The 576,716-nt window shown below is 46.7% G+C and overlaps 1 long non-coding RNA gene and 1 pseudogene across 1 annotated transcript; one reads left to right on the forward strand and one right to left on the reverse strand.

Annotated features, from left to right (window-relative positions):
• Positions 1 to 462,328: 462,328 nt before the first annotated feature.
• Positions 462,329 to 467,910, forward strand: LOC146359231 (uncharacterized). The gene is made up of 2 exons (XR_014786592.1): positions 462,329 to 462,708; positions 467,082 to 467,910. It is a non-coding gene; the product is annotated as an uncharacterized LOC146359231 (long non-coding RNA).
• Positions 467,911 to 560,966: 93,056 nt separating this feature from the next.
• LOC146359232 (uncharacterized) lies at positions 560,967 to 563,308 on the reverse strand (annotated as a pseudogene).
• Between the last annotated feature and the right edge of the window lie 13,408 nt (positions 563,309 to 576,716).

Raw genomic sequence — 576,716 nt, forward strand, 5'->3', positions numbered from 1 at the left:
GTCCTGACTTACCTTTGCCGAATGTCCCTCCCGGCGGCGGGTCCGGCCGGCGGTTGGGCGGGTGTTCGTACGGGATGGGAGCGGCAGCCGGTCTTTCGACCGGCTGCCGCCGCCGCCATTCCAATAAAAGAAAAAAAAAACGCCCCCGTGATAGGCTACGTGATGATTAACGTAGCCTATCACGGCTAGATTTGCAAAGTCAGCCGTGATAGGCTACGTAAATCGTCACGTAGCCTATCACGGTGACTTCGAAAAAAAAAAAAAAAGCGCGTACGGATAATGGCGACCCCCATAGGTAGCCGCCATTCCCGTTCCTTATTTGGTCGCCGTAGTCTACGTAAAGATTTACGTAGACTACAGCGACCAAATAAGGAACGCGAATGGCGGCTCCCTATGGGGGCCGCCATTAGCGTACGCGCTTTTTTTTTTTTTTAAGTCACCCATGATAGGCTACGTGACGATTAACGTAGCCTATCACGGCTGACTTTGCAGATCTAGCCATGATAGGCTACGTTAATCGTCACTTAGCCGATCACGGGGGCGTTTTTTTTTTTTTAAAAAAACACTTTGGAGTTCGCGGCCGGGTGAGGCAGGAAGCCTCCTCCCCGGCCTGAACTTCGTGGGGGGAGCAGCAAAGCACCTCCCCCCCACCGCGAACAAGCTTCGATGACAGGTAAATGAGTTTCGTCCACCCCTATTTATTCCCCCCCATTGGGATAATTTTTCCATTTATTCCAGCTCTCTGTTTTCTGTTCTTAAACCACTTACTGATCCATAAGAAGACCTGTCCTCTTATTCCATGACTAGGGATGTACAAAACACCTACCTGGTTCCTCACTGAGGCATCCGCGGTGGGGGGGGAGGCGCTCCATCCCTCCTCCCGGAATCCTCCCCAGCTGGCTCCACTCTGTGGCAGCCATTTGCGTGGCTACCTTTACCATGATAGGCTATGTAATACTTACAAAGCCTATCATGGCAGCCTGGAAGGACGCAAATGGCGGCCGCTACGATGGCCACCATTTGCCGCTGCAGCAGCCGGCCGAGAGACCAGCTGCCGCCGCCGCTGCTGGATCCACTGCCGGAGCCGCCTCCACCTCTGCCCCAGGTAAACTTTGTCCTGGGGGAATTCCCCAGGGTGGTGGGGGGTGGGAGGCCATTCTGCCATGGGTTTCGGGGAGCCGAATGCCAGTGCATTCAGCCTTACTGAAATCCGTGGCAGAATTCTCCGCCATCCCTAGCCATGACTGCTAAGTTTGCTCAGGAGACTTCGGTGAGGGACTTTGTCAAAAGTCTTTTGGAAGTCCAAGTAAACAACGTCTACGGGATCACCCCTGTCTACATTATTGACACTCTCAAATAACTTTAGAAGGTTATTAATACAGGGCTTACCTTTGTGGAAGCCATGTTGATTCTTTTTCAGCAGGGCTTGTCTTTCTATATGCTTACTAATTTTATCTTTAATAATGCCTTCAATCAATTTATCCGGAACAGGCATTAAACTAACTGGCTTGTAATTTCCCAGATCCCACCTGGATCCCTTTTTTAAAATTGGTTCCTGTGGTTAAATGATGTGCAGACTAGATTGGTTCACGAAATAACATTATGGTAGCTGTGTTCATTTGCCAGAAGATTGGGTGAGGGATACGTAATTATTTGGAGTGCAGTAATTTGATTTTTTTAAAATGTGTTAATTGTTTCTCTTGGTAAAATGATGTCTTTGTTCAAAGACAAAATATATTTGAGTCCCCTGTGGAGGCATATGGTTCAGTTTTGTTCCATGTGTCCATGTAATCATCATTGAAGCTATTGTGAATTTTATTGTGTACAGAAGGGCAAAATATGCCCCTTTGTGACTTTAAAGAAGTAGTGGATGTAGGTGGTGTTCAGCATGCATTGAAATGTCAGAAAGAAAGGGAACAAAAGCACACAGTGACAGCAAGTCTGGCTAGAAGGTTATACTTCAGACGTTGTCATATTCCTTGTCACTAGCTGCTATTTTTGTAAATCTTCTACAAGCAAAGAAGCCTTTGAGCAAAACATTTCTACAGAGAGTAAGAATTCAATTATGTCCTGCATTTAAAAGCCCTCACTTGGATACACTGATCAATTTAACAGCAGCAAAGAAGGATCTGACCTTAACTTAGTTGTGGGCAGTGGGACTATCCACAAGTGAAATTGAGTGTCAGAGCTATCTTCTCTTTTCCCAGCTGAGTGCAAGAGATTGTAGTTGACTTTATTTTCAGACAAAAAGGAAGCATGCCATAACTATATACACATACATGGAATATTAAGGTATTCATTTATTATTGAAACTGGCAGGGCAGAGAATACATGTGAATGCATGAATCTATATCTGTCACAATACTTACATACATGCATGCATACATACAGAAATATTAATAAATTCAGCATTATGCAAGAAAAGATATACATTCGAAGGAACACAGGATGCTGCCATATGCTGATGTAACTGCACATAAGCATAACTACACAGTTATGCAGTTGCGAGCGGAGATGGGTTAAAGAAGATGCAAACAACAATCTTGGGTTGAAAATTGGGCCACATTTATTGAAATACCTGCAAAGGGGTAACTAGGACGGGCATCTAACTGTGTCAGCGGCTAGCTGGCACTTCTTGGGCAAAAACATACCCAGCCTGAGGGGTGGCGGTGATCTCGCCATCCCTCCGGACTGCCCCTTCTGGGGGAGGTAGACCTTCCGGTGTCACCCCCAACCCGGTGCCACACAACACCTGGGTGAGTGAGTAGGGTTGGTCTCCCAGGCAACCCTTATCCCCCCGCCGAGCCGCACAACCCGTTCGGGGGCCTCAGGCGTCACCTGTCACCATAAGGTGCCTCTGCATGCACACCATTCCTACTTTCCATCACCTCATTCACAGGGCCATAAGCCATTTCTCTGTGCGCTTTCGGATGTGCTCTGCCACTGGCAACATCATTCCATTCCTTCCCATTGATACATGGGAGCAGTGAGGGCTGCTATAGGCTACTTCCGGCCAGGTATGCCGGACCACCTACATCTCAACCAAGGCCTCGCCTGGCTTACAGCCGGAGTCATTCCTCTCAATGTGCAGCACCTGGACCTGTGGAGGAAGACTGACAAACTTTGGTGGAACAGAGTGAGCAGGGGGCTCCCACCGTATGCCACATCTATGGAGCCACTGGATCTTAATGTGACGGGGTGACAGAAGCTGAAATCTGAAGACGACACAAGCCCTCCATGCAGCACTATATTGCACGCCAAACCTAAAATCTGACATGGAGTCAGTGAATCCCACCATTGTGGGCCAGAAGGCAAAATGGCCAGCTTGCAACTTATGGTCCCAGATAGTCTGTTGTTCCTTAAGGAGGCGCAAAATTGTGGCCAATGATCTATAGATAAGGGCCATGAGTCCTATCACTGAAGCTTTGTCTAGTGCACAGCACCCCTACCTGCTGTGTCGCAGGCGGCTCCTGTACGGAGAGCCATGGAATGCAGGATGGCATGCTTGGCTTCCGTATCCCGGACTCCCATGGCACTGCAAGGATGGGATCTGGGAAAGCAGCACCCACTGGGCTAAGGCCCGGAAGACGTTGACCTAATTTCCTGACAATTGGGTTTGCCTAACCAGGTACCTGGTGGACCCAGAACCAGATGTTGTAACACCGACTCTGGAGCGCGAACACACTGACACATGACATGACTTTCCAATTTCAGGAGGACGGAGAATGAATAATGAGGTCATGTTGTCATACTGAAGGGGGGGGTGTTACTGACTTGGCTGTAAGGTCATCCAAAATGTGCTTGGCGGCGGCAGCAGCCTCCACTCTACAGGCCGTTACCCACAGCACGATCAGACATGCCCTAAGAATCTGAAACCCCTTAGGGTAGCGGCGGAACCATGTGAATCCGCAGTCCGGCTTTGAGTAGAGGCTCACGCTTCTGGAAGGAGGTGCCATTAAAGCCTTACTAAGTTGAAGCCATGCCTATGGATACATGTACACAGCAGACGTGACCCTGGTTCAATGGTGTGGCAGCTGCAGTCCCTGCACTGCTCAAACTGAGCTGGCGCGAGAAGGCATGGTCAGGGGCCGCTACCCTAACAGTGAAAAGAAGATGTTCTACCATATCTTGCATGGCCCTTTAAAGGAAAAACCCTAGGAAGATGTATAACTGCTTGGAACTGATCCCAAAGGGCCTGAAGGTTGTCCTGAGGGAGGCGAGAATAACGCCTAAGGGTATCGGATTGGCTTCACTGAATGTTGATGTGGGAGACAGGCCCTCAGCCTTTTGTGAGCTAAGGAACACCGAGGTAACAGGAAAGGGGAGCAATACTTGCGTTAGGTCAGAACCTTGACCAACCATCTTTGGACTCCCTGTAGCACATGCCCATCAGGGACCCGTGGCCGGGATCCCAGACCAAGACAGCTGCCTCAACGAAGAGGTGTGTTGCACTGAGCAGAGATGATCAAGGATCTCGTGATTAACTGACTGACACTCAGGGAAGAGAGGTTACGAATTAGGATAAACTCCCTAGTAGGGATGGGGGAGAATTTCTCCCCGAAACTTCGGGGGGCCGAGCGCCAACGCATTCGGTTCTCCGAAGGTTGTCCGGGGAGAAATTCTCCGCCACACCCCCGCCCCCGCCCCCCCCGGGATGGGACTTACCTTTCACCAATGTCCCTCCCGGCGGCGGGTCCCGGCAGCGGTTCGGCAGGTCTTCGTCAGGGGCGGGGGTGTGGCGCCGCCGCCATTACAAGAAAAGTAAAAAAAAAAAAACCTCCCCTGTGATAGGCTACATAACGATTAATGTAGCCTATCACGGCTAGATTTGCAAAGTCAGCCGTGATAGGCTATGTTAATCGTCACGTAGCCTATCACGGGTGACTTTGAAAAAAAAAAATGTGCGTACGGCTAATGGCGGCCCCCATAGGGAGCTGCCATTCGTGTTCCTTATTTGGTCCCTGTAGTCTACGTAAAGATTTACGCAGACTACAGAGAAAATAAGGGCAACGCAAATAGCGTTGCCCTTATTTTCGCCGTAGTCTACGTAAATCTTTACGTAGACTCCAGGGACCAAATAAGGAACGCGAATGGCAGCTCCCTATGGGTGCCGCCATTTGCATACACGCGTTGTTTTTTTTTCAAAGTCACCCGTGATAGGCTACGTGACAATTAACATAGCCTATCACGGCTGACTTTGCAGATCTAGCCGTGATAGGCTACGTAAATCGTTACGTAGCCTATCACAGGGGCGTTTTTTTTTTAGAAGTTCGCAGCCGGGGAGACGGGGCGCTTCTCCCCGGCCTGAATTTCGGCCGGGCGAGGCGGGAAGCCTCTCCCCCGGCCTGAATTTTGGCCAGGCGAGGCGGAAAGCCTCCCCCCGGCCTGAACTTCGGGGGGAGCAGCGAAGTGCCTCCCCCCCACCGCGAAGCAAGCTGCGAGACCAGGTAAGTGACTCTCGTACATCCCTACTCCCTAGAGGATTTATTGGGCACCATTTCAAAAAGGGAGATCCCTAGATAACGGGGTGTAGAAAAAAGGGGGTGGCATAACCCTTCTACCATTACTGCCTTGTTAACCTCTCATGAACCTGTCGACGCCTGGCGAGGAAAAATGTTGCTTACAAGGTAAGGATGGCATATGTTGACCTAAGAAAGGGGGGAGGGGTCTTAGAATCTAGCATAAAACCATGTTCCAAGGTAAGATGCATTCCCCCAGTTGGGGTAGAGTCTTAAAGCCGGAGTAGCGGCGCCAACTTAGCCAGGCATGGCCAACCCGAGCTTCCTACTGCCTCGGCCTTTCCAAGGGGGACCCTACCATCCCCGGGCATTGGACAAGAGGTGCATGAGGGCTGACTACTACAAGGGAGCACCCACGATGGAAACTGCACGTGTCCTGGGAGCATGTGCCCTTGGGGCTGTATTCCCAGCACAAACAGCCATGCTGAAGCAGCAGACCCACCATAGGCCGAGGGCCAGTGCTGGAGACAGCCAGGTGAATGTGGCCACTGCCAGAACTGTCGCCAAACCCAGCTGGGGAGGAGTCAAAATTGGAACGAAAGGTCCTGGTCCAACAGGCCCCTGCGCTGAGAAGGGCAATGGCAGCCCTCCTGCGAAAGGCCTCAACATAAGCCAGTCACACACCTCCTCAGGTGAAAGTCATTACGAGAAGGAGTAGCGCTGGTAACATTACAACTCGCCAACTTAGCGTAGGGATCTGATATGCCACTTACCTCAGATAAGTGGATGCCCGAGCAGGCGGGGGCAGGTGAGGGCTCCCAAATTAATCCAGCAAAACCCTGTAAGATGCTGCATTGAGCAGCTGGGGTTACTGGGGTGTGACTGACGGAGCTGCAGGCGGCAAGGGCATCGTATAGGGAGATGACATTGGGAGGGACAGCCGCCCTAGGGAGGTAAGCTAAGGCGGCAACCCCATGGCCCTGAAGGTCGCCTGTCTAGACAAGTGGGCGAAGTGGAGTCATCTCACCAATATCCAGGAGCCAGGGAGACGATGCCACTTGCAGTGCTCCTGATGGAGATGACCTATGAGGGCGAACGGCCTCCAGCTGTGGTGTGTCGCCTGGGTGAAACCACAAGGAGGAGGATGTTGCTTGGATCTCTGCTGACAGAGATGTCGCAGGAAGGTGGACTGCCTGCAGTGGTGGAGTGCTGCCATGGTGAACCTGCGAAGCGAGGTGGAAGGCCTCCATGGCGTCCAAGTGTACTGAACCCAGAGACGAGCTGAAATAGAAAGAAGTAGTTAATGTTGGGTCTGCTGTCGCGTTCACTTAGGCTGGACCACCAGGGGTTTCTTAGGCCTGGCCGGGGAAGGGGGAAGGGATCCCTGAAGAATGCTCAGCAGCTTCCAGATGAGCGAGAATGGATGCCAGAACCGGGTCCGTTTCATCAACAAACTCGGATTCGGGCCTTGGCAGCAATCTGTTGGGAAGGGGAGGCGGGGCCCTACCCCTCCCGTTCTTTCAACCTTGGCCCTTCTTGGGGGGCATGATGTAGAAAGTGAGGTAAGCTTGGCACGACATTGGCAAGCAGAAGCAAGGGCCCAGGACCCCGGACCCAGTCCAACACACCAACCACCACTCCTTAAAAGTAACGCGGCAGAGGTCAAAGCACATAGAAGGAGGTTCCCGTGGGCTACTCACTGGGCACCCCGGGCAACAGGCAGCAGTGCCGCTACTACTGCCAGACAGAAGGGGCACCCTCCATGTCTGGCAGCGGCTAGAGAGTTGAGTGCCAACAACATAGACCCTCTTTCTGTATGGCTCTATGTGCTGACATTTAAGACACTGTGTGTCTAGCCGTTAACCTTAATAGTTTATAGGGCAGGAGTGGAGAAACTGTCCCCCCTCCCCCACTGGCTCTGCCAGGGGTTCAGGTAGGGGTTTCCTAGCCTTACCTGGAGATGCCAGGTACTGGACCTGGGATCTTCTGCAAGCCCAGCAGGGGCTCTAGCCCTAAACTACACCCCTGGAAAGGAGACTAGAACCTGGGTCTCTAACGTCCTAGTCCAACACTGTAGCCGCTACAACACAGTGGCTTTGAAAGGGGTGAGGTTGCCGCCTGCCGCAAACCCAGTGCCCAAGAGGTGCAGCAAGGGCCTGCGGCCACGGGAGCCACTCCTGAGCGCGGGCGTCCCCAGCCAAGAGTGCCCGTGACCCGGGAGCCGCATGGCTGTGGTTTTGTTTGTTTGCATTTATTTATTTATTTTGGGGGGCGCACATGCCTCCGCCGTGAGCGCCCCACGCTCACGGGAGGTGGCAAGAGTTGGCGCCAAACTGCTTGGTGCCCTGGCCTGTGAGACCGCCAGTGAGGAAAGAAGCGGAGGGGCGGGCATGCCGCCGCCGCAAGCGCTGGCACCCCTCAGAGCCAGCGACCACCCGCAGCCACTGGCGGCCCACTCGAGCGCACGTTGAAAAAAGGGGTGCGGGCGCTTGGATGCCGCCCTGGTGGGGGAGCGGATCAACAGACGCTGTACCCGGGTGCGCGCCCACACAGCCGCCATTGCTCCTGCCGGGGCAGCAAGCGCCGGCTGAGGGGGGTAACTCCTGTGCACATGCGCCCCTGCCGCAAGCGTCGGGAACCCCAGGGCTGCAGACGCACGGCCCCCGCCCGAGGCGAGAAGGATGGGGAGGGCGCCCGGCTGCCGCGAGTCCAGGCGCCCCCGCAGGAGAGCAGGACAGCCGGCGCCGCACCCACAGCTGTCGGCGCTCCCGCCGGGTGGCAAGTGCCGGCCGAGGGAGTGGCGACCGCGCCGCCGCCGCGAGCGCCGGCAACCTCAGGGCCGTGGTGGTGCAGGCACGTGGCAACAGGCTGAAGGAGGAGGCACCGCGGCCGGGTGCACGCCCGCACAGGCCCCGGCGCCCCCGCCAGGCGGCAAGCGCCAGCCGAGGGGGCGGCGCCCACACACACACGCCCCTGCCGCGACCGCCGGTAACCCCGGGGCCGCGGCTGGGTAGGTTCGCGGCCACCACCTGAGTAGGAGGGAAGGGGGGGTGGGCACTCGGCCGCCGCGAGTGCCAACACCCCATCAGGAAGATCAGTAGGCGCCACGCCTGAGAGCGCACTGGCACAGCCGCGGGCGCTCCCATCGGGCGGCAAGCGCCGGCCGAGGGGGCAGCGCCCGCGCACAAACACCTCTGCCACGAGCGCCACCAACTCCGGGGCCGCGGCGGCAGAGGCGTGCAGCGACCGCCTGAAGAAGAAGCGAGGAGCAGGAGAGGTAGGTTTTGGGCGCGCAGATTGCACGCCGAGTCCAGGTGGCTGGCAAACGACGAAGCCAGTCTTCAGGGGGCAGGTGTTTTTTGTGGTTTCCTCTCTAGCTGCCTCGAGCCAGAGAGCTGAGATTGGGAGGAGGGCTGAGTTTAAGGCAACTCAGCCTGCCCCTCCCTGCATGGTGGTGCCACTGGGGTGCACCAATCAGAGGTCCCTACGTCTTGTCACCCCACCCGCCCGCAATGCCCCCCCCCTTCAGCCAGACAAGCTGGCGCCGGGGTGAGGGCATTGCTCTGTGTTGTTGACTTCTTACTCAAAAGGATTTTTTTAACTCAATCCAGATTGAGACCAGAGCATTAGGAGAGGGGAGGTCTAATCCTTCCCTCTTCGGCCATGATTCTCCTGAAAACCCCCATCCATGTGGCAGTTAGTCATAGTAAAAAAGCCAGCATACTGTGGACCTGATCTGGATCTCATGTTCTTTTAAGTAAAAAAGGAGCAAAAAAGCAACAACATAAAGAACGGGATGCTAAGTATTTAATGTGCAGTTTGAACTTGAGTCAGACCAACGGTCCGCTGATTTCAGTATTGTCCTCGCTGACTATCAGTGGCTGGCTCTCCAGGGTTTCTAGAAGAAAAGTTTTCCTGTCCTACTTGGAGATGCCAGGGATTTGATTTATGGCTTTTTGGATGCAAATCATGTAGCTCATTTACTGAGCTACAACCAGTCCCCTGGTCCCTGCCTGCTATTGGAAAAAAAACAACAACTATGCTGTAAAGCTGGCCTCTGTTATAAGATTCTGCCTAAAGCATTCTCGATAGGTACAGTGGGAAAGCATTCTCCAAACCACCAGAGACATGGTCTAGGGAGCCAAAACCAGCCGCAGCACACTGGCATTTATTTATTTAGATAATTTTCTCTCTGTCCTTTAGCATTATGAGTCCCCGAGCAGTTTGAAAGTCAAGTGAAAAAGATAAGATGGAAGGGCTCAGATGGGACTGGTCCATTCGAGGGTCCTGCTGGAGGAAGCATTTGTGATTATTTCCTCTTCCTGCAGTGCCACCTCCCACAGTGTTATTGAGGTTCCTCCAACTCCCCAAAGAAGATTTTTAGGAGACATAAGGGACTGCAGGAGGAAAGGGAAATAGTCAAAAAATCACCATCCCCTTCCACCTGCAGGACTGTCCATTTAGCAGAATTACAGGAGATGCACATTTCTCCATAACATTTGACCTCTGGTTTTCAGCCCTTAAAGGCACATCTGATGTTGGATTGGGGGCTGCACATGAGTGCATGCACACACACAGCAAACACAAATATATGTACACATGCAGACTCAGACATCTCCATGTGCAGCAATGTGGAAGTTTAAACCTCCCCTCCCTGCCTATTGAGAGCTAGGAAGGCTTTCTTCTCCCCCAACCTTAGGGATCTCCAGTGAGATTGCTGTTTCTCCACCACTAATAGTGATGAGAAAACAGCAGTCTCACAGGTGGGGTGCCAGAGCAGTGTCCCCCTCTCCAGTCCAGCTGATCAACTGAGCTGCAGGGAAAGTGGTCAGGGTCCCACAGCTCTGCAGGCCACTCCAGGAACAACCAAAGTTGTGCACCTTGGCTTACATGTTTACAAACATGGTTGGAGCAGCTGTGTTCTGTGGCTGCTACATAATGTCTGAAGCCACATAACGAGAAGAGTAACAAGGAATACAAATGAACATGGGGCAGCCATCACAGCCATGCTTTTAAGGAAGGATTCCAGAGAGAGAAGGCTCAAAGAATGACCATGAGAGAAAATGACTGTGTGATAAGGGATTTAGAAGACAAGAAAGAGGGTGTCAGACATTCATTTTCTGAGACAGGATTCTAGGCCAAAGGGGCCATAATGAAGGACAGAAAGCACAGTGATCTTAGGCATGCAACAAGACTCAAAACTGGAGTGTGATCATGCCACAGAGTGCCTTTAAAGTAACAAAAAGGATGTAGAAGGAAACAGGGGAATAAGTTTAGATAACTGAGGAAAAGCCTGACATGGAATATCAGAGGCAAAGTTAGTAATTTAATTTGGCAGTTGAGTTTCAGACAGAGGGTACTGAGGTGTGATAAGGAATGGCCGGAGGCAAGAAGATTGCAGTAAATGAGATGACAGGTGACCACAGCATGAAGCTGAGCAGCTACAGAAGCCAGCCACTGGCATTTACATGATCAGTGATTTGCTTATCAATTCCCCCCCCCCCCCAGCTGCCTAACAAGACATGAGACTGGATATTAGCATCAGCCTTTCACCACCAACTAGGTAATCATGTTGGATGATGCTGGGTTATTAAAGAAAGTATCTACTTCTCTTTAAAATGTATCTCTCTCAACAGATGGCTGGAGTAGGGACGGCAGAGAATTCCGCCACGGACTCAAATGAGGCCAGATTCTTTTGGATCCGGCCTCTAGAATCTGCGGTGGAATGGATCACTTAACTCTGCCTCCCATGGATTCCCTCCGGAACTGCACGCCGGCTCTGAACCACTTGTGATACAGTAATGGCAGCCACTATTACTGTATCGGAAGCGGTACGGAGCCAGTGTGTGGCTCCGCGGAATTGTCGTGGGGCAGAGCCGCTCCATAGGATTCTGGGGGGGAGGAACAGATCGCCTCCCCCTGCAGCAGACAATGCCGTGGATCAGATGGTAAGCAATCCGTCCATCCCTAGGCTGGAGTCAATAACAGATATGTTGGATATGTGATATTCTGCTCTTAACATTGATACGTTATGGCAACAAAAAGTATTTAGGCCCCTTGCCCCCCAAACCTGAAAGAGTTCCCTGTATTTCTCATCTCTTTGTGCTATTCCTGGTGGCTGTGGTTTGCCGATGTTGGCCAGTAGCCTACAGTGTTATTCTTCAAATGCTAGTTTACATTGCGCTAGTGTAAGGGACCTCTAGGGCAACATCAATAGCATTAGTGTTCTGTTAGAGGTCCCTTACACTAGCACGACATAATTTGTGTTAGTGGAATGACATCACAGGATACTGCCCACTGCTCACATCATAAGACTCAATCAACACTAGATGGACGGACCACCCTGCACCTGCCCTGTGCAGCACTCACTGAACTCCCAGCACTGACCCGACCTAGGTGAGAAGCATGGGTCCATCTGCTGGGCAGTTCGCTGGATGCTTGGCAGTGGTGTGCAGGCATCTGTTCCCACATCGAGCACCCATGCCACTCAAATGGCTGCTCATTCTTTTCTGTAAGTATCCCATCAATGCAAATGGGAGCCTTAAAGGGGCAATGTCCACAGCACTGTGGGCATTTATGCCTGTAATGTTGCAGACATTGCCCTTTTAAGGTCCCCATTTTTCCAGATACTTAAAGGAAAGAACAAGCAGCCATTTGTGTGGCAATTGGTGCTCATTGAGGGAGCGGAGTCCCATGTGCTTGCCCACCTTGATGTGCACTATGCTGGGCAGGTGCTGGAGTCTGCAGACTGGCATTGGGGGAGGCAAGCCAATGATTTCTCATTGGGCCTCGATACCCAATAGGGTGCCCACACCATCCCTAATCAATACTAATATAAAGAAAGCACAATACTAAATTCTCTGTAGGGAGCAAAAGGTAACCCCCCCACACCCACACGTGCCCATCCTGCCCCTGGCCACAGAGGGTTGGCCAGGTTTAGAAAGTGGCAGTTCCTCAGCTGTGGAATTTCTCATCACCACCTTAGGATTACTCTGTTACTAATCTTGTCATATTGTTATGTGTTTTCTTACTTGTTGTTACCTGTGTTAACTTTATTTTAAAATAAAATTTCATGATAAGACTGAGTATAAGAAAAGTGTGATTTAATAAAGAATACTATCTATCTGTCTGTCTGTCTGTCTGTCTGTCTATCTATCTATCTATCTATCTATCTATCTATCTATCTATCTATCTAATCTATCTATCGTACCAAAATTTGGAAAGAAAATTGTAACTACCATTATCATTATTCATTTGTTGAATAATATTTTTAATACCAAAGTGAAAGGTATTGGAAGAATGGGTTGAAAAGCCACAGAAATGGTTAATGCATGTAGGAACAGGGAGTTGGGATGTTGTTTTTCTCTATATGGCCTTTTGACCCATTGTACTGGTTTTGCTTTTTTTCTACTTACTTAGCTTGCTTTATCTATAACAATAACAAAAAAAAAACAAACCCAAACCCTTGATAATGTTGGGTAAAATATCCTGCTTAAAGCTTTCTGTCAGTTCTGTTTTAAGTGGGATCAGAAAAAACTTACTCTGTAACAAAAGGTACAATGTTATGGTCGCAAAAAATGTGTGTTTCCAATGCCTTTGCCATTCTTACCAATTTGTCAAGGTAACAGTACATTTTTCATAGTTGCAACAAAACACAAAATATGGTGTTAACAATTAAAAATATACACTTGAGGGCACAATCCTATGGGTGCTAGTCAGTGGCTAGATGGCCAGAGGATTGGTCGGTTCCTGGGAACTGACCTTGGAGCCCGCACTCCGAGGTTGGTTCCTGGAGAACCAACCCTCGCCCTCCTGTGCTGCCTCATGGGCAGCACAGATTGGCCCTGCCCTCTGTGCCTGGAAGAGCAGTGTGGAGCAGGAAAACAGGGCATTCCTGGGAGTGGGGAGGACAGAAGTGCTGGTACGACACTTCCTATGTGTCATCTGGCCACCTCTCCCCATGCTTCAAGGTCCCACAGCTAGACAGCCAGAATCGGCTGACTAGCCATGAAAGCAGGGCAGCAGCAGAACGGAGGAGATCCACTCCTCACCACTCTTCCCTCCCTGCAGTAGTTAGGTGGTCGCTCCCGGGCTCAGAGGCAACCGCTAATCCACATAGGATTGCTCCCTAAAAATGGTTAAAAAGCGAATATTAGCCATATTGATATCCTCTAATGAATTTGAAATGTTATTACATTGTTGAACTGTTATTGAAATTATCCATTGTAGAATTGGGTCATTTATTTAGATTCCTAAATTATGTTATGAAATGAATTGATAGTAGGGGTGGACGAAAGTCACTTACCTTTTCTCGCAGCTTGTTCGCGGTGGGGGGGAGCGCTTCGCTGCTCCCCCCGCGAAGTTCAGGCCGGGGGGGGAGGCTTCCCGCCTCGCCCGGCCGAAATTCAGGCCGGGGGGGAGGCTTCCCGCCTCACCCGGCCGAAATTCAGGCCGGGGAGGAGGCTTCCCGCCTCGCCCGGCCGCGAACACGAAAGTTAAAAAAAAAACAAAAAACGTCCCCTGATAGGCTACGTGACGATTCACGTAGCCTATCACGGCTAGATCTGGAAAGTCAGCCGTGATAGGCTACGTGAATCGTCACGTAGCCTATCACGGGTGACTTTAAAAAAAAAAGCGCGTACGCGAATGGCGGCCCCCATAGGGAGCCGCCATTCGCGTTCCTTATTTAGTTGTTGTAGTCTACATAAATGTTTACGTAGACTATGGCAAAAATAAGGGCAACGCAAATAGCGTTGCCCTTATTTTCGCCGTAGTCTACGTAAACATTTACGTAGACTACAGCGACCAAATAAGGAACGGGAATGGCGGCTCCCTATGGGGGCCGCCATTATCCGTACACACTTTTTTTTTTTTTTTAAGTCACCTGTGATAGGCTACGTGACGATTCACGTAGCCTATCACAGCTGACTTTGCAAATCTAGCCGTGATAGGCTACGTGAATCATCACGTAGCCTATCAGGGGACTTTTTTTTTTTCTTTGATTGCAATGGCGGGGGCAGCAGCCGGTCGAAAGACCGGCTGCCGCTCCCGCCCCGCTCGAACACCGGACGAACCGCCAGCCAGACCCGCCGCCGGGAGGGACATTCAGGGAAGGTAAGTCCCGTCCCGGGGGGGGTGCGGGGGGCGGGGTGTGTGTGGAGGATTTCTCCCCGAAACTTGTTTGGGGGGCCGAACACGTTGGCGCTCGGCCCCCCGAAGTTTCGGGGAGAAATTCTCCGCCATCCCTAATTGATAGTAGACTGGTACTGGAATGATGCTTTGATACCTATTGCTGTTCTTGTGTTGTGAGTTGCTTTGGGCACATCTGTGTGAAAAAAGGGCTATACAGATTAAAACAACAACAAAACAACCAATTCCTGCCCAAAGTTTAAAGCTGGCAGAAGTATTCTTGACACTCAAAGATGCTGCTCTGCATATAATTCCACTCGTTTCTGTTCTTGAAAATCACAACAGTTGAGGACTTTTCCCAGTAGAAAGATATCCTTAGCCATGTGTGTACCCACAGTGTCTTTGAGAAACAAAGATCCCCACCCTCAGTGTCTGGTGCACAAGATTGTGCCTGGTGCACAGAACGGATGGTGCAGGTTAGCTGGGTTATGACACACCCATTGTTGCATGGCTCTGTGCCTGTGGCTTGGTTGCACCACTGCTTTCATGGCCTGCCCACTAGCTAATTCTCTGATTTGTCTATGGGTGGGGGTCATTAGGGGTGGACTGGAGGGGAGACTTTTTCTCCCTGGTCTTCTTCAGCTGGATAAATGAGGGTCTGATCTGGGAATAGCTGCTGGATATGTGTGTGTATGTATATGTATATGTGTATGTGTGTTTGTGTGTGTGTGTATATATATATATATATATATATATATATATATTTGTGTCTGCATATATATATATATATATATATATATATATATATTCATATATATTCATATTCCACTGCAGTAATGGAAAGGTGGCTCTTTTCAAATTGACGATCATCATTGATGAACTAAAGGATTTGAACAAGTCAGCATGTTTGGCTCTTTGAAGGCTACTGAATTGATGCTATACAGAAGTCTTTAGATGAGAAAACTTCCCCCCACCCCTCAATAAGCTAGTGACTTTTCCCAAACTACATTTTCTTTCTGTATATAAACAGTAAAGCTTGTTCAGTTTGAAAATAATAAACTTCAAGACTGTGTCACTGACAACTCTTTCAGTCTGCAGCTTCCTTCCTACAGCCATTCATGTCAAATGGAAGTTGCTGAACATTTCTGAGACTTCCGCAGTCACTTTAAGCTGCTTTCTGTATGATGGGGATAATTTTTCAGCTTGTATGTTGTGTACAGGTTTTCTTCTTGCTCTAGGAATTCAATTCTTTCCTCTCCATAGAATTCATTTGTCAAAACTTACAGCTGAAAAAATATCCCAGATCAAAACACTTTGCGATGGAGGATTTTGTTTCTTTCATTGGCACTATACACAAATACATACACTATATAAATATATAAATTTAGACACTGACAGAAGGGGTGCCATGTAAAATCAAGCATTCCAATGGTCATTCAGAGCTCCATGCATACAGAGATTTCCCTCTTCTATAGCTAGGGAATGCTACATATGCACACTAGAGAGTTATTGTCCTGAGCATCCCCTGACCTTGAAAACAGATCAGCCTCTCCTCAATAAATCCCCATTGCATTTAGTAAGAGAATGGGGAAGTGAAGTGTAGAGCTCAGTATGCACCCCTGCATACCCCAAAGATGCACACAGTTTTGGATTATGTCAGAGAGGCAATGTATTGAGGGCTGCTCATGTATGACATTTTAGTCACAAATGCTTACACAGGAGTATGTGTTACTCAACATCTGTTCACATGCCAAGAGATATATGCAAGATCTTCACAAATAACAGTGTACACAATAGTACACCCTCCCCGGCACTGTCATGACCCTGAATTCCTCAAAACAGCCACCTTTCATTCCTAGTCTTCCCCAGCTTATCTCTGATAAAGTTCACTATGGAGGAAATCTTAGTATATCAGTGCGATTACTTTTGTCTTCATTTATGCAAGTCACAATACAGAACATCATACCATTCCTGATTATAACCCTTGGGTCCTTTTTCAGTGAGTAAGCTTGCTACCAAAAGCATATTTGAACTGATGCCGTTGAGCCCACATGTGAAGGACTCCTGCTGAGCTTTGTTTTCGGTATTCCTCCTACCAGCATAAGTTTGGATGTACAGATTTTGTTAAATCCATTCTGTCTGTGTTTCATAGATTGTCAGGCATCTTTCACTCCATCATCTGCTCATTGATGGATTTGGATTTCTTCCCTCCTCCAGAAAAGTATGAGAAGAAAAGGCAGCCACAATTTATGGAACGTTCACCAGCACATAACATTTTGCATATTTTTCTTAGCTCAGTTTACAATCAATGAGCAGGGTTGCCCGCACACGCACACACAAATTGTGACACATTAGAGGCTGAAGAGAGGCTGAAGAAAGATCAGAGATGTATATAACACTGGGTGTGTTTTTTTAAAAAAAACAAATGGCTCACATATATACAGGGATGGCAGAGAATTCCACCATGGATTCCAGTGAGGCCGGATTCTTTAGCTCCCGCCCCCTGCCCCCCCTGCGGAATCCCCCAGGATGGAACTTATCTGGGGCAGATGTGGCGGATGCGGCAGATGCGGCAGCGGCTGTTCCAGTGGCGAATTTGGCGGCGGTGGCAGCTGGTCTCCTGGCCAGCCGCGGCTGGGCTGCTGTGGCCACCATTGCCATCCTTCCAGGCTGCCGTGATAGGCTACATAAGAATTTACATAGCCTATCACGGCTAACCCCCCCAAAAAAAAGGCATACGCAAATGGCGGTGGCTATGGCTGCCTTTTGCGTGGCTGCCTTTTTCGTGATAGGCTATGTAAATACTTACGTAGCCTATCATGGCAAAGAGCAGGGGCACAAAAGGCGTAGTGGCTGCCATTTGCACCCGTTCTTTGCCATGATAGGCTACGTAAGTATTTACGTAGCCTATCATGCTAAAGCAGCCACGCAAATGGCGGCCGCTATGACGGATGCCATTTGCAGCCACAACCACCCGGCAGCGGTCGGGAGACCAGCCAGAGGAGCCGCTACCGCCAGAGCTGCATCTGCCACCAGGTAAGCTCTGTCCTGGGGGGATTCTGTGGGGTGGTGGGGGGGGGAGGCCATTCTGCCATGGATTCCGGGGGGCCGGATTCTAAAGAATCCTGCCTCACTGGGGTCTGTGGTAGAATTCTCTGACATCCCTACTTATACGCAAAATAGAGCCGTGAATCTTGCGTGTAAGTCTATGTGTCCAGACACTTATGGACACATAGACTTATACGCACGTCTATGTCTTAATCATTTTTTAAAAATGGGGATCAGCAGGATGTGCCCATAGACTTATACACAAAATAGAGCCATGAATCTTGCGTATAAGGCTATGGAGACATAGACGTATATGCAAGATTCATGGCTCTATTTTGCATATAAGTCTATGGGCACATCCTGCTGATCACCATTTTTTTTTAAGGCAATTGGTGCAGAGGTGAAGGGCTCCTGGTGCAACAAGCAGCCGTGTCATCCCGCGCGGAATCCTCCAGGAGAGGAGTTAAGTGGGGCCGATCCACCGCAGATTCCTGAGGCCAGATTCCAAAGAATCTGGCCTTATTTGAATAGGGATGTATGAAACTGCACTTACCTGGCTCTGCCGGGTTCCGCTGGGGGGGGAGGCACTGGGAGGCACTGGGGGGGGAGGCACCGGGTTTTGCTGGGCGGGGGACATCTGGCCGCTGGCTAGCAGGGATGCAAATGGTGGTGGCCGTAGCCACCGCCGTTTGCGTCCCTGTAGTCAGCCGTGATAGGCTACATAAAGACTTATGTGGCCTATCACATCTGGGTTAAAAAAAAAAAAGTACGCAAATGGCGGTGGCTATGGCTGCCACCATTTGTGTTCCTTATTTTTGGCCGTCTTAGTCTACGTAAATATTTACGTAGACTCAGACGGCAAAAATAAGGGGGAACGCAAATAGCGTCCGCTACACTATTTCCGTTCCCCCTTAGTTTCACCGTCTTATTCTACGTAAATATTTACGTAGACTAAGACAACCAAAAATAGGGAACGCAAATGGTGGCGGCCGTAGCCGCCGCCATTTGCGTATGTGTGTGTGTGTGTGTGTGTTTTTACCCAGACGTGATAGGCTACATAAGTCTTTACGTAGCCTATCACGAATGGGGGGGGGGAGACTGCAAATGGCAGCGGCAGCAGCAGCAGCCAGTCAGAAGACCAGCTGCCGCTGCTGCCTCCACCGAAGCCACTGCTGGGGGGGTGGCAGGCCGTTCTGCCATAGAGTTCGGGGGGCCGAATGCACTGGCATTCGGCCTCACCGAGATCCGTGGCGGAATTCTCCGAGATCCCTACATTTGAATCCATGGTGGATTTCTCTAACATCCCTTGTCTGCTGTTGAATCCACAGGTCAGATTCATAGAAATCCAAAGCCATTTGAATCCATTGAGGATTTCTCTGACATACTAAGCATGAGTGCATTGGTGTGAAGACAGGGAGCATGAGAGAACATTGCCAGGAATGGGAGGTCTGTGCACATCTTCACAACCCCACCTGGCTCTCTGGCTCTGCATTATGCAAGTTATATTTGGAGAGCTGAATGGAGTTTTCATAGGTACTTATGGTTCATTGTGCTGGCTGTACAGCTCTCTGCTGAACTCTTTGGAACTCCTCTTCACACAAGTATTCCACCAATATTCTGCTGAACTGAGCCCATACAGTTTCATAGGAGTGACATTTGTTTGAAACGTTAACACCCAATTGTCTCAAAATGAGCTCTCATTCCAAGAGGTAATTACGAAGTTCTCTCAAAAAAAGAATCATTTCAGACATCCTGTTTTCATTGCTGGTTTTATTTATTCATTTATTATTAGAGTTTACAGTACCTATACAATGTTTAAATTGTTGCTGCATACTCATTCACACACACACACACACACCTATTCGGAAGGCAAAAAAGTAAGACACAGAAGTGGCTATATTGATTTGCTTTATAAAAGTAAGATTGAAACTGAATAATCATACTGCATTTTATTTCAAGACCATCAAGGACATTGTACAAGAAGAACATTGTTAATGAATGCTCAGATGGCAGCTGTGGCTAGGAATTCTTTGCTGCTGCAAAAGATTAACAAACCCCTTCTGGAAATTGTCCCTATAATTGGGAGCTGAATTACAGCTGAATTATTAATTTCTTCATTGAGGAGAGATGATATTCCCAATTGTTAAGTAAAACTGCTCCACTTGAATCCTGCAGATTTTCTCTCCACTTACTGGAACCTTCAAATTTTAACTGGGATATTTAGGGAGCAAATGAAAGTATTTTCAGACATCTTTTCTTTCTATTTTCTGAAGAACATGAGGCAAATGGATGGTGCAGTTAGACATCTCAAGACTGCATATCTTTGGGGGTTTGTGTATTTTTTAAAAAATGTTGCCTCATGTTTTATGCCACTGTTTTCTAGCTATTTTATCTGGTTGAAGATCTAGAAGCCACATGTCTAAACATATTTATAGTCAGCATGATATTTAGTGGAATTTCTGACAAAGTGCAAGTTTATTTTTATTACCTGGACAGTCCTGCCCCTCATCTAGTAGGAGGTGGGTTTTTCTGAAAACATCATAAGAAGCTTTAACTGTGGATACAGTTTGTCTAGGGATGTACAGATTGATCAAAATCTGTTTTGTCTGTGTTTCACAGATTGTCAGGCGCCTTTCATTCTGTGGTCCACCCACCAATGGAATTTGGTTTTTTTTCTTTCCAAATCTGCACGAATTTGTATTTGTGCAAATGCGCACGTGCAAAAATGAGCAAATTCCCCCCAAATGCACATTTTCATGCTTTAGCCTATGGGGCTAAAAAACTGCACATTTTTGGCCAGTTTTTTAAAAAATGTTGTGTATTTTTCTATAACAGAATTTGTGCAGAATTTGGGAAAGTTGGAAAACCAGTCCGCAAGTCCAAGGAATCCACTTGACAGGGGGAAAGCTGGTCTACTACAGAATCCATGGGTCAGATTCATGAAAATCTGAACTCATTTGTTTCCATTGTACATTTCTCTGACATCCCTAAGTTTGTCCCCATGTATTCATATAGTGGGTACCATTCATTTTTTCACTGATATAGTGCAAGGGTGTAGAACCTCAGGCCCGATGTCCAGATCTAGGATCCTGAGGGTCCCAATCTAGCCCCCCAGTGGTTCCCAGAAGTCCACTCCCCTTCCGCCTTCCCCTGTCCCTACCCCCCTTTCCCCAACACTAAACAGTTAAGGACTATATGGCTATTGACAGTGCCAGATGATTGGAGGAGGGCTAACGTTGTCCCTATCTTCAAAAAGGGCAAAAAGGAGGAACTTGGGAACTACAGACCAGTCAGTCTGACATCAATCCCTGGGAAAATTCTGGAGCAGTTGATAAAGCAATCCATCTGTAAGCACCTTGCAAACAATGCAGTGATTACTCGAAGCCAACATGGATTTGTCAAGAACAAGTCCTGCCAGATGAATCTGAACTCATTTTTTGATCAAGTAACCTCCCTTGTGGACTGTGGGAATTCTGTAGACATCATATACCTCGACTTCAGCAAAGCTTTCGACAAAGTGCCCCATGATATCCTGATGAGCAAACTAGCTCAAAGTGGACTAAATGAAACAATGATCCGGTGGATCCACAGTTGGCTACAGGATCAGATTCAAACAGTGCTTATCAATAGGATATTCTCAAACTGGGGAGAGGTAACAAGTGGGGTACCGCAGGGCTCAGTCCTGGACCCAGTGCTCTTCAACATTTTTATTAGTGACTTGGAGGAGGAGGTGTAGGGAATGCTGATCAAATTTGCTGACGACACCAAATTGGGTGGGATAGCTAATACCTTGGAAGACAGAAACAAAATTCAAAGTGATCTTGATAGGCTGGAGTGTGATTATAAGGTATCTACCTTTGGTTCCACCTACACAACAAATGCTCATTATTATTCTCTAATTCTTATCTTAGTTGTATATCATACACTGAGTTCACAGACATTATATTATTACTCTCCTAATTTTAACAACAACAGCAAAAGAGAGTTAACCATCTCAAAGCTCAAAATCCAAATACATAGATTTCATTTTTCTCTATTTCTTGTACAAATTCTATAAAAGGTTTCCAGACTAACATAAATTTAGTTGCTGAGCCTTCTTTAATTATAGTAGTCAGTTTTGCCATCTCTGCCAGCTCCATCATTCAAAGTGATCTTGATAGGCTGGAGTGCTGGGCAGAAAACAACAGAATGACATTTAATAGGGATAAATGCCAAGTTCTGCACCTAGGAAAAAGAAACCAAATGCACAGTTACAAGAGGGGGAATACTTGGCTCAAAAATACTACAAACGAGAAGGATCTTGGAATTGTTGTAGATCACAAGCTGAATATGATCCAACAATGTGATGTGGCTGCAAAAAATACAAATGCTCTTTTGGGCTGCATTAATAGTAGCATAGCTTCCAAATCCCAGGAAGTACTAGTTCCCCTCTAGTCAGCCTGGTTAGGCCTCATGTTGAGTACTGTGTCCAGTTCTGGGCACCACACTTTAAGGAGGATGCAGACAAGCTGGAGAGGGTTCAGAGGAGGGCAACAAAGATGATCAGGGGACTGGGAACAAAGCCCTATGAGGAGAGACTGAAAGAACTGGGCCTGTTTAGCCTTGAGAAGAGAAGACTGAGGGGAGATATGATAGCACTCTTCAAGTACTTGAAAGGCTGTCACACAGAGGAAGGCCGGGATCTCTTCTCAATCACCCCAGAGTGCAGGGCATGGAATAATGGGATCAAGTTACAGGAAGCCAGATTCTGGCTGAACATCAGGAAAAACTTCCTGACTGTTAGAGCAATATGACAATGGAACCAATTACCCAGGGAGGTGTTGGGCTCTCCCACACTGGAGGCATTCAAGATGAAGCTGGACAGCCATCTGTCGAGGTTGCTCTGACTTGGATTCCTGCATTGAGCAGGGGGTTGGACTTGATAGTCTTGTAGGCCCCTTCCAACCCTACTACTATTCTATTATTCTATGACATGTGCAGTGTTTTCTCCATTCTAAAAGGTTGGAATGCTTCTCCTAAGTCTTAGTTACTGGCAGTTAAGAGTTTTAAGCTAAACTGTGCTGGCATGGGGGGGGGGGTGTTGGCCCTGGTCCTTTTGTCTTTAGCCCTGCCCACCAGTGGAATGCAGCTCCCAAGAGCTTCTCCAAGATTGAAATTGGCCATCTGGCTGAAAGAGGTTCTGCACCTCTGTTATAGTGTGTATCTTCTTCCCCCAAGTAAAATTTAGGGATGTACGAATCCCTTACCTTGCTCCACTGAGAGGCATCCACGGTGGGGGGAAGGCACTCTGTCCCTCCCCCCAGGATCCTCGATGGGGGGGAGGTACTCCGTCCCTCCCCCGGGAATCCTGTCTGGATGGCTCCACTCCACGGCCAAGCCGCGGAGCCGCTGGCTGGCTCCGGCCGCCCACAGCCGGACATCCGGCTGCTGGGCAGCCCTGCAGGGACGCAAATGGCAGCTGTCGTAGCCACCACCATTTGCGTCCCTGTATTGAGCCATGATTGGCTACGTAAGTATTTATGTAGCCTATCATAGCAGGGGGAAAATTTTTTTTCCCCAGCTGTGATAGGTTACGTAAATACTTATGTAGCCTATCATGGCTTGAAGAGGAGGAAGAGAATTCGCAAAGCAGCACGGACGGGAGCAGGTAAGTGTTCCGTTTCACGCACCTTTCGTGGGGTGGGGGTGGCAGGGACTTCGTCCTGCATGCCTTTCATGGGGTGGGGGGTGGGGGCTTCATTCCACGATGGATTTCGGGGGGGGGGCGAATGCACTGGCATTCGGCCTCACCGAGATCCATCGCGGAATTCTCTGACATCCCTAGTAAAATTACATTCATGAAATAAATGGGTACTTGACCATGTAATCAGAAATGTCCACATCTGGATGAGATGCCATTTATAAGTTGGATGAAGAAGTGCCTTCCTCTGAACAGAAGGCTTCTTGCATGCAGGAGGCCTTTTTCTGACATGGCAAAAAGTTTTGATGCGAGAAAAGACAGCTGAAATCTAGAAGAGTGCTTCTGCCTAAGCAAGATGCGGGATGATTTCTTGTATGAGATCTTTCACACTGTTTGAACTTTGAAGATGTGTGCTTGCCCAAGGAGTTCCTCAACCTCTTGCTCAAGATCACACAATGTGTTGTGCTTGCTATTGCACCACATTTTATGGAAGGGCACCACTGCCAGAATTGATTGGCAGTTGCCCTTATTGTGTATGTTTGTGCTTTATGTACCTATCTATTCCAGAGACCCCCAATATGTGGTCCAGATTCCTTCCGTCATGTTCTGAAGTCTTTGAATACTATAGTTTCGGTATCTACTTCTATATTTCAAAATTATACAACTACAGTATAACTGGCTATATTTCAAAGTATAATATAATACAGTGATGAGTTCTGGAATAAATGTTCCACGAAACATGCAAGTTATTAAAAAGGACAGTAAAATGTGTATCCGATATATATATATATATATATATATATATATATATATATATATATATATTTGGTGTATAGAAGATCACACAAACCATTAAGGCCTTATGTGATCTTAAGCCTTTTATGATAAGATTATGTTTGCTTTTATAATATTGAATGACTTTCCTTACATAAACCACATCCAGTGCTTATGAAACTAAAAGCAAGTGAATGTGCTAGGCAGATGTTCTCTAGAATTATCAGTGGTAAATCTCTGCAGTATGATAAGCATTTAAAGATTTCAGCCTTTGTAAATAACCTCACTATTTTAAAGCAATGCAAAATGATCTATCTTCATATTAAATCCTATGTATTCCTCTGTGACAAATATGTTTTGCACTACCCATTAACGAGCCATGAAAAACAAAGTACTGTACCATTTTATGTCTCCCCAATTGTTTGCTTGTAACAATACCAATAGACCTGCTAATGTTAGAACATATATTTCCTAAGTGTGATGTACATACTACATCTATGCTATATCTAGCAGTGTGCTTCTGTTGCAAGATAAATTTCCCCTTTTAGCACATGTGAGCTTTCACTGAAAGTTTATATTATGTCCACTGATACACAATCTGAAGTGGGGAAAGGAAGCACCTTTCCCATTGCAACATTAATCACCTCCAGTAGTATGAATTGTTATGCATTCTCAAAATACTGAAATATAGCTGTTTTAAATGGTATGAACAGGCACCTGACATCAGGGATTTTGAACATTGGGCCTCTGGGCCAAATCCGGCCCTGATCCAGCTCTCCGGGATTCCACATATGACCACGTCTCCTTCCCTATCCATTTCCACTGACCACCAATCGTTGGGTGGTTTCCTGACTCTTGCCTGTTTTTTTTTTTTTTTTTTTACCCATTCTAAAAGGTTGAAATGCCTCTCACGCTTAGTTAACAGTAGTAAGAGCTTTAAGCTAAAATATGCTGGCATTTGTCGTTTTTAGCCCTACTCCTTTTTCTTAAGCCCCATTCATCTCTGGAATACGATGCCCAAGAGCTCCTTTGAAACTGAATTCAGCCCTAGGGCTGAAAGAGGTTCAACACCCTGCCTTATATGGATATTATAAGTGGTGAGTGTGCTTTATCAGAAACCCCACATATACAGAGCACTTTGTGCCCATACGCCTTCATTGCACATCCAGAGCATTCCTCCCACAGAAGAAAATAAGCAAGACCTCAGCTGTCATGTGAACAAGGTTTGGTAAAGCAACATTGAGGAAAGGAGAATGAAGCCAGAAGAATGTGGCAGCAGTGACATACTAATGTTTGGTAGAAGAAATGCATGTTCAGTTGAGATTTGGAGCAGAAGACATGGGGTTGGATCCAGACATACTCATACTTAGGGTATAACTAACCTAAGTTCCATTGGTTTAATTGAGTTAGTCTGGCTAACTGAAGTCCCATTGTTTTCAATGGGTTTACCCTAAGTATGACTGAGTATGCATAAAGCCCATGTTTGGTTTTTAAAGAGGATTAGCCTTTTCTAAGCTTTGGCAGAACTAAGGCAAAGGGAGATCACCAATTACCTAGGGAGGTGGTGGCTCTCCCACACTGGAGGCATTCAAGTTGAGGCTGGACAGCACTTCTGGTAGGAGTCAATGTCGCCCTGGCAGCATTCCATGGAGTCTCTGCAGGACGCTATCTCAAACAGCTTTTTAAAAGGTTGAAAAATCTTTTCATCACTCCCCTGGAATTAAAAGGGGAGTCAAGGCAGCATCTGGAAGAAAAGTCCTCTCAGTGAAGCAGCAGGGGGGCTGGATTCCGAGACTGGTAGGGATGTACGAAAGTCACTTACCTGTTCGCGGATTATGTTGATGGTGGGGGGGAGGTGTTCCGTCCCTCCCCCCGGAATCCTGGCCGGCCGGCTCCGCTCCGCAGGGATTCTGAGGAGCTGCCGGCCGGCTCCGCCAGCAGCCAGACATCCGGCCACTGGCTAGCAGGGACACAAATGGTGGCAGCCGTAGCTGCCGCCGTTTGCGGCCCTGCAGTCAGCCATGATAGGCTACGTAAATGTTTACGTAGCCTATCACGTCTGACTTAAACAACAACAACAACGCACGTACGCAAATGGCGGCGACCATGGCCGCCGCCATTTGCATTCCTTATTTTGGCACGTCTTAGTCTATGTCAAGTTTTACGTAGACTAAGACGGCGAAAATAAGGGGAACGCAAATAGCATAGTGGACGCTACGCTATTTGCGTTCCCCTTATTTTTGCCATCTTAGTCTATGTAAATCTTGACGTAGACTAAGACGTGCCAAAATAAGGAACGCAAATGGCGGCGGCTGTAGCCGCCGCCATTTGCGTATGCGCGGTTTTTTTTTAAAAAAAGTCAGACGTGATAGGCTACGTAAACATTTACATAGCCTCTCACATATTTTTTAAACCTAGCCATGATAGGCTACGTAAATCTTTATGTAGCCAATCATGTCTTTTTTTTTTCAAACTGGAAATGGTGGCAGCGGCAGCCAGTCGGAAGACCAGCCGCTGCAGCCACCGCTGTTGAACTGCTGCCGGAGCCACCGCCGGAGCCGCCACCGCCCGGAAGATCCGCCCCAGGTAAGTCTCATCCCGGCGGGTGGCAGCGGGTGGCAGGCCGTTCTGCCACCGATTTCAGGGGGCCGAATGCACTGGCATTCGGCCTCCCCAAGATCCGTGGCAGAATTCTCTGACATCCCTAGAGACTAGCCTCCCAGAGCTTAATCATCGCAAAAAGTTGTTTTGAAACTCGTATCTAATTAGGAAAAATCAGGGCTGACGTGCTGCTCCATTGTAATATATGGATTAAGAAATAACAACAACATCTGAGGGATGGTTTAGGAAATATTAACAATATTTGAGGATATTTGAGGACCTGCAAGATCTGTTTGAAGAGAAACATGGCTACAGCATAGGAAAAAAAGGAACTGGATTCCCCCCCCCCCCCGGGAACTGAAGATACAGGGGAATTACTTACTCTGATAAAAACTTTGTCTTCGCAATTTCCTGCAGGCTAAGAGGTTGGATACATTTCAAAATTTCATCACTGCCCTGCAAGGGGCTGTGGATTTAATTAACACTTCTTGGCAAAAAAAGTGAGTGTACGAAGTACTACCTGACCCTATATCTAATGAATCGAATTCCTTTTTTTCTCTCTGTCTCTGCATCATGCATAGAATCATAGAACAGTAGGGTTGGAGGGGCCTGTAAGACCAGCAAAAAATGGAGGCGAAGGTTAATGAGCTGTAAGATAGAGTGGCAGCGAACAAAACTGCATCACAAGTTTTTTTCAAAAATTTATCTGTCAGAATTTCCCAACTAGAGGCTTTTACGCACAGAGCAAATGTACGTATCATTGGTATTAAAAATTTGCCTAGTGATGTAAATTTGTCTACTTTTGTAGATAAGCTTTTCCATGAGATACTCCCTGTGCCATCTGATTATTTACTTGATATCGAGCAGGCATTTCATGGCTAAACGATTATAGTCCAATTTGCAAGAAACTCCACAAAAAATTATATCCTGCGTTTGGCAAGAGGGGGCAGAAATCTTTGTTGGAAACAAGATAAAGTTATGTGGTTTCCAGATTACATCAAAGAAGTGGCTGATAAAAGAAGGCAATTCATCAAGGCAAAAAATCTGGCAAAGCAAATGAACTTGCAATATCACTTAAAATATCCTGCTACATTTTGCATTGTTTCTGAAGGTCAGATGAAGAAGTTCCTAAATCATGAAATGGCAGAGGCATGGCTAAATGTAAAAATGCATGAGAGTTCTGTTCCAGCCCCATGAACTGGAATCTACAAACATGTTTTGTTAACTGGCTATTTAGTCTGTATGATTCAGGCTAGGCCAGAGATAATTGCTTATACATATATCTGATTGCTTTCTTTCATTTTTCTCTTTTTTTCTTTTTCCTTAAATCCTTTCTCTTTAAAATGGATATGATATATTGTACTTAAATATATTGTTTGAGGGTGTATAGAAATGTGAACACTCATTTATATATCTAGTATAAAATATATTACTGATTGCTGTAAGGTTGCTTCTAAGCTTTATTGTTATATAACATTATAAAATTTATTAGTGATTTGTTATTATTATTATTTATCCTTTTTAATCTCCTTTTTATTATTATTATTATAATCACTACTATAAGACTGGTTAGTAAGATTTTTGGCTGGTTAAATTGTTAAGCTTTACTATTATATTCTAACTTAAGGGCAATACATATATGATTACTGGAAATGAATTGTAGGCCTGCTTCCTTGCTATAAGACTAATGATATGATATTGAAATGTAAGGCTGATTATTTATGTCGTATTGACTTGTAATATTGCCAATGTTATAGGTATAATTTCTAAGTAGAATGGGATCTGAATAGGGATGGCGGAGAATTTCTCCCCGAAACTTCGGGGGGCTGAGCGCCAACATGTTCGGCCCCCCGAACAAGTTTCGAGGAGAAATCCTCCGCACCCCCCCCGGCCGCCTTCACCCCCCCCGGGATGGGACTTACCTTCCCTGAATGTCCCTCCCGGCGGTGGGTCCGGCTGGCGGTTCGTCCGCTGTTCGAGCGGGGCGGGAGCGGCAGCCGGTCTTTCGACCAGCTGCCGCCGCCGCCATTGCAATAAAAGAAAAAAAAAAAACAACGTCCCCTGATAGGCTACGTGACGATTCACGTAGCCTATCACGGCTAGATTTGCAAAGTCAGCCGTGATAGGCTACGTGAATCGTCACGTAGCCTATCACGGCTGACTTTCCAGATCTAGCCATGATAGGCTACGTGAATCGTCACGTAGCCTATCAGGGGACTTTTTTTTTTTTTTAACTTTCGTGTTCGCGGCCGGGCGAGGCGGGAAGCCTCCCCCCCGGCCTGAATTTCGGCCGGGCGAGGCGGGAAGCCTCCCCCCCGGCCTGAATTTCAGCCAGGCGAGGCGGGAAGCCTCCCCCCCCGGCCTGAACTTCGCGGGGGGAGCAGCGAAGTGCTCCCCCCCACCGTGAACAAGCTGCGAGAAAAGGTAAGTGACTTTCGTCCACCCCTAGATCTGAAGCCCATGTGTATTGGAGTTTAAATTTAATCCTATATATATATATATATATATATATATATATATTTTCTTCTCCTTTTCATTATTGCTGTGTCCTCCTAAGAATACTGCCTTGTTGGGAAACTGTAGTTACCGATTACATTGCTGTTTATTTCATTTATAAAGACTAGGGATGGGGGAGAATTTCTCCCCTAAACTTCGGGGGACCGAGTGCCAACGTATTTGGCCCCCCGAAGTAGTTTCGGGGAGAAATTCTCCGCCCCCCCCACCCCCACCCGGGATGGGACTTACCTTTCACAAATGTCCCTCCCGGCGGCGGGTCCTGGCGGCGGTTCAGCAGGTCTTCGACAGGGGCAGAGGCGGCAGCCGGTCTTTCGACCGGCTGCCGCCGCCGCCATTCCAATAAAAGTTAAAAAAAACCAAAACGCCCCCGTGATAGGCTACGTGATGATTAACGTAGCCTATCACAGCTGACTTTGCAGATCTAGCTGTTATAGGCTACGTAAATCGTCACGTAGCCTATCACGGGGGCATTATTTTTTTAACTTTTTATTTCGCGGCCGGGCAAGGCGAGGCACCTCCCCCCCGGCCTGAATTTCAGCCAGGTGAGGCGGGCAGCCTCCCCCCCCCAGCCTGAACTTCGGGGGGAGCAGCGAAGCGCCTCCCCCCCACCGCGAAGCAAGCTGCGAGACCAGGTAAGTGACTTTCGTGCACCCCTAATAAAGACAAAAATAAAATTAAAAGTATTTAAAAAAGAAGATGAAGCTGGACAGACATCTGTCAGTGATACTCAGACTTGGATTCCTCCATTGAGCAGGGGGTTGGATTTGATGGTCTTACAGGCCCCTTCCAACCCTACTATTCTATGATTCTACACATGATGCAGAGATGGAGAGAGAAAAAGGAATTTGATTCATTAGATATAGGGTCAGGTAGTACTTTGTACCTCTTCATGGATCACTGCTTTGTTGGGGCGAAGGGGCTTGCATAACTCAGTGAAGCCGTAAGCTATGCCATGCAGGGCCACCCAAGATGGACAGGTCATGGCGGAGAGTTCTGACAAAAATAAAAATGTGGTCCACTGGAGAAGGAAATGGCAACCCACTCCAGTATTCCTGCCAAGAAAACCCCATGGAATGTATCACAAGGCTAAAAGATATGACGCCGGAAGATGAGCCCCTCAGGTCGGAAGGTGTCCAATATACTACTGGGGAAGAGCAGAGGGAATTTGCAAGTAGCGCCAGAAAGAGTGAAGCGGCTGGGACAAAGCCGAAAGGACACTCAGCTGTGGATGTGTCTGGTGGTGAAAAGAAAGTCTTCAGATCAATGAATCAACGTAAGCTGGAGGTGGTCAAACATGAAATGGCAAGATTGAACATCAACATCTTGGGAATCAGCGAACTAAAATGGACAAGCATGGGCGAATTTAATTCAGGTGACCATCATATTTACTACTGTGGGCAAGAATCCCTTAGAAGATATGGAGTAGCACTCATAGTCAACAAAAGGGTGGGAAAAGCAGTACTGGGGTACAATCTTAAAAACGATAGAATGATCTCAGTACGAATCCAAGGCAAACCATTCAACATCACAGTAATTCAAGTCCATGTCCCAACCACTGGTGCCGAAGAAGCTGAGGTTGTTGGGTTCTATGAAGACCTACAACACCTTCGCTTTTTTTTTTTCAAAGTCAGCCGTGATAGGCTATGTAATGATTTACATAGCCTATCATGGCTGACTTTGAAAATCTAGCCGTGATAGGCTACGTAAATCATTACGTAGCCTATCACTTTTTTTTTTTTACGTAACTTTTTTCTTTCACGGCCGGAGAGGCTGGGCACTCCCCCCCGGCCAGAATTTCGGCTGGGAGGGGCGGGGCGCCCCCCCACCTGCCAAGAATTTCTGGGGGAGACATGGAGCGCCCCCCCACACCGAAAACAGCTGCGGGACCAGGTAAGGGACTTTCGTCCATCCTTAGCAAAAGCTGGTTTGAAACTCAACATTAAAAAAATGAAGATCATGGCATCTGGCCCCATCACTTCCTGGCATATAGAAGGGGAAGAAATGGAAGCAGTGACAGATTTTATTTTCTTGGGCTCCAAGATCACCACAGACGCTGACTGTAGCCATGAAATTAAAAGACGCTTGCTCCTTGGGAGGAAAGCTATGGCAAACCTAGACAGCATAGTAAGAAGCAGAGACATCACCTTGCCGACAAAGGTCCGTCTAATCAAAGCTATGGTTTTCCCAGTAGCAATGTATGGCTGTGAGAGCTGGACTATAAGGAAGGCTGAGCGCTGAAGAATTGATGCTTTCGAACTGTGGTGCTGGAGCTGACTCTTACGAGTCCCCTGGACTGCAAGGAGGACAAATCAGTCAATCCTAAAGGAAATCAACCCTGAGTGCTCATTGGAAGGACAGATACTGAAGCTGAAGCTCAAAGATTTTGGCCACCTAATGCGAAGAGAAAACTCTCTGGAAAAGACCCTGATGCTGGGAAAGACTGAAGGCAAAAGGAGAAGGGGATGGCAGAGGATGAGATGGCTAGATAGCATCACCAATGCAATGAATATGGACTTGAGCACACTCTGGGAGAGAGCGGAGGACAGGAAGGCCTGGTGTGCTATGGTCCATGGGGTCACGAAGAGTCGGACACGACTCAATGACTGAACAACAACAAGAAGTACTTTGTACACTCACCCCAGATGATTACCTCACAAGAATTGAAACCTCTGGGTCAGTGTGGGGGTTTTATCCACCACCATCTGCATGAACTCAGTAGCTCCAAAAAAGGACTGCCAAGGCTGTGCAAATTGCAGTGATCATGTGCAGAGCTGGAGCGGGCATCTAGGTTAGGGTATACTGAAAGATCTCCTGGTGCATTGCAGTCAGTCAGCAAGACTTTCCAACTCCCAATGGTTTAAAAATAGCAGCAACAACAACAATCTCAGTTAGGCTGCTGAAATAATAATAATAATAAAAACAACGCTTGGGGGAGAGTAAATTTGTGTGTGAAATAGGGATGGATGAAAGGGACTTACCTTGTCCCGCAGCTTGCTTCGCGGTGGGGGGGAGGTGCTTCGGTTCTCCCCCTGAAGTTCAGGCATGGGGGGGAGGCGCCCCGCCTTGCCCGGCCGAAATTCAGGCCGGGGATGGAGGCACCCCATCCCTCGCCGGCGAAATTCAGGCTGGGGAGGAGCGCCCTGTCTCCCCGGCCGCGAAAAAAAAGTACAATAAAAAAACACACACACACACCCATGATAGGATATGTGACGATTTATGTAGCCCATCACGGCTAGATTTCTAAAGTCAGCCGTGATAGGCTATGTAAATCGTCACGTAGCCTATCACGGGTGACTTGGGGGGGAAAAAAAAGCGCGTACGCAAATGGCAGCACCCCATGGGTGCCGCCATTTGTGTTCCGTATTTGGGCAGGGGTAGTCTACATAAAGATTTACGTAGACTACAGCGAAAATAAGGGCAACGCAAATAGCGTTCCCTTATTTTCGCCGTAGTCTACCCCTGTCCAAATAAGGAATGCAAATTACCCCTGTCCAAATAAAGAACGCAAATGGCGGTGCCCATGGCGTGCTGCCATTTGCGTACGCGCTTTTTTTCCCCCAAAGTCACCTGTGATAGGCTACGTGACAATTTACGCAGCGTATCACAGCTGACTTTGCAAATCTAGCCGTGATAGGCTACGTAAATTGTCACGTAGCCTATCACGGATGTGTGTTTTTTTTTTAACTGTACTTTTTTTTTTTGTAATGGCGGCGGTGGCAGCCGGTCGGGAGACCGGCCGCTGCCCCCACCCCCTCCGAAACGCCGCCGAAACGCCGCCGGGACCCGCCGCCGAGAGGGACATTCGCCGAAGGTAAGTCCCATCCCCGGGGGGGGCGGGGGACCGGTGGAGAATTTCCCCACCAATTTCAGGGGGCTGAATGTGTCGGCACTTGGCCTCCCGAAGATTCGTGGAGAAATTCTCCGCCATCCCTGGTGTGAAAGGATTTTCATGCATGCTCCAGAAAACACATTCCAGGGTCGATCACATGATCAGAGGCACATGCTTGTTTTGCAGTTCCACACCTGGCTTCTGGACCCACTGTTTTGCACCCCTCTGGTTGGTGGGCCTCAGGGTTCTTGTGAAAAACAAAGCAGATGCTGAAAGCCGAACATCTGCCCACCCCTGATGCAAAGCCGCTGCACGTTCTCTGAAACGGTTCCTTCACAGGAGCTCTGCCAATGCTAGTGGCAGCCTCTGCTCATGCTGAAGGCACCTCATATCATGTCAACCGGCCCACAGTCAGGGATGTGGAGCCTTAAATTTAAGCACAGTGCATGTAGGGTGGCCACTCACACATTGCCCAAAAAGAAGATACGCCTCACCAACAAAGCGGACAGAAGTGGGCAGTGACTTGCATGAAGTGTGTGCATATGTCAATTTCATGGCTATAGAATAACATTTAGACATTATTGCTATAATTTAAATAGAAATATAATACCTGTCACCGTGTGCCTGCTCACTCTGCTGCTGTCTGGGTGCTGTCTGTTGATGGGCAGCTTCAAGCGCCCTGCTGCTCTTCCTTCTGCTCTCCCTTTATCTTTAAACCAGTCTTGGACTGGACAGCCCTTCAAACAGAAGATGCCTTCTAACAGCGCACTGTCCCCTGGCAGCCCTTCAAATAGAAGAATGTCCTCTAAACTAGGACATGTGGCCAACCTAAACAGGTAGCAGGGATCCAGTGAAAAGAAGAAAAAGATGGTGATAGATAATAGTAGGGTTGTCACAAGCATCCATCTGGGGGCTCAAGCTCAGCAGGTTTCCACCAGTTTGGCACCCCCCCCCCGGATGCCAGTCCTTGAGCTCCTGTTCTTGCCTGACTTGGTCCATGTCAAGTCGGGAAAATGTGGGGGCCCCCACTCCTTGCCCAAGCAGTGATGGGAGGATGGGAAGCCTTCCCATCCTGCCACCAAGAGCAACTGTCTGCACCCCTCTCTGCTGGTGCTTGGCAGAGAGCAGTGCTTTCCTCTCCCATTGCCACACTGCTGCCGCTGAGAGCACCTGTGCCCCTCTCTGCCAGTGCTTGACAGAGAGGGGTGCAGTTGCTCTGGGCAGTGATGGCAATGGCAGAATGGGAAGCACCACTTCCCTCTCGCTTCCCATCTTGCTGCCAAGAGCAACTGCCCTCCTCTCTGCCTGTGCTCAGCAGAGAGGGATGCAGTTGCTCATAGAGGTGTCAGGGATAGCGCTCACCGGGATCCTGCAAATCACTAGCCAGCTCATGTCCTGGTTCACGTCCCGGGTCTGGCAGTGGGCAGGGATCCGGCTAGTGGGTCACAGGGCAGACTCGGGTGAGTTCGCCCAACCCTAAATAATAGTGATGGAAGAGACAGAGCAGAAATATTCTGAACTGGTCAGAGAGAAAGAATGTGTACTATAGTTGTATGGTCTATATTTGACTTTTAAAAGCTAAAAAGTTTAAAACATTTAGTATTATAATAATCTCAAAAGCCATCAGTGTCTTAATGGGACCTAATGTTTATCTATTTTATTCAGAAATAGTAATTAATAAAATTGCCCTGTGACAAATCTCACACATGTTGATGTTCTACCTCAACAAAAGGCCACTAGCTGACCTGATAATTCATTCAAAGTCTGCAAAAGCTTCCTGACTACAGAATGCATTAGGTTCTTGCATAACAGAAAGAAAATGAGTTCTAGAAGAATGTTCCCCTCCAGTGTTAGCATGGTAAAATGTTTAAATACAATCCAGTTTGGAAACACCTGTGGAAAGCTGTTTATAAGCAGATTTTTCCTGTAAGCAGCCTGTAATTGGGCACTGTGCAGTATAATATTCCTTACTGTCAAAGCACATAAGGTGCAGCAGGACCATAAGGAATTGCTAGCATTGTGTAAACTCCCTTTGCATGACTTAATAACATGAATAATATTTTATGCCATTTTCCTGTTGGTAATGGTAGAGATTTCTAGGGATGCACGAAAGTCACTTACATTTTCGCAGCTTGGATTTGCGGTGGGGGGGAGGCGCTCCATCCCTCCCCCCAGAATCCTCCCTGGGCTGGCTCTGCTCCATGGCAGCTCTGCGGAGCCGCTGGCCAGGGCCATCCACAGCTGGACTTCCAGCCACGGATGGGCTGCTGCGGACGCAAATGGCGGCCGCCGTAGCAGCCACCATTTGCATCCTCGAAGCTGCCGTGATAGGCTATGTAGGTATTTACGTAGCCTATCATGGCAAGCCCAAAAAAACAAAAACAAACAGCATACGCAAATGGTGGTGGCTACGGTGGCCACCATGTGCATTCCCTACTTTTAGCTGTTTTAGCCTACGTAAATATTTACATAGGCTATTATGGCAAAAAAAAGGGGAACACAAATAGCGTAGTGGGCGCTATTTGCATTCCTTTTTTTTGCCATAATAGCTTACGTAAATATTTACGTAGGCTAAAATGGCGGGAAAAAAGGAACGCAAATGGCGCCCACTACACTATTTGCGTTCCCCTTTTTTTTCACCGTAATAGCCTATGTAAATATTCACAGAGGCTAAAATGGCTAAAAATAGGGAACGCAAATGGTGGCCACCGTAGCCACTGCCATTTGTGTATGCTGTTTTTTGTTGGGTTTTTTTGGCTTGCTGTGATAGGCTATGTAAATACTTGCGAAGGCTATCATGGCTATGATGAAGAAGTGAATGGCGGCCGCAGGGCGGCTGCCATTCGCAAGTCAGCACGACAGGAGCAGGTAAGTGCTCCGTTTCATGCACCTTTCGTGGGTTGGGGGTGCAGGGGCTTCATTCCACCATGGATTTCGGGGGGCCGAATGCACTGGCATTCGGCCTCACCGAGATCTGTGGCAGAATTCTCTGACATCCCTAGAGATTTCAAGATAGAAAATGGTAAGTGAAATCAGTCACAATTGGCAGTGGTTTGATTGCAGACTTATTCAGACTTAGAGACACATTGAAATGATTGAAATGTGGCCCAAATTGCAGAAGCTGCCACACAGTGCTGACAACCTGAGATTCTATTTAAACATTGAGGTTGTTTCACCCCCGCCCTGGAGGAAGTGGCAAGACATAGATATTGGGTGAACAATGGCCCCAACTTTATTTAATCCGTTACAATAAGATCTGCAACAGGACCACTTAACTGTGGGAATTAATGGAGTAGGGGTTGTCTGGCAATAACCTCCCCCCACCCCCAATCAGCTGGCCTGGGTGCAGGTAGTATATATCCTGCCAACATGTCACCAGCCATCTTTTGGTTGAGGGAGGCCTCCCTGTCCCACCGTTCCTTTATGCCTCATGACTTTAGCTCTCTTCAGTCATTCTTCTTCCCATGGTGAGAAAGAACACATGAGGAGAAGAGTGCTTCAGCCCTCCTCCTCTTCCTTGTCCACGTATGTGTGGAGCTGACATTCTGATGCAGACAACATGCTCTATCTGTGAGGACTCCCTCTGTGATTAAGAACCCTGAAAAGTTAGAGGTCTTCATTGTATGGCGAGTCACCATGGATAGAGGAGGCTCTCTGCTTCAGACCGTTTGCTTTCATGCATAAAGGGTGATGGATGCATTGATGGAAGGGTCGGGGCTGGAGTGCTCCTCTCCTCATGCTAGGAATGTCAGAGAAATCTGTTTGGGGGATGGTGTTCGATGAGTTTTCCTAGGCCCTGCTCCCCAGACTTCGTTTCAGTACCTGCTGTGGTGCCCAACTCAATCTGCAGTGAGTTGGGCTGGTTGGTATTTTTTCCAGGAATTTTCTGCATATGGGGGGAAGGTTTTGTAATCTGCATAAATTTCTGAGCAATTTCCATAGATTGTAGCTGAATTTGCATAACTTATGCAAATTACAGCCAAATTTGTGTAATTTGCGCAAAAATGCACAAAAGAGTTCCTAGAGTTTGTGGAACTGCCTGCAGCTCTCCTTGCAGAAGCAAAGTGAGTCATACACTCCGTGGAATTACATTGAACCAAAAAAGAAACATATTTCCCAGCAATGGGCATCCTTACATCATACATTATTTCACCATGATAAGGAGAATGACCGCACAGGGCTTTTGAGTATGTGCCTCAGAGGGGGTGCTTTTCCCATCCCTGAGACTCACAGCCCTTAAGGAAAAATCTAGGGAATTCACTTTCACCATCAAGATACCTCTGTGTGCTCATGAATGGATTGCTTTTCCAGGGCTGCCTCAAGGCATTTTGTCACCCTGGGCAAGTAATCCCACACACACACCCCACATAAACCTGATAGACCCCCTTTCTGCCAAATGCAGACCTGGCCATTCACAATGTAAAATACATCATCTTTTTAATAAGGGTTTGTCTAATTTGCACAACTGTTGGAGATGCAATATACGTAATGCTTCTCTTATCCCTATGTTTTGGCAATGCCCAATAGTCTCTGCCTTTGAGGAGGAAGTCATAATATGGATAAACTTTGTACTGGAACACTCTTTAATATTGAGTGATGTACATGTCCTCCTAAATTATTTACTGGTTTCTTGGAAGTTAATGTAGGCTCAGAGTCAGCACAAATGGATTTTCTGAGCCCTCTTGACAGCCAAAAGTCTGATATTACAACATTGGAAGGATAAAGGTTCACCTCCTATAATACAATTGATTGAGGACCTAACAATACTATCAACATTTGAACAGGTGGTATATTTATTAGAGTGGAGAGACTCGGCTTCAAATTTGTGTTCCACCAATGTGCAGCACAATCCCATGCATGTCTACTCAAAAGACATATCCCAATTAGGGATGCTGGAGAAATTTGAGATGAATTAAAATGAGCTCAGATTTCTAAGAATCCAACCTGCGGAATCCACTGCGGAGTGACCCCCTCAGGCCATGTGGTCTTTTGGGTTTTATTTACGTAATTACTTACATATTTTTCCACAGGATGAAAAAAAACATATCCATCTGTGAGCGGATGATGGAACAAAAGGTGCCTGACAATCTGCCAAACACAGACAGAGTGGATTTCATACAGTCCGTACATCCCTAGTCCCAATGCCTTTAAGAAATGCAATTTTTCCTTCTAGATGGACAATCTGAGAGAGTCGACTTCTGCCTTCCGATTGTACATAGTATATAATACCGGGGTCAGTTCAGACGTAGTACCAACCCATGGTTTACTGCTACATGACTGAGCCCATTGGTCAGCCCTTCATCCTCCCCCTTGTGCATTCTATTCCATCCCAGTGTCACAGCAACCCAAAGTCTACTGATGATAAGAACAACATCATTGACAACAAGAGCAATAACAATGGGGATTATTATTGCTGCATGTATAATGAGGAGATGGATACAGTGTGTGTGTGTGTGTGTGTGTGTGTGTGTATTCCTCATAAAGAAATGATACCCTGGGACCAGGTTATTTGAAGGACCACCTGTACCCATACAAGCCTGCCTGTCCATTAAGACTGGCCTCTGAAGCCCAGCTTTTGGGTTTGCCAGTAAATTTGCTTGACTCCTTTGTTATATCTTTTAAAACAGGGTTTAAAGACCTGATTCTGAATATCTGCTTTTAACTCGGTAATTTGAAGTTGGCCCGGGTTTTTAAATAGATTTTTTAAGTTAAAAAAATGCAGGGTATGTTTTATTATTTTAAATAAGGTTAGTTATTGGTTTGTATTTTGTTGATGTCTTTTTCATGTGTAAAGCTCCTTGAGAGGGCTTTTTAGCCTTTACGGTGGCATATAAATATTCACAAGTAATAAATAAATAAATAATCCCCCACCATCTGGGAAAATGGGTTGTTGATGTCCCTAAATGCTTGGAACCGATGCCTGAACTGTCTGCAAGATGACATAACTCTTGTGCTCGTGCTACCCTGGCGCCTCGTAGGCTCTTCCTGAATGTACTGCCAGAGTCTTTCTCCACTCTGCTGCTGCTTGGCTGTATGAAGTGCATAAGGTGCATTGAGCTTAGTGAACTCAACCTTTTCCACTCCTTTTCAAACCTAGCCAAACACGCTCACTACATTGCTCTTGGCCTTGGCTGGATTTGGGACTTTAACCCCTCCATACACACAAAGCCGTGTAGCAAGCAATCTTCCTCAACCTGGTGCCCTCCTGGTGCTAACTTGGGATGCTGGGAGTTGTAGTCCAACACATCTGGAAGGCACCTGGTTGGAGAAGGCTGCAGTGTAGGATAAATAGTGCATCGCCATGCAGAATAAGGCATTTCTGCTGTAAATCAATACTCTAAAATCCCAATCATCTTTGGGGAGGCTTAAGGTTTCTTCTTAGTGCCAAATTCAGATTCAAGTTGGCAGTTTTCGCAGATTATCTCATTGGTTATGAGAAACACGATACGAATATGAGACCTACTTGATCAGACCAAAGGGCTGTCTGGTCCAGTGTCCTGTTTCCCACAAGTAGAATACGAGGGCTGTTGCCCTTTCCTGCTGTTGCTCCCTGGTAAATGGCACTGAGAGGCCTGCTGCCTCTGATCCTGGAGTCAGCAATCAAGACATGTAGCCGTTGATAACCTTTTGCAAAATTCCACCCCCTCCAATTGGCTCCAATGGAACTCCCCCCCCTTTTATTCTCCCTCCTGTGGTGTGGGGGTTGGAATTCCATGGGGGGGAAAAACGGGGGGGGGTAATTTTCCCTCCCAGAGCACTGTGGTCCTGATCTGAACTGGGGTATGTTCTGCATGCTTACAGAGGGGTAAAGAAAACTAGCGTGCATGGTGGAGCCATGAATGCCAGACAGAACATTTAGTTTGGCCCTAAGATGGTGGCCATCACCACATCTTGTGGAAGAAAACTTCATGATTTAACTATGCACTGTGTAAAGAAGAGCTTCCTTTGCCTTTCCTGAATTTCCTGACAATCAGCTTCATAGTATGGGATGGCAGGGACTGTGGGCTGGATGGAGGAAGGGTTGAGGGAAGTGTTCAGCCACCCTGTCAGAGCTTCAGCAGCAGTCCTGGCTCTACCCAACATACAAAATACGCAGCAGACCTGCCTGCCTGATAGATGAGGTGCAGTCATTTCCCCAAATGATTCCTTCAAATTGCCCTCACAGATGGACAGTGCTTACAGGCAGTGACAGCATGGGGTAGGCGACATGGTGACTGTGGGCACCAATGTACCCCAAAAACCTTCCTTGGTGCCCACCAAGGCACCCTACCCCTCCAGTTTTTTTAGTTTTTGAAAACAACAACTAAACACACTTTCTTACAAGCAAAGTGAGGGTCTCTAGCTGCTGCCATATTTGTTTCCTGTGAATGCCTCTGGGCCACACCTGGGTTTCAGAGCCATTCGTAGGAAATGAAGGAGGGCAGCTGCAGGACAACACCTTCGTCTTCAGTGCACCCAGCCACCAAGAAAAAGAAAGGGAACAAAGAAAAAGGGTGGTGGCGGTGGTGGTGGTAAAGAGAGCAGTGTGGGCCAAGGGAGATAAGTGGTGGTGGTGATGGTGGGGGGCTAGGAAGGGCAGTGGCACTAAGCCAGAAAGGATTGTGTGCTTGTATGTCTGAATGGATGGGGGCTGCATGTGTGTGAGAAAGAGAGAGGGGAAGAGAAAGGGCTTAGGGTGATTCAGAAGGGGGTGGATTTTAGAGGAAACCTGAAAGAGAATGAGTGTGGCTTTTCATATGCTTGCAGTGAGGAGGAGAAAGACATGTGTATATGTGTGTCTACGTATGTGCATGTGTGTGTATCTATGTATGTATGTATGTATGTACAATGGATACACGAGATGCTTGCTTGTGTGTGTGAATGGATGGTGTGTGTGTGAGAGACAGAGAGGGGGGAGGGAGAGAGAGAGAGAGAGAGAGAGAAAGAGAGAGGTATGTGTATGGGTTATGACTGGGTGGGGGAGAAAGAGATGGGGTGGGGGATAAGTTGGGTGGCTGAGAAAAGGGGGCAGTGAAAAAAGGATTCCCTTCTTTGAAAGAGATTTCTGTTGGCACACAATACTGGATTCAAAGGAAAAGGAAGTTTTGAAAGGCAACCTGTGGATTCAAAGCACTTGTTTTGTGAATAGGGGCTGAGTCCTCCACCTCTGTCATGCAGAGGTTACTTGTTCTTTGTGACTAGCCATGCTTCCCTTGGCAGCCGAGGTGGTGGTGCCGAGGACAGTTTATCAAATTGCCAGATGTCCCCATGGGCCCAAAAGGGATGGAGAGGCTTGCATTTGGAGGACACCTGTTGGGTTAAGATGAAGTTCTGCTGCCTGTTTCAGAGGCTGGGCAGTTGTTGAAGATTCTGGAAGGGTGGCAGAGCCCATCTGGTCTCTTCCCATGACCCATCATCTACCTACTTTCCAGGTCCTGGCATTTAATATGGACTTCTTCCTGCTGGTTGGGAGCATGGGCAAAACCAGGGCAGGATCTAAGAGCAATCATTTATATTGTATTTCATGTTAGCTGAAAGCTGGTCATGAAATCATCTTCCCACAGATTTTATTCCTTAGAATATTCCATTGTGAATGAAAATGAATATGTTAGATTCTGATCAGCTGAATATATGTTGAGTCTCCGTAAAACTGAGCTGGGTCATTCTGTCCAAGATAATGTAAGACATATTCTGCCAGCATTTTAACCCTACAATTAATGCCTTTGTAGCTGGATTCCCATTCCACACAGTCCCTGTTGCTGGTTGTTAGTTCATTATCTTCAAGACAGGTATAAACAGTTGAAAAATGGGTGATAAACAAAACCATTAGGCCAATTTTGCCATTTACTTTGAGGTTTCTGTGACAGATGCTGCAAAGCAAACTTCATTAAACAGCTGTTTGCCTCATTTCAACCTGTTATGTGTGCAGCAGTGATTCATCTTAGTCTGAGCATCATGAGGGTAAACTATTTGTTGTTACAAGTTGCCACCTCCCCTTTTCATGGAAAACCAAAGCCCGATCTAGAAGGAACAGCCAGCAAAGTGCATTTAATAGAGTGGAGGCGTCATGAACATGCCTTCCCTGCCTTTTGACTTGGGGGGGGGGGAGGAATGATGACATTCTTTCCCACGCAAACACTTTGCCTCCACAATGACACAGTTGGTAGAATACATATGTTCATTTCTTTAATTGTCCTTCTACCATTTGTAGGTGAATTGGCTGCAAGCACAAACATATACTTCCTTTGTTGACAACATGCCGTGGGAGGGATCTCCATGACAATGGAATGAGAAACACACTGGAGTATTACTCGGATTTTCATGGAATCGGCTTTCATCTGTGAGGGACACATGAAGCAAGATAAGCCAAATGTAGCATGCCTTTGAAATCTGGTTTTAAGTGCTTGAAAAGAACATACTTGCAGGTGGGGTGGTGGGAGTAGAACTGAACATCATCAAACTGGCAGCAGCAGCTCAACCAGTGAGAGAGGCTTGTTTCCTGCCCCTGTCCAGGCTCCCCGCTGCTACTACATTATGAATGGGGAGCAACTAATTTTCCCCGTGTGTGTGCAGATTTCCCTGAAGAAACCAAAATCCCCAGTTCTCCAGTGCAGCATCTGAAGGGTCCTGAGAACTCCCCCCACCCCAATTCTCCACATCCCAGCAATCTACGGCAGACTTATTGTTCCCACCCCATGCGTGCACTTTTGCCTATTGCTTCCAATCCCCCTTCCACCACCACCCTGTCTCCTCCTCCCTGCACACAATGAGAAGCTCCTGTGAACCCAAAAGATCATTATTATGATAAAGTGATAAAGCAGAAAAGGGATTTTACAGAACAACAGAGAAACTATAGAATATCAGAGAAGCACAACATCACAATAGTGATTTAAAAAAGCAATTGAGAAGTGAAAGAGCACTTTAGGGTGAGTTACTAAAGTTAGCCTTTAACCCTTTCACTGCCGGGGAGAGAGGTTTATTTCTTACTTCTGAATAAACATGCACAGAAAGGCGGGGAGATATGTTAAAGATTAAAAGCAGGCTAGCTAAGGTGAATGAGTGTCCCCTACTGCGGTAATGTGAGGAGTCTCTGCTGTGCTTCTGGGGATTTTCTCAATGGGAAAAACTACTTCCATTGGGGAAACAAGAGGGAATGGGGCATCCAACCCCCTTGACCACATCACAGCGGCATGTGCAGGATTTAATGTGTGTGTGGGGGGACACATATCACACTGTAGTAATACAGCCAAGGAGCTGCTTTCAGTAAATAAAGTCAGAGTAAAAGGAGTTTCAGAAAATGCAGCTTTTAAAGAAGGAAGCGGCTGGTTGGCAGTGGATTGGTGATGGCAATGTCATCTGTCACTAAGGAACTCAAACTGCTCTAACTTCGCACTAAACCACTCATGAAGACAGCCCCTTGGTCTCCACCAGGAAGGGAGAGACAGCTGACAGCACAGCAGTGGTTTTTAAAGGGAATATAGCAAATGTCTTCTGCTGATTCTGGCTTTCAGACCAAATGATGAAAACTTTTTTTTTCAATTCAGATGTCACCACAAGGGATTAAAGTGGGGTGCAGAACCTCAGGCCCTCCAGCCACATCTGCCCATATGGGGGTTCTCCCTCCCCTTGAACATTGATTAATTGGTGGTTTCCCCACTTTTGCACAGTTTCTTCCCATCCATTTTTAAAAGCTGAAATGCCTCTCGTAAGCTTAGTTACTGGCACTAAGGGCTTTAAGCTAAAATATGCTGGTATGTTTGGTATTTTGGTTCTCCCCCCTTATTTTTGGCCTCACCCCACCACCACTGAGATGTGCCCCCCAAAGAGCTTCTCCAACACTGAATTCAGGCCTCAGGCTGAAAGAGGTTCAACACCCCTGGATTAAAGACTAAGATTGTACTGAATTTTCACCCATGAAGTAAATCAGTGTAAATGAGAGATTTTAGGGGGAAATGTCATGAAAACACCTCTTGCTTACCTTTTTACTGTGCTGTATGAAAGTGGGGTTCTTTCTTTGCCCCAGTGGGTATGAAGGTCTGACAGGAGATGACCAGAGGCTATGCAATAAATGTGAATGATTTACTTAAAATTCCAAGTAGGAAAACTGAATATTATTCAACTTATGAAAGATGAAACATGGTACACAAGAAATATCAAAAGAAGAGAATACACGTAATTGATTAATGGAGGAAAGTAAATGCAAAAGCACATTATATACAGAATTAAAATCTGAAATATGTAATGATTACAGAGGAAGTCCAATCATAACTAGAAATCACAAGTTGCAAGCAGAGATGGGGAAATAAAGAGACTGACACAAGTTCTTGGGTTCAAATTGGGCCACATTTATTGATAGATCTGCAAAGGGGAAAACCCAGGACAGGCAATTGAACTGGGCCAGCCACTAGCTGACCCTGACATGGGCAAAAACATTCAAAGCCTGTGGAGTGTCATGTCATTTCACCACCCACCAGTGCTACCCCTTGGGGAGAGGTTTGCCTTCCCCTGTCACCCTGCCCAGGCTGCAAAACACCGGGTGTGTGAGGTGAGTTAGCCTTACAGCAGGTAACCCTTATCTTCACGATGGGCTGCAAAACCCAGAGCAGGAGGCCTCAGGCATCACCTGTCATTATAACGGTGCCTCTGAATGCTCACCACCCCTATTCTCATCCTAGTGCCCATCCTAGCAGCACCTAAATGTGACCGATAACCTAAACCAAAATAAACTAGATATGCCTAAGGACTCACCAACCCCATTTACAGTCTGAAGTAGGCAAAAAGACACACAGCCCAGGCCAATAAGACTGTGAGCCAAAAATTCCTACTTATCCCCCAAAAGGGCAACCAGACAGATCCCACACTGCATAAGGGAGGGTAAGAGGGAGCCATACATAGAAGAGGTGTTGGGGAGGAGCGCGAAGAGCTTAAAGCGCCTCTCCACTGCCTCCCACCACGGCCTCCCAATCGCAGCTGTAGACATATGCCCTAACCCCGGCGCCAGCTTGTCCGGCAAAAGGGGGGGGATGTTGCGGGCGAGTGGGGTGAGAAGAGGTGGCTGCTGCCTATTGGGTGCCCCCCCATGGCACCACCAAGCAGGGGAGGAGTCGGCAGAGCCCTCTTAAGCTCTGCGCCCACTCCAAACCAGCTCTCTCGCTCTCGCGGCTTGAGACCGACCTGGAAGCGACGACCGACTCCTGGCTGTCAGCAGAACCATCTGTCGCTCCCACCGAGATCGCAGCCGGCGCGCCTGCGGCCTGTCCGGTAGGGATGGGGGAGAATTTCTCGCCAAAACTTCGGGGGGCCGAGTGCCAACGCATTCGGTCCTCCGAAGGTTGTTCGGGAGAAATTCTCTGCCCCCCCGCCCCCACCCCTGCCCCCCCACCGGGATGGGACTTACCTTTCACAAATGTCCCTCCCGGCGGCGGGTCCTGGCGGCGGTTTGGCAGGTCTTCGTCAGGGGCGGGGGCGGCAGCCGGTTTTTCGACCAGCTGCCAAAGCCGCCATTACAAGAAAAGTAAAAAAAAAAAAATGCCCCTGTGATAGGCTACGTAATGATTAACGTAGCCTATCACGGCTAGATTTGCAAAGTCAGCCGTGATAGGCTACGTTAATCGTCATGTAGCCTATCACGGGTGACTTTAAAAAAAAAAGCGTGTACGGCTAATGGCGGCCCCCATAGGGAACCACCATTCGCGTTCCTTATTTGGTCCCTGTAGTCTATGTAAATCTTTACGTAGACTACGGCGAAAATAAGGACAACGCAAATAGCGTTGCCCTTATTTTCGCCATAGTCTATGTAAATCACAGGGGCGTTTGTTTTTTTTTTTCTTTTGAAGTTCGCGGCCGGGGAGACAGGGCGCTTCTCCCTGGCCTGAATTTAGGCCGGGCAAGGCGGGAAGCCTCCCCCCTGGCCTGAATTTCGGCCGGGCGAGGAGGGAAGCCTCCTCCCCCCGGCCTGAACTTCGGGGGGAGCAGCGAAGCGCCTCCCCCCCACCGCAAAGCAAGCTGCGAGACCAGGTAAGTGACTTTCGTGCATCCCTACTGTCCGGTGCCGGCGCTCGCTTGATCGGCATGCATGCCGCGTGGGCGCCAGCCTTGCTGCTGCGGCGCATGCACTGGCGCTCGCTGCTGTGGCGCTTGCGCCCCTCGCCTCCGGATCACCAGCGGGGTGGCCCTTTCGCCAGTGCTTGCTGCGCCTCCTGGGGCGGGCGCTCGATGCCACGATGGGCGCGCCCGTCGCCTCCAGCTCGCCGGTAGAGTGGCTGGCTCACCGGCGGTTGCCGCGCCCCCGGGGAGCACTGGCGCTCCGGCTCGCAGGGAGGCACGGCCCCTCGCTGGGTCATGCCGCGTCTTCGGAGGGGGCACCTGCGGGTTCTGTACCGGTGGCCCTTGCCTCTGGCTCGCTCGGTGGCAGTGGTCTCGCCGGCATTTGCTGCGCCTCGGGGGACACTGACCCTTGTGGCCGTGGAAAGTGCGCCCTCCGGTTCACCGGGAGGCGCGGCCCCGCGCCGGGTCTGGCTGCGGCACCAGGGGCATCAGCGCCCACTACTGTGGTGCACCCGCCCCTCGCCTCCGGCTCGCTGGGAGGCGCGGCCCTCTTGCTGTGCTCCCGGGTGCGCTGGCCCTCCCTTGGCGGCGCACGTGGCACTCGCCTCCTGCTTGCTGGGGGGGCGGCCCTCTCACCGGCGCTTGCAGCACCTCTGGGGACACCGACGCTCGCGGCTGCTGTGCCTGCACCCCCCCGCCTCTGGCTCGCCAGGAGGCACGGCCCCGCGCTGGGTCTGACCACGGCTCCGGGGGGGTCGGCGCTTGCTGCTGCGGTGCGCCCGCCCCTCGCCTCCGGCTCGCCGAGAGGTGTGGCCCTCTTGCCCTGCTGCCGGGTGAGTCAGCCCCTCTCTCAGCGGCGCGCATGCCCTTCGCCTCCTGCTTGCTGGGGGGGCGCCCCTCTCAGAGGTCCTTGCTGCTCCGACGCTCGCGGCTGGGGCGCGTGCGCCACCCACCTTCGGCTCGCTGGGAGGCGCAGCCTCTCCTGGGTCTGTATGCGGCTCCGGGGCGTTGCCCTCGCTGCTGCGGTGCGCTCACCTGCGGCTCGCCGGGAGGAGCGGCCCTCTTGCCGCGCTGCTAGGTGCGCCAGCCCTTCCTCGACGGTGCACGCGCCCCTGCTCCTCTCAGCAGCTGTTCTCGCTGCTGTAGGGGCATCAGGGATCAAGACGCCCCCCCACAAACAAACAAACAAAAAACAATGTGGTGTAGCTGAGAGTGCATTGTTCTGGGGGCTGGGTGATCCGAGTTCTGGTCCCCACACAGCCATGGAAGCTCACTGAGTGACTTCACGGGCGGGTCACAGATTCTTAGCCCAACCTACCTCACAGGGTGGTTGTTGTGAAATTGCAGAGGAGGAGGATAATGTAAGCTGCCTCGGGCTCCTTGCAAGTGGTAAACGGGCGACATATAAATGCAATAATAATGATAATTACTAAATATATATAATGCAATACCTTTTCCCGTGAACAACGCGCTCAGCGCGTGCCTTCCCTATCCCACCCATCATTCATATCTGGCAGTCATACTGGCCTTTCATCCTTGGCGTTGCCCTACCTAGGGTGGTGGGCAGTGACCTGCCTGCACTTGCCTGGCATTCGGCCCACTCACACCCTGGGCCTGACTCCGCCCTACAGTAAAGGGCTATAAGTGCTGCCTCAGTTGACCTGGGGTCCTGCTGGTTAGCCCTCTCTAGGATCTCCTCTCCTGTGGGTTTATGCCCCTGCCTGCGTTTGTGCTTACAGGGATTGGCCGAGTAGTTGTTGGAGTATTGCACTGGGACCTAGGTCCTTGTTATCTTCCCAGCTGCTAGGCCTCTGGCAGCCTGATAACAAAGCACCGACCCTGAACTCCACCTTCTTACATTATGCCCCAGAAGAAGGGCCATGGTGGAGGGAGGGGGAAGGGTAGGGCCCCCGCCCCCCCCCCCCGACAAGAGACCTCAGCCTGGGCCCAACTCCAGGTCTGAAGCAGAGGTGGGCCCAGTTCTGGCCTTAATCCTTGCTTGCCTTAAGGCTGCTGAGCGTTCCTCAGGAATCCCTCCCCTGGCCAGGCCTACGAAAACCTTGGCGTTCCAATCCGAAAGGATGCGACAGCAGACCCAGCGCAGCTATTTTCTATTTCAGCATGTCGGGATGCCGTTGCAGCTTCCACCTCCTCTTCACTGGCTATTCTCAAGAGCCCACTGCCCCCAGAGGGGCTCTTTCCTCTTGCGACTTCCTCATCCCCTGTCAAGCGACGCCATCCACTTTGCTGGTTGGGGATCAGAACATGGTCACAGTAGGTTCAGTGCATCCAGATGCCATAGAGGCATCGCCCAGCCACCTTGTCTGCAGCACGTCTGGGCGCCATTGCGTCCTCCACCTCTTCTTTGCAGGCTCACCTTGGCAGCACACCACTGCTGGAGGCAAGCCACCCACCTGAGGCAGCTACGCCAGCAGTGACGCAAGTAGCATCATTCACCTTGTCCGCTGGGGACCAGGGCGCTGCGGCCCCCGATCCATTGCACCTGCACACTATTGAGGCTACGCCATGTCTTCGCAGGGTCTCCCAGGTAGCACACCACCATTTGAGGTGGTTCACCTTCCTGGGGCATCCTGTTAGCAGCGCCGTAAGCGGCATCATCCCCCCTACCTATAAGGGACCCTGGCACGGCTGCCCCGGGTATTGGTGAGACAACCACACACCCCTATATATGACTCCCGGGCCACATGTGGCTCTGTCAGTCATATCTCTAGTAGCACTTCACTCCCCTTTCGCTAGTGTCCAGCTGAGTCCTGCAGGGTTAATTTAGGATCTCTTGTCCCTACCCCCACACACCCACATACGTGGCAATGCTAGGTCCTTTCGCTAATCCCGTGAGAGGAGCAATGCCCATCCAGGCTGCTGCTTCTGCAATTGGCCTTCACCTTAGGAGTGGCACAGCTGCCTTATGCTGAGGCCATCCGTGGAAGGGTCGCTACTAACCTTCTATGCGCTGGGACCTGAGACTAAGGCCTTTGGGCTACTAGTTATGTCTCCTTTCCTGCCGGATTTCAGCAATAGGTCTGACAGTGGCCTCCACCTATTGCAGGCCCAGTGATTCGGCACTGCATGCTGAGCTGTGAGTACAGCCCCATGGTCACATGCTCCCAAACCATTGCCATTTTCCATCACGTGCTCCCTTGGTAGCAGATAGCACCCATCCATCGCCTGTCCAATAGCCCGGGGGTGGCAGGGTCCCCCTGGGGGGGGGAACACTGCGGGAAGCCTGTAACAGGTTACTGCCCCTCCCAATGGGCCCCAGCCTGGTCAGAAGGGTGCTGCTCCTTCGGTTTTTAAAATGCTACCCGCCATGACATCCCTTTGGGAGTCCAGGCTATTCCATAGCCTATCTTTCCTGTAAGCCAGCCCGTTCTTGATGAGACCCCCTGGGTGTCTGGGCCCTGTTTGAAACACCTCTTCCGAAGAGATGGTTGTCTCGGTCTGGTAGACCGACCCCTGGTCCCTGCTGGGCATGTTGCTACATGGGATCCAGCGGTGTGGGCAGTGTTCTCACTTAATCAAAGCATTTGTCCCCTTCCCTTTTGTCCTCGGTGTCACTTTCACCCACAGGACAGTGGGCCTGTATGCTGCATTACATTCTGGGGAATCAAGTCTGATACCCTTGGGCAATGTTCTCTCCCCCCCCCCCGGACAAATCTCTGGCCTTTGGGCTGACTCCAGGTGGTTTTTACATCTCCCTAGGGTCTCCCTTGGGGGCCCTTGTACGAAGTTGTAGGGCAATTTTCTCCATCTCCCCGGTAGGGTAGTGACCCCTGGCCATGCCTTCCTGTGCCAGCTTGGTTTGACAATGCAGGGACTGCAGCAGCCGCACCATTGGACCAAGGTCACTCGCGCTGTGCGTCTGGATATGCGGTTGCGGATTCAATATTGCAGGATTTTAATGCTCAGTGCCAACCCGCAGATCTTACCGGGTGCCGCTGGTACCCTGAGTTTCAGAATCGCACGGCTGGTTTGGTGGTGCCCCGGGCAGCAGCCTGAGAGTTGGGCCACCACCGGAATTTGTCAGGACCAGCCTTCTAGAGTCCTTCCCCATTCACCTAACCATACACATTGGGGCCGACCTCATAGCCAAGTCGTTAACCCTCTTTGTACGACAACATGGCCACTGTGCGAGTTATTGAGTCCCTATCCCACAGAAATCGGGGATCATGTCGTTGCGCAGAGCATCCATGCCCCAGTGTCTGGGTGTCTACATCTGATTTACGGGCCCACCATGTGCTGGGTTTTGGCACACCCAGTTGCTGATATTTGGTCATGGAATCAGAGCGACAGGCTCTGGACCTTACCCTCATGGGTGTGTCTGTTACTAGGTACCATCCTTGCAAGACTACATGGGACCGGCGTACCGAAGCTGAACATGTTATCCTAAATTACATAGCTCTACGTGCTGGTGCCACCATGGCGGGTATGCGGTCCCACATCTTAGGAGCAAACGTCAGTCAGGACTCATGGCCCTTCCCTATTCAGCCTTGCTGCAATTCTGCATCTCTTGGAGGAATAAAGGGGATATCGGCTAGAGCCAGGAGGGGCGAGCTGGCTGTTTTTAGTCTTCTTGGCCACAACAAGGAGAGTTACCGACGACAAGTCAGCTTTCAGTGCCAGGCATCCACCATGAGGTGGTGGTGCGGCTGCCTCCACCTTTCAGCAGATTCTGGGCTAGGGATGTACGAAAGGGACTTACCTTGTCCCGCAGCTTTTTCCACGGTGGGGGGGAGGCGCTTTGCTTCCCCCCCCGAAGTTCATGCGAGCAGGGGGTGTCTTCCCGCCTTGCCCCCGGCCGAAATTCAGGCCGGGGAGAAGCGCCCCGTCTCCCCGGCCGCGAACTTCCACAAAAAAGTAAAACAAAAACAAAAACGCCCCGTGATAGGCTACGTAACGATTTACGTAGCCTATCACAGCTAGATCTGCAAAGTCAGCCGTGATAGGCTACGTTAATCGTCATGTAGCCTATCACGGGTGACTTAAAAAAAAAAAAAAAAGCGCGTATGCAAATGGCGGCCCCCATAGGGAGCCGCCATTCCCGTTCCTTATTTGGTCACTGTAGTCTACGTAAAGATTTACGTAGACTACGGCGAAAATAAGGGCAACGCAAATAGCGTTGCCCTTATTTTCGCCGTAGTCTACGTAATCTTTACGTAGACTACAGCGACCAAATAAGGAACGCGAATGGCGGCTCCCTATGGGCCTATGGGCCCATATGGGCCTATGGGCCTATGGGCTCCCTATGGGGCCGCCATTAGCCGTATGCGCTTTTTTTTTTTTAAAGTCACCCGTGATAGGCTACGTGACAATTTACATAGCCTATCACGGCTGACTTTGCCAATCTAGCCATGATAGGCTACGTTAATCGTCACGTAGCCTATCACGGGGGCGGTTTTTTTTTTTACTTTTCTTGGAATGGCAGTGGCGGCAGCTGGTCGAAAGACCGGCTGCCGCCCCCGCCTCTGTCGAAGCCCTGCCGAACCGCCACCGCGACCCGCCACCGGGAGCGACATTCGGGAAAGGTAAGTCCCATCCCGGGGGGGGCGGGGGGGTGGGGAGAATTTCTCCCCGAAACTACTTCGGGGGGCCGAATACATTGGCACTTGGCCCCCTGAAGTTTCGGCGAGAAATTCTCTGACACCCCTATTCTGGGCAGCTCTCTGCGGGGCCCTTGGGATTTTCAGGGTTGTTTTGGGTTCCTTATCTGGCTTGTCCAGAAGGGCCTTCAGATACTATAATGTACAGGTCTTTCGCACTGTTCTCCACCTACCCATTCAGAGGTTAATGCCCATCAGGGTCATCACGGGTTACTGGGATACTGGGTCTGGAAGGGACCCTTGTCTTGTCAGTCTGACAGTTAGGGATGGGGAGAATTTCTCCCCGAAACTTTGGGGGACCGAGTGCCAACGCATTCGGTCCTCCGAAGGTTCGGGGAGAAATTCTCTGCCACCCCCCCGCCCCCCCCGGGATGGGACTTACCTTTCACGAATGTTGCTCCCGGAGGCGGGTCCCGGCAGTAGTTCAGCAGGTCTTCGTCAGGGGCGGGGGCTGCAGCCAGTCTTTCGACCGGCTGCCACCGCCGCCATTACAAGAAAAGTAAAAAAAAAACAAAAACGCCCCTGTGATAGGCTACGTAACGATTAACATAGCCTATCACGGCTAGATTTGCAAAGTCAGCCGTGATAGGCTACGTTAATCATCACGTAGCCTATCACGGGTGACTTAAAAAAAAAAAAGCGCGTATGCTAATGGCGGCCCCCATAGGGAGCCGCCACTCGCGTTCCTTATTTGGTCCCTGTAGTCTACGTAAATCTTTACGTAGACTACGGCGAAAATAAGGACAACGCAAATAGCCTATCGTAACAAAGTTAACGTAGCCTATCATGGCTGACTTTGCAGATCTAGCCGTGATAGGCTATGTAAATCGTTACATAGCCTATCACGGGGCTTTTTTTTTTTTTTTACTTTTCTTTTGAAGTTCGCGGCCGGGGAGACGGGGCGCATCTCCCTGGCCTGAATTTCGGCCGGGCAATGCGGGAAGCCTCCCCCCCGGCCTGAATTTCAGCCGGGCTAGGCGGGAAGCCTCCCCCCTGGCCTGAACTTCGGGGGGAGAAGTGAAGCGCCTCCCCCCCACCGTGAAGCAAGCTGCGAGACCAGGTAAGTGACTTTCGTACATCCCTACCGACAGTTCACTATTAACAAAATTTCAGTTGGGCCGTTACCACATCAGCTCTAGTGTGCTAGGCCAGGCAATTTTCGATAGGAACCCTCTTTTGGTATTAAGCAATATATTGAAGGCAGCCACTTCAGGTGTCTCCCACAGGCAAGTTTTGGTGGTGGAATGATGGCAGTTCAAAGCATTCCAGCAGGGCCCTCACAATTTGACCACTTTTCCTTCTGTTGCAATTTTCCCTTTGCTTGCCCTAATGTTTTCTTCCTCAGACTGCCGGACTCGACGTACGCAGTCATGCGGGCACAGTATAGTGTTTTGGGCTGCACGTATGGTTCTACGCCAGCCTTCAGATCTTAGTTTCCGCTACCCAACACACTACGATCCAGTGGCCTAGCAGATGGAACATGCAGTGGGAGTCCCCCCCCTCCTCACCCTGTTCCACCAAGGTTTGGTCAATCTTCCTCTGCAGGTCCAGGTGCTGCACAATGGAGGGAACGACTTGGGCTATAAGCCAGGCAAGGACTCGATCGAACGGGCCTTGATTAATGTGAAGGTGGCCCGGCAAACCTGGCCAGAAGTAGCCATTACGATTCTCACTGCTACCTGGATCAAGTGGAAGGCTCGGAACGACGTTGCTGTTGGCAGGGCGTGTCAGAAAGTGAATGGAGAAAGGGCTTATGGCGTATGTGAACGGGGTGACGGATGCACCACCCACAGGAAATTCTTTGGACAAGGAGGGAGCGTTACAGGCAGGATGGTGTCCACCTGTCTAATGTAGGGAATAGCATAATTTTGTCTGATCTGCAAAGGGGCCTGCGGGAAGTTCTTCTGCGCAGGTGGGGGGAGTTTCACAAGCACTAGGCTTGTGACTCCTGTGGCGGCTAGGACGGGCAAAAGCAAAAAGGGAATAGGGATGGTGTGCATGCAGAGGCACTTTATGGTGACAGGTGACGCCTGAGGCCCCCCGAACGGGCTGTGCGGCTCGGCGGGGGGATAAGGGTTGCCTGGGAGACCAACCCTACTCACTCACCCAGGTGTTGTGCAGCACTGGGTTGGGGGTGACACCGGAAGGTCTACCTCCCCCAGAAGGGGCAGTCCGGAGGGGCGGCGAGATCGACGCCACCCCTCAGGCTGGGTGTGCTTTCGCCCGAGAAGTGCCAGCTAGTCACTGGCACAGTCAGATGCCAGTCCTAGGTTCCCCTTTGCAGATATTTCAATAAATGTGGCCCAATTTTCAAGCCAAGCCTTGTTGTCTGACTCTTCTTTGACCCATCTCCGCTCGCAAATGCCCTAACCCCGGCGCCAGCATGTCTGGCAAAAAGGGGGGGGATGTTGCGGGCGAGTGGGGTGAGAAGAGGTGGCTGCTGCCTATTGAGTGCCCCCCCATGGCACCACCAAGCAGGGGAGGAGTCGGCAGAGCCCTCTTAAGCTCTGCGCCCCCTCCAAACCAGCTCTCTCGCTCTCGCGGCTCCCTCCCGCCCTCCCTTAAGCAGTGTGGGTTTATGCCGGTTGCCCTTTTGGGAGCCATGTAGGAATTTTTGGCTCACAGTTAAAATTGGCCTTTTACTGTGTGTTTTTTTGCCTACTTCACACTGTTATTGGGGCTAGGGTGCGTCCAGTAGGTGAATACAGTCTAATCTCTTATAGGTCACATTTTAGTGGCAGTTAGGACGGGCAAAAGCAGAAAGGGATTAGGGATGGTGTGCATGCAGAGGCACTTTATGGTGACAGGTGACACCTGAGGCCCCCCAAATGGGTTGTGCGGCTCGGCGGGGGGATAAGGGTTGCCTGGGAGACCAACCCTACTCACTCACCCAGGTGTTGTGTGGCACCGGGTTGGGGGTGACACCGGAAGGTCTACCTCCCCCAGAAGGGGCAGTCCGGAGGGGCGGCGAGATCGACGCCACCCCTCAGGCTGGGTGTGCTTTCGCCCGAGAAGTGCCAGCTAGTCGCTGGCACAGTCAGATGCCCGTCCTAGGTTCCCCTTTGCAGATATTTCAATAAATGTGGCCCAATTTTCAACCCAAGCCTTGTTGTCTGACTCTTCTTTGACCCATCTCCGCTCGCAACTCCTCACCCGCCCTGCCTGCAATGGCCCATCCAGAGGCCAGGCAAGCCGGACTTGGGGTGTGGCATAAGTAAGTGCTACATGCAAAGATTAACTCTCATGAGAGCCTATTGAGAAAAAAAAAACATCCAATGAACTGTATTAGTGCCTCAAGTGAAATGGCTATGGTTAGTGATAGACAAACTTGCCCCAACAGAAATCATAATTTGCTTGCCAGGTTCTGAATTCCTCTGTCTAATCTCAGACGAAAACTCTCCATTACTCTGAGTTCTCGTTTTCTATATATCAATATATGTACTACAACAAATGCACAGCTCTCCTCCTTGCCCACCAACCAGCCACCCTGGCCTGTAACATTCCTCTCCCAATCTCTCCTCTCTCTCATCTCCTCTGAAATGTTGTGTGCATGCACTCCTAGCAAGCACTGCTGACTTCACACATTGCATTTCAGTTGGCAGGCATTTCCTGGAATGGCCATGTGACCAACCATGTGGCGCACCCTTGCACGTTCACATTTCAGGAAGTGCCTGCCAGCATGAAATGCAGCCACACTTGCCACAAGCAGCAAAGGAGGTTTTCTACAGTAGTGAGAGCTTTAGAAAAGTCCCTTCTGTGCTTGTAGCAGTGTGGCTGTATTCAGAGTGTTTCAGCTGAGCAGGCATTTCCTGGAATGGCCATGTGACCACACCAGGGCAAGTCACACGGGCATTCCAGGAAGTTCAGGCACTCATAATAAATCTCAGTTTGAATAACCAAGTTCACTGGATAGCCATCCAAGCTCGGTAAACATGAGAACATTACAAACATAGAAGATTCGACTTATAAATCACCTAATTCCAGTTTTGTTAGCATCACTAGCTATGATGATACACAAAAATGCTTGGCAGGCAAAATTAGCAGTATTCTAAATTATTAATTAACTCCAGCTAAACTCCCACCAGCCTAGCTACTTGAGTGCAACTCCTAATGTTTCCCACTATATAGTGGCATAGCCTAAAGATTAAAGAGAGAGAAAAGGAAGACCTAAAGATTAAAAAGGGAGAAAAGGAAAACCTTATACGTAGCTATCTAATCTACAGCAGAGATCTGAGGAACAGACTTCTGTGTACCTGGATGAAGACTGGAAGAGACAAATCCTAACATCCAAGATATAGGGCTCAGGAAAGTCCAGATAAGAACAATTAATCCAGATAGGCAGTAAAGACAATGTTTTAAAATGAACAACAACAAAAAAAAAATAACAAAAGGTGGTGAATTCTGAGCCTCACCAGTGAGTAAAGTAAAAGAATGGGGGGAAACTGAATCTATTTCAAGCTAACCATGATCCAAGCGTCTTGCCCCAGAGGGCTAGGTCAGAGAAGATGGTCTGGAGCAGCTTTAAAAACTGAAGGAGAAACAAGGTCAAAGAAAGAAATCCCTTGTTTCTCAAAACAACAACAACAACAACAGGCAACAAACAAGCTATGGCCAAAAGGCCCCCAAACAAGTAAACATTTGCAAGCAAAAACTAGGATTTAACATACAGGAAAATAAAATAAAATAAGAGTAGCTGAAACCACCACTGCTGTTTTCAAAGTGGGGAGGAAAATCCAGCATAACATTGTGACATCTGCCTTGAAGATTGAGACATAGGAATGAAAGTTAATATGCACGTTCTGGGCAACCAACCACATCTGAACCTCTGCATCTGTTCTCAAGGAAAACAGAAAAGATTCGAAACAAAATGAAATGCTCTAGCTGCCTTGAGGATTAAACAGATTGGTGCACACTTTCAGGATACAATTATATATGCCATACTAAAACTAGGGGTGTGCATTAGATTCAGATGAATTCTGAAGTGAATTGGGATGATTCAGAGAGATCAAGGATTCATCCAAAGTGAAACAATGGTCCTTCAAAATATGCTTCAGTGAACCTGGGTCTTGTACAATGACAGATAGGAGGACACTCACACATACCCCTCAGCTGCCTCATAATGAAGGTAAGCACAAGAACCCTACATCCCACCATCAAAAAAATTGCCTACATTTTCTTCTTGTTTGAAAAAAAAAGTCTAAAGCAATTTATTTTCTATGATATTGAATGAGAATGACTGAAAAAAAAAAACTACAGAAGAAATGTTGGGCATATCATAAGACTACACATCCAAAGCTTGTAGAGCATTGTCAGAAGTAGATTACTTTCATTTGTCACTTTTGAATGACATTGTCCTTGCGTGTATAAATTGATTTGAGATTTGAAAATGGGGATGTATTTTACAGAACAATACCTTAGCTCCTGGCTAATCAGTTTCCCCAGGAATTTCATTGTTGTCTATGTTTGGCTGACATGCAGGCAGAAGAGGTTGTTCCCTGTCAGGAAAAGTACTGTCTTCCTCCACCCTTACACACCATTCCCAAGCAGTATTGCAAGACTGCATGCACGAGCATTGTGAGCCAACTTAGAACTCTAGCAGCAGGTAGGGGTAGCGATGGTGCGGGCACCCGACTCAGGCAGGGAGACCAATGGTACCCCCGCGGCTCATGCCTCTGGGCTGTACCTCCTGAGCTGCTGCCCCCACTCCTGCTCCCCCATTGAAAATGGCCAATTTATGCATGTAATATTGTGTAGATGGGGCATTTATGGCTGCTATGTGTGCAATATTAGATTCACGGAAGTTCCCAAGGCGCCATTTTTTTCACAAAATGGAGACCATGGAAACAAAGGGTAGGGATGGACCGACCCACCCCTGCCCAGTATTGGCAGGTGCCCACTGAAGCACCGCCCCCACTTAAGCCCCCCAGGACCCCCACTCAAACCCTCACAAGCTCAGTGAGCCATTCACATTCACCCAGGGTCCTGTCCACAAGCGCCTGCCATTTTGAGGGGGGGTTAATGAAAAAAGGAGCTAATTAAAAATGCATTATGCCTCTAATATTGCACAGATCAGGCTTTCCCAGCCAGAATATGTGCATATTTAAATATGCACATTTTTAATTAGCTCCTTTTTTTCTGTAAAAAAAAAGTCAGCAAAATGGCAGGCTGTTGCCAATGGGTATGGGTGAATGCGGGGAACATCTGGGAGGGAACAAGGGGGGTGAGAAAGGCAAGGGGCTTGGTGGGCACAGTCTGGGGTTGTGGGGTTGCGTGGGGGAGCCCAACGGACTCCCGGACCCAGCTGGACATCTGCACATCCCTAACAATGGCTGCTCAAGGATGGGTCAGGGTAGATGAGGACTGCTTGGTGAACACAGGGGGCATGCATGAGTGGGGTGAGGGTGTGCATGAGTGGGAGCAGCAGCTTGGCAAGTTCCCAGAGAACCTGGACAGGGGAGTGGGGGCATCCACCCGTCCCTAGGTAAGGGTGTTTTTGTTTCTTTGATTGGAGAATTCACAACTTGTGACCCAATTACTATTTGAGCCAATGGGAGTTTGCCCATTACTCATTTTAAATAAATGAAATAAATAAATGCTTTAAGGGAGCAATCCTATGGTTGCTAGACAGCTGCTAGACAGCCATAGGATATCCTGTTTTTCAGGAACCGACCTCAGAGCCCATGCTCCAAGGTTGGTTGCCGGAGAACCAACCTCCCCTCACTTCTGCACTGCCTCAGAAGTAGGGGTGTATGAAACCGCACTTACCTGGCTCTGCTGGGTTCTGCAGTTGGGGGAAGGCAATCCGTTCCTCCCCCTGGAATCTTTGATGGGGGGAGGCGATCCATTCCTCCCCCCCGGAATCCTACATGGCCTTCTCCGCTCCGCGGACAGGCCATGGAGCCGCCGGCCGGGCCAACCCGCAGCGGGGCCTCCAGCCACTGCCGGGCTGGTGCAGACGCAAATGGTGTCCTGAGTAGGGGACACCATTTGCATCCTTATGGTAGCCCGTGATAGGCTATGTATATATTTACGTAGCCTATCATGGCTAAAGCAGGGACGCAAATGGCGTCCCCTATGCCATTTGCATTCCCGCTTTAGCCGTGATAGGCTACGTAAATATTAACGTAGCCTATCACGGCTAAAACAGGAATGCAAATGGCGTAGGGGATGCCATTTGCGTCCCTGCTTTAGCTGTGATAGGCTACATAAATATATACATAGCCTATCACGGGCTACCATAGGGATGCAAATGGTGACTCCTAAGATGGCTGCCATTTGTGGCCACAGCAGCCCAGCCCAACAGCAGCCGGAGCCGCTGCCGCTGCCACTGGAGCCACAGCCACAGCCGGAGCCGCAGCCAGGTAGGCTCCATTTCGCAGGGCTTCCGTGGGGTGGAGGGGTGGGGGGCTCTGTTCCGACGTGGATTCCGGGGGGCCGAATTCACTGGAATTTGGCCCCCCTGGGATCCGTGGCAGAATTCTCTAACATCCCTACTCAGAAGGCAGCATGGAACAGCCCTGTCCTCCGTACTTGCAAGAGGAAAGTGGAGTGGCCGAGAAGGGGCATGTCTGGGGGCGTTCTGGGGCATGGAGGGTGCAAATGCCTGGATGACACATGCAATGTGTTGTACAGCAGCCACCTCCCTGCTCAGCCCTCCTGTGGCTAGACAGCTGCAATAGGCTGCCTAGCTGAAAATGCAGGGCAGGAGAAGCCTGGAAGGAACTATCTTCCTGCCCTGCTTTGGCTAGGTGGTCGCCTCTGAGTTTGGAGAAAGCCGCCTATCTGGATAGGATTGGGCCCTAAAGAATTTTTTTTTTAAATATGACCAATTAAAATAAATACACAACTTGCTTAACTCTGCTCATGGGTTACTACTGTTTTGCTAAGAAGAACAGACCCCCACCCCCAGCAATATTCCCTTGATATTGTATGACTTTGGTTTTAAACATTCATTTGTTGCTATAGGTTTAAATGCAACCAGTGAGCTCACTGATTCTGCTCTCCTGTCAGGTTCTGAAGAACTGCAGCAGATATTAGTAGAAGAGCCTAGTCAAGGACCTCTATTGGGCACAAGTACAAACCAGAGAAAGATCAATGGGCTTAAGTTCTAAGATGTATAAGACTTCACTGTTTAGCTATGTGTGTCTTTGTATTCTATTGATTGTAGTAGGATTTCTGTACCCTTAGCAATGTTGGAATTGTGCCCTATATAGCTTTAATAAACCACACACTTATTCATTAGCCCCTTAGCCCCTTAGCAATTTGTGTTAATTTTTACTCCCACACAGCAAGTATGCAGCCACCTATCCCCAGATATCCTTTCCCATCACACACACTTTAGTTTACATTAATTCATAAATAGTGTTGGTGTAACCTATGCCTGTTATATTAATGTCTGTGTTTTCATTGTTAAATGTGACCCGGGTAAGATAGGGTTAATAGACTTAGGGAGTGAGCGAAAGGTGGGAGGGAGGTGTGTGAGTGAGTGTGGGTGCAATCCTATAGAGATAGACAGGTGCCTCCGACCTCCCCTGAAGTTGGAGATGACCTCCTATGCAATGCAGGGTGGAAGCAGCATGGAAGAAAAGATTCCCTCTGTGCTGCAGCTGCCCTGCCCTTTGCCTTAGATGCATGTTTTCGCACATCTAAGTGTGGCTTCAAGGAGGGGGCAGGAACAGGGCTGGAGACCACATAGGAAGCTGTCTAAAAAAGGGTCCGTGGTCTCCTCCTATCCCTGCCCCCAGGAATGCCCTGTTTTCACACCTCTGTGCTCTATGTTACGGGCACAGAGGTGATGGCAGTGTGGTTCTCTCTGTCTCAGCTATGAGGGGGCAGGGGAGGGGAGCATAGTTTCCTGGTTACGAGCTCATAGCCCTGTCTCTGAGCTCATCGCTGGGAAACTGAAAAATCCCATCTCCCCCAGACACTGTCTAGGGGACATAGGATTGCTCTCTGAGTGTGTGTGTGTGTGTGTGTGTGTGTGTGTGTGTGTGAGGAGACTGAGTTTATTAGGGCTGTGCATTGCTTCAGTGCTGAATCCAAATTTTGAAGTGAATTGGGGTGCCTCGGTGTGATCTGAAGGAAATTAGACCAGCACTGAGGCGCTCTGAAGTGAAGCGGGTCACTGCCAAAGCGCCTCGGCTCACCTTGGAGTTTCAGAGCTCTTCTGATGCCTTCTGACACCCAGACAGCCTGTCTCTAGATGTAGCAACTTCAGAAAGATCAGGGAGGGGGAGAGGAGGAGGAGCGAGTGAGCTTTGGTGAATGACAACTCTAGTTGCCAGATTAGGGCTGAGTGTAACCCAGCAGTCTCCAATCAGTGAGAGTGGTGGAGGAGGGGGCGGGGAATACTGGATATATTGGAGAAAAAAGCCTGTGTTTGTTCATTGCAAGAGAGAGATCTGGTGGTGTTAGTGGAGAGAGCTCTGAAGTTATTTGGCTAGATCTGTGTAGTGTAGGGATGTATGAAAGTCACTTACCTTTTCGCGGATGTGATTCATGGGGGAGGGAGGCACTCCGTCCCTCCCCCCAGAATCCTCGATGGGGGGAGGTGATCCGGTCCTCCCCCCCTGGAATCCTGCCTGGCTGGCTCCGCTCTGTGGTGGCTCTGCAGAGCAGGCAGCCAGGGCCGTCCGCAGCCGGAGTTCCGGCCGTGGACGGGCTGCTGCGGACGCATAGCGGCCGCCATTTGCATCCAGCTAGGCTGCTGTGATAGGCTATGTAAGTATTTATGTAGCCTATCACAGCAGCCCCCCCCCCCCAAAAAAAAACTGCATACGCAAATGGTGGTGGCTACGGCAGCCACCATTTGTGTTCCCTATTTTTCACCGTTTTATCCTACGTAAATATTTACGTAGGCTATTATGGTGGGAAAAAAAAAAGTGAATGCAAATAGCGTAGTGGGCACCATTTGCGTTCCCTTTTTTTGCCGTTTTAGCCTACGTAAATATTTACATAAGCTATTAAGGTGAAAAAAGGAACACAAATAGCACCCACTATGCTATTTGCATTCCCCTTTTTTTCACCATAATAGCTTATGTAAATATTTACGTAGGCTAAAACAGCTAAAAAAAGGGAACGCAAATGGCAGCTGCCATAGCCGCCATTTACATACGCGTTCTTGTTTTTGTTTTGCTTGCCGTGATAGGTTACGTAAATACTTACGTAGCCTATCACGGCAAACAGCAGATGCAAATGGTGGCCACGGCAGCCGGTCGAAAGACCAGCTGCCGCTGCTGGAGTCACTGGCGGAGCTGCTGCTGCCGGAACATCCACCCCAGGTAAGCTTCATCCCGGGGGGGGGAATCCACAGGGGGGCGGGGGGGAGGCCGTTCCACCATGGCTTTCAGGGGGCCGAATGCCAGTGCATTCAGCCTCACTGAAATCCGTGGCAGAATTCTCCGCCATCCCTAGTGGAGTGTGTGTTGGACTGTGGTGTGTGTGTTTCCCACTCTTCATAGTTTTCCAGCTAGATCCTTTTAAAAAACACTGTATAGATAGGGAGAAAGTAAAAGAGCGAGAGAGCAAGAGAGAGAGCGAGAGAGAGAGAGAGAGAGAGAGAGAGAGAAAGAGTAAGAACTTTCCTTGTTATTGCCCTCCCATTTCTGTTTTCCTTCTCTTCCCATTTTTGAACTCTGTATCTTTTCCCCCAAAAAATAAAATATAAACCCTTTTCTTTGCTTGTAGTTGATTCTGTATTTTCTTTTCTTTTGCTCTTGTGTATCTGTCTGTCTCTGTGTGTGCTTCTGTTGTGGTCAAGCAAAGCACTACGCACATCCACATTTCAAAATACAGTGGGCAAAGCACTTCATCTATTATTTAAATAATACTCCACTGTGTGGCAAAGCAAGCAAGACCAATATGAGCCATCTTCGGGGTCTTGAATCCATTGCAGATTTCTCCAACGTCCCTACCATTACAATCAAACACACTTGAGAGAGGGTGAGAAGGAAGTTATATGGATTTAGAAAAGATGGAGCTAGGCACATTAAGTTTATGAGACTTCAGAAATCCAGCAAATTGTTGCCACAGGGCAGGTGCATGAATCAATCATCTCTTAAATCCAAGATGGCAAATTGGCAGTCCACAGTTGGCATATGCCAACTTTATCTGGCCCCAGATTGCCAAATTTAGTAGTACTAGGGGAGAAAGGTTATTTGCACTTCAGAGATACCTACAGCAGAGATTAGGGATAGTGACCTCCTCCTAATCACTGCTAAAACACCTAATTTCTCTGATTACCCCTTTATGACCTTTACTTTGAGTTTCTGAGAACAGCACATTTTATCTGTGCCTAGCACAAAAACTACTGGGCCAATGTCCCTCCCGGGCGGGTCCGGCCGGCGGTTCGGCGGGTGTTCGAGCGGGGCGGGAGCGGCAGCTGGTCTTTTGACCGGCTGCCACCCCCGCCATTCCAATAAAAGAAAAAAAAACGCCCCCGTGATAGGCTACGCGACGATTAACGTAGCCTATCATGGCTAGATCTGCAAAGTCAGCCGTGATAGGCTACGTTAATCGTCACGTAGCCTATCACGGGTGACTTAAAAAAAAAAAAAGCGCATACGGATAATGGCAGCCCCCATAGGGAGCCGCCATTCCCGTTCCTTATTTGGTCGCTGTAGTCTACGTAAAGATTTACGTAGACTACGGCGAAAATAAGGGCAACGCTATTTGTGTTGCCCTTATTTTCGCCATAGTATACGTAAACATTTACGTAGACTACAGCGACTAAATAAGGAACGCGAATGGCGGCTCCCTATGGGGGCCGCCATTCGCGTACGCGCTTTTTTTTTTTTAAAGTCACCCATGATAGGCTACGTGACGATTAACGTAGCCTATCACAGCTGACTTTGCAGATCTAGCCGTGATAGGCTACGTTAATCATCACGTAGCCTATCACGGGGGCGTTTTTTTTTTTTTTAAACAATGGCGTTCGCGGCCAGGCGAGGCGGGAAGCCTCCTCCCAGGCCTGAATTTCGGCCAGGCGAGGCGGGAAGCCTCCCCCCCAGCCTGAATTTCGGCCGGGGCGAGGCGGGAAGCCTCCCCCCCGGCCTGAACTTCGTGGGGGGAGCGGCGAAGCGCCTCCCCCCCACTGCGAACAAGCTTCGACGAAAGGTAAATGCCTTTCGTCCACCCCTATTAGTAAGGGGATTTGTGTATTGGATTTTAGAAGGGGTAAAGTAGGTAGGGAACTTAGGACAAAGTATTAATGAATAACATATAATTCTTCTTGTGTTAAATAATGTATTGAGTTTTTTTTTTAAAAAAAAACAAAAAACAAAACACAGACTCCCAGGTGTTGATAGAACTGTTGTGCTATCAATATTAATTCTATTTCCTGGTTACTTTTCCTGTAGTGGTTTGAGAGAATCAATTGAGCATATTGAGTTTCTCTGGAACCCGAGAAAGGGCTGAAGGCAGCTTGGGTGTCAGTGGGAGCAACTAATCTGGATGAAAGCAGATGTTTCCTGAGGGGTTTGTTTCTCAGTTTGAGAAGTGGAGGCTGGGGAAAAGGTGGAACCCAGGCAGGGACTTCACAGTTGTTTATTATGAAAGAAAATAAGTATAGCTCAGTTTAAGGAAAGAAAAAAAAAAGCCCCTTGTAATATGTGGGCCACAGCTGTTTTAATTACCTATAAGTATGGGCAAGTATATTTGTGAAGTAATGGGTAGAAGACAGCACAGAATATGGGGAAAAACTGAACAATGTTGATAGTCTTTATAATATTTTACTGGATTCCTTCAAAGCTCCCCAAGATATTACATCCATGGAGGAACAACCAAACCGGCTTCAAATTTCACTATAGGCAGAATTTTGGTGGAAAATCTACAGCCAGTATAACTTCTGAGCAGAGAAACCATTGTTTGTCTGCCATACTCCAGAATCAAATGGATTAAAATATTTCAGATATTAGCTGTTCGCTTGAATGAGCATTATGTGACAGTCAGTGGTAGCTGGTAGACTGCGATCTATGGCAAACAAATTGTATTCACAGACCAAAACCCAAAACCAAACTCTCTGAGAGACCCAATTAATAAACTTAATGTGCAAATCCACAAATGATTAACAAATTATTCTATGCAAATTGAAGAAATGAAAATTGAAAGATAGGAAAGGGAATAGACTTCAGGCTTTTCCACTTCAAGCTTTCCAACTTCCTGCTTATTTATATTCCCACTCAGGATGTCTGGATATTGTGGGGGGTTTGTTTTTGTTTGTATTTTATCTTGTTTTTGTAAATTGCCTGAAAGCTTTACAGAAGGGCAGTACATAGGTCTTTTAAAGATGAATTCAATAGAAATACCATAGGTTTGATCAAGCTTCTTTTTTTGCTAGTGGAAGGAATCCCTGAATGGAGTTTCACTTGAGAATGCTTCCGCCAGTGAAAAACTCAGTGGGGGGTGGGAGGCGATCTTCCTTGCTGTAACTCTCCACTGGATGAGCCTGTGTTAGGGATGGTGGAGAATTCTGCCACCGACTCCAGTGAGGTCGGATTCTAAGAATCCGGCCCCCTGGAGTCCGCGGCGGAATGGAAGACTCACCACCACCACCCAGGGGAATCCGCGCTGGCCAGATCCTACCTGCCGCCGTCCGTCCGCTGCCATCTGCTGTCTTCTTCTGCCACCTGTCCTGTCCGCTGCTGCCTGTCTTCGGATGCAAGTGGTGTCCGGTGTAGCGGATGCCATTTGCGTCCCTGCCTTTTGCCATGATAGGCTATGCAAATCTTTATGTAGCCTATCACAGCAAAGAGCGGACGCCATTTGCATCCCTGCTCTTTGCCATGATAGGGTACATAAAGATTTACATAGCCTATCATGGCAAAAGTCCAGCAGTCCAGCAGAAGACCGGCAGTCCGACAGTGGACGGACTCGGCTGGCGGCTCCACGGACTCGCTGTGGAGTGGAGCCAGCCAGGGAGGATTCCTGGGGGAGGAACAGATCACCTCCCCCCCCACGGACCCCCCAGCGGACTCAGAGGTCAGTTCTGTACACCCCTAGCCTGTGTTGTCTTCCATGTGTATATATGTATATTAGTGAAAATAATGTTTACAAATACATATTAGAAAAAAACAATGCTGGCAAATAGAGAGCTAAAGCAAAATTACACACAAAATGCATGTATTAGAAGAAATGCACACAAAAATGCACATGCATTTTCATGCAAATCCCTACCTGTCCTGTTCTGTTGTAGCAAGTTAGATTTTTTGCATTTTAGTTCTGTTTACAATTTGTTTAGATAATGGTTGCTTTTGTCTGTATTTTTTATTTGCCTATAAAACAGAGACCTTTTATCCCATCTGTCTGAAATTTGGCAGGGATATTAGCATGGAGGGGTATTAGAAAGCCTGAACATTTTATGTCAAATGGATGAAAAACACTGAAGTGATAGGCAGCAGAAGAGCAGCTGGGTCTTATTATTTCCAAAGCAACAGGAAATGAAAATTAATGGGAATAACAAGTGTGGATGAAATTTGTTTACAAAGCTAATACAGTTCTAGTGAATGAATAATGAAACAGATTACAGTTTTACTAACAAAGATGAAAAGATTAATGAAACACATTCCCCCCACACAAGCAACTAATTTTAACACTTATAGTACTGAAGGTGCTTTATCACCATCAATATGCAGACATTGTCTTCTCAGTACAATCTTGAAAATTCCAGCCAACAGCAGCAACAACAACAATAACATCCTTACTAATAAACTTGATCCATTCCAATAGAGCTGACAATTACCTTTAAATGTATACTTCCTCATCACTTTTCTCCTCCCCATGATTCTGCCCAATCAGTCTGGCAAGAGATTGACTTCTGCATTTGCTTGCAAGAAGCCAGCAGTCTTATGCACCATGGCTCACAAGTATTAGCATGAACATAGTCTGCCTAATAATAACAGTATCTCTAATTTATCCCCACATGGTTGGCAGTGGTAATTGGTATAAATGGAAATTGCTTTTGCTTTAAATGTCAGCTGAAGGGGTGCTGCTGGTTAGAAGGAACAATAATCCATTACAGTGTTACAAACATGGAAGCTACAAGCACATATCTGATACTGGGAAGAAGGAGTTCATTTTTAATTAGTGTCTCTCATGAAAGCAATTAGAATTGCCTGTCAGGAGAGAAATATATAAAGATTTCTTTTCTTGTTTGTTTCCTTTATGTATGTATTCTTTGTAGCACATGATTATGCAGAGCAATTGGTGCACTGTGAAATTCTTTAGGGAAAAGGATGGCTTTAAAAATTCTTTCAATTTCAATTACAAAATAATAAAACCTGCAAAAAAATACGCTCTGAAGATTGTACAAGAAATTGCAGCCAACCAATACAAATGCATGGGGGGGGGGGAAGCCTATAAATGCATTAACCACAATATAACTCAAATTAAAAGAGGGGAGAAAAAGACTCTACCTCCATTTAATATGCCCAAAGAGGCTTCTCCAAAGATTAAAATCCTTTTTTGTAGCATATAGAGAACATTAATGCCAAACTTTAAATAATGAGAGAAATGCTGCAGACATATTAGAGTTACCACAATATTAGCTATTGCATTTCCATATACAATTATCTGATACTTCCTGAAATGTATGGACTTCCTCTCATTACACTTTTGTTTTGGAAAAGTAGCATGCCTATTGCAATAAGCAAGAATTCAGTCTTTCATTTTATAAGCCATATTATTTTCCTTAACCCTAAAAGGTATTATTGCTGATTAACTCAGTTTCCAGCAGTGAGTCTGCTTGCCAAGGAACTGCCAAGCCTTTTGCAAAAGAGAAAAGGAACATGACATAGAACATGGGTGCAGAACTTCAGGGCTGGGAGGGGGTGAATCTGGGCCTCCAGGGTTCCACAGAGGGCCACTCCCCTTTCCCTTGACCACCAATTGTTTGGTGGTTTCCTGGCTTTTGTCCACTTTTATCCCTTTCTGAACCATTGAAGTGCTTCGCCTGAGGCATAGTTACTGGCAGTAAGAAGTTTAAGCTAAAATATGCTGGTATTCCTGGTATTTTGACCCTTATTGCCTTCAGCCCTGCCCACCACTGGAATGTGGCCCCATCTTTGGAGTAATACAGAAAGGTGTTCCATCCCTTATCAGATCTAGAACTACTATCCATTCTGCAAAATCACAGAAGCATAATTCTGAAAGGGAAGAAAATGCCATTTTGTTTGAGCCCAGAACTCAAATGAAGAACTATGGGTTGTATCCAACTATGCCCATTCACCAGCAGAATAGACACTGCTAGCAGAACAGATTCCCACTTCTCCCTACAGGGCCCTCTGCACCCACCAAATCTGCTCTGGAGGGTTGGATGACTGACTGGAACAAACTTGGGGGAAGCAGGCAGGAGGAGAGGAAGGAGAAGTCCTAATGTTGGATGTTACCCTATGCACTCATTTACCTGAATGCAATCCACAGCTGATCATCCAGATCACTGAATTTAACCTAAAGCAATAAAGTCAACACTAATGTTTGGTTGCTTATTTATTTATCTGAAAAATGTATGAATAATCTCAAAATGGATTTCAACATGGTGTACATAAGACAACCTAAAACCAATACAATACAACATAATACCCCCCATCTAAAATTTAAACATAAAAAATTAAGAGGCATGAAATTCAACCAGCTAAAAATATATAAATTTAATTTTTATATATATATATATATATATATATGTATGTGTGTGTGTGTGTGTGTGTGTATATATATATATATATATATATATACACACACACACATATATACACACACACACACACACAGACGCACACACACTGAAAGTTTGTTTTAAAATTACTGTGCAAATAAAAAGTTTTTCACCAGGCACCAAAAACTGGACAGTGTTGGTACCAGGCTGATCATTCATGGGAGGGCGTTCCAGAGTTGGGACACCACCACAGAGAGCCTTTTCTTTTGTAGATGTTTTTTGGAAGGAGTACCAAGAAAAGCCTCCTCTGATTAACTTCATGCATGGCCAGGTTAATACAGGAGGAGTTGCTCCTTCATATATTTGGGCCTCAAGCCATTTAGGGCTTTAAAGGTAAGCACCAACATCATGGATTGGCTTGGTAGCAAATAGGCAGCCAGTTTCAGCACTGATGTAATGTGGCTTCACCTAAGCAAGCCGACCAGAATTCTAGCAGCTGAATTCTGTATTAGAGAGAGCTCAGTTTTCCTGGAGTGGTCATATGGGTGATCTTAACCAATCAGGATCATGTATTGAATTGATGACATCATGGGGGCATAAGAAGTCTGTTCAAAACAATACTTCCTGAACAGGTGAAGAATTTCATCACTTTTCTCAGGTGATGAAAACCTTCTCTGAAAATCCCTTTCATCACCTCCAAAAAATATCTAAAAGCATGGTGACTTCCAACAAAAAATGTAATGTTCACAAAAACCCTATAGTTCAGGCTTGGGTGAAACTAAATTTTCTGCATTCTGCCCCTATGGTTTCACCCTTCCCCGCACAAAAAATCTTCTTTATTCTTAGACATCTAATTAGTTGTTTTGTATGTCCTGCCTGTCTGCATCACTACATGTCTTTATTACTTCTACCCACAGATTTTGTCTGAGGTTGATCCATAAAGCATACCAAAGCCTTGAATTATCTGGATATAATACAAGTCTCCAGTAAACAGGAATTTCTGCTGCATCTCTTCCAGTATTTTATTTGATACAGGGAAAAAAAAGCATTCTCCGCCTTAATGGGAGTGTTTTTGATAAAAAGATGAGAATGCTCTTGTGCTTGAACTCAGAGCTAAAGTTCACCCATCTCCTCCCTGTGAGCATAAGCCAAAGGCTTGATTACATGTGCCATTTAAGCTAGGGAATTCTTAACTTATTTTATCGCTCCCCAAGGCTTTCATCTCTCTGTTTCACTGAACAGATGTTACTTTTTTCTCTCTCTCTGGCTAAGGAACACCTGATTTATTCATCTGCCAGCATCATAAATTTAGTTTGGGAAACCCTTGTAGGCAAAAGCAAAGTTTATGAAAAGTAGCCATTGTGAAAACAGAAGCCATACTTCTTAGTTTTGAGACATGTCACATTTAATGTTATTTTCTATTTCATACACAGTTCCAGATTGTCTGTTTCTGAGTTCTGGTTATTATTTTTTGGGGAGAGGGGGGATCAGACTAGGTATCTGGGGTGCAAGGAAGTCTTTACAGAAAATGGAAGGAGGAGGAAAAGAAAAGAAAGCTTCAGGTGGTCTCCTTCCTTCCATTGATGCCGATATGTGTTTGCCAGTTGCGCATCCTCGTGTGAAATAAAGATTTATTCCTGAAATATTGCAGGCTGACTGACACATGGAACACCTTTTGGATGTGATTGCTTTCTTAATTCATAGTTTAACAACCATTGTGAATCATTTATACAGTGCTATAAAGGTGCATGGTGGTATACGATGACAAGTCAGTGCCAAAGAGATAACTGGTCCCTGCTTTGAATGGCTTGCAGTCAAAAGGTATAAATAATGTCAAATAACATTACACAAGACAGAGCACTTTCACAAAAGGTAGCAGCGTTTAGGATATGGATATTAATGTGAGCCATGATACCAAGAAGAAAAATTATTCCAAGGTGGCAGAGGTGAGATCAGAGAATATAAATTCAGCTTCTTGAACATGGAAAAAAAAAAATCTCTTCATACATTAGAGCATGCAGTGATAAAGGAAGACTTATTTGAGATGCAGTTTGTTTTTCAGTTGTATGCTGAAAAATATTAACATAATTGAATAAAAATAGTCTATATTTGTTTAGCTCCTGACCTGTGAGGGGAAAAGGTAAATAGGCTCTGATTTCTAAGATATCTCTCATCTCTAATGAAATCATCTGAACAGCCCACCAATACTCCAGCTGCTGGACCTGATAATCAGTTACATGACAAATCTTATTAATTACCTGGGAAACCATGCAAAACTCTGAAAATCAGATAGAGACAAATTGAACTAGACTAGATTAGACTAGATTTTAAGCCTTTCTAAGGGGCATGGAAGTTAGTAGTAGGCGACTATTCCAGAAAATGCTTTAGATTAGGGGTGAGTGGACTTCAGGATTTCAGATCTACTTTTTTTTTTTTACCAAAATCCTAAGCTCCACCAATGAAAATCAGTTGCAAACGACATTGAAAATCAAGGAACAGAGCACCTCTGAGCATATGCTGAAGCCAAGCATTTGTTTTCAGTACCAAAACTGAGCTCATGGCATTTTCACACAAAAATGGTCTCCCTCACCCCTACAAACTTTCTTAGTTTCAACAGCCTACTTTCAAGGGGCGAAGCTTTTATGTTGCTGTTGCTAAACAATTGGGACCCAGAAACCCTTGTCTGATCTACTGCAAAATATCCAGATATCTTCAGTGGACACTGATATACCAGCTTTTGCTCACTTATTATGAAGTAGCTGTCTTTTGAATGAACAGTAGTGACTACATTTTGAGACACAGCTAGGGATGGATGGACTCACCTCCATCCAGGTGGCGCAGGCCTTTTGAGCCCCCATCCACGCTTGTGCACCCCAGACCCACTTGTTGAGCTGCCATGCTTTGCTGGACCCTCGCACCAAGCACTCACACACCCTACAAGAGGGTCCAGTGGCCTCCCACTTCCTCCCCAAGCCACCACATTGAGTAAAAATGGTAGCTCAGGGATTCCTGTAAATATAATCTTGCGGACATGGCAGACATAAAGGGGCCATTTCTGCAATGCTACTGGCAGCGGTGGGACAGGAGGAAGATGAGAGGGAAGCCCAGCCCCTCTTGTCCTCTTCCTGTCCTGGCAGCACCACTGCCCCCACGGTAGCTGGGATGGGAGGAGGGGAAGGGAGCTCCCTTCTTCTTGTCCCATCCCAGCTACCACAGTGGCAGCAGCTTGGCCAGAGGAGGATGAGAGGGCAGCTTCTCTCATTCTCCTCTTGCCCCGCCACTACCTGTAATGTTGCAGAAATGGCCCCTTTACAGACGCCATGCCCACAACAGTAGAATTACAGAAATGCCCAAGCCATCATTTTTAGGCAAAATGGTGGCTCATGGAGGAAGTGAGCAGCAGCTGGACCCACTCACAGAGTGCACCGCGCTCACAGACAAGGTCTGGAATGTCATGGTGGCTCAGCAAGTCGGGTCTGGGGGGCTGAGCAGGGAGGTGTCCATCCTGATTCCACCCTCATGCCAGGCACTCATGATATCCCTAGACACAGCCAAAAGGCCAGGCATCTTCACCCCCAGCTTCAGGAAAGGAGGGAGAAAAGCACAGGAATGAGGTTGAGAGCAATCACATAAGAGTAGATTAGGTGATTCAGTTTCTAATGGACTTCCAAAAATCCCCAAAGGCAAAGGTGAGGGAAAAAACTGAGCAAAACATGAATGTGCTGGATAGCAGGAGTGATATCCGCCTGGTAAGGTACCTGGTCAACTACCTGCAGTGTGCTCCTATTGTTGCACTCCAGTCTTGATATCTGTCATTAAAGTCACCTTTTGTTAATAGAACGGAGACAGTAGGAAAGACCAGATAGGACTTTTGTTTCTGACAACTACAGCCATCATCCCCAAGCACCCTCTTTTGTTATATGGGATGAAAGGCCAGCTCAGTCTTTATCCCACAGCAAGTAGCATCATTTCCAGTGCCTATGAGCATTGTCTGATTCCTCAAAGTTGTGATGTCACAGCTTTTCTCTGAACTGTATAAGAAGCCTCAGGTTTGGGCAGCCAGAGTTCCCCTTACTCTTCTTCCCAGAGGCATGGGACCATGCTGCTGAAATCACTAGGTGCCTTAACCCCCAAGTTAAGGTGCCACACTGCTGCTGAAATCACTCAGAGGCTTCTCTCTCAGAGGAAAGGCTCCATTCTGAAGTCACTGAAGGACTTCCTTCCTGCTGAAGTCACTAGGTTTCTTTCTTGACAGAGCAAGCTGCCATCGCTGGGGGTCTTGTCTCCCAGAGTCAAGGCTCCCTGCTTTCCCTCCTCTTCACCTGAGACCAGGAGTTGCAGCACTCACTAGTTCTTGTCTGCAGGAAAGGGTTTCAGTAGGGATGGCAGAGAATTCCACCATGGATTCCAGGACTCCGTGGCAGAACAACCTCCTGCTCCCCCGCCCGCCCTGCGGTACCCTCAGGGACGGCACTTACCTGGGCCGGATGTGGTGGATGCAACAGTGGGGGCTGCGGAAGCTGCGGCAGCGGGGGTAGCAGGTGCGGTGGCGGGGGTGGCAGGTACGGTGGCGGTGGAAGGGGCAGGGGCGGCGGAAGGTGTGGCAACAGTAGCAGCGGCGGGGGCAGCAGTGGGGGTGGCGGCGGCAGGGGTGGGGGCAGCTGGTCTCTTGGCCAGCCATGGCTGGGTGCAGCATATGCAAATGGCAGCGGCTACAGCGGCCGCCATTTGCATTCACTATTTTTAGCGAATTTTTTATGTAGGCTAGAACGGCGAAAAATAGCAAATGCAAATGGCGGCCGCCGTAGCTGCCACCATTTGCATACACATTTTTTTTTTACTTTGCCATGAAAGGCTATGTAAATATTTATGTAGCCTATCATGGTTAAGTACAGGGACGCAAACAGCGATGGCTATGGCCACTGCCATTTGCATCCCTTCGGCCCAGCGGCTGGATGTCCGGCTGCCGGCGGAGCCGGCCGATGGCTATGCGGAATCCCCGCAGAGCGGAGCCGGCCGAGCAGGATTCCGGGGGAAGGGACGGAGCGCTTTCCCCCGTTGAGGCTATGTAGGCTATTTTGGTGAAAAATATCTACGTAGACTATTATGGCGAAAAAAAGGGGAATGCAAATATCGTAGTGGATGCTATTTGTGTTAGGGATGTCAGAGAATTTCTCCATGAATCTCAGGGAGGCCGAATGCCAGCGCATTCGGCCCCCCGAAATTGGTGGAGAAACGGTCTGCCCCCTCGTCCCCCCCGGGATGGGACTTACCTTGTGCGAATGTCCCTGGCGGCAGTGGCTCCAGTGGCGGTTCGGTGGCGGTTCAGCAGCGGCGGTGGCCAGTCTTCCGACCGGCTGCTGCCGCCGCCATTTCCAAGTTAAAAAAAACACACAACAACAAACGTGATAGGCTACGTAAAGATTTACGTAGCCTATCACGGCTAGATTTTTAAAAAACACTGTGATAGGCTATGTAAATGTTTACGTAGCCTATCACGGCTGAGTGAAAAAAAAACACACCCGCACGTACGCAAATGGCGGCACCCATGGGCGCCGCCATTTGCGCTCCTTATTTTGACAAGTGTAGTCTTAGTAAACATTTACATAGACTCCGGCGAAAATAAGGGGAATGCAAATAACGTTCCCCTTATTTTCTCCGTACTCTATGTAAATGTTTACGTAGACTACACTTCCCAAAATAAGGAACACAAATGGTGGCACCCATGGGCGCCGCCATTTGCGTACACTGGGTTTGTTTGTTTTTTTCATTCAGCCGTGATAGGCTATGTAGACATTTACGTAGCCTATCACGGCTGACTGCAGGGATGCAAACGGCGGCGGCTATTGCCGCCGCCATTTGCATCCCGGCAGGCCAGGAGGATTCGCGGCTGGAGGGACGGGGCACCTCCTCCCCAGCCAGAATTTCAGGGGGGAGGGATGGGGTGCCTCCCCCCTGGACAGAATTTCAGGGGGAGGGACGGAGCGCCTCCCCCCCCACGAATCAAGCTTCGGGATCAGGTAAGGGACTTTTATACATCCCTAATTTGCGTTCCTTTTTTTTTGGCCGTAATAGCTTACGTAAATACTTATGTAGGCTAAAAAGGTGGGGGAGGGAGGAACGCAAGTAGCGCCCACTACGGTATTTGTATTCCCCTTTTTTTTCACCGTAATAGCCTACATAAATATTTATGTAGGATAAAACAGCGAAAAATAGGGAACACAAATGGGGGCCGCTGTAGCTGCCACCATTTGCGTACGCTGGTTTTATTTTTATTTTTTTGCCTGCCATGATAGGCTACATAAATACTTATGTAGCCTATCATGGCAGCCTGGCTGGATGCAAATGGCGGCCACTATGGCAGCCGCCATTTGCATCCACAGCAGCCAGTCCGCGGCTGGAACTCTGGCTGTGGACGGCCCTGGCCGGCTGCTCCATGGAGCCGCCGCGGAGCAGAGCCGGCCGGGCAGGATTCCAGGGGAGAAGACCGGATTGCCTCCCCCCCCATCGAGGATTCCGGGGGGAAGGGACGGAGCGCCTCCCACCCCCACTGCGAAGCAGATCCGTGAAACGGTAAGTGACTTTCGTACATCCCTAGGTTTCAGCTAGGGATGGCAGAGAATTCCGCCATGGATTTCAGTGAGGCCGAATGCACTGGCATTCGGCTCCCTGAAATCTGTGGCGGAATGGCCTCCCACCCCCCGCCCCCCCGTGGATTCCCCCCCGGACGAAGCTTACCTGGGGCAGATATTCCGCCGGCAGCGGCTCCAGCAGCAGCTGGTCTTTCGATCAGCTGCTGCAGCCACTATTTCCATCTGCTATTTGCTGTGATAGGCTACGTAAGTATTTACATAGCCTATCATGGCAAACAAACAAAAATCAGCATACGAAAATGGCGGTGGCTATGGTGGCCACCATTTGCATTCCCTATTTTTCGCTGTTTTACCCTACATAAATATCTATGTAGGCTATTACGGCAAAAAAAAGGGGGGAATGCAAATATCGTAGTGGACGCTATTTGCGTTCCTTTTTTTTTGGCCGTAATAGCTTACGTAAATACTTACATAGGCTAAAATGGTGGGGGGGGAAAGGAACGCAAATAGCGTCCACTATGCTATTTGTGTTCCCCTTTTTTTTTGCTGTAATAGCCTACATAAATATTTACGTAGGATAAAACGGCGAAAAATAGGGAACGCAAATGGTGGCCACCGTAGCTGCCACCATTTGCGTACGCTGGTTTTATTTTTTTTTGCCAGCCATGATAGGCTACGTAAATACATATGTAGCCTATCATGGCAGCCTGGCTGGACGCAAATGGTGGCTGCTATGGTAGCTGCCATTTGCATCCGTAGCAGCCAGTCCGTGGCTGGAACTCTGGCTGCGGACGGCCCTGGCCGGCTGCTCCATGGAGCCGCCGCGGAGCAGAGCCGACCGGGCAGGATTCCGGGGGGGAAGACCTGATTGTCTCCCCCCCAGTCGAGGATTCCAGGGGGAGGGATGGAGCGCCTCCCCCCCCACCGCGAATCAATCCACGAAAAGGTGACTTTCGTACATCCCTAGCTTCAGCCCATATTGCTTTTGTTGGTTCTTAGTATAAATTGCAGCCTCCACCTCCTCTTTCCCCTCTCTGTGTGTATGCTTCAAGCCTTGGGAAGACTCCTTCCCACAGTCTTGAAAACTACTTTCAAAAACCAAAAAAGCTCTCAGAACAAATCAAAATTTGCTAATAAAGTTGAGAATTAAGCAAAAGGTAAAAATCAAGCAAGCCAGGTTGGAACAAATGTGGTTCTTGTCTTTTTCACAGGGCACTGTTGCTTTCTTTAATCCCCTGACAGCCCTCAATTTTCTGCTTTTTGATTTGCTCTTTTCTGTAGTTGTGAACTGGAAAATTTGGTTCTGAATGATGGGGGGGGCAGAAACCTGCAGGGACAGTTTCTCATTGTTTTAGGCAGCTGATGTTACTCTAGGCCTTATCAAGGTAAATGGGAACACTCTGGATTCGTGGAGCTACTTGCTGCAGGGAGTAACAAACATAACCTTTTCTCATATGGCTCCATTGTTCCATGGCTTGACCACAGCTTTGTCAGCAAGATTGCCTGCTTCTCAGACTCCAGGCAGCAAAACTTTCTGCCCTCAAGGAAAGACAGGCCTGCTTATGAAGCAAAGTTTCTCTCCCATTCCATGCCATAGCTTCCTTCTCAGGCCTCTCTCCCCAGCACTTGAATCCAAAAAAACCACCTCAGTATCACAAACAATTAAGGGGACAGGGTGGAGCAGAGGAGGAAGGGGAACGGCTGGGAGTGCAGACCAGTCAACAGAAGCAGTGGGGTCTGGTCATGCTGAGGGGATTGCTTGTCTGCATACACGTACAAACACACACAGAGTGAGAGAACCCAGGAACCCAGTTAGCTGCTGCTTTTTCTCCGTGTGGCAGTTATTCCCCTCCCCACCCTCAACATTCCAACTGCTGCCTTTTATTTATGATTTATTAGCGGCTCATCTGGATGGCTCCCTGGCCACTCTAGGTGGCATACAAAACACATAACATACAACAAACTTACATAATCAACTGAACAAAACAACATTGCTCTAACGAACCCTAACCCACCCCGAATGCCCACCTGAACAGCCACGTTTTCAAAGCCTGGTGGAAGCTCATTAAAGAGGGTGCATGACGGAGATCCCTAGGGAGGGAGTTCCACAGAGTGGGCGAAAAGGCCCACTCCCTAGTCCTCACCAGCCTAGCTGCCCTGGCTGATGGGACAGACAGAAGGCCTTCCAAGGCCAGTCTCATTCAGCGGCATCCCTGGGGTTACTAGAGGCATTCCTTAAGATAGACTAGGCCGGCACCTTATAGGGTTTTAAAAGTCAATACCAACACCTTGAATTGGGCCCAGAAAATAACTGGTAACCAGTGCAACTCCTTCACTACTGGAGTGATGTGGTCTCGCCGATGGCTGCCTTTAATCAGGTGAGCTGTTGCGTTCTGCACCAGCTGCAACTTCCAAACAATCTTCAAGGGTAACCCCACATAAAGCGCATTACAGTAGTCTAGGTGAGAGGAGACCAGAGCATGAACTACCCATGGCAGCAGGTGGTTAGGGAGGTAAGGGTGCAGCTGCCATTTCAGATGGAGTTGGTACAGCGCTGCCCGGCTCATGGCTAACTAGGGATGTTAGAGAAATCCGTCGCGGCTTCAAATGAGGCCAGATTCTTTGGAATCCAGCCTCAGGAATCCACGGTGGATCGGCCCCACTTACCTCCTCTCCTGGAGGATTCTGCATGGGGTGGTATGGCTGATTATTGCACCGGAAGCCGTTCGCTTCCACACCAATCACCATTAAAAAAAAAGGCGATCGGCAGGATGTCCCCATAGACTTGTACACAAAATAGAGCTGCTCCAGTTGATTTAGGTAAGCAGTGGCCCTCAGCTCTGCAGAATCCTCATGGAGCAGAGCTGCTCTGCGAGGATTCTGTGGGGGAGGAACAGATTGCCCCCCCCACAGATTCCCCACCGGAATGGACGGTGGGGACTCCGTACATCCCTATGGCCAACACCTGCGTCCATGGACCACTGGGAGTCTAGAATTACCCCCAAGCTGCGAACCTGGTCCTTCAGGGGCAGCGGCACCCTGTTTAACAGCAGGTCAACATCCCCTAGCCTCCCCTTGTCTCCCACCAAAAGTACCTCAGTTTTGCCTTATGAAATCTCATAGGGATTCATTATAGCAATAAAAATTATTTATAAAAATAAGTAAATTGAATTTTTAAAAAAGAAATTCCATCCCGCCAACTACTAGGGATGCACGAATCCCACTTCCCAGTCTGCTGCTGGGGTCCACTGGGGGGGGAGGTGATCCGTCCCTCCCCCTCAGAATCCTTCCCAGCTGGCTCCGCTCTGTGGCAAGGCTGAAGAGCCGCCGGCTGGGGCCAGCTGCAGCCGGATTTCCAGCTGCTGCTGGGCCACTGAGCCGCAAATGGCAGCCATCGTAGTGGCCACCATTTGTGTCCCTGCATTAGGCCGTGATAGGCTACATAAATACTTACGTAGCCTATCATGGCCTAATGCAGGCACGCAAATGGTGGCCGCTACGACGGCCGCCATTTGCGGCCGCAGCGGCTGGAACATGACCTGGATTCACTGCCTCAGCCGCCACCACAGCTGCCACCATCAGGTAGGTCCATCCCATGGGGAATTTCAGGGGGTGGCGGGGGGGGGAGTCCATTCCACCATGGACTCCGGGGGGCCAGATTCTTTGGAGTCCGTGGCAGATTTTTCCAACATCCCTACCAAATACAATAGAAAGGGAATAGGGAAACATACAGTCAGGGCCAGAAATATTGGAACAAGGATAACTGTTTTGGCAGTTGGCCTCTGTACACCGCCACATTGACGTTGAAAGAAAACACACCCAGATGGGAGTGAAGTCAGGACTTTCAGCTGTAATTCAAGGGGTTTGACAAACGTGGGGCACTAACCATTCAGATAGGACAGCCAATGGCATACACACACACACCCATCGTTGGTGGCTCATAAGTAATGGAACAAACCAACATCATCTCAAACTTAAGGATCGCCATTAATACCTGGATAAAAATTATTTGCAGTCAATGACTGCCTGAAGCCTGGAACCCATGGACATGACCAAAGGCTGAGTTTCCTCCCTCAAGATGCTTTGCCAGGCCTTTACTGCAGCTGCCTTCAGCTGCTGCTTGTTTGTGGGTCTTTCTGCCTTCAGTCTTGTCTTCAGTAAGTGAAAAGCACGCTCTATTGGGTGGAGATCAGGTGACTGACTTGGCCATTGAAGAACATCCCACTTCTTTGCCGTGAGAAACTCTTGGGTAGCTTTTGCTGTATGTTTTGGGTCATTATCCATCTGCAATATGAAGCGGCATCCTCTCAGTTTGGCAGCATTCGGCTGAATCTGAGCAGAAAGTATAGCCCTATACACTTCAGAATTCATCCTGCTGCTTTGATCAGCAGTCAGGTCATCAATAAACACCAGTGTTTATTGTCCAATAAACACATTTCCATTGGCAGCAATACATGTCCATTCCATAACATTGCCTCCACCATGTTTGACAGATTATGTGATATGCTTTGGATCATGAGCTGTTCCTTTCCTTCTCCATACTTTTCTCTTCCCATCATTCTGGTACAAGTTAATCTTGATTTCATTAGTCCAAAGAATCTTATTCCAGAACTGGGCAGGCTTTTTAGGTGTTTGCTGGCAAAGGCTAATCTGGCCTTTCTGTTCTTGAGCGTTCCCAGTGATTTGGACCTTGTTGTGAAGCCTCTGTATTTACATTCATAAAGCCGTCTCTTGACTGTAGACATTGACAATCACATGCCTAACTCCTCAAGAGCGTTCTTGACCTGGCCAAAGGTTGTGAAAGTGTTCCTCTTCACCCTGAGCAGAATTCTGTGGTCATCCACTTTCGTTGTCTTCCATGGTCTTCCAGGCCTTTGCCGTTGCTTGCTGAGCTTGCCAGTTAATTCCTTCTTTTTCAGGATGTTCCAAACTGTTGTGTTGGCCACTCCCAATGTTTTTGCTATCTCTCAGATGGGTTAATTTTGTTTCCTCAGCCTAATGATGGCCTCCTTTACTTGCATGGACACCTCTTTGGATCTCATGTTGGGAGTTCCAGTGAACAGCCACCAAATGCAGATGTAACACTCAGATCCACCTCCAGGCCTTTTGTCTGCTTAATTGGTCATGGGGTACCCAGGAAACAGGCCACACCTGGCCATGCAGCTGCTTGTCAGCCATTTGTTCCATTACTTATGAGCCACCAACGATGGGTGTGTGTGTATGCCACTGGCTGTACTTCCTGAATGGTTAGTGCCCCACTTTTGTCCAGCCCCTTGAATTACAGCTGAAAGTCCTGACTTGGCTCCCATCTGGGTGTGTTTCCTTTCAACCTCAATGTGGTGGTGTACAGAGGCCAACTGCCCAAACAGTTATCCATGTTCCAATATTTCTGGCCCTGATTGTACATGGTTTTCATGAATAGCCTCCAGCTTTTTGACAAATGATGGACAGAAATAGTTGCCATGTTTTCAGTGCCAAAACTGCGTGACCAAGTATTTATTTTATTTTTTATCTTAACTTCCCTTTCTCCTTCAAACTTTAACTAATCTTCCTGAAAATTTCAGGTTATGTAAAATCGACATTTCTGTCTGGCCTGTGCAGTTTTTAAGAAGTTTGGCAAAACCCTTTTGATTTTATTAAGGTTAGAATAACCCACCCCCTGATTTTCATTTAAGATGGCGGAATCTTTTTTTGATTGACTGTCTTATCTATTGGAGGCACAACTGTGCCTCCAATAATTTGACCAAGTACAAGCTGATGCCTGCTTCCTAGTGGATCAAACTGGCAAGCCAAAGCAAGTGCTAGTCATGAGCAGTGTGCAGATCCAGGAATGAAAGGCAAAGCTGAAAGTGCACCAACGTGTAATTGCTGCTGTGCAAATTGAAGAGCTGGAGGATCATGACCCTTTTCCTCCAATCCAAACAGAGCATACAGCAGCCCAGGAAACCTTGCCAGAAAGTCTGGTTAGCCCAGGCATGGTCCCAGTCCTGAAGTTTCCCCTCTTCCCCACCAGGTCAACTGAGGGGGAATCTCCATGACAAAGGAAGGAAAAGCAAATGGAGGATTACCTGGATTTTTCGAGGAATCAGCTTTGGTCTGATGAATGCCATCAGACTGGCAGCAGCTGCTCAACCAAGGAGAGATGCTCCCCCCCACCATCCAGGCTCTACTCCCTTTCTCCTTGCCCCTGAAGCTCCCGTTAGGAAGCTCTGGATTAATTACTTCTGAAAAGCCTTGAACCAAACATCAGAGACACACAGCTTTGAAATGGCACTTCAGAGTCATTAGGGGAGTATTAAAGGCATTAGTCTGCCTCTAACCCAGGTCAAGCACTACCTGAGTAACCTTAACAACACTTGTTATTCCTGAATATTGGGCTATGCTACTCTGTATAACAAGCTAGATGAAAAATAAATGAAGAATCAAACTATTGTTTCCTTTTAACCCATCATAGGTCCAGCTTCTGAGCAACTGAGCCCTTTGTTCCCTTCATTGAAAACCCTAACTGCCTTGGACCTCAGACAGTCAATGTTCATTCTTTCTGCATGGGCAGCTGTCACATTGGTGTGTCTCAGGCAGCTCTGAGAATAAACCCAGGCTTCAATTGGTTTTTAATATTGTTCCTCATGACCCTTTCTTAGTATGATTCTTCATTGTACTCTGGTGCTTACTCCCCATGTTCAGGACTAGAGTCCCCCTGTCTCCTGCTCCCCAGATAGATCTCTTTATTTTTATTTAAAATTAGTTTTAGGCCATCTTTAAGGGTAAAACTTTTTTGGACCACATACCTAGAGAGAAAGGTGTGCACCCCATTAAGACCAGTGCCAGGTTCCATGCCTAACACAGAACAACCTATTCTGGCCCCTGGAATGAGACTATGACCTATGTGTGAGTGATTGGTTCTGAGTACAAAGAACTGTCCTCCAGGAAGCCCAGAGCACTGGAAAGTAGATAACAAAATGTTGCAAGCTGAACACTCAATTCCTGGATTTAAGTGGAATATTAAAGTAGAAGCCACATTGGCAAGACTCTCCATCTAAATCTGATTTAACTAGGACTGTTGGAGGATCCAGTTGGGGGGATGAAGTCCACTGAGCTTCCAGCAGCTTGGCCTCCTGGACTCTAACTTCCCCCCCTTCCACTGCCAATAAGCTGGCCCAATTTGATCTGTGTTTAGTCAGGGCAGCTCATGGATTTCCAGGTTGTTGGTTCATTGAGTCCACAATTTGCCCATTTTGTGCAAAGTTCAGCCATAATATGTGCAATTTGAGCTAATTATAGCTGAAATTAGGGATGTTATGAGCTCCCAACTTAATCTGGGAGGCTGGTGAAATCCCTCACGCCCAGCCTCCCAGCCTCTGCTCTCTGAACTCCAGGGCACTGACGGGCCCAGCCGATGAGAGCCCTGGAGCTCAGCAAGCAGCTGGGAACAGCTGGGCCTGGCTGCCTGGTCAGCTGTCCTTGACAGCCACCCGGGCAGCAGCAGGAGGCAGCGCAGGTCACCCCTTCCACTGCCCATCTCCTGCTTGCAAGCAAGAGACGGCTAGTGGCTGGAGTGCTCCTCACCTGCTGCTGCTGCCTGGGCAGCTGCCTTTGACAGCCTCCTGGGCAGCATCAGGAGGAGGTGGCACCTGGCCACAGGCACCCTTCCAGATGCTCCCTACACTCACCTCGGCCCCTTCTGGCTAGCGCCAGCCATTTTGCTGCTTTAAAAAAACAACGAAAATAAGGGAGCAAAAAGAAACTGTGCATATTTAAATGTGCACATTTTTAAGCTCCCTTTTTTCATAAGGATAAAAAGGCAGCAAAATGGCGGGCGCTTGCCAGATGGGCCCGGGGTTGGTGCAGGTGCCTCGCCGAGCTCCTGGGGTCTTGAGTGCAGGTCTGGGGGCACCCGAGTGGGGGGCGGCACTTCAGCAGGCACCCGGAGGTGAACCATAGTGCATCCCACCTTTCTGAGCCTTCCTCCCCTACCCCACAGATGTTGGAGGTGGGTCAGGGAGAGAAGCGGCCTCACTAGGAAGCACCTTTCAGTGGCCTTTGGTGCACTGGTTGTTGTCACTGCCACCTCTTTGTCCATCATCTCCCAGGGCCCCCACACAGAGCTGGTGAGACTGTGTTGACCTCTAGGACATTCCTCAGCTCAGGGGAGTCATGGCACAAGGGCTCACTGCCAGGTAAAGGAGGCAAGGGCACAAGGTGGAGGGGAAAGAGTCAAAGGGCACATGGGGTGGGGTATGGGCTGTGAGAGGAGGGGCTGTATCACCTAATTTTATTTATTTATTTATTTATAATATATTTTTATTTTGGCTTTGAAGAGCCGAAATAAATTTTGGCGTTACAAAGTTTGGCAGGAGCCACCTTCTTTGTCAAAAAATTTGCAGAAGTTCCTGGATTTCAGGAAACAGCTTGTAGCTTGTGCAAGCCAAGTCAGGGGCTCCAGGGAAATCCAGGGAGCCCAAAGAGGACTGGATTTGCCCCCGAATGGCCATCCCTTGTTTTAACCAAAGCTCTGGTGGCTCTGGCGTCCTAAGAAAAGCTTGGCTTCTGTCCTATTTCTCCATCCTTGCTTACCAGACACTTTTGTTTTGGGTGTCTGTGGACAATGTGGTAGAGTCCATTGTCAACAAATACTGAACAGCATGAGGCTAATGCTTCAGTTCTGTAATCTGGAACTAAGCTAAGAACCTGAAAGTAGTCTTTGCCCACAGTATTTTTTTTTCTAGTTTTAGGCAACCAACCAGAAAGTGCAGTCCTTTGGCTTCCCCTTCCTCTGAGTTCAGGTAATTATGGCCACTCCTGCTCTATTTCTTTTCCTTTTCTCCTAAATATATCAGTTTCTGCTCCCATGGCCCACCATGGTCACCATCACCCAAGCTTCTTGGTCATCTAGCTATCCAATCCCCTATTCTGCCATTTCCACAGTGCCACCTTCCTTTCCTTATTTGGTAAATGCTAATTTCTGCAGTCTCTGTCTTCTGCTGTTGTCGAACTTAGATCTACTAGAACTGGTATACTGACTGATGAACCAGGGGGTGGGTTTATTAATCAATTTTCTCCTCTCTAATGAATATGCAAGCATCTGTGTTTGAGAACAAACATCTGTAAAAACAAAGTTCATGTTTTTGGACTTTGAACAAGTGTTCAAGAAAATTTCACCATTTGAGGAGTAGATACTCCCCATTTTAGTAAGATAATATTGCATGTATGCTGTGTGTGAACCACATCTCTAGCTAAAGCCCTCCTTTGGCCCACATTGGACATCACATACAGTACATATACACGCAGATTATGTGTGAATGAGGGATGTCAGAGAAATCCACTGCGGATTCAAATGAGGCTGGATTCTTTGGAATCTGGCCTCAGGAATCCGCAGTGGATTGGGACCACTTACCTCTGCTCCAGGAGGACTGGAGGCGGAACGGCACTCAGCTGCTTCTTGCCAGCCAGAGCTGTTCGCCTCCTCCTTGTCCCTGCCGATTGCCATGTCTTAAAAAAAGAAAAGAAAAAAAAGGTGATCGGGAGGATGTGCCCATAGACTTATACTCAAAAAGAGTCATGAATCTTGCATATAAGTCTACGTGTCCATAGGCGTATATGCCAGATTCACCGCTCTATTTTGTGTTTAAGTCTATGGGCACATGCTATCAGCAGGATGTGCCCATAGATTTATATGCAAAATACTGCGGTGAATCTTGTGTATAAGCCTATAGACACATAGACTTATATGCAAGATTCATGACTCTATTATTTGTGTATAAGTCTATGGGCACATCCTCCCTATCACCTTTTTTTATTATTTAAAGACATGGCAATTGGCAGGGACAGGGAGGAGGCGAACGGCTCTGGCTGGCAGGAGGGAAAGTAAGTGCCTCCAAGCCAGTCCCCCCCCCCCCGGAATCCGAGTGGAGCGGAACCGCTCTGGAGGATTCCAGGGGGGAGGAACAGATCACCTCCCCCCCACGGATTCCCCACCAGAATAGACGGTGGGGAATCCATACACCCCAAACAAAGCTTCAGCCCTTTTATTCTGGGTCAAGGAGACACAAGCTGTGATTAATTGGTTTCTTCTACCAAATACAGAAGAAGTAACAAGTAGGGGTGAACGAAAGTCACTTACCTTTTCTCGCAGCTTTTTCGCGGTGGGGGGGAGCGCTTCGCTGCTCCCCCCGCGAAGTTCAGGCCGGGGGGGGGAGGCTTCCCGCCTCGCCCGGCCGAAATTCAGGCCGGGGGGGGAGGCTTCCCGCCTCGCCCGGCCGAAATTCAGGCCGGGGAGGAGGCTTCCCGCCTCGCCCGGCCGCGAACACGAAAGTAAAAAAAAAAAAAAAAAGTCCCCTGATAGGCTACGTGACGATTCACGTAGCCTATCACGGCTAGATCTGGAAAGTCAGCCGTGATAGGCTACGTGAATCGTCACGTAGCCTATCACGGGTGACTTTAAAAAAAAAAGCGCGTACGCGAATGGCGGCCCCCATAGGGAGCCGCCATTCGCGTTCCTTATTTAGTTGCTGTAGTCTACGTCAATGTTTACGTAGACTACGGCGAAAATAAGGGCAACGCAAATAGCGTTGCCCTTATTTTCGCCGTAGTCTATGTAAACATTGACGTAGACTACAGCGACCAAATAAGGAACGGGAATGGCGGCTCCCTATGGGGGCCGCCATTATCCGTACACACTTTTTTTTTTTTTAAAGTCACCCGTGATAGGCTACGTGACGATTCACATAGCCTATCATGGCTGACTTTGCAAATCTTGCCGTGATAGGCTACGTGAATCGTCACGTAGCCTATCAGGGGACGTGTTTTTTTTTTTCTTTCATTGCAATGGCGGGGGCGGCAGCCGGTCGAAAGACCGGCTGCCGCTCCCGCCCCGCTCGAACACCGGACGAACTGCCAGCCGGACCCGCCGCCGGGAGGGACATTCAGAGAAGGTAAGTCCCGTCCCGGGGGGGGGGCGGGGGGCGGGGGGTGGAGGATTTCTCCCCGAAACTTGTTCGGGGGGCCGAACACATTGGCGCTCGGCCCCCCGAAGTTTCGGGGAGAAATTCTCCGCCATCCCTAGTAACAAGGAAAACGGGTTTTTTAAAAAAATCTGGTAGCGTAATAAAACAAACCAACATGTGGGATTTTGTATTTAAAATAAAACAAATAAAATTTACTAAATACAAGGAGAGTTATATATACTATTATTAATAAATATATACTTGGTTCTAATCTACCTTCATGCTCTGCCCCTTCTAAAACCTGTTCCCAAAACCCCATTTACTGGATGTATACTTCTTCAGTCCCTAATCCCTAACTGTTTAACTGTCAGTTCACCTATCTTTGAACCTGAGAATATTCTCCCGCACAATCCCCTCCCACCTTTCACTAACTCTCTAATATTCTATTAACCTTAACTTACGTGGATCAGATTTTACAAATTCCAAGACATACATTTATATGAACAAGCATATGCTACAAGGACACATGGCAACACTCCCTCCCTGGCACCAAATAACCTGGGACACATCGTTTCCACCCGGGCACATGTTGTCCATATTAAGAACTGCAGGCATCCTGGGAAAATCCAGTTTCCCAGGATTCCTGGCACCTGGGACACTGCCATACCATTGTTATCGCCATCTGGGGAGGGCCTCTTCCTCTCTCTCTCTCTCCCTTCCTGGTGCTGCAGTAGCCATCACAGCAGCAGTTAGGTAAGTGGGTGGGTGAGAGTGGAAGGGAGAGGAATTATATGTGTGTGGGGCATGTGGGTGTGCCCTATTCAGAGTACAGGTGCACCTTATGAGCGCACCTCATTTGTGTTCTAAACTGGGTAATTCCAAGTTTTAGTAGCATCACAAATCCCTATCTTGCACATTAGAGTAGAAGCACTTCTACTTTCCCTGCTTCTGATTAATGCATTAACGGGCTCTTACACATACACACAGGGAAAATGGCTGCAATCCTGAACGCTATTGGTGCATGCCAGGCTGCATTAAGCCTTCAAGACTGTGACAGATGTGTGTTTGTTTAAAGCCAAATGCTAAATTCAGGCTTTGCAAGTTAAATTATGGTCAATAGCTTGTTATTTTATAACCAGATTAATCACACTTAGATTCGTTTCAAAGAATGTATGCAAATTCAGGTTGAAGCTTACCTTTAGGTATGCTTGCGGTGGCCTCTTTAATATCAGTTTTAAAGAAAAGTTTAAAGATCCCTTTGGGTAGAGCTGTACAGCTGGACTAAAATAAAATCACTGAACTCAAAGCCCTTAACTCATCCTTTGATAAAAAATAAAGTAAGGAATATAATGATGTCTCTTAGAATTCAAATCTGAAATATTCACACATTTTACACACAAAACTTTGCCTCTCTCTTTCTTTATCCCCCACCACCCAGTGTCTTACCTTTACTGATGTTATTTTTGTCTAGGCTATTTTGTCATCCTATCTCAGTATAATAGAGACCAGATGAGGAAAAATACCTGTATAAGAAAGGGGACATTCATATGTATGTATGTATGTATGTATATATGTATGTATTCCAAGCGTTCCTTTTCAAGAAGAACAGAAATTTTCTTTTTCAGCTGATGGAACATATGCGTAGGGATGTACGAATCCCTTACCTGGTTCTGGTCAGGGCATCCACTGGGGGGGGGGAGGCGATCCGTTCCTCCCCCCGGAATCCTCGACAGGGGAGGAGGCCATCCAGTCCTCCCCCCTGGAATCCTGCCTGGCCAGCTCTGCTCCATGGCCATGCCGCAAAGCTGCCGGCCGGGCCGATCTGCAGCAGTGCCTCCAGCCGCTGCCGGGCTGGTGTGGACGCAAATAGCGTCCAGTGTAGGGGACACCATTTGCATCCCTACAGTAGCCCATGATAGGTTACGTAAATATTTACATAGCCTATCACGGTAAAGGCAGTCACACAAATGGCAGCCGCTACGCCATTTGCATGGCCGCCTTTACCATGATAGCTACGTAAATACTTATGAAGCCTATCATGGCAAAGAGCAGGGGCGCAAATGGTGTAGCGGCCACCATTTGCGTCCCTGCTCTTTGCCGTGATAGGCTACGTACAGTTAGGGCCAGAAATATAGCGATGTACTCAAGTGACTTACCTTTTTGAGGATTCTGTTCATGGTGGGGGGGGAGACATTCCGTCCCCCCCCCCGGAATCCTCGACGGGGGGGGAGGTGATCCGGTCCTCCCCCCCAGAATTCTCGACAGCCGGCTCTGCTCCGCAGTGGCTCCGCGGAGCAGCCGGCCAGGCCAGGGCCATCCGCAGCTGGATTTCCTGCCGCAGTGGCTGCTGGGTAAAAAAAAACAAAAAACAATGGCGTACGTAAATGGCGCCATTTGCATTCCTCATTTTTCGCTGTCTTAGTCTACGTAAATATTTACGTAGACTATTACGGTGAAAATAAAGGGGAAAGCAAATAGTATAGTGGGCACTATTTGTGTCCCTTTTTGATTCGACGTTTTAGCCTACGTAAATGTTTACATAGGCTAAAATGGCGAATCAAAAAGGGACGCAAATAGTGCCCACTATGCAATTTGCATTCTCCTTTATTTTTGCCGTAATAGTCTACGTAACTATTTACATAGACTAAGACAGTGAAAAATAAGGAACGCAAATGGCGGCGGCCATAGCCGCCATTTGCATATGCATTTTTTTTTTAACCAGGATGTGATAGGCTACGTAAGTCTTTACGCAGCCTATCATGTCTCTGTAAAAAAAAAAAAAAACCCAAAAGACCAGACTGTGAATGGTGGTGGCGGCAGTCGGGCGGAAGACCAGCAGCCGAAGCTGCCACCAGAGCTGTCGCTGCCCGGAACATCCGGCCTAGGTAAGTCTCGGCCCAGGGGGCGATCTGCGGGGTGGTGGGGGGGTGGCAGGCCATTCCACCACAGGTTTTGGGGGGCCAAATGTACTGACATTCGGCATCACCGAGATCCGTGGTGGAATTCTCTGACATCCCTACAGAAATCTGTCCCCTGCTCCGGGCCTGTCCAGAGCCAAAGGATGGCTGGGGGAGGCGTGACCCCATCTTCTGGCCTTTGTTTGCTGCTCTGCAATGCCAGGTCTGTTACCCAGAAAACCTCCCTCATCCATGACATGATCCTGGATGAGGGTGCAGACCTGGCATGTATTACGGAGACCTGGCTGGCCGAGGCTGCTGCTCCAACCCTTGCAGCCATGTGTCCAGCTGGATTTTCGTATGCACAGCAGCCGAGGGCTGGGGATCGGGGAGGGGGAGTGGCTGTTATCTACCGAGAGTCCTTGGTCTTCACCAGACCCCCTCTCCGGGAGACCAAGGTTGCTGAGTGCATGTACTGGAGGTTGGGCCCGAAGGGAAGTCTGGGGGTTCTGCTCGTGTACTGTCCACCCCGCTGCATGACTGACTCCCTGGCCGAGGTGCTTGAGGTGGTCTCTGATGTGCATGTACAGTCCCCTAACTTACTGGTGTTGGGGGACTTCAACGTACATTCGGAGGCCATCCTCACAGGAGCACCTCGGGACTTCATGGAGACCATGGCCTCCTGGGAGCTGCACCATATTCTAACTGGGCCCACCCATGTAGCCGGTCATGCACTAGACCTTGTGTTTGTTTCTGGAGAAGCGGGGAGTGATCTGGAAGTCGGGGGTATATCCACCACCCCCTTGTCATGGTCAGATCACTATCTGGTGATGTTGGACTTCTCGGTTCCACAACCCCTCCGCAGGGGTGGAGGACCCATTAAAATGGTCCGCCCCAGGCGTCTTATGGATCCAAATGGATTCCTGAACGCGCTTGGGGATTCTCTGGGGCATGCCAACGGCCACTCGGTCAAGACCCTGGTGGGTGGCTGGAATGCCGCAATCACTGGGGCATTAGATCGGGTGGCTCCGAAACGCCCTCTCCCCCTGAACAGGGCTCGGACTGCACCATAGTTCAATCCGCGGTTACGAGCTCTGAAACAGGAGGTGAGACAGCTAGAGCGCCGGTGGCAGAAGTCTCGCTCCAAAGACGATCAGACATGGGCTAGAGCTGTATCTTCAGCCTATCACGTGGCAGCGAAGGCAGCAAAAAAGGAATATTATGCTGCCTCCATCGCGTCTGCAGAGTGCTGCCCCAGGAGGCTGTTCCAAGTGGTCCGGAGCCTGGTCGGTCCTGTGGCTCCAGAACCACTGGAGCATTCTAAGGCCTCCTGTGAGGTTTGGCAAGGCACTTTGCAGATAAAATTGATCAGATTAGGTGTGTTACGCTGCACACTGTGGATACAGTTAGTGAGCAAGAGGCGGCCTGTGGCAAACCGGTTTTGTGGGATCGGTTCCAGCTTCTTCCTCCTGATGAAGTGGACAAGGTGCTTTCATCTGTAAGGCCGACCACCTGCTTACTTGATCCTTGCCCATCTTGGCTCATTATGAGCTGCAGAGAGAGACTGGGTGAGGGGATCAAGGCGGTGGTGAACGCCTCCCTTGAGGAGGGAGTGATGCCATCAGCCCTCAAGGAGGCAGTGATAAGACCGCTCTTAAAGAAGCCCTCCTTGGATCCTCAAGTTCTGAACAACTTTCGCCCAGTCTCAAATCTGCCATTTTTGGGCAAGGTGATTGAGCGGGTGGTGGCGGTGCAGTTGAAGGCACACTTGGAAGAAACTGATTATCTAGACCCATTTCAGTCGGGCTTCAGGCCTGGGCATGGGACAGAAACGGCCTTGGTCGCCTTGGTGGATGATATGAGGAGGGCTCTGGATAGGGGTGAATGCTCCTTCCTTGTTCTCCTCGACCTCTCAGAGGCTTTTGATACCGTTGACCACGGTATCCTCCTGGACCGCCTGGAGGGGTTGGGCATTGGAGACACTGTATTGCGGTGTTTCCGGTCCTTCCTCTCCGGCAGGTACCAGAGGGTAGCACTGGGAGAGGAGGTTTCAGACCCGTGGCCACTTACTTGTGGGGTGCCACAGGGTTCCATCCTCTCCCCGATGCTATTTAACATCTATGTGAAGCCACTGGGGGCTATCATCAGGAGGTTTGGGGTGCAGTGTCATCAATATGCAGATGACACGCAGCTCTACCTCTCATTCAAATCTTCACCAAGGTTGGCCGTAGAATCCCTGTCCAAATGTCTGGAGACGGTGAGTGGCTGGATGGGGAGGAATAAGCTGAAGCTGAACCCTGACAAGACCGAGGTACTTTTGGTGGGAGACAAGAGGAGGCTGGGGGATGTTGACCTGGTGTTGAATGGGGTACGGCTACCCTTGAAAGACCAGGTCCACAGCCTGGGGGTCATTTTGGACTCCCAGCTGTCCATGGAGGCTCAGGTGTCAGCTGTGAGCCGGACAGCGCTGTATCAACTCCATCTGATACGGCGGCTGCGCCCCTTCCTTCCCGACCATCTGCTCCCATCGGTAGTACATGCCCTGGTCTCCTCTCGTTTAGACTACTGTAATGCGCTCTACGTGGGGTTACCCTTGAAGACGGTTCAGAAGCTTCAGCTGGTACAGAACGCGGCGGCTCGCCTGATTAAAGGCAGCCGCCGGCGAGATCACATCACTCCAGTGCTGAAGGAGTTGCACTGGTTACCAGTTGTTTTCCGGGCCAAATTCAAGGTGTTGGTTTTGACCTTTAAAACCCTATATGGTTCCGGCCCAGCCTATCTTAAGGAGCGCCTCCAGCAACACCAGACAGGCCGCTTAACAAGATCAGCCTCAGATGGCCTTCTCTCTGTCCCATCAGCCAGGACAGCTAGACTGGTGGGGACAAGGGAGAGGGCCTTCTCTGTGGTGGCCCCCACTCTGTGGAACTCCCTCCCTAGGGAACTCCGTCATGCCCCCTCTTTAATGAGCTTCCGTCGTGCATTAAAAACGTGGTTGTTCAGGCAGGCATTTGGGATGGGTTAGGGTATTTAAAAAAAAAAATTATGGTAAAATTTTATTGTTTTAAATTGTTTTATGGTGGGTTGTACATCGCCCAGAGTGGCTGGGTGACCAGTCAGATGGGCGATTAATAAATTTAATAAATAAATAAATAAGAAATATTGGAACAAGGATAACTGTTTTGGCAGTTGGCCTCTGTATACCACCACATTGAAGTTGAAAGGAAACACACCCAGATGTGAGCCAAGTCACGACTTTCAGTTGTAATTCAAGGGGTTGGACAAAAGTGGGGCACTAACCATTCAGGAAGGACAGCCAGTGGCATACACACACACCCATCGTTGGGGGCTCATAAGTAATGGAACAAACCAACATCATCTAAAACGTAAGGATTGCCTTTAATACCTGGATGAAAATCCTTTGCAGTCAATGACTGCCTGAAGTCTGGAACCCATGGACATGACCAAAGGCTGAGTTTCCTCCCTCGAGATGCTTTGCCAGGCCTTTACTGTAGCTGCCTTCAGCTGCTGCTTGTTTGTGGGTCTTTCTGCCTTCAGTCTTGTCTTCAGTAAGTGAAAAGCCTGCTCTATTGGGTGGAGATCAGGTGACTGACTTGGCCATTGAAGAACATCCCACTTCTTTGCCATGAGAAACTCTTGGGTAGCTTTTGCTGTATGTTTTGGGTCATTATCCATCAGCAATATGAAGCGGCGTCCTCTCAGTTTGGCAGCATTCGGCTGAATCTGAGCAGAAAGTATAGCCCTATACACTTCAGAATTCATCCTGCTGCTTTGATCAGCAGTCAGGTCATCAATAAACACCAGTGACCTGGTTCCATTGGCAGCCATACATGTCCATGCCATAACATTGCCTCCACCATATTTGACAGATAATGTGGTATGCTTTGGATCATGAGCTGTTCCTTTCCTTCTCCATACTGTTCTCTTCCCATCATTCTTGTACAAGTTAATCTTGGTTTCATTAGTCCAAAGAATCTTATTCCAGAACTGGGCAGGCTTTTTAGGTGTTTGCTGGCAAAGGCTAATCTGGCCTGTCTGTTCTTGAGCGTTACCAGTGGTTTGTACCTTGTTGTGAAGCCTCTGTATTTACATTCATAAAGCTGTCTCTCTTGAGTGTAGATGTTGACAATGACATGCCTACCTCTGCAAGAGTGTTCTTGATCTGGCTAGATGTTGTGAAAGGGTTCCTCTTCACCATGAGCAGAATTCTGCAGTCATCCACTTTCGTTGTCTTCCATGGTCTTCCAGGCCTTTTGCTGTTGCTGAGCTTGCCAGTTAATTCCTTCTTCTTCAGGATGTTCCAAACTGTTGTGTTGGCCACTCCCAATGTTTTTGCTATCTCTCTGATGGGTTTATTTTGTTTCCTCAACCTAATGATGGCCTCCTTCACTCGCATGGACACCTCTTTGGACCTCATGATGTTGGGAGTTCCAGTGAACAGCTACCAAATGCAAATGCAACACTCAGAACCACCTCCAGGCCTTTTGTCTGCTTGATTGGTCATGGGGTACCCAGGAAACAGTCCACACCTGGCCATGCAGCTGCTTGCCAGCCATTCGTTCCATTACTTATGAGCCACCAATGATGTGGGGGTGTGTATGCCACTGGCTGTCCTTCCTGAATGGTTAGTGCCCCACTTTTGTCCAACCCCTTGAATTACAGCTGAAAGTCCCAACTTCGCTCCCATCTGGGTGTGTTTCCTTTCAACTTCAATGTGGTGGTGTACAGAGGCCAACTGCCAAAACAGTTATCCTTGTTCCAATATTTCTGGCCCTAACTGTAAATACTTACGTAGCCTATCACTGCTGCCTGCAAGCACGCAAATGGCGGCTGCTACAACAGCCCCTATTTGCGGCTTCAGCAGCCCAGCAGTGGCTGGCCAGGAGATCAGCAGGAGCTGCCGGAGCCACCGCTGCCACCACATCCACCCCAGTTAAGCTCTGTCCCGGGGGGATTCCGCGGGGTGGAGGGGGGCAGGAGGCTGTTCTGCCATGGATTCCAGGGATTCTTTAGAATCCGGCCTCACTGGAGTCTGTGGCCGAATTCTCTGACATCCCTATTTATGCCTAGTTGCAAAAATAAGCCATTTCCAAATTGGAAATATGGGTAAAGTTCATTATAAAAGAACTGACTTAACAATCTGGAAGCAATTCCGTGTACCACACTAATGCTCAGTAGGCTCTGAGGTTACAGAAAGGACACAAAAGGTTCTTGGACTGGACTCACGTGTGTATTTGAATGTGCAGGAAGTTTTTAAAAGGTTCATGAAAATTTCATATATACAAAATGGTCAAGGCTTGGTTCCAAATGCACCCTTCTGCTGGTGAAAAGCCTCAGCCAGTTATGGAAGGGCTTTTTTTGACTTGCAGAAGAGCACCGTGTGAGAAAAATGATCCCAAATCCAGTTATGTTTTTCCATTTATGCAAATACTATGCGCAAATGATTTATTTTATAGCTCAATAGAATGTATATCCCACAGCCTGTATCTTCCTTCTCTATGTATCCACTAAGTGGTATGAGGCTTAGAGAGCAATCCTATGGCTGCTATACAGCAGCTAGGTGGCCATAGGATATCTGGTTTTTCAGGAACTGACCTCCCCACATTTCTGCACTGCTTTGGAGGTAGCGCGGAACAGCCCTGTCCTCTGCGTTTGCAAGAGGAGCGTGGAGCCGCTGAAAAGGGGCATCCTGGGGGGGCATTCCAGGATGGGGAGGGTGGAAATGCCTGTACGATACATCCAATGTGTCGTACAGCAACCTCCTTCCCCACTCTGCCCTGCCGTGGCTAGACAGCTACAATCGGCTGTCTAGCCAAGTGTCATCTGTCCTCCAAAACAGTATCCTGGTACCCTAGAAGGCCTGCTGTGAGAGATTTGCTAGGCTCTTGGAGGACAAAATTGCTTGTCTACATCGCGATTTGAATGCCTAGGTTGTTTGAGGTGTCAAATCTACCAACCTATCCAGTTTTGTGGGATCCATTTCAGTTGATGAAGCCTGATGACGTGGACAAGACACCTGCAGCGATATGGACAACCATGCTGCCCTCACCCATGTGCTATCCCTATCTAGTATGGCCATTCCTGGATAGGGATAGCCTGGCCACAGTAATCCCCCCTGCCCATCATGCCTTATTAGATTTAGCTGGGGAGGTTTGACTGGGTGGATGTAGCAAATGTTTAATGCATCTTTACATGAGGGAGTGGTGCCAGCTGCTTTTAAAGAGGCAATTGTGTGACTACCCCTGAAAAAGATAAGGATGGCGGAGAATTCCGCCACGGATTTCAGTGAGCCCGAATGCACTGGCATTTGGCCCCCCAAAATCCATGGCAGAATGGCCTACCCCCCACCCCCTGCGGATCCCCCCCGGGATGAGACTTACCTGGGCCGGATGTTCCAGACAGCGGCGGCTACAGCGGCGGCTACAGTAGTGGCTTCAGCGTAGGGATGTCAGAGAATTTCGCCACGAATCTCGGGGAGGCCGAATGCCAGCGCATTCGGCCCCCCGAAATCGGTGGCGAAACAGTCTGCCCCCCCCGCCCCGCCCGGGACGGGACTTACCTTGGGTGAATCCTCCTGGCGGCGGCAGCTCTGGCAGCGGTTTGGCGGCGGTGCGGTGGCGGCAGCTGCGGCGGCCGGTCTTCCGACCGGCTGCCGCCGCCGCCATTTCCAGTAAAAAAACAACAACGAAAAAACGTGATAGGCTATGTAAAGATTTACGTAGCCTATCATGGCTAGATTTTAAAAAAATACCGTGATAGGCTACGTAAATGTTTACGTAGCCTATCACGGCTGAGTAAAAACAAAAACAAAACACCGCATGTACGCAAATGGCGGCGCCCATGGGCGCCGCCATTTGCATTCCTTATTTTGGCACGTCTAGTCTAAGTAAACATTTACGTAGACTACGGCGAAAATAAGGGGAACGCAAATAGTGTAGATGCTACGCTATTTGCGTTCCCCTTATTTTCGCCGTAGTCTACGTAAATGTTTACATAGACTAGACGTGCCAAAATAAGGAACGCAAATGGCGGCGCCCATGAGTGCCGCCATTTGCGTATGTGCTTTTTTTTTTTTTACTCAGCCGTGATAGGCTACGTAAACATTTACGTAGCCTATCACGGCTGACTGGAGGGACGAAATGGCGGCGGCTACAGCCGCCACCATTTGCGGCCCAGCCGGCCAGGATTCGGGGGTGGAGGGAAGGAGCGCCTCCCCCCCCGGCCAGAATTTGGGGGGGAGGGATGGAGCGCCTCCCCCCCGGCCAGTATTTCAGGTGGAGGGATGGAGCGCCTCCCCCCCACCGCAAATCAAATTTTGTTAAAGGTAAGTGACTTTCGTACATCCCTAGTTCGGCGGCAGTGGCTGGTCTTCCGACCAGCTGCTGCCGCCGCCATTTGCAGTCTGGTCTTTTTTTTTTTTTTTTACATAGATGTGATAGGCTACGTAAAGACGTACGTAGCTTATCACAACTGGGTTAAAAAAAAAGCGTACGCAAATGGCGGCGGCTATGGCCGCCGCCATTTGCGTTCCTTATTTTTTGCCGTCTTAGTCTACATAAATATTTATGTAGACTATTACGGCAAAAAAAAGGGGAATGCAAATAGCGCCCAGCAGGACCGTGGGGGCGAGGGACAGAGCACCTCCCCCGCACTGTGAAGCAGATCCGCAAAACGGTAAGTGACTTTTGTACATCTCTAGAAAAAGATCCCTCCTTGGATCTGAAGGTTTATGATAACTACTACCCAGTTACAAATATCCCCTTCTTGGGCAAGGTATTAGAAAGGATGGTGGCAGCAAAGCTGCAGAGGCTCTTAAAGTACACACTGCGTATAGACCCATTTCAATCTGGATTCAGGCCTGGTTTGGGGATGGAATCAGCCTTGGTCACTCAAATGAATGAACTTTATTGGGAGAGGGACAGGGGCAGTGCAACACCGTTGCCTCCCCTTGATCTCTCAGTGGCTTTTGATACCATTGACCATTGCTGACAGAGCAAACCTAATGTCAAGCAGGTGTTCTCTCAGTGGCTTTTGATACCATTGATACCATTGGTGTTCTGCTGGACCAGATCCATGAGGTTGTGTTACAGGGTACTGTATTGCAGTGGTTGTATTCCTACTTGCAGTTCCAGAGAGTGGCGTCAGAGGAAATGTATCTTGCCCCCCTGGCAATTTTGTTGTGGGGTGTCTCAGATCTATTTCTCTGTTGCATCTGAATCAGGCTTGGCAATGCTCAACCAAGACTAGTGCCTGCATGCAGCTGGATGAGGGCCAACCACATGAAACTGACCCCTGGTAAGACAGAGGCTCTGTGGGTGGGTGGTGGTTCCTAGGTCTGGGAGTTGGAGAATTACCTGTCCTGGATGGGGTTGCATTCCCCCTACAGGGACAGGTATATAGTTTGGAAGTGCTCTTAGATTCATCTCTGTCACTTGAGGCTCAAGGGGCTTCAGTGGCAAAGAGTGCTTATTATTGGTTAGGGATGGCATGAGCACCCAATTCCATCAGGAAATCTAGCGGAACCCCCCAGCCCCCAAGCCACATTCACCGAGCCCCTGCCCCTGCTCACCCCGCTCGTCGAGCTCTGCGGTCACCATTTTTTTAATGGTGATTGCAAAAAAGCGCATATTTGCATATACGCAAAATGGGGGCATGAATTGCCCATGTATGCAAGATTACAGGCATTTGCTTGCCTGTAATCTTGCACATACGGGTGATTCACATCCCCATTTTGTGTATATGCAAATATGTGCATTTTTGTGATCACCATTCCCCCCCCCCCATACCTGGCAATCGCAGAGCCTGAGAAGGCCACCTGGGTGAGTGGAGGCAGCTTGGTGAGTGGTGGGGAGCTCGAGCATGGGTCTGGGTGCACGTGATTAGGGCTGGGGGCTGGGAAGACACCACCCATCCCTATTACTAGCTTTTGCTAGTACAGCAGCTCTGGCTGTTACTGAATAAGGATAGCCTGGCCACAGTAATCCATGCTTTGGTAACCTCAAGACTGTAGTATTTTTGTAATGCACTTTATGTGGGGCTGCCCTTAAGACTGGTTCAGAAACGGTAGCTAGTGCAGAATGCAATGGCTAGAGTGTTTGATGGAGCTTCTTACCATGCACATATGACACCTGTGCTGAAAGTAGGAGTCTCAGACAACTTCATCAAGGGGGTTGAATCCACTGAGGTTTTGGCAACTCATCCCCCTCCCCAACTTTGGCTACCTTGTCTGTGAGCTAGCCTGACATGACCTGTGCGAGTTGGGCCAGCTCACTGACTTATGCCACTGTGACCGTGTGCAAACCGCTTGCATTGTTGTGGAAAAACCCTCTTGCACAAAAAGGTGAAAGTTCCTGATGCCCACCAGCAAGGACAGAATGAGGAGTTCATGCATGGCACTGGGGGCAACTTTCCTCTTTTACATCAGAGGGTTTTCCCATAAATTACTGCCATAATTTGCACAAACTAGGCAAATTACTGACATAACTTGCCCAATTTGCACATATTGTGGAGGTAATTTGTGCAAATTACATCTGTGATTTGTGGAAAAACCCTCTTGCACAAAAGGGTGAAAGTTCCTGGATTTCGGGAGCAAACCCCTGGTTTGAATCACAAAGGCAAGCCAAGCTGGGGGCATCACATGAGTCCATTGGGCCCTAAAATGGCAAGATTTTGCCATGACAGACATCCCTAGTGAAAAGCTCTGCATTGGCTTCCAATTACCTACCAAACCAGATTTGAGGTGTTACTGGTGGGGCTGTGCACTACTTTGGTCCAAAGCCTGAAGTCAAAGTGGGCTGTTTTGGAGGTGCCTCTGTGTGGTATGAGGTAGAGCAGAATAGCAACAAAGTACCCTGGAGTGAAGTAGCTTGTATATGAAGCGCCTCATCCGACTCGGTGATTCGTTCTGAGCAGCCCAGACAGCCTGGCACCAAAACTATCAACTTCAGAAAGTTTAGCAAAAGGTGGTGGTAGTGGAGGAGGAGGAGGAGGAGGGAGAGAGAGAGAGAGAAAGAGAGAGAGAGAGAGCACTTTGGTGAATGGAAACTCTAGTTGCCAAATCAGGGGAGAACATAACCCAGCAATTTCCAGTCAGAGACAGTGGTGGAGGAGGGGGGGAATAGTGAATAACTGGCTGGAGAAAAATGGCTGCATTTCAGTGACAGAGATCATTCTGGTGGTGTTACTTAGGGATATGAGAAGTGAGAAAGCCTGCTCAGCCCTTGCTCTGCTTACCAGTTCCTCTGTCTCTGCCGCAATTGTTGTTGTTGTTCAGTCGTTCAGTCGTGTCCGACTCTTTGTGACCCCATGGACCATAGCACGCCAGGCCTTCCAGTCCTGCGCTCTCTCCCAGAGTGTGCTCAAGTTCATATTCATTGCATCGGTGATGCTATCTAGCCATCTCATCCTCTGCCGTCCCCTTCTCCTTTTGCCTTCAGTCTTTCCCAGCATCAGGGTCTTTTCCAGAGAGTTTTCTCTTCGCATTAGGTGGCCAAAATATTTGAGCTTCAGCTTCAGTATCTGTCCTTCCAATGAGCACTCAGGGTTGATTTCCTTTAGGATTGACTGATATGACCTCCTTGCAGTCCAGGGGACTCATAAGAGTCTTCTCCAGCACCACAGTTGGAAAGCATCAATTCTTTGGCGCTCAGCCTTCCTTATAGTCCAGCTCTCACAGACATACATTACTACTGGGAAAACCATAGCTTTGATTAGATGGACCTTTGTTGGCAAGGTGATGTCTCTGCTTCTTACTATGCTGTCTAGGTTTGCCATAGCTTTCCTCCCCAGGAGCAAGCGTCTTTTAATTTCATGGCTACAGTCACTGTCTGCGGTGATCTTGGAGCCCAAGAAAGTAAAATCTGTCACTGCTTCCATTTCTTCCCCTTCCATATGCCAGGAAGTGATGGGGCCAGATGCCATGATCTTTGTTTTTTTAATGTTGAGTTTCAAACCAGCTTTTGCACTCTCCTCTTTCACCCTCAACAAGAAGCTCTTTAGATCCTCTTCACTTTCTGCCATTAGGGTGGTATCGTCTGCATATTGGAGGTTATTGATAATTCTCCCGGCAATCTTAATTCCAACCTGTGATTCATCCAACCCGGCGTTTCTCATGATGTACTCTGCATATAAGTTAAATAAGCAGGGTGACAATATGCAGCCTTGTCGTACTCCTTTTCCAATTTTGAACCACTCGGTTGTTCCATGTCTGGTTCTTACTGTTGCTTCTTGACCCTTGTACAGGTTTCTCAGGAGACAGGTAAGGTGGTCTGGTATTCCCATCACTTTAAGAATTTGCCACAGTTTGTTGTGATTCACACAATCAAAGGCTTTAGCGTAGTCAATGAAGCAGAAATAGATGTTTCTCTGGAATTCTCTTGCTTTCTCCATGATCCAGCGAACGTTGGCGATTTGATCTCTAGTTCCTCTGCCTCTTCGAAACCCAGCTTGTACTTCCGGTAGTTCTCGGTTCACATACTGCTGAAGCCTAGCTTGTAGGATTTTGAGCATCACCTTGCTGGCATGTGAAATGAGCGCAATTGTGCGGTAGTTTGAAGACTCTTTGGCGTTGCCCTTCTTTGGAATTGGAATGTAAACTGACCTTTTCCAGTCTTGCGGCCATTGTTGAGTGTTCCAAATTTGTTGGCATATTGAATGCAGCACTTTAACAGCATCATCTTTTAGGATTTTAAATAGCTCAGCTGGGATACTGTCATCTCTGCTAGCTTTGTTGTTACTAATGCTTCCTAAGGCCCACTTGACTTCACTCTCTAGGATGTCCGGCTCAAGTTCAGTGGCCGCACTATCATGGCTATCAGGGACATTCAGATCTTTCCTGTATAGTTCTTCTGTGTATTCTTGCCACCTCTTCTTAATCTCATCTGTTTCTGTTAGGTCCCTGCCTTCTTTGTCTTTTATCATGTCCATCTTTGCAGAAAACGTTCCCTTGAGATCTCCGATTTTCTTGAAGAGATCGCTAGTCTTTCCCATTCTGTTGTTTCCTCGATTTCTTTGCATTGTTCATTGAAGAAGGCCTTCTTGTCTCTCCTTGCTATTCTCTGGAACTCTGCATTCAGTTGGATATATCTTCCCCTTTCTCCCTTGCTTTTCGCTTCCCTTCTTTCATCAGCTACTTGTAAAGCCTCATCAGACAGCCACTTGGCTTTCTTGCATTTCTTTTTCTTTGGGATGGATTGAGTTGCTGCCTCCTGAACAATGTTACGGACCTCCGTCCATAGTTCCTCAGGCACTCTGTCTGTCAGGTCTAATCCCTGAAATCTATTCCTCACCTCCACTGTATATTCATAAGGGATATGATTTAGGTCATACCTGAATGGTTTAGTGGTTTTCCCTACGTTCTTCAATTTAAGCTGAAATTTTGAAACAAGAAGCTCATGATCTGAGCCACAGTCAGCTCCAGGTCTTGTTTTTACTGAATGTATAGAGCTTCTCCATCTTTGACTACAAAGGACATAATCAATCTGATTTCAATATTGACCATCTGGTGATGTCCATGCGTAGAGTCACCTCTTGTGCTGTTGGAAAAGAGTGTTTGCTATGATCAGCGTGTTCTCCTGGCAAAACTCTATTAGCTTTTGTCCTGCTTCATTTTGTACACCAAGGCCATGCCTGTCTGTTATCCCGGTGATTTCTTGACTTCCTACTTTAGCATTCCAATCCCCTATGATGAAGAGGACATCTTTTTTTGGTGTTAGTTCTAGAAGGTATTGTAGGTCTTCATAGAATGTTCTTAAAAACCATGGTGATTGGAAGTCTATCTGCACATAGTCTTATATGCAAAAAGTGCTGTGAATCACCATCCCCACCACTTGCTAGCTGTCTCCTCCTCATGCGCAGGAGACAGCTAGCAGTCCTTGGGGTCCTCCCACCAGCAATTTACCCTCTCAATTGACAAGGCACAGTGCCCTTTCGTTATAGAGATCCTGATGGTTAAAATGGGGCTGGTTTCCGTCTTTGTGTTGGAAGAAAGTAAAACAAGGATTCGTGAAATCAAAAAGGGATCATCATGATTTCATATGATTTTTAAAGGGGAGACTCCCCAAACCACCATCAAATCACAGAGCACATCTGCCTCCATGGACTAAAGCAGAAAAATACCAGATCTGCCACTCATGGGTGCAGCCATGGCACAAAAGTAGGGATCCAAGGCAGGGATCCTCTTGACATCATATGATTTTTCACACCATTTGAGGTGAAGCAGCAGATCTGGGATTTTTAGTGTGTATACTTGGACAAAGATGAGCTCTGTGCTTTGATGGGGGTGGGTGGGCAGGGGGGACCCAATGTAAAAATTCAGAGGATCCATTTTGAATTGGGCATCTTATCCATGGCTTTGTAACATGACATGCTATGAACCCCCAAAACTGTTTTTTGTCACTCAATCCACAGTGCTTTGTGATATGACGGTGTTTGGGGGTATCTGTCTTGTAAAAATCATGAGGATCCCTAAGGATCCCTGTCTCAAATCCAATTTTTTCACCATGGCTGCACCCACGCGTGGCGGATCCATGATGTTTCTGCTTCAGTCCATGGAGGCAGATGTGTTTTGAGACTGGATGGTGGTTTTGTGGGTCTCCCCTTTAAAAATCATATAAAATCAGGAGGATCCCTTTTTGATATTTTGGATCCTCATTTTACTCAGTCCCCTTTGTGTGTACTGCTCTCTTTCCCAGTACAAGCATATGTTTGTTTACTCAGAAGTAACTCCCATTGTGCTCAGTGAGGCTTGCTCCTGAAATGCAGGTGCATCTGGACTTTCAGGGGAAAGGAGAAAGGGGGGAGGTGGAAGCCTCTCTTATTGGCTGAGTCAGATGAAATTCACTCCAATTCCTCCCCCCAACCAGGAAGTATGTTCTGTGAAGTGATTTTTACTGGTAAGGAGAACCTGCTCTTGGAGCCTTACATGGACCACATTGCAGCAAAGCCGATTCCTTTTAAATTAAAATCCAGTGCTCCTCCATTAGCTTCTCCTTCCATTGTCATGGAAACACAGCCATAGACAGCCGAGCAGGCAGGGGACCGTCGTGGCGTGATGCTGAGAGGTATAGCTTTTTGCTTTGAGAGGTTTGTGGAAAAACTCAAAGTTCAGTTTAACCTAGCACAAAAAGTACGGGTTCAAACTGTCTGAAATTTGGCAGGTGAGATCCCCTCCATGTCAGCAGAGAGGGCCCCCAGGTTCATTTATTTAACATGAAAACTGAAAAAGCTATGGCCATTTGTGTCCAAGTTGAAGCAGGGCTGTTTAGGAGGGTCTGAATTAGTCCAAGTTGAAGCAGGGCTGTTTAGGAGGGTCCGAAGTAGCATCCAAAATGGATCGGGGGGTCCGTGCACAGCCCCAGTTACTGCTATTTTATAAGGACCAGGACCAGGTTATCTGAGAGGCTCCCTTCTCTCATATAGGCTGCCCCAGTCTCTACTTTCTGAGGGGGAGGCCTTGCTTACTGTACACTGGCCTACTGAGGCTCATTTGGCTAGGGACGGCAGAGAATTCCTCCATGCCACGGACCCCAGTGAGGCCAGATTCAAAAGAATCCAGCCTCTGGAGTCTGTGGAGGAATGGATCGCTTACCTCTGCCTCCCTGAGGAATCCCCCCTGGCCGGATTCTCCCCACTGGCCGGCTCTGGAGCACCAGCGATACGGCCGCCATTGCCATATCACTGGCTGGGCTGACTGACTCCGGACGCAAATGGCATAGCAGACACCATTGGCGGCTGGAAAGCAATTAGATTAAGCTAAATGCAGCCATAAATGGATGCATTTAGCTTAAACTAAGGGTTTTACAGCTGCAAATGGCATAGCGGATGCCATTTGCATCTCTGGTTTTTCACGCGATAGGCCAGCCCTCTACAAGTGGTAACATGCCAAACCAAATGCAGCCCTAGTATTGTAGCTCACCAGGAGTTTGTCAAACATCCAGCCCCCTTATTGCTACTTGGGACAGGAGACAACTCCATCCTCCCACTGGTACTTGGCCAAGTGTACACATAATGCCAGAGTCCTATGCGATGCTGATCCTTTATCATAGGAGGTCCATTGTGCTCATGATGATATATGCTACCTCCAGTATCAGAAGCAGGATGCCTATGTACGTCAGTTTCTGGGATCATGAGTGGAAGGGCGCTGTTGCACTCATGTCCTGCTTGTTTGTTTCCCATGGACATCTGGTCGGCCACTGTGTGAACAGAAAGTTGGAGGAGATGGACCCTTGGTATGATCCAGCATGAATCTTCTTATGTTCTTAGAGTGATCTAATGGACTAATTGACCATAGGCCACTGGCACACAGGCCAGTAGATAGATGCACAACTGGATCTGGAGAAAAAAAGCATGACAGCTGTATGGCTGGATCATGATAATAACGTTTAGACAATAATCCCAAATATTTCACATATTTTCTTATCTGTCAGAGTTCGGGCTATTTGTAAATAATTTCCTCTCCCTTTATCTGCCTAGCCTCTAGTATAAGATATTTAGGATGAAAAAAAGAAGTATTTATGCTTCTGTGGCAAAAGGCATTCTGGGGTCTTTGCGAATCATATCATGTGATGCTGTATTTCCTAGACCTTTTAAAGTTTGTTCTCCACGAAGTCATTATCTATTCTAAGCTGCTTACTTAATTAAAATTAGTAAAAAAGAAACTGAAATTCAATGTAAGGCTTTAGAGTTATGATACATCATAATTAGCTGCAAAATTAATGCTGTTCTTTTCTGGCAAAAAAAGGAAGAGAGAGCTATAGTGTCTATTAAATAGAGCTGATTAATTTCAAGTTTGACTAATATATTTAAATATTCTACGTAAGGACTGCATGCAATTACTTCTAAGCAAGAATTTGCTTACTGTAAGATCATTATAATGTGATTTCTTGTCATCTTGGTACATCACTGTTTGTTTTGTTAACTGATTTATGTCAAATGAAATTATTTTTCCTTCTTCACATTGAAATGTATGCATTCGTACCATAAAAAGGTCACGCAAATACAAATTCAGCTTTTTTTGTGAGCTTTGTTTACTATACTATGTGCAGTATAGTTATAAACACAAAGTCTTGCTCTGATGAGAACAATCTATGTGCAGAAATTGATAGGGTCAAAACAGACATTACTTTAAAAGCATGTCTAGCATCTATGTTTGTTTTTTTTACCCTAGAGTAGGTACAGGGCCCCCAATCCAGATCTTAAAAGTCCCCATATGCTAAGGTTCCAATCCAGATTGGGAGTCCTGCACCTACTTTAGAGTAAAAATGAAAAAGTCATAGCAACTAGACACACATTTCAAGTAGAGTCCTTTTTTTTTTTTTGCCCCAGTGCTGCACAGATTGCCATTCTGAATCTTTTTCTATGGGTAGAACAGGACACTGTTGGAATGGACAAGTGATGCTGAGGACTCTAGGTTACATGCATGATCATTTACTCTAGCAGCATTGGTCACATGGGGGAATGGTGGGCCCAGATGTAAGTGCTGAACACATATCAGCTTTAGTATTTAACAGCCCCTGAAATCCAGACCACAAAAGGGAGAAATACTCATTTATTTATTTATTTCATTTCTATACCCCCCAATAGCTGAAGCTCTCTGGGCCATTCACAAAAATTAAAACCAAACAGCACACAATAAAACAATTTAAAATATATAGAACATTAAAACCACAATATAACAATACAACCACAATAAAACCTGGCAGCAGTGAAGGAGTTTAAAATACAGATTTAAAACAGCAAAGCTAAAAGTCTAGAAAGCTAAAATGCTAAAATGCCTGGGAAATTTATTTTAAATTTATTTATTTATTTTAAATTTATTTATTTCATTTCTATACTGCCCAATAGCCGAAGCTCTCTGGGTGGTTCTCAAAAATTAAAACCAAATGGCACACAATAAAACAATATAAAATATATAGAACATTAAAACCACAATATAACAATACAACCACAATAAAACCTAGCAGCAGTGCAGGAATTTGAAATACAGATTTAAAACAGCAAAGCTAAAAGTCTAGAAAGCTAAAATGCTAAAATGCTTGGGAAAATATAAAGGTCTTCACCTGGCACCAAAAGGAATATAATGTAGGTGCCAGGCGAACCTCACGAGGGAGCTCATTCCAGAGCCGGGGTGCCACAGCAGAAAAAGCCCTCCTCCTAGTAGCCACCCGCCTCACTTCCTTTGGCAGGGACTCATGGAGAAGGGCCGCTGACGATGATCTTAAGGTCTGGGCAGGCACATATGGGAGGAGGCGATCCTTCAGATAACCTGGTCCCAAGCCGTTAAGGGTTTTGAATGTTAATACCAGCACTTTGAATCGGGCCCAGAAATGGACTGGCAGCCAGTGCAACTGAAAAAGTACTGGTGTAATATGAGCTCGCTGGTCAGGCCCTGTTAACAGTCTTGCCATCCTATTTTGGACCAGCTGAAATTTCCGGACCGTTTTCAAAGGCAGCCCCACGTATAACGCATTGCAGTAATCCAGACGAGAAGTTATCAGAGCATGGATAACTGTAGCTAGGCTATCTCTGTCCAGATAAGGGTGTAGTTGGTATACCAGCCTAAGCTGATAAAAAGTGCTCCGTGCCACTGAGTTCACCAGTGCCTCAAGTGACAGTTCTGGATCCAAGAGCACCCCCAAACTATGAACGTGATCCTTTAGGGGGAGTGCAACCCCCTCCAGAACAGGTTGAATATCACCTAGCTGGGCAGACGAATCACCTACTAACGGTACCTCCGTCTTGTCTGGATTGAGTTTCAGTTTATTGGCCCTCATCCAGTCCATTACCGTGCCCAGGCACTGATTCAGAACAGCCACTGCCTCACCCGAGTTTGATGAGATAGAGAGGTAGAGCTGGGTGTCATCTGCATATTGATGGCACCTCAGCCCACACCTCCGGATAACCTTCCCCAGTGGTTTCATGTAGATGTTAAACAGCATAGGGGATAAAATAGAGCTCTGTGGAACCCCATGGCACAATTGCCATGGCACAGAGCAATAATCCCTCAGAACCACCTTCTGCAATCGTCCCTCCAAGTAGGAGCAGAACCACTGCAGTGCAGTGCCTCCAACTCCCAACCCAGACAACCTATCCAGAAGGATACCATGGTTGATGGTATCGAAAGCTGCTGAGAGGTCCAGGTGAATCAAAAGGGTCACACTCCCCCTGTCTCTCTCCCGGCAGAGGTCATCCCACAGGGCAACCAAGGCAGTTTCTGTTCCAAAACCAGGCCTGAAGCCCAATTGAAATGGATCTAGATAATCCATTTCATTCAAGAGTGCCTGGAGCTGTCCTACAACCACCTGCTCAAGCACCTTGCCTAGGAAGGGGATGTTGGCCACTGGCCTATAATGGTTAACAACATCCTCCAGGTCCAGGTTAGGCTTTTTTAGGAGTGGTCTGATTACCACCTCTTTTAAAGTGGCTGGCACCACTCGCTCTCTCAAGGAAGAATTTACAACCTCCTGGACCCAGCTGGAATCCCCTCCTTTTAATTTAATAAGGCATGAAGGGCAAGGGTCAAGCACACAAGTGGCCAATCTGACTTGGCCAAGCACCTTATCTGCATCCTCAGGCCTCAATAACTGAAACTCATCCAATAAAACTGGACCAGACGATGCTCTGAATGCCTCTACCAATGGAACTGCATTAATCGTGGTGTCCAATTCATGATGAATCTGAGTGACTTTATCTTCAAAGTGCTGTGCAAACTCATTACAGCATGCCACCGAGGGTTCCACAGTCTCTCTCCCTGGCCCAGAATGTAACAGGCTGTGAACCACTCAGAAAAGCTCCACTGGACGACACCGAGAAGATGCAATGCTGGTGGAAAATAATTGTTTCTTTGCCACCATCCCTGCCACAGAGTAGGTTCAATAGTGAGCTCTTAACTGTGTTCGGTCAGACTCAGCACAAGTTTTCCTCCACCTGTGTTCTAGCCATCTCCCCTCTTGCCTCATTGTCCTCAGCTCAGGTATATACCAAGGAGCTGGCTGGTCTCTGCTCAGAGGGAGAGGGCGCTTTGGCGCATCGTGTCAACTGCCCGAGTTATCTCTGCATTCCACAGAGCGACCTGGGCTTCGGCAGGAGCGCCAGTCATACCAGCAGGGAAACCCCCCAGAGCCCAGATTTGATCAACAACAAATCCCAACCACAACAGAGGATAATTACCAAACAATGATGACTCTCTGTTCATGGGTTCAATTAACACCTTCAATAAGGGGGATGGTTGTTCCTTCCAGTCTTCAGTCAGAAGCAAGACCTGAACCTCTTCTGACCAGTCCCAAGCAAGGCTTCACTGACAGAATGGGCAGACCATCCTGGAGAATCCTTTGCTAAATGTCCTAGAATCCTAGAATCATAGAATATTAGGGTTGGAAGGGGCCTACAAGGCCATCGAGTCCAACCCCCTGCTCAATGCAGGAATCCAAGTCAGAGCATCCCTGACAGATGGCTGTCCAGCCTCATCTTGAATGCCTCCAGTGTGGGAGAGCCCACCACCTCCTTAGGTAATTGGTTCCATTGTTGTATTGCTCTAACAGTCAGGAAGTTTTTCCTGATGTTCAGAGGGAATCTGGCTTCCTGTAACTTGAGCCCATTATACCGTGTCCTGCACTCTGGGATCATCAACAAGAGATCCTGGCCTTCCTCTCTGTGACAACCTTTCAAGTACTTGAAGAGTGCTATCATATCTCCCCTCAGTCTTCTCTTCTCAAGGCTAAACATGCCCAGTTCTTTCAGTCTCTCTTCATAGGGCTTTGTTTCCAGTCCCCTGATCATCTTTGTTGCCCTCCTCTGAATCCTCTCCAGTTTGTCTGCATCCTTCTTAAAGTGTGGTGCCCAGAACTGGACACAGTACTCCAGATGAGGCCTAACCAGTGCTGAGTAGAGGGGAACTAGTACTTCCTGGGATTTGGAAGCTATGCTTCTATTAATGCAGCCCAAAAGAGCATTGGCCTTTTTTGCAGCCACATCACATTGTTGGCTCATATTCAGCTTGTGATCGACAACAATTCCAAGATCCTTCTTGCTTATAGTGTTGTTGAGCCAGGTATCCCCCATCTTGTAACTGTGCATTTGGGGGTTTTTTTCCTAGGTGCAGAACTTGGCATTTATCCCTATTAAATGTCATTCTGTTGTTTTCTGCCCAGCGCTCCAGTCTATCCAGATCACTTTGAATTTTGTTTGTGTCTTCCAAAGTATTAGCTATCCCGCCCAATTTTTTGTCTTCTGCAAATTTGATCAGCATTCCCTGCACCTCCTCCTCCAAGTCATTAATAAAAATGTTGAAGAGCACTGGGCCCAGGACTAGGCCCTGCAGTACCCCGCTCGTTACCTCTCCCCAGTTTGAGAAGGTCCCATTGATAAGCACTCTTTGAGTCCGCTTCTGTAGCCAACTGTGGATCCACTGGATCGTTGTTTCATCTAGCCCACTTTGAGCTAGTTTGCTCATCAGGATATCATGGGGCACTTTGTCGAAAGCTTTGCTGAAGTCATCATCTGCTTTATCATCTGCTCCAGAATTTTCCCAGGGATTGATGTCAGACTGACTGGTCTGTAGTTCCCAGGTTCCTCCTTTTTACCCTTTTTGAAGATAGGGACAACATTAGCTTTCCTCCAGTCATCTGGCACTTCCCCCGTCCTCCATGATTTCTCAAAGAGAATAGACAGCGGTTCTGAGAGTTCTTCTGCCAGCTCCTTTATTACTCTAGGATGCAGTTCATCTGGCCCTGGAGATCTGAACTCATTCAAAGTAATGAGGTGTTCCTTGACCATATGCCTATCGATCTCAAGCTGCAATCCTGCCCCTTCAGCCTGTACTTCCCCTTTGCCAGGGGGGTCATAGACCCTCTTTTGGGAGAAGACTGAGCCAAAGTAGGAATTGAGCACCTCTGCCTTTTCTTTGTCATCTGTTATCATTTTGCCATCCTTATTTAATAGCTGAACAACCATTTCTTTCCTCTGCCTTTTACTATGCACGTAGCTGAAGAAAGCTTTTTTGTTGTTTTTAGCATCCCTCGCTAACCTCAGCTCGTTCTCAGCTTTAGCCTTCCTGATGCCATCCCTGCAATTCTGGGCTACCTGCCTGTACTCTTCCTTTGTTACTTGGCCTTCTTTCCACTTCCTATATGTGTCCTTTTTTGGTTTCAGGTCATCCCTAAGCTTTTTGTGAAGCCACATTGGCTTCTTCTGTTGTCTTCCACCTTTTCTTCTTGTTGGAATTGTTTGTAATTGTGCCTTGAGAATTTCCTTTTTTAAAAGCTCCCACCCATCTTGGACTCCTTTTCTCATTAGCGTCGCTTGCCAAGGGACCTTACTGATCATTGTTCTGAGTTTATTAAAATCAGCTTTCCTAAAATCCAGGGTACACGTTTGACTACCCTCGGCTTTTGCTTCCCTTAGAACCAAGAACTCAAGTACAACATCGTCGCTTTCCCCCAGAGTTCCTGTAACTGCTACTTTATCCACTAAGTCATCTCTGTTGGTTAGGATCAAGCCAAGGATAGCCAATCCCCTAGTTCCTTCCTCTACTTTCTGGACTACTACTAGTCCTTTGCTAGTAGTCTTCGCTAAATGTCTTAGAATCAATTTGTCTTCAAAAGCACAACTAGAGCTAGTTGTATTAGATCAGGGATAGGGAACATCTGGCCCCCCAGGCCAGATAAGGTCTGTGGTGGACCCCCATCTGGCCAGCCAGCTTCTTTCCAAAGCCTTGTCCTCTCTCCTGGCAGAAAAATTTCTTATCTCTGATCAGCAGCTGATCAGAGGTAAGAGCTTTCCTTGCAGAATGTAGGGATGGCGGAGAATTCCACCACAGATTCCAGTGAGGCCAAATGCACTGGCACTTGCCCCCCACGGAATCCGTGGTGGAACGGCCTCCTGCTCCCCCACCCACCCCTTGGACCCCCCCCCCAGGACTAAGCTTACCTGGGGGAGATGCAGCGGATGTGGCGGCGGCTTTGGTGGCGGTGCAGTGGCAGTGGCGTGGCAGCAGCGGTGGAAGGTGCAGTGTCGGCCGTGGCAGCAGAAGGTGTGGTGGCGGCGGAAGGTGCGGTGGTGGGGGTGTGAGATGTGGCCAGTGCAGCAGTGGCAGAAGGTGCAGAAGCGGCGGAAGGTGCAGTGGCGGAAGGTGTGGCGGTGGCAGCAGCAGGCGGAAGATGTGGCGGCGGGGGTGGCAGGTGCGGCGGCAGGGGCAGCGGCGGCTGGTCTCCTGGCCGGCTGTGGCTGGGCGCAGCGTACGCAAATGGCAGCAGCTACGGCGGCCGCCATTTGCATTCGCTATTTTTAGCTGTTCTAGCCTACATAAATATTTATGTAGGCTAGAACGGCAAAAAATAGCAAACTCAAGTGGCAGCCGCCATAGCCGCTGCTATTTGCGGACGCGGGTTTTTTTACTTTTCCATGATAGGCTACATAAATATTTATTTATATTTTATTTATTTATTTATTTATTTATTTATTTCATTTCTATACCACCCAATAGCCGAAGCTCTCTGGGTGGTTCACAAAAATTAAAACCAAACAACACACAATAAAACAATTTAAAATATATAGAACATTAAAACCACAATATAACAATACAACCACAATAAAACCTAGCAGCAGTGCAAGAGTTTAAAATACAGATTTAAAACAGCAAAGATAAAAGTTTAGAAAGCTAAAATGCTAAAATGCCTGGGAAAATAAAGAGGTCTTCACCTGGTGCCAAAAGGAATATAATGTAGGCGCCAGGCGAACCTCACTAGGGAGCTCATTCCAGAGCCGGGGTGCCACAACAGAAAAAGCCCTCCTCCTAGTAGCCACCCGCCTCACTTCCTTTGGCCTATAATTGTTAACATCCTCTGGGTCCAAGTTAGGCTTTTTCAGGAGTGGTCTAATTGCTGCCTCTTTTAAAGCGGCAGGCACCACTCCCTCTCTCAAGGAGGAATTTACAACCTCCTGGACCCAGCCGGACTATTTACGTAGCCTATCAAGGTTAAGTACAGGGACGCAAGCGGCGGTGGCTACGGACGCCGCCATTTGCATCCCTGCTGCCCAGCAGCCAGATGTCCGGCTGCTGGCAGAGCCAGCTGGTGGCTCCGCAGAATCCCCATGGAGCGGAGCTGGCCGGGCAGGATTCCGGGGGGAGGGATGGAGCGCCTCCCCCCCACTGTGAAGCAGATCCGTGAAATGGTAAGTGACTTTCATACATCCCTAGCAGAGTGCTGAAAAAGGCTCCCTTTCTCAGTGCTCAACACGCAAAGCATTAATTGATTGATTTCATTTCTATACCACCCAGTAGCCAAAGCTCTCTGTATACAGTGGTAGGGGCAGAAGGATGTGAACATCCAACATCCAATATTTTCCAAGAAAGTCAATACTACATCCTCCCAGGTCCCCTGACTTCAATACACGTCTTTAAATGTTTCTGCTTGTGGAAGAGAGAACTAGCAATGTGCACTGAAGACTGGATCAGTCCTGTGATTAGGTATGTTGGAGGAATCCATCGGTGGGGAGGTGTCAAGTTCACTGAGCTTTCAGCAGTTTGGCCCCCTGAAGACTGGCTCACTTACTGCAATCTGGCCTGACTCGATCTGCATTGAGTTCGGCCAGCTCACAGATTTTTGGATGTTTTTTCCTCCTCAAAATCAGCATTTACATAAATTATGGCCACAGTTTGCATAATTTACACAAATTTGCCAGTAATTTGTGTAAATTGTAGCTGTAATATGCTTAATTTGTGAAAACTGCATCTTCAGGTTAAGTGTATTTACGGCCGTAATTTGCAGAAATGATGCAAAATTGTAGCCCAAAAGCCTATTTTAAGAGTGAGGGGAAACCCTGTGAAAGTTCCTGGGTTTGGGGAAAAAGCCCCCGGCTTGGCTTGCAAATGCAGTTAGAGCTGGGGCTTTGGAGAAGTCCGGCAAGCCCCAAAAGGGCTGGATTTCTGCATGACAGCCATCCTTACCTGTGATACATTACTTCAACTTCTCTCCCCCAAAACACTGGGATTGGAGAGCCCTGGTGAAATGATACACTGTGATTAGAAGTTAGAGCTCCCAGAGCTTAGGAAGAAATGTATCAAGTTTTGGAGACACACTGCACGTGTCTCTGTGTTCCTCTGAATCCTGAATTTTCAGGAGTGTTCAGATTTGGATTCAGTCCACATTGGAGGAGTCCCACTTTGATTGGGACATTTCCCAAATCTGTCCAAATCAGACTGATTCAGTTTGAGATTTGGCTGAATCCAAAGCACACCCCTAGTTTGTATTTGAGATTCAATCAACATCTTAAGCTACGTCAACCCCTGTAGTAATACCATTTTTTACATCCTCCTCTCTGAACCTCCTCTGAACTTCATCCTCTCCTCTCTTCAGGCCATCTCTTCATGTTCATTTCCATGGTCAAATATTGACACATATTTAACCAAAGACAAATGCTGAGTGGTTGAGCAATCAAGTCAGAGCCAGGCTTGCAGTGAAGTATCAAAGATCACAGCTTTAACAGTCATAGCATTGTGAAGCGTCCCACCCCTGCAATACATAAATAAATAACTCAGCATTCAAATTCTATTCGTGGTCAGCATGGAAAAACTCCTTGTTTTACTTGACACAACTCAGAAGGTTGTGTAACTAATACATTGTCCAGATTTTAAAAAGTAAAAAAATAGGGGGAAATTTAGAGGAATTGGGGATATCATTTATTTAAACCCATCTGACAAGCAATTAACAGGAAATGAAACACAGGGTAACTAGGTTTCAAAAGTACAGAACTCACTGGCCTACGCTACCTTCTCTTATTAGACACTGCCTTTTGCAGTGAAGGTTCCTTGGAGCAGATATGCTGACCCAACGTTTTAGACTATTCATAAATGTGTCATTAAAAACCTATCATTGGTGACAGGGAAAATCAGGAAATATTTATCCCCAAGATACTATTTAAAATATTGTGAGATACCATGTCAGTTCTGTTCTCTTAATTCCTATTTCTAACCCAATTTGAGCTGCAGTTCCTGAAGACCTACAGGGTTTGGAAAATTGCAGCCTTGCAAGTGCCTTGCATTGCTCTGCTCTCAGCCAGCTATTTAGATTAATGTATGTGTCTCAGAGTTGTTAGCGCAGCTATTGATAGACTGTTTCCTCTGTGAATTTTCATCAACAAAACAAAAGGCTGCCGTGTTATTTTCTTACTTTTGCAGCAAAAAGAGAAAATTAAAAAGGTTGGCAGCAGCGAAGAAGGGATAATCTTACGAGTATTTCTTTCTACAATGGAATTTTTCCTCTCTCACTTGTGAGAAAAAATCTTATTCTGCTTCAGATTACAAATAATGTTTTACTGAATGGGTTGCTGCAATGAGGGATGGACTCTAATGAACTCTCACAAGAAGGCCAGGATATTTGCAATTGAGATTGTCCTTTTAAATCTCCACAACTTCAACTTGACTCTTAATCACCTTCATGTTTATGTATGTATGTCTGTGCACAAACTATGCTAATACTATTACCTCCTGAATTCTTCCTTCCCCTTTGGACATGGCGCTTCTTCTTTGCATTCCAAAAATGAAGCTACAGATGAAAGTCCACTATTATTTATACCATTTCCATGACAGAATAATTCCAAATGAAAACACAGCAGATTGATAATCAAAATAAGCATTAGCTGAATGGAAGCTATTTTGCTTAAAAGAGAGGTGAAAACTGACAGATGAATGCTTGAGCAATGAGGATTCTACAGAGTGGAAATCTTGATGAAATCACAAACCTTACTAGATCTTCTGCTCCTCCCCAGTTCAGAACCCTAATTGGGTATATACATGTTACTGGAATGACGAGTGACTCTTTGGTGTAGTATTAACCATCAGAACATCTTGTTCTAGACTTCCAGTTGGAACCAATGTCTCTCTGGTAGCATCCCACGGTAGTGCTCTGTGGGAGCTTTCTCAAACAGCTTTTTAAAAGGTTGAAAAACTTTTCATTCCCCCTGGAATTAAAAGGGGGCAAGGCAATATCTGGATAATATATTTGAAAAAGTACCCCCCTCAAGATAGCGGGGGGGCTGGATTCCAGGATTATCTCTCCAGTGCTTTACTAACGCAAAAATCTGTACTGAGACTCCTATTTCATCGGAGAAAGCAGGACTGATGTGTTCCACATAGGGATGTACGAAAGTCACTTACCTGGTCTCAGGTAATGCAGCGTTGCCCTTATTTTCGCCATAGTCTACGTAAATCTTTATGTAGACTAGACGTGCCAAATAAGGAACACTAATGGCGGTGCCCATGGGCCGCCGCCATTTGCGTATATGCTTTTTTTTTTTTTCAAAGTCACCCGTGATAGGCTATGTGATGATTTACGTAGCCTATCACGGCTGACTTTGCAGATCTAGCCGTGATAGGCTACATTAATCGTTATGTAGCCTATCACAGGTTTGTTTGTTATTTTTAATTCAGCTGTAATGGTGGTGGTGGCAGCCAGTCGAAAGACCAGCTGCCGCCCCCGGACGAAAGCCCGCTGAACCGCCGCCGGGACCCGCCGCCGGGAGGGACATTCGGAGGAGGTAAGTCCCATCCCGGGGGGTGGCGGGGGGGTGGCGGAGAATTTCACCGCCGATTTCGGGGGGCCGAATGCGTTGGCGCTCAGCCCCCCGAAGTTTTGGGGAGAAAGTCTCCCCCATCCCTAGTTCCACAATAATATATGCTTTAAGAAATATCAACAACTTCTGAGGGATGATTTAAGAAATGTTAACAATATTTGAGAACATCTGAGGACCTGCAAGATCTGTTTGAGAGAAACATATCTGCACTGAGGAGAAGAAAGGAGCTGGCATCAACTCCCCCTGCACCCCCTGTGTCAAAAGTTTCAAGAACAGAAGATATAGGGGAATTATTTACTCTGATAAAGACTTTATCTTCGCAATTTACAGAGCAAGCCAAAAGACTGGATTTAATCCAAAATTCCATCACTGCCCTGCAAGGAGCTGTAGATTTAATTAATGCATCATGGCAAAAAATGGAGATGAAAATTAATGAGTTAGAAGACCTAGCAGCAGGAAATGAAACTACAACACAAATTTCTTTTTAAAATGCCTCTGATAGAATTTCTTAACTGGAGGCCTTCACGAGGAGATCCAATGTACATATTATTGGGATTAAAAATCTGTCTAATGATGTAAAGTTGCCTATTTTTGTGGATAAACTTTTGCATGAGATACTCCCTATCCCATCTGATTATTTACTTGATATTGAGCAGGCATTTCATGTTGCAAATGCTAAAGGGACTGATTACATGATCATAGTCCAATTTGCAAAAGTCTCCACAAAGAATTATATCCTGCGTTTGGCAAGAGAGGGTGGAAGCCTTTCCTGGAAACAAGATAAAGCTATGTTATTTCCAGACTACATCAAAGAGGTAATGAATAAAAGAAGGCAATTTATCAAAGCAAAAAATATGGCAGAACAAATGAACTTACAACATTACTTAAAATATCCTGCTACATTTTGTATTGTGTCTGAAGCTCAGAAGAAGAAGTTTCTAAATCATGAAATGGCGGAGGCATGGCTGAACATAAAAATGCATGAGAATTCTGTTACAACCCCATGAACTGGAATCTTTAAACAAGCTTTGTTAACTGCTTGTGTTTAGTCTACATGATCCAGGCTAGGTCAGAAGATAAATGATTATACATTTATTCATTTAATCTCTTTCATCTTTCTTTTTTTTCTTGCTTTTCTTTATATTTTTTATTTCAAAATAGATATGGTATGCTGTATTTAAATTTATTGTTTGATGGTAATTGTGCACATGCATTTATATATAAAATATATTATTGATTGTTGAAGGTTTATTTTAAGTTTTATTATTATATAACACTATATTTCTTTTAAATGTCATCATCATCATCATCATTAATATAGGCTACTGGGAATGAACTGTAGACCTGTTTCTTTGGTATAAGATTGATGATATGATATTGAAATGTAAGATTGTTTATTAAATTGTAACATTGTTAAGGTTATAGATATAGTTTTTAAAATAGAATGGCATCAGAGGCCGGGGGGGTATTGGAGTTTAATTTTAATTCTTTAAAGGGGAGAGAGAGGGAGAGGGGGAGGGAAGGGGAAAGAATCTTCTTTTTTCTTCACTTCCTTTCCTCCTCCCTTTTCCTTTTTCTTTTTCCTTCTCTTTTTGTTATTGTGGTGTCCTCATTAGAATATTGTATTGTTGGAAAATTGTAGTATTGATCAGGTTGTTGGTAATTTTGGTATTGTTTATTTCATTTATAATGATAAAATAAATAAAAATATATTCAAAAAAGAAAAGAAAAAAGAACCGCTTGTTCTGGACAGCGGTGCACTCCACTTGAAGGGCCATGTGTGTAGCCTATAGGCACTCCTGGACTGACATTACTAGCACTGGTATTACAGGAAAAGAAGAATCATGGGAAGCAGGAATTTACTATTTATATGCAAGCCATGGAGACAGAAGGCAAAACACCTTGTTTATTTGTCTGTTGTTTTCACATAGCAGGGCATAACATGACAGAGCTTGAAATGTGTTGGTTTCAAGGGAAGCCTTGTTTCTAAGCCTAATGCAGCATGAAGGGTTGCAGTTAGGGAGGTAAGGATGAACCCCCTGCCCCACATTCACAACCTCCCTTTCACCTTTCCTCATTCTGCATTCTGCACCTTCCCTCATTCTCTTGAAACCAATGGAAGGCTTTTTCCAAGCTTAATTTCAATGTGGGGGCATGATGTGTGGGAGGCAGGGAGGGAGGGGTTGCAACTGGGAAGGGAAGGGAAGCACTAACCCCACCCACCTCTGCTGCAACCCTTTCAAATTGCCCCCTGCTGTTCTGCTATTAGACTTGGAAAAATCCTTCCATTGGTTTCAAGAGAATGAGGGAAGGTGCAGAATGCAGAATGAGGAAAGGTGAAAGGGAGGTTGTGAATGTGGGGCAGGGGGTTCATCAACTGGGCTTGGGAAAGCCTTCCCTTGAAGGTTTTCCCAAGCCCAGTTGCAGGGTGTGTGTGTGTGTGTGTGTGTGAATGTACGTGTATGTATGAGGATGTGAGTGTATGTGTCTGCTGGGTGTGTGGGAATGTCTGTGCTATGTGTGATAAAGTGTGTGGGTGACAGAGAGGAGGGGTGGCCCTGCCTATTTTTGCAAGAGTAGGTACCTACCTGCTCCTGGAAGGTTCCCTTTTAATAGATCATTTCTTGGCAATGAAAATTGCAGCCATGCCCCTGCTCCCATGTGGATTGGGACCATAATGGGAATCAAAGGGTTAATGTCCCCTAAATACCCCCCCACACACACACACACACGCTAAGGTCTAGATCCAGATCAGGACCCCTATCCTTACTTGAGAGCAGGACTGGGCAGAAGGTAGGTTGGGATCTCTGGGTAGTGCTCTGGATGATTTGTACTAGATCAGCAGGAGGTTCTGACTCCTACTTGTTTAACCATAGCAACAAAATGACTTTCCCCACTTCAGTTTGACTGATGAAAGGAAGAAAGCTTGGGGTGACCAGGTGGATTTTTTGGGAAAGGGCTGTGGCTTTAGTTCAGTTTTGGTACTGAAAACAAACTCTTAGGCTCAGAATGTGCTCAGAGGCAACTGTACATTCATTCTAAGTATGTCTTTGCACCTGGCTCTGGTTAGTGGATCTAACTAATTTAACAACAACAACAACAACATAGGAGAGTGAACAAGACTGATATCTGCCCACCCCTGCTTTAGAGTACAAAAAGAAGTTGTAGTTGCTAGCTACAGTATGTCTTCCAAATAACGTGTAGCTTGGCCTTGTGTGAACTGGACTTTGCATGGCTGATGCTTCTCAGCTAGGCCTGCAGGATTTGTAAACCAGGAAGCCTAATGTAATCCACATCCACCAGTAATATATTGTTGTCTGTTGGGTTTTGACAAACTCTGTTTTGCGGTCACATGCAGGCTGCCAAAACAGGAGGTTTATCAAGCCCACAGAGGGGTGCCATGTATGACTGATAGGATGTGTTAGGCTTGGCAGGAAACAAATTTCACAGACCTATTGTAAGTGTTATGACATGGGTGGGAATAATTCACCATGAAGTGGCCATTTGGGGGCTGTCAGGCTGAGCTGTGGCCCTTGGTGATTTTATTTTATAGCCCACTCTGGTTCTGCTTTGGGGGATAAGACCCGTATCTTTAGAAAAGCATTTCAGGTAGGGTGCAGGCAAAGAAAACCATCAAGATGATTTTATGTAACTGCCTTGTACTCATCAATCATTATTTACCTCTCTATTTATTTTTGTCCAATCTCCAAACCTTTTCATCAATCATTATGCTTTCCTTCAGAGCACTGCACAAAATACTAAAGATATTCAATATTTGGCACTAGAATTAATCTTGGTATTTTAGTGGAAAACATCTCCCACAATCTATATGAAATTTAAAGGAAGAATAACTATCTTTCTGTTATTTCTTGAGTTGCCCCATAGTATGGAAAATAAGGCAAGAGATATTAAAAGTCTCACGTGCCGCTTCTATGAGTTAATTCACAGTGTCAGCACAATGGACAGCTCCATTGGCAAAGAGGCAGCAACTTGTCCCTATCTCCTCCACCAGCACAGCAAGGAACATGAATACTACTGCTACTATACCCAGACTTTTCTCTAGCAATGGGGGAGAAATTTATTCAGTTCACATTTTAACACATACTTATCTGATTTTGCACTTTCAGACTAATACATGAACCAAAACGTGGTTATCCTTTAAAATTCACACTTCTCTGAAGTTTGCAATGGAGATTTCCAATTAAGAAAAATGCATACAAAAATGCATACAAAATACATAGATCAGGGGAATGTGTACAGAAAATGGATATATTACTGAAAATGTTTAAAACAGGGCTGTATGGGAAATCCATTTCAGTTCATTTTTTTAAATCAGGATTTTACTCAGTTCACACCTTCTGGACTGAACACAGACTCAAACGCAACCTGTGGTCCAAGTCTGTACTAGGGTTGGCAGAGAATTTCTCCACGAAACTTCGGGGAGCTGAGCGCCAACGTGTTTGGCCCCCCGAACAAGTTTCGGGGAGAAATTCTCTGCACCCCCACCGCCCCCCGCACTCCCCCCGGGATGGGACTTACCTTTGGCGAATGTCCCTCCCGGCGGCGGGTCCGGCCGGCGGTTCGGCGGGTTTTCGTCCAGGGCGGGAGCGGCAGTCGGTCTTTCGACCAGCTGCCGCCGCCGCTATTCCAATAAAAGAAAAGAAAAACGCCCCCGTGATAGGCTACGTGACGATTAACGTAGCCTATCACGGCTAGATTTGCAAAGTGTAGATTTGCCAGTGTAGTGTAGTGGTGAGAGTGACGGACTGGGAGCCGGGAGATCCGGGTTCTAGTCCCCACTTGGCCATGGAAGCTCACTGGGTGACTTTGGGCCAGTCACAGACTCTCAGCCCAACCTACCTCACAGGGTTGTTGTTGTGAGGATACAACGGTGAGGAGGAGGATAATGTAAGCCGCCTTGAGTTCCTTGCGAGAGGGAGAAAGGTGGGGTATAAATGCAATAAATAAATAAATAAATAAATAAATAAAGTCAGCCGTGATAAGCTACGTAAATCGTCACGTAGCCTATCATGGGTGACTTAAAAAAAAAAAGTGCGTACGGATAATGGCGGCCCCCATAGGGAGCCGCCATTCCCATTCCTTATTTGGTCGCTGTAGTCTACGTAAAGATTACGTAGACTACGGCGAAAATTTTTAAAATTTTCGCCGTAGTCTACGTAAAGATTTACGTAGACTACAGCGACCAAATAAGGAACGCGAATGGTGGCTCCCTATGGGGGCCGCCATTTGCGTACGCGCTTTTTTTTTTTTTAAGTCACCCGTGATAGGCTATGTGACAATTTACGTAGCCTATCATGGCTGACTTTGCAGATCTAGCCATGATAGGCTATGTTAATCGTCACGTAGCCTATCACGGGGGCTTTTTTTTTAACTTTTTAGTTCGCAGCCGGCGAGGCGAGGCGCCTCCTCCCCGGCCTGAATTTCGGCCGGGCGAGGCAGGAAGCCTCCCCCCCGGCCTGAATTTCGGCCGGGCGAGGCGGGAAGCCTCCCCCCCGGCCTGAACTTCACGGGGGGAGCAGCGAAGCGCCTCCCCCCCACCACAAAAAGCTTCGAGGACAGGTAAGGGACTTTCGTGCACCCCTAGTCTGTATATTTCCAAGCTTGCAATGTGATTTGTGGATCAAAAAAGAAAAAAAAGAAAGTGTTCAATAGCATGTGCACATTTGAAAAGTGTGCATGCAAAAATGTTTGCTTTTGAAAAAGGTGCACAAATGCACTTAATGGGAGAAGAATGAACACATTTCAAAAATGTGCACAACTGATGAGTACATTTGCAAAAATGTGCACAAAGATATGCATGGATTTTCTTGCAGAGAGAAAAAGAAAAAGCTCACAATGCTATATGGATAGGGATGTATGAAACACCTACCTGGCTCCGTGCTGGGCAATCTGCGGTGGGGGGGAGGCGCTCCATCCCTCGTCCCGGAATCCTCGACTGGGGAGGAGGCAATCTGGTCCTCCCCCCCAGAATCCTGCCCGACCTTCTCTGGCCACCTGCAGCCAGACATCCAGCTGCTGGGCAGCCCTGCAGGGACAGGCTGTCGTGGCTGTCATGGCTGCCGCCATTTGCGTCCCTGTATTGAGCCGTGATAGGCTATGTAAATATTTACATAGCCTATTACGGCAGGGGGAAAAACCCCAGCATATGCAAATGGCGGTAGCCGCTGCCATTTGTGTACACTGGATTCCACCCCCCCGCCGTGATACGCTACATAAATACTTATGTAGCCTATCACGGCCTCCGCAGGGATGCAAATGGCATCCCTGCATTAGCCGTGATAGGCTACGTAAGAATTTACGTAGCCTATCACGGCTATGAAGAAGAGGAAGCGAATGACAGCTGCAGGACGGCCGCCATTCGCAAAGCAGCATGGACGGGAGCAGGTAAGTGCTCCATTTCACATGCCTTTTGTGGGTTGGGGGCGGTGGGGACTTTGTCCCGTGCAACTTTCGTGGGTTGGGGGTGCGGGGGCTTCATTCCGCGATGGATTTCGGGGGGCCGAATGGACTGGGATTCAGCCTCACTGAGATCCGTCATGGAATTCTCTGACATCCCTAGACATGGATTTGCGTTAGGATGATCTTCGAGATGAGCTTTGGTGAGCTTGAGTTTTGCTGATTCACACATAGGGATGGCGGAGAATTTCTCCCCGAAACTTCGGGGGGCCGAGCACCAACGTGTTCGCCCCCCCGAACAAGTTTCGGGGAGAAATTCTCCGCACCCCCCCACCCCCCGCACCCCCCCCGGGACGGGACTTACCTTTGCCGAATGTCCCTCCTGGCGGCGGGTCCAGCCGGCGGTTCGGTGGGTGTTCGTGCAGGGCGGGAGTGGCAGCTGGTCTTTCAACTGGCTGCCGCCGCCGCCATTCCAATAAAAGAAAAAAAAAAACAAAACACCCCCGTGATAGGCTACGTGACAATTAACGTAGCCTATCACGGCTAGATCTGCAATGTCAGCCGTGATAGGCTACGTTAATCGTCACGTAGCCTATCATGGGTGACTTTAAAAAAAAAAAAGTGCGTACGGATAATGGCAGCCCCCATAGGGAGCCGCCATTCCCGTTCCTTATTTGGTCGCTGTAGTCTACGTAAATCTTTACGTAGACTACGGCGAAAATAAGGGCAACGCTACTTGCATTGCCCTTATTTTCGCCGTAGTCTACGTAAAGATTTACGTAGACTACAGCGACCAAATAAGGAACGTGAATGGCGGCTCCCTATGGGGGCCGCCATTAGCGTACGCGCTTTTTTTTTTTTTAAAGTCACCCGTGATAGGCTACGTGATGATTAACGTAGCCTATCACGGCTGACTTTGCAGATCTAGCCGTGATAGGCTACGTTAATCGTCACGTAGCCTATGACGGGGGCGTTTAAAAAAAAAAACAAAAAACTTTGGAGTTCGCGGCTGGGCGAGGCGGGAAGCCTCCTCCCCGGCCTGAAATTCGGGCGGGCGAGGCGGGAAGCCTCCCCCCCGGCCTGAATTTCAGCCGGGCGAGGCGGGAAGCCTCCCCCCCTGGCCTGAACTTTGCGGGGGGAGCAGCGAAGCCCCTCCCCCCCACCGCGAACAAGCTTCGATGACAGGTAAGTGACTTTCGTCCACCCCTATTCACACATCCCTATCTAAAAATGCATTATATTAGAAAAATTGCTTTCAAAACATCTGAATATTAGGAAAAATCCCATAAAAATGTATACATTAAGAGAAATGCACACAAAGATGAGCATGAGTATTCATGTACACTTACAAACATTCTCAAAGTTCAGGACAAACCAAATATAGTTTAGAAAAAATGCTCAAACTTTGGAACAAACTGGACTTACAGCTGGAAAAATGAGAAACCGAGTGAAACTGAAATTGACAGATTCATCTTTCCCTACCTCCAACTCCTATACAACAGAGTTATGGACACTTTATCGACAGTTTACAGAGCTTAGTTGATTTGATTCTTAACATTTATGTGTTTATGATAATAAACACAAATCAAATACTGGAGTATACATGTCATATATAAATTATAAGTCAGCCCTTGATTGATCTTGACAGTTCACATCTCTGGACAATTCAGGCCCAATTGTTACAGTAACAAGTCTTGGCAAAGTGACTGCAAAGTAAATTGTCCCATCACTTTCATGTAGTGAATCTTCCTTTTAACCTGATTCACTTTGGGTAGAATGTAATATTTACCTCATCAGGCAGCTGCAGAAATCAGAGGCATGATCCAGTCTTCCCATGGATGCTTGTGGTAGAAGGAACCATCACGGGGCCTGAAGCAGAATCTCGTCTGTCTATCCAAAAGGTCTTCTTCAGCCATAATCTGCAAATCAAACCATCATATGGATACTGTATTTCCCCCACCCCACCCCACTTGAATCCACAAGGAGCATCTGACAGGAAAGATCCAGTATTCCTCACCTTCAGGAGGTAATTACTACCTTTGATTGCCCTTTTCTCCTCATGCCCTACCTACTGTAAATCAACTTTTTGGCCAGTGGCTGTTTCATTGTCAATCATGCTCCCTTCCCTTCGGAGACTCACCTCATAAGAATAAGAATTTTTGAGCCTACTTCAGTTGTTGTCCTTGTTTGGCCTGCCTGAGGAAACTCTGTGGCACCCTGTTGGGGACAGAATTCCTCTTGTGCAAGTTGCAATAACTACATTAGCATTTTTAATAGTAAAGGACCAATTGGACACTATTCTTCTGTCATTTTGAATGCAATCCTATTTTCTCAATTTCCCTTTATTTTGAATCTTTGATGAAAGATATTTGGATTGATACTTGGGACAGGCTAATGTTTCCTAAATTCAGAATCTGCCTTGCTCATCTGCCTGACCTTCTGTTCATGCTCCAAGGGTTAAGGAAGCACTGAATAAATCTTTGCCTGGCACAGACTGGCAGTCTTGCTAAAAGTGTATTTTCCCTGACATGGCATAGTTCCATAGCTTTGGAGAAGGGATGTCGTGAGAGACCACAGTGTGTGTGTGCGTGTGTGTGTGTGTGTGGAGTCCAATGGACTTTCCCTCACCCACCCTCCCAGACCCTGCTCACTGAACCATGGGGCATTCACAGACCCGATTGGTGAGCAGCCCACAGCTCAGTGAGTGCCTGGCAGCTACCTGTCCTCCCTAGTGAGCCACCACTGTGCACAACAATAATGGTTTGGGTGCTTCTGGGTAGGTAACGTTGCATACTTGGCGGCTATAAAGGCTCCATTTACACAACATTTTAGGCATGAATGGGACATTCACACCTATAATGTTGCGTAAAAGGGGCCTTTGCAGCTGCCAAGTATGCAACATTACCTACCCAGAAGCCCCTGAGACACCATTGTTGTGCACGATGGCAGCTTGCTAGGAGGACAGATGACCCTGCAGCTTCGGTGGGTGCTTGTCTGGCCATGACAAAACTCGCAGGGAGCCGTGAGCTGAGGCAGGAGGTGATCGTGGTTCAGTGAGCACCTGCCAAAGCCAAACACGGGTAAACATAAGAACATAAGAAGAGCCCTGCTGGATCAGACCAAGGGTCCATCTAGTCCAGCATTCTTTTCACACGGTGGCCAACCAGCTGCTGACTAGGAACCCACAAGCAGGGCATAAGTGCAACACCAACCTCCCACCCATGTTCCCCAGCAACTGGTGTACATAGGCTCACTGCCTCTGGTTCTGGAGGTAGCACATAGCCATCGAGACTAGTAGCCATTGATAGCCTTTTCCTCCAGGAACTTGTCCAATCCCCTTTTTAAGCCATCTGAATTGGTGGCCATCACTACATCCTGTGGTAGCGAATTCCATAGTTTAACTATGTGCAGTGTGAAGAAGTACTTCCTCCTATCTGTCCTGAATCTCCCACCAAACAGCTTCATAGGATGATTCCAGGTTCCAGTATTTTGAGAGGAGAAAAATGTCTCTCTATCCACGTTCTCCACACCAAGCAATTTTGTACATCTCTATCATGTCTCCCCTTACCCTCCTGTTTTCCAAGCTAAACAATCCCAGCTGTTGTAACCTTCTCTCATAGGGGAGATGCTCCAGCCTCTTGCTCATTTTAGTTGCCCTTTTCTGCACATTTTCCAGCTCTACAATACCATTTTTTAGGTGTGGTGACCAGAACTGGACAAGTGTGGCCGCACCATAGATTTGTAGAAGGGCAGTATGACTTTGGCAGTTTTAGTCTCAATTCCTTTTCTAGTTATGCCTAACATGGAGTTTGCCTTTTTTTTACAGTGGCTGCACTAGGGATGGCGGAGAATTTCTCCCCGAAACTTCGGGGGGCCGAGCGCCAATGTGTTCGGCCCCCCGAACAAGTTTCGGGGAGAAATCCTCCGCCCTCCCCGCCCCCCGCCCCCCCCCCGGGACGGGACTTACCTTCCCTGAATGTCCCTCCCGGCGGCAGGTCCGGCTGGCGGTTCGTCCGGTGTTCGAGCGGGGCGGGAGCGGCAGCCGGTCTTTCGACCGGCTGCCACCCCCGCCATTGCAATGAAAGAAAAAAAAAAATGTCCCCTGATAGGCTACGTGACGATTCACGTAGCCTATCACGGCAAGATTTTCAAAGTCAGCCGTGATAGTCTACGTGAATCGTCACGTAGCCTATCACGGGTGACTTTCAAAAAAAAAAAAAAAAGTGTGTACGGATAATGGCGGCCCCCATAGGGAGCCGCCATTCCCCTTCCTTATTTGGTCGCTGTAGTCTACGTCAATGTTTACATAGACTACGGCGAAAATAAGGGCAACGCTATTTGCGTTGCCCTTATTTTCACCGTAGTCTATGTAAACATTGACGTAGACTACAGCAACTAAATAAGGAATGCGAATGGCGGCTCCCTATGGGGGCCGCCATTCGCGTACGCGCTTTTTTTTTTTAAGTCACCCGTGATAGGCTACGTGACGATTCACGTAGCCTATCACGGCTGACTTTCCAGATCTAGCCGTGATAGGCTACGTGAATCGTCACGTAGCCTATCAGGGGACGTTTTTTTGTTTTTTTTTTTTACTTTTGTGTTCGCGGCCGGGCGAGGCGGGAAGCCTCCTCCCTGGCCTGAATTTCGGCCGGGCGAGGCGGGAAGCCTCCCCCCCCGGCCTGAATTTCGGCCGGGCGAGGCGGGAAGCCTCCCCCCCCGGCCTGAACTTCGCGGGGGGAGCAACGAAGCGCTCCCCCCCACCGCGAAAAAGCTGCGAGAAAAGGTAAGTGACTTTCGTTCACCCCTAGGCTGCACACAGGGTTGACATCTTCATTGACCTGTCCACCACAGCCCCCAGATCTCTTTCCTGGTTGGTCACCGCTAACTCAGATCCCATCAGGCTATACTTGAAGTGGAGATTTTTTCCCCCAGCATGCATCACTTTACACTTGCTGACATTGAAGTGAACCACATTTTCCATTTAGATGCCCATTCTCCCAGTTTGAGGAGATCCTTTTGGAGCTCCTCACAATCCCTTTCTGTTTTGACCACCCTAAATAATTTGGTGTCATCTGCAAACTTGGCCACTTCAATGCCCACTCCTAATTCCAGATCATTTGTGAACAGGTTGAAAAGCATTGGCCGTAATACAGATCCCTGTGGGACCCCACTGTTTACTTCCCTCCATTGGGAGAATGTACCATTTATTCCTGCTCTCTGCTTTCTGTTCTTTAACCGGTTACTGATCCATAAGAGGACCTGTCCTGTTATTCCATGACAGCTAAGTTTGCTCAGGAGTCTTTGGTGGGCAACTTTGTCAAAAGCTTTTTGGAAGTCCAAGTAAACAATGTCTACCACTTCACCCCTCTCTACATGTTTATTGACACTCTCAAAGACCTTTAGAAGGTTATTGATAAAGGACTTACCTTTGTGGTAGCTATGTTGATTCTTTTTCAGCACTGCTTGTCCTTCTATATGTTTACTAATTTAATCTTTAATAATGCCTTCAACCAATTTACCCTGACCTGATGTTAAGCTAATGGGCTTGTAATTTCCTGGATCACCCCTGGATCCTTTTTTGAAAATTGGTGTTACATTGGCCATCTTCCAGTCTACTGGTATAGAGGCTGATCTTAGGGACAGGTTGTATATTTTTGTTAGAAGATAAGTAACTTCATATTTGAGTCCTTTGAGAACTCTAGGATGGATACCATCTGGGCCCAGTGATTTAGTTGCTTTCAGTTTATCAATAAAGTTGAGAACTTCATCTTTTGTCACCACTATTTGCCTGGATGGGTGAATCCGTCCATTCCTACTTTGGAATCCCTCTGGACTCAGAGTCAGGAAGAAATTGCAGGTGGTCACAACATGTTTGAAATAATGTCACACATTTCTCTCTACAGGTTCCTTAAGAAGAGGAATGTGTGATCATGCATTAGATTTTTACAAGCCCCAATGAGCCTTCCCTCCCACTTCTTGGGCAAGCAGACCTTGCAATGTAAGCTGGGTGTTTTGTGAAAGGGGATGTTGTATGGACATATCTTGGAACAATCATGCCCTCCATTTCCTTCTCAGAGCTCTTCAGGTTCTTACATTACTCCTGCTCCAGTAGAGAAAAAGTTGGATCATATGGGGGATGTACACATGGCTTCATCTGCTACAGAATAGCTGGCATTAGGTAATCAATTCATTCTCATGCATTATCCCCATTGGATGTACCCAGTGTTTTCAAAGGGTATCCTTAATATTTGTAAGCAAGCACCAGATTTTGCCACATAAGATCACATTTTAAAGAACATCTCACCAGACAAAATGAAAGACAGTCTGTCTGGAATGTCAGAAAGTAGGTGTGTGAATCAGACATCACATCATTTCTCTCTCTTAAGTGCAGGGTATGCTAGACAACATGAAATAAGACCACTGGGTAACTCTGTGAAGTATAGCCCTCGCAGGATGCTTGGATCATGGTCATTTTGGACCCTTTTGGACTGAAGAGCAGCTACCAAGGGCCAAAAAGGGATCTGCTCCAGGCATCCTGCATTTCATGGAGTTGCAATTGAGTCTGCTTAGATTCTTCACACACCCTTTCTTATTCAACTATCACAAGCTTGAATACACAGAATATGGCAAGTTTCTAAGTCTGCAGAACGAAGACACGCATGAGTGAAACTTCTTAGAGCTCCCAGTAATCTCTGATGATGTGAATGATAGCAGCATCAATAAATAGAATGAGTCTTTTCTTACAAAGAATGCTTACAAAGAATAGTGTTGAGCAGGGTAACAAAGAACCCATTGCAGGAGCCATAGGAACAATATTATACATTGATGGGGAAATACTAGAAAACACTGTTATGATACAATGGGTCAACTGAACATGAATAGAATCATGAGTAATGATGTCAGATAATCCCCTTTGTTAAAGCATCAGACTTATTATTTTCTGATAAAAAGGGCAAAGCGCAGTTTCATATATAATAGGTCAAATGACAGAAGGCTAAACTCATAGTGTAGGCCTATACTATATGAGTTCTAATCTCAAGTGTGCAGCCAGTCTATTCCTTAGGGAAAAAAGTTGAAGAATTAGTTCTCTTACACTATTAGTTAGAACTTCCTCTCTCTCTCACACACACACACACACTGCACGTGTTTCTAAGAAACAGCATACATACCATAATATCTGAACTCTATGCTAAGCATATCCAAACATTTTTGAAGCACCTTAGCCTTCTTGGACCTTATTTCTATTTGATTCCCCACACTGACTACACACTGCCAGGTCCCAACCTCTTATCCCAGTTTTGTCTGTCTGTCTATTGTAGGGCTGCCCAGAGCCCCACCTTCCACCTTTGTCAAACCTCTGCCCTCTAGTGAAGGTGGGGTTAGGATTTCTGTGACTTTTGCTGCTCTTTCAGATGCATGGAGTAACTACAATTTAATGAGGTGGCTGAGTGCTCTTTCCATCTTTTTGCCACCTCACTGAATTGTAAGTATCCCATCAAAATGAAAGCCCCCCCCCACACACACACACACACAAACACACACAAATGTTGACCACCTCTCAACCTTCAGGAAAGATGTTGCATCCCAACTTTCCTCTTGAACCCACCAAATATTCCACTGGTGGAACGTTCAACCCAGCCCTAGTCTAGTGTTGGCCCATTATACCATAGTGTTATGGTTGTCATCAAGTTAGGGGATTGCATTGGTTCCTAACCATGTGGAAAGTAGTTTGTATGAAGAGACTCAGCCTATGGTTTGGGCAATCAAACCCCTACTGTTCTGGATAGTTTTGCTAGTGTGATTAAATAACTTAAAATATGAGGGGAGCCCCTTTACACAAACTTCACATATAGGTAAGAGCCCACATGTTCCATGTTCCTGGTTGCAGTGTTGCTAGTATGATGTAAGAAGAGGCCTCCCAAGTCTTCTAGACAGGAACCATGTTACTTACTTTTTTACAAGATGTAGAACACAACTGGTGTGAAAATGTGCAATCCAACTGCTGCCCTCTGCTGACAGAATGGCTTTCATCAGCAGAAAGGGGAGAAAGTGATTCCCTTCCTCTTGCAGCCCCCTACATCCTTGCAAAACTCCTCAGGAGGGTTGGGGGTGCCATGATTCCCTGCCCTCAGATCTTTACTGTGCAGCAGATAGGGATGGTGGAGAATTCCGCCACAGATTTCAGTGAAATCCAAAATCCATGGTGGAACGGCCTGCCCCCCCCCCCCACGGATTCCCCCCGGGACGAGGCTTACCTGGGGTGGATGTTCCGGATGGCGGCGGGTCCAGCGGCGGGTCCAGCGGCGGCTCCGGCGGTGGCGGCTGGTCTTTCGACCGGCTGCTGCGGCCGCCATTGTCATCCTGGTTTTTGCCATGATAGGCTACATAAGTATTTATGTAGCCTATCACAGCAAGCCAATTAAAAAAAAATGGCATATGTAAATGGCGGTGGCTACAGCGGCTGCCATTTGTGTTCCCTATTTTTTGCCGATTTATCTTACCTAAATATTTACATAAGATAAAACGGCGAAAAAAAGGGGAATGCAAATAGCGTAGTGGGCGCTATTTGCGTTCCTTTATTTTTCGCCATTCTAGCCTACGTACATATTTACATAAGATAAATTGGCGAAAACTAGGGAACGCAAATGGCGGCTGCCATAGCTGCCACCATTTGCGTACACCGTTTTTTTTTCTTCCAGAAGGAAGTTGCCCAGTGGCTGGATTTCCGGCTGTGGGCGGCCCTGGCCAGTGGCTCCGCGGAATCTCCGTGGAGCGGAACTGGCAGGAGAAGGATTTCAGGGGGCGGTGCGGAGCACCTCCCCCCCACCGCGAATCGTCTCGTTGAAAAGGTAAGTGACTTTCGTACATCTTTAGCAGCAGAAGATGTTGATGAGGATGAGGCACCAGGCAACTTCCTCAGGTTAGGACAGTCCATGCCTTATTCAGGGCACTTCCGGGCAGAGGACACAGTCCTGTCATCGTCCCCTGGCTCAGAGGATGGAACTCCATCTTCACAACCTTGCAGAAGTCTCACAATACAAAATCAGGCAAGGACCCTTTAACAGTCCAGACAGCTCTTCCAAGAGGGGTTAAGCTAACAAGAACACACTATAGTTCTTGTCAGTCTACATAACACTTCAGTTGGCTTTAGGGATGTATGGATTGTGTAAAATCCATTCCATCTTTGTTTTGCAGTTGTCAGGCACCTTTCATTCTATTGTGTGCCCATCAGTGGAATTTCATTTTTTTTTCCAAATTTGCATGTGCAAAAATATGCAAATTCCCACAAAATGTGCAACCCCCTCCCCCCAATGTGCATTCTTAACACTTTATCCTATGGGGGAAATGTGGCCTTAAAATTTTTTGGCCTTAAAAATAAATAAATAAATAAATAAATAAATAAAACAATGGCATATTTTTCTATAACTAAATTTGTGCAAAATTTCTGAAGGTTAGAAAAATTATCCGCAAGTCTGCAGAATCTGCCCATCAGGGGAAAAGCCAATCCACAGTGGAATCCATGGGTCAGATTCATAAAAATCTGAACTCATTTGGTTCCACTGCAGATTTCTCTGACATCCTGAGTTGGCTTTAGCTCTCTGCTGAGACAACATCCTCCTATTGTCCTAGTAGGAGAGAGTTCATGGGGATGTACGAAACTCACTAATGTTTTTGCGGAATCTTTCATGGTGGGGGGGAGGCGCTTCGTCCCTCCCCCCAGAATTCTCAATGGGGGGGAGGTGATCCAGTCCTCCCCCCCCGGAATCCTCAACGACCGGCTCTGGGCTGTCCGCAGCTGGATTCCCAGCCACGGATGGGTTGCTGTGGACGCAAATGGAGGCTGCCATGGTGGCCGCCATTTGCATCCAGCCAGGCAGCCATGATAGGCTACGTAAGAATTTACGTAGCCTATCACGGCTAACCCCCCCAAAAAAAACACAGAGCGTACGCAAATGGCGGCGGCTACGGTGGCCGCCATTTGCGTTCCCTATTTTTCATCGATTTATCTTACGTAAATATTTACGTAGGCTAGAATGGTGAAAAATTAAGGAACGCAAATAGCGCCCACTATGCTATTTGTGTTCCCCTTTTTTCCCCGGTGTTTTATCTTACATAAATATTTACGTAAGATAAATCGGCGAAAAATATGGAACGCAAATGGCAGCCGCCGTAGCCACCGCCATTTGCGTACACTGGTTTTTTTTAGGGGGGGGGTTAGCCATGATAGGTTACATAAATTCTTACGTAGCCTATCACAGCTGCAAGGACGGCAATGGCAGCAGCAGCAGCCTGGCTGCAGCCGGCCAGGAGACCAGCTGCCGCTGCCGAATCCACCCCAGGTAAGTTCCATCCCAAGGGGATTCTGGGGGGGGGGCAGGAGGCCATTCCGCCATGGATTTCAGGGGGCTGAATGCACTGGCATTCAGCCTCACTGAAATCTGTGGCAGAATTCTCCACCATCCCTAGAGTTCCATCCAGCAGACCCACATGGAGCTATTCAGTGTCCTATTTTCTTCCTGCCTTGGTTTGACTGCCATCAGGTGCTACAAGCTTTGCCTGTGAACCTTATGGAACCACAGAACAGGACAGGGGGATCCTCCACAGAAAATTTTGGAAGGCATGGGGGCTGTAGGAGAGGGGAGGAAAGGGGGAAGTTGGATTGCATGAGAAGATGCCTGGTCATGCAAGTTTGGATGTCACCCAAAGATAGCAGTAGTTGTTGTAGGAGAAGGAGCATGCGGCTAGGGATGGTGGAGAAATCCACTGTGGACTCAAATCAGGCCAGATTCTCAAGAATCTGACCTGAAGAGTCTGCAGCAGATGGGGCCCAGTCACCTCTGCCTCCTCCGGATTTCCCACAGGGTGGCTTTGAAGGCTGTAAGTGCCACTGGCACCAATAGCGCCAGCTGTCAAAGGCTTCCTTGGCAGCTGGTGGAGAGAACAAGGGCCTCGGCATGGCCAGCCCTCAGCACTCTCTCCCTGGCTTCCTTGAGAGGAAGCCAGGGAGAGAGGGCTGGGATGCCATGCCAAGGCCCTTGTTCTCTGTGCAAGCTGTCAATGAAACCCAGCTGGCAAAGAGAACAAAGGCCTTGGTGCACCAAGTGCTTTCACCCTGATCTCCTCTCCAGGAGACCAGGGAGAGAGCACTGGAGTGCTTCCAAAGCCTTTCTTCCTCACATAGGCTGTCAAGGGCTTCCTTAACAGACAGCATGGGGAAGAAGGGTTGAAGTGCGGCCAGGAGGAGAGCCACCCCACAAAATCCAGCAGATGCAGTAAGGCTCTAGGGAAATCCACAGGGCCCCAAGTGGCCTGGATTTCCCCTCTATGGACCCCACCCAGACCAGAAGTCACGACGTTCCTACACTCCTACATGCAGCAGCATATGAAGTTATACAAACAAGAGCCTTCCATTTCCATAGCATAATACTAGATATGCAGACCTCTAGGGATGCACGAAAGTCACTTACCTTTTCACGGAATTGATTTGTGTGGGGGGGGAGATGCTCCGTCCCTTCCCCTGGAATCCTCAATGGGGGGGAGGCGATCCAGTTCTCCCCCCCCCCCGGAATCCTGGCTGGCTGCTCTGCGGACAGGACTTCTGGCCGTGGACGGGCTGGTGCGGATGCAAATGGCAGCCGCCATAGCGGCCGCCATTTGCATCCAGCCAGGCTGCCATGATAGGCTACGTAAGTATTTACGTAAAAAAACAAAAAACCAGCATATGCAAATGGTGGCGGCTATGGCGGCCGCCATTCGCATTCCCCTTTTTTTCGCCATAATAGCCTATGTAAATATTTATGTAGGCTAGAACAGTGAAAAATAGGGAATGCAAATGGCAGCTGCCATAGCCACCGCCATTTGCATACGCTGTTTTTTTTATGGAGGGGTTAGCCATGATAGGCTACGTAAATACTTACGTAGCCTATCGCAGCTGCAAGGACACCAATGGCGGCCGCATCATCCCGGCCGCGGCTGGCCAGGAGACCAGTCGCTGGAGCCACCACCACCACCACTAGAGCCACCGCCGCCGCCGGAGCCACCACCAGAACCGCCGCCACTGCCGAATCCGCTGCATCCGCCCCAGGTAAGTTCCATCCTGGGGGGATTCTGCGGGGGGGGGCAGGAGGCCATTCTGCCATGGATTCCGGGGGGGCAGATTCTTTAGAATTCTAAAGATTCTTTAGAATTCTTTAGATTCTAAAGAATCCAGCCTCACTGGAATCAGTGGCAGAATTCTCTGCCATCCCTACAAACCTCATAGCTGCTGCTAATACTACTCTGATTCCCTGCATTGTTGTAGTCTGCCAGGGAAATGAAGTGATCTGTCCAGTAACATCAGCTCCATGTTTGACTACTGCAGAGCTCAGAACTAGAGATATCTGAGAAATTCTTTTCAGTTCATTTTTGACCAGAATTTACACAGTTTGCACCTCTCAGAACCAAACACACCACAGTTTTCAGCACCAATAGAAACCTATTTCACAACAACACCAGCTGCTTTTAGGAAAATGTGTTAGGGTTAACCAAAAATGTGGGAGGGGTTGGCCACCTAGGTGGATGCCAAGAAAGGTGCCCATGGATACCATGTCACCGGTCTGCTGATGTAAACGAACTGTCATTGGGAATCAATTTAGGGAAGGAAAGCCCATGTGAACAATAAGCATTAATCACATCTACCCAATAAAAATAGTATTTCCTACAGTGTTGTGGGTGGGGGAGGAATAAAGAAAGCAAACTGGAAATAAAATCCAAGAAAATTAGGGATGTACAAAAGCCACTTACCTTTTCGAAGGGTGACATTTGCAGTGGGGGGGAGGTGCTCCATCCCTCCCCCCGAAATTCTCTCCGGCCAGCTCTGCTCTATGGAGATTCCACAGAGCTGCTGGCCAGGGCCTCCCGCAGCTGGACATCTGGCCACTGGGCAGCCTGCAGGGATGCAAATGGCAGCTGCTGTAGCCGCCGCCATTTGCGTCCCTATATTTTGCCGTGATAGGCTACATAAATATTTACGTAGACTATCACAGCAAAAAAAAAAACAGCGAACGCAAATGGTGGCAGCTACAGCGGCTGCCATTTGCGTTCCCTTTTTTTTTCCGTGATAGGTTACAGAAATATTTATGTAGCCTATTACAGCAAAAAAAAAAAAAAAGGAACACAAAAGGCGGCCGCCATAGGCGCCGCCATTTGCGTTCCCTTTTTTTTGCCGTGATAGGCTACGTAAATACTTACGCAGCCTATCACGGCTTCCGCAGGGATGCAAATGACATCCCTGCGTTAGCTGTGATAGGCTACGTATTTACATAGCCTATCATGGCTATAGTGATGAAGCGAATGGCGGCCATGGCCGTGGCCACCATTTGCAAGTCAGCATGAACGGCAGCAGGTAGGTGTCCCGTTTTGTGTGCCTTCCGCAGGGCGGGGGGGTGGGGGGCTTCGTTCTGCCATGGATTTCGGGGGGCCAAATGCACTGGCATTTGGCCTCACCGAGATCCATGGCGGAATTCTCTGACATCCCTAAAGAAAATAATTGTTGCAGACAGGTCTGAAAAATGCTTCAGAGAGAAAAGAGACTATACTCTCTTTAAAGCAAAAGTATTTAAGGGAAATGTTTTGTGAAAAAGAAACATCCAGCCTAAAGCTGTTGGTTACATTCCACTGCAAAGCAATGGTCCCATCAAAAACAATAATTATCATCATTCTTCTCCACACAGAATACCAATGGCACAATGGCTTTCAGAGTGAGCCCTATCAGCTACAATTGATTTAATGGGAACAATACCAATAAAAGACATTACATTCATGTCACTTCTCTAGGTGACAGTCTCCTGAGAAAACTGACAGGGCCTAAGTTGATAAATATTTTAAAATCTGCTTTCTGCAGGTATTGCTAAACTTTCCAGCAACCTATCGAGGGCTGTGGAAAGATGCTGTGCATATCAGGTATCGGTGTGCCAGTGTAAAGAGCTCTTGGAGAGATAATGTATCTTATGCATCTTAATTTAAGAGAATAGAAAAATGCAGCTGCAGTCATCTGTTTGCCTGAGATTCAGACATCAGCAGAAAATCCTTATACTGCCAAGAAAAAAAAAAGGGGGGGGTGAGTGCACTGCATTATATCAATGTTTGTGCAGTTCTTTTGTTACATTGGCTGTGTGGGAACTGCTGAGGTGTGTCTCCTTTCTTTGTCACTGGGGTAGCATAAGAAGCCCCAGACCATGTGGGAGGAACCCCAAGCGCTCTCTCTCTCTCTCTCTCTCTCTCTCACACACACACACACACACACACATCATCATCATCATCACTCCTGTTTCCAGAGAGACACACTGGTGTAGAAAGAAGAATGTGGGTTTCTCACATTACCCAAGCAGTTCAATAAGTGGTACTGTGACTCCTACACCGTGTTCATAATGTAAGAACCATGTTGATCTATGTGAGAATGAATGGTTCAGTTAAAAGAAATCTTCAGTGGATCTCTGAAGACTATGAAGTTGTGGATAGAAAGCTGAAAGACTTGGGGATAACTGAGTTTCGGTTCATATATTGGGTGGAAATTTCTTCTCCATCCCTAGCTGGAAGTCTAACTCTGCTAAGAATGGAATGTCCAATAAGTTCTTGCCTTGCCTTGCTGACAACTTCATGTCTCAGAAGGTGGCAGAACAAAGAAAGGACCTGCTATCCTGGGCTTAACTGTAACAATAACCAGCATGGAAGAAGTGGCTGATGAAGTGAAAACGGTGGGAACTTTGCATGGAAGTGACCATGTCATCTTGGAACTTGTGATAGCAAGGTGAACACTGACCTTGAATGTGTACCTGAGACATTGGGAAACTCAGAGAACAGTTGGATAAGATCCCATGGCTAGACATTCTGAAGGGAGAAAAGAATACAGAAAGGATGGAAGTTTCTGAAAAGTTAAATACTGAAGGCACAGTCACAAACCATTCCAGAAAAAAAGGGAGACATCTAAACTTAAAAAGGACATTATAGGAGATTGAAGGAGGGACATATAACCAAGGATGAGTGCATTACAGGTGCCTGAACCTGCAAGCATGGTGTCAGAAAGTCTATAGTGCAGAATGAGCTGAGTCTTCAGAGGGATGCTAAGAACTAAAAACAGCTTCATTAGCTATGCTCAGAGCAAAAAGAATAAGAAGCTTGGGGAAGATGGTGAAGTGTCAGAAGGTGGCAGATAGAAGGCAGAGCTATTGTGTTCCTGTTTTGTTTCAGTATAGGGAAATTGGAAAAAAATGATTTTGTCAGTGAGTGGACAACAGAATGACAGGCACCTGGAAATCCATGAAATGTAGATGGAATGGAGTTTACAAAATCTGTACATCCCTAGAGGAAGGTAGGGAAGAGAGTCAGAAGCATGTTCCAGCTGCAGCAAGCAATGAAGAAAAGGAGAAGGAAGAGATATGTAGTTCTGGGGCAGGGAAGAGGTAGAATTAAAGGAATGTGCCATGGGGCTGGTGGGCAGGGCTGGGGCATACATGCTAATGGTGGCATGGGTAGTGTAACTGGGGGGTGCTAGACTACAGATGGACCAATCTGTCAGTTTTGCTTTCTCCAGCATTTGAATTTTTTGAATCTCAAGTTCTTTCAATCCCAATTATGAAGAAATTTGCAAATTCTGGTAAATTATTATAAAAAATGAACTGAAACAAAGTTCTCACCCATCTGCATTGGCCAAATTCAATAGCTTCGGCTGTTCCTAGCTTGTAGAGGACCATGATCTACCTGCCTGCCATACAACTGTTAAAGATGAGGAGCGTCTCAGAGCTAGGGGTGGACGAAAGTCAATTACCTGTCCTTGAAGATTTCCCGCGGTGGGGGGAGGCGCTTCGTTGCTCCCCCCATGAAGATCAGGCCGGGGGGGGAGGCTTCCCGCCTCGCCCGGCCGAAATTCAGGCCGGGGAGGAGGCGCCTCGCCTCGCCCGGCCGCGAACTAAACAGTTAAAAAAAAAAACGCCCCCGTGATAGGCTACATGACGATTAACGTAGCCTATCACGGCTAGATCTGCAAAGTCAGCCATGATAGGCTACGTAAATCATCACGTAGCCTATCACAGGTGACTTAAAAAAAAAAAAGCGCGTACGCAAATGGCGGCCCCCATAGGGAGCCGCCATTAGCGTTGCCCTTATTTTCGCCGTAGTCTGCATAAACATTTACGTAGACTACAGTGACCAAATAAGGAATGGGAATGGCAGCTCCCTATGGGGGCCGCCATTATCCGTACGCTTTTTTTTTTTTTTTAAAGTCACCCGTGATAGGCTAAGTGACGATTGACGTAACCTATCACGGCTGACTTTGCAAATCTAGCCGTGATAGGCTACGTTAATCGTCACGTAGCCTATCACGGGGGCGTTTTTTTTTCTTTTATTACAATGGCGGCGGTGGCAGCCGGTCGAAAGATCAGCTGCCGCCCCTGCCCCTGACGAAGACCCGACGAACCACCGGCCGGACCCGCCGCCGGGAGGGACATTCGGCAAAGGTAAGTCCCATCCCGGGGGGGTGCGGGGGGCGGGGGGGTGCAGAGAATTTCTCCCCGAAACTTCTTCGGGGGGCCGAACACGTTGGCGCTCAGCCCCCCAAAGTTTTGGGGAGAAATTCTCCGCCATCCCTACTTAGAGCCTGTCAGAAAAAAGAGGTGGCAACCCTAATTCAGGAATGTACAAGAAATTTGCTTCAGTTCACAAATCATTCAAAAATGACCCGTTTGCAGCCCCTAATTCTAATGGGAGTGCATCTTCTCTGAAACTATTCACAAATTCCAAAGTTTTCATTCACATTCACAAAATATGCACATTCAAAATGTGCATGTTTAAAGATGCATACAGTACATTAAGAAATGCACAATTTTTAAAATGTACAATTTAAAGTGCACATTTTAAAAGAATTCATTTTTAAAGTACTTTCATAATGCATACTTTTAAAAATTGCATTTTCATTATTTCGTCAAGGTAGGGGAAAGTGTGCATTTTTCAAGTGTTTTTTCTCATTTGAACAAACTATGAAAACAGGTTGCAAATGAGAATGGGAGAAAGCGAAGCAAGTTTCCAAGTAAACTTTCAATGATTCCAATGTGCCCCAACATCCCTGGTTCTTCCACCCTTACTCTAATTAAGCACTAACAGGCATACAAATCTAGACTTTAAAGACCTAAGCACTCAAAGCCCTGGGCCTGTATGGACAAATCTGTCAGTTTTGATTTCTTTCACATTCAATCTGTTTACATCTCAAGTTCTTTCCATCATGAATATGAAGAAAATTTGTGATGTTTTATAAAGTTTTATCAAAAACAAACTGAAACAAAAAAATCTACCCACCTCTACGTTAGGCCATTACTGTAAAATATCCTGTCTTGGGGTTGGTAGGTTAGGATAGGGGAAAATAAACATCATTGCCCTGAGGAGTTAAAATGGCGTCAGTGGCTCTAAGGAAGGCAGTGTGGCAGGAGAATGAGGGACAGCACTGGAGAGGAGAGACAGAAGGATTCTCAGGAATTGTTGCATTGCTGTACCAAGCAGGATTTGCAGATAAAGAGCTACAGACATACTTGAACCTCATCCGTTCAGTGGCACGTGCATACCAAGAAGCGGCATGAGGCCTCAGCCCATGACTCAAGGTATATAACACAAAACGTCACATATTTGTGGAGATTAGCAGCATTGTCAACATTTATTGCTGTTCATTGGCTTTTAAGACTGCAGTCCTATGCCCACTTATCTGGGAGTAAGCCCCATTGAACCCCATAGGAGTTGAGTAGTCCTCATGAGTAGACATAAATGCAAATCTGTTGTAAGTTACATAATGTTCTAATCCCCACCACCCCACTTTGCATTCCCTATCAAAATAAAAGGTTTATCCATCCATATGGTAAAACATTTACATTTACTGGAAAATGACCAAAGTGTAGATTTAGTTGCTCTTTAGCTCCTGGGAATGTCAGTTATTATTGGGTGCTTTTTAAAAAAGCCATATGATCAAAAATTAAAACCTAATAAAACGAAGTACACATTAAGTAGAAACATTAAATACTATAGGATTTTAAGCTAAATGTTGCTCAGAGGCACATAACTTTGAGCTGGATTGTGGCCAATAAATATAAACCACATAAACAGAATTAAAAATAAACAAACCCTGAAACATGACAAAAAATAATATTGGCCCATAAAGATACCCTGCCAAACTTTTGGACAGCTGCTATTAAATAACTAATAACATGATGATTGATGCATCACAATTGAGGGGTTAATTATAAAGGTCCTTTATGTGCTTTATTTTAAGGTCTTTTCTAATTAGCCCCTTCAATTTTTATGTGCAGATAGAACAGGGGAACACTTCATCTATCTGTATGGAAGCTGTGAACAATCAAGGTAATCTTTTTTCTGAGAAAGTGAATAATCTTTGGGTTGTTTTTGTTTCTGATTGACATAATGATGTGGTATGTAATTGATAAAGATCTCCATTTCATTAAATAAAAGTGTCCAACAAGTGTGGATTTTTATTTTTTTTTAATCCTCATGGGCCAGCACAGCAATCTTGGTTGCTGTTGGTTTTTATGAGCTTTGTTATAATCTTCTAAAGGTTTTACAGTCAGGGCCAGAAATATTGGAACAAGGATAACTGTTTTGGCAGTTGGCCTCTGTACACCACCACATTGAAGTTGAAAGGAAACTAGGGATGGCGGAGAATTCCGCCACGGATCTCAGTGAGGCTGAATGCACTGGCATTCGGCCCCCCGAAATCTGTGGCGGAATGGCCTGCCACCCCCCGCCCGCCCATGGATCCCCCCCGGGATGAGACTTACCTGGGGCGGATGTTCCGGATGGTGGTGGCTCCAGCGGCGGCTTCCTCAGCAGTGGCTCGTCTTCTGACCGGCTGCCGCCACCACCATTTTCAGTCTGGTCTTTTTTTTCTTTTTTTATTTACATAGAGGTGATAGGCTATGTAAAGACTTACATAGCGTATCACATCTAGGTTAAAAAAAAACACGCGTACGCAAATGGCGGCTACAGCGGCTGCCATTTGCATTCCTTATTTTTCACCGTCCTAGTCTACGTAAATATTTATATATACTATTACGGCGAAAATAAAGGGGAACACAAATAGCTTACTGGGCGCTATTTGCATTCCTTTTTGATTCGCTGTTTTAGCCTACATAAATATTTACGTAGGCTAAAACGGCAAATCAAAAAGGAACGCAAATAGCGCCCACTATGCTATTTGCATTCCCCTTTGTTTTCACTGTAATAGTCTACATAAATATTTATGTAGACTAAGGTGGCAAAAAATAAGGAATGAAATTGGTGGCCGCCAAAGCTGCCGCCATTTGCGTACAGGTTTTTTTTTTTTTTTTAACCCAGACGTGATAGGTTATGTACATATTTACGTAGCCTATCACAGTTGAATACAGGGATGCAAACAGAGGCAGCTATGTCAACCGCCATTTGCATCCCTGCTACCCAGCGGCTGGATGTCCGGCTGCTGGCGGAGCCAACCGGCGGCTCTGCGGAATCCCCGCAGAGCAGAGCCAGCCGGGCAGGACTCCAGGGGGAGGGACAGAGCACCTCCCCCCCATCAAGGATTCCAGGGGGAAGGACAGAGCACCTCTCCCCCCACCGCAAAGCAGATCCGCGAAACGGTAAGCAACTTTCGTACATCCCTAAAGGAAACACACCCAAATGGGAGTGAAGTCAGGACTGTCACCTGTAATTCAAGGGGTTTGACAAAAGTGGGGCACTAACCATTCAGGAACGACAGCCAGTGGCATACCCCCCCATCATTGGTGGCTCATAAGTAATGGAACAAATGGCTGACAAGCAGCTGCATGGACAGGTGTGGCCTGTTTCCTGGGTACCCCATGATCAATCAAGCAGATAAAAGGCCTGGAGCTGGTTCTGAGTGTTACATGTGCATTTGGTAGCTGTTCACTGGAACTCCCAACATGAGGTCCAAAGAGGTGTCCATGCGAGTGAAGGAGGCCATCATTAGGCTGAGGAAACAAAATAAACCCATCAGAGAGATAACAAAAACAATGAGAGTGGCCAATACAACAGTCTGGAACACCCTGAAAAAGAAGGAATTAACTGGCAAGCTCAGCAACAGCAAAAGCCCTGGAAGACCATGGAAGACAATGAAAGTGGATGACTGCAGAATTCTGCTCATGGTGAAGAGGAACCCTTTCACAACATCTAGCCAGGTCAAGAACGCTCTTGCAGAGGTAGGCATGTGATTGTCAACATCTACAGTCAAGAGACGGCTTTTTAGGAATGTAAATACAGAGGCTTCACAACAAGGTGTAAACCACTGGTAACGCTCAAGAACAGACAGGCCAGATTAGCCTTTGCCAGCAAACACCTAAAAAAGCCTACCCAGTTCTGGAATAAGATTCTTTGGACTAATGAAACCAAGATTAACTTGTACCAGAATGATGGGGAGAGAAAAGTATGGAGAAGGAAAGGTAGGGTTGGCGGAGAATTTCTCGACGAATCTTCAGGAGGCTGAGTGCCGATGCATTCGGCCCCCCGAAAGTGTTGGGGAAATTCTCTGCCAGCCCCCCGCCTCCCCCGGGATGGGACTTACCTTCGGCGAATAACCCTCTCGGCGGTGGGTCCCGGCGGCGTTTCGGCGGGGGGCAGGGGTGGCGGCCAGTCTCCCGACCAGCTGCTGCCGCTGCCATTACAAAAAAAAAAGTAAAGTAAAAAAAAAACAAACCACACCCATGATAGGCTATGTAATCATTTACGTAGCCTATCACGGCTAGATTTCTGAAGTCAGCTGTGATAGGCTATGTAAATCATCACGTAGCCTATCACGGGTGACTTTGGGGGGAAAAAAAAGCGCGTACACAAATGGCGGCGCCCAAGGGGTGCCGCCATTTGCATTCCTTATTTTGGCACGTCTAGTCTACATAAAGATTTACGTAGACTATGGCGAAAATAAGGGAACGCTATTTGCGTTGCCCTTATTTTCGCCGTAGTCTATGTAAATGTTTACGTAGACTAGACGTACCAAAATACGGAACGCAAATGGCGGTCCCCATGGGAGCCGCCATTTGCGTACGTGCTTTTTTTTTCTCAAAGTCACCCGTGATAGGCTACGTGACGATTTACATAGCCTATCATGGCTGACTTTGGAAATGCTTAGTGTATCACCTAAAATTAATCTCTGGCCAGAAGCAGATCAGAACTACAGTTGGCCTTTGTGCTTTCAGAAATGGGAGTCAGCCATTGCTTACCATTGTTAGGTATAAACTGCTCCTGCAACACTTACCATTGACTAATACATTCAGAGCACAATTTTTGAGACTGGGTCTATCAAAACTTCAGACTTCATGACCAACATCATGACATGATCATGCCCAAGCACCCTCTCCCTCTGAGGAGAGACTGGGGAACTCCTTGGTATTGACCTGAGGGCAAGGAAGCAAGAGGGAAGGCAGCTACAATGCACGCAGAGGAAGACTTGTGCCGACTGCTGAGTCCTACCAAACACAGGTTAGAGCTCATTGTTGAGCTCAGCTCACTCTGTAGCAGTGAGGGTGGTAAAAGGGGAGTTCTTTCCCACCGCCATTGCATCTTCTCAGTGTTGTCCAATGGATCTTTTCTGAGTGGTTCAAGGACCGCTGCAATCTGAGCCAGGGAGAGAGATGATAGCATGCTGTGATGAGTTCGCATGACACTTTGAAGATAAAGTTGCTCAAATCTGTCACCATTTGGATGCCATAGTTAATATGCTAGAGGTTCCAGAGCACTAACTGGTTTAGTTTTATTGAATGAGTTGTCAAGGCCCAAGGATGGCTACTAGTTCTGATGGCTATGTGCTACCTCCAGCATCAGAGGCAGTGAGCCTATGTACACCAGTTGCTGGGGAACATGGGTGGGAGGGTGCCATTGCGCTCATGCCCTGCTTGTGGGTTCCTGGTCAACAGCTGGTTGGCCACTGTGAGAACAGGATGCTGGAGTAGATGGACCCTTGGTCTGATCCAGCATGGCTCTTCTTATGTTCTTAAGGATGCAGACAAGGTGCATGGTCAAGTCCAGTCCTTGGACAAGAATTTTCCCAGCAATAATATGTATTTTGGGTTGGCTTGGTCTTGAAAGGGGAATTAATATCCATTAGCTTTACAAAAGACCTGCTCCTGGTAGAGATTAAAATAGCTAGAACTTGTTTGTTGATCTGGATCCGCACAGTTGCCTGCATTTTTGGACTCTCCTTGGAGATGTGCCTATGAGGACTGCCATGATGAGTGCCTGCACTTCAACATGTATGGCTACACCAGTGAGAGACATGAAGGGAGGATCCCTTTTCAAATATTTTCCACCTCTCCTGTTCAAATAGGCACTTTACTGTGTATGGTACTTGCAACTATATCAGGCAAAACATTGAATATCTCTGTTGGAAGATTATAAATTATTACCACCCAGGTTTTTCAATTCAGGAATTACATCTATTTATCACCTCCTCCCATATCCTTTCATATTTTCTCATGTGTATCTTCAAAAGATTTTAGGCATGACATATTTATCTCAGTCACTGCAGCAGGATCAACCCTGTTAAAAAGGAAGGCAAATAGCCTCCTAAGTCTTTATAAACTGCCACGAGTGCAAACCCACTTCAAGGGTAAAACCAGATTATAAAATGAAAGCATGAAGATGCTTCGTGCCATTGCCTAAGCCAAGTAGGGGTGCACGAAACCCTCTTACCTGGTCTCGCAGCTTTTTGCGGTGGGGGGGAGGAGCTTCGCTGCTCTCCCCCTGAAGTTCAGGCCAGGGGGGGATGCTTCCCGCCTCACCCAGCCGAAATTCAGGCCAGGGGGGAGGCTTCCCGCCTTGCCCGGCCGAAATTGAGGCCGGGGAGGAGGCGCCTCACCTCGCCCGGCCGCGAAATTAAAAGTTAAAAAAAAAAAACGCCCCCGTGATAGGCTACGTGACGATTAACGTAGCCTATCACAGCTAGATCTGCAAAGTCAGCCATGATAGGCTATGTAAATAATCACGTAGCCTATCACGGGTGACTTTAAAAAAATAAAAAAGCGCATACGCAAATGGCGGCCCCCATAGGGAGCCGCCATTCGCGTTCCTTATTTGGTCGCTGTAGTCTACGTAAATCTTTACGTAGACTACGGCGAAAATATGGGCAATGCAAATAGCGTTGCCCTTATTTTCGCCATAGTCTACGTAATCTTTACGTAGACTACAGAGACCAAATAAGGAACGTGAATGGCGGCTCCGTATGGGGGCCGCCATTATCCGTACGCGCTTTTTTTTTTTTTTTAAGTCACCCATGATAGGCTACGTGACGATTTACGTAGCCTATCACGGCTGACTTTGCAAATCTAGCCATGATAGGCTACGTTAATCGTCACATAGCCTATCACGGGGGTGTTTGTTTGTTTTTTACTTTTATTGGAATGGTGGCGGCGGCAGCCGGTCGAAAGCTTGGCTGCTGCCCCCGCCCCTGACGAAGACCCGATGAACTGCCGCCGGGACCAGCCGCCAGGAGGGACATTCGGCAAAGGTAAGTCCCGTCCCGGGAGAGGTGCGGGGGGCAGGGGTGTGTGGAGTATTTCTCCCCGAAACTTGTTCGGGGGGCTGAACATGTTGGCGCTCGGCCCCCCGAAGTTTCGGGGAGAAATTCTCCACCAACCCTAAAGCCAAGAACTTCCATCTCAGATGCCTTCACAAGTGAGAGATAAATAAATTCTCTGGTGCAGACCTTCCAGCTGACAAAGGAGGTTTAACAAGAATGTAAAGAATCAGCCAAAAAAAAAAAAAAGTATGTATTTTGTGAGTCTGTCATAGCTTGATTTGGCTTGGACAAAGTCTGACAATTTTTTTTTTTTTAAAGCATTCCAAATTAAAGATGATGTAACACAGATGAGAATTTTGGATCAAGGACATAATATGATTTCTCTATGCTATTTAGGTATTGTGTGAATAATAGCAAGCAATTATCCCTATCATCTTGCCTGAAGCCATGTAGTTTCTCTCCCGCTACATTCCAAACCTACTGTAAATATGGTGTGTCAGAGAGTAGCATGATTTCTATTACTGCCAAGCATGCAATGGCAATGGTTTGTATCACATCATAGACAGATGAACATATTTAAGCTGATGCTAATGCCCAAGCATTTGTCCTTCTTCTATGCTCTGAACAAGTTTTGACAAAGCATTCTAACTCCTGTTTCCAAACTGAACATTTATATTTTATGTTATTAAAAGGAGATAAACACTATTAGGGAGCAATCCTATGACCACTAGACACTGAATAGAGGGCCATAGGATATGCTGTTTTCCGGGAATTGACCTTGGAGCCCATGCTCTGAGGTCGGTTCCCGGAAATCCAACCTTCCTCCATGTCTGCGCTGCCCCCGAGGCAGCGCGGAGAAGCCCCATCCTCTGTGCTCAGAAGAGGAGTGTGGAGCGACTGAAAACAGGAGTCCAGGGGCATTCGGGGGCGGGGAGAATGGAGCTGCGTGTTGTACAGCAGCCTCCTCTCCTGGTCACACACACCCCTCTGTGGCTAGACAGCTGAAAACAGCTGCCTAGCGGAAAATAGCAGGGCAGGAAAGGCACAGAGGAAATGATCCCCCCATGCCTCCCCTACCTTGCTTTGGATAGGCAGTTGCCTCTGAGTTCGGAGGCGGATGTCTATCTTGAATGTGCCCTTCATTATGAAGAACCAGTTATCAACTTCTAAAAACTCACTCAGAATATCTTTATAGTTTATAAACCAGTGTGGTGTATAGGGATGGGTGGATTCCCTACCTGTCATTCTGGGGGGGGAGGAATCCACCCATGGGGGGAGGCGATCCCCCCCCCCCAGAATCCTCTTCGGCCTGCGCCGCTCTGTGGCAATTCCGTGGAGCCGGCTGCTGGCTCTGTATCGCCAGCAATACGGCTGGCCACCATTGCTGTGCCATATCTCCAGGTTAAGGGCTGACTCCAGATGCAAATGGCACCCACTACGCCATTTGCAGCCGTAACGCTCTTAGATTAAGCTAAATGCTGCCGTAAAGCTCTTAGATTAAGCTAAATGCAGCCGTAAATGGCTGCATTTAGCTTAAACTAAGGGCTTTATGGCCGCAAACGGTGTCCACTATGCCATTTGCGTCTGTGGTTTTTCCCGCGATAGGCTAGAATCAGTGGTTTTGATCTGTAGACATCTCTCCCCACAGTTTTTTGCAATGCACAAATAGGGGAGCAATTAGGAGGAAGAATGTTTGCTTCTGCATGCACTGGCTGGCAGGTGACCCTGCGAAAAAGTTGCCCAAGGAAGTCACTCAGAGATATCAGTGGGCTGGCAGCTTGGAAGAATACCTATGGAGACTGTCACGAAGGTCCCCACCCGCCAACACACACACTTTTCAGTAGTGTGGTGCAACAGAGGCAGTAGCCTTTTGAAGTTCAAGTTAGGAGGGGCCAAGCTCAGAGGACGAGGTCATGCTTTGCAAACAGAAAGTTCTAGGCAGCGTCCCTGGTTGTTGTTCAGTCGTTCAGTCATGTCCGACTCTTTGTGAACCCAAGGACCATAGCACGCCAGGCCTTCCTGTCCTGCACTCTCTCCCGCAGCATGCTCAAGTCCATATTCATTGCATCAGTGATGCTATCTAGCCATCTCATCCTCTGCCGTCCCCTTCTTCTTTTGCCTTCAATCTTTCCCAGCATCAGGGTCTTTTCCCTTCTTCTTTTGCCGTCAATCTTTCCCAGCATCAGGGTCTTTTCCAGAGAGTTTTCTCCTCGCATTAGGTGGCCAAAATATTTGAGCTTCAGCTTCAGTATCCATCCTTCCAATGAGCAGTCAGGGTTGATTTCCTTTAGGATGGACTGATTTGACCTCCTTGCAGTCCAGGGGACTCGTAAGAGTCTTCTCCAGCACCACGGTTCGAAAGCATCAATTCTTCGGTGCTCAGCCTTCCTTATAGTCCAGCTCTCACAGCCATACCCTGGTATCTGTAGTTAAAAGGATACTGGATAACATCACTGAGAAACGTCCCTGTCTGCAGCCTCAAAGAGTTGCTGCCTGTCAGAGTAGGCAGTATGGGCTGACATCTTGTTGCTACATTGACTCAATATAAAGCAGCTCCATAAGTTCATATGCATATTGTATTGAAAGGACCGATGGAAGTGTTGGAAGCTCTTTCAAGGAAGTACCAAAGAGTCAGTCACCCAGAATTATATGATCTTCACTGGTTAAGAAACAAATAATTCTCAGAAACCCATACTTTCCCCACTAACGAACACCATAATTTGTCAAAGCCAGGAGAACCTACTGTGCAATATGGATAATAGGAGATAAAAGAAGGAATTGTGCTTGTTTTGTGCGAGTTGGTTGCACCTGCTGAATGTGGGCTGTTATGGCAGCAATGTTAATTTACCCAAACATAATAATTTCTATTTGTTGTTGTGAGTAATTTTGGTACTCACTGAATCTGCAGCTTGGCACAGCTACGTAAGTGTAGGGGGAGAACGTAGTATTTTGCACCTGTGCTCCTGATTAATGCAAATTGTAATAAGTTGTTAAAATTACACTTCTCCAGGCTGTCTTATGACTGAACCTTGCTGCTGTATGCGTGTGTGTGTTTGTGTGTGAAAACAGATCTTTCTAGTAGTGTTTCTATCTTTGCTCTATACACTAGTAGGAAAGATACTGATCCATTTATTTTAGAAAAATATGGCATTCACACTGCATACAACGCCAATGGGCAGGACGGAGAGTGCAGATGTATTGTGCATTATGCATTGCCTCATGGGATACTTGGGGAATTTGCTCTTTGTGAATTCTGATACAAATTGACCTGACCCTCACCTCCTGGACTAATGTGCACATTGGAATTTATTTAGTGTTTCCACTTCCCAAATATTCTGACACAGTTTTTGGCTAAAATAAAATGTATCAAAATGTTTCAAAATGTGTATTTTGAAAGGGAGCATGTTTTAAAATGGGGAGGTCTGAGGAAAAAATATATTTAAAAATGCATGTTTTGAAAGAAAAGACACTTTAACCACAAATAATCGCATTCAATGAAACAGATAGGTAGGGGTATACACACCCCTTTACTCCATTTTCTTCCCAGCCAACTCTCTATCCTTCTCTTGTTATATTGGATTTGGGTCGTTATTCATACAGTACAGTTTTGTTTTTCTTTGGTAAGTAAATGTGTACTTTACTTGGTGCTGCTGGTAGGTGGCACTTGGGATGGATGCCCTCCCATCCAGATTCTCCTAGTGCCACTGAGCCCCTGCCCCTGCTTGTGAACCCTCAGACCCATGACTGACCTCTCCCCCATGCTCGCCAACCCACCCGTACACACCAGGGACCTGTCTGTGAGTAGGAATGCTGCAGGCATCTGAAAAAGGAGTGGAGCCTGATGGACTTTTGCCTGTCTAGCCTCCCAGACCCTGCTTGCTGAGCCCTGGGGGGCTAACAGATCCAACCGCTGAGTGCTTCAGAGCTTGGAAAGTGGCTGGGAGTGCTGGGCACAGCAGTGCTCTCATCCTGGCCTCCTTGAGAAGAGCCCAGAGTACTGGGGGCTGGCTGCACTGGGACCTGTCCTGCCTCTGACAGCTGTCAAGGACTTCCTTAACACTGGCATGGGAAGGAAGGGCCTCAGCAGCATCCCAGGGCTCTCACCCTGGCCTCCTCCCAATGAGGCCAGAGCGAGACCACTGGTGTATGTGCTGCACCAAGGACTTGGCCATCACGCCCTTGTACACATAAAGCACAAGGGCTTGACTGCCAGAATCCTTGGCGGGAGTAGGGATGTATGGCCTGTGTAAAATCAGCTCCATCTCATCTGTGTCTAGCAGATTGTCAGGTGCCTTTTGTTCCATCATCCGCCCACAGACAGATGCAAATATTATTTTCATCATGCGGAAAATACGCAAATAAATTACATAAGTATTTAAGTAAGTATTTACATAATTTACCTTAGTACGTAACATTTCGTATATTGTCCCCCGTTCCATTCAATGTTTCCTCAGCAGCAGGGGAGGAGGGGTGACTCTCATGGCTTTGTGAGCAGGAAGGCTTGCTGAATGATTCTGGCCACGTGAGCTGGGTGGACACTCATTGAACTCCCCTGCACCCCGGATAGAGATGAGTCCACCCATCCCTTTCCATGAGCACCGCAAGTGCCATTTTGAGAAAAAAATGACAAATGTGAAATATATATACATCTAGACTTCTGCAAAATGGCACCGTGAATGCCCCATATACATAAGATTACAGGTGTAAGTGGGCCATTTATGCCTGTAAGCTTGCATACATGGGGCATTCACAGCACCATTTTGCGGAAGTCTAGATGTGCGCATATTTTGCGATTGCCATTTCCCCCCCTCAAAATGGCAATTGCGGTGCTCGCAGACAGGTCCCTGGTGAATGTAGGTGGCTTGGCGAGCATGGGGGGAGGCAGTCAAGCAGGGGCTCAGAGGGCACAGCTTGGGGGCACAGGCAAGGGAGAGTCTGCCTGACTCCTGGACTCAATTGGTCACCTGCATCATCTCTAGGTGGCACTGGGCTGTTTCTGTGAGTGGGATACTGGAAACGGAATCCAGGTGGGAAAAGGAGTCCCTGGCATGGTGCTGGATGGTGCATCTTCCTGGCATGATGGATTGCAATGCACGACTTCCATACATGTAGAGTTTGTGGCTTTACTCAGACACATAAAAACAACTAATCAAGAAAAGGGTACATAATGTGGTGATGCACGATGTCATGATGCACTATGCATTTCAAACTACAGCACCCAAGATGCACCGTGACATGTACAAAAACACCTAACCATGGAACGAGATTTCATATTAAAGGAGAAATCTCATCTGAGCGAATATGGGTGAATTCTTTATTTTCTTAGAAAATAATTAACTCATCCAGGGTAAGTTTACCAATCACTAGTTGTAATAATCTAAAAATTAGGGCTGTGCACTGCTTCAGCCTGAGGCCTGAACCCTGAACCCTGAGTTGAAGTGGGCTGCTTTGGGTCACTTTGTGCCCCTTCCAAGGTGAAGCAGAGGGGGCACAAAGCGACTTGGAGCAGGTCGGGAGCTCTCCGAAGCACTCAATGTGCTTCGGAGCTTCGGCCCCCCAGCCCAGCCCCCCAGCCCAGCCCCCTCGGCGCCTCCAGGTCCTCACCTGGGCTGCCTTCTGTCCTGCTTCCATGCCGCCGCCATTCTCACCGCCTCTGCCATCCTTGCTGCTGCTGCCTAGGAAGTTCCAGGAGGTTGCCATTTTAAAAATGGCCTCAGCAGTTGGCAGCAATGAGGATGGTGGTGGAAAAGGTGGTGAGGATGGTGGCAGCGGCAAGAGCAGTGGCAGTGGAGATGGCAAGGGCGATGGTGGCAAAGGTGAAGGTGGTGGTGGAGGCGGCAAGTATGACCAGAAGACAGTGGTAGCAAGGTAAGGTGGTTTGGGTCGGGGTGTTGGGGGGGGACCTGAAACGGGTTTCAATATCCAAATCCCAGGACCAGGTCAGGTCAGGGGGCCCTGAATCTGCCCGAGCTGAATCGGGCCTGCCTTGGAAGCTCCAAAGCGGCTTCCGAGTTTGATTGGGGGGTCCCTGCACAGCCCTACTAAAAATGTTGGTATATTCTGAAGTGAGCTCTGTGTTTATGGTGAGAATATTAGACTGCACCAAGTAACTTGAGGTTTTAGAGCACTTTATTTAACTAGTACAAAGATGCAGCAGGTAACATGATTTTACAGCTTTTACTATACTGTATATATTTTTGCTAAAATTGAAGCAGTTTGTGAGGACAAGGACATTTAAAAAAAACAGTAGCGAATCAGAGGGAAAGAAGTTATCAGAACCTTCATATGATGGAAACTGTAACTCTGTTTGTAGATTTATAACAAAACAGGTTTTAACTCTCCACAGTTTTTATGGAACTTTGCTAGGTTTTCCTAATAATTTGCTGTTTTGTTTGATTTATGGATAGTAAATATTGTGTAATTCATGATAATCTACTAGTATTTAACCACTGTTCTGTTTTGACCATTATCAAGCAGGAGGGAAAGCGTGGCTCATGCTTTCCCAACCAGACGTTTTGGATCACAACACCCAGGATTCCTGACTATTAGCATTGCTATCTGGGGCTGATGGAAGTTGAAGTCCAAAACACATGGAGGGCAATGGTTGAGGAAAGCTGTTTTAACTGGTTTCCTCATTAACACCATAGTTTAAACAAAGTAGTAATTTCCTAACTTACTCACTTCAGGACACACTTCTTACTTCAACTTGTCTGCAGATGAACCCCTGTACACCTATCCCAGAACCATTCCACAGTAAGCCTTCCTCACCAGATGGAGCGACCACATTTCAAGCGGGCCTTGAAAGAAATGGAAAATCAGTAATTTCATAATAACCAACAGAAAATTCTACAACTCTTTCACTAAATCGTCAGATATCTATTTGATTTTTTTTTGCATTTATGAATTGTTAGTTTCAGAAATGTACAAGATGAATAAGAACAGATTTTTCCCTTCACTTAATTTGTTCAACTAAATTTAGGGGTGTACGAAAGTCACTTACCTGTGACGAAATTTGATTCGCGGTGGGGGGAGGTGCTCCATCCCTCCCCCCGAAATTCTGGCTGGGGGGGAGGCGTCCCATCCCTCCCCCCCGAAATTCTGGCTGGGGGGGAGGCGTCCCATCCCTCCCCCCAGAAATTCTGGCCGGGGGGGAGGCGCCCCGTCCCTCCTGCCGCGAAACCTGCCGGCTGGGTCTGCAAATGGCGGCGGCCGTAGCCGCCGCCGTTTTCATCCCTGCAGTCAGCCGTGATAGGCTACGTAAATGTTTACGTCGCCTATCACGGCTGAGTTAAAAAACAACAACAACGTGCATACGCAAATGACAGCGCCCATGGGCACTGCCATTTACATTCCTTATTTTGGCATGTCTAGTCTACGTAAACATTTTCGTAGACTACGGCGAAAATAAGGGGAATGCAAATAGCGTTCCCCTTATTCTCGCCGTAGTCTACGTAAATGTTTACGTAGACTAGACGTGCCAAAATAAGGAACACAAATGGCGGTGCCCATGGGCGTCACCATTTGTGCACGCGCAATTGTTGTTTTTTTAACTCAGCTGTGATAGGCTACGTAAACATTTACGTAGTCTATCACGGTATTTTTTTAAAATCTAGTTGTGATAGGCTACGCAAATCTTTACGTAGCCTATCACGTTTTTTTTTTTTTTAACTTGGAAATGGCGGCGGCAGCAGCCAGTTGGAAGACCGGCCGCCACCGCCGCCGCCGCCAAACCGCTGCCAAACTCCTGCCGGAGCCGCCGCCGCCAGGGAGATTCGCCCAAGGTAAGTCCTGTCCCGGGGGGGCGGGGGGGGCAGACCGTTTCGCCACAGATTTCAGGGGGCCGAATGCGCTGGCATTCGGCCTCCCCGAGATTCATGGCGAAATTCTCTGACATCCCTACTTCTTTTTGAAGTTCAGAAGCTTTGACTTCCTTATCATAAACATCTTCCGTAAGTAATGAATAACATTCTTATTTACCCCTCCTAAGTGCCCCTTTTAAGGTTGCTTGGTAAAGGTAATAGTGACCTTGAAAAATTATGATTTAATTTTATTTTAAAATTTGTAAGCTGTCTTTCCACGAAGGCTTCCAAAGTGGCCAAAAATACAATTAACAATTAGTGTTAAGAGTAATAATATTTTTATCCATCACCAGCAAGTAAAACAGAAACTAATAACTTGAGATATGCCCTAACCCCAGCGCCAGCTTGTCTGGCTGAAAGGGGGGGACATTGAGGGTGGGTGGGGTGACAAGACGTAGGGGCCTCTTATTGGTGCACCCCAGTGGCACCACCATGTAAGGAGGGGCAGGCTGAGTTGCCTTAAACTCAGCCCCCCTCCCAATCTCAGCTCTCTGGCTCGACGCAGCTGGAGAGAACTACAGCTCCACCGAGAACCAACAAAGGACACCTGCCTGCTGGAGACCGGCTTCATCATCGTTCCAGCCACTTGAACTCCGCGTGCTATCAGCGCGCCCAAAGCCTCGCTGCCACGCCGGTGCTTGCCGCGGCTCCGGGGTTGCCAGCACTCGCGGCAGGGTGCGCGCGATCTGGCGCGCCTCCCTTGTGGCCGGCGCCTCCCCTGCCAGCGGAAGCGCCGGCATTTGTGGCAGTGCGCTCTGGGGCATGGCGCCAGTCACCACTGGCTCTTGGTGCCCCCTGAGGGCCCCGGTGCTTGCAGCGGCAGCGCGCCTGCCCCCTCCTTCTCCTCGGTTCCTGCTGTTGGCTCGGCACACCTGCCGCAGCTCCGGGTTTGCCAGCGCTCGTGGTGGGGGCACACGTGCTCGGGCGCCGCCCCCTCCTCGGCCGGATCTTCCAGTGCCGGCGGGAGGGCCGACAGCTGTGCCAGCGGCATGCACGTGGGAGCAGCACCGTTGGCTTGCTCCCCTGCAGGGGGCCCAGTGCTTGTGGCGATAGCACACCCATCCCCCTCCTTCTCCTCGCTCCCGAGGGCTCGGCGCACCTGCCGCGGCTCCGGCTTTGCTGGCATCCGCGGCGGAGGCGCACGTGCTCGGACGCCGTCCCCTCCACGGCCGGCGCTTGTCGTGCTGGTGGGAGCACCGGCAGGAGCACCGGCAGCGCACACCCGGGGGCAGCGCCTGTTGCCCCGCTCCTCTGCGGGGGCACCGGCATGTGCGGCAGCAGGGAGCCCACCCCCTTTTTTCACTAGTGTTTGCGGCACAGCTGCGACGCTGCAGCCCCTGAGTTGCCAGCGCTCATGGAGGGGCGCACAGGCTCGTGCGCAGCCCCTCCGGCCGAGGCTTGTCGGCTGGAGCACTGGCATTTGGTGGCTCGTACACGATGGCGGTAGCTGCCGGCCTTTACCAGCCTTTGAGAGTGCCGGCGCTTTCAGTGGCAGTATGCCTGCCCCCCCCTCCTTACTGACTGGCAGTCGTGCGGGCCCGGGTGCGGCGCATATTGATGCCGGCTCGACGCCTCCCATCAACGCAGGGCGCTCGTGGTGGCAGCGCATGCATCCCCCCTCCCCCCCAAAAAAACCACACAAGTGAAAAGGGGGGGCCATTTGACTACAGTGTTGTCAAAATTGGCTGTCAGTCGGCAGGCTGCTTGCCGGGCTCACTGCTGCCTGCAGCAGGGCAACCGCTGGGCCTGCCCTCATTCGTCGCCCTTGGGTCTTCATTTGGGGCTTCCACTGCCTGAGCCAGGAGTCTTCGAGCCCCTCGGCCCATAGGTTGGGGGAAGGCAGTTGCTGGCTTGCGCCCCCCTTAACGAGCCTTGAGTGGCGCAGAGTGGTAGGCGGCTGTATTGTACCCAAAACTCTCCCCATGACCTCAGTTCAATCCCTAGGGGTCAGTAATGACCTGGTGCTTGCACAGGAGGAACCTTTCCTTCCTTGGAGTTTGCCTGGCAGCCATGTGTAGGCATGTCAGAGAATTTCTCCACGAATCTCAGGGAGGCCGAATGCCAGTACATTTGGCCCCCCGAAATTGGTGGAGAAACGGTCTGCCCCCCCCCAGGATGGGACTTACCTTGGGCGAATCCTCCTGGAGGCGGTGGCTCCGGCAGCGGTTCGGTGGCGGTTCGGCGGTGGCGGACGGTCTTCCGACTGCCATTTCCAAGTAAAACAAACAAACAAACAAACAATGCCGCCGCCACCATTTCCAAGTAAAACAAACAAACAAACATGATAGGCTACATAAAGATTTACGTAGCCTATAAAGGCTAGATTTCTAAAAAACACCGTGATAGGCTACGTAAATGTTTACGTAGCCTATCACGACTGACTTAAAAAAAAAAAAAGCATGTACGCAAATGGCGGCGCCCATGGGTGCCGCCATTTGCGTTCCTTATTTTGGCACGTGTAGCCTACGTAAACATTTATGTAGACTACGGCGAAAATAAGGGCAACACAAAATTTCACCTGAGGAGGTGTGTGGCTGGCTTATGTCAAGGCTTTCCGCAGGGGGGCCACCATTGACCCTTCTCTGCACAGGGACCTGATGGACCAGGACCTTTCGCTCCAATTTTGACTCCTTCCCGGCCGTGTTTCGGCAACAGATCTGGCAGCGGCCACATTCCCCTGGCTATCTCCCTCACTGGCCCTCGGCCTATTGCGGGTCTGGTGCTTCAGCACCGCTGTCTGTGCTGGGAATACAGCCCCAAGGGCGCATACTCCCAGAACCTGTGCCATTTCCTTCGTGAGTGCTCCTTTGTAGCAGTCAGCACTCGTGCACCTCTTGTCCAAAGCCTTGAGATACTAGGGTCCCCCTTGGAAAGGCCGTGGCAGGAGGAAGCCTGGGGGCAGGCTACAACTCCCTCCAGTGTGCTCCAGCCCGATTAGATTGGTGCTGCTACTCTGGCTTTTAAGATGCTACCCCAACAAGGGGAACACTTTTTAACTCGGAACATGGCTTCATGGCAGGCTTTAGGACCCCCCCCCCTCCGGTTTCTAGGTCAACATAGGCCATCCTTACCTCATAAGCAAAATTCCTCCTCACCAGGCATCAACAGGTTCGTGAGAGGTTCAACAAGGCAGTACAGGCGGAAGGGTTATAACCCCCCCTTTTTCCATACCCCGTTATCTAATCTAGGGATTTCCCTTCTCAAAATGGTGCCCAAGATATCCTCTAGGGAGTTTATGCTGATTCGTAACCTCTCTTCCCTGAGGGCCAGTCCGTTAATCACGAGATCCCTGATCAGCTGTGCTTAGTGCGATACACCTCATCGATTTTGCAGTTGTCTTGGTTTGGGATCCCGGCCACGGGTCCCTGATAGGCATGTGCCACATGATAGTCCAAAGATGGCGGTCAATGTTCTGACCTAATGCAAGCATTGTTTTCCTTTCCTTTTACCTTGGTGTCCCTTGGTGCACAAAAGGCTGAGGGCCCGTCTCCCACATCAACATCCAGTGAACCCAATCTGATACCCTTAAGCAATATTCTCGCCTCCCTCAGGACAACTTTCAGGTCTTTTGGGCACAGCTGCAAGCAGTTCTACATCTTCATAGGGTTTCCCTTCGGGGCCATGCAGATATTGTAGTGCATTTTCTTTTCTCAGGTAGAGTAGCGGCCCCTGGCTGCGCCTCCTTGCGCAGGCTCAGTTTGGGCAGTGCAGGGACTGTGGCTGCCGCACCATCGTACCAGGGTCACTTCTGCTGTGCGCACATATCCATGGGTATGGCTTCAACTTAGTAGGGTTTAATGGCATCTCCTTTCGGAGGCGTTAGCCGCTCCTCCAAGCAGGACTGCGGATTCACTGGGGTACCGCCGCTACCATGTGGGTTGCAGAATCATAGGGCAGATCTGATCGTGCTGTGGGTAGTGGCCTGTAGAGTGGGGGGCCGCCGCCGCCAAGCACATTTTGGCTGACCTCATAGCCAAGTTAGTAGCTCCCCCTTCGGTATGACAACATGACCATGTTATTCATTCCCCGTCCTCCTGAAGTCGGAGGGTCATGTCATGTGTCAGAGTGTTTGCACTCCAGTGTCAGTGTCACAACATCTGGTTCTGGGTCCGCCATGTGCCAGGTTAGGCAAACCCAATTGTCGATGCTTTGTCATGACATCAGGTCAACGAATCCCAGGCCTTAGCCCCGCGGGTGCGTCCATTCCCAGATCCCATCCTTGAAGTGCTAGGGGAGACCGGGATATGGAAGCCAAGCATGCCACCCTGCATTCCATAACTCCCAGTACAGGAACCACCTGCGACAGAGCAGGTAGGGTGTGCCGCACCTTAGGAGCAAAAATTTCAGTTATAAGACTCATGGCCCTTACTTAGATCATTTGCCTCAGTTTTGCGTCTCCTTTAGGAACAACAGACTATCTGCCAGGACCCTAAGTTGCAAGCTGTCCGTTTAGCCTTCCAGCACACAACAGTGGGATTTACTGACGCCAGGTCAGATTTCAGGGTTCAGCATGGAATGTAGGGTTGGGCACAGATGTTGCCTGCTTTAGTAGATTTTAGACACCCTCTCTCCCCGGATACCCTTTTTGGGGCTCCGGGAGTAATGGCCCTCCATTTGCGCTTTCCAGTAAGACATTTTCCTCATCCACGCAGCAGCCTTAACGGCCTTCCTCAAGCCCCCTTAGGAATTTAGGGTTGGTCTGGGCTCCCAAGTCTGACTTGTCCTGGAGGGCCTGCATATACCTCAAGGTACAAGTCTGGCCCAATGTAACCCAATTACGCATTTGGAGATCAAACGGATCTGAATGGCAAGGGCACAGCAGTGGCCTACGACAAATGCAAGTCAATGGGTTATGCCCCGTTGGGGCCTTATGGGTTTTATGGAATGCCGCGGGTCCGAAGAGGGGCCTCTGTTTTATCGCTTTGACAGCTCACTATTGACATAATGGCAATTTGGGCAGTTTCCACATTAACTCTACCCTGCTAGGCCTAGGTACTTTTCAGTTCAGACCCACTGTTTTGCATTAAAGCAGTCACCATGGCAGCTGTTGGAGGTTTTCTCTCAGGCACGTTATGGCAGTTTGAAAGTGGGGCTTCACAGCGTTCCAGCCTGCGTTCGCGAGTTGTCTGCTTCTTCCTGACACAATTTTCATTTTGCTTGCCCTAATGTGCTTATTCCTTAGACCAGCAGACTCGACGTACACCGGAACAGGTGCCCTTGTATGGGCACGATATGATGTCTTTGAGCTGCTCAAAGGGCTTGTATGTTGACTTGGGATTTCAGCTTCTGTCACCCTGACACATTAAGATCCAGTGGCTTCACAGACGGGGCATATGGTGGGAGTCCCCCCCTCCTCACCCTGTTCCACCAAAGTTTGTCAATCTTCCTCCGCAGGTCCAGGTGCTGCACATTGAGAGGAATGACTTCGGCTGTAAGCCAGGCAAGGACCTGATCGAACAGGCCTTGGTTGAGGTGCAGGTGGTCCAGCATACCTGGCCGGAAGTAGCCTTATTGCATCCTCACTGCTCCCATGGATAAATTGGAAAGCATGGAATGACATTGCCAGTGGCAGGGCACGTCAGAAAAGTGCACAGAGCAATATGTGAAGGGGGTGATGGATGCACCGCCCACCAGAAAATTCTGTGAACATGGAGGGAGCATTACAGGCAGGATGGTGTCCACCTGTCTCATGTAGTGAATAACATTTTTCTGTCTGATCTGCAAAGGGGCCTGCGGGAAGTTCTTCTGCGCAGGTGGGGGGAGTTTCACAAGCTCTAGGCTTGTGACTCCTGTGGCGGCTAGGATGGGCTAAACATGAAAGGGAGTAGGGATGGTGTGCATGCAGAGGTACCTTATGGTGACAGGTGACGCCTGAGGCCCCCCGAACGGGTTGTGCAGCTCGGCGGGGGGATAAGGGTTGCCTGGGAGACCAACCCTACTCACTCACCCAGGTGTTGTGCGGCACTGGGCTGGGGGTGACACCGGAAGGTCTACCTCCCCCACAAGAGGCAGTCCGGAGGGATGGCGAGATCACCGCCACCCCTCAGGCTGGGTGTGTTTTCGCCCAAGAAGTGCCAGCTAGCCGCTGACACAGTTAGTTGCCCGTCCTAGTTACCCCTTTGCAGCTATTTCAATAAATGTGGCCCAATTTTCAACCCAAGCTCGTTGTCTGCGTCTTCTTTAACCCATCTCCGCTCGCAAGGGGCAAGCTCCTGAAAAGACTCCTTGGAGTGGCTCAAACATTTTCTGAGTTCCCTGGAAGAAAATTTTCCTGGAAGAGTTTGTATCAGCTGCCCATTAACATATGTTCTCTGAGTTGTTAGTAGAACAAAGAATAAAATAGAATATTAAAATAAAAAATCCAGTCATTACAATACAACAACAAAGTCAATAAAATGCACCATGACAACTTTATTTCTAGTAAAGAAAAATAAAACCTGTTAGCAGCTCAAATTATTGAATAAAACACAGCTCAAACATCAAGATCCCAGTTTGTGTTCTGTTGCTGTTTGTTTAAAAAGTAAGTTGTTTAAAGGGACTTGGTGAATAAAAAGATTTTTTACTTGGCACCAAGAGGCCCTAAAGAAGGCACTAGGCAACCCCAAGCACTGATTAAGGAGAACAACAGCCTCACATGTGTGTGATGAAAAAGAGAGATAAACTTGGGTATTTTGCGAGCAGAGATGGGTCAAAGAAAGAAGACGCAGACAACAAGCTTGGGTTGAAAATTGGGCCACATTTTATTGAAATACTAGATGGTATAGAAAGCTACTGAGACATCCAAGAGGATCGATAGGATCACACTCCCCCATCTCTCTCTCTCTCTCTCTCTCTCCCTCCCCTGCCCCTCCCTCTCAGCAAGGCTCATCCCACAGGGTGACCAAGACACTTATTGTCCCAAAGCCTTGCCTTGAAGCCTGCTTGAAATAAAATCAATTTCATCCAAGAGTGACAGGAGTTTGCCAGCCTCCACTGTCTTGAGTATGCTGCCAAGGAGGGGAACTCACCTATACGAGTAATGTTTGTGTGCTTATCGTGACTGAGATAATTCACTATTCTCAAAAAGCACTTCAATCAGTTTTGTTGGGTTTTATTTGCAGGGGTGGGCAGGTGCTTTCAGTTTCTCCGGGCATGGCTTTGTACCATGTTCTGTGATTACTTTCTAAACAAAATAATATTTTTTTGGTCATTTTAGTAGAAACCACATCTTTCCTTATTTAGTTCGAGTGCTGCTGACTCATGGATGTGATTTAGGGCAGAGGTGAATGTTTTATCATGTTCTTCCAGTGATCTACTATAAATTAAGATGTCATCCATAAAGACAATAATTCCTTCCACATTTCTGCAAAGCTCTGTCATGTTCCTCTGAAACATTGTGGGAGCACTTATGACTGAGGTATCCCATTTGGAGAATTCTTGGGTGTCATTTTGGGGAGAAGGACCACTAGCATTGGAAGTATATATTTTGCTCTAACTACAGCTTCATTAAGCTTTATAAAGTCTATACAGATATATATTTCCTGTTGTTATTAATGACTTGGGCCACCGGTATGTATCAGAGGCAAGACTCAGAAATGTCCTGTTCCTCTATCATATTTCCCCTTTCCCCTGAAAAATCAATGGGATATTTATTCACGGTATGGCCAGTGTTTTTAGAAACACCTTCAGTCGCTCTCCTTTCCCCACCAGTTCCATTCTAGCACCAGTTCCATGATTGAGTTTATGTGGCTTTTGACCTTTTATCACATACAGAGTGAGCTCAGATCTGCTTTTATTTGTATCCTGCTTCTATAGAAAATCTGGGAAAGGGCTGTACTGCAGTGGTCAAGCACATGCCAAAGTCCCATGTTCAATCCCTCTCATCTCCAGGTAGGGCTGGGAAGGACACCTGCCTGAAACCTTGAAGCCCTGACCTGCTGCCAGGCAGACTCGACAATACAGCGCTAGATGGACCAATGGTCTGACTCTGCATAAGGCAAATTCATGTGTTCCAAAAGGTGCCCACTACATTCTAGGTTCCCTTGAAGGACGGGCTCTGCTCTATTCAGCTCAGGAAAACTCTGACATCTGTTTTAAAATCAACAGTGGTCTAACCAGTTGTGGGGTTTATCTTCCATCTTTGAACTTAGTAAATAATGGATCCCAGGATAAACTGCCTTCAGTTCTTGTGGTAGCATTTTGCAACAATTGTGTATGAAACACAATAGCATTTGCCCTTATTTTTGAACATTTCCTGCCCTGGGCTCTACTAACTGCCGAAGCAATTATAATGTTTCCCAGAGGGTAGCCATGTCAGTCTGTTGCAAAAACAATGAAGAATCTTCTGGAACCTTAAAGACGATTTTATTCTGGCATAAGCTTTCACGGGCCACAGGCCACTTCATCCAACACATCAAGTATAATGTTGTGGCTCTTTCCACATCTTGTGCACACAACTGAAAAGCTACATCTGTTTTGCTTAACTGTCTTTTTAAAATACCTGGACTTCTGGGTCTGGCAATTCTTTTGTGTTACTTTTGGACTTACACAAGAAGTGAATTTGCCCTTTTCAAAATGGCTGCTGTAGCTACTTCTATAATTTTGTGAAGAACTAGTTATTCTCAAGGGGCCTCCACTTCTGATGTGAGTTTTGATAAGCGTTTATTGCTTTGCTATCCCTACAGCCTTGTGAAGGGTTAAGTCCTCTATCAGCCACATCCTTTGTTTCGGATTCCCGTTACTAGCCTATCTCTAAGGTGATCCTTTTTTTTTTTATCAGCAAACTCAAAATGTCTAGCCAGTTCATAGAGATCTCTTACAAATGACTCAACAGTTCTTTGCATTTATGAGATCTTTGATAAAGCAGGCCCTCTCATAAAGCACATCAGTTCTGGAATGAAAAAGATTACAAATTTGGCCTGTATTGTTTCATAGCCATGGCTTTGGCCTTGTTCAGGAAATGTAAAGGATTTATACATGTGACATGTTTCTTTGCTAATCACATAAAGAAGCAGACTAACTTGTGCAATTCCTTCCTCCTTCTGGAAATTTGTGGTCCAGCAAAAGTACACAAAACTCTTTCCATTCAGGTCAATGTACAGGGTGTCGCAGACTTAAACCTGAAGGCTTCTTGGGCAGGAAACGCTACTTCAGAGGTCTGTGGGTTTTGGATGCCATGTGATAGAAAGCTTAAAGAATGCATCCAGAATTTTAGGAGTCATATTCTTCATTGTCTTACAGAAGCAGGTCTTGCAGCTGAGCTCAGCCCAAACTGCAACAACTGATGGTGCCACCTGGTGGAAAACCATATAATGATAATTTCTCCACATGCCAATCAATCTGAGTAGTCCATGGAACTACCGCTAAGCAAACATATGAGAGTCAGAGTACATATAACACTAGGAGACCTATGATTAATCTCCCAACCTTTATTTTGTTGCATGGGGGGTGGGTTGGGAGAGAGGGGCTGTCCATTTGATTATAGCAATGGCACTCGGGGGCACTCAACCATCTCCCCATTTTGATATTTGTGATCAACATCACACCTCCACTCCTTTCCCAACTGTAGGGGGAAATAAGGGAATGCTTCATTCAGATATGCCCTCACCCGGCGCCAGCTTCTCTGGCTAAAAGGGGGGGGGGCATTGCAGGCGGGTGGGGTGACATGATGCAGGGGCCTTTGACTGGTGCACCCCAGTGGCACCACCATGCAAGGAGGGGCAGGCTGAGTTGCCTTAAACTCAGCCCCCTTCTCAAACTCAGCTCTCTGGCTCAACGCAGCTCCCTCCCACCCTCCCCTAAGCAGTGTGGGTTTATTACCGGTTGCCCTTTGGGAATCTTGTAGGAATTTTTTGGCTCAAAGTTCGATTGGCCTATTACTGTGCGTCTTTTTTGCCTACGTCACACTGTTTTGCGGGTCAAGTGTGTCCTGTAAGGGAATCTGGTCTTTATCATCGGTCACATTCCAGTTGGCGGCTAGGACGGGCAAAACAGGAAAGTAGGGATGGTGTGCATGCAGAGGCACTTTATGGTGACAGGTGACGCCTGAGGGCACCCCGAACAGGTTGTGCGGCTCAGCGGGGGGATAAGGGTTGCTTGGGAGACCAACCCTACTCACTCACCCAGGTGTTTCACGGCACCGGGTTGGGGGTGACACCGGAAGGTCTACCTCCCCCAGAAGGGGCAGTCCGGAGGGATGGCGAGATCACCGCCACCCCTCAGGCTGGGTATGTTTTCGCCCAAGTAGTACCAGCTAGCCACTGACACAGTTAGATGCCCGTCCTAGTTACCCCTTTGCAGCTATTTCAATAAATGTGGCCCAGTTTTCAACCCAAGCTTGTTGTCTGCGTCTTCTTTAACCCATCTCCGCTTGCAATTGTTGCCCCCTTCCTAGCCTGTGCTTTCCTAAGGGGAAAAGGACGGCCCCCAAACATCAGGAGATCAATCACAGATCTCCTAGTATCATATATAGCTTGTTCCTAAAGTAAAATATACACGGCAGCCTTCCCCAACCTAGTGCTCTCCAGATGTTTTATACTACACGCCCCATCAGTCCCATCCAGCATGGCCAATGTTCAGTAGTGATGGAAGGTGTAGTCCAAAATATATGGAGGGCACCAGGTTGGGGAAGGCTAATCTATAGGTTTATGAAGGTTGTAAAGCATGTGTTTTTTTCCCCTTTAACTTATACTGATTGTCATTGACACTGATGCACATATTAAGGATAAAAAGTGTGCCTAAGAATGAATCACAACAGTGAGCCATCTGACTCAGTGCTATTGCTCCTGACTTCCATCCCCTATCCAGGTTCATTAGTTGAGGTTTTCCAAGCTATTTCTGATCTGTTTCCTGGAGTACCTGAGATCTGAACCCAGATGGAGCACTGCAGATTTGATACAATGAGCTAAACCCGTATTTCCATGCTAAATGCCCGTCTGGGGAATGCTGAGAGTTGTAGGGCTTCTTTCCATCTAAACAGGCATAGGATTGCGCCCTGGCCTAGTTTTACTGGTCTTGTTCTGAGCACAGGTTAGTGGAGACGCCCCAGGGGTTCTGTCACAAGGATAGTGTAGTAAGGAATGTCAGTGTTCCTTGCTTTTTGCTTGTAAGGTGACAGTTAAACCCTCAGCAAGGGAATCATTAAGGGATTTCCTCTTATCCCCCTAAAACAACACCAACAAAGCTTGCAGCAATCTTGCAAAGAAGTGTTGCGTTTAAACAGCTAACATGAAGAATAGGTATAAATAAGGGCACAATCCTATGGGGATAGGCAGCCTCCTCCGAGTCCAAACTCAGAGGCAACCGCCTGTCCAATCATTCTATCCATGCTTCTCTTGCCCTGCATTTGTGGTTAGACAGCCAATTTTGGTTAGACAATTTTGGCTGTCTAGCCGCCTTCCGGCGGAGCAGGAGAGAAGGCTGCTGGACAACACATAGGATGTGTTGTACTGGCATTTCTGCCTTCCCCTCCCTGGAACGCCCCCCCCAGAAGGCCCTGTTTTAACCACTCTGTGCTCCTCTTCTGAGAGGGGAGTGCAGGGCTGTTCTGCACTGCCTGCGAGGCAACATGGAAGGGGGGGAAGTCGGTTCTCCTGGAACCGACCTCAAAGCATGGGCTCCAAGGTCGGTTCCTGGAAAACCACATATCCTATGGCCATCTAGCTGCTGACTAGTGGCCATAGGATTGCTCCCTCCATCCGTCAATTTTGGTTTCTCATATATTCTCATTTTTCCAATCCTTAGTTCTGTTCTGTTTCCCCATCAGTTTGCAACTTTTCATTTTAAAAGTCTGCATGAAAATCCATCTGAATTTTCATGCACATTTCTCACAATATAAGTTTGGGGGGTATGTCTTTTTGTGTAGTATATACATTTTTGAAAGCAGTTTTCCTTTATGTAATGCTGTTTTGTCCTGTGTTGTTGATGTTGCTGCTGCTGCTAACATGTGTACACAACTTTTTGTGTGTACACATTTCCCCAGTATATCAATTTTTGTAGCATTTTTTTTCCAGACAATTGCATCACAAAATTCTGATAAGTGCAAATACCAAAGAATAACTGTGTTCCAGTTCATATATTGATTCAGGAAGTGCAGATTTGGTAAAGTTCTTATCAAAGTGCATACCGAACAAAATTCTCCACCATCGCTAGAAGAAACCCCATCAAAGAAAAGGAAGGAAGTATCCAAACTCTGCTTAATTATTTTCCTCATTTTATGGTTTCCTGTATGCTGCTAATCTGTTTCACACAATAGTATAACTTGAAATCCCCATTATCACTTCATTCATTTGCCATAGCAAGAAGGTCTTCCAATTACCCTGGCACTCCAATAAATGATATCACTGCTCCTACACTGAAAAAAGTCCCCTGCATTCCTCCTCCACTATACTACTAGTTATATTTATTGTTTGAAGAGAGCATAATTTGAAATTTCTTTGAGAAATACTACACAATGGAGAAACACACATTAATGCCAGAACAGCTATACAGTAGGCAGTAAAAGGAAACCTTTTAAGAGGTCTTGAACAAATGTCTTTACATGCTTTATATCTTTGTATTCTCTCACTCAATGTACAGCCATTAGTTCACACACTGCAGGTAACAAATCGAAATTTTGAGGCCTATTGAACACTTTGTGTTTTCACAGTAACCTCTGTGCAAAGTTATTTAGCACTTGTGTTTCTATAATTGAGATACATTGGGGGAAATCCATTGCTCAATGGCCCCTAAAATTCAAACGTCCCCCTGTGCCATTTGTACATTGGGATGCAATATAACACATGTAGGAAGGATGACTGGCTCACAAAGGTTTATATCTGTGTTTCTTTTTTTAGAATCAGTGGCCAGTTTGTTTCCTTTCATCTGCTCATGGAAGAACAAAATCACATCTCTTTTAGGAGACAAGATAAATAAATGCAGGCTTAATACTGTTCCTCAAGCATTGAGATACTGAGGTGTTTTATAAAGAAAATAAGTTATCCTGTCCAATTATGTACTTCTCAGTGTTATAGTATACCAGTAAGTCCATAAACTTTGCTATTCATATTTTGTTATAGGTTTCATAAGAAGAAAAGTTGTTAGTAAAAGGCCATTGACATGAGGGTGAATACGCTCAGTGTTTGCTTTAAATGTTAGAAATGGCTATTGGAAGAAAACATTAAACCTATGAAAAGCATTACTGAAATGAGCCAAGATTTCACCAGTTTGGCTATCTATCTATCTATCTATCTATCTATCTATCTATCTATCTATCTATCTATCATCTATCATCTATCTATTTATTTATTTTACATCCCACCTTTCTATCAAAAAATGGTGCTCAAGCAACAGGTTCTGTGCTGTGCTTGATTTGAGTTATTTATGAAACAGCTGTGGTTCTCCTTTTGAGCTTCCACCCTCTCCCCTGACAGAGTTGTTACTGAAATTCACCAGAAGTGAAATTTCAAGGCTATTTGAAGTTTCCCATTTGGGGAAACAGCTGAAGAATTTCAAACAAACAAAACAACCCTCAAGATACTGAGACATTTGAGGGCAGCAAAATTGCTTTGATAAGACTAGGCAAATATATCAGGGGGGCTCCACAAATATTTCCCTACATCTGCATTATAGGGAGAAATGAAAGAACTATAGCTTTTTCCATCACTGCAGTTCTGTGATGAAGAAAATGGTGCCTGTTGAATTTCTTCCAGTTATGAATCTGTCAGAAGTGGATTGTGGCAATCCAATTTACTTTTTTACTTCCCAAAGATTGCCTGTATATTTATGCAGCTTTACAACTACAAACCCCATGAGGTACTACCTAGCCAGAAGAATTCCACTTCTAATTCTGGTTTCCTGGCCAATGTATTTTTGCAGACAATCCGTCAGCAGATGTCAATTTTCCCTCATTTTCATTGCACTTCCATTCCAGTCAGAAGTGAATAGCAAAATAGCCAAATTTCCAGATGACAGCCAATTATACAGGATGGTGAAATCCCAAGCAGACCATGAGGTGTTCCACAAACACCACTCCAAACTGGGCACATTGGTAGCAGAATAGCAGATGAGACAGTGTAAGTAAGTGGGAAACATGATGCATGCTGGGAAAATATGCTAATAGGGCCCAAATTGGCTTTAATTATTACCCAAGAAAGAGATATTGGGGTTATAATAGAAAGCTTATTGAAAACATTAGCTCAGTGTGCTGTGGCTAGGGATGCTGGAGAAATTCAAGATGGATTAAAATTAGCTCAGATTTCTAAGAATCTGACCTGTGGGATCCGCCACAGAGTGCCCCCCTCAGGCACTGTGGAGTCATGGACTTTTGGATGATTTTTTTACTTTCCCAAAATTTAGGCATATAAATCTGTAGAAAAATACATAAGTTTCTGCTGAGGAAACATAGAATGGAATAGGGGACAATACACTAAATGTTTCGTACTGGGGTAAATTATGTAAATACTTAAGTAAATATGTAAATATTGCCGTATTTTTCCGCATGACGGAGCTGTGGCAGTGCAAAAGGCAAATTCAGTGTTAGGAGATAGAAATCATTACATAAGAGAAGAGAAAATAAAAAGAGCAGGAATCCATGTGCTAGCCTGAGAGTTAGTTATGACATTTCTCCAGGTATGACATTGCTGACCCTACCATTATGGAGCACAGTCTGGGTGTCATGAATGGGTTGCAAATTGTGGGTTATTTAATTTAACATTATTGTATTTTATGAGAGAGGAGAGATTTTCTTCCTTTGGTGCCCTGACTTGGAGAAAGAGCGGGGGCCATTTGCTGCTGTGCCCCAGCGGGGCACTCTTTGCACCCAATCCTAAAAGCTCTACAGTGAAAGAGCCAGAGTCCTAGCTTGGGTTATTTATTCATGCATTAACAATATTTATGTATCACATTAAAAGAAATTTCTAAATTATGTACAGAACAATATAATAGAAGGTCATAATAAAATGCTGTATATGATTACTGCATACTGAAGACAGGATTGCTTTTCTGGGAATACTTGTTGGAAGAAGTATGTTTTTAGTAGCTGCCAAAAACCCAGAAGGCTTATTAATATAAAGAGATTACCTCTGATCGTGTGAAAGCTTACAATGCCACTTTCCATGTCATGTTTCTCAGGTGGATGGAAGAAATCAGCCTGCAGGCATGTCAAGGCCAAAACAAACATTATTTTAAATCTGTATTTATCAGTTAGATATTTGTGTTCATTTGTTTGTTTTGACTGACTCTAGAGTAGGCACAGGGCCTCCCAATCCAGACCCTAGCACTTTTTAGAGTAAAAATGGGGAAGGGGATATAACTGCTACATATGGATTTAAAGTAATGCCTGTTTTGGCCTTCAGTTTGTTGTCTTCCTTTAGAAAGAAAAGGGTGAAATACCTTCAAGTTTTTGAACTAACTGTAAGGTGACCCAAGAATTAGTTTGGATTTAGATTATTAAGAAAGTAATAAAAGATGTATGTAAGAAGACAAAATAATATAGATAGATATAGATATAGATATAGATATAGATATAGATAGACACACATGAACACAAGATCAAGATATAAAGATGATTATGAGGGTAACAATGCAGAGCTTGAAGGGTTTATTAAAGCCATAAGTGATAGGGAAGATATTGGGCCTGTTCACACGTCATGACAAGCCACCGAGGGTTAATTTACCCATGGGGCTCCATGACGAGTGCCAGCAGCCATTTTGCATATGCAAGCTGAGGCTCATGTGACATGACAAGGCCATGGGTTGTGGGTCATTTATTAACCATGTTTTATTAACCCACCCTCACTGTGTTTGTATGACACGAAAAGTCACAGAGCCCCTCCCCTCCCCTCCCCCCTGGGGCTTGCACACACAAAATGGTGGCCAGTGCACACACGGAGGCCCCGTGGGTGGATTAACTTATGGTGGCTCACCGTGTCATGTGAACCATGTCATTGTTTAGTCAACAAGAGAAATAATATAAGTTTTGTAAAATATAAGTAGTTTTATCAATAGACGAACATAAATAATATGCAAAAATAGGAACCAGGATCCATATAATGATTGCAGGAATACTTAGCATAATTTCTGTTATAGGCTCATATGCTCTGCCAGTGTATATGTCGTTATGAGTGAGCACCTCTTCCTGTGTTATCTGCTCCCTGACGTTTGTAAATGGCTCCTTGGAGTGAAAGGCAGAACCACCACCCAAAAAAGGAAGGAAAAGAAAAGGCTCCGCTCATTTCAGAAGCAGAAAGAACAAGATACGTACATTGTAGTTTAGCTTTTTCCCTCTTCAGGTGTTCACTGCAAATGTGTGGAGATGGGAACCAAGCCATGGACACAAGCCCCACCCCTCAACACATCACTGTCAGGAGTGATGTGTGACACATGACACATTACCCAGAATTCCCTCCGACTGCTGACATATCTTGTTTACCCCCTGAAGTACCTTAGTTCCAATTTTTTGTGGTCAAATGACTCCTCTCTACTTCTTCTTTTCTCTAAAACCAGTTGGAACCAGCTCTGTTCTTCAACCTCCAAATGTCCTGTGATAACCTTCTACTCAGAGCCACCTCATCTTTAGAGATATATCCAGCCCCACGTAATAGAAATATGACTAATCAAGTCCTTAAACTTCTATTATCCCCCAAACTCTAGAAATCTTCTAAGACACCCATCTTCCTTACTTGCCCCATTGCACATTAGCATTAACCCCCTCTAAAAATACCAAATATAGTCCACAAATATCCTTTCAGAGGCGGGGGGGGGATGTTGGGGCAGCATGTACACATTCTTGAACATGACTAGACATATCCCTCCAATAGGGCAATGTTGTTTTATACACTTGTAACCACAGACCATTCTTTTTTCATAGTTCTGGAACTGAACAAAAATGCTTTCCCTCAAATCACTAGCCCCTTTGCAGGTGGTGAAATGGGAGCAGGGGGCATTTGGTGATTGTTCAGGAAGGCAAATATTCTTTGAAGAGTTGGTGGGCAGCTTTACAATATCCTGTGGCAACAGCATTGTTCTCTTTTCTTACTTTTCTGTTTCAGTGCTGTCACCTGTGGCAACTGCATTGGAGCTCTTCTTGGGGGCTACCAAGGCTGGTTATCCTTTTTTTCCCCTCCAGAATGCCCCTTAGTGACCATATATCCAGACGTTCCAGAGGGAGGATGGTGGTTTTGCCATTTGGGAGTGGGGTCCCCCCTTTTGAGCCAAATGTTCTCCAAAGTCCTCTTTCAGCTCAGCACTAGTTGTAAATCTAATATAGTTGTTGCTATGTGTATTTTCAATATAGTTACCTTGATTAGGGTTTGTCAATGCACACTCCTGTTGCCTGCCATTGCATTTCACCTTTGTCCACCCCCATTTGTGAATGTCCTCTTCCTGGAAATGTAGGTTCAAAGTATAAATACTAATTTGCATAAGTACACCTTTGCACTTGCACATATCCTGATAAATTGGGCAAAGCTTGCCAAAAGAAGGAGGAAATATTGAGAATGAGTTGAAATTGGTGGGCAAAGGAGTGGTGGCTGCAATCCTAATACACAGAAGTGACTATCATGGCTCAGTGGTTGAGCACCTGCTTTGCATGCAGGAGGTCCCAGGTTCAATCCCCAGCATCTCCAAGTTGGGCAGGAGAACAAGGGATGTTTGAGCTCACTGAAATTATGCAAATGTCACTTCCAAGCTCCATTTGGCTTGTTCCCATTTTTGTTTGTGACCTTTTTTTTTGTTTGTTTGCTTCATTCAAATGGGAAAAGTGTGAATTTCTGTGTGCATTTTTCAAAAGTATGCACTTGAGTAAAAATGTGAAAGTGCATATTTTTGGGGAAGTGCACATTTCAAAGTTTTCCAACATTTCCAAAATTGTCTAAATAGGATTGCAAGTCTGGGAATGTGCAAACATTTTTTTGGAATATTGCATTCTCTTAAGTATTTCGGGTTGTGAACAGGGTAAGTTCGGATAATTTGTGAACGGAAACAAATTTGTCATACATCCCTAGTTCCTATACAGTTAAGTCCATCGACTATCCTATGTGGAGGGGAAAGTGTATGAAAAATGGTACCTTGGCATTGGGTGGGACAAAGTAGAGTAGACTGTCAAAAATAAAACTGGTAAATTTTTCTTTGTTTTATGGGATAGTTTGTAACCTGTCAAATACTGCCCCCCCCCCCGTTAGTACAAAAATATGTGAAATTTGTGGCAACTACATATTTGTATTTTAATCTTGACCTAACCATCCCCCTCATGCACACACATTTATTAATTCCAGTGATGCTTTCTCAAGACTACTGGATGGTGTATTTAATATTGCTTCACTCCCTTATAACATTGTAAAGTATTCATCCTAGTATTGGTTGTCTCCTTTAAATTTCTCACAATAGGCTTTTCAAAATATATGGAAGCCATCAGCTTAATTCCTAAACACACTTAGTAATGAGTAAGTACCACTGAAATCAATAACACTTTTCATGAATAAATGCGCTTAAGAGCATAGCTATTACCTGTGGACCTGGACAGATAAACACGTTAAAATTGATGAAGAACAAATTGTTCCACATTTGAGAATACCACTCTATATGTACTTTACTCATGCCCTGGGGGATAACACATCGAATAAAATTCATGAAATAAAAGAGTGAGATGAAGCAATTTAATGAAAAGCAGCTTGTTCAAATATTTTTTATCATTAGGGAACAAAGCATGGCTTTGAAAACCTGTACATTGCCAAACTTCTAAAGAAGAAAGGGCAGATTTCTCAGACAATATTTTGTTTCTTTGCAAAGTGCTTTTACTCAGCCTTTACAGTGGCAACATAAGGCAAAATTAAACATTCTGTCTAGAATGCATTGTGGAGCTATGTGTGCTAGTTTTCTTTACCTCTGTGTAAGTGTGTGCAATACTGATTTGGATTAGAAGCATGGTGCTTGGGGAGGGGGGTGTTAAAACTTTCCCCCACTCTTTTTTCTTTTTAATCCACCCCTCTGCGGGGGTGGGGGGTGTTAAAAGGGGGTGGGAAGGTTCTATTGACTGCTGTAGAATCTCCCTGCAAAGTGTGGGGGTATAGAATTTTGGAAAAAGGGATGTGGGGGGGGGAGGTTAACATCCCATCCCAAAGTACCACAGTCCTGACCTAATGTCTTAGACAGACTTCATACAACAAGTAAAGAAAACTAGCACACATACAGGGTTGTCAGAGAAATCTGCAACTGAATAAAATGAGTTTAGATTTCTATGAATCCAACCCATGGATTCCACAGTGGACTGGCTTTTGCGAGCGGAGATGGGTCAAAGAAGAGTCAAACAACAAGGCTTGGGTTGAAAATTGGGCCACATTTATTGAAAACATCTGCAAAGGGGTACCTAGGACGGGCAGCTAACTGTGCCAGCGACTAGCTGGCACTTCTTGGGCGAAAACACACCCAGCCTGAGGGGTGGTGTCGATCTCGCCATCCCTCCAGTCTGCCCCTTCTGAGGGAGGCAGACCTTCCCCTGTCACCCCCTCCCAGTGCTGCACAACACCTGGGTGAGTGAGGAGGGTTGGTCTCCCAGGCAACCCTTAACCCCCCGCCGAGCCGCACAACCTGTTCGGGGGGCCTCAGGCGTCACCTGTCACCATAAGGTGCCTCTGCATGCACACCATCCCTACTTTCCTGTTTATGCCCATCCTAGCTGCCACAGGAGTCACAAGCCTAGAGCTTGTGAAACTCTTAGGGATGGCAGAGAATCCCGCCATGGATCTTGGTGAGGCCGAATGCCAGTGCATTCGGCCCCCCGAAATCCATGTTGGAATGGCCTGCCACCCCCCCACCCCCCTGCGGATCCCCCCCGGGATGAGACTTACCTGGGGTGGATCTTCCAGGCAGCGGCAGCTCCGGTGGCAGCTGTGGCAGACGGTCTTCCGACCAGCTGCCACCTCCGCCATTTCCAGTCTTGAAAAAAAAAAAAGACGTGATAGGCTACGTAAAGATTTACGTAGCCTATCATGGCTAGGTTAAAAAACAACAACAATGTGATAGGCTACGTAAATCTGTATGACTTAAAAAAAACACTTGCGTATGCAAATGGCAGCGGCTATGGCCGCCGCCATTTGCGTTCCTTATTTTGGCCCGTCTTAGTCTACGTAAATATTTACGTAGACTAAGACGGCGAAAATAAGCGGAACGCAAATAGCGTCCGCTATGCTATTTACGTTCCCCTTATTTTTGCCGTCTTAGTCTATGTAAATATTTACGTAGACTAAGACGGGCCAAAATAAGGAACGCAAATGGCGGTGGCCGTAGCCACCGCCATTTGCATACGCACTTTTTTTTTTTAAGTCAAACGTGATAGGCTACGTAAAGATTTACATAGCCTATCATGGCTGACTACAGGGACGCAAGCGGCAGCAAACGGCGAAAATAACTGGAACGCTATTTGAGTCGCCATTTCCAAGTTAAAAAAAAAAACGTGATAGGCTACATAAAGATTTACGTAGCCTATCACGGCTAGATTTTAAAAAAAACAAGCAAATAGCATTCCCCTTATTTTCGCCATAGTCTACGTAAATGTTTACGTAGACTACACGTGCCAAAATAAGGAATGCAAATGGCAGCACCCATGGGCGCCGCCATTTGCGTACGCACGGTTTTTTTTTTTCACTCAGCCGTGATAGGCTATGTAAACATTTACGTAGCCTATCATGGCTGACTGCAGGGATGCAAACGGCGGTGGCTACGGCCGCCGCCATTTGCGTCCTGGCAGGACAGGATTCGTGGCTGGAGGGACGGGGCGCCTCCTCCCCGGCGAGAATTTTTGGGGGAGGGACGGAGCCCCTCCCCCCCCCACGAATCAACTTTCGGGTTCAGGTAAGTGACTTTCGTACATCCCTAGGCCCGAGCACTAGCAGCAGCAAGTAGGGGAGGCAAGGGCGTGCGCTGCAGGATCGAGCGCTGCCACCCCGACAGCAGCAAAGCACAGCTGCCGCCCAGGAGACTGACCCAAAGGCAAGGGGCTGAGGTATGCGCCACTGAAGCGAGCACCGCTGCCCATGTGGCAAAGCTGAGCTGCCGCCCCTGCTGACCAGCAGAGCTGGACCCAGAGTCCCTGCTATGCGAGGACTAACGGGAGCAGGAGGCAGGCCAGGAGGGGTGCCGAAGCAAGCACAGCCGCCACTGCCACCCAGCAGGAAAGGGGAGGGGCATGCGCTGCGGAAGCAAGTGCTGCTGCCCGAACGGCAGAGCCACGCCGACGACGACCAGCAGAGCTGGTCACCAAGTCCCCACAACTGGAGGACTAACTGTGGCAGGAGGCAGGCCAGGAGGGAGAACTAGGCTGGGTGGGGCGTGCACCACTGAAGCTAGCGCTGCCACCCAGGGCAGAGAAGTGCAGCCGCTGGCGAGGGGTGGGTGCACTGTCAGAGTGAGCACTGGAGCCCTCGGAGGCATGCGGAGAGCCAGGGCTGGTCGCAGTGTCGACGAGCAGACAGAAGGCATTGAAGCCAGTTAAGTGTTGGTTCTCTCTTGCTGAGCCGTGAGAGCGAGAGAGCTTCTGTTGGGAGGGGCGCAGAGTTTAAGAGGGCTCTGCCAGCCCCTCCCCAACTTGGTGGTGCCACTGGGGGATACCCAGTGGCACAGAGCCACCCCTTGTCTCCCCACCTGCCTGTAACACCCCCCCCCCTTTTGCTAGATAAGCTGACGCTGGGGTTGGGGGATTTCCCAAGTCACTCAGATTCTGTGGACTTGCAGATTGTGTTTCTTTAAAAAAAAAATCTGGAATGTTATGCAAATTTAGTCTAATAATAATAATAATAATAATAATACCACCACCACCACCACCTAGGGGTGCCAAGACTCAACAGGACCCTGGGGCTATAGTCCTTATGGGAAGTCTAGGTCAACTTTTTATAGTCAGTTATCATGGATGAAACTCTGGATGTTTTTATAATATTGGTTTAATGTAATTACAGATACACTGACAGTGTAATGAACAACGCAGACTGTCACTATTAGTCCCACAAAGCAATCCTGGAGGCCCCAGTAGTCTCTTTACCTGAACCAATGGAAACTATTCCCTTACCACGTCCCTTGCTCTAAGTCCCACACTCATGATCAAAACTAAATGTTACACCTCAGACATGTGACAGATTAGCCCAATGGCTCCTTCTCCTTAGCAATGCACCTGGGATTGTAGTGAAGAAGGTAGAGGAGGGGGGTTATTTATTTGATTTCTAAGCTAACCTTTAGGGGTAAACTCTCCCAAGGTGGCATACAACAAACAACCTTAAAACCACAAAATGTAATAATAAAGACAGAAAAACAATAACGAACAGAAAAAAACAAATAGCACCATATACACAACAGCCCCCAGTAGAATGATAGGCCAAAGTAAATAGGTGACTCTTTAGGGCCCACTTGAAGGCCTGTGATGATGGGGCTTGGTGGACATCAATTGAAACAGAGTTCCACAAATGTATGTATCTGTGGCAGGGTGTACTACTGAGAAGGCCCTGTTTCTCATGCCTGCCAGCCTACCTGCTGTTAGCCCTTCTGTTGCTGGCTGCTTTTACTCAGAAACTCCCTTTCCAAGCCACTTCCTACCCTGCAGGGTTCAAGAGCTGTGCATGTGAGGTGAACAACTCCAGACACACATGTTGTGTTCCTGTATGGTGTAGTGGTTAGAGTGTTGGTCTGGGAATCAAGAGACCCAGGTTCTAGTCCCCACTTGGCCATGAAGCTCACTGGTAGGGGTGTATGAACCCCACTCACCTGAGGCCTCTGGGGGGTCCACGGGGGGGAGGCAATCCGTTCCTCCCCCTGGAATCCTCCCTGGCCGGCTCCACTCTGTGGCGAGTCCACGGAGCTGCTGGCCGGGTCCGTCCACTGCTAGACTTCCATCCACTGCCAGTCTGCGGACGCCATTTGCGTCCCTGCTCTTTGCCGTGATAGGCTATGTAAATCTTTATGTAGCCTATCATGGCAAACAGCAGGGACGCAAATGGCACAGCAGATGCCATTTGCATTCCTGTGTCTTTGCACGATAGGCTACGTAAAGATTTACGTGGCCTATCACGGCAAAGAGCAGGGATTCAAATGGCATCTGCTACGCTGGACACCATTTGCGTCAACAGACTGCCAGTGGACGGCAGCAGAGTGAGCGGATGGACCCAGACCCGGCAGGCAGCAGGTAGGATGTAGCCGGGGTGAACTTTGCGGGGTGGTGGAGGTGAGTGGTCCGTTCTGCCATGGACACCGGGGGGCCGGATTCTTTAGAATCTGGCCTCATTGGAGTCCATGGTGGAATTCTCCGCCATCCCTGCTCACTGGGTTACTTTGGGCCAGCCACTGACTCTCAGACTAACCCAACTCACAGGGTTGTTCTGAGTATGAAATGGAAAGGAGGAGGATCATGCATGCTGCTTTGGGCTCCTGGGAGAAATGGTGGGATATACTGTAAATGTAACAAATGAAATAAATGCTAAATAATAATAAGCAAGAAAGTGAGCTCTCACACTGTGGTCTGGAGGGGGAGTTGTGTGTGTTTCAGATGCAGGGAAAGCTCACAAATTTTCTCCATGGAAGAGATGAACAAGTGTCCTCCCCCACACCCTTTTTTTTACATATTATGATTTGCAGAAAGAGAAGTGAAAGCCCACTTGCTCTGCAAGTTGTAACGAGTGAAGCCACTGTGGGCTAATAAGCCAACTTGCATCATCACTCTGTTGCCCTTTACCTCACTTGAACAGAGTCATCTAGATTCAAAGCACTGGATTAAAACAAAAGGGCAAGATGGGGACCAGTGGAGGGTGGTCCAAGACATTTTGCTGTCTGAGGGAGAGAAGCAAATGAACCCTCCACTCTCAAGAAAGTCCATATACCCAAGGATGGTGAAGTTAGTTTGGCACTTGAGGCAGTGCTCTGCCCCATCTTTGGCATTAAAAATACAATGCTAAATAAAATAACTTCACAACTCACTGTCCTTAAGTGACACCCACTCAGCTGCCTGCCTCATTCTGCCAAATGGTAAGGCTGATCTGGTTAGTGCCCCTACTCTCTGCATTGTGGGGAATAGGACCTTTATATAGCCAACCCCAAAACCTGACCATGAACTATTCTTTTGTCCTCCATTAAGAATATGCACCCCTTTACCTTTGGAAACCCAACACTGCAGCCTCCTCAGATTACTTTATGATCTGGCCCTGTGGATAGCATTCTCTTGTTCTTCCTTAAACAAGAGGGGGGAAATCTGATTGTTTTAGTAGAACTTAAAAAAGTTTTTAGCAGAAATTCAGCTACTGGGAGTAGCTGGGAGTTCTTGTCTTGTAACTCTCTCAGCAGAAGTGGCTTCTTAGTGGCCCCACGGCAACTTTTTCTTTTTCTTTTAAGGACAGCAGAAGTAGGGTATCTCAAAGCAGCAAGCGATTCTACATTGCCCTCCAGGTAATTCAGGTATTTTTACTTCAAAATGTCTGCCCAGCTGTTACAGAAAGGTGGTTAGAAAGTGGGGCACTTTGAACACTCACTTTTAAGCATTTGGTTCACATCATCTGATTGTGTAACTATCATTGTATTAAGCTACCTGGGAAGAACATGGAAGTCTGTTTCAAACTCAGTGAAGTTTCTTAAACACACACGCCCTTTTTCTTATCGGGGGCAGGGTACGCCCTCAGACCTACAACAGTGAAAATACATGTTAGGAAAATTCTCCACTTCTTGAAAATTCCTTTCTGAATGGACAGCAGACAAAAGTATTAAGAACTACTTGGTGTCACAGTGACCCAGTCCTTCCTCAAAGGTTATCTATGTGATCTGTACCATCTGGAAGATGAAGGAAACTGCTGCAAAGAGTGGATGAAGAAAGTGAGTCATGAGAAAAGTACTCACAGAGGTTAGCGAGAGAAACAAAAAGCCAGGATTAAAAGCTTTTTGTTCCCTTTACAGCTAAGTACTTTTGAAAAACAGAAAAGAGAGGGGCCATTTTCCATTTGACTCATGGGATGGTTGGCTTGAGTTAAATGCTGAAGAAAATGTTCATAGTTTATAAATGGTACTTCTGGTTGCATTGAAAAAAACATCCATCTTTAGTTTGTCATTAATTTCCATAAATTTAGACTTTGGATAATAGACCACCATTTATTTATTTCTAATACTTTTTACATATAAACTGATGTTATATGCCAGCTTTTGCCTCCTGTGACATACCTGTGAAGTAACCAGTCTAATCAAAACAAGTAATGGATGGATTTATTTCACTCAGGAGTCATACAGAATATATATGGAGCTAAGGTATTTTTAGACATGAACATTTCAGATCCTTGTGTTAGCTGCCATCTTGGGTGCTGCATCGTCATAGAATCATAGAAAAGTAGGGTTGGAAGGAGTCTATAAGACCATCGAGTCCAACCCCCTGCTCAATGCAGGAATTTAAGTCAAAGCATCCCTGACAGATGGCTGTCCAGCTTCATTGTCATTATCATCATCTACTATTTATATGGTACCTATCAGTATACAAGATGTCATACATAAATGAGAAAAAACAAACAAACATGGCTCTGACCACAGGCTTACAATCTAATAAGACTACAGACTAGTTTGATAACTTGTGCTAGTCACAGAAACATGCTCTTTAAAGTGTAGTCACATGGCTCCAAGTGGCCATTTTACTGATACCTCAATAGCAGCAGCAGCAGCAGCTTGGGTGGCTGTCTGCTCTGCTGCCTGTTTTGCCAATGGCACTGACAGGCAGTGGGAATGGAACGCACATGTGATGTGATTATGCAACGTAGTTGACTTCCTTTCAGTACCACTTTCAAACCAGCAGTGGGCTGCCTGGACTGCTCACTGCTGCTGCCCCAAACCTAGCCCCAGAGGAGAGTGTCACTGATGGCTGTGCCTGCCAGGCAAGAGCAGGTAGGCAGGCAAGCAAGCAAGCAAGAAGGGCAATGGTAGAGGTGTGGGGGGAAATGGCAGTGACGAGAGAGAAATGGGGCGGAGTTAAACTGCTGTGGCAGAGGGAGAGCAACTGAGGCAGTGACAGGGGGTGAGAAATGGGAGTGTTAGAAGGAGGAGGAGAGGCCAGGGTGGTGTGTGGGTGGAGTGGTATGTAAAGAACTTTGTCCTTCTCAAACCTGGCAGCACTGTTGCACAGGACTCATTAGGAAAATTCCATTTCTTTTTTCTTGTCCATTGACCAGTGATGTCCTGTCCTCTGTTTGGAGGGGAACCCAGGCAAACTAATGTGCCCCACTCCTTTTTGCCCTTTTTCACTGCGGCCAGGTAGAAATCATTTTGTGTTCCTCTGGCTGCCTCTACCAAACCAGCCTTAAAACTCCTTCGGTCTCAAGTATCCACTTTTAGGTAGTGTGGGGGCCAGTTATTAGATGTGGGATGGATAACCCAACAAGAAAAGAGACCACAACCTTTCAACAATGAAGTATAAATGTTTACTGAAAAAAAAAAGTTAATAGAAAACAGTTTTATCTCTGAATGGATACACTCATTCAACACAAACAAAAACATGAGAGCAACTAGGCCCCTTATGATTTCCCCATAAGGCACACAGATACTTTATTTTATGCATTTATTTTAGATATTTTAACTTAGGCCACCTTTTAGGACTCCCTTTAAGGCAATTTATAGAATGCAGAACACCTTAAAATAGAATCTTCATGTTATCTCAGGAGGAAGACTCAACAGGCAAGGAAAAAGAGAGTCTGGATTTAATTCTGCCATTGTCTTGGCAGCAAGGCAAAACCCACCTCTCCTGTTTTCTACCCCAGTGTTCTCTCCAGTGAGGTACTAACATTTGCTCCTGTGATGGTGCAGTTGTGACTTCCCTTGTTGCTTGTTCTAGTTCCTCCCCTAGCATAAAGCCCCTTTTCAGATGAATATTGATCCATGAGTAGGACTTGAACCCTTGTCCCAGTGAGCCTTGGGTGTTTGTTGTGTATGCATCCTCCCAAGCAAGCTGGCTGCCTAGGTGTAAACTGTATTGCCTGTCCTTCTTTACCCGTATGTTGATAATTCAAAAGCAGGGATGTGCGAATCAGCAAAAGTTGAGCTTGCGGAAGATCTCCAAATTCCATTTCAAAGGTTGTTCCAACTCAAGTCTGTATCAGATTGCAAGCTTTGTTTTTCTCTTTTCCTATGAAAATCCACACTTCTTTTCCCAAATGTATACATCAATTGTGCACATTTCTGAAATGTAGTCATAGTTGAAATGTACTCATTTTTGAAATGTACCTAATTTTGCACTTTCAAACCACTAAACCAAAACTCAGTTATCCTTTGAAATTTGTGCTTTCCAAATTTTGCAACCGAGTTCTCCTGTCAAAAAATGTGTACAAAAATGCATATATTAGAGAGAATAATGTTCAAACATGCATTATATTTGGAAACCCTCTTGCCAAAAAAGAAATGTGTATTCAGCAAAAAAAAAATGCATACAAAAATGTTTATGAATTTTACTGCAAATGTAACAAAATGTATATCCTCAAACAGTGAACTGAATTTAAGACTGGAGAAATTTTCAAAATTTGAGGTAGGGATGTCATGAGAGTCTAAGAGTGGGGTGGAGTCCAGCAGACTTCCCCCCACCCTGCTCATCCCCCTGGACCCTGCTTGCCAAGCTGCCACCGCTTACCAGAACCATTCGCCAGGCGCTCACACATTCCGTGAGCACCCAGTGGCAGCCTGTTCCATTAGCGAGCTGCCATTTTGGATAAAAATGGCAGCTCAGGTTTCTCCATAAAAGTATTGTTGCACAAATGGTGTCCGTAAAGGGGCCATTTGCTCACCATTACAGGTTTCCAGGGGATTGCACCATGTGGTGAACGGGTGTGGACAGTGGTGTGGCAAGAACCCAGCAACCATAGACAGAGGTGAGTCCATCCATCCCTAGTCTGAGGTGAACAGATGTTAAGATCGAAAAACTGACAGATTTGTCCATCTCTAATACTACACTGATATTTTGCCATCAAAAGCTAACCACTGGCTGGACTGCCTGGCGCACTGGTTACTGCATCTTCTTCATGTTTCAACCACTAGCAGCCCATTATTGTGATGAATGGCAGGCATGCTGCTGAAGCATTTTGCAGGATTTTTTTTTCTCATTCCTAGTAGCACGTTGCTTGTAATCCCGATGTTTGTGTTTTTGATTTGGATAATGTGAGATCACAGATGTGTGTGTGTGTATATATACTTCATCTGGAGACACTAAACATTCCACTTGGAGATGTAGAAGACAGCCTTTGAATTGGGCAGCATTTCAGAAATGGAGTCATTTGTTTTCAGGCTTACCATATGTGTTTTTGCTTGTATGTTTTGGGAAAAGAAAACATATTAATGAGACATTAGCATATCTGTGACAACAATAACAACAAAAGGCAATCTGTAGCCTTGACAAATAGCATGATGCACCACTTATCACAAGTAAAAATTTTGTTGTAAATACAGTTTTCCTGATCACCAGGTTGGCCATGGCTTCACATCCCATAACTCACTGACTCTTCACTCCCACAACCATTTCATCTTAAGCAGTGCTGACCGGCTCACAGCTGTATAAAGCCAGCATGCATTTTATTTCCTATATTCTTTCTCATGTAGTCCTAAACTAGAAAATCAGTGTTGATCCATGATTTTGGTTTCCTGAAGCAAAAGTGTCATATTTACACCTGTAGATAATAGCAATAACCCAACAGGTTTCTGAACTGTTTTCATAGATGTGAAATGTGACTATCAATTCATTTCTACCCTGTGGGTTGGGTGCAGAGTTCTGTGAGTGGAGTTCTGCTCACAGAACAGGGCATGCTTGGCTACCTCTTTCCCCTGCAGCCCATACTGACCTCTGAAAATATGCCCTGGAAGGTTGGGGGACCCTTGACCTTGTGCAGTAGTGTGGAAGGTGGCATGGGGTACTGCAGTGGAAGGAACTGCAAAATGTTGCCTCTCCTCCCCTTCCATTCACAAAAGACTTTGCAGGATTGTCTTTCCACAAATAAAAGGATAGTTTCCATTCATGGAAGGGCATCTTTGGATCCAACCCTTTGTATTTGTTGTTGTTGTTGTTGTTGTTCAGTCGTTCAGTCGTGTCCGACTCTTCGTGACCCCTTGGACCATAGCACGCCAGGCCTTCCTGTCCTGCGCTCTCTCCCGGAGCGTGCTCAAGTTCATATTCATTGCATCCGTGATGCTATCTAGCCATCTCATCCTCTGCCACCCCCTTCTCCTTTTGCCTTCAGTCTTTCCCAGCATCAGGGTGTTTTCCAGAGAGTTTTCTCTTCGCATTAGGTGGCCAAAATATTGGAGCTTCAGCTTCAGTATCTGTCCTTCCAATGAGCACTCACGGTTGATTTCCTTTAGGATTGACTGATTTGACCTCCTTGCAGTCCAGGGGACTCGTAAGAGTCTTCTCCATCACCACAGTTCGAAAGCATCAATTCTTCGGCGATCAGCCTTCCTTATAGTCCAGCTCTCACAGCCATACATTACTACTGGGAAAACCATAGCTTTGATTAGACAGACCTTTGTTGGCAAGGTGATGTCTCTGCTTCTTACTATGCTGTCTAGGTTTGCCATAGCTTTCCTCCCAAGGAGCAAGCATCTTTTAATTTCATGGCTACAGTCACCGTCTGCGGTGATCTTGGAGCCCAAGAAAATAAAATCTGTCACTGCTTCCATTTCTTCTCCTTCTATATGCCAGGAAGTGATGGGGCCAGATGCCATGATCTTCGTTTTTTTAATGTTGAGTTTCAAACCAGCTTGTGCACTCTCCACTTTCACCCTCAACAAGAGGCTCTTTAGATCCTCTTCGCTTTCTGCCATTAGGGTGGTATCGTCTGCATATCAGAGGTTGTTGATAATTCTCCCAGCAATCTTAATTCCGACCTCTGATTCATCCAACCTGGCATTTCTCATGATGTACTCTGCATATAAGTTAAATAAGCAGGGTGACAATATGCAGCCTTGTCGTACTCCTTTCCCAATTTTGAACCAATCGGTTGTTCCATGTCTGGAACTGTTGCTTCTTGACCCTCGTACAGGTAACCCTTTGTATACACTCCTTCAACTATTAACATACTGACCTTCTGATAATTTCTTCAATGAGATTGTTATGTTTTCTATTTGATGCAAGAGTGGTTATAGTGTGTGTTCTGTGCAGAGAAAACTCTTTGATCGACAAGTATACTGGTACTGTCTTTCTGGCAGAGGAAGTTCCATATTATTTTACTGATTGTGATGGGAACAGAAAATATACAAATATAGTGCCATATCTGAGACAGACCATCAGTAGTGCCAGTTTGATTTCACAGAAACTGTATACTGACATATTTTATTTCGCTTCTTTCTATTCTGGACTTACAAGTGTTCTGTGGAACCCAGATGAGGCGTTAGAAACAAACCTCCCAACATTGTTGTGTTTTCTAGTGTCATTTCACATTTCAGCCTTTCAATTTGAGATACAAGCCATCTCTCTGTGGAGCGTCGCACAACCAGACAAACTATAATTGAATCAAAGCTGTCAACCCAGACCATCTCCTTTGTTCTCAGATCACCTCAGGTTATCAACAGCCAAACTTGCTATTATGAACTGACTGTATCCTATTTACTTTTTTATTGTTTGTGCACTGAACTCTCATGCCCACAGAAGAATCTTGTAAGGTTCAAAATGTGCAATCACTTTAAGCAATAAGTGTGTGTGTGTGTGTGTGTGTGTGTGTGCATGCATGTGTGTGCTTAAACTTAAACTACTTTTTGAACAAGTGGAAAATTCACTGAAAACATGAATGATGTTATTTTGGCCACCAGAATTTTTGGAGCTAAATTCTCAGTTACCAGAAGCACAACATTTGACCCGAATTCTCTCTCTCTCTCTCTCTCTCTCTCTCTCTCTCTCTGAATGATGTCCACTGCACACTAATTATAGCAAATTATTTAAAATGTTCAAAAAATAATAATGATCCACTAAGAGTGCAAACATTTGTATGGCTATTCAGAAGTAAGTCCTGTGGAGCTCAATAGGACTTACTCTCAAGTAAGTAGGTATAGGATTGCAGCCATAATATCATTTTGGGGGCCAAGGTCTGTTTTGCAAAGCTTTTGTTCAACTGCAGGAATGATAACAAAGAAGGCAACATCCCATTCTATATCCTGAGTTGTTGAATGGATCAACATTACCTGTGGGATTCTATGTATATGAGGTTTCACAGGCTTCCCTCAGTAGTCGCCCATGTTCCCCTTTCATCATGGTGCTGTTGCTATAAGTATTTGATGAAGGGCTTTGAATTCTGAATGAGCAGATGTTAGCTCTCTAGAAGTTGTTCTCTCTGCCATGGTGGTTGGGCACATAAGTTCTGAGAGAAGGGATTGTTCAATAAATAATTAATAACAAGAATCATTCCCAGGTACATGAGAGGCAGATTCTATTTAAAGTGATTTTCTCACAGTGGTTGATCTGTCTAACTTCAGGGTTATTTTCATCTCATGTTTGTCTTAGTTCTGCTTCAATTAACATTTTTGTCCCCAGTGGTGCATTTTGATTAATTAGTTATTGTTCAGTAACTTCATCTTATGGTCCTGGCTTCAGCCACTCATTAAGCAGTCCAAGAAATATTGATCAGCTGCTAGTTTTGTAACTGCATAGTTCTTAAGCCTTCTGAAAGATATTTTGAGCTTTGAACAAGTTGAAGAAATATATTGATTTCAGGCCCACTTTGGCGATGTACTTAAGAACACATAATACAATAGTCTCATTGACCACAAGGCTATGTTCATAAATCATTTGTTGAACTGAAGAGACACTTGTCCTGTAGAACTAGAATTATGCTATGAGGAAATGAAATATTTTCAACCATCAGGCAACCCAGAAAGTGAGATCTAGTTAAAGTCTATCTACAGAAACTTCCTAAAAACATACAGAACACTGTACTGAGAAGGGATCAAAAACCTTTTAAAAAAAGAAAAAAAAAACCACCATTCTTAAATATAGTATAATGAACATTTTCTGACTGACTCTTATCTAATAGTCACAGGTCCATTTCAAGAAGTATGATTACTCAGAGAGAACTTACCTTCCTCAGCATACTTTGTTTTTTTGGGGACAATCAGATACTGGACCACTGGAGAGTTCCTCTAAAAATTAATAAAGAGCACCTGAAACACTGATCTATTGCATTTAATGATTGTGAAAGATCTTCAACAGATGTCCCAAACCAGCCACTGTGATCCAGAATGTGGTGAACCATGCATTGCTGAATACATTCTCCATAGGAACATCCATGTGCAGCCTCCTTCTGGTTCTGAGATTCTCTGGGTCAAGGTGACAAAGTGCAGTTTAATCTATAATGTGAAAATATTACAGGCTGTGTCATCCACTGTTGTCCCTAACCTAAATAATGGTAAGTTGAATAATCATCGTTAAGATATGTCTAACAATGAAAAATCGTATGGTTTATTTATGGCAGCTGTAAAGATCATACAAGAAGTTCTAGATAAAATAAGTCACATCGATTTAAATCACTGGTACTCAATCTTGAACTGAAAAAGAGCCACCCTGGCATAAAGCAGAATCACCAAGAGCAGCAGAATATATCATACAAGTTTATTATACAGAAATATGTGTATGGAATTTTCTTACAAAATAAAGGCTGAAGTAGTCATTCTTAGCAGCAAAGGCCACAGTCCAGAGCCCTGCAGATGTAGGAGTTTCCTATTCAGTTTTAGGAGAGGGAAATATTCCATGCATGAAGGATTATGTTGGAAGGAGTGTAGGGATGTGCAAATCAAACAAATTCGAGCTCTTCGAGGTTCTCCAAATTCCACCTCAAAGCTTGTTTTGATGTGTGTCTGTATCAAATTGCAAGCTTCGTGGTTTTTTTTTCATTTCAGGCAGAAATTTGTGAGCATGTTTGTGACCATGTTTCCAAACATATGCATCAATCGTGACATTTTGGAATTCTGTGAGCTTTTCTCAAAATTGATTAATTTTGTGCACATTTTTCAAAAGCAAGTTTTTTTTCATGCACATTTTTCAAATGTACGCATTCTGATAAACATATTTTTTGATCCGTGAATCAGATTGCAAGCTCAGAAGTGTATGAGCTTGACTGCTGTGCTGACTGTGTTCAACTATGTGTTTGAGACTGGGAGGTGTGAATGGGGCAAATTCTGATAAAAAAAGAAAGAAATTGAAACTATTTTCTCATACTTCCCTAATGGAACAGAATACACCTTGTTTTGGGGTGGGGGCAAGGACTATGGAGGGAACGCACTGAACCGCACAACAAATTCGATAGGCTGCATTTGGTTGATGGGTTACAATTTGTGTTGACCTACTGTAGCTGTCGGTGCTTGAAGCTGCATTCCTACACAGACGTTTATAGGAGTTCCATTAAATATACCTCACCTATCACTGTCTGAAAAGTGCTTTTTTTTTTTTTTTCATTAGAAATAACTGACACACATGCCCGTCGGGATTGCCTCTTCACTAACCTTGGCATAAGGATCATTGCCAGCAATGGGGGCCACCACAGGAGCCACAGGGTCACTGGCCATAGGGCCATGTCACACTGCTGTGCAAACCACAGTGGCAGAGGAGACTTGCAGAGAAGCAGGCTCAGGAATGGTCCCCATGGAGGCAGTAACTGTTGGAAGTGGTGAAAGTTGAATGGACCCACTACCCACTGTGACCCCAGACTCACTAGACACAGCAGAGGAAGGGGGTAGCATCCATGGGGGCCCACCCAGTATGCCAAGAGGAGGCCGCCACCGATATCACCGTGGGAACAGCTGTGCAGGAAACACTGGACAAAACCCCAGTAGGAGGTAGCATAGGCCAAAAGGCCTGAGCAGTGTGAACATCTCCTCTGTGAGGAAAGGACCAACCCATTGCAGACATCCAGGGAAGCCACCTCCAAGGTATAAATGGGCCACACACCTGCCAAGGGGGTGGGAGACCCAGGCATTACACCCTCAACTTGACTCAGAGGTGATACTGAAGGAGAATCTGGGATCTGGCTCAGGCTAGGTGCTGCTATGCCTGCAGATGCAGAGGCAGACTCCCTGGAAACCAGAACTGGATCAGAAACCAATGCTGGCTCTTATACTTGGTCACAGGCCAGAGAAACATCCAACAGCTGTGCTTAGGGATGGCAGAGAATTCAGCCACAGATTCCAGTGAGGCTGGATTCTTTAGAATCCGGCCCCCCGGAATCCATGGCAGAACGGTCTCCTGCCCCACGCCCCCACACGGAATCCCCTGGGATGGCACTTACCTGGGGCGGATGCGGCGGATTCGGCGGTGGCAGCTCTGGTAGCGGCAGCGGCAGCGGCGGCGGCAGCAGCTGGTCTCCTGGCCGGCCGTGGCCAGGCTGCTTCTGCCGCCATTGCTGTCCTTACAGCTGTGATAGGCTACGTAAGAATTTACGTAGCCTATCAAGGCTAACTCCCCCCAAAAAACCGGCATACGCAAATGGCGGTGGCTACGGTGGCTGCAATTTGCATTCCCTATTTTTCACCGTTCTAGCCTACGTAAATATTTACGTAGGCAATTACGGCGAAAAAAAAGGGAACCGCAAATAGTGTAGTGGACACTATTTGTGTTCTTTTTTTTCGCCGGTTTATCCTACATAAATATTTATGTAGGCTTTTATGGCGAAAAAAAAAAGAAACGCAAATAGCGCCCACTACGCTATTTGCGGTTCCCTTTTTTTCACTGTAATTGCCTACATAAGTATTTACGAAGGCTAGAAGGGCGAAGAAAAGGGAACGTAAATGGCGGCCACCGTAGCCACCCCCATTTGCGTATGCTGTTTGTTTTTTTGCCCAGCCATGATAGGCTACATAAAGACTTACGTAGCCTATCACGGCTGCCTGGCTGGACGCAAATGGCGGCTGCTAGGGCAGCCGCCATTTGCATCTGCATCAGCCAGTCCGTGGCTGGAAATCCAGCTGCGGACGTCCCTGGTTGGCCGGCTGCTCTGCGGAGCTACCGTGGAGCAGAGCTGGCCGGGCAGGATTTTGTGGGCGAGGACCGGATTGCCTCCCCCCCATCGAGGGTTCCGGGGGTAGGGACAGAGCGCCTCCCCACCACCACAAACACAATCCACGAAAAGGTAAGTGACTTTCGTACATCCCTAGCTCTGCTACCTGCACTGGAATAGATTTAGGCATGGCGGAGAATTCCGCCACAGATCTTGGTGAGGCTGAATGCCAGTGCATTCGGCCCGCCAAAATCCATGGTGGAACAAAGCCCCCCCGCCCTCCACCCTGCGAAATGGGCCCTGAATGGAGCACCTACCTGCTGCCGTCTGTGCTGCATTGCGAATGGCGTCTGCGGCCTCCATTCGCTTCTTCCATATAGCTGTGATAGGCTACGTAAATACTTATGTAGCCTATCATGGCTTCCGCAGGGACGCAAATGGTAGTCATGAATGGAAGTGGGAGGTGAAGGAGGTTCAAGTTAAGTGGCCATTGTATTGCATTTGTTGTAAAAACTAGCAAAAATATACAATTTAGCAAAAACATACCACTGTGCTTTGAGTTCCACAGAGGTAGTTGGTAGTTAAATGTATGAACAGTTTGAGTATTCCCTTTATGGGACTGCTGTAAGTTCTGAAGATCATAACCCACTAATGGTTAGTACTGCTGGATGTTCTGGAATCCTACATATCTTTCATTGTGCCCCATTCTTTAAACCCGTATGATTTCTCTGAAAGCCATGGATACCAAAATATAGAAATGACTGATTAATTTATAGCCTTATTTAGTAATAATCCATACTAGCACTCCCTGACTGTTTGTAGGTTAATGTGAGAACACCTATAATGTTTGTCACACTTCTGAATGCCTTTGCAACCCCTCTCTGTCTTCCTTTTGTCACAGTTTCTTCTGTTTAAACCAGCCATTTCCTCCATTGCCACAGCTTCACAATCTCTCACCCCTTTGATGTGTGACATACTTTATGGATTGTGCCTGTATGAATTTTTGCTTATCATCTAATGATCAGAGGCACCTTCACAACTCCATTATCTCATTTAATTCCAGCCTTCCTTGTCAATGAAAGAGTAAAGATGCATCTATATGAGAGGCCACTATGTAGGCAATGAGTATTTTAATTAAATTGACTCCTTGGGTCACTTTTACATAGGTCCACATGGTGTTAGGAAAGAATAAATCACAACACCCATTAGAGTATATTATCAGGCCAGAACCTATGAATAAGGTTATCTTGAGGAGGTATGTAGTAGTAAGTAAAATAGTCTGAACTTGAAATAAAATCCTGTTCAAGGACACATGCATCAGTTACTTCTAATGTCAAAAATGCACTTTTAAGATGGTGATGGGTGAACTTCCCAGCTCAATCTGGAACAGACTCAATTCAAACAAAGTATTTGGGGCCCAATAATAAATTGGGTCCAACATCATTTATTTCAGTTTAGTCCAATTCAGAGCAATGATCCCACCCCACACTTAGTGATGTTATGGGGAGCATAGTGGGACTTAAGGGGTTCCTCAGCTCAGCTCCCATTGTAAGCCCCATACCCCAACTCTCACTGCCACTTCCTTTTCCCTTAGCCACACCAATGTCCAGAGGTTTCTGGTATCCATGGGAACTATTTTTCCCATTGTTTCTGAAAGATCTAGAGCCTAACTGAAACCCCACAGTGAGTCATTCTGTCTGCCAAGTATGCAGAACAAGCAGCAAAGAGGGCTTGCAGTGGGATGAGCCCATTGCAAAGCAGATCTAAAGCACAAAGTAGTCTGGGCCCAATTTCCAATGAGCTTGGAGGGAACAAACTGAGGGCTGTCTGTAGATTTCTGTAGGGATGTTAGAGAATTCCACCACGGATCCCAGGGAGGCCGAATTCCAGTGAATTTGGCCCCCCGGAATACATGGTGGAATGGAGCAACCTGCCTCACCACCCCGCAAAAGCCCTGCGAAACGGAGCCTACCTGGCTGTGGCTCTGGTGGCGGCGGCGGTGGCGGCTCCAGCGGCAGCAGTAGCTCCAGCAGTTCCAGCTGCTGCCGGGCTGCGGCCGCAAATGGCGGCCACTACTCTGGCTGCCATTTGACCCTGGCAAGCCATGATAGGCTACGTAAATATCTACATAGCCTATCATGGCTCAGAGCAGGGAAGCAAATGGTGTAGCAGCCACCATTTGCATCCCTGCTTTTGCCATGATAGGCTACGTAAATATTTACATAGCCTATCATGGCAAAAGCAAGGACACAAATGGCGGCTGCTACAACATTTGCATCCCTTCACTGAACTGTGATAGGCTATAGGGGTGCACGAAAGTCACTTACCTGGTCTCGCAGCTTGCTTCACGGTGGGGGGGAGGCACTTCGCTGCTCCCCCCGAAGTTCAGGCCAGGGGGGGAGGCTTCCCTCCTCGCCCGGCCGAAATTCAGGCCGGGGAGAAGCACCCCGTCTCCCCGGCCGTGAACTTCAAAAGAAAAAAAAAGAAAAAAACACGCCCCTGTGATAGGCTACGTAACGATTAACGTAGCCTATCACGGCTAGATCTGCAAAGTCAGCCGTGATAGGCTACGTTAATCGTCACGTAGCCTATCACGGGTGAGTTTAAAAAAAAAAAGTGCGTACGTTAATGGCGGCCCCCATAGGGAGCCGCCATTCGCGTTCCTTATTTGGTCCCGGTAGTCTACGTAGTCTACGTCTTCGGGACACAGGTTGTCCATGGTCCCCCATTACAGTTCCCTTGGTCTCTTCCCCCCATCAAGACTCTGATGGTGGGAGCAGAGCCTGAAAAACTGCTACTCCATGGTCCCCAGATGCCACTTGCATCAGGACATGGAAGTTTGACGCAGAAGCTCCTGCAATGACATAGGGGCTTCCCAGAATGGGTCCCATATCCAAATGGAAGGAGTGCCTTGAAATAGTGAAACAGTGACTCTTTCACACTCCTTTAACATGGTGTGTAGTGTCATTCAGTTTAATTTCAGTTTGTATAGGAAAACTTTGCTTCCTCTGCAGAACAAATAAGAAATGATGAATCAGTTGACCAAATCCTAGTCATAACCATAGGATTAAGTACATAATGATTAAAACACATCTATATATTTTTAGCTTTAGGATTTATTTTATCCCTGGGTAGGGCTTCCATACCCTCATCCATACCCATGGCTTGTAAAGTCAATGAGAAAAGTGAGGTTACTGCCGTTTTAACACATTTGTAGAACCATGTATCACATTAACCTTCATGAATTAAACACGAGAGTCCTTGCAGCTAGTTAATAAACCTGACAGGTTGTATACATGCTGTTGTGAAGTTCTGAAACATTGCTATCTGGTTCTCCTCTAAACAGAGGATCAAGTCAGTGTGAACCCTAGTGGATTTATCTCATTAGAATTTACAGAAATACTTTCTTTTTATTCCATGTGCAGTCCAATCCTATGCATGTTTACTACCAATCAAGGACACATGTGTCAGTTACTTCTAATGAAAAATGCACTTTTCTGAGATGGTGATGGGTGGACTATATTTAATGGAACTCCTATAAAAGTCTGCATAGGAATGCAGCCTTAAGCACCTACAGCTACAATAGGTCAACACAATTTGTGATCCATCAACCAAATGCAGCCTATCGAATGTCCTGTGATTCAGTGGGTTCCCTCCATAGTTCTTGCCCCCATCTCAAAACAAGGTGAATTCCATTCCATTAGGGATGTATGAGAAAACAGTTTTGGTTTTTCTTGGTCAAGCTGTGGATCCCAGCTCGGACTCAGCCAGTATGCCAACGTTCATTGGTTGGGCAGATGTGGCATGCATTGGAAGCACCTCCTGCCTACATTATTCCAGCATGGTTTGGTTTGTGTTCCCCCACAGGTTGTGCTGTTACACCTCAGGAGGGAATGATTTGGGCTTACTGAAAGGCAAGGCCCTCGTGTTGCAGGCTTTGGCCAACTTTGAAGTTATCCAGCAGCATTGGCCAGGAGTTTCCATTCTGTGGTCTTGTTTATTGCACAGACTGGTATAGAGCGATGGTTTGGATCCTCAGGTCCTGGATAGGGCCCACAGGATGGTGAATAGGGAAATAGGTAATGCCATATTCAGTCAGGCAGATGGGATAGTTAGACATCCCAGTATTTCTCACGTGCGGAGGGAGCTATATAGGCAGGATGGGGTCCAATTATCTGACAGGGGCAATGATTTGTTTTTGGCCAATCTAAGAAACTGATTGCTTGAATGGCTTCAGCACAGGTGGGGGGAGAACAACTAAGCAGAGACTTGCTGCCCTCCTGTAGCAGGTATGTGCGGGCACCTTGGTGGGTTCAGGTAGGGATGGTAGAGAATTCTGCCACGGACTCCAATGAGGCCAGATCCTTTAGAATCCGCCCCCCCACCATGGAGTCCATGGAGGAAAGGATCCCTTACCTCCGTCACCCCGTGAAGTTTGACACAGACGGACCCAACCTGCTGCCAGCTGGATAGGGGCCGTCCACTGATTCCGCAGCCACGTCCGCTGCTGGTCTGCAGACGTAAATGGCGTCCGGCATGGTGGATGCCATTTGCATCCCTGCTCTTTGCCGTGATAGGCTATGTAAATATTTATGTAGCCTATCACAAACAGAGCAGGGACGCAAAAGGCATCCATTAGGGATGTATGGATCCCCTTTTCTGGAGTCCATGGGGGAGTCCACAGGCTGGGGAGGTGATCCGGTCCACCCCCCAGAATCCTCCCCGGCCGGCTCCGCTCCATGGGAAGTCCGCGGAGCCGCAGGCCAGCTCTGGCTGCTGCCGGACTTCCGGCCGCAGCCGGTCTGCGGATGCAAATGGCGTCTGGCATAGGGGGCACCATTTGCATCCCTGCCGTTGGCCTTGATAGGCTACGTAAATATTTACATAGCCAATCACGGCCACTACCACTACGTCATTTGCGTCCTTGCTCTTTACCGTGATAGGCTACGTAAATATTTATGTAGCCAATCATGGCCAATGGCAGGGACGTAAATGGCGTCCACTACACCAGACACCATTTCGTTCTGCAGCCCAGCAGCGGATGGCTGCAGAATGAAGATGGCGACCCGGACCAGCTGCCGCCAGGTAGGTTCAGTCCCGGGGGGATTTCAGGGGGTGGCGGGAGGGTAGTCCATTCCACCACGGACTCGGGGGGGCAGATTCCAATGAATCTGGCCTCATTGGAGTCTGTGGCAGGTTTCTCCACCATCCCTAGCGTCTGCTATGCTGGACCCCATTTGCGTCTGCAGACCGGCAGCGGGGTGGGGAGGATTCTGGGGGGAGAGACGGATCACCTCCCCTCCCCGCAGACCCCCAGGCGGAATGGTGAGTGGAGTTCGTATGCCCATAGTTTCAGGGTTGGTGAGCATTCAGAGGCACCATTTCAGGTGAGTGGTAGGGCCTGATGCTTCCAGCTAAGGGTTTTGTGGCCCTAGTTGGGAGATAGGGATTACCTTTGAGGCCAACTCCTCTCACCCACTATAGGTTTTGTGGCTTGAGGGGAGGTGACATGGGAAGGCCTTCCAACCCAAAATTGGGGAGTCCTGAGGGGTGGCTAACGCTCTTCAGGTCACTCTACGGGCAGCAAATGTCTTGCCCAATACTATGCCAGGCTATGCTGGCTTTGAGAAGGTGACTGCTTAGTTTCCCCTTTGCAGATCAAAGAATTTTAATAAATTTGGCCCAGATTTTATTACAAAGAAGTGTGTCTCATCTATTTATTTCCCCCTCCTTACACCCACACACAGCAGCTTCAAGTCTATGTTCATATGGATGCAATATTAAGGTATTACATATTCATGAAGCAGCAGATGCTTGATTTCTCACAATTCTGTTAGCATTTTGAAAGTCTGTCTGTGTTTTTCTCAAGTAAACACAGTTGTCCAAAAGTGAAATACACCTTTCTCATAAAAAGCAACTCACCCTTTTCTAACCAGGCCCAGAGAGTACCCAGTTGACCTTGGAAACATGAGACAGGGCAACAGCCCTTTCCCTTCTGTAGCCTGAGTTACAATACTGATTGAGACTAAATGTGTGCTAGTACTCACCAGGGTTGGGCTTCAGAGTCTGCTTGTACTGCTAGAACATATTCCTGAGGGTATGGGAAGTATTAATGAAGAAGGCTTCTGAGGACATGAGGAGGAAATTTCCATCATCACCTTGTATTAGGGATGTTCGAAAGTCACTTACCTGTTTGTGGATTATGTTGATGGTGGGGGGGAGGCATTCCATCCCTCCCCCCAGAATCCTCGCTGGCTGGCTCTGCTCCGCAGGGATTCTGCGGAGGCGCCGGCCGGCTCCACCAGCAGCCAGACATCCAGCTGCTGGCTAGCAGGGATGCAAATGGTGGCGGCCGTAGCCACCGCCGTTTGTGTCCCTGCAGTCAGCCGTGATAGGCTACATAAATGTTTACGTAGCCTATCATGTCTGACTTAAAAACAACAACAACAATGCGCATATGCAAATGGTGGCGGCCATGGCCGCCGCCATTTGCGTTCCTTATTTTGGCACGTCTTAGTCTACGTCAAGATTTACGTAGACTAAGACAGCAAAAATAAGCGGACTGCAAATAGCATAGTGGATGTAGCCGCCGCCATTTGCGTACGCGCGTGTTTTGTTTTTTTTAAGTCAGATGTGATAGGCTACATAAACATTTACGTAGCCTATCACAGTTTTTTTTTTAAAACCTAGCTGTGATAGGCTACGTAAATCTTTACGTAGCCTATCACGTCTTTTTTTTTTTTTTTTAACTGGAAATGGCGGCGGTGGCAGCCGGTCGGAAGACTGGCCGCCGCACCACCGCCGAACTGCCGCCGAACCGCCGCCGCACTGCTGCTGCCTGGAAGATCCAGCCCAGGTAAGTCTCGTCCCGGAGGGGATGGGGGGGCAGGCCGTTCTGCTACCAATTTCGGGGGGCCAAATGCACTGGCATTCGGCCTCGCCGAGATCCGTGGTGGAATTCTCTGACATCCCTACCTTGGATACAAGTACATAGGGATGTCAGAGAATTCCGCCATGGATCTCAGTGAGGCTGAATGCCAGTGCATTCGGCCCCCTGAAATCCGTGGAGGAACTAAGCCCCCTTCCCCCCAACCCACCAAAGGCGTGCGAAATGGAGCACTTACCTGCTGCCGTCCATGCTGACTTGCGAATGGCGGCCGCCCTACGGCCTCCATTTGCTTCCTGATCATAGTCATGATAGGCTATGTAAATACTTAAGTAGCCTATCACGGTTAATGCAGGGACACCTTTTGCGTCCCTGCGGAGGCCGTGATAGGCTACGTAAGTATTTACGTAGCCTATCACGGCAAGCCCCCCCCCCAAAAAAAACAGCGTACGCAAATTGTGGCGGCTGCAGCGGCCACCATTTGCGTTCCCTATTTTGAGTCATTTTAGCCTACGTAAATATTTACGTAGGTTATTACGGCAAAAAAAAGGGGAACGCAAATAGCATAGTGGGCACTATTGGTGTTCCTTTTTTTATTTCGCCGTAATAGCCTATGCAAATATTTACATAGGCTAAAATGGAGGAGGGGGAAAGGAACGCAAATGGCGCCCACTACGCTATTTGCGTTCCCTTTTTTTTTGCCGTAATAGCCTACGTAAATATTTACGTAGGCTAAAACAGCTCAAAATAGGGAACGCAAATGACGGCTGCCGCAGCCGCTGCCATTAGCGTATGCTGTTTTGGTTTTTTTTGGCTCGCTGTGATAGGCTACGTAAATAGTTATGTAGCCTATCACTGCAGCTTCACAGGATGCAAATGGCGGCCACTACGGCAGCCCCCATTTGCGTCCGCAGCAGCCTGTCCATGGCTGGAACACGGCAGAGTGGAGCCGGACAGTTTAGGATTTCGGGGGGAGATGCGGAGCGCCTCTCCCCTACTGTGAATCACCCCATCGAAAAGATAAGTGACTTTCATACATCCCTACTTGTACAGAGGTGACTGGCATCTAGCTAGGGATGTCAGAGAAATCCACTGTGGATACAAATGAGGCAGGATTCTTTGGAATCTGGCCTCAGGAATCCACAGTGGATCAGGACCACTTACCTCTGCTCCAGGAGGACTGGAGGCAGAATGGCACTCCGCTGCTTCTTGCCAGCCAGAGCTGTTCACCTCCTCACTGTCCCTGCCGATTGCCATGTCTTAAAAAAAAAAAAATTGCGATTGGGAGGATGTGCCCATAGACTTCTACGCAAAATAGAGCCGTGAATCTTGCATATGAGCCTATGGACACATAGACTTTGATGCAAGATTCATGATTCTATTTGCGTCTAAGTCTATGGGCATATCCTCCTGATCACCATTTTGTTTTTTGTTTTTAAGACATGGCAATCAGCAGGGACAGAGAGAAGGCGAACGGCTCTGGCTGGCATGAGGGAATGTAAGTGGCCCCCAAGCCAGTCCCCCCCCCCCGAATCCGAGCAGAGTGGAGCCGCTCTGGAGGATTCTGGTGGGGGGGAGGAATGGATCACCTCCCTCCACCCATGGATTCCCCACCAGAACAGATGGTGGGGAATCCTTACACCCCTACATCTAGCTAACTGCTTTGTACAGATTTCAGTTAGGGCTGAGATGAAAAGGGAAGCATTTTTCACTAAATATTTTGCAAGCCATGAAAAGTACCTTTTCAGTGTGAGGGCAGTGTGGCTTTATTTACTGTCAGTGACATCACAATGTGGACAGATCTGACTGGCTACATGGTGGTGACATCATCACATCCAGTATGTGAACCCTGATTGGCTGAGATCATTCAAAGGGGGGTGGTGGTGGTGTTGAAGCAGCAGTAAAAAGGAGAATCACGGATGTGAACTGATGAAAACAGCAATGAAAAAAGAGATGATCAAGGAGCCTTGGGAGGAATTTGGTCACTCCCGCAAACCCCATTTTCATCTCAAAGGGGTAATATTGGTTGTTGGCCTAAGAATTTGTAACAATATGCCCACTCTCAAATGCATGCTTTTTTAGTAGCTAGGATGAAAAAATTCAGTGCTGACTCCAACTTACTTTAAATACCACTCAGAAATTGCCATGTTCCTAGAATGATGGGACTGATAATTTGAATATCCCAGTAAATACTGTAATTCAGGGGTGTTAAAGTTTCTGATTAGCTTAATCTGCAACTCCAGTTTTGATGCCTGCCAGAAACAGAGCTGGAATGAACATAGTGTGTTCATATTTCTGAAGTCCCATTTGAGCCAAACATCTAGTTAAGTAAAGCAATTAGGCATTTGCTAATTTAGCAAGTATAGATTTATTGCTGTCACCTTTTCTTTCTGCTGTCTTGCATTGTATGTTTACATCTGCTATTTATATATTTAATCCTATCAATTCTAGGGTGTAACAAAATCTTAGTTCTGAGTTTATACCATAGAATCATAGAACAGTAGGGTTGGAAGGGGCCTATAAAACCAATGAGTCCAACCCCCTGCTCAGTGCAGGAATCCAAGTCAAAGCATCCCTTACAGATGGCTGCCCAGCCTCGTCTTGAATGCCTCCAGCATGGGAGAGCCCACCACTCCCTAGGTAATTGGTTCCATTGTCGTATTGCTCTGACGGTCAGGAAGTTTTTCCTGATGTTCAGACAGAATCTGGCTTCCTGTTACTTGAGGCCATTATTCCGTGTCCTGTGCTCTGGGATGATCAAGAAGAGATCCTGGCCTACCTCTTTGTGACAACCTTTCAAGTATTTGAAGAGTGCTGTCATATCTCCCCTCCTCATCTGAAGGCTAAACATGCCCAGTTCTTTCAGTCTCTCTTCATAGGGCTTTGTTTCCAGTCCCCTGATCATCTTTGTTGCCCTCCTCTGAACCCTCTCCAGTTTGTCTTCATCTTTCTTAAAGTGTGGCGCCCAGATCTGGACACACTAATCAAACATGAGGCCTAACCAGTGCTGAGTAGAGGGGAACTAGTACTTCACAAGATTTGGAAGCTATACTTCTTTTAATGTAGCTCAAAATAGCATTTGCCTTTTTTTGCAGCCACATTACATTGTTGGCTCATATTCAGCTTGTGATCTACAACAATTCTAAGATCCTTCTGGTGTGTAGTATGGTTGAGCCAAGTATCCCACCATCTTGTAACTGTGCATTTGGTTTCTTTTTCCAAGGTGCAGAACTTGGCATTTACCCCTATTAAATGTCATTCTGTCATTTTCTGCCCAGAGGTCTAGTCTATCAAGATCACTTTGAATTTTGTTTCTGTCTTCCAGGGAATTAGCTATCCTGCCCAATTTTGTGTCATCTGCAAATCTGATAAGCATTCCCTGTGCCTCTTCATCCAAGTCATTAATAAAAATGTTGAAGAGCACGGGGCCCAGGACTGAGCCCTGCAGTACTGCACTCATTACATCTCCCCAGTTTGAGAAGATCCCATTGATAAGCACTCTTTGAGTCCCATTCTGTAGCCAACTGTGGATCCACCGGATCGTTGTTTCATCTATCTCACTTTGAGCTAGTTGGCTAATCAGGATATCATGGGACACTTTGTCGAAAGCTTTGCTGAAGTGGAGGTATATTATGTCCACAGCATTCCCACAGTCCACAAGGGAGGTGACCTGATCCAAAAATGAGATCAGATTAGTCTGGCAGAATTTGTTCTTGACAAAACCATGTTGGCTTGGAGTAATCACTGCATGGTTTTCAAGGTGCTTACAGATGGATTGCTTTAGAATCTGCTCCAGAATTTTCCCAGGGATTGATGTCACACTGACTGGTTTGTAGTTCCCAGGTTCCTCCTTTTTGTCCTTTTTGAAGACAGGGACAACATTAGCCCTCCTCCAGTCATCTGGCACATCACCCATCCTCCATGAGTTTTCAAAGATGATAGACAGTGGTTCTGAGAATTCTTCTGCCAGTTCCTGTATTACGCTAGGATGCAGTTCATCTGGCCCTGGAGATTTGAACTCATTCAAAGTAAATAGATGCTCCTTGACCATATGCCTATCAATCTCAAGCTGCAATCCTGCCCTTTCAGCCTTTACTTCACTTTTGCCAGGGGGGTCATAAACCCTATTTCGTGAGAAGACAGCCAAAGTAGGAATTGAGCACTTCTGCCTTTTCTTTGTCATCTGTTATCATTTTGCCATCCTTAGTTAATAGCTGAACCAGCATTTCTTTCCTCTGTCTTTTACTATGCACATGTCTGAAGAAAGCCTTTTTGTTGCTTTTAGCTAGGGATGTACGAATCCCTTACTTGGCTCTGCACTGTGGCATCCGCGGTGGGGGGGAGGCACGCTGTCCCTCCCCCTGGAATCCTTCCTCCACAGAGCTGCCACGGAGTGGAGCTGCCGGCCAGGGCCAGCCGCAGCCAGAGTTCCAGCTGTGGCTGGGCTGCTGCGGCCGCAAATGGCGGCCGTTGTAGCAGCCGCCATTTGCGTCCTTGTAAGCAGCCGTGATAGGCTACATAAGTATTTACATAGCCTATCATGGTAAAGGCAGCCACGCAAATGGTGGCCGCTGCTCCATTTGCCTTTACCGTGATAGGCTACATAAATACTTACGTAGACTATCACGGCAAAGAGCAGGGGCACAAGTGGCGTAGTGGCAGCCATTTGCATCCCTGCTCTTTGCCGTGATAGGCTACGTAAATACTCATGTAACCTATTATGGCTGCAAGAACGCAAATGGCGGCCACAGCAGCCCAGCCGCAGCTGGCCGGGAGACTAGCCACAGCTGCCACAGCCACCGCCACAGCGGCCGCCGCTGCTGCATCTGCCCCAGCTAAGTTCTAAAGAATCCGGCCTCACTGGAATCTGTGGTGGAATTCTCTGACATCCCTACTTTTAGCATCCCTCTCTAACCTCAGCTCATTCTCAGCTTTAGCCTTCCTGATGCCATCCCTGCAATTCTGTGCTACCTGCCTGTACTCTTGCTTGGCCTTCTTTCCACTTCCTAGATGTGTCCTTTTTTGTTTTGTTTTCAGGTCATCTCTAAGCTTTTTGTGAAGCCACACTGGCTTCTTCTGTTGTCTTCCACCTTCTTTCTTGTTGGAATGGTTTGTAATTGTGCCTCGAGAATTTCCTTTTTTAATAAACTCCCACCCATCATGGACTCCTTTTCTCATTAGAGTCACTTGCCATGGGACCTTACTTATCATTGTTCTGAGTTTATTAAAATTGGCTTTCCTAAAATCTAAGGTATGTGTTTGGCTACACACGGTTTTTGCTTCCTTCAGAACCAAGAACTGAAGTATAACATGGTCACTGAAGTATAACATAGGAGGAAGTTATCAGGAACACAGGTCAGGAATTTCTTGGAGGGGCCATGTTTTGCAGAATTTGTCTCCCAACAAATATTGGGGAAATTGAAGTCCCCCATTACTTCTACTTCATGCTTCCTTGAAACATTGGCAATTTGCTTTTCAAAACTTTCATCCTTGCCTTCTCCTTGATTGGGTGACTGGTAGTAGACTCTGATCACCATGCTCCTTTTATTCTTTGCTCCATTTAATTTAACCCAGATGCTCTTGATGGGGCTACCAAGATCATCCTCCTGTATTTCTTTGCAGAGATATGTATTTTTTAATGTATAGTGCAACCCCACCTCCCTTTCTGTTCCTCCTGTTCTTTTTGAACAAGTTATATCCTTCAATTGCTGTATTCCAGTCTTGAGAGTCATCCCACCAAATCTCAGTTACACCTATCAAGTCATAATTTCCCTCCTGTATTAAGAGTTCAAGTTTGTTTGTTTCCCATACTCTAGGCATTAGTATACAGACTTCGAAGATCATGTGCTTTATTCCTACATGTTTTTGAAGATTATTATTGGGTGCTATTAGAGCTGTTCTCTCCATTGAGGAGCCTTCATCCATTAGTACCCAACTTTGTGTTTCCCTCCCTGACAGGGTTCATTTTAAAGCCCTTATCTTGTTCTCTATTTGAAATTTTAGTCTCTGGTTTGTAATGCTATTGTGTAGCACTGAGATTTGTATAAATAAGGCTTTTAGAGTGTAATTCCTACTGCCTCCATCTTCACCATGATTCCACTTTGATAACTATAATCAGGACACTCTGAGGTATTGCTGATTGGTTTTCACAGTGGTGCTAGTTATGGTCTAATTTTCACAAGAGGAAATCCCAGTTTTGAATACCATCAAAGATCTTTGAAAATGCTGTGTCCTTTGTCTTATCCTAACTAGCATTGGCCTCCCTAATGTCATGCTGAAATCTGTGTAGCCTGGTCAATATGGCTGAATAGAAAGTCCTGAATATTATACATTTTTTGCTGTTTTTTGAGTGCTGTAGTTATCTCTGCACAGCCACCACCAGTTGGTACAGCTTGTAGACTTGTGTGCATTTGAATGTGTTGTTACATCACACCTTTTTAATAAACAAATAATCAGCAATTCATGAATATTGCCAGTGTACAAAATACATTGACCATAAATGTGAAGATCATATCCTTGCCCTGTTCAACAGAATTAATTGACTAACTAGTTTTAAAGATTTCACATTATTTCTTTCTGTGAGTTTAACAGAGTAACTGCATCAAGGAATATTTATAAGCATGTATTATTAATTACCTGTTGATAGCAGCAACAGAGAGCTAAAGAAGGCCAAGAACCTTGAAACTGCTTCCCCACTCCACATCGAAACTGAAAATCCGTCTGCTATAGCTGCTAGCACAGCTATGGATAGATCACAAGGAATCATGAGGGGTATGTGGTTTGGTTTTATATCCTTCTGCCATGTATTCATATTACATCTGATATTAAAGGCCTATGCCTGTGACTTCCTTGTTGGAATGCCTTAAAGTCTGGCTTAAACCCAGCAGAAGTCCATGTGAAAAGATGTACACAAAGTTGGAATCTGGAGCTGTCTTTAAGTAAATGGATGAAGCCATATTGTTCCTTATAATCAAAGCTGACTTTTCACTGGGGATACTAGCTAGAAATGCTCATAGAGTGCCTGGGAAAGGCTTGTCCTCTATGTCTGGGATGGGAACTTCCAGCCCCTGAGCCAAATTTGGCTTGCCGGGGCCCCTCCCCCTTCCTGAATCCCCAACTACTGTAGGGTACTGGGGAGAGGACTCCTTGCAGAATTTACTCAGACGTAGACCTACAGCATAGTCCTCCCGTGACATTGTCATGTACTGTTACCTGCTAGGTGATGTTCAGTCTGTTCTGGAGGGGGTTGCAATCTCCCTAAAGGGTCAGATCCATAGTTCGGGGGTGTTCTTGGACCCAGAAATGTCACTTCAGACACAGGTGAACTCAGTGGCACGGAGCACTGTAGTGAAGGCCCTTCTCAAGAGCGTCTGTTGTGGCATCCCTTTTGTGGAACACACTCCCCATGGAGGTGTGACTTCCAATCATCAGTGCCAGATCAACACGTTTCGGTTTGCCTGGGCATTTTAAACTGTTCCATCTGTTTTATGATTTCTTTTAACTGTCTTTTACTGTTTTGTGACTGTATTCTGCTCCTTTGCTACATATTTTCACTGCCCTGATATCTTTTGGGGAATTAAGTAAATGAATGAATGAATGAATGAATGAGCAAAGAGATTCATTCATTCATTCATTCATTCATTCATTTTATTTCATCGATTTATATACTGTTTACCACTGAAAAAAAATCTCTATGTGAAATTAGATATTCTTAGAATGTTTAGATATCTCTAAAGATATCTATATCTCTAATATCTCTAAATAAATAAAAAAAACAGGACATGAGTGCAACAGCACTCTCCAGTTCATGCTCCTCAGCACTGGTTATTCAGAGGCATACTCCCTTTGATACTGGAGGCACTATATATTGTCACCATGACTAGCAGCCATTGATGGCCTTATCCTCCATAAGGAGGAAGAGGAGGATCATTGCTGAGGATCTCCAGCAAATCATTCTATGATTAGATAGCCTCAGTAAAACAATCCAGCCCATACATTTCTTACGGTCTCCAGTGAGCTGTGGCATATGGGCATTTCACTGCTCAACATGGTTATCTGTCTCACTTTGCCATTATATAAACAGTTATATCACATGGAATCCACAGTGCAATACTATGCCTGCCTACTGAGACCTAAGTCCCATTCAGTTAAATGGGGCTTCCTTCCAGGAAAGTCTGCATAGGAGTGCAATGTTAGAAATACTGTTTTCTAAGTTATACTGATGAAGAACAATTGTGTATTAACTTGTAATAAATGTAGTGGACAAACTGATGTTGTCTCAACATGTGTGTTATGGGACAAAGAAAATGTTGATCTGCTGCAACCTTTGATGTAATGTCCACAAGCAGATGATTCCTAAGGAATATGGTTTCTAAGAGTTAAGAGGGGACCATCCTCAAATTATCCTACATAACTTACTTTTCATTAATTGCATATAATTCACAAGTAATTATGAAGTAATTACCTTTCCCCTCCCGCCGCATAAATTCCATGGTGATGAGACACTAGGAAAAGTTCTGCTTCCCCAGAACTTCTCATTTAGCAGTTAAATCACCTTTTCCATCTCTCTCTCTCTCTCTCTCTCTTGGCCAGATGCTGGTGATGTCATTCAAGCAATAACCTGAGATGTCTAGTAATTAATTTAATTAGAAGCAGAGTTTGCACTAATGTTATTACTTCACCCATCAATAAATTTGGTTGAATATTTTATCATAGCAAGTCATGTAAAAAAAATTGCTAGGGATTTCTACCAGATGCTTCACCTGACAAAAATCACTGGGTCAGGATTACAGTTTTTTTAAAGTTAAATGTTCAGAAACCTTTCATCATGACCTGTAAATGAAGTAATTAAAAAAAATGGTTGGAAGCTAACCTGTGTGGAAGTGGATATGTCAAAAGTATACAGCATAGTACTCATTGTAAATTGCTTAGGAACAGCTGTGGTGAGGTGTTCCTATGCAATTTACATTGCATATGTAGAATGGCAACAGGTCCAAAAGTCACTCAGTGAGCTTCATGGCTAAACAGAGATGTGAACACAAGTCTTCCTGGTCCAACTTCAAAATTCTGTCCACTACACCCCATGAATATTATTAGTTCACTCCCAAATGTTTTAGCTGAATAAATTTAGTCCCAGGCGAGTGTACCAAGTGTCAAATGCAAGTCACAGATTAGAAACTAATCTGGCAAAGATAGATTCACATGGTTAACTTTTCACATCATGATAAGCCCCACTGACTTCAGACCCTTTGATTTCAATGACATACTTGTTCATTAGACAACAGATGGACAAGCCTCTCAAACCATGCCTCCTTAAAGTCATTTGTGCTGAAAACCTGAAAATCCCCCAGTGGAATTTATGACGGACAAGTTGAAAATATCCCAGCTCTTCAAATTCACACTACCGGCCAAGCAGGAAATTGAAACTTTTACAAGCACAGTATCAACAGAGCATGGATGCTGCACCAAATGAACAATTTGGTTCATGCAATATTGCCATGAGAGAGCAGTGCTAGAAGAAGACAGCTGAATTTGAGAAACGTGGATTCCACTTTTTTCTTTAAAAACAAAACACTTCTTATTGTCTTACTCCTGTTTATGTGTTGATCACGTTTTATACTTCTTGACTTCTCATGAATCCTTACAATTAGGGATGTACGAAAGGCACTTACCTTTTGCGGATTATGTTTATGGTTGGGGGGAGGCGTTCCGTCCCTCCCCCTGGAATCTTCACCTGGGGGGAGGCGCTCCATTCCTCCCCCCCCCAGAATCCACCGGCCGGCTCCGCCAGTAGCTGAACATCCGGCCGCTGGCTAGCAGGGACGCAAATGGCGGCGGCTGTAGCTGCCGCCGTTTGCGTCCCTGCAGTCAGCCGTGATAGCCTATGTAAATCTTTACGTAGCCTATCACAGCTGACTTAAAAAACAACAACAACGTGCATACACAAATGGCAGCGGCCATGGCCGCCGCCATTTGCGTTCCTTATTTTGGCACGTCTTAGTCTACGTAAACATTTACGTAGACTAAGACAACGAAAATAAGGGGAACACAAATAGCGTAGCGTCTATGCTATCTGCGTTCCCCTTATTTTCGCCGTCTTAGTCTACATAAATGTTTATGTAGACTAAGACGTGCCAAAATAAGGAACGCAAATGGCGGCGGCTGTGGCTGCCACCATTTGCGTACGTGTGTGTGTGGTTTTTTTTTTAAGTCAGCCGTGATAGGCTACGTAAACATTTACGTAGCCTATCACATTTTTTTAAAAACCTAGCTGTGATAGGCTACGTAAATCTTTACGTAGCCTATCACGTTTTGTTTTTTTTAAAACTAGAAATGGCGGCGGCAGCAGCCGGTCAGAAGACCGGCCGCCACCTAACCGCCGCCGGAGCCGCCGCCGGAGCTGCTGCCACCAGGAAGATCCGCCCAAGGTAAGTCTCATCCTGGGGAGGTGGGGGGGTGGCAGGCCATTCCACCACTGATTTTGGGGGGCCGAATGCGCTGGCATTCAGCCTCCCCGAGATCCGTGGCAGAATTTTCATACATCCCTACTTACAATAAGATTTTTTTAAGATGTCTTTTTATTAGTGAAAGATTAATTACAATGGATGTTTCAGAAATTTATGTCTTCAAATACACATTCTCCCTGCAAATAACCTGTAGTGTTGCAGAACTCAGAGTCAGAGAGACCATGGAGTGAAGGAAAGAGTTTATTTAACGCACGGGCTTAAGGCTGGAATCATTTCCAAAGAGCCAGAAGCCCCGATTTACATCAGCAAATCGTTTTTATAGACATGGTGACACATAGGAAACGGCTCCTCCTTTCCCACCCATATGGGGTTGCAGTCCTCAACATTTCTTGTTCTAGCACCATTGTTTATATCCCAGGAACTGGGTTATAGGGCATGATAAACAAAGAACATAATATGCAAGAACATGATATACACTATTCTGACCTTAGTCTTGCTAACTAGATAAGAAATTCCTGTGTCTCGTCAGCTTACAAACATATATTTCAGAGAGCAAGAGCTCAGCAAGAACATGAAGCATGAGACTGCATGAGGCTACTTAGTCTGACCCCCGATATGGCTGCTACAGCAGTACAATGGATTTTAGGGCATTGTGAGAATTTGTGGTAATACAAGTGGATGAGGAAAAGAATAATTATATTCTAGGGATGTTAGAGAATTCCGCCACGGGCTCCAATGAGGCCGGTTTCTAAAGAATCCAGCCCCTCAGAGTCCATGGCGGAACAGACCACCCACCTCCACCCCCCCACGAAGTTGCCGTTGAACGGATCCTACCTGCCACTGGCCGGTCCTGTCCGTCCGCTGCCATCCTGCGGAAGAAAATGACGTCGGGCATAGCGGACACCATTTGCGTCCCTGTTCTTTGCAGTGATAGGCTATGTAAATCTTTACATAGCCTATCACAGCGAAGAGCAGGGATGCAAATGGCATCCGCTACACCGGACGCCATTTGTGTCCCAGTGGCCAGAAGTCCGCCAGTGGCCAGAGCTGGCCAGCAGCTCCGCGGACTCGCCACTGTGCGAAGCCGGCCAGCAAGGATTCCGGGGGGGAGGGATGGATCGCCTCCCCCCCCCACAGACCCCTGCGGACTCCAGGTAAGGGGGTTTCACACATCCCTATTATATTCATAATACTGAGATTGCCAGTTTGCAACCCAGAAATAGTTGCTATTCTTTTCTATTCATAATTATGTCTGACTTCTTCCTGATTCTTTAGCCTCCACCCCTGTTCTCTGCAGAGAACAAAGCTCTGGATCTCTGTTCAGATTTTCTGCTTCCTGTATAGTCTAGGGAGCTCATTGAGATTATTTGAATCCCACCTTGAAGCTCATTCTGACTTGAATCCAAATAGCTTCACTGTTTTATTAACTTTTTGCATGAAAATCTGTGTGTATTTTTGTGCATATTTTCCAAACGTATGCATCAGTTGTGCACAACTTTTTTAATGTCTAAAAATATTCCCCCATTTAATGTTCCCCCATTTAATAAAGTATGTTTGTGTGCAGTTTTCAAAAGTATGCATTTTTATGTGCAGTTTTCAAAAGTACACATTTTATCATGAATATTTTTTGAATGCACACATTTTTCAAAGACATTTTTTGTTTGTTCTGTGAATTGCGTTGCAAACTCAGAAGTGTACAGACTTCAACTGCTGATTACATTTGGGGTCATGTTTGGTTTCTGGGAGGTGCAATTCAGGTTAAAAATGAACTGAAAGAAATTCCTCATATATCCCTGGTATATACTGAATGCATAGAGGGCAGCATGGGATTTTGCATGCTGGCCTCACCTCTGTAAATTCAGCAGAATGTCTGAAGATGAAGAGGGGATTTACATGCATAGAGCTGTACACAGGTTGGTTCTAAATGCAATCATTGGGAACTTTGCATGATAAGGGTTCCTGATCTTGTGAAGAGCCTATGAAGAGCATCTGTATACATGCTGAAATTTGTTCCAGACTTTCTGATGAAGGTATGGGCATCAGGCAAGGTCAGCGAGGACAGTCCCCCTCCCCCTCTCCATGCATTTCACATACAAATCAGAGGAGAAAACCTGAAAAGGGCTCAGGTGTACTGTACAACATGTAGGTAAAGAGGGACTGCAGGGACAGGAAGAAAAAAAAACACAGATGGACTGGGGGAGGGACCAAAAGGACTGGTAGAAAACCAGATGGGAACAGATATTGCTGCTTCTCTTCACCGGGGAACTGAAAAGAACAGTGCTAGTCTCCAAGCTGCAACTTAGCAACCCTACATAGCAATGTCTTCTTAAGTTAAACTGGGAAATTAAGAGAAGCACAGCATTAAAATCTCTTTGCCTGCTTGCCTGCGTGGGTGTGGGTGTATATTGAACTCAGTTTGCCCATTATGGATTGAAGGCAGTGGCAGAGGAGGCAGCAGCAGTGGCAAGGTAAGGGGTTTTGTGCAGGGGCATCGGGGAGGACTTGAAGTGGGGTTTGACATCCAAATCCTGCTTTGGGTCCAGGGCCGAGTCAGGTTGCCCCCCCCAGAATCGGGCCTGCCCCCAAAGCCATGAAGGGGCTTCCGAGTCGGATCGGGGGGTCCCTGCACAGCCCTAATTAAAATAATACATCAAAGCAATACACCTTCCATGCCCCCATGCCCATACCACCATTTCCCTATTTAACTTGTGAAATGTTGGAGCGTGTGCCAATGGCTCAGCAACAGAAATTTCATTGGATGATTAGGACAGATGGCCCAGATGGATCTGATGATTTTGGATAGTTTCTAGTCTAAAGCTCCTATTACATGGCAGAAGTAAACATGTATCTTACAGCTAGGGGTGGACGAAAGTGACTTACCTGTCCTCGAAGCTTGTTCGCAGTGGGGGGGAGGCACTTCGCTGCTCCCCCCGCGAAGTTCAGGCCGGGGGGGAGGCTTCCCACCTCGCCCAGCCGAAATTCAGGCCGGGGGGAGGCTTCCCGCCTTGCCCGGCCGAAATTCAGGCCGGGGAGGAGGCTTCCCGCCTTGCCCGGCCGTGAACTCGAAAGTTTTAAAAAAAACAAAACATGCCCCCGTGATAAGCTACGTGACGATTAATGTAGCCTATCACAGCTAGATCTGCAAAGTCAGCCGTGATAGGCTACGCCAATCGTCACGTAGCCTATCACGGGTGACTTTAAAAAATAAAAAAAAGCGCGTACGCTAATGGCGGCCCACTATCCGTACGTGCTTTTTTTTTTTTTTTTTAAGTCACCCGTGATAGGCTACGTGACGATTGACATAGCCTATCACGGCTGACTTTGCAAATCTAGCCGTGATAGGCTACGTTAATCGTCACGTAGCCTATCACGGGGGCGTTTTTTTTTTCTTTTATTGCAATGGCGGTGGCGGCAGCCGGTCAAAAGATCGGCTGCCGACCCCGCCCAGGACGAACACCCACCGAACCGCCGGCCAGACCCGCCGCCGGGAGGGACATTCGGCAAAGGTAAGTTTTGAATTTTCTGATCATGCAAGATCATTGCATGGATCTTGCAGGGGTCATGGCTTTCCAGTCACTGCTGCTTGGCTCAGTGTAGGGTCAATTTAATAGCAGCTCTCATTCTAAAGGTAGTGTTGGACCACAGCCATCTGGGACACATATAATCAGTGTATTCATGATACATGGTGTCCGATCCTACTAGCGGGCTTCCCATCATACTTGTGGACTTTCCACAGGCAGCTGGTTGGCCACAGTGTGATCATAATGCTGGATTAGATAGACCTTTGGTCGTATTCTGTATGGCTTGTCTTGTTTTCTTAAGATACTTGACTAGTGCCATTCCCCACCAGAGCTATTCCTGAAGCACTATAGCTGCAAATGTCAGGAACCCTGGAAGACAATTTGACCAGTTCCCATTGACATGCTATGATTGACCTTGTCCTGTTCTCTGCTTTCACCCTTCTCCTTCTCTTTTTGTTCTGGCTCCTGAAATAGCAATAAAAAGATGTCAACATAGCTTATTTATTTGTTTATTACATTTCTATACTTCCCAACAGCCAAAGCTCTCTGGGCAGTTCACAACAATTGTCTTTCTGTATTTTTCTTCTTCCTTTGTAGCCAGGAGTAAGTGATCTCCAAGGGGCATTGACATTTCCCCTTAGAGAAAGGAAAGGTCTGCTGAGGCTAGACCTGGTTTGTAAGGAAAGAGACTTTAGGTATCACCAGGGTGGCCATGCTTTGGTGTGTGTAGTGTTTTTTGTTTTGTTTTTCCCCCCTGGCAGGCTTCTGTGCTTTCAGCTAGCTCAATGGCAAAATGAAATGCACCAGGTCTAGCTTTTCTGGATGTGCAGTTGCTATGATGGGAAAAAAACGTGACCAGCTACATTTCTTCCTGTCACACAGAAGTTGTAAAGGCATAGAAACCCTGCCAGAAAAAGCAGTAAACTTCTTCTCATGTAATTTTTTTCTCTCTCTAAACAATCGTTTATTTTTATATTTTAGCATCTCTCCTTTTTAACCTCTATTTACTTTCATAGCATATCTGTGTCCCTTGCAGAACACATCATGTGGTAAATTGCCATCTCACCAAAGATGTCTTTTAAAGGCTGTAGTTTTATTTATTCATCACTGTGATAAACTGGGACAGGATTAATGAGGTCCCTGTAGTAAAACAAGAGGGGTCAAAATCTGATGCCCTTAAAGCTTCATAATCTTTATGTTATTAATAGTAATATAACACTTTACATCTATGAAACACTCTGTAAGCAGTAATTAATTGTCACAACACTCCTCTGGATTCTTTAATCATTATAAATGCCACCATTCACATTCCCTAATTAATAACCCAGATAAAGAAAGATAATGACTTATTTTCTTAAATTTGCCCCATGAAAATTTTGCAAATGCTTCTCCTGTGGCCTCCTTAAAAGCAAAGGGCTCTGAGTGTTCAGACTACTTCAGACTGGACATGATAAAACATATTTAACACAACAAGCTAAAGTGACATGAGACTTTGGAAAGGAAAACACAGAGCAAGGACTCAGAACACATCAGGATTATCTCTTAAAGCAGGTGGGAAACCCCCAGGCAGTGGGCAAAATGAGGACCTCCAGGCTTCTCAATCCAGATTTCCAAACTTATCCCAGGCCACAGAACACTTGGGGTTATTGATATTATTTACTGCTTCCTGATTCTACTTGCAAACTCCCCACAAGCCTTGTTTCTTTGCAAAACTGCCCCCTTTTTTTGACGCCACTGCCAATTCGGTGGCAATTTTGGCAGCTGCAATTTTGGCAGGGATGGGGTGCAGCCCCCAGTGTGTTGGAAAGCAATGCCTCTGACCCGTACAAATTGCCCACCCCTGGCTTAGAGCTTCTGGTGAGTTTTCAAACCCTATGGCTGGAATGTACTAAACATTCATCTAGTCTGCCCTCTCGTTTTAGAAGAGTCTGAATACGCCATATTTATGTCAAACCTGTGCTGTGCCACTGAGTTGTGCTGTAGACAGAAGACAAATGAGAAGATGTCATGCCAGAGGTGTATAACCTATCCAAAGACTAACTTTGTCAAACTATAATTCTTACATACTAATCCATGGAACAGTGACTTTGTTTCTATGCCCTTGGCTTATGTTTTAGTTATTTTAGAGCAGTTTTATTTGCTGATATAATTTAGAAAGTTGTTTGTGTAAATCATCCCGAGAATGGAATAGATACTAATATTGTGAAATAGTAATGCTCAAGAGAAATAATTATATACATATATTTTATAACCATAAGAATTACATTGCAAGTAAACTGCTGTCTGTTGGTCATTCAGTGTAGAGTGGGTTTTTTATTTTCCTCATCTCCATGTAAGATGTAACTGTCTAGTGTGTTACATCCCAATGCCCAATCTTTGTTTAGAACACAGAGTTTAAAATAATAACTCAGGGGGTGGGTGGAGGTGCCAATGCCATCATAGCACTTTTTTGCAAAATGAAATAAAGGGTTAGATAAAAGCTGTAGACAGTTGTTTACCCCTTTGGCAAGCTCGGTTAAGCAACTACCTCTGTGCTCATAAATAATCCACTATATTCATCTGACAGGCTATTGCAAAATTAGTCAAGGAGAAAACCAGGATTGCTCCATCCAGCTCCAACCCCTGGCAATTTCAGAGCTTTGCCAGATCTTACTTCTCAAATCTCTTCTATCTGCCATACATCATACTCAAAAATTTGTATCAATCACTCATGCCTTCTCTGCTATTGTACATCGAATAGCCTATGATGGCTCCTTCAGTCTTTCCCTAGTTCAGTCACAATAGCCTCTACCTTGTATCCTCACAAAGACTTTTAAAATGTGCAGACACAAAATGTGCAGTTCCTGGAGAAAAAAATAGGGATGGCCGCGAAATCCACCATGGACTCAAATGAGGCCAAATTTCAAGAATTCGCCCTCCCCCCCAGTCCATGGCAGAATGAATGTACTTATCCCTGACACCCCAGATGCAACAGGCTGAATCTCCCCTCCCAGCCGATTCTGTTCCACTGTCCTGAGCGGAACCAGGAAGTGATCAGACACAAATGGCGTCCACTACACCATTTGCGTCCCTGTTTCTTCTCGCGATAGGCTACGCAACTTTATTTACGTAGATAATTATGTAGCCTATCGCGTGAAAAAACAGGGATGCAAACTGTGTAGTGGATGCCATTTGCGTCCCTGTTTTTTTTTTTTTCACATGACAGGCTACGTAAATATCTACGCAAATAAAGACGCATAGCCTATCGCGAGAAAAAACAGGGATGCAAATAGCGTAGCAGACACCATTTGTGTCCGGATCACTTCCTCTTTCCACTCAGACTGACAGCGATACGGACTGCAATGGCAGCTGTATCGCTTGTGGAACGGAGCCGGATGGCAGCTCCGGGGACTCGGTGTGGAGCAGAGCCAGCCAGCGAGGATTCTGGGGGGAGGCATGGATCACCCCCCTGCAGACCTCAGGCAGACTGGAGGTAAGGGATTTCGTACATCCCTAGAAAAAATGTGCCATTCCAAAAGAATATTTGTGCAGTTCAAAAAATTCAAGTCATGCAAAACTTGTAGTATATTAGCTTATGTGAACAACATGATTGATAACAATGTGAAAAATAAAATGCCGGCTGCTTTAGAGCCCCAAACCTAGGGATGGCAGAGAATTTCTCCCCGAAACTTCGGGGGGCCGAGCGCCAACGTGTTCGGCCCCCCAAACAAGTTTTGGGGAGAAATCCTCCGCACCCCCCCGCACCCCGCACCCCCCCCCAGGACGGGACTTACCTTCGCCGAATGTCCCTCCCGGCGGCAGGTCCGGCCGGCGGTTCGGCGGGTCTTCGTCAGGGGCGGAAGCGGCAGCCGGTCTTTCGACCGGCTGCTGCCGCCGCCATTCCAATAAAAGAAAAAAAATGCCCCCATCATAGGCTACGTGATGATTAATGTAGCCTATCACGGCTAGATTTGCAAAGTCAGCCGTGATAGGCTACGTAAATCGTCACGTAGCCTATCACGGGTGACTTAAAAAAAAAAAATAGCGCGTACAGATAATGGCGGCCCCCATAGGGAGCCGCCATTCGCGTTCCTTATTTGGTCGCTGTAGTCTACGTAAAGATTTACGTAGACTACTGCGACCAAATAAGGAACGCTAATGGCGGCTCCCTATGGGGGCCGCCATTAGCGTACGCGCTATTTTTTTTTTAAAAGTCACCCATGATAGGCTACATGACGATTAACGTAGCCTATCATGGCTGACTTTGCAGATCTAGCCGTGATAGGCTACGTTAATCGTCATGTAGCCTATCACGGGGGCGTTTAAAAAAAACAAAACTTTCGAGTTCGCGGCTGGGCGAGGCGGGAAGCCTCCTCCCCGGCCTGAATTTCGGCCGGGCAAGGCGGGAAGCCTCCCCCCTGGCCTGAATTTCGGCTGGGGCGAGGCGGGAAGCCTCCCCCCCGGCCTGAACTTTGCGGGGGAAGCAGCAAAGAGCCTCCCCCCCACCGCGAACAAGCTTCGACGAAAGGTAAGTGACTTTCGTCCACCCCTACCCAAACCCTGATCAACCATACCCATTTCTCCTCCCCCTTTCAAGGTCACCCCACAGACCCCATTTGCTACTCTCCAAAGGGTGTTTGCCAATGTTTCCAAGATGAAGAAAATCATTCTAGAACATGGGGACCTCTTTCCTGACTAGTGATGTGAAGTTGTCAACGTATGTGCATGCTGACAGGCAAATGGTAAGATAACAGCTGCTACCTCTTGGAAATGATTAAAGCTTGGTGGACACATGCAGCAAAATGAAACATTAAAATCCTGAGGGTGTTGAGGGGACTGTACCAGCAAGGGTGATCATATATTTTTAAATGATCCCACACATTAAAACACAAAACAGCTTGCTCCCACTCCCTGCCCTCACCACTGGTGTACTGAAAGCATGCAAAGATTTTACCTTCCCCTACAATCTGAAGTGGCATGGTCTATTCTACCACCTCAGGGGTCTACCACGTCATCCTCAAAGCATTTTAATGCATATATAGACCAGGATTTAAATGATGCCAAATTTATACATTGCTTGAATGTCATAGTAGCTGCTTCCTTGTGATTATAGCCCACACCACTTAATGTATGACATGGCAGAATCATGAGGGTGAAATCCCCATGTCAGTGCCTCACCTTCCAGTAAGAATGGTGGAAAGAGGTTAAGGATTAGCAGTTGAGTGTAGGCCAAACTCACCTCTGTCCATGCCACATGCCACTCACTGGACCCTCACTGGCCACCTGACCCTGTTAGCCATGCATGGCAAGCTACTGGGTGGTCCACGAGCACCTTGCAAGCAGAGCGTCGCCACCCGATCCCTTGCTGAGCTGCCATTTTGTGTAAATATGGCAGCTTGGCCATTTTTGTAAATGCTGATTTATGCAAATGGCAGCCATAAAGCGGCCATTTATGCATGGTTACAGGCATAAATGGCCCATTTACAAAAAAGGCTGAGTTGCTATTTTCCCACAAAATGGTAGCCCAGTGGACCAGTGGGAACTGCTGCACTTGCCCGGCTTGGCACACACCAAGTCTGGCAAGCATGGTCATCTGTAGACTGGAGTCTGGGAGGTTGAGTGGGGGGATGTCCACCAGACTCCACCCCCTTCCTGGACTCCCATGACATCTCTAGTTGAGTAGTGGGTTTAGGGTTGTGCAGCAAAGGGTTTACTGGAAAAAAGGAAAGAAAAAGAAATTCTGGAACATATCTTTATGGCTTGTTCACACATTACACTCTTAAAAAAGAACTGCACATTCTGAAGCCCCTGCATGTGTATGTTCTATTTTTTAATTTAATATGTGTAAGATTTTATTACATACTCTCTAAAATTACGTAGGGATGTACGAAAGTCATTTACCGTTTCGCGGATCTGCTTCGCGGTGGGGAGGGGAGGTGCTCCTTTCCTCCCCCTGGAATCCTCGACAGGGGGAGAGGTGCTCCGTCCCTCCCCCCGGAGTCCTGCCCGGCCGGCTCCACTCCAGGGGGATTCTGCGGAGCCGCCGACCGGCTCCACCAGCAGCCGGACATCTGGCTGCTGGGCAGCAGGGACACAAGTGGCGGCCGTATCCACCGCCGTTTGCATCCCTGTACTTAACCATGATAGGCTACGTAAATATTTACGTAGCCTATCACAACAAAGTAAAAAAAAGTGTACGCAAATGGCGGCAGCTACAGCGGCCGCCATTTGCATTCGCTATTTTTCGCCATTCTAGCCTATGTAAATATTTACGTAGGCTAGAACAGTGAAAAATAGCAAACACAAATGGTGGCCGCTGTAGCCACTGCCATTTGCGTACGCTGCGCCCGGCCATGGCTGGCCAGGAGACCAGCCGCACCTGCCGCCGCACCCGCTGCACCCACTTCCGCACCCGCCACTGCACCCCCCACACCCCCTGCCGCACCCGCCGCTACCGCCGCACCCGCCACCGCCACACCTGCCGTCGCCGCCGAATCTGCCGCCATGCCCACCACTGAATCCGCCGCATCCGCCCCAGGTAAATGCCATCCCGGGGGATTCCGCAAGGAGGCAGGAGGCCGTTCTGCCATGGATTCCGGGAGGCCGGATTCTACAGAATCCCGCCTCACTGGAATCTATGGCGGAATTCTCTGCCATCCCTAAAAATTAGAGAAAATAAAAATAGCAATAACAAAAATGATACAACTAGTATGAAGGGTATTCCGGTATAGTGGATCCAGCTTCAGCAAAGGAAGTGGAAATAAAATTAACTGTAAGATTCTATTGGCAGAAAGAGAGAGAGAAAGAGAAAGAGAAAGAGAGACTTATAGATGTGTTCATTCAATTTAGAGAGTAATCAATCACCATACATATTCTGTTTATTAGATATTTTTGATGATCAGGCTCTCATTTCCATACCCTGATCTGGAAGAACAGAAGCCTCAGTTGCATTTTATAGTTCACAATAGTGTGTGGAAGTTATTGTAGTCCAAATGATTAATAAAGCTGATGATCTATAATGTCATTTAGTAATTAAACAACATTATAATTGTGCCATCCACCTACAAAGGTTAATCAACTCTCATAAACAAAAGAGTTGCTTCTTCTAATTTTTTAATAAACTATCCATGGAATTTTAATTTGACTTTTTCTATGCACACACAATTAATTAGCAAGAGTTAGATCATGCTCCCATGGAAGTTAAAGATAAACCTCCCACTGACTGCAGTGAGGCTGCAATTATTATTAGATGTGAGTGGAAGGTCAATGACCCTGTTCAGAGAAGTGAAACCAAAGGCTGTGGAAAACTCAGATAGGATTCTTTAAAACAAACATATAAGAGCAAAATTTCAGCCTATGGAAAGGGTGATCCTAACCATGCCTCTAGGTAGACGTACATCTTATTAGCTTCAGCGGGATTTCATTACAATGGCATATGCTTAGGATTACAGCCAAACACACATTTCATCATATATAACTTTCAATGAAGAAGGCATTTATTAACAAGAAGAAAGAAATACCTGTATACAGGGCAGGGGTGGGGGGAGGTTGCTCAAAATGTAATTTGGCATACAATCTTTTATCCCCTATTCATACAAACAGATCATGTTCAATAGAGCTTCTTATGCAAGTGCAGATTGCTAAATAATTTCTTCCATTTTTAAATTCTTCAATGTGTTCTGCTCTCCCTGTGCTTTTGAATGCTATTTTAATAATAATAATAATAATAATAATAATAGTAGTAGTTAGTAGTAGTAGTAGTAGTAGTTTTTGTTGTTGTTGTTGATTACATTTCTATACCGCCCCATGACAGGAGCTCTTTGGGTGGTCTATAAAGATTAAAAATAATTAAAATACACTATACAAAGTTTAAGAACCATTTGTGGGAATAAAGGTGGAAATTGAGACAAGACACAAGAGATTGGTATCAAACTGGGCCACATTTATTGAACAATCTGCAAAGGGGAAGACCTGGATGGGCAACTAATCTGTGCCAGCCACTAGCTATGCCCTGTAATAGGTGAAAACATTCAAAGCCTATAGAGTGGCATCACAGCTCGCCACCCTCCAAGGCTACCCCTTTGGGGGAAGGTAGGCCTTCCCCTGTCACCCAGGGCTGCAAAACACCAGGTGGGTGAAGTGAGTTGGCCTCACAGGTAACCCTTATCCCCCCACTGGGACTGCAAAACCCAGAGCAGGAGGCCTCAGGCATCACCTGTCACCAAAACAGTGCCTCTGAATTAGGGTTGTGCGAACTTACCTGAATCCACCTTGCAACCCGCTCACCAGAACCCTGCCCAGTGCCAGACCTGGCTTGTGCTTGGACGTGAGTAGGCTGGTGGCCCACAGGAGCCCAGCGAGGGCTGTCACTGCTGCTGCCATGAGCAACTATGTCCCTCTCTGCTGAGCACTGGCAGAGAGGGGCGCAGTTGTTCTCGGTGGCAGGATGGGATGGGAAGGCTTCCCATCCTGCCGTCGACACTCGGCAAGGAGTTAGGGCCGCTGCAAGTCAGGCAAGAGCAGGAAGTCACAGACTGGTGTCCAGGGGGCTGAACTGGTGGGAACTCACCAAGCTTGAGCCCCCAAACAGATGCTTGTGACATCCCTACTCTGAATGCTCACCATCCCTGTTCTCATCCGCGCTGCCCATCCCTAAGAGCCGTAGGAGGTTGACAAGCCTAACCCTTAGTCACCCCCCCACACATGCACTAAATTACTTCCCGCAGGCCCCTTTGCAGACCCAACAAAAATAAGTCATTACCTAGCCCAGACAGGTGCACCCCATCCTGTCTGTAAAGCTTCCTCCTCTTCTGTAAAATCTCAGGATGAGGGATACTCACATCCCCATGCAGAGATAGCACCACAGCTATTTCTCGGTTGATCTTCCTGGGGGTCCGCTCCAACAAGGCCTGCTGGTCCCGGCCGTTCTTCCACTCCACCATAGGAAGCAAACTGGACCAGAAAATAACAACTCCCAGCCAACGGCACTGGATAACTTGAAAATCAGCCAAAGCCTGGAGGTTGGGACCTTTGTTTGTAGGTATGTCAGAGAATTCTGTGACGGATCTCGGTGAGGCCGAATGCCAGTGCATTCGGGCCCCCGAAATCCGTCGCTGAACGAAGCCCCCGCCCCCCCCCACAAAAAGTGTGCGGGACTAAGTCCCCGCCGCCCCCACCCCACGAAAGGTACGTGAAATGGAGCACTTACCTGCTCCCGTCCGTGCTGCTTTGCGAATGGTGGCCGTCCTGCGGCCGCCATTCGCTTCCTCCTCTTCAAGCCGTGATAGGCTACGTAAATACTTACATAGCTTATCACGGCTAACACAGGGATGCCATTTGCATCCCTGCGGAGGCTGTGATAGGCTACGTAAGTATTTATGTAGCCTATCATGGCGGGGGGGGGAACTCAGTGTATGCAAATGGCGGTAGCCGCCGCCATTTGCGTACGCTGGGTCCCCCCCCCCGCCATGATAGGCTACATAAATATTTACGTAGCCTATCACAGCTCAATACAGGGACACAAACGGCGGTGGCTATGACAGCCGCTATTTGCGTCCCTGCAGGGCTGCCCAGCGGCCGGATGTCCGGCTGCAGGTGGGCGAAGCTGGCCGGCGGCTCCGCGGCTTGGCCGTGGAGTGGAGCCAGCCGGGCAGGATTCCAGGGGGAGGGATGGAGCACCTCCCCCCTGTCGAGGATTCCAGGGGGAGGGACGGAGCACCTCCCCCCCACTGCGGATGCCCCTCCGCGGAGCAAGGTAAGGGATTTGTACATCCCTAGGGCAGCACAGGGGAATCTGTCCATCCCTAGACCTTTGCCTTTCAAAAGAGCTAGGTCATCCCCCGCTAGGTGCAGCACCAAAATCTGCAGGGGAATCTGCACCAAACCTTGATGGAATAATGTGGGCAGGATATGCTCCCACCACATGCCATGTCTGCCCAATCACTGGGCACAGGCACACCGGGACAGTCCAAGCTGGGATCCACAGTCTGACCTGGAAGTAGGGGTGTATGGAACTCACCTTTCCAAGTCCACCAGGGGGTACACAGGGGGGAGGCGATCCGTTCCTCCCCCCAGAATCCTCCCTGACTGGCTCTGCTCCACAGCGCTGCCAGACTGCCGGTCTTCGGACACAAATGGTATCTGGCGTAGTAGACGCCATTTACATCCCTGCCTTTTGCCATGATAGGCTACGTAAAGATTTACATAGCCTATCACGGCAAAGAGCAGGGATGCAAATGGCTATGCCAGACGCCATTTGCATCTGAAGACTAGGGATGTACGAATTGTGTACCTTCCGTGCTACTTGACTTCTGCAGTTTGCGGCCAGTGCTCTGTACCGTCGTTCGCAAGCACCCAGAATTCTCCTTTTTTTCCGCTCTGAAAATTACGAAGATAAATCCGTACCGACAGCCGCAATTCTGCATAACTTCTGTAAGAAAGGCTATTTTTCTTATACTAGGAGTATTTACTTACTCCTACACATGTCAGCACCCCACTTGCCCCCAGCTCAGCTTTGTATTTCCATATCCAGCTCACTATCAAACCTCCTGTTAGTTATCTCAGAAGGCCCTTCGGTGAATGGGGGGGGGAGTTTCCAGGGAACAGCTGGATGGAGGGAGATTACACACACACACACACACACACACACACACACAGAATATAGTTCTTCATATTCCCTGGTATGTTTATTCCTCATTTTGTCCATTCCCTGAGCATGTGCAGAGTGTGCTTTTTATTCAAACAAAGAGAAGGTTGCTGATCTTTCCCTTCACGCTGCATTTGTACAAGTGAAGTGTGACTGCTTCAGAAAGAACTGTCCATTATACTGTCTCTTTTTCTTCATGAGTTTCATAACAGAAGTATGATGTAGTGGTGAGAGTCCAGCCCAAAGTCACCCAGTGAGATAACTAACAGGAGGTTTGCTAATGAGCTGGATGTGGAAATACAAAGCTGAGCTGGGGGCAAGTGGGCTGCTGACATTTGTAGGCGTAAGTCACATTGAACTTAGTAAGACTTACTTCTGACTGTTCTGAGTAGACATACACAGAGTTGGGTCTCCTCTCCATTTTAGCCTCACCATGTCACCAACAAGGCTGGATGTGGAAATAGAAGCCTAGCAGGGGGAATAATACTTGTGCAGGGCTCCAGACCAGCATGGTCATTTTAAAAGGTTTTTTCTTTCTTTCTTTCAAACAGCATTGCTTTAAACAAAGAGTGTGTCACTCAGGCACACCTAGGGCAGCCTTGTTTTGGGAAGCCCCAAGGAGGAGGAAGTGTTTTGGCTGAAAGTAAACAGAGATGGAGGATTTGAATTGAAAAAGAACACCCACAAACAAGGCGGTGAGCACAATTCATTAAAAAAAAAAAAGTATTTATTATCGGAATATACTAGGGATGTCAGAGAATTTCACCACGAATCTCGGGGAGGCAGAGATTCTACGCTATTTGCATTCCCCTTATTTTCACCGTAGTCTACGTAAATGTTTACGTAGACTACACGTGCCAAAATAAGGAACGCAAATGGCGGCGCCCATGCTTGCCGCCATTTGCGTACGCGCGGGTTTTTTTTTTTTTTTTAGCTCAGCCTTGATAGGCTACGTAAACATTTACGTAGCCTATCATGGCTGACTGCAGGGACGCAAATGGCGGCGGCTACAGCCGCCGCCATTTGCAGTCCCGGCAGGACAAGATTCGCGGCGGGAGGGCCGGGGCGCCTCCACCCTGGCCAGAATTTCAGGGGGGAGGGACAGGGCGCCTCCCCCCCAGCCAGAATTTCAGGGGGAGGGACGGAGCACCTCCCCCCCACCACGAATCAACTTTCGTAAAAGGTAAGGGACTTTCGTACATCCCTAGAATATACTACCTTGCGTTTTTATTTATGAAAATTTTGCGATTCTGTGCAGATGACAAAAAAAAGCCGCATGGCTGCTGGCTCCGCAGGACCTTGTGGTGCCATTCCGCAGAGGATTCTGTGGCACACACTGAAGGGAATTCGATCCCATTTCAGTCCATGGTGGAATTCTCTGACATCCCTACTGAAGACAGGCAGCAGCAGATGGGACAGGTGGCAGCAGATGGCAGCAGACAGACGGCGGCAGGTAGGATCTGACCAGCACGAATTCCCCCGGGTAGTAGAGGTCAGTCTTTTGTTCTGCCGCGGACTCGGGGGGGGGGATTCTTAGAATCCAGCCTCATTGGAGTCCGTGGAGAAATTCTCCACCATTCCTACCTGGAAGCCCTCTGACTGGCCCATAACACCATGCTGTGTCCTCATATTAACACATACACAGGTTCCCATCCATGCTATAGATCTAAAAGGGAAAATAGAACAGTAAAAATGAACTGCATGTGACACCCTAGCCCATCCTCTGATGCTGCACCCTGAAATCTGTGGTGTGATCAGGCACACCCTTAAATTTGGACCAGAAGGCCAGTACCACCAGCTTACCTCCAAGGGTCCTAGCCAAGAGACTCTTGCCCCAGAAATGGACACAGAACTGCAAAAGGTGATCCATCAGGATGGCTCATGCCTGACGTAAGTGCAGTTCAGACTGAAGAACTCCGTACCTGCTTTGTTGTAGGCAGCCCTGGTACAGGGAGTAATGGAGTGCATCATGGCTCACTCTGCCTCAGTCCACCAATCTCCCAGAGCCCCACCAGCACAGATTCTGGAAGTGCATGCACTAAGGGGGCCAGGTCCTGGAACCTTTCCACCTGGTTATGTGGCAAAGTGTCAGGAGTCAGGTTGTCAAGGTCAGGTATGTGCCTGGTACAGAACCATATATTGTATTGAGGGCAATGCAGGGTGAAAGCTCTCACCAGGGACATAACTCTAGGACTTTGAGAGGATAAGGTATAGATAACCTGGGTGGTGGTCTGGTTGTCACACCAAAAGTAAATGACAGAGTTGACCATTTGGACTGCCCAAATATGCAACTCTACATAGATGGGGAAAAATTCCAAAAATGTAGGATCTTTACAGATTCCTTTGGCTAAGCAGCTGTCAGGCCACCACCCAGAGTGCCAATGATCCCATCAAATAATGCCAAAGCCCAGCAATCCAGCAGCATCCAAATGAATCTGCAGTTCAGCCTCCAGGAGCAACTCATATCTCCAAAAAGAAACACCATTGAACCCCACTACAAACTGAAGCCATACAGAGAGATCCTGATGCATTGCTAGGGATGTGCGGAACCCCTACCTTTTGTTCCGGGGGAGGGTTCCACGGGGGGGTGTCCAGTCCTCCCCCTGGAATCCTCCTCAGCTGGCTCCATTCTGCGACGATTCTGTGGAGCTGCCAGCCGGCTCTGTAGCGTCAGCGATGCAGCCGCCATTGCCATGCCGTATTGCCTGCTGAGGGCTCACTCCAGATGCAAATGGCATCCACTATGGCATTTACGGCTGTAAAGCTCTTAGATTAAGCTAAATGCAGCTGTAAATGGCTGCATCTAGCTTAAGCTAAGGGCTTTAAAGCTGCAAATGGCATGTGCTACACCATTTGCGTCTGTGGTTTTTTATGCAATAGGCTAGCCTGGGCACCTTTGGGAAGAGGCTTTTGCCTAGACCCTGATTTTCTGCCCCTTTACCTGTCATGGCCAGGACCACACCACCCCTTAATGTTTGGACAGGTGGTACATGCATGCTGCCCGCCACAGATCGGACATTTACGGTGGAACCTGAATGACTGGTAGGAGCAGGAGCCCCAGGAACTGAACTCCCAACAGAGCAAGTGGTGTTGAACCACCTGACCTGTGTTCGCCTGAATGGCCAAGGTGGGTTGTTGCTTGGGCAAGATATGACTACTGTCAGACCCCTCCCCAAATCCTGGTCTGGCAGGAGTCATGAACTGCAGCCAGAGGTCCTGGTCCTTAAGGTCCCAATAAAAGGAAGGGTTGATGGTGGCAAGGCCTTGTCATACAGCAGCCAAGCCCTATCCTCATATTCTGTGTATGTCTGGTAAATAATGCTGATGTACTTTGTAAGGATCCACCCTCGTTCCAGAAATTTTTGCTGAAGGACTCCCATGAAAATCAGAAAACCTGGCAGCCAGTTGGCCCAGGTGCGAGCAAGCTTTTTATGTCTGCCTTTATCCTGATCTTTATCCCCAGACTTATCCTTGTCCTTAGATTCTGGTTCATGGAATAGTAAACTCCCCCCAGAGAATCTTTTCCCTGGTGGCGGGCATCAGGTGGAATCCTAAAGGGGTAGATGTACTCCCCGTTGGGATGGCATCCTTCCCCACTTTTGAGAGAGGATCTTCAGCTACAAGATTCAATTGTGTCTGCCCCACCATGGGAGGCCCAATAGGGCCCTGCCACACGGAGGCACAAGCAGCAGCAGCAGCAGCAGGGGAAGGCTTCTGCATGCTTACCTCAGGTGATGCAGCAGACGCCACCCCTGTGGACTCTGTGGAAGGATGCATGGTGCCAGACTGCTGCAGAAGAGGTGGAAACCACCTGTGCAATGGCAGGAACAGAAATGCCGGGCAAGGAAGGGGGCACCACCACTGCCCCTACATACACTTCAGGTGGTGTTACCGTTGGGGGTAGGGCTGGAGTTGATACTGTAGGCAGCAACCCAGGCCTGGCTGGCAATATTGCTGACTGGTCACCACCAGGCTGGAAAATTGGTCAGCCCAAACTGGACATCCATGGCAACCATCCCCAAGGCCCCACAGGGCCTCAACCCAGCCAAGGGGAAATGGGCCCCAAAGCCATCTCACCCGAGTCTGTAATGGCTGATGTGGAGGGCTCCAAAGCTGGCATGGATATCACTGACCTCGATGCTATATCTGATGACACAGGATGGCTTGATCCTTGGACAGCTGCAGAAAGAACTGGGCCCATAGCCTGTGGTGGATCCATGCTGGAAGAAGCTTCAATCACATCCAAGCACGCTGCAACAGAAAGAAATAAGCTACGCTGAGTCTGTCTCTGGGTTTGTTTGGGCCAGGAGCTCCCCTCCCCACATTCCAAACAAGCAAAGGGGTGGGCACAATCCCCTTGTCTCTCTCTACTGCCTCTGGTCTAGCTAAAAGTAAGGACAAACCCAGGTCTGCCTCATCATCAGAGGAAGAATCATGCCTCATTCAAGGCCTTTTGACCAGTGGGCGAGCTGCTTCGCCCTTTCCCTTCTTGCCCCCTTGCTGTTTCTTGGGGGGCATCCTGTTAGTAGCAATTGGTGACTTGGTCCCTAGGAGACAACTCACTCACCCCACAAGGGTAAAATTGAAGACATGGTGGTTAACCCAGGCCCTGCTGCCCAGCACTCAGTTCAATAAGATCCAGAGATAGGAATATGAATACCTCCACCCAGCCCAAATTAAGGAGAGGGATAACCCAGCAAGTGTGCCTCAGAAAGAACCCCCACCCTGTGGGGCCACCAGACTCGATCCCACCCCCATAGGGAAAAGGACACTCCAAACCTCAGGCCGCCAGGCCACAGCAGAACATGGCCCAGAGTGGGCCTCACCCTCTCCACTGCTTCCAGGAATAAAGGGGGTGACCTGGAATGCAGGAGGAGCCAAAATGGCCACAACGGTGGCCACGGATCTTATCATGTGCACCACCACACACCCACAAGCCCCAGCTGGAGGACGAGCAGCTGGAGTGCCAACAGGCACCCTGCTGCACCGCTGCCTGACAACAACGCTGGGAGCCACAGCTCCTGCCTCCTGCCTGTGCTGCAGCAAGATCCAGGCCACCAAGTGGCCGAAAAGCAAGGGGCCACTTGCAGACAAAGACATCTCCGCTGCTCAAAAGCTGGTGCAGAGGCTGACACCTCCTGTGTATCAGCCGCAGGATCCACTCCCTGGCACCAAAGCCCAAACCGCTCCCTCTAAGTCAGTGAACAGGCCACCGCCACCTTCCTTTCAGCTTTAGGAGTGCATGCTGCCCTTGCTGCAGCTGAACTTCCAAAGAAGTGTTGAGGAGGGGCCCGGAGAGCTAAAAGTGTCTCTCAGCTCCTCCCACCCATAGTGACACCAGTGGAGACTGCCAATGGCAGTCTCCCATGTCTCCTCACCCCCCCCTACAATGCAACACCCCCCCCCCCGAAGCCAAGCGGGCTGTTACGGAGGTGCCTCGTCATGATATGAAGTGGATCAGACCAGCATTTTGTCAGCCTTGGAGATGTGTAGTTCTTCTTATGCCTTCTGAGAAGCCCAGACAGGCTGTCTCCAAAATGTATCAACTTCTGAAAGGTCATGCAGAGGGAGAAGGAGGAGGTAGGGGGGAAGAGCGGAGGAGGAGGAGGCACCAAATGTATCCATTTGAGAGAGATCCAGCCACCAGGAGAGGAAGAAGACAAAGAAGGAGGGGGAAGAGGAGAGGAGATGGAGGAGGAAATGGAGGGAGGGAGCTTTGCTGTGAGTCAGCCTCCATTTGCTCACTGTGAGAGAGGTGGTGTTACTGGAGAGGAGAGGGCTAGAAGCTAGAGCAGTCGTCTCCAAAGGGGGGTGCCACACACTGCGTGGGGCACAAGATGATCCATTGAGGTGCGGGAGCTGCCTGATAATTGAGCAGCCTCCCACTGCCCTGATGAGCTGCCATTGAGTGCAATGATGGTGGTGGGAGGGGTGGCAGAGGCAGGAGGGGACGGGATCTGAGAGGGAAGCTCCATGGCATTTCTCTCTCTACTCCAGTGCTTTCCTGCCTCCGCTGTGGCCACTGGGAGCAACTGTGCCAGTCTCTGCCAGGCATGGAGGAGGAAGCCTTAACCCTTCCCACTCTCTTTTTAGGGATGTATGAAAGTCACTTACCGTTTCACAGATTCATTCGCAGCAGGGAGGGAGGCGCACCGTCCCTCCCCCTGGAATCCTTGACAGGGGGGGAGGCACTCCGATAACCCCCCCTGGAATCCTGCCCGGCCGGCTCCGCTCCGTGGCGATTCCGCGGAGCCGCCGGCTGGCTCCGCCCGCGGCCGGACATCTGGCTGCTGGGCAGCAGGGATGCAAATGGCGGCAGCTGTAGCCGCCACCACTTGTGTCCCTGTAGTGAGCTGTGATAGGCTACGTAAGTATTTACGTAGCCTATTACGGCAGGCTTTGAAAAAAAAATGCGTATGCAAATGGCAGCGGCTATGGCGTCCGCCATTTGCGTTCTGTATTTTTCGCTGTTTTAGCCTATGTAAATATTTATGTGGGCCATTAGGGCGAGATAAAGGGGAACGCAAATGACGTAGTGGGCACCATTTGCGTACTCATTTTTTTTTAAAAGCCTTCCATGATAGGCTACATAAATACTTATGTAGCCTATCATGGCCATGAAGAAGAAGTGAATGGCGGCCGCAGGGTGGCCGCCATTCGCAAGTCGGCGGCGACGGGAGCAGTTCAGTGCTCCGTTTCACGCGACTTTCGTGGGTTGGGGGGATGGGGGCTTCGTCCCGCCTGACTTTCATGAGTTGGGGGAGGTGGGGGCTTCGTTCCGTGATGGATATCAGGGGGCTGAATGCACTTGCATTCGGCCTCACTGAGATCCATTGCGGAATTCTCTGACATCCATACCGTTTTGGCAGGACAAAGCCGAGAAGAAAGCGCGTGCTGTGACAGCAATGTGTCTCCCCACTAGAGATGTACAAAAGTCACTTACCTTTTAATGAAATGTGATTCGAGGTGGGGGGGAGGCGCTCCATCTCTCCCCCTGAAATTCTGGCCGGGGCAGAGGCGCTCCGTCCCTCCGCCCCTGAATCCTGGCCAGCCGGGTCCGCAAATGGTGGCGGCCGTAGCCGCCGCCGTTTGCGTCCCTGCAGTCAGCCGTGATAGGCTACGTAAATGTTTACGTAACCTATCACGGCTGAGAAAAAATAAAAAAACCCACGCGTACGCAAATGGCGGTGCCCATGGTCGCCGCCATTTGCGTTCCTTATTTTGGCATGTCTAGTCTACATAAACATTTACGTAGACTATGGCGAAAATAAGGGGAACCCAAATAGCATAGCGTGTACGCTGTTTGCGTTCCCCTTATTTTCGCTGAAGTCTGCGTAAATGTTTACGTAGACTAGATGTGCCAAAATAAGGAACGCAAATGGCGGTGCCCATGGGCGCCGCCATTTGCGTACGCGCGGGTTTTTTTTTACTCAGCCGTGATAGGCTATGTAAAGATTTACGTAGCCTTTCATGGTATTTTTTAAAAATCTAGCCATGATAGGCTAGGTAAAACTTTACGTAGCCTATCACATTTTTTGTTTTTTTTTAACTGGAAATGGCGGTGGCGGCAGCCGGTCGGAAGACCGGCCACCGCAGCCGCCGCCACCAAACGGCCACCGAACCGCTGCTGGAGCCGCCGCCGCCAGGGAGATTCGCCCAAGGTAAGTCCCTTCCCGGGGGGGCGGGGGGGCAGACCATTTCACCACCAATTTCAAGGGGCCGATTGCGCTGGCATTCGGCCTCCGTGAGATTCGTGGCAAAATTCTCTGGCATCCCTACACCTAAGGGGGCAATCCTATGTGGATCGACAGTTGCTTCCAATGCTGGGGGTGACCACATATACAATGCAGGATGGGAGTAGTGGTGAGGAGTGGATCTTCTCCTCGCTCTCCCACCCCTGCTTTTATAGCTAGACAGCCAATTTTGGCTGTCTACCCATGAGACCTTCCCATGAGTGTGGGAAGCAGTGGACAGACAACACAAAGGATGTGTCGTACTAGCATTTCCAACCTCCTCACCCAGGCCCACCCCAGGAACACCTCATTTTCACCACTCCGCCCTTCTCTTACAAGTGCAGAGTATAGGGGTGTATGCATTCCCCACTGTCTGTTCCAGTGGGGAATCTGTTTGGGGGGGCGATCCATTCCCCCCCCCCCCTGGAATCCTCCAGAGTGGCTCCACTCTGCTCAGATTCTAGGGGGGGACTGGCTTGGGGGCACTTACTTTCCCTCCTGCCAGCCAGACCCGTTCACCTCCTCCCTGTCCCTGCTGATTGCCTTTAAAAAAATGTCTTTAAAAAAAGGCAATTGGGTTGATGTGATAGGATGTACGAAAGTCACTTACCTTTAACGAAATTTGATTCGCGGTGGGGGGGAGGCGCTCCGTCCCTCCCCCCTGAATCCTGGCCAGCCGGGCCGCAAATGGCGGTGGCCATAGCCACCGTCATTTGTGTCCCTGCAGTCAGCCATGATAGGCTACGTAAATGGCCGCCGCTGCCACTGAACCGCTGCCAAACCGCTGCTGGAGCCGCCGCTGCCAGGAGGATTCGCCCAAGGTAAGTCCCTTCCCAGGGGGGGCGGGGGGGCAGACTGTTTCACCACCAGTTTCTAGGGATGGGGAGAATCTCTCCCAGAAACTTCGGGGGGCCGAGTGCCAACGCATTCGGTCCTCCGAAGGCTCGGGGAGAAATTCTCCCCCACCCCCCCACCCCCCCCGGGATGGGACTTACCTTTTACAAATGTCGCTCCCGGCGGCGGGTCCCGGCGGCTGTTCAGCAGGTCTTCGTCAGGGGCGGGGCCCTTATTTAATAGCATTGCCCTTATTTTCGCCGTAGTCTACATAAATCTTTACGTAGACTACAGGGACCAAATAAGGAACGCGAATGGCGGCTCCCTATGGGGGCCGCCATTTGCGTAAGCACTTTTTTTTTCTTTTCAAAGTCACCCGTGATAGGCTACGTGACGATTAACGTAGCCTATCACGGCTGACTTTGCAGATCTAGCCGTGATAGGCTACGTTAATCGTTACGTAGCCTATCACGGGGCGTTTTTTTTTTTTTTACTTTTCTTTTGAACTTCGCTGCCGGGGAGACGGGGCGCTTCTCCCCGGCCTGAATTTCGGCCGGGGGAGGCGGGAAGCCTCCCCCCCGGCCTGAATTTCGGCCGGGCGAGGCGGGAAGACACCCCCCCTCGCATGAACTTCAGGGGGAGAAGTGAAGCGCCTCCCCCCCACCGCGAAAAAAGCTGCAGGACAAGGTAAGTCCCTTTCGTACATCCCTACCAATTTCAGGGGGCCAAATGCACTGGCATTCGGCCTCCCCGAGATTCATGGTGAAATTCTCTGACATCCCTACTAGGGATGGACAAAAGTCCCTTACCTTATCCCGCAGCTTGCTTTGTGGTGGGGGGGAGGCACCCCATCCCTCCTGCCGAAATTCTGGCCTGGGAGGAGGCGCCCCATCCCTCCGGCAGCGAATCTCTTCTCTTGCCAGGACGCAAATGGCAGTGGCCGTAGCTGCCGCCGTTTGCGTCCCTGCAGTCAGCTGTGATAGGCTATGTAAATCCTTATGTAGCCTATCACAGCTGACTTCGGGGGCGGAAAGAAAAGTGTATACGCAAATGGCGGCGCCCATGGGTGCCGCCATTTGTGTTCCTTATTTGGGCACGTGTAGTCTACGTAAACATTTACGTAGACTACGGCGAAAATAAGGACAACGCAAATAGCTATTTGCTATTTGCTATGCTATTTGCGTTGCCCTTATTTTTGCCGTAGTCTACGTAAATGTTTATGTAGACTACACGTGCCCAAATAAGGAATGCAAATGGCGGCGCCCATGGGCGCCGCCATTTGTGTACGTGCTTTCCCCCCCCCCAAAGTCAGCCGTGATAGGCTACGGAAGGATTTACGTAGCCTATCACAGTGTTTTTTGAAAATCTAGCCATGATAGGCTACGTAAATCTTTACGTAGCCTATCACGTTTGTTGTCATTTTTTTTTAACTTGGAAATGGCGTCGGCGGCAGCGTCAGCAGCAGTCGGAAGACCGGCCACCGCCACCGAACTGCTGCCGGGAGCCACCAGCACCAGGGACATTCGCCAAAGGTAAGTCCCATTCCGGGGGGGGGGGCGGGGGGGTGTCGGAGAATTTCTCCACCAATTTCGGGGGGCCGAATGCGTTGGCATTCGGCCTCCCGGAGATTCGTGGAGAAATTCTCCGACATCAGATTCGGATCTGAGTCAAAGTAGATGGGGTCCAAAGCAGTCTGAGACAAAGCAGGGCCACTTTGTAAGGTCTGAAGTGATTTCCAAAGTGGAGCAGGGGTCCACATACAGCCCTACAAATAATGTTGTACTAGTGTAAATTAGGTTCTGAACTATGCACAAGAGAAGAATCCAAGTAAAGTTACATTTGTGCAAATGCAGTTTTGCAATTGGTTGTGCATTGTGCAACCCATTGTGCAACCAGTTGCGCATAACTCTTGTGCAACCCATTATGCAACCAGTTGTGTATTTAGCTAGTGCAACCAGTTGTACAAATGGTTGCATAACTACTTGCAGAACCAGTTGCGCAATGGAAAGATCCAACAGAGTTCTGCTACTGCTGTTTCAGTTAGCAGAATGACACCGTTTAATACTGCCCATTGCTTATTTTACATCTTACATTTAGGAACTTAAAAGATCAGAGCATCAACAGCTAGGGGTGGACGAAAGTCACTTACCTGTCCTCGAAGCTTGTTCGCGGTGGGGGGGAGGTGCTTCCCTGCTCCCCCCGCGAAGTTCAGGCTGGGGGGGGAGGCTTCCTGCCTCGCCCAGCCGAAATTCAGGCCGGGGAGGAGGCGCCTCACCTCGCCCGGCCGCGAACTCAAAAGTTTTTTTTTTTTTTTTTAAAGCCCCCATGATAGGCTACGTGACGATTAACGTAGCCTATCACGGCTAGATCTGCAAAGTCAGCCGTGATAGGCTACGTTAATCGTCACGTAGCCTATCACGGGTGACTTAAAAAAAAAAAAGCGCGTACGCAAATGGCAGCCCCCATAGGGAGCCGCCATTCCCATTCCTTATTTGGTCGCTGTAGTCTACGTAAAGATTTCCGTAGACTACGGCGAAAATAAGGGCAACGCAAATAGACCGGCTGCCGCTCCTGCCCTGGACGAACACCCGCCGAACCGCCGGCCGGACCCGCCGCCGGGAGGGACATTTGCCAAAGGTAAGTCCTGTCCCGGGGGGGGGTGCGGGGGGTGGGGGGTTGCGGAGAATTTCTCCCCAAAACTTGTTCAGGGGGCCGAACATGTTGGCGCTCTGCCCCCCGAAGTTTCGGGGAGAAATTCTCCGCCAACCCTATCAATGGCTTGAAATGGTGATGGGATTTTATGTTAAATTCCTGCATAGATATCCATCTAAAGCTTTTGAATATTAACCATTTATTGTGTGCTTGTCATTTCTTACCTGCTATTGTTTATGGGTTCTTTAGGCAATGATGTGAACTTCTGTTTTTTAAAAGCACCTTCCGGGGTTTGTTTTGTTTTGTTCTTGAGTGGGGAAAATGGAGTATTATTTTTGAAAGCAAAAGAAAACATATTTCCCTAATTGTGTAATTGTGCTATTCCACTATAGCACAGCACCACCTAGAGGTTATGTAGAGAGAAACCAGGAAAGGAAAAGCTCATTGTGTAAAGCTTGGATCTCAATTCAGCAACAAAACCAAAAGTAAATACAGCGGATTAATAGCCTTACATAGAAAATCTCTTAGTAAAGTACAGTGGCTTTCTTGTGTGACATAAACATTAGAGTACTCTCAAGAGATTTGGTGTGACATCTCTATTCCATATTCCACTGCTTGCTGTGGTTTCTTTCTTTTTTTTTTTTTTTAAATACATTTTTCCATAATATGGGTGAGCTCTTCTCATAGCAGTCACTGTCATTGCTTGTGACACTTAGCAGGCTCAGCAGTTGCTAAGCCTCATTCTAAGCTCCAAAATACTAATGTTGCAAATCTTAGGACTGGACCATGAGTCATTTTCATCCATGACAGGTGTTTGCCCAGCTTTACATGCTGCATTGCAAGTGTGTTTTATAGAAATCAGGTGCACAGCAAAATGAAATCATCGTCTCATGCATACACTAGAGCAACAGGAGTATATCTGTGAGCATGTGTGAAAAGAAAGATTCCCTGATGGTTCAAGAAGCCCTTTGGGAAATAGCGTAGCAAATCTTGGTGATGTGTTAAAACTGCAGACACCCCCCCCCACACACACACACACACAATCTTGTTGGCATAATGAGGAATGTCTTGGAATTAAGGAAAATGCAATGCAAATGCTAAACAGATGAAAGCACTGAACTTCTGGTTCTGACAAAATTGTCAAGAGAAAACAGTGCTGCAGGCAGAGAAATGTCCCTTGGGAGGATGGTCCAGTGTCCCTCACCTCATTTTCTAAAACATGCATTTCTAATATACCTCTGAAGGATAAAATATGTTTCCCAGTGGAATGCAACATGATTTCCCTTATTTTATTTTATGATCCCAATCTCCTGCTCCATAGATTGTGCAGAACAGAAGCATGTTGGAATTTATGATTTCACTCACCTGCAATTTTAATAAACTAGCTATGTGATGGGACTCATCAAAGCATGAATGAATATAAAATACCATAGAATCTGGATAAGGAAATAGGCACTAAACACTAAAAATGTTGACTTTTGGATGCATTTATTGAGTTTTCCATAAACACAGCATAATGCCACAATATTGCTCTCAAAACTCTTTGACAGCATTTCCTTCAAAGGGAAAAAAAAAAATTGCAATGCCTTTACAGGTTAATAGTGAATTTTAAAATTAGTTTCTTGGAATTCATAGCTGAGCAAAGGTGCTCTTCATTCTCAGGGATAAGCACTGATAGAGGAAATAAACTGGGATTTATTTGAGAAATCCAACATCTGAAGGATAATTATGTTCTGATCCACATGTTGGGAGATACAGATGAGATCACTTTTCATCGGAGTTCACAAAGACCAAATTCCTCAAGGATCCCTTACTGACTCCACTGAAAATCATTGCCCAATAACCAGTGCTACTCTTGTGCTAGCATAACAGTAAGCTAGCTGTTCCTGAAGCACTTGGAAATGACTGAGCAGAAACGCTTGTTTCTGGAATCAGGGCCGGTCAGCAGAGCTCACAGAAGGCAACTCTGCTAACCTGTCCCATTCTCGAAACTAGCGTTTCCACTTCTTTCTGGGATTGGTTTAGGAATAGGGATGGGCAAACCCCCTTAAGTCCAGTCTGGGGGGGGGGTCCACCATGGGGAAATCCAGCCGCTGAGGGCCCCACAGATTTCTCCGGAGCCCTGCTGTGCCCATTGGGGTTCATGGAGTTGCTCTCCAGCTTCTGAAAATATGTGAAAAGAGTGGCTCTTCTGAAAGAGCCTCATAGTGGCTGCCATTAGCCTATCATGGGGAAATTACAGCCATAAATGGCATATTTTATGCCACTTGTAGCCATAAAACACCCATTTTTGTAAATTGCAGCCATTTATGGCTGTGTGCTGTATGTATTCACATTTTTTAAAAAAAGTGCTTTATGGATGCAAATGCTGTAAAATATGACATTTTCGGTGTAATTTTCCCATGATAGGCTAATGGCAGCCGCCATTAGCCTAGCACATCTTCTTGAAAGCTGGAAAGCCACCCTGTGGAAACTCTTGCAGATGTGGAGGTGAATGTGGCTGGTCTCCTGCGGACTCTGGAGGTCAGATTCTTTGAAATCTGGCCTCATTTGAGTCTGCAGCAGATTTCTCCAGCATCCCTATTAAGAAGCCCTACTTCAATTTTGTTGAGCTACCAGTTGGTTGCGCAGGTGCAACAGAACAAGTGGAGGTGCAGCAGCAGTATTGGATACTGCCCACTGTATTTGAGGTGATGTGTGGTGATATGAAAGTTCTGCCTGAGGGGTCTTGATTTGTGATGGCATCACTTGAAGCTGTAGTCACTGAGTAATGGACATGCATATATCAACCAGCCCAATGCGTTCCAGTGGTTGTATGAAAAACATGGAAAAACATGGCTCAACAACACTACAAGCGAGAAGGATCTTGGAATTGTTGTCAATCACAAGCTGAATATGAGCCAACAGTGTGATGTGGCTTCTAAAAAGGCAAATGCTATTTTGGGCTGCATTAATAGAAGCATAGCTTCCAAATCCTGGGAAGTACTAGTTCCCCTCTACTCAGTTAGGCCTCTTCTAGAGTACTGTGTCCAGTTCTGGGCACCACACTTTAAGAAGGATGCAGACAAGCTGGAGATGGTTCAGGTGAGGGCAACAAAGATGATCAGGGGACTGGAAACAAAGCCGTATGAGGAGAGACTGAAAGAATTGGGCATGTTTAGCCTTGAGAAGAGAAGACTGAGGGGAGATAGGATAGTGCTCTTCAAGTACTTGAAAGGTTGTCACAGAGAGGAAGGCCAGGATCTCTTCTTGATGATCCCAGAGTGCAGGACACGGAACAATGGGCTCAAGTTACAGGAAGCCAGATTCTGGCTGAACATCAGGAAAAACTTCCTGACTGTTAGAGCAATACGACAATGGAACCAATTATTTAGGGAGGTAATTAACTCTCCCGCATTGGAGGCATTCAAGACAAGGCTGGACAGCCATCTCTTAGGGATGCTCTGACTTGGATTCCTGCATTGAGCAGGAGGTTGGACTCAGTGGTCTTGTAGGCCCCTTCCAACCCTACTATTCTATAGTTCTATGTTATTCCTGCCAACAAATTTAAAATACATGCAGTGCAGATCATAGCCTTTGGCCCTGCCACAAACAAAGAAATTCCCTTACACAGGCTAGCATTGAATCAGTGAGAAAGTATTCCTTTATTTCTGATCTTTCTGTCTATGCACAAAGTATGTAAGATGGACAGCTCTGAATGAACATACTTGGAATTTTTCACAGAGTATTTCTCAGCATCTCCCTGCATCTGTGAAATACACTACAGCATCCACACAAAGCTAGATTCCCCATGACTACTCTGTAGATTAGGTTGCCCTGTGAATGCAGGAGAATATGTAGAACAAGGGCAGGCAATCTTGCCTGTAATCTTGCCATATGGGTTACTTGTGGTCCCATTTTGTGTATATGCAAATATGTGCATATATATGTGCATTTTCAGAAAAAAAAATGGCGATTGTGGAGCTTGATGCAGCTGCCCGGTGAGCGCAGGCCACTTGGCAAGCACAGACAGGGGGTGAGCAGGGGCAAGGGCTCAGTGAGCATGGCTTGGGATTGGGGGCCGTGTCCACCAGATTCCCGGACAGAATTGGGCGCCCACGCCATCCATGTCCCAAGCCTTGTTTCCACAACAAGTAAGCTGTGACTCTCTCTCCCAGCAGATAGTTCCATGATGGTAGTAGGAACTCACTGTGTAGCTCAAGATCTCACTCATGAGTTGTCTGCTTCTGTTTGCAGATGTCTACCTGCTAGATACAGGCGCATCGATGGGCTCATGCGGCCTGCACCTGTTAGCTGTATGTCCTGTCTAGCTCCTGGGCTGCTTTATGTTGGTCCTGGTTCCACCTGCCTCTCACGGCTTTAACTGGATAGTTCTGTTCCTGCATGGATACTAGGGATGGCGGAGAATTTCTCCCCGAAACTTCGGGGGGCCGAGCGCCAACGTGTTTGGCCCCCCGAAGAAGTTTCGGGGAGAAATTCTCCACACACCCCCGCACCCCCCCGGGACGGGACTTACCTTTCCCGAATGTCCCTCCTGGCGGCGGGTCCCGGCGGTGGTTCGGCAGGTCTTCGTCGGGGGTGGCAGCCGGTCTTTCGACTGGCTGCTGCCTCCGCCATTCCAATAAAAGTAAAAGTAAAAAAAAAACACACCCCCGTGATAGGCTATGTGACGATTAACGTAACCTATCACGGCTAGATCTGCAAAGTCAGTCCTGATAGGCTACGTAAATCGTCACATAGCCTATCACGGGTGACTTAAAAAAAAAAAAGCAAATAAATAGCGTTGCCCTTATTTTCACCGTAGTCTACGTAATCTTTACGTAGACTACAGCGACCAAATAAGGAACGAGAATGGCGGCTCCCTATGGGGGCCGCCATTAGCCGTACGCGCTTTTTTTTTTTTTAAGTCACCCGTGATAGGCTATGTGACGATTTACGTAGCCTATCAGGGCTGACTTTGCAGATCTAGCCATGATAGGCTACGTTAATCGTCACGTAGCCTATCACGGGGGCGTTTTTTTAAAAAAACTTTTTAATTCGTGGCCGGGCGAGGCGAGGCGCCTCCTCCCCGGCCTGAATTTCGGCCGGGCGAGGCGGGAAGCCTCCCCCCTGGCCTGAATTTCGGCCAGGCGAGGCGGGAAGCCTCCCCCCCCGGCCTGAACTTCGGGGGGAGAGCAGCAAAGCGCCTCCCCCCCACCGCGAACAAGCTGCGAGACCAGGTAAGTGGCTTTCATGCACTCCTAAGATACACATGTACAGAAGGAACTGGGAGACTGCACATGCACCTTCTCAATCTACCAGCATGTCCATGCTTTCAGATTGTCACGTTCCCTCAGCCCCCACCTTCCTCACGCACACACACAAGAAGACAGGCTTCAGTCTCATGCCTTTAATTCACTATCAACAGGTTCATTGCAGATGTGAATCCACAAAGACTCTCAAGCTACAAAGGAATAACAGCAGGGGATCCAAATGGAAGCTACGATATTGCCAGCAGTTTGAACAGGGACTTGCTGGCTAGAATAACTTAGGGAGGGAAACCCCTCCCTTCCAATGATGCTCCCCTATGTTGACCCTTACACATCGCCAACCAGGTCAACCGTCTGAGCTCTGCCTCTAACTTTTCCTACTTTGCTCTGTGCTGCAGTCTAGCATCCCTCAGGTCATACCCTGTGCTCTCCCTCTCCTGGATTCTCACAGATTCTCTTCAGGCCCAGCCATCTGGTTGTTAGCATCCTGAGAAGCATGCCTATCCATATCTGAACTCGCTCGGGAAGATGCCTTCCCCAGTTCTGGCTGTTCCCCTTCTGAATCTGAACTGCTAACTATCTCCATACGCTCAGAATCAATCCTGACACAGATCAGTTGTATACTGCAAAACTGGAAGTGTGATTAATGTATGTTTCATAATATCTTCCTGTGTACTATCTTTAAATTGTGTGGGAAGCAGTAGTGCCAAATGGAATGAGGTCCTATGCATTCCTTTCCAGTGTTCACAGAGGGACACCCCTACTGATGCCCATGACTGTTAGGGATGGATGGATCTGTCAGTTGTAGTTTGTCTCAGTTCTTTTAATTTTTCCCATCTTAATTCAGTTCTTTGAATTAATTAATCTCAAACTTGGAGTTTAAAAAAAAAGAAGTTTGCATGAAAAGTCATACACAGTTATGTACACATTTCTCCTAACACATGGATATTGGTATGCAATTTTGCCTAATACCCATATTTTTGCAAGCAATTTTCATAAAATAATGCATTCTCATTTTATTTTCACAAATATATACATTTTTATGTGCATGTTCCCCTAATATGTGCATTTAGGTAGTGCTTCTTCCTCCCCACAGATACAGTCTAGTTCACACTAACTTTTTCCCACCTACATATACAAGTACATGAAGGAATTTGGCCCAAATTTCCCCTTATCAATGGGATACACTTGAAGGGTTCAAGAGCTTGAGCCTCTCTTGACAATTCTCTATGTACCCCATTAAAGAGACCAACCCTGCACTTTCAGAACCTTTGTCTTGGTCTCACCACAACTGCCATTTGTATCTACAAATGCTCTTCTATCTTTGCCAGTGAGCAGCGTCCTGCCAGGATAGGGTTCTATCTTGCCAAAGCTTACAGAGACAGATAGATATTAGAGACTTTTTTCAAACAACAGTTTGGTGGTAGTGATATAAATACGTTCTGTCTGGATATAATTAACCCACTGCTTTTAGGCTGCATTGCAATTTGGTTGTTTTGTTTCAAGTCACGTGCCAATTTTCCACTTTACAGTTCCCAAAGCAGCAGTCTAATGTTCTTCTTAGGCACAAGTTGTTTGAGTTCATGGCTGAGATGAGATTTGAATCAAGGACTCAATGATGGTTATAAACAAAAGGCTTGAGTGCACTTATAATGACAACAGACAACAATACTCTATGAGTATTTTAGAAATAGTTGAGTGAGTGAATGAGTACAGAAGAAATTGCATTCAGTTTGCTTCAAACCTATCTGTGTTCTATCTGTCAGGGTTTTTAAAGTTAATTTGCTCTGTTAATTTCAGGAACATATGAGAACCTTGAGCAAAGCATGAGCTGTTTGAGGTTCCCCATGAGGATTTCTGACTGAAAGTCTAGCAACATTGCTCCAATTAAGCATAGGCTTTGGGTAGGGATGTACGAGGGTTTCATTTCCATTTGTTAAGCATTAGAACTTCTCCCACTGGCAACCCAGAACCCAAATGCGAATGGGAGCACATTTCTCAGTCATATTCCCAAGCTTGTGATTGCATTCTAATTATGCTTTCGCTAGAAAAATGTACACTTTAAAAAGGCACATTTTGGAAAAAAAATATGCATGTGGACTCTTTAGTCAATGGGGGAAAGTACACATTTGGGTGCCTGCTTTTAAAAAAAATCTCACATTTGGGAAAAGGAACAAGGCAAACTAAATTTCAGGGTGCAATTGGAGAACCAAGTCAAGACTCATTGATTTTCCCATCCCTAGTTTTGGCAGTAGCAGTGTATGTTCCTCTTTCTCTGTCTCTCCCTGTCTGTCTCTCTCTGAGCTTTTCTACACAAGGCTGTTAATTGGCTGTTAATCCATTGTATTGACTTTTGGTTTCGTCACAGTATTGAGATCTGAGCACTACATGAGGAGCATTTCTTTTCCTGCTTTTCCACTACATAACCTCTAGGTGGCACTGTGGTATAGCAGAATTGCACAAATACACAAGTCAAAATTGTGCTTTCTTTCACTTTCACAATTAAATGCTGCATTTTCCCTGCTCTAAAAAAACCCTCTCTAAATGTGCTGGATAGCCACAGATGCGAAACTGGTCATGACATCATCTAAAGAACACATAAACAACTGTGAGTAGGAACTGATGAACACACAATACATAGCTCATGTAGAAAAGCCCTGTGTCTCTCTTCCTGTTACCTCTCTGTATCCCATATACTGGAGGTTTACATATAGATCAGTAGCCAGTTGCACTGAGTACAAGAGCCAGTGTAACATAGTAGTTAGAGTGTCAGACATGAACTGGGGAGATCCAGGTTCAAATCCCAATTCAGCTATAAAGCTGACTGAGTGACTTTGGGCTAATCATCTCTCAGCCTGGCCTACCTCACATGGTTGTTGTGAGGATAAAATCGGAGGGGGGTATGCCACCAGCCCTCCCCTTCAACTGAAATATACTTGGGATAGCTCACTTTGGCAAATTGTACATCTTCCCTTTTTTCCGCCTTCCTCATCAGCATTAGAACCAATAGAAATGGAACTCTCAACCATTTCCTAACAGAACAGAAATGAAGCCACAGGCTTCGGAAGTATCTATTTCCTGCACAAAGATGCATGCCCCTCGCCCTTCTCCTATTTGATATTTGCTCACAAAGCTGCAGTGCAAAGTCCTAAATACATTACTGGAATAGTCACAGCAAAAGGCCTAGCAGCTCACCCTTGGTCAACAGTACATGAATGTCAAGCCTGTTTACTTTACTTGGCAGCAGAATTTTCTTGGCTTGGTCCAATTTGTTCTGATCCTTTCAAAACCTTGGCTGCAATTTTTCTTTCTGAAGCGCAGGCTCCTCTCCACACAAATTCTGAGCATATGCTAATAGCACCATTGTGTCTGTTCCTACCCAGTTATTAGTGAATGGGGAGACTTGCATGGGGACATGCTGGAAATCCTAGAGATCACCATGTGTGCTTAGCCTGCTTGGCTTTGGCATGGCCTGACAGGGTTTTTTTAATCAGTCCAGGCTTTGCTGATTGCCATACGTGATCCCAGTAACATCGAAAGAGGCAGGAGAAAGTGCCAAGGGAAGCTTTTAGATTTGCTAGGATTACATTTTAAAAAATAACAGTAAAGCAGAGCCATCCATTTGAATAGGTGGTGTGGCTGTGAAGTTTATCTCCTGGAGAACAGCCATTGCAGTTACAAAGAAAGTGTTCCTAACACTGCTATTACCACATGTATAAGAATGCACATGAGAACATATGTCTGACAAAGCTATATATATATATATATAAGTGTGTGTGTGTGTGTGTGTGTATCTCCATACAAGTTTTATATATATCTAACAAGATTCCCAAGTGGTGAAAAATAAAAGAAAGAAAAAATCAAAATACAGAATTAAAATATTTAAAATCTGATTATGTCAATAAAACTGTGGCTGGTCAATCAGAGAAAGCTTGCTTAAATAAAATGTCTTCAGCAGGCACCAAAAATATGGGAATTTTTAACAGAACAGTGCTGCGCACGCGTGCACACACACACAGCACTGTATTTCAACAAAATAGGGAAATAGCTTTTCAATGAGGAAATTAACTCAAGCCACCTTGATTGCCATTTTTCCTGGTAGAAATACAGGGTACAAATCAAATAACTCACTAACTAGATAAAACTCTCCAATAAAGATTGCAAACAAATGACACAACTTCATTCTTCTACTAAACATTTACTGAAAGAAGAACGTTTGGTTAGTGTTCCCACTTCTTAGAACTAGACTCGTGTACTAGCAGTGATAGGCATAGAGAAAGTACTGAGGTGGGGAATTACGAGTAACCAAGGAAAGGCTGCAAGGGAAATGGTGAGGCATGGCTTGGGAGGCTATACACAGTATGGAACTACGAATTGGAATAGCACAGAGTGAGCCATGCAAGGGTCGGAATGGAATATTAGGAGAAAGAGAAAGAAATAAAGTCGGTCAGTATACAGTATATCTACTTTATTGCAGAGTAAAGGGACTAGAAAGGACCCTATTTCCTGATTGATCACAGATATTTGGAAAGGGCTCGGGCTGGCCTACAGGTGTTTTGGTCATGAACTCAAAATGGGGTAATCACCCTAGCTGCCTTGATGCCTTCATTAAGGATGAATGCATCTGTCTGTTTTGGTTTCTACATCATTCAGACTTATTGAAGCTTAAGTTTGTTCAGTCCCATTTCTGAATCAGTTTGTGTGAATCTTTTGGTGAAATGTCCACACTAAAATTCATATGCATTTTTCCTAATATACACATTTGCATATGCATTTCTCCAAACGTATGCATTTTTGTACACAGGGATCCTGACTAACCTGAGGAAAATAACAAACACAGAGTGAGAAGTGAGAAGGAGGGAAGGTGGTGAGAAAGGGTATGTAGCGAAATAAAAACTACTTGTAACTAGTATGGATCCACTAAGCAAGTTGTGTTTCCACTGGCCACTATTAAATGCACTGGAGGAGTTTCAGCTTGGGTAAGAAATAGGGGGGAGGGGGAAACCATTCCCACCACCCTCTCAATGACAACATCCACTATGGATCTTTCCATAGATCCAAGAGGGCAACTGGGCAAGCCACCAAGGTATGCTGCCCCACAAGGCAAAAATCCTCTCCACTTATGGTAAGCAACTGTGCTTCCTGTGTAGGTGGGTTACCCACCGCAGGGATGCAACTCCAATGCCACAATGGGCACTTCACTGTGGGAGGGAGGGGTGGATCTCCTTCTGGGTGTACAAGATGAAGCTTCTAAGTGGGCCTTCGGTGCAATGAAGTCTATCAGGGCTTTCAATGCAACAAGGCAGTATTAGCAAAGAGGATGGCTCTGAGCCTGGAAACATGGGCTCAGCCTTAGAAGGGAAAGAAGGATAGTGCTAGGATTGGAGATACGAGGAATGCATCCCCAGCATTCCCTAGTCAGTTTTGGAAGATGGAATCTCATCTACATGCATGTTATGCCACATTCTGAAAAAAACACAAAACATAGTTGATTCCTCCTTTTTCTATCTGTTCCTATGGACTGCAGGAGTTCTGAAAGCTGTACTCTATTTGTTTGTGGGGGGAGGGGGGGTCTTGGTTTCCATGACCTATACATTCCTGTTAGTATAGCTTTAAAAAAAAGTCAGCCCACAGTCCTGCTAGTTTACCCATCCTCTGTCCCTGCATTTTCAAATATGTATGCAGCTGTGCTATGGGAAGAGTAATGGGGCTGTTTCTACAACCTCATCTGTATATATCTTCTATTCTCTTTAACAATGATTGCTATTGCTCTGAAACTGTTCTGGCAGTTTGCAAGTCATAAAAGAGTGGAATGCTTTTTACTGGCTTTTGTGAAGTTGCCGCACTGGTTCCCCCCCCCCCACTCCAAACAGAAGGAGGAATAAAGAAGAAAATGCTTAAATGGAGTTGGGGGTGGGGGAATCTCTCTGCAGTCACGGAGAATTGTTGTACCTGTTTCTTCTAAATGTATGTCTGGGGCTGGCAGAAGATCAGCCTTCCCCAACTTGGGTGCCCTCCAGATCTATTGGACTTCAACTCCCATCCTCCCCAGCCAGAAGGTTGGGGAAGGCTGGCCTTTCCTCTGTACCTTTAAAAAGAGGATTATCTGCTGGGGGAGGTTGAAATTTGGCATTCACTGCATCTGGTTCTTTCTTTCTTTTGCTACCAGCTGTAGAGAGTCAGAAGAGGGGTGGAAGGAGATTTCCAGTCTATAAACAGCAGAATATGGGGGGGGGGATTTCACACATGTTTCTTAGATCTCACTTCAAAGAGAAGGGGATCTTTCAGGACATAATGCAACTCTATGTGTAAATGAGGGTAACAAAATGTCAATGGTTGCTTTTACTTGGAAACCCGGGATGGGGGTGGAAAAGGGGATTGGGAAAGGGAATTGCAAAAGAAAAGTGGTGGGCAGGGAAAGGGTTAAACACCCCCTCCACTTCAAATTGGCCCCTCCCAAAACTCTACATTAGAGAAAGTGGCTATTCATGTTTTGATATATGTGTTGCAGGTATCATTTAAGCCCCTTCAGATATCCAGAATGAAAGCTTGAAGGGTCACTATGATGTTCCTGCCCTGGGTTCTACCTTCTGAAGCTTCTACCTGATGAAATTGAGAAGAAATTCCCCTCAGGATGTCTGCCTCCACTGCATCATTTGTCCTCACTGACACACACAGCTTCATTTTTCTTCAGCCCCTTTTTCTCTCTGGGTTGAAGAGACACTCAGTATGACTAATTGGTTTCCTCTACCCAATACAGGAGAAGTAACAAGGAAATATGTTTTCTAATGGTATTGGTAGCACAATAAGACAAATCAACATGTGGGTTTTTGTAATTATAATAAAACAAATAAAAATATTTATTACAAGTAGAGTTACGTATTATCATTAATCAACCTATGTGTGGTCCTAACCTCCCTACCTACTTTACCCCTTCACTTAATCCTATTCCCGAAACCCCACTTACTAGATGTAGCTTCCTCAATTCCCCAGGCCCTATCTGACTAATTATAATTGTCAGCTCTCTCCTTTTATAAACTCAGAATCCTCTCTCTCTCTCTCTCTCTCTCTCTCACACACACACGTACATTTTTTAATTATTTTTTATTTTTTAATTATTTTTATTTTTTATTTTAACTAACTTTTTTCCATTTATTTGTCTTGTAACACACACTTTCACAACAGTGGGACTCTGCTTTTAACCTCTACTGAGTAGAGGAGCAGGCACAGGCTAGTCTAGAACAATCACACAGCTAGACACAAAAAGGGAAAAGAGGCTATGGAAGGACAAGACTCTCCAGTGGTGGTGACCTGCAAGGTGTGTGAAATGTTTGTTTTCTTGCCTGAGAACAACATGGCCTACACCTGCAACAAGTGCAAGTTGATCACGCTGCTGGAGGAAAAAGTAAGTGGACTGGAGCGGCGACTGTCGACCCTCCGGGGAATAAGAGAACATGAAGAGTTCTTGGACAGAATGGGGGAACTAGAGCAGCAAAGGGCAGACCAGAAGCTTGAAGAGCAACAGCAAGATGAGGCAGTGGGAAATGCTGAGGTGAAGAAAAATGGAATAGAGGATACTCCTTGGAAAAGGGTGACAGTTAGGAGAAGAAGAACTAGACGCCACTCTGCACCAGTGGAAGCAGTGGAGCTGTGGAACCGATTCCAGGTACTTGCGGATGAGACTGGAGGACAGCCTGCAGAGGAAGAATCACAGGGGAACCTGCATGAGAGTGAGCAAGAGGCTAAAGGTCAGTCAAACAGAGGTGATGAAACCCAGGCCTACAAGAAGAAGAAGAGAAGAGTGGTAGTAGTGGGAGACTCCTTGCTGCGTGGGATCAAGACCCAAGTATGTCGCGAAGACCCATGGACTCGCCAGGTATGTTGTCTCCCAGGAGGACAGATTAGAGACGTGACTGAAAGGTTGCCTGCGCTCATAAAGCCCACTGACAGGTATCCCTTTCTTCTCATCCATGTGGGAACAAATGATACCGCCAAGCGGAGCTACGAAGAGATCACGTCAGACTTTGAAGCTTTGGGAAGGAAACTCAAGAACTTTGGGGCCCAGATAGTTTTCTCATCCATCCTTCCAGTAGTTAGAAGAGGGATAGAAAGGGAATGAAAAATACTCCGGGTGAATGTCTGGCTACGAAGGTGGTGCCGACGAGAGAGATTTGGATTCTAGGACCACGGGCTATACTTCCTGGAAGATGGGCTGTTGGCTAGGGATGGGTTGCACCTCACAAAGGCTGGGAAGACTGTGTTTGGCCACAGCATGAAGAACTTCATCAGGAGGGCTTTAAACTGAATCCTACGGGGAAGGGAGATGTAATGTTGGGGGTAACAATGGACATAGGCGCATGCACTGTAATGGAGAGAACAGCTCTGATAGCACCCAATAATAGACACATGTAGGAAGAAAGCCAGACTATGAAGCACATGGTCTTCGATGTCTATATACTAATGCCCAGAGTATGGGAAACAAACAGAACGAACTTGAACTCTTAATACAAGAGGGAAATTATGATCTGATAGGTATAACTGAGAACTGGTGGGATGACTCTCATGACTGGAATACAGCAATTGAAGGATATAACTTGTTCAAAAAGAACAGGAGGAACAGAAAGGGAGGTGGGGTTGCACTGTATGTGAAAAATACATATCTCTGCACAGAAATACAGGAGGAGGAGCTTGGTAGCCCCATCGAGAGCATCTGGGTTGAAATAAATGGAGCAAAGAATAAAAGGAACCTGGTGGTCGGAGTCTACTACCGGCCACCCAATCAAGGAGAAGACAAGGATGAAACTTTTCAAAAGCAAATAGCCAATGTTTTAAGGAAGCATGATGATGTAGTAGTAATGGGGGACTTCAATTTACCCAATATTTGTTGGGAGGCAAATTCTGCAAAACATGGCCCCTCCAGGAAATTCCTGACTTGTGTGGTGGATAACTTCCTCCTACAGAAAGTAGAGGAAGGAACTAGAGGATTGGCTATCCTTGACTTGATCCTAACCAACAGAGATGATGATGACTTAGTGGATAAAGTAGCAGTTACAGGAACTCTGGGGGAAAGCGACCATGTTGTACTTGAGTTCTTGGTTCTAAGGGAAGCAAAAGCCAAGTGTAGTCAAACGCGTACCCTGGATTTTAGGAAAGCTGATTTTCATAAACTCAGAACAATGATCAGTAAGGTCCCATGGCAAGCGACGCTAGCGAGAAAAGGAGTCCAAGATGGGTGGGAGCTTTTAAAAAAGGAAATTCTCAAGGCACAATCACAAGCAATTCCAACAAGAAGAAAAGGTGGAAGACAACAGAAGAAGCCAATGTGGCTTCACAAAAAGCTTAGGGATGACCTGAAAACAAAAAAGGACACATATAGGAAGTGGAAAGAAGGCCAAGTAACAAAGGAAGAGTACAGGCAGATAGCACAGAATTGCAGGGATGGCGTCAGGAAGGCTAAAGCTGAGAATGAGCTGAGGTTAGCAAGGGATGTTAAAAACAACAAAAAGGCTTTCTTCAGCTACGTGCATAGTAAAAGGCAGAGGAAAGAAATGGTGGTTCAGCTATTAAATAAGGATGGCAAAATGATAACAGATGACAAAGAAAAGGCAGAGGTGCTCAATTCCTACTTTGGCTCAGTCTTCTCCCAAAAGAGGGTCTATGACCCCCCTGGCAAAGGCGAAGTACAGGCTGAAGGGGCAGGATTGCAGCTTGAGATCGACAGGCATATGGTCAAGGAACACCTCATTACTTTGAATGAGTTCAAATCTCCAGGGCCAGATGAACTGCATCCTAGAGTAATAAAGGAGCTGGCAGAAGAACTCTCAGAACCGCTGTCTATTCTCTTTGAGAAATCATGGAGGACAGGGGAAGTGCCAGATGACTGGAGGAGGGCTAACGTTGTCCCTATCTTCAAAAGGGGTAAAAAGGAGGAACCTGGGAACTACAGACCAGTCAGTCTGACATCAATCCCTGGGAAAATTCTGGAGCAGATCATAAAGCAATCCATCTGGAAGCACCTTCACAACAATGCTGTGATTACTCGAAGCCAACATGGATTTGTCAAAAACAAGTCCTGCCAGACAAATCTGATCTCATTTTTTGATCAAGTAACCTCCCTTGTAGACCGTGGGAATGCTGTAGACATCATATACCTGGACTTCAGCAAAGCTTTCGACAAAGTGCCCCATGATATCCTGATGAGCAAACTAGCTCAAAGTGGGCTAGATGAAACAATGATCCGGTGGATCCACAGTTGGCTACAGAATCGGACTCAAAGCGTGCTTATCAATGGGACCTTCTCAAACTGGGGAGAGGTAACGAGTGGGGTACCGCAGGGCTCAGTCCTGGGCCCAGTGCTCTTCAACATTTTTATTAATGACTTGGAGGACGAGGTGCAGGGAATGCTGATCAAATTTGCAGATGACACAAAATTGGGAGGGATAGCTAATACTTTGGAAGACAGAAATAAAATTCAAGTGATCTGGATAGACTGGAGCGCTGGGCAGAAAACAACAGAATGACATTTAATAGGGACAAATGCCAAGTTCTGCACCTAGGAAAAAGAAACCAAATGCACAGTTACAAGATGGGGGATACGTGGCTCAACCACACCACAAGCGAGAAGGATCTTGGAATTGTTGTCGATCACAAGCTGAATATGAGCCAACAATGTGATGTGGCTGCAAAAAAGGCAAATGCTATTTTGGGCTGCATTCATAGAAGCATCACTTCCAAATCCCAGGAAGTACTAGTTCCCCTCTACTCAGCACTGGTTAGGCCTCATCTGGAGTACTGTGTCCAGTTCTGGGCACCACACTTTAAGAAGGATGCAGACAAACTGGAGAGGGTTCAGAGGAAGGCATCAAAGATGATCGGGGGACTGGAAACAAAGCCCTATGAAGAGAGACTCAAAGAACTGGGCATGTTTAGCCTTGAGAAGAGAAGACTGAGGGGAGATATGATAGCACTCTTCAAGTATTTGAAAGGTTGTCACAGAGAAGAAGGCCAGGATCTCTTCTTGATCATCCCAGAGTGCAGGACACGGAATAATGGGCTCAAGTTACAGGAAGCCAGATTCCGGCTGAACATCAGGAAAAACTTCCTGACTGTAAGAGCAATACGACAATGGAACCGATTACCTGGGGAGGTGGTGGGCTCTCCCACACTGGAGGCCTTCAAGACGAGGCTGGACAGCCATTTGTCAGGGATGCTCTGACTTGGATTCCTGCATTGAGCAGGGGGTTGTACTCGATGGCCTTGTAGGCCCCTTCCAACCCTACTATTCTATGATTCTATCATTCTATGATTCTACGCCCCTCCCACTTTTCACTCACTCTCTAATGTACTTTTAACCATAACTTACCTGGATTACACTTAACAATGCAAGCATGTACAGTAATATAACAAGCATACATTACAGTCACAAATCTTAGCCCTACCACCAGCGTCTCCATATGCACAGAGGGAGCTTCAGATCTTTGCCCAGTCTGAAGAAGACTTTGTTCTACATGTGTTCCCAGTGCCACTACAGTCTCCACTCTTTTTTCTATTTTAAAAAGAATTTTGTGGCACTCAATAGCCTCCCGGCACTCCCATGCTTCCTGGAGTGTCTACGGGAATGGCGATATGTCATGACAAATGCAAATACAGGACAATGCAATAAAACACAAATAATATGTACTCTATAGCCTCCCGGCCCTTGTTTTATTAAAAAATAAGATAGGTAACACATCAATAAAACAACCAGTTAAAACTAATTGCAGCATATTTACAAATCAGCCTTTGGACTAAAGGACTGTCTAATATTTACAAATCAGCTTATGGACCAACAGCCATAAATAAAAAATATATTTGTCTTCAAGCATGTCACCAGAGATGGGACTAGATGTGGTTCCCTTGGCATGGTGTTCCAGAGCCTGAAACATTCATCAGTTTCTGAGCCAGCTCTACTGGCAGCAGCCTGTCTTCTGATGGAATAGAGCCAGGGCCACAGAGGAGAAATCTTCTGCTAGCACTAGATCTAAATCAGCCCCATGCCATTTGTATTCCAGATGGATTTATTCCTTGAACATGGAAAAGCAGGTTCCAACATAGAGATATGTGTCCCAAGCAGGCACAGCAACAACAATGGATGGATCGGAGGCTCCTGACTCCTTGCGCAGATAATGGTAGTCCATGGTTTCGCAGTATGTCTGAACACAGCAGTACATAGAACAAATGAGCTGGTCAGAGATATTGGTACACCTGCCCTGAGGAATGAATCATACATTGTTTGAAATTGAAACACTGTGGGTAGAGTGAAGGGAACTACCTTCCTCCTGCCTTTGTCCCTAAAAGCATCTTGCTTGATACGTATTATGAAAGAGAAGGTGAGTGGGAGCAAATGTGAGGAAAAACAAACAAACATAGCTGTACCATGGACACAGCTTTCCCCTTACATTCTTCAATTTTTCCTTCCTTCCTACATTTGCAGTCAGGGCCAGAAATATTAGAACAAGGATAACTGTTTTGTCAGGCGGTGGCAGCAGTGGCTCCTCTGGCTGGTCTCCCAGCCGCTGCCAGGCTGCTGCGGCCACAAATGGCGGCCGTCGTAGTGGCCACCATTTGTGTGGCTGCATTTTTCGTGATAGGCTACGTAAATACTTACGTAGCCTATCATGAAAAAGCCAAAAAGGCAGCCACACAAATGGTGGCCACTATGACAGCTGCCATTTGCGGCCGCAGCAGCCTGGCAGCGGCCGGGAGACCAGTCAGAGGAGCCTCTGCCACTGCATCCACTGCCAGAGCCGCCGCATCTGCTGCCAGGTACGATCCATCCTGGGGGGATTCCGCAGGTGGGAGGGGGGGAGGCCATTTCACCATGGACTCTGGGGGGCCAGATTCTAAAGAATCTGCTCCTCACTGGAGTCCATGGAGGAATTCTCTGGCATCCTTACTGGCTTTACTTCCTGAATGGTTAGTGCCCCACTTTTGTCAAAACCCTTGAATTACAGCTGGAAGTCCTGACTTGGCTCCCATCTGGGTGTGTTTCCTTTCAACTTCAATGTGGTGGTGTACAGATGCCAACTGCCAAAACAGTTATCCTTGTTCCGATATTTCTGGCCCTGACTGTAAAACATTCATTTAAATAGCCTGTGAGGAAGATAGAATGTTTATATATATATATATATATATATATATATATATATATATATATATATATTTGAGGGATTTGAACATATTCTTCCCACTCATCCAATACATAATGAGATGTAATTAATGACCAAGGTCACTGAGATGCCAATCAAGCCAGGTCATTTGCAGATTAAGAAGGGGTGTGGTCTGAAGTCTTTCTTTGGACAAATTAATGGCCATTTATCCCCACCCCTCCAATTCCCTTGGGCAGAACAGAAAATCAGAAATCATTGATTCTCCTGCCACATTTATGTTCCCTGCTATCTGGGTGCCATTGAATACTAACAACAAAAAAAGAGCCTTTGTGGAAAGTATAATAAGGAGCAAAACAAAGCTAATAGACTTGCCCATGATTATCACCCACTGCCACAATGATCAGGTATTTACATATTTCTGGATTAGAAGGCCATGCTTGTGGTCCTGTGCAGATCCAATACCTTGCCTGGAATAATTGAAAAAAAGCTGTTTTAAAATTCTGTGGTAGATATTTGACATTTATATTTAAATCCAGTTTCTTTCATTTTCATGCTCTGTCTTATCAAGCTTTAGTATCTGATAAGCCTACCAATAACCAAATAGCTGTAAAGGTGTGGTATCATGAATACTGGCATTAATGAGCAGTCCCGTAACTGATGGAATATTAAAACCATGCCTATCTGTGGGTTTTAAACTCCTTAAAAAGAAAAAAAGGAAGCTTTGAAAGAACTCCACAGACCAGAATATGATTCTACATTATCTGACATAATGAATTTTATGTACTAATGCTGTCTAAGAACAGCAAGAAAATAGAAATAGGATCCAGAAACATCACCAAACATTCCTTTTGTTCATTTCTTTTTTGACATTTAATGAGCAACTAGGCCTCTGCTTCTCACAAGAGATTTAATTTAGGATGAGTTCAGAATGCTTTAAAAAACAACCCAGTAAAAAACCAGCAACAGCCACTGAAAGCATGAGTAATTGCTTGGTGAAAATTGTCTTTAAAGGTGTGCCTTTAGATGATTCATTTACAGCTTTTTACACAGTAATTGTTAGGGACCACTGAGGACTCTTCTACATATCACAGGGAATAGAAAACAGTGTGAGTGAGCAATGAGTATGAGTGATTCATGCTCCCTCTTTTTGTGCTGTTGCTGTGTAATGTATGATGTGTGAAAGGGGAAATGGTACAGGTGTGATGCCACAGGTCAGCTTGACAGTAGCCCTGTTCATGTGATATGGCCTGTACAGAGAATGCATGCAGTGCTCACTAGCTGCACGTCCCCAACGCATCCATGTTCAATAGAGCTTCTGACCAGACCCTAAATGCATACAAACCTGGATGCACATATGGTCCATTCACAAGCTTTCTTGAATGGAGCTCAGTTGGGCAGGGGCCCGTGAACCTGATCCTGACTCTCCCTTTCCATGTGCCTCTACAAAGAGGATGTCATGATGGCCACCAATTTGGATAGCTTTAAAATGGGGTTGGACAAATTCCTGGAGGAAAAGGCTATCAATGGCTACTAGTCTTGATGGCTATGCGCTACCTCCAGTGAGCCTATGTACACCAGTTGCTGGGGAACATGGTGGGGGGGTGCTGTTGTGCTCATGCCCTGCTTGTGGGTTTCCAGATGACAGCTGGTTGGCCACTGTGTGAACAGAGTGCTGGACTAGATGGACCCTTGATCTGATCCAGCATGGTTCTTCCTATGTTCTTAAGGAGTCGTCTCATGGTAATGGGACTACTGTGATGGTTTCTTCTTTCTCTGAACTGTCTTCAAGGTTCTGGCAAAGGGTTCCCACTTCTACCCTGTACTTTAGCTTCTCATTCCCCAACTCTCTGATCTCTTTACTCTTTTACCTTTTTTCTGGATAATGGTACCTACTCAAAGCCCTAGTAGATTCTCTCCCAGTCCTAGATTCAGCACAGCCCAATGCTCAGGATGGGGGAGAAATTAGTTTGGTTCTCATTTTAATCTGAAGTTCTGAACTTACCCAATTTCTCACTTTTGAACTAATATGTAAACCAAAACTGTTACCCAATGAAATTTGCACTTCTCTGAAGTTTGCAATTAAAAAAATGCATATAAAATGCATCTATTTGTGAAAGACATACACAGAACTGTGTATATTGGTGAAAAGAACATTACAAATGTGTTATATTAGGAAGATTACTTCAAAATGTGCATATTAGGCAAAATTCCATACAAACATGCATGTTTTAAGAGAAATGTGCACAAAAAAACATATGAATTGTCATGCAAATATTAAAAGAAAAATCTCAAAAGTTTAAGATGAACCAAATTTAAGTTTGGGGAAATGAGGAACTGAAATTGACAGAGCCGCCCATCCCTCTCCTAGGCATGTCTACTCAGAAGTAAGCTCCATGAATAGTTCAATGAGACTTACTCCCAGGGAAGTGTGTTTAGGACTGCAGCCTCAATCTGACCCGTTTAGCATCTTGGTGATTGCTTCCAGGATTCCAATTGCACCATTGTTTTAGGGATGGACAGACTCACCTCTGTGCAGGGTGTGGGGGAGGTCGATGAGCCATCGCCCCTGCTCACAAAGCCTGGATGTGGTCAGTGAGCCTCCCTGCTCACCCCACCCCTGCCCACTGAGCTGTACGAGCTGCCGCTCCCCTGTGCACAGAGGACTCTGGCAGTCAAGCCCTTGTGAGCACAAGGGCTTTATGTGCACAAGGGCCTGACTGCAAGAGCCATCCATGCCATGCATGCCCCAAGCACTCTAACCATCTCCTCCTCCCAAGGAGGAGATGGCAAGAGCAATTGGGGTGCATGTGGCCCCGAGGCCTTGTCCTGCCCCCACTGGCTGTTAATGGCTTGCTTGATAGCCAGCAGAGGCAGGATGAGGCCTTGGCAATGTGCATGCCCCAACTGTTCTTGCCATCTCCTGCTTGCAAAGAGGAGTGAGAGTGGTCGGGTGCATGCGGTGATGAGAACTCTGGGCTGCTCCTGGCCACTTGGTGACCGGGTCCATCAGTATCCCATGGCTCAGCAAGAGGGCGCTGGGCTCGGGGGAGTTGCTGGCCTTTTGGACCAAGGTGGGTGCTCATGACATCCCTACCATTTTTTTTTTATTAAGTCCCAGTCTGAGAGGCCTTACGTTGATGCCAGTGGCACCTTTTTTCCATAATTCCAAGAAATCTATTGAATTTCCATAAAGCTTTCCCAACAAAGGGTGTTACAAGGTAGTAAATCTGGAAACTAATAGCTAAGCAGAAATATGTCCTGTGGAGCAGCTTCAAAAGTAATTTCTTTATGGTATCGCAAATTGGTATGTGATAAACCATGCAGCATGTAGAATATGAGTCAGTTTTGATTAATGCAAGGGCAAGGTTTCTGATTTCAATATTTAATAAATTGCCCTGGAAAAGTATCTCTTTTTCATTCATGGAAGAAATGAGAGTGGGGAGGTGGAAGGAAGATTATGGGTTTTTTATCCCCAGTTTAATGGGTGTTTTAAGGGGATGCCAGGCAGTTCTTATAAAACAAATGATATTAGATACTAATGATCTACAGTGATAGATAAATCAGTAACTCTGAGTGAATAATAACATATTTATTTCATTTGGGAAAATAAGTCTTTTAAATTCTAATGTCCATACAAATGAAATTGAACAAAAGCCACAATGGTCCAGGGGACAACATGAATGAAAGTTACATTCCTTTATGAAGAGGTTGAAATCACTTCCCTTATTACATTTTCAGTGCATATCTATGGTCTAGACTTGAGGACATCTCTTGCCCTGTCAGGACAATTTAGGGGTGGATGGACTCACCTGAGTCTGTGGTTGGCAGGTGCTCAAGGAGCCACCGCTGCCATGTGCTGGCACGATTTGGACCATGCAAGCCCCTGGAAGGCATGGCGAGCAGTCCAGCAATGACCCACAGCCACCCACTCCTCCATGTGAGCTGCCATTTTAACACAAGATGGAGGCTCTAGTTTTTTGTAATTCTAATGTTGTGCACAACAGTGGCCATGAAGTGCCATTTCTGCAACATTAAAGGACTCTCGGCTGGCTCAGAGGGCGCGGGTGGCAGCTCGCCAAGCCAGGTTCGGGGGATGGTCTGAGTCTGACGGACTCCCGGACCCAGTCAGGCACCCTCAACATCCTTAGGCCAATCATATGGAGACCAGTGAGTGTGTGTCCCGGTCCACCAACCTAGTGTGCCAGCCCCACCTCTGCCTTCTCCAGCTGCCCATGCCAGTCAAGAATGTCAGAATTATTTAATGTAGGAAGAATTTAGGCATGCAGGACAAAACTGCACACAGAACAAATTACCAGTTTTTTTTCAGGCGGATGGACCTTGCACTTTAGGCCCAGGTGTGTTGGCTTTTACTGTTCCTATAGGGACGTGTGGGGATGGTGGAGATGGGGCTAACATGCAGGATGAGTGGGGAGGGCAGTCTTATCCACACTTGCTTCCCTGCACACAATAGGCCAGATCAGCTGAGGGGTATCATCCTGTCTGGCCCCTTAATATACATGCTGACATGTAGTATGTACAGAGACATGTTTAAAACCTGTACTTGAGCCTTGTTGCCCAGGGCTCCCTGCTGCATGATTCAATATTGGTTGGTGAAACTCCTGTTCCCAGTCTGTATCATGTGATAGCTGTGCCTTTACTTCAGTTAACTCTGTAGTGGCTACAGAGGCCTAGAACAGAGAAATTTAGCTAAGTTTCAAGCTACAGTTATCCAGTCTAAGCCTCTGTAGCAGTTTGCCACTGAATTTTGGTGGCAAATTGCTACTCTGCCCTTTTTATGGAACAGCAGTGGTGGGAGTGTGGCCCATGGCAGGTTCACGTGGGAATTGGCTGCCCAAAGTTGCTGTCCGAAGCTCTGGACTGCCCAAAGTTGCCCATCCCTGAGTTAACCACTCAAACGTGGCCTAGACAAAGTAAGAACCTGACTATGGCGTTTGGTAATTGATGATGATAATATATGGGTCCCAGAAGCAAAACATGTTGCCTAATTTACATGTCGTTAGAGAAAAGCATTGAGTGAATTTTTTTTTAATGATATCCCTTTTTATCGTGATGCCAAAATGAGGTGCACAATATTTCAAAATGTGTCACTGTGTGGAATTTGAAGATCCTGGTGACAATTCCTGTAACTCCTGTTCTGTTTAATTAGATGCTGAAAATGGAAAGTCGAGACATTTGAATAGCATAACTAGCCTAAGATTCATAAACTAATATAAACCTACTATAGAATTAATTAAGGACTTATTTAGCATCTCTCTCTCTCTCTCTCTCTCTCTCTCTCTCTCTCTTAGTGTTATGGAGGAGACGATCCAAAGCACTACTTCCCCAAAACTTACCTTTGCTGGGGAAATGTCAAGTTCTAAAGAATGAAAGAAGATGGGATGGAAAAATGTTTAGGATTCATTCATTCACAGCAGACATGCACGTTTGCTCATGAGACTGTTTTAACAAGAAATGAAACTGCAATGTACGTGTAATTATCATGCTTCAGATAGAATTGTTCCTAGAATACCATTGATAGAGCCCCTTGCAATTAGAATAGCTCAAGAGCTGTGTACTGGAGCATGCAGAGAGCTCTATGTGCAATTAGGAGTGTATGGCAAAGTCAAAGATACTACACACAGGCATGAATAATGAAATGAGAAACAAGAGCATTGGTTGAAATAGGGCCACATTGTATTAATGCTACAATATCTGCAATGCTAACGCATGTGGGGGCTTTATTGTTAACTTGGCAACTCCCGCTTGTAGATAGGGCACAATAACCCAGCCTCTGGGTTGGTGGCTGTCTACAGCTACTACCTTTCCCAGTAGCCACTCCTATTAAGCTACTAAGGGAGCCCCTCCCAGGCCTCCCAGCTCAGGGTAGGGGAAACACATTGGCCACAAAGGGGACCATACCCTGCCCCCCAGGTCCCATAGCCCTGAGCAACAAGTCTCTGTAATCCCCCTCACCTTAATGATACCTCCGGTGCCCACCAGGTATCTACCTATTGTGTCCTTTCCCCACACACAATCTTGCCAACTGTGACCGACTTATGTACTATTTAAAGCGGGGGGGGGATGCTCTAAATGCAACACAAACACACCCCACAAAGCCAAAGCCACAATGTATAGCAAGGGTAGGCAGAAGGTAGATCTCCAGATGTTTGGGACTTCAACTCTCTGAAGCCCCTGCCAGCATGGCTAATAGTCAGGAATGCTGGAAGTTGAAGTCCACAGTGCATCTGGAGATCTACTTTCTGCCTACCCCTGCATACAGTAGACAAAAAAATAGAACAAAACAAGTTGCACGCTATGGCCAATATATATGCTGGAGTGTGGGGGACTATTCAGCCCATGGCCACCCTAAAGGGTGGGAGGGGGCACCAAAAAGTGGGAAAAGGCCTGGCCTGGAGCAGAGGGCGGTTATATGGCCCCTTAAGCCCTGGCCCACACCAGCATCAACATAGAGTACATCTGCACACCATGTTCTGAAGTGCTCCCCTCCAAGCCAGAAACACTCCCTTCTGAACTTTTCTGTGGTGAGCAGGCATGTTAATCTTGGGCATTGTCTCAGAGGTTTTATGGGTTATTCTTTCACAAATTAAATTGCTTGGGAGGCGAGCTGACATTTTTGAGAGAAAAGAACAACTGTGGGAATAGTCGAATTATTTGTCAACTCACCACATCTCTTGACACAATTAGACTGATGAGTGGCAACCATTCTTATGCATAGCGTATTGGAGGGTTGCAGTTTTGCCTAGCTTCAGGGAAGGCTGGTGGCTCCAGTTTCGGTGGGGTGGATGTTCCATTCTGGGTTTTAGTTACAACCAGCCAGGAGTCTAAAGGAGCTATCCAAGGTGCTGGACCCATTTTGGGGATAGGGATCAGCACCTTGGATAGCTCCTTTTGACTTCTGGCTGGTTGCAACTAAAACCCAGAATGGACTCTCTGCTCCCCCCCCCCCAAACTGAAGCCACCAGCCTCCCCTGCCTAGCTTTTCATATCAGTCAAATTAAGGAAATGGGATAAACTTTTCTAATCCTTCTGTGGACTTGCAAAATGCCAGGCAACTACGATGTATGCCCTGATATGGAAGGGTGCCTTTCATGCAGATTCTTAAGAACAATTTTCTCAGAAAGTGATTGCAAGGTATGCAAGCTAAGCAGTGGTTTGGGCTGCTGTGTAATAGCATGTGCGTCAGTCTCTGCTTTTATGTAAAGCTAGGCATGTTAAGGCAGCTGTATGTCTGAAACTGAATGTATGTCTGAAGTTTCAGGGACAGCAGCACTATCTGGTGTTGTCTTCCTTTGGATGAGAGACCAATGGATACTTACAGTGTTTTCATAATATTTGGTTCATTTAGAAATGTAAGTTGAGGTAGGGATGTACAGATCTTTAAAAATCCATTCCATCTGTGTTTTGCAGATTGGCAGGCATCTTTCATTCTGTCATCCACTCACTGATAGATACAAATTAGCATTGATGTACATTAACAAAAGCAAATTAATGCAAATCTGCCCCCGACAAGTGCAAAACAGTCTGCAAGTCCACATAATCCGTATGACTCGGGAAAAGCCAGACAGCCGCGGAATCCCCAGATTGGATTCACAGTAATCTGAACTCATCTGAATCTGTTGCAGATTTCTCCAGTATCCCTAGGTGGAGGTGAGCAGCATCCACACTCAAACCCTATGGAATATCTGTTACGCTAAATTCCCATAGAGAGGCACCTCATATCTCAAGCTGCTTCCAGCCCCCCCCCACACACTCCAAACTCTGATGGCTTTTACATTGCAAATATTCCAGAGAAGTCCCTGTAACAAGAAACTATCTTCTAACAATTAGCCCCCATTAAGGAAACATGCACAAGCCATCCTGGGCCAGCAACATGCAACTTGTCCTGACAAACGTATGGCCAGGCCAGCAGCCATAACAATATCTCTCTAACTTCTCCCTCACTTTGTGATTAGAAAAAAATTCACTTTTCTTGGATCACTTTACCTCGTAGACAGTTTTCCTCACAACATATGGAGAGCTGCCACTGCCTGCTGTTGTTCCTTCTCTCCAGACATCTTGGGATGTTCCCATCTTCTTCTCCTGAATACTGTCAGGAGGAACATACGAAGCTACCTAGCACCATACTCAGGCCATTGGTCCATCTAGCTCTGTATTGTTTACATGGACTGGCAGTGGCTCTCTTCAGAAAGGAGTCTTCCCAGCCCTACTGGGAGATGCCAGGAATTGAACCCAGGACCTTCTGTCTGTAAAGACCTGTTCTAACTTTGAGTTCAGGCCTTTCCCTGTGTTCTTTTGATGCTGCAATCTAGAAGTAATCATGTCTTCCATCCCTATAACTCATTAGCATAACAATGTGCTTCAGTTAAATACACACTCATGCACACAAAAGCAAGAATCCACCTTTCCAACACTTTCATATATGATATCAAAATAAGGTGCAAAAACCAATTGGATAGAAACATGTAAAATACAGAGAATACATGAATAGAAACATGTAATTTCTGTTCTATTACATAAATAGAAACATGTAAAAATACAGAGACTAGTTCAACATATTTTCCCCCTTCATACATAAAGAAAATATTTTAAGATAAATACCTATGAAAGAAAGTAGTCTTTGTACTGCAGTCTCTTGATAGCCATGAGATATGCTTATTTATAGTCACAAAAAATAAATTTTGCTAAACTAATCTTTTAAACATTAATTATCTGAACAGATTTCTTACAATGTTATTCTTATTCATGGAGCAAGGCAATCACTAAGATGCTTTTAATGGAGACAACAATGCATTCTTCAATGTACAAAATTAACAATAATGGAACAATAAATTACATCCAGAAATGCAAGAATACAAGAAGGGATTCTGGAGGTAATTTATTTTCCACTGACTCTCTCTCTCTCTCTCTCATTCTCTCCCTCTCTCTCTCTGTGTGTGTGTGTGTGTATAAACAGTCAATGATCAAAACCCCTGCCAGCTTAAGGCTTTCTCATGTTGGCTCAAACTCCACAAAACCAAGAAATTGGAAGCTAGGACTGATGCCTTAACAGACATGCCCTGTGACTAGTGACGATGTTATGCCATGTGATGTCACAAATAGTTCTTGCTTACAACTTGCTTACAGCTTACCTTCCATGCACCCACACCTTTCTTGGGTCTTTCAAGCCTAAATTCAGATGGGGAGGATGGAATTCCTGGGACAAAGATGGCCCGTGTGTCTTGTATTGCCTTATGACGCATCTGAGCCTCCTGTGAGCTGGCTCATGCAAGTTTGTTTGCTTGTAAGTCTACTCTGGATCCTATGGTACTTGACAGTTACCACCTGGTCACAAATAGCCTTTTTGGGAAAGGTTCTCTAGATAGTTGTGGCAAGACAAATGCAGATATTCTTGGCAGAACCCAACTAACTTGAATAATTCCAGTCTGGGTTCAGGCCTGGTTAAGGGACTGAATCAGCCTTGGTTGCCCTTGATGGATGACCTTTACTGGGAAAAGGATATGGGGGTGGAGTGCTACTCTGTTGCTCTTACTGGATCTTTCAGCAGTTTTTTTTGATACCACTGACCACGGTATCCTCCTTGACTGACTTTGTGAGGTGGGTATTGTAGGCACCATTGTTCAGTGGTTCTGATCCTATCAGAACCAGTCTCAGAGTCAGTCTCAGACTGTAGTTTGGGGGGAGTGCTCATCAGCCCCCTGGTGTTTAGGCTGTGGAGTGTTGCAGGGCACTATTTTGTCTCCAATGGTATTTAACATGTATATGAAACTAGCAGTCATTAGGGGAGTTGAAGCAAGGTGTCATAAGTACCTGGCTCTCAGCTATTGGGTTGTATAAAAATGTAATAATAAATAAATAATGTATGAATCAGGGGAGGCTGTGTAAGCATTGGGCTTGGATGCAGTGGTGGGCTGGATGAGGGCCAATAAATTGAGTCTGAATCCTGGCAAGACAGAGGGCTAAAATAAACATTCTTCTAATCATGCGTAGCTCTGGCTCTCTTACTTAAGTGTAGGTGCATGTGGCCCTGATTAGGATTGGTTCCATGGTGATTCAGGAGGGGGAGCCATATCAAACTCTCTGGAATTCCCTATCACTACAAATTAGGCAGGCACCACCTTTCCTGGGTTTTTGGTGCCTAATAAAAACATATGTTTTTCCAACAGGCATTCCCAGGGAGGTAATTTTGTCCTCTGTACATCACTTTCAAATGTCTTTAATATAAGTGATTCATAAATATTATTAAATAAGTAAATAAATGTCCGGAAACCAGTAAAAATTCAGTCTGGAATTCTTGGGAGTAAATGATGCTGCTTGGACAACTGTAAGCCACTCCTTAATATACTTATAGCAACAGTGACTCTACCAGCACCATCCTAGTAGAATCTGGAGAGCTACTGGCCTGCAAAAAGGAATGTATTGATTTATTTTTTCTATTTTTTGTACCTGTCTGTCTGTCTGTCTGTCTATCATCTATCTAAATATCACATTCTTGGCTTTTCTTTTTCCCTGGTGCAGTCGACGTGTTGAATTGGCTAACAAGTATTCTGTACTGCAAATGCCCAGGGTGTGTTCTGAAGGCAGAGGGCGGTATTCAACTAGTGCCCTTCTGCTGGAAGGTACTTATCAGAGGTACCTTCCAGCAGAAGGTACATATTCCCTTATGAATATACAGTGGAGGTGAGGAATAGATTTCAGGGATTAGACCTGACAGACAGAGTGCCTGAGGAACTATGGACGGAGGTCCATAGCATTATTCAGGAGGCAGCAACTAAATCCATCCCAAAGAAAAAGAAATGCAAGAAAGCAAAGGGGCTGTCTGATGAGGCTTTACAAGTAGCTGAGGAAAGAAGGGAAGCGAAAAGCAAGGGAGAAAGGGGGAAGATATATCCAACTGAATGCAGAGTTCCAGAGAATAGCAAGGAGAGACAAGAAGGCCTTCTTAAATGAACAATGCAAAGAAATCAAGGAAAACAATAGAATGGGAAAGACTAGAGATCTTTTCAAGAAAATCGGAGATCTCAAGGGAACATTTTGTGCAAAGACAGGCATGATAAAGGACAAAGAAGGCAGGGACCTAACAGAAGCAGATGAGCTTAAGAAGAGGTGGAAAGAATACACAGAAGAACTATACAGGAAAGATCTGAATGTTAGCCATGATAGTGTGGTCACTGAACTTGAGCCGGACATCCTAGAGAGTGAAGTCAAATGGGCCTTAGGAAGCATTACTAACAACAAAGCTAGCAGAGATGACAGTATTCCAGCTGAGCTATTTAAAATCCTAAAAGATGATGCTGTTAAAGTGCTGCACTCAATATGCCAACAAATTTGGAACACTCAACAGTGGCCACAAGACTAGAAAAGGTCAGTTTACATTCCAGTTCCAAAGAAGGGCAATGCCAAAGAGTGTTCAAACTACCGTACAGTTGCGCTCATTTCACATGCCAGCAAGGTTATGCTCAAAATCCTACAAGCTAGGCTTCAGCAGTATGTGAACCACCAGAACTACAAGCTGGGTTTAGAAGAGGCAGAGGAAGTAGGATCAAATCGCCAACATTCGCTGGATCATGGAGAAAGCAAGAGAATTCCAGAAAAATGTCTATTTCTGCTTCATTGACTATTCTAAAGCCTTTGATTGTGTGGATCACAACAAACTCTGGCAAATTCTTAAAGAGAAGGGAGTATCAGACCACCTTACCTGTCTCCTGAGACACCTGTACGAGGGTCAAGAAGCAACAGTAAGAACCGGACATGGAACAACCGATTGGTTCCAAATTGGGAAAGGGGTATGACAAGGCTGAATATTGTTGCCCTGCTTATTTAACTTATATGCAGAGTACATCATGAGAAACGCTGGGTTGGATGATCACAGGTTGGAATTAAGATTGCCGGGAGAATTATCAACAACCTCAGATACGCAGACGATACCACCTTAATGGCAGAAAGTGAAGAGGATCTAAAGAGCCTCTTGTTGAGGGTGAAAGTGAAGAGTGCAAAAGCTGGTTTGAAACTCAACATTAAAAAAATGAAGATTATGGCATCTGGCCCCATCACTCCCTGGCATATAGAAGGGGAAGAAATGGAAGCAGTGACAGATTTTATTTTCTTGGGCTCCAAGATCACCGCAGATGGTGACTGTAGCCATGAAATTAAAAGATGCTTGCTCCTTGGGAGGAAAGCTATGGCAAACCTAGACAGCATAGTAAGAAGCAGAGACATCACCTTGCCAATAAAGGTCTGTCTAATCAAAGCTATGGTTTTCCCAGTAGTAATGTATGGCTGTGAGAGCTGGACTATAAGGAAGGTTGAGCGCAGAAGTGATGCTTTCAAGCTGTGGTGCTGGAGAAGACTCTTACAAGTCCCCTGGACTGCAAAGAGCTCAAATCAGTCAGTCCTAAAGGAAATCAACCCTGACTGCTCATTGGAACAACAGATACTGAAGCTGATTTTGGCCACCTAATGCGAAGAGAAAACTCCCTGGAAAAGACCCTGTTGCTGGGAAAGATTGAAGGCAAAAGGAGAAGGGGACGGCAGAGGATGAGATGGCTAGATAGCATCACTGATGCAATGAATATGGACTTGAGCACGCTCCGGGAGAGAGAGCAGGACAGGAAGGCCTGGCGTGCTATGGTCCATAAGGTCACGAAGAGTCGGACATGACTTAATGACTGAACAACAACCTGTCAGAGGAGGGACGCTATTTTTGGTAATTTCTTGGGGGGGTGTAATTCCCTTCTGAAGTCCACTGAGCCCTCCAAAATCTGCTCTGGAGGTCCCCCAAACCTCCAGAACAGATGGGGGGTGTTGGGGGTACAAGGAGGAGGGTGAATTGCCCAAGTTGCCAGCTCCCCATTCCACCGGTGGATGCCTTTCTTGATGAATGGACACTAGTTGGATACTGTAGTTGGGAGTAGTTGTAAGGCTCTTTTTCCCATGGCTAAGCCCCTTCAACTTACCTTTCCTGCTCGGAAAGGTGACTCTGACACACTCATGAGTTTCCTAACCACACCCACCCAACAGAAACACAGAAGAGTTCATTAAAGAGGGGCCACAGCGGCCAGCAGTGGCTGGGTTGGGGGAAGGGATTGGGGTAGCCACTCTCTGCTATGTCAAGGTCCGTGAGAGATAAGAGATGGTGGCAGAGGGAGGGAAGAGACCAAGCAAAGACAATCCAGTTTTCCTGGTGGATGCAGCAGAAACACAATCCAGCTATCACCTTCGAGCTCCCTCCCTGGTGGAAACCTTCCCCCCACTCAGAGGCTAAAAGCCATCACCACTTGTTCTGAGGAATTTGGGACTTAAAAGGATACAGAGGCTTCTAAGAAGGGAGAGTTATCTCCTGCATTTATTTTGCTATTTTAAAGGAACTGTAAGTTAGCTAACATAACCCTCAGTATTTTGTATTACCCCTTCCCCCTCCCACCCCACCCCCAATCTCCCAAAACGATTTCTTCATCTCTTTAAATGGTAGTAGCAGCAGTCGCACTCCAGTAACCATAGAGAGAAGGAAGGAAGGAAGGAGGAACATTTCAACCTCCCATCCCTCTCTTGTGCCAAAACACAAGGTCCCATTGGCCCTTGGGAAGTGTAGTTTTCCCAAGGGCCACTGCCATTGTTCAGATTTCATACTGTGGAGTTCTCTGAATTATATCTTTATATTATATATAAAGATTAATGCAGATATTAAACAATGTTCTGGGAGTATATTTCAATGCAGCGCAGTGCATTCAGAAGTGTAAAGGGCCAGGTCATACGAGGAACAAGGTTGGGGAAAAAACTCCAGTGAGAATTAGAATGGGATCTCTTTCAGATGGTCCTTGAAAAGGTCAATTGACTCAAAATGCAATGCTGACATTTAAGCACTGGGATATATTGGTTTACATATGTGTACATATTAAAGGTTTGGACTGATTCTGAATTTTGACCCCAACTGTTTCTGTCTGCTACACTATAGGTAGCGATCAGGGTGGGGCCTGCCACCCTCATTCCACTCCTCCCCTATACATGTTCACTGATATGAACATCCAAATAGGGCTACACACTTTTAACAGATCTGAAATAAATGTTGGTGAGTAGGGATGGGGAATCAGTGAGGTTCAATCTCATCAAAATTTCCCAAGTTCCACCTTGAAGCTTGCCTCTCCTTAGTCTTGTTTTTGATTATGATCTGTTTTTCCTTTTCATTCAAGTGAGAAAAATATGCATTTCAAAATGTGTTTTTTGAAAGTGCACACCCTAATGCACACTCCCCGCCCATAAACTAAAGTGCGAAAATGTATATATTTTTAATGCACACTTTAAAAAATGCACATTCTGCACATTTTTCAAACATGAAGACAAGTTTGGGAACATGCAAACTTCCCCCCACCCCTGTAAATGCACTGGTGTTCACATTCAGAGATGCCAACAGGGCAAAGTTGAGTAAAAAACGAAGCAAAATGAAATTCTCATACATCCCTATTGGTGAGCAGGGATGGACAGGTCCCCCACCCCCATCCAGGTTGTTCAGTCACCTGCCCAGCCCCTGCTTGTGAGTCCCCAGACCCATGCTTGAGCCACACGCCCGCACCAAACCACCCGCATTTACCAGGGTTCCATCTATCTCTGCCACGATTGTCATGCTTTGAAAAACAAAAACATGGCCATCACAATATTGTGCACTGCACATAGACTTGTTTGCAAAATGGTGTCATGACTTGCCCATATACACAAGATTCACAGTGCCATTTAGTGTCTAAGTCTATGTGCACAGTATTATGATCGCCATGTTTTTTTTTTTCAAAAAATGGCAATCACGGCAGAGGCGGACCAGGCCCAGATAAATTGTGGAAAGCTAGGCAAGCACAGGAGAGGGGAGAAGGGGGGCAGGGGCTTGGCAGGAATGGCTCAGGGGGCACGGGTGTGGGTGATCTGCCAGAATCCTGAACCAGGATGGGCACCTGCACCATCCCTATTGGTGAGGACATGATAAAGCTCAGTGGCCAGATGTGCTACGATGTCATCAGTGGCAATATTCCTGTTATATATATAGTGTACCATTTCATGAATGTAACCAAGTAAGGTAATCTAATCCAAAAGGTGTATGCCCCAGTAAAACTGTGAGTCTTGAAGGTAACCACAGGATTTAGAGACCAACAAGTCTGTCCCTCTGGAATTTATTCATGGCATTTATCTAGACTACATTAGCTCCAGATACTTCTGAAAGTCATTTCTAGCACTAATGGTATACTTTTGGCAGCTTACAAAAAAACTAGTTGGGCAAGCAGCCTAGCTGCTGCATTTTGCATCAGCTGAAGTTTCTGGTCTCTTTTTCCCACTATAATAATGAACCCACTACTTTATCTGTATAACCTTTTTGCTCCTTTCCATCTCATGTAATGACATACATTAGCTAACCATACATTGGCACCCCTCTACAAGAGTGCCTAGAGCCTGGGAGGCAAGCTCCATGGAGGGATGCAGAGATTATATAGAATTTGGCTGATCAATACTTTCAATATAAGATTTAAGTGGTTCATTTTAAAAAAGAGGTTTGCACTCATATTAGATGTTTGAAGAGATAGGAATTGTGTATCTTGGACAGATAGATTGGAAGTGTCTAAGACTTGAAGCTCAAGAAAATAGCCTAACATATGGTTGTTGTTTGTGTGTCTTAATTCTCCCATTTCTTCTAATATAATATATAATTATAAAGAAGGGTTTGGGGTTTTGTTTGTTTGTTTTGCCCTGCAGCAACTCTGTTCAGATGGCTTTTTTTTTTTTTAGTTTAAATGTGAAAGTAGTATATCCCAAGAGATAATAGCTATTAGAATTTACCAAGTTGGCTCATCTGTGGAGATTGTCATTAAATTAATCGATGGGTAACAATGTCTGTAGACCTCAGAGAGAAGAGTAATTCACCAGTAAATTCTAACAGAGTACCTTGATATAGGGATGTATGGATTCCCCACCGTCCATTCTGGTGGGGAATCCGTGGGTGGGGGAGGCGATACATTCCGCCCCCCGGAATCCTCATGGAGCGGCTCCACTCCGTGAGGTTTCCACAGAGCCAAAGGCTGCCCCGTTCCACCATCCACATGCCCCTGATTCCCCCATTTTTTCCCTGCTCCCCAAACTTATGTAAATAATTCCGTAAGTACTGCCAAAAAATCCTTTTTGTGCACCTGCCGTCAGTCTCCATAAGCCTATTTATTTTCATTAAAAGGGTAAAGCCCTTTGCGGGGATTCCCCACATAACTCCCGGTCACCTGACCTCACCGGACCTGTCCTGACCTCACCGGACCTGACCTGACCTCACTTCACCACCACAGACAATAAAGAGAAAAGATGGAGGATTTCCATGGACTTCAAGATTCAGCCCCAGTGAAAGAAAGCCTCAGGTCACAGGGAAAATGCCTCGTAAAAAGGGTAAAGCTGTTCGCGTTCTTCTTCCTCCATTTCCAATTTACCAATTTCTTTTCGTAATTATTTTCATAAAATCCACCATTTGGCAGACAAAAAAAAATGGGTCCGCGTGAGCTCTGGTTAGGGGTGCATGAAAGCCACTTACCTGGTCTCGCAGCTTTTCGCGGTGGGGGGGAGGCGCTTCGCTGCTGTCCCCCCGAAGTTCAGGCCGGGGGGGGAGGCTTCCCACCTCGCCCGGCCGAAATTCAGGCCGGGGAGGAGGCGCCTCGCCTCGCCCGGCCGCGAAATAAAAAGTTTTTTTAAAAAAAAACGCCCCCGTGATCGGCTACGTGACGATTAACGTAGCCTATCACGGCTAGATCTGCAAAGTCACCCATGATAGGCTACGTAAATCATCACGTAGCCTATCACGGGTGACTTTAAAAAAAAAGAAAAAAGTGCGTACGCAAATGGCGGCCCCCATAGGGAGCCGCCATTCGCATTCCTTATTTGGTCGCTGTAGTCTACGTAAATCTTTACATAGACTACGGCGAAAATAAGGGCAAAGCAAATAGCGTTGCACTTATTTTCGCCGTAGTCTACGTAATCTTTATGTAGACTACAGCGACCAAATAAGGAACGTGAATGGCGGCTCTCTATGGGGGCCGCCATTAGCCGTACGCGCTAATGTACGTTGCGAGACCAGGTAAGTGCACCCCTAATGGTCAAGCAGACAAATGGTAGACATCACCTCTCCAGACACCCTTTTCTGCACATTTTCCAGGAATACAATTGTTTTTGAACTGGGACCAGAACTGTAGATTGTATTCCAGACCTACTGGACCACACCATAGATTATATATGCGTATTTTGATACTAAGGATGAAATCCAATGGAATAGACACCTTTAGTGGAATTGATTTCCTTACTACAGACCCCCAAAATCTGTTCTGGAGTGTTGAGGGCCCCCAGAGCAGATTTGGGGGTACATCGGGGGTGAAAGGAGGAGCAGAGGGATGTAAAGTCCCATTGCATGGGCAAAAGTACACTTCTCCAGCACTGGAGGTATCCCTAACCAACTTATTTTCAATTTGTTTCCTAATAATCCCTAACAAGGAATTTGTACTTTTCACTGCTACCACAGACTGGCCCTGTTCAGACATTACACTACGCCATGATGGTTAGCATTTCTGAGCTAACCATGATGCCTTAGTGGCTGGGTGACCAGCCAGATGGGCGATTAATAAATTTAATAAAATGAATGAATAAATAAATAAATTTGAACAGTGTTTTTCCCAGCTATGGTGGTTTATTAACCATGGACTAACCACTCTCATTAACCACTTGCTGCAACACGGTTAGTGGCTCTAACCATGACTTAGCATGATGTCTGAGCAGGCCCCTAGTGTTAACTGAGTGCTACCATGGAGCTCCATGGCAAGAGCAGCCGAAATCGGCCTAGCTGCTCCTGCCAGTGCTCCAGATCTCCATGGTCAAAATCTGCCTAGCAACACATGACATGGCAGCCAAGAGCCAGCCTCCACACTCTCCATCCCTGCCTGCAATATGAAATTTGGAGAAGCACGCAGGGAGAAAAGATGCTTTTGATCCTACAGCACTGTCATTGGCACAGCGACCTCGAACACAACACTCCTAGTCAGAAACATCTGTATCCGCTGTGATAAGGGAAAACATCCCTGCCTGGCTGGCAACTGACCAAGCAGCAGCATCCCTGCCTCAAATGGTGCCCCTACCCCCAAACCTACACACATACCGCAGGCCCCATGAAATGGCCACCCATGGCTGCTGAGGTGCCAAGCCCCAAGATAACTGCTGGCTGCTGCACACCAAAATAGCTGCCTATGGCAGCTTCCTCTGCTGAGGCCCGAAAATGGCCACCCACAGCTAAGGATGGACAAAAGTCCCTTACCTGGTCCTGCAGCTGTGTTCGGTGGGGGGGGAGGCGCTCCATTTCTCCCCCTGAAATTCAGGCTGGGGGGGGAGGCACCCCGCCCCTCCCAGCCGAAATTCAGGCCGGGGGGGAGCGCCCCGTCTCCCCGGCGGCGAAATAAAAAAGTAAATTAAAAAAAAAAACATGATAGGCTACGTAATGATTTATGTAGCCTATCACGGCTAGATTTTCAAAGTCAGCCGTGATAGGCTACGTAAATCATTACACAGCCTATCATGTGTTTTTTTTTTTTTTACTTTACGGGGAAATGGCGGCGGCGGCAGCCGGTCGGAAGACCGGCCGCCGCACCGCCACCGCCGAAACGCCGCCGAAACGCCACCAGGACCCGCCGCCGAGAGGGACATTTGACAGAGGTAAGTCCCATCCCGGGGGGGGCGGGGGGTGTCCGAGAATTTCACCACCAATTTTGGGGGGGTGAATGCATTGGCATTCGGCCTCCCAGAGATTCATGGAGAAATTCTCCGCCATCCCTACCCACAGCAGCTTCCTCCGCTGAGGCCACTGGGATGTATGGCAGCCAATCCAGAGGACTGCATAGTTTAATGGTAACCATGGTGGCTAGTGTGTGGTTAGGCTAACCACGCTGCAGGCTGTGGTTACCTGCACATCTGGCAGGGGTTCTCGCAGTGGTTAGCACCAACCACCCTGCACCATGGTTGGCTGAACGACCCTTCCCCAATGTGCATCTGAACAGGGCCACTGAGTTAATATTTCATAGCTTTCTCCATCACAATAACTCTTTTCTGAGTAATTGTATGAAGCTTGACTATGATGCCATCTGATGATAACTTGGAGACTGAACAATCAAAGTAAGGGTGGGGGGAACAAAACAGGATTGAAAAATGATGCCCCCCCCCCCGCTATTGTAGTCATTAGAGTATTCTACATTGTAAGATATAGATTGCTTTTTCTTTTCTTTTTGGAAAAAAAAATGTTTCAAACAAAACTAACCTAATTTACTACAGTATGTCCTGATTTGTTCATATATGGGAAACATATATTATGCTTTTGAATATGATTGTTGCTGACTTTTCTTATTTGGCAAGACAAAACCATTTTGTTTGGCTTCTTGGTGCAAGGAGTAGCTGTTGTCTCTGTCTGTTTGGGGGACACCCTCCACACTAGCAAAGATCAAATGTCCCTTGTATAATTCACCCAGTCCTATGCACTTCAAATGCTAGACACTCTATACCTTGTCTGGAATATTAATGGCTCGCTTGATAGCATGGATAATGGCTGCCATGCCAACCGGTTAGTTAACATTTTATTTTCAATCGAGAGCATTTTCCATTCTTTTGACTTTCCATCTTTTTGTATGAGGACAATTAGAAAGCAATCTAGCAATTAAGACTGAACTTCTTTTCAGCTCTACCAATTTTTTAATTTTTTTTTGACAGAACCATTTTTTTGTCTTCATATTTATAATGTCAGACCGTAGTTTTATCTGCAATTATTCCTGTAAGGTGTGGGGTATGAGCTGTTTATATAAGATGAATGGAACCATGAACTTATACGTACATGCTCCATTACACTTAGAGTATATTGCTTCTTAATTTACATCTTGCTTTGGGCCATGCAGGAGGCTCTTCAGGAATTTTTGCATGGCTCTTGACAATTCTCTGTATTTCTCTCCTGAGGCTGCTTTTATTTCTCAGATTTGAAAATGATCTGGTAGGTAGAAAAGTTTTACTATACATTTGTTTGATAAATGTCCTATTTATTTTGCTTATGGCATCACAGCAGGTTTAGGAGAGGGGTATAGCGTTGCCCTTATTTTCGCCGTAGTCTACGTAAACATTTACGTAGACTACAGTGACCAAATAAGGAACGGGAATGGCGGCTCCCTATGGGGGCCGCCATTATCCGTACGCGCTTTTTTTTTTTTAAAGTCACCCGTGATAGGCTAAGTGACGATTTACGTAGCCTATCACAGCTGACTTTGCAAATCTAGCCGTGATAGGCTACGTTAATCGTCACGTAGCCTATCACGGGGGTGTTTTTTTTTTTCTTTGATTGCAATGGCGGCGGTGGCAGCCGGTCGAAAGATTGGCTGCCGCCCCCGCCCCTGACGAAGACCCGCCGAACCGCCGGCCGGACCCGCTGCCGGGAGGGACATTCGGCAAAGGTAAGTCCCATCCCGGGGGGGGCAGGGGGCGGAGAATTTCTCCCCGAAACTTGTTCGGGGGGCCGAACACGTTGGCGCTCGGCCCCCCAAAGTTTCAGGGAGAAATTCTCCGCCATCCCTAGCCTGAAGTGGAAATCACATTTGTGCCCCTGTCTACACTGTCTATCACCTCTTGTCTAGGGGTGCACATAGCAAGAACTTTTTGATATGCTGTTATGTGATAAAAGCAATCCATTCTTTAGAGAATACTAGAGAAGAGCTGTGGTATAGTGCATCCTTTTCCAACTCTATCCTGATTTTTTTTCAGGATAGTTTTTTCTCAGAATAGTTTTCAGAACAGTTTTTTTCAGAAGAGTTTCTCTCTCTCTCTCTCTCCCCCCCCCCCCTCCGATGAGCTGTGCTTGGTCCCTCACCCTCTCTTCTGTTACTGAAATATGATTTAAAAATAAATCTCAAAAGAAGATTACTCCTGTCGGCTTATATATCAGCCTAAATTGTATGACGTGCACATAGGATTAACTGACATCCTGGTAGCAGGTGCTTATGACCACAATGAAGCTAGGACTATAACTTTACAAATAGTCCCACTAAGTATTTTTTTATCACTGATTTGTCTTTGCAGTCTGCAGATGCCTGACATTTCAAATACAATATAATACAGTACCTAGCATTGATAATTCCTTTCATTCAATGCATTTAATTTCTATACCGCCCAATAGCCAAAGCTTTCTGGGCTGTTCACAAAAATTCAGACCCCAAATACAACATAATAAAAAACATAATATAAAATGTGTAACGTAATTTTTAAAACAATTTTTAAAAGCTAAAAACAACTAATGATAAAATACCAGGGCTTGATGTGATTGCACTTAGGTAAGAACTATTAAGTAATAGTCCATCACAAGACGTGCACCAATGCTTTGCTACCAAGTAAGCATTTCTCCCCATGATTTAACTGTATTTTCAATGGCTTTCTGAAATATCAAATTCAGGGGCAAAGTTCAAAATATATCATTGAAATGTTTAATCATGTATCTTCTTCTTAGCTTACTAAATTCTCCACATCCAAATTTCTCTCTGGATTTTGGAAGGTCTAAACTACCTGCAGAACATCACTCAACTCACCAGTCTTCCAGTTTTGATTTATGGGCTTTGTTAAGACCACTGTGCATTCCATTTTTGGCACGTGTCTTCTTTTTTCTCACTGGTTACCACTGTGCATGTGCTCATATGTACATCATGTAACACACCAATGAAAAGGGGGATCTGAATCTGAATCTGCAATCACATCAAGGTTCCATTAATCAAAGGGCATATATGCTTGTGCAGGCATGTCAGATGGTAAGGAAAACAAAAGGGTGAGAGCAGAAAACTACAGCAATCTGCACATATGCCAGTTCTGAAATAAATTTTAGAAATTATCTGCGCTAAACTAGAAATGGGCAGAGAACATGGAGCAGAGCCAACAGATGGAACAGTAACAAGATAGAGAGGTGGGGATCTGCTCAACAATATTTAAGCTGTGTGGTGTGTAAAACTGGTTTATGGACAGTACATAAGGGGTGTTCAAGCAGCCCTCTTCATATGTACATCCAATGAGTAGAGGAGGTGGAACCATGCCTGCTAGCCTTGCCTTCCACACTGTGTAGACTTTTGGCCCTCCCTCAGTATCTGTGTATTTAGTGTGATGCTTGAAGGAAGAGCCTCTGTTCATACAGGTGGAAGTGCTTAGGTTCTCCACCTGATTGGTGGAGAACCTAAGGATCAAAGACTGCAATTGATGGAGAGCCCATATGCATAGGCTACACTTTCAAATGTCGTTGTTGTTGTTGTTATGGCAGAATTGTATTTTAGAGTGCAATCCTACTGGACTGACACTCTTTCAAATGGAGTACTCCAAAATCAGAGTCTTCAACCCATCCAATGCCTTGCCAGCAAGAGCCAGACAGAGTGAAGAGAACAACAAAACAAAATACATCCCATTCCACCTTAAAAATCACCTTGCTTGCCTTGCTGTGGGCAGGACAGGTTACAGAGAGGCCTATGGATCTAGTCTATTCTTCCCTCTCCTCCCACTGTCACACCCCTTTCCTCACTCCCTTATCCACTTCCAAGGTTGCAACAGCAATTGCAGAACAGGAACTGCCACAGAGCTTTCCCCCCTCAGATCCCCTCCCCAGGCCATAGCTGTGTCTACACATACTATTATATTATTTTATCTGTATTTTTTATGCTTGTAGTTTGGTCCACACCTTGAGTGGACTTAGTCCAGAAAGGCAGCTTATAAATATTTACATAAATAAATAATAAAATATGCCATCACATTCCAGACATATGTGGAATCTGGTGGGAAATCTAGGAAGAAACTGTGAGGAAACTTGGGGTATTTGCAGGAATGGGCTGCAGGTCCCAAAAGATTGCTGTGCTGGGGCACTTAGCTCAGTGGTAGAGCACATGCTTTGCATTCAGAAGGTTCCAGGAAAGCTTTTCCAGGTAGGGGTAGGAAAGAAGGGGGGCTGGGGCTGAAGGGAGGGGCTGTGGGTCAGTGAGGTAGAGCCTCTGCTTTGCATGTAGAAGGTCCCTGGTTCAGTTCCCAGCTTCTCCAGGTAAAGTTAGGAAATAATCCTGCCTGAAACCCTCGAGAGCCACTGCCAGTCAGTGTCAATAGCAATGGGCTAGATGGACTAAGGGCCTGACTCAGTATGAGGCAGTTTCCTAAGTTCCTAACTGAGGGCTGATGCACCAATTTGGCTGGATGATATCATTGACCCTCATTGGTAAGCCAGGCCTGTCCCCAAAGAACCCTTACAGCTTCTGCAACCCTCATGGATAATGTAATGGCGCTTTATGTCTTCCTCTTCTTCAACAGTTGTGATCATGGCCAAGCCTTACTAGACTTGGATTGAGGCATGCCATGCCAACAGGTGGTGAGGGCATCACAGTCACAGCTATCTGAAAATCATAGGAGTCAGCCTGACCCAGAAATAATTTGGATGCTGAATAAACAAACTGGACATTCAAGAGATGTATGGGGGGGGGGGAAGACCGGGGAAATCTGAATTACTTCTGAACCACACCAATGGGACAGTAACTTTTTTTTTTTAACCAAAATATTCCCTTTCCCATGTATGATATATTTTCCTTTTTCTCTTGTTTACATCTTCCACCCATTTTTCCTCCTTCTTTGTGACATGTATTAAAGATATAAACATGTCTGTATGTATTTTTTCATATTTATATTTTTTCCCTCCATCAAAAGTAAAACCAAAAGCAGTAGCAAAAGAAAGTACAGTAAAAAAAGAAGAAGTTGGTCTCAGCTAGGGATGCACACACCCATCCCCATCCAGGGTCTCTGGGTACCTCCCCAGCCCCTGCCCCCGCTTGCCCTGTCCCTGGACTGCCCTTGAGCCCCTCCTGCTCTTAGTGAGCATCCTGCACTCACCCCAGCAGCCTTGTTGAGCTCTGTAGCTGCCATTCATTGAAAAATAAAATGGCGATCTCAAAAATGCTCATTTTCATACATACACAAATATGTTCATTTTTGTGATTGCCATTTTATTTTTCCCAAAATGGTGACCACGGAGCTCGACAAAGCTGCTGGGGTGAGTACGGGCCACTCACCAAGTGTGGGCAGGGGGTGAGCAGGGGCAAGTGCTTGGTGAGCAGGGCTCGGGGGAGTGAGCAGGGGGTGTTCCACCAGATTACCCAGCGGGATCAGGCACCCACACCATCCCTAGTCTCAGAAAGCCAATGAATAGGCCTCAACATGTCTGCAGGATGGCTGGTCTCTGCGGGTCTCTGAGGGACTCTGCTCTGGAGGGGTGGGAGGAGAGGAGAAGTAGCAGGCCACCTTTTGGGTGCTGTAATGTGGCTTGTTGCACTGATGGCCGTTGTACTGCTAGGAGAGCATTTGCCTATACTGGCCTTCCCAAACCTGGGGTGCCCTCTAAATGTTCTGGATTCCAACTCCCATCAGCTCCAGCCAGCATGGCCAATGGCCAGGAATGCTGGGAGCTGTAGTCCAAAGCATCTGAAAGGGTACCAGGCTGGGGAAGGAAGGCCTATACACTCATAAATCCATCACACAAATGAAGCTCTTAATATAAGAAGAGAGAAGTGTTGCTTCTCATGAAAGCTAAGCTGCTGAACTTTCAATCCTGCATATTTCCTTTCCATTGTTTAGACGTTGACAATAGCTAGTTGTCAGCTTGTGACTCTCCCTTTTGAATTAAACACAGATAATTCCAGAACATCATTGTTTTAATCCTGTTATGCTTTAAACTTTCACTTTAAAGAGAAATAATCCCAGCCTTTTTATGCCTGACTGCTGATCTAATTCCCTCTCCCAAAAGATTGCTCAGGCACCACAGTTTTAGAACAAGAATGGAATATAATTCCTACCTCCTGTTTATTCAGGGTGGAATCTAATGAGACAGACTTGTCAGAAGGAGTTAGCTGCCATCAACCTGTAGCTCCCCATAGGCATTTCAGACAACTGTAGACAAAGGGAAAGAGGCAGCAGGTTCTCTTCCTTTTCTGTAGCTTGATCTTCTAGAGTCTTTTTTCCTATAATCTTAGTGGTTTTAACTGGCATGGTATGCATCTTTTGTCACCTTGTTGGCTTTGTAGGTATACAAAGGTGTGTAAAATGTATCTGGGTATGAATGCAAATAATGGGCTAATTACTTAATAATAATAATAATAACAATAACAATAATTATTATTATTATTAGTAGTAGTAGTAATGGGCTAATAACTAAAAAAGGGTGAAGTCCCCCCATCCCCCTTCACATGTCCTTTCTCCCGTTGCAAAGGTGGTGGGGTGAATAGTAGGGGCTTTGGTGTGGAGGCATTGCTTGGCTTTGGGGTGAGGTACGTACTTACAGTTTTATGAGGTACTGAGAGTAATTTTCTTTCCGTTTTTATTGAGGTTTAAAAAAGCCAAGATGCTGCTCTGGCTGGTGGGTGGGCTGAGATCAGCAGTCCAGTTGCCATTTGAAAATGGGGCTGAGAGAAAGTAGGAAGGGAACCATATTGCAATTCCTACTTCCTCTCTACTTTCTCCTACTTCCTCTCTTACTTCCCCTGTAGTTCCTACTTCCCTCTTCCTACTTCCTCTTGGCTTCAGTTTCAAAAGGCATCCAAGCCACTGATCTCAACAAGCCTGCCACTTGTTGTTGTTGTTTTAAAGTTCAAGAAAACTAAACAAACACACACGTTTTATATGAATTCGGCACAACTCATGTCAGTTCGGCCAACAAATCAAACGGGGTTATGTTTCTGGCATAGAAAAGTAGTAGTACAACCTCCTCTATTTCCTCCTCAAATAATTGCTCCCCCCCACCCCTACCCCAAATGTAATTGCCTCTGCTTGACTCTGCTTAGCTTTCACTGCTTGGAGCTCTTCCCTCCACTTTTTGGACATCTGGCTGAATATCCTGTTCTTCATCAAATTTCTCTGTTAATAACATTGTCTCATTCTGGCATTCCTTGGGAAGTTCCTGGCTGCAAGATTTTGCTGGCTGTGGCGTGTGGCTGTGTCAATATTTTTTGCTTGTAAGAATGACATGCAGCAGTCTTGACATTTATTCTGGTTTTTCTGCTCCTAGTTATCCATTTCTCTCCTGTCCATCTTTAATAATGCTCTGTGATCCCGCCAGTTTTAAAAGCATTTGGTGACTGCTTTCAGCAACTAGTGTTTGCCACTTACTTTTGATCCAAACTGTGTTGTCTCGTCTGCTTTTCTGCTCTTGGCTCAGCAGTAGCTGCCTCTTTCTTATTAACAGGCTCCATTTGCCTCATAGTCACATAGCCACTTTATTTGTCACTTTGAAGATACAGTCTTGGAAACTTTTGCACTAAAAGTGAAATTAAGATATTTGTTAATTAATGCCTTATCTTTTCTGTCTGAAATATTGTTTGAGGTTATGAGATCACAAGCAATTGGCACATTTACAACTGTCTATAGACTAGAATCCTGGCATTCTCAAGTTCTGTATACCATTCCTGACAGAGGGTTGGATCCAGACTTAGTCATACTTAGAATAGATCTGCTGAAACAATGGGACTTTAGGTAGTTATGATTAACAGAAGTCCCATTGATTTCAATGAGGCTGCTCTATGTATGACTAAATCTGGATCCAACCCAGAAAGACTGGAATAATTTCTTCCCTGCCATTTGAAGTGAGAATGGGTTCATCCTTAATATACTCAGCAGAGTTTTCAGATAGCAACAATTTTTGAAAAGCGCATCAGGAATTAATCCGTCGAAAATGGTGTGATGTCATAGCATGCCATACTGGCAGTTGTTCCAAGATGCTGTCACAAAATGCAATCAAGCAGAATCTGGATGCTGAAGATCAAGTTGTCCTCCATCTATGATCATCCATCCGCACGTGATGAAATACAAGGCTGATCTCCAGTGTTGTCTGCAGTGTTGTCGGCTACTTATGGTCTCGGCCAGGGGTAGGCAACCTTTTTGGATCCATGGGCACATTTAACTTTTTGAAGAAGTTTCCCAGATACCCCTTTTCTGTATGTAGATGTGCCTGTGTGAGAGAGCTTTGAGTGGTGTGTGTGTGAGCTCTCGCTCTCTCTCCCCCCCCCTGCGGGTGCTTTTCTGTGTCACTGGCCCTCCTCATTGCTTTTCTGTCTTTTTGTCTGTCTGGCTTCTGTAATTTCTCTCCCCCTTCCTGTCCCCAGATTCTGGCTTTTCTCCCCTTATCTCTATCCCTCAGATGTCTTTCTCAGCTTTTACTTTCCCCTTTCCCCTGGCTTATCTCTTGGCATTTTTCCCTTTCCTGCCACCTCCATGAGCCCGTAGCTGCTTCCTCTCTTCCTCGCCTTTAGACAGCAGTTCACAAGCAGCAGCATCTGCTTCCCCACTGCTCCTTGCCCTCTGTGAGTTGCCGCTCCTCCCTTGCCTGCCACTGCAACTGCCATATTCCTGACCCTGGCCTAGGCAGTTTTTTGTGCTCCCCGTCTTCATAGTTGATGAAACAATGTTAACACATGTCACCCTGTGTGCCATATTCCATTTTCTTTCTCAGGAAACCCTCCCTATGTGTCTGGTTTTATTAGAAGGTGCTGGACACAGTAACTGAAGATGTTTCCATGCACACAAGTCTCTATGTGAGAATGGTAGCACGTTCCCTGCTATGCAGGATCAGTACATCAATAATGTACTCCGGTGCTATTGAATAGTATTCCTGTGCCGCAAACAACATAATTAACGCTAATCATGTTCTTATGCAGAGTGACTGCACTCATCCCATTCCAAATCCAACAGCAATCAAAACTTTCAGAATCTGTGTTAGCACCTGTACTTTGGCTTACATTTGCAGGGAAGGTCAAAAGTATAGTTTAGGGGAGACTGCTGGAAAGCAAATGTAAGCAGAGCTTTGGCTTCGTGTATGCAACCTCTGCTACATATGGAGGATCATCCTGGGTAAGGGTGATGGCCTTTGTATGTATTTCTATAATCCTGCAAATAAGTGAAGCATATGTAAGCCCCATAGGCAGGGGTGGGTGGATTTCTGGCTTCCGGGATCTACATTGTTTTTTTTTACTAGAACTTCCAGGTCCACCAACTGGAGTTGGGCAGTTACACACCTACTATAAGTTAAAATCAGGGTGCCTCCAAGCACATGACACAGACCAAGAATTTGTTTTTAGTATCAGAACTGAGTATGCAGTCTGGTAACTCAGAAATCCACTCCTGGTCCCCTTCCTTGGCACTACCTTAATTCTATCTAGGAGTGTTGGAGAAATCTGTTTGGGGAGTACAGTTTGATGGGTATCCCTAGGCTCCCCACCCTCAGAGTTTATTTTGGCTCTCACTGAGGTGCCTGACTCGATCTGGAGTGGGCCGGGCCAGTTTGCAGATTTTCTGGGAACATTGTACATTTTTGGATAGGAAGGTTCTGCAGTTTGTGGAAATTTCTGATCAGTTTGTGCAAATTGCAGCCAAATTTGTGCAAATTCATCTGTAATTTGTGCAAATTGCTCAGAAATTTGCGCAAATTGCAGAAACTTCCCCAAAAAATGTGTGAAAAACTTCTCAGAGTTCGAGGAACAGCCCACAGCTCAGCTCACAGACACAAAGCAAGTCATACACACAATGGAACTCTGTTGGGACAAAAAAGAACCATTAGCACAGCAACAGAGATATGCCTAATTTCAGCAGCTTAATTTAGAGGGGAGATGAAAGTCTCATTTAAATAACTGGGAGTCAGAAACCCTTGCAAATTTCCAAGGAATTACCCAAATATCTACAGGTAAAACCTGACCTACCTTCTGCCCCTCCTGTCATAGATCTAATTTTTTTTTGCATACAACTATATCAGTACAATATTTTATATGCATACATGTACATGTACATGTGTGTACGTGTGTGTCTGTATGCCTATATACTTATTTCATTGAGCTATCCACCACAACCCTGAGATTTCTTGCTTGGTCAGTTACCACCAGCTTAAATCCCCCTGCACCCTGCAAAAATCTGCTCCATCAGGTTGGGGAACCCTGCAGAACAGTTCTTTTGTTAGCGAAGGCACCAGCTGGAAATATTCCCCCTATAAATAATTATCCATTCCAACACAAGGCAAAGAAATTTACCATGCTGTGGAACTAGGTCTATTGTTTCAGTAGCTGAAGCACATGTATAAACAAAACCGGACTGAATCCCAGCACACAAATGAAGCCTCGGCTAGAATTTGCTTTGAGTAATTGCCCTACAGTTCACTAACAATGAGTAACTCCCACAGCAATTTCTACTGCCATATGGTACTAAAATCTACTCTTCTCCCATTAGCAGAAAAATTAAACTACAGAGCAACCTTGAAAAATAAACGATTTCATAATTTTAAATATATTATCTCATAAAGTACCTCTGATAGGTAACAAAAAACCCTCTCTCTCTCTCTCTCTCTATATATATATATATATATATATATATATATTAAGGACTCAGACTTCATTTTTCATTTGCACAACTGGTATAGCTCCAAATGGATAACACAAAATATCCCTGGTCATTTATGGTGCTCCAGGCATTGATTGTTTTGATAATCGTGATTTTAAGGAAGTTTCTACTGTAAGAAAAGACAAGGAATTGGCCATGAAAATATTTTCATCCTGTACACTCATGTCACTATTTTATTTTTAGTCATTCCTGAAATCCATTTAGAATGTTGCATAAAAAATTAATAAGACTAAACATTAATAATGTCCAGCTGGTTGACGGCTCTGTCCAATTATAAGGGCAGCTCTCTGCCATCATGCAGCAGGGTGAAGCAACTTGCTTCAATCGAGTAATACCAAAAGGGGAGAACATAGCATTCAGAATGCATTATATTAGGGAAATTGCCTGCAAATATGTATGTATTAGTCAAAACTGTAAGATACAGAAATGCCTGTATAAGGAAAAATAGGCACAAAAATGTGTACCAATTTTCACACAAACTTAAAAAAAATGCTCCAAATTTAGGATGAACTGAATTTAAGAGTGGAAAAATGTAGGGATGGGTGGAATGCTTACATCCAGGTCCAGGGGGGTGTCCATGGGGGGGACCATCCGTCCCTCCCCCCCCCCGGAATCCTTGCCAGCCGGCTCCGCTCTGTGGTAGGGATGTCGGAGAATTTCTCCACGAATCTCTGGGAGGCCGAATGCCAACACATTCGGCCCCCTGAAATTGGTGGGGAAATTCTCTGCCCCCCGCCCCCCCCCGGGATGGGACTTACCTCATGCGAATGTCCCTCTCGGTGGCGGGTCCCAGCGGTGGTTCGGCGGCAGCGGCGGCTGGTCTTCTGAACGGCTGCCGCCGCCACCATTACAAAGTAAAAAAAAAAGTGATAGGCTATGTAAAGATTTACATAGCCTATCACGGCTAGATTTTCAAAGTCAGCCATGATAGGCTACGTAAATCTTTACGTAGACTACCCATGCCCAAATAAGGAACGCAAATGAGGAATGCAAATTTGCGTACGCGCTTTTTTTTTTTCCAAAGTCAGCCGTGATAGGCTACGTAAAGATTTATGTAGCCTATCACGGCTGACTTTAAAAATCTAGCCATGATAGGCTACGTAAATCGTTACGTAGCCTATCATGTGAGGGTTTTTTTTTTTACTTTACTTTGTAATGGTGGCAGCGGCAGCTGGTCGTAAGACCGGCCGCCACCCCCGCCCCCACCGAAACACCGCTGAAACACCGCCGGGAGCCGCTGCTGAGAGGGACATTTGAAGGAGGTAAGTCCCATCCCGGGGGGGGGGGTGAGGTGTGTGGAGAATTTCACCACCAATTTCGGGGGGCTGAATGTGTTGGCATTCGGCCTCCCGGAGATTCGTGGAGAAATTCTCCGCCATCCCTACGTCCATCCGTAGTCTGCGGTGATTCTGTGGAGCCGCCAGCCGGGTCCAGAGCACCAGCGATATTGCTGTATCGCTGGCTGGGCTGATTGCGGACACAAATGGCATCCACTATGCCATTTGGCCATAAAGGTCTTAGTTTAAGCTAAATGCAGCCATCAATGGTTGCATTGAGCTTAAACTAAGACCTTTACTGCCACAAATGGCATAGTGGATGCCATTTGCGTCCGCAGTCAATCAGCCCAGCCAGTGATAGGGCAATGATGGCCGTATCACTGGTGCTCTGGAGCCAGCCGGCAGGGAGGATCCAGCTGGCAAGGATTCCTCCAGGAGGTGGAGGTAAGTCTTCCAATCCTCCACGGACTCCAGAGGCCAGATACTTTTGAATCCAGCCTCACTGGGGTCCATGGAGAATTTCTCCCCCATCCCTAGAAAAATTAGAAACTAAGAGAAAATGAAACTGACAGGTTTGTTCATCCCTATTGTGCACAGTAGTCTGAAAGTATTTGTTTCTAGTTTCATACAATGGCATTTGATACTTGCTGTTTCATAGCAATACAAACATTACATGTGCTCTGGTGCACTACACCGAGCTGATGCTTTCAGTAAGCTCTCCACTATGATCCTAAGATATTTCTTGAGTGGTCACAGCCAAAGCTAATGCAGACCTCTTCCCTATGTATTTGTGAAACTGGTCCCCCTCCCCCACCACTTTTTTTGTTTTTTTGCACTTTCAACTTATACAGAACAGGATCAGCTCAGCAGTTGCAGCAGAGTAAAGCAATCTGCTTTGAGCAGGTGGGTGGGAACAGATGAAGGCAGTAATTAGTAACTGAATGGTGCAGCAAGACTTTTTGAAGTGCTGGTCTTAGGGGTGGGGCATCATTTCAGCATGGTTTCAGGCAACAAAATATCTTGGGCTAGCACTGACACATGAATGCACTATTTAGTTGCCCTCGCCGCCGCCCCCTCCAAAATGTGTTTTGAAGATTTTTACAGCTTTCTTGATATTTTACAAACCTGACTGATGACATGCAGATAGGGATGTACGAAAGTCACTTACCTTTTCAAAGGATGACATTCGCGGTGGGGGGGAGGCGCTCCGTCCCTCCCCCGAAAATTCTCTCTGGCTGGCTCCACTCTGCAGAGATTCCACGGAGCCGCCGGCTGAGGCCGCCTGCAGCTGGACATCCAGCCACTTGGCAGCCTGCAGGGACACAAATGGCGGCTGCCGTAGCCACCGCCATTTGCGTCCCCCTTTTTTTTGCTATTTTAGCCTATGTAAATATTTATGTAGGCTATTATGGCAAAAAAAAAAAAAGAAAAAGAACGCAAATGGTGGCCTCTACGCCATTTGTGTTCCTTTAGGTTTTTTTGCTGCTAATAGCCTACGTAAATATTTATGTAGGCAAAAATGGCAAAAAAAAGGGAACGCAAATGGCGGCTGCCATAGCCACTGCTATTTGCGTTCCCTTAGTTTTGCCGTGATAGGCTACGTAAATACTTACGTAGCTTATCATGGCTTCCGCAGGAATGCAAATGGTGTCCCTGTGTTAGCCATGATAGGCTACATATGTATTTACATAGCCTATCACAGCTACATGGAAGAAGTGAATGGCGGCCACAGACGCGGCCGCCATTCGCAAGTCAGTGCGGACGGCAGCAGGTAGGTGCTCCGTTTCGGGCCCATTTTGCAGGGTGGGGGGCGGGGGGGCTTCATTCCACCATGGATTTCAGGGGGGGCGAATGCACTGGCATTTGGCCTCACCAAGATCCGTGGCGGAATTCTCTGACATCCCTACATGCAGACATGGCTACCTCATAGTTAACCTCTAACTACAAGTTATTTATAAATGAGTTACCATTTACCAGGATATGATGAGTTGCCTAAGGTGATATAAGCTATGTGTTGCCATCCAAAATGGTGTTCTTCTATTTCTACTTTAAGTGACCTGGAGATTTGCTTTATAAATTATTGTCATTCCAAAGCTGACATTGATAACATAAGAAGGAAGAAGGTGAAATGATTATGGAAGTTTTAGAATCAATAATGAATGACGAGGAATTATTTATTGGACAGTAAATCGATAGCAGCAAGCATTTGCTCATTTTCATGCTGTCACAAACATAACAGATAACAAGGCATAATCAATAAAAAGCTAATTCCTACACCTTCTAAGAAATGATTGATTTTATGAATATTTATATGCTTTATATATCAAAGTGGCAGAAACTCCTTTTGAGCAAATTTGCTCCTTTCTGTGACTGATGCATGAGCCAGGTCACCTGTGAATTTTAAGGCTAAAAAACTATTCTTGGTTGAAGACCAGTGCTCTGTAACATTTTTAGTTTATCAGAAACAATATGAAAAAGACAAGAAAAAATCATCATGTTGCTAACCTTGTAATTAGGGCTTTGCATAGGGATGTTAGAGAAATCCGCCGCGGATTCAAATGAGGCCAGATTCTTTGGAATCTGGCCTTAGGAATCTGCTGTGGATCGGCCCCACTTACCTCCTCTCCTGGAGGATTCCGCACAGGACAGCATGGCTGCTTTTTTTTAAAAAAAATGGCCATCAGCAGGATGTGCCTGTAGACTTCTACACAAAATAGAGCCATGAATCTTGCATATAAGTCTATGTGTCCATAGCCTTATACGCAAGATTCATGGCTCTATTTTGCGTATAAGTCTATGAGGACATCCTGCTGAATGTCATTTTTAAAAAATGGCAATCAGCAGGATATGCCCATAGTCTTATATGCAAAATAGAGCTGTGAATCTTGCGTATACGTCTATGAGCACATCCTGTCAATCACTTAAAAAAAAATGGTGATCGGCGCGGAGGCAAAGGGCTCCGGTTGATTCAGGTAAGCAGTGGCCCTTGGCTCTGCAGAGTCCTCATGAAGCAGAGCTGCTCTGCAAGGATTCCACGGGGAAGGAACAGCTCGCCTCCCCCCTCCGTGGATTCCCCACTGGAACAGATGGTGAGGAATCCATACATCCCTAGCTTCGCACTGCTTCAGTCTGAGGCCTGAATAACAAGGCAAGGAGGGCTGATTCAGAGATGTGTCAGTGTGATACAAGGCAGATCAGAACAGCACCGAGGCGCCCCGAAGCGAAGTGGCTCATCAATGAGGCACCTCATCTGCCTCAGAGATTCAGAGCTCTTTTGATGCCTTCTGAGCAGCCCAGACAGGCTGGCTCCAAATGTATCAACTTGAGAGGGATCAGGATGGGGAGAAGAGGAGGTGGGAGTGGGGAAGGTGAGAGGAGGGAGAGGAGGAGGAGGAGGGAGTGAGCTTTGGCAAATAGCAACCCCCCCACACACACACCATTCTCAATTCTCTCTCAACCATTAGGTTGCCGTTACTTTCATTCGCTCTTTCTCGTACTTTTCCTGTTCTTTTTCTTGGCTCCCCTCCCCACCACTCTTGATTCCTGTATTCCTTCCCTTTCCATTTTTGATCTCTGTCTTTTCCTTAAAATCATCATCATCATCATCATCATCATCATCATCATCCCTTTTCTCTTGTATTTGGATTATAGTCCTCACTCTCCCATTGATTGTAGATAGTGTAGTGTTTGCTTTTCGTTTGCTCTTGTGTGTGTGTGCATGCGTGTGCGCACCCACACTTCTGCTGTGGACAAGCAAACAGTCCACAATTCAAAAAATAGTGGACAAAGCACCACACACACATTACTATCTATTATTTAAAAAATATAATGCTACATCGTGTGTTGCAAAGCAAGCCAGCCCAATATGAGGCATCTTTGGGGGCTTGTCGGCAGTGGCAGAGGTGAGCAAGGTTCTGCTGGGACAAGCAGCACTGGTAGGCAAGCTAGCTCTCCCCCAGTCCAGATAGTACATCTGGGTGTAGTAGGACAGCAGAGTATGGAAGCAAGTGGCAGTGCCCTGGGGACACTGTTTGAAGAGGCTGGTGTAGGGGTGCACAAAAGTCACTTACCTGGTCTCGCAGCTTTTCATGGTGGGGGGGAGGCGCTTCACTGCTCTCCCCCCAAAGTTCAGGCCGGGGGGGAGAGGCTTCCCGCCTCGCCCGGCCAAAATTCAGGCCGGGGAGGAGGCGCCTCGCCTTGCCCGGCCGCGAAATAAAAACTTTTTAAGTCACCCGTGATAGGCTACGTGACGATTAATGTAGCCTATCACGGCTAGATCTGCAAAGTCAGCCGTGATAAGCTACGTAAATCGTCACGTAGCCTATCACGGGTGACTTAAAAAAAAAAAAAAAAGCTTGTACGCAAATGGTGGCCCCCCATAGGGAGCCGCCATTCGCGTTCCTTATTTGGTCGCTGTAGTCTACGTAAATCTTTACATAGACTACGGCGAAAATAAGGGCAACGCAAATAGCTGACTTTGGAAATCTAGCCATGATAGGCTATGTAAATCGTCATGTAGCCTATCACGGGTGTGTGTATGTTTGTGTGTGTGTGTTTTTTTACTTTTTTATTTTGTAATGGCGGTGGCGGCAGCCGGTCGGGAGACCGGCCGCCGCCCCCACCCCCGATGAAATGCTGCCGAAACGCTGCCGGGACCCGCCGCCGAGAGGGACATTCGGCCACGGGGGGCCGGCGGAGAATTTCCCCAACACTTTCGGGGGGCGGAATGTGTCGGCACTCGGCCTCCTGAAGATTCGGGGAGAAATTCTCCACCATCCCTAAGTAAGAGGTCCATGCACAGCCCTACTTGTAATAATATATTCCCATTTTACCTGTCCTGGTTTCTAATCATGTCTTCTCTTGTGGAGAAGAAATAAAAGTTTCATGAGCATGAATGATTTTCTACTCAGCCCAAACATGTTTGAAAATTAGTGTTTTCTCAGGACACCTCCATAAAAAATAATTTCTATTACATTGTCAGAATGCAGGAGGGGAGGGTAATGAAGCTCTTGGGAAAATACATAAGACTGCATATTGCCATATTCCCAGTTCAAAAGCAATTAAAACTGCCATCCTATACACACTTATTTGGGACTAAGCCTCATTGAACTCAATGAAACTTATTTCTGAGTAGATACATATAGGATTGCACTGTAAACCATTATTTTAATTTAACCAATCCTTCAAAAATGTCAATATCTTTTTTCTTTATTTGAATTGTATGGAGCGTTGACTATCTGTTACTTGTAAGTGAAATGGATTGTAGTCACATAACTCCTTGCCACTTTCCCTTTTTCTTTTAATTCAGAGATTTATGGAAGCCATTAATCTGCAAGAAATGTAATTTGCATAGCAATGTATGATTGAAGATCACTGTTACTGCGATCCTGCTGTTTTATACCGATTTTACTGTACACATTTTATTAAGCCACCTACCAAGTAGTTTTGATTCTACATGTGATCAAGCCAGTAAATAATCTAGTTTAGGGGTAGGCAACCTGGTGCCCTTCACATGTTGTGGACTACACCTCCAATCAGCCCCAGCTAGCATGGCTAGTGGTAAGGGGTTATGGGAGTTGTAGTCCAAGACATCTGGGGGGGGGCACCAAGTTGCCTACCCCTGCTCTAACCTAATATTTTCCAGATTGTAACAACCACACTGTTCATATATTCACTCTTGGATTGCATTGCAATAGCATGGTGGAGGAGTGGCATGAGGACCACATAGGGATTCTTGAGCATTTTGGAGTGAATTTACCTGATTCTTGCCTCCTGGTAGGGATGGACGAAAGGGACTTACCTGGTCCCGCAGCTTGCTTCGCGGTGGGGGGGAGGTGCTTCGGTTCTCCCCCCGAAGTTCAGGCCGGGGGGGGGAGGCGCCCCGCCTCGCCTGGCCGAAATTCAGGCCGGGGAGAAGCGCCCCGTCTCCCCGGCCGCAAAATACAAAAGTAAACACACACACACACACACACCCGTGATAGGCTACGTAACGATTAACGTAGCCTATCACGGCTAGATTTCCAAAGTCAGCCGTGATAGGCTACGTAAATCGTTACGTAGCCTATCACGGGTGACTTTGAGAAAAAAAAAAGCGCGTACGCAATTCCTTATTTTTGCATTCCTTATTTGGTCCCGGTAGCCTATGTAAAGTTTTACGTAGACTACGGTGAAAATAAGGGTGCCGCCATTTGCGTACGCGCTTTTTTTTTCGAAGTCACCCGTGATAGGCTACGTAACAATTTATGTAGCCTATCACGGCTGACTTTGGAAATCTAGCCATGATAGGCTACGTTAATTGTTACGTACCCTATCACGGGTGTTTGTTTTTTTTTACTTTATTTTGTAACGGCGGCGGCAGCCGGTCGGAAGACTGGCCGCCGCCCCCGACGAAACGCCCCTGAACTCCCACCGGGACCCGCCGCCGAGAGGGACATTCGAGGGAGGTAAGTCCCATCCCGGGGGGGGCAGGGGGCGGAGAATTTCACCAACAATTTCTGGGGGCCGAATGCGTTGGCATTCGGCCTTCCCGAGATTTGTGGAGGAATTCTCTGCCATCCCTACCTCCTGGACCATTGCTCGAATAACAGCATGGACATGTGGATTAGTCCATGGTTCTATGAATTTTTCCAGGACACAGTTTGACCACTTACAGTTTTACAATATGGTCGAAGGGCCATACCATAAAACTTCCTTACTACTTGTTTTTACATATTTGCTGCTTGGGGCAGCTAGAAAGTAAGGCACTGCTTCCCAGATGGGTTGAAAATGCTTGTGAAAATGGTACAAGGAGTGGCTACACAGCATCTAAATGTTATTTTTTGTCAGGTTTTTTTTGTCTGTATATTTAATAAATCCAAACTATTTCTGGATAATAATAATAATAATAATAATAATAATAATAAGAAGAAGAAGAAGAAGAAGAAGAAGAAGAAGAAGAAGAAGAAGAAGAAGAAGAAGAAGAAGAATAGAGAGGTAATCTGTGGGATTGTCCTGATAACTACTTTATTGTACAGGAAATGCATAGCAATTCTTGTGGAGAATCCAAAGACATGCTTAACTTGCCTGAATCACTACTAATCTCTCCCACGCACACCCCCCTCACACACACACAATGCAAATCGTCTGTTAAAAACTAGGGAATTGAGGGTACTAATTTAAAGTAAGCTTAAGTGCCCAAGTCAATTAGCTTGATATGTTTTATGTTCCCCCTTCTCTAAGACAGCTAATTTTTAAAGATGTCATATTTTAGATGCTTTTGTCCTCATACCCTTTCTCTTCCTGCTGTTTTATCACATTTGGAGGTCATAATTCTTTGTTTATGATCTTGCAGTCTGTTAACATGGAGTGTCTGTGATGTCAGAAATCGAGATTGTATATATATATGGTTTTTCACTATACAGAAAGAGCAGAGAGAAGCTGTCTTTTGTACTAACACACAATGAATTTTAATAATGAGGAATCTGAATATTTCTCAAGTGTATAACAGAAGTGGCAAGAGAGATACTAGTTGTATTTTTAACTTGGTTTTAGCTGACCACAGTTTGTCACACTTTGAAGCTATTTAATATAAAAAAGTCCTAAAAAGAAATAAAAGTTTCATGAGCATGAATGATTTTCTACTCAGCCCAAACATGTTTGAAAATTAGTGTTTTCTCAGGACACCTCCATAAAAAATAATTTCTATTACATTGTCAGAATGCAGGAGGGGAGGGTAATGAAGCTCTTGGGAAAATACATAAGACTGCATATTGCCATATTCCCAGTTCAAAAGCAATTAAAACTGCCATCCTATACACACTTATTTGGGACTAAGCCTCATTGAACTCAATGAAACTTATTTCTGAGTAGATACATATAGGATTGCACTGTAAACCATTATTTTAATTTAACCAATCCTTCAAAAATGTCAATATCTTTTTTCTTTATTTGAATTGTATGGAGCGTTGACTATCTGTTACTTGTAAGTGAAATGGATTGTAGTCACATAACTCCTTGCCACTTTCCCTTTTTCTTTTAATTCAGAGATTTATGGAAGCCATTAATCTGCAAGAAATGTAATTTGCATAGCAATGTATGATTGAAGATCACTGTTACTGCGATCCTGCTGTTTTATACCGATTTTACTGTACACATTTTATTAAGCCACCTACCAAGTAGTTTTGATTCTACATGTGATCAAGCCAGTAAATAATCTAGTTTAGGGGTAGGCAACCTGGTGCCCTTCACATGTTGTGGACTACACCTCCAATCAGCCCCAGCTAGCATGGCTAGTGGTAAGGGGTTATGGGAGTTGTAGTCCAAGACATCTGGGGGGGGGCACCAAGTTGCCTACCCCTGCTCTAACCTAATATTTTCCAGATTGTAACAACCACACTGTTCATATATTCACTCTTGGATTGCATTGCAATAGCATGGTGGAGGAGTGGCATGAGGACCACATAGGGATTCTTGAGCATTTTGGAGTGAATTTACCTGATTCTTGCCTCCTGGTAGGGATGGACGAAAGGGACTTACCTGGTCCCGCAGCTTGCTTCGCGGTGGGGGGGAGGTGCTTCGGTTCTCCCCCCGAAGTTCAGGCCGGGGGGGGGAGGCGCCCCGCCTCGCCTGGCCGAAATTCAGGCCGGGGAGAAGCGCCCCGTCTCCCCGGCCGCAAAATACAAAAGTAAACACACACACACACACACACCCGTGATAGGCTACGTAACGATTAACGTAGCCTATCACGGCTAGATTTCCAAAGTCAGCCGTGATAGGCTACGTAAATCGTTACGTAGCCTATCACGGGTGACTTTGAGAAAAAAAAAAGCGCGTACGCAATTCCTTATTTTTGCATTCCTTATTTGGTCCCGGTAGCCTATGTAAAGTTTTACGTAGACTACGGTGAAAATAAGGGTGCCGCCATTTGCGTACGCGCTTTTTTTTTCGAAGTCACCCGTGATAGGCTACGTAACAATTTATGTAGCCTATCACGGCTGACTTTGGAAATCTAGCCATGATAGGCTACGTTAATTGTTACGTACCCTATCACGGGTGTTTGTTTTTTTTTACTTTATTTTGTAACGGCGGCGGCAGCCGGTCGGAAGACTGGCCGCCGCCCCCGACGAAACGCCCCTGAACTCCCACCGGGACCCGCCGCCGAGAGGGACATTCGAGGGAGGTAAGTCCCATCCCGGGGGGGGCAGGGGGCGGAGAATTTCACCAACAATTTCTGGGGGCCGAATGCGTTGGCATTCGGCCTTCCCGAGATTTGTGGAGGAATTCTCTGCCATCCCTACCTCCTGGACCATTGCTCGAATAACAGCATGGACATGTGGATTAGTCCATGGTTCTATGAATTTTTCCAGGACACAGTTTGACCACTTACAGTTTTACAATATGGTCGAAGGGCCATACCATAAAACTTCCTTACTACTTGTTTTTACATATTTGCTGCTTGGGGCAGCTAGAAAGTAAGGCACTGCTTCCCAGATGGGTTGAAAATGCTTGTGAAAATGGTACAAGGAGTGGCTACACAGCATCTAAATGTTATTTTTTGTCAGGTTTTTTTTGTCTGTATATTTAATAAATCCAAACTATTTCTGGATAATAATAATAATAATAATAATAATAATAATAAGAAGAAGAAGAAGAAGAAGAAGAAGAAGAAGAAGAAGAAGAAGAAGAAGAAGAAGAAGAAGAAGAATAGAGAGGTAATCTGTGGGATTGTCCTGATAACTACTTTATTGTACAGGAAATGCATAGCAATTCTTGTGGAGAATCCAAAGACATGCTTAACTTGCCTGAATCACTACTAATCTCTCCCACGCACACCCCCCTCACACACACACAATGCAAATCGTCTGTTAAAAACTAGGGAATTGAGGGTACTAATTTAAAGTAAGCTTAAGTGCCCAAGTCAATTAGCTTGATATGTTTTATGTTCCCCCTTCTCTAAGACAGCTAATTTTTAAAGATGTCATATTTTAGATGCTTTTGTCCTCATACCCTTTCTCTTCCTGCTGTTTTATCACATTTGGAGGTCATAATTCTTTGTTTATGATCTTGCAGTCTGTTAACATGGAGTGTCTGTGATGTCAGAAATCGAGATTGTATATATATATGGTTTTTCACTATACAGAAAGAGCAGAGAGAAGCTGTCTTTTGTACTAACACACAATGAATTTTAATAATGAGGAATCTGAATATTTCTCAAGTGTATAACAGAAGTGGCAAGAGAGATACTAGTTGTATTTTTAACTTGGTTTTAGCTGACCACAGTTTGTCACACTTTGAAGCTATTTAATATAAAAAAGTCCTAAAAAGGGGGGGGGGGAGTAAACGGTTTTTATTAAAATATTTCACACTGACATCCATTGACATCTGTTTCAAAAAGAAGTAATATACTCAATCTATATGTCTCAATTTATGTGACTATGGAATAGGGATGTCGGAGAATTTCTCCACGAATCTCCGGGAGGCCGAATGCCAATGCATTCGGCCCCCTGAAATTGCTGGGGAAATTCTCCGCCCTCCCCCACCCCCCCCAGGATGGAACTTACCTCGTGCGAATGTCCCTCGCGGCGGCGGGTCCCGGCGGCGGTGCGGCGGTGGTGGCCGGTCTTCCGACTGGCTGCCGCCACCGCCATTACAAAGTAAAACAAAAAAAAAAACGTGATAGGCTACGTAAAGATTTACGTAACCTATCACGGCTGACTTTGGAAAAAAAAAAAAGCCCATGGGCGCCACCATTTGCGTTCCTTATTTGGGCATGGGTAGCCTACGTAAAGATTTACTTAGACTACAGTGAAAATAAGGGCAACACAAATAGCTTTGTGTCCCTTCACTGAGGCATGATAGGCTATGTTAATATTTACATAAATTTGTGTCCCTTCGCTGAGCCATGATAGGCTATGTAAATATTTACGTAGCCTATCATGGCTCAGCGAGGGATGCAAATGGCGGCCGGTGTAGCAGCTGCCATTTGTGGCCTCAGCCCGGCAGTGGCCAGAGCCGCCGCTGCCGCTGGAGCCACCACCACCAGAGCCGCTGCTGCCGCTGCAGCCACAACCAGGTAGGCTCCATTCCGGGGGGCTTCCGTGGGCTAGTGGGGCGTGTTGCTCTGTTCCACCACGGATTCCGGGCCCCCGAATTCACTGGAATTCGGCCTCCCTGGGATCCATGGCAGAATTCTCTGACATCCCTACCGGATTCTAAATAATCTGGACTCACTGGAGTCTGTGGCGGAATTGTCTAACATCCCTAATACTTAGGGATGGACGAAAGGGACTTACCTGGTCCCACCGCTTGCTTCACGGTGGGGGGGAGGCACTTCGGTTCTCCCCCCGAAGTTCAGGCGAGGGGGGGAGGTGCCCCGCCTCGCCCGGCCGAAATTCAGGCCAGGGGGGAGGCGCCCCATCCCTCGCAGCTGAAATTCAGGCCCGGGAGGAGCGCTCCGTCTCCCCAGCCGCGAAAAAAAAAGTAAAGTTAAAAAAAACCACACACACCCGTGATAGGCTACGTAACGATTTACGTAGCCTATCACAGCTAGATTTCCAAAGTCAGCTGTGATAGGCTATGTAAATCGTCACGTAGCCTATCACGGGTGACTTTGGGGGGGAAAAAAACGCGTACGCAAATGGCGACGGCCGCCGCCATTTGCGTTCCTTATTTTTCTTTGTCTTAGTTTATGTAAATATTTATGTAGACTAACACGAAGAAAAATAAGGAATGCAAATGGCAGCGGCTGTAGCTGCTGCCATTTACGTACGCCTTTTTTTTTTCCCCAGACGTAGGGATGGACGAAAGTCCCTTACCTTATCCCGCAGCTTGCTTCGTGGTGGGGGGGAGGCGCTCCGTCCCTCCCCACCGAAATTCTGGCTGGAGGGGAGGCACCCCATCCCTCTGGCCGAAATTCTGGCCTGGTGGGAGTTGCCCTGTCCCTCTGGCCGCGAATCTCGTCTCCTGCCAGGACGCAAATGGCAGGGACTGTAGCTGCCGCCGTTTGCATCCCTGCAGTCAACCGTGATAGGCTACGTAAATCGTTACGTAGCCTATCACGGCTGACTTTGGGGGGGGGGAAAGCGCGTACGCAAATGGCAGCGCCCATGGGTGCCGCCATTTCCTTTCCTTATTTGGGCACGTGTAGTCTACATTAACATTTACGTAGACTACGGCGAAAATAAGGGCAACGCTATTTGTGTTGCCCTTATTTTTGCCATAGTCTACGTAAATGTTTACGCAGACTACACGTGCGCAAATAAGGAACGCAAATGGCGGCGCCCATTGGTGCCGCCCGTTGCGTACGTGCTTCCCCCCCCCCCCAAAGTCAGCCGTGATAGGCTACGTAAGGATTTACGTTGCCTATCACGGTGTTTTTTGAAAATCTAGCCCTGATAGGCTATGTAAATCTTTATGTAGCCTATCACGTTTGTTGTGTTTTCTTCTTTTTTACTTGGAAATGGTAGTGGCGGCAGCTGGTCAGAAGACTGGCCGCCGCCAAACCGCCGCCAAACCACCGTCGGGAGCCGCCAATGCCAGGGACATTCAACAAAGGTAAGTCCCATTATAGGGGGGCGGGGGGGGCGGACCGTTTCTCCACCAATTTCGGGGGGCCGAATGCGTTGGCATTCGGCCTCCCGGAGATTCGTGGAGAAATTCTCCAACATCCCTACCATTTTAGGCTATGTAAAAACCTACATAGCCTATCACGTCTGGGTAAAAAAAAAAAACGCGTACGCAAATGGCAACAGTTACGGCCGCCGCCATTTGCATTCCTTATTTTTCTTCATCTTTTTTTTTTTACAGAGATGTGATAGGCTACGTACATTTTTATGTAGCCTATCACGTCTCTGTAAAAAAAAAAAAAGACAAGACAAGACTGCAAATGGCGGCGGCGGCAGCCGGTCGGAAGACCAGCCGCTGCAGCCGCCGCAGCCGCCGCTGCCCGGAAGATCCGGCCCAGGTAAGTCTCGTCCTGGGGGGGCGGGATCTGCGGGGAGGCGGGGGGGTGGCAGGCCATTCCGCCACGGAGTTTGGGGGGGCCGAATGCACTGGCATTCGGCCTCACCGAGATCCGTGGCGGAATTCTCTGACATCCCTAATTTCTACACTAGCCTAAAATCCTGCATTTAAAATAGGGCTTTACACTTCCGTTTTAAATGCAGGATCACGACTGATTCCTTTTACAAACGTTTCCTTCTCTGTAGATGGCAATTCCCATAGCATTATGTTTCCGTGAAGAGGCATTACACACACTCCAGGTTCAGCGATAACTTGCTCCTGGGTTGCTGCCCCTTTCCCTCCCCTTGCACATTACTGGTTGATGGGGACTGACATGCTGACTGCCCCCCTGATCTCCCCAAGCCCCGCCTCCCTCTTCCATGCTTTTGGCCATCCCCTGCCGCTGACCCCCTGTGCTGCTCCTCTGCTCTGCCACCTCCCCTCACTGCTGCTGTGCCGCTCTGTTTTGAACAGGCAGGTTGAAAATGGCGAGAAGCCAAAATGGCGCAGGAGAGGGAAGGCTGAACAGCCATCAGACCTTCGTCACCACCTTTGACACATGACCACACCTCCAACAACCATACTCAGCACTTCATTCACACTAGGGGAGAAATACATGGGGAGGACATGGCACTCCATTTGCACATATCTGGGAAAATACCCCATTTTCACATTTGACAAAAACATGGGATAGCCTAGTGGGATGAAATAGTGGAATAATGACTGGACAACAACAACATCATGTAATGGACCTGCACAATTCAGTGAGTGAGCAATTATGAATGCGCAATAAACTTGAGGTGTAGAGATGCCCTTAGTGAGAACAAGTTTGGAGCAAAACAGTGTTTCAGGACCCAGCTTCCCATAGTTCACACAAAGCATGGTACCCTGAGTATGGACATTACAGAGAAGTGTAGTTAGTTTAAAATTGAACGTTTCTGTTCCTCATGGATGCAAAAGAAGAGGAAAGGTTTCCCATTACATCTGAATAGAGCCAAGAGCTTTCTCTTTGAACTTCTGTGATCCAAGGTGAAATATTCAGCACATACAGTTGAATACTTTACAGTTTCTTCTTCAAGGCTTATCCCATAGAATGCCTACCCTCTGGTCTTGAAACTCTCCCAAGTTCAAAAATCTCCCTGTCAAGTTCTTGATTGTGTGTAGGGAAAAGAGCGGCTTTACCTTTTCACAATCTCTGCTTCTTAAGAGCTGAGGGGGAGACCCTGCCATAAGATGGGCGTAGGAAATAGCTGCTCTTACTCATTACATTTTCTCCCATGGCTGGGCCAGCGTTTGGCTGCTTCCCTGACTTGTCAGTGTCAGCTACCCACATGCCTATGTAATGTGTGATATTCAAGCTAACAGAGAGAACTAAAGTGGGTGATCTCTCTGAAATTCTCAGAACTGTTCCAAGTTTCCCAGAATAGTTTTTGGAGTTGGAAAAAGAAAAGGTTCCTACTGTGCAAGCACCGAGTCATTACTGACCGCTAGAGGGATGCCATTTTTCCTCGGCGTTTTCCTGGCAGACTGTATAGCGGGGTGGTTTGCCATTGCTTTCCCCAGTTGTGGCTACCTTTCCCCCAGCAAGCTGGGTACTCATTTTACTGACCTCGGAAGGATGGAGGGCTGAGTCGACCTGAGCTGGCTACCTGAAAACCAGCTTTGCTGCGATCGAACTCAGGTCGTGGGGAGAGTTTCAGTTGCATTACTGCCACCTACCACTCTGCGCCACACGAGTTGAAACCTGAGCCAATTTGAGGACTTGGAAAAATGTCACTCCCTGTCAGCCCTCACCCATGCAAAACTCATTCCCCCTTCCTTAAAGATAACACCTTGAAGATGAGCAGGTGTCAAACTAGCATGAGTGTAGTGCTGGGAAAAAAGAGGAGGAAAGCTTTCGCTGCCCTATCAGAAGGAGTCCTTGGAAGAACTACATATCTCATAGTCATCATCACCCATTTCTGGTATTCTGTTAGCTGCCACGACAACACAGCAATGGAGAGGAAGGAGGGAGAGAAAATGCTTCCCTTCTCTCTTTTCCTCATACCCCCCACTGCTGCTGTTGCTACCATCTAGCTTCAAAGTGAGAAAAGGAGAGGGAATATGTTTGGGAGGTGATGGGAATGGTTTGGGGGGGGATGGGAGAGGGCAACAAAAATGGGAGGGGGATGCTGGAAATGTGTCTACAGCTTGGATTTTAATTTGGGCTGGAGAAAAATTTTAGGGCTTGTCAAACTTGCCTCTTGTTTTGAGGAATGCTTTATGTGCACCCCCAAGTACATTTCTGAGCTTGCAGAGAATGTTGTTGGCATCTCTACTTGCATACCTCAGCTGAACCTTCCCAAATTCTGGGAAGTACTAGTTCCCCTCTACTCAGCACTGGTTAGGCCTCATCTGGAGTACTGTGTCCAGTTCTGGGCACCACACTTTAAGAACGATGCAGACAAACTGGAGAGGGTTCAGAGGAGGGCAACAAAGATCATCAGGGGACTGGAAACAAAGCCCTATGAAGAGAGACTGGAAGAACTGGGCATGTTTAGCCTTGAGAAGAGAAGACTGAGGGGAGATAGGATAGCGCTCTTCAATTACTTGAATGGTTGTCACAGAGAGGAAGGCCAAGATCTCTTCTCGATCATCCCAGAGTGCAGGACACGGAATAATGGGCTCAAGTGACAGGAAACCAGTTTCTGGCTGAACGTCAGGAAAAACTTCCTGTTAGAGCAATACGACAATGGAACCAATTACCCAGGGAGGTGGTGGGCTCCCCCACACTGGAGGCATTCAAGCTGAGGCTGGACAGCCATCTGTCGGGGATGCTCTGACTTGGATTCCTGCACTGAGCAGGGGGTTGGACTCGATAGCCTTGTAGGCCCCTTCCAACCTTACTATTGTATGATTCTATGAAGGACCTCCCATGATCTATGATGCTTTGAAACGTACTATCAGAAGCTACTCTGGCAAATAGGAAAGTAGAAACTATCCTAAAGTAATACAACTCCCCAGAAAGAATATTTGAGGCCTCAGAGCAAGCAGTCCTGCTATATATAAGAGGACCATTGTGGGCTAAATGGCTTCAGGATTGTAAATCTGAAAAATATCAGTGTGTGGTTTCTTGCTCAGTCCAGCCACCAGAGCCTTCGTCGCTCTCTAGGGTTTACAGAGGACACATTTATCATGGTGTTGAGGACCCCTAGGATGATGGTCCTGGGGGATCTCAACTTCCATGCCAAGGCCGCTGTATCCGGGGCAGCTCAGGACTTCATGGCCGCCATGACAACCATGGGGCTGTCCCAACATGTCATCTGCCCAATGCATATAAAGGGACACACGCTTGATCTGGTTTTCTCGACTGGGCAGGAGGATGGTGATCTGAAAGTGGAGGAATTAACATCTGTCCCTTTGTCATGGTCAGATCACTTCCTGCTGAGGTTTACACTCCTGGCAGCCTTCCCCCTCTGCAAGGGTGGGGGAATCTATTAAAATGGTCTGCCCCCAGAGATTAATGGATTCTGATGGATTCCAGAGGGCTCTGGGGGATTTTCCTGCTGGTATGGCTGGTGCTCCTGTCGAAGCCCAGGTCGCTCTGTGGAATACAGAGATGACTCAGATGGTTGACACGATCGCGCCCAAGCGCCCTCTCCCTCTGAGCAGAGCCTGGCCAGCTCCTTGGTATACACCTGAGCTGAGGGCAATGAAGCAAGAGGGGAGACGGCTAGAATGGAGGTGGAGGAAAACTTGTGCTGAGTCTGACTGAACACAGGTAAGAGCCCACTTTCAAGCCTACTCTGTGGCGGTGTGGGTGGAAAAGAGACAGTTCTTTTCCACCAGCATTGCATCTTCTCAGTGTTGTCCAGCGGAGATTTTCCAAGTGGTTCACGGCCTGTTACATTCTGGGTCAGGGAGAGAGACGGTGGAACCCTCGGTGGCATGCGGTGACGAGTTTGCATGGCACTTTGAAGATAAAGTCACTCTGATTCGTCATGAATTGGACACCACGATTAATGCAGTTCCATTGGTAGAGGCATTCAGAGCACTGTCTGAGGCCTGAGGATGTGGACAAGGTGCTTGGCCAAGTCCGATCGACCACTTGTGTGCTTGACCCTTGTCCTTCATGGCTTATTAAATCAAACAAGGAGGGGATGTCTGGCTGGGTCCAGGAGGTTGTAAATTCCTCCTTGAGAGAGGGAGTGGTGCCTGCCACTTTAAAAGAGGCGGTAATTAGACCACTCCTGAAAAAGCCTAACCTGGACCCAGAGGATGTTAATAATTATAGTCCAGTGGCCAACATCCCCTTCCTGGGCAAGGTGCTTGAGCGGGTGGTTGTAGGACAGCTCCAGGCACTGTTGAATGAAACGGATTATCTAGATCCATTTCAATCAGGCTTCAAGCCTGGTTTTGGAACAGAAACAGCCTTGGTCGCCCTGTGGGATGACCTCTGCTGGGAGAGGGATGGGGGAGTGCGACCCTGTTGATTCTTCTGGACCTCTCAGCAGCTTTCGATACCATCGACCATGGTATCCTTCTGGATAGGTTGTCTGGGTTGGGAGTTGGAGGCACTGCACTACAGTGGTTCCGCTTCTACTTGGATGGCTGATTCCAGAAGGTGGTGCTGGGGGATTATTGTTCTGTGCCATGGCAATTGTGCCATAGGGTTCCACAGGGCTCTGTTAGGGATGGACAAAAGGGACTTACCTGGTCCCGCAGCTTGCTTTGCGGTGGGGGGAGGTGCTTCGGTTCTCCCCCCGAAGATCAGGTGAGGGGGGGGAGGCGCCCCGCCTTGCCCGGCCGAAATTCAGGCCAGGGGGGAGGCGCCCCATCCCTTGCCGCCAAATTCAGGCTGGGGAGGAGTGCCCCATCTACCCGGCCGTGAAAAAAAAAGTAAAGTAAAACAACAACAACACACACCCGTGATAGGCTACGTAACGATTTACGTAGCCTATCATGGCTAGATTTCCAAAGTCAGCCGTGATAGGCTATGTAAATCATCACGTAGCCTATCACGGGTGACTTTGGGAAAAAAAAAAAGCGCGTACGCAAATGGTGGTGCCAATGGGGCACCGCCATTAGCGTTCCTTAGTTTGGCACATCTAGTCTACATAAAGATTTACGTAGACTACGGCAAAAATAAGGGAACGCTATTTGGATACGCGCTTTTTTTTTTTCCCGAAAGTCACCCGTGATAGGCTACGTGATGATTTACGTAGCCTATCATGGCTGACTTTGGAAATCTAACCGTGATAGGCTATGTAAATCGTTACGTAGCCTATCATGGGTGTTTTTGGTTTTTTTTACTTTCCTTTTTTATTTTGCAATGTCGGCGGCGGCAGCCGGTCAGAAGACCGGCCGCCGCCACCCCCGCCCCAGCCAAAACGCCACCAAAATGCCGCTGGGACCCACCGCCGAGAGGGACATTCGCACGAGGTAAGTCCCATCCCGGGGGGGGGCAGGGGGCCGGTGGAGAATTTCACCACCAACTTCGGGGGGCTGAATGCATTGGCATTCGGCCTCCCAGAGATTCGTGGAGAAATTCTCCACCATCCCTAGGCTCTATTTTATCCCCCATGCTGTTTAACATCTACATGAAACCGCTGGGTAGGGATGGCGGAGAATTTCTCCCCGAAACTTTGGGGGGCCGAGCGCCAACGTGTTCGGCCCCCCGAACAAGTTTCGGGGAGAAATCCTCCGCACCCCCCCGCCACCCACACCCCCCCGCCCCCCGCACCCCCCCCGGGACGGGACTTACCTTTGTCGAATGTCCCTCCTGGCGGTGGGTCCGGCCGGCGGTTCAGTGCGCGTTCATGCGGGGCAGGAGCAGCAGCCGATCTTTCGACCGGCTGCTGCCGCCGCCATTCCAATAAAATAATAAAAAAAATGCCCCCTTGATAGGCTACGTGACGATTAACGTAGCCTATCACGGCTAGATCTGCAAAGTCACCCGTGATAGGCTACGTTAATCGTCACGTAGCCTATCATGGGTGACTTTAAAAAAAAAAAAGCGCGTACGGATAATGGCGGCCCCCATAGGGAGCTGCCATTCCCGTTCCTTATTTGGTCACTGTAGTCTATGTAAAGATTTACGTAGACTACAGCGACCAAGTAAGGAACGCGAATGGCGGCTCCCTATGGGGGCCGCCATTAGCGTACGCGCTTTTTTTTTTTTTAAGTCACCCGTGATAGGCTACGTGACGATTAACGTAGCCTATCACGGGTGACTTTGCAGATCTAGCCGTGATAGGCTACGTTAATCGTCACGTAGCCTATCACGGGGGTGTTTTTTTTTTTAAAAAAACTTTCGAGTTCGCGGCTGGGCGATGTGGGAAGCCTCCTCCCCGGCCTGAATTTCGTGGGGGGAGCAGCAAAGCGCCTCCCCCCCACCGCGAACAAGCTTCGGCGAAAGGTAAGGGACTTTCGTCCACCCCTACCGCTGGGGGAGGTTATCCGAAGGTGTGGGCTGAGGTGCCCTCAATATGTGGATGACACCCAGCTCTACCTCTCTTTCTCATCAAACCCAGGTGAGGCAGTGGCTGTTCTCAATCAGTGCCTGGGCATGGTAATGGACTGGATGAGGGCCAATAAACTGAAACTCAATCCAGACAAGATGGATGTACTGTTAGTGGGTGGTTCGTCTGCCTGGCTAGGTGATATTCAACCTGTTCTGGAGGAGGTTGCACTCCCCCTAAAGGATCAGGTTCGTAGTTTGGGGGTGCTCTTGGATCCAGAACTGTCACTTGAGGCACAGGTGAACTCAGTGGCACAGAGCACTTATTATCAGCTTAGGCTGGTATACCAACTACGCCCTTATCTGGACAGAGATAGCCTAGCTACAGTTATCCATGCTCTGATAACTTCTCGTCTGGATTACTGCAATGCGTTATACGTGGGGCTTCCTTTGAAAATGGTCCGGAAACTTCAGCTGGTCCAAAATAGGGCAGCAAGATTGTTAAGAGGGACTGGCCTGTGAGCTCATATTACGCCAGTACTTTTCCAGCTGCACTGGCTGCCAGTCCATTTCCAGGCCCGATTCAAAGTGCTGGTATTAACATTTAAAGGCCTTAACGGCTTGGGGCCAGGTTATCTGAAGAATCGCCTCCTCCCATATGTGCCTGCCTGGACCTTAACATCATCATCAGCGGCCCTTCTCCGTGAGCCCCTGCCAAAGGAAGTGAGGTGGGTGGCTACTAGGAGGAGGGCTTTTTTTCTGCTGTGGCACCCCAGCTGTGGAATGAGCTCCCTCGTTAGGTTCGCCTGGCACCTACATTGTATTCCTTTTGGTGCCAAGTGAAGACCTTTTTATTTTCCCAGGCATTTTAGCATTTTAGCTTTCTAAACTTTTAGCTTTGCTGTTTTAAATTTGTATTTTAAACTCCTGCACTGCTGCTAGGTTTTATTGTGGTTGTATTGTTATATTGTGGTTTTAATGTTCTATATATTTTAAATTGTTTTATTGTGTGCTGTTTGGTTTTAATTTTTGTGAACCGCCCAGAGAGCTTCGGCTATTGGGCGGTAAAGAAATGAAATGAATTAATGAATTAATAAATAAATAAATAAATAAAGCTGATAGTTTTTTTGGTTGCCACTGCTGTTGCAAGAATGCAGTCCATGGGGGGTTGGGACGAACTGGCCCCTGGACTGCCTAAAGTTGCACACCCCTGATTTATATACTTGCTCCAGCATCTCAGTCTGTTTGCAACAACAACAACAACAACAACATAGAAAAACAGTATAAATCCCAAACAAATGTCCAGCAATTACAAATAATGAGCCAATTAAACCCCCCAGAGCAGCCTACAGGAGGAAAACCTAAACTGAAACACCAAAGCTGTCATACAGTGGATCATCTTTTGGAGGGAGTTCCATAATTGAGGTGCCACAAGCAAGTATACCCTGTGCCTTGGCCTTATAGAAGATATTTTTCAATGAGACTGAATGTAGTACAGGACCTGTTGCCAGTAGATCCTAAAAGGGGAGAGGGATCCCCACAATGAGGTGCATGGCTGGATAGGAAGTATCAGACTGCAGGAAAAAACAAATCAGAATCACATGCTGCACAGCACCACAAATGGTGTACAAAGTAGTAGTTCATCATCTTTTCCTGCATTTCCTGCTGAGTTTGGGCTGAGCCCAGTGGAGACAAACACAGGTGAATTGTGTGAAGGGCATTATGCAAGGACCAGGAGCAGAATCAAACCATTCATTCATGAAGGGGGCTACTAGGGGTGGACGAAAGTCCCTTACCTGTCGTTGAAGGACGTTCGCTGTGGGGGGGAGGCGCTTCGCTGGTCCCCCCGCGAAGTTCAGGCCGGGGGGGGAGGCTTCCCGCCTCGCCCCAGCCGAAATTCAGGCCGGGGAGGAGGCTTCCCACCTCGCCCGGCCGCGAACGCGAAAGTTTTTAAAAAAACAACAACGCCCCCTGATAGGCTACGTGACGATTAACGTAGCCTATCACGGCTAGATCTGCAAAGTCAGCCGTGATAGGCTACGTCAATCGTCACGTAGCCTATCACGGGTGACTTTTTTTAAAAAAAGCGCGTACGCTAATGGCGGCCCCCATAGGGAGCCGCCATTCGCGTTCCTTATTTAGTCGCTGTAGTCTACGTAAATGTTTACGTAGACTACGGCGAAAATAAGGGCAACGCAAATAGCGTTGCCCTTATTTTTGCCGTAGTCTACGTAAACATTTACGTAGACTACAGCGACCAAATAAGGAACGGGAATGGCGGCTCCCTATGGGGGCCGCCATTATCCGTACGTGCTTTTTTTTTTTTTAAGTCACCCGTGATAGGCTACGTGACGATTGACGTAGCCTATCACGGCTGACTTTGCAAATCTAGCCGTGATAGGCTACGTGAATCATCACGTAGCCTATCAGGGGGCGTTTTTTTTTTCTTTCATTGCAATGGCGGCGGCGGCAGCCGGTCGAAAGACCGGCTGCCGCTCCCGCCCTGCTCGAACACCCACCGAACCGCCGGCTGGACCAGCCACCGGGAGGGACATTCAGTGAAGGTAAGTCCCGTCCCGGGGGGGTGCGGGGGACGGGGGGGTTCGGAGGATTTCTCCCCGAAACTTGTTCGGGGGGCCGAACACGTTGGCGCTCAGCCCCCTGAAGTTTCGGGGAGAAATTCTCCGCCATCCCTAGGGGCTACAGAAGACGAAGCATCAGGAACACACTGAAAATATGAAGACATTATCTGATTATTTTTTGTTATAGTTCTCAACGGTGCTCTCTTTCAAATTGTTGTTTTTGCAATCTCATTCTGCATGCAGCTATATGCTTTGCCCTCCTTCTTCTTTTTTTTTTACTGCACCATATCTTCTGTGAAAATCTGTCATCATGGAATTGCTTGGAGGACAAGATTGTTTGACCAAAAAAGGAGATTAAGAACAGGACGGAGCTGAAACTCAAACCCAACCTTTGCAGCCTTATGTACTTTGTTGATGCTTCGCAAGCACTTCAGTGATGGAAGAAGGGAGCACATGCTGGTATTGTAGGGGTGGGGAATGTGTGGCCATCCAGATGTTATTGGGCTGTAACTGCCATCAGCTCTAGCCAGTATAGCCAATGGTGGGGGGTGATGGGAGTTGCAAACCAACAACATTTGGAGAGCCATGAATTCCGCATTCCTGCTGTATGACCTGGGCAGCAAGGTGATGTTTGTTTCCTGCTTTTCCCGTGCTGCAAGGAATTTATTCAAGAATAGCTAATTCAATAGCTGAGGATGGGAGTTGCAATCCAACAACATTTGGAGAACCATGCATTCTCCATCCTTGCTGTATGGCCTGGGCAGCAAGAGGATGCTTGCTTCCTGCTTTTTCTGTGCTGCTTTTCCTGTGCTGCATAGCAGCTGTACTGCACAATGCTGGAAGACAGGAAAAGTCACCCAGTTGTCTAAGCAATATGGAGACAATGCTCCCTCCCTTCCCATCCTACATTGCAGTTTATTAGAGAATACAGCAGCCTTCCCCAATTTGGTGCTCTCCACATTAAACTCCCATCAGTCCCAGCTAGCACGGTCAGCGGTCAGAAATTATGGGAGCTGAAGTCCAAAACATTTGGAGGGCACCAAGTTAGGGAAGGGTACACTACAGTTTGGCATATGAAGAGCAGGAGAAAAGTAACTGGATGACCTAGCAAAGCAGGTGACTCTCCCTCTCTTCCAGTGCTATGTGAGTCACATATTCTTTGGCTCTTAAAACAGCCACAGAAGTAGGGTTGGCGGAGAATTTCTCCCCGAAACTTCGGGGGGCCGAGCACCAACGTGTTTGGCCCCCCGAACAAGTTTCGGGGAGAAATCCTCCGAACCCCCCCCCGCCCCCCAACCCCCCCCCGGGACGGGACTTACCTTCGCCGAATGTCCCTCCCGGCGGCGGGTCCGGCCGGCGGTTCGGCGGGTGTTCAAGCGGGGCGGGAGCGGCAGCCGGTCTTTCAACCAGCTGCCGCCACCGCCATTGCAATAAAAGAAAAAAAAATGCCCCCTGATAGGCTACGTGACGATTAACGTAGCCTATCACGGCTAGATTTGCAAAGTCAGCTGTGATAGGCTACGTCAATCGTCACGTAGCCTATCACGGGTGACTTAAAAAAAAAAAAAAAGTGTGTACGGATAATGGCAGCCCCCATAGGCAGCTGCCATTCCCATTCCTTATTTGGTCGCTGTAGTCTACGTAAATGTTTACGTAGACTACAGCGACTAAATAAGGAACGCGAATGGCGGCTCCCTATGGGGGCCGCCATTAGCGTACGCGCTTTTTTTTTTTTTTAAAGTCACCCGCGATAGGCTACGTGTCGATTGACGTAGCCTATCACGGCTGACTTTGCAGATCTAGCCATGATAGGCTACATGAATCATCACGTAGCCTATCAGGGGGCGTGTTTTTTTTTTTAACTTTTGCGTTTGTGGCCGGGCGAGGCAGGAAGCCTCCTCCCCGGCCTGAATTTTGGCCGGGGCGAGGCGGGAAGCCTCCCCCCCGGCCTGAATTTCGGCCGGGACGAGGCGGGAAGCCTCCCCCCCTGGCCTGAACTTCGCGGGGGGAGCAGCGAAGCGCCTCCCCCCCCACCGCGAACGTCCTTCGAGGACAGGTAAGGGACTTTCGTCCACCGCTACACAGAAGGTGAAAATCAAAGACACCACTGGGGTGTTTGTATAGGTGGGCATTTTGCACCCCACAGCCCCCTCACTCCCAATATCACTGTGAAGTATGGTTAATACTTCAGCCTAGCCATAATTAATATAAACTTTGACAGTGTGTTTGAATTAATTCAGTGATTTCTCTGTCCTTTATGTCAGTTGTTTTTATCAGGTCCAGTATCTTATTGTAACTGTTTTAGCTGTTTAAAATGTTTTAAATTTTGTAGGTGAAAGATTTTATACTATGTTTTTATGATCTTGTATTGTGGTGTTTATTTTTGTGAGCCACCCAGAGAGCTTCAGCTGTTGGGCAGTATGGAAATAAATAAGTAATTAAGTAAGTAAGTAAATAAATAAATAATAGATCCCTCCCTTAATTTCTCATCTATTCCCGCTGTCCAAAACGCTGCTCTAAAGATTATTTTCTCTCTTCTATTACAAATGGGAGGGTTACTAAAAAAAACAATCTCCAAATAGGAAAAACAGAAAGTGATGCTAAAAAAAGAAATGGCATTATTCTCAGAAAAATATTCTCCAATTGCATCTGTTTGTCTAATAAATAATCCCCCTCTGCCAAAGGACCCAGACATTCGATAGTAGCTTGCATCCTGTAGGATCGTGATACTTTCTCAACCACCCTCCTGATGTCATCCATATTTGTCACCATTCTTCTCTGTTTCACAAGCTTTCTTAACACTCTTTCAGATCCTGCTGGCTGTGTCAGTTAGATCCTTAGCTCAGCAAGGAATCTAGAGACCACCTTGTTCCAAAGTTGAAAAAGGAGCAGGGATTTGCGTCAGTTTATACTACAGCTATTTTAACTGGAAACAAGTCTTTGACCCTGATCAGTCTAGCTTCAGTAGCTATGATATTAGCAGGAACCATTGCTTTTAGAAATACTGTTTCATTTTGCCTAATCAGTTTTTAATCCCTCAAAAACCACATACATGGGAACTGTCTATTGCTTCCCGTGGGGGGGGGGACTATATTTTTTAAAAAATAATAATCCGGGAGGATCCCTTCATTTAGGACTTCCTTCAGCTAAACATGTACTTTTTAACCGTTATTTCCACTGAACACAAGGTTGTATTTAAATGTTTTGCTCTGCAGTGGCTTTCAGACCTATTCCAAAATCCATATAGGTAATTGAAGAACAAATAGGACCATTGAAGAAATCACAGTAGTTAAGTCAGAGATGCATCTGAGTGTGCTTAGGATTAACAATACATACAAATTTAGCTAAAGTCAAGGTCCAATGCAAAGTTTGTCTTCCTTAATACTATTGATACCAAAGAGCTTAACAGTGCAACCCTATACATGTCTATTCAGAAATAAGTCTCACTGAGTTCAATGGGGCTTACTCCCAGGTAACTGTGAGGACTGAAGCCTAAGTGTCCCTAACTTTCTCTTAGATTGTTAGCTTTTCTAGTGGAAATCACCTAGTCCATCGTAGAAACTAAAGTGATTTTTAGAGTGTCATTAATGCACTACATTACCATAACTGCACATCATCTACTACCTTCAGAATCTCCTCTGCACACCAATCTGCTCCACAGTGAACTAGTGGATGGAACATGAGAACAGGCCTTAAGTGTTACCTTAATCTCTGATAGAATCAAGGACAGTATAAGAATTGAAAGCTAGGAAGTAATCAATTCAGGCTTAAACTAGAGCACTGTAATTTAAGTGAAGCTTGGGAGGCCCATTTTTATATGATATTTAATGAAAGTAAACCAGAAATATCAGTGACTCCAGTGATAGCACCGATAGGTAATTTTCACATTTGGGTGCCTGTTTCCACTAGGGATGTATGAAAGTCACTTACCTTGTCTCACAGCTTGCTTCGCAGTGGGGCGGAGGCGCTTCGCTGCTCCCCCCGAAGTTCAGGCCAGGGGGGGAGGCTTCCCGCCTCGCCCGGCCAAAATTCAGGCCAGGGGGGAGGCTTCCCGCCTCGCCAGGCTGAAATTCAGGCCGGGGAGAAGCGCCCCATCTCCCTGGCCGCAAACTTCAAAAGAAAAAAAAAAAGCCCCGTGATAGGCTACGTAACAATTTACGTAGCCTATCACGGCTAGATCTGCAAAGTCAGCCGTGATAGGCTACGTTAATCGTCACGTACCTATCATGGGTGACTTTGAAAAAAAAAAAGCGCATACGCAAATGGCGGCCCCCATAGGGAGCTGCCATTCGGATTCCTTATTTGGTCCCTGTAGTCTACATCAAGATTTACGTAGACTACGGCGAAAATAAGGGCAACGCTATTTGTGTTGCCCTTATTTTCGCCGTAGTCTACATAAATCTTGACGTAGACTACAGGGACCAAATAAGGAACATGAATGGCGGCTCCCTATGGGGGCCGCCATTAGCCGTACGGGCTTTTTTTTTTTTTTTAAGTCACCCATGATAGGCTACGTGACGATGTAGCCTACATCACGGGTGTGTGTTTGTTTTTTTACTTTACTTTTTTTTTCATGGCCGGGGAGACAGGGCACTTCTCCCCAGCCTGAATTTCGGCAGCAAGGGATGGGGCGCCTCCCCCCAGCCTGAATTTCAGCCGGGCGGGGCGGGGTGCCTCCCCCCCTCGCCTGAACTTCGGGGGGAGAACCGAAGCGCCTCCCCCACACCACGAAGCAAGCTGCGGGACCAGGTAAGTCCCTTTCGTCCATCCCTAGTTTCAATTGGGGATGGCGGAGAATTTCTCCACGAATCTCCGGGAGGCCAAATGCCAACGCATTTGGCCCCCCAAAATTGCTGGAGAAATTCTCCACCCCCCCGCCCCCCCACCGGAATGGGACTTACCTCTGTCGAATGTCCCTGGTGCTGGCGGCTCCCGGCGGCGGTTCGGCAGCGGTTCGGTGGCGGCGGTGGCGGCCGGTCTTCCAACTGGCAGCCGCCACCGCCATTTCCCAGTAAAAAAAACAAACAAACAACAAACGTGATAGGCTATGTAAAGATTTATCATGGCTAAATTTTCCAAAAACACCGTGATAGGCTACGTAAATCCTTATGTAGTCTATCATGGCTGACTTTGGGGGAAAAAAAAAAGCACATATGCAAATGGTGGCGCCCATGGGCGCCGCCATTTGTGTTCCTTATCTGGGCATGTGTAGTCTACGTAAAGATTTACGTAGACTAGGGGTGGACGAAAGTCACTTACCTTTCGTTGAAGCTTGTTCGCGGTGGGGGGGAGGCGCTTCGCTGCTCCCCCCGTGAAACTCAGGCCGGGGGGGAGGCTTCCCGCCTCACCCCGGCCGAAATTCAGGCTGGGGGGGAGGCTTCCCGCCTCGCCCCGGCTGAAATTCAGGCCGGGGAGGAGGCGTCCCGCCTCGCCCGGCCGCGAACTCGAAAGTTTTTTTTTTAAAAAAAAAACGCCCCCGTGATAGGCTACGTGATGATTAACGTAGCCTATCATGGCTAGATCTGCAAAGTCAGCTGTGATAGGCTACGTTAATCATCACGTAGCCTATCACGGGTGACTTTTTTTAAAAAAAAAAGCGCGTACACTAATGGCGGCCCCCATAGGGAGCCGCCATTCGCGTTCCTTATTTGGTCGCTGTAGTCTACATAAATCTTTACGTAGACTACGGCGACCAAATAAGGAACGGGAATGGCGGCTCTCTATGGGGGCTGCCATTATCCGTACGCACTTTTTTTTTTTTTTTAAATTCCCCCGGGATAGGCTACGTGACGTAGCCTATCATGGCTGACTTTGCAAATCTAGCCGTGATAGGCTACGTTAATCGTCACGTAGCCTATCACGGGGGCATTTTCTTTTTTTTTTATTTTATTGGAATGGCGGTGGCGGCAGCCGGTCGAAAGACCGGCTGCCGCTCCCGCCCCGCACGAACACCCACTGAACCGCCGACCGGACCCGCCGCCGGGAGGGACATTTGGCGAAGGTAAGTCTCGTCCCGGGGGGCGTGCGGGGGGCGAGGGGGTGCTGAGGATTTCTCCCCGAAACTTGTTCGGGGGGCCGAACACGTTGGCGCTCGGCCCCCCGAAGTTTCGGGGAGAAATTCTCCGCCATCCCTAATGTAGACTATGGCGAAAATAAGGGCAATGCTAAATATTTACATAGGCTAAAACGGCGAATCAAAAAGGGACGCAAATAGCACCCAGTACGCTATTTGCGTTCCCCTTGATTTTCACTGTCATAGTCTACGTAAATATTTACGTAGATTAATAGGGCAAAAATAAGGAATGCAAATGGCGGCAGCCGTAGCCACCGCCATTTGCGTACGTGGTTTTGTTTTGTTTTTTACCCAGAGCCCTCTGCGGCCGAAAATCCGGCTGTGGACGGCTCTGGCCTGGCCGGGCCTGGCCGGCTGCTCCGCAGAGCTGCCGCAGAGCACAGCTGGCCATGGAGGATTCCAAGGGGGAGGAACGGAGCGCCTCCCCCCTCGGCAAGGATTCTGGGGGGAGGGATGGAACACCTCCCCCCACCCTCAACATAATCTGCGAACAGGTAAGTGACTTTCGTACATCCCTACAAAAAACCCTGTACAGAAACAATGCACACAAAAGCAAGATAGGAATATGTCAGAAGTGTGGGGAAAGCCACCATCGAGCAACAGCATGTCCTGCATGGGGCAAAACATCCAATTATTGCAAAAAGAAAAATCATTTTGAAAAAGCTTGAAAAGCAAAAAGCCCAAAACAAAGGAAGGTAAATCTGACAGAAGAAAATGAGCACAATGCAAAGACACCTAATTGCAAAAAGCAGCTTTTCCTAGAAACAGTTTCTGCCAAAGATAAAGAAGCAGATGAAGCTTATATAAATATAAAAGTGGCAGCTTGAGAAAAAAGTTGTTGTTCAAAATGGACACTGGGGCACAAGTAAATTGCATACCATCACAAATATTTTTGAAAATGTATGCAAAAGAGGGAAAGCTGGAAACAAAAGGAATTCCTGCACTGACTGGATATGGCGGATATCCATTGAAAGTGATAGGGAAATGCACACTAGACGGCACATGAGGCAGCTACCTTGCTGAAGCTAAGGAGGTCTGCGTCTGGTCAGTGCTTGGAAGGGAAACCACCTGGGGAACCACATGTAGCCACCTTGAGTTCCACAATGGAAAAAAGGTAGGGTATAAATGGAATGAATGAATGAAGAAGCACAAGCTTGATTTCTACATAATTGACACTCCTCCACAACCAGTATTAGGATTTGCAGCTTGCCAGGAATTGGCATTAATCAAAATTGTGAAGCTGATCACACCAGAACAGGAACATTTAAACTAGAAAAAAATAATGGCCTGTTTTTGGAGATGTTTTTACAGGACTAGGATGCTTACCAGGGACATGCCAGATAAAGAGGAAGCCTGACTCCACCCCCGTAATTAATGCTCCTGGGAAAGTACCAATAGCTCTTAGGGGCAGAATACAAAGAGAGCTGAAGCTCATGGAACAAATAGGAGTGATCAGGAAAGTGGAAGTTCCTACACTATGGGTAAGCTCAATGGTAGCAACAGACAAGAAAACACAAAACAACTTAGAATATGCTTGGATCCTAAAGACCTGAACCATGAGGGAACATGATAAACTTCCTACAGTGGATGGCATCACATACAAGCTCTCCAAGTCAAAGTTCTTCAGTGTGCTAGATGCTGAGTCAGGATATTGGCAGCTAACACCAGATGAAGAAAACAGTTTCCTGACTACTTTCAACTCACCATTTGGAAGATGGAGATTCACAAGGGTACCATTTGGTACCTCCTCTGCTCAAGAAATCTTTCATAGAAAAGCACATGAAATCTTGGAAGGACTACAAGGATGCAAGGTCATCATAGATGACATTCTGATCCATGGAGCTACACGTGTGGAACATGATGCAAACCTCATAGCACTACTAGAAAGATGCAGAGAGAGGAACCTAAAACTGAATCCACACAAGGGGCAAATTGGAGTGGACAGTGTGGCATATTATGGACATATTCTGACCAAAGATGGTTTGAAACCAGACCCTGAGAAGATTGCAGCAGTACAGCAACTGGAAACCCTTGCAACAAAGCTGAACTGGAAATAGTGATGGGCATGTCTAACTGCTTGGCCAAGTTCTCACCAGGACTAGAAGAAATATCAGCTACACTTATGGATGTTAGAGAATTCCGCCACAGATCCCAGGGGGGCTGAATTCCAGTGAATTTGGCCCCCCAGAATCCATGGCGGAATGGAGCCCCCTGCCCCTCCACCCCACGAAAGCCCTGAGAAACAGAGCCTACCAGGCTGCGGCTCTGGTGGCGGCGGCGGCGGCTCCGTCCACTGCCGGGCTGCTGCAGCTGCAAATGGCGGCCATCATAGCAGCTGCCATTTGTGTCCCTGCGCCGGCCCGTGATAGGCTGCGTATATATTTACATAGCCTATCATGGCTAAAGCAGGGATGCAAATGGCGTCCCCTATACGATTTGCGTTCCCGCTTTAGCCGTGATAGGCTACGTAAACATTTATGTTGCCTATCATGGCTAAAGCAGGGATGCAAATGGTGACCCCTATGCCATTTGTGTCCCTGCTTTAGCCGTGATAGGCTACGTAAATATTTACGTAGCCTATCACGGGCTTGCGTAGGGATGCAAATGGCGTCCCCTACACAGGATGCCATTTGCGGCTGCACCAGCCCAGCAGCGACTGGAGGCCCCGCTGCGGGTTGGCCCGGCCAGTGGCTCCCCCCACCTACAGAACCCGGTGAAGCCAGATAAGCAGGGTTTTGTACACCCCTAGCTACACTGAGAGAACTCTCAAAGAAGAATGCAACATGGACATGGGATGACAGCTATGAGCTATGTAGCTGTGTAGCAACAGATGAAAAAAATGCATCACAAATATACCAGTACACAAGTATTTTGACACAAACAAGGAAGTCACAGTATAGGTGGATTTCACCCGTACATTTATGGCAGAACTGTAACTGTAGAAAGTGATCACAAACCACTAGAGAACATCATGAGAAAGCCACTAGCACAAGCACCAGCCAGACTACCAGGAATGATCCTGAGACTACAAAAATATGTTCTCAAAATAACCTACAAACCAGGCAAGGAAGCACCAGTAGCAGATACTCTGTCCAGAACAACACCACTCACCTGTAACGAGAAGGAGGAAACAGATTTGGAGGAACAAGTACACATGGTAATTCAGAATCTTCCAGCCACAGACAAAATACTAAAAGAAATCAGAGATGAGGTACAAAGCAATAAAAATATGCAGAAACTCAAATATAATAAACAGAGGATGGCCAAAAACCAGAACAGAGGTTCCAAAGGAAGTAACAGAATACTGGGCAATCAAGGAAGACCTCATCACTGAACAAGGATTAGTGTTCAAAGGAGAAACAGTAGTACTTCCACAAAAACTATGACCAACAATGCTGCAGAAAATGCACATGGGACAATTTGGTAGGGATGTACGAAACATTTACCTGGTTTCATCCAGAGACATCCGCAGGGTGGGGAGGTGCTCCATCCCTGCCCCCGAAATCCTCCCCGGCTGGCTCCACTCCACAGCAACTCTGCAGAACTGCCGGCCGGGGCCGCCTGCTGGGGCCGCCTGCAGCCAGACATCCAGCCGCTGCTGGGCTGTGCAGGAATGCAAATGGTGGCCACCATAGCCGCCACCATTTGCATCCCTGTCTTTTGCCATGATAGGCTACGTATATATTTTACGGATGTCAGAGAAATCCACCACGGATCTCGGTGAGGCTGAATCCCAGTGCATTCAGCCCCCCGAACTCCGTGGCGGAACGGCCTGCCATGGCCCTGCCCCCCACGGATCCCCCCAGGACAAGACTAACCTGGGGCGGATCTTCCGGGCGGCAGCAGCTCCGGCAGTGGCTTCGGTGGCGGCAGCTGTGGTGGCTGGTCTTCTGACCAGCTGCCGCCGCCGCCATTTCCAGTCTTGTAAAAAAAAAAAAAAGACGTGATAGGCTACGTAAATATTTACGTAGCCTATCATGGCTGGGTGGGTTTAAAAACAAAACAAAACTGCATACGCAAATGACGGCGGCTATGGCCGCTGCCATTTGCGTTCCTTATTTTTGGCCATCTTGGTCTACGTAAATATTTATGTAGACTATGACGGCGAAAATAAAGGGGAACGCAAATAGCGTAGCGGGCGTTATTTGCCTCCCTTTTTGATTTGCCAATAGCGTAGTGGGCGCTATTTGCGTCCCTTTTTGATTCGCCGTTTTAGCCTACATAAAGATTTACGTAGGCTAAAATGGTGAATCAAAAAGGGACGCAAATAGCGACCGCTACGCTATTTGCATTCCCCTTCATTTTCGCCGTCATAGTCTACATAAATATTTATGTAGATTCAGACAGCCAAAAATAAGGAATGCAAATGGCGGAGGCCGTAGCCTCCAACATTTGCGTACGTGGTGTTTTTTTTTCCCCCAGAGCCCTCTGCAGCCGGAAATCCGGCTGCAGACAGCTCTGGGCTGGGCTGGGCTGGGCCTGGCCAGCTGCTCCGCAGAGCTGCCGCGGAGCACAGCCGGCCATCGAGGATTCCGGGGGGGAGGAACGGATTGCCTCCCCCCCGTCGAGAATTCTGGGGGGAGGGATGGAACACCTCCCCCCCCACCATCAACAGAATCCGCGAAAGGTAAGTCACTTTCGTACATCCCTAATATATTTACGTAGGCTATCATGGCAAAAGGCAGGAATGCAAATGTAAATATTTACATATTTGCATTTACTTACTTACGTAGCCTATCATGGCCATTCATGGGAAGGTGAATGGCGGCTGCAGATGTGGCAGCCATTAGCAGGACACCGGATGGCCGCAAACAGGTAGGCTCCGTTCCGGGTCATTTCGGGGGGTGGCAGGGGGGGTTGCTTCATTCCACCACAGATTCCAGGGGGGCGAATGCACTGGAATTCAGCCTCCCTGGAATCCATGGCGGAATTCTCCAACATCCCTACACTTTGGCACTGTGCTATGTAAGAAAAGAGCCAGAGATGTACCATATTGGCCTGGGATGTATTCACAAGTAAAGGACATGATTGCAAAGTGCTCAGCCTGTCTGGAATATGAGAGATTCAACCCAGGAGAACCAATTATAACCAATGAGCTTCCAGAAAGACTATAGCAAAAATTAGGAACAGGTTTATTCACACTTGAACAGAAAAAATTATCTACTTGTAGTTGACTATTATAGCAGATACCCCAAAATTGTGCAGCTAAAAGACACAACAGCAGCCACAGTCATAAACCACATGAAGACCATCATGGCATGGCATGGCATATGTGAGGTAATAGATTTAGATAATGGTCCTCAATACAGCTCAGCTGAATTTGCAACATTTACTAAAGCATGGGGATTCAAACATACATGAATTAGTGCATATTTTCAAGAACCAAATGGACTAGCTGAAAAGTATGTACAAGTCATGAAAAATATGCTTAAGAAGACACAACGAACAACCAAGACACATATTTGAGCTTACTAAACTACAGGAATACTCCTATTGTAGGAGAAAGATCACCAGCACAGCTACTGATGAGTAGAAGACTCAGATTACAACTACCTACAAGACCAAATCAACTAAATTCCAGAACACAAAGAACTGAGGACATCAGAAACAAAGCATGCCAAGAGAAAATCAAACAAAAGGCTTACTATGATAGAAATAAGAGACACATTAAACCATTCCAAGAGGGACAGTGTGTAAGGACGCAACAGAATGAATGACACTGGATACCTGTAACAGTGACAGGCAGATCAGGAACACCCAGATCATGGAGAATGGAAAAGAATATAGACAAAACAGAAAGAATTTATGCTGGATGAAACGAAGCACACATGTTGAAGATACAGCAAATCAAAGCAATCAGGAAGCTACAGAGCAGGTGGCAAAAACAGAATCAGATCAGGAGTCAAATTCACAAGAGAAGAAAGAGGATTGGAACTGAACCCAAGAGATGACAACAAAAGCAAAGAGGTCACTAACACAGTAAAAGCAGCAAGCAAGTTATTCCAGAAATGGCAGGAAACAGAAACCAAAAATCTGGAAGGATTACATAACTGTCTAAGGGCACTATGCAGATAAGCGGCTGTCTCTGAACTCAGAGGCGACCACCTATCCAATGCAGGGCAGGAGAAGTACGGAGGGGATCGTTCCCTCCACACTTCTCCTGCCCTGCATTTTCAGCTAGACAGCCGATTTCAGCTGCCTAGCTGTGGGATGGCAGAGTGGGGGAGGAGGCTGCCAGACGACACATTGGATGTGTCATACTGGCACTTCTGCCCTCCCTAACCCTGAACGCCCCCCGGAATGCCCCGTATTGGCTGCTCCACACTCCTTTTGCAAGCGTGGAGCACGGGGCTTTTCCGCGCTGACTCAGAGGCAGCGCAGAAAGACAGGAAGGTCAGTTCTCTGAGAACCAACCTCAGAGTGCAGGCTCTGAGGCCAGTTCATGGAAAACAAGATATCCTATGGCCATCTAGCCACTGACTAGTGGCCATAGGATTGCTCCCTAAGTTAAAAAAGGGGGGGATGTAATGTATGTAAATGTAGTGTAGTTCATTCACTGCCACCAAATGGCAGTGGTAGTGCCTGTATATGTATTTGCCTACTGCAGGGGTGTCCAAAGCGGGATGCATGCACCCCAGGGGGTGCATAACATGATCCATGGGGTGCACAAGCTGCCTGATCATTGAGCAGCCACCCGCTGCTCCTACAAGGTGGGTGGTGGCGGTGGTGGCAGCAGCAGGATGGGACAGGAGCCAAGAGGGAAGCTCTCTCTTGGCTCCTGTCCTATTGAGAGCAACTGCTTGGGGCCATGGTGCCCTCGCTGAAGCAAAGGGGGAAGGAGATTAACCATTCCCACTCTCCTGTCACAGAATGAAGCTGAGAAGGAAGCGGGCACTTTCCTCTTGGCTTCCATCCTGCCAAAGGAGAGCAGGAAGGGTTAACAGCCCAGGAGGAGGTTAACCCTTTTGGCTCTCCTTTGGTAGACTGAAGCCAAGGCCAGGCGCAAGAAGAAAGCGTGTGCTTTCCTCTCAACTGCCATTCTACCTAAGGAGAGCGGGAAGGAGATTAACCCTTCCCACTCTCCTTTCGAAGCCGAGAAGGAAGCGAGCATTTTCCTCTCAGCTTCCATCCTTCCAAAGGAGAGCGGGAAGGGTCAACAGCCCAGGGCAAGCCACCAGTCGGCTGAGGAGTGGGGACTCTGTGCAGGGTGTGGGGCTGGCAACCAGGGCTCCCAGCTTCTGCACAGGCAGGAGCCCGGCCAAGCACGCCTTCCCCCTCCTTGCAAGTTGGCAGTGGTTCCCTTATGGATTTACAGATTATCTAGTTTTAAATAAACTTACCCTCACAAAATTGGCAGGTGGCTTAAAAAGAACTGAACTTCGAACCAGATTTTCAAATCGCTGTATCAGAAAGTGTTAAACCAAGATTTTCAAAAATAATGGAGCATATTCAATCACATTGCTCTCACTAAAAATATTATTATTATTATTATTATTAATATTTTCCAAGTGAGAGCAAAAAGGGGGTTTGTACCATTAATAAACAATGTTTTTAAAATAGGTTTTTTTCATCTTTATCTAATCCTGCTTACTTTTTTGTGTGTGTGTATGTTTTATAATGTACATAATATATTAGTGATAGCATCACTGATGCAATGAATATGGACTTGAGCACGCTCCGGGAGAGAGCGCAGGACAGGAAGGCCTGACGTGCTATGGTCCATGGGGTCACAAAGAGTCGGACACGACTGAACGACTGAACGACAATATATTAGTAGAGTAGTACATGTATATAATTTATACATAAATTAATACATATATTAGGGGTGCATGCTCAAAAAAGGTGGGGAGACCACTGGCCTACTGGGAAGGGTAAAGTTCACTATTAGCTCACCCCACAAGCTGGTGTGTGTGTCTTCTTTGCTCCGATCAGCACAAGACATAACAGGCTTCAGCTGTGGTAGCCTTGGGTAAGTTACTTTCTCTTGATCCAAAAACTCAGAGTGTTGTCATGAGACCACAATGGGAAAGATAAGATAGATTGCAACATTCTGAGGCCATGTGGTAGAAAGGGAAAGTTAATTCTCATACATTCAATGATTCTCATGCATGGCTATTAGTAGCTGACACAGGTTGAACACCATTGGCATTATATATAAATCAGGCTTCTTTCAAAATCATTTTTAGCTATTTATAGTATTTATATGTTACCCAATAATGAAAGGTGTCTGGGCAGCTTACAACATAGTAAAACAATTACATACAAAATTAAAACCATAAAATCTAAATACAATAATAAAACCAGTAGCAAAGGATAAAGCAATATAATAAAACTCACACCAGCCCCAGAAATGTCTGAAATCTTATAACTCCAGAAATAACAATTCTATAAATCAAAACTGGTTTTAAGATAATCACATTATGCTTACTTCCCTCAGTTATTATTTTGCTAGAGTTGTACTTACAGTGGCCACAGAGCTTTGAAACATTTTTCACACAGACCCCATGAAGAAATGCAATGTGTATAGCTGTTGTTCTGTAATGTTTACTTTGTGACACCTCTAAGAGGCTATAATGTATCTGAGTAGGCCTGAGGCCCAGTTTTGGCAAAGGTCTTTGAAGGAGTACTGCCTGGTGACAAGTTTTAAAGTGGAAGAAAGAGGGAAAGAGAATTGCATTTAATATTTCTAGATGCAGCCTGGATCGGGTAAATCCCATTTTGATTGGTCAGGGAAACAACAGACTTGGATTGGCTGGGGGTTCTAGCTAGGCAGAAAAGGGCAGTTGGAAAATGACAGTCGACAGTTAGGAGCCTTGGGGTTCAATCCTGTGCATATTTAGACAGAAAAATGTATCCTACAAATCCCAGCATTCCCCTGAAAGCCAGGAGGAAAAACGTAGGGCTTTTTTTGGTCTTAACATGCATAGGATTTCACCCTTAGTCAGTGGGTGGTCAATCGGTGAGAGAGAAATTCTATTTGCGTTGCCCTTATTTTCGCCGTAGTCTACGTAATCTTTATGTAGACTACAGCGACCAAATAAGGAACGTGAATGGTGGCTCCCTATGGGGGCCGCCATTATCCATACGCGCTTTTTTTTTTTTTAAGTCACTCGTGATAGGCTACGTGACGATTTACGTAGCCTATCACGGCTGACTTTGCAAATCTAGCCGTGATAGGCTACGTTAATCGTCACATAGCCTATCACGGGGGCGTTTTTTTTTTCTTTTATTGGAATGGCGGTGGCGGCAGCCGGTCGAAAGACCGGCTGCTGCTCCTGCCCCGGACGAAGACCCGATGAACCGCCGGCCGGACCCGCCGCCGGGAGGGACATTCGGAAAAGGTAAGTCCGGTCCTGGGGGGGGGTGCAGGGGGCAGGGGGGTGCGGAGAATTTCTCCCCGAAACTTGTTTGGGGGCCGAACACGTTGGCGCTCGGCCCCCCAAAGTTTCGGGGAGAAATTCTCCGCCATCCCTACTCTTGACAAAATTACAAATGTTGGCTCTGCTGCAAGTAAAATCAAGTACTAAGTGAATTCAAGTTGTCTTTCTTCTCTTGTGTTCTTACAGCCCGAGAAGACGCACCTGCTCTGTTCACATGATCTCTGTTGGCAACAAATACACATTTAGAACAAAAGAGAGAAAGAATGAAGAAGAGGCTGGAGTGTGTATTAGGATCCTTTTCTTTTCTTTTCTTTTCTTTTTTCTTTTCTTTTCTGTTCTTTTCTTTTCTGTATTCTCCTTTAGACGCAGGTGGTCACCAAAACACACACAGCAGATCTAGATTGTTCTTTTAAAAAACTAATTTCATTTAGAAAATTCAGCATAGCTAGCAGCAGGGCTGGCACCAGATATTTTTTTTGGGGGGGAAGGGAAATGCCCCACAGGTCCCTCCCCACACCACCCTGGACAAGCTTACCAGGTGGTTGGCAGCAGCTCACGCAGCCTAGTAGGGGTGTACAAAACCCCGCTTACCTGGCTCCGCCGGGTTCCGCTTGGGGGGGGGAGGCAATCCGTCCCTCCCCCCGGAATCCTGGCCGGCCGGCTCCGCTCTGCGGGGATTTTGCGGAGCCGCCGGCCGGCTCTGCCAGCAGCTGGACATCCGGCCGCTGGCTAGCAGGGATGCAAATGGCGGCTGCTGTAGCCGCCGCCGTTTGCGTCCCTGTATTCAGCCATGATAGGCTACGTAAAGACGTACGTAGCCTATCACGTCTGGGTTAAAAACACACACAAAACAACGTGTACGCAAATGGCCACCGCCATTTGCGTTCCTTATTTTTGGCTGTGGCCACTGCCATTTGCGTTCCTTATTTTTGGCTGTCTTAGTCTATGTAAATATTTACGTAGACTAAGACGGCAAAAATAAGGGGGAACGCAAATAGCGTAGCGGGCTAAGACGGCCAAAAATAAGGAACGCAAATGGCAGCAGCTGTAGCCGCTGCCATTTGTGTATGCATTTTTTTTTTTAAACCCAGACGTGATAGGCTACGTAAGTCTTTATGTAGCTTATCACAAATGGGGGGGGGGGAGCAGACTGCAAATGGCAGCGGTGGTGGCAGCCATTCGGAAGACCAGCTGTCGCTGCCGCTGAAGCCATCGCTGGAGCCTCTGCCGTCCGGAACATCCACCCCAGGTAAGTCTCGTCCCGGGGGGGATCCTCAGGGGGCGGGGGGGCAGGCCGTTCCACCATGGAGTTTGGGGGGCTGAATGCACTGGCATTTGGCCTCACCGAGATCCATGGCAGAATTCTCTGACATCCCTACAGCCTAGTCAGTTCCTGGGTGGGTAGCAATGTGAATCCAGAAACCATAGGTGCTTCTAGGAAATTAAGGCGATCGACCCCATGCTTGTTCCTTTCCTCTTTTTAAGAGAACGATTTTACATGCACATATGAGCCAAGGATGATCCATGGGGTGGGAGGGGAAAAACTTCACCCTGCTGGCTTACAAACATAAAGCTAACTTAAACGTACACTGCAAGGCACTTTTGTTCTAAAACCATTGTTTTGTCATTGCAAATATCTGAATGTTACCATATGAATGAGTGAGCTCCACGAAAGTCAATGGGACTTACTTTTGAGTAGACATGTATTGGATTGCACTAACAGCACAGTCCTATGAATGTTTAGTCAGAAGTATTCCCCACTGAGTTCAATTATAAATCAGGTGGGGAACCTGCCTGGAACCCACGACCAGCTTTCATGTGACCCACTGTGGCCCAGCCCCAGTCAGGAGACTGGGCACTTCCTTCCCTGGGCGCTGAGGGGAAGAGGAAGGAAAAGGAGTGTTTATATGGTTATGTGAGAGAGAAGGGTTGGCCCCACCCACTGGCAGCTCTGGCTCCACCCACCAGCAGCATGCAGCCTTGGAAAGATTACCCCTGAAGACGTGATGCAGCCAAAAAATTCCACCACTGCTGTACAGGGTTACAGCCTAAGATCCCAGGGGGTCTCCCAGCAATCAAGTCCAAGAATCCTAACCTTGTTCACCACTGGTGTACTGTTCTAACTGTGAGCCTGGAAGAGTGAGCTCTGGCCTTCAAGGTCACGATCTAAGTGGCAATACCAGTTAGTTGGCCCCAAGGGGCAAAGCTAGAATGGCATCCCTTCAAAGCCTGGCCCTGAGCGTTAGCTCTTTCCTCAGTCTGAGCAACCTGTCTGTATTGTGAAGACTCTGCCTAGCTCCTGACTGTTACTGTCAGGGAATGGCCATGGGCAGCAGTCTGGAGTGGGCCAAAAGCCGGAAGACAGATTGTTCTGTCAGAAGACTGCGACAAGCCAGTAATCAGGAGGACTGAAGGGCGAATGGGGAGGCAGGGTTGAGGAGTAAGCCAGAAATCAGGATCAACAAGCAAGTCAGGATCAAAGAACAAACCAGGAGGTAGAATCATGGAGCAAATCAGAATCAAATAGCAAGTCAGAACCTGAGGACAAAGTAGGAAGCATGACCAAAGACTAACCAATGCTACAGGAAACCCTAGAGCTCAGGAGGACTCTGTGGAAACAGGAAACCCTCTCTATGCCCTCCTGCCCAGAGGGACCCAATGTCCAGCCTGGGTGGACAGCACCAGGTCAGAGCCCAAAGGTACTTCCCTGAGAAGGCTGTCACCTGTAGTAGTTCACTGGTTCACCACATAGGGCTGCTGCACATTGATCCAGCAGTTCCCGACAGCTGTCTTTGGATTGTTAAACCTGCCTGACTTGGCTTCACATTTGTTTCTGGCCTTTTGGATCTTGACCTGCTCTCCCTGGAACTTGAGCTTGCCTGAGCTAAGCAAAAAGGGACTCCCCAAATTTTCCAGCCTATTTACCTAGTTTCATTGACTTTAGAATTCAGTCTGCTGCTAGTGAAGTTTTTTTTTTTCTGAGCCCTGAAGTTTGAGATTATTTTTGCTGCTGTCATTTTGTCTACAGAGGTTCTATCTTTCACAGAGAGTACTGCCAGCACTGAATGTACTTTTTAGATGTTTGAGAGCTAATAACTTACATGCATTTCATTCAGGTTCCCTTGCAATCACCTTTCCTCAATGAAAAGGTTTAATTATTGTCCTTAATTGCCTAGGCATTGATGATATTAATAAACTGATAAGGAGACAAGGTGGAAACCAATACACTTAATCCTGGGTTTCACATTTCAGCATGCAAGGTTCAGGCTAATTACTCTGAACCAGTTCCCAAGGTGTGTTGCTTAATTCAGTTCTTGCCTCTGTTAAGTCTCTTCTGAGACAAAATGGTTCACACAAAGGAAATGACAGCACAATTAGGGATGGCGGAGAATTCCGCCACGAATTTCAGTGAGGCCGAATGCACTGGCATTCAGCCCCCCAAAATCCGTGGCAGAACGGCCTGCCCCCCACCCCCCCGTGGATCCCCCCCCGGGATGAGACTTACCTGGGGCAGATGTTCCGGACAGCGGCGGCTCCAGCGGCGGCTGGTGTTCCGACCGGCTGCCACCGCCGCCATTTGCAGTCTGGTCTTTTTTTTCTCTTTTTTTTTCTTTTACCCAGATGTGATAGGCTATGTAAAGACTTACATAGCCTATCACATCTGGGTAAAAAACAAAACAAATAAAAAATGGCGTACGTAAATGGCGGTGGCTATGGTGGCCACCATTTGGCCACCATATTTTTCGCCTTTTTAGTCTACGTAAATATTTATGTAGAGTATTACGGCAAAAATAAAGGGGAATGCAAATAGCCTAGTGGGCACTATTTGCATTCCTTTTTGATTTGCCGTTTTAGCCTACGTAAATATTTATGTAGGCTAAAACAGCGAATCAAAAAGGAATGCAAATAGAGCCCACTACGCTATTTGCATTCCCCTTTATTTTCACCGTAATAGTCTACGTAAATATTTATGTAGACTAAAACAGCAAAAACTAAGGAACTCAAATGGCGGCTGCCGTAGCTGCCGCCATTTGCGTACGCATTTTTTTTTTTTACTTTTCCGTGAGAGGCTACATAAATATTTACGTAGCCTATCATGGTTAAATACAGGGATGCAAATGGCGGCTACGGCAGCCACCATTTGCGTCCCTGCTGCCCAGAGGCCGGATGTCCGGCTGCAGGCGGAGCTGGCCAGCGGCTCCATGGAATCCCCGCAGAGCGGAGCTGGCCGGGCAGGACTCCGGGGGGAAGGACAGAGCACCTCCCCCCCATCGAGGATTCTAGGGGGAGGAAAGGATCACCTCCCCCCACCTGCGAAACCCGGCAGAGCCAGGTAAGTGGGGTTTCGTACACCCCTACAAAGCAGATCCGCGAAATGGTAAGTGACTTTTGTACATCCCTAACTGCACAATCTGACACATATCTACTCTGAAAGAGGAATGTGCTCATCAGCAAAACTCAAGCTCATCAAGGTCCTCCAATTTCCACCTTAAAGCTCATTCTGACTCATGTCTGTATCTGTTTGCAAGCTTTGATTTTTGTTCTTTCTTGCATGAAAATCCATGCATATTTCATCCATATTTTCAAAAATGTATGCACATTTTATGTGCACAAATGTGTGCATATTTTGAAAAGTATGCATTTTTCTCCAATTGAGTAAAGTGTGTTTGTGCACATTTTTTCAAAAGTATGTTTTTTTCATGAATAATATTTTTATTCCGTGAATTTCATTGCAAGCTCAGAAATGTATGGACTTCAACCACAGATTGTGTTCGAGTCCACAGGGTATAAACTGGGTAAATTCTGGTCAAAACTGAACTGAAACTAATTCTCATACATCCCTACTCAGAAGTCAGTCCCATGGAGTATAATCGGGCTTACTCCTAGGTAAAGGTTTATAAGATAGCAGGCTACATTCATTTCTGATGCATGCTGATATTGCATCCTTATTCAGCAGACTTACTTCAGGAATATTATCAAATAAAGGAAATATATTTCAGCATCTTTTTTCTTTTCTTTTTAGCCATGTGGTTAAGAATCTCTCTCCATTTTCAAGGGAATTTTTAGGTTTAACTTCACAGCTATATTGTACAAGAACTGTATTGCATTAGTACTGAACATGATTTACAGCTACATCAATATGTGTGGTTTTTATAATGGGGTGGAGGAAATGGTTATATGCAAAGCCGAATAGTGGAAGAACAGCCTTTGATGTTTTTTCCCTAGCGCTTTTAGATTCTGGGAAGGAAGACTAGAATGATAGAACAGGATAAGGAAATGAAATAAAAGAAAGTCAGCATGAAAGAAGATCAGACAGATAATAAGAGAGTGGGTAAGAGAATGAGCACTGGAGGGCAGGAGAAGGATTTGTTAAAAAAAATAAAGTGTTTAAAATAAAGTAACTATAGCTTAAGAAAGGTATGCTTCAAAAGCAAACCAACACTGACTGTAGCTGCAACATTAACCTCCATGTAAATTTGACCTTCATATAAGAAATGTATTTCCCTTTACTAGGAGCCATAAGACAGCTGAACCTCAATTCATGTTTACAATGGGCTATAAAGCCGATTTACACAATTATGAATATATTTTATGCAGTTAAGGATGTCTGAGAATTACGGTTTTGCTCTCAAAACATGCAAGCATGCCCTGTTGGAGCTCTGAATGCAAACGCAAGCATGTGTCTGCTGAAAATATTTACAAATTGTCGAACACGTGCTCACGTTAGTCTTGTTCCTGATTCCTAGTTCGATTTGTGCAAATTTCCTCTGTAAACTGAATCAACCACACTTGAGTCTGTAGAGGAAAGTTGTGCAAATTTGGAGAAATGTGCGCAAATCTGCTCAATCGCTGCTCTATTTGCACAAGTTTCTCATTCGAGCAGAGCGAGCACTGATCGGAAATGGGAATCAGGCACGAGATGAGCGGCAGGCTGATGTTCGGAAAATCCTGGCTGTCTCGAACATTGCTCGTTCGCCCATCCCTACATGCAGTTGACTTCAGAAATGTTCAAACTTGGGGTTCCTCCTCAGGTCTTCACTTAATGTCAGGGTTCCTTTTACCCACACCGAACTTCAAATGCCAAAGTCAATCACAGACAAGAGGCTTCAATCTACAATTTAATCCATTACCACAAAGGGTCATACAGATGCAAATTCTCAGTGACTCTCAGTCTGCAAGGAAATGCCTTCAGGGGATTCAAAAGGTAGCTACGAAAGTTGCCCACCATTTGAAATAAAGGCAGACTCTCTAACCTAACTTAAGGAGTGGGGGGAGGTCTCTCTCTTGTGAGGCTTCTAAGCGCTGCTGTTCATGCAGGGCCAATTGGGCAAACCTAAGTTTTGCCCCAGCCATCTCCCTCTTGGCTCTGCATCTGCGCCTTGCATCTATTAATTCAGACTTTCCAAACACCACCTCTCCCTGGCTGCTGTCTCTCACAGGGGTGGGTGAAGAGAGACCTTCCTCCTGCAGCTGGACCTTTGAAACCCAAGAAGCCTGCCTAGCCATGTCTGGACTAGCCTGGGAACATACCTCCCCCATGTCTGGTAGTTCTTCAGAATCTGAACTACTCTGCCACTCCCTGCACTCAGAAGCACTCCTGACACTTAACAGAGCAAGCACACATGAGGCCGGGGAGAAGGGGAATAATAGATCTACTGCCTCATCTCTAGTTTTTCCAACTCACACCTGCGAGTGTGGACAGAAGCCTCATGGGGCATTTCACCCAGTGGATCCATGCATTTCTAATCACCCCTCTTGATGGAAGTGGTGAGCAAGGGTGGAATTAGCTAGGCCAGCTCCAGGGCTTGTATAGCTGATGGGCCTGGATTAGACCTATCTGGTGGAAGGGATCCAGTGGATCCAAAGCCAGTTCTACCCTACCCATGGAATACCCCATTTGGGGCTATTCTGCTTGCTACTGCCAATGGGAGAATGGTTAGCAACAGCTGTCCATGGACCTGAGTGCAGCAGGGGTCTCTTCCATGGTTAATCCCTGCCAATATCAGTAGTGCACCTCTGCCAGTAGAGTTATCAACTGAGGGAACAAGTGTTATATAATGTTGTATTCACAAAGAAAGAACACATCGCAGGAAGATAGAATAATTGCTTACTTCTTAACAAAGCCCAATATGTTTTGGCCCAGATTTTCATTGTGGCCTCCCTCCTTAAAAATAGCCTTCAGACAGCTCTGAAGTTATATCTCATACATTCAGTAGTTGGGAGGGCCAGGTCTCTGAAGGCTATTTAGGGATGGCGGAGAATTTCTCCACAAATCTCCGGGAGGCTGAATGCCAATACATTTGGCACACCAAAATTGGTGGTGAAATTCTCCGCCCCCCCCCCCGGGATGGGACTTACCTACTTCGAATGTCCCTCTCGGCGGCGGGTCCCAGCGGCGTTTCGGCGGCGTTTCGGCGGGGGCGGCGGCCAGTCTTCCGACCGGCTGCCGCCGCCGCCATTACAACATAAAGTAAAAAAACCCCACATGATAGGCTACGTAATGATTTACGTAGCCTATCATGGCTAGATTTTCAAAGTCAGCCATGATAGGCTACGTAAATCTTTACGTAGCCTATCACGGCTGACTTTGGAAAAAAAAAAAAAGCACGTACGCAAACGGCTGCACCATAGCGTTGCCCTTATTTTCACCGTAGTCTACATAAATCTTTACGTAGACTACCCCTGCCCAAACAAGGAACGCAAATGGTGGCTCCCATGGGCGCCGCCATTTGCGTACGCACTTTTTTTTTTCAAAGTCAGCCATGATAGGCTACATAAAGATTTACGTAGCCTATCATGGCTGACTTTGAAAATCTAGCCGTGATAGGCTATGTAAATCGTTATGTAGCCTATCACATGTTTTTTTTATTTACTTTTTTTATTTTGTGGCCGGGGAGATGGGGCGCTCCCCACCGGCCTGAATTTCGTCCGGGAGGGGCAGGGTGCCTCCCCCCCACCAAGAACTTCGGGGGGAGAACCGAAGCGCCTCCCCCCCACCGCGAAGCAAGCTGCGGGACCAGGTAAGGGACTTTCATCCATCCTTAATTTTAAATGAACCAGATTTGGAATTTGAATTGGGGATGGGGGGGGAGGACGAGGATTGCTTGGAGAATGGTATGTAAAAGCAAGTGGGATGGGGAGTTGGAAGGAGCATGGAATGACACTTTGATCAGATGGGAATTTGATCAGTTGATAAAATCAGAAGAGGGAAGATGAGAGAAAAGAGTATTGCAGGAATTAGCTGGGTAGGGATGGGTTTATGACAAGGGTAACAAAACTTTTTTTTTTTCATTTTTGTGGACTGCCCAGAGTTTTGGCTATCAGCCAGTATAGAAATGTAATGGTCAAAGTCTGAATTGATGCCGATTGGAGATAGGCATCAATTCAGTGTGTTGGCTAGTAGGCAATTCAATGATTCCCAGATAGTATTACCTACTTATTCCCAGATATATATCTCAATTGGTTAAACTAAATTTGAACAAATTGATTAATGAGATTGCACAAGATATAGATAGATGGGCATCATTAAAGTTGAGTTTGCAGGGTAAAGTTAACACACTAAAGATGAATATCGTACCTCAGATTGTTTATGTTATGCATGGGCTTCCTTTACCTATACCTGGCAAATATTTCCAAAAACTCAATGCCTCATTTCATAAGGGGTTTTTTAGAGCTGTGCACCGCTTCGACCTGAGGCCCAAACCCCAAGTCAAAACGGGCCGCTTTGGGCCACTTTGTGCCCCTTCCGAGGTGAAGTGGAGGAGGCACAAAGTGGCCTAGAGTGGGTCAGAAGCTCACTGAAGCACTCAGTGTGCTTCAGAGCTTTCGCCCCTGGCGCAGCCCCCTCCAGCGCCTCCATGTCCTTACCTGAGCTGCCTTGTCCTCACCGCCATGCCACTGCGCCGCCGCCTTCTCCGCTGCTGTGCTGCTGCCTCTGCCACCGCCACCTACCACTAGGGATGGGGGAGAATTTCTCCCTGAAACTTCAGGAGGCCGAGTGCCAACGCATTTGGCCCCCCGAAATCGGCGGTGAAATTCTCCGCCCCCCCACCCCCCCCCCCGGGATGGGACTTAGCTTTCACGAATGTCCCTCCCGGCGGCAGGTCCCGGTGGCGGTTCGTCGGGTCTTCGTCAGGGGCGGGGGTGGGAGCGGCAGCTGGTCTTTCGACTGGCTGCCGCCGCCACCATTACAAGTGCAGTAAAAAAAAAAAAAAAACCGTGATAGGCTACGTAACGATTAACATAGCCTATCACGGCTAGATCTCCAAAGTCAGCCATGATAGGCTACGTTAATCATCACGTAGCCTATCTCGAGTGACTTTGAAAAAAAAAATAGCGTGTACGCAAATGGCGGCCCCCATAGGGAGCTGCCATTTGCGTTCCTTATTTGGTCCCTGTAGTCTACGTAAAGATTTATGTAGACTACGGCGAAAATAAGGGCAGCGCAAATAGCGTTTGGAAATCCAAACGCAAATAGCGTTTGGAAATCTGACTTTGGAAATCTAGCCATGATAGGCTACGTTAATCGTTACGTAGCCTATCACGGGGGTGGTTTGTTTTGTTTTGTTTTTTCCACGGCCGGGTAGACGGGGCGCTTCTACCCGGCCTGAATTTCGCTGGCGAGGGATGGGGCACCTCCTGCCCGGCCTGAATTTCGGCCAGGCGAGGCAGGGCGCCTCCCCCCCCGCATGAACTTCAGGGGGAGAACCGAAGCGCCTCCCCCCCACCGTGAAGCAAGCTTCGAGGACAGGTAAGGGACTTTCATCCATCCCTACCCACCACCGCCATCTCCTGAGGCCTGGATGCATGGCAACTGCTCTTTTTGCAGGGAATTGCCATTTTTAAAATGGCAACTCCCTGCAAGAAGAGTCACCGCATATCCAGGCCTCAGGAGATGGCAGCGGGCAGCAACGGCTTCAGGTTTGGGGCCAAGGCGGGTTGGGACCCCCACATCAGGCCTGCTTTGGAAGCTGAAAAGCAGCTTCTGAGTCAGATCGGGGGTTCCCTGCACAGCCCTAGTTTTTTTTTTTTTGCTGGGGTGGGGTCCTCAGCATCACAAATATCCCTGAAATGGATGCAACTTCCAGTTAAAGAAGGTGGGTTTGGCTTTCCAGACCTTATTTTATACCACCAGGCCTATTTGCTGACCTGTACTAAGTTTTGGTCTTTTCCAGTTCCAGGGTAGATTTCCCACCCTGGTCAGTTCTGGAATCCTTCAGTTTGGATCCTCTTTCCAAATGGATGGCATTAGGCTCTCTGAATATTAGAATAGACAAACACTGTCCCACAATTCCGGCTCTTAGAGAGGTGTGGTATATGTCAATTACAGTTTGATCCATTTTCTCCTGCTGAATTGACTTAATGGGAAAAATCAGATTTAAAAATTGGAAAGAAAATGTTTTTGTGGCAGGCATGGATGGATAAGTTGATTTTTTACCCTGGATCATTTATTTGGTCCAGATGATGAGTTTTTGTCATTTTCTGATCTGTGAGCTAAATATGATTTACCCACTACAGCTGAATGGCAATATTTGCAATTGCAATGCTTGTTGGAACCTAGGTTTGGTCTGGCCACTTTTACAGCTTCAGACTCTCCACTGTTATTGGAAACACTGATAGTGGCTGATCAGTCATATCGACCCACAATTCTATGAATCTGTGATTCATGTATATAAATACTTGTTATCAGTAAATAAATATGATACTTGGGTTTTAAGACACGAATGGAAAAGAGAATTGGATTGCCCCATTTTGCTTAATCAATGGATCGTTGTTTTAGCATCTGTACCTGAAGTACCAGTATCTATGGTTCTTAGGTTATGCCTTATTCAGCAAAGAATATTGTTTCAGGTTTATTGACTCCACAATGTCTTTTTAATAATTCAAAACTGGATGAACTCCAATAATTGTTGGAGATGTAATACACCTAATGATTCTTTTATCTATATGTTTTGGCAATGCCAGATTGACTACATCCTTTGTAGCCAAAGGTGGCGGACATCTATGCAGTTGGTAAAAACAAGACCTGGAGCTGATTGTAGTTCAGATCACGAACTTCTTATTGTACAATTTAGAATCAGACTAAAGAGAATAGGGAAGACCCACAGATCAGTTAGATATGAGCTCACTAATATTCCTAATGAATATGCAGTGGAGGTGAAGAATAGATTTAAGGGACTAGATTTAGTAGATAGTGTCCCGGAAGAACTATGGACAGAAGTTCACAACACTGTTCAGGAGGCAGCAACAAAAAACGTCCCAAAGAGAAAGAAAACCAAGAAGGCAAGATGGCTGTCTGCTGAGACACTGGAAGCAGCCCAAGAAAGAAGGAAAGCAAAAGGCAACAGTGATAGGAGGAGATAGGCCCAATTAAATGCAAAATTCCAGAGGTTAGCCAGAAGAGATAAGGAATTATTTTTAAACAAGCAATGCGTGGAAGCGGAAGAAGATAATAGAATAGGAAGGACAAGAGACCTCTTCCAGAAAATTAGAAACATCGGAAGTAAATTCCAGGCAAAAATGGGTATGACCAAAAACAAAGATGGCAAGGACCTAACAGAAGCAGAAGAGATCAAGAAAAGGTGGCAAGAATGTACAGAAGATCTGTGTAGGAAGGATAATAATATTGGGAATAGATTTGATGGTGTGGTCAGTGAGCTAGAGCCAGACATCCTGAAGAGTGAGGTTGAATGGGCCTTAAGAAGCATTGCTAATAACAAGGCAGCAGGAGATGACGGTATCCCAGCTGAACTGTTTAAAATCTTGCAAGATGATGCTGTCAAGGTGATGCATGCCATATGCCAGCAAATTTGGAAAACACAAGAATGGCCAACAGATTGGAAAAAATCAACTTATATCCCCATACTAAAAAAGGGAAGCACCAAAGAATGTTCAAACTATTGAACAGTGGCACTGATTTCACATGCCAGTAAGGTAATGCTCAAGATCATGCAAGGTAGACTCCAGCAATTCATGGAATGAGAATTGCCAGATGTACAAGCTGGGTTTAGAAAAGGCAGAGGAACTAGAGACCAAATTGCCAATATCCTCTGGATAATGGAGAAAGCCAGGGAGTTTCAGAAAAACATCTATTTCTGTTTTATTGACTATTCTAAAGCCTTTGACTGTGTGGATCCTAACAAATTGTGGCAAGTTCTTGATGGGATGGGGATACCAAGTCATCTTGTCTGCCTCCTGAGGAATCTGTATAATGACCAAGTAGCAACAGTAAGAACAGACCACAGATCAACAGACTGGTTTAAGATTGGGAAAGGAGTATGGCAGGGTTGTATACTCTCACCCTACCTATTCAACCTGTATGCAGAATGCATCATGCAACGTGCTGGGCTTGATGAAGCCAAGGCTGGAGTTAAAATCGCTGGAAGAAACATTAACAGTCTCCGATATGCAGATGATACCACTTTGATGGCTGAAAGCGAGGAAGAGCTGAGGAACCTTATGACAAAGGTGAAAGAAGAAAGTGCAAAAGCTGGGTTGCAGTTCAACCTAAAAAAAAAACAAGATTATGGCAACCAGCTTGATTGATAACTTGCAAATAGAGGGAGAAAATATGGAGGCAGTGACAGACTTTGTCTTTCTAGGCACAAAGATTACTGCAGACGCTGACTGCAGCCAGGAAATCAGAAGATGTTTACTTCTTGGGAGGACAGCAGTGACAAATCTTGATAAAATAGTTAAGAGCAGAGACATCACACTGACAACAAAGGTCCACATAGTTAAAGCAATGGTATTCCCCGTAGTAACCTATGGCTGCGAGAGCTGGACCATAAGGAAGGCTGAGCGAAAGAAGATAGATGCTTTTGATTTTGAACTGTGGTGCTGGAGGAAAATTCTGAGAGTGCCTTGGTCTGCAAGAAGATCAAACCAGTCCATACTCCAGGAAATAAAGCCAGACTGCTCACTTGAGGGAATGATATTAAAGGCAAAACTGAAGTACTTTGGCCACATAATGAGAAGACAGGATACCCTGGAGAAGATGCTGATGCTAGGGAAAGTGGAATGCAAAAGGAAGAGGGGCCAACCAAGGGCAAGATGAATGGATGATATTCTGGAGGTGACGGACTCGACCTTGGGGGAGCTGGGGGTGGCAATGGCTGACAGGAAGCTCTGGCGTGGGCTGGTCCATGAAGTCACGAAGAGTCGGAAGTGACTGACCGAATAAACAACAGCAATAGTTGCCTTCCTTTGGGCAGAGGACATAATACAGATAAACTTTGTACTGGAACACTCTTTAATTTTGAATGATGTACATGTCCTCCTAAACTATTTACTGGTTTCTTGGTAGTTAATGTACGGTTAGTGCAAATGGATTTTCCGCGTCCTTTTGACAGCAAAGAGACTGTATTACAACATTGAAAGGACAAATGCTCACCTCCTATAATGCAATGGATTGAGGACCTAACAATGCTATCAACATTTGAACGGGTGGTACATAGGCACCACTCATGAATGGATAAATATACAGATATTTGCTCTGCCTTTTTTGAAGCTTATGCATAATATTTTGACTTTTTTGGAATGTTGTATAACACTGCTATTTTTATGCATGCAATTTCTCATTGTTTTTTTTTTCTTTTTCTCTTCAAAATTTGTTTTGTTTCATTAAAATCACAATAAAAAGATTAATTAAAAATAGAAATGTAATAAATAATAAATTTCAGCCTGAGGGCTGTTTCAGAGAAGCCCTCGTGGCAGCATTCTAGCGGAGGGTGTGGCTGAAAAATCCAATCCAATTTCCATTGTTACCAATTTACAGTAGGATGGAAGCATGTCTACTCAAAAGTAAGCATGAGTGGCATGTCTACTCACAAATAAGCAGGATAAGCCTTTGCATGTCTACCCAGAAGTAAGCAGCGCTTTCAAGTACCATCCCAAACACCAAGTCTACATGTATACTCACAAGTAAAGCAGGACAAAGCTGTGCAGTAAGCAGTACTGAATCACTCAGCAGCTTCCTTCCCTGGCCCAGCCCATCTGCCACACAGGCAAAAGTTCTTATTTCTGAACTGCAGCTAATAGGAGCTAAGAGCTTTTCCCCTCCAAGGCAGGAGAGGAGGGGTGGCAAGGGAAATACCTGCTGGGACAGATGGGGAACCCCTTCAGGGCTTATCAGGCCTGTGAGCTGGATGTTCCACATCCGTAGTTCTAATGGTTCAGTTTAAGTGCCTTCAGTTTAGTCTGATTTTTTTCTCTGTTCCTCAAATAAACACTCTGTTGTTAACCCTGAGTAATTGTCAGTGAACCCACACTTAAGGGGTTTGAACACCTACTCTGATATTAGAGCTACATGGTGCTGAGACAGTGAACTACTTTTTTTTAACCATTTTCTGCACCAAAGGGAAATTAAATATCTACGCATAATGCAAGCCAGGGGGGCATTGTAATAAAATTAAATGATTCTTCCAAATTCTTGTAGGAACCTTTCCTGGAAGCCCTCTATGCAGTTTCTATTTTTGTACCCTGTTTTTAGTAATATAGTTTATTATGAGCTGGTTGCTTCACTCTAAGAAAGCAAGAAAGCAAAAGTCTCCAAACAAGGGTGCCACATTTTGCTTAGTGCAGATGTATATCACATTCATCTGAAGCCAAAGCAATGTGCTGAACTGGGCCCCTTAAGAAAATTTCTACTGCTTCCTAAGCAAAGTGGGCTTTCCTCCAAAGTGACCAGAACTGAAGCTGGACCCTGCACAAGGCTTCATTTGCAATTTGGCTTTGGAAACGCAGCTAATATGTCTCCAAAGATAGCATAATTTGCTTTTTTTTCTCTAAACAGTGATGGGGGGGGCAGGAGAGGGGTTGAGTGACTGACAGATCCACCTTTTAATCATAGGGCATGTTTTATCAGGGCTCTCCGATCACTGTGCTTTTTGAGAGGGCAAGGATGAGGCCATGAGATGGATATCCTACAAACATTGCTTACCAGTCTTCACTATGAAAAAAAAGCCAAGAACTCAATTTCAGTCATGATAATTCCCTAGTTCCTATACCTATCCTTCTAAAACTTTGCAGGTTTCATTCCTGGAGACATCTCTATGGTGTGTATCATTTTCATACCAATTGCAAAACAACAACAACAACAACAACACCATGGGGGAAGGGAAGGGAAGGGGAAGCAAATCACTCACCCCCACCAAATTTGAGGATTCCCCTTCAACATGAACTGCTGTACCTATCCTTCTGAAACTTTGCTGTTTTCTTGCTTAGGGCCTCCTCTGTGATCTCTGTCATTTTCAGAAGAGTGATCCACAAAGAACATAAGAGGATAAGTGTGTCTTTTTTTGGATACCCCAAAATGTAAAGGCTACTCTTGCACGGAAATCCCTGCACCTGTTAATAGGAAACTTGATAGTCTTGGTCCTCTCAGAAGAGGCAACTATCCCCACAATTTTAATCCAATCCTGCAAAGAAATACAAGTTATTGTCAGTTCCTTTTAAAAATCAAAGTATAAATGTATGTACCACCAAAACCCACTGCACCTGTTTTTTAGGATAATTCTTTCCGATGGGGCCTGTATGCCTACAAATGTTATCCACGTCTGACAAACAGAAAAGAAGATATCGCCATTTTTAATTTCCCATGAGAGTCAATGGGAGTCATGAATACTTGGATTTCTGAACCTCAACTCACATTTGGTACCTGAGGAAAAAAGGGTGGCCTCAAAGCGATCTGAGCAGAATTGGGCCAATTGCCAAAGTCCTGAATCAGGATCTGAGTTGAATCTTGTGATCGGTGCACAGCTCTATTGATCAGTATTTGTTTTTCCCCAAGGTGTGATTAACCATTTCAGAGTGCTAGTCATCTCTATCTTAGAGAGGGCTAGGAGAAACACCTATCCTCTTTCTGGGAAACCCCTCTTGTCCCTTTCCATCTTACATAGGTTGTGCTGTGTCAAATTCTGACCTTGCTTGTGGAGCACCGAGTAAGGATTTGTGAGAAATTTGCTCAGTGGAGGTTTTGTTTTACAGCTTTACCCTATTTGTATCTCCTGGACATGAATGCAAACCCAAATGCAACCTGCACTGCAAAATCCATACATTTCCAAACTTGTGGTGCATTGTGCAATACAAAATATAATGTACTAACTGACAGGCAAACGTTTGAAAAAAAAAAATACACAAAGAAAATGTACTTTTCCAAACTGTGCGCAAACACGTTTAAAACTGCGTGCATTGATGAATACTTTAATGTGTACATTATTTAACATGTGTGCACATTTCCAGAGAGATTTTAAATAAATAAATAAATCACAAGCGCATGCAGAAACTGTACCTCTACAAGAACAAGAGATTCAAGAACCAAATCTGTATAAGAACAAAAACTGATAGATCCATCCAATCCTAGCACCAAACATGTGCACTGATGTGCTGGAGTTTCAAGAACCAAATCTCTATAAGAACAAAAACTGATAGATCCATCCACTCCTAGCACCAAACACGTGCACTGATGTGCTGGAGTTTCTGGCATGTGCTCCCAGTTCCAAGTAATATATTCCATTTCTCAAAGTGTTACTACATATGTGGATACTATATGCAGAGAACTTGGGTCAAATAGGGGTGTGTGTGACATAAGACCTTTGAACTACAATTACTTCTACTTTCTCAACTTGGACAGTCTCTTTTGAGAAAGAAACACAGAGAGAGAGGACCAAGGGAGACGGTGGCAATAATATATTTGCAGATGAAAACTCTTTTCAGCATTTGGGTTTTGGAGGAAGTATCTGCTGAGTAGGCAGATGGTAGAAAATCCACCTATATTGCCAATACTCTCTTTCAGTGATGCAGCTAAATAATTTTAGATCTTGGATTTAATGGTCTTATAGGGATCCATATTTAGATGGACATGTGCATTTCTAACATTTCTCTTCTCTCCCCCCACTACTGCCATTTCATGTTTTTCTAGATTTCTAGAACTGCTTTTAGATTTCTGATATAGTCAAGCAAAGGACAAAACAAAAACTGTTTGCCAAGCCTATTTTTTTTTAAAAAAGAAACAAATCTATGAACATGTGTAGTTTCACATTTGAAACTAACTTAAACCATGACCACCATCATGACCACAGGAATAGGATTGAGTTTACTTCTGCTGCCCTGATGCTAAATACCTTTACTTGGGAATAAGTACCATTTTGTTGTAGAAAAGGAAAATACATTTTTAAAATAAAAAGAATAAGATGAGCATCTCTAACTATGGACATGCCTGTCCAGCTGCCCCCAACTATAATTAAAAAAAATAGAATAAAGGATGCTGTGGCATAGAGCATTAGCCACCATGGGCCCTGGGATGGCCAGGCCAGGCTAGGCACTGATGTTGGGCCTCTTTGCTGGTGCCCCATCACCTGATACTCTCTGGGTGGTCATTTCACCCTCCCCTTTGTGGTGCAGGGTCCTGGACTTAACATATGCACAACTATCTGTCCCTTTGGAATTCATATGGAGATAAGAACTTGATCCAAAACAGGTGTGTTTGATACTCAGAAGATAGAAAGCACTGTTGCACTAAACAAGTTTAATGAAGCAGTTCCACCACTCAGTCTGGTAGCTGTTCTTTGCACAGGAATTGGCTGACCTTTACAAGATTCATACACAGGGTTTATAGGGCCATAAGAAAGAAAGCAGTTTTGGTTTGATTGAGAACTGCTTTTCTTTAAAAAAAAGAAAAGAAAAGGCTATTCAGGCACCATAAACCTCACCATATGATTGATAGCTGTTAATTATTCTCCTTTAAAAGTGTTGTAAGTTACATTAGCCCAGCTTGATAGAGAGAAATGTCTGAAATAAGTGAAAGTTTTAAATATGCAACATTAATTTTCCCAAGTTCTGTAAGAGAAGCTAAAGACATTCTTTTTATATATACCTTTTGTTTAGGTAAATCTTTTTAACTGTCTTCCTCTGCAAATTATTCATTCCTATACAATTTCTCACAAATGTTTTTAAATTATGCTTGCAGGTATTGTTGCCTAGTTTTGTTGCATCATCTGAAGATATAATTTTCATAGAATCATAGAATCATAGAACACTAGGTTTGGAAGGGGACTGTAAGGTCATTAAGTCCAACCCCCTGCTCAATGCAGGAATTCAAGTCAAAGCATCCCTGACAGATGGCTGTCCAGCCTCATCTTGAATGCCTCCAGTGTGGGACAGCCCACCACCTCCCTAGGTAATTGGTTCCATTGTCGTATTGCTCTAACAGTCAGGACGTTTTTCCTGTTGTTCAGCCGGAATCTGGCTTCCTGTAACTTGAGCCCTTTATTCCGTGTCCTGCACTCTGGGATGATCGAGAAAAGATCCTGCCCTTCCTCTCTGTGACAACCTTTCACGTACTTGAAGGGCACTATCATATCTCCCCTCAGTCTCCTCTTCTCAAGGCTAAACATGCCCAGTTTTTTCAGTCTCTCCTCATAGGGTCATAGGGCTTTGTTTCCAGTCACCTGATCATCCTTATTGCCCTTTCATCCTCTGAATTCACATTGGTCCTATGAAATGTCTGCAGCTGAGAATTGGCTTGTAAAACATTTAAATGTCTAGTCTACTTTGATGACTCTAACTTCCTACTGGGAGAATAGGATATTAGTAGAGCTGTGTACAAATGGCCTCTTGAAATTCTCCACCTTACTTGTGGGCAGAGAAATTTCAATGAATTTCCCCAGCGGGAGGAGAAATTCTGCACAGTTTCTTCCAGGTAGGGCTCCCCATTGGCAGGGCTTGTAGCACCGCTTCTTTTGTTTTTGGTAAGGGGTTTGGGGATTTTCATGCAGCAACAGTATCAACTGTCTTGGCAGGCTGGCCCCCAGTTTGCATCCACCGCAGTGCAGGTGGGGACAGTGTTATTTCCAGCTCCATAGAGGAGGTGGAGTTGGTGCTCTGCCAAAATCTGTCCTCCAATCTCCAGAATTTTTCTCCCCCCATGAAAGAGGCTTCCATTGTTCTGCCTCATTCTGGATGTTTTATAATTTATTCTTGTGGTGTTTTTGAGCTTCCCTAATCACAGCTAGCCTCTCAGGCTGCCTGCACATCCTGATCTGAAAAAGCCCTGAGGGAGGAATTACCTCATGGTGCCTTAAACCGGGCTTTAGTTGGAGTGTAGGAAGCTGAGGAGGCTACAGGCAGCTAGAGAGATGATTGTACAATGAAAAACAGGACACTTGTGCTCGCTCCTCGGCCACCTTCTAAGTAAGGTAAGCCCAAGAACCCCAAACCCAACCCATGAGATTTTCTCTGAAATTAATTCACCACTGAACTTCTTTTCGAAATAAATTTCTCTTCTATCAAATTGAATGACAATGGTTGAAAAAATAGGTGGGAGAAATTTTTGGCACAGCACTAGATATTAGGTTTGATGAAGCAAACCACTACTGTGGCACAATAACTTTGCATAGGATCTCACACCCTTTTTCCTGCCTTGTCATACTCTCTCTCAGCAGTATGCCCTGCGTCAATCCCATCAGGGGCTGTAACTCATTAGTAGAGCACATGTTTTGCATGCAAAAGGTCCCAGGTTCAATCCCCTGCATCTCCAGGTAGGGTTGGAAAAGACTATCATCTTAAACCAGGAGTAGATAACTTGTAGCCCCCCTGGGTGTTTTGGCCTACAACTCCCATCATTCCTCAACAGTGGCTATGCTGGGTAGCACTGATGGGAGTTGTAGGCCAAAACATCTGGAGAGCCATAACTTGCCATCCTGTCTTAAACCCTGGGGAGCTGCTACCAGACAGTGTGGACAATACTGAGTGAGGTAGATGGATCTATTGTCTGACTCAGTATAAGATAGTGTTCCACATTCCAGAGATGTCTTAGCCAGTTTTCTGTTTCCTGTAGTTCTAATTAAAATTCTTCATAGAGTAGAATATATGTCAATTGGTGGTGGGGTTTGGGGGATTTTTTTTGCAGCACATCTACCTCTAAAACCTTATTTTTTTTTAGAAAAATTGATTTATGGTAGAATCTGTACAGCAGCTTTGAGAAATAGCTTTTAAAATACCAATTAAATGACTAGTAAATGTCAGATATTACTGCCCTATAAGTAATTTGAGTACATTCTTAAACTTCATTATAGTGTTTAGGGGAATGGCAGCAAGAATGTTTCCAAAAAACTTTGTGTTGCTAAGCAATAAAGAAAAGCTGCAAGATGTTGAGAATAAATATCAGAATAATTGTAGCTTAGGATTTTTTATTTATTTATTTATTTTATTTACAATATTTCTATACCGCTCCTCATAAGAAGATTTCGGATGTGTTCAAAACTTCATTGAAGTCCATTGTTCTAACACAGCAAGGATAATCCATGTGTGAAGGTAGTGTTCTCTGTGTGGATGTCTTTATAGGATATGCACAAACGTCAACTGAATCCAACACCCACCCCTGCATAATTTGTGTACAGTGAACCATATAATCAGGTGACATTTTTCATGTATGAACGGACCATTACATATCAATCACTACTTTCATAATACCCAATATGATCTCTAAAGCAATACTTTTCAACAAAGCCAGTTCTTTCATTCAGCTGAGAATTATCAAGTGATAAAAACCTAAGGCTGCAATCCTATACCATGTTTCCTAGGAGCAAACCACAATAAACTCAATGGGACTTACTTCTGAGTAGACATCTATAGGGTTACACAGTAAATTATATACTTAGGTGTGATGTGCACTGAGATATTCTACCACATCTGCATCCAGCCACTTGCATGAACCTCCTGTGGAAGACCTTGGCATATGGGTCTACATGTTGTAGATTATGGGCCTACATGGCCTGGGACCAGCATATCTCAAGAACAGCCTTCCCCATATGAACTTGACTGAAATCTGCACTGAGTTCCTCAGGCTGTCCTTGCTACCCTTTTTCAACAGGACTGTAGCAGGTGGGAGCAAGAGAAGGCCTTTTCAGAATGCCCAAACTATGGAATAGCTTAACAAGAGAGGCCCCTCAGGCCCCATCTTTGCCTGCTTTGAAGACAGATTCCAGTGGCCCTTTTTTTTTTAGTTGAGCCTTTGATATGTTTTTCAGTCAGCATGATTGTTGTGATGTTTTATTATCCTGTTTGTACTGCCTTCAAATTTTATTGTTAGGCTTGCTTTAATTTTTTCTCTGCATTTTTGTTTTTATTTGTAACCTACCTTGAGTTGGATTTTATCACTGAAAAGTAGGATAGAAATACCCAAATAAAACACATATTTGTTTATTCCCTGCACCAGTAGGTCACCAGTTCTGATGTTACTGGTGACTTACCAATTCAAGGTATTTGACAGAAAACGGTTGACAACTTGCAGTTCTCTAATGTTGGATCACTCTAGGGAAGTACAAAAGTCACTTACCTTTTTACGAAATTGATTCGAGGTGGGGGGGAGGCACTCCATCCCTCCCCCTGAAATTCTGGCCGGGGGGGAGGTGCTCCGTCCCTCCCCCCTGAAATTCTGGCTGGGGGGGGAGGCACTCCATCCCACCCCTCCGAAATTCTGGCCGGGGGGAGGCGCTCCGTCCCTCCCCCCCGAATCCTAGCCAGCTTGGTCCGCAAATGGCGGTGGCCGTAGCCGCCGCCATTTGCGTCCCTGCAGTCAGCCGTGATAGGCTACGTAAATGTTTACATAGCCTATCACGGCTGATTTAAAAAAGAAAAAAAAACGCGCGTACGCAAATGGCAGCACCCATGGGCACCGCCATTTGCGTTCCTTATTTTGACACATCTTAGTCTACGTAAACATTTACGTAGACTAAGACGGCGAAAATAAGGGGAGTGCAAATAGTGTGTACGCAAATGGCGTACGCTATGCTATGCTATTTGCGTTCCCCTTATTTTCGCCGTCTTAGTCTACGTAAATGTTTACATAGACTAAGACATGTCAAAATAAGGAACGCAAATGGCGGTGCCCATGGGCGCCGCCATTTGCATATGCGTGTGTGTGTTTTTTCTTTTAAATCAGCCGTGATAGGCTATGTAAACATTTACGTAGCCTATCACGGTATTTTAAAAAAAATCTAGCAGTGATAGGCTATGTAAATCTTTACGTAGCCTATCACTCTTTTTTTTTTTTACTGGAAATGGCAGCAGTGGCAGCCAGTCGGAAGACTGGCCGCCACCACCGCTGCCGCCAAACCACCACCGGAGCCGCCGCCTCCAGGAAGATTCGCCCAAGCTAAGTCCCGTCCCGGGGGGGGGGCAGAATGCGCTGGCATTCGGCCTCCCCGAGATTCGTGGCAAAATTCTCTGACATCCCTAACTGAGACACAACTCTCGGGTGCATGAATCATGAGTTCTTCCAGCCAGATGTCTCATGTATGTCTCTGACCCTTCTTGTGATGTCTGTGAGCCATTTTTGCAGCCACTTCCCTACACAGAGTTTCAAAGCACGAGCAGGGGGAAATACAGTCAAAAGTAGCCTTTTTGGAAGTCTGGAGTCACTTTGAAAGAAAAGGAACATGTATACTCTGTCAGCCAGCTGTGCAGAGTTTGCTCTGAGGATGGTGGTTTGGGGTAACGAATTCATTGCCAGGGCTTCCGTTTAACACTGCAACAGTGTGTCTGGCATTCCTAGCTTACAAGGTCTGTCTAATTTCCAGGCCCCTGGGTACAGGGCAAATAGCCAGCAACATTTAGGTAAACAATGATCTCCCCTGTGTGCCTTTCTAAGCAAATGCTTTTCACTGGAAATGCCAAAAAACTCTTAAACACATGGTGCCAAACATTACCCAGGTAGCTGTGGTGGCTGTTTAGGTTTTATGTTTAGGTTTTTAAAGACATCATGCCTACTCACACAAAGGCTAATGTGAAAAGAAAGATGTCTTGCAGGTGAGAGATATTATCTAGCTTGCTTGAATTCCTTTTTCTTTTATCTTCTTTCAGCCCCTTCAGGGCTGAAACAATCTTCCAATTGCTTCCAGTGCAAAGCACGTGAACTTGGTACATGGAACATTTCCATGTTCAAGGATCCTTCTCAATGCCAGTTTGACCGTATTGCACTGCTACCACCTCTAGCCTCCTTTTGACTGTGCTGTCTATATACGATTTTGTGAGTTGAAGTCTTACTTTTAAAAAAAATGCCTCTATTTTAATATTTAATTTTAACAAGGCAAAATTCTGATTTGAATCTAATGTCACCCCGGTGTAGAAGTATTTCATTTTCCAATCATATGTGGAAGAGAACAGCAATTTCACTTACAACTCAATTTACTTTTATTTTCTGATGGTAATAAGGCCATTACAGTGTGCATACTTCACAAAGATGAGAAGATCGCCTGTTCAGCTTGTGAAAAAGTACAGTATAATGAAAACACTTTCTGTATAATTTGCTCCTCTTCTTCTCTTAATTTGCTTATTGCATACTGAGTTGTCATCTCTTCGGTATGGACTGATGCATCAGCACATTACTTATAAAATTGACTTTCATTCTTATTCATTGAAGCATGCAGGGAAGCATGACTTTAATCAAATATTGTTTGCATCTCAGGCAGAAGATATAGTATATCTAGGGTACATAAGTGGTCGCATAATGGTTTCAATACAACCCTTCCTTCCCCACCTATTGCTTGGACAACTTGCTGTATATGAAACATTTCTCTTGGGCTGCATGAAGAAGCTGCATGCCTACACAGGCTTAGATCTAGGGGTGTATGAAACACTTACCTGGTTCCAGTCAGGGCATCCACTGGGGGGGGGAGGTGCTCCGTCCCTCCCCCCAGAATCCTCGACAGAGGGGAGGTGATCCGGTCCTCCCCCTCAGAATCCTGCCTGGCTGGCTTTGCTCTGCGGTGGCTCCACAGAGCAGCTGGCCAGGGCCGTCTGCAGCCGGACTTCTGGCCATGAACGGGCTGCTGCAGATGCAAATGGCGGCCGCCGTAGCAGCCACCATTTGCGTCCTTCCAGGCTGCCATGATAGTCTACGTAAGTATTTACGTAGCCCATCACAGCATGCCCCTCCCAAAGAAAGGCGTACACAAATGGCGGCGGCTAGGGCGGCTGCCATTTGCATTCCCTATTTTTTGCCATTCTAGCCTACGTAAATATTTATGTAGGCAATTACGGTGAAAAAAAAGGGAACCACACAAATAGCGTAGTGGGCACTGTTTGCATTTCTCTTTTTTTTTCGCCATAAAAGCCTATGTAAATATTTACGTAGGATAAAATGGAGGGGGGGAAAAGAACGCAAATAGCGCCCACTACGTTATTTGCGGTTCCTTTTCTTTTTTCACTGTAATTGCCTACATAAATATTTATGTAGGCTAGAAGGGAGAAAGATAGGGAATGCAAATGGTGGCCGCCGTAGCCGCCGCCATTTGCATACACAGGGTTTTTTTGGGGGGGGTTAGCCGTGATAAGCTACGTAAATTCTTACGTAGCCTATCACAGCTGCAAGGATGGTAATGGCAGCCGCAGCAGCCTGTCCGTGGCTGGCCAGGAGACCAGCTGCTGCCACCGCCGGAGCCACTGCCAGAACTGCTGCCGCATCCGCCGCGTCCGCCCCAGGTAAGTTCCATTCCAGGGGATTCTGCGTGGGGGGGGTGGAGGGGCAGGAGGCCGTTCCACCATGGACTCACTGGAATCCGTGGTGGAATTCTCTGCCATCCCTACTTAGATCCTAAGTTCCTGTTGGTGGAACTCCACCCATGGGATGATCTTGCTGGTGGACTGGGGAGGGGAGGCAACTTTTGCTGATTGCAATCCTCTGTATGCCCTCCCTGAAAATATGCTTAGAAGGACTGGGAGATCCTCCAGAACAGCATGGGAGGTAGCACAAAGGCTGCAATGGAAGGATGAATCCATGAAAATCATCTCCCTCTTCCCCTGGGCCAGCAGGAGCCTCACTGAATCAGAGTCCCTTCCATGAATTTAGGATCCAGCCATGGACTTGGCCTTCCTCATTCTCCAAACCCTCCTCCAAATGGTAGATAGAAAATAAGGAAGTGAAATGAGAGAAGTCTCATTTTAAATGGTGTGTCCCATATTCATTGTTTTCCACTCAAAACAAATAATAAACATCACTAATAGTATGCATGTATTCTCTGATATTTCAAAGCACCTCCTACATAATTTCAGTGAGTTTTTCAGCAACACTATGCTGTATTACTATCAGGTATGGGCAAATGGGTCAATTTTTGGTCTGTGTCACTTTCACATATGTTCACCTATAAGTCCATTCCATCCTGTTTCCTCCATTAGAATCGATAATTAATCAATAATAATAATAAAAACAGACACAAACATTTTCATTTAAATATTATTTAAATATGTATTTCTAAATGGTTCCCCCCCTCAAAATATGCATTTCCAAATCTATTTTGATACTTTTTTTTCAGATGTGTTGAAACATTCAGGAAGTGCAGATGCCAGTTCTGATCCATACCTTAGTCCATATGTTGGTTCATATGGCAATTCATTAAAATCAACTCTCCCAAACATTCCTAAATTATAATCCCCCTATTGTACATGGTGATGAGGCCAGAGGCTGAGAAAATAGTGGCTTGCTTAAGGTTGCTTAATGAATGCCTAACAGGGGCAAATTTTGAACTGACCTGATTCCCATCCCAGTCTCTCCTTGAGTCCTTGCTATTACCTTATGCTATAAAAGGTAAAGGTGTCCCCAGCCAGTCGTGTCCGACTCTAGGGCGTGGTGCTCATCTCCATTTCTAAGCCAAAGAGCCAGCGCTGGCCGAAGTCGCTTCCATGGTCACGTGGCTGGCATGACTAAACACCGAGGTGCACGGAACGCTGTTACCTTTCCCGCCGAAGCGGTACCTATTTATCTACTTGCAATTTCTTGCTTTCGAACTGCTAGGTTGGCAGGAGCTGGGACTGAAGACGGGAGCTCACTCCGTCATACAGCACTCGGGTCTCGAACTGCTGTCCTGCTAGGGGTGTCAGAGAATTTCGGGGGGCCAAGTGCCAACGTATTCGGACCCCTGAAGTAGTTTCGGGGAGAAATTCTCCGCCCCCCGCCCCCCCCCTAGGATGGGACTTACCTTTCCCGAATGTCGCTCCCGGTGGCAGGTCGCAGCAGCGGTTCGGCAGGGCTTCGACAGGGGCGGGGGCGGGAGCCAGTCTTTCGACCTGCTGCCGCCGCCGCCATTCCAAGAAAAGTAAAAAAAAAAAAAAACGTCCCCGTGATAGGCTACGTGACAATTAACGTAGCCTATCACGGCTAGATTTGCAAAGTCAGCCATAATAGGCTACGTAATTCGTCACGTAGCCTATCACAGGTGACTTAAAAAAAAAAAAAAAGCGCGTACGGCTAATGGCGGCCCCCATAGGGAGCCGCCATTCGCGTTCCCTATTTGGTTGCTGTAGTCTACGTCAAGATTACGTAGACTATGGCGAAAATAAGGGCAACTCTATTTGCGTTGCCCTTATTTTCGCCATAGTCTACGTAAATCTTTACGTAGACTACAGCAACCAAATAAGGAACGCGAATGGCGGCTCCCTATGGGGGCCGCCATTTGCGTACGCGCTTTTTTTTTTTAAAGTCACCCGTGATAGGCTACGTGATGATTAACGTAGCCTATCACGGCTGACTTTGCAGAGCTAGCCATGATAGGCTACGTTAATCGTTACGTAGCCTATCACGGGGCTTTTTTTTTTTTTTTACTTTTCTTTCAAAGTTCGCGGCCGGGGAGACGGGGCACTTCTCCCCAGCCTGAATTTCGGCCGGGCGAGGCGGGAAGCCTGCCCCCCGGCCTGAATTTTGGCCGGGTGAGGCGGGAAGCCTCCCCCCCCGGCCTGAACTTCGGGGGGAGAAGCGAAGCGCCTCCCCCCCACCGCGAAGCAAGCTGCAAGACCAGGTAAGTGACTTTCGTACATCCCTATGTCCTGCCAACCTTCCGGTCTGCAGTTCAGCGTCTTAACCACTAAGACACCGCGGCCCCCACATTATGCTATACCAGCTCATAAGTGATATATCTCAATCCACCATGGGGGGCAAAACAAAGAATGTGCTAGTAGTACTCATGGTAGTTTCCAGATTCATGTTTCCAGATTGATACTTATTATTATTTACAAATCTGACACTCTAACCACTACACCACACTGGCTGCAATATGAAACTGAAAATTGCAGGTATGTAAATCTAGGCGATGGGAAGCCATCAGATGTGCAGGTATAGTGGCACACTCCTGGACAGGGGGATGAAGACTTATGGGCTTGGCAATAACAGAGAGTCAGGCCCATACCCATGCTCCTTATTGCTGCCTGATCCCCAACTCAATGGGCTAGAGGTTAGTCCACATCAAGGCACATAGGGCTCCCCACTAGCTTGGTACTACCTTATACTATAGACTTAATTTGTAGCACACCTGCTTACAAAAGGTGAGTTACCATCTTTGGGTTGGCTCCAAAAGTGCCCTTCCACTTGTGGAAAACCTCTTCTATTCCTGCAGGGGTGTTCCCAGATTAGTGGTAGAGTTACCAAGACCTTGCAAAACTCTTTGCACAAGCTCAGTCTTTAGACCTTCTTATGATCTACTTGAGTCTACAGACTGTCACCTGTATTTACCTCATTCACTGTTTCTTATATTTGAATGCAACCCCTGTTACATTATGGCACTGTACTATGAGAAGTCTTCCACTAGCTCTTGAACAAAAGTTCATGGTTCGGTAGTAATGCATTTTCCCCTTCTATTCATGTTTCTTTGGATCCAAGCCAATGGACTGGAGAATCACTTGCACAAACTCCATTGAAATGGGTGGGAGCTTTATAAGAGAATTCCCATGCTCTTGTATAACACCCATTCATTTCAAAGGGACTGGTGCAGGAGGCCATGCCAGTGAATTATACCCATTAATCCCCACCCCATGCCTTTCAGGTATTCAGTTAATATAAAGATGTATCTTTTAAGAGACATTTCTTTTCAGAACAAGTTCAGCCATTTTTGTGCTGCCTTTGAAATCAGGCTCTATAGATTGGAATTGGAATTGGAACGCGTATGCGCGTGTTTTTCTTTTTTAAAGTTCGACATGATAGGCAACATAAAGATTTACGTAGCCTATCACTTTTTTTTTTTTAACCTAGCCGTGATAGGCTACATAAATCTTTACGTACCCTATCACATCTTTTTGGGTTTTTTACACTGGAAATGGCGGCAGCAGCAGCCGGTCGGAAGACCGGCCGCCGCCTCCGAACTGCCGCCGAACCGCCGCTGAACCGCCGCTGCAGCTGCCACCGGAGCCGCCGCCACCCAGAAGATCTGCCCCAGGTAAGTCTCGTCCCGGGGGGATCCGCAGGGGGGGTGGGGGGGCAGACCGTTCCACCACAGATTTTGGGGGGCCAAATGAGCTGGCATTCAGCCTCCCCGAGATCTGTGGCGGAATTCTCTGCCGTCCCTAAGAAATGACCAAAGGATTTATTAAGAGATAAGTTAGTCAGGTGCAAATCAATAGGATTGTTAAGCTGAGGTAATGTACTTGGTTCAACCTCTTCTAACAATTTGTTCCACTCCTTTTCAGTGTTCCATACTCCATCTGCTTCTTCCTCCCATTGTATTAAGCCTGAGCATCAAGAATGCTACATTCAGTTGGCCCGCATCTGTACATAGGGGTGTACGGATTACTTACCCTGTTCCACTGGGGCTGTCCGCTGGGGGGGAAGGTGATCCGTCCCTCCCCCCGGAATCCTCTCTGGCCAGCTCCCCTCTGCAGGGAGCCCACAGAGCCACTGGCCAGGGCTGCCCGCAGCCAGACTTCCATCCACTGCTGGGCTGCAGCCACAAATGGCGGCTGCCGTAGTGGCCGCTATTTGTATCCCTGCGGTAGCCGTGATAGTCTACGTATATATTTACATAGCCTATCACAGCAAAAGGCAGGAATGCAAATGGCGGCCGCTACGCCATTTGCGTCTCTGCCTTTTGCCATGGTAGGCTACGTAAATATATATGTAGCCTATCACAACTACCGCAGGGATGCAAATGGCTGTCGCTATGCCATTTGCGTCCCTGCGGTAGCCATGATAGGCTACGTAAATATTTATATTGCCTATCATGGCTACCGCAGGGACACAAATGGCATTCCTGCGTTAGCTGTGATAGGCTACGTAAATACTTACATAGCTAGGGGTGTACGAAACCCCGCTTACCTGGCTCTGCCGGGCTCCGCAGGTGGGGGGAGACGCTCCGTCCCTCCCCCTGGAATCCTCGCTGGGGAGGAGGCACTCCGTGCCTCCCCCCTGGAATCCTGGCCATCCGGCCGCAGCTGGACATCCGGCCGCTGGGCAGCCCTGCAGGGATGCAAATGGCGGCTGTCGTAGCCACCATCATTTGCGTCCCTGCAGTGAGCCGTGATAGGCTACGTAAATATTTACGTAGCCTATCACGGCAGGGGGAAAAAAACCCAGTGTGCGCAAATGGCGGTAGCCGCCGCCATTTGCGTACGCTGAGGTTTTTTCCCCCTGCTGTGATAGGCTACGTAAATATTTACGTAGCCTATCACAGCAAGGGGGAAAAAACCCAGTGTATGCAAATGGCGGTAGCTGCTGCCATTTGCGTACACTGGGGTTCCCCCCCCCGCCGTGATAGGCTACACAAATGGCATCCCTGCATTAGCCGTGATAGGCTACGTAAGTATTTATGTAGCCTATCATGGCTGAAGAAGGAGGCAGCGAATGGCGGCCGCAGGACGGCCGCCATTCACACAGCAGCGTGGACGGGAGCAGGTAAGTGCTGGTCCGCATGCCTTTCGTGGGGTGAGGGCGGCGGGCACTTCATCCTGCATGCCTTTCATGGGGTGGGGGGGTCTTCGTTCTGCGACGGGTTTCAGGGGGGCCGAATGCACTGTCATTCGGCCTCACTGAGATCCATCGCGGAATTCTCTGACATCCCTATATGTAGCCTATCATGGCTAAAGGAGAATAGAAATGGCAGCTGCAGACCAGGGCAGCCATTTGCAGGGCAGCGGACAGCCAACAAAGGTAGGCTCCGTCCTGGGGGGATTCCGCGGGGTGGTGGTGGGGATTGCTCTGTTCCGCCACGGACTCCGGGGGGGGGGATTCTAAAGAATCCAGCCTCACTGAAGTCCGTGGAGGAATTCTCTAACATTCCCATTCAAAAACCAGTAATGGTTTTTGAATGGGGAAAGAAGGACACCAGAGGCAAGGAATATTTGCCAACTTAACTTTTACCTTTGATTTTTTTTGGTTTATTTATTTTTCCAACTCATTCTTCTTGGCATCAGAATTGGCCCATAATTTTCACTTAGAACAGCTGGCCTAATTTAAATTTTGTATGTCTCATAGTCTGGAATCAGTTGCTCCCCAGTTTAATTCTATATTAGCCAATTATATTATATATAAATTAGTTCACTCCCTTATTCCAGTTGGGTTTTAAAATTGTAATGCTCCCATGACCGATGTTCAGGGTATGTCTCACAATGAAAAGCAATGATTTAACTTATTTATTCATCTAAAAAGGCACAGGATGTGTGCCAGACATTGAGAATAATATACATTTAGAGCCATGCTGGATCAGACCAAGGGTCCATGTAGTCCCAAATTCTGTTCACACGGTGGCCAACCTGCTGTCAACGAGGAACCCACAAGGAGGTAGGGATGTACGAAAGGGACTTAACTTGTCCCGCAGCTTTTTTCGCGGTGGGGGGTAGGTGCTTCGCTTCTCCCCCCGAAGTTCAGGCGAGGGGGGGGGAGGCATCCCGCCTCACCTGGCCGAAATTCAGGCCGGGGAGAAGTGCCCCATCTCCCCGGCCGCAAAACAAAAAGTGAAAAACAAAAACAAAAAACTCCTTGATAGGCTATGTAACGATTAACGTAGCCTATCACGGCTAGATTTCCAAAGTCAACCGTGATAGGCTACGTTAATCATCACGTAGCCTATCACGGGTGACTTTGGAAATCTAGCCGTGATAGGCTACATTAATCGTTATGTAGCCTATCACGGGTTTGTTTTGTTTTGTTTTTACTTTATTTTGTTATGGCGGCGGCGGCAGCCGGTCGGAAGACCAGCTGCTGCCCCGCCCCCGCCGAACCGCTGCTGAACCGCCGCCGGGACCCGCCGCCGAGAGGGACATTCACATGAGGTAAGTCCCATCCCTTGGGGGGCGGGGGGGGCGGAGAATTTCACCACCAATTTTGGGGGGCTGAATGCACGAGATTCGTGGAGAAATTCTCAGAAATTCTCCGCCATCCCTACAAGCATAAGCACAACAGCAGCCTCCCATCCATGGTCCCCAGCAACTTGTGTACATAGGCTCATTGCCTCTGGTACTGGATGTAGCACATAGCCATCAAGACTAGTAGCCACTGATACCTTTTTCCTCCAGGAACTTGTCCAACCCCCTTTTAAAGCCATCCAAATTGGTGGCCATCACTACATCCTGTGGTAGTGACTTCCATACATTAACTATGTGCTGTGTGAAGAAGTACTTCCTTTTATCTGTCCTGAATCTCCCACCAATCAGCTTCATGGGATGACCATGGGTTCTAGTACTTTGAGAGAGGGAGAAAAATGTTTCCTTATCCACATTCTCCACACCATGCATAATTTTGTAGATCTCTATCATGTCTCCCCTTACCCTACTTTTTTCCAAGCTAAACAATCCCAGCTGTTGTAACCTTCTCTCATAGGGGAGATGGTCCAGCCCCTTGATCATTTTAGTTGCCCTTTTCTGCACTTTTTCCAGCTCTCCAATATCTTTTTTTTAGGTGTGGTGACCAGACAGGTATGCAGTATTCCAAGTGTGGTCGCATCATAGATCTGTATAGGGGCAGTTTGATATTGGTAGTTTTATTCTCAATTCCTTTTCTAATTATGCCTAACATGGAGTTTGCCTTTTTTTATGGTGGCTGCACACTGAATTGACATCTTCATTGAGCTGGCCACCGCAACCCCAAGATCTCTTTCCTGGTCAGTCACAGCTAGCTCCGATCCCATCTTGCTATACTTGAAGCTGGGATTTTTTTACCGCAAGGTGCATCACTTTACACTTGCTTACATTGAACCACATTTGCCATTTAGATGCCCATTCTCCCAGTTTGGAGAGATCCTTTTGGTAGGGAAGCATGAAAGACACTTACCTGTTCGCGGATTATGTTGATGGTGGGGGGGAGGAGTTCCGTCCCTCCCCCCGGAATCCTCACCAGAATCCTGGCCAGCTGGCTCCACTCCGCAGGGATTCTGCGGAGCCGTCGGCCGGCTCTGCCAGCAGCCGGACATCCGGCTGCTGGCTAGCAGGGACGCAAACGGCAGCAGCCATAGCCACCGCCGTTTGCGTCCCTGCAGTCAGCCGTGATAGGCTACGTAAATCTTTACATAGCCTATCACGTCTGACTAAAACAACAACAACAACGTGCATACACAAATGGCGGTGGCCACGGCCGCTGCCATTTACGTTCCTTATTTTGGCACGTCTTAGTCTACGTCAAGATTTATGTAGACTAAGACGGCGAAAATAAGGGGAACGCAAATAGCGTAGCGGACACTACGCTATTTGCGTTCCTCTTATTTTCGCCGTCTTAGTCTATGTAAATCCTGACGTAGACTAAGATGTGCCAAAATAAGGAACGCAAATGGCGGCGGCTGTAGCCACTGCCATTTGCGTATGCCCGGTTTTTGTTTTTTTTAAGTCAGACGTGGTAGGCTACGTAAACATTTACGTAGCCTATCACGATTTTTTTTAAAAAAAACCCTAGCCATGATAGGCTACGTAAATCTTTACGTAGCGTATCACTTTTTTTTTTTAAACTGGAAATGGTGGCGGTGGCAGCCAGTCGGATGACCAGCCGCTGCAGCCGCCGCCGCTGCACCACTGCCGGAGCCGCCGCCGGAGCCGCCGCCGCCCGGAAGATCCGCCCCAGGTAAGTCTCGTCCCGGGGGGGGTGGGGGGGCAGGCCATTCCACCACCGATTTTGGGGGGCTGAATGCACTGGCATTCAGCCTCCCCGAGATCCGTGGTTGAATTCTCTGACATCCCTACCTTTTGGAGTTCTTCACAGTCCCTTTTTTTATTTTAACTAAATAATTTGGTGTCATCCACAAACGTGGCCACTTCACTGCTCACTCCTAATTCCAGATCATTTATGAACAGGTTGAAAAGCATTGGTCCTAATATAGATCCCTGTGGGACCCCACTATTTATTTCCCTCCATTGGGAGAATTTACCATTTATTCCAACTCTTTGCTTTCTGTTCTTTCACCAGTTACTTATCCATAAGACAACCTGTCCTCTTATTCCATGACTGCTAAGTTTGCTCAGGAGTTGGGAGGGGGGGCTTTGTCAAAAGCCTTTTGGAAGTCCAAGTAAACAATGTCTACCAGATCAACCCTGTCTACATGTTTATTGACAATCTCAAAGAACTCTAAAAGGTTAGTGAGACAGGACTTACCTTAGCAGAAGCCGTGTTGATTCTTTTTCAGCAGGGCTTGTCCTTCTATATGCTTACTATGTTTTTCTTTAATAATACCTTCAACCAATTTAGAACAGATGTTAAGCTAAATGGCTTGTAATTTCCCGGATCCCTTCTGGATCCCTTTTTGAAAATTGGTGTTACATTGGCCATCTTCCAATCCTCTGGTATAGAGGCTGATCTTAGGGACATGTTGCATGTTTTGGTTAGAAGATCAGCAATTTCATATTTGAGTCCTTTGAGAACTCTAGGATGGATACCATCTGGGCCTGGTGATTTATTTGCTTTCAGTTTATCAATAAGGTTGAGGACTTCATCTTTTGTCACCACTATTTGCCTCAGTTCCTCAGACTCCCTTCCTGAAAACATAAATTCAGGCACAGGTATATTTTCTGCAGTGAAGGTGGATGAAAAGAATTCGTTCAGCTTCTCTGCAATCTCCTTGTCTTCTTCAGTACTACTTTAACTCCATTGACATCCAATGGTCCAACTGCCTCCCTAGCTGATTTTCTGCTTCTGATATATTTAAAGAATTCTTTATTGTTGGCCTTGATATTGTTAGCGATATGCTCTTCAAAATGCTTTTTTTTCTTTTGCATCTCTTACTGTCTTATTGCATCTCTTATTGTTCTTATTGGAACTCTTGCCTCATCTTTGTGCAAGCTTGTGCTCTCTTTTGTTTTCCTCACTTGGGCAAGAGTTCCATTTTCTGAAGGAAGCCCTCCTTTCTCTGATAGCTTCCTTAACTCTGCTCGTTAACCATGTCGGCAACCTCTTGGACTTGGTGCTATCTTTCCTAACCTGTAGTATACATTTTAGCTGGGCTTCTATTATCATGGTTTACTTTGAGTAATCTCCAAGCATTTTGAAGGGATTTAATCCTCTTGACCCCCTTTTCACCAGTTCTCTCATTTTAGAGAAGTTTCCTCTTTTGAAGGCAAATTTGACTGTGTTGGACTTCCTGGGCAATTTTCCACTGAAATATATATTAAATCTGATAGCACTGTGATCACTGTTTCCAATTGGTTCAACAACATTTACATCTTGTACTGGATCCTGGGCGACATCACTTAGGATTAAATCCAAGGTTGCCTCCCCTCCTGTCTGTTCCATGACTAACTGTTCTAGGGCACAATCATTTAGGGCATCGAGAAATTTAACCTCTTTGTCATGGCTGGAACATGCATTTATCCAATCAATGTGGAGGTAATTGAAGTCACCCATTATTACAACCCTTCCTTGTTTAGAGGCCTCCCTGATTTCATTTTCCATCTCAAGTTCACTCTGAGCTTTCTGGTCTGGGGGATGATAGCATGTTCCTAGCACTAGATTAGTTTTGGAGCCTGGCATTATCACCCACAGAGCTTCTGTGGAAGAGCTTACCCTGTTTAGGTGTTCTAGTCTGCTTGACACTATGCCCTCTTTGAAGTACAGGGCAACACCTCCCCCAGTACTCCCTTCCCTATCTTTCCTATAGAATTTATATCCAGAGACGACCATATCCCACTGGTACTCTCCACTCCACCAGGTTTCTGTAATGCCCACGATATCCAGGTTTTCCTTCAAAACCAAACACTCCAACTCTCCCATTTTGGCTTAGAGGCTTTTAGCATTTGCATAAATCGCCTATACATTGTCTCCACAGCCTCTGGCATGTGCATCTTTTGCTATGGGACATTGGCCCCTATGATTGGCTATTATGTTCTGCCATGTACTCCTGGGCTATTTCCTCCCCTTCTACATTTGGACAATCAAAAACATTTTCATCTTCATCACTTTGGGATGATTTATCCCAAACCAGATGCTTACCAGCTCCTGTCAGCTTTCCCCCAGGGTTTAGTTTAAAAGCTGCTCTGCCACCCTTTTTTTGTTTTGTTTAGTGCCAGCAGTCTGGTTACATTTTGGTTCAGGTGGAGTTCATCTCTCTTGTACAGGCCCAATTTCTCTCAAAATGTTCCCCAGTGCCAAACAAATCTGAACCCCTCCTCCCTGCACCACCGTCTCATCCACGCATTGAGACTCCTCAGCTTGCCCTGTCTAGCTGGCCCTTCTGCATGTGGAACAGGTAGCATTTCAGAGAAAGCAGCCTTGGTGGTCCTAGATTTCAACCTCCTATCTAGCAACCTAAATTTGGCTTCCAGGACCTCATGACTACATTTTTAGGGATGTACGAAAGTCTTACCTGGATCCACTCCAGGGCATCTGCGGTGGGGGGGAGGTGCTCCATTCCTCCCCCCGGAATCCTCCCTGGCCAGCTCTGTTCTGCAGCGGCTCCAGCTGCAGCTGCAGTTCCAGCTGCAGCTGGGCTGCTGCAGCTGCAAATGGCCTATCACAGCTGACTGCAAGGACGCAAATGGCAGCCACTACGACGGCCGCCATTTGCGGCCGCAGCAGCCCAGCAGTGGTCGGCTGGGAGACCAGCCGCCGCCACATCCACTGCCAGAGCTGCCACTGCCGCCACATCTGCCGCCGGGAGCCGCCACCGCCGGCAGAGCCAGAGCTGCCGCCAGGTAAGATCCGTCCCGGGGGGATTCCATGGGGGGGGGAGAGGCCATTCCGCCATGGATTCCAGGGGGCTGGATTCTAAAGAATCTGGCCTTACTGGAGTCCATGGCAGCATTCTCTGACATCCCTATCTAGGGATGTATGAAAGTCACTTACCTTTTTTTTTTTTTAAAGTCAGCCGTGATAGGCTATGTAAATCTTTACGTAGCCTATCACATTTTTTTGTTTTTGTTTTTGTTTTTTTTTGTTTTTTAACCTGGAAATGGCAGCGGCGGCAGCCAGTCGGAAGACCGGCCGCCACCGCCACCAAACCACCGCCGAACTGCCGCCGGAGCCACCGCCGGAGCCACTGCTGCCAGGAAGATCCGCCCAAGGTAAGTCCCGTCCCGGGGGGGCGGGCCATTCCGCCACCGATTTCGGGGGGCCGAATGCGCTGGCATTCAGCCTCCCCGAGATCTGTGGCGGAACTTTCGTACATCCCTAGCAGGCACCTGATTCTTTTCATGGTGGCTGCAAGGGGAGGGGGAGGGGGACTCCCCCTCCCAATGTCATAGCAGTTTCTATGGCTTCAGGAGGTGAAGTCTGAAAAGTCCTGTGCCCCTGGGATGCTCTCCTAAATGTACCCTAAATGTACCACTTAAAATCTAAATGGAATATATGATATCTCTTGTTGTTGTTGTTCAGTCGTTAAGTCATGTCCGACTCTTCGTGACCCCATGGACTATAGCACGCCAGGACTTCCTGTCCTCTACTCTCTCCCCAAGTGATATGATATTTCTACCTTCACCCAAATTATAATATTGCAATTTTTTTCACATTGATCCATTAATGCCCATTGCCATAAGCAAGTAACATCAATAACAACAGCAATATCAAAAATAAGGAGGTATTCAAGCATTATGGAAGAGCGTGTGGCTCCAGGAAAATGCCGTTTCAAAAACCAGGTGGTGATTGTAGTGGGCACATTAAAAAAAAGCAAACAGATGGAGAACTGGAATTTAGGATAAATTATATCATCTTTTTCCCTGGCAGGTGGTATTCCATATGTAGGCAGTTATTTAAATGTGGGGTAGCATTTGAGTGTGTACCATGCAGTATCCATTATGGATCAATTAATCTGACTGTTTTACTTTCTAAAACTGTCAAAGTTTTTGAAGCACAAGTTTATCCCATCCTATTTCCACATCATTTTGTGAATTGGGCGGTGGGGGAGGAGGGGGTAAAAAGCTTGCATGACCATGCATACAGATTTTTGTATGCATTTTTCCTAATGTATGCATTCTTGTATGCATTTTTGTTAGGGATGGCGGAGAATTTCTCCCCGAATTTTTGGGAGGCTGAGCACCGACGCATTCGGCCCCCCGAAGTTGGTTGGGAAATTCACCGCCGCCCCCCCCGGGATGGGACTTACCTTTGGCGAATGTCCCTCTTGGCGGCGGGTCCCGGCAGCGGTTCGGCAGCGGTTCGTCACGGGCGGAGGCGGCGGCTGGTCTCCCGACCAGCTGCCGCCGCCACCATTGCAAAAAAAAAAAACCTGAAATAAAAAAAACAAAAAACACCCGTGATAGGCTACGTAACGATTTACGTAGCCTGTCACGGCTAGATTTCCAAAGTCAGCCGTGATAGGCTACGTAAATCGTCACGTAGCCTTGGGGATGGGGGAGAATTTCTCCCCGAAACTTCGGGGGGCCGAGTGCCAACGCATTTGGTCCTCTGAAGGTTCGGGAAGAAATTCTCCGCCACCCCCCCGCCACCCCCCACCACCCCCGGGGTGGGACTTACCTTTTACGAATGTCGCTCCCGGCAGCAGGTCCCGGCGGCGGTTCGGCAGGTCTTCGTCAGGGGCGGGGGCGGCAGCCGGTCTTTTGCCGCCGCCATTACAAGAAAAGTAAAAAAAAAAACAACAACACGCCCCTGTGATAGGCTACATAACAATTAAGGTAGCCTATCACGGCTAGATCTGCAAAGTCAGCCATGATAGGCTACGTTAATCGTCACGTAGCCTATCACGGGTGACTTTGAAAAAAAAAAAAAGCAAAAGCAAACCCATGGGCGCCGCCATTTGCGTACACGCTTTTTTTTTTCAAAGTCACCCATGATAGGCTACGTGACGATTTACTTAGCCTATCATGGCTGACTTTGGAAATCTAGCCATGATAGGCTACATAAATCGTCACGTAGCCTATAACGGGGTCTTTTTTTTTTTTACTTTTTGTTTCGCGGCCGGGGAGACGGGGCGCTTCTCCCTGGCCTGAATTTCGGCCGGGCGAGGTGGGGCGCCTCCCCCCGCTCGCCTGATCTTCGGGGGGAGAAGCGAAGCGTCTTCCCCCCACCGCAAAGCCAAGCTGCGAAAAAGTAAGTGACTTTCATACATCCCTAATTTTTGTGCACATTTCTGGATTGAAGGACTGCATCACAAAATTCAGAGGAATGTGAAAATTGAAGGATAATGTTAAAATGTGAACCCAATGAATTTGTCTCCCCTCCCTAGTATCCAAGGGCCAGTTTTGATATGGAAACATTCTTGGTCACTCTGGTAGATGACTTTAAACAGGATATAGATGGGGGGGGCAGTCCTGTTAGTTCTCCTGGACCTCTCAGCAGCTTTCAGTACCATTAACATGCTTCTGGGATGCTGAGCTAGTTTGGGCTTGGAAGGCATAGCGGCCCCGCTCCTTTCTGGAGGGGTGGTCTCAGAAGGTGGTGCCGAGGGACTTCTGTTCCACCTCATGGCCTTTGGAATATGGGGGTGCTTCAAGCATCAATCTTGGCCTCCATGCCTTTCAAATGTAGATTTCAGGGTCTGCAATATGTGGACGACACACAGCTCTGTCTACATTTTCCACCTGCAAATCGCAGAGAGGGACTGTGGAAATCTGGAACAGATATCTGGAGGTGGTTTGAGGATGGATGAGGGTGTACAAACTGAAGCTTAGTCCAGACAAGACAGGGGTGATGTGGGTAGGGAAACAGGCTAATCTGGGTAGAAGGCTAAGGTGGCTTGAATGGTCTTACACTCTCCCCATATGACCAAGTTCGCCACTTAGGAGTTTTTCTGGACATGGCACTGTCTGTGGAAGCACAGGTGGTGATGGTGTCAAGGAGTGCCTTTTACCAGCTTAGGCTGCTACACCAACTGTGACCTTACCTAGAGAAAGTGGATCTCGCCTCAGTCATGCATTCATTAGTTACATGCAGACTAGACTACTGTAATGTGCATTGTGTGGGGCTGCCTTTGAAGATGCCCTGGATGATTCTGCCGATGCAGAATATGCGGGTTTGTGTGCTCATTGAGGCAAGGCATATTGCACCTATTTTGTACCAGTTGCACTGGTTACCGGTGTACGTCCAGGCACAAATCAAAATGCTGGTTTTGGCCTTTAAACCCTAAACAGTTTGGAGCTACATTAGTTGAAGACCCACCTGAGCCTATACGAACCCAACCACACTTTATGATCAGTGTTGTAGGCAGGCCCATAGCCAGCCTAAAGGTTTTTTTTGGGGGGGGGGAATAGAGGGGACAGTTCACCTGGTTTGCAGGCCTTTTAAAGACAAAATAGTAAACTGCTTTTTAATTAATTGTTTATAAAAATAAAAAAGGGGGCAGAGAAATTTAGGGGAGGCAGGATCCTCCTACCCCACACCTCACTATGGGTCTGATTGTAGGTCCTGCTTGCAGGCCCGTCATTATGGTCAGCTAGATTGGTTGGGCACTAGAGAGAGAATCTCCTCCATAGTGGCCCCTAATTTATGGAACTCCCTCCCAAGGGATATGTGGTTGCCCCAATCAGTTGTGGTTATTTAAAAAGGCTTTGATAATAAATCTCTTTCCAAATGTTTTAAATTGATGTGTTTTATTGGTCATGCTGATGTTTTATCAAGGCACTATTGTTTTGGTCCTGCAATAGGGATGGGTGAGTATTTAGTTTGGGTTTGTTTTTTTATAAGAACTTACCAAAATTTGCAAAATTCTTCATAAACGGAGAGAAAGAACTTGAGGTTGTGTTTTTTTTTTTTTTTAATGAATGTGAGAGGAACCAAAACTGATAGATTCATCCAGCCAATTCATCCAACCAGATCCAAGGTTTTGAGTGTTTAGCTCCTAAAAGTCTGAGTTTGAATCCCTGTGTATTTCACCACATCTGTAGTGCTGAATTAGGGCTGCCCCCTCTTCATTATGACAGGCTCCTAGGGATGTACAACACCCCCCTTACCTGGCTCCGCTGGGTTCTGTTGAGGGGGGGAGGCACTCCGTTCCTCCCCCCAGAATCCTGGCTGGCCGGATCTGCTCCACGGGGATTCCACGGAGCTGCCGGCCAGCTCCGCCAGCAACCGGATATCCAGCCACTGGCTAGCAGGGACACAAATGGCGGTGGCCATAGCTGCCGCCGTTTGCATCCCTGAATTCAGCCATGATAGGTTACGTAAAGACTTACGTAGCCTATCATGTCTGGGTTAAAAAAAAAAAAACATACGCAAATGGCGGCTACGGCCGCCGCCATTTGCGTTCCCTATTTTTGGTTTTCTTAGTCTACATAAATATTTACGTAGACTAAGATGGCGAAACTGAGGGGGAACGCAAATAGCATAGCGGATGCTATTTGCGTTCCCCTTTATTTTCACTGTCTTAGTCTACGTAAATATTTATGTAGACTAAGAAAACCAAAAATAGGGAACGCAAATGGCAGTGGGTGGCCGCCGCTGCCGCCGCCATTTGCAATCTTCCCCCCCCCATTCGTGATAGGCTACGTAAAGACTTACGTAGCCTATCATGTCTGGGTTAAAAAAAAAAACGCGTACGCAAATGGCAGCGGCAATGGCCGCCGCCATTTGCATTCCCTATTTTTGGTTGTCTTAGTCTATGTAAATATTTATGTAGACTAAGACGGCGAAACTAAGGGTGAATGCAAATAGCGTAGCGGACACAAATATTTACTTTAAACAAAGAGTGTATCACTCAGGCACACCTAGGGCAGCCTTGTTTTGGGAAGCGCCGTGGAGGAGGAAGTGTTTTGGCTGAAAGTAAATGGAGATGGAGGATTTCAATTGAAAAAGAACACCCACAAACAAGGCGGTGAGCACAATTCATTTTTTTTAAAAAAAATACGTATTTATTATCGGAATATACTACCTTGCGTTTTGATTTATGAAAATTTCACGACTCTGTGTGGATGACAAAAAAAATGCCGCATGACTGCTGGCTCTGCAGGACCTCGTGGTGCCATTCTGCAGAGGATTCCATGGCACGGACTGAAGGGAATTTGATCTGACAATCCCCCACCATATCACGCGAGGCCTTCCTGTCCTCCACTCTCTCCCGGAGAGTGCTCAAGTTCATATTCATTGCATCGGTGATGCTATCTAGCCATCTCATCCTCTGCTGTCCCCTTCTCCTTTTGCCTTCAGTCTTTCCCAGCATCAGGGTCTTTTCCAGTGAGTTTTCTTTTCGCACTTGGTGGCCAAAATATTTGAGCTTCAGCTTCAGTATCTGTCCCAATGAGCAGTCAGGGTTGATTTCCTTTAGGATGAACTGATGTGACCTCCTTGCAGTCCAGGGGACTTGTAAGAGTCTTTTCCAGCACCACAGTTCGAAGGCATCAATTCTTCGGCACTCAGCCTTCCTTATAGTCCAGCTCTCACAGCCATACGTTACTAATGGAAAAACCATAGCTTTGATTAGACGGACCTTTGTCGGCAAGGTGATGTCTCTGCTTCTTACTATGCTGTCTAGGTTTGCCATAGCTTTCCTCCCAAGGAGCAAGCGTCTTTTAATTTCATGGCTACAGTCACTGTCTGCGGTGATCTTGGAGCCCAAGAAAATAAAATCTGTCACTGCTAGGGATGTACGAATACCTTACCTGGCTCCGCACAGGGGCATCTGCGGTGGGGGGGAGGAGCTCTGTCCCTTCCCCCGGAATCCTCAAGGGGGGGAGGCACTCTGTCCCTCCCCCCAGAATCCTGCCCGGCCGGCTCCGCTCCACTGCCAAGCCGCGGAGCTACCGGCCAGTTTCGGCCGCCCACAGCCAGACAACTGGCCGCTGGGCAGACCTGCAGGGACGCAAATGGTGGATGTCATAGCCGCTGCCATTTGTGTCCCTGTACTGAGCCGTGATAGGCTACATAAGTATTTATGTAGCCTATCACGGCAGGGGGAAAAACCCCAGTGTACGCAAAGGGCGGTAGCTGCCACTATTTGCGTACGCTGGGTTTTTTCCCTTGTGCCGTGATAGGCTACGTAAGTATTTACGTAGCCTATCATGGCAGGGGGGGAAAAAACAGCGTATGCACATGGCGGAAGCCTCCTCCATTTGCATACGCTGGGGTTTCCCCCCCCCTTGCCATGATAGGCTACGTAAATACTTACGTAGCCTATCACAGCCTCCTCAGGGACACAAATGGCATCCCTGCATTAGCCGTGATAGGCTATGTAAGTATTTACGTCACCTATCATGGCTATTGAGAGGAGGAAGCAAATCGCAGCTGCAGGACGGCCACCATTCGCAAAGCAGCACGGACGGGAGCAGGTAAGTGCTCCATTTTGCATGCCTTTCGTGGGGTGAGGGCCACAGGGACTTCATCCCACATGCCTTTTGTGAGTTGGGGGGGCAGGGGCTTTGTTCCACCATGGATTTCGAGGGGCTGAATGCACTGGCATTCAGCCTTACCAAGATCCGTCACGGAATTCTCTGACATCCCTAGTCACTGCTTCCATTTCTTCCCCTTCTATATGCCAGGAAGTGATGGAGCCAGATGCCATAATCTTAGTTGTTTTTTAATGCTGAGTTTCAAACCAGCTTTTGCACTGTCCACTTTCACCCTCAACAAGACGATCTTTAGATCCTTTTCACTTTCTGCCATTAGGGTGGTATCGTCTGCATATCTGAGGTTGTTGATAATTCTCCTGGCAATCTTAATTCCAACCTGTCATTCATCTAGGGGTGTACGTAGGGATGGCGGAGAATTTCTCCCCGAAACTTCGGGGGGCCAAGCGCCAACGTGTTCGGCCCCCCGAACAAGTTTCGGGGAGAAATCCTCCAACCCCCCGCCCCCTGCCCCCCCCCGGGACGGGACTTACCTTCCCTGAATGTCCCTCCCGGCGGCGGGTCCGGCTGGCGGTTCGTCCGGTGTTCGAGCGGGGCGGGAGCGGCAGCCGGTCTTTCGACCGGCTGGCGCCCCCGCCATTGCAATGAAAGAAAAAAAAAACAACGTCCCCTGATAGGCTACGTGACGATTCACGTAGCCTATCACGGCAAGATTTGCAAAGTCAGCCGTGATAGGCTACGTGAATCGTCACGTAGCCTATCACGGGTGACTTTAAAAAAAAAAAAAAGCGCGTACGCGAATGGCGGCCCCCATAGGGAGCCGCCATTCCCATTCCTTATTTGGTCGCTGTAGTCTACGTCAATGTTTACATAGACTACGGCGAAAATAAGGGCAACGCTATTTGCGTTGCCCTTATTTTCGCCGTAGTCTACGTAAACATTGACGTAGACTACAGCAACTAAATAAGGAACGCGAATGGCGGCTCCCTATGGGGGCCGCCATTCGCGTACGCGCTTTTTTTTTTTTTTAAAGTCACCCGTGATAGGCTACGTGACGATTGACGTAGCCTATCACGGCTGACTTTGCAGATCTAGCCGTGATAGGCTATGTGAATCGTCACGTAGCCTATCAGGGGGCGTTTTTTTTTTTTTTAACTTTCGCGTTCGCGGCCGGGCGAGGCGGGAAGCCTCCTCCCCGGCCTGAATTTCGGCTGGGCCGAGGCGGGAAGCCTCCCCCCCCGGCCGGAACTTCGCGGGGGGAGCAGCGAAGTGCCTCCCCCCCACCGCGAACGTCCTTCAAGGACAGGTAAGTGACTTTCGTCCACCCCTATCTGCAGGTGGGGGGAGGCAATCTGTTTCTCCCCGCATAATCCTCAATGGGTGGGAGGTGATCTGTTCCTCCCCCTCAGAATCCTGCCCGGCTGGCTCTGCTCTGCAGCCAGTCCACGGAGCCACCGGTCGGGCCAACCCGCAGCGGGGGGCCCAGACGCTGGCAGGCTGCTGTGGACGCAAATGGCATCCTGCATAGGGGACGCCATTTGCGTCCCTACACCAGCCTATGATAGGCTACGTATATATTTACATAGCCTATCACGGCTAAAGTGGGAAGACAAATGGTGTAGGGGACGCCATTTGCATCCCTGCTTTAGCTGTGATAGTCTATGTAAATATATGCGTAGCCTATCACGGGCTGGCATAGGGACGCAAGTGGTGGCTGCTACGATGGCCGCCATTTGCGGCCACAGCAGCCTGGCAGCGGCTGGAGCCACCACCATCGCTGCCACCGCTGCTTCATCCACCGCCGGAGCCGCTGCTGGAGCCGCCGCCACCAGAGCCACAGCCAGGTAGGCTCCTTTTTGTGGGGCTTTCATGGGGTGATGGGGCAGGTTGCTCTGTTCTGCCATGGATTCTGGGGGGCCAAATTCACTGGAATTTGGCCTCCCTGAGATCCATGGCAGAATTCTCTAATATTCCTAGATTCATCCAACCCGGCGTTTCTCATGATGTACTCTGCATATAAGTTAAATAAGCAGGCCGACAATATACAGCCTTGTCCTACTCCTTTCCCAATTTTGAACCAATTGGTTGTTCCATGTCCGGTTCTTACTGTTGCTTCTTGACCCTTGTACAGGTTTCTCAGGAGACAGGTAAGGTGGCCTGGTACTCCCATCTCTTTAAGAATTTGCAAGAGTTTGTTGTGATCCACACAATCAAAGGCTTTAGCGTAGTCAATGAAGCAGAAATAGACGCTTTTCTGGAATTCTCTTGCTTTCTCCATGATCGAGCAAATGTTGGCGATTTGATCTCTGGTTCCTCTGCCTCTTCGAAATCCCACTTGTACTTCTGGTAGTTCTCGGTTCACATACTGCTGAAGCCTAGCTTGTAGGATTTTGAGCATAACCTTGCCGGCATGTGAAATGAGCGCAATTGTATGGTAGTTTGAACACTCTTTGGCATTGCCCTTCTTTGGAATTGGAATGTAAACTGTAGGGATGTACGAAACCTGTTTCGTTTCATACATCCATGGTGGGGGGGAGGCGCTCCATTCCTCCCCCCAAAATCCTCAACGGCCGGCTCCGCTCCGCGGCGACTCCATGGAGCTTCCGGCCAGGGCAACCCGCAGCAACATCCGGCCGCTGCTGGGCTGCGCAGGGATGCAAATGGCGGCCGCTGTAGCCGCCGCCATTTGCATCCCTTTTTTATTGCCGTGATAGGCTACGTAAATATTTACATAGCCTATCAAGGCCAAAAAAAGAAAGGGAACGCAAATGGTGGTGGCTATGGCGGCTGCCATTTGTGTTCCCTTTTTCGCCGTGAACATAGTGAAGTCTATCATCGCTAAAATGCTGAAGATGCGGTTGCCATTCACAGAGCAGCACAAACGGCAACAGGTGAGTACTCCGTTTTGCGCACCTTTCGCAGGGCGGGGGGGTGGGGGGCTTCGTTCCACCACAGCTTTCGGGGGGCCGAATGCGCTGGCATTCAACCTCACCGAGATCCGTGGCAGAACGAAGACCCTCTGCCCCCCCACCCCATGAAATGGGCGCCATCCCTAGTAAACTGACCTTTTCGAGTCTTGTGGCCACTGTTGAGTGTTCCAAATTTGTTGGCATATTGAGTGCAGCACTTTAACAGCATCATCTTTTAGGATTTTAAATAGCTCAGCTGGAATACTGTCATCTCCACTACCTTTATTGTTAGTGATGCTTCCTAAGGCCCTCTTGACTTCACTCTCTAGGATGTCTGGCTCAAGTTCAGTGACCATACTATCATGGCTGTCAGGGACATTCAGATCTTTCCTGTATAGTTCTTCTGTGTATTCTTTCCACCTCTTCTTAATCTCATCTGCATCTGTTAGGTCCCTGCCTTCTTTGTCCTTTATCATGCCCGTCTTTGCACAAAATGTCCCCTTGAGATCTGCAATTTTCTTGAAAAGATCTCTAGTCTTTCCCATTCTATTGTTTTCCTCGATTTCTTTGCATTGTTCATTTAAGAAGGACTTCTTGTCTCTCCTTGCTATTCTCTGAAAAATTGCATTCAGTTGGGTATATCTTCCCCTTTCTCCCTTGCTTTTTGCTTCCTTTCTTTCCTCAGCTACTTGTAAAGCCTCCTCAGAGAGCCACTTTGCTTTCTTGCAATTCTTTTTCTTTGGGATGGATTTCGTTGCTGCCTCCTGAACAATGTTACGGACCTCCATCCATAGTTCCTCAGGCACTCTGTCTATCAGGTCTAATCCCTTAAATCTATTCCTCACCTCCACTGTATATTCATAAGGGATATGATTTCAGTCATACCTGAATGGTTTAGTGGTTTTCCCTATGTTCTTCAATTTCAGCCAAAATTTTGCAAGAAGCAGCTCATGATCTGAGCCACAGTCAGCTCCAGGTCTTGTTTTTACTGACTGTATAGTGCTTCTCCATTTTTGGCTGCAAAGTACATAATCAATCTGATTTCGATATTGACCATCTGGTGATGTCCATGTGTAGAATCGCCTCTTGTGCTGTTGGAAAAGAGTGTTTGCTATGATCAGCGTGTTCTCTTGGCAAAACTCTATTAGCCCTTGTCCTGCTTCATTTTGTACACCAAGGCCATGCTTGCCTGTTATCCCAGTTATTTTTTGACTTCCTACTTTAGCATTCCAATCCCCTATGATGAAAAGGACATCTTTTTTTGGTGTTAGTTCTAGAAGGTGTTGTAGGTCTTTATAGAACTGATCAACCTCAGCTAGGGATGTACAAAACACATACCTGGCTCTGCGCCAGGCAATCCGCAGTGGGGGGGAGGTGCTCTATCCCTCCCCCCAGAATCCTCCCCACCGTACTCTGCGGAGCCCCTGGCCAGGGCCACCCACAGCCAGCATCCAGCTACTGGGCTGCACAGGGACACAAATGGTGGCCGCCGTAGCCACTGCCATTTGCGTCCGTGTCTTTAGCCGTGATAGGCTATGTATATATTTACATAGCCTATAACAGCTAAAGACACGGACGCAAATGGCGGCGGCTACGCCAGCCACCATTTGCATTCCTTCCTATTGCTGTGATAGACTACCTATATATATATATACATAGCCTATCACAGCTAAAGACACGGATGCAAATGGCAGCAGCTACGCCATTTGTGTCCCTGCCCTGAGCCATGATAGGCTACATAGATACTTATGTAGTGTATCACGGCTTGCCAGGGATGCAAATGGTGGCTGGTGTAGTGGCCGCTCAGCTTCTTCAGCCTCAGTGGTTGGGGCATAGACTTGAATTACTGTGATGTTGAATGGTTTGCCTTGGATTTGTACTGAGATCATTCTATCGTTTTCGAGATTGTACCCCAGTACTGCTTTTCCCTCCCTTTTATTGACTATGAGTGCTACTCCATTTCTTCTAAGGGATTCTTGCCCACAGTAGTAGATATAATGGTCACCTGAATTAAATTCGCCCATGCTTGTCCATTTTAGTTTGCTGATTCCCAAGATGTCGATGTTCAATTTTGCCATCTCATGTTTGACCACCTCCAGCTTACCTTGATTCATTGATCTGACATTCCAGGTTCCTAAACAATATTGTTCTTTACAGCATCGGACTTTCTTTTCACCACCAGACACATCCACAGCTGAGTGCCTTTCGGCTTTGGCCCAGCCGCTTCACTCTTTCTGGAGCTACTTGGAAATACCCTCTGCTCTTCCCCAGTAGTATATTGGACACCTTCCGACCTGAGGGGCTCATCTTCCGGCATCATATCTTTTAGCCTTGTGATACGTTCCATGGGGTTTTCTTGGCAAGAGTACTGGAGTGGGTTGCCATTTCCTTCTCCAGTGGACCACATTTTGTCAGAACTCTCTGCCATGACCCTTCCATCTTGGGTGGCCCTGCATGGCATAGCTTATGGCTTCACTGAGTTATGCAAGCCCCTTCGCCACAACAAGGCACTTATCCATGAAGGGATTTTGCATTTACTTTTCTCTACAAACCATTCATATTGTAATATTTCTTGCATGGGATGTTTTATTTTTTTTTTAAAGTTGAAGGGCATTCACTGTTTTTCTGCTTGAGTTTTAAAATATCTGTTCAAATATATTGAACTCTGAAATAGCTTGTGTCAGCTCTAGTTACGCTCTCTCATCCATTGGTGGCAAACTCAGAACCTTATTTTCACCTCTGACATACCTGCATTCCTGTGAAGATTGTAGGATAAGCCTTTTCCTAAACCTCTGAAATGAATCTACTGTAAGGCTTGGCTTTGGAACAAGACTAATGTGTTATCAAGAACACACAGCCAGTATCTGTAATGTCAGTTAAAAAGATAAATACATTCCATCTACTGTACCATACCCTGCCATGAAACCAGGGAAGTTTAAATAAATCTATACTTTCAGAGTCACATATTTGTTTACTTTGCTGTTGATGCAAGTAATACCCTGTCACATGCAATACATTATACTGCACATCTGTTCTCAGTACCGCAGTGGATCATGTTTTGCCTGTGGAGATAAGAAGCCATCAGCAGGCTTCTGCTGGAAATGATTGCAGATTCATGCTGTTCTTCTGTACCTAACAGACTCTCTGAAAGCATTTGGTATATATATGTATGTATGTATGTGTGTGTGTGTGTGTATATATATATATATATATATATATATTTGCAAGCCAAATTTCAGCCAGCACTTCTGGGAAGCTGCCGGAGAATGACAAGCTGCCGAACAACCTAAAAGTTATAGGGTTGGATCCAGAATCTGCCTTCTTCTCAGGGAAGGTTTCTCCACTCAGTGTTCAGCACCCCCTTCCTTGCACCACAGCTCACTCATTCAAGAGAATCCCCTGACCCTCTGTGTAGTGTTTCAGAGGGCTGGAGTGGCTGCCGTGGGGAGTAGGTGGTGGGGAACTCCACTTCTGCCAGCCCAGTTGCATGCACCTAAATCTGGATCCAACCCATAGATTTGGTACTTTAAAGACTGGTACCTGGATGTGCTTCCCCCCGACCTTCCTTCCTCTTCCCTTTTTCCATTTGTGTTGTTGCTTTTAGATTTTAAGCCTGAGGGTCTGTCTTGTTTGTCATTGTTCTCTTGTAAGCCACTCTGGGGAACCCTTTCAGCTGAATAAACCAAATGCTTCAGTGAATAAGGGAGCAATCCTATGGCCACTAGTTAGTGGCTAGATGGCCAGAGGATATGTCAGTTTCCGATCTTTCCCCCTCCTGTGCTGCCTCACCAGCAGCTCAGAATGGCCCTGCACTCCACACTCAGAAGAGGAGCATAGAGCAGCAAAAATGGGGCAGTCTGGAGGGGTCGGCATTCTGGGGCAGGGAAGGTGGAAATGCTGGTACGACACACCCAACATGTCATCTGGCAGCCGCTTCCCCTGCTCCACCTTCCTGCAGCTAGACAGCCGCAATCAGCTGTCTAGCTGCAAATGCAGGGTGGCTGAAGTGCAGAGGGGATGATCCCCTCCGCGCTTCTCCTGCCCTGCATTGGATAGGCGGTCACCTCCGAATTCGGAGGCAGCTGCCTATCCCCATAGGGTTGCACCCTAAATCAATCTTCATAGCCCCATCCTGGCTTCTGTTTCATGGTCACATTGGAATATGACAGTGAGTTGGGAACATCCTTCTGTAGAAATAGAAGATACTCCTCAGGATGCTTTATTATGCCACGTCTTCACCCTGCCAGTGCCACAGAAGTGCCCTTGTATGGCATTTATGTCTTGTCAGTGATGAGAAAGAGGTTTGTTCCAGAAGCCCCAGCAGCTGTTGCTGTGCCAAAGCAACAGCTGAGAACGAACCCCAACAAAAATACAATGGCAGCCATTTAGATCGCTCTGATGTGTTCAGGCAATGAAGAACCACATCACAGGATCAGGGCAGAAAAGCATCTCCTCTTCCATGCATTTCTTAAAGGGACATCATAATAATTCATGTGTTCATTCACAGAGGTGCAGAATATTTTCATAAGTGTATAATTAAAAGATAAAAAGCTTATTAATAATTGCTGGAGTTCACAAAACACCTCATTTACGTAGTCATTTTTATTGAATTTAATTATGTTGTAACATTCTGTTGCCAATAACAATTTTTATGGACCCCTATTTATTACTGTGTTAAAAAGATCTTACAACTTCCTGGAAGAGTTTGGATATGCTTGATTAGCTGTTTTTGTAAAAGAAGTCTGTGAAAGATAAAGATTCTTCAAACTGCCTTTTAATTCATCCCCAGCTATGAAGTGCATACTTACTGAGCTTTTGTATTTCTGCATACACTGCAGAAAAACAGGCATTCTGTCTTGTTAAAGACTAATCAGAAACCTATCAGTACAATTGTCAATGAGCATCATTGAACTTTTCTCCTGATATTGTACTCTCCTCTTTATCCTCTCAGCTTTTCATTTTCTTAGCATCTTTTTGGACCTTATACATATTTGCCTATCTCTTACACACTCCTTTGCCTCTCACCTTTCTCCATTCCTCTCACCTATGGATGTGCAAATCAACAAAACTTGAGCTCGCTGAAGTTCTCTGAATTCCATCTCGATCCCCATTCTGACTTAAGTCCATATCAGATTCTGAGCTTTGCATTGTTTTTTTTGCGCATGAAAATCCATGCAGATTTCTTTATGGATTTTCCTCAATTGCAGGCATCCATTATTTGCATTTTTGAACTGTATGCATAGGGATGTTGGAGAATTCCGCCACAGACTCCAGTGAGGCCGGATTCTTTAGAATTATTTAGAATCCAGCTCCCCAGAGTCCGTGGAGGAACAGCCTCCCCCCCTGCCATCCCCCCAAATCACCCCAGAATGGACCTACCTAGTGGCGGATGTGGCAGTGGATGCAGCGGTAGCAGCTCCAGCTCGTCTTCCAGCCGCTGCCAGGCTGCTGCGGCCGAAAATGGCAGCTGTCATAGTGGCCACCATTTGCATGCCTGCATTAGGCCATGACAGGCTATGTAAATACTTACGTAGCCTATCACAGAAAAGAGCAGGGGTGCAAATGGTGGACACTGTGCCATTTGCGCCCCCGCTCTTTGCCGTAATAGGCTATGTCAGTGTTTACATAGCCTATCACGGCAAAAGGCAGGGATGCAAATGGCGTAGTGGCTGCCATTTTCATCCCTGCCTTTTGCCATGATAGGCTATGTAAATATGTAGCCTATCACGGCCTAATGCAAGGACGCGAATGGCGGCCGCTACAACGGCTGCCATTTGCAGTCGCAGCAGCCCAGCAGTGGCCAGAAGTCTGGCTGCGGCCGGCCCTGGCTGGTGGCTCCATGGCCTTGCCACATAGTGGAGCTGGCTGGGGAGGATTCTGGGGAGAGGGATGGATCACCTCCCCCGCACCACGGATGCCCCGGACAGGAAGAAGGTAAGGGTTTCGTACATCCCTATGTATGCATTTTTTAGATGTATGCATGCTGTCGACTGCTTTTTTGGTCCACGAATCACATTGCAAGCTTGGAAATGTACAGATTTTGACTGGAGATCATGTTCCTGTTCAATCTGGAAGGTGCAAACTCTGTAAAATCCTGATCATGCATCCCCACTCCCACCTGTAAGGCCCCTGGCCTGAACCAAGCTAACAGTAGTTTTAGAGGGCTTAGATGATCCATAATGCTCTCTGACTTTGGTCAAGTTGGCTGCTGTTTTCCCTAAAAGGCCTCTTGATTTACTAGGATGTGTCAAAGGTCTATAGTAGTGGCCTCAGCACATTCCATGCTAACGAAAGCTAGTATCTTATCAGGGCCTAGTATGTGCCTGGGAAGTGAGGCTATGTTTATGCCAAGCTGCAGGTATCTGTGCTGAGACAGCTCTGATTGTTTTCCTTCTGAACAAGCACTGTTAGTCTATGCTGGGAATGAACACTAATTAATGCTTGCTGCTGTCATGCTGCCTCACTGCTAACATGTATGGTATAAAACCCATTTTGCCCCATGATTCTAGGTTCAGAGAAGCTGTCTGATCCAGCCATTGGGTACACCTGTCCGCTGATTGTACTCAATAAAGTATCTCCTTGTAAGTAAACCTGGATCTATCTTGGCACCTCTACATTAAGAGTTCGGAGCCTACTGCAGGGTCAATACACCACCTCACTTTTGCTTTCTCCTCTTCAGATTACCTCGGGTCTGTTTACCCTATATTTGTTGGTTATTTATTTATACTAGTTTTTCTATGCCATTTTGTGTCCTGAAAAGATGCCACTGAAACAGCTCATAAAAAGATATAAAACAGTAAAAAATCATGCCCTACATCTCCAAATGCTGCTACCTGATTTGCCAGAGATGAGGACACCCTGAGCCTGTATTGATGGGAGATTACATAATTTTCACTGATGAATCATTATATTTTCCAAGTCATGTTTTGTAAATTTCCTGTCCTCCACTCTCATAACTGTTCCACTTACCTGGGATTAAGCCTCATTGAACACGGCAGGATTTACTTCTGAGCAGACATGTCTAGGATTGTGCTTTTACTTAATTTTGTGTTCATGTATTTGTGGGTATATGGTGAGATGGACAGGCAGAACATGCAGTGAGCCACCAGCTGTCTCTGAGATTATGGGGAAAAACAGCAACCACAGTCATAGAGATGGTAGCTAGCTCACTCCATATATTGTCTAGAGTTGAGCTGAATTTTCATGGCTGTTAATTTTCATGTAAAAATTTGCATGAGGGAGAACCTGAGCTGGACACTTTAAGCACAGCTCAGACAGAGCTGGGCAAAAGCCCACAAAGCTTTTTTTTTTTTAAGACTTGTGGAAATGAGGTTGTCCACAGGACACAGCTCAGGAAATCTTCTCAGCCCTGGGAACCAAGAAGTGTTGTGATCCTGAGATTGTTTGACCATGCTTGGGGAAACTCCCCAAAATGACAGTGCTAAAGCTTAGGCAGAGCCCCTATGGTATAGGATAAAAAGTGAAATTGAACTTTATCCTCCAAAAAACAAGTTAAGTAAATATTTTTAAAGGATGGAATATCCATGTAACTTATTTCTGGATAATGGTTAAGCAGAAGCCATGATTCAAATTCAGGATGCCACAGTAAGTTGCCAGGTTCAATTCTGGATGCAGATATTCTAGTTCCACTGGTGCAGAAAAAAAATATCCCAGATCCTTTTTGTGGTCAGTTCTCTATACTTGCAGAAAATGGAGGTAAAACTTGTGTGTGTGACTCATTATTATTATTATTATTATTATTATTATTATTATTTTGAAGCCCTGGACAAGTTCTTTGACTTAAGTGAGAAGTAGCACATGATCTAGTCCCTAATGCAAAGGTTGTGAAGAGCAGTAGTGAAATTGACAAGCTTCAGTTGGAAGGTGTTCCTTCAATTGAAAGGTGAAACTGACAACCATTTTAGCTCTAGGGGAAAGATACTGGAGACTGGGACATCTCAAGATTTGCTGCAAAGATGGGGAGAAAGCCTGTCAGTTTCACAGCAGCTGTCTACTGCCTTTACAGCAGAGGACCTGGCTATCCAAGGACTGCCTGTTTCATTATGAATCTGTCCAGTTATTAAGATCTGCAGGAGAGGCTCTCTTGAGGACACCATGACCTGCAGAGGCCTGTTTGTCAGGCACATGTGAAAGGTCTTTCTCCTGTGTTGCTCTCAGACTGTGGAATGTGCCTCCCGCTCTGCAGTTTAGCTAGACAGGCATTTTCACCCATCTAGCTGACGTGTCAAGGAGGAGGAGGGATCAAGGTTGGGGATAGCTTATGTCCCCGCTTCCCTAGTCCCCTCCTCTCCCTGCCCACTGGCACACCCCCTTCCCCTCCTCTCCAAGCTCACATTTGCAAGCTCATAGAGGCCACTGGCATGGTTATCTCCATGCCAGCTATGAGGGGGCAGGAGAGTGGGTGGGGAGCTTGGACTCCTGGGTCCAAGTTTGGAGTGCTGCCTCTGGCCTCGGATCCAGGAATCAAAAAAATCCTGTGGCCCCACAGATGCTGTCTAGGGGCCAGAGGATTGCTCTCTTGATGTTTAACTGTTTTTAATATTCTTGGTTCTTATTTTAGCAAATAAGGTGGTGTACAGATGCTTAATAATAATAATAATAATACACAGGAAATTGAGAAAGAGTGTTCTAGGACTAGCATCTGGTTGTGTAAACCATTGTACAAACAAGCAGGAAGGAGAAAAACAGCTGGTGGGGGGATGAAATGGGAATGCATATATCCACAAAAGTTATTTTTTGTAACTCTGTAGATTAGTCGTCCTGAATATTGTGAGTGCAATAGAAGGGTGGGATATACATATCATCATCATCGTCATCGTCATCGTCATCGTCATTGTCATTGTCGTCATCATCAATCATCATCATCTAAGAAATCATGCAAAGTTTTGATAGATATTTGACACCAGAATATGGAATGGAATTGAAGGAAACTGCAAAACAATAAAAGGAATATATTTTGCACAACTTTAATTGAAAGGTCTACAGCAGGGATAGGGAATGTGTGGTCCTCCAGAAATCCCCCACCACTGGCTATGTCAGCAGGTCACCAGCATCTTGAGGCCACACATTCCCCATCCCTGCCCTACAGGGCTCTGATGCCCACATGAGCACCTTGCAAGCAGGGACTAGTCCATGGGTAAGCATGATGGTGTCCTCCAAATGTTTTCGACTACAACTCCAATAATCCCTGACTATTGGTCATGCTGGCTGGGGCTTGGGAGTTGTAGTTCAAAACATCTGGAGGGCATCAGTTTCTCTACCCCTGAGTTATCCAGCACTGTCCAGCCCCTGCTCATTCAAGAACTCTGGTGCATGTATCTGTTTGTACTGGCTCTGGTGCATGTATCACCTCAGCATGCACCAGGGCCAATGGCATAAGGCAGTGACATTTCTAATACAGTCAGAAATGCATACATATCTGAAGTGAAGACATGTTGCATGTAATTTCTCAGTGATTTTTTTTGCATTTAAGAACACGAACACTGCAGCCTTATACATGTTTACTGAGAAGTAAGCCCCACTAAAACCAATGGGACTTACTCCCAGGTAAGTGGGTTTAGGACTGCAGCCTAAGGGCACAATCCTATGCACGGTTACACAGAGTCAGCATTGTGTTTGTGTGAGTGATGTATAAAAATTGTTCATTGACAGTATTATATGTTTATACAGCCTGTGGCAGGGGTGGGTAAGTAGTGAGATAGCAATAACATTTGTGATCTTGTCATCTTGACTTGTTTTGACCAAATAATGTTAGTTGTTTTGACCAAATAATGTTAGTTGACGAATTAATAACAGGTTAAAGAAATGGTTGTAATGTTCTGCATGGATGTCCCTTTAAAACCATTTTCCCCAAACTTTATTCATTATTAGCTAAAACTTGGCAAAACTTCAGCCTTGTAATGAAAATGACAGGCAATCTGTTTATTTTAAAACTTTTGGTAAAGCCTAATTTGGAAAATTGTGAGTGTGTGTGTGTGTGTGTGTGTATGTGTGTATGTGTGTGTGTGTGTATATATGTGTGTGTGTGTGTGTATGTATAATCAGAGTAAAAAGAACTGCTTTCTTCCCCTTACTAAATTGAAATGAAAGCTATTTAACTTTCAAAATAAGCTTCAGTGCCAGCATAGTAATTACTTTTTATCAAAAATTTCATTTGGGGTTTAGTGCACAGTTACTTCTGGTGGAGATGGCTAAGAATAAATGTCTTCAAAGTACACATTGACAGGATTCACTAGAATCATTATGGTTTATCATGTCAATGGCTTTTAAGACGCCATTAAGATCTTGATAGCAACACTATAATGATGGTTGGGAAATTTGTTTCAGGTCCAGGTGAGATAGAATTGGGAGGGAACATAAGCTACCATTTCAAAGTATAAAAGAAATCGTAAAAGAGCTAGAAAACAAGGATTTACATTTTCTTCGAAAACAATGGGCTTAAAAACACACAGAGAGAGATTGATAGCCATGAGAATTACTAAGCTCTTATAGGTATAAAATGGCTAAGAAATTCAACAGAGTTTCTGTTCCCGAGACCCATGGGAAATGTTGCTCCCCTGATGATTAGGAGGGAGTGCATTGTCTAACCCCGCTCTCAGAGGGTGGAGAGATACATCGGTAGCATCCCCACATCTCCAGAATCTTGTGCATGGCCACTGGGGACATGGGCAAGGGTGTTTATTTGAGCTGGCACCCCCCCACCCCCAGCACAGCCTCCTTTGATCTGATGTGCCAAGCCTCCACCTACCTCAGTAGCAGTATAGGATTAGCCAGTTGCCCGTTGGGGGCTGAACAGGGTTTTTGAGAGTGTTTTCTGAACTTTGCCTTAAGAACTTCCTTGTTTTGCCTACCCTATACTGTCCAGCTTGTGTGTGGCAGTGGAGGCTGGTGGCTCCGATTTCAGTGGGGCTGTAATTCCATTCCAAGTTTGTGTCAGAATCAGCCAGAACTCTAAAGGAACTATGCGAGGTGCTAAACCTATTTTGGGGATAGGATTCAGCACCTTGATAGCTCCTTCAGAGTTCTGGGCAGTTCTGACTGAAACCTGGAATGGATTCACGGCCCCAGCAAAATCTGAGCCACCAGCCTCTGCTGGTTTGTGGTAGCTTTAATTTGACTAACTTGCTGTTATTCAAACCGGCTACAACAGGCAGGTAGTGAGGACACATAAGGTGATAAGTTGGGCTATCCTGCTGAGCACCAGACACCTGGAGAGTAAAGGGATCACTGTCCCAACCTATCTCTCATTGCTGGCCTGCTCAAGAGGTTGTGGAAAGGGGACACCCCTTGGGCCCTAGAGGACATGAGCTCATCAAATGCTCACAAGGAGGGGTGGAATAGACAGGGTCCCTTTGCATTCAAGAAGAATGGGTGCTGAAAGCACAGATCAGCAATTTGGCTGATCCGGTGTCTTGAGCCAGGGTGGTATCACCCATATGGGGAAAGCAGTTGCGGAGGCTTCCACATCTCTCTCTCTTAGTTATAGGATGCCTGCACCACACAGCTAGACATAAGCTGAATTCAGTACTCATTGCATTTTAAGGATGTACAACCATTTAAGGATGTACAAACATTTAAGGACATACAAATAATTCAGTACAGTTGTACGATTCATGTACAATTCAGTTGTTGTTGTTCAGTCGTTAAGTCATGTCCGACGCTTCATGACCCCATGGTATTTTCACCGTAGTCTACGTTAATGTTTACATAGACTAGACGTGCCAAAATAAGGAACGCAAATGGTGGCGCCCATGGGTGCCGCCATTTGTGTACACGCAGTTTGTTTGTTTGTTTTTACTCAGCTGTGATAGGCTAAGTAAACATTTCTGTAGCCTATCACAGCTGACACCAGGCCTTCCTGTCCTCCGCTCTCTCCTGGAGTGTGCTCAAGTTCATAATCATTGCATCAGTGATGCTATCTAGCCATCTCATCCTCTGCCATCCCCTTCTCCTTTTGCCCTCAACAGGGATGTCAGAGAATTTCGCCACGAATCTCGGGGAGGCTGAATGCCAGCGCATTCGCCCCCCCGAAATCGGTGGCGAAACAGTCTGCCCCCCCGCCCCCCCGGGACAGGACTTACCTTGGGCGAATCTCCCTGGCGGTGGCGGCTCCGGCAGCTGTTCGGCGGCGGTTCGGTGGTGGCGGCTGCAGCAGCCGGTCTTCCGACCGGCTGCCACCGCCACCATTTCCAGTAAAAAAAAAAACATGATAGGCTACGTAAAGATTTACGTAGCCTATCATGGCTAGATTTTAAAAAAATACCGTGATAGGCGACGTAAATGTTTACGTCGCCTATCACGGCTGAGTAAACCCCCCCCCGCGCGTATGCAAATGGCGGCGCCAATGGGCGCCGCCATTTGCGTTCCTTATTTTGGCACATCTAGTCTACGTAAACATTTACGTAGACTAAGACAGCAAAAATAAGGGGAACGCAAATAGCGTAGCGTCTACGCTATTTGAGTTCCCCTTATTTTCACCTTAGTCTACGTTAATGTTTACGTAGACTAGACATGCCAAAATAAGGAACGCAAATGGTGGCGCCCATGGGTGCCGCCATTTTTGTACATGCAGTTTGTTTGGGTTTTTTTACTCAGCTGTGATAGGCTACGTAAACATTTCTGTAGCCTATCATGGCTGACTGCAGGGACGCAAATGGCGGCAGCTACGGCCGCCGCCATTTGCAGACCCGGCTGGGCAGGATTCACGGCGGGAGGGACGGGGTGCCTCCCCCCCAGCCAGAATTTCAGGGGGGAGGGACGGAGCACCTCCCCCCCCACGAATCAATTTCGTCATAAGGAAAGTGACTTTCGTACATCCCTAGCCCTCAATCCTTCCTAGCATCAGGGTCTTTTCCAGTGGCTTTTTTCTTCTCATTTGGTGGCCACAATATTTGAGCTTCAGCTTCAGTATCTGTCCTTCCAATGAGCAGTCAGGGTTGATTTCCTTTAGGATTGACTGGTTTGATTTGACCTCCTTGCAGTCCAGGGGACTCATAAGAGTCTTCTCCAGCACCACAGTTCGAAAGCATCAATTCTTTGGCCCTCAGCCTTCCTTATAGTCCAGCTCTCACAGCCATACAGTAACGTTACTACTGGGAAAACCATAGCTTTGATTATGCGGACCTTTGTCAGCAAGGTGATGTCTCTGTTTCTTACTATGCTGTCTAGGTTTGCCATAGCTTTCCTCCCAAGGAGCAAGCGTCTTTTAATTTCATGGCTACAGTCAGCGTCTGCGGTGATCTTGGAGCCCGAGAAAATAAAATCTGTCACTGCTTCCATTTCTTCCCCTTCTATATGCCAGGAAGTGATGGGGCCAGGTGCCATGATCTTAGTTTTTTTAATGTTTGCATTTTAAGGTTGTACAAACATTTAAGGATGTACAAACAATTCAGTACAGTTGTACGATTCATGTACAATTCAGTACTTCTTTGCAGTTTAAGGATGTACAAACGTTTCATTTCTGTTTGCAAAACATTTGAACAAGCCCTATTTGCAACCCCAGACACAAACCTCAGTGCATTTTTAGAGAAAATATTCACACGTATGCAAAATGGAAAGCCTGTTCAAAAAATGTGCATTTTTTAAAAATGCATATTTTAGAAGGCACTTTTTTTTTTTTTTTACAGGATACATTTTCATACTTAATGAATGGGGGGAGTTTGCATTTGGGATATATATATATATGCATTTCCCCCTATTTAATCATGAAATTTTATTTATTTTGAAATAAGGTTAACAAAAGAAAGGCAAGAAAAAGAAGATGAAGAAGAATGTGCATAATAAGAAATCACAATCACTAAAGAAACAAAAGAAAAATGCAAGTTCGACAACGTATGAAAGGAGTGTGTTCAGGTTTATGCCATTTTGTGTGTTTGGGCATAGTAATCAGAAAAAAAATATAGGCAACTGTATTTTGTTGGAACTTTATCACAACTTTGAAGTGCCTCAGCATAGGAAATGAATGGCATTTCCAATGTCTTAATATTGTAAATATTAAGACATTCATATGTCTTAATATATGTCTTCATATTATGTCTTCATATTATGATCCCGTGCTCACTGCACTTGCCAAGTTAGTTTATACTAGGGATGGCAGAGAATTCCGCCACGGATCTCGGGGAGGCCGCATGTCAGTGCATTCGGCCCCCCAAAATCTGTGGCAGAACGGCCTGCCCCCCCCACCCCCCCCACGGATCCCCCCAGGACAAGATTTACCTGGGGCGGATCTTCCAGGCAGCGGCAGCAGCAGCGGCGGCGGCTGCGGTGGCTGGTCTCCCGACTGGCTGCCACCGCCATTTGCAGGTGTGTGTTTTTGGGGTTTTTTACACCCACGTGATAGGCTACATAAGGTTTTACATAGCCTAAATCATCTGGGTAAAAAAAAAAAAAAAAGCGTATGCAAATGGTGGTGGCTACGGCCTAAAAACTTACATAGCCTAAAACGACTAGGTAAAAAAAAAAGAGTATGCAAATGGCAGCTACGCTATTTGCGTTCCCCTTATTTTCGCCATCTTAGTCTATGTAAATATTTACATAGATTAAGACATCAAAAATAAGGAACTCTTCTTGCCACTTTTACTCTTTCAAGGGAGGGAACTGAAGCGGAACACAATGGGGTAATTTGATAGCTCACTATCTGCAATCTTTTTAAAAACGGAACAATGGAATTTAGTGCAGGAGATGCCTTGGATGATCGCTGCGTCATGTAAAGAGCCCACAAACTTCTGTGAAGGAGAAATCTCAATCTCAGGATAAAAGCTCAGTGTAAAGGAGCCCATAGTCTCCCAAATGTTATTAATTGACTGCTCTTTAGTTGGTTGCTTTGGAGACTTCCAGTTACAAGCTATACATACCTTTGCAGCTGTATACAATTGCTTAAGAAGGTCTTTATGCAGTAATTCAGGATCATTGGGTTCATAAAGATGACACAGCGTTGCTTTAGGAGTTACCAAAGCTAGGAGTTTTTTCCTGTTGAAAATGCACCCCCCCCCCAAAAAAAAAAGACGCTTGCGGAGAACTGGGCTTTAAGGAGGAATTAGGAGAACCTTGAGAAGCTTGAACATCACATGATTACCCATCCTTGTTGGAATTCCTTGTTAGCAAATAAAGTGATGGCCCTTATACCCAAATTCTCTTCTCTTATCAGTCGCAGATAAAAGGCTAACAGAAGCCTGTCATGTGCATGTGCTACCAAACGATGGGCTTGGCATTTTATATGCTACCACTAACTGCATTTAGGGTTGATTTGCATTTACCATTGATACGTTCTCTTGATATGGAATGCCCCAGCTCTCTATAGGTTGGCCTGGAAACTAGGGACAGGAGAGAAATTTGTTTGGTTCACACATTAATATCAACTGACCTAATTCACACCTCCCAAATAAATTTGGGAATTATCCTTTTGTTTTCACACTTCTATGAAAGTTATGATGCAGTTCTCCATTTTTTTAAAAAAAAACACATACAAATATGCATACATTAGGGAAAATTGTGAACCAAAATGCACACATTAAGAGAAATGCATACACATTTGCATACCTTAGGAGAAATATATATATATATATATATATATATATGTGTGTGTGTGTGTGTGTATTTCTCCTAATGTAATGTATTATGTCCTATGGCTCCAGAGGAGAAAGGTCCCCCTAGTACAGGAGTAGGCAGAAGTAGATCTCAAGATGGTTTGGTCTTCAACTCCCAGCATTCCTGACTATTTGCCATGTTGGCAGTGGTTTCTGGGAGTTGAAGTCCAAAATACCTGGAGATCTAGCTTCTCCTCACCCCTGCCCTAACTCTTGAGCTAAATTCTCCCCAGTCATTTGTGTTCTGGAAGGGCTTATGCCCTGGACATGGAAAAGTAGGCTTCAGATGTGTATTGACTGATAGGTTTCCCAAGCAAGTATTGAGAAATTGCCTTAGTAGTGAATGCCAAGATTAAGGCAAGTGTTGTTTTAAGCCATTTCTTAACATTAATAATGCAGTTTTATATTATCCTTGATATATGATATCTTGGCATTAAATGGTCTTCATTACATCCCATCATGAATTTCCCCACCACCATTACTAGGGCAATTAGCATGTGCCATTGATGTGAAGTGCAGGCTTTGTTATCATGATGTGATAATCTTGACTCACATGGCAAGTTGTACTAAGTAAAATGGATTGGGAAAGAGGGGAAAGTTGTCAGGGGAATGGCAACTGCCAAGACATTGTATGTTTTCAGTCCAGTCTTTCTAAGATCAGCAGGGCTTATTGCTCAATAGGTAGAAAACCTAGATTAAGATGTAGCTGGCATTACTCACAAGACATGTAAGTTAACTAGGAATAACAGCATGCTACATTTTAAAGAAAGAGGATGTCAGATGAATGGCATCAAAGTCTTCCTGAGATTAAACACCTTGGATGATAAAAGAGTGCCCTGGAGAAAGCAAAAGACATTGCACTCCTGGATGTTCAAAACTAGAGCTGTAAAAATATCCACAAAGTGTGTCAGCCTGCTTTAGGACCTCCATGTGCAGGGGAGAGCTCTGGTTAGCACTGGGCAAGCTCTTCCCATTGCAATTTATAATTGGTGCAAATGAAACAAGTTAATTTGGGCCTGATTAATTCATTGAAGCTCAGTCCAATTCCAGTGTAAGCCCTGTTGCTCTCCTGATATCACTGGGGACAGGGCAGGGCCTATCTCCCAACACTTCACACACACACTACACCACAGAAGCCTGTTCTCTGCCCTACCTTCTTCCCCTTCAGAAAATCCCTCCCCTTTTCATTACTAAGTGGTGCAGCTGTGATATGGTGGCCATGTGTCCTCCTTTACAGTTCTGTATATGATGGGCTCCCCTTCATGGATAGGGGTGCACGAAAGTCACTTACCTGGTCTCGCAGCTTGCTTCGCGGTGGGGGGGAGGCGCTTCGTTGCTCCCCCCGAAGTTCAGGCCAGGGGGGAGGCTTCCCTCCTCGCCCGGCCGAAATTCAGGCCGGGGGGGAGGCTTCCCGCCTCGCCCGGCTGAAATTCAGGCCGGGGAGGAGTCGCCTCGCCTCGCCCGGCCGCGAAATAAATAGTTAAAAAACAACGCCCCCGTGATAGGCTACGTGACGATTTACGTAGCCTATCATGGATAGATCTGCAAAGTGAGCCGTGATAGGCTACGTTAATCATCACGTAGCCTATCACGGGTGACTTAAAAAAAAAAAGCGTGTACGCAAATGGCAGCCCCCATAGGGAGATGCCATTCGCGTTCCTTATCTGGTCGCTGTAGTCTACGTAAATCTTTACGTAGACTACGGTGAAAATAAGGGCAACGCAAATAGCGTTGCCCTTATTTTCGCTGTAGTCTACGTAATCTTTACGTAGCCGTACGCGCTTTTTTTTTAAGTCACCCGTGATAGGCTACGTGACGATTTACATAGCCTATCACGGCTGACTTTGCAAATCTAGCCGTGATAGGCTACGTTAATCATCACGTAGCCTATCACGGGGGCGTTTTTTTTTTTTTAACTTTTATTGGAATGGCGGCAGCGGCAGCTGGTCAAAAGACCGGCTGCTGCCTCTGCCCCTGTCGAAGACCTGCCGAACCGCCGCCGGGACCCGCACCAGGAGGGACATTCGTGAAAGGTAAGTCCCATCCCGGGGGGGGGGGCGTGGGGCGGGGGGGCGGAGAATTTCTCCCCGAAACTACTTCGGGGGGCCGAATACGTTGGCACTCGGCCCCCCGAAGTTTCGGGGAGAAATTCTCCCCCATCCCTATTCATGGATCACTGCCTTGTTGTGGCGAAGGGGCTTGCATAACTCAGTGAAGCCATAAGCTATGCCGTGCAGGGCCACCCAAGACGGACTGGACATGGCGGAGAGTTCTGACAAAATGTGGTCCACTGAAGAAGGAAATGGCAACCCACTCCAGTATTCTTGCCAAGAAAACCCCATGCAACGTATCACAAGGCTAAAAGATATGACGCCAGAAGATGAGCCCCTCAGGGCAGAAGGTGTCCAATATACTACTGGGGAAGAGCAGAGGAAATTTCCAAGAAGCGCCAGAAAGAGTGAAGTGGCTGGGCCAAAGCCGAAAGGCACTCAGCTGTGGATGTGTCTGGTGGTGAAAAGAAAGTCCGATGCTGTAAAGAACAATATTGTTTAGGAACCTGGAATGTCAGATCAATGAATCAAGGTAAGCTGGAGGTGGTCAAACATGAGATGGCAAGACTGAACATCGACATCTTGGGCATCAGCGAACTAAAATGGACAAGCATGGGCAAATTTAAATCAGGTGACCATTATATCTACTACTGTGGGCAAGAATCCCTTAGAAGAAATGGAGTAGCACTCATAGTCAATAAAAGGGAGGGAAAAGCAGTACTGGGGTACAATCCCAAAAATGATAGAATGATCTCAGTATGAATCCAAGGCAAACCATTCAACATCACAATAATTCAAGTCCATGCCCCAACCACTGAGGCTGAAGAAGTTGAAGTTTATTGGTTCTATGAAGACTTACAACACCTTCTAGAACTAACACCAAAAAAAGATGTCCTTTTCATCATAGGGGATTGGAATGCTAATGTAGGAATTCAAGAAATCACCGGGATAACAGGCAAGCATGGCCTTGATGTACAAAATGAAGCAGGACAAAGGCTAATAGAGTTTTGCCAAGAGAACACACTCATCATAGCAAACACTCTTTTCCAACAGCACAAGAGGTGACTCTACACATGGACATCACCAGATGGTTAGGGATGTACGAAACACCTACCTGGCTCCGCGCTGGGCAATCTGCAGTGGAGGAGAGGTGCTCCGTCCCTCCCCCCAGAATCCTCAATGGGGGGGAGGCACTCGGTCCCTCCCCCCGGAATCCTGCCTGGCTGGCTGTGCTCCGCGGCCAAGCCGTGGAGCCACTGGCCGTCTCTGGCTGCCTGCAGCCAAACATCCAGCTGCTGGGCAGCCCTGCAGGGACGCAAATGGTGGCTGTCGTAGCCACCACCATTTGTGTCCCTGTATTGAACCAGGATAGGCTATGTAAATATTTACGTAGCCTATCACAGCAGGGGGGGAAAAAACCCAGTGAATGCAAATGGCAGTAGCCGCCGCCATTTGCATATGCTGGGTTTCCCCCCCCCCCGCCCGCCGTGATATGCTACAGAAATACTTATGTAGCCTATCACAACCTCCGCAGGGATGCAAATGGCATCCCTGCATTGGCGTGATAGGCTACATAAGTATTTACGTAGCCTATCATGGCTATGAAGAGGAGGAAGCGAATGGCGGCCGCAGGACGGCCGCCATTCGCAAAGCAACACGGACAGGATCAGGTAAGTGCTCCGTTTCACATGCCTTTTGTGGGGTGGGGGCAGCGGGGACTTCGTCCCTTATGCCTTTCGTGGGTTGAGGGGGTGGGGGCTTCATTCCGCAATGGATTTCGGGGAGCCGAATGCAATGCCCAATTGTGTGTCATCCGCAAAATTGATCAGCATTCCCTGCACCTCCTCATCTTTAATAAAAATGTTGAAGAGCACTGGGCCCAGGACTGAGCCCTGCGGTACTCCGCTCATTACCTCTCACCAGTTTGAGAAGGTCCCATTGATAAGCACTCTTTGAGTCCCATTCTGTAGCCAACTGTGGATTCACCAGATCTTTGTTTCATCTAGCCCACTTTGAGCTAGTTTGCAAATCAGGATATCATGGGGCAGTTTGTTGAAAGCTTTGCTGAAGTCAAGGTATATTATATGTCCACAGTATTCCCACAGTCCACAAGAGAGGTGACCTGATACAAAAATGAGATCAGATTCATCTGGCAGGATTTGTTCTTGACAAATCCATCTTGGCTTCAAGTAATCACTGCATTGTTTTCAAGGTGCTTGCAGATGGATTGCTTTATCATCTGCTCCAGAATTTTCCCAGGGATTGATGTCAGACTGACTGGTCTGTAGTTCCCAGGTTTCTCCTTTTTACCCTTTTTGAAGATAGGAACAACATTAGCCCTCCTCCACTCATCTGGCACTTCACCCATCCTCCATGATTTCTCAAAGATAATAGACAGTGGTTCTGAGTGTTCTTCTGCCAGTCCCTTTATTACTCTAGGATGCAGCTCATCTGGCCCTGGAGATCTGTACTCATTCAAAGTAATTAGGTGTTCCTTCACCATATGCCTATTGACCTCAAGCTGGAATCCTGCCCCTTCAGCCTGTACTTCGCCTTTGCTAGAGGGGTCATAAACCCTCTTTCATGAGAAGGCTGAGCCAAAGTAGGAATTGAGCACTTCTGCCTTTTCTTCGTCATCTGTTATCATTTTGCTGTCCTTATTTAATAGGTGAACCACCATTTCTTTCCTCTGTCTTTTACTATGCATAGGGATGGATGAAAGGGACTTAACTGGTCCCGCAGCTTGCTTCGCGGTGGGGGGGAGGCGCCTCGGTTCTCCCCCCGAAGTTCAGGCGAGAGGGGGGAGGCGCCCCGCCTCGCCCGGCCGAAATTCAGGCCGGGGGGGAGGCACCCCATCCCTCGCCACCGAAATTCAGTCCGAGGAGGAGCGCCCCGTCTCCCCAGCTGCGAAAAAAAGTAAGTAAAAAAAAAAACCTCACCCATGATAGGCTACATAATGATTTATGTAGCCTATCACGGCTAGATTTCCAAAGTCAGCTGTGATAGGCTACATAAATCATCACGTAGCCTATCACGGGTGACTTTGGGGGAAAAAAAAGCGTGTACACATATGCGTGTACCCATGGGCGCCGCCATTTGCGTTCCTTAGTTTGGCAAGTCTAGTCTACGTAAAGATTTACGTAGACTACGGTGAAAATAAGGGAATGCTATTTGCGTTGCCCTTATTTTCACCGTAGTCTACATAAATCTTTACGTAGACTAGATGTGCCAAACTAAGGAACGCAAATGGCGGCGCCCATGGGCCGCCGCCATTTGCATACGTGCTTTTTTTCCCCCCCAAAGTCACCCGTGATAGGCTACGTGACGATTTACGTAGCCTATCATGGCTGACTTTGGAAATCTAGCCATGATAGGCTACATAAATCGTTACGTAGCCTATCACGGGTGTGGGTTGTTTTTTTTTTACTTTCTTTTTTTATTTTGCAATGGCGGCAGTGGCAGCCAGTCAGAAGACCAGCCACCGCCTCCACCCCCGCCGAAACGCCGCCGAAACGCTGCCGGGACCCGCCGCCAAGAGGGACATTCGCACGAGGTAAGTCCCATCCCCGGGGGGGGGGCGGGGGGCCGGCAGGGAATTTCACCACCAATTTTGGGGGGCCAAATGCATTGGCATTCGGCCTCCTGGAGATTCGTGGAGAAATTCTCCGCCATCCCTAATATGCATGTATCTGAAGAAAGCCTTTTTGTTGCTTTTAGCATCCCTCGCTAACCTCAGCTTGTTCTCAGCTTTAGCCTTCCTGAACCCATCCTTGCAATTCTGTGCTACCTGCCTGTACTCTTCCTTTGTTGCCTGGCTTTCCTTCCACTTCCTAGATATGTGCTTTTTGTTTGCTTGTTTTCAGGTCTTCTCTAAGCTTTTTGTGAAGCCACACTGGATTCTTCTGTTATCTTCCGCCTTTTTCTCTTGTTGGAATGGTTTGTAATTGTGCCTTGAGAATATCCTTTTTAAAAAACTCCCACCCATCTTTTCTCATTAGAGTTGCTTGCCATGGGAACTTACTCATCACTGTTCTCAGTTTATTAAAATCGGCCTTTTAAAATCGGCCTATTTGCATACGCGCATTTTTTTTCTTTTAAATCAGCCGTGATAGGCTACGTAAACATTTAAGTAGCCTATCACGACTCACTGCAGGGACACAAACAGCGGCAGCTACGGCCGCTGCCATTTGCGTCCTTGCTAGCCAGGGGCTGGATGTCCGGCTGCTGGCAGAGCCGGTTGGAAGCTCCACAGAATCCCTGAAGAGCGGAGCCGGCTGGACAGAATTTCGGGGGGAGGGACGGAGCGCCTCCCCACCACCACGAATGTCACCCTTCGAAAAGGTAAGTGACTTTCATACATCCCTAGTGACCAGTTGTAGACCATGGGTGGCCATGTTTCTTTTATTCTTTGCTCCATTTATTTTAACCCAGATGCTTTCAATGGGGCTACCAAGCTCATCCTCCTGTATTTATGTGCAGAGATATGTATTTGTAACATATAGTATGACCCCACCTCCCTTTCTGTTCCTCCTGTTCTTTTTGAACAAGTTATATCCATCAATTGTTGTATTCCAGTCATGAGAGTCATCCCACCAAGTCTCAGTTACACCTATCAAGTCATAATTTCCCTCCTGTATTAAGAGTTCAAGTTTGTTCTGTTTGTTTCCCATTTCCTGGGCATTAGTATATAGACATCCAAGACCATGTGCTTCATAGTCTGGCTTTCTTCCTACATGTTTCTCTCTCTCTTTCTCTCTCTCTCTCTCTTTCTCTGTGTGTGTATATGTATGTATGTATGTGTGTGTGTATATATATATATATATATATATATATATATTAAAGAAAAACAAAACACAACAGCAGAAATACAACAACAATACACATACACTAAAATATCTCTTAAGATTGTAAGATATCTACCTTTGGCTCCCCTTACACAACAAATATTTATTCTTATTATTTTCTAGTTCTTGTCTTAGTTGTATATCATACTTTGAGTTCACAATTATCTCCTTTCTCCTAATTTGAACAACAACAGAAAAAAGAGAGTCAACCATCTCAAAGTTCAAAATCCACATACATAGATATCATTTTTCTCTATTTCTTGTACAAATTCTATAAAAGGTTTCCAATCTAACATAAATTTAGTTGTTGACCCTTCTTTAATTATAATAGTAAGCTTTTCCATCTCTGCCAGCTCCATCATTTTCATGATCCACTCGCTCACAGTTGGTATTGTTTCATTCTTCCACTTTTGTGCATACAATAACCTAGCAGCCACTGTCATGTAGAGAAAGAGGGTTCCCCCCTTCTCTTTTACATGTTTATCTGTTAGTCCCAATAAAAAAGTTTCTGGCTTTAGTTCTATAGTAGCCTTTAATATTCTTTCAGGTAAAGACTGTATTTGTTTCCAAAATGTTTTAGCTTTTTTACAAGTCCACCATAAATGATAAAACGTTCCCTCTTGGTCTTCACATTTCCAACATTGTCCAGAAACACCTTTATACATTTTAGACAATTTAGACAGTGACATATACCATCTATACATCATCTTATAAAAATTTTCTTTAAGACTTGTACATAAAGTAAGTTTTAAATCTTTTCCCCACATATTTCCCCACTCTTCCACTGATATATTATGATCATCTTCCTACATATTTGTGAAGACTGTTATTGGGCACTATTAGAGCTGTTCTCTCCATTGCAGTGCATGAGCTTTCATCCATTGTTACCCCCAACTTTGTGTCTCCCTTCCCCGTAGGATTCAGTTTAAAGCCCTCCTGATAAAGTTCTTCATGCTGTGGCCAAACACATTCTTCCCAGCCTTTGTGAGAGATTGGCTATGGTTCCTGTTGCACTGGACAGCACTACATATGGTCACAGCATCAGCTATTTATTTATTTATTTATTTATTTATTTATTTATTTATTTATTTGTAGTAATATTTTTATACCGCTTAATATAATGAAATCCCTAAGCATACAGTTACTAGCCTAACTGACATCCTAAGAGAAGGCATGCCAGGAGCCCTCCCTATGATCATCACCCAGCAAGTTTGGCTGAGAAAGGCAAGGAAAGGTGGGGCTAGAGGTAGCAGCAGTGTGGAGGTTTCCCAGCAGGATGAGCCCATTTGAAACTAAAGCCAAGCTAAGAAGTAGTCTGGGCCTGGTTCACTATTGCCTCGAGGGGATACACCTTGACTTTCCCATTCTGACCTTCCCTTTATGAGATCCAGTACCAGTACTGTGATGCACACATGAAGCTCTTCTCTAGGGATGGATTTCCCCATTCACTTCTATATTGGGACCCTCACCTGCATGGTCCCCTCCCACCCACCACTTACTGCTTGCACTGCCATATATGCTTGCTCAGCTTCATCTCAGGAGAATAAGGAAACATTTTGACTTGAATGTAATCAGGTACATAATAGGCTCACCCATATTGCTTTCTCCTAGGAAAAAAGAGGTATCTGGCATATATGGGGCCATATACCCAGTGTAAAGTTATCATCCCCACCCCACCAAGCCTCTGTGTGTATCCCCATCCAAAGTGCAGAACTGCACATTACATTAAAGAAGTAGGAATGCCCACTTGGATGGGAGAAGTGTGTTTGTGTGTGTATAGTGTACACACCAGATGGAGTTTTGAGCTGAAAGCCTCTGTCTGTCTGTCTATTGTTAAAAGCTTGGTGCTGGCATCTGAAAGGGAAAACACACACAAAGGCCCTCATGTTGATTCACTGACCGAAGAGTTCATTTCATTTCCATCTTCTATAATTCCATGATTTTCTGCATTTTAATTCATTGTTTTGCCACTCTATCTTTAATTTACAAGTTGTTAAATAATAGCAGTGAAACTGATGAAGTCAACAATAGAGACAATCAGTGAGGGAATCATTCCATTGTCATTTTAAAAAAGCATAGTGTATTTGTTTAAATCAATGGATCTTCAACTAACTGGATTTATTTCCCCCTCAAAACTGAAGAGAACGAATCCTTAGCCAACCCTTTTTTACAAGCAAGCTATTGGTCAAGGTGAATGCCAAAGGACAGCTGTCTAAGCTACTCCTCTATCTCAATTTCCCCTCTAATGGGGCAATGTCAGCCTTCAAACATTTTTACATATGATGCAAAAAGTCAAGATGACACCCCTTTCTTGAACATTTTTAGCGACACAGAGAGATAGAGGATGAAGGCAGGGAAAGCCTTCCCTCTCTGGAATCTGTCGCTCAGAATTATTGCTTCTAAGGGCGATTACTGCAGAGCTAGCCAGATCACAGATATTAGTTATAAGACTTGCATTCTAAGTGGCTGCAGCTGCTTTGCGTTCGTATGACTTCCTGTTTTTATTTATTATTAATAGGTTAATAACTCTGTGTTTTTGCATTCAGGGTCAAACCATCTTGCTCTCTTATTTCTGGGGGTTTGTAATAGTCAAGAAGGCATCTGTAATAGTCAGGAAGGTTTAAGAGCCTGAACAATTTTAGAAAAAAGAAGAAAGAGAGAAAAAAAAGATCACGTTCCCTTGCTGCTGATACATGTGCTTTAAGAAGCAAATCGTTCACCCAGCTCTGTCCTACAACATTTTGCCACCGCCCACTCACCACTCTGCCTGGCACTGGCTCACTGTCCATTCAAACAAATGCTGTAATGCAGGGACGGTGGTGCTGCCAGCAATGCCAGAGTGTGCCACATGAGCAGAGCAATGACTATGCATGTTTGGGATGCCCACTTGAGTGCATGGCCTGGGGTAGCCGCCTCTCTGCCTGCACAGGCCTCTCTCAACAGTGCTTGTCTGTGACACTTCAGGAGAAGGCAACTAGGTGAGATGTGCGTGTGTCAGACTCAGTGCAGGTCAGTGACAAGTAAGCAGCAGCACCGCTAGGGGGCCAGCTCAGGAGGATGGGCATGGTTGGGACTAGGGATGCTGCTGCTTCTCTGATACCCCCAAAGCATCAGCTGATTCATTCAGTCAGCCACCTCACTCTACTTAATTGTACACATAGATAGATAGATAGATAGATGGATGGATGGATGGATGGATGGATGGACGGACGCCACTGCAACCGTAGGCTTGTACAGGTTCAGTAATACGTTAGGCTCTTCTTTCCTCAGGGCTTTTCCAGCACAATCAGATTGTGTAACAACAATCCCAGGACTACTTTTCTTTCTCATCTACTACTATGGATCCCCTACACTGCCTTCAAGGTATCCTGCTGCCCTCATGTGTGGTGGAGGATGCTGTCCCATTGCCAGTGTTGCAGTGAGGTTTATCTGCCAATATGGTTGGCATCTGTAGATGGAATGGGGTACGGGGCAGCTTGTCCTCCATCTCAGGCAGCAAAATGCCTTGGACCAACCCTGAATTCAGTTGTTATGTGCCATCTCCTAGGTGGCCACAAGCTTCCTATAATATTTACTTCCCCTATTAAATTACCTGCTGCTATTAGTAGCCGTGTGTCTGTGATGGCCTTGCTGAAACCCACTGGGATTTTTCTACGAGATTGTTGAAATGGGAGTGTTTCAGCATTTGCCTCCAAGACTGGTGGCACAGGCACATGGCTGATTTATTATTTCCCTTACAAGTTTCCCCCAGTCTTTCAGCTGCATTGCCATGGACTGAGCCAGTTGTGTGACACCTCCCCCCCTCCAGGCTTACTGATTTTTCCACATTACCTTTGCATAGCTTATGCACACAAGTAAGTATTTGGCTGCTAAGCATTCACAAGTACTTGCATGCCAGGAGGGATGAACAAATCTGTCAGTTTCGCTTTCTCCCAAATATGATTTCTTTTTATAATCTCATGTTCTTTCCATTCCAGATACGAAGAAATGTGTGAATGTTGGGAAATGCTTATAAGAAAATTACTGAAATGAAATTTTCACCAACATTTACCATCCACATTCAATAGGTACAGCTATTCCCGGCATGGAGAGGGCCATGTTGACCTGTCTGCCATGTAGCTGTTGAAGATGTAGCTGGCAGGAAAAAAAGAAGGAGAAAAAAGAGGTGATGACCATAATTCCCTAAAGCTTCAATATACAGGGATTCAAACCCAGACTGTTGAGAGCTAAACACGCAAAGCCCAGTTTTTGTTTCTCCCATCTTTGATCTTTTTAAATCTCAAGTCCTATCCATCCTGAATATGAAGAAACCTGAATTTTGATAAATTCTTATAAAAAATGAATTGAGACAAAATTCCCACCCATCCCTGCATGCCATCAGCTGAATGGATGGATCAACCTTCCCTTGCATGGGGAGAGTTACGCCTTACACTGAATTGGACAGGTAAGCTTACATCTGCAGGAGCCTAGACTGGGAACAGATAAGAGAGAGGCTGTTAGATATATGGCAGTGTCATACTGAATTTATTGGACAGTTATCCGCAGAATCGCCACAGCCACTCTCCACGATTTGCTAGGAAGATTTTGTGGTGATGTGGAAGTTTTGCTTTTCAGTAAATGATGTGGTAATATTAAAGCAATTGTTTTGTGAAACTTAATTACAACACTCCTCCATTTCAAATAAGTTTCATTGATTTTCTGCCAAGAGTGGATTCTCCCTGGGAAAAAAAGTCACTGTGTTAGCGTTCATCTCAGTTTGGCTGAATGACTGCATGGTTGGAGAAAGCTAAGATCAATTTCCCCAGAAGACGAAGAGAAGATAGTGTTTTGTATAGATAACATTTTATAGGAATCTCCATGTTTTTTTGAATGCTGATCTTCACCAGATCTGTGGCAATGAACATAACTCCTATTCAGGTGTTTGGTACCCATGGGTACTGAGTGTGTGAAGGAGGCCGCAGCAGGAGCATGCAGCGCTAGCCATGTCCCCTAACTGATGCTTCAGTCTGAAGAGGGGCTCTTCTATGCATGTAGGGTCTCCTCCATAAGGACAGAGACCCTGACTGACCAGGGTTCCCCTCTCTATGGTGGAAAGAAAACCTTACACACAGAGATATGGCTCCCTTCAGACTGAAGTCAGTCACACATGACTGCGGGTGTGGCTGTTTCATGCAGCAGCATCAAGGGATTGCAGCTATCCCCACTCTTTGGAACTATCCCCATTACCCCATTCACCTATTAAGAACCAAGCCTCTGAATAGGGTGTGACCATGACAAGTGATAGTGTATGACCATGGCTTCAAACTATGTTTTAGGCAATCCTTGATAGCTTATCAGGTGTTGCTCAGTGAGATGACCATTAATGGTCAATAGGATTCCCTGAATGAGATCTTCCCCATCACTCCCAAACCTCCTCTGCAATGTGCAGCTGCAGGAGAGTGTTGCATGTTTTCTTAGTCACACTAGGGGTGGATGAGTCTGTTAATTTCATTGTCTCTCACTTGTCCAATGTTAAGCTGGTTCCATCCCATTTCTTTATCAATTGTGACTTTTGTTTTAAAGTCAACATGTAATTCCATATGCATTTTCCTGCACATTTTTCTAACAGATGCATTTTTATCCACAATTTTGCCTACTATATACATTTTTAGCAGGCAATTTTCCTTAACCTAATACTGTTTCATACATTTTTTTTTCACTAATATATACATTTTGGGGCACACTTCCCCCTAAGATACATATTTTTGTCTGGCATCATGACATTCTGAGAAGTGCAAATAGCAAAGGATAACTGTGTTTCAGTTCACATGCTGATTTTCAGGAAGTGTGAAATTGGCCCATTCTTCTCCAAATGCAAACCAAGTAAAATTTTCCCCATCCCTGGACCACACATGGTCCAAGTGCTGCCCATCAAACTAGCCAGTGCCCTGTATGAACTGAATGTCTGCATCCTAGAATATGCCTCAGAATCCTGTACAGCGCATGTTGGAATTCCATGGCAGACATACAGGGCTTTCTTGGTAGGCGAAATAATATGGAAAGGCATCTCTGATCAATCATTTGCCACAAAAGGAGGACTAGTTATCCTCCTGCTCCTAAACTTAACCAGTAAGTAACTACTCTCTTATAACAATAGGAAAGGGGATGGATTTTCTGGGCACTTCAATCTTGGGGTAAGTTCAGACATTTCCCCCTAGAGTTTTCAGCATCTTCACCCACCTAACTGAACTGGGTGGAAGTTAAACCATGAGTTGAATCTAGCATCTGCCTTCTGTTGACAGAAGGGTTCCACCCACAGAATGTATCTCTGCCCAATATGGGGGAATGGCCTCTTCCCTCAACCCCATTAAGTGGGGTCCCTGGGCCTCTGTGGAACATTTTCAGGGAGCTGGAGGGAGCAGTGAAGTCTGCTTCTGCCAAGCACGTTTTATGTGCCTAAACATATATCCAACCCTGTGTGTGTATATCACACACACACACACAGAGAAAGAGACACCAGTCACCTTTATGTAACATATCCAATTCAACCAATTTAGTTAAATAAAAATCCTAATTTGATTCAAGGAGGCTTTAGCTCTGAGTCATTTGGAAGCCTGACCCACCCATCATCTTGGGGAAACAATGAGAAGGGGCCAGCCTACATGAACTAGGATTATGAGCTACAATTTATACCTCTTAGAATTCCATCTGCTGAAATATCCAATTTGTTTCCATTATAGTCAGCAAGAATCACACTTGCACATACTCGCCCATGGCTCAGAAACTGGCACTTTGATTTGTATGCATGGTAGAAACAAACAATGTAATCGGAGTTTAAAGTGATTAATTTAAAATTGATTTTTAAATCATTCAAATAATTTCCCCCTGAGTCGATGGGTATTTGAGCATCACTCACCGAGTAGAGACACCTAACCTGTAAAAAAAACATTGTGCCGCTAGAACACCTGGCTCATTTTGCAAGGAACATCTGGTTTTATCTGGGCTCGTATTATTCTTGCTGCATTAAATTCCCTTTCAAGTATGCTCCAAACTGTTTGTTAATCCTTAGTAAATTAATAAAAAGGTTGCCACAACTCTTAATCTCCAAGCTGAATTAGCAAAATTAACATTTATAGCCACCATTAAAGTTGATTATAAGTAAGCATACATCTCACATTTCTACAGATAGCAATTTCAAATCAAATTATCTTTGTCTTATTTAGTTTCAGCTAATTGGCACTTTTATAAACCCAACGTGTGTAAAAAAGAAAGAGTTCTGCTTGATCTAACTGCAGTAATTAGTGCACAGTATTAATGTCCCTTTCCAACTTCTGAAAGTAACAAGGGAGGTGTGAATTCTAAACCAACAGCCTTCTAATAAATAGTAGGAACTGGAACATAGACCACATATTATTTTATTATTCCCATTAAAAACAAACAGTATTCCCATCTGGGACCAATCTGTAGCCATTTCTGTTATGAAGGCATTCATATTTGGAATCTGTCTTTCAGATGCAACACAGTCTCATTGAGGCTGGTTGGTTTGAAATTTCCAGCCTGAAGTTTTCCAATAATTTACATTGCCCCATATTAGTTCAAAATATTAGCTTTTTAAAAGATGGCCTATAACAATGTAAAATAAAGAAATAAAATAACATTCGCCCGTAGTTGAAGATAAAGCTTGACCTCAATTACAGCACATCCTTAACCATGCATAGTGCAAAATGTAAACATAAAGGCTGTGATTCGTAAGAAATGCATATGGACACCTAGGATGTTCTATTCATTGCCATGATCTCAGCCCCCTCCTGCCAAATATCCAAAATTAATTCTGAACACTTAAAAATGGTTTTGTGATTTCGAAAAGCTGTGAACCCAAGTTTCTTGCTGGAAACTGATTAACTGATGGGGAGTAATTTCCAATCTGATGTGGTGTCAAGTATGTCCATCATAAAGTGGTTAGGATAGAAAACAATGAGCTCAGTGCCAGTACAACGTAATCTCTGGCATTGCACCCACATGACATCATGAACATGCACGAGGCATCCAATCATGCCAACACAGCAGGATGTGTCAATGTTATTGTATTTATCACATTTGATATGGTAACTGTAGATGGTGCAATAACATTGACACATCCTGCTGTGTTGGCATGATTGGATGCCTCACGCATGTTCATGATGTCATGCGGGTGCAATGCCAGAGATTATGTTGTACTGGCACTGAGCTCATGGTTTTCTATCCTGACCACTTTATGATGGACATATTTGACACCACATCAGATTGGAAATTACGCCCCATCAGTTAATCAGTTTCCAGCAAGAAACTTGGGTTCACAGCTTTTCCAAATCACAAAACCGTTTTTAAGTGTTCAGAATTAATTTTGATAAAAAATACACACTTTTAAAAATATACAATTTTTAAAATGCACACTTTAAGTGCACTATTTAAAGGGTGTATTTTAAGAAGTCTGTTTTTTTAAGGCACGCTTTAATAAATGTACACTTAAAAAAAAACATTTTCACACTTTTGTCAATGGGGGGAGTGTGCACTTTTGAAAAATATGCACTTTTCCCTTTCAAAATGTGTACTTTTCCTGTTTTGAATGGACAGAAAAAAACAAGTCACAAACAAGAACAGGAGCAAGTTGAACCAAGCTTTGAAGTAAAGTTCTGAGAATTTTGGCAAGCTCAAGCATCCCGGGTTCTCCAGTCCCTAGCTATATTGCATCTCAAGGTGATGAAATGTATGGCCAAATTGTGTGGAACAGGAATTTCCAGTCAATCTTGCCCTTAAATCTCTCTATTTTCTTTTTTGGATCTGAACAGCATACAAACAAGTTACTGATATAGATTGCCTCTGTTCAGTTGACGTACTCAGGCCTGTACTGTTTGGGACTCACCAAGCCATGCAACCCAACAGCTATGACTTGTGGCCTGCCGGATTCTTGACCCCTACCTCCCAGCTGTTGGCACACAGCAAAAACATGAAGGTGATCACACACTTGATGAGCAGGTCTCAGGGCTAGCACTACATTCCAGTGGGACGTCGGCATAGTGTTGCCAATGGGCCCTTGCCATCGCTGTACCTGCCAGCACTATACTCCTTGCCCACCAAAGTCCCCCAGCTGCCCACTCGTTTGCCAGACAAGCCTCCCCACCCACCCCACCCTCACCAGCCAATGACCCCAATACACCCATCCATCCAGTCAAAGACCCCAAATCCTTCTGTCCACCTGCCTACCACCACTACCACCAAAGCCTGCCTGGCTCCCTCCTAGTTGGTTGGTTGGTTTTAATCTGGTGTGGCGGTGGCAGTGGCTTGCCTTCCTCCCATGGCTGGCACTGCTGGCAAGGCACCACTGACAAAGCACCACAGGACCTAGCCAGCCAAGCCTGACACAATTTTCGAAGTTGTGGGGTTTTTTACTTATGTTTTGAGTAGCAGTAGCCTGAAGCAAGCAGGTGCTGCTTTAGGACTCATCATGGCCAATGAGGGCACAGGGCAGTCTTTAAGTCGCCCCATGCCCTCATTGGCTGAATCCCTTACAAAGGCAGCATCTGATTGGTTCAGATTACCGCTACTCAAAATGTAAGTTAAAAAAAATTAAAAGGGGGCACCACAGCGCCTGCAGGTTTGGCCATGGTGCTTCCAAAAGTAGCCCAGTAGGGTTAGCCAGATGGACAAATGAGGAGCTTTCTGAGCCTCTTGGGCACTTGGCAGCTGCCTGCCATGCTGACCATTGAAGCTGGGCCTAGCTGGCCTGGCACATATTTGGTGTATGAAGAAGACACTGTTGTTACACAGTCTGGCTCCAGGGTATCTAAAGGATTGCTTGCTGCTGCATGACCCATTGCTCACCCATTGAGATAGTTTTGGAAGGCACTGTACCATATCCCACCACCACTGGAAGTTATATTGGTGAGTACAAATGCCAAGGCCTTCTAGCAGGCCATGCGCTCTGTAACTTTTAACTTGTAGGAAACTGTGAAGATTTTCCATTTATCAAGCCTTTAACATTGTTTGATCGCTCTCCTGATTCTAGATTTTGATCTTGCTATCCCCTAGTATAATTATGTAATTTTAGTCTTGATTGGTTGTTTTTATTTGTTTTATTTTACTATATTTTATAAGCCACTTTAGGGACCTTGTATTTTGTGGGAAAGCTACAGATAAACTCCAACATAGTTCATGGTTTTAAAAAAAAGGTTTTAAAGGTTTGTGTGCCTGCCACCCACTCCTGCATGAGATCTGAACCTTCAGTTCAAAGGCCTCCTCTGTTAAAGATGCTGTATTTCAAAGTCAAGTAGGAAATTAAGGGGTGTTTTTATTCAATTAAGAACCAACAGTGTGTTCTTTTGTGATCTTCTGACATGAATGCCATATAGCTACTGACATGACATTGCACTGCAGACAGAGAATGGATTTGCCATGCTGAGCAAAGCAAGAGGGTTCAGTGTTGGCAAAGCACACTGTTCTATAACAAGATGTTTTTTTTAATCTCAAAGGATGTTTGCATTTGGATGCTGTGTATGGAAATGCTCAGTTTTGAAGAGCACTTCCATTACCAATCCTTTTTCTCTCTGACAATTCACACCCATATATTTAAAATGAATAGTTTGTCACTTCACTTCCATTTGTGTTCAGCTTGTTTTGCTTTTCCCTTCTGTTGCAGTTATGTTTTCACATCAGGAGCTGTAATAGAGAGTGGTCTGAAGCTTTTATCTTTGTTATCCCTGCACTTCTCAGTGGCCTTTTCCTCTGGATTAGATATTACTGGATTTTACTAGAGAACATCATTATTGCATACAGTGAGTGCATTTTCCTCTTCAATCTCATGAACTGTTGCTTGAACTTTTACACCTTGGCAATGGTAAAAATCCCCATTAGGGTTCCACCATGCACAGAGAGCTTCTCTACAGAAGCAGGAGCTCTGTTTATTTCAATATCAGGCCATAATCCAGGGCCAATGTAGAATTCCTTATCAATGAAAACATGAAACAACTCCTGCTAATATGAAGAACCACATACACCCTGCAGCTCATGGATCTATGTGCTTGTTTATTTTTCAAATAGGTTTTGCAATTAGCATTTTAAAGTAATCATTTATTAGATTTATCCCATGCTTACTGGGGCTGCAAGTGGTCTCCCATCCACAGGGTTGACCAGATCCATATCTGCTTAGAATTAGGGATGGCGTAGAATTTCTCCCCGAAACTTTGGGGGACCGAGCACCAATGTGTTCGTCCCCCCGAACAAGTTTCGGGGAGAAATCCTCCGCACCCCCCCGCACCCCGCACCCCCCCCGGGACGGGACTTACCTTTCCCGAATGTCCCTCCTGGTGGCTGGTCCGGCCGGCGGTTCGGCGGGTGTTCGAGCGAGGTGGGAGCGGCAGCCGGTCTTTCGACCGGCTGCCGCCGCCGCCATTGCAATGAAAGGAAAAAAAAAAACTTCCCCTGATAGGCTACGTGACGATTCACGTAGCCTATCACAGCTAGATTTGCAAAGTCAGCCGTGATAGGCTACGTCAATCGTCACGTAGCCTATCACGGGTGACTTAAAAAAAAAAAAAAGCGCGTACGGATAATGGCGGCCCCCATAGGGAGCCGCCATTCCCGTTCCTTATTTGGTCGCTGTAGTCTACATAAATGTTTACGTAGACTACGGCGAAAATAAGGGCAACGCAAATAGCGTTGCCCTTATTTTCGCCGTAGTCTACGTAAACATTTACGTAGACTACAGCGACCAAATAAGGAACGGGAATGGCGGCTCCCTATGGGGGCCGCCATTAGCGTACGTGCTTTTTTTTTTTTTTTAAGTTACCCGTGATAGGCTACGTGACAATTGACGTAGCCTATCACGGCTGACTTTGCAGATCTAGCCGTGATAGGCTACGTGAATCGTCACGTAGCCTATCAGGGGGCGTGGGTTTTTTTTTTTTTTTTACTTTCGCGTTCGCGGCTGGGCGAGGCGAGGCGCCTCCTCCCCGGCCTGAATTTCGGCCGGGCGAGGCGGGAAGCCTCCCCCCCGGCCTGAACTTCGCGGGGGGAGCAGCGAAGCACCTCCCCCCCACCGCGAACGGCATTCGACGACAGGTAAGTGACTTTCGTCCACCCCTACTTAGAATCAGCAATGTGCAACTTCAAGTTCTCACAGGCCCTGCAATTATATGTATTTTTAAAATTAGCTGAAGATATTTGCTGGAGTCAAATTTGGATATATTAACCTTTTCCCTTTGCACAACTGATCCTCATGCCATACTACAACTCTCCTCAGATTGTTGTATTTGAAATGGGGAGATGCTGTTGGAGAAACACAAATCCACACTGTATCACCCCTGCAGTGGGCATTGAACTCTTAGGTTAGAAGTGCTAAGATAGTGATAAATTGGACTCAAAGGTTTACTTACAAGGAGACTTTATTGGGTAACTTACAGTACACAGATGTACCCAATGGTTGGATCAGACAGCTTCACTGAACCCAAAGCCATGGGGTACAATGGGTTTTATACTATACATGTTAGCAGTGAGGCAGCATGACACTAGCAAGCACCCCTTTTCATTCTCAGCATAGGCTAGAAGTGTTTGGTTCTCAGGCACAGCCACCTGAAGCTCAGCATAAACACATAGCTTCACTTCTCAGGCACGGCCTGATAAGGCTTTCTACTCATTAGTAAGGAATGCACCGAGAAGGGTGTTATCGGCCTTTTGACTCATCTGCACATGCTCAGAGGCTTACTAGCATGGGAATTGCACCAATAATGAACTTAAGCAAGCATTATGGATCTCTAGGCCCCTCTAACACTACAAATGACTTGGTTATGCTCCTGGGGCCAATATACACACCCCACCGGGAATATGGAACTAGAGATGTATGGATTGTGTAAAATCCACTCCATCTGTGTTTCGCACCTTTTGTTCCATCGTCCACTCACAGATAGATTCATTTTTTTTAGTTATGCAGAAAAATACACACATAATTCCATAAAAGGGTTTACAGCAATTTACATAATTTACCGTCGTATGTAACATCTAGCGTATCCATTCAACTTTTCCTCAGCAGAAACTTATGTATTTTCCTACAAATAAATATGTGTAAATATCGGGGGGGGGGAGAATGATCCAGAAGTCCATGGACTCTGCACAGGGGGGCTGGTCCACAGTGGATTCCGCAGGTTGGATTCTTAAAAATCCAAGCTCATTTTAGGCCGTCCTGAATTTCTCTAGCACCCCTTTGTGGAACCAATCATGCTGTTCTTGGAAACTTCAGTATATTGGCTGGATCCAAAGTAATCTTCAAAGGCAGCGCTGTGAACAATGCATTGCAGTAGATTGATTGAAAGATTACCATGGCCAGGCTACCGCTGTCCAGAAAAGGTCACCATTGGCATACCATTTGCAGCTAGTGAAAGGCATCATTTGCCACGGACACCACTTGGGCATCCTGTGTCAATGCTGGCAGTAACCCCAGACTGCAAACCTGATCCTTTAGAGGTGGTGCAACCCCATACAGAAGAGGATGAATACCACCTCCCATCAGACGTGCCACCTACCAACAGAACCTCTGTTGTCAGGGCTTAGCTTTGATTGATTGGCCCTGATCCAGTTCCTAACTGCTCCCAGTTGCTGATTTAGCACTTCCATTGCCTCATCTGACTTTATGAAAAGGAGAAGCAAAGTTGGGTGTCATTAGAATTTGATCATATCTCCATTGAAATGAATAGAGGGAAAGAGGGTGCATGCAGAAAAAAAAAAAAGGGTGGAGGTACAAAAGAATACTACCCCAGAAAATATGCTGTGGCCCAAGGGGTCCATGGCAGGAGGTGGGCGTCTCCCTACCAGTGGGTGATTTCCCACTGCCACCACCCATTTTCCCACATGCACCCCTTGTTTCCCTTATTCATATCAATAAAGATTGGGATCTCCATCCATGTAACTAGAGGACAAATGGGTGCATGCAGGAAAATGGGTGGTGGCAATGGGAAGTCCCATCCCTGCCAAGGACCCTGTTGCCCCAACAGTGTATTCCCCATCACCACCCTTTTCCCACCATGCATGCCTTTCTCCTTGAATGCAAATGAATGCAAAGAATAAACATTTTATGAAAGAACGAAATTGCAAAAGAAAGTTTTAAGAATGAAAGAAATTACATAAGGCAGTTGTTCAAAAGAAAGACATAATGAAAATATATTTAATTTTTAAAAATCAAAGGGGGAAAAAAAACACTTTTTCCAGTGCATTTCCTTTTATTTTACTTAATTTCGTTCAAATTCATAGATCAAGTCATGATTGTTTGCAAACATTTATTTAAATAATCCCAGAAGGGTTCAGAATAATTGAAATTGATTTTGATATGTTGACACAAAGGACTAAGTCCTGCTAGATCTTAAGCAACTCCCAAGATGCAAAAAGAATCCTCAATTCCCAGTGCGGCTAATAGGAATTTCAAAGTTGCTCATCTTTTCCCTGGATACTTTAGTACTTCAGAACATCAGACCTTAAATAATTGCATTTCAGTATCAAATATATCTGCTTGATAGACTCATTTCCTTTCCTGACCTATATTTGCTGTTGCAGATGAAACTTGCTGCACTGAAAATTGCTGTGATTTATTTGCATGCCAACCAGCATAACTTCCATTCTCTTCTATTGTACGTAGAATTAAATGCAATTTATGGTATGTTCATGTGCCCTTTCATTAATTAAAAGCAAATATTAACACTACAGTGCTGAGACATGGGAAGCCAGGCTTCCCGTAGAATTTACAGCATTATAGCTACTTGAAAATGGCTGGTGTGCATATAGAGGCCAATGGTGAAGTTCTCTTAAAGCTCAGAAATAGCTATAACCATGATCAATCTCTTCCAGAAGATTTAAGTTTAATCCCTTATTCCTCATCCCCAGCTCAAATGGAACTCAAACATGCAGAACTGCATTTGTTTATTTTCATTCTTTTCTTTCCTTTGTCCCTTCTTCTCTTTGTTGTTAAACTTACACTTAGATTCTACGTTCCTTGCTACATGGAACTGTTTTTTGCTTACATTGCTCTGGACCATGCAATTTACACTCATGGTGCAATAATAGTGGGTGGCATTTTGCTAGCACTAATGACATTGCACTACTGGAAACCAAGGCTGATGCATGACCTTCCTCCCTCTCCCAGGCAGCAGCCACTACCTACCTCCTTCTCAGTGACTCACTTCCTCAACGGCCCTTCCTCACAGTAGGGATGGCAGAGAATTCCGCCACGGACCCCAATGAGTTCTTTAGAATCCAGCCCCCAGAGTCCGTGGCAGAACAGAGCACTCACCTCCGCCCCCCAGTGGAATCCTCTTCGGCTGGATCCTCTGGCTCCGGAGCGCCAGCGATACAGCCACCATGCCGTATCACTGGCTGAGGGGTATTGACTGCGGATGCAAATGGCATCCAGGATGCCATTTGCGGCTGTAAAGGACTTGGTTTACGCTAAATGCCGCCATTTACAGCTAGGGATGGACGAAAGTCCCTTACCTGGTCCCGCAGCTTGCTTCGCGGTGGGGGGGGAGGCGCTTCGGTTCTCCCACAGAAGTTCAGGCCGGGGGGGGAGGCGCCCCGCTTTGCTCGGCCGAAATAAGGGCAACGCAAATAGCGTTGCCCTTATTTTCGCCGTAGTCTATGTAATCTTTGCGTAGACTACAGTGACCAAATAAGGATCGCGAATGGCGGCTCCCTATGGGGGCCGCCATTAGCCGTACGCGCTTTTTTTTTTTAAGTCACCCATGATAGGCTACGTGCCGATTTACGTAGCCTATCACGGCTGACTTTGCAAATCTAGCCGTGATAGGCTACGTTAATTGTCACGTAGCCTATCACGGGGGCGTTTTTTTTTTTTACTTTTCTTGGAATGGCGGCGGCGGCAGCCGGTCGAAAGACCGGCTGCCGCCCCTGCCCCTGACGAAGACCTGCCGAACCGCCGCCGGGACCCGCCACCAGGAGGGACATTCGGGAAAGGTAAGTCCCATCCTGGGGGGGGGCGGGGGCGGGGGGGGCAGAGAATTTCTCCCCGAAACTACTTCAAGGGGCTGAATACATTGGCACTCGGCCCCCTGAAGTTTCAGGGAGAAATTCTCCCCCATCCCTAGTACGCAAATGGCGGCGCCCATGGGCGCCGCCATTTGTGTTCCTTATTTGGTCCCAGTAGTCTACGTAAAGATTTACGTCGACTACAACGAAAATAAGGGCAAATCTTTACGTAGACTACTGGGACCAAATAAGGAATGTAAATGGGACCAAATAAGGAACGCCATTTGCGTATGCGCTTTTTTTTTTTTTTCCAAAGTCACCCGTGATAGGCTACGTAACGATTTACGTAGCCTATCACGGCTGACTTTGGGAATCTAGCCGTGATAGGCTACGTAAATCGTTACGTAGCCTATCATGGATGTTTGTTTTTTATTTTTACTTTATTTTGTAATGGCGGCGGGGGCAGCCGGTTGGAAGACCGGCCGCCGCCCCCGCCCCCGATGAACCGCCGCCGAACTCCCGCTGGGACCCGCCGCCGAGAGGGACATTCGAGGGAGGTAAGTCCCATCCCGGGGGGGCAGGGGGTGGAGAATTTCACCAACGCATTCGGCCTCCCCGAGATTCATGGAGAAATTCTCTGACATCCCTATTTACAGCTGCATTTAGGCAGTGGACGCCATTTGTGGCCCTATTTTTTCAAGCGATAGGCTACGCAAATATTTGCATAGCGTATCGCAGGGAAAAAAAGCAGGGACGCAAATGGTGTCCAGGATGCCATTTGCATCTGCAGTCAATACTGCTCAGCCAGCGATACGGCAATGGCAGCCGTATCGCTTGCGCTTCAGAGCCAGCCGGCGGCTCCGCAGAATTGCTGCGGAGCGGAGCTGGCTGAAGAGGATTCCAGGGGGAGGAACAGATCGCCTCCCCCCATGGGCGGATTCCCACCCAGACCAGCAGGTAGGGAATCTGCCCATCAATACCCTGGTGTGATGCATTAGCATGGAGGCAGCCTTGGAGACCCTGTTCATGGTGGCACAGGTGATCTCCAAGGCCACCTCACTCGGAATGCCTTGTTGAGAGAAAGAACCCCTCAAAGTCAGGTATTTGGGCCAGGCGGCCACTCCAGAGCTGATGCTTTGCTCTGAGAACCCCTCAGAATGATGTATCTGTTCTTGAGAGAGGCCACCCACCCACCCTATACTCTTTGTGTTGCACCAGCGTTGGTTTCTGCTAGCGCAGTGCTACATCACTAGTGCTAGCGGAATGTCAGCATTGGATACTACCCAGTAAGTACAGCTATAATCACAACAACAATAACAAATACCCTAAAAGATGGAATAGTCATTTTTAGGCACCTTTTCCTGTGTAAGTCTTTCCTTACATGCCTTTAAAAAAATATCAAAGGTGGAAACATTTCTTCCATCCTAGCGAGAAATGTAGAGCCATGTCACACATTACAGGCACGATTGATTCCCTCCTATGTACTCAGTGACCACAAGGTTTCCTTTGAAGAGGTTAAGCCTAAGCCTTCTGACACTTCTTTCGTATTCATAAAAACAGCTTGGGTAGAAATGGTTCAGATAAACTAAGTGGAAACAGCCCCCGGAATAACAGGTGATGTGTTTCTCTTTCTTCCTACTGTCTTCTTAGTTGCATCATATTATATCAGTTAGAGAAATAAATGAACTTCTTTCTATTCAATATGGTGGAGCTGTCAACATTACCATGAACTGACTGAAGAATGCAGTTTGCAGTTTATGAAGGCAAAAAAATAATAATAAAAAATCAGTGCAAAGAATGGCCTATGCCCGTGAGGAATATTATTTTTGTGCTTGGATTTATGGCTGTGCATTGATTCTGTATGTGTTTCAGAGATATGTAAATTAAGTTGTGAGTGTTATGGCTTTTTTAGGAAGCCAATAAGCTTGATGAGTTGTTTACTGAATACACGTGGGAGGAAGAAAGTTAAAACACAGAAATAGCAATTAGGGTTGTGATCCACACTCAGCTTCCATCCATCCCATTTGGGGAGAAAAGTATCCAAAAACAACATTCCATGTGGTGTTCTATTGGCAGCTGTGATGAGATTGCAAAAATCTGCCCAGACATGATGATAGTCCCTTACACACTGTGCAGACATTTGTAGAATGAACCTCTGGTTTTTCATCAGGGATAGAGAAAACCTATTTGTGAATCAGTGCTCATTGTAGACATATATCTAATGCAAAACATTCCTTTCTTCATTTTGGAGCAATGACATTTCATCAAGTTCCCCTTAATCACATTTTTAAAAGATGTGGTTATTGATACATAAATGTAACCAATGATGCTAGTGTTTAAAAAACCCAAACCCATAGCCATATGATCATTATTTTATAAGTGGAATGCATTGTAGCAAGGGAAGTGTCTTTTCACTTCTAGAAATTCTATTTTCACCTGTACCTGTAAATGCTACTATAGAAATAAACCAACCTCTGTGGATTTCCAACTTCTTCAAGCTTAAAGAACTCATTTTCTTCTGGGAAGCCAGACAATCTTTCTCTCTTTCCCTCCCCTGACTCTCTTTTTGTCTGAATCTTTCTTTCCCTTCCTCCTTTCTATCTCAATCTGAGATTGGCTCCACAGTTTTTCAGGAATATTTCTGATTTTCTAGAGCAATACTTTCATGCCATAATCTTAACTTCACAATCCTGCTGTGCAGAATCTGTCCCACATGTTAGACATTTTAAAAGACATTTGGGAAATACCTAGGCAAGCAAGACTGCATTGTGAAATACTAATGCAACAAGATAGTAATTACTATGTAAATATTTATGTAGGCTAAAATGGTGAATCAAAAAGGGATGCAAATAGCGCCCGCTACACATTTGCGTTCCCCTTTATTTTCGCCATCATAGTCTATGTAAATATTTACATAGACTAAGACGGCCAAAAATAAGGAACGCAAATGGCGGCGGCCATAGCCGCCACCATTTGCATACGTGGTTTTTTGTTTTTTTAAAACCCAGCCATGATAGGCTACGTAAATCTTTACATAGCCTATCATGTCATTGGTTTTTTTTTAAACCCAGCCATGATAGGCTACATAAATCTTTATGTAGCCTATCACATTTTTTTTGTTTTTGTTTTTAAACCCAGCCATGATAGGCTACGTAAATTTTTACGTAGCCTATCACGTCTTTTTTTTTTTTTACAAGACTGCAAATGGCGGCAGTGACAGCCGGTCGGAAGACCAGCCGCCGCCACCGAAGCCACTGCCAGAGCCGCCGCCGCCCGGAAGATCCGCCCCAGGTAAGTCTCGTCCCGGGGGGGATCCGTGGGGGGGCAGGGGGGGCAGGCCGTTCCATCACGGAGTTCGGGGGGCCGAATGCAGTGGCATTCGGCCTCACCGAGATCCGTGGCAGAATTCTCTGCCATCCCTACTTAGCATGATGTCTGAAGCTGGAGCGGTTTTTCTGTTGCAAGTTGTTTTTCACAAACAAACCACCCTGAGAACCCATGGGTTGTAGTAGCATTGTTTTGAGTGGCTTGCTTTCAGGGTGGCTTGCTGTGATGTCTGAACCCAGAGTACATTTTTATCATGGGGTGTTCGGAATGGCTAGGTCCCCGGCAAGACCAGCAAAAAACCCTGCTGTTCTTCGCAATCTGCCACTGCCATTCTCTATCATCCCTTCACAGCTCCCTCCACCACTGGATGGATTTTTAATGGATATAGATATAGATATAGATATAGATATATATGGGCCGCGGTGGCTTAGTGGTTAAGATGCTGAACTGCAGACTGGAAGGTCGGCAGGTCAGCAGTTCGAGACCCGAGTGCTGCGTGACGGAGTGAGCTCCTGTCTTCAGTCCCAGCTTCTGCCAACCTAGCAGTTCGAAAGCAAGAAATTGCAAGTAGATAAATAGGTACTGCCTTGGCGGGAAAGGTAACAGCGTTCCGTGCAGCTCGGTGATCAGTCATGCCAGCCACATGACCACGGAAGCATCTTCGGACAGCGCTGGCTCTTCAGCTTAGAAACGGGGATGAGCACCGCACCCTAGAGTCAGACACGACTGGTTGGGAACACCTTTACCTTTATATATATATATATATATATATATATATATATGAGAAAGGACAGTAGAGAGTGTCCTGAATGTGTATGCAATTTTAAGATTATTATTTATCTTCGGGCCTGTGCAAGTATGCAGGAGTGAATGTCTGCTGGTAGGAATTTTGCATGATTTCCCCTCAATTTTACTGCTCTGCCTTGAAATATGCATAATTTCCCCCTAAATTTACCACTCTGCCATGACATTTGCATATTTTTAGCAATCCACCTCACTTGTCTGCCTTGAAATTTGTGTATATTTACTCACTCAGTTCCTATTCTGCCTTGAAATTTGTGTGTGTGTGTAGTGATTCCACTCACTGCTCTGTAACCCTTGTGTACATCTGACAGCCAGCAAAAGAAACCCGTGGAGGGTAGCAACAAGGGGAGTGGGAGCGGAAGCAGCTGCAGCTGTAGGAGAAAAGGAACTTTGGGGGTGGATGTTATTACTTTAGTAGAATGCGAAGCAGCCTTCTTTTTTCTTAAGGTGTTTGCTAGCAAGGGGAATGCTGAAGTGGAGAATGAAATTGACAAGGACATTAACAAGTGGGAGATATTGGTATACTTGGCTAAATAGTGGACAGGCAGTCTTGTGGTCCTGCACGTATATTTTTTTTAAAGTTTGCAAACACATTCCTCCATTCATAGGGCTCAGAAAATTATTTCCTTTTTTAAGGTACGATGCAGGAGGGGGATGGGAGTTTTGACAGGGAAGTGAGGAAGTGAAGGATGAAATTGACAAGGGCATTGACAAGAGGGGGATATGGCTATGGGCTGATCTACATTGCGCCCGCCATCGCAATGAATTCGGTGTCCCATCGGGTTAAACGCTCTCACATTAAAACGTGATTATTCACACTCACCCATTTTCCCCGTTGCAGTGCTTCATCGAATGCGCGAGCTCGGTTCACACTGGAGTGCTGTGCTATTTTCCTGCTGTTTTCCTGTGCGTGCTTGTCTGATCTCCGATGCTAAGTGGGGCCGGGTCTGGTCAGTAGTTGGATGGGCGACCACCTGGGAACTGAGGCATGATCTTTGTAGGGATGGCAGAGAATTCCGCCACGGATCACGGTGAGGCCGAATGCCGGTGCATTCAGCCCCCTGAACTCCAAGGTGGAACGGCCTGCCCCCCTGCCCCCCTGCAGATCCCCCCTGGGATGAGACTCACCTGGGGCGGATCTTCCGGGCGACATTTCCTCTCTGGTAAAAAAAAAGAAAAAAAAAGAAAGATGTGATAGGCTACGTAAAGATTTATGTAGTCTATCATGACTAGTTTCTTTTTTAAAAAACCATGATGTGATAGGCTACGTAAATCTTTACGTAGCCTATCATGACTGGGTGGGTTAAAAACAAAACAAAACCACGTACGCAAATAGCGGCGGCTACGGCTACGGACGCCACCATTTGCGTTCCTTATTTTTGCCCCCTTAATCTACGTAAATATTTACGTAGACTATGACAGCAAAAATCAAGGGGAACGCAAATAGCGTAGCGGGCACTATTTGCGTCCCTTTTTGATTCCCCGTTTTAGCCTATGTAAATATGTGTGTGTGTGTGTGAAAATAGAGTGAAGGAGAGAAGAAATAAGGGCGAACTGAGGGGAAATACCACTAGATATGTGGATTTCCTATGCTAGGGTGTTTTGGATTATTTTTAAAAAATGCAGGAAGAAAGCCCATATCCCAATGAAACAGCTTCAGTCCAGCCCTTCCTGTTCCTTGACATAGTTACACATTACTGTGTAAGTGCACACAGCAATAATGGAAATAAAAACCCCCAAAATGTACAATGGAAAAAAGTGAGTACTTTCAACTGACCTTCTATGAAATATTATTTATGTGTCTTTAATCTTAGAACAATGCCTTCAAATATGGCTTCCTTAATGTGAATTTATCATGAGTATAATGCTCAAAATTTGGCTCATTAAGGTAATATATATCTGTGTTGATTCTAGGGATGTCAGAGAATTCTGCCACAGATCTCAGGGAGGCTGAATGCCAGCACATTCGGCCCCCCAAAATCGGTGGCAGAACAGTCTGCCCCCCTGTCCCTCTGGGACGGGACGTACCTTGGGCGGATCTTCCTGGCGGCGGCGGCTCCGGCGGTGGTCTGGCGGCGGTTCGGCGGCGGTTCGGTGGCAGTGGCGGCAGCCGGTCTTCCGACCAGCTGCCATCGCTGCCATTTCTATTTAGAAAAAACAAAACAAAAAGTGATAGGCTATGTAAAGATTTACGTAGCCTATCATGGCTAGATTTTTAAAAAACACCGTGATAGGCTACATATATGTTTACGTAGCCTATATCATGGCTGATTTAAAAGAAAAAACAACAATGTGTGTATGCAAATGGCGGCGCCCATGGGCGCCGCCATTTGCATTCCTTATTTTGGCACGTCTTAGTCTATGTAAACATTTACGTAGACTAAGACGGCGAAAATAAGGGGAACGCAAATAGCGTAGACGCTACGCTATTTGCGTTCCCCTTATTTTTGCCGTCTTAGTCTACATAAATGTTTACGTAGACTAAGACGTGCCAAAATAAGGAACGCAAATGGCGGCGCCCATGGGCGCTGCCATTTGCGTATATGCGTTTTTTTGTTTTTTGTTTTAATCAGCCATGATAGGCTACGTAAACATTTATGTAGCCTATCACGGCTGACTGCAGGGATGCAAACAGCGGCGGCTATGGCCGCCGCCATTTGCGTCTCTGCTAGCCAGCCCGTGGCTCTGCAGAATCCCTGCAGAGCGGAGCCGGCTGGCCAGAATTTCGGGGGGGAGGGACGGAGCGCCTCCCCCCAACCATGAATGTCACCCTTCGAAAAGGTAAGTGACTTTCGTACATCCCTAGTTGATTCCCACCACATGTGCGTGGCCAAAATTCTGGCCCTAGACTAATCAAGTGACCTCTGATTCATTGAAATGTAGCACCTGCAATATTACAGGGTATAATCACAGGGGACAAAACAGATGAATAATGCATGGGCATTCGTAAGCAGTCACTTTGGCCAGATCCTGGAGTTGTATATTTTTCTATGGCTTGAATCCAAACAGAATGGGGCTTTGTTGTCTTACCCTTTCTACTGCAGCCCCTGCCACCTATGTCTGGTCCTGAGGCCTGGGGTGGGGCAGAGCCTCTGGAATACTATGGAGTATTGCATGCAGTTGATTTAAAATGTGCACATTTTGGGAAAGTTGCACATTTTGGGAAAGTTGTGCATTTTGGGAATGTTGCACATTTTGCAAGTACACGTTTTGTGAATGTGAAAGCAGATTTGGGAATTTGCAAAAAAAAAAAAGGGAGAAAATGCACTCCCATTCACGTTTGGGTTTGTGAATGGGGCATTTTTGAGTGATTTGTGAACTGCAATGAAATTCTCAATCATCCCTACCTAAGATCCCTACCTAAGGTGCTGACTTGGCCTGTCTTTTGGTTCATGTACATAATTGTTACCTACAAAACATCTCATATCATGCATACATTGGCCAGAGATGGTCATCTTCTTTTCATTTTTCCTGGAAAGAAGGAATGAAAAGCACTTATTCAAAAAACTTTTTTCTGCCTGTACATGTAGCTCAACTTTAGAACTATTTAGTGATTTCCTTTTCCTGTGAAGAACAGTGACCTTTGCTGATATCACATTTTTGAAAAGATCAGTTTTTCCCCTTAACATTTTTCTTCAGTGTCTAGGATTGTAAACTGTAGATTGCAGTACACTATTGAACCAGTGAATGCTAATTTAAGATGTTTTGCAATGTTAAATGTAGTCCCTTCATGTGGATTCTAGTTGAATATATTGCCTTGACTGGTGAGACTGTCAGAGCTGCTGACTCATCTTCCATGTTCTAGAAGCTAATCAGGGGCCAGGGTGTCAATGTTCACAATGAACAGGAGCATCATGCAGTTTGCTAAGGCAATGTACTACTGCATGCCCAGTCCCACCACACAATAGTTCCCAAGCAGCATTGTGAGAAGAACCATGTGCAAAAGTATTAGGAGTCTTAGTCTTCTAATTCAAAAAGTATTAGAAGTCCTTAAAACAAAACAAAAAAACTCTCCTTTTGTTTTTGCTCATTTGTGGAGGGAGCTCATAATTAGTGGCCCGAATACAATTCAAGGAGAGTGGGGATAACACGCCACTCACTTCTCTTTCCCTCTGTTTCTCTCTCTGTGAATTTTCAGTGGTGCCAAAAATGTTCACAGAATGTTTCCTTTCAGATGGGGATGGAAGAAAATGAAACTGACATTCATCCATCTGTCAGTTTCATCTGTTCTTTCTAGGGCATGGACCCTCCGATCCTCTTCAGATGCCCCTTCAGATCCCTAGAAGTGACCACTATCTGCCTTGGACCGATTCGGACCCCCTCCACTCTGACTTGAATCCAAATCTGAAGGAAGATTTGGATATCTGGATTGCTTGTTTTTGGCGTTTTCCCATTGACTTGCATGGGAAAACACAAACGGTCATAACTTTTTTTGTTTTTATGATACAGGCATGAAATTTGGGGACCTCTCCACCCCCCTGGAGAGCAGGCCACCTAGGGATGTACAAAAATTCTGCCACAGATCTCAGGGAGGCCGAATGCCAGCGCATTCAGCCCCCCAAAACTGGTGGCGGAATGGCCTACCCCCCCGCCCCCCCCGGGACCAGACTTACCTTGGGCGGATCTTCCTGGCGGCGGCGGCTGTGGCGGCGGTGGCTGGTCTTCCGACCAGCTGCCACTGCCGCCATTTCCAGTTTTTTTTTAAAAAAAGGGATAGGCTACGTAAAGATTTATGTAGCCTATCATGGCTAGGTTTTTTTAAAAAAAAACGTGATTGGCTACGTAAATGTTTAGGTAGCCTATCACGTTTGACTTAAAACAACAACAATGCACGTACGCAAATGGCGGTGGCCACGGCCACCACCATTTGCGTTCCTTATTTTGGCACGTCTTAGTCTACGTAAACATTTACGTAGACTAAGACAGCGAAAATAAGGGGAAAGCAAATAGCGTAACGGACGCTATGCTATTTGCGTTCCCCTTATTTTCGCTGTCTTAGTCTACGTAAATGTTTACGTAGACTAAAACGTGCCAAAATAAGGAATGTAAATGGTGGCAGCCGTGGCCACCACCATTTGCGTACACGCGTTGTTGTTGTTGTTGTTTTAAGTCAGCCGTGATAGGCTACATAAACATTTATGTAGCCTATTACGGCTGACTGCAGGGACGCAAACGGCGGCGGCTACGGCCACTACCATTTGCGTCCCTGCTAGCCAGCGGCCGGATGTCTGGCTGCTGGCGGAGCCGGCCAGCGGCTCCCCAGAATCCTTGCGGAGCACAGCCGGCCGGCCAGAATTCCGGGGGGGGGGGGGAGGAACGGAGCGCCTCCCCCCCCGGTGAGGATTCCAGGGGGAGGGACGGAACGCCTCTCCCCCAACCATAAACATAATCCGCGAAAGGTAAGTGCCTTTCATACATCCCTAAGGCCACCTGCAAAATTTCAGACAGTTTGGCCCAGTGGGCTTTGTGCTAGGCAGAAATAAAACCTTATGTTTTCCACAGAAACTCTCAAAGCAAAGAGCTGTAACTTCTCCCTGTTTCCACACATGAACATGAAACCTTGGCCCCTTCCAGCCCCCTTGAGGGCACTGCACCCCCGAAAGCCCAGGCAGTTTGGCCCACTTGTGTGCTAGGTGCAGGTCAAATTCAAGTTTTTCCAGGAAAATTCCTAAATCAAGGAGCTGTAACTTCTCCCCACCTCTGCCCCTTCCAAAACTCTGAAGATGCCTCATATTGCGCTGGATAAATGCTTTGCCACACAGTGGAGTGTTACTGGAATAAGACCAATAACACTCCACTGTTATTAATAGAAATACTGTGTGTCTTGTGCTTTTTCAACACTGCCTTGAAATTTGGATGTATAGTGTTGGTAGAACAACAACCTAACGCACACACACACACACAGACACACAGGCACACAAGAGCAAAAGAAAAGCAGAACTACCAAAGCAAATGCTGGGTGTCTTTAATTTATTGTTTTATGTTTCATGTTCTTTTATGGAAGGCAGATTAATTTCAAGAAATACAGGACAATAGCAGAGGCAATAAGATAAGAGCCAAGATCAATATAATAATATAATAATATAATATATAACATATTAATATGATATATAATAACAAAAAAACCTTCTTTAATTTCTGTTTTGGGATGATCAACACACAGATGGTTCACTTCAGCATGGGGAGCGGGGACAAACACTACACACATGGCAGCTATAACATGCCTTTCTTTAAAAATTTAGAAAGAAAGAAAGAAAATGAATGCTTGAATATGACTTAAAGGAGGCAGGGGGGACATGCCCAGAAGTCAATGTTTGCTTTTAAAAATTGAAATAAGACTGGGTTTGTAAAAATCTAAAAGAGACAGAGTTCATAGAATCATAGAATAGTAGGGTTGGAAGGGGCCTACAAGACCATCGAGTCCAATCCCCTGCTCAATGCAGGAATCCAAGTCAGAGCATCCCTGAAAAATGGCTGTCCAGCCTTGTCTTGAATGCCTCCAGTGTGGGAGAGCCCACTACTTCCCTAGGTAATTGGTTCCATAGTCATATTGCTCTAACAGTCAAGAAGTTTTTCCTGATCTTCAGCTGGAATCTGGCTTCCTGCAACTGGAGCCCATTATTCTGTGTCCTGCACTCCAGGATGATCGAGAAGAGATCCTGGCCTTCCTCTCTGTGACAACTTTTCAAGTACTTGAAGAGCGCTATATCTCCCCTCAGTCTTCTCTTCTCAAAGCTAAACAGGCCCAGTTCTTTCAGTCTCTCTTCATAGGGCTTTGTTTCCAGTCCCCTGATCATTTTGTTGCCCTCCTCTGAACTGGACACAGTACTTCAGATGAGGCCTAACCAGTGCTGAGTAGAGGGCGCCTAGTACTTCCTGGGCTTTGGAAGCTATGCTTCTATTAATGCAGCCCAAAAGAGCATTTGACTTTTTTGCAGCCACATCACTTTGTTGGCTCATATTCAGCTTGTGATAGACAACAATTCCAAGATCCTTCTTGCTTGTAGTGTTGTTGAGCCAAGTATGGCCCATTTTGTAACTGTGCATTTGGTTTCTTTTTCCTAGGTGCAGAACTTGGCATTTATCCCTATTAAATGTCATTCTGTGTTTTCTGCCCAGCACTCCAGTCTATCAAGATCACTTTGAATCTTGTTTCTGTCTTCCAGGGTATTAGCTATCCCACCCAATTTTTTCTCTTCTGCAAATCTGATCAGCATTCCCTGCACCTCCTCCTCCAAGTCATTAATAAAAATGTTGAAGAGCACTGGGCCCAGGACTAAGCCCTGCAGTATTCCGCTCATTACCTCTCCCCAGTTTGAGAAGACACATTGATAAGCACTCTTTGAGTCCGATTCTGTAGCCAACTGTGGATCCACCAGATCATTGTTTCATCTAGCCCACTTTGAGCTAGTTTGCAAATCAGGATATAATGGGGCACTTTGTTGAAAGCTTTGCTGAAGTTGAGGTATATTATGTCCACAGCATTCCCACAGTCCACAAGGGAGGTTACCTGATCAAAGAATGAGATCAGATTCGTCTGGCAGGATTTATTCTTGACAAATCCATGTTGGCTTTGAGTAATCACTGCATTGTTTTCAAGTGCTTAAAGATGGATTGCTTTATCATCTGCTCCAGAATTTTCCAAGGGATTGATGTCAGACTGACTAGTCTGTAGTTCCCAGGTTCCTCCTTTTTGCCCTTTTTGAAGATAGGGACAATATTAGCCCTCCTCCAGTTAGGGATGTACGAAAGTTCCGCCACGGATCTCGGGGAGGCCGAATGCCAGCGCATTCAGCCCCCTGAAATCGGTGGTGGAACGGCCCCCTGCCCCCCGCCCCCGGGATGGGACTTACCTTAGGTGGATCTTCCTGGTAGCGGCGGCTCTGGCAGCAGCTCCGGCGGCAGTTCGGCTGAGGTGGCTGCGGCGGCCGGTCTTCCGACCGGCTGCCACGGCCCTTTCCAGGTAAAAAACCAAAATAACATAAAAAGTGATAGGCTACGTAAAGATTTACATAGCCTATCATGGCTAGATTTTAAAAAAACACCGTGATAGGCTACGTAAATGTTTACGTAGCCTATCACGGCTGATTAAAAAAAAACAAAAAACAAATGCGCGTACGCAAATGGCGGTGCCTATGGGCGCCGCCATTTGCGTTCCTTATTTTGGCACGTCTTAGTCTATGTAAACATTTACGTTGACTAAGACGGCGAAAATAAGGGGAACGTAAATAGCGTAGTGTCTACGCTATTTGCGTTCCCCTTATTTTCGCCGTCTTAGTCTACGTAAATGTTTACGTAGACTGAGACATGCCAAAATAAGGAATGCAAATGGCGGCGCCCATGGGCGCCACCATTTGTGTATGCACATTTTGTTTTTTTAAATCAGCCGTGATAGGCTATGTAAACATTTACGTAGCCTATCACGGCTGACTGCAGGGACGGAAATGGTGGCGGCTACGGCCGCCGCCATTTGCGTCCCTGCTAGCCAGCGGCCGGATGTTCGGCTGCTGGTGGAGCCGGCCGCCGGCTCTGCAGAATCCCTGTGGAGCGGAGCTGGCTGGCCAGGATTCCGGGGGGGAGGAACGGAGCGCCTCCCCCCCGGCCAGGATTCCGGTGGGAGGGACGGAACGCCTCCCCCCCAGCATCAGCATAATCCGCGGAAAGGTAAGTACCTTTCGTACATCCCTACCTCCAGTCATCTGGCACTTCACCTGTCCTCAATGATTTCTCAAAGAGAATAGACAGCGGTTCTGAGAGTTCTTCTGCCAGTTCCTTTATTACTCTAGGGTACAGCTCATCTGGCCCTGGAGATGTGAACTCATTCAAAGTAATTAGGTGTTCCTTGACCATATGCCTATCGATTTCAAGCTGCAATCCTGCCTCTTCAGCGTGTACATTGCCTTTGCCAGGGGGGTCAAAGATCCTCTTTTGGGAGAAGACTGAGCCAAAATAGGAATTGAGCACCTCTGCCTTTTCTTTCTCATCTGTTATCATTTTCCCATTCTTATTTAATAGCTGAACCACCATATCTTTCCTCTGAATTCTACTTTGCACATAGCTGAAGAAAGCTTTTTTGTTGCTTTTAGCACCCCTCACTAACCTCAGCTCGTTCTCATCTTTAGCCTTCCTGATGCCATCCCTGCAATTCTGTGCTACCTGCCTGTACTCTTCCTTTGTTGCTTGGCCTTCTTCCCACTTCCTATATGTATGCTTTTTTGTTTTCCGGTCATCTCTAAGCTTTTTGTGAAGCCACATTGGCTTCTTCTGTTGTCTTCCACCTTTTTTTCTTGTTGGAATGGTTCATAATTGTGCCTTAAGAATTTCCTTTTTTAAAACCTCCCACCCACCGTGGTCTCCTTTTCTCCTTAGAGTCACTTGCCATGGGACCTTACTGATCATTGTTCTGAGTTTATTGAAATCAGCTTTCCTAAAATCCAGGGTACACATTTGGCTATACTCGGCTTTTGCTTCCTTTAGAACCAAGAACTCAAGTGTAACATGGTCGCTTTCCCCCGGAGTTCCTGTAACTGCTACTTTACCCACTAATTCATCTCTGTTGGTTAGGATCAAGTCAAGGATAGCCAATCCTCTAGTTCCTTTCTGCAGGAGGAAGTTATCCACCACACAAGTCAGGAATTTCTTGGAGGGGCCATGTTTTGCAGAATTTGTCTCCCAGCAAGTATCAGGGAAATTGAAGTCCCCCATTACTACCACATCATGCTTCCTTGAAACACTGGGAATTTGGTTTCCAGAAGTTTCATCCTCGTCTTCTCCTTGATTGGGTGGCCAGTAGTAGACTCCAACCACCATGTTCCTTTTATTCTTTGTTGCATTTATTTTAACCCAGATGCTCTCGATGGGGCTACCGAGCTCATCCTCCTATATTTCTGTGCAGATATATGTATTTTTAACATATAGTGCAACCCCACCTCCCTTTCTGTTCCTGATGTTCTTTTTGAACAAGTTATATCCTTCAATTGCTGTACTCCAGTCATGAGAGTCGTCCCACCAAGTCTCAGTTACACTATCAAGTCATAACTTCCCTCCTGTATTAAGAGTTCAAGTTTGTTCTGTTTGTTTCCCATACTCTGGGCATTGGTATATAGACATGGAAGACCATGTGCTTCATGTAGGGATGTCAGAGAATTCCGCGATGGATCTCAGTGAGGCTGAATGCCAGTGCATTCGGCCCCCCAAAATCTGTCACGGAACCGAGTCCCCGCCTCCCCAACCCACGAAAGGCGCACAAAACATAGCACTTACCTGCTCCTGTCCACACTGCTTTGCGAATGGTGGCTGTCCTGCGGCCGCCATTAGCTTCCTCTTCTCTTCATAGCCGTAATAGGCTACGTCAGTATTTACGTAGCCTATCACAGCAGGGGGAAAAACCCCAGCATACGCAAATGGTGGTAGCCGCTGCCATTTGCGTATACTGGGTTTTTTTCCCCCCTGCCATGATAGGCTACGTAAATATTTACATAGCCTATCATGGCTAAATACAGGGATGCAAATGGCGGCGGCTACAACAGCCACCATTTGTGTTCCTGCAGGGCTGCCCAGAGGCTGGATGTCCGGATGCAGGCGGCCGGAGCTGGCTGGCGGCTCCGCAGCTTGGCTGCGGAGCGGAGCCAGCCAGGCAGGATTCCAGGGGGGAGGACTGGATCGCCTCCACCCCCATCAAGGATTCCGGGGGGAGGGACGGAGTGCCTTCCCCCCCTCCAGAAACAGAATGGAACGGAAGGTAAGTGTTTTGTCCATCCCTAGCTTAATGGTCTGTCTTTCTTCCTACATGTTTGTGAACACTATTATTGGGTGCTATTAGAGCTGTTCTCTACATTGCGGTGCATGGGCCTTCGTTCACTGTTACCCCCAACTTTACATCTCCCCTCGCTGTAAGATTCAGTTTAGAGCCCTCCTGATAAAGTTCTTCATGCTGTGGCCAAACATATTCTTCCCAGCCTTTGACTGACAAAAATGACAAGGAAATAGAATGGAGAAAGCAGAACTAAGGGTTGATGTTAAGCAATGCCTTTTCCGGAGTCCAAAATCAAGATAAACCAAGAAACACAGGGATGACAGGGGAGGGGAGTCCCTAGCAGCAACAAGTGAGGAAAAGCTATGTTAGTTTGACAAAAAATATCAAAAAGAAAGATGAATCTAATGAAGTAGAAATAACTAGGGATGTACGAAAGTCACTTACCTTTTTGAAGGGTGACATTCGCGGTGGGGAGGAGGCGCTCTGGGCAGCCTGCAGGGACACAAATGGCAGCTGCCATAGCCACCGCCATTTGCGTCCCTGTATTTTGCCGTGATAGGCTATGTAAATATTTACGTACCCTATCATGGCAAAAAAAGAAAAGAACAGCGAACGCAAATGGTGGTGGCTACAGCAGCTGCCATTTGCGTTCCCTTTTTTTTTGCCGTTTTAGCCTATGTAAATATTTACGTAGGCTATTACAGCAAAAAAAAGAATGCAAATGGTGGCCACTACATCATTTCTGTTCCTTTTTTTTTTTTTTTGGCCATAATAGCCTAAGTAAATATTTACGTAGGCTAAAATGGCACACACACAAAAAAAGGAACGCAAATGGTGGCCGCCGTTGCTGCCATTTGCATTCCCTTAGTTTTGCCATGATAGGCTAAGTAAATACTTAGGTAGCCTATCACAGCATCCACAGGGACATAAATGACATCCCTGCATTAGCCGTGATAGGCTATGTAAATATTTACGTAGCCTATCACGGCTACATGGAAGGAGAGAATGGCAGCCACAGATGCGGCTGCCATTCGCAAGTCAGCGTGGATGGCAGCAGGTAGGTGCTCCATTACGGGCCCATTTTACAGGGTGTGGGGGCAGAGGGGCTTTGTTCCACCATGGATTTCGGGGGGCTGAATGCAATGGCGTTCAGTCTCACTGAGATCCGTGGTGGAATTCTCTGACATCCCTAGAAATAACAGATGAGTTGGAGGTAGAAAGAAATAGGAGAAGGTGGTTGGAAGAGGTGCTGCAAAAGACACCATCCCAATGGGGATGGATGATCAAGGAACGAGGGAAGGAAACACTCCTGGTACAACCAAGTTGTTTCCTTTTAATTTAAATGTTGAGGAAAGCCTAATGGTGATCAAAATTGAATAAATTGAAGGAACAACTCCTAGGAATGCACATGGACGCACGCTCGCACATGAACATCTGCCCACACCATCCCTCTCTCTCAAAGACACAGCTAGTGCAATAACCGAAGGCAGCCTTTCGCCAAAGTATGTATACCCCTTTCCTCCACCACTCTCTCTGATTGCAGACTGCTGGTATCAGGTCTGACTGAGAGTTCCTATTCGCCAAAGCACAGTCCCTCCTCCTCCTGTGCTTGCCTTCCCACCTCCCCCTACCTCGCCACATCTGCTCGCCTTCCCCCTCCCTCCCTCCCTCCTCCCTCCTCCTCCTCCTCCTCCTCCTCGTGCCTGTCCACATGAGCATTCAGAAGTTGATAATTTCAAAGACAGCCTGTCTGGACTGCTCAGGCATTAAGTAGAGCTCCGAATATACAGGGTGAAAGAGGTGCTTCGTGGGGGGGGGGTGCTTCACCCCTGGGCACCTTGGTACTGCTCTGACCTGCCTTGTATCATGAGGATTTTGCTCCTAGGGATGGACAGATGGCTTATGATCCGATCCGCATCATTGTCCACTGGGGAGGAGGCAATCCGTTCCTCCCCCCCGGAATCCTCCGGAGCAGCTCCGCTCCGCAATTATTCCATGGAGCCACACGCTGGCTCTGTACCACTTGTTATATAGTAATGGTGGCCGCCATTATCGTATCACAAGTGGTCCAGAGCTGGTGTGCTGTTCCAGAGGGAATCTTCAGGAGGCGGAGGTAAGTGATCTGTTCCACCGCCGATTCCAGAGGCCAGATTCAAAAGAATCCAACCTCATTTGGGTCCATGGTAGAATTCTCCACTATCCCTATTTGCTCCAAATAAGCCTATTTCACCTCGTTACTCAGCCTTTGTAATGAGGCAGTGCACAGCCCTTGTTGGTGAACTTCACCCCATTGGTGAAGAGCTTTGTGAATTTTGGTAAGTTCTTTTCAAAACTGAGCTGAAACAATAATCTCACCCATCTGCAGTGGCCAAATTCAATAAGTACAGTTATGCTTAGCATTTTGTACCTCCCTGATATATAGCTATTAAAGATGAGGAGCCTTTCTGAAAGAAGAGGTGGCAACTAATGCAGCACCATAAACATGGCTGAATACACAGGGATTCAAAACCAAAGTTTCAAGTCCTTAGCACTCAAAGCCTTATGCCTGGATGGATGAATCTGTTAGGGATGGTGGAGAATTCCACCATAGATTTCAGTGAGGCCAAATGCACTGGCATTCGCCCCCCCCAAAACCCATGGCGGAACGGCTTCCCACCCCCCGCAGAATCCCCCCCGGGATGAAAGCTTACCTGGGGCAGATGTTCCGGCGGCGGCAGCAGCACCTGGTCTCTTGGCCGGCTGCTGTGGACTCAAATGGCGGCCACCACGCCATTTGCGTAGCTGCCTTTGCCGTGATAGGCTACGTAAATACTTATGTAGCCTATCACGGCAAGCAAAAAAAAAAGTGTATGCAAATGGCGGCGGCTACAGCCGCTGCCATTTGCATTCCCTATTTTTAGCTGTTTTAGCCTACGCAAATATTTACGTAAGCTATTACGGCGAAAAAAAGGGAAACGCAAATGGCGTAGTGGGCGCTATTTGCGTTCCTTTTTTCCCCTGCTGTAATAGCTTACCTAAAGATTTACGTAGGCTAAAACGGCGGAAAAAAAGGAACACAAATGGCGCACACTATGCTATTTGCATTCCCCTTTTTTTTGCCATAATAGCTTACGTAAATATTTATGTAGGCTAAAACAGTGAAAAAAAGGGAACGCAAATGTTGGCCGCTGTAGCCGCTGCCATTTGCGTACGCGGTTTTTTTTCCGGAAGGCTGCCCAGCGGCCGGATATCTGGCTCCGGGTGGCCGGATCAGGATTTCGGGGGGAGGTGCGGAGCGCCTCCCCCCCATGAATCACCCCGTCGAAAAGGTAAGTGACTTTCGTACATACCTAGAATCTGTCCCTTTTGCTTTCTGCCACAGTCAAGGTTTTTTGTTTGTTTGTTTTTTAATTTCAAGGGGTTTTTTCCATTGCATTTATGAAGAACTTGGCAATTCTTGAAAGTTCTTCTCAAAAAAGAAACCAAATAAAATTCTTGCCCATGCCCACTTTCAGATATATCTGTAAAATATTATTGAGCCTTGTGGTGTGGTGGACAGAGTGTTGGACATGAGCCAGAGAGATGTGGGTTTAAATCACTGCTCAGCCGTATTCATCTTTGCTTCACCTACAAATACTCCATATTTGTGATACTGGTCCAGTCACTAACTCTGAACCTAACCCATTTCACAGGATTACTAATATGTGGATTAAATTTTGGGGAAACCGTGTATTCACCTAGAATATAGGAACCTGCCTTTCATAGAGTCAGACTACAGGTCCATCTAGCCCATTCTTGTCTATGCTAACTGGCAACGGCTTTCCAGGATTTCAGGCAGGGGTCTTTTCTAGCCTTACCAGGAGATGCCAGGGATTGAACCTGAGACCTTCTGCATGCAAAGCACGGACTTTACTACTGAACTATGTTCCTTCTCCTATGCATGCCACCCTGAGCTCTGTGGAGGAAGAACATATTTCAAATATGGTAAATAGATACTATCATAAACAAAAGTACACTTACTCCTGTTTTTCTGAAAAGGAACCTTCCAGCTGACAAAACGGTCATCATGTGAAGATACCCTCCGATATATTTACTTTTGAAATATTCAGTGCAATACTGAATTAAAAAGAAATACTGATGCATTTTCTCAGTCTATCTATCATCTATCTATCATCTATCTATCAATCTCTAGAGATAGATAGATAGATAGATAGATAGATAGATAGATAGATAGATAGATAGAGATAGACAGACAGACAGACAGACGGTTTATTTATTTATTTATTTCATTTCTATACCGCCCAATAGCCGAAGCTCTCTGGGCAGTTCACAAAAATTAAAACCAAACACACACAACAAAACAATTTAAAATATATAGAACATTAAAACCACAATATAACAATACAACCACAATAAAACCTAGCAGCAGTGCAGGAGTTTAAAATATGATTGACCTTGTATTCCTAATTTTCTGAAGAGTTAAACTCATCTCAAGCATATGGGTTGTCTGTTCATCAAAGGAATTCATTGTTATTCTCTTAGAAGTTACTTTTTCCTCTTCTGAATTTAAACATACAGTACAACATTGTGGGATACTTTGCTACATGCAGCACAACAGGAACTATGTGATTTCAAGCATCTTCCTGCTGTTTTATTGAATTTTTTTGGTCTGAGAGCGGGTAGGAGGTGAGACGGGAGGTCTTGTTAGTGATCGAGAATCGGAAGGCAATTTCCCCCAAATAGCAAGCAGAAGTACAGGTAAGATGGAGGATGGAAACTAAAGGTTTTGATTATATACAGTAGCAATGATTTAGGCAGCAACTCAACAACCCTTTCTTTGACAAAACAACAACAACATATTTAACTTAAATTAGATTTCTTTGATTATTATGGCACTTATTTATTTATTTATTTCTATACTGCCCAATAGCCGAAGCATTTGGGGGACAGAGTCTTGTGTGTGTGTGGGGGGTGTGTGGGTGTCTCTTAAACAGTAATAATTGTGACTCAGTACTGTGGGACTAGTGCTGCGGATCGGCCTGGCCGGTGGCTCTGCGGACTGGCTGTGGAGCAGAGCTGGCCAGGCAGGATTCCAGGGGGTAGGAACAGATCGCCTGCCCCCCATCGAGGATTTCGGAGGGAGGAATGAATCGCCTCCCCCCACCTGCGGACCCTAGTGGAGCCAGGTAAGTGGGGTTTTGTACACCCCTAGTAAATTCATACTTATGAAAATGCACAAATCCCCCCAAATACACAAATCTACTCCAAAACGTGCAACTCCCCCCAAAAAACACAAATCCCCCCCATGTGTATTTTCATGCTTTAGCCTATGGGAGAAATGCACATTTTCAGCTGGTGTTTTTCATTTTACGTATTTTTCTATAACTAATTGAGTAAAATTCTGGAATTTTTTTTTTTTTTAGTCCACAGTCTGCAGAATCTGTGCAACTCTGGAAAAGCCAGTTTGCTGCAGAATTGTGGGTCAGATTCATTGAAATCTGAACTAACTTGATTCTATTGCTGAGTCCACTGGCACCACCAAATATAACTGTTGGGTGGTTCTTCTTCTTCTTCTTCTTCTTCTTCTTCTTCTTCTTCTTCTTCTTCTTCTTCAGAACATAAGAAGAGCCATGCTGGATCAAACCAACAGTCCATCTAGTCCATCATTCTGTTCACATGGTTGCCAACCAGCAGTCAACTGGGAACCCACAAGCAGGGTTTGAGTGCAACAGCACCCTCCCACCCATGTTCCCCAGCAACTAGTGTACATAGTCTCACTGCCTCAGGTACTGGAGTTAGCACACAGCCATCAAGACTAGTAGGCATTGATAGCCTCTTCCTCCAGGAATTCGTCCAGCCCCCCTCTAAAGTCATCCAAATTGGTGGCCATCACTATGTCCTGTGGTAGCGAATTCCATACCTTAACTATGTGCTGTGTGAAGAAGTACTTCCTTTTATCTGTCCTGAATCTCCCACCAATCAGCTTCATAGGATGACCCCAGGTTCTAGTATTTTGAGAGAGGGAGAAAAATGTATGTATATCCACATTCTCCTCACCATGCATAATTCTGTAGACCTCTATCATGTCTTTCCTTACCCTACTGTTTTCCAAGCTAAATAGTCCCAGCTGTTGTAACATTCTCTCATAGGGGAGATGCTCCAGCCCCTTGACCATTTTAGTTGCCTTTTTTGGCACATTTTCCAGCTCTACAATGTCATTTTTTAGGTGTGGTCACCAGAACTGTACGCAGTATTCCAAGTGTGGCTGCACCATGGATTTGTACAGGGGCAGTATGATATTGGCAGTTTTATTCTCAATTCATTTTCTAATTATGCCTAACATGGAGTTTGCCTTTTTTTACAGTGGCTGCACACCAAGTTGACATCTTCACTGAGCTATCCACTGCAACCCCAAGATTTCCTGGTCTGTCACCACTAGCTCAGATCCCATCAGGCTATACTTGAAGTTGGGATTTTTTGCCTCAACGTACATCACTTTACACATGCTTACACTGAACCGCATTTCATTTAGATGCCCATTCTCCCAGTTTGGAGAGATCCTTTTGGAGGTCTTCACAGTCCCTTTTTTTATTTTAACTAAATAATTTGGTGTCATCCACAAACTTGGCCACTTCACTGCTCACTCCCAATTCCAGAACATTTTAGAGATGTACGAAAGTGACTTACCTTTTGCGGATTATGTTGATGGTGGGAGGGAGGCATTCCGTCTCTGCCCCCAGAATCCTTGACGGGGGGGAGGCGATCCGTTCCTCCCCCCCGGAATCCTCGATGGCCGGCTGTGCACCGCGGCAGCTCCGCGGAGCAGCTGGCCAGGCCCAGCCCAACCCAGAGCCGTCCGCAGCCGGATTTTCGGCCGTGGAGGGCTCTGGGGGGGGGGGGAACCGCGTACGCAAATGGCGGCTACGGCCACCACCATTTGCGTTCCTTATTTTTGGCCGTCTTAATCTACGTAAATATTTACGTAGACTATGACGGTGAAAATAAAGGGGAACGCAAATAGCATAGCAGGCGCTATTTGTGTCCCTTTTTGATTCACTGTTTTAGCCTACGTAACCTTTACGTAGGCTAAAACGGCGAATCAAAAAGGGACGCAAATAGGGCCCGCTACGCTATTTGCATTCCCCTTGATTTTCGCCGTCATAGTCTACATAAATATTTACGTAGACTAAGACGGCCAAAAATAAGGAACGCAAATGGCGGCGACCGTAGCCGCCGCCATTTGCGTACATGGTTTTTTTAAAAAAACCTATCCATCCATGATAGTCTACGTAAAGATTTACGTAGCCTATCATGTCATGTTTTTTTTTTAAACCTAGCCATGATAGGCTAAGTAAATCTTTACGTAGCCTATCACGTCTTTTTTTTCTTTCTTTTTTTACAAGACTGGAAATGGCGGCGGCGGCAGCCAGTCAGAAGACCAGCTGCTGGAGCCACCGCCGGAGCTGCTGTCGCCCAGAAGATCCACCCCATGTAAGTCTCGTCCCAGGAGGGATCCGCGGGGGGTGGGGGGGTGGCAGGCTGTTCCGCCACGGAGTTCGGGGGGCTGAATGCACTGGCATTCGGCCTCACCGAGATCTGTGGCGGAATTCTCTGCCATCCCTAGATCATTTATGAACAGGTTGAAAAGCATTGGTCCTAATACAGATCCCTGTGGGACCCCACTGTTTACTTCCCTCCATTGGGAGAATGTACCATTTATTCCTGTTCTCTGCTTTCTGTTCTTTAATGGTTACTGATCCATAAGAGGGTTTGTCCTCTTACTCCATGACTGCTATGTTTGCTCAAGAGTCTTTGGTGGGGAACTTTGTCAAAAGCCTTTTGGAAGTCCAAGTAAACAGGATCACTCCTGTGTACATGTTTATTGACACTCTCAAAGAACATTAAAAGGTTAGTGAGACAGGACTTACATTTGGGGAAGCTGTGTTGATTCTTTTTCAGCACTGCTTGTCCTTCTATATTCTTATGAGTTTTTTCATTAATAATGCCTTCAACCAATTTATACAGAACAGATGTTAAGTTAACCAGCCTGTAACTTCCCAGATCCCACCTGGAACCGTTTTTGAAAATTGGTGTTACATTGGCCATCTTCTAATCCTCTGACATGGAGGGTGATCTTAGGGAGATGTTGCATATTTTGTTTAGAAGATCAGCAATTTCATATTTGAGTCCTTTGAGAACTCTAGGATGGATATCGTCTGGGCTAGGGATGTCAGAGAATTCCGCCACGGATCTCGGTGAGGCCGAATGCCAGTGCATTCGGCCCCCCGAAATCCATGGCAGAATGGCCTGCCACCCCCCTCCCGCGGATCCCCCCCCCCCGGGATGAGACTTACCTGGGGCAGATGTTCTGGATGGTGGCGGCTCCAGCAGCAACTTCAGCGGCGGCGGCTGGTCTTCCGACCAGCTGCCACCGCCACCATTTGCAGTCTGTGTGTGTGTGGTTTTTTTTACATAGACGTGATAGGCTATGTAAAGAGTTACATAGCCTATCATGTCTGAGTTATTTTTATTTATTTATTTATTTATTTATTAAATTTCTTAATCGCCCATCTGACTGGTCACCCAGCCACTCTGGGCGATGTACAACCCACCATAAAACAATTTAAAAGAATAAAATTTTACCATAAACATTTTTTTTAAAATACCCTAACCCACCCCAAATGCCTGCCTGAACAACCACGTTTTTAATGGATGACGGAAGCTCATTAAAGAGGGGGCATGACGGAGTTCCCTAGGGAGGGAGTTCCACAGAGTGGGGGCCACCACAGAAAAGGCCCTCTCCCTCGTCCCCACCAGTCTAGCTGTCCTGGCTGATGGGACAGAGAGAAGGCCATCCGAGGCTGATCTTGTTAAGCGGCCTGTCTGGTGTTGCTGGAGGCGCTCCTTAAGATAGGCTGGGCCGGAACCATATAGGGTTTTAAAGGTCAAAACCAACACCTTGAATTTGGCCCGGAAAACAACTGGTAACCAGTGCAACTCCTTCAGCACTGGAGTGATGTGATCTCGCCGGCAGCTGCCTTTAATCAGGCAAGCTGCCGCGTTCTGTACCAGCTGCAGCTTCCGAACCATCTTCAAGGGTAATCCCACATAGAGCGCATTACAGTAGTCTAAACGAGAGGAGACCAGGGCATGTACTACGATGGGAGCAGATGGTCGGGAAGGAAGGGGCGCAGTCGCCGTATCAGATGGAGTTGATACAGCGCTGTCCGGCTCACAGCTGACACCTGAGCCTCCATGGACAGCTGGGAGTCCAAAATGACCCCCAGGTTGCGGACCTGGTCTTTCAAGGGTAGCCGTACCCCATTCAACACCAGGTCAACATCCCCCAGCCTCCTCTTGTCTCCCACCAAAAGTACCTCGGTCTTGTCAGGGTTCAGCTTCAGCTTATTCCTCCCCATCCAGCCACTCACCGTCTCCAGACATTTGGACAGGGATTCTACGGCCAACCTTGGTGAAGATTTGAATGAGAGGTAGAGCTGCGTGTCATCCGCATATTGATGACACTGCACCCCAAACCTCCTGATGATAGCCCCCAGTGGCTTCACATAGATGTTAAATAGCATCAGGGAGAGGATGGAACCCTGTGGCACCCCACAAGTAAGTGGCCACGGGTCCGAAACCTCCTCTCCCAGTGCTACCCTCTGGTACCTGCTGGAGAGGAAGGACCGGAACCACCGCAATACAGTGTCTCCAATGCCCAACCCGTCCAGGCGGTCCAGGAGGATACCGTGGTCAACGGTATCAAAAGCCGCTGAGAGGTTGAGGAGAACAAGGAAGGAGCATTCACCCCTATCCAGAGCCCTCCTCATATCATCCACCAAGGCAACCAAGGCCGTTTCTGTCCCATGCCCAGGCCTGAAGCCCGACTGAAATGGGTCTAGATAATCAGTTTCTTCCAAGTGTGCCTTCAACTGCACTGCCGCCACCCGCTCAATCACCTTGCCCAAAAATGGCAGATTTGAGACTGGGCGAAAGTTGTTCAGAACTTGAGGATCCAAGGAGGGCTTCTTTAAGAGCGGTCTTATCACTGCCTCCTTGAGAGCTGATGGCATCACTCCCTCCTCAAGGGAGGCGTTCACCACCGCCTTGATCCTCTCACCCAGTCTCTCTCTGCAGCTCATAATGAGCCAAGATGGGCAAGGATCAAGTAAGCAGGTGGTCGGCCTTACAGATGAAAGCACCTTGTCCACTTCATCAGGAGGAAGAAGCTGGAACCGATCCCACAAAACTGGTTTGCCACAGGCCGCCTCTTGCTTACTAACTGTATCCACAGTGTGCAGAGTAACACACCTAACCTGATCAATTTTATCTGCAAAGTGCCTTGCCAAAGCCTCACAGGAGGCCTTAGAATGCTCCAGTGGTTCCGGAGCCACAGGACCGACCAGGCTCCGGACCACTTGGAACAGCCTCCTGGGGCAGCACTCTGCAGACGCGATGGAGGCAGCATAATATTCCTTTTTTGCTGCCTTCACCGCCACGTGATAGGCTGAAGATACAGCTCTAGCCCGTGTCTGATCGTCTTTGGAGCGAGACTTCCGCCACCGGCGCTCTAGCCGTCTCACCTCCTGTTTCAGAGCTTGTAACTGCGGATTGAACCATGGTGTAGTCCGAGCCCTGTTCAGGGGGAGAGGGCGTTTCGGAGCCACCCGATCTAATGCCCCAGTGATTGCGGCATTCCAGCCACCCACCAGGGTCTTGACCGAGTGGCCGTTGGCATGCCCCAGAGAATCCCCAAGCGCGTTCAGGAATCCATTTGGATCCATAAGACGCCTGGGGCGGACCATTTTAATGGGTCCTCCACCCCTGCGGAGGGGTTGTGGAACTGAGAAGTCCAACGTCACCAGATAGTGATCTGACCATGACAAGGGGGTGGTGGATATACCCCCGACTTCCAGATCACTCCCCGCTTCTCCAGAAACAAACACAAGGTCTAGTGCATGACCGGCTACATGGGTGGGCCCAGTTAGAATATGGTGCAGCTCCCAGGAGGCCATGGTCTCCATGAAGTCCCGAGGTGCTCCTGTGAGGATGGCCTCTGAATGTACGTTGAAGTCCCCCAACACCAGTAAGTTAGGGGACTGTACACGCACATCAGAGACCACCTCAAGCACCTCGCCCAGGGAGTCAGTCGTGCAGCGGGGTGGACGGTACACGAGCAGAATCCCCAGACTGCCCTTCGGGCCCAACCTCCGGTACATGCACTCAGCAACCTTGGTCTCCCGGAGAGGGGGTCTGGTGAAGACCAAGGACTCTCGGTAGATAACAGCCACTCCCCCTCCCCGATCCCCAGCCCTCGGCTGCTGTGCATAAGAAAATCCAGCTGGACACATGGCTGCAAGGGTTGGAGCAGCAGCCTCGGCCAGCCAGGTCTCCGTAATACATGCCAGGTCTGCACCCTCATCCAGAATCATGTCATGGATGAGGGAGGTTTTCTGGGTAACAGACCTGGCATTGCAGAGCAGCAAACGAAGGCCAGAAGATGGGGTCATGACTCCCCCAGCCATCCTTTGGCTCTGGACAGGCCCAGAGCAGGGGACAGATACTACACATATCTCCCTTGTTCCCCTTACCTGGCATGGCCTGCTCCTAGCGCTCCGCCAGTGCCTGCCACCCAGCCTCGGTATGTTCTGGCCCCCAACACTCCCCCCACTGCCTCCATCAGGTGGACACATGCCCCCTCGCTCCCGCCTATCAGGCAGGCTACCCACCCCTAAAAACACAACAAAATCCCCCCCAACAAAATAAAACAAACAAACAAAACAATTAAAATCCCCTTAAAAATGCCAGGCAGGAGCCCACAGGGAAGGCCTCATGGCGGCGGCGGCGGCGGCAGCAGCAGGCCCAGCAGCAGCAAGCACGCCTCTTCCCCAGTGGTGGTGGTGGTGGTGGTGGTGGTGGCTTCTCCTGCAGGCTCTGGCTCTCCCAGGCCACCTCAGCCAGCCAGCTTATGTAGCCTCTCCAGGGAGGGGCAGGTGGAGCAGCACAGCTGGCTCGGTACCTGGGGGCCTGGTCCTGCAGGGACTGGTGGTCTGCCAGGCAGAAGTCCACAGGGAAGGTCTGGTGGTGGTGGCAGCGGCGGCAGCAGCAGGCCCAGCGGCGGCAGCAGCAGGCCCAGCGGTGGCAAGCACATCTCTTCCCCAGTGGTGGTGGTGGTGGCTTCTCCTGCAGGCCCTGGCTCTCCCAGGCCACCTCAGCCAGCCAGCTTATGTAGCCTCTCCAGGGAGGGGCAGGTGGAGCAGCACAGCTGGCTCGGTACCCGGGGGCCTGGTCCTGCAGGGACTGGCGGTCCGCCAGGCAGAAGTCCACAGGGAAGGCCTGGTGGTGGTGGCAGCAGCGGCGGCAGCAGGCCCAGCGGCGGCGGCAGCAGGCCCAGCGGCGGCGGCAGCAGGCCCAGCGGCAGCGGCAGCAGGCCCAGCAGCAGCAAGCATGCCTCTTCCCCAGTGGTGGTGGTGGTGGCTTCTCCTGCAGGCCCTGGCTCCCTGGTTAAAAAAAGAAACCGTGTATGCAAATGGCGGCGACTATGGCCGCCGCCATTTGCGTTCCTTATTTTTCACCGTCTTAGTCTACGTCAATATTTACGTAGACTAAGACGGTGAAAATAAAGGGGAATGCAAATAGCGTAGTGGGCGCTATTTGCATTCCTTTTTGATTTGCAGTTTTAGCCTACATAAATATTTACGTAGAGTAAAACAGCGAATCAAAAAGGAACGCAAATAGTGCCCACTACGCTATTTGCGTTCCCCTTTATTTTTGCCATCTTAGTCTACGTAAATATTGACATAGACTAAGATGGCGAAAAATAAGGAATGCAAATAGCGTAAAATACTTACGCAAATGGCGTAAAATATATACTTACGTAGCCTATCATAGCTAAATACAGGGACGCAAATGGCAGCTATGGCTGCCGCCATTTGTGTCCCTGCAGGCTGCCCAGCGGCCGGATGTCTGGTTGCAGGTGGCCAGAGCTGGCCGGCGGCTCTGTGGCTTGGCCACGGAGTGGAGCCGGCCAGGCAGGATTCTGGGGGGGAGGACCAGATCACCTCCCCCCCGTCGAAGATTCCGGGGGGAGGGATGGAGCGCCCCCCCCAGCAGAAACAGACTGGAACGGAAGGTAATTGTTCCGTCCATCCCTAATCTGGGCCTGGTGATTTATTTGCTTTCAATCTATCAATAAGGTTGAGAACTTCATTTTTTGTCATCACTATTTGCCTCAGTTCCTCAGACTCCCTTCCTGAAAACATCAATTCAGGCAGAGGTATCTGTCCTATATCTTCTGCAGTGAGGACCGATGAAAAAAATATTCATTCAGCTTCTGTGCAATTTCCTGATCCTCCTTCAGTACTCCTTTAACCCCATTGTCATCCAGTGGTCCAACTGCCTCCCTAGCTGGTTTTCTGCTTCTGATATATTTAAAGAATTCTTTATTGTTGGCCTTGATGTTGTTAGTGATACACTCTTCAAAATGCTTTTTTGCCTCTCTTATTGTCTGCTTGCATCGCCTTTATGCAAGCTTGTGCTCCCTCCCTTTGGTTTTCCTCACTTGGGCAAGACTGAGTCCCATTTTCTGAAGGAAGCCCTCTTTTCTCTGATAGCTTCCTTGACACTGCTTGTTAACCATGCTGGTGACCTCTTGGACTTGGGGCTCTCTTTCCTAACCTGTGGTATACATTTTAGTTGGGCTTCTATTATTGTGGTTTTGAGTATTCTGTAAGCACTTTGAAGGGATTTAATCCTCTTGACTACCCCCTTTAACTCCCTTTTCACCAGTTCCCTCATTTTAGAGATGGTTCCTCTTTTGAAGGCAAATGTGACTATGTTGGACTTCCTGGGCACTTTTCCACTGAAATATATATTAAATCTGATAACACTGTGATCTCTGTTTCCACTTGGTTCAACAACATTTACATCTCGTACTGGGTCCTGGGCGACACCACTTAGGATTAAATCAAAGGTCGCCTCCCCTCTGGTAGGTTCCATGACCTACTGTTCTAGGGCACAATCGTTTAGGGCATCAAGAAACCTTTCTCATGGCTGGAACATGCATTTGTCCACTAAGTGTGTGGGTAATTGAAGTCACCCATCATTACAACACTTGCTTGTTTGCAGGCCTCCCTGATTTTGTTTTCCATCTCAAGTTCACTCTGAGCTTTCTGGTCTGGGGGATGACAGCATGTTCCTAGCACTAGATTAGTTTTGGAGCCTAGTATTGTCACCCACAGAGCTTCTGTCGAAGAGCCTACCCCATTTCTAGTCTGCTCGACACTATGCCCTCTTTGATGTACAGGGCAACACCTCCCCCAGTACGCCCTTCCATGTCTTTCCTATAGAGTTTTTATCCAGAGACGACCGTATCCCACTGATTCTCTCCACTCCACCAGGTTTCTGTAATGCCCACAATATCCAGGTTTTCCTTTAAAACCAAGCACTCCAACTCTCCCATTTTGGCTCAGAGGCTTCTAGCGTTTGCATAAAAACACCTATACACGGTGTCCCTCCCCAGATGCCTCTGGCGTGTGCATCTTTTGCTATGGGATGTTGGCTCCTTTGGTTGGCTATTATGTTCTACCATGTAGTCCTGGCCCTCCTCCCCTCCCCCACCCCCTGCTCACTATTCCCTCCCCTCCCTATTATTCCCTCAGAACGGCAGCAGAAAGGAAGTGCCCTGGGTGCGGGGTACAGAAGTGTCTGGTGCGTGCTAGGGGTGCACGAAATTCACTTACCTGGTCTCCCAGCTTTTCGTGGTGGGGGGGAGACACTTCGCTGCTCTCCCCCCGAAGTTCAGGCCGGGGGGGGAGGCTTCCTGCCTCGCCCGGCCAAAATTCAGGCCGGGGAGGAGGCACCTCGCCCGGCCGCGAACTCCATTGTTTTTTTTTTAAAAAAAAACACCCCCGTGATAGGCTACGTGACGATTAACGTAGCCTATCACGGCTAGATCTGCAAAGTCAGCCGTGATAGGCTATGTAAATCGTCACGTAGCCTATCACGGGTGACTTTAAAAAAAGAAAAAAAGCGCGTACGCAAATGGCGGCCCCCATAGGGAGCCGCCATTCGCGTTCCTTATTTGGTCGCTGTAGTCTACGTAAATCTTTACGTAGACTACGGCGAAAATAAGGGCAACCCAAATAGCGTTGCCCTTATTTTCGCCGTAGTCTACATAATCTTTACGTAGACTACAGTGACCAAACAAGGAACGTGAATGGCGGCTCCCTATGGGGGCCGCCATTAGCCGTACGCGCTTTTTTTTTTTTTAAGTCACCCGTGATAGGCTACGTGACGATTTACGTAGCCTATCACGGCTGACTTTGCAAATCTAGCCATGATAGGCTATGTTAATCGTCACGTAGCCTATCACGGGGGTGGTGTTTTTTTTTTGGTTTTATTGGAATGGTGGCGGCGGCAGCCGGTCGAAAGACCGGCTGCCGCCCCCGCCCCTGACAAAGACCTGCCGAACCACCGCTGGGACCCGCCGCTGGGAGGGACATTTGGGAAAGGTAAGTCCCATCCCAGGGGGGTGCGGGGGGCGGGGGGGTGGAGAATTTCTCCCCAAAACTACTTCGGGGGGCCGAATACATTGGCACTCGGCCCCCCGAAGTTTTGGGGAGAAATTCTCCCCCATCCCTCGCGTTGCCAGAGAAGTTTTCTGGTGAGAGAGGACTTTTTCAGATTTTCAGGGCCCAGTCAGAGCTGTACATGCATCTTAGACCTGAGGATTTCCAGACGGAACAGGTTCATGTGTGTTTTGTTATTAACCTGCTGTCAGGCATGGCCGCTAAATGGGCTTCGGGACTTCTTCTCGCTAATGACCCCCTGCTTGGGGACTATCAAGGTTTCATGACAGCCATGGCACATTTTTTCGGTGACCCCCTGCGCACGCAGATGGCTTCTCGGGAGATTCACCGCCTCTGGCATGGCAAGGACTCAGTTTCCAGCTACACGACAACCTTTCGCTTGCTGATGCAGGATTTAAAATGGAATGATGCTGCGCTAGTGGCTCAGTTTTTGGATGGTTTGAACGACGAGATCTTAGATGAGTTGGCGCGCATGCCCTGCCCGCCTACTTTGGAGGAGCTCATCCAGACCTGCCTTCAGATAGATAGTCAGCTGGAGGGGCGCCGCCAGACCCGGAGGGGCTCCGGGAACCAGGATTTCCCTCCTCCCATTCCCCCACATTTCCTGCCTCCTTCCCCACCCCCCGCTCCGGTGCTGGGGGTGGAGGAGACCCCGATGCAGCTAGGGGCTACCCGAGCCTCACTGCTGCCAGAGGAGCTTCAGCGCCGGCGAGTTGAGCGCCGATGTTTTCGATGTGGAAGTCTGGGGCATTTCGCCAAGACCTGCCCAGTTAAATCCACGGCTCTGCTGCCTCCTCCTCCTCTCCTTCCCCCTCCTCCTCCTCCTCCTCCTCATCCCCAGGCTTGACTAGACTGCCCCCCAAGCTTGTTGGGGGCCTCCAGTGTGGGAGTCAGCTCCCCACCAGCTGGGTGCCTTCCCCAACCCCCCCCTCCCATCTGTGGTTGCATGTTCACCTCCTCTCCCCACAGTGGGGTGGGGTGGAGGCACTAGCTTTAGTGTACTCAGGGGCTACGACCAGTTTCATGGATGAGACCTTCGCCCTCTTACACAGGATTCCTACCCTGCCCCTTCCTGCCCCCTTCTCAGTGCAGACCATGGATGGGCGTCCTCTCTCTTCGGGTGAGGTGACCCGTATTACAGTTCCAATCACTCTACGCACCCAGTCCCATGTTGAGCAGATTCAATTTCACTTAGCCAAGGTTCCCTTATACCCAATTGTGCTGGGTTTTTCCTGGCTCTCTAAGCACAACCCTCAGATTTCTTGGGGGTTTCAGCAAATGGAGTTTGCATCTCCCTACTGCTGGGAGCATTGCCTCAAGGAGGAGGCACCAGTCCTTGCCCAGGCTTTCACCCTTCCCCCCTTCTCCGCTTCTGGCAGTCCTTCAGCTACCGTCATCCTCCCAGAGAAGTATGCAGCTTTTCGGCATGTGTTTGACAAGAAGGAGACTGACCGGCTTCCCCCCCAAGGCCTGGCGGCAGCTGCGGTGCCTCACTCTTGGGAAGAGCTCCTTCACTCTGCACAGGCTCAGGATGATTTTGTTCGCACAAAGGTGCAGGAATTGGGGCTAGCCTCTGCCCCCCCACTTTACCCCCTTTTCTTTGCGAGGTGGCCTGCTTTACCATTCTGGCTGGGTCTATGTGCCTTCTAGACCCCTCCACGAGAGGGTCCTCCATCAGTGCCACGACTCCCCCACAGCGGGGAATCTTGGCATCGCCAAGACCCTGCATGGAGTGACGAGGGATTTTTGGAGGCCTCGTGTGTGTCAGGATGTCAAGTCCTATGTCGCCTCCTGCCCAACCTGCCAGCGAGAGAAGGCCCCCTCAGGCAAGCCCACAGGCTTGCTTCACCCCCTGCCTACCCCCTCAGGACCTTGGAAGCTGCTCTCCCTTGACTTCATCACTGACTTGCCTCGCTCACACGGTAAGACCACTATTCTGGTGGTGGTGGATTTGTTTTCTAAGATGGCCCATTTCATCCCCTGCTTGGGGTTGCCCACAGCTAGGGAGACGGCGGAGCTGTTCGTGATGCATGTTTTCCGCCTCCACGGATGGCCCGAGGGCCTCATTTCCGATAGGGGGGCCCAATTCACTGCCCATTTCTGGAGGGAGCTACTGGCGTTGCTCCATGTGACGCTCTGTCTTTCCTCCACCCACCATCCACAGACAGACGGTCAGACCGAGCGCACCAGTGCTACTCTGGAACAATATCTGCGCTGTTATGTCAATTACCAGCAAGATGACTGGGCTTCCTTGCTGCCTCTCGCAGAATTTGCTTATAACAATGCCTGCCATGCTTCCACCCACCAAACTCCATTTTTTGCCAATTTTGGTTACCACCCCAAGGCCTTCCCGTCCACCCTAGCTCCCTCTTTGGTGCCAGCAGCCCAGGACTTTTTAGAGGAGTTGTGAGCAGTACACCACCTCTTACGGGACTCCCTCGAGCAAGTCAAGACAGCCTACAAGGCCTCGGAAGACCGGTGGCACCAGCCGGGTCCGTCTCTGCAACTGGGGGACTGGGTTTGGTTGTCCACCCAATACCTCCCCTCTCACTCACCCGCATGGAAGCTCGCGCCTTGCCGCACAAGGCCTTTCCAGGTTATGGCCCAGATTAACCCTGTTGCTTTTCGCCTGGCTCTCCCCCCCTCCATGAAGATCCATCCTGTTTTTCACTGGTCCTTGCTGTCCCCCCTGGTTTCTGGCGATCCTCATCGCTCAGTTGGCTCCCCGCCACCGCCAGTGCTGGTGGAGGGGGAGGAGGAGTTTGAGATCGCGGAGATTCTGGACTCCCACCTTTCTCGTGGCTGCTTGCAATATCTGGTTGACTGGAAGGGGTACGGGCCTGATGAGCGATCCTGGGAACACGCAGAAAATGTGCATGCTCCGTTGCTGCTGCGGCGCTTCCACCAGCTGTACCCCCACAAGCCCGGGGCCCCAGGGGAGGAGCAGGAGGGGGGGCCTCATGGGAGCAGGGATGATGTCAGGGTGGACACTGAGCCCATAGAATCCCAGAGTAGTTCTGATTCAGAGGAAGAGCAGTCGCTCCTGGGAGAGGAGCGCGCCCCTTTTTCCCAGGGCCCGCAGCTGACAGAGATTCCTCCCACCAACATTCCTAGTTTAGAAAGCAGTCCAGGGAGTGACCCAGCACCGATAGCAGACTGGTTGGATGCGCGGCGCAAACTCAGAGAGCGGTGCCAAATGGAGAGCGCAGAAAGGAGGCGTAGTGCCCGGTTGGCGCTCAAAGAACGGTTGTGCCCAGAGGATCCAAGGGAAAAGGGGAGGGATTCTCTCTAGTCCTTATATTCAGGGGTCTGCCAGTAATTGCCTTTCAAACGGGGACCAACTGTTCCAACTTAGGGCATAGGGATGCTGCTGCTCAGATCTAGTTGCTCCCTGTAGAGTTGTAAGTTGTAAAAGAAGAATAAAGCTTTGAAAAGAATCCCTTTGTCTGCGTATGGACTTGGCTACTGGATTAGACTGAGAGAGCCCTCCAAGGAGCCCTTGACAAAGACCACAGGAGGTCTGGGGTGTGGGGTCCAGTGGGGTCTGGCAGGTGCACTGGGGGATTGGAGGGCACCAGTGTATCTACATGCACCACATTGCTGACCCCTGGCTTACAGTGTCTATGTATCAGTCTATTTGTACCCCCCCCCCCAGCATTTCATGGGCAACTGGACTCATGATTAAATTCCTACATGGAAATCACCTCAGTGTTAAAAATCAACCAACCAGGAAGCTCCCCTATAGTCATAATGTGTGATGATCCTCCATGCAGGGTTCTGCTTAAGTCTACACTTCCTAGCAAGTTATAACTGGGCTTCTGATCCCCACCCTCCACATGCCTGCCTAAATAGCAGCTATTTGTTACTTAATTAAGGGACAAATTTGTACTCAGCCTTTCTAAAATTTAATGCAAATCAGATTACAATGTTACAAAACCCCAGTATTTGGCAGGTCTTAAAAAGTTGAGGAGCACTGAAGTCATGTCCCAAGCACATGAACAAGAGTGCTCCCGTTTGCTTGAAATTAGGATCAAGGAGAACATAGTCCTGGGTGCCATCTGCTGCCAGCACAGAAGACTGTGTTCTCCCCCACTCTATGAAATGCTTTGCCCCCACTTCCCCTTTCCCCTGCCTGAAGATAAAGAAACCTACCTTTGGGCAGGCACTACCAAGAAGCTTGTGTGTGTGCACGAGAGAGAGAGAGAGAGAGAGAGAGAGAGAACCCAAATCCTAGTAGTGTCTTGATAAGCCTAAATGTACTAACGTTTACTTGCTGGGAAGTGGTTTGTAGCTGGCTGGTTCCTGGACTAGGGGTGCACGAAAGTCCCTTTCCTGTCCTCGAAGCTTTTCGCGGTGGGGGGGAGGCGCTTCGCTGCTCCCCCCGCGAAGTTCAGGCCAGGGGGGGGAGGCTTCCCGCCTCGCCCGGCCGAAATTCAGGCCGGGGGGGAGGCTTCCCGCCTCGCCCGGCCGAAATTCAGGCCGGGGAGGAGGCGCCTCGCCTCGCCCGGCCGTGAACTAAAAAGTTTAAAAAAAAAACGCCCCCGTGATAGGCTACGTGACGATTAACGTAGCCTATCACGGCTAGATCTGCAAAGTCAGCCGTGATAGGCTACGTAAATCGTCACGTAGCTTATCACGGGTGACTTTAAAAAAAAAAAAAAAGCGCGTATGGATAATGGTGGCCCCCATAGGGAGCTGCCATTCGCGTTCCTTATTTGGTCCCTGTAGTCTATGTAAAGATTTACGTAGACTACAGCAACCAAATAAGGAACGGGAATGGTGGCTCCCCATGGGGGCCGCCATTAGCCGTACGCGTTTTTTTTTTTTAAAGTCACCCGTGATAGGCTACGTGACGATTTACGTAGCCTATCACGGCTGACTTTGCAAATCTAGCCATGATAGGCTACGTTAATCATCACGTAGCCTATCACGGGGGCATTTTTTTTTCTTTTATTGGAATGGCGGTGGCGGCAGCCGGTCAAAAGACCGGCTGCCGCTCCCGCCCCAGACGAAGACCCGCCGAACCGCCGGCCGGACCCGCCACTGGGAGGGACATTCGGGAAAGGTAAGTCCCGTCCCAGGGGGGGGGGTGCGGGGGTGTGTGGAGAATTTCTCCCCGAAACTTGTTCGGGGGGCCGAACACGTTGGCGCTCGGCCCCCCGAAGTTTCGGGGAGAAATTCTCCGCCAACCCTATCCTGGACTCAAGAACGTCTAGTTCCATAGAAGCTAGTGTTAACCATCAAGACTATGCTAAATTTGAGATACTACTGAAATAGAATAATTTGGTTTGGTGCAGCATTACACTTTTTCGGTCACCACATGATTATTATTTATTCTGTTCAGGGACAATGGTTCTTTTTCATTCTTTCATCATTACTCTGAAGGAGAAAATAACCCACCAGCAGGGATTAAAAATAATCTGAATACAGTTAAATGGAACTTTTCTACTGTGTTTCAATATAACCAAAGTGAGAAGCTGATCACCATAATTCTACAAAGAAGATACTAGAAAGTACAAATACTGCCAGTCACCTTAGATAATTATCTTAAAGATTCAGCTAGGGTCATCATGTGAAAATAGTTCGTACCATTGCATCAAGTCATCCCAAGCATTGAACATAAAGAGCTTCCTCTTAAGGGATGAGATACAACCCACTGTTTATGCTGTCTCCACTCTGAGCCTTTCCTAATCAAAAGAAGCTAGCTGTGCCAAACTGTTAGATGTAGAGGATCTGTGTGTTACCTCCAAAGCCCTGACTTAATCTTCAAACTTAATTAGGACTTTACACGCATAATATGATATACGATTGAAAAACATAGAAGCTAATGTTTGAATTAGTAAGCCAATGTGCTCATTGAAAATTAAAATAAGGTTGCTCTGTGAGGTGAGCCAATAACAAGGAGGTTCGACCCCCATGTGTCGAAAGGATTAATGAGGGTGGTTGTGGGTCACAGAGATTAGCCTCCACTCCTCCTGCCAGTGCACCCAGTGGCCATGCCCCTCTGGCATCACGTGTTTGGCTGGGGTGTGAAGGGGCTCTTCACACAAGCTGGTGTGTGTGCATAGAGATCCTCCATGTGAGGGGGGACTGTGGCACATCAGGGTTCCCACATATATGGAGAAGTTCAGTGTGTATAATGATATGTACACAGAGCTCCCTCACATACTGGCTAAAGTGTACAGATGGCAGGTGGAGCATGTGGCCACCAGACATGTCAATGCCAGTGAGTGATCCTAGCCTGTCCAGCCCCACAATTCATCCCTTCATTCATACAAGGATTTATATCCCACCAATTTGGTGCTTATACATCATTTGGGGTAGCTAGAAACAATTAAACAACTGTATGAAACAATAAAATTCCAAAACAACCACAACCACATTCCTAAACATCATAAAAGATGGGGGCAACCAGACCTTCCAGGGTGAAGAATTCAAAATTTAGCTCCATCCACAGAGAATCACCCCTATTATTAACTTCACACTGATTTTCAACACCTGACCTGAACCCTTCCCCTATTATCCTCACATTGAAGAATGGGAGCTAAGACTGTGAGAGATGGTAGCTTGCCTATAGCAACTTATGTTACTTCATAGCATTTGAACAAACAGTATTCACCTCAGAGTTTATACTCTCAGCTGCAGTGCCACACCATATGGCCACATGAGGCATTTATTATCCTCAAAGAAATGCAGATAGAGATGTATAGCTGGTTATTTTGAGATGGTCTATCCTCAATACCCCCAGAGGTACTTCCCTTCTTGGCCTGAGTCTTGAATGTGGTTTTTGTATCTACCACTCCCCTCAGCTTCCTACTTTCTAGGCCCCTTGCTACCATGCTTCTTTGCAGCATACAACTCTTCCTGGTTTCATACGTGCTGTGAGGTTTTGCGAGGGATGTGTGGATCAGCAAAACTTGAACTTACTGAGGGTATCTGATTTCCACCATGAATCTCATTCCAAAGTGTCCATATCAGATTACCAGGTTTGTTCTTTTACCACACAAGAATTCATACGCATTTTTCTGTGTATTATCCCAAATGTACTATGCATCATTTGTGCACATTTTTGAAATGTACACATTTTTCTTCCATTGATTAAAGTGTGTTTATGCATTTTTTTCATGCCCATTTTTCAAACGTATGCATTTTAGAACACATTTTTTGTTGTGTGGATCACACTGCAAGCTCAGAAAGGTATGGATTTCAGATTTCAGATTGAATTTGGATCCTAGTTTGGATCTGGGAGGTGTGAACTGGAAAAATTCTGGTCAGAAACAAACAAAAATGAATTTCTCACCCATCCCTAAGTTCTGCCCATCTCTCTGATACTTCTTTGTCTAGTTTCCCATCCTCAAAGGGAGATTCTCCCCCTCCCCCTGCCCCCTTGTAGCTGGGGATGAAGTGGAAGTCAGCAGAGGGAACTTGGCTCTCCAAATGTTATATCCATCATTAGGCATCCTGCCTTGAGGGTTTTCGAGTGCTTTAACTGAATACTCAACATGACCAATTCCTTCTCAGGGTGACACAAGGCTCTAAAACTCACAGTGGCTCAACCAGGAGATCACACGCAGGTGGCAAGTAGTTTTCTTGGTAAAAAATTGGAAGAGGATAGTGAACAGAGTGCTTTAAACAGTTTCATTGCAAAGTCATTTGAAGACTTTCCTTAGTGCAACAGATTGCATATATCTGTATAGCCTAATTAAAAAGAACAACATCAGTATTATATTATTACCACAGCCACAAAATTATGCAGCTTGAGATTCAACAGTTAAGGGGAGTCCTGGTGGTTGATATTTCCAAGCGCAAGAACAGCATCTGCTCTTAAGGTTTCCAGGGTCTTGTATTAACATTATCTGCAGCATGATGGACTAAAGAAAGATATCTATATTATGCTCCATAATGCTTTGAGACACTTGTGAGCAATAAACAGTTGGAAAAACAGAGATTTGACAACAATTGCTTGACAGATTAGAAAGTTAGTTTCAACATGGAACATTTTGTGCTACTGCCAAATCCTGCAGGTGGCATAAGAAATATATTGGTTTAAAACATCTCTCTCCCTTTCTCACTTTTCTCTCTCTCTCTTTAAAATGTCTTAATGATATTTCCTTCAATTTCATAGTTTGTGCAGCTTAAAAACCAAAACATATTTAAAGTGTACTAGCCTTTAAATGGAGACAGTGACAGGAGACATTTAATGCAATGGATTCTGTCATTTCTTTCTTATTTTTTTTATCCATTTAGGGGCCTGATTGTATTTTACTGAATAAAAAGAGCCTCTAAATGGATAAAATGGATAGTAAAAATGGGCAAATCAGCATTTTTCTGGTTTGTGTCATTTTAACATGCATTCACCAGTAAGTCTGTTCAATCCTTTTTCTGTTCAATATGTCTGTCCCACTCCCATATGTGATTTTTAAGGAAAAAAATCCACACAAACCCCCACATTTAAAGATGTATTTAAATACATATTTTAAAACATTTTCCCCAACATGTCTAATTTCTCTCAAAATATGCATTTAAAATGTATGTATTGGAACAGAGCTAGCACAAAATGTTCCAGTGATTGATACCATGGATGTTCAAAAAGATATTTACAGTGCAACCTCATACATGTCTGCTCAGAAGTAAATCCCACTGAGTTAAATTGCAGCCTAAGTCTGTTAGTGACTAGATCAATTTAGAATTGGGGGAGTTCAGAATTTGACAGAGAGAACCTGACACACACTTCCACTGTTTAACAAGCTGGGGCTAGACTCCTCCAGATTCAGTCCTAGCTGGTTATTAAGCTAGGTCCTAGCCCTAGGTCATAATGGGGATTGCAATTGCCCCTGGTAGCATCCAGCTTTTCTTGCTAGCCCACCCTTCACAATAAAACACACACACAACAACAACAACAACCCCACTGAGAGGTAGGAGGGATAACTGGTGGCAAGAAAGGACTCTCTAGAGACTAGTGATGGTGCGGGTGCCCAGCTCAGTCTGGGAGTCTGACAGAATCCCCCCCCCCGCTTGCACCTCAGGGGCTGGTCCCGCTAGCTGCTGCCCCCACTCACCAAGCCACCCTCACCTACCTGAGCCAATTTGTGTTTGTGAGTACCTGTTATTCCTGTGGTCACTGTTTTACGAAAAAAAGGTAACTTGGGAACTTCTGTAAATGTAATATTCTGCACCTAGCAGCCATAAAGGCCCCATCTACACAATACTGCAGGCGTAAATGGCCCATTTATGTCTGTAATATTGCATAAATTGGGACTTTATGGCTGCTATGTGCATAATATTAAATTTTGGAATGTAAGACCTCACTCTAGTTCGGTTTCTCCAGGCACCCGGGATTATACCTCTAATATTGCACTTATTTAACTTTCCCAGCTCCAAACTGCGCATATTTGAATATGCGCATTTTAAAAAACTTCCTGTTTTGCGCAGAAATCAAAGGTGCGAAAATGGCGGCGCTCACCGAATGGGATCACAGTGAGTACTGGGGAGCACGAGCAGGCACAAGTGGGGGGTGAACAAGGATAGCATCTTGGCGGGCGCAGTTCAGGGGTTGTGGGCGGGGTTGCCCGATGAATTCCCAAACTCAGTTGGGTGCCCACAACGTCCCTAATTAAATTTATGGAAGTTCCTGAGACACTGTTGTTGTTGTTTGCAAAATGGATACCATGGGAACAACAGGTGCTCACAGACGGCTCAGGTAGGTATGGCTGGCTTGGCAAGAATAGGGGGGTGCTAGTGGGAGCAACAGCTTGGCAGAGGTCCAGAGGACTCGGGGGGGGGGGACATCCATCTCCCCATCCCTACTAAAGACAGATTTGGCTTGCTTGCAAGCATCATCCATCCACAAAGTGGAAATTACGCTCCTGGCCATGCTTAGGAGTATCATTTCCTGCCATGGAGCCGTCTCCTTGGTGAAGTGTCAGTTTCTTGTGGGGATTCTGGAACATGTTTTGTCCCAATCACTTGTGGGAAGAGATGCTCCACTGGATCTGTGGGAGTGCCTGACACCTCTGCCACGGCCACCATCTTCCCCTTCCCCAAGTTACATTTATTTTGGCCTTGGGGAATGGGGAGGGGGAGAGGGGGCAATCACAGCAGGTGCTTTCCAGTATTCGTTGACTTGCAGCAGCCTGTGCCCACCTCAGTTCTGCTCAGTGAAATTCAAGCAGGGGTGCTCAGTTGTTCAAGCAACTCTTCATAATTTTCACCAAACACATCCATAGGATTTGTACCTTCCTCTGCCCCCTGGTTCAGTCTGGGAGGTGGAAGAATCTACAGATCCCTGGCAGGAAGTGATAATTTCCAGTAGGGCTGTGCACCACTTCGGTCCAAGGCCCGAACCCTGAGTCAAAGTGGGCTGCTTTGTGCCACTTTGTGCCCCCTCTGAGGCAAAGCGGAGGGGGCACGAAGTGGCCTGGAGCAGATTGGGGGCTTGGTGAGCTTTGGCCCCTGGCCCAGCCCCCCCAGAACCTCCAGGTCCTTACCTGAGCCTCCTTCTCCTTGCCTCCATGCCTCTGATGCCACGCCTCTGCCACCATGCCACCACGCCACCTCCTGAGGCCTGGCCACATGGCAACTCTTCTTGCAGGGAGTTGTCATTTTTAAAATGGCAACCTAGGCTGGAAGTTCCAGAAGGTTGCCATTTTTAAAATGACAACTCCCTGCAAGAAGAGTCACCATGCATCTAGGCCTCAGGAGATGGAAGCACTGCCGGCGAAAGCGAGAGCAGCCCACCACCGCCCACCACCGCTGCCCACCACCACCTCCTGAGGCCTAGATGCACGATCTTCCAGGAGGTTGCTATTTTAAAAATGGCAACTCACTGGAAGAAGAATCACCACACATCGAGGCCTCAGTAGGTGGCGGCAGCGGCAAAGACAGCAGCAGCGGGCAGCGGCAAAGGTGACGGCGGCGAAGGTGGAGCAACGGAGAAGGTGGCGGCCCAGGTAAGGAGCTGGGGGTTGCATGGGGGCATCGGGGGGAACCCGCTTTGGGTTTGGGGCCAAGGCGGGTTGGGGGTGTGAATCTGCCTGAGCCAGATCAGGCCCACCTCCGAAGCCACAAAGCAGCTCCCGAGCCAGATTGGGGGGTCCCTGCACAGCCTTAATTTCCAGTTAAGGATAAGTCAACAAGACCTCTTCTGTCTGTAGCATAGGGTGGCCATTTCTGAAAAGAGGACATGCATCTCCAAAGAAGAGGGCAAAAGAGGTACAGCCCATGTCACCACCATTCTGTGCCAGGCTGTGACTACGTGACCCATGTTTCTGCCTTTACAGTCTGTTGTCTGAGTGCTAACTGCTAATGGGCAACAAATATGGTTCAAATTAGGATTGGACAGGACAGTCCTTCAAATAGAGGACAGTCCTCTGGCAGCCCTTGAAATAGAGGACACCTGACCACTCTAGCCCTTTCCACTGCTGCTAGCATCATTTTTCTCTCAAGGGAGAGAAACACTCATGTTTTGTTTTTTGCTTGTGGAATGGGTGGGGGCTACTGGTGTGTGTGGGGGGGCTTCATGAATATTTTCTGGAGTTTTGAGGCAAGTTTCCTCAAGACCTGGGTTGTATATTTTATCTTTTTGCAGTCTCCAGGAAAGCTCCAGGTGTGTGTGATTATGGATTTTGAGGAAAGCTGAGGAGAGTTTGCCTATCACTAGTCTGTCTATGTGACACAAATAAATATTTTACAGAAATCTGGGAATGAAATCCAGCTTCTTTTAACATCCTGTTGAACATACGAGGCTTAATTAGTCAGGACTTTGCCAATGACTTCAATCGAATGAAGATTTCACCTGTGACATCAAAGAAATCTTTTGACATGTGTCACAGTTCAAATATGTGCTGTGTCAGAGTGTATTTTCTTCCCTGCTACTACATATGTCACTGACAGTTCCCTCATATTGAGAATACTTTCTTCATGAGCTTCTCATAAGGTATTTTGTCTAAAACTTTTTTTTAAGTCTATAAGTGATACTTTGGTACTTTTATATTTTCTTTTATATATTTTTTTCACAATATTAAAATGACATTTCTCCGGAAATGGCCTTGTTGTCACTATTTTTTTCTGCTACCTGATTTTTATTCTTCCAATAATTTTGTTTTTATTAAATTACCGGGAATTATGTTACGAGAATGAATATGAACTTGAGCACACTCCGGGAGAGAGCGGAGGACAGGAAGGCCTGGCGTGCTGTGGTCCATGGGGTCATGAAGAGTCGGACACGACTTAATGACTGAACAACAAATGTTAAGAGAACTGGCATCTAGAATATTCTTTTAAAGGGATGGCATTGTTCAGTATCAGTCTAAAGTAGACTTGTTGCACAGATGGACAGAAGAAAAAAGTGGGTGGAAAACCTGGATTTAAAATATCTCATTTGATAGCCAGTATGATTACTGAGAAGAAGAAATGCAGTGTCCAGCACGTATACATACACCTCAGTCCAAGGAACAGATGGTGTATATCCATATGTTTTTGCCTGAATCTAACCCCTCTAAGATATGATTAGGGTTGTCAAAGTGGTCAGTGGTGATTCCTTATTAGATGGAGGACATCTGGACACCTACATTGAGTCTGAAAATGCTTCTTCCTGCCCAAAGTAACAGGCAATCAGTACAGTCCAGGCTGACAATACTAACAACACTTTATAACTGGTTCTGGAGTACTGCACACACAACTCTGAATCTCGATGGGTGGAGGTTCTCTCTAGTATCCTCTCACACTGGCAGGGCAGCTGGTAATATCTTTCTAGGAATAGGTGAAAACTCTTTGTACTGCTCCAGACTGTTTTATCATATCCTAAAACAAATTGAATCCTGTTTGGATGCTGTCTGCAAAAAATATCTGTGTGGCATCTGGAATGTGGGTGAAGTTGTTCAGAATTGCCTCCATCCATAAATGAAGAGGCCTAGCAAGAGGTCTGTGAGTATGTAGGCAGGCTTAGTAGGACATGCAGAACAGTTCCCAGGTCCTAAATGATGATGATAATGATGATATCCCTTGCCATGAGTCCACTTAGCAATGGAGGATAACTTGGTTTGGTTCACATTTCAATATTGTTGTTGTTGTTCAGTCATTCAGTCGTGTCCAACTCTTCGTGACCCCATGGACCATAGCACACCAGGCCTTCCTGTCCTGCGCTCTCTCCCGGAGCGTGCTCAAGTTCATATTCATTGCATCCGTGATGCTATCTAGCCATCTCATCCTCTGCCGTCCCCTTCTCCTTTTGCCTTCAGTCTTTCCCAGCATCAGGGTCTTTTCCAGGGAGTTTTCTCTTCGCATTAGGTGGCCAAAATATTGGAGCTTCAGCTTCATTATGTGTCCTTCCAATGAGCACTCAGGGTTGATTTCCTTTAGGATGGACTGATTGGACCTCCTTGCAGTCCAGGGGACTCGTAAGAGTCTTCTCCAGCACCACAGTTCGAAAGCATCAATTCTTCGGCGCTCAGCCTTCCTTATAGTCCAGCTCTCACAGCCATACATTACTACTGGGAAAACCATAGCTTTGATTAGACGGACCTTTGTCGGCAAGGTGATGTCTCTGCTTCTTACTATGCTGTCTAGGTTGGCCATAGCTTTCCTCCCAAGGAGCAAGCGTCTTTTAATTTCATGGCTACAGTCACCGTCTGCGGTGATCTTGGAGCCCAAGAAAGTAAAATCTGTCACTGCTTCCATTTCTTCCCCTTCTATATGCCAGGAAGTGATGGGGCCAGATGCCATGATCTTAGTTTTTTTAATGTTGAGTTTCAAACCAGCTTTTGCACTCTCCTCTTTCACCCTCAACAAGAGGCTCTTTAGATCCTCTTCGCTTTCTGCCATTATTTTACACTTTTGAAGCAATATGTGAACTGAAAATCAGTATCCTTCCAAATTTGCACTTCTCCCAATTTTGCAATGGAGTCCTCCAATCAAAAATACGTACAAATGTGTATGTTAGGGGAAAGTGCACACAAAAAAGTGCAGATGTTAGTGAAAACAACATTTTCAAATGCTTTCTATTGGGAAAATTGCTTGCAGAAATGAGCACATCCATTAAAATAGCATTAATAAATGCATAGAGCAGAATAAATGTATACAAAAATACATAATTTTCATGTGAACTTAAAAAGGATTCTCAAAATTTGATAGGAACTGGTAGAATATCATGAAGGTTGCCCTGTGGTAGGGGTGGACAACACGTGTGAATCATGATCCTGGTGTTCTAGACTACCATAACCTCAGATGCTGTTCTGGACAGACACTCAAAGCCCATGGACATGGCAACTGTGAGTGCAGCTACTCATGGGGGGCCAAGAGTTGAAGCCCTTGCATGAAGCTGAAAGCTCACATCCTTAGGTAATCTACAGAGCCTTGAGAATGGCTTATAAAACATATTACTTCCTCTTTTGTGAGTTACTTAAATGCACTTCAAGAATGCAAACGACAAATTCACCCATGACATCTGAACAGCAATGACAAGATTGGGTGTTACAAGTTGAATATAAATGACATACCACGAGATAATTAAGATTTACCATTGTTAAGAGGATCTGGCTTCTATGCATTAATTGCACATTCCACTTTGCTAAATACTGCCTTTTATAATTTAAAAATGACTCAGTTACTAATTAATCTACATTAAGTATTTTTACAGAATTTAATGATGCTGTGCCAGCTTTACAAAAGAATGGTTTAGCAGACAACCTACTGAAGTTTGCTATATGACAGTTATGAAAGGAAGTGTTTTAACCTGTTGATGCAATTTATCATTGCACACATAAAGATGGGGGAAATTCCTCAAAATGAATTTTAAGCACAACAGAACACTGTGTTCAGCAATGGGGAATGTGCATAATAAATGCTTTCTGTTAACAGATTTTATAATTTATTTCTCCTGTTGCATGAATGAGGCCACTTTCTTTCAGTTCTGGGATAATCATTCTTTCAAATTAAAAACAAAAGGCAGCATTCATTTAGAATTTCACCAAAATGTAAACCAAGGAGATCAACCTCCAGCTTGCAGGCCTAATCCAGCCTGCAAAGGTTACCCATCTGGCCTGAGAGTCTACCTGAATTCTTCCAGGGGGTGGAGCTTGGCCTCTAATCCTTGCCTCCTGGAGGAATCCCCACTGTTGTCTCTGACATGCCCATAAGGGACCAAATGATGTTAGGGGGTGTGGCCACAGCCTCTGACATCATTCAGCCTGCAGAAGCCTGGGTGGGAGATCATCTGGCCTCCCACACAATTGTGGTTGCCCTCCCTGGTGTAAATCAATGCTAAAAAGAATGTCTACAAACAACATTACCACTAAAGTTTATGAATATCTGAAAGGTCCTGTGTAATCAGCTTCAGTCTGATTATGCCCTTGGTTCCTCAGTCTTTTTAAGGGTACCAAGAAATATACTTACAACTTATGGACAGCCATTCAAATTCAAAAGTTAGACAAGTTATTCCATTTTTTTTTAAATGAAGCTAAATTTATCACTATCCAGACTATTTTATCAACCTCCAGAAAGCATTGTCAAGGAAAATAGAGTTATACATTACTGAACTGCCAATATACATTATCAAGCCAAACTAGATGAGATCATGATCAAGAGTATTTCTCACATATATGCTGCAGCACACCTGCAGTCAACCGAACTGAAGCCTATTACATTTGTGTGTGTGTGATGGGTTCTCCTCCAGCCTAATAAGTACTTCTTTTTTAATGGTTATCTCCAAATGTGAGAGTTATCAGTTTCCTTACATTAGCTGATATGCATTGATTGACTCCTTCTTTTGCAGTCTACTGGCATTCTTGACACAAACATTATTTTGCTCAGCCAAACTATCTGCCAAACCCATACTTAGTGTTTCCTGTTCTTGTCCAGGCTATTTTAACTTGCATGTTTAAAACAGGTCTAGTAGTAACAGGTAAAGGTGTGTTATAAATCTTGGACCAACCAAACAACCCACGAAGATCCTTAGGAACCACTGTGATTGATGATGGCAAGCAGCCTACTGGAGTTAATCAGAAAGAGAGTAAGATACTCTGTTCTAGAAATTTATTTATTTATATTTATTACATTTCTAATCCACCCAATAAACTCAGTGTTCCACCTCCATACCCCTCATCTATGATAAGGTTCATGAAAACTATCCTGAGATATTTCACAATACAGAGTGTGTGAAACAGTGTAGGGCATACTTCTTTATAATTAATGTTGTAATTTCTATGATTAAGTGTATGTTCAGCCATATGCGAAACTGTTCAGTTCAACCATTAAGTATCATTTATTATGGGAGTGTGTTGGCTTTATTAATGAACATCCCACCATAATAAATTATCATAATAAAAAGGAAATCTAGATCTTAGATCAAATGAAGGTTTCCAACCTTCAGCACACACATCTGTGGAACAGATTATTGTGAAGTGTCCTATGACTAAAATCCTCAGCTTTAAAATGACTCTAATAATATTATGAAGAGTTTTATCTAGTGCCTCAGTTGTGGTCCACAGAGGTAAATAATTCCCCCTCCTAATCAACGCAAACCAGGCACCCTGTTTTCACATCAAATGGCATGCATATAGAGTAAATGGCACAATAGTACAATACATAATACAATAGTTGTTCCATGTGTAGAACTGGTGAAATAACTAGAGATGTAGGTGTTCCTGAGGAATATGTAGGGGTGGACGAATTGGTAAATTTCTGTTTATCTCAGTTTCTCATTTTTTCAGTCTTAAGTTAGGTTCACTCCAAACTTTGAGAAAGAAGTTCTCATGAAAATGTATACATATAATTGTGCAGATTTTCCTGAATACATGTACTGTATACAATTTTGCCTCATATGTACATTTTTGCAAGCAATTTATATAATCCTAATATAATGCATTTTTGAATTTTATTTGCACAAATATATGCATTTTTGTGTACACTTCCCCAAATATACAAATGTTTCATTGCATTTTTTATTGGAGAGCTCTACTGTGAATTTAGGAAAAGTGCGAATTTCAAAGGATAATTGAGTTTTGGTCTGCATATTGGTTCAAAAGTGTGAAATTAGGATAGGTCTACATTAACATGTAAACTGAACCAATTTCTTCTCCATCCCTAGGAATATGCACAATGTGTGTTAGAGAGATATTACTCCCCTGGCTTCCCTAAGTGGTATCCCTGGGCTGTTTCATATAGTAAGGAACTCATGTGCAGTATCTGAATAGGTTGCCAGCTTGCCCTTTTCTCCAGAATGCTGAAGACCTCTGGCAGGAATATTTGGTGGTGGCATGATAGAAAATAGTGCAGTAGTAGCCAACCCATGTGGCAAGCTGCTATACATGAATGGTTGACTTTACAAAACACCCACCACATAAATGTAACTCCAGGTGGCCTCCATATGGTAGAAGTTTGATGTTAAGTGGGCTACAGAGGTTGCTTTTAATAGAGCTGCAGTAAAATTATGTATATGCAGTATTTATTGCTCTATAACTTCCATAACAGCAGCTGCGCCTCTACCTTCTCGACCATCTGCTCCATCAGTAGTACATGCCCTGGTCGCCTCTCATGTAGACTACTATAATGTGCTCTACATGGGGTTACCCTTGAAGATGGTTCAGAAGCTGCAGCTGATGCAGAACATGGTGGCTTGCCTGATTAAAGGCAGCCGCCAATGTGATCACATCACTCTGGTGCTGAAGGAGTTGCACTGGTTACCAGTTATTTTCCAGGCCAAATTCAAGGTGTTGGTTTTGACCTTTAAAACCCTATATGGTTCCAGACCAGCCTATCTCAAGGAGCACCTCCAGCAACACCACATAGGCCGCTCAACAGGATCAGCCTTGGATGGCCTTCTCTCTGTCCCATCAGCCAGGACAGCTAGGCTGGTGAGGATGAGGGAGTAGGGATGTCAGAGAATTCTGCCACGGACTGAAATGGGATTGAATTCCCTTCAGTCTGTGCCACGGAATCCTCTGTGGAATGGCACCATGAGGTCCTGCAGAGCCAGCAGTCATGCAGGGTTTTTTTTGTCATCCGCACAGAGTTGCAAAATTTTCGTAAATAAAAACGCAAGGTAGTATATTTCAATAATAAATACATAAGTTTTTTTTTTTTAAAAAATGAATTGTGCTCACCACCTTGTTTGTGGGTGTTCTTTTTCAATTGAAATCCTCTGTCTCCGTTTACTTCCTCCTACCAAAACACTTCCTCCTCCTCGGGGCTTCCCAAAACAAGGCTGCCCTAGGTGTGCCTGAGCGATGCACTCTTTGTTTAAAGCAACACTATTTTAAAGAGAGAAAGAAAAACCCTTTTAAAATGACCATGCCAGTCTGGAGCCCTGAACGAGTATTATTCCCCCTGCTAGGCTTTCTATTTCCACATCCAGCCTTGCTGGTGATGTTGTGAGGCTAAAATGGAGAGGAGAACCAACTCTGTGCATGTCTACTCAGAAGTAAGTCTTACTGAGTTCAATGTGACTTACTCCCACACATGTCAGCACCCCACTTGCCCCCAGCTCAGCTTTCTATTTCCACATCCAGCTCATTAGCAAACCTCCTGTTAGTTATCTCACTGGGTGACTCTGGGCTGGTCTCTCACCACTACACCATACTTCTGTTATGAAACTCATGAAGAAAAAGAGACAGTATAATGGAAAGTTCTTTCTGAAGCAGTCACACTTCACTTGTACAAATGCAGCATGAAGGGAAAGATCAGCAACCTTCTCTTTGTTTGAATAAAAAAGCACACTCTGCACATGCTCAGGGAATGGACAAAATGAGGAATAAACATACCAGGGAATATGAAGAACTATATTCTTCATGTGTGTGTGTGTAACCTCCCTCCATCCAGCTGTTCCCAGGGGAAAAAAAAAAACCATTCACCCAAGGGTCTTCTGAGATAACTAACAGGAGGTTTGCTAATGAGCTGGATGTGGAAATACAAAGCTGAGCTGGGGGCAAGTGGGGTGCTGACATGTGTAGGAGTAAGTAGCATTGAACTCAGGAAGGCTTACTTCTGAGTAGACATGCACAGAGTTGGTTCTCCTCTCTGCTCAGCTTTGTATTTCCACATCCAGTTCATTATCAGACCTCCTGTTAGTTATCTCAGAAGACCCTTGGGTGAATGGGTCTTTTTTCCCCACGGAACAGCTGGATTGAGGGAGATTCCCCCCCACACACACACACACATAATATAGTCTCCCCGGCCGCGAAACAAAGTGTAAAAAAAAAAAACACCCCGTGATAGGCTACGTAACGATTAACGTAGTCTATCATGGCTAGATTTCCAAAGTCAGCTGTGATAGGCTATGTTAATCATTACATAGCCTATCACGGGTGACTTTGGAAAAAAAAAAGCGTGTACGCAAATGGCGGCGGCCTATGGGCGCCGCCATTTGCGTTCCTTATTTACGGCGTAGTCTATGTAAATCTTTACGTAGACTACCTGGACCAAATAAGGAACACAAATGGCGGCGCCCTATGGGCGCCTCCATTTGCGTACGCGTTTTTTTTTCAAAGTCACCCGTGATAGGCTACATGACGATTTACGTAGCCTATCACGGCTGACTTTGGAAATCTAGCCGTGATAGGCTACGTTAATCGTTACGTAGCCTATCACTTTTTTTTTTTTTTTTACACTTTGTAATGGCGGCGGCATAGACTACGTAGACTACGGCGAAAATTTGCATTGCCCTTATTGCTATTTGCATTGCCCTTATTTTCGCTGTAGTCTACGTAAACATTTACGTAGACTACAGCGACTAAATAAGGAACGCGAATGGCGGCTCCCTATGGGGGCTGCCATTAGCGTACGCGCTTTTTTTTTTTAAGTCACCCGTGATAGGCTACATGACGATTAACGTAGCCTATCACGGCTGACTTTGCAGATCTAGCCATGATAGGCTACGTTAATCATCACGTAGCCTATCACGGGAAGCATCCCCCCCCCCGGCCTGAACTTCGCGGGGGGAGCAGCGAAGCGCCTCCCCCCCACCGCGAACAAGCTTCGACGAAAGGTAAGTGCCTTTCGTCCACCCCTATGCTACTGTCTCATTGATGTTAAGCATAACTTAACTGGTTGGACTGGAACCTGTATTTTTCCAGGGGGGTTCTCTATTCGGGTATTTTTACTTGGGTCGTGGCATTTTATAGTAGAAGTGGGTAGAGATGTACAGACTGTGTAAAATCTGCTCCGTCTGTGTTTCATCGATAGTCAGGTGTCTTTTGTTCCATCATCTGCCCACAGATGGATGCAAGTATTTTTTTTTTTCATCAAGTGGAAAAATATGTAGATAATTACTTAAGTATTTACCTAATTTATCTCAGTACATAAGATTTGGCATATTGTCCCCCATTCCATTCAACATTTCCTCAGCAGAAACATATGTATTTTCCTACACATTTATAGGCGTAAATTTTGGGAAAGTACAAAATCATCCAAAAGTCCACAGACACCGCACAACCAGAAGGAGTCGCTCCGCAGTGGATTCTGCAGGTAGGATACTTAGAAATTTGAGCTCATTTTAGTCCGTCTTGAATTTCTCCAGCATCCCTAGAAGTGGGAGAACCTTTTAAATTTGGTTTTGAAAACTGCCAATCACACACGCACACACACGCACGCACACGCATGCACACGCACGCACACACACGCACAGCTTTATCTCTCATAATTCTACACACATATAATCCACCCATATCATATAGACATATAGCTTAATACTGCTGCCTGCTGATGAACAGCTGCTTACTAAACTTGGGTTCTAACCATTCTAAACTTTCCAAGAACAGTATTTCGTGCTCTCTCCAAGAATATATCCATGGTGGTCTGGATATAAACACAAGGTCATCCATGATACTGAGCTGTGGATTCACATCTGTGTTCCTGCATAATTGATATGTCTTCTTTCAATGACAGCAGCTTAGTATATATAAAGAACATCTGCATTTTCTTCTTCTTCTGCATTCTTTACTGTCTTGACAGACAGACCAAATAATAGGATTGCCAATTTACCATTTGATTCACGAGCCCCTCTGAGAATGTTTCAGTGTCTTGAATAGCATTGCATAGGCAGATTCTAACTGGGCTCTGGAGAGCTACAGAAGGAGAATGTTTAAGTGATATGGTCTGACACACATTCTTGGGGAAATAGCATTCCAGTTTCAGAGCTTGATTTCCTTGTGAAACCATAGTAACAGAAGCTTCTTTTATGTAGAAGCTTCTGTTTTGTTAGCTCAAAATACATTTCTATTAGTAAATCATTAATTAAATATATTGGAAAGCCTACAAAGGCTGGATTCACACAAACAATGTTGTAATAATGATATCATGTAGATCTGGAAGCATCCACCATGCCACCATACATTTTGCGTTAATGGTGTGGCTAGCAGCCACATAAAAAGATTTTTAAATTTAATCCTAGGCATGCTGCAGGTGTGTGTGTGTGTGTGGGGGGGGGATTTTCATTGTGACAGCAGGGCGTGAGGAAGTTTAAACCTTTCTTCCTCAGCCACGATCCTGACAAAACTCTGCCCCCACACTGCAGTTATAGCCTTAGGAGGTAAAGATCCCACTGTGAGGCCTTTTTCCTATGGCTAACTACAGCATGGCATGGAGGGACATTTTTATTTTGATTCTGGTTGGAGAGGGGAAAGTTAAATCTTCCCTCTCCATGTGCTGCAGTCCTGATAAAAACGCCCCCCCACAATTGCACCTTGGATTAATTAAAACAAAATCCAGGATGCATTCTGCTAGCTGTGTAATTAATAATGTAATGTGTAGTTTGGCTCGAAGTGGATCAGCAAATTATCACCATGGCACACAGAACAACAACCCTTCCCCCCTACACATGATAGTGCTTTTATTTTATTTTATTTTTTCATTTTATTTTATCAATTTCATAGCCACCTTTCAAAACCACGGTCTTTCCAGCTCTGTTTCCAGAGCTGCATGGTAAAATGCTATTCATTAATACCATCCCATGTTAGGCCAACAAATGATCTAAAGCCGCATGATGCAGTTCTCCTTCTGAAGCTAAGGAGGTCTGGGCTGGCCCTATCAACAGCCTGGATGGGAGTCTGGCTCAGAACCATATCGTCTGTGGTCCTTAAGGGAAGAGACACAATAATAATAGTAATAATTAATATTACTAAATTGATGTGGTTGAATTTGTGTGAACTAGGCCAAAATTACCATATTACGAGGAAAATGTAGGCATTCTATGGGAATATTTATAAGCAGTATTGAACACTATCACTCCACATATGCTATTATATACACTAGTGTAAGCAACCTCTAATGGAATACCAATAGCATAAGCTGGTTTCCCATTGCTGCAGATTCTGCTATTGGCATACCACTAGACGTTGCTTACACTAGCCATATGTCAATAGCATAAATAGAACAGCAGTGTTGGATACTGCCCTATGGCCACAATCCAGAAGAAAGAGCCATTGGTTGGGTTAAATCAGTATGTGATGATTTATGTGAGCAGATGTCCACTCATGCAACAGGTCCCCCTGCTCTCCTCTCTGCTGCAGCTCCTCATGCCCTTCCAAATAGGGATGTTGTGGGAGTCTGGGAAGGGGGTGGAGTCCAGCAGACATACCCCCACACACACTCCAGTCTGTGGACTGCCTCACTTGCCCGACTCGGCCGACGCTGAGCCAGGCAAGAGTGTGGGTCCCCACTGGTCCACTGAGCTGCTATTTTGCAGACAAAAGGTGGCTCAGCTATTTTTGTATAGCCATTTACATAAATGGCAGCTGTAAAGGGGCCATTCATGCAAGATTACATGATTAGAGAGCCAGTGTGGTGTAGTGGTTCGAGTGCTGGATTGGGAGCTGGGAGATCCGGGTTCTAGTCCCCACTCAGCCATGGAAGCTCTCAGCCCAACCTACCTCACAGGGTTGTGAGGATAAAATGGAGAGGAGGATGATTATGTATGCCACCTTGGGTTCCTTGGAGGAAAAAAGGCAGGACAGAAATGCAAGAAATAAATGAATAAATAGGCATTTACAAAAAAGGCCGGGCCATTTTTACACAAAATGGCAGCTCAGTGAGGGATCAGATGGCCAAGTGCCACTCAGCAGGTCCTTGCGGACTGCCCAGCAGCTTGCTGCACATGCAGAATGGGGTCAGGTGGCCAGCAAGGGCCTAGCGAGTGGTTCATGGCATGGACAGGGTGGGTTCAGCCATCCTTACTTCCAAATCTGCTCCATATTGAGAGGCACATGGGGGACTGCATCGGAGAGGGGAAATCCATTCTGCCAATGTTTTGTTTCTGTTCTAGTGGACGGCCACCACTGGATCCAACTGCACAAGCAAGTGATAAGTGGTAAGCGTGTATAGGATTCCGGCCCTAATCTCAACAAGTGTATGTACTGTTTCTCTGAAGTTTTAGTTTAGCAACTCCCTAATATGACATTACCTTCCCAAACTGCTTTTAAAACTCCTACTGAATTTCAAAATAGTTCATGTAGTCTAAGGACTGCTGGAAACAACCAAACAACTTGAAACAACTTGAAAACTAAACTAAACCCACCCTGTATGCAGCTATGGATGCTGTATATGAATACCTGGGAGCACTATGCAGGGACGCCACACCTGTCAACATGGCTTCATACTACTTATACTACTTCCTCCACATTGCTGGCTCCAATTGTGATTCCATGGAGAATGTTAAAACATCTAAAGTGCTGAATAATTGAGTGATGAGATATTCTGTGGTGTCCAAGCATGTGTGAATCAGCCCCAAGGATGGAATCCAAAGCTTTATACATGCCTGTGTTTTTGCATGTTGCACAGTGTAAAAGACACACACAGTTTTTTACATATGCCCACTTACTTGGAGGAAGCACCAGTGAATCCAATGGGACTTACTTCTGCATAAATATGAACAGGATGTTACTGTAAGTATGGAATATCATTCATGATTGATTATATGGTTCAAAAGGCAAAAACTAGCCATTCTAAAAGAAATTCTTAAAACCAGAGCAGCAGCAGCAACAACAACAACAACCTAACCATGCGTTTTAGCCAGCGTAGAGTGTTCAAATTACAAACTCACTAAATGAAGAAGAAAAAATAAGCATCACAGATGAAAATGGCATGAATCTCATTGAAGTCAGTCAGACTTAAACATTTAACCATGGCCTTAATTCCCATTAATGGGTAAAGTTCTTGAATTTTACATGAATTTTGCTTTGCATGTTGGTTCAAACGTGTGAAATTAGGTAAGTTCATTATTAAATGAATGAAGTTGTTCCCCATCCCTACTCCCAGGTAAGTGTTCATACGATTGCAGCCCTAATCTCAACAACTTTTATTAGATCAATATTTAACAATATTTTATCTTCATATTAAGGCATTTAGCTGATTACAAACATCCTTCATACAAGTACCATCACTTGAGGGGAAAAGTCCTTCAAATCACTCCTTACAGCTCAGTTTTTTTTTAAAAAAAAATATGTGTGGAGTCAATAATGTGTATTTACGTTAAACATACTTTGAACATCACCAGTCACATTCACTTTGAAAGCTTCAGCATCCTGCCACTTCATTCAGCGGCACTTTCCAAATGGCTGTGCCATTGTTACAAGTATACAGTGGAATTAGTGCATATACCAACATGTATCCATGATGATCATGTAGGAGTAAGAAAGGTTCTATTTCACTGTAATTTCAGATTCAATCAAAGCATAATTATTGCATTGCTATGGTGACTGTGCAACTATGACTGAGAAGACAATTTTTTGCTGCTCCCGTTTTTCCAGCACTTACAACTTCCTTGAAAATTACCCTTTTGGTGACATTTCTCAAGCTTGTACTTAACTCATCAGTAATTATTTTTGGGGAAAGTTGTTAATGTTCCACTGAGTCATATGGCTGTGGCATCGAGATCACAGCCTTTCAAACTCTTGAATAATTAAAAAATGGTTTTCTTTCTAAAGTTCATCCTTGATACACACAATGCCTTGGAATGTGGGTCTGGTTGAATTCAGAATGAATTAGGTGAGAAGAAAGAAGTTCATAGTGACTAAAAATGTTAGATGTCTGGACTCAATATGTAATTTGCTTGCCAATTGAAGTCCACAATGGGACCTAGTGTGAAAAGCATGGAAGCCTGATGAAAAGCTGCTCATGCCTTTGAGTTGCTCTCTGATCATTCTATCAATTATGTGATTTGATCCACAAAACCCACACAAAGTGGGGGTTATGCAAGATTATACATACCCACACACAATTTTGTTACATATAACATCACCAGGTGGCACCAAAATTCAGGATTAACTTGCTGAATTTAGTTCCTGGAGGGAGCAATCCTATCTGGATCGATGGTCACCTCTGAGCCTGGGGGCAATCACCTATCCAATGCAGGGTGGGAGGAGTGGTGAGGAGCAGATCTCCTCCTTGTTCCCCCCACTTGGCTTTTACAGCTAGACAGCTGATTTCGGCTGTCTCGCCACGGGACCTCAGATTGCAGGAAGCGGTGGCTGGATGACACATAGGATGTGTTGTACCGGCACTTCCAACCTCCCCACACTGGCCCGCCCCTGGGAACACCACATTTTGACCACTCTGCACTGCTCTTATGAGTGCAGAGCATCCATGTGAGGCCAATTCATGCTGCCTATGAGGTGGTGTGGAAGGGGGTGGGGGTCAGTTCTCCAGTAATTGACCTATCCTATAGCCATCTAGCCACTGACTAGCAGCCATAGGATTGCACCCTAGAAGAAATGTAGCTTAAAAAAAACAAAACACAAATGATAAGCATGTAGTTTGGTATTTACATATACAGGGCACTTTCTAGGCATACACCACAGCTCTTCTTCAAAAAGGGTAGCAAATTAAACTAAAATAAAAAGCAAGATGTTAGCAATATGGATCCATTTGTGATCTCTGCAAGTCATCAGCAAGGAGCAAAAGCATTCTGACCTGGGCAAGGAATTTGTTCTAATTTGTTTTATCGTGTATTTATTTATTTATTTCCTTCATTCCTTCCTTCCTTCAATGAGCTCAAGGCAGCAGACATGGTTCTCTCTTCCCCCACATTCTTATATCCTTATATCAGCCCTGTGAGGAAGGTTAGGCTGCGAGGTAGTAAATCACCCCAGGTCATTTTGGGAGCTTTGTGGCTGAGAGGGGATTTGAACCTGGTTGTTCTCCCCAGTCCATCAATCTAACCACTACATCATTGAGATAAGTTGGCTTCTGTTTGCTTTGGAATTCAGTAGCTTTATGACAATGTGTTCTGGGTATACCACCCATACCCCCATCTAGCCTTCTTCCTCCACTTAGTAAAGGTAATTAACAGTGGAATCCTATGTATGTCTACTCAGAAGTTGCATCCTAAGTTCCATAAGAGTGCAATCCTATGCACGTTTAGACAGGGAAAAGGCCTACAACTCCCAGCAATGCTGGGAGTTGTAGGACTTTCTCTGTCTAAACGTGCATAGGATTGCACTCTAACTTGAGTAACTTGACCAAGCAGAGAGGAAAGGGTTGGATGAGGATATGGGAGTTGCACACAGCCTTCATTCCAGATGTCATCCTTGTGCATGTGATCATGTATGCATTGCCCAGTGGAGGGAGTGCAGACAGAAAGGTCTGTAGAGCCCTCTGGAGATTCTTCCTTGCGCAGGCTCTGTGCCCATTGTAAGTGAGAAAGAGGAGCCACATTATGTACTTTAAACTCAAAATAAGAACTACTTCTCAACAGAGGTTTTTGGTGACCCAAAAGATATTCAAGGTGACCGAATTGCTGCCTGCGTTGATCCTGTTTAAGATACAATATAAAGGATACATTCAAATTAAATTAACCTGGAATTAATTTGGTTTTAAATGAATTGAAATTGTTACAGAAGCAGGCTCTACTAAAAGGAGGATCTGCAAATATCTATTTATTTCTGCTCTAATGCTCAGTATATTTCATGTGTGATGCTGCAAATGCCATCTGAGTGACTTGGCCTCTAAAAAATCCTGTTAAAGTCAATGAATGAAATATTTTTGAAATCCACAGCACATTCCTCCCCTTGTTTTAACCAATCATTTAAAATTGAAACAGCCCAGTATGAAGTGCTTAAAGTTCACTCTCTGACTCTCTCTTTCCTGCACAGTTCTATTTTGTTAGTGCCAATTGATTTTAATTCATCATGCCTACATAATTTTTTTTTTCTTCCCCCGGTTCAGAAATATCAATTTCTTCTTGCTGTTTGAATATTGCTAAAAGTGGTCATTTATTAATTTTGGTACAATTGCTGAGAGAAAGTTCACTTCCAAGTGCCATTTTTCTCCATTGTACAAAGAGGGTTGTTTTTAAAGAAGAGAAAAGAAAATAAGCAATACTGTTTTGAACATAGATATTATGAGTGATTCACCACAGGAACAAATGACTTTCTGTTTTCAGTGGCTATGCAGTAACTGCAGATCTGGGGGCAAATCAGATTAAACTTTATCGTTGACCATTTAAATTAGAAATGTATGTCATCAACCATTTGTAATTTTTAGCTCAGAATATGAACTTGCCTGACTCTTAATGCGGCAGTCATGTCTCTCTCTCTCTCTCTCTCTCTCTCTCTCTCTCACACACACACACACACACACACACACACAAGTTCTTCTCCAGCTTAGACTGCAATTTTCTGCTCTTTCTCCCCACAACTCCCCAAGTCTCCACCCAAGATCCCTCCCATGTACTAACGGCTTACCTTACTGTTGTTCCACTGGCACCAGTTACAAGAGAGAGGAAGGGGACCAACCCCTCCGTCTGGCCACTGGTTATTGGACCGGCTAGGTCAGGCATTAGTAGTGCTGGCAAAAAAACTGAGATCGGCAATGCAAAATTCTCATTTATGTCAAAAAATATGCAAAAACACAAGGAGCCACAATTCTACCGGGAGTTAAAAATGCTTCAGCCCACTGATTTCAAGGGGCTGAAAAGCATTTTACTCTGTTGGACAGTGGCGGCCAAATGGCACAAAAGCAACAATTATCCAAGCTGTTTTCTGAGCAATGTACCACTGATTCAGTACAGCATAGGAGAAATTATTTGTTTCACATTAGTTGCTTTCCATAAGCACTCAGTCACAGGAAGATGCCTTATACCAAGCCAGACAACTGGTCCATATAGCTCAGCATTGTCTAGACAGACACTAGCTGTCAGTGGTGTACCAGGGTTTCATGCAGGGGTCTTTCCTAGCCCTATCTGGAGATGTCAGGGAATGATCCTGGGACATTCTGCAGGCAAAGCCTGTGCTCTACCATAATGAGCAATAGCCTTTCCCCCATGTATCTTTTCCTCATGGGTGTGAAAACAGGTGGAGTAGGGATCCTAATAGGAAAAAAATAGCCCATGGACAAAAAGTATTTATTTATTATGTATTTATTTCAGCACATATATCCTGCCCTTCTGAACTACAACAGGACCCACAAGGCATTGAACAACAAGCATAACATAAATATCAATAAAAGAGCATAAAAACAATGAACCGGGTATCAAAACAAGGACCACAATACACCTGCAGAGCAAAAAAATTAAGCTAGACAACTATACATTTTGAGGAAGCATCCTGACTAAATAAAAATTTGAACAATGTGATTTTTAGCTGAAGCCTAGAGTGAGGAAGGTAACTGGGTTTCCTGGAACAAGACATTCTAGAGTGGGGGTCACTACTAATAAGGCCTTTCCACGTTAATTATCCCTACCTCCAATACTCCAGTCAAATCCTCAACCCTCCCTGCACCCTGGCCCATGATTGCCTTTCAGTAAAATAGAAATAATGGGAGAGTATTCATGTGTTTTCTGCATCTCACCTAGTTTGGCCCTTTGTCAATGATTTAAAAAAAACACACAAACACTACACAAAACTAGACATTCTCTTTGTTCTTAATCTGACAGCTCTCCCACACAGTTAGATATATGCGTCATTTTTTCTGGGAGAAATGGGAAACAGATATAGCATGATCAAAACCATAAATTCAAGATTATTAGGTTAATTATAACAGTAACAGAAGGGAGTTGAGGGTTTCAAATATAATATAGCTAGATAATTGTTTTTTCGTCATATTGGTGGAAGATTTCAGTATCTTCTCTCCACTAACATTTCCATAAAGGTAACGTATAAGACAAACTGAAAATACTTTCTTCTAAGCTGTTATGGCTTGATAAAATGGAATAAACATTTTTAGTTCTTACCAGAGGGTGTCACTCAGCAGCAGCTGAGGCAGGGGGCATGCTGGGCCTAGTTTTGATTAAAGCCATGCTGAACATTCCCCTGACATTTGTTGGATGATTTACCCCCATGAAAGTGGGGCAGGGGGCAGATGTGTTCAGCTGCTCTCAGGTATGGGAGACATTTCTGAGAATTGGGGGGGGGGAGGGTGCTTACTTTAGTTTTAAGACCAGGTTGCTGAGGGGGTTGTTTTTGTTTTTTAAAAAACAGTTATTTCTTTGTGCTTTTTTCAAAAAAGTGCATTGCAACCACTTGGAACAACCAAAAGGTCCCCACAGTGTCCCAGGCACATTTCCAGGATGTTGTGTTGTTTCCATGGGCATTCTGGACCTAGAAATGCAGCCAGGAGGCTATGGAGAATATCACAGTTCCTCAAAGCGGCTGCAAAGCTTCCCCCCCCCCAGTGTAAAAAAAAGGAACAAAAATAAACCTCTCAGCCACCTTCTTTAAAACTAATTTAGTAAACAAAATACAGTCAGTACTATTTCTGACTGAGGATGTTTGATATGCGTTGTTTTGATCTTTCTTTCTCTGTCATTTTAGAATCAGGGCCATTATTATCCATTATACTCCAATGAAAATCAGTAATAAGAAGAAAACAGTTAATCCAAGGCATTGTCTAGTGATTGTTCTACTTAATCCAAAACATGGTGAACAGTAGGTGCTTTAAGGTCGTGCAGCCATTATGATGAGAAGGGGTTTTCCTTGCAGAACTGATTTTTTTATTTAACCTCTAGGATCTTTTAATCTGAAAATTAAAGAAGCACTGTTATGTTATAAGAGGATCTATGAAACTTGGCATAGAAATTAACGCTGGGATCTTTACTAGGTAGATACTATCTGTGGGTAATATCTAATTGAGCCCCAGTGCTAGCACTAATGACATAAACCATTGCTTCTACAGTACAATGTAACCAGTTAGGTAATGGGGGACAGCGGAACGGCCGGAACCCCAACCTTGGGAAGGTAAGAAATGGATGTGGGCCAGGAGGCAGAGAGGGGAGGAATCCATTGGATACAATATCCTCTCAGCCTCCATCTGTGCCCCTGGAAGTGTGAGCAGGTTAGATGGGTTTAGAGGCCAGAGAAAAATGCTCAAATGAAGGACAGAGAGGCAAAAATAGCCTCCATCATTCCATTCTGTTTGCTGGCAAAAGCCTGGCAAGCAAGGCTTTAGCTGGACTACCCAGATATCAGAGCCCTTTGTCACTGGGGCTAGACATCCATAAGATATGTGCACCCCAATATTCAGTTACCTGGAACTAAGGCCCATTTAACTCCTTGGAACTTACTTTGCGGTAGGCGCATATATTGTAGTAAAAATGTAACCTAAAAGCCATTGTATGTGTCTTAAGCAGCACATAGTACTGTAAGAGCTGCGCATGCCTAGAATGAGCAGACAGTAACCCTAAGATAAGGTTGCTAAGCAAACCGCTGGCAACCAATCAAAAGTAACACGCTGGCTGAGGAATGCAAGCTAAGTGATAAAACTGTAGCACGGAGGTTGCCCAGGGTCGACTCTGCTTTGAGCGTGAGCTCCTTTGTCGAACTGTTTGCAAACAATAAAATCGAGTTGGACCCAGCCTGAAGTTGACTCTCCTCTTTGGGGCAAATTGGACTAGCCTCCAGGGGGCGAAACTAGCATTTTGTGCAACAAACTGGCGAGTCAGTCAGGAGTCCCTTGGACCACCCTGGGGTCAAACGACAGAACCGGCGAAGGTGCCTGTGGGGCGCGCCGGACCGCCTTTGCGGTCTGCCACGGCACCAGAGAACGGGGGTCGGGACACCCAGGAGGTTAAAGGCGTGGACTCCATTGATTGAGTCAACCAGGCTGAATGGGTCTGAAGAGATGGCACTAGGGTGTTGGGCAGAGTAAGTACTTGATTTCCCTTCTGTCTTTCTGTTTGAGTTGCCTTCGGAGCGTCTGAGGTTTGTCAGACTCTGTGTAAACGTCGGAGGTTTGTCAGGCTCCGTGTATGGTTTCAAATAGAGGTAGGCACAATGGAGGCGGGTAGCTCCCGTTTAGAAAGCTCTGCCACTCCCTTGGGATGCATGCTAAAGAACTTTAGCAAAGTCAAGCGTCTGAGGTTTGTCAGACTCCGTGTACTAAGATGTCGAAAGGCAAGCTGGTTACACTCTGTCAAGTGGAATGGCCAGCATTTGGAATTAGTTGGCCAGACATAGGATCCTTTGGTGTAAATCTTGTAAATGCTGTATATAAAAATGTGGTGAATAATGGGCAATGGGATCAATTCGCCTATATTGATAGTTGGTTAAATTGGTGCGGAAAGAATCCCCCTTAAGTTACAGAAGTGTAAATGTGTAAATGTGTTACTGGCAAAGGACCACAGGGGCAAGAGACCCCGGGTGGTGTCTGAATCAAGTAGTAAGAGATAAATTTGCCTCAGGGAAGGTGAGGTTATCAGCATTTGGATGAGTGCCAACCAAAATCCACTGAAGGTGAGAAAAGGTTGAATATAAAGTTCAGTATTGTAAAGTCATGATGGTATGCTCCGAGGTGAAGCCCAAAGCCCCTGTTCCCCCCGATTCAAGCCCCACGGAAGGAGCTTGAAGACTGGGAGACCCTGCCCAACGTGCCCTGAGCTCCCCCCGGTCTTATTCGGTCTGTTAGGTTGGGAGGAGAAGTTGTTGGGGGAGAGAGGGGGCCCTCCAGAGACAGTTTGTCTGCCACCGTATCCAAGTTTGTTAGAAGAAGCAAAAGCAGTTGAAAAAGTTGCAACTTCTGAAGAAAGAGATTTGTTTGATGACTTAAAGACTGTGGCAAAATCAAGAAACAAAGACAGAGCAAGTTCTTAAAATATCAGGGTCTGTGTGAGCTTATCTCTGTCAGCCTACTCAGAGCAGAGCCAAGGGGGACTTGCCTAACCCCCCTTCGCCGTGGCTGGTTTAGCCTTAGCAAGCAGAGAGGCTGGAAGGTGTCTGTGAGGACCTGACAAAAGAGTGAGATTTACAAAAAAACAAACAAACAAGAAAAGCATCACAGCTGGAAAGCTGAGCAGCACTGCTCTGTTCTTATCTGTGGAGGAATCTAGAAGAGGTGTAAGGTTACACCTTCCCCATTCGAACTGATGAAGAGACACAGAGCTTTTGTTAAAACGCATCCCTTCTGTATGGCCCAAAGCCTTCTTTGTTAGAGGCACTCTGCACATGGACTGGAACTTTGGCCAGTTAAAGACTTGCCGTAAAAAGTACTGTGAGGCTTGTCATAGCCTTAAACTCCCGTTATTGTAGATTGTGTGTTTGTTTGTGATCAGCTCAGTGTACAGTTTGATTTGTGATTTCAACACTCAGATAAAAAGCTGCATTTGACTGAAAGAACTGGGTATATTTAGCCTTGAGAAGAGAAGACTGAGAGGAGATCTGATAGCACTCTTCAAGTACTTAAAAGGTTGTCCCAGAGAGGAAGGCCAGGATCTCTTCTCAATAATCCCAGAGTGCAGGACACGGAATAATGGGCTCAAGTGACAGGAAGCTGGATTCCAGCTGAACATCAGGAGAAACGTCCTAACTGTTAGAGCAATACGACAATGGAACCAATTACCTGGGGAGGTGGTGGGCTCTCCCACCCTGGAGGCATTCAAGACGAGGCTAGACAGCCATCTGTCAGGGATGCTCTGATTTAGATTCCTGCACTGGGCAAGGGGTTGGACTCGATGGCCTTGTAAGCCCCTTCCAACCCTACTATTCTATGATTCTATGATTTCCAAGGCTTTGATTTCATTTACCCTAATGAAGCATACAGATACAAATTTCTAGAGATTCATAGACTACAAAGGAAACAGCCTTCAAAAAGTTCAAAGAGAAACTACGAAAGTTAGTTTCCCTTTAAAAAGGGGGCAGCAAATTCTCTTAACTTAAGAGGTGAGAGAGAGAGAGTCCCCCACTCTCCCGTGATACTTCTAAGCCCAGCTGTGTTTCTGAAGCCTAAGAAAGTTCCTGCCCCATGTGTTCCAGCTCTTTCTCAAAATCTGAACTGTTCTGACGTTCCATTTGCTCAGAGGCAAACCTGACACTCTGCTAAAACTCATGCAGTGTGGAGTTGCCGATGCAAAAGTGGTGGCTTGGAATTCTTTCCACATATGAGAACGCCCTTCCCTTGATTTTGATGGGCCCTGACCATGCAGTCAGAGGAGCAGTATAATGGTTAGATCTGCTCCACCATGCCCTACTATACAAAACAAATGTGTTCCAGTCATGGTGTTAGATTTTAATGATATGAAAAAGGTATAAAAGAAAGCAGAAGAAAGTAGCAGACAAAAAGGCTTAAAAAAGAAAGAAAGCTTATCCCAAATGTGTGTCGTTGAAGATCTAAGCAAGCGAGTCTCTGTCGAAGCAATGGCAAACAGCCTAACTTGCAGAGAAAACAAAGAGTTAAAACTGGTGCATGGCACAGAGAATTTGAAACATGATTTGCAGAACAGGCAAGCCAAAAGATAAGTGTGCCTGTTACAAGAGGGAGGCTATAGTAGCCATAAAAAAGGGGTGAAGCCCCTGTATGAAGCTTTAACAAAAATATTACCCACTAGAAGTGGACAATTAAAATAAAAAAGGCTTTTCTTAAATTGAAGCAAGCCTTAATATCACCGCCTGCTTTAGCCTTATCAGACCCCAGATCATGAAGTTTTTAGAGCTGTGGTGCACATGAGAGCACATAAAAAAGTGCCATTCCTGGAAAAAGAAAAAGGCAATGCTGGCAGCCACCATGGGCAGAGATATAAACAGCAGCTTGAGAGCACAGAAGTGACCAGAGGGGGGGGGCAGAAAAGGAAAGGGCCAACCGGGGCTCAATAAATGTGCGTATTGCCGAGAGAAGAGACATTGGAAGAAAGATTGTCCAGAGCTGAAAAAAAAGAGAAAAGAGACTCACCCTGAAGGCTGCCAAATGCTGGCAGGGTCCTCCAGTGGGGGGGAGTCTAGCTGAAGGGCCACCACCCTACGAACAAACGCTCGGGAGAATCCCAAGGTAAAAGTAAGGGTTGGTGGCGAGGACTGTAAAGCCCTAGTAGATACTGGAGCCACATTTTCTGTGATCCCTGTGAAGCCCCCAGGCAAGAGAAAGTGGAAAGCATGTAACTATAAAAGAAATTAAAGGGGAAAAAAACCAAACTAAATTGCCCCTGTGTAAGCCCCTCCTCACGAAGACTGGAAATAACATACTGGAACATGCCTTTGTAGTTTCATCTGCATACCTGGTTGCCCTCTTGGGGCGGGACTTGTTAACAAAACTGCAAGCTAAAATCTTCTTCCGTGATAATCAGATTGTAGTACAGCTGCCAGCAATGCAGGGCTCAAATTATCGAATGGCCCTTCAAGCAATCAAGATTGTGTCAGAGGCCAAAGGGACTGAGATTTTAGAGAATGTTAATCCATGTGTGTGGGCAGACAGAACCCCTGCCCGACCAAATGCATAACACAAATTAAAATCTTCTTTAAAAAGGGAGAGCCCTGTGTGCGTGAGGCAGTATCCTCTGAAAAAAGCCACCTGTGCAGGCTTGAAGCCGCTCATTGAGAAGTTCAAAAATTATGGTTAGCTAATAAAGGGATCATCCCCCTTTAGCACCCCGATTTTGAGTGCGCCCGAGGCAGATAGCACCTCCTTCAGGTTGGACCAAGACCTGAGAACAGTGGCTGACTGCCCTTTATGCCTCAAAAATGATTCAAAGATGCTTGAGCCCCCAGCTCAAATGAGAAGTCGCCCATGCGCTTACTATCCTTTTCAGAGATTTCAAATTGACTTTTCAGAGTTGCCCCAGACTCATGGCTATCGGTACCTGCTAGTAATGATAAAAGCAATTGACTGCACCGCTCAGACAGTAGCCAAGATCCTGTTAAAAAGTAATCCCTAAGCTCTTGTTACCTAAAGAGAGTGAATCAAATCAGGGGCCCCATTTTGTTGGACAAGTGACGCAAGTAGTGGCCCAGGCATAACAAACTAACTAGAAGCTACACCCCCCTTAGAAACCTCAATCTACAAGTCAAGTTGAGAAGATGAACCGCACCTTAAAGACAATGCTCATTAAAATTTGTTTAAAGATTAAGTTGAAAGGCCACAGGCCTTGCCAGTCACCTTGACTCGAGTATGTGCACCCCCAAGGGAAGTATTAAATTGACACCTTTTAAACGTTCCATAAGTGCCCACCTCGGATATTACCTATGGCTGATAGCTTAAATGTGAATTTAAAAGTAAAAGTTTTAAGATTCAGGGCTATGTTACTGCTTTGCAGTCTGTTTTGTTTTCACAGGTTTGCGACACCGCACCAATCCTGGCCTTTAGATGCTCCAGTGCATAATCTCAATCCCAGCGATTGGGTGCTAATCCAGTCCTAGAAAGATGAACCACCTACCAAGAAGCAGAAGGGTCTGTTTCAGATCCTACTTACCACTCCCATTGCTATGAAAGTCGCCAAAGAAAAGAAGTGGATTCATCACACTGAATAAAGGCATCACCTGCACCAGAGAGGGTCACACCGGAAGCTGACCCACCTGAAGGTCACCGTTGGAATAATGAACCCCTGAAAGGACTCAAGTAGCTCTACAGAAAGGGGGCGCTCTCGTTTCAAGGGTTCCTGATGAACGGAACAAAACTGAGTTCCAAAAGTTCAAAAAAAAAGTGTTTTTGTTGTCAACATTCTAGTAGCTAGAACAAGGGCGTCCCAGGCCTCACTTGCTGTTTAGAGAAAACCGTCAATGCCACAGCGATAATAGTTTGCGCCTTTAAGTGCGTAGTCCACCGCTGGACCAAAGAGAGTATAAATTTGAGAAAAGCCTTTTGAGGGGGGAATTGTAGTAAAAATGTAACCTAAAAGCCATTGTATGTGTCTTAAGCAGCACATAGTACTGTAAGAGCTGCGCATGCCTAGAATGAGCAGACAGTAACCCTAAGATAAGGTTGCTAAGCAAACCGCTGGCAACCAATCAAAAGTAACACGCTGGCTGAGGAATGCAAGCTAAGTGATAAAACTGTAGCACGGAGGTTGCCCAGGGTCGACTCTGCTTTGAGCGTGAGCTCCTTTGTCGAACTGTTTGCAAACAATAAAATCGAGTTGGACCCAGCCTGAAGTTGACTCTCCTCTTTGGGGCAAATTGGACTAGCCTCCAGGGGGCGAAACTAGCATTTTGTGCAACAATATGATTGCACTATTAAAGAGGTAAACAGTGAAATATAACATCAATAGCAACCTTCAGGAAGGTTTCTTTTATCTCTGTCTCCTCTTACGTTAGATTGTTTCTCATAAAACTAGTGGCTAATCCAGAGCATCTCTTAAGGAAGAAAATGAACTATGTATGGGTTAGGGAAAATATTTAATGTGCTTACAGCTGTCTCAGGTCTACATACTAGCTGGAAGTGGAACAAAAAAAGAGACAAGCTGTACCATGAGACCACCAGCTTTCTATTGCAAATAAAACAAGTGCTCCATGGTTCACCGAAAGCCTACAGACCACAGTTGCTTTAGGAATTGAATACCTGGTCTCATTGCCATGCTGAATACCTCTGGGGAAGTCTACAGACAAAGGACTCTTTCGCTCCATTAGCAACCCTTCCAGGAGGGTTTTTAGTATTCAGAATGCAGAAGTCTATTGAAGAAAAGTTGGTTTACACTTGAAAGCTACATGTTTTCTCTGTGCCACAATGCTATAGCTGTGATAAGCACAAACATTCCAACTTAATTCCTACTGGCATAAAGATATGCTTTCTCTCCAAATGTTCCCCACCTTTTGAATTTCTCCTTGTACAGTACAAAGTCAATGAAAGCTAATGTGCAGAACATTTTTTCACAACAGAAGTTCTATTCAACAATTGTGTTAGCTAGGACAATGTGTGTGTGTGTGTGTGTGTGTGTGTGTGTGTCTGTGTGTGAGATTTCAAGGCAGTTGGCAGGCTGGTGGATATTTTGTAATGGTGTTGTTTGGTGTTAGATGGATTTGTGTACTGGGTATATTTAAAGATATAGTTGATACAGGCAATGGATGAATATGCTGCATTTTATAGCATTTCTGTATAGCTCAATAAATAAAATATCTATTTTCACTAAGTAATCTCTGCTGTTGACAGTTTTCTGTCGTAAGGAAGAGCTGAGAAGTTGAAGAGAGCTTAAGGGAGTTTGAGCACAGATTCTCTTGAAAAACATACACATATCTTTTGTTCTTTGTGTATGGAAAACATAAGAATAAAATCTTACGGAAGTAGTTGAAAGTTTTAGCACCTGCAAGGGCTTCTTTCCTCTCTTTTAACTTTTATCTGAATTCACTCCTTCTATGTATGTGAGAGAAAGAAATAGTGTGTATTTGTGTGTGTGTGTGTCTGTGTGTGTGTGCGCGCGCGCGCTTGTGTTGTTCTTCAGATTGTTGTGGGGGGGGAGCACTACATCTGACATTATTATTTTTATCCTACTCTTCCTCAAAGAAGTTCCAGATAGCACACAGGAGCCTTCTCCCAATTTTATCCTCACAATCATCCCCTAAAATAGGTTAGGTTGTAAGCCAGTGATTGGTATCAGATCACATACACCCAGTTCACATGTGATGTCAACCCAGAGTATGGGTTGTTTCCTTCCCCAGAGTTTACCCGGACTGCCAGGCGATTGCACAAAGCACAGGTTGTTTTTTTCAATTCCTGGGTTGTTTGATTTCCTCCTCCTTCCCCCACTCCCTCCCTGTATCCCAAATGCCCTTGCAGTGCTGTAGTGCTGGCATGTAGAGCAGCTGGGTTTTCTTTCTTTTTCTACCACTTTTGCTCACCACCTCTGTAGCCTGGCAAAACAACCCATGATCAACCCATGATACTGTGTTTGCATGTAATGACAACCCATAGTTAACTTGACAATCCAGAGTTCACAGTCCAACAACAAACCATGGGTTCTCTTCCTGGGTTATTCATGGTCAACAACCCATAGTTTTAGATGTGCATGTAACTATGACCCAGGATTCAACAACCCATACTCTGGGTGTTTATTACATGTGAACCAGGTCATAGTGAGCTTGAATGCAGATCTCCCTGGTCTAAGTTTGACATCAAACCAGCTCTGCTAGAAAGATTGCATTGGTGTGGGAGAAATGTTGAGGGCTAAAAACCTTAGTTTGCCATAGGAACCACCAGATCATTAACCTCTCTGGCCACTCCCATGTGGAGGAGAGACAAATAGGAATGTATTTAAATAGAGGGAAATGGTTATGACTCCATTCTACCAAGATTTCAAACTGCTTATGGTTATTTCTCAGGTGTACTTATACTATCCTGCTGCCTCACTGGAGCTCTAGTCATGTATTTGGGTGAATGGTTATGGGCATAAAGTGGGGAAGTGCCTTAGATCCAGATAACTGAATATTGGGGTGCATGAAAGCCCCACTCCCAACATCCCCCTGTGCACCTCTCCACTTCTGACCTTATGAAGGGAGAGTCTAAGTGTGTTCTGCTGAATATGCTTGGACCACTCCTTCAGACTTGCACACTGAACAAACAAAGGGCAGATATGAAGACCATATACATGCATACCCCTAGCTTCTCCACAATTTTAAGTCTACACATGTTTACCCAAATCTATGAATGGGGTTACTTCTAGCTATGTATCTACAACAATGAGTTTACAATTATTTCTCCTCTCCAGGAAACCCTAGACCGTAGAATTCTGGAGAAATGGCTAGTGATCCCTTGCAGAGAGTGCTCAGTAACCTCACCAAACTACAATTCCCACAATTCTTGGAAGAGCCATAATAATTAAATTGGTATGAAACTAATAGGTGTTTATATAGTGTGTAGACTAGGGATGTTGGAGAAATCCGCAATGGAACCAAATGAGTTCAGATTTTCATGAATCTGACCCATGGATTCTGCAGCGGATGCCCCCCACCCCCAGGCTGGGCAGATTCTGTGGACTTGCGGACCGTTTTTCTAATGTTCCTGAATTTTGCACAAATTTCATTGCAGGAAAATATGCAAAATAAAAAACAGCCAACAATGTGCATTTTCCCCATAGGCTGAAGTGTGAACTGCACATTGGGGGAATTTATGCATTTTCTCATGTGTGAATTTGCACATGTGTGAATTTGCACAAATTCAGAAGCAAAAAAAAAATCTGGTTCTGTAGCTGGGAAGAAAATGGAATGAAAGGTGCCTGACAATCCACAAAACACAGACAGATCAAATTTTGCACAGTCCATACATCCCTAATGTAGATTCACTCTAATAGCAAGAATAATAACAACAACAACAACGTTTCAGAATTAAATGGGCCTATGTGGACTATGAACCAAAGGAGCACGGCAAAGAACTCTGGAAGAGTAAGTAAACTGGAATTTTTAGTTTCCTTCTACTTCTCCTCAAACAGTAAGGAGAGAAAGAATCAACACACTTTTCAATTCCTAAATCATTGCCATGAGATTTCCTTTGGGGATGCTTTGTGTATGGATTTTGCTCATGCCCAGTGACTGATTGCTGAATGCCACACAGAGGGTTAGGAAGGAATTCTCCCTTATTAAAATAGGCCAGTGATTGGTGTTTTTGCCTTTCAAGGTGTTTTTGCTTTGCACAATTATGTATTCTATATTAATATATATTCTATATATTAACGGTTGGTGGACTTGAGATCAGAAAAATCAACCTCATTCATCTGTGCTGGGTTCAGCTGTTTAATGCAGGCACTGAGTTCCATTTCAGACCTCAATTATTGAGGGTGGCTTTTCATACTTAAAATGAGGAATGCACTAACCCTCAAAAACAAAAACAACAAAAAATCACTTGACGTTTGCCAATTTCAGTGCACAATTGTGAAGGGAAAAAAACACAGTGGAGGAATAATATTTCTCAATGTGCATGATCACAGTATGGTAAGATCACTATCCTTTTGCAATTCACCTCTAAAAGCAAGGTAAAATATCCATGTAATGAGAACATTTTGATTCAGATTTTAATAGTACTTACACATAAACTTGATTTTTAAATTTTAACAGCTAGGTTGTTGTTGTTTTTAAAATAAATCCTATGTCCTTAAAACTTTCTGTGTAAAACTACCCCAGCTGTAATTTATCTGTCAAATATTAGATTGCTCCACTATTCTTGTGGCCAAGAGTAGTTTTTCTAGTTGTTCACATTAATTGTGCATATTTTTTGAAATGTATACATTTTCTCCCATTGATGAAAGCATGTTGGTATGCATTTTTCAAGAGTAGGCATTTTTCAAAGACTTTTGTTGTTGTTGTGAGAATCACATCATAAACTCAGAAATGTGTGGACTTTGAATGCAGATCAAGTTTGGGTTCAGTTCCAGGAGGTGTGAATTCTAATAAAAAATGAACTGAAATGAATTTCTCATACATTCCTAAGTATACAAGAAGTATGATGTCAAACCATGTTGTTTTGCTAAAGTTGAAGGAATGGGGATTAGTCTTGAAGGGAAGTTTCCCAACACACAAGAGCTTAGGATCCGGTAGAGCGCCTCTGAAATTTCACTAAAAGAAAAATTAAAGAGAAGTAGTAATCTCCTCCCCTGGCAAATACTTTGAGAACTTTCAAAGAAAGACACAAGAATTTGGGGTACCAAAATGACTACTAAGGGTTTTGCATTTCCTTACGATGGAAGTACAAGTATACAGGAATGACTGGTGCCTCCAAAATGTACAGGTTCTATACCTTGTCCACCCTTCCTGCTAAGGTACCCACCATACCTCCCTAATTTCAACTCACCTAGTTCATTAATTTATCCCAGAACATTTATTTCCCTTCTCCCTGCCTCCCAAACAAAAGGGCTTTTTTTCCCCTTACCCATGCTTGCTCATGTCATAATCCTTCTGGAAGACTCCTTAGAAAGAGAAGAGCTGGAGGACCAGGAACCATCTGCCACCAGGAATGCCCAGGATCTGCCAGTAGACCAGGAGAAGCCCTGGCCCTCAGGGTGACTACAATGGGAGCATCAGCTGTGGATGATAAGGACTCTGAATCAGCTGTGGATGACAAGCCCCCAGAAGAGATGCCACCTGAAAAGACTGGAACACAGAAGGAGTGTTAGACTGAGACAGAGGCCTCCTTATGAGGAAAGGTATACTTGCACATAGGAGGCTTGCTCAGAAGGAGGACTTTTTCAGCTGCAGTCAGTAACAGCTCACAGCTGAGGCTTGGGGTGGCTCTGACAGCCTCTGCATAAAGAACAGCAGTTCAAGTCTGAGAGTTGCTGGTAATTTTGTTGATCAGACTTTTCTGAATCCAGCTTTCCTCCTTTGGATTGATTCCTGGTGTGAGTACTTCTGGACTGAACTGTAACTCTCCTTCAGCCTGCTACTTGTCTGCTGTGTTGCCTCGGCATCTTGTTGCCTGTGACCTTGGCTGAGATTGTTTGTAAAATCAAGCTTAATTGAAATTTGAATTGAAGAATAGATTGTAGGGTTAAATTCCCCAAATAGTTACTATGGGCTCCTGTTTTGCTCAGAAATGGAAAAGTTCTGTTGATTGGGTCCAAATATTTTTTTAAAGATCAATGCTGTAAGCGTAACTGAAAGACCAATCCAATTTTTGGTGTAATTCAAATATATGCTTTAATGATCCAACGGTTTCTTATGGGCACAGTAGTTGCCTCTAATGTGCTCCCTAGCCCTCAAGAGCTGTCCCATTGATTTCATTCTCACTGGTATCTAGTTTCTATATGAAAGGATAATTCAACTATGTGAGCCCACACCAGAAGTCTGAAGCAGTACATCTCAACACATGTTTATCACTTTAGTGAGAGCTAGGCCTTACTGTGACAGGGTGTGACTATAGAAAACTTATCCTTGTTTTTCATTTAGTTTTCTCTAGGGCTGTGCATTGAATGCGGATGAAGCTGAAAGCCTGAGCAGAATTGGGGCCCTTCATACCATTTCTGGTGCTTCCTGAGATTAAGTGGGCTGCCCTCTGAGGCTACTGGAACTGAAGCCAGGCCAGAAAGAGGCTTTATTGCCAATTCATGTGTGGAGACACAGGCATTCTGTCTTCCTCCAAATAGCATCATTTGGTTTTGTTACTCTGAAAGGAGGGAGGGAGTGCAGTTAAGTGACTGACAAGTCCACCTTCCAGTCCTGGGGCATCAGGGGATCAAATCACTGTGCTTCAAACGGTCAAGAATGGGACCACTGTTCCAGCACCACCAGGCTTCATTCTGAAAAATGTCTTTAATTGCGTCTCACTCATTGTAACTCCTTAGCCCCTGCCCTTCTGAACCATTTCAGTTTTTTGCCTGGAGACGCACTTATGATGTGTATCATTTTATACAAATTGGAAGGGGAAGTGAATCACTCCACCCCACACCCCCAGGACTCGACTTTCACACACAAAACATCACTGAATCTGTTGTTATGAAACCTTGCAGGTTTCTTATTTAGGGGCGGCTTTAGGCTGTCTGGCATTTTTAGAATAATGCTCCACAAGGAACATAGTGGCATAAGCATATCGTCTTTGAGATACCCTTAGAATTTCAAGGCTGCCCATGCACAAAACTCACTTTGCTTATTCATCTGAAACTTCTCAGGCCCAGTTCCTTCATAAGGGGCAACTATCACTACAAATTTAATCTAATTGTGCTAAGAAATAAAAAAGTTAACAGAAGTTCCTTTAAAAACACACACAATATAAAGGTGTGTAGCACAAATCTTTCTCCATCTATTTTTCTGACACTGGCAGGCATAATCCCCTCCTAAGGGGCTACTATGCCTGCAGATATAATCCAATTCTGTCAAACAGAAAAAGTTAAATACTCTTCTTTATTTCCCATGATTCCCTAACCATCTGCTCTCATCAGTAGTTCATGGCATGGTCTCCTCTCATCTAGACTACTGTAATGTGCTTTATGTGGGATTACCCTTGAAGACAGTTCAGAGGTTGCTGCTGGTGCAGAATGTGCGATCCTGCCTGATTAAAGGCAGCTGTCAGTGCGATCACATCACTCCAGTGCTGAAGGAGTTGCACTGGTTATCAGTCGTTTTCTGGGCCCAATTCAAGGTGTTGGTATTGACCTTTAAAACCCTATATGGTTCCAGCCCAGTCTGTCTTAAGGTGTGCCTCCAGCAACACCAGGGATGCTGCTCAACGAGTTTGGCCTCAGAAAGCCTTCTGCATGTCCCAACAGCCAGGACAGCTAGGCTGGTGATGACTAGGGAGAGGGCCTTTTCTGTGGTGGCCGCTGCTCTGTGGAATTTCCTCCCTAGTTACCTCCACCATGTCCCCTCTTTGATGAGCTTCTCTTCTTTGATGGGCTTTGAAAACCTGGCTGTTCAGGCAGGCATTTGAGGTGGGTGGGTTAGGGTTTTTTTTAGAGTAATGTGGTTTTGTTCAGTTGATTTGTTGTATTTTGTGCTGTTGTTTGTATTGTATGCCGCCTAGAATGGCCAGGTGGCTGGCCAGATGAGTGGCTAATAAATCTAATAAATAATAAATAAAATAATAATAGTCAATAGGAGTCACAAAGTCTTGGACTTTTGAATCTCAGCTCAGGTTCAGTATGTGAGGAAAGGGCCTCTGAATCAGTCTGAACAGAATTTAGCTGTTTTCCGAAGTGCCAAATTGGCAAATTGATGTTAGCAGGAAAAGCAGTATCACATTGGTCAGATGTTGCCTGTGTCCTAGAACCATATTGTCTAATAGCAGCTCTCCAGTAAGAAAAGATGAGAGAATCCTATTGCTAGAGGAAGAATGATCTCAAATACAGCAGCAGCTTTCTTCAGTGGTGAGAATTACCTTCAATGTGAGCAAAGTAATGAATTGGCCAAGAGCTCATGAATCACGGGTAGATTCAAATGTTACGCTCTCTATATGGAGGGCTGCTGAAAATATTACTATGTGACAGAGATCCATGCAGGAGCTGTCCATTTTCCACCATGGGGGTACTCTGATTGTATGGTGAGTCTCTATGCGAGCATCAATGTCCATAAGGAATGTGCAATGATACTTGAGGCACAATCCTAGGGGGATAGTTGGCTGCCTTTGAACTTGGTGGCAGCCAACTATCCAATGCAGGGTGGGCAGACCACAGAGGGGATCTTCTCCTCTTCTGTCCAGCTACCCTGCATTTGCAGCTAGACAGCTGATTTTGGCTACCTAGCTGGGGATGTTGGAGCGGGGGGGGGGGAGGCCACATGGTGCATAGGAAGCATCATAACGATGCTTCTGTGGTCTCCCCCCCAGGAATGCCCCCTTTTGCCCACTCTATGCTGCACTTAGGAGCACAGGGGGAGGGGGCAAATCATGCTGCATACAAGGTGGCATGGGAGGGGGAGGGGAATGAGGTTTCTGAGAACCGAGCTTGGAGCCCTGGCTTCGAGCTTGCTTCCCAGAAACCAAAAAATCCTATGGCTGTCTAGACACTGTCTAGCAGCCATAGGGTTGCTCCCTTACTATGCAAATGGAGGTGTCTTTGTGGTGAGTCATTTTTGTGGTGAGCATTGCACTCTGCATGCTGTTATGCGGCGAACTATGCAGAAATGTCTGGAAATCTTTGCATCATTGTTAGTGATGCCATCAAATTTCATAATTAGTCAGTCAGTTGTGAGCGGAGATGGGTTAAAGAAGACGCAGACAACAAGCTTGGGTTGAAAATTGGGCCACATTTATTAAAATACCTGCAAAGGGGTAACTAGGACGGGCATCTAACTGTTACAGCAGCTAGCTGGCACTTCTTGGGCGAAAACACACCCATCCTGAAGGGTGGCGGTGATCTCGCCATCCCTCCGGACTGCCCCTTCTGGGGGAGATAGACCTTCCGGTGTCACCCCCAACCCAGTGCCGCACAACACCTGGGTGAGTGAGTAGGTCTCCCAGGCAACCCGTATCCCCCCGCCGAGCTGCACAACCCGTTCGGGGGACCTCAGGCGTCACCTGTCACCATAAGGTGCCTCTGCATGCACACCGTCCCTACTTTCCTGTTTTGCCTAAGGATGGCGGAGAATTTCTCCCCGAATCTTCGGGGGGCCGAGCGCCAACGCATTCGGCCCCCCGAAATCGGCGGTGAAATTCTCCGCCCCCCACCCCACCCGGGATGGGACTTACCTTTGGCGAATGTCCCTCCCGGCGGCGGGTCCCGGTGGCGGTTCGTCAGCCTTTCGGCGGGGGCGGCAGCCAGTCTTCTGACCGGCTGCCGCCGCCGCCATTACAAAGTGTAAAAAAACAAACAAACCCCGCTATAGGCTACGTAACGATTAACGTAGCCTATCACTGCTAGATTTCCAAAGTCAGCCGTGATAGGCTATGTAAATCGTTACGTAGCCTATCATGGGTGACTTTGGAAAAAAAAAACGCATACGCAAATGGCAGCGCCCTATGGGCGCTGCCATTTGCGTTCCTTATTTGGTCCCAGTAGTCTACGTAAATCTTTACGTAGATTACTGGGACCAAATAAGGAACGCAAATGGTGGCGCCCATAGGGCGCCGCCATTTGCATACGCGCTTTTTTTTTTTTTCAAAGTTGTGATTTTTTTTTTTCTTCAAATTTCCAAAGCTGACTTTGGAAATCTAGCCGTGATAGGCTACGTTAATGGTTACGTAGCCTATAGCGGGGTTTGTTTGTTTGTTTTACACTTTGTTTCATGGCTGGGGAGACGGGGCGCTTCTCCCTGGCCTGAATTTCGGCCGGGCGAGGTGGGACACCTCCCCCCCTCACCTGAACTTCGGGGGGAGAAGCGAAGCACCTCCCCCCCACCACGAAGCCAAGCTGCGAAAAGGTAAGTGACTTTCATACATCCCTAGTTTTGCCCGTCCTAGCCGCCACAGCAGTCACAAGCCTAGAGCTTGTGAAACTCCCCCCACCTGCGCAGAAGAACTTCCTGCAGGCCCCTTTGCAGATCAGACAGAAATATTTTATTCACTACATGAGACAGGTGGACACCGTCCTACCTGTAACACTCCCTCCATGTCCACAGAATTTCCTGGCAGATGGTGCGTCCATCGCCACATTTGCATAGGCCATAAGCCATTTCTCTATGCACTTTCCAACATGCCCTGCCACTGGCAACATTATTCCATGCCTTCCCATTGATCCATGGGAGCGGTGAGGACTGCAATAGGCTACGTCCGGCCAGGTATCCCGGATCACCTGCATCTCAACCAAGGCCTGTTCGATCAGGTCCTTGCCTGGCTTACAGCCGAAGTCATTCCTCTCAATGTGCAGCACCTGTACCTGCGGAGGAAGACTTAACAAACTTTGGTGGAACAGAGTGAGGAGGGGACTCCCACCGTATGCCTCGTCTGTGAAGCCACTGGATCTCAATGTGTCAGAGTGACAGAAGCTGAAGTCCGAAGACGACCTACAAGCCCTTTGTGCAGCTCAAGACATCATAACGTGCCCATGTAAGAGCACCCGTTCCGGTGTACGTCGAGTCTGCTAGTCTAAGGAGTAAACACATTAGGGCAAGCAAAGCGAGAATCATGTCAGGAAGAAGCAGACAACTCACGAACGCAGGCTGGAACGCTGTGATGCCCCGTTTTCAAACTGCCATAACGTGCCTGTGAGAGAAACCTCCAGTGGCATAACCCATTGACTTCTGTTTGGCCGTAGGCCCCTGCCGTGCCCTTGCCATACCGATCAGTTTGATCACCAAATACGTAAGTGGGTTACATTGGGCCAAACCTGTACCGTGAAATATCTCAAGGCCCTCCGGAACAAACGGACTTGAGATCGTGAAGTATCTCAAGGCCCTCCAGAACAAATCGGACTTGAGATCCCAGACCAACCCTGAATTCCTAAGGGGGGGGGCTTGCAGACGGCCATTAAGGTTGCTGCGTGGAACAGGGAAACGTCTTACTGAAAAAGACAAATGGAGGGCCATTACCCCCGGAGCCCAAAAGAGAGGTATCCGGGGAGATAGGGTGGCTAAATTTACTAAAACAAGTGACAACTGTGCTCAACCCTATTTCACTCCAAACCCTAAAATCTGACATTGGAGACAGTAATTCCCAGCGTTGAGGGCCAGAAGGCTAAATGGCCAACCTGCGACTTATGGTCCCAGATATTCTGTTGTTCCTTAAGGAGGCGTGAAATTGTGCCAATGATCTATAGGTAAGGGCCATGATTCCTGTTGCTGAAGCTTTTCCTATTGCGCGGCACGCCATACCTGCTCTGTCGCAGGCGGCTCGTGTACTGAGAGCCATGGAATGCAGGATGGCATGCTTGGCTTCGGTATCCCAGTCTCCCATAGTACTGTATTATGGGATCTGGGAATGTACACACCAGCGGGGCTAAGGCCAGAAGTCGTTGACCTAATTTCGTAACAAAGTATTGACAATTGGGTTTGCCTAACCCAGCAAATGGCGGACCCAGAACCAGATGTTGTAACACCGATGCTGGAGCGCGAACACACTGACAACTGACATGACCCTCTGATTTCAGGAGGACGGGGAATGAATAATGTCATCACGTTGTCATACCAAAGGGGGGGGGGTTACTGATTTGGCTATGAGGTCAAATCAGAATGTGCTTGGCGGCGGCAACCTCCACTCTACAGGGCAATACCCACAGCGCGATCGGACCTGCCCCATGAGTCTGAACCCCCCCCCCGGAGTAGTGGCGGAACCCTGTGAATCTTCAGGCCGGCTTTGAGGGGCAGCTCACGCCTCCGGAAGGAGGTGCCATTGAAGCCCTATTAAGTTGAATCCCTGCCCATGGATACGTGCGCACAGCAGAAGTGACCCTGGGTCAACGATGCGGCAGCCGCAGTCCCTGCACTACCCAAACTGAGCCGGCACGAGAAGGCATGGCCAGGGGCCGCTACTCTAACTGTGAAAAGAAGACGCCCAACCGTATCTTTCATGGTCCACCACGGGAAACCCTAGGAAGATGTAGAACTGCTTGGAGCTATGCCCAAAAGACCTGAATGTTGTCCTGAGGGAGGCGAGAATAATGCCTCAGGGTATCAGATTGGCTTCACTGAATGTTGATGTGGGAGATGGGCCCTCAGTCTTTTGTGAGCTAAGGGACCCCGAGGTACAAGGAAGGGGAAGCAATGTTTGCATTAGGTCAGAACATTGACCACCATCTTTGGACTCCATGTAGGGATGTACGAAAGTCAATTACCTTTTCGCAGCTTGGCTTCATGGTGGGGGGGAGGTGCTTCGCTTTTCCCCCCGAAGTTCAGGCGAAGGGGGGGAGGCTTCCCGCCTCGCCCGGCCGAAATTCAGGCTGGGGGGGAGACTTCCCGCCTCGCCCGGCCGAAATTCAGGCCGCGGAGAAGCGCCCCGTCTCCCCGGCCGCGAAACAAAAAATAAATAATAAAAAAGACCCCTTGATAGGCTACGTGATGATTTACGTAGCCTGTCATGGCTAGATTTCCAAAGTCAGCCATGATAGGCTACGTAAATCGTCATGTAGCCTATCACGGGTGACTTTGGAAAAAAAAAAAGCACGTACGCAAATGGCGGCGGCCCATGGGCGCTGCCATTTGCGTTCCTTATTTTGGCACGTCTAGAGAATAGCAAGGAGAGACAAGAAGGCCTTCTTAAATGAACAATGCAAAGAAATCGAGGAAAACAACAGAATGGGAAAGACTAGAGATCTCTTCAAGAAAATTGGAGATCTCAAGGGAACATTTTGTGCAAAGACGGGCATGATAAAGGACAAAGAAGGCAGGGACCTAACAGAAGCAGATGAGATTAAGAAGAGGTGGCAAGAATACACAGAAGAACTATACAGGAAAGATCTGAATGTCCCTGATAGCCATGATAGTGCGGTCACTGAACTTGAGCCGGACATCCTCGAGAGTGAAGTCAAATGGGCCTTAGGAAGCATTAGTAACAACAAAGCTAGCGGAGATGACAGTATTCCAGCCGAGCTATTTAAAATCCTAAAAGATGATGCTGTTAAAGTGCTGCATTCAATCTGCCAACAAATCTGGAACACTCAACAGTGGCCACAAGACTGGAAAAGGTCAGTTTACATTCCAATTCCAAAGAAGGGCAACGCCAAAGAGTGTTCAAACTACCGCACAATTGCGCTCATTTCACATGCCAGCAAGGTGATGCTCAAAATCCTACAAGCTAGGCTTCAGCAGTAATCGAACCGAGAACTACCGGAAGTACAAGCTGGGTTTCGAAGAGGCAGAGGAACTAGAGATCAAATCGCCAACATTCGCTGCATCATGGAGAAAGCAAGAGAATTCCAGAAAAACGTCTATTTCTGCTTCATTGACTACGCTAAAGCCTTTGATTGTGTGGATCACAACAAACTGTGGCAAATTCTTAAAGTGATGGGAGTATCAGACCACCTTACCTGTCTCCTGAGAAACCTGTACGAGAGTCAAGAAGCAACAGTCAGAACCAGACATGGAACAACCGATTGGTTCCAAATTGGGAAAGGAGTACGACAAGGCTGCATATTGTCACCCTGCTTATTTAACTTATATGCAGAGTACATCATGAGAAATGCCGGGTTGGATGAATCAGAGGTTGGAATTAAGATTGCTGGGAGAATTATCAACAACCTCCGATATGCAGACGATACCACCCTAATGGCAGAAAGCGAAGAGGATCTCAAGAGCCTCTTGTTGAGGGTGAAAGAGGAGAGTGCAAAAGCTGGTTTGAAACTCAACATTAAAAAAACTAAGATCATGGCATCTGGCCCTATCACTTCCTGGCATATAGAAGGGGAAGAAATGGAAGCAGTGACAGATTTTACTTTCTTGGGCTCCAAGATCACCGCAGACGGTGACTGTAGCCATGAAATTAAAAGATGCTTGCTCCTTGGGAGGAAAGCTATGGCCAACCTAGACAGCATAGTAAGAAGCAGAGACATCACCTTGCCGACAAAGGTCCGTCTAATCAAAGCTATGGTTTTCCCAGTAGTAATGTATGGCTGTGAGAGCTGGACTATAAGGAAGGCTGAGCGCCGAAGAATTGATGCTTTCGAACTGTGGTGCTGGAGAAGACTCTTACGAGTCTCCTGGACTGCAAGGAGGTCAAATCAGTCCATCCTAAAGGAAATCAACCCTGAGTGCTCATTGGAAGGACAGATAATGAAGCTGAAGCTCCAATATTTTGGCCACCTAACGCGAAGAGAAAACTCTCTGGAAAAGACCCTGATGCTGGGAAAGACTGAAGGCAAAAGGAGAAGGGGACGGCAGAGGATGAGATGGCTAGATAGCATCACCGATGCAATGAATATGAACTTGAGCACGCTCCGGAGAGAGCGCAGGACAGGAAGGCCTGGCGTGCTATGGTCCATGGGGTCACGAAGAGTCGGACATGACTGAACGACTGAACAACAACAACAAGTCTACGTAAAGATTTACGTAGACTATGGCGAAAATAAGGGCAACGCAAATAGCGTGCCCGTATTTTCGCCGTAGTCTACGTAAATCTTTACGTAGACTAGATGTGCCAAAATAAGGAACGCAAATGGTGGTGCCCATGGGCCGCTGCCATTTGCGTACGCACTTTATTTTTCCTTCAAAGTCACCCGTGATAGGCTACGTGACGATTTACGTAGCCTATCACGGCTGACTTTGGAAATCTAGCCGTGATAGGCTACGTAAATCGTTACATAGCCTATTAACGGGTGTTGTTGTTTTTTTTACTTTAGTGTTTTTTTTTTTTGCAATGGGACCCGCCACCGAGAGGGACATTCGCCAAAGGTAAGTCCCATTCTGGGGGGTGGCGGGGGGGTGGCGGAGAATTTCACCGCCAATTTTGGGGGGCCGAATGCATTGGCGCTAGGCCCCCCGAAGATTCGGGGAGAAATTCTCCACCATCCCTAACTCCATGTAGCATATGCCAACAGGAACCCGTGACCGGGATCCCAAACCAAGACAAGTGCCACATCGACGAGGTGTATCGCACTGAACAGATGGTCCGGGATCTTGTGCTTAACAGACTGGCCCTCAGGGAAAATAGGTTACAAATCAGGATAAACCCCTTAGAGGATTTTCTGGGCACCGTTTGGAGAAGGGAAATCCCTAGCGTAGATATCGGGGTGTGGAAAAACGGGGGGGCGGCTATAACCCTTCTGCCAGTATTGCCTTAAAAGCTCTCACAAACATGTCGACACCTGGCGAGGGGAAATGTTGCTTACTAAGTAAGGATGGCTTATGTTGACCTAGAAAAAAGGGGGAGGGGTCCTAGAACCTAGAATGAAATCGTGTTCCAAGTTAAAACGTGTTCCCCTAGTTGGGGTAGCATCTTAAAGCCGGAGTAGCGGGGCCATCCTAACCAGGCCTGGGCCCACCGGAGGGAGCTGTAGCCTGCCCCCCTGGCTTTCTACTGCCTCGGCCTTTCCAAGGGGGACCCTACTGTCCCCAGGCATTGGACAAGAGGTGCACGAGTGCTGACTGCAACAAGGCAGCACTCATGACAGAGAGGCATAGGTTCTGGGAGTATGTGCCCAGGGGCTGTATTCCCATTACAGACAGCGGTGCTGAAGCAGCGGACCTGCCAAAGGCCGAGGACCAGTGCGGGAGACAGCCTGGGGAATGTGGCCAGTGTCAGATCCGTCGCCGAAACACGGCTGGGAAGGAGTCAAATTGGAGCAAAAAAGTCCTGGTCCATCAGGTCCCTGTGCAGAGAAGGGTCAATAGCGGCCCTCCTGTGGAAGGCCTCGACATAAACCAGCCGCACACCTTCTCAGGTGAAAGCCATTACAAGAAGGAGTAGCGCCAGTGGCCTCGCAACTCGCCAGATTAGCGTAGGGATCTGATATGCCACTTACGAGGATGCCCGAGCAGGCGGGACTGAATCCATTGTGGCCGTGCTCTGATCCCCGACTGGAAAACGGATGTTGCTTGTGCACTCGGGGAAGAGGAGACCGAAGAATGGAGGAGCTCCACTGAAGGCGGTGAGCCATCCGGAAGCCGAGGAAGAGGAGATGGAGGCTTCAACAGGGTCCAGACAAGCTGAAATAGAAATAAGTAGCGAGCGTTGGGTCGGCTGTCATGATCACTTAAGCTGGACCACTGAGGGTTTCTTAGGCCTGGCCGGAGGAGGGGGAAGGGATCCCTGGAGAACGCTCAGCAGTTTCCAGACGAGAAGAATTGACGCCACTACCGGCTCTGCTTTGTCATCAGACTTGGACTCTGGCCTAGGCCGCAATCTATTGGGGAGGGGAGGCAGAGCCCTACCCTTCCCGTTCTTTCAACCTTGGCCATTCTTGGGGGGGGCATGCTATAGAAAGTGAGGTAAGGTTGGCACGATATTGGCAAGAAAAAAGGAAGGGCCCGGGTCCCTGGACCCAGTCCAACACTCAAACCACCACCCTTAACAGTAAAATTGGCAGGGGTCAGAGCACCCAGCAGGAGGTTCCAGTGGGCTACTCGCAGGGCACCCAGAACAACAGGCAGCAGCGCCTCCATTACCGCTAGACAGGAGGGGGACCCTCCGCGTCCGGCAGCAGTTAGATAGGTGAGCAAACAACGTTCATCCTCTTCCTGTATGGCTCTATGTGTTACATTTAAGACACTGTGTGTCTAGCCCTTAACTTTTATTTGTTTATAGGGCAGGGGTGAAGAATCTGTGGCCCCCCTGATGACTCTGCCAAGGGTTCAGGTTAGGGATGGACGAAAGGGACTTACCTTGTCCCGCAGCTTGCTTTGCGGTGGGGGGGAGGCGCTTCGCTTCTCCCCCCTAAGTTCAGGCAAGGGGGGGGAGGCGCCCTGCCTCGCCTGGCCGAAATTCAGGCCTGGGGGGGGAGGCGCCCCGCCTCACATGGCCGAAATTCAGGCCAGGGAGAAGCTCCCCATCTCCCCCGCCGTGAAGGAAAAAGTGAAAAAAAACACAAATAACCCTGTGATAGGCTACGTAACGATTAACGTAGCCTATCATGGCTAGATTTCCAAAGTCAGCCGTGATAGGCTACGTAAATCGTCACGTAGCCTATCACGGGTGACTTTGGGGGGGAAAAAAGCACGTACGCAAATGGCGGCGGCCCATGGGCGCCGCTATTTGCGTTCCTTATTTTGGCACGTCTAGTCTACATAAAGATTTACATAGACTACGGCGAAAATAAGGGCACGCTATTTGCGTTGCCCTTATTTTCGCTGTAGTCTACGTAAATCTTTACGTAGACTAGACGTGCCAAAATAAGGAACACAAATGGTGGCGCCCATGGGCCGCCGCCATTTGTGTACGTGCTTTTTTTTTTTTTTCCAAAGTCACCCGTGATATGCTACGTGACGATTTATGTAGCCTATCATGGCTGACTTTGGAAATCTAGCCATGACAGGCTACGTAAATCGTCACGTAGCCTATCACGGGGTCTTTTTTTTTTTTTTTTACTTTTTGTTTCGCAGCCAGGGAGACGAGGCGCTTCTCCCCGGCCTGAATTTCCCGGCTGGGACCCGCTGCCGAGAGGGACATTTGGCCATGGTAAGTCCCATCCTGGCGGGGGGGCGGGGGGCGGCGGAGAATTTCCCCAACACTTTCGGGGGGCCGAATGCGTCGGCGTTCGGCCTCCCGAAGATTCGTGGAGAAATTCTCCGCCATCCCTAGTTCAGGTAGGGGTTTTTCTAGCCCTACCTGGAGATGCCAGGGACAGGACCTGGCACCTTCTGCATGTCCAGCAGGGTACTAGCACTGAACTAACCCCCCAGAATAGAGACTAGAACCAGGGTCTCTCAAGCCCCGGTTCAACACTGCAGCCACTAGGCCACAGTGGCTTTAAAGGGTTACCGCCCGCTGCAAGCCCGGCGCCCAAGAGGCGCAGCCAGGGCCGATGGCCATGGAAGCCGTGCCTGAGCACAGATGCCCCCTGCCAAAAGCACCTGCGACCCAGGAGTCACGGTGGGCATGCAACGGGGAGCAGCAGCTGCCGGGGTTGTCTGTGTGAGTTTTCTAATCATTATTTTATTTTTATTTTTATTTTTATTTAATTTAATATATATATATATATATATATATATATAATTTATTTTTATTATTATTATCATCATCATCATTACTTTAATAACTATTTTTTTTTCTTTTCTTAACTTTTCATTTTTTATTATTTTATTTTAATTGTGTGGGGGGCGCATGGTGGTTTGTTTGTTTTTGGTGGTGGGGAGGTGGACGAGTGCTCGCGAGAAAGGAAGCAAGGTGAGCACGCCGCCGCTCTAAGCTCCGGCATCCCCCCAAGGCCGGAAAGCGCCGGCAGCCACCGGCACTGCGCGCATGCTAGTGCCGCACGGCACTCACACCGGCCCCGCAACTGCAACCAGGAGGGGTGGTGCACGAAGACGCACGCCCTGCCGAGAGCACCGGGGGCTCAGGGCCACGGTAAGGGGGAGGACCCAGCTGCCGCAATCGCCGGCGCCACGCAGGGGAATGGGCCAACCGCAAGCGCCAGCTGTGGGGGGGGCGGTGCCCACACACAAGCACCCTGCAGCGAGGGCCAGCAATCCTGGGGCCGTGGCGGTGCAGGCACGCTGCAGCCAGAGAGGGATGGGCAGGCGCTCGGCCTCTGCGAGCGCTTGCACTCCTGCAGGAGAGAGGAACGACGCCAGCGCCCCAGCACGGGAGGGAAAGATTGCGCGGCAACCGGGCACGTGCCGGTTGAGGGGGGGCAGCACCCACACACAAGCGCCCCACCGCGAGGGCCTGCAACCCTGGGGCCATGGCGGCACAGGCACGCCGCAGCCGGGGAGAGGGAGGGGCGGGTGCTCGGCCTCCGTGAGCACTTGCGCTCCTGCAGGAGAGAGGAACGACGGTGCCGCTCCCAGACGCACGCCAGCACAGCCGCAGGTGCTCCGACCGGGGCGGTAAGCGCCAGCCGAGGAAGGGGGGGCAGGCGCTCTGCAGCCTCAACTGCCGAGGCCCATAGGCGCAGCGCCCGAACATGCTCCGTTACCAACGCCAACGCCTCTGCCGGCAGGGGAGGCACCAGCCACGATGGAGTGGCGCCGGAGCACGTGCGCCCCGCCGCGAAGTACTAGTTCTCCTCTACTCAGCACTGGTTAGGCCTCAACATCAGCGAGGCTTTGGGCACGCAGATTGCACGCCGAGTTCATGAGGCTGGGAAGACAACAAAGCCGGTCTCCAGCAGGCAGGTGTCCTTCGTTGTTTCTCGGTGAACCTGTAGTTCTCTCTACCTGCGTCAAGCCAGAGAACTGAGATTGGGAGGAGGGCTGAGTTTAAGGCAACTCAACCTGCCCCTCCTTGCATGGTGGTGCCACTGGGATGCACCAGAGGACCCTACGTCTTGTCACCCCACCCGCCCGCAATGCCCCCCCCTTTCAGCCAGACAAGCTGGCATTGGGTAGGGCATTTGTTTTTACTGCATATAACCATAGGTCCTTCCAAGTTTGTGACAACAACAACAGACACAGTCACAGAAAGAAAAAGGTTGAACAACCCATCCAAATCAGTTCATCAAGTACATGATGTATAGCGACAGTTTGCTAGGGATGGGGGAGAATTTCTCCCCGAAACATCGGGGGCAGAGTGCCAACGCATTCGGTCCTCCGAAGGTTGTTCGGGGAGAAATTCTCCGCCCCCCTGCCCCGCCCCCCCGGGATGGAACTTACCTTTCACGAATGTCCCTCCCAGTGGTGGGTCCCGGCAGCGGTTCGGCAGGTCTTCGTCAGGGGCGGGGGCGGCAGCCGGTCTTTCGACCGGCTGCCGCCGCCACCATTACAAGAAAAGTAAAAAAAAATAAACGCCCCTGTGATAGGCTACATGACGATTAACGTAGCCTATCACAGCTAGATTTGCAAAGTCAGCCATGATAGGCTATGTTAATCGTCACGTAGCCTATCACGGGTGACTTTAAAAAAAAAAAAAGCACGTATGGCTAATGGTGGCCCCCATAGGGAGCCGCCATTCGCGTTCCTTATTTGGTCCCTGTAGTCTACGTAAAGATTTACATAGACTACGGCAAAAATAAGGACAACACAAATAGCGTTGCCCTTATTTTCGCCGTAGTCTACGTAAATCTTTACGTAGACTACAGGGACCAAATAAGGAACGCGAATGGCGGCTCCCTATGGGGGCCGCCATTTGCGTACATGCTTTTTTTTTTTTTAAGTCACCCGTGATAGGCTATGTGATGATTAACGTAGCCTATCATGGTTGACTTTGCAGATCTAGCCATGATAGGCTACGTTAATCGTTACATAGCCTATCACAGGGGCGTTGTTGTTGTTTTTTCTTTTGAAGTTCGCGGCCGGGGAGACGGGGCGCTTCTCCCCGGCCTGAATTTCGGCCGGGCGAGGCGGGAAGCCTGCCCCCCCGGCCTGAATTTCGGCCGGGCGAGGAGGGAAGCCTCCCCCCCCGGCCTGAACTTCGGGGGGAGCAGAGAAGTGCCTCCCCCCCACTGCGAAGCAAGCTGCGAGACCAGGTAAGTGACTTTCGTGCATCCCTACAGTTTGCTCTGGTTTGTTTAGGAGCCACTGTGAATAAGGCCACTTGATTAGTTACACAAGTAGTTTACATATCTGCTTAGCCAAAGTTCCATCAGACATTCCTCCCAGCAAAGCTGCAAGTAATCTTTTCCTGAGACTGGCATACAGATCACAAACAAGAATATAATGAATAATATCCTCTATTTTTGGAGCCCCACATATACAAAGGTGTTGAAATATAGGAACATTTATATACTTCCCATTCATATATGCAGAAGGCATAGTCTGGAATCATAATTCCATTAATGTCTTCCTAAGCCCCAAGTGAGTCAAGGAATTAAGATAATTAGAGAAAGATCCCTCACCCTTGTAAAGATTGTACCACCTGGTGAATCCTGTTTGTTGAACAGATCCCACATCTTTATTATCACCCCATGAGTACAACCCATCTCTAATTTTACCTTACACTGACGTAGATGAAAGGAAGCCAATGAAAGAGAAAAAATGGGGCAGTTTTTCAAAACAAGAAGTCCAGCCATCCCTGTTTTCCTGTTCTAAATATCAAAGTTCAGCCAATTGGTGGTCAGGCATGTTGATTTTATTTTTAGTTAAAATAAAATGGCCTTCTTCACCCTGATAGCATGAAGAAGAGCAGGTGGAGTGGTATAACCACAAGATAGTCTGCTTTACAGAGCTCCAAAATTTCTGCACCATACAGAACTTGTGCTAAGAATCTTTTGCTCAAATATTTTCAATTCTGGGTACACCAACTGGCCTCCCTCAGTTTTAAAGAAAGTATAAAAAGCTTTTGCCAATCTAGAAGCAGCCAAGATAATAGTCTGTTCATGTGCCTTCCAGGACAGATCCTGTGAGAAATGCATTCCCCAATATGATGAGCATTGTGCAATATAATGATTATCCAGGAAACATTTATGTCTTTGAGGTCTTTTGGGAAACACCACCATTTTAGTTTTATCATAATTAATTTCAAGAAATTCAGTTCTACAGTAAGTAGGGTTGTACGAACTGTGTAAAATCCATGCTATGTTTTGTGGAATGTCATGCATCTTTTGTTCTGTTGTCCACTCCTAGATAGAGGTGATTTTTTTTTTTTGTCATGCAGAAAAATACACACATAATTACATAAAAGGTTTCATAAGAATGTCCATATTTTACCTTAGTACGTAACATTTCACATATTATCCCCCATTCAACTTTTCCTCAGCAGAAACGTGTATATTTTCCTACAAATAATTATGAGTAAATTTCAGGAAAGTAAAAAATAAAAACATCCAAAAGTCCATGCACTCCATGCGGCCTGAGGGGGTCACTCTGCAGCAGATTCCACAGGTCAGATTTTTAGAAAGCCAAGCTCATTTTAGTCCATCTTGAATTTCTCCAGCATCCCTAACAGTAAGTACCCAACTTTTTCAATAATCTATGCTAGGGATGTACGAAAGTCACTTACCTTTTCAAAGGGTGACATTTGCGGTAGGGGGGAGGCGCTCCGTCCCTCCCCCCGAAATTCTCTCCAGCTGGCTCTGCTCCGAGGAGTTTCCACAGAGCCACTGGCTGGGGCCGCTCGCAGCCAGACATCTGGCTGCTGGGCAGCCTGCAGGGACGCAAATGGTGGCTGCCAGAACCACCGCCATTTGTGTCCCTATATTTTGCCATGATAGGCTACGTAAATATTTACGTAGCCTATCATGGCAACCCCCCCCCAAAAAAAACAGCAAACACAGATGGCGGCGGCTACAGCGGCCGCCATTTGCATTCCCTTTTTTTGCCGTTTTAACCTACATAAATGTATGCTATTATGTAGGGTATTATGGCAAAAAAAAAAAAAAAGGAATGCAAATGGAGGTCACTATGCCATTTACGTCCCTCTTTTTTTTTTTGCCATAATAGCCTACGTAAATATTTACATAGGCTAAAACGGCAAAAAAAGGGGAACACTATTTGCGTTCCCTCAGTTTTGCTGTGATAGGCTACATAAATACTTACGTAGCCTAACACGGCTTTCTCAGGGACACAAATGGCATCCTTGCATTAGCCGTGATAGGCTACGTAAGTATTTACATAGCCTCTCACGGCTACATGGAAGAAGCGAATGGCGGCCGCAGATGTGGCCGCGATTCGCAAGTCAGCGCGGACAGCAGCAGGTAGGTGCTCCGTTCCGGACCCATTTCACTGGGCGGGGGGGCGGGGAGCTTTGTTCCTCCACAGATTTCGGAGGGCCGAATGCACTGGCATTCAGCCTCACTGAGATCCATGGCGGAATTCTGACATCTCTAATCTATGCATCCTTATCTGTATAAGGGATAACAAGACCATATCATTTTTATATAAGTTATAGATCCTATGTAGTCCTGTGGATTGGGGGAGGGAGAAGAGAGTTTATCCATGATATTATTAATGCAGAAACAGAATTAAAAAGGTGCTAACCTACACCCCTGTTTTACCCTTCTGAGAGTTGTGATATGGAAACCCACCCCAGCTCGGGTTCTCCGGGCACCCGCTGAAGTGCCACACCCACTCAGCAACTCACCCGCACTCATCCCAGGCCCATCTGGCAAGTGCCTACCATTTTGCCGCTTTTTTTTTTTCCAAAAAGAAAGGAGCTTTAAAAATGTTCTTATTTATATACGTGCAGTTTGGGGCCAGGAAAGCTTAATATGTGCAATATTAGAGGCATTATATGTGCAATATTAGAGTTCTCAAACTAGGGATGGGCGGATTCCCTACCTGCTGGTCTGGGTGGGAATCTGCCCGCAGGGGGAGGCAATCCTATTGCATAAAAAAAACAGAGACACAAATGGTGTAGTGGATGCCATTTGCGGCCGTAAATCTGTTAGATTAACCTAAATGCAGCCGAAAATAGCAGCATTTAAGTTAATTTATCAGCTTTATGGCCGCAAATGGCATCCACTATGCCGTTTGTGTCCAGAGTTAGCCCTCACTCAGCTAGCGATACGGCATGGTAATGGCGGCCGGCCATATTGCCAGCAATGCAGAGCTAGGGGTGAACAAAAGTCACTTACCTTTTCTCGCAGCTTTTTCGCGGTGGGGGGGAGCGCTTCGCTGCTCCCCCCGCGAAGTTCAGGCCAGGGGGGGAGGCTTCCCGCCTCGCCCGGCCGAAATTCAGGCCGGGGAGGAGGCTTCCCGCCTCGCCCGGCCGCGAACACGAAAGTAAAAAAAAAAAAAAAAAACGTCCCCTGATAGGCTACGTGACGATTCACGTAGCCTATCACGGCTAGATCTGCAAAGTCAGCCGTGATAGGCTACGTGAATCGTCACGTAGCCTATCACGGGTGACTTTAAAAAAAAAAAAAAGCGCGTACGCGAATGGCGGCCCCCATAGGGAGCCGCCATTCCCATTCCTTATTTGGTCGCTGTAGTCTACGTCAATGTTTACGTAGACTACGGCGAAAATAAGGGCAACGCAAATAGCGTTTGCCCTTATTTTCGCCGTAATCTACGTAAACATTGACGTAGACTACAGCGACCAAATAAGGAATGGGAATGGCGGCTCCCTATGGGGGCCGCCATTCGCGTACGCGCTTTTTTTTTTTAAAGTCAGCCGTGATAGGCTACGTGACGATTCACGTAGCCTATCACGGCTGACTTTGCAAATCTAGCCATGATAGGCTACGTGAATCGTCACGTAGCCTATCAGGGGACAGCTTTTTTTTTTTCTATGATTGCAATGGCGGGGGCGGCAGCCGGTCGAAAGACTGGCTGCCGCTCCCGCCCTGCTCAAACACCGGACGAACCGCCAGCCGGACCCGCCGCCGGGAGGGACATTCAGGGAAGGTAAGTCCCGTCCCGGGGGGGGCGGGGGGGGTGGAGGATTTCTCCCCGAAACTTGTTCGGGGGGCCGAACACGTTGGCGCTCGGCCCCCCGAAGTTTCGGGGAGAAATTCTCCGCCATCCCTATGCAGAGCTGGTGGCCAGCTCTGGGATATCGCCGTGCGGAGGAGCCAGCTCAGACTGGATTCCAGAGGGAGGCGGAGGTAAGTGCTCTGTTCTGCCATGGACTCCAGAGGCCAGATTCTTTGGAATCCAGCCTCATTGGGGTCCATGGCGGAATTCTCTGCTATCCCTAACTCAAAACAAAAGTATGGATGTCAGAGAATTTCGCCACGAATCTCGGGGAGGCCGAATGCCAGCGCATTCGGCCCCCCGAAATCAGTGGCGAAACAGTCTGCCCCCCCGCCCCCCGCCCCGGGATGGGACTTACCTTGGGCGAATCTTCCTGGTGGCGGCGGCTCCGGCGGCGGTTCGGCGGTGTTTCGGCAGCGGCAGCTGCAGCGGCCAGTCTTCCAACTGGCTGCCGCCACCGCCATTTGCAGTAAAAAAAAAAAAAAAAGAGATAGGCTATGTAAAGATTTACATAGCCTATCATGGCTAGATTTTAAAAAAAATACTGTGATAGGCTACGTAAATGTTTACGTAGCTTATAACGGCTGATTTAAAAGAAAAAAAAAACCGCGCGTATGCAAATGGCAGCGCCCATGGACGCTGCCATTTGCATTACTTATTTTGACACATCTTATTCTACGTAAACATTTACATAGACTAAGACGGCGAAAATAAGGGGAACGCAAATAGTGTAGACGCTATTGTAAATGTTTATTACACAAATAGTGTAAATGTTTACGTGGACTAAGACATGTCAAAATAAGGAACGCAAATGGCGGCATCCATGGACGCCACCATTTGCGTATGCGCAGTTTGTTTTTTTAAATCAGCCGTGTTAGGCTACGTAAACATTTACGTAGCCTATCACGGCTGACTGCAGTGACGCAAACGGCGGCGGCTACGGCCGGCCAGGATTTGGGGGGCAGAGGGATGGAGCGCCCCCCCGGCCAGAATTTCAGGGGGGAGGGACAGAGCTCCTCCCCCCCCAGCCAGAATTTCGGGGGGAGGGACGGAGTGCCTCCCCCCCACCGCGAATCAATTTCGTAAGATGGTAAGTGACTTTCGTACATCACTAAAGGTCATAAAGGGATAATCAGAGAAGTTAGGTGTTTGAGTGGTGATTAGGAGGAGGCCACTATCCCCAATCTCTGTTGTAGGTTTCTTTGAAGTGCAAAGTAGCCCCTCTCCCCTAGCACTGCTTTCCTATTCAGCTTCACAGTGGATGACCTCAGGCTCTCTTTGGCTGAATGGAATACACATTACCTGGGAAAACAGGCTGGCAGGCAGGCTGGCAGAGTAGTTTTGTGCTATGTGCTTTTCACAAACTCTCAAAGCAAAGAGCTATAACTCTTCACTGGTTGCACAGAAGTGCATGAAATCTGGGCAACTGGCAGCTAGGGGTGGACGAAAGTCCCTTACCTGTCCTCGAAGGACGTTCGCGGTGGGGGGGAGGCGCTTCGCTGCTCCCCCCACGAAGTTCAGGCCGGGGGGGAGGCTTCCCGCCTCGCCCCGGCCGAAATTCAGGCCGGGGAGGAGGCTTCCCGCCTCGCCCGGCCGCAAACATGAAAGTTTTTTTTTTTTAAATGCCCCCTGATAGGCTACGTGACGATTAACGTAGCCTATCACGGCTAGATCTGCAAAGTCAGCCGTGATAGGCTACGTCAATCGTCACGTAGCCTATCACGGGTGACTTAAAAAAAAAAAAGCGTGTACGCTAATGGTGGCCCCCATAGGGAGCCGCCATTCGCGTTCCTTATTTAGTCGCTGTAGTCTACGTAAATCTTTACATAGACTACGGCAAAAATAAGGGCAACGCAAATAGCGTTGCCCTTATTTTCGCCGTAGTCTACGTAAATCTTTAGTCTATTAGTCTACGTAGCCTAAATTAGTCTACGTAGCCTATCACAGCTGACTTTGCAAATCTAGCCGTGATAGGCTACGTTAATCGTTACGTAGCCTATCAGGGGGCATTTTTTTTTTCTTTCATTGCAATGGCGGCGGCGGCAGCCTGCTCGAACACCCGCCGAACCGCCGGCCGGACCCGCCGCCGGGAGGGACATTCGGCGAAGGTAAGTCCCGTCCCGGGGAGGGGGCAGGGGCGGGGGGTTTCAGAGGATTTCTCCCTGGAACTTGTTCGGGGGGCCGAACACGTTGGCGCTTGGCCCCCCGAAGTTTCGGGGAGAAATTCTCCACCAACCCTACTGGCAGCACCCATGCCAAGGCCCTGAAGATGCCTCATATTGGGCTTGCTTTGCCACACAGTGTAGTATTAAACTTAAATAACATATGTTAATGTGTGCAGTGCTTTGCCCACTGTATTTTGAAATGTGCCACACACTGTTTGCTTGACCACAACACAAACACCCATACACAGGCACACATACAGACACACAAGTGGAAAAGAAAAGCAAATACAGAACTATGTACAAGCAAATAAAAGGATTTTTATTCGGGAAAAGATATAGAGTTCAAAAATAGGAAGTGAAGGAATATAGGAATTGTGAAGGGCAAAGTGGGGGGAGCCAAGTACAAGGAAAGGAAAGTGTTTGGGTGTGTGTGTGTGTGTGTGTGTGTACAATTTTTTTTAAAGATCTAGCAGGAAAGACAGGGAAAACTATGAAGAAAGAATTGAATTCAGAACAGTAGGGGTGGGGTGAGGCAAAGAACAAGGCAAGGCAAGGAAACTAAAGTACTTTTAATTTGTTCTTGTTTTTTAAAATGAAACATCTAGAAAGAAAGAAAGAAAGAAAGAAAGAAAGAAAGAAAGAAAGAAAGAAAGAGAAAACTTATAAGAATGGTTGAATAATTCAGAAGGGCAGAGTGAGGGAATGAAAGAACAAGGCAACCTAGGGATGTAAGAAAGGGACTTACCTTGTCCCGCAGCTTTTTTCGCGGTGGGGAGGAGGCGCTTCGCTTCTCCCCCCGAAGTTCATGCGAGGGGGGGTGTCTTCCTGCCTCGCCCGGCTGAAATTCAGGCCGGGCGGGAGGCGCCCCATCCCTCGCCGGCGAAAGTCAGGCCAGGTAGAAGTGCCCCGTCTACCCGGCCGCGGGGGAAAAAAAAACCACCCCTGTGATAGGCTACGTAACGATTAATGTAGCCTATCACGGCTAGATTTGCAAAGTCAGCCGTGATAGGCTACATTAATCATCTTTGAAAAATTGAAAAAAAAATTGAATTTTTTTTTTCAAAAACTTTGAAAAAAAAAAGTGCATACGCAAATGGCGGCCCCCATAGGGAGCTGCCATTTGTGTTCCTTATTTGGTCCCTGTAGTCTACGTAGATTTACGTAGACTATGGCGAAAATAAGGGCAACGCAAATAGGCCGCCATTTGCATATGCGCTTTTTTTTTTTTTCAAAGTCACCCGTGATAAGCTACATGACGATTAACGTAGCCTATCACGGCTGACTTTGGAAATCTAGCCGTGATAGGCCACGTTAATCGTTACGTAGCCTATCACACGGGTGGGTTTTTTTTTTAACTTTCCTTGTAATGGCGGCGGCGGCAGCCGGTCGAAAGACCGGCTGCCGCCCCCGCCCCTGATGAAGACCCGACAAACCACCACCGGGACCCGCCGCCGGGAGGGACATTCGTGAAAGGTAAGTCCCATCCCGGGGGGGGGGTGGAGGAGAATTTCACCACCGATTTCGGGGGGCCGAATGTGTTGGCACTCGGCCCCCCGAAGTTTCGGGGAGAAATTCTCCCCCATCCCTATACAGCCAGCTCTAACCAAACAGCACTCTTTCTCGTAATGAAACAAATGCAGGCTAATCTCCAATATATACAGTATCCGCAGCCCCCTTCCTCCACCACTGTCACTGATTGGAGACTGCTGGGTTAAGTTCAGCCCTTATTTGGCAACTAGAGTTACCGTTTGCCAATGCTCCCCCCTCCTCCTCCTCCTCCCTTTGCCCTTCCTCCTCCTCCCCCCCCCAATCTTTCACAAGTTGATACATTTAGAGACATGCTTTCTGGGCTTCATAAACCATCAGAATAGCTCCAAATCTCCAAGGCAGACGCAGACCAAGGTGCTTTGGTGGTGACCTGCTGTGCTTCAGACTGCCTCAGTGCTGGTCTGATTTGCTTTGGATCTCACTGAGGTATCCCTAGAGCACCCCAGTTCACTTCAGTATTAGGATTCAGCATTGAAGTAATGCACAGCCCTAGTTCATACAATACTTTATTTTTTGTTCACTAAGTCAACATGTAGTTTGCTTGGTGCTGTTGGTGGGTAGCACTGGAGTGTTTCTGTGAGAGGGATACTGGAAAGGGAATCCACATGGGAAAAGGTGTCCCTACCATGGAAACCGATGGTGTGGGTGCCTGGCATGGTGGACTGCAATGCATGATGTCAGTACGTGTAAAAAATAGTTTGTGGTTACTTGGACATTAAGTAAAGGAGCAGTCCTATGGCCACTAGACAGCAGGTAGGCAGCCATAGGATATCCTGTTTTCCGAGAACCAACCTCAAAGCCTGCGCTCAAAAGGTCGGTTCCCGGAAAACTGACCTCCCCCCACTTCCACGCTTCCTCGCAGGCAGTGCAAAACGGCCCTGTCCTCTGTGCTAGTGAGAGGAGCATGGAGGTGCTGAAAAGGGGCATGTCTGGGGGCGTTCTGGGGCAGGGAGGGCAGAAATGCCTGTACGACACATCCAATCAGCTGTCTAGCTGAAAATGCAGGGCAGGAGAAGCACAGAGGGAACGATCCCCTCCGTGCTTCTCCTGCTCTGCTTTGGATAGGCGGTCACCTCTGAGTTCGGAGGAGGCCACCTGTCTGGATAGGATTGTTCTCTCAATTGCGTGGAATATGATGTCATTTCCAAACTACAGCTCCCAAGTTGCACTTTGATATTGTGCATGTGGAACTACTCATATAAAGGAGAATTCCCATCTGAGCTAACATGGGTACATTTATTATTTTCTGAGGAAGTAATGAATACATCCAGGGTAAGTTCACCCATCACTAATTGGTGGGTAACTTCTGAATTAGTCTTGACTCTCATAACTGATGTGATCTTGAAGGTACCTTTGGGAGCTTTAAAAATCAGAGATGCTGCTATGACTGACATGCATGAGTTCCTACCTTACTCTCAGTCCTGCTCATGCAAGTAGTAGATTCCCATGAGTGAAGCAAGTGGCTCAAAATAGCATTTGAAGTGGCCCTTTGCTGGTGTCACTGATAGTAAGTTTCCTGCAATTATTTGCGAAATGTTCCATATTGCATTTAAATTAATATATTTAGAAGCACTGTGACAAATTCAACTAATTCATCCAATTTTACTCAGTTGAGACATATAGATTACTTTTTAAAAGTGCGGCTTTCAGACATATATAACCTTAAAATGACCTTCTAAAAATGAAATGCAGGGTACTGTGCTAAAAGGAGTATAAATGTTGAAAGTTTTTGAATGCAAAGCAATCTGTTGCAGTTGTGTTATGTGCCTGAGAAACAGCAAATAAATGAATGTTGCATTCGGTGCAAACACACCAAGCCCAATTGAGAGACTGATTAGTGGTAAGGTCTACATATGCAAGATAATGTGCTTCATATGAAAGAAACACAAGGGGAAAATGTGACAGAGGTGTTGCTGTTTCACAAACCAAGCATATTTTGTTCTATATCTCCATTTCTATATCCATATTTATATCCATCAATCTATCTGTATCAACAGATAGTGAAATCTGGTGGTGGAGATGATGACAAGGATGATGAACATGATGACAATGATGAATGTACAGGTCCAGATGTTCACTGAATGTGTAGATTAGGGAGGGAAGAATCAGATTCACACGCACTACTTCTACTCCTGATGTAGGTTTGTTCCTTCAGAGAGTATAGCTTACACATATACACAGACTTGTGCATCTGTCTGTCTGTCTGTCTGTCTGTCTGTCTGTCTGTCTAATCTATCACATTTCTATATCACCAATAGTCAAAGGTCTCTGGCTGGCTCACAACAATTAAAAGCATAAAATATAGTATGATAAAGCAATATGTATGTGTGCATGTGCGTATTTATATATAATTTAAAACTACATACAGTAAAAACCAGCGGCAGTGTAAGGATTTTAAAATACAATAACATATTTTAAAACATCAAAAACTAAAGAAGTAAAATTTCTGGGACAATAACAAGGTTTCACCTGATGCCCCCAAAACCACAATATGGGTGCCAGGTGAACCTCCCTGGGGAGGTCATTCCACAATCAGGGTGCCACAACTGAAAAGGCCCTCTCCTTAGGAGCCACCCACCTCCCCTCATTTGGTTGGAGCACCCAGAGAAGGGGCTCTGAAGATTATCTTAGGGTATGTAGGCTCTCTCTGCACAGTCAATGACCTTAATAATGTTCTTATAGCATGAACAATTCTACATGCAGGGGGTCCATCCAGACCTTTGGAGGGGTGCATGGAGGCTTGCAACTGGGACAGAAGGCAAACGCTTGATTCCCCCACCCCGATACATAAACATGTTCACTGTGTTCTACATGACTTCTGTCCTGAAGAATCACAGCCCCTTAATACAGGGGTGAGTCAATTGGTATTCATTGGTGTATCTCTGGATGGTTTGAAGCAGGTGGGCAATTGTTTCTGACTCCCAATTTTTCAATAGCAACAGCATCCCCCACCCCCTCACTATCACCCAGCCACACAGACACAGAGAGATTAGGCTGTTAGAATCCCTGTTTCAGGGATATAAGAATTACCTCATATATAGATTTGTACTTGCATTTAAAGGTCAGCCCAGTCTATGGCTCATAGACTGGGATAAGTCAGTAATAGGCAATTTGCTTTGCTCCCAGTACCACCATTTTGCAGTTGGCTTCCCTTCCCCCAGGCCTACTGAACTGAGGTTAGTGGACTTGAGGGATCTAGTACAAAACAAAGTAGATCTTGCAAACCCCAGATCTGCCCACCCCTGTTTAAAACATTGGGCTGATGATTATACTGAACTGTACTCAAGCATGTACTGTTGACGTAAATTATGAGAAAATATCCAACAGTCAGCTACTATGCTGTATGCACAGAAAACTTCAAGGATTCATTACAGGGAAGGATTCATTATAAACTCTTCTCCAAACAAAGGAGGATGAAGCACTAACTCAACCATCCTGAAATTGGCAGCAAGTAATAACGCCACTGCTTCCAGTTAATATGCAGTCCCAGCAGCATGACATGGTCTAATTTTAGACAGAAGCTTTTCATATAAATCAATGTCAAGTAGATAATATCAAAACTGAAGAACCACCACCTTCCCCTTGACCTTAAACTACAGAACATGCAGGGAAACTAGGGGAGAGGCTGCAAAACTACTGCGTGACTGTGTATGTGATGGACAATCCAGTTGATAGCTTTAATGAATCAGCAACAAGGTTATTGAATAAAATAGGACTTAATTAGCAGACAGTTTAACAAAGCACTATAGCTCCAAATGCAAGGTAATAGAACAATGCATATTTACTCTCTGCGCAAGTTAAATGAGACAAGGGACAATATTTCAAAGTCACACGTTTAGAATGTAGCAATATGTACATGCAACATTTTTGAGGGTGAGAAATTCTTTGGCACATGAAGGGCTTGTCAGCTGGAAGAGGAAGGAAAGGTATCAATCTTCCCAAACTCTTTGTAAATTCAGCAGCAAAAAATCAGTCATTTTAGAGTGAGCTGGAGTTCGGCATCTAACTCATGATACCAAAGAATGCTGTGGGCAGTATTAATCCATGAGCAGCAATTGCCTAAAACTGTCGGCCCCTTTCACACATTAATTGCAAGAAGGAGGTGCATGCAACTAATGGGGTAGTGGGGCTGCACTGTTGGCCATACCCCCAAAGTCAAATGACTTCCTCGCCCCACCCCCTCTTGCCCTCCATGCATTGTGTGGATGTCCGCATGTGCATAAATTTTCCCTTGCACATGTCCACACTCAACACATGGATGATGGAGGTGAGGCAAGGAAGCCACATGATTTCAGGGCCAGGACCAATGGCATGAATGCTCTGCCACTTTCTACAAGGGCAACTGCTTCACACTATGAATATGTGGAGGAGACTAGTGTCTACTTCTCCAAAGGGAAAGAGTTTCTAAGAATAATGCTAATGTCCAGCCTTCAGTTTTGACTAATTCGGAGATCATACAAAATATGTTTTTTTTTCAAAGTGTTAAGTAAGTACTACCATTATACATAATGTATAAGTAAGTACTACCATTATACATAATTACTACATAATGCTAATGTCCAGCCTTCAATTTTGACTAATTCGGAGATCGTATAAAATATGCTTTTTTCAAAGTGTTAAGTAAGTACTACCATTATTATTGGTCAACAAGAATTTAGAGCCAGTAGTGTGTTAGGAGCTGTTCAGAACATACAAGTGGCACTTGACTTGTCCAGACAGTAGTTGGAGATGCTTGAACGTGTGGTGGGGGAGACAGATTGGGGCCAAATGGGTACTAAGAAGTGTAACTGAAGCCTTCCTGTCCTCTAGAATTTTCAGGGTTGTTGCTGTTACAGGCCAAACAATGCCCTGATAATTCTCACATATTATTTTTCAGAACTATTCTAGGGTGACTTTTATTACCCACAAAAGAGACCTGGTTGTTTGATGTCACTACTGATAGGACAACCCCCACCCCCACCCCGCTCCTCATTTGGCTCATAATATTGTGAACTGCTGAGAGATTTTATTATATTCAACAGTATATACATGCAACAAATGAATGAATAAACATAATTGGTATCAATAATTGAATGATTTTCCCCAAACATAGAGTATAACTCCATTTATGTCAAGCCAAATTGGACCCTATCATGCCCCAATGATGGGTCTGTTCCTTCCCCCAACTCCTCAGTAAGCCTCCAGAAATCCTTCTGTTGTGCCCCCACTGGAAGGCTCCTCCTCAGAGGAAGACCTGAAGTACCAGAAACCATTTATCACCAGCAATGCTCAGGATCTGCGCATTGCGCAAGAGGAGCTCAGGCCATCAGAGGTGACTACCATGAGTGCATCTTCTGTGGAGGACATGGACTCTGCCTCAGAAGTAGAGACAGAAAAACCCCAAGGCCACGGGAGGGTCACCACCTGAAAAGACAGGAACTCAGAAGAAGTCCTAGACTGAGCCAGAGACCTCCTTGGGAGAAAAGGTATACTTGCACATAGGAGGCTTGCTCACCAGGAGGACCTTTTCAGCTGCAGTCAGTAACAGCTCACAGTTGAGGTTTGGGTGTGACTCTGACAGCTGCTGCATAAAAACCAGCAGTGTAAGGATGAGAGAGTTGCTGGAAATTATGTTGACCAGACCATTCTAAAGCCAGCTTTCCTTTGGACTGATTCCTGGTGTGTACTTCGAGACTGAACTCTGACTCTCCTTCAGCCTGCTACCTGTCTCCTGTGTTGCCTTGGAGCTTTGTTGTCTGTTACCTGGACTGGACTCTGGCCCTCCTCCTGCTTAGGGGTGTACAGATTGTATTCACCCTCGTCCACCCGTGGGTCTGCGGGGAGGGGGAGGCGATCCGGTCCTCTCCCGGGAATCCTCCCCAGCCAGTTCTGCTCTGTGGCAAGTCCACGGAGCCACCGGCCAGCTCCGGCCGCTGCCGGGCTTCCGGCCATCCGGCATAGCGGATGCCATTTGCGTCCCTGCCTTTTGCCTTGATAGGCTACATAAAGATTTACGTAGCCTATCACAGCAAAAGGCAGAGACACAAATGGCATAATGGATGCTATTTGTGTCCCTTCTCTTCGCCGTGATAGGCTATGTAAATATTTATGTAGCCTATCACAGCAAAAGACAGGGATGCAAATGGCGTGGATTCCCCTGGGTGGTGGAGGTGAGTCTTTTGTTCCGGCGTGGACTCTGCGGGGCCGGATTCTTAGAATCCAGCCTCATTGGAGTCCGTGGCAGAATTCTCTGCCATCTCTACTCCTGCCTGCTCCTTGTCTGCTGTATTGCCTTGGAATCTAGCTGCCTGTGACCTGGACTATTGAGACCTTGCCTTTTGCCTGATCCCTTTTTGTGCTGACCATTATAGGGATGGGGGAGAATTTCTCCCCGAAACTACGGGGGGCCGAGTGCCAACACATTCGGTCCTCCGAAGGTTGTTCGGGGAGAAATTCTCCGCCCCCCCCCGGGATGGGACTTACCTTTCACGAATGTCCCTCCCAGCGGCGGGTCCCGGCGGCGGTTCGGCAGGTCTTCGTCAGGGGCGGGGGTGGCAGCCGGTCTTTGGACCAGCTGCCGCCGCCGCCATTACAAGAAAAAAAAAAAACGCCCCTGTGATAGGCTACGGAATGATTAACATAGCCTATCACGGCTAGATCTGCAAAGTCAGCCGTGATAGGCTACGTTAATCGTCACGTAGCCTATCACGGGTGACTTAAAAAAAAAAAAAGCATGTATGGCTAATGGTGGCCCCCATAGGGAGCCGCCATTCACGTTCCTTATTTGGTCCCTGTAGTCTACGTAAAGATTTATGTAGACTACGGCGAAAATAAGGGCAACGCAAATAGCGTTGCCCGTATTTTCACCGTAGTCTACGTAAATCTTTACGTAGACTACAGGGACCAAATAAGGAACGCGAATGGCGGCTCCCTATGGGGGCCGCCATTTGCGTACGCGCTTTTTTTTTTTTTCAAAGCCACCCGTGATAGGCTACGTGACGATTAATGTAGCCTATCACGGCTGACTTTGCAAATCTAGCCGTGATAGGCTACGTTATTCGTTATGTAGCCTATCACAGGGGTATTTTTTTTTTCTTTTGAAGTTCTCAGCCGGGGAGATGGGGCGCTTCTCCCCGGCCTGAATTTCGGCCGGGTGAGGCGGGAAGCCTCCCCCCCGTCCTGAATTTCGGCCGGGCGAGGCAGGAAGCCTCCCCCTCCGTCCTGAACTTCGGGGGGAGCAGCGAAGCACCTCCCCCCCACCACAAAGCAAGCTGCGAGACCAGGTAAGTGACTTTCGTACACTCCTACTGACCACCTTGGAACTCCTGGACCCTTGAACCTCCTAGGCTCAGACTCTGGAAATGTGATGTCTTCACCCATCTGCCTCCAAACTCCTTTCTCTTTTCCACCTGTCCATATCCACCCGCACACAACTCTCCAACCCCACCCATATGCCCACTTACCTTGTTTGTTGAACTTCTAGTGAAAGCAATTGTCAGGGTGCCTGGCATGCTGCCACGGCTGTGAGTCACCTGCCAGGAGCATTGGGAAATGTAATTTTACCAGTGATATGGAATGATGTCAGCAGTCCTGGGAAAATTACATCTTCTTTCAGTGGTCCTAGTGCTTGCCTCAAAGTGATAGCAGATTGCCAGGTGCCAGTGAAGAGAGAGACAAGAAGGAGACAACTTCCTTCCGCTACTCCTGCTGGAGCAGCAATGAACAAGGTAAGTGGGTGGGCAAGAGGAAGCAGGGGTTTGGAGTTGAGTAGGTGGGCTGTAGTTGGGCTGTCTGTCTATGTATGTATCGACCTATCATCGAACTGTCATTATCTATTTGAAAAAGATGTAGTTTGAATGATCCTTGAGATTAATAGTCTGAATCCATAGCAATTAGTGATGGGTGAACTGAATTTGGAACTGAATTCCCTTTGCCTTAATTTGGAATCAGCTCAGGATTTACTAGTTTTCTCAGTGACTGTTTAGAAAAAGAATCTAATTTGTTTTCTGAGAGTTCTCTCCCAGCTTGTAATGTGATGCATTATATGGTGCTATGCACATGCACCTTTTCATATTAATGCATAATGTGTGGGGCTCAGAAACCAGCTAGATTAAATCCACAAGGAGCTTTGGTCTCTGTGTCAGCTAGGCACTCATTAGAACATGTGGCATGGATTTGATAGGGCATCTTCCAGTGAAGTTAAGAGGAAAATGATATATTTTAGTGGTTAAAAACTATGTCTCTAAACCATCTGAGGCCTGTGCACTGCCTGATCAGGAAAGCCTCACTGTGGCTCAGGCTTTCATTGAGAAATGTATTTGCGTGCATGACACTTCTAGGATACTATACCCAGATCAGGAAATGAGTTTTGGTCACTCACTACTCTTTCACAAGACCTGTGAGCTGCTGGAAATCCACAAGAGTCACACTATTCCATACTACCCGCAATCCAATGGATTTGTTGAACAAGCTAGCTCTTATTGTGTGGGACAAAGAAGACGGCCTTTTGCCATTCATTATAATAATGACATAGCCACTAGAGGTTATAGTCCATACAAGATAGTATTTGAAAGAAGAATTTCTCTGCCTATAGAACTGCTTGATGGTGTTGATATCTCTGAACAGTATTCTAATCCTACTGTTTATGTGCATCAGCTAGCTAGGAAACTGGGTACCATTCAGGAAGTTATTAAAAAATAAATAAAAAAACAAGAAAAAGCTACCCAAAGGCAAAAAGAATATTATGAACTCAAAATGGCTCCCCCAGATTGACGAGCCAGATGAACTGGTGTAGTTTAGAAACAATGGCCATAGAAGTGGCCAATGACCTAAATTTCAGAAAAGACACAGGAGACCTACTGTATGGGGGATTTCCCCTCTCTAGCCACCACCTAAGGAGAAACTGCTCCTTCACTGGGCAACCCCACCTCTGGGGTTTCTTATTCCCAGCAACTGCTTATATTTCAAGGCCTGAGGAACTCTCTTCCACTATAACTCAGGGTTCCCCAAGCTGACACTTTTCAGCTACCACCAATTTACTTAGAATACTTTAAAAACTCCTAGTAGCCTGGTATAAAAGGCTTAGGCATGAGATGGGCACCAACAGTTGAGACAAGATAGACTATTAAACAAGTTAATTTATTAATGGGATGTTTTGCACACAGAGGAATATCAACATGTACTTTTGGTTTTCAAAAGACTGCTTACTGACTCTTAAGGACTCAAGAGACACTGCTGCTGCTACAAACCTCTTAGGATTAGGAAGCAATCCTATTAGGGATGGCGAAGAAATCTGCCATGGACTCCCATGAGGCTGGATTCTTTAGAATCCAGCCCCCCAGAGTCCACGGCGGAATGGACTGCTCCCACCACCACCCTGCGAAGGCTGGTCGGGATGGACCCTACCTAGAGGCAGCTGGTCCAGGTCCGTTGTCTTCGTTCCGCAGCCAGGCTGTGGACCCAAATGGCGTCCAGGGTAGTGGACACCATTTGCATCCCTGTTCCTTCATGCAATAGGCTACATAAAGATTTACATAGCCTATCATGTCAAAGAGCAGGGACGCAAATGGCGTCTGCTACACCAGATGCCATTTGCATCCACAGTTCATCAGTCCAGCCAGCGATACGGCAATGGTGGCCATATCGCTGGGGCTTCAGAGCCGGCAGCGACAGGATCTGCCAGTGAGGACTTCACAGGGGAGGCGGAGGTAGGAGATCCGATCCTCCACAGACTTCAGGGGGCTGGATTCAATAGAATCCTGCCTCATTGGGGTCCGTGGAGGATTTCACCAACATCCCTAACATGGCATTTTTTTACAAGACCTTTTTGGGTTAAAAAGAAAAAAACAGTCTGCCTATGGTTCCTTCTATACAGGGAGAGAGTGAGACATGTGGTCCACTATGCTCAGGTGGGACCTTTCATGAAAATTCAGTTGTGGACTGAAGACCCCAAGCTAGTAGCTACCCCAAGAGTCACCAGCTGGGAGGAAAGCTGGAGGATTCCACCCCATAGGAATAGCAAGGGCGAATTGTAAATCAACTGTTCAGCAAAAATGCTACATTGAAAAATAATGTAGAATGGAACGTAAGGACACATAAAGGTGACAATACATCAGGCACCCCTGAAGTCCCATTGGTGGGTAGTCATTTCAGTTTTCTTTTAACTATGTATAATGCCATAGAGGTATGAGGACTTCTCAGCTAGGGTAGCTCAAAATCACAGACCATCACCTAATCATGAAACTGTTATGTTAAAAACAAAGAATGAATCAGAGGATGCAATCCTATGTAATGGAGGAGCAGTGCAGTAGGCTGCAGGGATACAGTGTAGCGAGCTATCAATCACCAGCTCACCACTGGAATGCAGCCCCCAAGATCTTCTCCAAAATGGAATTTGGCCCTCGGGCTGAAAGAGGTTCAACGCCACTGGTGCAGAAGATCTCAGCCAAGCTCCATCCAGAAGGAGTCTGTTACATTGCCTTTTGGGAATGGTAGTTCCTAGCAGCAGCCATGGCCAAGAGCCACTTGAAATTCAACCACTCCCCTTCTCAAGACAACACACCTGGGAACAAGATAGGGTTTTAGTTCTAGATGGGTGGTGTTGACAATACCATAAATGTTTGTAAGAAACAATTGTGTTGCCAGAGTGCAGTATTCTGTCACCATTTTGTGTGCACCATTGTTGCACCGTGGCTCAAAAGGTTCCATTTTGTCTGGAAAGGTGAGCTAGTACAGATCTAGCAAATTAGTAGGGATGGCGGAGAATTTCTCCCCGAAACTTCGGGGGGCCGAGCGCCAACGTGTTCGGCCCCCCGAACAAGTTTCGGGGAGAAATCCTCTGCACCCCCCTGCCCCCCGCACCCCCCCCTGGGACGGGACTTACCTTCCCTGAATGTCCCTCCCGGCAGCGGGTCCGGCTGGCGGTTCGTCGGGTGTTCGAGCGGGGCAGGATCGGCAGCCGGTCTTTCGACCGGCTGCCGCCCCCGCCATTGCAATAAAAGGAAAAAAAAACAAAACACGTCCCCTGATAGGCTACGTGACGATTCACGTAGCCTATCACGGCTAGATTTGCAAAGTCAGCCGTGATAGGCTACGTCAATCGTCACGTAGCCTATCACGGGTGACTTAAAAAAAAAAAAAAAAGTGTGTACGGATAATGGCGGCCCCCATAGGGAGCCGCCATTCGCGTTCCTTATTTAGTTGCAGTAGTCTACGTAAATGTTTACGTAGACTACAGCGAAAATAAGGGCAACGCTATTTGCGTTGCCCTTATTTTCGCCGTAGTCTACGTAAACATTTACGTAGACTACAGCAACTAAATAAGGAACGCGAATGGCGGCTCCCTATGGGGGCCGCCATTCGCGTACGCGCTTTTTTTTTTTAAAGTCACCCGTGATAGGCTACGTGACGATTCACGTAGCCTATCACGGCTGACTTTGCAGATCTAGCCGTGATAGGCTACGTGAATCATCACGTAGCCTATCAGGGGGCGTTTTGTTTTTTTGTTTATAACTTTCGCGTTCGCGGCCAGGCGAGGCGGCAAGCCTCCTCCCCGGCCTGAATTTCGGCTGGGCGAGGCGGGAAGCCTCCCCCGCCGGCCTGAACTTCGCGGGGGGAGCAGCGAAGCACTCCCCCCCACCGCGAACAAGCTGCGAGAAAAGGTAAGTGACTTTCGTTCACCCCTACAAATTAGGACAAAATCACTAGTGATATTGTCTAACAGCAGTGTTTCCAAAAGGGAAGAGGTTTCTGCTGTAAAGGTGGGACTGGAAATGTGACCTCTATAGGGATGGCGGAGAATTTCTCCCCGAAACTTCGGGGGGCCGAGCGCCAACGTGTTCGGCCCCCCGAAGAAGTTTCGGGGAGAAATTCTCCGCACCCCCCCACCCCCGCACCCCCCCCCCCGGGATGGGACTTACCTTTGCCGAATGTCCCTCCCGGCGGCGGGTCCGGCCAGCGGTTCAGCGGGTCTTCGTCAGGGGCGGGGGCGGCAGCCGATCTTTCAACCGGCTGCCGCCGCCGCCATTGCAATAAAAGAAAAAAAACCGCCCCTGTGATAGGCTACATGACGATTAACGTAGCCTATCACGGCTAGATTTGCAAAGTCAGCCGTGATAGGCTACGTCAATCGTCACGTAGCCTATCACGGGTGACTTTAAAAAAAAAAAAGCACGTACGGATAAACATTTACGTAGACTACAGCGACCAAATAAGGAACGCGAATGGCGGCTCCCTATGGGGGCCGCCATTTGCGTATGCGCTTTTTTTTTTTTTTAAGTAATCCGTGATAGGCTACGTGGCAATTTACGTAGCCTGTCACAGCTGACTTTGCAGATCTAGCCGTGATAGGCTACGTTAATCATCACGTAGCCTATCAAGGGGGCGTTTTTTTTTTTAACTGTTTATTTCGCGGCCGGGCGGGGTGAGGCGCCTCCTCCCCAGCCTGAATTTCGACCGGGTGAGGCAGAAAGCCTCCCCCCCGGCCTGAATTTCGGCCGGGTGAGGCGGGAAGCCTCCCCCCCGTCCTGAACTTCACGGGGGGAGCAACGAAGCGCCTCCCCCCCACCGCGGGAAATCTTCGAGGACAAGTAAGTGACTTTTGTCCACCCCTAGACCTCTATAGAAGTAAATGCTTAGGTTTCCCCACCTAGGGAAATAGCAGCATAAGAAGCAGTAGCATTATATTCAGGGCCAAGACAGAGAGCAATGTCCATAAAATATGTACCACATCAAAAAGCTCAATAGCAAATTGGAAACAGCAACAACTAAGCAATCTGACATTTGCTGCTGCTATGGAGGAGGGTCAGACATCCATCCCAATATTGAAGAAACAGTAATAAAAAAGGACAAATCTGAAGTGTGTGCTTACCAGGAGAGAGCACAGAATAAAATAGAAATATTCTTGCTGTTAATATAGGCTAGCCAGGAGGGAGACAGAGCAGACATATGTTGTGAAAATAAAGATATAAGAAACCTATGTCATTTCAAATACACTAAGGGCTAATGGATGATTTTCATTCTGTAACCTCCTCAAAAAGATGGTCCATGAGAATACAGCAAATAAATGAAATCATGCTCAACAATATAGATTATACCCAATTCTTATTTACCAAATGTATTTTAGGACATCCTAATTCTTAATACAGGAGAAATAAAATAAAGGAAGTGACTCTAATAATTTTGTGGAAGAACACCACATGCAACTCAATGGCAGGGAAAGGACTAAACCATATACATTATGCTTGCAATCTTATATCCACTTGCTTAAGAACATGCCCCACTGTACACAGCAGGGTTTACTTTCAAGTAAGCATGCACACATTGCACAATGTATTAAATAACTGCAACCAATCCATATGTAGGTATCTGCAAGGAAGTATTGCCTTCAGCTACAGATCTGAAGCAACTGTTGGGAATCCATATTCCCATGTACTTTGCAAGACAGATGGGAATGCCCATGCACCTCCAAACCATACAAGCTTGATGGCATTAGATGCTTTGCATGCAGATGCACATCTCTATCCAATCTCCATGTGTCATTCCCAATCTAGAAAGGGCACCCATATGTGGATGTAATTGCTAGCTAGGGGTGCATATTTCCAAGTGGTCTGAATATTTGGCTTCCCTTGGGCTAAAGGTCATGATATATAAAATGTTAACCAGCTGCTTGATTTAGGGCAAGCACCATAGACTCCCGAGAGGGTCAGATATTTGATCCACAATGAGCCATGACACCTGTGGCCACTATTTTGTCTAAGCAACCCCCGATTGGGGCCATGTCCTGCAAACCCGGTCATTGGGGGTTATTCAAGGGTTAAATAACCCTCACATAACCTTACTACTAATTGAGGATGATTTAACTAGGGTTGGCGGAGAATTTCTCCCTGAAACTTCGGGGGGCCGAGCGCCAACGTGTTCAGCCCCCTGAAGAAGTTTCGGGGAGAAATTCTCCACCCCCCCCGCACCCCCCCCCCCGGGATGGGACTTACCTTTCACGAATGCCCCTCCTGGCGGCGGGTCCCAGCAGCGGTTCGTCGGGTCTTCCTCAGGGGCGGGGGTGGCAGCCGGTCTTTTGACCGGCTGCCGCCGCCGCCGCCTTTCCAATAAAAGTAAAAAAAAAAACAAAACACCCCCGTGATAGGATACGTGATGATTAACGTAGCCTATCACGGCTAAATTTGCAAAGTCAGCCGTGATAGGCTACGTAAATCGTCACGTAGCCTATCACGGGTGACTTAAAAAAAAAAAAGCACGTACGGATAATGGCAGCCCCCATAGGGAGCCGCCATTCGTGTTCCTTATTTGGTCGCTGTAGTCTACTTAAATCTTTACGCAGACTATGGCAAAAATAGTCTGCGTAAAGATTATGCAAAAAAAAAACACCCCCGTGATAGGATACGTGATGATTAACGTAGCCTATCACAGCTAAATTTGCAAAGTCAGCCGTGATAGGCTACGTAAATCGTCACGTAGCCTATCACGGGTGACTTAAAAAAAAAAAGCGCGTACGGATAATGGCGGCCCCCATAGGGAGCCGCCATTCGTGTTCCTTATTTGGTCGCTGTAGTCTACTTAAATCTTTACGTAGACTATGGCAAAAATAGTATTTTTGCCGTAGTCTACATAAAGATTTACGTAGACTACAGCGACCAAATAAGGAACGCGAATGGCGGCTCCCTATGGGGGCCGCCATTATCCGTACGCGCTTTTTTTTTTTTTAAGTCACCCGTGATAGGCTACGTGATGATTTACGTAGTCTATCATGGCTGACTTTGCAGATCTAGCCGTGATAGGCTATGTTAATCGTCACGTAGCCTATCACGGGGGCGTTTTTTTTTTAACTTTTTATTTCGCGGCCGGGAGAGGCGGGAAACCTCCCCCCCAGCCTGAATTTCGGCTGGGCAAGGCGGGAAGCCTCCCCCCCCGGCCTGAACTTCGGGGGGAGAGCAGCGAAGCACCTCCCCCCCACCGCGAAAAGCTGCGAGACCAGGTAAGTGGCTTTCGTGCACTCCTGGATTTAACAAATCAAGGGTTAAATAACCCACAATGACCCAGTGGTGATGTGCGAATCAGGTTAATGACACCAGGAAGACAACCAGGACAGTAATTATTTTAAGAAATCTTTGCCAAAGCCAAGACAGGAAAGCAACAGTGAAGTAATCGATTGTCACATACACAAGGGCAAATCTAGCAATATCAATCTAATCAGAACTACAAATAGTCAATTATTGTAAGATAAGCAAAATACTAAATATAGTTCCATATGCATCTACCAGCGCAAAGTGATTTCCTGATACATAATTAAATCAATCTCCAGGTTTAGACTGATGAGGTAGGGGTAGGGATGTACGAAACGTACTTACCTTTCCTCGGATTATGTTTATGGTGGGGGGGGAGGTGTTCCGTCCCTCCCCCCGGAATCCTCGACTGGGGAGAGGCACTCCGTACCTCCCCCCCGGAATCCTCGATGGCCGGCTGTGCTCCGTGGTGGCTCCACGGAGCAGCCAGCCAGGCCCAGGCCAGAGCCGTCTGCAGCCAGATTTCCATCCATGGAGGGCTCTGGGTAAAAAAAAAAAACCGCGTACGCAAATGGCGGCAGCTACGGCCGCCGCCATTTGCGTTCCTTATTTTTGGCCATCTTAATCTACGTAAATATTTACGTAGACTATGACAGCGAAAATAAAGGGGAACACAAATAGTGTAGCAGGCGCTATTTGCGTCCCTTTTTGATTCGCCGTTTTAGCCTACGTAAATATTTACGTAGGCTAAAACAGTGAATCAAAAAGGGATGCAAATAGCGCCCGCTACGCTATTTGCGTTCCCCTTATTTTCGCCGTCTTAGTCTATGTACATATTTACGTAGACTAAGACACCAAAAATAAGGAACGCAAATGGCGGCAGCCGTGGCAGCCGTAGCCGCCACCATTTGCGTACCCAGTTGTTGTTGTTTTTTTTACCCAGCCATGATAGGCTACGTAAATCTTTACATAGCCTATCACGTCTTGAAAAACAAACACACACACAAGTCTGCAAATGGCGGCGGTGGCAGCAGCCGGTCGAAAAACCAGCTGCCGCAGCTGCCGCCGGAGCCGCTGCCGCCGCATCCACCCGGAAGATCCGCCCCAGGTAAGTCTCGTCCCGGGGGGGATCCGCGGGGGAGCGGGGGGGCAGGCCATTCCGCCACAGATTTTGGGGGGCCGAATGCACTGGCATTCGGCCTCACCGAGATCCATGGCAGAATTCTCTGCCATCCCTAGGTAGGTGTGTGTGTGTGTGTGTGTGTGTGTGTGTATAAAACACAAAACCTAACACCGGAATAGCTGCAGGCTCAACTCCCTTTTTGTTGAGCACCCATCTCTCTTTTGCATTTCAGATAGCTCTGGCAAGGCGGTGTCTCAACTTCCTTGTCTCAGCCTGGAATGGCTGCTGAGGCCACTGGTGGAGATATTCCTTTTGTCATGCCAGGTATGACATTCTTTTGTTCCTTTGAAACTTTTGTTCCAACCATATAAGATCTCTGAGCACTCAGTGTTCTGGCTTACTAGGTCAGATCCATGCTGCTGAAATCACGCTGGCCTCCCTAGGCAAGCTCCTTTTGCTAAAATCACCAGTGCCAGCTCACTATTTATTATTTATTATTACATTTATTAATCGCCCATCTGGCTGGTCACCCAGCCACTCTGGGCGATGTACAACATACAATAAAACAGTTTAAAACAATAAAATTCTACAATAAAAACATTTTCTAAAATACCCTAACCCACCCCAAATGCCTGCCTGAACAACCACGTTTTTAATGCACGACGGAAGCTCATTAGCTCACTGGATGGGTTCTGTCTGTAGATGTTGGACCAGTACCATCTCAGTCCAAGCTACCAAAACCACCTCGGTCTCCTTTCCGGTCCACTATCAGAAGGAGTACACTCCCTTGCTCCAGGTAGGACAACCTCTAGAGTCCTTTGGGCAAGCCCAGAGAGAAAAGGGCACAGGATGCTGTGCTTTTGTCTCTTCTCCCACTTTTAAGACTTTGCCAAGTCTTATCCAAGTCTCGCTGCTTAGGTTCTCCCCTCACCACAAGCTGAGACCTGTTGCAACCCTTTTTAAAAAGGATATTGTTTTTATTCAACTGCTGAGACTCAAGAGTCTCAATGCTGCCCAAACTTCAGCTATGCAGAGAGATACCTTTGCAATTTTGTCCTATTTTCAGGAGGTGCTTCTATACATTATAGCCTCCTAAACTGTACATTCTACGGCATGTATGTGCAAATTTTATCTGGTTTTGGACTGTGTTGGTCAGATCTCCAGCCATGCAGTGGAGCCTCCCCCTGGCCAACTAGTGGGAGTGACTGAGCCAGGACTCCTGTTGCTCCCTCACATTTTCTCATGAAGCCCCCCCCCCCTCACTTGGCCAAGTCTTCCAGAAGATTTGGTCAAGGTGAGTGGGAGGATTACAGAAGACCCAAGTTGACTGTAAATAAAGTATTGCAGATGACACAAGCTGTTTGTGATGAGCATAGTGCAAGTCCTCCCAACTGGAGTGAATGTGTTCTGAACTTTAGGTACCCTCCTTCCCCTGTCCCCTTTTGTTACTGTGATTGTGCATCAGGGTAAGCCTGACTGCACCACATCTTGTTAGGACAAAACTCTTCAAATCCTTTCTTTCCTCTACACTCTTCCAACACCCACCCCATACCTTTCTTTTCCCTTCCCAATGGTGTTAGGGACCAATGGTGTTAGGTTAACCTTTCAACCGTCCTTTTCACGCTCATAAACCCATCCCAGAAAAGCCTGGATGATTCACGCATGTCCACAGCCTAGCTTTAACCTCTAGAGCACTTGGATTCAGTTGCCCAGAGAACTAAGCTAATTCCCCCCCACAATCTGGTTCTCTCTATATCTGTTGAGAGTTTTTGTATGATTGTGCATGTTTTGATACAAGAGCACTCTAACAAGTTAATTTCCTAGATTAATGAGTGTACATTTATTTATTTATTTATTTATTACATTTCTAAACTGCCCAACAGCCGAAGCTCCCTGGGTAGTTCACAACAATTAAAACCATAAAATACAACATGATAAGATGCCATACAAAAGATGTAAAGTACAGTATAAAATAAAAACCAAAATAAAATCTAGCAGCAGTGCAAAGTTTTAAAATACAGTAACAGATTTAATGTAACAGATTTAAAGAAGCCCCTTCATGGATCACTGCCTTGTTGTGGCGAAGGGGCTTGCGTAACTCAGTGAAGCCATAAGCTATGCCGTGCAGGGCCACCCAAGATGGACAGGTCATGGCAGAGAGTTCTGACAAAATGTGGTCCACTGGAGAAGGAAATGGCAACCCACTCCAGTATTCTTGCCAAGAAAACCCCATGGAACATATCACAAGGCTAAAAGATATGACGCCGGAAGATGAGCCCATCAGGTCGGAAGGTGTCCAATATACTACTGGGGAAGAGCAGAGGGTATTTCCAAGTAGCTCCAGAAAGAGTGAAGCGGCTGGGCCAAAGCCAAAAGGACACTCAGCTGTGGATGTGTCTGGTGGTGAAAAGAAAATCCGATGCTGTAAAGAACAATATTGTTTAGGAACCTGGAATGTCAGATCAATGAATCAAGGTAAGCTGGAGGTGGTCAAACATGAGATGGCAAGATTGAACATCTACATCTTGGGAATCAGTGAACTCAAATGGACAAGCATGGGCAAATTTAATTCAGGTGACCATCATATCTACTATTGTGGCCAAGAATCGCTTAGAAGAAATGGAGTAGCACTCATAGTCAACAAAAGGGTGGCAAAAGCAGTACTGGGGTACAATCTTAAAAATGATAGAATGATCTCAGTACGAATCCAAGGCAAACCATTCAACATCACAGCAATACAACTCTATGCCCCAACCACTGATGCCGAAGAAGCTGAGGTTGATCGGTTCTATGAAGACCTACAACACCTTCTAGAACGAACACCAAAAAAAGATGTCCTCTCCATCATAGGGGATTGGAATGCTAAAGTAGGAAGTCAAGAAATCACTGGGATAACAGGCAGGCATGGCCTTGGTGTACAAAATGAAGCAGGACAAAAGCTAATAGAGTTTTGCCAAGAGAACATGCTGATCATAGCAAACACTCTTTTCCAACAGCACAAGAGACGACTCTACACATGGACATCACCAGATGGTCAATATCGAAATCAGATTGATTATGTCCTTTGCAGCCAAAGATGGAGAAGCTCTATACAGTCAGTCAAAACAAGACCTGGAGCTGACTGTGGCTCAGATCATGAGCTTCTTGTTGCAAAATTTCGGCTTAAATTGAAGAACGTCGGGAAAACCACTAACCCATTCAGGTACGACCTAAATCATATCCCTTATGAATATTCAGTGGAGATGAGGAATAGGTTTCAGGGATTAGACCTGATAGACAGAGTGCCTGAGGAACTATGGACAGCGGTCCGTAACATTGTTCAGGAGGCAGCAACTCAATCCATCCCAAAGAAAAAGAAATGCAAGAAAGCCAAGTGGCTGTCTGAGGAGGCTTTACAAGTAGCTGAGGAAAGAAGGGAAGCGAAAAGCAAGGGAGAAAGGGGAAGATATATCCAACTGAATGCAGAGTTCCAGAGAATAGCAAGGAGAGACAAGAAGGCCTTCTTAAATGAACAATGCAAAGAAATCGAGGAAAACAATAGAATGGGAAAGACTAGAGATCTCTTCAAGAAAATTGGAGATCTCAAGGGAATGTTTTGTACAAAGATGGGCATGATAAAGGACAAAGAAGGCAGGGCCCTAACAGATGCAGATGAGATTAAGAAGAGGTGGCAAGAATACACAGAAGAACTATACAGGAAAGATCTGAATGTCCCTGATAGCCATGATAGTGCGCTCACTGAACTTGAGCCGGACATCCTAGAGAGTGAAGTCAAGTGGGCCTTAGGAAGCATTACTAACAACAAAGCTAGTGGAGATGACAGTATTCCAGCTGAGCTATTTAAAATCCTAAAACATGATGCTGTTAAAGTACTGCATTCAATATGCCAACAAATTTGGAACACTCAACAATGGCCGCAAGACTGGAAAAGGTCAGTTTACATTCCAATTCCAAAGAAGGGCAACGCCAAAGAGTGTTCAAACTACCGCACAATTGCGCTCATTTCACATGCCAGCAAGGTGATCCTCAACATCCTACAAGCTAGGCTTCAGCAGTATGCAAACCGAGAACTACCGGAAGTACAAGCTGGGTTTCGAAGAGGCAGAGGAACTAGAGATCAAATCGCCAACATTCGCTGCATCATGGAGAAAGCAAGAGAATTCCAGAAAAACATCTATTTCTGCTTCATTGACTACGCTAAAGCCTTTGATTGTGTGGATCACAACAAACTGTGGCAAATTTTTAAAGTGATGGGAGTACCAGACCACTTTACCTGTCTCCTGAGAAACCTGTACGAAGCAACAGTAAGAACCAGACATGGAACAACCGAGTGGTTCAAAATTGGGAAAGGAGTACGACAAGGCTGCATATTGTCACCCTGCTTATTTAACTTATATGCAGAGTACATCATGAGAAATGCCAGGTTGGATGAATCAGAGGTCGGAATTAAGATTGCTGGGAGAATTATCAACAACCTCCGGTATGCAGACGATACCACCCTAATGGCAGAAAGCGAAGAGGATCTCAAGAGCCTCTTGTTGAGGGTGAAAGAGGAGAGTGCAAAAGCTGGTTTGAAACTCAACATTAAAAAAACTAAGATGATGGCATCTGGCCCCATCACTTCCTGGCATATGGAAGGGGAAGAAATGGAAGCACTGACAGATTTTATTTTCTTGGGCTCCAAGATCACCGCAGACGGTGACTGTAGCCATGAAATTAAAAGACGCTTGCTCCTTGGGAGGAAAGCTATGGCAAACCTAGACAGCATAGTAAGAAGCAGAGACATCACCTTGCCGACAAAGGTCCGTCTAATCAAAGCTATGGTTTTCCCAGTAGTAATGTATGGCTGTGAGAGCTGGACTATAAGGAAGGCTGAGCGCCGAAGAATTGATGCTTTCGAACTGTGGTGCTGGAGAAGACTCTTACGAGTCCCCTGGACTGCAAGGAGGTCCAATCAGTCCATCCTAAAGGAAATCAACCCTGAGTGCTCATTGGAAGGACACATAATGAAGCTGAAGCTCCAATATTTTGGCCACCTAACGCGAAGAGAAAACTCTCTGGAAAAGACCGTGATGCTGGGAAAGACTGAAGGCAAAAGGAGAAGGGGACGGCAGAGGATGAGATGGCTGGATAGCATCACCGATGCAATGAATATGAACTTGAGCACGCTCCGGGAGAGAGTGCAGGACAGGAAGGCCTGGCGTGCTAGGGTCCATGGGGTCACGAAGAGTCGGACACGACTGAACGACTGAACAACAACAACAACAGATTTAAAACACAAACTGAAAGTCTAAAATGCCGGGGAAAATGAGGTCTTTGCCTAGTGCCAAAAAGAGCACAACATAGGTGCCAGGAGAGCCTCTCTAGAAAGCTCATTCCACAACCAGAATGCCACAACAGAAAAGGCCCTCTTCTTAGTAGCCACCAACCTCATTTCCTTTGGTGGGTGCTCCTGGAGAGAGGGACCAGTGAAGATGATGTTAGGGTTCAGGCAGATATATATGGGAGGAGACAATCTTTCAGGTAACCTGGCCCCAAGCCATTTAGGGCTTTGAATGTTAATACTAGTACTTTTAATCGGCCTGGCTTCCTGGAAATGGAGTGGCAGCCAGCACAGATGGAAAAGTACTGATATAATACGATCACTTTGACCAGTCTCTATTAACAATCTCACTGCCCCGTTTTGGACCATCTGAAGTTTCTGGACCATTTTCAAAGGCAGCCCCACATATAACACAGTGCAGTAATCCGATAATTTAATTATTGCTTATGTTTAATAAACTGAACTATCCCACTCCCACTCAGATGAAGACATTCTTGAACTAGCGGCATATCAGGGATATGTTGCTGCAAATACACATACGCATTATTTGCATCAGAATCAGCACATCACAGGTATCCATGGCATCACTAGGAACACATGCCTTTCCTTTGCCCCTCATGTGCCAATCTTTTGTACCCTTCTCTCGATCTTTCCTTTATTTTACAGTCCTTAGCTCCAAGGTTCATTCCTCTAACTAAAGATTTTCCTTGACTCAGCTTATTAGTACAGTATCTGACAAATCTAGCTTTCACCAAGGTATCAATATGAGAGTTAAAAATGTATGTATGTATATTTAAAGATGCACCTTTGAAAATGGGAGATTATTGGCTGGTCAGTACATTAAAAATGTCTGTGCATTCTGTGTTAGAATCTGATGTTCACCATGGTAGAGATGTGTTGTTGTTGTTGTTGTTGTTGTTGTTGTTGTTTTAAGCAATAGTGTTAAGTGCAGAATGATTGATTAAGGCTACACATTATGAAGAGCTCTAGTTTCAAGTGTGATTGGGTAGTGGAACAAATTGCCACAGGGATCCCCAACTCTGGAAGTATTTAAAAATAGATCAGATAAACATCTGTCAGGGATAGTTTAGTTAGAATTAATCCTGTCTCAATGCGGGAGTTGGGGGTTTGGGCAAGATGACCTCTTGAGATCCTTTTCAGCTCTGATTGTATTAAATGAAGTTATTTGAGCATGAACAAGTTAATGAGCAAAACTGCTCATTCACAACCGGGCACCTGTGTAATAGATCAGTTCCTACATATCCATCCTCAGAGTTCCAAGTCAGTGTATACTCCTTGTCTTCGGGGAGAATGTAGACTTCTAAAAAGTGGACTTCTAAAAATTTTGGATTACATGAAGCTAAAAGTTAAGTAGAAAATGGCAACTTACAACCCTTTCCTTCAGATGAATGTTTTCTTCCTAAATCTGTAACAATTTTGAAGAATGCATTGGACCAATTTTTAAACATTCTGTGTGGAGTGTTTCTGGGGGTGGGGGGAATTCCTGAGCAGAGTTCCTTTCAGAATGCTCCTGCTGGTGGAGTCGGGAGAGGCGATTTTCACTGATTCCTGTCTCCGTCTGCAGCTGCCAGAGCCACCTCCCCCATTGTTTTGGAGGCTGTCCCAATCCTCTGGAGCATATTTTTGGGGTGATGGTGGTGGAAGGGACTGCAGGGGAGGGAGAATCAGCAAAGAAGGAGTCTTGCCATATGTGGGAGGCTTTTGTTGGAGCCAACCTAATGAATTTTCCCTTCTTATGAAAAATAGCACCAAATGCTAGGGGTGAACGAAAGTCACTTACCTTTTCTCGCAGCATTTTCGCGGTGGGGGGGAGCACTTCGCTGCTCCCCCCGCGAAGTTCAGGCCAGGGGGGGGAGGCTTCCCGCCTCGCCCGGCCGAAATTCAGGCCGGGGGGGGAGGCTTCCCGCCTCGCCCGGCCGAAATTCAGGCCGGGGAGGAGGCTTCCCGCCTCGCCCGGCCGCGAACACGAAAGTAAAAAAAAAAACAACGTCCCCTGATAGGCTACGTGACGATTCACGTAGCCTATCACGGCTAGATCTGGAAAGACAGCCGTGATAGGCTACGTGAATCGTCACATAGCCTATCACGGGTGACTTTAAAAAAAAAAAAAAGCGCGTACGCGAATGGCGGCCCCCATAGGGAGCCGCCATTCGCGTTCCTTATTTAGTTGCTGTAGTCTACGTCAATGTTTACGTAGACTACGGCGAAAATAAGGGCAACGCAAATAGCGTTGCCCTTATTTTCGCCGTAGTCTATGTAAACATTGACGTAGACTACAGCGACCAAATAAGGAACGCGAATGGCGGCTCCCTATGGGGGCCGCCATTATCCGTACACACTTTTTTTTTTTTTTTTTTAAGTCACCCGTGATAGGCTACGTGACGATTCACGTAGCCTATCACGGCTGACTTTGCAAATCTTGCCGTGATAGGCTACGTGAATCGTCACGTAGCCTATCAGGGGACTTTTTTTTTTTCTTTCATTGCAATGGCGGGGGCGGCAGCCGGTCGAAAGACCGGCTGCCGCTCCCGCCCCGCTCGAACACCGGACGAACCGCCAGCTGGACCCGCCGCCGGGAGGGACATTCAGGGAAGGTAAGTCCCGTCCCGGGGGGGGGGCGGGGGGGAGGATTTCTCCCCGAAACTTGTTCGGGGGGCCGAACACGTTGGCGCTCGGCCCCCCGAAGTTTCGGGGAGAAATTCTCCGCCATCCCTACCAAATGCTCTATGAGATCTTGGAGCTGGTGACAAATACGTCAGTGAAATAGTTTCCAAGAAATGATGGTGTTCTTTCTTTTAAAGGCTTCATTCACTTTATTTCCCCTCTACATTGCAGTCTGAATTTCCTGATCTGGTTACTGATTCATTCCCAGAAGCCTAGCGTTCTCATAAATGGAGTGCTGTAGGTTTGTCACTAAAATTTGGTTATACTAGAATTCTCTCTCTCTCTCTCTCTCTCTCTCACACACACACACACACACACACACACACACAAACACACACACACGGGGCAGTATTCAATGAAGGGCTTTGCCCCCACCAATTCTGTGCCACAAGCGAGACCCACCACCTGGGGAATGGAGATTTAGTGCTTCTGAGAGTAACCAGAAACAAGTGGAAACACTCATTTCTGGAATGGGACGGACAGGGCAGTGGAGCTCACATATAGGTAAGGTTGGCGGAGAATTTCTCCCCGAAACTTCGGGGGGCCGAGCGCCAACGTGTTCGGCCCCCCCGAACAAGTTTCGGGGAGAAATCCTCCGCACCCCCCCTCCCCCCGCACCGCCCCCGGGATGGGACTTACCTTCGCCGAATATCCCTCCCGGCGGCGGGTCCGGCCGGCGGTTCGGCGGGTGTTCGAGCGGGGCGGGAGCGGCAGCCGGTCTTTCGACCGGCTGCCGCCGCCGCCATTGCAATCAAAGAAAAAAAAAAAACGCCCCCTGATAGGCTACGTGACGATTCACGTAGCCTATCATGGCTAGATTTGCAAAGTCAGCCATGATAGGCTACGTCAATCGTCACGTAGCCTATCACGGGTGACTTTAAAAAAAAAAAAAAAAGCGTGTACGGATAATGGTGGCCCCCATAGGGAGCCACCATTCCCATTCCTTATTTGGTCGCTGTAGTCTACGTAAAGATTTACGTAGACTACAGCGACTAAATAAGGAACGCGAATGGCGGCTCCCTATGGGGGCCGCCATTAGCGTACACGCTTTTTTTTTTTTTTTAAAGTCACCCGTGATAGGCTACGTGACGATTGACGTAGCCTATCACGGCTGACTTTGCAGATCTAGCCGTGATAGGCTACGTGAATCGTCATGTAGCCTATCAGGGGGCTTTTTTTTAAAAAAAAAAAACTTTCGTGTTCGCGGCCGGGTGAGGCAGGAAGCTTCCTCCCCGGCCTGAATTTCGGCCGGGCGAGGCGGGAAGCCTCCCCCCCGGCCTGAATTTCAGCCGGGCCAAGGCGGGAAGCCTCCCCCCCCGGCCTGAACTTCGCGGGGGGACCAGCGAAGCGCCTCCCCCCCACCGCAAACGTCCTTCGAGGACAGGTAAGTGACTTTCTTCCACCCCTACATATTGGAGCTCTGCCAACCTGTCCTGATCCAGAACAAGCATTCCCACTCATTTGGGGGCTTCCTATAGGAAGCGTTAAATCTACATTGCATAAGCATTGCATAAGCTTATGCAACGGACCCTCTGGATATTGCCTATAGTTTACGTTACCTTAAAAGGAAGAAGCAATGGCATATGTTCTACTGAAGAAAGATGAAGATTGTAGTCAACAGATTCATTTTTTCAATGGCTGCTGTATTTTTTCAACAGAAATTGCTTTGCTAATATTTATTTTGATATGTCTGAAATCCTAACTACTTTGCTGTCACTAGCCCATAACATTGTATCATGGTGTCGAACCTCTTCATGCTACTTTCTTTCCCCAAACCATCCAAACTGCATATAATCTTGGCAGCTCAGCAGTACTTCTCAGTAGGCTAACTGATCAATGTCAGGCACAATCTTGATTGGTAACCCCACAGCTGCTCAGCTCCATAGTGGGACTCTATTTCCATCTTGTAAGAAACCTGGAACCCAGCAGCTGAAGCAAAACATGCCATAATGCTGGCATAGGCAGCAGCATACTAAATTGAGAAGCCAATAGGTGGCCATCAATGAGTGTGCAAGAATATTGATTTACTAACATCAATTTTCTTGATGCTAGAGATGGTTCAAAAAGGCACCCAGGAGCTGCAAATATCTGGATGCTGTTGAAAATCTCTCTCTCTCTCTCTCTCTCTCTCTCATGTGTGCGCATACACATGCCCTCACCCAGCGACAGCTTGTCTGGCTAAAAGGGGGGGGGCATTGCGGGCGGGTGGGGTGACATGATGCAGGGGCCTTTGATTGGTGCACCCCAGTGGCACCACCATGCAAGGAGGGGCAGGCTGAGTTGCCTTAAACTCAGCCCCCTTCTCAAACTCAGCTCTCTGGCTCAACGCAGCTAGAGAGAACTACAGCTCTGCCAGAAACGACGAAGGACACCGGCCTGCTGGAGACCAGTGTCATTGCGCACGCTGAGGGCCCCGGCTCTTGAGGCTGCAGTGCGCCCACCCCCTCCTTTCTCCTCGGTCACGACAAGGGACTTTGGCCTGCTGGAGAACGGCTTCGTCCTCGTTCCAGCCGCCTGGACCCACGTGCTTCTGTACGCCAAAATCTTGGCTTGGTGATATTGTTCGCCTCCCTCCCTCCTTTGCCGGCTCCTTTCCTCTCGCCCGCCCGTCCGCTTGGTTTCCTCGTTTACTCGCTCTCCTGCTGGCTCACCCGCCCGCCCATGCACTTCCTCAACCCGCCCGCCCGCCTGCCCGCCCGCTCGCTCGCTCGCCCTGCCCGCACGCCCGCGTGCTCGCTCAACCCGCCAGCCCGCCCGCCCACTCGCTCATTCGCTCACCCTGCCCGCACGCCCTCCCGCTTGCCTGACGGGCCCGCCGGCCACCGGGCCGGCTCACGGCCCGCCTGCCGGCCTGTCTACCCGGCCGCCAGCCTTGCCGGCCTCTTCCTCCTCGCCTTGCCGGCCTCCCTGAGGTGTTGCTCCCGGCGGGAGGCGTCGGCGGGCAGGTGAGCGTGGCGCCGGTGTTTGTCGGCGGCAGCGCTCCAAGCAACGGTCTGACTGCCCCCCCCACTGGTCAGCCGAGCCTGCCTGTTGGAGGGGTGCCTGGCTGCTGAGCCGAGTCAGGGCGTGTATATCACAGCCCGATTGGTCACCTCCCATGGGCTTGCGACGTCTCCCCCTCCCACCCAATAAATAAATAAGTAAATAAATAAATAAAATAGGAGGAGCTGTGGCTAAGTGGTAGAGCACATGCTTGGCATGCGGAAGGCCCCAGGTTTAATCCCCAGCGTCTCCAGGTAGGGCTACAAAAGAATCCTGCCTGAAACTTTGGAGATCTGCTGCTGCCAGTCAGTGTCAACAGTTCTGTGCTAGATGGACCCAGGGTCTGACTCAGTATAAGGCAGCTTCCTATGTTTGTCTGAAAAGAAAGCTTTAATTAAATAAATAATAATATTAATATTATTAATAATAAAAATAATAAAAAATCATTAAATTACGATTATTAAATATTTAATTAATAAAATTGCATAACAGCGGCGACTGCCTGTTTGGCGCCTCCCGTGACAGGGTGCCCTCGGCTGTGGGCGCCCATGCTCAAACGCAGCTCCCATCACCTTTGGCCCCTGGCTGCGCCTCTTGAAAATCTGATTTTCTATCTAAACAGTAGTGCAGCGCTCCCATCTTCATCCCCAGGCCTCTTGGTCTGGAACTCATACCCGCAGATCTTAAGACTGTGGGGTGGCTGCCTATTGTCTGGGGTGCCCAGCGGCTTTATTAACTCTTTGATGGTGTCAAGAGCTCCTTAGAGGGCTCTCTTAGTCTAATCCAGTAGCCAAGTCCAGACATAGACAAAGGGATTCTTTTCAAAGATTTATTCTTCCTTTGCAACTTAACTCTACAGGTATCAACTAGATCTGAGCAGCAGCATCCCTATGCCCTAAGTTGGAACAGTTGGTCCCCATTTGAAAAGCAATTACTGGCAGACCCCTGAATATAAGGACTAGGGAGAATCCCTCCCCTTTTCCCTTGGATCCTCGGGGCGCAGCCGTTGAGTGCGCGCCTTCGCTAAGTCTGCTATCTGTGCTTTGTCACTCCCTTGACTGCTAACTAAAACTAGGAATGTGGGGGGGAGGAAACTCCGTCAGCTGTTGGTCCTGGGAAAGAGGAGCGCGCTCCTCTCCCAGGAGCGACTGCTCTTCCTCAGCATTAGAACTACTCTGGGATTCTATGAGCTCAGTGTCCACCCTGACAGATAGCTTGCTTAATTCACCTCCTGCATCATGCCTCCTAAGAAGGGCCAGGGTGGTAAGAAAGGGAATGGGAGGGCCCCTCCCCCCCTCCCCCCCCTTCCCCCCCTTCCCAAAGTCTGCTGCCAAGGCCTGATTCTGACTCTGATGTGGACGCAGACCCGGTACTGGCATCAATTTTTTCTCGTTTGGAAGCTGCTGAGCGTTCCTCGGGGATCCCTCCTCCTCCCCTGGCCAGGCACAAAAAATCCTCAGTGGTCCAGCACAAGCGAACACGACAGCAGACCCAATGCTCGTTGCTCCTTTCTATTTCAGATCTCAGATCGCCTGGACGCTATTGAGGCATCCACCTCCTCTTCATCGGCTCTTCCAGAAGGCTCACCGCCTTCAGCGGAGCTCCTCCCTTCTGCTGCCTCAACTTTCCTGGGCGCACAAGCAACAACCTCGTTTTTTTCCAGCTGGGGATCAGAGTGTGCCCACGACTGGTACAGCTCGTCTCTGGGTTCAGGGCACCCGGACGCCATTGAGGCCTCCATCTCGCCTTCGCAGGTTCACCATGGCAGCACCCCACCACTGTAGGCAGTCCACGTTCCTGCGGCATCTCCATCAGCAGTGATCCAAGCAACATCCTCCTCCTTGGGGTTTCGCCCAGGCGACACAGCACACCTGAAGGCAGTCCGCCCTCATGAGGCATCTCCATCAGGAGCAATGCAAGTGGTATCGCCTCCCTTGCTCCCGGGGACCCAGACATGGCTGCCCTGGATATGGGTTTTTTTCCTGGATTAATTAGGATCCCTCGCCTGCCCCCGCCCGTTTTGGACATCCATGTAAGGGGCATATCAGATCCCTACGCTAATCTGGTGAGTTGTATTGTCACCAGGGCTACTCCTTCTTGTAATGTCTTTCGCCTGAGGAGGTGTGCGAATGGCTTGTTTAGGCCTCTTGCAGGAGGGCCGCCATTGCCCTTCTCTGCGTAAGGACCTGTCTGACCAGGACCTTTCACTCCAATTTTGACTCCTTCCCAGCTGGGGTCGGCAACAGATCTGGCAGTGGCCACATTCACCAGGTGGTCTCCCGCACTGGCCCTCGGCCTATGGCAGGTCCGCTGCTTCAGCACTGCTATCTGTGCTGGGAGTAAAGGCCCAATGGGCACATGCTCCCAGGACACGTGCAGTTTTCATTGTGAATGCTCCCTTGTAGCAGTCAGCACTCTTGCACCTCTTGTCCAATGCTCGGGGAGGGGAGGGTCCCCTTGGAAAAGCCGAGGCAGTAGGAAGCTCTGGATGGCCAATGCCTAGTAAGGTTGGCGCTGATACTCCGGCTTTAAGACACTACCCAACTGGGGAAACGCGTCTTAACTTGGAACACTGTTTATGCTAGGTTCTAGGGGCCCCCTAGCATTTTTTCTTTAGGTCAACATAGACCATCCCTACCTCGTAAGCAACATTTCTCCTCGCTAGGCGTCGACAGGTTCAGGAGAGGTTAACAATGCAGTACTGGCAGAAGGGTTTTAGTCCCCCCCCTTTTTTCCACACCCCGTTAGCTATTCTAGGGCTGTCCCTTCTCGAAATGGTGCCCAGGAAATCCTCTAGGGAGTTTATCCTGATTCGTAACCTCTCTTTCCTGAGGGCCAGTCAATTATCACGAGATCCCTGATCATTTCTGCTCAGTGTGTCACACCTCTTTGATGAGGCAGCTGTCTTTGTCTGGGATCCCGGCCACGGGTCCCTGATGGGCATGTGCTACATGGAGTCCAAAGATGGTGGTCATTGTTCTGACCTAACGCAAGTATTGCTTCCCCTTTTCTGTTACTTCGGTGCCCCTTAGCTCACAAAGGCTGAGGGCCTGTCTCCCACAGCAACATTCGGTGAAGCCAATCTGATACTCTTAGGTGTTATTCTCACCTCCCTCAGGACAATTTTCAGGTCCGTTAGGCACAGTTGCAATTAGTTATACATCAGGCATGGCTTCAACTTAGTAGGGCTTTAATGGCACCTCCTTTCGGAAGCGTGAGCCTCTCCTCAAAGCTGGACTGCAGACTCACATGGTTCCACCCCTACCCCAAGGGGTTTCAGATTCTTAGGGCAGGTCCAATCGTGCAGTGGGTAAAGGCCTGTAGAGTGGAGGCTGCCGCCCCCGCCAAGCACACTGAGGGATAACCTTATAGCCAAGTCAGTAGCCCCCCCCCCTTCGCTATGACAACATGACCACATTATTCATTCTCCGTCCTCCCGAAATTGGAGGGTCATGTCATGTGTCAGTGTGTTCGTGCTCCAGAGTCAGTATTACAACATCTGGTTCTGGGTACACCATGTGCTGGGTTAGGCAAACCCAATTGTCGATGCCTTGTCATCAAATTAGGTCAACATCTTCCGGGCCTTAGCCCCGTGGGTGCTCCATTCCCAGATCCCATCCTTGCAGTACTATGGGAGATCGGGATACTGAAGCCAGGCATGCCAGCCTGCATTCCATGGCTCTCCGTACAGGAGCCGCCTGCGACAGAGCAGGGTGTGTGTGCCACGCATTAGGCAAAACCTCAGCGATAGGATTCATGGCCCTTATCTATAGATCATTGGCCACAATTTCACGCCTCCGTAAGGAATAACAGACTATTTGGGACCATAAGTCGCAAGCTGTCCATTTAGCCTTCCAGCACACAAAGGTGGGTTTCACTGACTCCATGTCAGAATTTAGGTTTCGGCGTGCAAGATAGTGTTGGGCACAGATGTTTGCCTGCATTAGTAAATTAACCACCCTCTCTCTCCAGATACCCCTTTCGGGCTCCGGGGGTAATGGCCCTCCAATTGAGCTTTCCAATAAGACGTTTCCCTGTTCCATGTAGCAGCCCTAACGGAATGCAGGGTTGGTCTGGGCTCACAAGGCCGACTTGTCCTGGAGGGCCTTGATTTGCTGCAAGGTACAGGTCTGGCCCAAAGTAATCCATTTACATATTTGGTGATCAAATTGATCAGCATGGCAAGGGCACGGCAGTGGCCCATGGCCAAACGCAAGTCAACGGATTATGCTCTGGTGGCACCTTATGGGTTTTATGGCATGCCACGGGTCTGAGGAGGGGCCTCCGTTTTTATCACTTCAATGGTTTGCTGTTGACTTAAGGGCAATTGTGTAGTTTCCCTTAATGTGCTTATTCCTGAGACCAGCAGACTCATTGTACGCCAGTACGGGTGCTCTTACATGGGCACGTTTTGATGTCTGGAGCTTCATGAAGAGCTTGTATGTCTTCAGAATTCAGCTTCTGTCACCCTGTCACATTAAGATCCAGTGGCTCCATAGACATGGCATACGGTGGGAGTCCCCTCCTCACTCTGTCCCACCAAGTTTGTCAGTCTTCCTCCGCAGGTCCAGGTGCTGCACATTGGAGGGAATGACTTTGGCTGTAAGCCAGGCGAGGACCTGATGGAACAGGCTTTGGTTGAGATACAGGTGGTCCGGCATACCTGGCCGGAAGTAGCCTATTGCAGCCCTCACTGCTCCCATGGATCAATGGGAAGGAATGGAATGACGTTGCCAGTGGCAGGGCACGTTGGAAAGTGCACAGAGAAATGGCTTATTGCCAGGTGAGTGAGGTGATGGATGCACCACCCGCCAGGGAGTTCTGTGGACATGGAGGGAGCGTTACAGGTAGGACGGTGTCCGCCTGTCTCATTTAGTGAATAACATATTTCTGTCTGATCTGCAAAGGGGCCTGCGGGAAGTTCTTCTGCGCAGGTGGGGGGAGTTTCACAAGCTCTAGGCTTGTGACTCCTGTGGCGGCTAGGACGGGCAAAACAGGAAAGTAGGGATGGTGTGCATGCAGAGGCACCTTATGGTGACAGGTGACGCCTGAGGGCCCCCCGAACGGGTTGTGCGGCTCGGCGGGGGGATAAGGGTTGCCTGGGAGACCAACCCTACTCACTCACCCAGGTGTTTCGCGGCACCGGGTTGGGGGTGACACCGGAAGGTCTACCTCCCCCAGAAGGGGCAGTCCGGAGGGATGGCGAGATCACCGCCACCCCTCAGGCTGGGTATGTTTTTGCCCAAGAAGTGCCAGCTAGCCGCTGACACAGTTAGATGCCAGTCCTAGTTACCCCTTTGCAGCTATTTCAATAAATGTGGCCCAATTTTCAACCCAAGCTTGTTGTCTGCGTCTTCTTTAACCCATCTCTGCTCACAAATGTGTGTGCGCGCACACACACACACACACACACAAAAGATAGAAAGACTAACAACAGAGTATTAAAATATATATTTTAAGCTAAACATTTCAGCTTCCACCCTCATCGGTAGCTGTGCTGTTAACACAGAACAGAGGGCAGAAGCCAAAATGTTTAACTTAAAATGTATGTTAAATACTCTATTGTTAGTCTTTCTATCTTTCTTATACATTTTACCTTAAGACTGACGGCATCCACAGTGGATCCAGAGCCTCCTTGTTGCTTTGCTGTTGTGCTGCTTTACACCAATCCCCCCCACACATATACATACACTATAAAATCATGAGATCCTAGACACTTTTATTTGAATGCAAGAGACACAGCACTGAAATAAAAGGGTAAAAGACCAAGACCAAGTTTACAAGGAGTCAGGTTAACAAATACAGGATTCAATTACCAAAATGTTGGTTGTATAATAGTGAAGCAACAGCGTCGCCTCTGTGGTGTGGACCTTTGGTTAGGGTATACCCAGGCATGGGTGGAAGAGACATGGGCTTGGCTTTGGAAATGTAGGATTGATTCTGAAGGTAACTGCCAAAAAGGAGCTTCGAGAAGTTCAGAGTGTGGGACGCAGAACTGTTTGGGGGAGAAGGGGGAGACAAAAAGTGCTTTGGGGAGAATGCTGCCTGTGTTTTATCCAGGTTTAAGCAGGGCTTTTAAAAATAAATGCCCTGCTCACTGCTGCTGCTGCCACTGCCACCTTCTTCTCCCAGACAGTCACCACTGGGCTTATCTTGTTTTGTATGATGAACTCTGTACAATCCACCATTTATGGCTGCATTTTTCCCCACAATTGTCTAATGGCGGTTGCTGTTAGCGTAGCATTTCTTCTAGGGAGCTGGAGAGCTGCTCTGTGGGAAATCCTGGAGGTAAGTGCAGCTGCTCTGCTGTGGACTCTAGAGGTCAGATTCTTTGGAATCTGGCCTCATTTGAGTCCATGGCAGAATTCTCCGGCATCCCTAATTGCGAGTTTTGGGGTTTTGTTTTTTTTTTTGCTTGAAAAGTAGTCTTTTCACATTCTTCTCCCATTGATCAAAGCATATTTGTGTGCATTTTTCAAAAGTACACATTTTGTCATGAATATTTTTCAAATATACGCATGCTGTGAACTGCATATTTGTCTTGGTCCACAAATCACATTGAAAACTTGGAAATGTATGGACTTTGACTGCAGATTCTGTCCATGTTCGGTCCAGATAGTGGGAACTGGGTAAATCCTGTTCAAAAATGAACTGAAACTAATTTCTCAAACATCCCTACCACTGGCAGAAAACTACTCTTCTAAAGTCATAACAGCTACGTTGCGGTTAAGACTAAATGGGTGCTCTGTTGGGATATATAGCGGTGATACTTGGGGGAAAAAAACATGTCCCTTTTCTAATGCCCTGCAAATGCATGGGATTCCCTGTCCTTTCCATTCTTCTTTCCTTGCTGCAGGCATATTCTTTTTTATTCAGAAGGTTCACATGACAATCTTTTATTATTGTCCCTGATCCATTTCAAAGAGATCTGTTGGTTAAGGATACCTATTTCAAGAAGCAAGGCTCAGGGTGCTATTGAATATGGGAGGACCATGCATACACCAGTCAATTGCCAAGAGGGGAGAAAGGTTGACACACAGAGAGATGGAGTGGGAGATAGATAGACAGACAGACAGAACAATGCATTTTTATTTTTAGTTTTGCTGAGGCTTGACTCACTTCAGGCTTCGGCCACTGAGATGGTTTTCCCATGGGTTGATGGACCTTCATAGGGGAAAAAAATGCTCCTGAGCCCTGGCCTAGCCTCTTTTCCTGCCTAGGCTTAAAACGGTTCCCTACTCTTAGCATAGGCAGATGGGGGGAAATAACTATTGTGTATGTGCCCAATCTTAATATTCTAAAACTCCCACTGAAATTAATAAAATCATTCATTTCAATGGCAGCTGCACAGGCAGCAAGAGAATGAAAGAAAAATCTTTAGTCAGCATATTACTGGCGATTAGGGACTTTACAAATCCTCATCCTCAATCACCCATTTCAATATTAAACTCATGGCAAAGTATCCCAAAAGCTGGCATGCAAATCTTTCATTATGGGGCCATTTACAAATGAGCTTTCCAGCCGACCTCAAATTGAAGTTAGTTAAATAAGCTGGATTGCAGCGTGTGTGTGTTTAAATAGGAGAGTTATTCAACAGTAACATATGCAACAATTTTAGGAAGGAAAGGTATGTGATAAATTAATTCATCTTCCATTATACAAACTGCAAATGTTACTGACTGATTTCTGTAAACAAAGGGGGTTTACCTTGTGTTTGCCCATTTCTTGTTTAATGAGAGGAAAAGAGTACACTTGACAATGTATAATTTGATCTCTTTCTCCCCACCCCCCTTGCCCAATTTAACTAGCAGAAGCCAGGCTAAGATGTTGGCTCAATTAGAAGCCTATTGTGATTGGAGCAGAAATTGATTAATTGCTGTTTTTTTCATAGTTTTCCCAGATCAAATATACTTTGGCTAGAGATTTTTACCTACTATACAAGAAAATCCCCCCACCCCCACCCCATTGTCACATATTAAAACATTTGGATAGTATCAACTCAAATTTGTTATTCCTTCAGTTCTCATTATGGTTTTTTTTGTGTGTGTTTTTATGTATCCTCACATAGTTGGAGACTTCCAAACGCAATTGTTTTTCTTGTTTGATTGAACATTAGTTGGATGCAAATATTCTAAGTGGGTACTCAGTTGATGTAGAATTGGTGGGGGTTGGAATTGCCCCCATGGGCAACATCCCCAAGCTCCACAGTTCCCAACTTCTCAAGACATTGTGTATGCCTCTCTCTCTCTCTCTCTGTGTGTGTGTGTGTGTGTATATATATATATATATATACACATACACACACACACACACACACACACACACGTATACCCCAATGCAGATAGACTTTCATATGCATGATACCCCCAGCAGGGATGATCCCAATGATATATACTCTCTCTGGTTATATGCACAGAGTTATTGTTAGCCAAATATGCTTTTCCTGCCTGAGGAAGGACACCTTAAAGTTAAAGAGGTTGAGCATAGCTTGGGTGGTGTGGGATTCTGAAAAGGGGGTGGAGTCTGATGGAAACCCCCCTGTCCAGCCTCCCAGACTCTGCTCGCCAAGCCTGGCACACTGACGGCCCCGGCCACTGAGTGCCCTGGAGCTCGGTGAGTGGCTGGGAGTGTGCTGTGGCACCCCAGCGCTCTTGCCCTGGCCTGCTTGAGAGGAGGCCAGGGTGAGAGCGCTGGGGGCTGGCCACACCAGGACCCATTCTGCCTCCGCCAGCTGTCAAGGGCTTCCTTGGCAGCCGGCATGAGAATGAAGGGCCTCAGTGGCACCTCAGCATTCTCACCCTGGCCTCCTCCCGAGGAGGCCAGGTCAAAACTGCTGGGGCTGCCCATACCAAGGACTTGGCAGTCAAGCCCTTGTGCACATGAAGCACAAGGGCTAGACTGCTGGAGACCTTGGCAAAGAGAGGAGGGACAGCTCGTGTGGCTCGACAGCGTGAGCAGAGAGGCAGGTCGGGGCTGCGCAAGCACAAGCTGGGCAGGCAGCTCGTTGAGACAGAGAAGGGTCCGTCCGTCCCTAAGCATAGCTAGCTTGCCCTTGGTCCATAGAACATGTTATACTTAACGTTTCCTTTTGGAATTTGCCATGAATTCATAGCTTGTCTCAGTATCCCTTGGGCAGAATATGATCATGAGCACAGTCCAACCAAAGTTGAGCATATGTGCAGTCTGATCCTATGCATGTTCACTCAGACATTACTGCCGATAGGTTTGATGGGACTTACAGGACAAGCCTGTATACATGTCTATGCAGAAATAAGTCCCATTGAGTTCAATGGGAGTTACTCCCAAGTAAGTCATTATAGGACTGCAACTTTACTCAGGAAATATGCCTAGGATAGCAGCGTAATTGGCTGGTTATAGGGATGCATGAGATAGTGACTCTGTCACATTTCTTTTAATGGATTTACCCAATTCAGCAACTTAGGATGGTGCCTTATACTGAGTCAGACCATTGGTCCATCTAGCCCAGTATTGCTGACACTGGCTGGCAGCCGCTCTCCAGGGTTTCAAGCAGGAATTTTTCCAGCTCTACCTGGAGACAGCGGGGATTGGACCTGGGACCTTCTGCATGCAAAACATGAGCTCCATCATTGAGCTTTTGATGTGTTCTGCAAAACAACAACAACAAAAACCGTCTTTGACAACATGTGCGCACATAGAAAACATGCAAAGAAAATGTGCATATTTCCAAAATGAGCATAAACACACTTTTAGTCAATGGATGCGGAAAATAAACTTGACCTCAAAAAACCAACAGTATCAGCAAGATTGAGATTGATAGAGCTTCTCTACACGAGCAATTCGTTGCACTCTTGTGACTGGTCACTCATGGAATTTTGTGGGTCCTTTACATGGTGTCCTCAGCCTCCAGGACGTTTCCCTCGCTTTCCCCCCTTTATCCCATCTTTATCCCACATTCAAAAACATTGGAGATAAGCTGTAATAAGAGGCAATGGTAAGATATTGGCGGTGTGTAATGCCAGCATAGCACTATAATTCAGCCACTAGATGGCACTGTTTCATTGAATATATACAGCATTGCCAAAAAGGGAAGTTTTCCATTCTGAATCACGTGTTCACCGTCTGAAGGAGCCCATCATAAACCCGGAAAGACTCCGGAAGAAGAAAGCCCCAGTAAGGAAGCAGGATTTTTGCTTAATGTAGAGAAGCCCACAGTTCCATCCATCCCTAGTTGGTTGTACAGAATGCATACTATTGATATTTTAGATACTTGCAAAAGAATTAAACCAGATAACACAGTTAAGATGGAACTAATTTAAGAAGAAAAAGAAGAAAAAATATGTATTTAAGGCAACAATCATATATGCACTGCCCTGGGAGTAAGCTCCATTGATCAGAGTGGGGCTTGCTTTTGTGTCAACATGTCTTGGATTGCTCTGTTACAGCCCCTACACCCCCACAAATTGCCAAAAATGACAGGCTTGAAATTTTTGGCACAGCACTAATTACAAGAAATATACACAAAACTGCTGATGCATTTTCATGCAAGCTTTAAAAGAAATCTTAAAGTTCTAGATGAACCCAACTTAAGACTGGAAAAAATTCTTAAGGTTTGAGATGAACCAAATTTAAGATTAGGAAAATAAGAAACTGAAAAACCAAAACTGACAGATTTGTCCATCCCTAGATTGTAAAGGTAGGTGTGCTGCACAGGTAGATATATGTCTCACAGTAATGGTGAAACTACATGGAGACAGTGAAATTCTTGACAGGCCTTCTTTCAGTGCCATTTGGTACTGATTTGGTTATTAAAATACTACAGCGTAAGGGCATAGTGCTATTTCTTCAGAGAAACAACAAATGCTTTGAAACTTATCATGTATTTTTTTTTCCTGTGATTGGGAGTTACATTTCACTGCTCCCTAATTTCTTCATTCTTTGTTAGAGAACAGCCCTGGGTATGAGTCCTCCCTTATCTGTTCCCCATTCCTCCGAATTCCTGTTGCATGAAAATTAAGCTGCTCATATTTTTATTGTTGTTGAATGAGAAATTAGTCTAGTGCCTCACTTGCAGCTTTCATTGGAAGCAATTTGGTTTCAGTTAGATTCAAATAATAATCATTTGCTATTGTATTTATTTTGAAGGCACCATCTGTTCATGGTATGTTTTCTTTCATTTCTGGGGGAATGATGGGCCTTTATGTGGAAAACCTTAGAGCTTCTATTTACATCAGGAGGAACTCTGTGTGTCAAAATTTAAAACCAAATACTCTATGTGCACTCCAGTGAGGGTCCTTATTGCAACAGGGCATATTAACAGCACATATAACTACATTCTCTATTTTCACCAGGCTCTATTTCCTTCCTTCCTTCCTTCCTTCCTTCCTTCCTTCCTTTCTTGGAAGAATCTCTATAATCAAGTACATACAACTACCAGAAATCCTTGTTAAACCATAACGTTGTGAAGGATGACATGAATCACAAGATTGGGGTGGGGAATCTAATGCATCATAACTTCTAAATAATTATTTCTTACCATTATTGGGCTGCAATCCTGTACCCACTCACCTAGGAGTAAGTCCCATTGAACTCAACGGAATGTCTGTGTAAATATGCATAAGATAGTATTGCTAGTTAAATGAATTGATGATGAATTGCTGGGATTTGGTCCCTGAATGCAATAAAATGTGCAAAGCAACTGAATCCCAGCAGGCAGGGGAAGATCGGAGTTTGATTGTTCTCTCTCTCTCCATAGTCCCCATCCCAAAACATAAAAGTCATAATTTAATCACATATTCTATCTAATGGGAAGGTTTTCATTGATTGGAGATGATTCTCTGACTGCAGTTTGGAGTTGTTGTTTTTAACCTAAAATTTTTTTCTTCTTCTTCTTACAGCTGGAGTTATCTGGTGTATTCCTATTCCTTGTATTTGTAGGCTTGGAAGCTAGTGAACTTCTCACAGTGGGGTGCTGAGCTTTCTGAAGGTAAGGGAATCTATTCTGTCACATGAGTTTTGTGGAAGGCATAACAGATTGTAAAAGCTCACAACACAGAGTGAATAAAACATGAAGCCCATTCAAGAAGGCTCATTTCCTCCAGACAAGGGGCTTCCAAAATGCTGCTCTGGTTGTCATTTTATTGCTTTTTGTGTGGGAAATGTGGCTCAGACTACCTTTCCACAATTCCCTTTTGTTTAATCATTAGAGAGCATTTATTATCTCCCAGTGATTTATGCAATAAGTCATCCTGTGCTTGTTTATGCGATGCATCAAGATCATTTGCAGAAACTCCAGAATATAATTATAAATTATTTTGATAAAATTTGGTCTAAGGGCAGTGTAAGTATTCAGTTTTGTCCTACACAGAGATGTGTGCTTTAAGCTATATATCTGTCCCACAATGGCTCACACATTATGTTGAGCTGTTTACAATGCTTGAGCAATGTGACATGTGACATAATTTACCCTCAAATCATCATTTTCCTGTCTAGAGAGATGAAGGAGTATCTTCTGGATTTTACCCCAGCAATGTGCATTATGACTAAGGTCCATTGGATTGTATGTTATGGTGTGACAGCAGAAAGCACTTCTGTTCACAAAAGGCAGGGCAGCCCATTGTTGGTCAATCCCCACTTATCCACTGCAGTCCCACAGTCCCAGGTCCGTAACTAGGCAAACAAATAAATAAATGTATTACAGATGTTTAGGGAACCAAGAGGAAAGCCTTTGCCTTTCTTGTTAAAGGTACAGATGCTATTTTGGGGGGCAGAACCATGGTCAAATCTGCCTGCATATTCCTAGTTGAACATGTAATTGAGGTAGGGATGTGTGGACTCACCCCAGCTCGGCTTCTCCGGGCACCCCCTGAAGCGGTGTCCCTGCTTGCCCCCACTCCCAGACCCATTCTCGGGCCACCCACAAGCTTGGTGAGTTGCCCGGGCTCACTGTGATCCTGTCTGGGGCGCGCCCGCCATTTTCCTGCCTTTGATTTCTAAGTAAAAAAGGAAGTTAAAAAATGTGCATATTCAAATATGCACAGTTTGAGGCTGGGAAGCCTTATTAAGTGCAATATTAGAGGAATTTTACCTCTAATATTGTGCATATTAAGCTTTCCCAGCCCCAAACTTTGCATATTTAAACATGCACATTTTTAACTTCCTTTTTTATGAAGAAATCAAGGGCAGGAAAATGGCGAGCGCTCCCCAGACGGGATCACAGTGTGTCCAGGAGGATGCGAGCGGGCCTGGGGGGGTGGAGTGAGGACAGTGTCTCGTGGGTGCAGTCCAGGGGTTGCGGGCTGAGGGGGCCCAACAGATTCCCAGACCCAGTCAGGTGCCCGTGACGTCCCTAAATTGAAGGTATACCTGAGATGAAGGTAGGGATATTGGAGAAATCCTCAGTGGAATCCAATGAGTTCAGATTTCTATGAATGTGACCTGACCTGTGGATTCTGGAGTGGACCAGCTTTTCCTCAGTCACAGTGAAATCCGCAAAATGCAGATGGAATGGATTTTACAAAATCCGTACATCCCTAGATGAAGGAATATTTTTACTCATGTGAACAGTTGTACCTTTTTTTTCTTTTTAAGGAGCGTGTTGCTCCCCTTCTTAAAAGAAAGGCCTGCAGACCAGATAAACTGCCCCATACTTTTTTGAGCCCCCCCATAGCTTTTAAGCTGGCTACAAGCCTGCACAGCTCCCCCCCCCAAAAAAAAAGCTACCTGAGAGGTTCTGGGTATCCTTCAAGGCAGCTTGGGATATGATATAGAAAGCTTTGGTGAAAATTGGGTGCCATGCTTTTTACGAGTGGTCATGCTTTGCACTAAGATAAAGACACCACTGGATACTGTACCCCATTATTTTTAGAGTACATGAATTGCTGTAGTTGAGAACAAGCCCCACATGCTCAGACAGCATCACCCCCAGAAGCTATGCCAGAAAATTGCACAGTGAACCTTCCTGATATAATACCGCTGACATATAGCAGTGCTTGGTGGCACTCTCTTGATTACTTTCTGAGCAATTTGGAACAGGTTTATGCTGATAACAAGATTATTTGAGTCTATTCAACACGGGGTTTAAATAAGAAGAGGGGTTTTTTTGGTGACATTTGGTGGTGGTATAGCTTTAATGGGGAGTTTTTTTCTACGCCCCCCACCCCATTTATGTTATATCCCTTGATTCTATGACAAAAGCATGATTTGTAAGGGTATCCAGACTGTTTAGATCCTTCTCAGTTGCCTGTAGTTTCTTTCAGCAAAACAGGACTTAGCAAGCCAAATACCTGCAAATGCTATTTTGGAGTTGGAAGTGGAGCTAAAGAAAATGAATTAAAAAATAGACACTGCATCACAGCCTGCCAAATAATAAGGGACTGTCCTTGCTTTGGCAGAGGTGCAGCTCCTTCGTCACACAGCTCTGACATGAAGAGGTTACTTTCCTTTTATTCTCCTTTGGATTGAAACTACCTTCTTATGAAATTAGTGCAGAGCATATATAGGAGGAGCCCAGTGGATAAGAATATCCAAGGCCTTTGAGTAAGGTGTCATTAATATGCTCATGGCATCCAGCTTTATTTTTCTTTTTTTGTCAGATCCAGAAGCAGTAGTCTGGCAGCTGTTGTTTTTAAATGGATAAGAACATAAGTAGAGTTGTGCTGGATTAGACCAAGGGCCTAGCACTTTGTTCATACAGTGGCCAACCAAATGCCTATGGGGAGAACACAAGCAGGGCATGTACACAATTATAGCACCCTCCCACTAGTGTTCCTCGGCAACTGGTAAACAGAGGCATACTTCCTCTGATACAGGAGGTAAAATATAGCCATCATGACTAGTAGGCACTGAGAGGCTTATTTTCCATGAATTTGTCTGATTCCCCTTGGAAGCTGTCCAAATTGGTGGCCATCGCTACAGCCTGAGATAGCGAATTCCATTGTTTAACAATATATGCTGCACAAAGCACTGCTTCCTTCTATCTGTCCTGAATTTCCCACCAATCATCTTCATTCAATGACCCTGGGTTCTGGTATTATGTAAGAGGGAGAAAAATGTCTCCCTATCTACTTTCTCTACTCCTCTGTAATCTCTCCCCTTCCTTGACTTTTTTTCCTAAGCTAAAAGGTCTCAGATGTTGTAACTTTTCCTCATAGTTTGTTCCAACCACTTGAACAATTTGGTTTCCTTTTTCTGCACCTTTTTCAGCTCTAGAATGCCTTTCTGGGGTGTAGTGACCAGTGATGTACACAGTACGCCAAGCATGGTTGCACCACAGATTTGTATAACAGCATTATTATATTGGCAGTTTTATTTTTGTATTGCTATCCTGCTGGTCACCAACATGGGTTTTGCCTTTTTAACAGCAGCTGCACACAGAGTCAACATTTCCATTGAGCTCTCCATCAAAACCTCAAAACCTCTTTCTTAGTAATTCACTGCCACCTCAGACTGCATCAGTGTGTATGTGATGTTTGGATTTTTTGCCCCAATGTGCATTTACATTTTATATTTACTTACACTGGACTGGACAACATTTGCCATTTTAATGCCCATTCTCCCAGTTTGGGGAGGTCCTTTTGGAGCTCTTCATAATCCCTTTTTTATTTTAACTATCCTAAAAAAATTATGTCATCAGCAAACCTGACTACCTCACTGGTTACCCCGAACTCCAGATCACTTATAAAAAAAATTAAAAGCACAGGTCCCAATACAGATCCTACTCTCTCTCTCTGCTTTCTATTTTTTTAGCCACATACAGTACATATCCATTGGAGGACTTCTGATCTTATCACGTGGCTGATACATTCGCTGAGGAATCTCTAGTGAGGGACTTGTCAAAAGTGTTTTGGAAATCGAAATAAACAGATCACCACTACCCATATCTTAGCTGACACTCTCAAAGAACTCTAAAAGTTTAGTGAGACAGAACTTACCTTTCCATAAGCCATGTTGATTCTTTTTCAGTGGGCTTGTCCTTCTATATACTTGATAACTTTATTTTTAATAATGCTTTCCAGCAATTTACCCAGAAAAGCCATTAAGAGAGCAATCCTACTGGGATAAGCGGCCGCCTCCGAACTCGGAGGCGACTACCTATCCAATGCAGGGCAGGAGAAGCACAGAGGGGATCGTCCCCTCTGCACTTCAGCTGCCCTGCATTTGCGGCTGTCTAGCCACAGGGAGGCAGAGTGGGGGAAGCAGCTGCTGGACGACAAGTTGGATGTGTCGTACCAGCATTTCTACCTTCCCCACCCCAGAGGGCCCCCAGGAATGCCCTGTTTTCACCCCTCCATGCTCCTCTTCCAAGCACAGAGTGCAGGACCATTCCGCACTGCCTATGAAGCAGTGCGGGAGGGGGGAAGGTCGGTTCTCCAGGAACCAATGCACCCTATGGCCATCTAACCGCTGACTAGTGGCTATAGGATTGTGCCTTAAGTTACCTAGTCTGTAATTTCCTGGACCCCCCTTGGATCCCTTTTTTAAAACTGGTGTTACTTAGCCACTCTCTAGTCCTCTGGTACAGAGGCCAAACTTAGGGACAGGTTATACATTTGTGTTAGAAGATCAGCAATTTCACATCAGAGTTATTAAAGAACCCTTGGATGGATACCATCTGGACTTGGTGATTTTCTTTCAGTTTGTCAATAAAGTCTAGAATTTCATCTCTTGTCACTGCTATTTGCCTCGGTTCCTCAGACTTCCTTCCTGAAAACATCAGTTCAGGCACAGATACCTGCCTTACATGTTCTGCAGTAAAAGACAGCCACAAATAATTCAATCAGTTTTTTTGTAATCTCCTTAGCCCCATTTAGTACTCCTTTTAACTCCTTTGTCATCCAATTGCCCAACCATCCCAATAGCTGGTTTCCTGCTTCTAGAACAGTTAAGTGTGTGTGTGTGTGTGGGGGGGGGTTAATTGTTGATTTCAATGTTATTAGTGATATCCTTCTCAAAATAGTGATTTGTTTTTTGCATTTCTAATTTTGCTTACATCTCCTTTGTGAAAATGTGTGTTCCTTTTTGTTCTCATCATTTGGTCAAAACATCATTTTCTGAAGGAAGCCTTCTTTTTTCTAATAGCTTCTTTGACATTGTTTGTTAACCATGCTAGTGGCCTCTTGGACTTTGTGCTACCTTTCCTGACCTGTGGTATTCATTCTATCTGAGTTTCTATTACTGTTGCTTTCAATAACTCCCAAACTTTCTAGAGAGATTTGCCCATTTGATTTTCCTTTTCAGCTTCCTTTTTACTGGTCATCTCATTTTAGAAAAAGTTTTCTCTTTTGAAATCAAATGTGACTGTGTTGGACTTCTTTGGCAATTCTCCAGTTACATATAAATTAAATTTGATAGTACCATGGTCATCATTTCCAGTCAGTTCAACAACGCTCACATCTTGCACTAGGTCCTGGACACCATTTAGGATTATATTCTAAGTTGTCTCATCTCTGGTTGGTTCCATGACCAACTGATGAAGCTGAATCCACAGAAGGAAGTGATTGTGGCTCTTGATCTAGGATAGTGTTTGTCCTCCGTTGGTTGATCATGCACACAACTTGGAAGACTATATTCAGCACTTCTTCTAGTTAAGCAGTAGACAGCTGAGCCAATAAATGGTTTTCGTCAACTGCATTTTGTCCATCAACTGCATGCATTTCTGGAGAGGAGAGATCTAGCAAATCACTATCTATTTTGCAAACATTTTAGGATTGACTGTTGCATTGTGTTCTATGTGAGGTTGCCCTTAAAGTCTTTGCAGAATGCCACAGAGCACATTGTGTCAAATGGAGTGGTAAGACCAGGGTCATATAAGACCATAGCTGTAGCAACTGAAATGACTGCCTATTAACTTTCAGTTGTTGAACCTTAAAACTTTAGGTTAACTGGGCCCTGCATATCTTAGGGACTGCCTTTCCACCATATTAACCCACTGAGGTACTCTCAGAAAAGTCTGTTCTACTTATAAAATGAATCTGATGGAATTTAGAGCAGAACTTTCTCAGTAGTAGCCATGGAGTTATGAAAGCCATTCCTAAGAAAGACCCACCAGAGATCTGCCTGATGTCTAAATTTAGGCATTTTGGAAGGGCAAACTTTTCTTTTCTGGAGGCTTTCTCCAAATTATTCCAAGAGATACTTTACCAATATCAGTATATCTTACTATTTTATTGTGCTTTTTCCCCAAAATGATTATGGTATTGTTAGTTTCTTATCCATCCTAGTGTAATTTGGTGCAGGATGGAATGTAAGTATTTTAAATGTACTGTATATTGCTATGTTCAGGTTTAACTCTCAGTATTATCCTTAAACTGGCTCCCTGAAAATCCATCTTCTTAGTCACTCTACCAACTCTCTCATTACCCTGCTTATAAGAACAGATGATTCCTGGTAGAGAAAAAGTGGGCCAAGATAACATGTGATCTGTCTTCTAGATAATGACCTAGACTGTTGCCCTAGAGGCAAATCTGTTGTAACTGCATGCCCTTAAATATTACAGTGAATTTTTCAAAAAGCATATTTTTTTCATATTGCTAGACAGGCTATCATTCAGGATGCCGATTAAACTGCCAAAATGAGATGAGGATCCTAAGTTTAATGTGTGTTCTTGCACAAAATCTCACAGGGCTCATCAACTCTGACAGTTTTACTAAGCTCTATTAACCATTAGTTAAATTAGCCATAACTTTTAAACATTATTGGCTAATTGCTTTGTGAATCTGAGGCAACACCAGAGTATACTAAAGCTTCATATCAATACAATAAGCTTTTTACTTCACAGTATGGTATCACACTACTTAAGCCTTGATTGATGGATATTCTTCAAAAATCTAAATGCACTTTATTGCATTGCTAAATAGCAAGAACTGATTTGCAGGAGTTAGGGCTTTATCATCAGATTCAAATAACCTTTTCCCACTGTGCTGAAGATATTTGTGAAGGTGACCAGCTAAAGTTTGCAGAAACAACTATTTAAAAAGTAGTTCAGCTCAGGAAAGCCCTCATTACTGAGAGTGGATGATTCCATCTCCTCCCAAGCAAAGTTTGTTGACTTTCAAGACTGATTTCCCTTCACCATAATATTTTGCTGCACTGAATGCGAGTTGATACCTTTATATAAAAACAGCTACTTCCTACTTCCTAAAGGTTATAAACTGGCTCAAAAAGAAGCTACTGGATCCAATCAAGAATTACTTCCTGAAATTATATTGCCTGCATTATAAATGATGTCCCAAGACCTCTTTTGACCTTTTCTGGTCAAAATGAACAAAAATCCCACCTGGTTTGTTTGTATGTTTATCTGTTCAAGTCCTATCTCACATTTCTCTGAATATAATGGATCAAATATGAGTTACAATATTGAGAAAACAAAACGAAACAAAACAATGGCTTCCATACAATGTTGCATGAGCTACATGGATCATGAGATCATGGGAGATGATGAAATTCCATTCCACATAAATTTTCAAAAGAACACTGGACAAGACCCTATCTAGGGATGGGCGAATTACTTACCCCATTCCAGTCCAGGGCATCCACCGTGGGGAGGAAGTGATCCATCCCTCCCCCCGGAATCCTCTCTGGCTGGCTCCACTCTGCAGCGAGTCTGCAGAGCTGCTGGCTGGGCCTGCCCACAGCCAGACTTCTGTCCGCTGCCAGGCTGCAGCCACAAATGGTGTCCATCCGCCATAGCAGGTGCCATTTGCATCCCTGCATTTACGTAGCCTATCACGAAAAGAGCAGGGACACAAATGGCGTAGCGGATCCCTGCTCTTTGGCGTGATAGGCTATGTAAATACTTATGTAGCCTATGGCGGCTAAAGTAGGGAAGCAAATGGCAGCCACAGGCCAGGGCAGCCATTCGCGGCCGCAGACCGGGGCAGCGGACGGACCAGCCGATGACAGGTAGGGTCCATCCCGAGAAAATTTCGCAGGGTGGCAGGGGGGAGGAGTGCTCCATTCTGCCACGAACTCTGGGGAGGGCGGATTCTAAAGAATCCAGCCTCATTGGAGTCCGTGGCGGAATTCTCTAACATCCCTAACCCTATCAGGGATGTTTTAAATACAAGATACCTTGTCTTGGGGCAATGGGCCAGAGTACATGAAACATTAGCTCCATTCCAGTGCACTGCTTTGGTTATTCTAAATATAAGCATACGGTAGCATCTGGAGGATTGTCCTTAGATTCTTTCCTGATTCCACTGAAATCCTAGAAACATTTCCATTGGTCCTTTAATGAATGGGAGCTGGGTTTTGTTTTGTTTTAAGGCTTTCTATTTTCATAGTGATGTCCATGGGTTGTATCCAATTATATCCATCCACTAGTGTTTAAATGGATTTTCCCATCCCTTGCAGCCCTACAAATCTGCCGTGGAGGGTTGCAGGATCATCTAGAGAAGATTGGGGGAGTACAGAAATGCAGGAAGGAGAGGATGGGAATTTGCTACTAATTAACTGTGCCTAAGACTATTAGGCCTATCTAATAATGCCTATCCTAAGCATATTTACTCAGTTTAGGGAACAATCCTAAACTGAGTAAATTTGCTTTGCATTTTAATGCCAAGTTATTGAAATTTACACTATTGAATAGGGATGTGCACCACTTTGGTCCAAAGTATGAATAACGAGTTGAAGCAGGCTGCTTTGGAGGTGCCTCTGCATGGCACGAGATGGAGCAGAATAGCAACAATGCACTCCATAGTGAAGGGGCTTTTATACGAAGTGCCTCATCCGACTCAGTGATTCGTTCTGAGCAACACAGACAGCCTGGCACCGAAAGTATCAACTTGAGGAAGTTCAGTGAGAGGTTGAGGAGGAGAGATGGGGGAAGGGAGGAGGAGGGGAAGGAGGGAGGGGCTTCGGTGAATGGAAGCTGTACTTGCCAAATCAAGGCTGAACATAGCCCAGGAATCTCCGATCAATGACTGTGATGGAGGAGGGGGGAAGGCTGAATAAATGGAGAAAAATGGCTGGGTTTCAGTGAGAGAGTTTATTCTGGTGGTGTTACTTATGGATGTGAGAACCCACCCCCATCTGGGTTCTCTGGACAGCCCCCCACCAGCCCCTGCTCTGCTTGCTGGTCCTTCTGCTGTGATTACCATGTTTGTTTTTTAAAAAACATGGAGATTGGAGGTCTATGTGCACATAGACTTATTTGCAAAAAGCACTGTGAATCACCCGGGCAGGAGGAGAAGGAGGTATGGCACACGCCCCCAATGCTCACTAGATGTGTCCCCCTCATGAGCAGGAGACAGCTAGTGGCAGGGGCATGTGCCACACCTCCCCCACCTCCTCCCCCACCACTCACTACCTGTCTCTTCCTTGTGAGCAGGAGACAGCTAGCAGTAGGGATGTATGAATCCCTTACCTTGTTCCAGGTGGGGGCATCCACAGTGGGGGCGAGGCGAACCCTCCCTCCCCCGGAATCCTCCCCAGCTGGCTCCACTCCATGGAAAGTCCGTGGAGCGGCCGGCCAGGCTTGACTTCTGACCGTGGCCAGTCTTTGGACGCAAATGGCGTCTGGCATAGTGGATGCCATTTGCGTCCCCTGCCTTTTGCCGTGATAGGCTATGTAAATTGTAGCCTATCACAGCAAAAGGCGGGGACACAAATGGCATCTGCTATGCCGGACGCCATTTGCATCCGAAGAAAAGCAGTGGTGGACGGCGGAGGGCAGCTGGATGGACCAGACCTGTTGATGACCAGGTAGGGTCCATCCTGGGGGGATTCCGTGGGGTGGGGGGGGTAGTCCGTTCCACCATGGACTCCAGGGGAATTCTTTAGAATCCAGGCTCATTGGACTCCATGGCAGATTTCTCTGCCATCCCTAGCTAGCAGTCCTTAACAGCTGAGGAGGCAGGAGGAGGATGCAGTGGAGGGATGGGGCTGCAAGGTATAGCTCTTTTCTTTGACAGTTTTTGTTGATGAAAAAAATACAATTTCAGCTGCACCTAGCACAAAAAGTAACAGGCCAAACTGTCTGAAATTTGGCAGTTGGGATCCCCTCTATGTCAGCAGAGAGGGCCCCAGGTTTCATATATTTATCATGAGAACTGAAAATGTTATGTCCATTTGTGTTTTCCCATGTAAGTCAATGGGAAAACGCTAGGGATGTCAGAGAATTTCGCCACGAATCTCGGGGATGCCGAATGCCAGCGCATTCAGCCCTCTGAAATTGGTGGCGAAACGGTCTGCCCCCCCATCCCCCCGGGACAGGACTTACCTTGGGCGAATCCTCCTGGCGGCGGCGGCTCCAGCGGCGGTTCGGTGGCTGGTCTTCCGACCGGCTGCCACCACCGCCATTTCCAGTAAAAAAAAAAAAAGTGATAGGCTACTAGGGGTGGACGAAAGTCACTTACCTGTCATCGAAGCTTGTTCGCAGTGGGGGGGGGAGGCGCTTCACTGCTCCCCCCGCGAAGTTCAGGCCGGGGGGGAGGCTTCCCGCCTCGCCCAGCCGAAATTCAGGCCGGGGGGAGGCTTCCCGCCTCGCCCGGCCACGAACTCCAAAGTTTTTTTTTTTTAAAAAAAGCCCCCGTGATAGGCTACGTGACGATTAACGTAGCCTATCACGGCTAGATCTGCAAAGTCAGCCGTGATAGGCTACGTTAATCGTCACGTAGCCTATCACGGGTGACTTTAAAAAAAAAAAAGCATGTACGCTAATGGCAGCCCCCATAGGGAGCCGCCATTCGCGTTCCTTATTTGGTCGCTGTAGTCTATGTAAAGATTTACATAGACTACGGCGAAAATAAGGGCAACGCAAATAGCGTTGCCCTTATTTTCGCCGTAGTCTACGTAAATCTTTACGTAGACTACAGCGACCAATTAAGGAACGCGAAAGCCGGCTCCCTATGGGGGCCGCCATTACCCGTACGCGCTTTTTTTTTTTTTTTTAAAGTCACCCGTGATAGGCTACGTGACGATTTACGTAGCCTATCACGGCTGACTTTGCAAATCTAGCCGTGATAGGCTACGTTAATCCTCACGTAGCCTATCACGGGGGCGGTTTTGTTTTTTTATTGGAATGGCGGCAGCAGCAGCCGGTCAAAAGACCAGCTGTCGCTCCCGCCCCGCACGAACACCCGCCGAACCACCGGCTGGACCCGCTGCCGGGAGGGACATTCGGCAAAGGTAAGTCCCATCCCGGGGGGGTGCGGGTTGCGGGGGGGGTGCGGAGAATTTCTCCCCGAAACTTGTTCGGGGGGCCGAACATGTTGGCGCTTGGCCCCCCAAAGTTTTGGGGAGAAATTCTCCGCCATCCCTATTAAGGCTACGTAAAAATTTACGTAGCCTATCACGGCTAGATTTTTAAAAAATACTGTGATAGGCTACGTAAATGTTTACGTAGCCTATCACGGCTGATTTAAAGGGGGGGAATAAGTTCCTTATTTTGAAACGTCTTAGTCTACGTAAACATTTTCGTAGAATAAGACGGCGAAAATAAGGGGAACGCAAATAGCGTAGACGCTACACTATTTGTGTTCCCCTTATTTTCACCGTAGTCTATGTAAATGTTTACGTAGACTAAGACGTGTCAAAATAAGGAATGCAAATGGCAGAGCCCATGGGTGCCGCCATTTGCGTATGCGAGGTTTTTTTTCTTTTAAATCAGCCGTGATAGGCTACGTAAACATTTACGTAGCCTATCACGGCTGACGGCAGGACGCAAATGGCGGTGGCTACGGCCGCCGCCATTTGCGAACCTGGCCGGCCAGGATTCGGGGGAGAGGGACGGAGCGCCTCCCCCCTGGCCAGAATTTCGGGGGGGAGGGACGGAGCACCTCCCCCCTGCCAGAATTTCGGGGGGGAGGGACAGAGTGCCTCCCGCCCACCTCAAATCAAATTTCCTTAAAGGTAAGTCAGTTTCATACATCCCTAGAAAACGCCCAAAGCGAGTGATCCAGATATCCAAATCTCACTTCGGATCTGGAATCGAGTTGAAGTGGAGGGGGTCAAAATCAGTCTGAGTTGAAGCAGGGCTGATTCAGAGGGTCTGAAGCGGCATCCGAAGCAAAGCGGGGACTATTCAACAGCCCTACTACTGAATAAGCAAACTGAAACTTCATTATCCTTCAAAATTCGAACTTCATTGAATTTTGCAATGGAGTTCTCCAGTCAAAAAAATGCATGCAAAAATGTGTATATTATTTTTAACTCCATCTTAAGAGGGTTTTACCCATGAAGGCAGCCTAAAAATTATTTAAATCAATAAAGACAATAAATCATATTAGGAAAATTTCTTGCAAAAATGTGTATATTAGGTAAAGTTGTGTACAAAAAATGCATGTATTAAGAGAAATGTGCAGACAAATGCATACATATTTTCATGTAAACTTTAAAAAAAGAAATCTCAAACTCTGGATGAAATTAATTTACAATTGGAAAAATTCTCAAAGCTCAGAACAAATCAAACTTAATATTGGAAAAATGAGAAACCCAAACTGGCAGATTTGTCCATTCCTAAAATAAGCATGGGTGGTATGATCCAGATTAGGACCCTAGCATGGGGAGATAGGAGGGGTTTAAGTCTTTGTCCCTGCCTGTGGTCCTGATCCAGAATCTGCGCCTGTAATTTGCATGGGGAGGGGGGAGAGCCACCATTGAAAAGAATAAAGGTGTTGTTGTTTTTCCTGTGCAAATTTCAAGTATGGGGGTTGGGATTAGAGTGGAGAGCACAGAGTCAAAGAACTCCTATAGCCATGTTAGAGTTGCAATTTGGATTGGGTCCCCTGCACTTACTTTTGAAGAGGAATAAGAACTGATTTAGTTGCATGCTATGTGTTAAATGTAATATGTAGTTTGACCTTCGTTGAATGCAAGGATGAGATTTATATAACTGTGTAACATCTTTTTGATTTATCAGCCCACCCAGTCCTATAACTGGTACAATATATAATGACTCCTTTGTGTGCCATATGTGAAAAGAGGCCATGTTGCTGCAACTATTGCAGGTAGGGATGGCGCAGGTGCCTGGTTGGGTCTGGGAGTTTGGAGACCCCCCCACTGGCCCAAGTGGCACCCACTGAGCTGCCTGCCCCATTTCCCACACACACACTGACTGAGCTGCCTGCACTCACCCTGGGCCTGTCCAGTGAAAAATGGCACCCGCAGATATGTACGCATTTGCTCTTATGCATGGTGGTGCTGTGAATGGCCAATATATGCAAGGTTGCAGGCAAATGGGCCATTTACACCTGTAACCTTGCGTATATTGGCCTTTCACAGTGCCATTTTGTGGAAGAGCAAATGTGCGCATATCTATGGGTGTCTTTTTTCGCAAAATGGCAGCGGCAGAGATCACCAGACAGGCCTGGGGTGACTCCAGGCAGTGAGCAGAGGCAGGGGCTTGGTGGGTGCCTGGAGAACTCAGGGGTGGTGTCCATCCATCCCTAGTTGCAGGGTAATTACACTAGCACTGGAGGGAGTTTTCCTAGCACAAATGTTTAGGATTAGGACTCTAATCCTAAACAGTTTACTAAGCATGTCCAAATATGGCCAGACTACATATGTTTCTACAAACTGAAAGTGTAAAATGTCAAAACCAGGACCCATACTTGTTATCTATTGTCAATGATGTATACAGATTTTTTTCCAGTAATTATTTCTGAATAATAATGTGTTTTCCTTTTAAAATGTAGTATGGACAGAAGTTCTAGCCAAAAACACCCTCTCTAAACAAAGAGCAACATGAAATCATTTTCAGTTTTGATCACAGTCTTAATAGGTGCTACGCAAGTGCCATAATCCATCACAGAGTTAGGCTTAGTTAAGACGATTGAAACCAAGTATGCTTAACTGTGCGATGGATTGAGACAAATCAACCAACTGCGGCATCTGATTCAGATACAAGGCAGCATGGTGCATGTGGCTGTAATCCCAGTGTTCAGCAGCATTTCTTCATTTCAACCAGGCCAAACAAACCTTCCATAGAGTTGCATGTAAAAACCAAACCTAAATTTGTATCTGTATCAGAAAAGAATTTCAATACCAGGATATACTCCAAAGTAGGCTTCTGATTTTGATAATGTCCAGTTGTTCCATCAGAAATATTTATCAAACCTGTTTTTTGTTTTTGACTTGCAGCAGGTCTGTTATCCCAGTTGTTCAGAATCAAAAGCCTGTGCTGTAAACCTCCTAATCTTCTTAGTCTCACAAAGTATTGAAAGACCATTATCTTCTTTTAGCACTGCAAGCTGATGGTCAATTGGAACACTGCAATGTGTATAAAACACAGAGCTGACGTATATTGCCTGGTGTTTATGCATCTTGATCAGCAAGATGCTCTTGGTTACATGTTGTGAGTTATGCTATTTAGGATGCACAACAGTTGTGGGTCAGGGTGGAGATTAAGTACCTAGTTCCAGATACATGGGCATCTGCAGAAAGGAGCGGGGGGGGGGGCAATTAAACCTCCAATGGGCCACAATCCCTGGATTCCCAGCTTTCATTTTTTTATATATATAAAAGTCTCTACCCAATGTAGAAGCTAAGATATGAGGCAAAATGTGCAGCCACTATTCTGCCCATTTGTTTTGTGAGAAACTGGCCTGCTTCAGCCTTCCAGTGTTTTTAGCCAATTAATGAAGTCATAGCAATGGTTAACACACCCACTAATCTGGAGAAGGAAATTCTTGGTTCATTTTTAAGCCTTTTGGGGGGTCTTCTCTTTTAGCAAGTAATTTCAGTCTCATTTAAAACAACAACAACAACAACAACAAACACCACCCCAGATAACCAGGATTTTAGTGTAGCTGAGATTGGGCAGTAGTGTGTCTACCCAAAAATAAAAGGTAGCAGGAAAGACAGGAGTTCATGACCTTTCTAACACAGGTCTTGTTAATTATTTTTTTCTCAGCTTATAAACATTTTGCATTTTCCTGACAATACATGAAGATAAAGTTCATCATTATTATACCCATATTGCAAAGAGGCGAGGCTGCGGCTGAGAAAGTGGGGGTCACACCAGTTCTGCAAAGTTGCCCAATGTTGTTATTTCCATTTGGTGGCAGCAGGGAAGGGAGAGTACCATGTGACAAGTCTGCAGTGTAGTCCAGTGTTGTTATCCAGTCTCCTGGGCCCCATCTACATGGCGCCGAGTTGGTCCTTTGTATCATTGGAGCTGTGCAGCTCCATCGCTGCGAATCCTCAAGCATACATATACACAGGGCAAGAAACTGCGCAGTTTCACTGTGATAAACTCGGTGGGGACCAGACACATTGTGGTTGCAGTGGTGCGAACTCTCACATCTCTGGCAGGATGTGGTTAGTGATCTTCTTGGTTGTCATAGCAACCGTTCGTGGAGAACTGCAAACTAAGTTTTTGGAAGGCAGGTACTCTCACGATGCTTCGCTCCTGCGAAGTCTCACCTGCGTGAGCTCCAGGTGCACATTCCTCAATTAAAAATGGATCCCTCCCAGCTTCAGGTGTACCTTTCCGTGATCTCAGCTGTCCTCGGTAACATTATATGTCTTTGCAAAGTGTATCTGGACCTTGAGGCACGTGATGCTAGGTGGAGGAGGGCAAAGGCATTTCTGTGTCAAAGGAGACAGAGTTCCTCTTTTCTTGGTACCATAAAGTACAAGCTGATACTGTTCCATCTTGTCCTCCATGCCACAGGATTCCATCCACAGAAAGTGCAGCAGGAGTGGTGCTTTCCCAAGAGTCGAGAGTGGTGGGAGAACTTTGTCCTTAAAGAGTAGGATGATGAGCTGTGGATCTTGCATTTCCGGATATCCCATGGGACTTTGTTCCAGATTGCAGACCACCTGCGGCCAATATTGGAACAATAAAACACCAACATGCAGGAACCCATTCCGGTTGTCAAAAGGGTGGCTCTCTGCATTTGGCACCTGGACAACGTGTCTGTCTACCACATAGTGGCAGAGCAGTTTGGGGTTGGCAGAACAACCGCTGCTGTGATTGTGGTGGAAGTCTGCCTTGCCATGCAGCATGTGCTGCTGCGTCGAACAGTAACAGCATGCCCACCATAAGTGCCTATTTCTCTTTGTGCTGTTCCAATGCCCTGTGTGTTCATTGCCTTAGATCAGCTGTCTCTACTACCCGGTTTTAAGAATTCTGGACCTACTGCTTACTGCCATGGTGGTTGTTCCGATGGGAGAACGTAGGCTTTGTTTGGGCAGTGCAGTGCAGAATGGAACATGGCCACATGCAACTCATTTCCTACTGGGACACATTTCTGTGCATCACTGTGGAGCAGAAGAACACAGAACCACTTTTGAAAAGTGGTATGAACTGCAGTTGGACTCAGCAGAATGCTATATCCTTCTCATCCCTTTGCTTTTCTCTGAGTATACTTTCCAACACTGCTTTCCTTCCATCTCCATTTGGTGCATGCAATATTGTAGCTGCAACTGTGTTTGTCAATGTTATGGCATACATGTCTGACTGAAACCCAGTGGAATCAGTCCTACCCTATACCACACTTCCCTCCCAACCTATGAGTGCTGTGGCGAGCTGTATAACCACATTCACCATCAACATCTCTTTTAGGTGATGGGGAGATTTGGATTCAGGCATTGCATAGACGCTGTGGATGGGATGCATCTCACCATTGTTTTGCCACCTAGGCACGAGGACGACTTCATCAACAGGAAGAGATGCTACTCCATGCTGCTCCAGGGAACCACCGATCACAGTGGGTGCTTCACAGACATTGAGGTGGGCTGGAGTGGAAAGAACCACGATGCCTATGTCTTCTGTAACTTGGCACTGTGCAAGACCATGGACGCTGGAGCATTCATACCTGGAAACCCAACTGTTACAGTAAATGGAGTGTGGGTGCCACTGTTAATAGCTGGAGTGAGTAGGGGTTTGCAGCACTCTGCTCATGGTCAGGTGCTCTGGTTGTGGGTGGCCAAAGGAGACTAACCTGGGTCTGGGTCAGCCTCCACTTCTGTCTCAACTGATGTGTCCAGCACTGCTGGGAGGCAGTCCTCCCCTGAAGTTGTGGAAGAACATGAACCTACATGCAAAGCCAAGGCCTAGGTTAGGCTAGGGAGCGGGGATGATTCACATTCTCAGAGGCAGGACCAAAAGACCTTTTTGCATCAACACCAGCTAGGGTGCCTTACTGCCCACCCCCCACCCAGGCTTGGAACCAGTGGTGAATGGTGCCCTGGACCTGAATACTTCCAACCCACCTAGGGGCATATTGCTCCTGTCATCCACATACACCCTGCCCTAAACACATGGTGCCCCTGCCTGCACTGCCATGGGAAAGTACCCCAAGGTATGCATCAGGAATGCTGGTCTGCACATTTCAGGGTACAAAGAACATGGACCTGCGCAGTTGCAGACCACTGTGACAAAAAAACATTTTCCCACCAATGTCTTCCCATACTTCAGAATTCAGAGATACAGATAAAATTGCAGCATATCATGCTTTGGAAAGCAGAATGGGGGAGGTGAAGGGGTAGAAGAGGATGCTGCTACCCATCCACCCACACAAACATGCACAGCAATGGGGAAATGTTATGATGTTAGGGATGCAGCGGCACAACGTCCCACAGATGAATATGCGCACCTCCGTGTCCAAAGAGGAAAGATCAACTAACCTTGGGCAGGCTCTGCTTCCACCACATCCCCCTTGGCCATCTCCTGGTTATGAATGTCTTCCCCTGGAAAAACAATTTCCCCAAGCATCAAAACCCAATCCCAAAGTCAGTGTGACTAAATGTATGTGTGTGTGTGGGGGGGAGCATTGGGGGAGTGCAGAAGCTTACCTCCTAGTGGTCCAGTTTGGTCCATGTAGCACTCTACATCTATGGTCCTCAGGTCATGTGAAAAGAGCTCCTCTGACCCCTCTGCCACAGGGTATATTGGAGCATCCACTCAAGTGTCCACGGGCACCCTCTGAATATGGATGCTACGGCTCAATCGCTTTGGCTGAATTGTAGCATCCCCTTGGAGGATACTATGGAGCTCATCATAATAAGGGCAGGTTGCAACATGTTACAGGACCAGGAATTGTGGTTCATGACCTGGAGGTATTCAAGTTGGCTTTCGTCCGGCATTCTGCAGTGCCCCGGTTGTGCCCCCACTTCTACATTTCTCAGGAGATCTGCTCGTAGGAATCAATGTTTCTGTGGCTGGACCAAAGTTGGTCCTGCACCTTCTGTTTCCCCCCATACGTCTAGCAGTCAACTGTATTGTGTTTCCACAAAACACCCCTGCCCTTGGCCACTGACTCGGAAGCTGCCATTCTGAACCAACAAAGCTGCAAAGCTGAGAAGGTGTGCCCAAATGTGTGCCTGCTCTTTGTGCCTCAGGAACTGCGCAGCTGCAAGGAAATAGGAAGGAGTGGGGAGGAGTGAGAAGGCATCACACAGTGACACCAGTAACACCACCCACTGCATGCCCAACTCAAACTTGGTGTCAATCCGAGGAAGGGATAGGCAGCACGCCCCACCACCCTGCCTGAACCCGCAGCAGCAGAAAACATCAGAGCAAAATGCCTCCTCGGAAATCTGCATCTTCCGGGAAAAAACCATGGAGGGCTACAAAGTGGTGACTGCATCATCTAATCAAAAGGACCTCGACTTGCACCGGCCCCAGAGTAAAAGTCTCGTCTAGATGTGTCCCTGGTGTGTTGGTGTTTTAGGGAGAAGCAGATGGGGCTGTGAAGTTGATTGTAACTGCAGTGCATTTTATTAAGGGGTAGAGTGGGTTGTTGTGATATATATAGTTTTAAGAAAGCCTGCCATTTTTGCAGGAGGCCCAGATGGATCTCTCCCTATCTCTCCCTTTTTGCAGACTTTGGAGCTGAGACAACGTGCCACAGAGCTACTCAGAAGTTAGTGTTTTCTTACGTATTATAGTAATAAGTGTGTGAAGGTACCTGAAACTATTGTGTGTTGCTGCATTGCTTGACAGAGCCTAGAAGTGGACTGCAAGCTGAGCAGATCACCCCCCCACCCCAACCATATTACCCACAACCTTCACCTCTGTAATGCCCATTGGCCTAAGGGACATTACAGAAGTGAGAGGAGTCAGGGAAAGAATTAAGGGTTTCAACTGCTTGTGGAAAGACATTGTTCAGACACCAAGTCTAGTATCCACTGGAAAATAACAGAGGAGGAGACATGGTATACAAATAGGGATGTACGAAAGTGACTTACCTTTCGTGGATTATGTTGATGGTGGGCGTGGGGCATTCCATCCCTCCCCCCGGAATCCTGGCTGGGGGGGAGGCGCTCCGTTCCTCCCCCCCGGAATCCTCGAACGGCCAGCTGTGCTCCGCGGCAGCTCCGTGGAGCAGCTGGCCAGGCCCAGCCCAGCCAGGCCAGAGCTGTCCGCAGCTGGATTTCCAGCTGCGGAGGGCTCCGGGTAAAAAAAAAAATGCGTACGCAAATGGTGGCGGCTATGGCCACTGCCATTTGCGTTCCTTCTTTTTACCGTCTTAATCTACGTAGATATTTACGTAGACTATGATGGTGAAAATCAAGGGGAACGCAAATAGCATAGCGGGCGCCATTTGCGTCCCCTTTTGATTCCCCGTTTTAGCCTACATAAAGATTTACGTAGGCTAAAAAGGTGAATTAAAAAAGGACGCAAATAGCGCCTGCTACGCCTTCACCAGAGCCACCTCCGGAGCCGCCACCGCCCGGAAGATCCGCCCCGGGTAAGTCTCGTCCTGGGGAGGATCTGCGGGGGGGGGGGCAGGCCGTTCTGCCACAGATTTCGGGGGGCCGAATGCACTGGCATTCGGCCTCACTGAGATCCGTGGCAGAATTCTCTGACATCCCTATAAATCTCTCAGAGGTCTGGTCCACCTTTCTTGATAGGTACCTGGTTCCCAGGCCTTGTCACTGCTCAGTCACCAGATCTACCAGAAATGGTGGACCTGTTCTCTGATGTTATCAGGTGTGTGCGTGTGTGTGTGTGTGTTTTAACTGTGCAACCATACACGAACTGTGCAATTGCAGTAAAATATGCAATTCCAACAGTGCTGCAGTTCAAACTTTGAGCCATGAAAAGGTTGTATTGTTAGCTGATGTAAAATGTGGCTAATAACAATGTGAAAAGTAAAGTGCATAGTCCAGGCTCCTCTGGAATCCTAAACACTGATCAAACATATCCATTTCTTATCTAAGCCAATGTTCCCACCCCAAGGGATTATAAAAAAGGCTGATGGATCATCAGAACAAGGAACCTGAAGAAAACAGCATATTTCATAACAGTGGAATATCTCCAAACACAACCACAAACATCCTCAAAGGAAATACACTAGGACTAAATAAGCCCTGGATGTTGGCAGGTGAAGATAAAAACAAGGTAATTCCTAGTCAAGGGTATGACACAACTCTAACAGCCATTTCAGACATTACACAATGTGTGTGCTCACACACACACACACACACACACACACAGGTTTGCCACCAGCAGAGAGCCCCAGCAAACCCTGACTCTCTGAGTGTACCTGTATAAAACACAGTGATGTATCTTTGAAAAAGAAATGGAGGGTAAAAGAGCATCCCCACCCCCAACAATACCCAAGTGGACTGCCTGCGAGTCCTCTTAGCAAAGTCACCATTTCCTCCAGAAACTTCTTTTGCCTCTGGGCAGGCAACTATGAGGGCCAGATTTAGCTCTACAGTTGCTGTTCCCTACCCTTAAATGATGATAGCAGTGCATTTTATATGGCTATATTTCTCCAAAATTATTTGAGCCTGGCTCACAGAAGTGTGTTATAAACCTCCTCCTCAGCACCGTTTTTTTTTTGCAAATTCTTCCACAGACAAAAATCCTCTTAGGGGAACCTTTTATACCCCCCCAACACACACACACTTCTTAAAAAGATCTCAAAAAGAAATCCAAGTTAGTTATTTGCTCATTAGTGTTTTATAAAAATGTTTAACATTCTAGGCTTTCTAATGTTACTTTTACAATAGTACATCACTGAAGGGAATCTGGGTAGGAAGAACATAAGAGGTAACAAAACAAAACAAAACAAAAAAGGAAAGGAAAGGGGGGAAAGAAAATGGAACAACTACCTTTATAACATTGTCATAGTGGGATAATTTAAAAGTCAGCAATGCTGGCAATTAAATGGCAGAGTTACAATATCTCCTTTGACTTTCTAACTTTGAATATTTGCCAAAGTAATATTTTAAATGATAATTTCTTTTCATTGTCAAGGTACACTGGTAACTTATGAAATGAAATAGACATGTGCATGTTTTCAGTTCCCCCTCCCCCATACTTCTTGTTCCCATTCTCTGATAGCCTGTTGTAATTAAATATATATGAACTTACATTATAATCCTGCTTTTAGTGATCACTGACATCCAATTCTTAAAAATAAACTCAATGAAGTGAGTTTGGCATTTCCAGTTGATCTAACCAGCAATATCCCATAAAATCCTCCTTTGAAAACCGACATTTGTAAGATGCCTCAGCTGAGTGCTCTGCAGGTTTGCCCAAATTCTTCTCTGGCTAAATAGCCACGACTAGAAACCTTGGGGAGAAAGAAAGTGTGATGGTGTTTTAGAACATTGTTATACTGTTATAACTTGAGAATGAAGCATGCCTGGAGTGGAGTTTAGGGCCTGAGTCGTTACCCTCCACAATCTGTTACCTGCTGTGCTGTGCTACTAAGTCATATTCAGCCTCTATATGTTTAGATTCACTTCTTACAGCAGTACACCAGCTATCACGACATGTCCTGAACTGAACTGGAAGATGCCTGTACCACTCAGGAGTTGGCCCTTGCCACCATCTGCTTCTATATGCAATGTAGGCACTCAGATATCAAAAGTCCTTCTAGTACTTTAAGGGCTTAAGCCTTAAACCTACACATTCTTCATAAGGATCTCTGCTTTCCTGTTAGGGGTCTGGCTGCATAGCTGGCCCTACCATTAGGCAGAGTGCAGCAGCCACCTCAGGGAGCTGATCTGGGGGATCGTGAATAAGGAACAAATTGTTCCTTATTTAATTTATTATTGTTGTAATTTTTTTACTGCCAAGGAGCAACACTTGTGGGAAGTTCTGCCTCAGGGGCCAAAAAACTCGACAGCTTTCAGTATTATGCATCTTGACTTGGAGGGAAAGGTAGCATTTGCTGCTTCACCTCAGGCCGCAAATTGTCTTGTGCCAGCCCTGCAGTTCCTGTCAAAAGGCTCTTGAGCTTTTGTGGGCTCGTTATTATAAGACTTGCTGGGCCAGGAGGACGACCAGTGCTAGGACAGCGATGGCACAAAGCAACCTGCCTCAGGCTTTGGAAATCCCTAGGGATGGGGGAGAATTTCTCCCCGAAACTTGGGAGGCCGAGTGCAAACGCATTTGGTCCTCCGAAGGTTGTTCGGGGAGAAATTCCCCGCCCCCACCGGGATGGGACTTACCTTTCACGAATGTCCCTCCCAGTGGCTGGTCCCGGCGGCGGTTCGGCAGGTCTTCATCAGGGGCGGGGGCGGCAGCCAGTCTTTTGACCAGCTGCTGCCACTGCCATTACAAGAAAAGTAAAAAAAAAAACGCCCCTGTGATAGGCTACGTGACGATTAACGTAGCCTATCACGGCTGACTTTGCAGATCTAACCATGATAGGCTACGTTAATCGTTACGTAGCCTATCACAGGGGCGTTTTTTTGTTTTTTGTTTCTTTTGAAGTTCGCGGCCGGGGAGACGGGGCGCTTCTCCCCGGCCTGAATTTCGGCCGGGCGAGGAGGGAAGCCTCCCCCCCCCGGCCTGAACTTCGGGGGGAGCAGTGAAGCGCCTCCCCCCCACCGCCAAGCAAGCTGCGAGACCAGGTAAGTGACTTTCGTGCATCCCTAGAAATCTCATACCCTATCTGCCTCCCCCAAGCAAGGTGCTCATTTCAGAAACATATGAGCCTCCCAGCTGAATGTCAGCTTTTTAATAAAAAAAGGTTTTTAAAAGTATTTGAGTTTAAAGCAGTAATCCTACACAGGAATACAGCAACAAAGGAATCGGCCTTATATTGATCATTGGTCCATCTAGATCAGTATTATTAAATTAAATTAAATTATTATTAAATTTATTAATCGCCCATCTGGCTGGTCACCCAGCCACTCTGGGAGATGTACAACATACAATAAAACAGTTTAAAACAATAAAATTCTACAATAAAAACATCTTCTAAAATACCCTAACCAACCCCAAATGCCTGTCTGAACAACCATGTTTTTAATGCATGACGGAAGCTCATTAAAGGGGGGGAATGACGGAGTTCCCTAGGGAGGGAGTTCCACAGAGTGGGGGCCACCACAGAAAAGGCCCTCTCCCTCATCCCCTCCAGTCTAGCTGTCCTGGCTGATGGGACAGAGAGAAGGCCATCCGAGGCTGATCTTGTTAAGCGGCCTGTCTGGTGTTGCTGGAGGTGCTCCTTAAGATAGGCTGGGCCGGAACCATATAGGGTTTTAAAGGTCAAAACCAACACCTTGAATTTGGCCCAGAAAACAACTGGTAACCAGTGCAACTCCTTCAGCACTGGAGTGATGCGATCTAGCCGGTGGCTGCCTTTAATCAGGCGAGCCGCCGCGTTCTGACCAGCTGCAGTTTCTGAACCGTCTTCAAGGGTAACCTCACGTAGAGCAGATTACAGTAGTCTAAACGAGAGGAGACCAGGGCATGTACTACCGATGGGAGCAGATGGTCGGGAAGGAAGGGGTGCAGCCGCCATATCAGATGGAGTTGATACAGCGCTGTCCGGCTCACAGCTGACACCTGAGCCTCCATGGTAGGGATGGCGGAGAATTTCTCCCCGAAACTTCAGGGGGCCAAGCGCCAACGTGTTCGGCCCCCCGAACAAGTTTCGGGGAGAAATCCTCCGCACCCCCCCCCACACCCCGCACCCCCCCCGGGACGGGACTTACCTTTTCCTAATGTCTCTCCTGGCGGCGGGTCCGGCTGGCGGTTCGGCGGGTGTTTGTGCGGGGCGGGAGCGGCAGCTGGTCTTTTGACCGGCTGCCGCCGCTGCCATTCCAATAATAAAAAAAAAAAACGCCCCCGTGATAGGCTACGTGATGATTAACGTAGTCTATCACGGCTAGATTTGCAAAGTCAGCCGTGATAGGCTACGTAAATCGTCACGTAGCCTATCACGGGGGCGTTTTTTAAAAAAAAAAAACTTTGGAGTTCGCGGCCGGGCGAGGCGGGAAGCCTCCTCCCCGGCCTGAATTTCGGCCGGGCGAGGCAGGAAGCCTCCCCCCCAGCCTCAATTTCAGCCGGGGTGAGGCGGGAAGCCTCCCCCCCTCGCCTGAACTTCACGGGGGGAGCAGCGAAGCGCCTCCCCCCCACCGCGAACAAGCTTCGACGACAGGTAAGTGACTTTCGTCCACCCCTACTCCATGGACAGCTGGGAGTCCAAAATGACCCCCAGGCTGCGGACCTGGTCTTTCAAGGGTAGCTGTACCCCATTCAACACCAGGTCAACATTCCCCAACCTCCTCTTGTCTCCTACCAAAAGTACCTCGGTCTTGTCAGGGTTCAGCTTCAGTTTATTCCTCCCCATCCAGCCACTCACCATCTCCAGACATTTGGACAGGGATTCTACAGCCAATCTTGGTGAAGATTTGAATGAGAGGTAGAACTGAGTGTCATCCGCATATTGATGACACTGCACCCCAAACCTCCTGATGATAGCCCCCAGCAGTTTCACATAGATGTTAAATAGTATCGGGGAGAGGATGGAACCCTGTGGCACCCCACAAGTAAGTGGCCACGGGTCTGAAACCTCCTCTCGCAGAGCTACCCTCTGGTACCTGCCAGAGAGGAAGGACTGGAACCACCGCAATACGGTGTCTCCAATGCCCAACCCCTCCAGGCGGTCCAGGAGGATATCGTGGTCAACTGTATCAAAAGCAGCTGAGAGGTCGAGGAGAACAAGGAAGGAGCATTCACCCCTATCCAGAGCCCTCCTCATATCATCTAGCAAGGTGATCAAGGCCGTTTCTGCCCAAGCCTGAAGCCCGACTGAAATGGGTCTATTAACACTGATTAACACTCTATAAATGAGAAATTCATTTCAGTTTGTTTTATCAAGATTTATCCACTAGGGATTCTTATTCATATTTTTAGGGGGGGAAAGCAGCCCCCGAGGAAATTCTAAGGGGGCACTGCATATGTGAAAGCCCTGTTCAGGCATTCATCAGAATGTGTGAGCATTAAATCTGTGGTGGGGAGTGGGTCTGTGCACACCAACCCCAGCTCCAATGTCCCCGTGCATGCCAGCACCCACCCGTTCAGCTTCTGCCCTTGCAGGTTGAAGATCTAGATCTGAAGTGCTGTTCTGTTCATGCTCACTTGAACCCAAGTAGAACTCTCTGCATGATCGGGGACACTGCCCTGTCCCCCTATACAGATTTAGCCCCCACATGCACAGGCAAAAGCCTGAACAGGGCTGAAGTCAGTGTGGTGTAGTGGTTAGAATGTTGGACTAGGACTGCGGAGATCCAGACTGCAGTCCCCAAACAGACATGAAGTTCACTGAGTGAGCTTGGGCCAGTCCCTGACTTCCAGCCTCACTTACCTCACAGGATTGTTGTGAGGATAAAATGGGACAGGACCATAAGCTCCTGGTGGGCAAGACAGGATATAAATGTAGGTACAAATACATCAACATAACACATGATTGGAAGTCTCCAAAGCAACCACCTAAACAGCAATGGGTTAATACAGTTTTGGAGATTATGACTATGTATCAACTTCCACAGCAAGTGCAGCAAGCAAAGGAATCCTAATTTTAAAAAAGAAATTATGGCACCATCATTTCCATTTATTTCCTTTGCGAGCGGAGACAGGTAATGAAGAGACAGACAACAAAAGCTTGGATTGAAATTGGGCCACATTTATTGAAATATCTGCAAAGGGGAAACCTAGGCACTGATTGTACCAGCGGCTAACTGGCACTTTTTATGAGCGAAAACATACCCAGCCTGAGGGGTGATGTGTCAGCATCACCGCCCCTCCAGACTGCCCCTTATGGGGGAGGTAGACCTTCCCCTGTCACCCCCTCCCGGGCCATAAAGCTCCTGGGTGAGTGAGGTGAGTCGGTCTCCCAGGCAATCCTTATCCCCTCGCCAAGCCTCAAAACCCATTCGGGAGGCCTCAGGCATCACCTGTCACCATAAGGTGCCTCTGCATGCACACCATCCCTAATCTCATTCTCCTTTGCCCATCCTAGCCATCGCCGGGAGTGACAAGCCTATTGCTTGTCAAACTGCCCCCACCTGCGCAGGACAACTTCCCACAGGCCCCTTTGCAGATCAGACAGAAATATGTCATTTCCTGCATCAGAGAGGTGCACACCGTCCTGTCTGTAGAGCTCCCTCCTTGTCCATTTGATTTCCTGATGAGTGATGATCCCATCACTGTGTTTGTATAGCCCCAATGCTATTTCTCTGTTGACTTTCCGCCGAGCCATATCAATAGCTCCCTTATTCCGAGCATTCCAATTAATTCTTGGAAGCAAGCAAGACCATAGAATGGTTACCCCGGGCCAACTGTGCCAGATCACCTGGAAATCAGCCAAGGCCTGCTCAATCAGGTCCTTGCCTTTAACACAGTCCTAGTCATTCCCCCCTAGATGCAACACCAAAGCCTGCAGGGTTAGACCAACCAAACCTCAATGGAATAGTGTGGGAAGGACACATGCCCACCGCATGCCACGTCTACCAGGCCACTGAACATTGGCGCTCCAGGACAGGCCAAGCTGGGATCTGCAGCCTGATGTGGAAGCTCTCTGAGCAGCCCAAAACACCATGCTGTGCCCGCATATAAGCACCCGCACTGGCGCATGTCCGTTCCATCGATCTAAGGAAATAAGAAAAGTAAGTACATGAAATGAGGTGTCATATCACAAATTGGCAGTCAAACCCCGCACATACATCCAGAAGGCCCTCGAGTGCCATTTGCCCACCACCCTCACCTGATGGTGTGAAAAACCCAAAGCAGCAGCTGTGGAAGCAGCTCCAATATGGAAGGAATGTGTCCCAAATCAGAAATTACCCAGACCAAGGGCACACAGTGCTGATTTGGTAATGGCCCAAAATTGAAATTTCGTCAACAGGGAACCGTCGGAATGACAGAATAATGGGCCGTCCGCTGACCCACATAGTCCTAGAAAAACCACTAAGGCCCTAACAGGGCATAACTCCTCAATCTGAGCTAGACAGAGGGAGACCGTCTCGCCCTTGCCCCACTGGTCAGTCTTGCATCTCCGGATCCGAAGATGAACGATATCCAGATGGGCCTGGATGTCAGAATATCTCAGGGCCCTTCCTGACGTATCCCTTTTGGATGCCCAGATTAATTTGGAAATCCTGAGGCCCCCGAAGAAAGCTGTTAAGGCCGTCATGTGGAACAGTGCAGCCTCATAGTAGCGATGTACGAAAGGGACTTACCTGGTCCCGCAGCTTGCTTCGCGGTGGGGGGGAGGCGCTTCGGTTCTCCCCCCGAAGTTCAGGCCGGGGGAGAGGCACCCCACCTTGCCCGGCCGAAATTCAGGCCAGAGAGAAGTGCCCCGTCTCACCGGCCGTGAAATAAAAAGTGGGAAAAAAAACCACCCATGATAGGCTACGTAATGATTTATGCAGCCTATCATGGCTAGATTTCCAAAGTCAGCCATGATAGGCTACGTTAATCATTACATAGCCTATCATGGGTGACTTAAAAAAAAAAAAGTGCGTACGCAAATGGCGGCGCCCATGGGGGCCGCCATTTGCGTTCCTTATTTGGTCCCAGTAGTTTATGTAAAGATTTACGTAGACTACGGCGAAAATAAGGGCAACACAGCATTGCCTTTATTTTCGCCGTAGTCTATGTAAATCTTTACGTAAACTAGCCGGGACCAAATAAGGAACGCAAATGCCAGCACCCATGGGCGCCACGATTTGCATATGCGCTTTTTTTTTTTTTTTTTTCAAAGTCACCCGTGATAGGCTACGTAACGATTAGCGTAGCCTATCACGGCTGACTTTGGAAATCTAGCCATGATAGGCTATGTTAATCGTTAACCGCCGAACTGCCACCGGGACCCGAGAGGGACATTCGAGGGAGGTAAGTCCCATCCTGGGGGGGGCGGGGGAGGCGGAGAATTTCACAAACAATTTCAGGGGGCCGAATGCATTGGCATTCGGCCTCCCCGAGATTCATGGAGAAATTCACGGCCATCCCTACCTCATAGTGTGAGGCACAAATGGATGGCCATAGTCTACAAAGACCCAAAAGGGTATCTGGAGAAAGGGAATGCCTAGAATCCACCGGTGCTGGTGACATCCTAGCCCAACCCTGAATGGTGCGTCACAGCCTAAAATCTGCCATGGAATCATTTACACCCTTAACTTTAGACCAGAAGCCCAACACAGCCAGCTTACCACTTATGGTCCTGGCCGAGAGCCCCCTGTTCCTAGGATACACACAAAATTGCAAGAGATGATCCACTGGGATGGGCCACGAGTGCTGCAACTGTAGTTCGCACTGGAAGGCAAGGAACTCCCTACCTGCTTTGCTGTAGGCGACTCTAGTGCTGGGAGCTATGAAGTTCATCGTGGCATGCTCAGCTTCAGTCTGCCAATCTCCCATAGTGCAGTGGGCATGGGGTCTGGCAGTGGATGAGCCCATGGGGCCAACTCCTGAAACCTGTCTATCTGGTTATGCAACAAAGTATCGGTGATTGGATTGTCCAAGCCAGGCACATGCCAGGCATGGAACCAGATATTATGTCGCAGGCAATGAAGCATAAATGCTCTTACCAATGATATAACCCTATGGTTTCTGGAGGACAGAGTATTAATGACATGAATGGTGGGCAGGTTGTCACATCAAAAGAGAACCACAAAGTTGGCCATTTGGTCAGCCCAAAGGTATACAGTCACATAAATGGGGAAGAACTTCAAGAAGGTAAGATCCTTGCAAATTCCAGCTACCAACCAGCTCTCAGGAAACCAAAGCACCAATGGTCCAACCATATGACACCAAAGCCCAGTGTCCCAGCCGCATTGGAATGAATCTGAAGGTCAGCTTTGAGGAGCAACTCATGCCTCCAAAAAGCAACACAGTTAAATTCTTCTAAAAAGTAGGGATGTACGAAAGTGACTTACCTTTTGTGGATTACGTTGATGGTGGGGGGGAGGCGTTCCATCCCTCCCCCCGGAATCCTCGACGGGGGGGCGATCCATTCCTCCCCACCGGAATCCTCGATGGCCGGCTGTGCTCTGCGGCAGCTCCGCGGAGCAGCTGGCCAGGCCCAGCCCAGCCCAGAGCCGTCTGCAGCCGTATTTCTGGCTGCGGAGGGCTCTGGGAAAAACAAAAACAAAAAACCGCGTACGCAAATGGCGGCTATGGCCGCTGCCATTTGCGTTCCTTATTTTTGGCCATCTGAATCTACGTAAATATTTACGTAGACTATGATGGTGAAAATAAAGGGGAACACAAATAGCGTAGTGGGCATTATTTGTGTCCCTTTTTGATTCACTGTTTTAGCCTACGTAAATCTTTATGTAGGCTAAAATGGTGAATCAAAAAGGGACGCAAATAGCACCCACTACACTATTTGTGTTCCCCTTTCTTTTCTTCATCTTAGTCTATGTAAATATTTACGTAGACTAAGATGGACAAAAATAAGGAACGCAAATGGCAGCGGTCGTAGCCGCCGCCATTTGCGTACACAGTTTTTTTTAAAAAAACCCACACAGCCATGATATGCTACGTAAAGATTTACCTAGCCTATCACTTTTTTTTTTTTTTTAACAAGACTGGAAGTGGCGGCGGCGGCAGCCGGTCGGAAAACCAGCCGCCGCCGCCAGAGCCGCCGCCGCCCGGAACATCTGCCCCAGGTAAGTCTCGTCCCGGGGGGGTCCGTGGGGGTGGCGGGGGGTGGCAGGCTGTTCTGCCATGGAGTTCAGGGGGGCGAATGCCTGCCACCCCCCGCCCCCTGCGGATCCCCCCCGGGACGAGACTTACCTGGGGTGGATGTTCCGAACAGCGGCGGCTCCAGCGGTGGCTTCAGCAGTGGTGGTGGCGGCAGCTGGTCTTCTGAACAGCTGCCGCCGCCGCCATTTGCAGTCTGTCTTTCTTTTTCCCCCCCTCATAGACTTACATAGCCTATCACGTCTGGGTTTTAAAAAAAACAAATGCGTACGCAAATGGCGGCGGCTATGGCTGCCTCCATTTGCGTTCCTTATTTTTCGCCGTCTTAGTCTACATCAATATTTACGTAGACTAAGATGAAGAAAAGAAAGGGGAATGCAAATAATGCCCAGTACGCTATTTGCATTCCCCTTTCTTTTTTTTGTCTTAGTCTAAGTAAATATTGACGTAGACTAAGACGGTGAAAAATAAGGAACACAAGTGGCGGTGGCCGTAGCAGCCACCATTTGTGTATGCGTGTTTTGGGGGGGGGTTGTTACCCAGAGACCTCCACGGCCGGAAATCCGGCTGTGGACAGCCCTGGCCTGGGCCTGGCCGGCTGCTCCGCGGAGCTGCCGCGGAGCACAGCCAGCCGTTGAGGATTCCGGGGGGGAGGACCGGATCGCCTCCCCCCCATCGAGGATTCCGGGGGGAGGGATGGAATGCCTCCCCCCCCACCATGAACAGAATCCGCGAAAAGGTAAGTCACTTTCGTACATCCCTATCAATAACCCTGCCTGCAAGCACTTCCTTGTTAATTTTGTCCTCTACCAGTCATTGCATGGCAAGGACAGATTTCTGGTTTCTAGAAAATTGTGCCTTATGTTGACCCTGGAAAGGAATCCTGGAACCATGCATGAAACCCCTCTTGAGGTAGATGGCCTCCTCCTTGTGTGGGTAGCACAACAACAGCCGTAAAAGAGGCCCAATCTTAACTGGGTGGGCCCCTTTGGGAGGGATCTCTTGCCTACCACCAGATCTCCTACTGCCCTGTCTTTCCCGCGTGGGCCCACACCAGCCCCTGGCTCTAGGGCAAGAGGTGCAGGGGTGCTGTCTGCCACAGACAGAACATTCATGGTGGGACCTACATGGATTCCAAAAGCAGGAACCCTTGGATCTGTATTCCCAGCAAAGCCAGTGGTGTTGAACCACCAGCCCCATAAGTGGCCAGGAGGCCGATGTGGGTATTTGTTTGGCCAAGATGTGACCACTGTCAGATCAGATCTGTCACCAAAACCTGGTCTAGATGGAGTCATAAATTAAAGCCAGAGGTCCTGCTCCTTAAGATCCCATCGCATGGATGGGTCAATGGCAGCACTCCAGCAGAAGCCCTCATCATAGGCCAGCCAAGCCCACCCTCATACTCAGTGTATGCCCAATAAATGATGTCAATGTATTTTTGACATCACTTTTCCAGGAATCTTTGTTGCATGATTCCACTGTAAATCAAAAAACCTGGTAGCCAATTTGCCCAGGTGTGTGCCACTTTTTCCCCTGTTTCGCTCCAGAGCTTTGTCCCCAGATTTTTCCTTGTCAGTGTATGCCAGTTCCCAAAATAACATGGAGAAAACGTCAATAAATCCTCCCCCCCAAGAGAAACTTCTCCCTAGTGGCCAGAGTCAGGTGGAAACCTATCGGTGAAGAAGTAGCCCCAGTGGGCATTGCACCCCTCCCCAAATTAGCATAAGGGTCTGCCAATACTGACTGTTGGTCCACCTGTGCTGGCTGAGGCAAGGGCAACGGATCCTGGGTAGGTCCTGCAGGTCCCTGCCAAACGCGTGTGCAAGCGGCAGTAGATGGTGAGGGTGGCTGTGAACTTGCCCCTGGTGGAGCTGCAGATGGCCCAGCCGCCAGGCTAGAAAGGGGGGAAACAGCATTCCCAAATCCAACCTGAGGTGAGGTGGGGGACGCACATGCACCCACAGCTATAGGAGAACCCGCAGCAGGAGGTGTTGCTGTGGCTGGTGCCGGGGATGCCGCCACATCAGGCAGGAGAGGTGTAGAAGACTCTTGAAGAGGCCCTGGGCCTCCCATGTTCATGGTCAGCTGCCCTACAGGAGGAGGGGAAAATGGCTAACCCTGGGCAGTGAGCCAAGGAAGCCATCCCCAAGACCCTAGAGGTCCCCAGCCTGGCCAGGTGGGATGAGGTGCAGCAGTTGCCTCACCTGCATCTTTGGCAGCAGAACCTGGGTTCCCCGGTGCCATGGCAGATGATGTTTCCCCCACTTTCACTGCCTGTGATGCTTCTGAAGTTTGTACTTCCTCAGGCTCATGATCAACACCAGGGTGAGCTAAAGCAGGGGTGGAAGACACCTCGATGGCATCTAAATGCACTGAAATAGAAAGTAACAGTGAACGCTGGGTTGTTCGTTTGGACTGCAAAGTGCTGGCCTTGCTTGGCCTGGCAGGGGCGGGAGGAACAATCCCTGTGCCCTGTTCCACGGCCTCTAGGCATGCCAGGTAGCCAAATCCGGGCCCACCTCTTCTTTGGAAGAAGAATCCCTGTGTCCTCTTTGTGGGGGGTCGGGGAGACCTACCCTTTCCCTTCTTGCCACCCTGCCCTTTTTTAGGAGGCATGGTGCAAATCAAAAGGAAAGCCTAAAAGAAAGGTCGGGGGGGGGGCGCCCAAGCAAAGACAAAATACTCAAAATACCAGTTGGCCACACCTGAACAAATTAATGTACACCTGTGGTGCAATAGCCGACTGGACTAGACCCCCATTAGCTTCAGAAAGGCAGCCGCCATGTATGCTGGAACAGTTGGTCCTAGATGCTGTAATGAGGGAGGAAATAGTGTCGAAGGCCCCTAATCCAGCAGCCCATCCCCGCCCTATAGTAACACCGGGGACTAGGAGCTCACTGGCCAGGGGATACAGAGCCCAGGAACTAGACACCCCACAAAGGGGCCACCACCTGGGGTTGCCCCTCCCTTTCCCTTGGGGCCCTTGACACCAAAACTTGGGCCAAATGGCCCTCGAGGAACATTGTTTGCTCAGGCCACGTCTGCAGTGGAACACCTAGGAGGAATTGGGGCTGATGTAGGGATGGCGGAGAATTTCTCCACGAATCTTTGGGAGGCTGAGTGCCGACACATTCGGCCCCCCGAAAGTGTTGGGGAAATTCTCCGCCAGCCCCCTGCCACCCCCCCAGGATGGGACTTACCTTCGGCGAATGTCCCTCTCGGTGGCGGGTCCCAGCGGTGTTTCGGTGGCGTTTCGGTGGGGGCGGGGGCGGCGGCTCGTCTCCCAACTGGCTGCCACCGCCGCCATTACAAAATAAAAAAGTAAAGTAAAAAAAAAACAAACCCACCCATGATAGGCTACGTGACGATTTACGTAGCCTATCACGGCTAGATTTCCAAAGTCAGCCGTGATAGGCTACGTAAATCACGGGTGACTTTGGGGGGAAAAAAAAGCGCGTACGCAAATGGCGGCGGCCCATGGGCCTGAATTTCGGCCGGGCGAGGCGGGGCGCCTTCCCCCCTCTCCTGAACTTCGGGGGGAGAAGCGAAGCGCCTCCCCCCCACCACGAAGCAAGCTGCGGGACAAGGTAAGTCCCTTTCGTCCATCCCTAGGCTGATGAAAAAATGCAGTCAGCCCCAAGATTGCTGGTCACACAGGAAGGAGCAGCTGCCCTGTATGGGAGAGGCTAGTCCGCCAAAGCGCCGGCCAGAGCCCGCTCCCACGTCTGAGGTGACTGCACGGGCCGCGCATGGCCGGACAAACAAAGGGGGCCTAGTCGCATCCCAGCAGGTGGCTGCTGACAACTCCGCTGCTCCTCCTCAAGAGGGACGAGGCCTGCTGTCGCCGCTACCGCAGATCACATGAGGCTGGTCGACTCACCACCGATTGCGTCATCACTGCTGTCTAGTTCATGTACGAAACCCCGCTTACCTGGCTCCGCCGGGTTCTGCAGGTGGGGGGAGGTGATCCGTTCCTCCCCCTCGGAATCCTGCCCAGCCGGCTCCACTCCATGGCCAGGCCATGGAGCCGCTGGCCAGGCCAACCCACAATGGGGCCTCCAGCCGCTGCTGGGCTGGTGCGGACGCAAATGGCACTTTAAAATGCTTTAGCCATTTTATGCATTTTACGCAAGCCCATGACAGCCTATCACAGCTAAAGCAGGGATGCAAATGATTCTTTAAAATGCTTTAGCCGTGATAGGCTACGTAAATATATACATAGCCTATCACGGGCCAGCGTAGGGATGCAAATGGTGGCCGCTACGATGGCTGCCATTTGCAGCCTCAGCAGCCCAGCAGCAGCCGGAGCCGCCATCGCTGCCACCGCTGCCGCCACCATGGCCACAGCCAGAGCCAGAGCTGCAGCCAGGTAGGCTCCGTTTCGCGGGGCTTATGCGGGGTGGTGGGGCGGGGGGCTCCGTTCCACCACGGATTCCAGGGGGCTGAATTCACTGGAATCCAGCCCCCCTGGGATCCATGGTGGAATGCTCTAACATCCCTACTGCTGTCACATCTCCTCGCCTGGCCATTGGAGCGTGTGCCAACTGCTCCTCTGCCAGCCGCGCGAGCGAGAGATTGATTGGGAGGGTCGCGGAGTGTAAAAAGCCTCTCCGGCCCCTCCCCTTTGAAGTGGCACCACAGGGGATGCCCAATGACAGCCCATGATGTCTCCTCACCCAACCCTTCCACAACGCCCCCGCCCCACAGTCAGGCAAGCCGAATGTGGGGGTAGGGCATTTGTTGAAGCTCTTCAAACTTTTGGTCAAATTCCAGCCAAGTCCAGTTGCCTATATTTTTTTAAAACTAATGCACTAACGCACACACATACACACTAACACACACTTGCACACACTCCTTATACATGCTGTATATCTTGCTTTTTCATTCTTTCATTAGGTAGTGAGCTCTTAAGTGTTTTACAGAAGATGTTCCACAAGCATATTGGTGATAGACTAAGCATGATAAATTGTGAATTTCTTTGTTTCTTCACTGCTCTTGTTATAGTATTATTATGTATCTTCTTTTTGCTGCCTTTTTAAACTTTATTTCCAAATAAAATAAAATTCCATGGGAAACAATGTTGGCATCAGGCAGGCCCCTCTGGGGAAGGGATTCCACAACTAGGCTCCACCACTGTGAAGGCAAGGCACTCTCTTTCTGATCACTAACTTCCAGCCCCTTCTCAGATCTTTTTCCACATGTTTTTCCCCAGAAGGGACTTGGTAGAAAGATGGAAAGGAGGAGGAGAAAGTAGAGAGAAGAAAGGATGGAGGGAAAAGAGAAGAATGGAAGGAAAAGAGAAAGGGAACAAAAACTGTAAGAAACAAAAGGTGAATAAAGAAACAGCTTGTTTTTGTCCGACAAATATAATACATGAGCAAAATAACCAATCTGCAGGGCTCTTTGACTAGGAGCTTTTAGCTGGGCAGCAGCTCCTGAATGTTCAGGAGACTGTGCAACATCACATAGTCTCCTGGGCATTCAAGGAAGCACTGTGGGCTGAAAATCTCTCTGCTAGGAAGCCCATGATGCTATGATAGAAGGCAGGCCTTTAAAAACAAAACAAAACACACACAACCTAAAGAAGAATCCTTTGCCACCTCCTACACTTAAAAGGTAAATGGAACTGCTCCCCAGTGAGAATATTCTTTGAAATTCTCCTCCTCCCCAGCTTCATTCACTCCTACCACCCTCATGACACACATGAATTGTTAAAAAAGACAGGCTAAACATTGTTGACACTGGGGATGTACAAATTCTCTTGTGCCTCCTGAGCATGGGCGCTTGCAGAGTCCCTGCTGCCACCCACCCCTGTGAACTGGGTTGCACAGGCAAGCAGTCAAGAGGTTGGTGAGCAATCCAGGAATGTCTCACAGCTCCTGCTCCTTGATGTGAGCTGCCATTTTTAAGTAAGATGGCAGCTCGAATTGAGGTGTGGGTGGCTGCAGAGGTGTCCCCACTGCCACAGCCATCTAGGGTTGGCGGAGAATTTCTCCACGAATATTTGGGAGGCCGAGTGCCGATGCATTCGGCCCCGAAAGTGTTGGAGAAATTCTCCGCCAGCCCCCCGCCCCCCCCCCCGGGATGGGACTTACCTTCGGCGAATGTCCCTCTCGGCGGTGGGTCCCGGCGGCGGTTCGACGGTGGTTCGTCGGGTGCGGGGGCGGTGGCTGGTCTCCCAACCGGCTGTCGCCGTTGCCATTGCAAAAAAAAAAAGTAAAGTAAAAAAAAAAAAAAAACACCCGTGATAGGCTACGTAATGATTTACGTAGCCTATCACAGCTAGATTTCCAAAGTCAGCCGTGATAGGCTACGTAAATCGTCACGTAGCCTATCACGGGTGACTTTGAAAAAAAAAAAGCGCATACGCAAATGGCAGCGCCCATGGGGCACCGCCATTTGCATTCCTTATTTTGGCACGTCTAGTCTATGTAAACATTTATGTAGACTACGGCGAAAATAAGGGAACGCTATTTGCGTTGCCCTTATTTTCTCCGTAGTCTACGTAAATCTTTACGTAGACTAGACATGCCAAAATAAGGAATGCAAATGGCGGTCCCCATGAGAGCCGCCATTTGCATATGTGCTTCCCCCCCCCCCAAAGTCAGCCGTGATAGGCTACATGATGATTAGGGATGGCGGAGAATTTCTCCCCGAAACTTCGGGGGGCCGAGCGCCAATGTGTTTGGCCCCCTGAACAAGTTTCGGGGAGAAATCCTCCGCACCCCCCCCGCACCCCGCCCCCTCCCCGGGACGGGACTTACCTTCGCCGAATGTCCCTCCCGGCGGCGGGTCCGGCCGGCGGTTCGGCGGGTGTTCGAGCGGGGCGGGAGTGGCAGCCGGTCTTTCGACCGGCTGCCGCCGCCGCCATTCCAATAAAAGAAAAAAAAAATGCCCCCGTGATGGGCTATGTGACGATTAACGTAGCCTATCACGGCTAGATTTGCAAAGTCAGCCGTGATAGGCTACGTTAACCGTCATGTAGCCTATCACGGGTGACTTAAAAAAAAAAAAAGAGCGCATACGGATAATGACGGCCCCCATAGGGAGCCGCCATTCCCGTTCCTTATTTGGTCGCTGTAGTCTACATAAACATTTACGTAGACTACAGTGACTAAATAAGGAACGCGAATGGCGGCTCCCTATGGGGGCCGCCATTAGCGTACGCGCTTTTTTTTTTTTTAAGTCACCCGTGATAGGCTACGTGACGATTAACGTAGCCTATCACGGCTGACTTTGCAGATCTAGCCATGATAGGCTACGTTAATCGTCACGTAGCCTATCACGGGGGCAGTTTTTTTTAAAAAAACAAAAACAATAGAGTTCGTGGCCGGGCGAGGCGGGAAGCCTCCACCCCCGGCCTGAACTTCGCAGGGGGAGCCGCAAAGCGCCTCCCTCCCACCGCGAACAAGCTTCGACGAAAGGTAAGTGCCTTTCGTCCACCCCTAGTGATGATTTACATAGCCTATCACAGCTGACTTTGGAAATCTAGCTGTGATAGGCTATGTAAATCATTACATAGCCTCTCATGGGTGTGTGAGTGTGTGTGTTTTTTTTAAGTTTTTTTTTCACGGCCGGGTAGATGGGGCGCTCCTCCCCGGCCTGAATTTCGCTGGCGAGGGATAGGGCGCCTACCCCCCAGCCTGAATTTCGGCCGGGCGAGGCGTGGCGGCTCCCCCCCCTCGCCTGAACTTTGGGGGGAGAACCGAAGCGCCTCCCCCCACCGCGAAGCAAGCTGCGGGACGAGGTAAGTCCCTTTCAGCCATCACTGTAGTCAGGGGGAGAGGAGAGGAGAGGAGCTCCCTTCTTCTCCCCCCACCCCTGCTACTGCAGCAGCGGTGAGGGACAGCCTGGTCATTTTATGTAAGTGTAATAAGAGACTTACATAAAACAGCCAGCCTGTCCCTCACCACTGCCGCTGTCACTCTGGTGGGGGGGGGAGGATAGGTGCTTCCTTCTTCCCTGACTTGCTACAGTGGCAGCAAGGCACAAGCTGGTTGTTTTACAGAAGTCTCTTACGTAAAATGACCAGCCTGTCCTTTGCTGCTGCTGCCGTTGATGTAGCAGGGACAAGAGGGGAAGAAGGCAGCACTTCTCCTCCCCCTCCACTCTTGCTGCGGCAGAGGCAGCGAGGGACAAGCTGGTTGTTTTACGTAAGTGTAAGACTTACATAAAATGACCAGCCTGTTCTGCGCCACCGCTGCTTCAGCAAGTGTTAGGGAGAGGAGCTCTCTTCTTTCCCCCTTGGCACAGGTGGCTTGCTGAGGGACCAGGGACCAGCATGCTTGCCCAACTCGGCATGTGGCAAGTTGGGTAAGAGCTTGGGTCCGCGGATTGGTGCCTGGGGGGCTGAACCAGCAATTTCTTACGTTTCAAGCCCCAACTGGACACCCACGCCATCCCTAGCTGATGCAGCATTAGTCAAAATTTATGGCACCTAAACATCTTTTTAGAACATTCCCCATGTTTCTTAGATATGGAGAGGCTTGTGTCTGTCCATACCATTTCAGAAAGTTCTGAAATAGGAATGGTTCATAAATATTTACAAATAGTTGATTGTTCCAATATTTCAGTTCAGATACCCATAGCTTTTTACTTTGGAGTACAAAACCCAGGAGGCCCATACCTGACTGGAAATTGTTTTGCACTGGATCACTGACAGGCAGTGCCTTAAATAGCCAACACAATTTCCCCTCCTCATATGATGCTCACAGTTAGAAAGATATAGCAGTTACTTGAACACTTCCATACTGTTCAACAATTTATTAAAAAAAATGTATTCAGTTCATTCACTGAGTTAGAGCGGCTGGAATATATTCCAAAATGTCTTCCATTTGCCAAGCTGAGTTTGAGAGTTTGAAGTTACTTTCTTATTTCAAGACCCAGATGTTAGCTGTTTTTTGTCTGTTTTCATACAGTTTAGCGTAGGTGGAAAGAGTTCACATGCATACATTCACCATTTGTCCTTAGCCCATTTCAGATGTGAATAAAGATACAGGAGAAATTTGTTTGGTCCAATTTTTTATACAGACTTATCCAATTCACACCTGCTAAACCTATATGTATTTTCACACCGAAATCCATGCTTTTCAGAACTTTGCAGTTTAGTCCTCCTCTTAAAAAGTGCACACAAAAATGTGTGTATATCAAAGAAAAGAGCACCCAAAATGTTATACTGGGGAAAGTATGCACATAAACACATTACTTGGGGGTGGGAAGCACTTGCAAAAATTGTGCACACTGGGAAAACAATGTGTATATTTGAAGAAATGCAAATGAAGATGTGTTCAAATTTTTATGTGGATTTTGTGTGTGTGCTGAATTCACAACCTGATGCAGAAACAGGCTGAAATAAACTTAGAGTGGGGGAAATGAGAAACTGAGCAAAACTGAAATGGACGGATCCAGCCATCCCTAGGTGTGAATTATGCTTAGAATAAATGTGTGTGGAGCAGAATTGCAGTAGCAGGCTCTGCCCCTGGCCTGCATGTGTTATTAGAACAGATGAACATACCTGTGCACCTATAACTCTATGCTCAAACAGTTCCCCATACAGTTGGGAAATCTGGATTTTCAAATTCCTACACTAACTTTAAGCTGGTACAGTATCATTTCAGCTGCTTGCATCACATTGACCTCCATGACTATTCAACCCACAACCAGACACAGAGTTAAGCACACTGAAATCAGTAGGTTTTTAAAGCACATTTAGTTCTGTGTTTGCACTGTGGCCTTAGTTCAGTCTTTAGTGCATCTCATCCAAATGCTTAGGGCACAAAATAATATTTAAATTAAAATGTGAAAATAATTAAGAGAACTCTAAATGACACACTGACAAAATTACTCTTATCTGCTTAATTCTGACCCACTGTACATGCAGAGGTTTTCTTCAGTCATTTTACTGAATGCCTACTGTCCATCCTATGCATTTCAATCTACACAAGACAAGATTCATCTCAGACCAGCTCTGATGACTGCAGCATCCAGTGATTAGATGCATATGAATGGATGACCACATGGACAGGACTTTCATTTCAAACACAACATTTTTCAATGGAGTGAGTTCATACAGGCAGCTTAAGAAATATAAATGCATGTATGACCCAACCCCGCAAATGTCCCCACACTAAATTAATACATTATCAAGCCTTCAGTCAACATGTTGGGAACAGAGATGGACGAATCTGTCAGTTTCTTTTCCTCTCACAATTGAAATGTTAAAACCTAAAGTTCTTTCTATCCTGAATTTGAAGAACAGGCATACATGGGCCATTTACACCTGTAAACTTGTGTATATGGGCTATTCATGGTGCTATTCTGTGTGACACGAGATGTGTGCATATTCACGATTGACATTTTCTTCTTCAAAATGGTGTTTGCGGTGCTCGTGGATGGGTCCGGGGTGAGTGCAAGTGGCTTGGTGAGTACAGGGGGTGTTGAGGAGGGGCAGGGGCTCAGTGGATGTGGCTTGGGGGTGTGGGGGTGTGGGGGTCCACCAGACTCCCAGACCCAATTGGGCATCCATGCCATCCCTAATAAAAACTAACTTCTCACCCATTTGCATCAGCCAAATTCAATAGGTACAGCTATTCCCAGCATGGAGAGGATCATGTACCTTCCTGCCATTCAGATTTAAAGCTCAGGAGCCTGTGAAAAAAAAGAGGTGGCAGCTCTAATTAAGCACAGGATTCAAACCCAGACTTTGAAGAGCAAAGCATTCAAAGTGCTGGGCCTGGAAGGACAAATCTATCAGTCTTGGTTTCTCCTACACACACTTTTTTTTTTAATCTTAAAAAATTGTCCCAGATACAGACAACTCTGCACATTTTGGTAAATTCTGATCAGACCAAAGAAATGAAATTCTCACCCATCCCTAAGAAGTAGGGCTGTGCACTGCTTAGGCCTGAGGACCAAAGCCTGAATCGAGGCAGGCTGCTTCAGGTCATTTTGAGCCCCTTCTGAGGCAAGGTGGAGGGGGCATGGAGAGGCCTAGGGTGGAGTGGGGGCTCTCCAAAGCACCTCGGTGCACTTCAGAGCTTTGGCACCCCTGGCCCAGCCACACTAGGGTCTCCAGGTCCTTACCTGAGAGGCGTCCATCACCTTTGCTGCCACTGCCGCTGCTGTCTCTGTTGCCACCGCCTCCATTGCTGCCGCCTCCACTGCCATCATCACCGCTGCCACCTCCTCCATCACTGCCGCCTCTGCTGCCACCATCATCACTTCTACCAGCTCCTGAGGCCTGGATGCGTGCCGGCTCTTATTGCAGGGAGTTGCCATTTTTAAAATAGCAACTTCCTGGAAGTTCCAGGAAGTTGCCATTTTAAAAATGGTGACTCCCTGCAACAAGAACAGGTGCACATCCAGACCTCAGGAGCTGGCGGTGGTGGTGGCGGTGGCGGCATGGCGGTGGCAGAGGAGAAAGCGGTGGAGGTAGGGATGGGGGAGAATTACTCCCCGAAACTTCAGGGGGCCGAGCGCCAATGCATTCGGTCCTCCGAAGGTTGTTTGGGGAGAACTTCTCTGCCCCCCCGCCCCCCACCCCCCCCCCCGGGATGGGACTTACCTTTCACGAATGTCCCTCCCAGTGGCGGGTCCCGGCGGCGGTTCGGCAGGTCTTTGTCAGGGGCGGGGGCGGCAGCTGGTCTTTTGACCGGCTGCTGCCACCGCCATTACAAGGACAGTAAAAAAAACCCAAACACCCCTGTGATAGGCTACGTAACGATTAATGTAGCCTATCACGGCTAGATTTGCAAAGTCAGCCGTGATAGGCTACGTTAATCGTCACGTAGCCTATCACGGGTGACTTAAAAAAAAAAAAAAAGCGCGTATGGCTAATGGTGGCCCCCATAGGGAGCCGCCATTCGCGTTCCTTATTTGGTCCCTGTAGTCTACGTAAAGATTTACGTAGACTACGGCGAAAATAAGGGCAATGCAAATAGGGAGCCGCCATTCGCGTTCCTTATTTGGTCCCTGTAGTCTGCGTAAATCTTTACATAGACTACAGGGACCAAATAAGGAACGCGAATGGCAGCTCCCTATGGGGGCCGCCATTTGCGTACGTGCTTTTTTTTTTTTTTTTTCCAAA

Source organism: Heloderma suspectum, chromosome 1 (genome assembly GCF_057233095.1).
Source record: "Heloderma suspectum isolate Gila_16-S chromosome 1, 16-S_ref, whole genome shotgun sequence".
Lineage (NCBI taxonomy): Eukaryota > Metazoa > Chordata > Lepidosauria > Squamata > Helodermatidae > Heloderma > Heloderma suspectum.